This window comes from Salmo salar, chromosome ssa02, assembly GCF_905237065.1.
Source record: "Salmo salar chromosome ssa02, Ssal_v3.1, whole genome shotgun sequence".
Lineage (NCBI taxonomy): Eukaryota > Metazoa > Chordata > Actinopteri > Salmoniformes > Salmonidae > Salmo > Salmo salar.
In genome coordinates this window covers 46,818,293-47,297,088 of record NC_059443.1, presented here as the reverse complement: position 1 = coordinate 47,297,088, position 478,796 = coordinate 46,818,293, and the positions used below count along the sequence as shown (strand labels likewise).

The 478,796-nt window shown below is 42.4% G+C and overlaps 1 protein-coding gene across 8 annotated transcripts; it reads right to left on the bottom strand.

The window, feature by feature from the left end:
* Window positions 1-26,365: 26,365 nt before the first annotated feature.
* On the bottom strand, window positions 26,366-432,539 carry ptprub (protein tyrosine phosphatase receptor type Ub). Of its 8 annotated transcripts, none has more exons than XM_014169371.2 (32): window positions 432,261-432,539; window positions 321,359-321,490; window positions 226,607-226,878; window positions 208,714-208,795; window positions 203,626-203,741; window positions 190,911-191,085; window positions 181,460-181,753; window positions 174,246-174,563; window positions 171,659-171,768; window positions 169,603-169,804; window positions 160,323-160,425; window positions 159,872-160,145; window positions 142,928-143,035; window positions 131,171-131,207; window positions 121,372-121,510; window positions 114,342-114,371; window positions 114,021-114,178; window positions 101,413-101,600; window positions 97,401-97,524; window positions 75,748-75,824; window positions 74,242-74,259; window positions 69,998-70,034; window positions 69,352-69,449; window positions 68,544-68,660; window positions 58,289-58,443; window positions 57,764-57,899; window positions 57,328-57,477; window positions 41,468-41,782; window positions 40,428-40,553; window positions 38,972-39,129; window positions 29,278-29,413; window positions 26,366-26,612 (listed from the first exon to the last, which is right to left on the bottom strand). In XM_014169371.2, the coding sequence occupies exons 1-32, from the start codon at window positions 432,328-432,330 to the stop codon at window positions 26,544-26,546; spliced, it is 4,524 nt and encodes a 1,507-aa protein (XP_014024846.1). In that variant the 5' UTR covers window positions 432,331-432,539; the 3' UTR covers window positions 26,366-26,543. The 8 variants fall into 8 exon arrangements, with proteins under 8 accessions (XP_014024846.1, XP_014024856.1, XP_014024864.1 ...); XM_014169381.2 differs by having other exon boundaries at window positions 321,359-321,487; window positions 432,261-432,511; XM_014169389.2 differs by lacking the exon at window positions 74,242-74,259 and having other exon boundaries at window positions 432,261-432,538.
* Window positions 432,540-478,796: the final 46,257 nt, after the last annotated feature.

Below are 478,796 nucleotides of genomic sequence, written 5' to 3'. Positions count from 1 at the left end.
AGTTGAAGTCGGAAGTTTACATACACCTTAGCAAATTACATTTAAACCACGTTTTTCACAGTTCCTGACATTTAATCCTTGTAAACATTCCCTGTCTTCGGTCAGTTAGGATCACCACTTTATTTTAAGAATGTGAAATGTCAGAATAATAGCAGAGAGAATGATTTATTTCAGTTTTTATTTTTTTTCATCCCATTCCCAGTCAGTCAGAAGTGAACATACACTCATTTAGTATTTGGTAGCATTGCCTTTAAATTGATTAAAATGGGTCAAATGTTTCGGGTAGCCTTCCACAAGCTTCCCACAATAAGTTGGGTGAATTTTGGCCCATTCCTCCTGACAGAGATGGTGAAACTGAATCAGGTTGTAGGCCTCCTTGCTCGCACACGCTTTTTCAATTCTGCCGACAAATTTTCTATAGGATTGATGTTAGGGCTTTGTGATGGCCACTCCAATACCTTGACTTTGCTGTTCTTAAGCCATTTTTCCACAACTTCGGAAGTATGCTTGGGGTCATTGTCCATTTGGAAGAGCCATTTGCGACCAAGCTTTAACTTCCTGACTGATGTCTTGAGATGTTGCTTCAATATATCCACATCATTTTCCTGCCTCATTAGTCCATATATTTTGTGAAGTCCACCAGTCCCTCGTGCAGCAAAGCACACCCACAACATGATGCTGCCACCCCCGTGCTTCACGGTTGGGATGGTGTTCTTCGGCTTGCAAGCCTCCCCCCTTTTCCTCCAAACATAACGATTGTCATTATGGCCAAACAGTTCTATTTTTGTTTCATCAGACCAGAGGACATTTCTCCAAAAAGTATGATCTTTGTCCCCATGTGCAGTTACAAACCGTAGTCTGGCTTTTTTATGGCAGTTTTGGAGCAGTGGCTTCTACCTTGCTGAGTGGTCTTTCAGGTTATGTCAATATAGGACTCGTTTTACTGTGGATATAGATACTGTTGTACCTGTTTCCTCCAGCATCTTCACTTGGTCCTTTGCTGTTGTTCTGAGATTGATTTGCACCTTTCGCACCAAAGTACGTTCATCTCTAGGAGACAGAACGCATCTCCTTCCTGAGCGGTATGACGGCTGCGTGGTCCCATGGTGTTTATTCTTGCGTACTATTGTTTGTACAGATGAACGTGGTACCTTCAGGCATTTGAAAATTGCTCCCAAGGATCAACCAGACTTATGGAGGTCTACATTGTATTTCTGAGGTCTTGGCTGATTTCTTTTGATTTTCCCATGATGTCAAGCAAAGAGGCATGGAGTTTGAAGGTAGGCCTTGAAATACATCCCCAGGTACATCTCCAATTGACTCAAATGTTGTCATTTAGCCTATGGGAAGCTTCTGAAGCCATGACATAATTTTCAGGAATTTTCCAAGCTGTTTAAAGGCACAGTCAACTTAGTGTATGTAAACATCTGACCCACTGGAATTGTGATACAGTGAATTTAGTTAAATAATCTGTCTGTAAACAATTGTTGGAAAAATTACTTGTATCATGCACAAAGTAGATGTCCTAACCGACTTGGCAAAACTATAGTTTCTTAACAAGAAATTTGTGGAGTGGTTGAAAAAGGAGTTTTAATTACTCCAACCTATGTGTATGTAAGCTTCCAACTTCAACTGTATGTAGCAAAATTTGAAATTGTGTTTTTTTACATTATATAAAAGTAGAGACTCAGAGCTACAAAATGGTATATCATACATTGCATTTGAGGAACAATGAGAAAGTAATTCTGCTTTGAAAGTTGATCAACTTGAAAATCTCACTTTTGAATGTTTTACTATCTAGTGAAGAGTTCTTCTTTGTCTACACTTATTCAGCATCGTTCACACCCTCACCCTAAGCTTCAGCCCCACCCATCTCGTTTCGCTCTCGAAGTGCACACTTGACGCTCTGGCCAATGATATGTTTACCTCTGGATAACATGAAAACAGCCTAACCAGCTCATTACACTTGTCTGCAGACGTTTACTGAAACCGGCCATATTCAATAGGTGTTGTACACACGTAACGTTAGCTAACGAGCCAGCCAACCAACGTTGCTAGTTAAACAATAAACAGTGCCAACAATGTCACAGTGCTGGGAGCTAACCAACCATGTTCAATGTTAGCTAGCCAACATTAGGCTCTAACTAGAACAGCACACAGCTTTGGGAAATGAATAATAACATCAGTTAGGGAGCCAGCCAGCTAACGTTAGCTAGTTAAACAATAAACAGTGCCAACAATGCCACAGTACTGGGAGCTAACCAACCATGTTCAATGTTAGCTTGCTAACATCAGGCTATAACTAGAATAGCACAACGCTCTGGGAAATGAATATTAATGACAGCTAGGGTGCCAGCCAGCTAACGTTCACTAGCTAGCTAGCAGTACACTTTAGCTTAAGACATATAGCTTACTAGCTAGGTAAGTTCACACACGTCACATAACGTTAGCTAGTCAAACAACAATGAACAGTGCCAACAATGCCATAATACTGGGAGCTAACCAACCATGTTCAATGTTAGCTAGCTAACATTAGGCTATAACTAGAACAGCAAACGGCTCTGGGAAAACGAATAATAACATCAGCTAGGAAATCAGCCAGCTAACGTTAGCTTGAAATGAAACCACTTTCTGTCAAAATTGGAAAACGAGTAATATCTGAAAATGTTAGCTAGCTAACGCTAAACTATCTTACCTGTATACATAATTGTGCATGGATGCGTCTCCCTTTCAGGAATGCCATGCCATGGTTGCCCTTAGTTTAAAGATGAAATCCGGAGAAAGGTGTTTCATCCATCTCTTTAGCCATCATACTCAAAACTTGGTCCTCCAGAAAGTGGAGGGCCACACTTATACAGCTCCACTACACAATATATTTTTTTAAAAGCAGTGTTCGACAGGATTACCAACACAGACTGACCAGCTTCTATGGCAGGCCAATCTGAACTCCTCTCTCGGCATGTCCTTCCCACTCATTATCTCAGCCAATCATGGCTAGTGGGAAGTTTGCTCACTTTTTCTGTGGCTTAACCAACAAGGCTCGTAATTTAACAATTGTATTCCTATTTACAGATGGCATTCAAGTTTGTTATTAAGGCACATGAAAGTTCACATGTTCAAGAAGGCGTTTCTGCCCAAGGCGTTTCTGATAAAAAAAATGTTTTTAAGTTCAAACGGCTCTCCTGTTAAGTCATGAATTGCGATATATGCCACGTTTCCTGAATCAGATCACATATTTACATTGCTATTCTTTTCGAATGAGTGGTCGTTCATGTGCAAAGTATTCACATTTCCATGAGCATAGTTATCAGCTGTACATTCGATAGTGAAGTCCTTTGTCTCTTCTCCCGCTCTTTCTTCATTTTTGTAACAAGTCATCATATCGGGTTAGTCCACTAGGGTCTTTTCATTGCATTGTGTAATAATCAACATGTAAGCTATCCTGTTTGTGTGTTTATGTAATTATGTGTGATTATTTAGTTAGTTAGTAAATATTTAACTAAGCTAATTTGTATATGCTAGGGTTCGTGCAGATATCCAAGAGCTTTGCTACATTCAGAATGAGACTGGAAGTAAATAAGAATTAATGAATTGACCGTGACTGATGTAAAAGATATTTATATCTTTAGAGTTTAGTTGGGAGATAGTAACTCGTTACATAACTTTTCCCATGATGCCCCAGGTTACTACTTAATTGTTATATGATTAATTTAATTGCGTAATAATTAAACATAGTTAATTGATTTCATAAAAGAACAGTCAAACACCTTAATGATAGTCAAGACACGACACAAGGTTGTGACTACTCTTGCATTGCAGATACAGTCTGGCAGATTGGGTGGGGATAAGGGAAAGAGAGAATGAGAGAGCGAGGGAGCAGGTAAATCCAAGAAACATCAGAGGGGATTTAACGGTGAGGGAGCACGCTAATGCGCCTCCTCACTTCACTTCCATGGCCGGTCTGTGCTGTCGGTCCCCCATCACAGGACAGAAAGGGTTGTGGGGGGAAACACTGATTTGAGGGCACCAAGCAGTGGAACTGACAGACGGATTCTCAGTGGCACAAGCATGGAATTACTTGTTCCTTCCTCTGGAACTGAGCGGGAAGCATCTGAAGGGCTGCAAACAATCTCTCCGAGCCAGGATCCAAACAACACATGGCCTGAGTGCCAAGAAAAGCTAAGAGGCTGGAGGTGGGGAAAACACAGGACTATTTGGATAAAATGTTTACATTTTAGCTCACCCTAACCTTAACCTGCTGCGTAAATTCTACTAACCTGCTACGAAAAAAGTCAATTCTGACATTAGCTGTACAATGTAGTCAAAACCTGGAGCCAGGAGAAACAGGAGGCAACGAGGCAGCGACAGCCAAAAAGCTCTGCAGGTCCTCAAAACGTGTTTAATCAACAGCAGCTGCTGAGGAGGCAATTTGAGGCCGTTAGAGTCCTGCTTTGTTGAAAAGTAAATGTATTTGTTATTTTTGTCATTTCTTACATAGCTGCACTCTCTGACTCATCAATGCTGTGACAGAGTTGGTAATTGGTAATTAGGCAGGTGGTGTAGGCTCAAGCTCACAGAGGGAAACAGATGGGGAGTGTTTCACTCTCTCAGTAGGACAGAGACACAGAGGTGTACTTTCCAATATTAGCTAGAGAGGCTCTGTACTGAGCTAGCTGCTTTAACCCAGATTCACCTTCTGGGTTAAAGCAGGGGCTTTAAATTCAAATCGTAACCATGATCATCATCCTCAACATCACAATGATAGGAAACGTAAGGTTAGTGATGTTACAATTCAAAAAGCCAGTGACACTCTCTGCATGTGGCTGATTGAAGATGTGAAGATGAATTTCAGGGACAAAGCAGACAAAAAGGCTTTCCTAATACAGATGGAGTAATTATTTTTCTAAAGACATTTGTTGAATCCCACAGTAGTTTCACCATTAATGGTGCATGGCTGCAGTGTGATGATGCATCATCAGACAGTGAGAAGACTGTCTCTCACTGAATCTGTCTCAAAAGACTACTTTTTTTACCTCTCACTCACTCACTCACTCACTCACTCACTCACTCACTCACTCACTCACTCACTCACTCACTCACTCGCTCACTCGCTCACTCACTCACTCACTCACTCACTCTCCCTCCAAACTCTGTCTATTTATATTTTCCCACACTCTTCTATTGGAATTTCACTTCAGTCACACAACTCTTATGATGGTCTCCACTAATCCACCTCTCCTGACGCAGTTATTTTATGACAATCTGCCTGATACTGTAGAGTCATATCAGACAAAGCAACTAATCAGCATTTTGAGCATAGGCCTGTCTCATCCACTGATGCTCTCTGACACTTTTATCCCATCATTCACAGCATAGCCAGCCAGCCAGCCAGTGTGTATGCTTGCGTGTGATTGAGATTGTTAATGCTTGCATGGGTGTGTGCATGTGTGTATGTGTTTCTGTGAAAGAAAGCAAGTGGCCCTGACCCTAAAGGCGCCCACATACTAGGTTTGCCCCTAGCAGAACTCGGCTAGTTGAAGTGAACGTCTGTGCCTTGCATCCTCCCTTAAAAGACTTTAGCTTGAAAAACTTTTAAAAACTCCAATATTACTGTTTGTCCCTCTTGAGACGCAGTAGACAGTACACTTCCTAAAAAATAGTTTATAACTAAAGAAATCTGCAATTAGTTAAGATTTCGGTCTTAGTTGCACTATTTTACATCGACCTACATATTTCTCAAGTGAAAAAATCTGCATGAAAACGAGTGGTCTCTCGTTGAATGACAACAAAGACTTCATTGAAGAATCCCTACTGTTGACTAATCACTGACTAAGGGGCGTAGACTTCAGCTACTGAACTTCGGCTTGACTCAAGAAAAACATTTGTGTGCACGAGCAGCCGAAAAAACCCTTGCCGAAGACCAAAAGGAACAAAAACGTCACAATATGTTGTCATAATATACGCGCTAATTGTTTCTAACCGTTTCAGATGGGATGCATGCAGACGTCTTAACCCTCACTCCTACTGTCGACTGACATGATTGGCTGTGTTTGTCTAGTCTGAGCACAGCTCATTTGTCTGTGTGCATTTAATCTGCAGCGCTCTTATTGTATGCCTATTAAAGTGCAGAAATGGGAAAGAGATAACAATCAATGATGTCCGGTTATTCCATTTACTAGTTCAAGGTACTGGCTGTATTCCTCTCACTAAATTGTTGTCACACTGAATGTCATTCTATCTTGGCTATAAAACCATGACCTTATCATAGGCTTATTGATAAAGGTGTCATTACTCTTGTGTGTGTGTAATACTTGCACGCATTTGGCCATTACCGTCTGTATTTGCATCCATGAAGACATGTGTCAAGTGCACTGTAAAGTCGGATAGTGTTCATTGTCTCCATATCATGCTGTACTTGTACATACGTACAAACTCTGGGATGTTTTGTCACAGAAGGCTCAAACTATCACACCAGGCAACAGAAGAGCCATGTCCACAACAAGTCATCCTCACAACACATTAACAGTTTTGCATCCTTTACAATGAAAGTGCCAATTAATATTGTCCTTAGTGCATGCATTAGTTATTTAACGGACGCTGCATTTGGATAATAAATTACCATGCTATATTAATGCTATAGTGTGGCAGGTCTATGCTGAGACAGATGTAAATTATCTGCATACGCAGTGAGTAACAGTGAGTGACACAGTGAGTGACATAACATCAAAACACACCACCTCAAAGCGGGCTGCGACTCTGTCACCTGGAGCTGTGCGGCACCGCTGACAGACAACGAGAGGGCAGGGACCAGGGGGGAGTGTGGGGGAGAGACCCAGATCTGCAGCCAGCTCCCCAGACCTCCCACCAGCTGTCAGAACAGAAGCTCCCCATTCCTCCAAATGTGACCTTCACCCCGCCTGCTATGAGAGGGAGATGGATGGAGAGAGGGAGATGGAGGCAAGGGTAGGGGGATGGCAAGGAAGGAAAAACACATATATGAATTATTCTGCTCCAATCCTGTCTGACAAGAGTCTCTGAAGGCATTTTTACAAAAAGTTCCCCCTCTGCCGATAAGTGTAACCTGTACAGAAATCAAATATTAAACAGTTCATCTTTGGATATGTGTGGATTCGTGGGCATGGCCTGTACAGTAGCATGCCAGTGGAATCCCCAATGCAGATAGAGGATCCCCAATGCCTGGAGTTCCAGATACAGACAGGGAAGGAGATTAACAACAATAGCCTGGAAGAAAAATGTTTTCACTCATAATTAAGTTGGAGGGTGATGTGAGAGGTCAGTGCAGGACAGTCTACCAATGTGGTATGAACATCTCTAGCCCCGTTTTTACCTCGTTCATATTTGCGTCCTTTGTCCTGATCTTGTCCACATTTTGACTGCACCCACATTTTTAGACAAGCGTAGACAATCAAAATACACATTATGATCTGACATTGTGTCTGGATATCTTACAAGTGTAGACAGATCTGAAAAGAGAAAGCACTTAAATCATAATTATTCTGCCCTTTAAAATCAATGACAGGTGGCACCATTGACTGATTACATCAATGTGTCTTACAATAAATAAATAAATATTATTTTGAAAGAATAGCCATTAAATAATTTTCATAAAGGAAGGGTCCTGGAAATCTGGTTACAATGCAGACACAGGGCATGGATTCAGACCCTTTGCTATGAGACCCGAAATTGAGATTGGGTACAACCTGTTTCCATTGATCATTCTTGAGATGTTTCTACAACTTGATTGGAGTCCACCTGTGGTAAATTCAATTGATAAGACATGATTTCGAAAGGCACACACCTGTCTATATAAGGTCCCACAATTGACAGTGCATGTCAGAGCAAAAACTAAGCCATGAAGTCAAAGGAATTATCCGTAAAGCTCTGAGACAGGATTGTGTCGAGGCACAAATCTGGGGAAGGGTACCAAAAAATGTCTGCAGCATTGAAGGTCCCCAAGAACAAAGTGGCCTCCATCATTCTTAAATGGAAGAAGTTAGGATCCACCAAGACTCTTACTAGGGCTGGCCTCCAGGCAAACCTGAGCAATCGGGGGAGAAGAGCCTTGGTCAGGAAGGTGACCAAGAACCCAATGGTCACTCCGACAGAGCTCCAGAGTTCCTCTGTGGAGATGGGAGAACATTCCAGAAGGACAACCATCTCTGCAGCACTCCAACAATCAGGCCTTTATAGTAGAGTGGCCAGACTGAAGCCACTCCTCAGTTAAAAGCACAAACAGCCCACTTGGAGTTTTCCAAAAGGCACCTAAAGGACTCTCAGACCATGAGAAACAAGATTCTCTGGCCTGATGAAACCAGCATTGAATTCTTTGGCTTGAATGCCAGGCGTCACGTGTGGAGGAAACCAGGCACCACTCATCACCTGGCCAATACCATCCCTATGGTGAAGCATGGTGGTGGCAGCATCATGCTGTGGGGATATTTGTCAGGAGCAGGGACTGGGAGACAGGTCAGGATCGGGGGAAAGATGAATGGAGAAAAGTACAGAGAGATCCTTGATGACCCTAAGCACACATCCAAGACAACGCAGGAGTGGCTTTGGGACAAGTCTCTGAATGTCCAGATGTGCCAAGCTTGCTTCATACCCAAGAAGATTCGAGGATGTAATTGCCTGGGTAAAGGGTCTGAATACTTATGTAAATTTAATATTTCAGTTTATAAAAATATAAAAACCTGTTTTTGCTTTGGTTTTATGGGGTATTGTGTGTAGATTGATGAGAAACAAAAACAATTTATTAAATTGTAGACCAAGTCTGTAACTTCACAAAATGTGGAAAAAGTAAAGGGTCTGAATACTTTCCGGAGGCACTGTAAACTGTGTCCAGACAATAGTTTGTTGATAACATGTGATAACATGCTTTTTAACTCTCAAAGTATAATCAGCACAGCATCTATAGAACATTTATTAGCACAATAATACACTATGGATAAACTATTTACAATATAATGAAGTACTTTAAAGATAGAGAGCGTGGAATAGGGTAGAGAAAGAGTGTTTTGTAAAATGAGAAGATTGAGAATGAAAGTCATCTGACTGCATATAAAAGACAGTGTGAGTGAAGTGAGGCCCTTATTTTGAAGCAGAGAGAAACCCAAGAGGTGTAGCCAGCTAGCACAGGAAGGAGAAGGGAACAGGTGTGGCTGCCTGAATGGCCATGCCCTCATTGGGGATGCAGCGAGCAGTGTGTCCGGCCAGCTTGGCATTAATCATCTCTGGGGAAACCACACAGGTCGCAGTTCCGGGTCTGCAGAGATGAAGGGCGGAAGGAGTTCAGAGCTCACTGGCTGGCAGGCTCCATAGCCTGGCATACTGAACTGCCTGTTATGAAGGATACATTAAAAGGCAGAGGAGAAGAACCGCTGCTCCAATCATGCCATGTTGCCCCGGGTATTTTTCTTTTTAGATGTTTTAATGTCACATACACCAGATAGGTGGGAAATAGATTGTTTTACAGCATTATCAGATCTGTCCTCCGGTCCTCTCCACACTGCATCAGTCTTCCATAGCTACAGGAGGGATAAGGAGAGGAAAAGAAAAGAAGGGATGGGGAGAGAGGGCGAGAAAGAGAGAGAGACCCCACATCCATGGGCCATCTTTGACTTTGGAGTACTACTGTTAATTTCCAACTCTTTACAGAACAAATCAATTGAACATCAGTATAGTTGGGTCATTTGAAATAGGAGACAAAGGGCTGAGAGACAGAGGTGCAATCCTAGAGACATGAAAAGTGGGATATATACGGAGGGTGCGGGGCAACAGAAGACAAACAGCAGAGGGGCTAAGAATCTTAGAGATGGGGAAAGGAGCGATAAAACGGGCGAAGGTTTGAGGGACTCCACCAGGAGGGGCAGATCCCGAGTGGACAGCCATACCCTCTGCCCGAGACTATATCGGGGAGCCAGGGTCCGGTGGTGGTCCGCCTGTCGTCGATATCTGGAAGTGGTCTAGAGAAGAGCGTACCGGGTTCTCATTCAGTTACGGCGACAGCAATGGATGAACATCTGGGCCGAGGGTATGCTGACCTCTTCCTCAGAGAAGAGTGGGGGTTGATATCCCATCGAACACTCGAAAGGCGAGAGACCAGTGGCCGAGCAGGGAAGGGTGTTGCGGGCATATTCCACCCACACAAGTTGCTGGCTCCAGGTGGTGGGGTTTGCGGAGACAAGGCAACAAAGAGTCATCTCCAGGTCCCGATTGGCTCACTCCGACTGCCCGTTAGACTGGGGGTGAAACCCGGAGGACAGGCTGGCAGGGATATATGATACCAGGGTCGGTGAGGGACAGGAAGTAGTTGAAGGAGGCCAGCGGGAGCTTGCTGTGGAGTCTTATTCTGAGCACACACACCACATAGGTGGCGACGAACGTGGAGACACATCAGGAACCATGGTGGGCCACCAAAAACGTTGTCGCACAAAGACAAGTCTGGAGGAATGAGCCCATTCCAGGACAGGGGAACGAGCAGCGTCTGAGACAAACATCCGGTTAGCCGGGCCCCCTGCAAACAACCTCATGGAACTAGTTCTCGATACCCCAGATGAGTGCAGCCACAAGACACGAGGTAGGGACGATGGTCTCGGGGTTCGAGGGTGTAGCAGCGGGGCTATAGCAGCGCGAATGCGCATCCGGCTTAACATTCTTGGACCCCTGGCAGTAGGAGATGGTAAAGTTGAACCAAGTGAATAGCAGGGCCCATCGAGCTTGCCTGGAGTTGAGACGCTTGGCGGTGCGGAGATATTCCAGGTTCTTGTGATCAGCCCACACAATGAATGGGTGTCCCGCCCCCTTTAACCTGTTGGGGCTAGGGGGCAGTATTTTCACGGCCGGATGAAAAACGTACCCAATTTAAACAGGTTACTACTCTGGCCCAGAAAATGTAATATGCATATTATTAGTAGATTTGGATAGAAAACACTCTGAAGTTTTTAAAACTGTTTGAATGGTGTCTGTGAGTATAACAGAACTCATATGGCAGGCAAAAAAACTGAGAAAAATTGTATAAGGAAGTGGGAGAAATTAGAAATGTAGTTTTTCTTTTGAATCCCTTGAAAAACTACAGTGACATAGGATTTACGTTGCACCTCCTAACTCTTCCATTGGCTGTCAACAATCTTTAGGAACTGGTTTCCTCCGTCACCTGTTACCGGGCAGAAAATTGTGGCTCAGTCAATCACTGGCCAGTCTGAGTACAGGCGTCTTATGACGCGCGTGCTCGTGACTTCGTTTTATTTTTCTTCTGGGATGAATACCTATTGCCCGGTTGTAAAATTATCGCAATTTTACGTTAAAAATATCCTAAAGGATTGATTGTAAACATCGTTTGACGTGTTTCTACAAACGGTAATGGAACTTTGAACATTTTGTCTATGGATTTGCGTCCACGCCACATGGCATTGTAAAGTGTTCTGGATGGGTCAACAAAACGGACGTATTTGGACATAAATGATGGACTTTGCAGAACAAATGAACATTTCTTGTGGAAGTGGGTGCCCATCCGAGTGCATTCCGCCGAAGATCAGCAAAAGTAAGTCAATATTTCGAACATATTTTTAGAGATTTGTCGACGCCGTGGTTGTAGGCTTACTGTATAGCTTAGCATTGAAGGCTAAGTTCTGTACTCAGAATATTGAACAATGTGCTTTTTCCATAAAGTTATTTTGAAATCTGACAAAGTGGTTGCATAAAGGAGTAGATTATCTCTAATTCTTTAAATAATTGTTATACATTTTGTCAACGTTTATGAGTTCTTCTGTAAATTAAATGTGCCTATTCACCGGGAGTTATGGGGAGAAAAAATTTTCTGAACGTCACGCGCCAATGTAAATTTTTTGGGATATAAATATAAACTTGATCGAACAAAAAATGCATGTATTGTCTAACATGATGTCCTAGGAGTGTCATCTGATGAAGATTGTCAAAGGTTAGTGCTTAATTTTAGCTGTATATCTGGTTTTGTGATGGCTGTCCGTGCTTGGAAAATTGCTTTTTTTTCTTTTCTTTTTTGCTAAGGTGCTATGCTAAAATAATCTAATGTTTTGCTTTCACCGTAAAGCCTTTTTGAAATCGGACAATGTGATTGGATTAACAAGTAGAGTATCTTTAAAATGCCGTATAATACTTGAATTTGAATTTTTAGATTTTTTTAAAAAAAAAATCACGCCGTGCTATCTCACTGGTTGTTGTCCAACCAATCCCTTTAGCGGGATTGTATCTCGAAGGGGTCCTCAATAGGCTAACTATTGCCTCCACTCCTCCAACGCCATCTTTACTGTGAGTAGTTCTCGATTTCCCACATCTTAATTCCTCTCAGTGGCGTTAAGACGATGGGAAAAGAAGGCGCAGGGTTGCACCATTTGGTCTTGGGTAGAACACTAGTACAGGACTGCCCCCACTGCGACGTCTGAGTCGTCGACCTCCACCACGAACTGATGGGACGGATCCGGATGTATTAATATAGGAGCTGTAGTGAATCGATGCTTTAGATCCAGGAACGCCTGGTCAGCAGCTGGAGACCACGCGAACAGGACCTTGGGAGAGGTGAGTGCTGAAAGGGGGGAAGCCAGGGTGCTGTAACCCCGGATAAAATGGTGATAGAAATTGGCAAACCCCAGGAAGTGTTGCATCTGCACTCTGGAAGTGGGTTGAGGCCAATCCACCACCACTCTCACCTTTCCGGGATCCATCTGCACATTACCTGCAGCGATGATGTATCCTAGGAAGGAGATGGTGGAGCGATGGAATTAGATTTTTCTGCTTTAACAAAAAGCTGGTTCTCCAGGAGATGCTGGAGGACTTGTCGGACATGGAGAACATGTTCTTGAGCTGAGTGTGAAAAGACGGTGGTGTCGTCGAGGTAGACGAACACGAACCGGTTCAACATGTCGCGAGAACGTCGTTAAACAGGGCCTGGAATACAGCAGGAGCGTTGGTCAGTCCGAATGGCATCACCAGGTATTCGTAGTGCCCGCTAGCCATGTTTAAGGCCGTCTTCCACTCGTCTCCTTCCCACATCAGATGGTAGGAGTTCTGAAGGTCCAACTTTGAGAAAATAGTATCCTCCTGGAGCAGCTCGAAAGCCGAGGCGATGAGTGGTAGCAGGTAACTGTCATTCAGGCCCAGGTAGTCGATACACAAGGACAGGGTTTTGTCTTTCTTCTCCACAAAGAAGAACCCCACCCCGGCGGGGGAGGCAGAAGGACAGATACACCCAGCAGCCAAGGAGTCCTCGATGTATGTTTCCAGCGCATTGGTCTCCGGACCCGACAGGTCGATCACGCAGTCGTGGTCTCCAGCCCATGATAGCACCAGCAGTCCAGTTGATAAGGGGATTGTGTCGCTGGAGCCATGAAAACTCCAACACCACGGGAATCTCAGGAGACTTGATGAGCATAAACAGCATAGACTCACTGTGGTTCCCTGACACTCGCAGGTTGATATGAACCGTATTGTGGGTGACTCTGCCTATAGAGCACCCATCCAGCACTCTGACATCCATGGGAATGGAGATGTGGAATGGTTGAGTGGTGATACCCAGCTCTGACACCAGGGTAGTGTCCATAAAACCCTCATCGGCCCCAGAGTCAATGAGTACCCGGAGAGATTTCGACCAGTCACCACACAACAGGATGGCATGGAGAGGGGTACGAGTAAGGGGATATGGGAAATTCTCTGTGTGGACCACCAACGTACTCGTACCTACTGATGAGCCAGGTCTATTAATGGACATGTAGACACGTAACGACCTGTAGTCCCACAATACAGACAACTCTTGGTGTTAAGTCTGCGTAAACATTCTGCATGAGACAATCTAGCTCTGCTGAGTTCCATAGGCTCCGGAAGAGGCGTGTCGGCAGACAGAGATTCCCGGGGGAACTCGGGTAAACGTGGATTCTCTCGGCAACGTAGATGCCGGGGACTTCCGGGATTCCTCGGAGGCAGGGTGGGATCCTTGAGCGAGCAAGGGGGACCGGAATCAGACCTCTCTCCCACAGACCTCTCTACCACAGACCCGAACATTTACAAGCTCTCTCCCAGCAAACCCGAGGCTCAACATCTCTATAACTGTACTAATGACAGGACAGTATCCTCTGTGAAAAATACCATGGCTGAATATATGGGCATTATCTCCCTCATTATGTTACCCATTGAAGGTTTTCTGGTGAGAGACCTTGTAAATCAATATAAAAAGAGAAATAATAACCGAGGCCAAGAAATACAAAGGGGCTGCAGCACTTGTTGTTCTTTGCCCCCAATAAAAGAGGTAACACAAAGATATCCAGGAGCTCAGTCAGTCAGTCAGTCAGTTAGCCAAGTCTCCACAGGATTGGGAGGGAGATGGAGGAAGGTAAAGGATAAGTGTGATAAAAAGAGGTCTGAGAGGAAGTCAGCCATGCATCCACTGAATCATGTTATCAGGCCTGGGCTCCACTGATTGCCCCTGGGTGCTGGACTGGAACAGTCTGAACCTCTGCATTCAGTGTATGCACAGTGACAACCAATGAGCTGAGAACACACCAGGTGATATAAGGGATCCAGTCAAATGGACTGTAGCTGTAAACCAGTGAGGGAACAAGGCAGTCAGACAGTGGCCATCTGGCCCACACCTCAATCCCCACATTGCTCTAATGAGCTAAGACCTGCTGCAGCCAGCAGACCCTCCTGCTTTGTACACATCCAACAAGATGAATATCACAGAGGGTGGGACAAGATAACAGCTGGACTTGTGTGTGTGTGTTTGTGTGTGTACATGTGTGTGTGCAACAGCGTACATTGCTGAACCCAGGGGACAAGCATTATCCCCCATTGCGATTGCTGGTGTGGGACATTGTTTCCAGCAATCACACAACGTGTGGATGTGATGGCCTGTGTATAGCTGTGTAAATTCTCCTCCCTGGTGGCAACCCGTTAGTTCCTGGGTCCCAGTGCCATTTGAAAAGGAATGCTAAGACTCTTCTGTTTGTTTTCCCACTGAAGTTCGGGCAAGGTCAACCTCCAAAGCATTCACGGTATCTCCCTTGGAGACTTTTGGTGTTTTATTAGCATTTGTAAAGTTGAGCCTTTCGGGGATAACAAACATTTCGCTGTTAAACTGACACCGTTATGCACTTCGACACACAGCATGCTACAGTTGCTGAAATCACTGACTTTCACACCATCTTCCATCAACTAGCCGAACACCGGAGCTGTCTTTGGTAACAAGTGGAACGCAGTGCATCTAGAGCAGCAGCTCTCATTCTCCCTCCTCAACACAGCAGCTGCTGACTGTCAGAGCTTATCTGCATTTATTGATCCACAACATGAGTAGGAGAGGAAGGAATAGAAGGGGAAGAGAATAAGCAGCAGTAAGGAACAAATATCAGCATACTAGGCTCATCCTACTGAGAATGCTTTATCTAATGCACAATTACGTTGATTCCCACCATTTGTTCATGGTGGTACAGTGCGTCCCCTCAGCTGATTATCACGTCAAAACCATGTGGGTCTCGAAACACAATTCTCTTCCTCAATGGTGTGCAGCAAATTTTACTAGATGAAAAGCCGAAATTAGTATGACATCCTGGCATTCAAGGCATACAAAATTGTTGACATTTGACATACTACAAGACTTCACTTTTTCGCAAACCCAAAATGCCTACTATTTGGAACGCAAGTACGGTTATTCGGACATGGCCGAATACCCGTGTGGTTTAAAGTTAAGTGAACATAACATCACATTCGATGTCTACGTGGCCAGGAGTTGTCCCCCAACTCAACAGGGTCTTGTCCTCTAATTAATCTGGCTTGTCTCTCTGCTTAAACACTGGATCACTTTGCAGGCCCACTGAATTAGTCACCATAGCCCACACTGAGGGAGGAAGTTTGCGGTCCAGATACCTTACCAAACGTGAGGACAGCACCAACGGAGGAGAGAGGAGAGAGGGAAAAGAGAGAGAGAGCTGAGGACAGATGCAGAGATAAGGGGCAGGCAAGAGAGAGAGGGTGAGATTAGGACACACAGAGAGTGAGAAGAATGGTATGACGACAGAGAGACGGGGTGGGTAGGATACTTATTGGGAAAAATATGGGAAGAGTGAAAACATTTGAAAGGGAGAGAGATCGGATGTCACCTGATCCAGGGCCACTGATGCTAACAGACCACATCCGTATGGAGAAACCACAGTGGGTCAAGGCCCTACAGACAGACAGGAAGTCATTCTCCAGCTGTCAGCTCTCTCCACTCTAGCTGACGAGACCATAATAAAACCACAGAGTATTTGCAGTGCTGTACATTTCAGAGAGGAGGACATGAGATCATAAGCAGACAGATGCTTTGCCATTGGAGCTGAGTGGACAGTAGACTATACAGTGCAGTGAATGACATCATCATTTGTCTTTACACGACTGTAAAGTCATACCATATGAAGGGAAACACTTAACACAAAGATACAAGTAGCCCTTTGTCTCAATACATTTTTATTGTTGATGGTTGTTATTCTTCAGAACAAAAACCCACTCCCACCCAACAAATATATTTCCTTTCCTTTGCCTCCCTCTCTCTCTCTCTTTTTACATACACACCCTGTCCCACAAATACATGGTCAGAAACACAGTACTCTTGTTCCAATATCATACAAAAACACTCAAGAAGGAACGAATGGGGGCGGCCCACTCAAGCAATTACTGTCATTGCAAAAGCATGATGAGAGCTTTGAAAAAGTAAAAGTCAATTGTGTTCAGTTCACACTGTGACAGTTATGTGGAAATACACAGTAATGATGCAGATCAGAATTATAATCAAAGGCTCTATTCAATCTGCACTGTGAAACTCAGCTTTACAGCGTGATTTAAATTTAAAGGTAATGTTCGTGCTTTAGCAGAGGCTGCATTCATGGTAAACGTCGATAAATGTCGGCACAATCGGAAATTACCTTTACATTTCTATGGCAGAATCTGTATTGATTCAGCTTTACAGATTGAATAGAGCACCAAGTAACAAAAATGTGAATGTCATTGAGAATGTCTTTGACGTGGAAGAAAAAGGCAAACTGATTTGAAGAACATTTGGATTCACACATGCGTTGATGGTCAGAGGCATCTTTTTTTAGATGGGGGCTTTGCAATGGCACTCAGAGAAAAACGCCCACGATCGGTGGCAAAATGTGGCAAATAATCTGATGGCATTAAACTCAGAGACCCCGTTTATACCTGGTGTTAAAATAGGTCCTTTGTCCTGATCTTGTCTACATTCTGATTGTACCCACACTTCCAGAAATGATTCTACGCATGGTATTAAAAGTTTCAAGTACAGTGAAATGCATTTCTTGCAAGCTCTAACCCCAACAATGCAGAAATCAAATAAAATCTGTCTTATCTGTCCACTGTGTCTGCATTGTGACCAGATTTACGGGTCCCTTGCTTTATGCTAATTATTTCACATCTATTCTTTCAAAATAATATTTTTTATTTATTGTAAGACATATTTATGTAATCAGTCAATAGTGCCATCTGTCAAAGATTTGTAGACTTGTTTATGTTTTTTACTTTTTAATTACCGTTTTATATTTTTTATTTTTCCTCGCTCAACTTTTTTCACCCCTGACACGTTATCTGGACATGGTTCTGCACAACTTCCACCAGCCGAAGCTAAGTAGTAATATTAACATTATGCCTTTCTAATTGCAGTCGCTGTACTCATAATATACAGGAGAACGATCGCCTTATGGCAAGGATAGCCATGCTGCAAGCCCAGCTTCAGACGCAATTGTTAGGCAAGGGTAATTAAAGTGTAGGAAAGGATGAAACAGCTTCTGTGCCACCAATAAGTACAGATAGTAGCATAAATCCCCTCACAGTCCCCACAGCTGGACAATTTTCTTATGGCTTCTGGAAGGAAATGCTGTAGGAATGCTCAACCGGTGTCGCTCATTCAGCCGACAGAAACTTTCAACCGGTTCTCCCCATTAAGCAGCGAGTCTGAGTCAGAGGCCGAGCCATCTCTGGTCTCTACTCCTTCCGTTACGAGGTCTGAGACGCCCAAGCCTCCCACCATTAGTTCTAACAAATTGAACACCCTAGTCATTGGCGACTCCATTACCTGTAGTATTAGACTTAAAAAAGAATCATCCAGAAATCATACACTGTTTACCAGGGGGCAGGGCTACCGACGTTAAGGCTAATCTGAAGATGGTGCTGGCTAAGGCTAAAACTGGTGAGTGTAGAGAGTATAGGGATATTGCTATCCACGTCGGCACCAACGATGTTAGGATGAAACAGTCAGAGGTCACCAAGCACAACATAGCTTCAGCGTGTAAATCAGCTAGAAAGATGTATCGGCATCGAGTAATTGTCTCTGGCCCCCTCTCAGTTAGGGGGAGTGATGAGCTCTACAGCAGGGTCTCACAACTCAATCGCAGGTTGAAAACTGTTTGTCCCTCCCAAAAGATAGAATTTGTAGATAATTGGCCCTCTTTCTGGGACTCACCCACAAACAGGACCAAGCCTGGCCTGCTGAGGAGTGACTGGAGGGGTGCTCTCCTCTTATCTATGAACAGGGCTCTAATTCCTCTAGCTCCCCAATGAGATAGGGTGCAGGCCAGGCAGTAGGCTGTTAGCCACCCTGCCAGCTTACTGGAGTCAGCCACTAGCATAATCAGTGTAGTCAGCTCAGCTATCCCCATTGAGACCGTGTCTGTGCTTCAATCTAGGTTGGGTAAAACTAAACATGGTGGTGTTCGCCTTAGCAATCTCACTGGAATAAAGCCCTCCTCCATTCCTGTCATTATTGAAAGAGATTGTGATATCTCATCTCAAAATAGGGCTACTTAATGTTAGATCCCTCACTTCCAAGGTAGTTATAGCCAATGAACTAATCACTGATCATAATCTTGATGTGATTGGCCTGACTGAAACATGGCTTGTGCCTGATGAATTTACTGTGTTAATGAGGCCTCTCCTCCTGGTTACACTAGTGACAATGTCCCCTGCGCATCCAGCAAAGGCGGAGGTGTTGCTAAAATTTACGATAGCAAATTTCAATTTACAAAAAATAAATACTGCATTTTCATCCTTTGAGCTTCTAGTCATGAAATCTATGCAGCCTGCTCAATCACTTTTTATAGCTACTGTTTACAGGCCTCCTGGGCCGTATACAGCGTTCCTCACTGAGTTCCCTGAATTCCTATCGGTCCTAGTAGTCATGGCAGATAATATTCACATGGAAAAGTCCACCAACCCACTCCAAAAGGCTTTCCTGTGGATCGTAGTGTTTTTCCTCATAATCCTGGACTATCGGACCACCATTTTATTATGTTTGCAATTGCAACAAATAATCTGCTCAGACCCCAATCAACGATCATCAAAAGCCGTGCTATAAATTCTTGGACAACCCAAAGATTCCTAGATGCCCTTCCAGACTCCCTCCACCTACCCAAGGACGTCAGAGTACAAAAATTGGTTAACCACCTAACTGAGGAACTACATTTAATCTTGCGTAATACCCTAGATGCAGTCGCACCCCAAAAACAAAAAACATCTGTCATAAGAAACTAGCTCCCTGGTAATACCCGAGCTCTGACGCAAGCTTCCAGAAAATTGGAATGGAAATGGCTCTACACCAAACTGGAAGTCTTCCCGACTAGCTTGGAAAGACAGTACCGTGCAGTATCGAAGAGCACTGCTGCTCGATCATCCTATTTTTCCAACTTAATTGAGGAGAATAAGAACAATCCAAAATGTATTTTTGATACTGTCGGAAAGCTAGAGAGGGAGGATGGGATGGCTTTCACTTCAGCAGTGATAAATTCATGAACTTCTTTGACGAAAAGATCATGATCATTAGAAAGCAAATTACAGACTCCTCCAGACCTAGGATCAAGGGAGACATTCAAGTTTTTTATACTATATCTATTGACACATTAATGAAAATAGTCATGGCTCTAAACCTTCAAGCTGCATACTGGACCCTATTCCAACTAAACTACTGAAAGAGCTGATTCCTGTGTTTGGCCCTCCTATGTTGAACATAATAAACGGCTCCCTATCCACCGGATGTGTACCAAACTCAATAAAAGTGGCAGTAATAAAGCCTCTCTTGAAAAAACCAAACCTTGACCCAGAAAATCAACAACAAAAAAATATTGGCATATATCGAATCTCCCATTCCTCTCAAAAAAAAAGTAAAAAGCAGTTGCGCAGCAACTCACTGCCTTCCTGAAGACAAACAATGTATACGAAACGCTTCAGTCTGGTTTAGACCCCATCATAGCACTGAGACTGCACTCGTGAAGGTGGTAAATGACCTTTTAATGGTGTCAGACCAAGGCTCTGCGTCCGTCCTCGTGCTCCTAGACCTGCTTTTGATACCATCGATCGCCACATTCTTTTGACACCGTTGATCACCACATTCCATCCACAGAGAGATTGGAAATTGGTCTACACGGACAAGTTCTGGCCTGGTTTAGATCTTATCTATCAGAAACATATCAGTTACTCTCTGTGGATGGTTTGTCTTCTGACAAATCAACTGTAAATTTCGGTGTTCCTCAAGGTTCTGTTTTAGGACCGTTATTGTTAGTCACTATATATTTTACCTCTTGGTAATGTCATTTGGAAACAAAACTAGGCGGACAATACACAGCTGTACATTTTGATGAAACATGGTGAAGCCCCAAAATTGCCCTCCCTGGAAGCCTGTGTTTTAGACATAAGGAAGTGGATGGCGGCACATTTTTTACTTTTAAACTCAGACACAAAGAGATCTTCTGCTGGATCTGACAATTAATCTTGATGGTTGTACAGTCATCTCAAATAAAACTGTGAAGGACCTCAGCGTTACTCTGGACCCTGATCTCTCCTTTGACGAACACGTCAAGAATATTTCAAGGACAGCTTTCTTTCTTCTTCGTAACATTGCAAAAATCTAAAACTTTCTCTCCAAAAATTATGCAGAAAAATGTATCCATTCTTTTGTCACTTCTAGATTAGACTACTGCAATGCTCTACTTTCTGGATACTAGGATAAAGCACTAAATAATCCTCAGTTAGTGCTAAACACGGCTGCTAGAATCTTGACTAGAACCAAAACATTCGATCATATTACTCCGGTGCTAGATTCTCTACACTGGCTTCCTGTTAAGGCTAGGGCTGATTTCTAGGTTTTACTGCTAACCTACAAAGCATTACATGGTCTTGCTCCTATCTATCTTAATGAGTTGATCCTGCCGTACATACCTACATCTACGCTACACAAGACGCAGGCCTCCTTACTGTCCCTAGAATTTCTAAGCAAACAGCTGGAGGCAGGGCTTTCTCCTATAGAGCTCCATTTTTATGGAATGGTCTGCCGATCCTTGTAAGAGGAGCAGACTCGGTCTCGCCCTTTAAGTCTTTATTGAATACTCATCTCTTCAGTAGGTCCTATGATTGGGTGTAGTCTGGCCCAGGGGTGTGAAGGTGAACGGAAAGGCACTGGAGCGACGAACCACCCTTGCTGTCTCTGCCTGGCCGGTTCCCTTCTCTCCACTGGGGTTCTCTGCCTCAAACCCTATTACGGGGGCTGAGTTACTGGCATACTGGTGCTCTTCCATGCCGTGCCTAGGTGGGAGGCGTCACTTGAGCGGGTTGAGTCACTGACGTGATCTTCCTGACCGGGTTGGCAACCCCCTCGGGTTCATGAAGTGGGGGACATCTTCGTGGGCTATACTCGGCCTTGTCTCACGGTAGTAGGTCGGTGGTTGAAGATATCCCTCTAGTGGTGTGGGGGCTGTGCTTTGGCAAAGTGGGTGGGGTTATATCCTGCCTGTTTGGCCCTGTCTGGGGGTATCATCGGACAGGGCCACAGTGTCTCCCGACCCCTCCTGTCTCAGCCTCCAGTATTTATGCTGCATTAGTTTATGTGTCAGGGGGGCTAGGGTCAGTCTGTTATATCTGGAGTATTTATCCTGCCTTATCCAGTGTCCTGTGTGAATTTAATTCTCTCTCGTCTTCTCCTTCTCTCCATCTTCACTAGGAGGACATGAGCCCTAGGAATATGCCTCAGGACTACCTGGCCTGATGACTCCTTTTTGTCCCCAGTCCACCTGGTCATGCTGCTGCTCCAGTTTCAACTGTTCTGCTTGCGGCTAGGAAACCCTGACCTGTTCACTGGATGTGCTACCTTGTCCTGGTCCTTCTGTTTTGCACTCTCTCTCTACCGCACCTGCTGTCTCTAACTCTGAATGATCGGCTATGAAAAGCCAACTGACATTTATTCCTGAGGTGCTGACCTGCTGACCAACCACTGTGATTATTATTATCTGACCGTGCTGGTCATCTATGAACGTTTGAACATCTTGGCCATGTTCTGTTATAATCTCCACCCGGCACAGCCAGAAGAGGACTGGGCACCCCTCAGAGCCTGGTTCCTCTCTAGGTTTCTTCCTAGGTTCAGGCCTTTCTAGGGAGTTTTTCCTAGCCACCGTGCTTCTATATCTGCATTGCTTGCTGTTTGGGGTTTTAGGCTGGGTTTCTGTACATCGCTTTGAGACATCGGCTGATGTAAAAAGGGCTTCATAAATACATTTCATTGATGAATAATTATGATTTAAATGGTTGATCTGTTACAGATAGATTGTGTCTGACTAGCTCCTGAGGTGGGCAGGATGATCTTATTCACAATGTGTCTTTTGATCATCTACACCTGTCACAAAATGTGGGCACAATCAGAATGTAGACAAGATCAGGACAAAAGATGCAAGTTAGAACCAAGTATAGACAGGACTAGAATGATGGTCATGTACAGTACATTCAGCTTTGTGGTTACTTACTGTACATCTTTACTCTGGGAAAACAGATAGGAATTATTCACAGAACATACAGTAAATATACATCTATATGTACACGTATACTCTCAAACAAGTGTCCAGGCACTTTCTTTTGTAGTCCAGGGATTCCAAATACGAGCAATGTTGCCTTTTGTACATGAAGTGCCCAACAGAACCCAGGAAGCACTGCACTAGCAAACCTCACCATTTTACTAATCCAGTTTTGCATGAAAAAGCTGCACATCTGTCAGATTTTGAAGACCCTGTTGGGGTCTGGAATACTGTCTCTTTCTCTACTTCCTCCATCCTGGTGCTTTGACCAGGCCGTGGATTTAAGAACCAGCAGGGACTGGGTCTGTCTTAGCTACTGTGGTTGGGGTGAATGCCACTCATTGTAAGGTCCCAGTCCCCAGGAGAAGGGTTTTTAGAGGAGGAGGAACTCCTGGTCAATAGGAGTGACATTTGCACCACCATTACAGCACAGTAAGACCCTGAGATCATATGCAGAAAAAGCAATATATAGAGAACTGCTTATGTTCTCACTTAGTGGGCATTAGTAGAGACTGCAATACTGGTTTACTGACCCTTGATTTAGTTACCAAATTTTGCATTTAAAATCCCAAAGGGGATTTGCTTCATGTTAGTGTTTTATGGGTTATGGGCACTTTTCATTTAATTTGAGATCAGGGTCTCAGCACAGATCATATAATAGGCTACACATTCCAACATGCATATACGAGCTGTGCATTTTCATACAGACAGGGTCTAATGGGTTAGCTACACCAGTCTATATTGTGGAACAAGGTCCTGATTGGGGAAAACCAGGTTTTCCACTCCCCCTGTTTATTTAACTCTAACTACGGAGCATGGTGTGAACATCAATGGAGTCCCCAGCACAGTAAAACATATTGAACAAATTAGATGTGTGGCACACACTGTACAGTACTTATCTACTTGACTAACATGGTAGATAAATACACTATGGTACACAAAAGTAAGAGCACATTTATGAAGCTTGGTCCAATTTATATTGAAACGTATTTGAGTATATCTTCAATTGCATTCCCTTTAGGGATTCCTATCTGGGAGTCAAACCACATCAAATGATAGAGAACACAGATGTCCTTCAAGGACTGCCCATATAGACAAGTGGTCACCGATAAAGTGGCAGTTTTAACTCTTTACATGTCTTATACATCTTTCTCTAATGACTCGGCCTCTTAAATCTATCTGTACAACTGCACTGCTTTCAAGACCACTGCATAAGGGGATCATCATATTGCACATCTCCACATTTAAAACAGTGGCTTTACCAATACAGTGCCTTCGGAAAGTATTCAGACCCCCTGACTTTTTCCACATTTTGTTACAGCCTTATTCTAAAAAGGGATTCATTTGTTCCCACCCTCTTCAATCTAAACACAATACACCATACTGACAAAGCAAAAACAGGTTTTTTGAAATGTTTGTACATTTATTACAAATAAAACACTGAAATATTACATTTACATAAGTATTCAGACCCTTTACTCGGTACTTTGTTGAAGCACCTTTTGCAGCAATTACAGCCTTGAGTCTTATGTATGAAGCTACAAGCTGGGCACACCTGTATTTGGGGAGTTTCTCCCATTCATCTCTGCAGAGCCTCTCAAGCTCTGTCAGGTTAGATGGGGAGCGTGGCTGCAGAGCTATTTTCAGGTCTCTCCAGAGATGTTCAAATCGGGTTCAAGTCCGGGCTCTGGCTGGGCCACTCAAGGACATTCAGAGACTTGTCCCGAAGCCACTTGACTCCTGCACTGTCTTGGCTGTGTGGTTAGGGTCGTTGTCCTGATGGAAGGTAAACCTTCACCCCAGTCTGAGGTCGTGAACGCTCTGGAGCAGGATTTCATCAAGAATCTCTGTACTTTGCTTCGTTAATCTTTCCCTCGATCCTGACTAGTGTCCCAGTCCTTGCCACTGAAAAACATCCCCACAGCATTATGCTGCCACCACCATGCTTCACCGTAGGGATGGTGCCAGGTTACCCCCAGATGTTACGCTTGGCATTCAGGTCAAAGAGTTCAATCTTGGTTTCATTAGACCAGAGAATCTTGTTTCTCAGGGCCTGAGAGTCTTTAGGTGCCTTTTGACAAACTCCAAGCGGGCTTTCATGTGCCTTTTACTGAGGAGTGGCTTCCGTCTGGCCACTCTACCATAGATGCCTGATTGGTGGAAAGCTGCAGAGATGGTTGTCCTTCTGGAAGGTTCTCCCATCTCCACAGAGGAACTCTGGAGTGACCATTGGGTTCTTGGTCACCTCCCCGACTAAGGCCCTTCTCCCCCGTTTGCTCAGTTTGTCCTGGGCGGCCAGCCCTAGGAAGAGTCTTGATGGTTCCAAACTTCTTCCATTTAAGAATGATGGAGGCCACTGTGTTCTTGGGGACCTTCAATGCTGCATAAATGTTTTGGTACCCTTCCCCAGATCTATGCCTCGACACAATCCTGTCTCGGAGCTGTACGGACAAATCCTTCGATCTCATGTCTTGGTTTTTGCTCTGTAATGAACTGTCAACTTTGGGACCTTATATAGACAGGTGTGTGCCTTTCGAAATCATGTCTAATCAATTGAATTTACCACAGGTGGAGTCCAGTGAAGTTGTAGAAACATCCCAAGGATGCACAATGGAAACAGATTGCACCTAAGCTCCATTTTGAGTCTAGCAAAGGGTCTGTAAATAAGGTATTTCCGTTTTGCAAAAATAAAAAAATAAACAGTTTTTGCTTTGTCATTATGGGGTATTGTGTGTAGATTGATGAGGGGAAAAATGATGTAATCCATGTTAGAATGAGGCTGTAACAGAATAAAATGTGGAAAAAGTCAAGGGGTCTGAATACTTTCCAAATGCACTGTACATGTATCAACATGAAGGAGTAGAACAAAGTGAAGACAGTATTCAAGTCAGTCTGTGGGATTGGCACGATTAAATTAAGTGACAGGTTAGGCATCCCTTTTGATGGGAATTGGATCAGTCTTATGACATACTAGGTTGGCCCATCACAAAAAGAGACAAACACATCAAATTGTACTTCATCCTCCTTTGTCTCAATGACTCATCTATTTATCATAGCACTGCCAAATTTGTTACACAAAGCATTGTTGTTCATGTAGCCCATTGAAATCCTTCCATTGAGTTGTACTATATCTTCCCCAGTGTTAGGGAACGGTAAGGCAGTTTGTGGTAGAGATATCTTGTATTCACCACAGTACACTGCAGTTGCTGTAGCTCTTGGAGAAACCTAGAACACTTTCATGTAGAGAGTCAAATTCTGTTTTTAGCAAGACAAAAAAAAAATGTCCAGGCCATTCATGTTTGAAGAAAATTATGAAAGGCAGGGCGACCTCTTCACAGGTCTTTGTACTCTCTCATGTTTCTCCATCATTGACGACACAGAAACATTTAGCACAAAAGAGCTCCAGTAGAGGCAAAGACCAAAAACACACAAAAACGAAGCTGAAAGTATCAGAAATGAAAACAACAACGTCAACAATTAAATGAACGAAACCACAGCTATACATTTAAGGGTTAAAAGTGAGGAGCACTTCCCCCTTTTTTATTTTTATCTATTGTTGTCCTTCACAACAGTTTAGGCCCATTAATCCAAACAATAAAGTAAATGTTGAGGGGGTCACAGGGTATGTAACCTAGTCAGCAGTCACAGCCCACGAGATGCACCAGCTACGGAACATTGCTATCTCATGCTATCTTCTATGCAGTCCAAGTACTCCAGGATAAGGTCGTAGCAGAATCGGTACTGGTCCTGCAGAAAACACACATACATGCATTAGTTACATAGACCAACAATGGTAGTGATATGTAGGGTTAGGCTCAAATCCATTTAAACTCCAACTCAGGAACTGAAAAATTGAAAAAGATTCAATAAAGGTAACTTTTTAAGTCTTGAATTGAAATTCAATTTCATCTTGGGCCCGATCCCGATGCCTTTCCCAACCACTTCGCAGTATTTGGTATTCGGACTTACCTTTTTCGTTCACGTAACGCGCTCTGCAGGTGTGGCTACCTTGCGCACTCTGAATAAATGTAATTAAATTGCTGAAAACCATCCCACTGGCCAACAGATTTTCTCATTGAGTTTTCGTTCAATAGGTGTTTTCAGTACATTTACAGTATCTTAAGTCATCCCGTTAAATATGGTGCTCCTTTTATGCTGAACCAAAAAATCTTAAACGCAACAATTTCAACGATTTTACTGAGATACAGCTCATAAGGAAATCAGTCAATTTAAATAAATTACTGGGACCCTAATCTATGGATTTCACATGACTGGGCAGGGGTGCAGCCATGGATGGGCATCGGCCCAACCCACTTGGGAGCCAGGCCCACCCACTGGGGAGCCAAGCCCAGCCAATCAGAATATATTTTTCCCCACAAAAGGGCTTTATTACAGACAAGAATAATCCTCAGTTTCAGCAGCTATCTGGATGGCTGGTCTCAGACGATCTTGCACGTAACGAAGCCGGATGTGGAGTGGAGGCCATGGTTACACATGGTCTGCGGTTGTGAGGCCGGTTGGATGTACTGCCAAATTCTCTAAAACGACGTTGGAGGCGGCTAATGGTACATATATTAACATTAAATTCTCTGGCAACAGCTCTGGTGGACGTTCCTGCAGTCAGCATGACAATTGCACACTCCCTCAAAACTTGAGAGATCATCTGTGGCATTGTGTTGTGTGGCAAAACGGCACATCTTCGAGTGGCCTTTTATTGTCCCCAGCACAAGATGCACATGTGTAATGATCATGCTGTTTAATCAGATTCTTGATATTCCACACCTTTCAGGTGGATGGATTATCTTGGCAAAAGAGAAATGCTCACTAACAGTAATGTAAACAAATTTGTGCACAAAATTTTCGAGAAGTATGGAATTTATGCATATGGTACATACACTTCACATGTTGCATTTATATTTTTGTTCAGTAGAGTTAGAATTTTGTCGACAGACTAGAATATATCGAAAGAACGGGTTCAGAATATGAGGCATCAATGAAAGAATACCTTCTAAATATATGCATATTCGTCTCCATTTCAGAACCAATTGGTAGATTAAAAAAATACTCTGATCTTGTAGATCATTTAGGTTTAGGAAAGTATTTATGAATCATAAAACCAGGTTTGGAGAGCCTTTACGCACGAAAGAAAGAAAACAGTGGTTTGATTCCTTCTGAAAATTGACACATTCAGTTCTTCAACCCATGGTAATGTTGGAAGATTAGTGTACATAGAATTAAACTAGGGAGAATATGGTTAATGCAGGCAACAGACAACGATAGAACTGTGTGATAACAAGGCCAAGTATTGCGCCATGCGTCGGGTTCAAACTGTTACGGCTTGGTCTGCGTTCTGTTTCATACTGATTTAATTAGCCTACATGTCTTTTTTTTATATTATCAACTGTTAGTAATGACCCTCAGCAACAACCGAACGGCCGTGAAGCATTTACAGAGTAAATAAATGAAGGTAAACAAAACAATGTAATAATATAGGCTATATCAACTGAAGGGAACTAACAGTAAATCAAATGAAATATAATGTTATTGGTCGCTGAATGTGTGGTTTAAGGCCTACTGACAGTCGATACTGAAATTTAACATGAGACAGAGAAAGTCGGGGTAGCCTATAATTATGACATTCGAGAGTGCCCTGCAAAGTTAAAAGGCCATACGTTCAATTTAAATTCTGCATAATGGCACAGCCTTTCATAAACTTTACTCTGGGAAAGTTGATATGTTGACATGCTTCAGTTTGCTGCAATATGACTGGTTTCACATTTGTATCCGGCGATCATAAGATAAAATAGATCTAAAATAAGTGTAATTTATATTTACTATCACTTTATCCAAACGGATTACTCATTTACCTAGCTCTTATCAATAGGTCTTATCAAGTTGTGAATTACAGTGCATGGAGAATGGTGTTATTTCCATCAATAAAATAATTAAGTAGATAATTTTTTACACTTGGAACCGATAGGTTCACTAGACCTTAGTCATGGTTTCCTCGCATGTAAATGTGGTGGAATTATTAGGGAATTAAGTCAAGATCATAATACAGCGTATCTGTAGACACACCTCTGCCATTCGAGCTCCACCTCGAGCTTAGTCGAGCTCTACCTCAAACGAATAACGGGTGAATAGCATGCTATTCTCATGCTTAAGTTCAAGGTCAGAATACACACAAAAAAGTGCATAAAAAAGGGAATTATGTTCCATTTACGTCGCGCTTAACCCAGGACGGAATTCCTCGGCCCCCTCCCCCTAATTGATTGAATAGAAATATAATTGATAATAGTGGATATAGTAATAACACTAATACAAATCTGATTACTCAAAGGCAGACACATTCATAGTCATCGCTAAAATACTGCAAAACTAAATTGCAGCCGGTCAGCTCCACTGCACCTACCAGTGACTCCACCATGTTGGGTTTGGAGTTGCGGAGCGTCTTGACGGAGTAGAAGATGTCCACCATGTTCTGGTACTGGATCATCTCCAGCAGGATGGTGCTGGCACAGAATGTCCCACTGCGCCCACCGCCGCTCCTATAAGACAGGGAAGAGTTGTTAGAGAAGGAGGAGTTGAAACACAACCTTCAGTGTTAAGATGCTAGGTTTTAGTATTTATTAGGATCTCCAATTAGCTGCTGCCCTACTCTTCCTGGGGTCCAAACAGGAAACAATACAACAGATAAAAGACATAATATACATAAATATACATAGCAGCACAACATTTACATTACAATTTATCCATTCAGCAGACGCTCCCATCCAGAGTGGCCCACAGCTAGTGCATTCATCTTAAGATTGCCAGGCAAGACAATCACATATCACAGCCGTATCCCAACCACGTATCACATACATAATACAATACAAAATGCATAAAAATGTCTATGCTTCTTTTCAAAATCCCCGTCGTGCCGTAAGGTCATTTATCTGTTTGTTTTTTTGTTAAATCTGCTTTATTGCTAGCATGAGTTACCTGGGGTGGCAGAGAGTTCAATTAATGTAATGCCTCGATTTAATACTGTGTGTTTCCCAGCCTCTATCCTGGACTGTGAAGAGACCTCTGGTTGCATGTCTTGTGTGATACCAATAAGTGTCCGAACTGTGTGCCAACTGCTTGAACAGACAGGTTAGTACCTTCAACAGATCAACACCTCGCACAACGACCAATAGTGATGCAGTCCATCTCTCTTCAATTTTGAGCCAGGAGAGATTGACATGCATGTTATTGACATTCGCCCTCCGTGTACATCTAAGTGAAATGTTCCTATGTACTTCTTTGCCGCATCTGATCACACAATTGGACAGCAGTCCAGGTGCGACAAAAGTAGGGCCTGTAGGACCTGTCTGGTTGACTGAGATATCAAGAAAGCAGACCTCTTCCCATTTTAGAAACCATTGATTCTACATGTTTTGACCATGATAGCTTGCTATCAAGGGTGACACCTAGCAGTTTAGTCTATTCAACTTGCTCAATAGCCACATTATTCAATAATAGATCCAAATGAAGTTTAGGGTTGAGCGAGTGATTTGTTCCAAAAATGATGCTGCGAGTTTTTGAGATATTTAGCACCAGGCTATTGCTAGTTACCCATTCTAAAACTGACTGGAGCTAAAAGTGTCATTTATTTATTTTACTGTTGCAGACAAAATGTTTTCAGAAAGTATTCAAACCCCATGGCTTTCTCTACATTTTGCCAATATACACACAATAACCCATAATGACAAAGTGAAAACATGTTTTATTAAAAAAAACAGAAATACCTTATTTACATAAGTATTCAGAAATTGAGCTCAGGTGCATTCCGTGTCCATTGATCATCCTTGAGCTGTTTCTACAACTTGATTGGAGTCCACCTGTCATAAATTCAATTGATTGGACATGATTTGGAAAGGCACACACCTGTCTATATAAGGTCCCACAGTAAAAAAAACTAAACCAAGCCATTGTCCATAGAGCTCCGAGACATGATTGTGTCGAGGCACAGATCTGGGGAAGGGTACCAAAACATTTCTGCAGCATTGAAGATCCTCAAGAACACAGTGGCCTCTATTATTCTTAAATGGAAGAAGTTTGGAACCACCAAGACTCCCTGACCAAGAATGACAATATTATAGTAAATGAGATATGTTTAAATTAAGCTATAGTATAGAGTTAGGAAGCATGCCTGATGAACCAAACCACTAATCTTTCTGATGATACCAACAGATTTCATCACTTTGCTGCAGACAAATTGAATATGATCTTTCCAGGATAACTTTTCATCAATTAAAACTCTGGAACTGACTTGTTTCATTCGTTCCCACCAAATGGGATTCTGGCAAAAAATGTTGTACAATATTTCCTATTCTTACTAGTGAATACAATAAAGTAGGATTTTTTTTACATTTAAAGATAATTTGTTCAGAAAACTTGGCCATGCCTGAGTTGGCTTTATTAATTAGTGAATCAAAATGATTGTGTGATCAGATCAAATTGGTATTGTCAGCGAAGAAAATGGGAAGTACAGTAGAAGACACAGCAGCAAGGGCATTGATATAGATTAGGAATAACAAACCCTGTGGCACACCACAGGATATCTTCGCCTTGGTAGATGCAGAGCCGTTTGCATAAACAGACTGATCTCTATCATAAACATAACTATATAGCCAATTATATGTACACTATATATAAAAGTATGTGGACACCCCTTCAAATTAGTGGATTTGGCTATTTCATCCCCACCCGCTGCTGACAGGTGAATAAAATCCATAGACAAACATTGGCCGTAGAATGGGCTTACTGAAGAGCTCAGTGACTTTCAACAAAGCACCATCATAGGATGCCACCTTCCAAGAAGTCAGTTCATCACATTTCTGCCCTGCAAGAGCTGCCCCGGTCAACTGTAAGTGTTGTTATTGTGAAGTGAAAACTTCTAAGAGTAACAACAGCTCAGCAGCAAAGTGTTAGGCCACACAAGTTCACAGAAAGGGACCGCGTAAAAATCGTCTGTCCTCGGTTGCAACACTCACTACCAAGTTCCAAACCGACTCTGGAAGCAACGTCAGCACAATAACTGTTTGTCGGGAGCTTTATGAAATGTGTTTCACCGTACTGTTTCGCACACAGTACAGTGAAGGGAAATCGCTATAGCAAACAATGACATTATAAACGATTTTGTGCTTACAACTTTGTGGAAACAGTTTGGGGAAGGCCCTTTCCTGTTTCAGCATGACAATGCCCCCATACACAAAGCGAGGTCCATACAGAAATGGTTTGTCAAGATCAGTGTGGAAGAACTTGACTGGCCTGCACAGAGCCCTGACCTCAACCCCATCGAACACCTTTGGGATGAATTGGAATGCTGACTGCAAGCCAGGCTTAATAGCCCAACATAAGTGCCTGACCTCACTAATGCTGTGGCTCAATGGAAGCAAGTCCCCGCAGCAATGTTCCAACATCTAGTGGAAAACCTTCCCAGAAGAGTGGAGGCAGTTATAACATCAAAGGTGGGGACCAACTCCATATTAATGCCCATGATTTTGGAATGAGATGTTCAACAAGCAGGTGTCCACATACTTTTGGTCATGTAGTGTATAATCATGAAAACCATGATAATGCAATTTAGAAAGTAGTATTTCATGCTCAACCATGTTGTTCCGGCACCACACTGCCAGGTCACTGTCCTCCTCCTTGTAGGCTCTCTCATCGAATCAAATAAACTTCCGGGATGCCTAAAAGGCCCTCCCCCTCCCTCCTTTAGGCAAATCTGATCACGAATCTGATCTCCTTCCTTCCTATAGGCAGAAACCCAAAAAGTACCTGAGCTAAGGACATTTCAATGCTGGTCTGACCAATCGGAATCCACGCTTCAAGATTTTTTGGATCACACGGACTGGGATATGTTCCAGGTACCCCCCGAGAATAATATTGACGCATATACTGACACGGTGACTGAGTTTATCAGGAAGTGTATAGGAGACTGTGACTATTAAAACCTACCCAAACCAGAAACCGTGGATAGATGGAAGCATTCGCGCAAAACTCAAAGCGCGAACCATTGCATTTAACCATGGCAAGGTGACTGGGAATGTGGCCGAATACAAAGTGTAGTTATTCCCTCCGTAAGGCAATCAAACAGACAAAATGTCAGTATAGAGACAAAGTGGAGTCGCAATTCAACGGCTCGGACACGAGACGTATGTGGCAGGGTCTACAGACAATCACGGCCTACAAAGGGAAAACCAGCCACGTCACGGACACCGACGTCTGCTTCCGGACAAGCTAAACACCTTCTTTACCCGCTTTGAGGACAACAGTGTTACCGACGAGGCCCGCTACCAAGGACTGTGAGCTCTCCTTCTCCGTGGCTGCCGTGAGTAAGACATTTAAACGTGTTAACCCTCGTAAGGCTGCCGGCCCAGACTACATCCCTGGCCGCATCCTCAGAGCATGCGCAGACTAGGTGGCTGGAGTATTTACGGACATATTCAATCTCTCCCTATCCCAGTCTACCATCCACACATGCTTCAAGATGTCCACCATTGTTCCTGTACCCAAGAAAGCAAAGGTAACTGAACAAAATAACTATCACCCCGTAGCACTCACTTCTGTCATCATGAAGTGCTTTGAGAGACTAGTCAAGGATCAAATCACCTCTCTACCTTACCTGACACCCTAGACACACTTCAATTTGCTTACCGCCCAAATAGATCCACAGACGATGCAATCACCATCACACTGCACACTACCCTATCCCATCTAGGCTAGAGGAATACCTATGTAAGAATGCTGTTCATTGACTATAGCTCAGCATTCAACAACATAGTAACCCCCAAGCTCATTATTAAGCTTGAGGCCCTGGGTTTGAACCCCGCCCTGTGCAACTGGGTCCTGGACTTGCTGACGGGCCACCCCCAGGTGGTGAAGGTAGGAAAAAATAACTCCAATCCACTGATACTCTACACTGGGGCCCCACAAGGATGTGTGCTCAGCCCCCTCCTATACTCCCTGTTCACCCATAACTGCGTGGCCTCGTACGCCTCCAACTCAATCATCAAGTTTGCAGATGACACCACAGTAGTAGGCCTGACTACCAACAATGAGGAGACAGCCTACAGGGAGAAGGTGAGGGCCCTGGAAGTGTGGTGTCAGGAAATCCACATCGATGGGACCGTAGTGGAGAAGGCGGAAAGCTTCAAGTTCCTCGGCGTACATATCACTGGCAAACTGAAATGGTCCATCCACACAGACAGTGTGGTGCAGTAGATGCAACAGTGCCTCTGGCACCTAAAACCCTCACAAGCTTCTACAGATGCACAATTGAGCGCATCCTGTCAGGCTGTATCACTGCCTTGTACGGCAGCTGCACCGCCCGCAACCGCAAGGCTCTCCAGAGGGTGGTGCGGTCCGCCCTACAGCACCCGATGTCACAGGAAGGCCAAAAAGATCATCAAGAAAAACAACCACCCGAGCCACTGCCTGTTCACAATGCTATCATCCAGAAGGTGAGGTCAGTACAGGTGCATCAAAGCTGGAACAGAGAGACTGAAAAACAGCTTCTATCTCAAGGCCATCAGACTGTTAAAATCTGTTAAATAGCCATCACTATCATTAGAGGCTGCTGCCCTATATACATATATTTGGAATCACTGGCCATTTTAATAATAGAACACTAGTCACTTTAATAATGTTTAGATATTTTGCATTACTCATCTCATATGTATATACTTTATTATATCCTATTCTACTGTACATAAGTCTATGCGCTCTGATATTGCTCGACCAATATTTATATATTCTTAACTACATTCCTTTACTTTAGATTTGTGTGTATTGTTGTGAAATTGTTAGATATTACTGCACTGTTACGGCTAGAAACAAGCATTTCGCTACACCCGCAATAACATCTGCTAAACACGTGTATGTGACAAATAAAGATTGATTTGATTAGATTCAGTGTCGTTCACACCCTCTTAAGCTTTAGCCCCACCCATCTCTTTAAGGGTTGATCCGAGCGTTCTACCCTAACAGCAGCAGTCAAGCACCCAAGCTAACTGGCTAACGTTGGCTAGCTTGCTAGTTACAGTGGTTGCTCAACTAAAAGTTTTGCAACTATGCTGCGGGACATAGAGGTAATTTGTGGTTTAGTACGGTACCCTGCGTCACTACGTCATTACTCCAGACCAGCGCAAGGGGGAATTAGAGCACCGATTATGCTTTTGGGTCCCAAGGCGCTGCTGTCTCTCTGACAACAAATGGGCGACATAAACCAAACAGAAAATGATAATTGTGCACGACTTCAGTATTACTTACTAAACTGTTGTTACACCAAGGTTTTTATTCTAAGAGAAACTTAAGACTACAATTAGGGTGTGGAAATGTTAGGATTATTTTGCTCTTACTGTAGTACTGTAGCCTACTCCCGACCGGTCACATTGTACAGTGCCCGAGTGGTGCAGGGTCTAAGACAACTATGTTGCTACAGATGCTGGTTCAATAACCGTGCCGGCCGCGACCGTGAGACCCATGAGGCGAAGGTAGGGTTTTAGTTTCTCTCCCTCTAAAAAAAGAAATAAATAATTCTAAATAACAAACTGGCTTTATTTAGAAATTAGTAACAATGTCTCACCCCATGTTCAAGAATGGCCTTTTTCTCGCTCACTTTACGTTATTTGAAAACTAAACCTCCAAAATATGGTTATTTTTTAAACAAAGCGATTATTAATAATTCATTTTGAATTATTCTCACAGAACAGATTTGTCCCAACGAAAATAGCCCCTTAGATATTAATTTAGAATTCTCCAATCCTCTAAATCAAATCTTTAGCTGAGAGTCACATCATTGAAAAAAATAATCCGATATAGTGTAGGCCTACTGTAGTCGACATGAGTCTCACTAGTGTTGAGTAATGTGCTGTTAAAAGTGGTGTAGGTCGTATTTATTTAAAAAGTATATTGAAGTTAGAAGCAATAGGATTTGAAGCAATAGCCTGTGGTCAACTACTTCAGCACCGTTTCACACTGCTCTGAGACAAGCATGGGGACTGATCTTGATAAATCAATTACATTTTTATTTTCACTGAATCTCCGTTTGGGTATTGGTTAGACTACAATTAGGGTGTGGAAATGTTATGCTCAGTACTGTAGCCTACTCCCGACCATCATGTTGTACAGCGCTATATTTTTCGTTCCATCCTAACAGAAGCCCTGAGGGTTTCATTTTTCTTAGATTAGAAACACCATAATATTAATCAAACTTTTAAAGGAAGAAGGGGCGGCAGGTGTGGTTAGAGGTGGTGAGAGTGTTGGGCCAGAATCCCCGAGCTAACAAGGTCCTCAGACATGGTTTGAATGAGGTCTGGCTGATGACATTCGTGCCCTTTAGATTCTCCACCTCCGACTGCGTAAATTCCAAACTGTGTTTAAATTCCATTACATGCTTGAACAGAACATCAACCCTTTTGTTGGTAGAATCGACAAAAGAGTTGCAGGAAGGACTCAAAGTTATTTTCCAGCAGATCTATTAGATCTTTATAGAACTACTTTTGTTGATCAAGTAGTTCATGGAGTGTACTGCTTGAGACATATTCCTCTTCCACATTGAGATTTGCTGAGTTTTTCTGTCTAGAATTAGCCATGCTACAAGCTTGTTGTGAGCTAAAAGGAGTTTGCAAACACAACCCACATCCCGAAAACAAGCTCCGCCAGTCAAATGGCAAACACACACAAGCAACACACATGCAGCAGTACGATAAACAGAGAGAAAGAGGACAACTTGCTCACTGTATGGATCCTGGTTGCACTTTACTAAATGAGCGGGAGATTACCAACTCGCACGTTAGTGCTGTGGATACAAGCAGTATGCAGTGCATTAAGCCAAAACACAGGTCAAAAATGCTTGGAAGAGACAATGGTAGGAGCATTTGCTTACCCACGGAACGAGCAGCGTGAACGAGCAGCATGAATGATGTCAAAGTCCTTTCGGGTGCCAACCTGGTTGATACTATTATGAATGAGCCATTAACCTCAATGAAGCATGGAGCTGAGTTAGCTTAGTTTAAAAGCCTATAATTTCATTTAAGGTACTCCAGAGCTTTTGTCTATCATTCTTCATATAATTTATATTTGTTCCAGAGTTTAGTTTCTTCTTCTTTTCGTTAAGTTTAGTTACGTGAGTTCTCAATTTACTCTATGTTTGCCAATCTGCTGTGTTGCCAGACTTATTTGCCATTCCCTTAGCCTCATTCCTCTGAGCCATACAGTGTTTCAATGAATCATCTATCCATGGGGATTTGGAATTTTTAACAGTCACTTTCTTTATGGTTGCATGCTTGTCAGTAACTAGAAGAAGCAATTTTGTGCAGCGTCAAGATGTTCCTCATTACACACATCAGGCCAACAAATATTTTTCACATCTTCAACGTAGGAATCATTGCAAAACCTCTTGTATGATCACTTATACACTTTTTTTAGGTCCAGTCTTTAGAACTTTGTTTTTCCCTAGATATGGATATATTATGATCACTACATCGGATGGGTTTGAATACTGCTTAAGAGCAGATTTCTGCAGCATTAGTAAAGATGTGGTCAATACAAGTGAATGATTTAGTTCCTGTTCTGTTTGCAAATACCCTGGTAGGGGTATCAATTACTATCGTGAGAGCTGGCACATTCTGTATTAAGACATCATGAGATAACCTGAACCAGTTTGCAGACACTGGTTACAGTTTGAAGCTTTTTCTTGAGTTTGATGAAAGCCAGTAAATATTTAGGTCACCCAGAAAATATACCTCTCTGTTGATGTCACCTACATTATCAAGCATTTCACACATATTATCCAGATACTGACTGTTAGCACTTGGTGGTCTATAGCAACTTCCCACAAGAATAGGCTTTAGGCTTACTGCTGAGAATAGCTGTTGTTTTGACAGAGGCATTTAGAGGAACATAAATTAGGTTACTTACATTATGAATGTGAACACCTCTGGGAAAATGTACATTTGCAGCAGCACTACAACAGCTCAGCAACAAAATGGTAGGGATTATCTGAGCAGGGCTTGGGTCACTGATAAGTCATTGTCTCAACGCAGCCTTGAAATGCGAGGACAGGGTCCAGTAAGCTTGTTGTGTGTGGCATTTTGTGACGCTAGACAGTATGGGTTATCATCATAAGCAAAAGGAACATTAATAAACAAAGGAGGCGAGGCCACATTCTCATTCCTGACATATACCCTGGGAAGGCAGGCGCCCAGTCGCCGTGGCAGCCAATACGGGCAATATTAAGGTAATCAATCGGCGTCAGCGGTTTGGCAGCCTGGAATTTACTATCGTGAGAGCTGGCACATTCTGTATTAAGCCATAATTTATTTCATTGCCATAATCTCTTTCCCGGTTGCCGTGGGTAATGCTGTGTGACAGCACTGAGTGATGTGTTCTTGGACTGTGGTGGTGGAGGCACACGTGTCATGGTTCAGCAATGTGCATAAGGCTCCATATTCAGTCAGGTCCTGAGCTGAGTTCTTATGAGAGGAGGAGAGTACAGTGCAATGCAGCCAAGAAGCCATCTGGCGTCATGCTTACTGCTCAAACCACCTCTTACACTGATTGGTGTATGTCCTGAGGGTTGGTCTGTAGTTGTTGATTGGGCAGGGGCGTTCCTGAAGGCTGGTACCTGATTGCTACCATTATGAACCGGTGTTAATCAAGTGGTAACGCCTACTTCATTGTCTGTGATTGGCGGCTGGTGTTTGATTAGGTGAAGGCCAAGCTGACCTCCAGTCTGTGATGAACTATGCTTGGAGTACTGCTGTTGTGTGTGCATTTTTTTACCTTTATTTAACTAGGTAAGTCAGTTAAGAACAAATTCTTATTTACAACGGCGGCCTACCGGGGAACAGTGGGTTAACTGCCTTGCTCAGGGGCAGAACGACAGATATTTACCTTGTCAGCTCGGGGATTCGATCCAGCAACCTTTCGGGTTACTAGCCCAACGCTCTAACCACTAGGCTACCTGTCGCTAGGCTACCTGTGTATGTCTGTGTGTGTGCTTGTGTGTCAGTGATTGCATTCGTGCATGTGAGCACTTGTGTCTGTGTCAGATTGTCAGGAAAACTCACAGGCAGTGGACAACAGTGCGGCCATCTCCACACTCCCTCTGCCACTTGTGCACATGAGCCAGCAGGCTGAGGAAGGCCTTCTTGGAGTCGGGCACGTCGCGGTAGGCTGACCAGCGCAGGAACTGGAACTGACACACCACCAGCTGGCCCTCCTGGAGCTAAGGACAGAAAGAAAACATGAAGCTCATGAGACCTGAATGCGTGTGTTTGTGCATGAGTTCCTGCCTACGTGTTGCTAGTTCATGTGTGTCGATAAGTGTGTGTGAGATTTATAGTCTGCTGGTGAGACTGAGACCTGGGATGGGAAAGGGAGATGTCCCTGTGTGCTCAGAGCTATAGCCCATACTAGCACCTGCATTAATATCACTCTGCTGCTGCAGGGGCACACGTGACAGATATAACAGCCTCCAGCCCTAAACGTAAGGAGCTAGGGATGCACTGTAAGTCATGCAGATTGGACTAACACAAACAAATAGGATGCAAGAAGTTACAATCATGGAAGTGGGATTTTCAGATGCTCTATGGACCTATTTCTCTCTCTCTCACACACACAAACACATGCACACACCCTCGTTTCACACAAACACATCATTTCCCCACACTATGCTATCTGTGGGTTGCATTGTTCCGGGTTGTGTGAGGTGCTGTTTGACAGTGCAGTGTGGAGGAGAGAGGTAGTGTAGGTGAGGAGGGATGACAGGAGGGGTAGATTGGGGAAAGGAGGATGCCACTCTGAGGGTGGTTATGGGCACCTCCTGTCACACAGCCTGCCAGCAGGGACAGGCCTCGCATGGAAGTGCCAATCTGGTTGACAGTGATGCAACACACCTACTCATTTACACACCCACACACAGTATTGTACACACACTTTGTTCTTTCTACCGTTCTGACAGACAGAAAGAGATAATTAAGACACACACGAAGGCAAGTACGCATACGCACAAGCAAGGACATGCATGCACATGCACACCAAACAAAGTCTCTATTGTTCTTCACAGAGGTAGGGAGGGAAAATTGATGGGCATCTTCCTTTTCTTCCTGCCGGCATACTAAGGGGGACTTTGACAACACCAGTACTCCCTGTACTTTGACAACAGAGCTGTAATCTTCTTCAGTTGGGTTGACATGTAGCCTATTTCATGAGTTCTGCCTGATTCTCTACATCAGGTATTTGATTTAAATGTGTGACATGCTATATGAATAAATAAAAAGGGTGAGAAAATATGCATTTGAGCCTATTAGAATATCACACATTGTGCATGTGACATGCATTACGGTCAAAGTCCCCGTTAGTATCCCGGCAGGAAGAAAAGGAAGATGCCCATCAATGTAATGACAGGCAGGAAATTGAAAAAGGGAGACGGTTGTTTTATAATGTTGAAAGCATCTCCTCTGTGTATGTACGTGTGCGTGTGTGTGTCCATGCAGGTGTGTATAAATGCTCTTAGTGACTCACTCTTGTCACGTTTTTGACACGGAACAGACGAGTGATGACGTCGTCGTCAGCTGACGTGGACAGGAACTCAACCTCCATTGGCCCATACTGCTGTAGACCAGGCTCTGGCCAGTATTGGACACAGGGCTAGAGAGAGAGAGAGAGGGGAAAGAGACAGAGAGGGAGGGTAGAGTGAAAAAAGGAGGAAGAGAAAATACTTCATTTGGCATCTTTGGGACCTATAGATCACTGTCAAGATTCCAAAAGGGAAATATCAGTCCAATGAATTCACCCCCAAAACCACCCTGTTACGACTCCAAAAGCGTTCCAACAGCATGTGATTGGAACTGGTAACAAAAGCAGACCTTTCTGAGAGGAAGGGCTCTCACATGATGAAACAGAGTGAGTGCAGAGTGAGAGAGAGAGAGAGAGAGAGAGAGAGAGAGAGAGAGAGAGTGAGAATGTGTATGTGTGGGAGAGTGAGACAGAGCTGGGCCGGTATTAAGGAGATGAGACAGGAGCAGAGGGGGATGGGGTAATGCCCTGTGACGAGTGTCTTGTAATTCATTAAGAGACAATCAGGCAGACACTGTGAGATACCTACAAAGAGAAACCTTGAGTTATAGCTTAGGGGTAGGACTAAAAGTGATATAGCTGATTCTCTAGAGATCGAAATGAAGCGAGGAGTGTTACTGACTCCACAATATCAATGTGGTCAGACATCAGAGGCACAATGCGGTGTGAAAAAACAAATCCAAAAGCACACACACTCATACAACTACATGATGGCAGAGCAGCATGGCTCTGACTGGCTAAGTCTTCTGCTATCAGAACTATGGACACAGGAGCAAGAGTTGAGCTAAGACACAGCATCCCAGACACTGCCAGTAGAATCAGAACTAGATTCAGACTCGGATCTGCAGCACTTCTCACTGTGAAAAGTGAAATGCAGATTCACATATATAACACTGTCCCTTCCTAATAAACTGCATTCATTAACATATACATTACATGCAAACAGTATACCTTAATATACATAAATACTAAAATATATAGCTCACCCAGGCAGAGTTGGACTGGTTGAGCTGGTTGAGCATGACCACCGAGGTGCAGCCGTAGTCGAACACCAACCTCCAGAAGTCAGCGGTGGTGCCGGGGAGCGGGTGAGGGGTGACGATGAAGGCAGCGGGCTGGTGGAAGCTGTCAGTGAGTGCCGCGTTGATGTAGTTGTTGCTCTCGCCCTCAGTGGTGACCAGGAATGCCAGGGCGCGGTCGGGCGGCAGCACGTCCATGCTGCGGTTCTTCTCCCGGTTCCTGGGGAGCAGGGCGATGCTGCACTCCTCCACGTCCAGGTGAGGGGTGACCGAGTTCAACGTCTGGAGGAGGAAGGGGAGGTGGAAAGGGAGGGAAGATGGAGGGGAGGAAGAAAAGAGGGGTGGGAGGGAGGGATGGATATAAAGATTTAATGGAGGGAGAATTTATGAGATTGGTGAGGTGTGAGGAGAGGTGAGATGAAGTACCAGAAATAAAAATAGGTGATGAAGAAAAAAGAGGGAAAGGTGGGAATTGATGGAGGTGGACAGATAGAAGGGGAGGAAGTGGGGGTGGAGAAACAGCGTGCTAATGACAGATTGGCCACTCATTATTCTCTGTCAATACCAGTTAGAAGCATCTTTAAATAGTTTAACATCACTCTGAAATAGTCATAGAGTTCAATAACAAATTGGAAAAATTAGGCCAGCCTCAAGCATAATGAACACAAATGTTATGAACCTTGGGGAAAACAAACGAAAAACTGAATATTTTGCACCTATTCCCTTTGATGAACATTAACAAGCATTCCACCCTAATTACATAAAACAATATGAACAGAATAGTTGGATCATTAATGCACCACATCAATAACAGATCTGGGAAATGCTGATTTTAGTGATACTGGCTGGTATTGGCTCTATCTGGGCTTTGTGATAGATGAGCAAAATATAGCTAGAGGTTTTATTGAGGTTGCACTTGGCATACATTGCATGGATCCTTTCAGAAGGAATGTCAGTTGGGTGAATTACAGGATCAAAGGGATTCACTTGACCATCTAACTTAGGTAAGAACTAACAATCTGTAATCAAAGACCAAATGTTTCCCCCACCTAAGTAATAAATTGTCAAGTAATGAAAGTGGCATAATTGATATGGAGTGTATAAGGAAAAACACAGTAAACTGTTAAAGTGTGCCAGGTGTGAGGGCCATCACCGACGCAGAGGACTGGGTGATCTCGCATTCCCGAGGCCGACGTGAGTAAGGTCTTTAATCATGTCAACCCCTGCAAGGCCGCAGGGACCAATGGTATTCCAGGACGCGTACTCAGAGCTGGCAGGCATACTCACGGTAATTTTCAACTTCTCCTTGTTCTAGTCTGTAATCCACACATATTTTAATGACCATCGTCATTCCTGTTCCCAAGAACTCTAAGGCTTCATGCAACAATGACTACTGCCCTGTGTCATGTAAACATTTCTCCCAGCGTGAAAATGTTCCCAGCTCAATAATTGCATGTGCATCTCTAGGTGGATGGCTGAGCTCCTGCGGATGTTTCTCTCACACCCTCCCTCGAAAAACTGTTCTATGGGCACACGCATTTGCTTTACACATCTGCCAATCAATGGTGGTCAGGAGTATTGACTCTCACCAATCAGAAGCTTGTTGAGGCATGAGGTCAGCATATAAATACCCGGACTCGCGCGTCGAAGTGTTGAGGGTTAATGTGAGGAGAGATTTTTTGCGAATGCAAAGACTTGGGCGCCATGTTTTCGATTGACAGTGCATATATTTGTTAGTTAGTTATATAAACAAGTTAAAACTGCACACATCTGAGAACAAGCCATCTCGACCAGTTTACAGCTAATTATGCTAGTTAGTTAGATAAACCCAGGGCGAGGGGATGTGAGAGAAACGAGCTCAGCCATCCACACAGACACTCATGCAATTATTGACTGGGAACATTTGAAAATGTTTACAACATGACATCACAATCAGAACGATTTGGAACTATTTCACGCTGGGAAGATATTTACATGACACCCTGTAGCACTCACATCTGTAATCATAAAGTGCTTTGAGAGTAGAGGTCGACCGATTATGATTTTTCAACGCAGATACCGATACTTGGAGGACCAAAAAAATCCGATACCGAATAATCGGCAAATTTTTTATATATTTGTAATAATGACAATTACAACAATACTGAATGAACAATGAACACTTTTATTTGACCTTAATATAATACATCATAATCAATTTAGTCTCAAATAATGAAACATGTTGAATTTGGTTTAAATAACGCAAAAACAAAGTGTTGGAGAAGAAAGTAAAAGTGCAATATGTGCCATGTAAAAAAAAAAAAGCTAACGTTTAAGTTCCTTGCTCAGAACATGAGAACATATGAAAGCTGGTGGTTCCTTTTAACATGAGTCGTCAATATTCCCAGGTAAGAAGTTTTAGGTTGTAGTTATTATAGGACTATTTCTCTCTATACCATTTGTATTTCATATACCTTTGACTATTGGATGTTCTAATAGGTACTTTAGTATTGCCAGCCTAATCTCGGGAGTTGATAGGCTTGAAGTCATAAATAGTGCAATGCTTGAAGCATTGCGAAGAGCTGCTGGCAAACGCAGTAAAGTGCTGTTTGAATGAATGCTTATGAGCGTGCTGCTGCCTACCATCGCTCAGTCAGACTGCTCTATCAAATTATAGACTTAATTATAATATAATAACACACAGAAATACGAGCCTTAGGTCATTAATATGGTCAAATCCGGAAAATATAATTTCATTTTGAAAACAAAACGTTTATTCTTTCAGTGAAATACGGAACCGTTCCATATTTTCTCTAACAGGTGGTATCCATAAGTCTAAATATTGCTGTTACATTGCAAAACCTTCAATGTTATGTCATAATTACGTACATTTCTGGCAAATTAGTTCGCAACAAGCCAGGCGGCCAAAACTGTTGCATATACCCTGACTCTGCGTGCAATGAATGCAAGAGAACTGACACAATTTCCCTAGTTGAATATTGCCTGCTAACATGAATTTCTTTTAACTAAATATGCAGGTTTAAAAATATATACTTCTGTGTATTGATTTTAAGAAAGGCATTGATGTTTGTGGTTAGGTACATTGGTGCAATGATTGTGCGTTTTTTGCAAATGCACTTTTGTTAAATCATCCCCCATTTGGCGAAGTTGGCTGTCTTTGTTAGGAAGAAATAGTCTTCACACAGTTCGCAATGACCCAGGTGGCCCAAACTGCTGCATATACCCTGATTCTGATGCACAGAACGCAAGAGAAGTGACACAATTTCCCTAGTTAAAATAAATTAATGTTAAAAAGGCAATATTAATTAAATATGCAGGTTTAAAAGCATATACTTGTGTATTGATTTTAAGAAAGGCGTTGATGTTTATGGTTAGGTACACATTGGTGCAACGACAGTGCTTTTTTCACGAATGCGCGATTCAATGATAAATTAACAGGCACCGCATCGATTATATGCAACGCAGGACAAGCTAGATAAACTAGTAATATCATCAACCATGTGTAGTTAACTATTGATTATGTTAAGATTGATTGTTTTTTATAAGATATGTTTAATGCTAGCTGGCACCTTACCTTGGCTCCTTGCTGCGCTTGCGTAACAGGTGGTCAGCCTGCCACGCAGTCTCCTCGTGGAGTGCAATGTAATCGGCCATGATCGGTGTCCAAAAATGACGATTACCGGTTGTTTTGAAAACTTGAAATCGGCCCTAATTAAATCGGCCATTCCGTTGAATCGGTCAACCTCTATTTGAGAGGCTAGTTGTGGGCACACATCAACTCCATCATCGCAGACACCCTAGACCCACTCCAATTTGGATATCACCCCAACAGCTCTGTAGACGACGCAATCTCAATTGCACTCCACACGGCCATCACCCACCCTAGATAAGAGGAATACCTACAGTATGTGAGTATGCTGTTCATTGACTACAGCTCGGCGTTAAACATCATTGATCCCTTGAAGGTCGTCACCAAGCTTAGGAACCTGGGACTGAACACCTCTGTCCGCAACTAAATCCTGATTTTCCTGACGGGCTGACCTGAGGTAGTGAAGGTAGGCAACATCACCTCTGCCCCAGACCCACAGGGTGTGTGCTTAGTCTCCTCCTGTACTCCCTGTTCACCCACAACTCAAACACCATCATCAAGTTTGCTGACGACATGAAGATGGTAGGCCTGATAAATGGCGACGATGAGAGAGCCTACAAGGAGGAGGACAGTGACCTGGCAGTGTGGTGCCGGAACATCAACCTCCCTCATCAGTAAGACCAAGGAGTTGATCGTTGACTACAGGGGGGGAAAGCTGCAGTGGAGCGGGTCGAGAGCTTCAAGTTCCTCGGTGTGACTTAAAATGGTCCACACACTCTCACAGTCACCTCAGGAGGTTGAAAATGTTTTACATGGGCTGTGAAATCCTTAAAAAGTTATACACCTGCACCATTGAGAGCATCTTGACTGGCTGATTACTGCATGGTATGGCAATAGCACCGCCCTCGATCGCATGGCGCTACAGAGGGTGGTGCGGACAGCCAAGTACATCACTGGGACCGAGCTCCCTGCCATCCAGGACCTCTATATCAGGCAGCGTGAAAGGAAGGCCCAGAGAATCGTTAAAGACTCCAGCCACCCAAGCCATAGAGATTGTTCTCTCTGCTTCTGCACGGCAAGTGGTACCGGTGTATCAAGTCTGATACCAACAGACTCTTGAACAGCTTCTATCCACAAGCCATTAGACTGCTAAATAGGTAACTAAATAGCTAACAAAATGGCATCATGGATTATCTGAATTGACCCTTTTATTTTATTTTTGCACTGCACTCATAGGGCCTTACACACTCATGCACACCGACACTCCAAAACACACACAAACACTCACTTCCTCATTTGCTCACACACACATAATATGCACATGCAACTCTGTTTATCATATATCCTGATGCCTAGTCATCTTACCCCTAAGGTGACATATCTACCTCTATCACTCCAGTATTCCTGCACATTGTTAATATGATACTGGAACTGACTGACCCTGTAGATAGTATGCTTACTTTCTCGTGTTCTTATTTTTCATGTGTTTTTGTTCTACCTTATGTTATTTTTAGGATTACATTGTTAATGATTACTGTATTGTTGGGTTTAGCGCTTGCAAGAAAATATTTGACTGTACTTGTGCACGTGAAATTAAAACTTGCGTGTGGGCCTATTCCAATATGAAATACAGTACTTTGAAATGCGAAACCTTGAATCAATGCTGCTGCTCTTATGGTAGAGTCAGTAGACAGTGCCGTTTGAAGGGCTAAGAGAGGAAATGAATGCATGTGGGAACACACCTGGTGCTCCTCTGTCCTAATGAGAATTAAATAAAGTACTCTGAGACCACCACATTCCCAGCTTCCCACAAATGATGGGAGATTTGAATGACAATCACACACCTATAAACGTGAGAGGAAACTGGAATCCATGTTTTGCCATTCACAAACACACATGCATATGCACACACATGCAAGAAGACAGGCATTCATGCACTGATGCACATACACCTGCACCAGACCTTAAAAAAAGTATCAATTTTCTGAGATCTTTATTCAAATATTTAAAAAAAAATATAGTAGAGTAACTATTTGTTCCCCCAGAACAATTTTGCTGTGGGAACGAACAGTTAATTTGGAGATGACTACAACTATTTGTGTCTGTGTAATAAACTGTAATTACTTTTGGAGCAACATTATATTTGTTATGGATCCCCATTACTCAACCCTGCACCTTAGAGGCTGCTGCCCTATATATATATATGAAACACTAGTCACTTTAATAATGCTTACATACTGTTTTATTCATTTCATATGTATATACTGTATTCTGTATTTTAATCAATGCCACGCCAACATTGCTGGTCCTAATATTTATACATTTCTTAATTCCATTCTTTTACTTTTAGATTTCTATGTATTGTTGTGTATTGTTAGATACTACTGCCCTGTTGGAGCTAGGAACAGAAGCATTTCGCTACACCCGCAATAACATCTGCTAAATATTTGATATTTCCTGGGGTCCAGCAAAATTAAGGAAGTTTATTCAACTTTAAAAACATTACAACACAATCACAACAGATTTCACAAGACATTAAGTGTGTGCCCTCAGGTCACTACTCTACTACCACATATCTACAACACAAAATCCATGTGTACATGTGTGTATGTTATCGTGTGTGTTTATACATGTGTCTGTGCCTGTGTCTCTTCGCAGTCCCTACTGTTCCATAAGGTGCATTTGCATCTGTTTTTTTAAATCTGATTCTACTGCTTGCATCAGTTACTTGATGTGAAATAGAGTTCCATGTAGTCATGGCTCTATGTAGTATTGTGCGCCTCCCATGGTCTGTTCTGGACTTGGGGGCCGTGAGGAGACCTCTGGTGACATCCCTTGTAGGGTATGCATGGGTGTTCGAGCTGTGTGCCAGTAGTTCAAACAGAGAGATCGGTGCATTCAACATGTCTATACCTCTTACAAATACAAGTAGTGATGAAGTCAATCTCTCCTCCACTTTGAGCCAGGAGAGATTGACATGCATATTATAAATGTTAGCTCTTGGTGTACATTTAAGGGCGAGCCGTGCTGCCCTGTTCTGAGCCAATTGCAATTTTCCTAAGTCCTTTGTGGCACCTGACCACACGACTGAACAGTAGTCCAGGTGGGACAAAACTAGGGCCTATAGGACCTGCCTTGTTGATAGTGTTGTTAAGGCGGCAGATCAGCGCTTTATTATGGACAAACTTCCCCGCAATTTTAGCTACTGTTGTATCAGTATGTTTTGACCATGACAGTTTACAATCCAGGGTTACTCCAAGCAGTTTAGTCACCTCAACTGTCTCAATTTCCACATGATTCATTATAAGATTTAGTTGACGTTTAGGGTTTAGTGAATGATTTGTCCCAAATACAATGCTTTTCGGTTTTTTTTATTTTATATTTAGGACTAACTTATTCCCTGCCACCCATTCTGACACCAACTGCAGCTCTTTGTTAAGTGTTGCGGTCATTTCAGTCGCTGTAGTAGCTGACGTGTATAGTGTTGAGTCATCTACACAAATAGACACACACACACTGGCATGTCGTTAGTAAAGACTTAAAATGTAAAGGGGCTAGACAGCTGCCCTGGGAAATTTCCGACTCAACCTGGATTATGTTGGAGAGGCTTCCATTAAAGAACACCCTCTCTGTTCTGTTAGACAGGTAATTCTTCATCCACAATATAGCAGGTGGTGTAAAGCCATAACACATACATTTTTCCAGCAGCAGGCTATGATCGATAATATCAAAAGCCGCACTGAAGTCTAACAAAACAACCCCCACAGCCAATCATCAGTCATTTGTGTAAGTGCTGTGCTTGTTGAATGTCCTTCCCTATAAGGAAGGACATTTCCGAGTGGCGCAGCGGTCTAAGGCACTGCATCTCAGTGCAAGAGGCGTCACTACAGTTCCTGGTTCGATTCCAGGATGTATCACATCCGGCCGTGTTGGGAGTCCCATAGGGCGGTGCACAATTGGCCCAGCGTCTGGCTTTGGCCGGGGTAGGCCGTCATTGTAAATAAGAATTTGTTCTTAAATGAGCCTAGTTAAATAGAGGTTAAATAAAAAATATAATAATAATAATAATAATAATAATAATATTAAGCTTGCTGAAAGTCTGTTGTCAATTTGTTTACTGTGAAATAGCATTGTATCTGGTCAAATCCATTTTTTCCCGAAACTTTACTACTAAGGGTTGGTAACAGGCTGATTGGTCAGCTATTTGAGCCAGTAAAGGGGGCTATACTAGTCTTAGGTAGCGGAAAGACTAGCTTCCCTCCAAGTGTGAGTGCACACACTTTCTAGTAGGCTGAAATTGAATATATGGCAAATAGGAGTGGCAATATCGTCCCCTATTATCCTCAGTAATTTTCCATCCAAGTTGTCAGACCCCGGTGGCTTGTCCTTGTTGATAGAGAATTGTTTCACCTCTTACACACTTACTTTACGAAATTCTAAATTACAATACTTTTCTTTCATAAATTGGTCAGATATACTTGGATGTGTAGTGTTAGCGTTTGTTGCTGGCATGTTATGCCTAAATTTGCTTATCTTGCCAATGAAAAAATTATTAAAGTAGTTGGCAATATCAGTAGGTTTTGTTATGAATGAGCCATCTGATTCACTGAATGATGGAGTCGAGTTTGCTTTTTTGCCCAAAATTTCATTTAAGTTGTTCCAAAGCTTTTTACTATCATACTTTATATGATCTGATTCTGATCGCCCATCTGCGGCCCGCTAATCGTTAGCTGTCTTTTCGGCTGCGATCTGAATAGGTCTATCGGACACTTTTCTTGGGCCACTATAACTAACTATTTTGCCAACTTGGACTGGTCCCCCCTTCCACACGGAACCCCACTAACCCACAGACGGAAACGCACGAAGTGGCTAAAAACAGACCTCCCTCCCATCTTCCACCAGCTTGCTACCTATGGCCCGGCTAGCTGTCTGAATCTCACTGGACCCTTTGATCACTCGGCTAAGCATGCCTCTCCTTAATGTCAATATGCCTTCTCCATTGCTGTTCTGGTTAGTGTTTATTGGCTTATTTCACTGTAGAGCCTCTAGCCCTGCTCATTATACCTTATCCAACCTCTCAGTTCCTCCACCCACACATGCTATGACATCTTCTGGTTTCAATGATGTTTCTAGAGACAATATCTCTCTCATAATCACTAAATGCCTAGGTTTACCTCCTCTGTACTCACATCCCACCATAACTTTGTCTGTACATTATACCTTGAAGCTATTTTATCGCCCCCAGAAACCTGCTCCTTTTTCTCTCTATTCTGGACGTCACAGACGACCAATTCTTATAGCCGTACCCTCATACTTATTCTTCTCTGCTCCTCTGGGGATGTAGAGGTGAATCCAGGCCCTGCAGTGCCTGGCTCCACTCCTACTCCCCAGGCGCTCTCTTTTGATGACTTCTGTAACCGTAATAACCTTGGTTTCATGCATGTTAACATTAGAAGCCTCCTCCCTAAGTTTGTTTTATTCACTGCTTTAGCACACTCTGCCAACCCGGATGTCCTAGCTGTGTCTGAATCTTGGCTTAGGAAGTCCACCAAAAACTCTGAAATCTTCATCCCTAACTACAACGTTTTCAGACAAGATAGAACGACCAAAGGGGGCGGTGTTGCAATCTACTGCAGAGATAGCCTGCAGAGTTCTGTCCTGCTATCCAGGTCTGTACCCAAACAATTTGAACTTCTACTTTTAAAAATCCACCTCTCCAAAAACAAGTCTCTCACCGTTGCCGCCTGCTAAAGACCCCCCTCGGCCCCTAGTTGTGCTCTGGACACCATATGTGAACTGATTGCCCCCCATCTATCTTCAGAGCTCGTGCTACTACGTGACCTAAACTGGGACATGCTTAACACCCCAGCCATCCTACAATCCAAGCTTGATGCCCTCAATCTCACACAAATTATTAATGAACCCACCAGGTACAACCCCAAAGCCGCAAACACTGGCACCCTCATAGATATCATCCTAACCAACGTGCCCTCTAAATACACCTCTGCTGTTTTCAACCAAGATCTCAGCGATCACTGCCTCATTGCCTGCACCCGTAATGGGTCAGCGGTCAAACGACCTCCACTCATCACTGTCAAACGCTCCCTGAAACATTTCAACGAGCAAGCCTTTCTAATCGACCTGGCCCTGGTATCCTGGAAGGATATTGACCTCATCCCGTCAGTAGAGGATGCCTGGTTATTTTTTTTAAATGCCTTCCTCTCCATCTTAAATAAGCATGCCCCTTTCAAGAAATTTAGAACCAGGAACAGATATAGCCCTTGGTTCTCCCCAGACCTGACTGCCCTTAACCAACACAAAAATATCCTGTGGCGTTCTGCATTAGCATCGAACTGCCCCTGCGATATGCAACTTTTTAGGGAAGTTAGAAACCAATACACACAGGCAGTTAGAAACGCCAAGGCTAGCTTTTTCAAACAGAAATTCGCTTCGTGCAACTCCAACTCTAAAAAGTTCTGGGACATTGTAAAGTCCATGGAGAATAAGAACACCTCCTCCCAACTGCCCACTGCACTGAGGATAGGAAACTCTGTCACCACCGATAAGCCCACTATAATTGAGAATTTCAACAAGCATTTTTCTACGGCTGGCCATGCTTTCCACCTAACTACCCCTACTGCATTCAACAGCACTGCACCCCCCACAGCTACTCGCCCAAGCCTCCCCCATTTCTCCTTCTCCCAAATCCATTCAGCTGATGTTCTGAAAGAGCTGCAAAATCTGGACCCCTACAAATCAGCTGGGCTTGACAATCTGGACCCTTTCTTTCTAAAATTATCTGCCGAAATTATTGCAACCCCTATTACTAGCCTGTTCAACCTCTCTTTCGTGTCGTCTGAGATTCCCATAGATTGGAAAGCAGCTGCTGTCATCCCCCCTCTTCAAAGGAGGTGACACTCTTGACCCAAATTGCTACAGACCTATATCCATCCTACACTGCCTTTCTAAGGTCTTCGAAAGCCAAGTTAACAAACAGATTACCGACCATTTCGAATCCCACCGCACCCTCTCCGCTATGCAATCTGGTTTCAGAGCTGGTCATGGGTGCACCTCAGCCACGCTCAAGGTCCTAAACGACATCGTAACCGCCATCGATAAGAAACAATACTGTGCTGCCGTATTCATTGACCTGGCCAAAGCTTTTGACTCTGTTAATCACCACATCCTCATCGGCAGACTCAGTAGCCTTGGTTTCTCAAACGATTGCGTCGCCTGGTTCACCAACTACTTCTCTGACAGAGTTCAGTGTGTCAAATCGGAGGGCCTACTGTCTGGACCTCTGGCAGTCTCTATGGGGGTACCACAGGGTTCAATTCTTGGGCCAACTCTTTTCTCTGTATACATAAATGATGTCGCTCTTGCTGCTGGTGAATCTCTGATCCACCTCTACGCAGACGACACCATTCTGTACACTTCTGGCCCTTCTTTGGACACTGTGTTAACAACCCTCCAGACGAGCTTCAATGCCATTCAACTCTCCTTCCGTGGTCTCCAACTGCTCCTAAATACAAGTAAAACAAAATGCATGCTCTTCAACCGATCGCTGCCTGCACCTGCCCGCCTGTCCAGCATCACTTCTCTGGACGGTTCTAACTTAGAATTTGTGGACAACTACAAATACCTAGGTGTCTGGTTAGACTGTAAACTCTCCTTCCAGACTCACATCAATCATCTCCAATCCAAAGTGAAATCTCGAATCGGCTTCCTATTTCGCAACAAAGCATCCTTCACTCATGCTGCCAAACATACCCTCGTAAAACTGACCATCCTACCAATCCTCGACTTCGGCGATGTCATTTACAAAATAGCTTCCAATACCCTACTCAACAAGCTGGATGCAGTCTATCACAGTGCCATCCGTTTTGTCACCAAAGCCCCATATACTACCCACCACTGCGACCTGTACGCTCTCGTTGGCTGGCCTTCGCTTCATAATCGTCGCCAAACACATTGGCTCCAGGTCATCTACAAGACCCTGCTAGGTAAAGTCCCCCCTTATCTCCGCTCACTGGTCACCATAGCAGCACCCACCTGTAGCACGCGCTCCAGCAGGTATATCTCTCTGGTCACCCCTAAAGCCAACTCCTCCTTTGGTCGTCTCTCCTTCCAGTTCTCTGCTGCCAATGACTGGAACGAACTACAAAAATCTCTGAAACTGGAAACACTTATCTCCCTCACTAGCTTTAAGCACCAGCTGTCAGAGCAGCTCACAGATCACTGCATCTGTACATAGCCCATCTATAATTTAGCCCAAACTACTACCTCTTCCCCTACTGTATTTATTTATTTTATTTATTTTGCTCCTTTGCACCATATTATTTATATTTTATCTCTGAACTTTCTTCAAACTACAAATCTACCATTCCAGTGTTTCTCTTGCTATACTTTATTTACTTTGCCACCATGGCATTTTTTTTCCTTTACCTCCCTTATCTCACATAATTTGCTCACATTGTATATAATCTTATATTTTTTTTATTATTATTTTTTTTTATTATTATTATTATTATTATAATTATTATAATTTATTTTTTTTATTTATTTTTTTTCTACTGCATCATTGATTGTATGTTGTTTTACTCCATGTGTAACTCTGTGTTTTTGTATGTTGTCGAACTGCTTTGCTTTATCTTGGCCAGGTCGCAATTGTAAATGAGAACTTGTTCTCAACTTGCCTACCTGGTTAAATAAAGGTGAAATAAAAAATAAATAAAAATATCATTTATCTTTGTTCCATAGTATAGTTTCTTATTTTTATTCAGTTCAGTCACGTGATATTTCAGAATTTTCAGTACGTTTGCCAATCAGTTGTGCAACAAGACTTATTTGCCATACCTTTTTCCCTATCCCTCTCAAACATACCATTTTTCAATTCCTCATCAATTCAAGGGGATTTTACAGTTTTTACAGTCATTTGAATAATGGATGCATGCTTATTAGTAACTGGAATAAGCAATTTCATAAATGTGTCAAGTGCAGCATCTGGCTGCTCCTCATTACACACCACAGACCAGCAAATATTCTTTACATCATAAATATAAGAATCCCTACAAAACTTGCATGACCTCTTATACACTATATTAGGCTCAGCCTTTGGAACTTTGGGTTTCCTAGATATTAGCATGTTGTTACATAATACTGTATTGTAATTTCAGAGCAATTAGCTGAGAGTTTTTGTCTCTACCGTACACAAGAGAAATAGTGACTGTTCCTTATTCCTCTTATGTAATAATTCCATTATTAAGCAAAGTCCTATGTAACAACAATGTTGCTATTGTAATAATCACAAAGTTACTATATTACTTTATGTCTCACTCATTATGAAAATATGTCTTGTTCATTTTGAAGCTGCAAAAGTGGTCTACTCTTTATGTCCCTCGTGCATTTTATTCTAGCTGTAGGCTATATTAAGATTCACATCTAAGACCCATTCAAACCATGTACTTATGATCATATATTTATACTAATTCAACTACCGTAAAACTTCAATCAATATCCCGGGTGTTTATTTTATTAAATCACTGAACACAAAAGTTTGCTTATCAGAGAAAGCCTTCTACTTGAGCCAGGTGTCTATTTGAGCCAGGTGTCTAATGCACACCGCTTTTGCTGATTTGTATGGTTAATCATTTAATTTCAGCATTCATTTCCAGCATTCTATTATATACATTTTTTTCCCCTGCACTAATGTGTTTTCATTTACCTACTGTCACGTTTCTTTTGTCTTAGTATTCCTCTACAAACAAAACAACAGAGGGCGATCAGACGATTTCTGGGGGTCTGTACAACCAAAGTTGTTGACAATTTTTGTGCTTGCCAGTTAACTAGCCAGTTAGCTAGCAGTTCTCAGCTGTTAGCAGCCAATGGCTAGTAGTTTCTTACTGGAGATAAAACTTGAGGATTGTGATATTTATTATGTAACAGAACAAATCAAACATTTAACCTCAAACAATTCCTGGTAATTCATGGTAACCTTGTAAATAATTAATTTAGTCACGTTTATTTGTTTATTTGCCGAAATGTGTGTCGTTGCCAGGCTATTAAAAGGACAGGCAGCTATTTGAGATGCTGCCTTTAATTGAAGTTTTACAGTTGTAAGTGTTTCAGTCTTCATCAAATGTTCGACATCAAATAAATATGTTTAGTTTTTAAATAACTTGCATATATTCATATATCTTCAAATATTATTTGGTTTTCTGAAACATATCAAAATACTTTAAATGATTTGTTTTTCTGAGACCTGTATTTGAATATCAAGGAAAATAGTTGCCTTTTAGTTTAAACTATATAAAATATATTTGATAACCTTGAATATTTGAAAAGTTGGTATTTTCAAATAAACTACAAAATACAACTATTTTCACCTTGGTTCTGATGTGCACACACATACCTCTTTGTCAGCTCTTCCGCATTGTAACTCCTTTCTCTCTACACCATCTGTTGACTTTGAAGAGCTTGTGCCACTTAGTGATTGACTGTATTTTTCCACAAGAGTGCTGTTTTAATCAGTCTAAATTGTCTTGTTTTCTGCTACAATGTGTTGGACTTCTGAGCCATCCAGCATCGTTACATCAACTGACTTCAGGTCAGACACAACTTCCGTCTGATCCCCACTAGTGCACCAGCAACAAAGTCATAATATCCAACAGTGCTTCAATTTAGTATTCTAGGTTGGGGTTGTGTTGTTTTGTCTTAACCTTTAATGGGAAGTCACTGAAAACAAATAGTATTTCACAACGAAACAGAAGGTGTATTATTTAACCTCTTGGGGCTAGGTGGGACGCTAGCGTGCCACCCGTGGTGCACTCCATCAACAGCAGGTGCATTTCAAGAGCGGCAAATTTGAATCCAAATAAATGTCAAAATTCAAATTTTTCAAAAATACAACTATGTTACACCATTTGAAAGATAAACATCTCCTTAATCTAACCACGTTTTACGATTTCAAAAAGGTTTTACGGCGAAAGCATAAATTTAGAGTATGTTAGGACAGTACATTTACAAGAGTTGTGTGTAATGTTTTGTCAAGTCAAAGACAGGGTCACCAAAACCATAAAACCAGCTAAAATGATACACTAACCTTTTACAATCTCCATCAGATGACACTCCTAGGACATTATGTTAGACAATGCATGCATTTTTAGTTCTATCAAGTTGATATTTATATCCAAAAACAGCGTTTTACTATGGCATTGATGTTGAGGAAATCGTTTCCCTCCAATAACCGGCAGTCAAGTCAGCGTCACAAATTAAATAATAAAAATTAGAAAACATTGGTAAAATATTATATTGTCATTTAAAGAATTATAGATTTACATCTTTTGAACGCAATCAACTTGCCAGATTTAAAAATAACCTTACTGGGAAATCACACTTTGCAATAATCTGAGCACTGTGCCCAGAAAAATACGCGTTGCGATACAGACTAGACGTCATGTTGGGGAGATCTAAAATCGAAAATACTATGTAAATAATCCATTACCTTTGATTCTCTTCATCAGATGTCACTTCCAGGTATCACAGGTCCATAACGAATGTAGTTTTGTTCAAAAAAGCTCATCATTTATGTCCAAAAATCTCCGTCTCGTTAGCACATGATGTAAGCCAGCCGGACTTCTCGTCATGAACGAGGGGAAAAAATATATTTCCGTTCGTTCAAACATGTCAAACGTTGTATAGCATAAATCATTAGGGCCTTTTTTAACCAGAACATGAATAATATTCAAGGTGGACGAATGCATACTCTTTTATAACGTATTGGAACGAGGGTACCCAACATCAACTCGCGCGCAAGGTGTCTAATGGGCCATCATCGTTCCATGGCTCTTGTTCGGTCAGATCTCCCTCCAGAAGACTCAAAACACTTTGTAAAGGCTGGTGACATCTAGTGGAAGCAATAGGAAGTGCCAAAATATTCCTAAACCCCTGTGTTTTTCAATGGGATAGGTTTAAAGTCAATACAACACATCAGGTATCCACTTCCTGTCAGAAAATGTCTCAGGGTTTTGCCTGCCAAATGAGTTCTGTTATACTCACAGACACCATTCAAACAGTTTTGGAAACTTTAGAGTGTTTTCTATCCATATATAATAAGTATATGCATATTGTAGTTACTGGGTAGGATTAGTAACCAGATTAAATCGGGTACATTTTTTTTATCCAGACGTGCAAATGCTGCCCCCTAGACCCAACAGGTTAATTCCGGTGTGTGACTGACCTGGAACTCTTCTCGTAGCTGGGAGGAGTTGCTCTGAGAGTCCACCCGCAGCATGTCTTTGTAGGTGAGGGCAAACTCATTCACCAAGATGGCTGTCTCTCCACACAGACAAGCCTCCAGGATGGCATCATGGATGAATATGTACTGCTCCTGCAGATAGAGAGAAAGCGGGGGAGAGAGGGGGTATGGATAGAGAAAGAGAAAGAGAAGAGAGAGAGAGAGGGGGGGACGAAAGGGGGGGGAAGAGAGACAGAACAGAGAGAGTAAAAAACATGAAGAACATAGGATGATATCACAAAGAAAGTGGGCGAGGTATGGTACAGAGGACGGGGGGGGGGAGAGTTATAACATAGGACCATATCACAAAGAAAGAGTACGAGGTGTGGAAGGGTGCGAGAGAGAAATATCATTATGTACTGTAGGCCAGCCCAGTCACCTCTGTCTGGATCATGTTAATGCGTCGTGAGCAGAGGGTTTTGACACAGTTGTAGATGTCCACCACGCCCTCACACTCGGCCATGTCCAGCATGACGTCCAGCACGATGTAGCAGCCTGTGCGGCCCGCCCCCACACTGACACAGAGACACAGGGAGAACACCATGTCACTCTCACTGAACTCTGACCCATTAGGACAAGCCTTCACATACAATACTGTAATAACAGTGTACAGATAAGGGTCGAAAAGCAACTCTTGGCTCTCTCTTTCTTTGGATGACATGAAAATAATAGAATCAGGGCTGGGGATGGACGCAATTCCCCTATACAAGGCTTCAACCACAGCAGGTAAAACTGGCTGAAATAGCGTCCTACTCATAATGAATGTAAAACTGATTAAAATGTCATTTCAACCAGTTTTGCCCACTGGGACTAAGCTTTAAAAACAAAGTATTAATGGTTGCATGAGTATTGACAGCTAGCAGGGAGTGGTGTACTGCAGTGTGTGTTGATTGGAGGCTGGTACCTGCAGTGGACGACCACGGGTCCGGCATCAGGGGGAGTGGATGCTTTGACGCGCCGTATGAAGGCCAGCAGGCCTGTGGCGTGGTAGGGAACCCCATGCTCCGGCCAGGACGTGAAGTGGAACTGACGCACCTCGTGTTTAGCTGAGTAGCCCCTCTGTGGAAATACAACATCAGAAGAAGAATAAAAAGAAGATTAGATGAGTTACAGTGCATTCAGAAAGTATTCATAACCCTTGACATTTTGTTGTATTACAGCCTGAATTCAAAATGGATTAAAAAAAAAAATTCCCCTCAACCATCTACACACAATACCCCATAATGACAAAGTGAAAACCTGTTTTTAGAAATGATAGAAAATGTATTGAAAATCAAAAACAGATATCTAATTTACATAAGTATTCACACCCATGGGGCAATACTTTGTAGAAGCACCTTTGGCAGATATTACAGCTGTGAGTCTTTCTGGGTAAGTTTCTAAGAGCTTTGCACACTTGGATTGTGCAAAATTTTGCCCATTATTCTTTTCAAAATTCTTCAAGCTCTGTCAAATTTCTTGTATATCATTGCTAGACAACCATTTCAGGTCTTGCCATATACACTGCTCAAAAAAATAAAGGGAACACTTAAACAACACAATGTAACTCCAAGTCAATCACACTTCTGTGAAATCAAAATGTCCACTTAGGAAGCAACACTGATTGACAATAAATTTCACATAATGTTGTGCAAATGGAATAGACAACAGGTGGAAATTATAGGCAATTAGCAAGACACCCACAATAAAGGAGTGGTTCGGCAGGTGGTGACCACAGACCACTTCTCAGTTCTTATGCTTCCTGGCTGATGTTTTGGTCACTTTTGAATGCTGGCGGTGCTTTCACTCTAGTGGTAGCATGAGACGGAGTCTACAACCCACACAAGTGGCTCAGGTAGTGCAGCTCATTCAGGATGGCACATCAATGCGAGCTGTGGCAAGAAGGTTGCTGTGTCTGTCAGCGTAGTGTCCAGAGCATGGAGGCGCTACCAGGAGACAGGCCAGTACATCAGGAGACGTGGAGGAGGCCGTAGGAGGGCAACAACCCAGCAGCAGGACTGCTACCTCCGCCTTTGTGCAAGGAGGAGCAGGAGAAGCACTGCCAGAGCCCTGCAAAATGACCTCAGGCAGGCCACAAATGTGCATGTGTCTGCACAAACGGTCAGAAACAGACTCCATGAGAGTGGTATGAGGGCCCGACGTCCACAGATGGGGGTTGTGCTTACAGCCCAACACTGTGCAGGACGTTTGGCATTTGCCAGAGAACACCAAGATTGGCAAATTCTGCTGCCTGCAACATCCTCCAGCATGACCGGTTTGGTGGTGGGTCAGTCATGGTGTGGGGTGGCATTTCTTTGGGGGGCCGCACAGCCCTCCATGTGCTCGCCAGAGGTAGCCTGACTGCCATTAGGTACCGAGATGAGATCCTCAGACCCCTTGTGAGACCATATGCTGGTGTGGTTGGCCCTGGGTTCCTCCTAATGCAAGACAATGCTAGACCTCATGTGGCTGGAGTGTGTCAGCAGTTCCTGCAAGAGGAAGGCATTGATGCTATGGACTGGCCCGCCCGTTCCCCAGACCTGAATCCAATTGAGCACATCTGGGACATCATGTCTCGCTCCATCCACCAACGCCACGTTGCACCACAGACTGTCCAGGAGTTGGCGGATGCTTTAGTCCAGGTCTGGGAGGAGATCCCTCAGGAGACCATCTGCCACCTCATCAGGAGCATGCCCAGACGTTGTAGGGAGGTCATACAGGCACGTGGAGGCAACACACACTACTGAGCCTCATTTTGACTTGTTTTAAGGACATTACATCAAAGTTGGATCAGCCTGTAGTGTGTTTTTCCACTTTAATTTTGAGTGTGACTCCAAATCCAGACCTCCATGGGTTGATAAATTGGTTTTCCATTGATTATTTTTGTGTGATTTTGTTGTCAGCACATTCAACTATGTAAAGAAAAAAGTATTTAATAAGATTATTTCATTCATTCAGATCTAGGATGTGTTATTTTAGTGTTCCCTTTATTTTTTTGAGCAGTATATTTTCAAGTAGATTTAAGTCAAAACTCTAACTTTGCCACTCAGGAACATTCACTGTCTTCTTATTTAGCAACTCAGGTATAGATTTGGCCTTGTGTTTTAGGTTTGAATGCCAAGGCATAGAAGGTATTGTAGTGGCCATCACAAAGCCCTGACCTCAATCCTATAGAAAATGTGTGGGCAGAACTGAAAATGCGTGCGTGAGCAAGGAGGCCTACAAACCTGACTCAGTTACACCAGCTCTGTCAGGAGGAGGGCCAAAATTCACCCAACCTATTGTGGGAAGCTTGTGGAAGGCTACCTGAAATGTTTGACCCAAGTTAAACAATGTAAAGGCAATGCTAGTAAATACTAACTGAGTTTATGTAAACTTCTGACCCACTGGGAATGTGCTGAAAGAAATACAAGCTGAAATAAATCATTCTCTCTACTATTATTCTGACATTTCACATTCTTAAAATAAAGTGGTGATCCTAACTGACCTTAGACAGGGAATTTGTACTAGGATTAAATGTCAGGAATTGTGAAATATTGAGTTAATGTACAGTATTTGGCTAAGGTGTATGTATGTAAACTTCCTGTACAGTACAAAAATAAAGGTAAACGCGTGTGTATAGTGCGTATGTTATCGTGTGTGTGTGTGTATGCATTTGTCTGTGCCTATGTTTGTGTTGCTTCACAGTCCCCGCTGTTCCATAAGGTGGTTTTTTTATTTGTTTTACGATAGTCACTTGATGTGGAATAGAGTTCCATGTAGTCATGGCTCTATGTAGTAATGTGCGCCTCCCATTGTCTGTTCTGGACTTGGGGACTGTGAAGAGACCTCTTATGGAATGGCTTGTAGGGTATGCATGGATGTTCCAGCTGTACGCCAGTAGTTCAAACAGACGGCTTGGTGTATTCAACATGCAAGTAGTAATGAAGTCAAAGTCCCTTTTTGTGGCACCTGACCAGTAGTGCTGTTAAGAAGGTAGAGCAGCACTTCATTATGGACAGACTTCTACCCATTTTAGCTACTCTTGTGTCAATATGTTTTGAATACGACAGTTTACAATCCAAGGTTACTCCAAGCAATTTAGTCACCTCCACTTGCTCAGTTTCCAAATTATTTATTACAAGGTTTAGTTGAGGTTTAGGGTTTACTAAATGATTTGTCCCAAATAGAATTCTTTTAGTTATTGAAATATTTAGGACTAACTTATTCCTTGCCACCCACTCTGAAAATAACTGCAGCTCTTTGTTAAATGCTGCAGGCATTTCAGTCGCTGTCGTAGCTGACATGTACAGTGTTGAGTCATCTACATACATAGACACACTGGCTTTACTCAAAGCCAGTGGCATGTTGTTAGTTAAGATTGAAAAAAGTAGGGGGCCTAGACAGCTACCCTGGGGAATTCCTGATTCTACCTGGATTATGTTGGAGAAGCTTCCATTAAAGAACACCTTCTGTGTTCTGTTAGATTGGTAACTCATTATCCACAATATAGCAGGGGTTGTAAAGCCATAACACATACGTTTTTTCCAGCAGCAGACTATGATCGATCATGTAAAAAAGCGCAACGAAGTCTAACAAAACAGCACCCACAATCTTTTTATCATCAGTTTCTCTCAGCCAATCAGTCATTTGTGTAAGTGCTGTGCTTGTTGAATGTCCTTCCCTATAAGCGTGCTGAAAGTCTAGTAGTCTGGTAGTCTAGTGATTAGAGCATTGGGCCAGTAACTGAAAGGTTGCTGGATCGAATCCCCGAGCTGACAAGGTAAAAATCTGTTGTTCTGCCCCTGAGCAAGGCAGTTAACCCACTGTTCCCCAGGCGCCGAAGACGTGAATGTCGATTACGGCAGCCCGCCACACATTTCTGATTCAGAGGGGTTGGGTTAAATGCGGAGGACACATTTCAGTTGAATGCATCCAGTTCCCCTTGTCAATTTGTTTACTGTAAAATAGCACTGTACCTGGTCAAACAATTTTTTCCAAAGGTTTACTCAGGGTTGGTAACAGGCTGATTGGTCAGCCATTTGAGGCAGTAAAGGGGGCTTTACTAGTCTTTGGTAGCGGAATTACTTTTGCTTCCCTGCAGGCTTGGATGCACACACTTTCTATTAGGCTTAAATTTAAAATTTGGCAAATATGAGTGCCAATATCGTCCGCTATAATCCTCATAAATGTTCCTTTCGAGTTGTCAGACCCCGGTGGCTTGTCATTGTTGATAGAAAACAATAATTATTTCACCTCTTCCACACTCACTTTACGGAATTCAAAATTACAATGCTTGTCTTTCATAGTTTGGTCAGATATTCTTTACATCAATAACATAGGAATCACTTCAAAACTTATTGTATGACCTCTTATACACTATATATTAGACCGAGCATTTGGAACTTTGGTTTTCGTAGATATGGCTACTATATTGTGATCACTACATCCAATGGATTTGGATACCGCTTTAAACCAAATTTCTGCAGAATTAGTAAAGATGTGATCAATGTTGATGATATAATTCCTGTGCTGTTTGTAACTACCCTGGTATGTTGACTGATAACCTGAACCAGGTTACAGGCACTGGTTACAGTTTGAAGCTTTTTCTTGAGTGGGCAGCTTGATTTAAGCCAGTCAATATTTAAATCACCCAGAAAATATACCTCTCTGTATCACATATATTATCAAACATTTCACAGATGTTATACAAATACTGACTGTTAGCACTTGGTGGTCTATAGCAGCATCCCACAAGAATGGGCTTTAAGTGAGGCAGATTAGCCTGTAGCAATATTACTTAATCAGTATTTAACATGAGATCCTCTCTAAACTTTACAGGAATGTGGTTCTGAATATAAACAGCAACACCTCCACTGGCATTTCTGTCTTTTCTGTAAATGATATAACCCTGTATTGCTTCCACTGTATCAAAGGTATTATCTAAGTGAGTTTCAGAGATAGAATATGAATGTCATCCGTTACCAGCAAATTATTGATATCATGAACCTGGTTTCTTAATCTACATATGTTAACGTGGGCTAATTGCTTACTTGTTTTCAATGCTTTACTGGGAAGCTTAGCAGCATTAGATGTGCTCACGTTCTTTATGTTAGTGCAGGGTGAGCGGCACACAGTGGACTTCCTACTAGGGCACACCATCTCAGTGCTAACAATATAAATCTGGTTCATAGGGACATGATTACTTCATAAAATAGCTGTAGGATCAGCAGAGGCATTCAGAGCAGTAAGAGGGACATAAATTAGGTTACATACATTGTGTCTTCCAACGCCCCTGGTATAATGTACATTTTCTGAAACCTTATGACAACTCAGCATCACAATGGTAGGGATTAACTGAGCTGGGCTTGGGTCATTGATAAGTCAGTCTCAACGCAGTCTTATAATGTTGTGAAAGGATTCAGGAACCCAAACAATTTGGGTGGATCTCATCCTCTTTCTAAAACGTGTTTTGTTTCCAAAACGTATCAAAATTGTCAACAAATGTTACACCCATTGAACTGCAATAATCACATAGCCAGTTGTGAAGAGATATTGTCCAACTGAAATTGTCCTGTTGAAAGGTGAATTCATCTCCCAATGTCTGGTGGAAAGCAGACAAACAGGTTTTCCTTTAGGATTTTGCCTGTGCTTAGCGGCATTCCGCTTATTTTTTATCCTGAGAAACTCCCCAGACCTTAACGATTACAGGCATACCCATAACATGCTGCAGCCAGCAATATGCTTGAACATATGAAGAGTGATACTCAGTAATGTGTTGTATTGCATTTGACCCAAACAGAACATTATGTATTCCGAACAAAATGTTAATTGCTTTGTCACATGTTTAGCAGTATTACTTTAGTCACTAGAGATTCATGGATAGGGGAGGCTAATCCTCTTTTAGGGGGGTCTGGGCATACTCCCCGAGGATTGTTTTTAAAGCCCCCAAAAATGTATTTTCATCAATTATTTTAGAGTAACAACGGGTGTAAAATAAGGTTATTTTTGGTCAAGGTTGGCTAAAAGTATACCCGTCTTAGTTCATGTTAGACACTGATCTAATATGACTTACTTAAATTCTATCCAAATAAAGAAATGAAAGTCGACAGACAGACAGACCCGACAGACCCGACAGACCCGACAGACCCGACAGACCCGACAGACCAGACAGACCGACAGACAGGTCATATTATACCATTAGAAAAAAACAGTATCATCCACAATGGGGTAAAACTAAATTCAACTAATGAGCTAAATAAAATAAAATAAAAATAAATAATTAGGAATAAAATCTGATAAAAAAAGGAAGTTCCCAAACAAATAATACTATATTACACAACTGCTCTTTTCTGCTTCTCTCTTTTCATGCGTATTTTGTGGGTGGACGCATCAAAGTGTACCTCCTATTTTTAAAGGTGGCAAAGCGGTCAATGACACTATTGTGGCTTAGTGGCCCAAGCGCTTTACCCTCAATGGACATGGCTGCAAGACTTGCAAGCCTTTTCTGACCCATTGTCTTACGCAACCAGGAGTGCATACGGCGCAGTGCACTAAAGGACCTTTCACAGGAGCAGCTGCTCACAGGAATTGTGAGGGAACTTTTCCTTCGGAGAAGGAAACATATCGTCATCCAGGAGGTTATGCACAGCAAGCATATCTTTGGGAGGACATCTAGCCTCTCTTTTCCGGGCAAGAAAGTTTCTGGCCACCAACATCTCTTCTGTTTTAACATCAATACAGGTAGCGCTTGGTAAACTCCGTTAAGCATGATGTATCTAGGAAGTTTGAGTTGGGGCTGCATGCCTGTATGCCTTTGAGCAGACCTGCATCTACAGTTGAGAATCGCTGGTCAAGCTCACAAACCATCCTGTCCAAGCAGGGAAGCAACAACTCTGTTTTCATTGTTTGGGAACATGACAATTCTGTGCCTAAACCCAAGGAAGTCTCCACCACAAAATCTCCCATGTTCCTTTGTTTGTGCTTTCTTGCTGCATCTGCCTCTGGAATATTGTGAATTTCACAGTGCTTTGGTTCTGTCCAAGTTCTGTGGCAAATGCATCTGTGCATTTGCACATCAGTGTGTCACATACAGCTTGTTTGCTAAAGCCCCCCTAAAATAGACTTAGCAACATCCCTGCTGTACAGACTTCCTTATTTTCACTCTGTCAATTAGGTTAGTATTGTGGAGTAACTACAATGTCGTTGAAACATCCTCAGTTTTCTCCTATCACAGCCATTAAACTCTTATAAAATTCCCATTGGCATCATGGTGAAACCCCTGCGCGGTTTCCTTCCTCTCTGGCAACTGAGTTAGGGAGGACACCTGCATCTTTGTAGTGACTGGATGTATTGATACGCCATCCAAAGTGTAATTAATAACTTCACCCATGCGCAAAGGGATATTTAATGTCTGTTTTGTTTATACCCATCTACCAATAGGTGCCTTTCTTTGCGAGGCATTGGAAAACCTCCCTGGTCTTTGCGGAAGAATCTGTGTTTGAAATTCACTGCTCGGCTGAGGGACATTACAGATAGTTGTATGTGTGGGGTACAGAGACGAGGTAGTCATTCAAAATCATGTTAAACACTATTATTGCACACAGAGTGAATCCATGCAATGTAAACTCAGCAAAAAAAGAAACGTCCCTTTTTCAGGACCCTGTCTTCCAAAGATAATTCGTAAAAATCTAAATAAGTTCACATATCTTCATTGTAAAGGATTTAAACACTGTTTCTCATGCTTGTTCAATGAACCATAAACAATTAATGAACACGCACCTGTGGAACAGTCGTTGAGACACTAACAGCTTACAGACAGACGGTAGGCAATGCCACAGTTATGAAAACATAGGACACTAAAAAGGCCTTTCCACTGACTGTGAAAAACACCAAAAGAAAGATGCCCAGGGTCCCTGCTCATCTGCGTGAAAGTGCCTTAGGCATGCTGCAAGGAGGCATGAGGACTGCAGATGTGGCCAGGGCAATAAATTGCAATGTCCGTACTGTGAGACGCCCAAGACAGCGCTACAGGGAGACAGGACGGACAGCTGATCGTCCTCACAGTGGCAGACCACGTGTAACAACACCTGCACAGGATCGGTACATCCGAACATCACACCTGCGGGACAGGTACAGGATGGCAACAACAACTGTCTGAGTTACACCAGGAACGCACAAACCCTCCATCAGTGCTCAGACTGTCTGCAATAGGCTGAGAGAGGCTGGACTGAGGGCTTGTAGGCCTGTTGTAAGGCAGGTCCTCACCAGACATCAACGGCAACAACATCGCCTATGGGCACAAACTCACCAAACCCAGACAGGACTGACAAAAAGTGCTCTTCACTGATGGTCTAATTCGTGTTTATCGTCGAAGGAATGAGCGTTACACCGATGCCTGTACTCTGGAGCGGGATCGATTTGGAGGGTCCGTTATGGGCGGTGTGTCGCAGCATCATCGGACTGAGCTTGTTGTCATTGCAGGCAATCTCAACGCTGTGCGTTACAGGGAAGACATCCTCCTCCCTCATGTGGTACCCATCCTGCAGGCTCATCCTGACATGACAATGCCATCAGCCATACTGCTCGATCTGTTGGATCGGAGGATGAGGGCTAAGGCCATTCCCCCCAGAAATGCCCGGGATCTTGCAGGTGCCTTGGTGGAAGAGTGGGGTAACATCTCACAGCAAGAACTGGCAAATCTGGGGCAGTCCATGAGGAGGAGATGCACTGCATTATTTAATGCAGCTGGTGGCTACACCAGATACTCACTGTTACTTTTGATTTTGACCCCCCCCCCTTTGTTCAGGGACACATTATTCAATTTCTGTTAGTCACATATCTGTGGAACTTGTTCAGTTTATGTCTCAGTTGTTGAATCTTGTTATGTTCATACAAATATTTACACATGTTAAGTTTGCTGAAAATAAACGCAGTTGACAGTGAGAGGACTTTTTTTGTTGCTGAGTTTATTATGTGACTTGTTAAAATAAATGTTATATTCTGAACTTATTTAGGCTTGCCATAACAAAGGGGTTGAATACGTATTGACTCAAGACATTTCAGCTTTTCATTTTTTCTAAATGACAAGATATCCAGCAACAAATTGACACTATTGTTGAGTACACCTACAGTACGGTACAGCTACAGTGAAGCATGGACTACATGAGCCGAGTTGACAAAGTAAAGACAATATTGAGAGAGAGAGAGAGAGAGAGAGAGAGAGAGAGAGAGAGAGAGAGAGAGAGAGAGAGAGACCCCCCAAAAATGTACTCAGAAGACTTGGCTCATTGAAAACAAACTGTCAACTTCTCCTAAAATCTCTGCTTGATAAGTGGCGTACAGTAGTGCTCCCACGGAGAGTGGCGGCAACAGTGAAACAATAATGCTGTGTTTGTGCCACTGTCACTCCGCAGTGTTGCTCTGAGCCGCTCCATGGAGAGACCCTGGCGTTGATTGACAGGATGGTCCACTGAGAGCAACGAAGACTTCAAGCGCAGTCATTGTAGAAGCAGCAGTGCCTCAGCGGTGTGGGAGAGGGGGGGGAGTTTAAGTAGCTTGAGTTATTAAATCCTCTCACTGCAGGCATATTTAATCAGAGGGCCCTCGATGATCATCGTCTCTGAGTCACATCGGTCTGTACATCAGGAGCTGTTGTTTATTCTAATCTCTCTACATCGTATTTATGCATCATCAGGCAGTAAGACACTGTCTACTCAAATCAGTGTATGCCAACTGCTGCTGTCTCTGCAATGTTTATGAGTATTGGGAAGGAGACTGGTACAGGGGCCAACTCAGTAACAAAGGAGAGGAAAGAACCATAGAGCCAGAGTATTATTTCTTACTATCACCTCTCTCTAGTCAGAGACAGGCTGCTATTTGTCAGCCAAGTGCCTTTATCACACAGAGTCAAAAAGGCCTCTGTGGAGCCATGTTCTCTGGGTAGGATGCATTCACAACAGAATCACCTAATTGAGACAGATTGAATGCTGGTTCAGTTCAGTTGGACTGATAAACATCACAGACTCTTTAATAGAAAACTGCCTGGAAACGCTGGCTGAAGAAACAATGCCATCATGGTATGTCTAAGCAGTGAAGCCATAAGAAACCAAAATAAGGAAAGAATGAGAGAAAGATGCTTAGTAATAGCTGGGATTTGACTCAATGTAAAAAATGTGCAGGTACAGAATGGTTGGACTTACCCTCTCCATGGCAAAAGTACGAACTGTGTACTCTGAAAGTGTTTCCGTCTTCAGCAGTGTAATCTTGATGTCTCCATACATCTCACTGTCATCAGGCCAGTATTTACAGCATTTCACCTGGTCAACAGAGACAAATAACATTTGATCAAACGTGCATACAATGATAGTCACAGAAATGTGTTTGACATGTGTTTGACCAACCAGTGTTCCTTGTTGGTGAATTATGCTAGCTACTGCTCTGCATTAAATACATTTAAGGAAAGAAGACACAGAACAATTATACTTAAATTCAGCTCCAACAAAATCAACCAATTCTTCCATAGATAGAGGAGGTAACTATAATAGTCTTTAATGATGGGGAACATAATATCTAGAACTGGGCCACCACTAATGTTTTCCATTAAAGCACAAAGGATTTAGTATTTTTTAAATTTAGGTTAGATGTTATTTTGATTCAGCTGACAAACAATCCAGCGCTAGGAGGGAACAGCAAAGTTCATGTAGTGATATTGATAGAAACATTTTGTCATCCTAACCACTATGTCTATGTTTATGACTTCAGAAGAAAATAATGGGACTCTTACTATAGCATTTACATTCTGCTGGTGTTTCAATTACTCTAACAATGATGTCTGTCTGAGCAAATAGCAAGGGACCTGAATACAGTAGAGAAAATTGAATTGTGTCCCCTTTTGTGCTTATATATATATATATATGGATGGATGGCCGGATAGATGGCCGGATAGATGGAAGCAATGGTGCTGGGGATAGGTGTGTATGATGAGAGAGGTGTGAGTGTGAGACTCACCCTGCCTACCTCTACCAGTTTAGTGATCATGACAATGCTGAAGCAGTTCTCCTGCCACACCATCCTCCAGAAGTCATACACTGTCTCCTGCTTGGGCCCTATGGGACAGAAAGGTAAAACCATCACAACCATCTCAGTCAAAAACAGTTTGCTATAAATACAAATTATCAATATGACTAGGGCCAGGATTGTTTCCTGACCACGTGAACCGATACTACTGTACTAAGTCACTTTTCTTGGACACAGGTTCAAGGTACATGCAGCTAGGTTATAAGTAGGGCCAAAGAGTTTTTCCTGGTCAGGTCACATGCCCTACTGTAATTAAATTTGTGCTGTACAGTGCTTCATAGCAGTGTTCATTGGTCTGTGCCAGCGAACAGTGGCTCAGTATGAGAAGTGACAGGTGAAACAGAGTCTCTCTCTCTCTCTACTAGGAGAGGGTCTAACTGATGCTAGGGTGTGTATCTACACATCCAAATATGCACGCACCCAAAAAGGAAACTGATGTATACATGAGCATGATGTGTCACTGTTGCTAGATCCTACGTGGAAGTTCATTGGGTAGGTTGGTGAACCTCAATTTATCACACAAAAACACACAATCCCACACACAAGCACCCAACTCCAGACATGGCGGAATACTCACCCTGAGTGGCTATGAAGTGGTTGGATCGATGGTAGCCCTGAAAAAGAGAACAGGGATGACATGCTGAGTATGCCATCTGTGCCTCAGACAGCGCTTTCTCTCCTTCTCCTCCCTCCTTCTCCTCTCCCTCCCTCTCTTCTAGCAAGGATCACCCTTCCTTCTCACTACTGTCCAATTCCCTCAGTAACATGTTTCCTGTCATTCCAACACCACTCACAAAAATTCCAGAGAAAATATGTGCCATCAGACACCCAGTATGCCTACAGTTTGGTGTGCATGCTAAATAGACCCCTCCCAAAAGCACAGCTAATTATGACACCTGAGAAAAAGAGTTCCATTGCATGTCAGGCTTTACCTAAAAGCTGCCATCAACTTCTAAAAGCATGTGCAAATCCCCCCACACAGACGTCACAACAAACATGGTTACGATATAACAGAATGAGACAACATTCTGGCATTGAGAGAGATGAGAGAGAGACTGTAGTCCCAGCAGTTGTTTGAGTGATTCAGAACATCCACTTTACCCATCAAAATTATGCTTTTCAGAATACTACGCTACGTTTAAGTCCCATAGAAATAGCAATCGGATTTCATTATTCAACACAATGCACAAAATAATACGTTCTCCTTGTATTATCAGAGTTGGTTTACTGCTCCAATATACTGAATATTTTTCATGTTTTTAGCAGATTTAGAGAAATTCTAAACATTTTTGCAATGGGATGTAGAGGAAATTTGACAGTTTTAAAGCAAATTTACTGTAATTCGACACATTTGGCCATTGGGGGGAGAGAAAAAAAATGAGCTGTTCGACAGATAATTTCCTGCAATTCTACACATTTTGCAATAGGATGGTGAGAAACGTTAGCAGTTTTTAATATGATATCTGAGTGAGACTGACTAACAAAATCAATGGAGGCTGGTAATTCGATCACGATAACAAATTTAGATAGCTGGCTGCTAAACTAACTTAGCGATCTACAACATTTTAGCTGACATGGGCTAATTGACTTACTATCAGTGACTGAGATAACGAGAAACACTGCTGATGCAGAGCCAAATTTTGAAATTGCACTTTGTGTATTCTACTTTTCTAACTCGCAACAGTAAGTTGAGATTAACTTTTTTTGTGTGTGTGTGTGTGTGTGTGTGTGTGTGTGGTGGTGGTGGGCGGGGGGGGGGTAATATCTAGATACAGTGGAGATACGGTGCTCAACCAAAAGAGGAAAAAGCAACCTTGAAAAAAAGGGATTCACTAAATATATGTGACTCGTTTCAAGGAAACTACTTCACAGGAGAAACTTTTTTTTTTAAATTTTCCAAATGTGTTTTTTGGCAGAAATCCCTTCTGGAACTTTCATGTGCCTTAATAACAAATTTGTATGTCATCTGTAAATATGAATACAATTGTTAAATTACGAGCCTAGTTGGTTAAGCATGGAAAAAGTCAGGAACCTTCCCGCTAGCCCTGATTGGCTGAGATAATGGATGGGCTGGACATGCCGAGAGATGAGTTCGGATTGGTCTGCCATGTAGCACGCTTCTCTGTCTATAACATGAGCTGGTCAGTATTTGTAGGTAATCCTTTCTAACACTGCTTTTTTGAACGATATCAAAGTGTTGCTCTCCACTTTCTGGAGGACCGAGTTTTGAAATCAGTGGAATGCCCAGGGGAATTACAGTATGATAGCTAAGGAGATGGAGAAAATTCTGGCCTTTGACTGCAAATAAGCAAAGGGAGTCGAAAAGAGAACACACAGAAGGCTGTATAAAACACATGTCTCTGGATTGCATCTTCAAACTAAGGGCAACCATGGCTTCCGTGACAGAGGAAGAAGCGTCCATCCATGTATATGGGTAAGATAGTCTAGCTAGCTACATTTTCAGATATTACACGTCTCTAATTTTGTTAGAAAGTCATTTTCATTTCAAGTTAAAGCGTACTGTTAGCTAGCTAGCTAACATAAGCTGGCTGGCTTGCTAGCAAACGTTACGTTTATGATCTGCGTAGTAATATTATTCGTATCTCAGAGCCATTTAATTTGATAGTTATAGCCTGATGTTAGCAAGCTAACATTGAACCTGGTTGGTTAGCTACCTGCAGATTCATACAGGGTAATGTTATGAGTTGGGATTATGGTTCATTGTTTAGCTAGCTAGCTACATGTCTAAACAAAATACTCTACTATGCAAGTAACCATTTCAATAGAACGTTCATGATGTCACTGCGACAACTGTCGATACACATAGCTGGTAAATTCGCTCCAGCTATCTAATCCGATTTCAGAGCACTCTCATCGGAGTGTGCCAGAGTGCAGAATAATTGACAAATTTATGAACGATTTCAGAGCACTCTCATCGGAGTGTGCCAGAGTGCAAAATAACTGACAAATTTATGAACGCTCAACACCAGTTGAATATGACCGTTGTCGGCAAAAAAAAGCGTCATTAAATTGTTGCCAGCAGCGCAGTTAAAGTCACCAACGCTCTGGATAACATAAAAACAGCCTAACCAGCTCTGCTAGGGCGAGTACAATGGTCTGAGTGAGCTGTTGTCTGTGTCTGGAAGTAGCTAGCAAGCTAGCCAATGTTAGCCAGTTAGCTTGTGAGCTTGACTGCTGTTAGGTCAGAACACTCGGATCAACCCTACTCCTCGGCCAGAGCGTCCAGTGAGCTCTCTGAAAACTCAGAGATCGAAACGCTCTGAATTTACGAACGGACAATCTGACAACGCTCTGAGTTTACGAACGCCCAGGGTGCACTCTGGCACACCAGATTGAATTTACGAATACACCCATAGTATAAACCAGCCTTTAGTCTTGAAATCTTTGGATGTTTAGTACATGGCCTCACATGTGAATCCTTAAAGAGAAGGGTGGTGCTAAGTTTTAAGAGGGTGAGAACAATGTTGAATGGGTGTAGACAAAGAAGAGCTCTCCAGTAGGTTTACCAAAATATTCAAGTGCCATATTCTCAAACGTGAGGTTACAAGTTTATCAACTTTCAAAGCAGAATTACTTTCCCATTGTTCCTCAACTGTACTGTATGATATACCATTTTCTAGCTCTGAGTCTCTACTTTTATCCAATGTAAAAAACACGATTTCAAATTTTGCTACATAACCCCGAATCGAGACGGTCGGTCACATATATATTCATAGCCACAATGATTGCTCAGATGAAGTTGTACAACTTGCATGCAGAGTGAATCAACAGGAGACCATTTATATCAAAGAATGTTTGACAATCTGCCAAAATATCTCCTTATGGTGGAAGTGTTTATGGGTGACGATGCCGTGAAGAGGCGGGGACCACATCACTGTACAGTAGGCTATAAGAAGTAGTTTGTCGACAGATCATAACTCATTATTACTTCCCCCTAGAAAGAGAACCTGGCATCTGTTCTGTGTCACCCTCAAAAAAAGTGCAGAAATGCAGGTATACGCAGTGAAACGCAAAAGGGACAAGTGTGTAATGGAGTTGAATGACTGTCACAGTGAATGGGTGCAGTGAGCCCAACTACCCACGATTCGCTGGGACCCTGGGCAGCACAATCAGCATGTCCATGGCATTCACACACCTCCACCTCAACCAGTCATAGTGGCAACCATAAGAGCTTTGACCTCATGTAAGCACAAGTAATATAACAACACAGGGACACTTGTCACATGCTGGAGATGACATGGCATGCCAGTGGGTATGGTGATGATGACACAGCTCTATTTGCTTACAGGTCACACATACAATGGGCCATTAGGCAGTCTCATCTTCAGCAGATATGGGAGCTCCTTCAAACGTGCATTCCTCTTTACTTAATGGTTATCTTTGATTTATCTTTGATTCAGGTATGGTCGAGAAAAGGGTCGCTATTCACATTACCTCTTTCAACGCTTCCAATTTGTTCAATGTTGAACATGGTATTGCCAGAGTGCAATGGTGCTCTGGTTATTCTTCTGCATGATGAGCTACTGGCTTGAAGTTTGAACATGGCTCAGGTAGAAAGAGACAAACATCTAAGATTTAATGGCAGATAAAAGGAAAAGATATGGCAACCCTCAGAGTTTCTTCACTCTGCTGCAATCTGAACATTGTGATACCTTGGAGCAGCTTGCATTGTGCCAACTCTGAATCAGGGCTCCCAAACACTAGACTGAAGAGTTTGAATTTTGAAGGAGGGATGTACTGATTGGAAAAGAGGGAAAAGAAAGGGATGGCAGACAGAAGAAAGAGCAGTGAAGTACTTACTTCCCTGTTAATCCGAATCTACAGGGTCCAAAGTCGAGTAGGTGGGGAAGGTAGTAGAAAAAGAAGAGAGAAGAGATAGAAGCTAGTTAATGAAATAAGATTGAGAAATCTAAGGAGTTAAAGGTTGCAGTCAGGAGGATAACCTGTATAGAGAATGGTGCTTGTTTACATACAGTATGTGGGTGTGTGACTGAGTGTGTGTTTTGTGTGTGTGTGAGCATGCGTACGTGCATTTGTTCATGCTGCCGTGTGTGTATTGCTTTGGACGGTCTCCCTATTGAACAAATTAGAGGCATATACTGTAGCATTCAGCCGGGTTTACTTGCTGAGTGTGGTGATGGAAAATACTGCACTGTATGTACCACAACACATGACAAACACAGGCAGCTGCCAAGCATGCTTATACATACAGCACAATAGTGTATACCCCCCCCCCACACACACACACACAGCCAGGCGATGAGTGACAAAGAGATCAAATCAAATGCTAAAGAGAAAAACAATCTGAGAGCTCGCACTTCTTCAACCTCTGCTTTAACAAACAGAAAACAGATTTCAGAGAGAGGCTAAACTTTTCCATGTAACCTCTGGTGAAATAGTAATGGGCTCTCCACAAGTACTCCCCTGTGGCAACGTATTCATCATTCAGGGCCAGGGCTAGCCTTGTCAGGGGCCAACTTGGCACTACAGCAGGCAGCACCCAAGCATTGAGTCGCATGTCTCTAATGATGCTTGGTCTCCCTGTGCCCTGACACTAATTGGCACCCTCACAAAGGCAGGAGTCAAAATAGGACGGCCTTCTCAAGTGCCCACTCTATGCTAATGAAGTCCCCTAAAAGCATTTCTCCTGCACAAGTCCACTCTCTATCTCTCCTGGCTAAACGATGTAAAAGGAGTGCTTTCACCTTTCCGACGAGGCGTTTTAGACAAGTTTGTCTCTTATGATGGAATAATGTACATTCATGAGTGTACAGTCCAACAAATGGATGATGCATGTTGCTCTACGGGTGACACATTCTAGTTGATGCAGATGGAAACAAGAAGTACAGTGAAGTGAAGGTGAGCAGCCAAAGAGATCATGTCACAGACCTGCTCCCCATCCATCCAGGGATTGAACAACATCAACCCAGTCTATTCAATTCAGAGGTATTGGGGGATTTTACAAAGGGCTTTACCTCCAGGACTTGGTATTATAAAATTAATTTATTGTCTATTAATAGCGTTGGATAAGGGCTGTAGAGGTAGTCACCAAACAGACATGGCATCTGGCTAGAATGCCAAGAGGAAGGTTTGTAGTTGGATGGGGGTTGGGTGGAACCTGGTGTTTCCAGGAACAGGAATATCCTCTCACAGGTAAATCTGGGGCACCGGATTGCTTAGGGCGACACAAAATACTGTGAAATGGACGGTGGTTTTTCAGAAAGGGATTAGTAATGACTTGATGAGTTTCCCAGTATAACACTGATTGGAAAGGATTCTGAGCAGAAAAGAAGGTGTGAGACTTACGTCTATGTAGTTGGCATTGATGTAGTCAGAGTTGGGGTCTCCCAGGAGTGGGTGGAGCTTGACTCTGTGGCGGTCGTCTGGAACGGACACAATGGGAGAATCACATCTCTGCCATGTTTCCAATTACATTACAGTACATCCACACCATATACAACTCAATTAAATAACACATCCATATATTTTTTTTTACATTTTATAAAAAGACCTATTCATAATATAACACATTTATTGTAGTAACTTGACAAGGAATGCCTACACTCATTTCAATATTACTTTCAACCTAAGAAATAAAAGGAGTACAGCCATGTACACCCGGCTCCCGAGTGGCGCAGCGGTCTAACACACTGCATCTTAGTTGCAAGAGGCGTCATTACAGTCCCTGATTCGAATCCAGGCTGTATCACATCCGGCTGTGAATGGGATTCCCATAGGGCAGCGCACAATTGGCCCAGTGTCATCCGGGTTTGGCCAGGGTAGGCCGTCATTGTAAAAAATACAGCCCATTCAACATGTGGTAGAGTCCCATTGTACAGATCCAACTCGGGGTGATGACATCATCCAAGGGGAAAGGTCACGGTCAATGTCAATAATAGGCCAATTCGAAAAGTTCTTTATTATAAAACAAAACTATTAATTCTAAACAAAGAAAAAGGAATGAGGTGTGGAAATGTCATAATGTAGGGTGTATGTAGGGTGCATGGAGGCGTGAATATGTGTGTAAACATGACTGAGTGGAAACTAAATAAACCAACAAAGGAACAAACAAAACAGGATCATACCTGGAGGATCAGGGCGAGAGAGAGCAAGCCAAGCGAGAGAGAGGTAAGTGGAGCAGTTTGTTAACCTGTTAGGGCTAGGGGGCAGTATTGACACGGCCGGATAAAAAACGTACCCGATTTAATCTGGTTACTACTCCTGCCCAGTAACAAGAATATGCATATAATTATTGGCTTTGGATAGAAAACACCCTAAAGTTTCTAAAACTGTTTGAATGGTGTCTGTGAGTATAACATAACTCATATGGCAGGCAAAAACCTGAGAAGATTCTGTACAGGAAGTGGCCTGTCTGACAAGTTGTTGTTCATCTTGGCTCTTTTTATTGAAGACTGAGGATCTTTGCTGTAACGTGACACTTCCTACGGCTCCCATAGGCTCTCAGAGCCCGGGAAAAAGCTGAATGATATCGAGGCAGCCTCTGGCTGAAACACATTATCGCGTTTGGCAAGTGGCCGATCAGAGTACTCTGAGACTCAGGCGCGTGCACGAGTCGACCCCGTGCTTTATTTTCTTTCCTCTTTTTACCTAAACGCAGATTCCCGGTCGGAATATTATCGCTTTTTTACGAGAAAAATGGCATAAAAATTGATTTTAAACAGCGGTTGACATGCTTCGAAGTACGGTAATGGAATATTTCGAATTTTTTTGTCACGAAATGCGCCATGCTCGTCACCCTTATTTACCCTTTCGGATAGTGTCTTGAACGCACGAACAAAACGCCGCTATTTGGATATAACAATGGATTATTTGGGACCAAACCAACATTTCTTATTGAAGTAGAAGTCCTGGGAGTGCATTCTGACGAAGAACAGCAAAGGTAATAAAAAATTTCTTATAGTATATCTGACTTTGGTGAGTGCTAAACTTGCTGGGTGTCTAAATAGCTAGCCCTGTGATGCCGGGCTATCTACTGAGAATATTGCAAAATGTGCTTTCACCGAAAAGCCATTTTAAAATCGGACACAGCGAGTGCATAGAGGAGTTCTGTATCTATAATTCTTAAAATAATTGTTATGTTTTTTGTGAATGTTTATCGTGAGTAATTTAACCTCTCTGGGCTAGGCGGGACGAATTCGTCCCACCTACGCAACAGCCAGTCTAATCCAGTGGATCGATTTTCAAATACCTTAGAAATGCTATTACTTCAATTTCTCAAACATATGACTATTTTACAGCTATTTAAAGACAAGACTCTCGTTAATCTAACCACACTGTCTGATTTCAAAAAGGCTTTACAACGAAAGCAAAACATTAGATTATGTCAGCAGAGTACCAAGCCAGAATTAATCAGACACCCATTTTTCAAGCTAGCATATAATGTCACAAAAACCCAGAAGACAGCTAAATGCAGCACTAACCTTTGATGATCTTCATCAGATGACAACCCTAGGACATTATGTTATCCTGTTATGGCTAGGGGGCAGTATTTTCACGGCTGGATAAAAAACGTACCCGATTTAATCTGGTTACCACTCCTACCCAGTAACTAGAATATGCATATACTTATTACATATGGATAGAAAACACCCTAAAGTTTCTAAAACTGTTTGAATGGTGTCTGTGAGTATAACAGAACTCATTTGGCAGGCAAAAACCTGACAAGGTTTCAGGCAGGAAGTGGCCTGTCTGACAAGGTGTCGTTCTTCTTGTCTCTGTTTATTGAAGAGTGAGGATCTTAGCTGTCCCGTGACACTTCCTACGGCTGCCATAGGGTCTCAGAAGGCGGTAAAAAGCTGAATCGTGGCTTTGCAGGCTCTGGCTGAAAAAAAAGTAGCGCGTTTGGGTAGTGGCTGGTTACAGTACTGTGAGACTCAGGCTCGTGCCCGCGTCGACCGAAAGCTTTGTTTACTTTCCTCTGTTTAGCTAAAAGGAGATTCCCGGTCGGAATATTATCGCTTTTTACGAGAAAAATGGCATAAAAATGGATTTTAAACAGCGGTTGACATGCTTCGAAGTACGGTAATGGAATATTTAGATTTTTTTTGTCACGAATTGCGCCATGCGCACGACCCTGATTTACCATTTCAGATAGTGTCAGGGACGCACGAACAAAACGCCGCTATTCGGATATAACGATGGATTATTTTGGACCAAACCAACATTTGTTATTGAAGTAGCAGTCCTGGGAGTGCATTCTGACGAAGACAACAAAAGGTAATCAAACTTTTATAATAGTAAACCTGATATTGGTGAGTGCTAAACTTGCCGGATGTCTAAATAGCTAGCCCGTGATGCCTGGGCTATGTACACCAAAAAGCTATTTTAAAATCGGACATATCGAGTGCATAGAGGAGTTCTGTATCTATAATTCTTAAAATAATTGTTATGCTTTTTGTGAACGTTTATCGTGAGTAATTTAGTAAATTGTTAGTGAATTCGCCGGAAGTTTGCGGGGGGTATGCTAGTTCTGAACGTCACATGCTAATGTAAAGAGCTGGTTTTTGATATAAATATGAACTTGATTGAACAAAACATGCATGTATTGTATCACGGGCTAGCTATTTAGACACCCGGCAAGTTTAGCACTCACCAATATCAGATTTACTATTAGAAAAGTTTGATTACCTTTTGTTGTCTTCGTCAGAATGCACTCCCAGGACTGCTACTTCAATAACAAATGTTGGTTTGGTCCAAAATAATCCATCGTTATATCCGAATAGCGGCGTTTTGTTCGTGCGTTCCAGAAACTATCCGAAATGGTAAATCAGGGTCGCGCGCATGGCGCAATTCGTGACAAAAAAAATCTAAATATTCCATTACCGTACTTCGAAGCATGTCAACCGCTGTTTAAAATCCATTTTTATGCCATTTTTCTCGTAAAAAAGCGATAATATTCCGACCGGGAATGTCCATTTAGCTAAACAGAGGAAAAAAAACAAAGCTTTCGGTCGACGCGGGCACGAGCCTGAGTCTCACAGTACTGTAACCAGCCACTACCCAAACGCGCTACTTTGTTTCAGCCAGAGCCTGCAAAGCCACGATTCAGCATTTTGCCGCCTTCTGAGAGCCTATGGCAGCCGTAGGAAGTGTCACGGTACAGCTAAGATCCACACTCTTCAATAAACAGAGACAAGAAGAACGACACCTTGTCAGACAGGCCACTTCCTGCATGAAATCTTCTCAGGTTTTTGCCTGCCAAATGAGTTCTGTTATACTCACAGACACCATTCAAACAGTTTTAGAAACTTTAGGGTGTTTTCTATCCAAAGCCTATAATTATATGCATATTCTAGTTACTGGGCAGGAGTAGTAACCAGATTAAATCGGGTACGTTTTTTATCCGGCCGTGCAAATACTGCCCCCTATCCCCAACAGGTTAATAATTTCACCGGCAGTGTTCGGTGGGAATGCTAGTCACATGCTAGTCACATGCTAATGTAAAAAGCTGGTTTTTGATATAAATATGAACTTGATGGAACAAAACATGCATGTATTGTATAACATAATGTCCTAGGGTTGTCATCTGATGAAGATCATCAAAGGTTAGTGCTGCATTTAGCTGTGGTTTGGGTTTATGTGACATTATATGCTAGCTTGAAAAATGGGTGTCTGATTATTTCTGGCTGGGTACTCTGCTGACATAATCTAATGTTTTGCTTTCGTTGTAAAGCCTTTTTGAAATCGGACAGTGTGGTTAGATTAACGAGTCTTGTCTTTAAAATGGTGTAAAATAGTCATATGTTTGAAAAATTGAAGTTTTTGCATTTTTGAGGTATTTGAATATCCCGCCACGGGATTACACTGGCTGTTGAGTAGGCGTCCCACCTAGCCCATAGAAGTTAAATACCCTGAGCCCAGGTGGCTCCAATCACACACGACTCTCCTCTGCCTGCAGGAGGAACCGCCCCTGCACTGCAGAGGAGGAGCCGTGACACCCCCCCCCTCCTTAAAATGAGGGTCCCACCCTAAATTCAAATTACGACCCAACATATTTAACACATAATTTAAATCCCCCCCCAAAAAAAAAAAAACAGATACCAGTCCCGGCTCCTAGTAGTAGTCCCCTCTGTACATCTCCCTCTGCTGGAACCACTGAATGCCCCTGTTCCTCAGACACAGTTTCCTGTGGGGTTTTAACTTGTATACTACCACCCGCAGCTGTTCCGTCGGAATTTATTTTATTTTCTTTGTCATAGCGCAGGCGGATGTGGTCCTGGTGTCTGCGCATGACTCGACCATCAGTCAATTTGACTACAAAGGTGACTGGACCACTCTGAATGATACCTGGCAACCAGTGCTTGCTGCTTGTGAAGTTGCAGCTGTAGACCCTGTCATTGGGTTTTAACGGTATTCCCTCGCGTTGTCGTCATGTCTCTCTTTTTGTTTCTCCTGCTTCCGTTCCACTCGTGCTTTGATGTTCGGACGCAGTAGATCCAGGTGAGCTATAGGCTTTCTGCCCATCAACATCTCAGCTGGAGCATGTCCTGTTGTTGTTTGTGGCGTGATGCAGTACTGGAACAAGAACCGAGAAGGCTTAGTTGTGATGGTTCCCCCAGTCATCCTTTTGAGCCCCTCTTTCAGTGTCAGCACAGCACGTTCCGCTAAGCCGTTTCAGGCTGGTTGAAACGGAGTGCTGCGGACATGGCGAATCCCGTTTCTCTGCATAAATTCTTGGAACAAGTCACAGGTAAAGGTTGTTGTGTCTGACTCATCAGACATAAGAGAGTGAGGCATGAGTTGCAAACACCTGCCGAAGCTTTTCGATGGTTGTGGTCGCTGTGATGTTGCTCATGATGTGAGCCTCCAGCCACTTGGAGTGCACGTCCACCATGACAAGAAACATGTGGCCCATGAAAGGGCCTGCAAAGTCTATGTGCAGCCTGGACCATGGGTGGTCAGGCCACTCACACAAATGTACTGGCGCGGGTGGCGCCATCTTCTGGTTGATCTGGCACTCAGAACAGGATTTCACTTTGTTTTCTACGTCCTGATCCATGTTAGGCCACCAGATGTAAGATCTGGCTAAATTTTTAATCCGGGAGATGATCTGTGAACGGCCAGGGGGTGAAATAACCACTCTGGAACCCCAGAGTATGCAGCCATCATGCACACTCAGCTCAGTTTTGTGCTTTGCATAAGGTAGCCTCTCCTGTAGCCTGTCAACTATGTGTCTGTCTATCCCTGTTCTCTCCTCTCTGCACAGGCCACACAAACGCTTCACACCGCATGGCCGCTGCCACTCTAACCTGGTGGTCCCAGCGTGCACGACCCACGTGGAGTTCCAGGTCTCCGGCAGCCTCTGGAACTGCCGGTCTGCGGCCAACAAGGCAGAGTTCATCTCAGCCTATGCTACCCTCCAGTCCCTCGACTTCTTGGTGCTGACGAAAACATGGATTACCACAGAAAACACTGCTACTCCTACTGCTCTCTCCTCGTCTGACCGCTTGTTCTCGCATACCCCGAGAGCATCTGGTCAGCGGGGTGGTGTCACTGGAATCCTCATCTCTCCCAAGTGGACATTTTCTCTTTCTGCCCTGACCCATCTGTCTATCTCCTCCTTTGAATTCCATGCTGTCACAGTCACTAGCCCATTCAAGCTTAACATCCTTATCATTTATCGCCCTCCAGGTTCCCTTGGCGAGTTCATCAATGAGCTTGACGCCTTGATAAGTTCCTTTCCTGAGGATGGCTCACCCCTCACAATTCTGGGTGACTTTAACCTCCCTACGTCTACCTTTGACTCATTTCTCTCTTCCTCCTTCTTTCCACTCCTGTCCTCTTTTGACCTCACCCTCTCACCATCCCCCCTACTCACAAGACAGGCAATACGCTTGACCTCATCTTTACTAGATGCTGTTCTTCTACTAATCTCACTGCAACTCCCCTCACAGTCTCCGACCACTACCTTTTATCCTTTTCCCTCTCGCTCTCCTCCAACACTTCTCACTCTGCCCCTACTCAGATGGTATTGCGCCGTCGCAACCTTCGCTCTCTCTCTTCTGCTACTCTCTCCTCTTCCATCCTATCATCTCTTCCCTCCGCTCAATCCTTCTCCAACCAATCTCCTGATTCTGCCTCCTCAACCCTCCTCTCCTCCCTTTCTGCATCCTTTGACTCTCTATGTCCCCTATCCTCCTGGCCGGCTCGGTCCTCCCCTCCTGCTCCGTGGCTTGACGACTCATTGCGAGCTCACAGAACAGGGCTCCAGGCAGCCGAGCGGAAATGGAGGAAAACTAGCCTCCCTTCGGACCAGGCATCTTTTTACTCCCTCCTCTCCACATTTTCTTCCTCTGTTTCTGCTGCTAAAGCCACTTTCTACCACTCTCAATTCCAAGCATCTGCCTCTAACCCTAGGAAGCTCTTTGCCACCTTCTCCTCCCTCCTGAATCCTCCTCCCCCCTCGCCCCCTCCTCCCTCTCTGCGGATGACTTTGTCAACCATTTTGAAAAAAAGGTTGACGACATCTGATCCTCGTTTGTTAAGTCAAACGACACCACTGGTCCTGCTCACATTGCCCTACCCTATGTTTTGACCTCTTTCTCCCCTCTCTCTCCAGATGAAATCTTGCGACTTGTGATGGCCGGCCGCTCAACAACCTGCCCGCTTGACCCTATCCCCTCCTCTCTTCTCCAGACCATTTCCGGAGAACTTCTCCCTTACCTCACCTCGCTCATCAACTCATTCTTGACCGCTGGCTACGTCCCTTCCATCTTCAAGAGAGCGAGAGTTGCACCCTTCTCAAAAACCCTCCGATGTCAACAACTACAGACCAGTATCCCTTATTTCTTTTCTCTCAAACTCTTGAGCGTGCCGTCCTTGGCCAGCTCTCTTGCTATCTCTCTCAGAATGACCTTCTTGATCCAAATCAGTCAGGTTTCAAGACTGGTCATTCAACTGAGACTGCTCTTCTCTGTGTCACGGAGGCTCTCCGCACTGCTAAAGCTAACTCTCTTTCCTCTGCTCTCATCCTTCTAGACCTATCTGCTGCCTTTGATACTGTGAACCATCAGATCCTCCTCTCCACCATCTCCGAGTTGGGCATCTCCGGTGCGGCTCACTCTTGGATTGCGTCCTACCTGACAGGTCGCTCCTACTAGGTGGCATGGCGAGAATCCGTCTCCGCACCACGTGCTCTCACCACTGGTGTCCCCCAAGGCTCAGTTCTAGGCCCTCTCCTATTCTCGCTATAAACCAAGTCATTTGGCGCTGTCATATCCTCACATGGTCTCTCCTATCATTGCTACGCAGACGACACACAATTAAACTTCTCCTTTCCCCCTTCTGATAACCAGGTGGCGAATCACATCTCTGCATGTCTGGCAGACATATCAGTGTGGATGACGGATCACCACCTCAAGCTGAACCTCGGCAAGACGGAGCTGCTCTTCCTCACGGGGAAGGACTGCGCGTTCCATGATCTCGCTATCACGGTTGACAACCCCATTGTGTCCTCCTCCCAGAGTGCTAAGAGCCTTGGCGTGACCCTGGACAACACCCTGTCGTTCTCCGCTAACATCAAGGCGGTGACCCGATCCTGTAGGTTCATGCTCTACAACATTCGCAGAGTACGACCCTGCCTCACACAGTAAGCGGCGCAGGTCCTAATCCAGGCACTTGTCATCTCCCGTCCGGATTACTGCAACTCGCTGTTGGCGGGGCTCCCTGCCTGTGCCATTAAACCCCGACAACTCATCCAGAACGCCGCAGCCCGTCTGGTGTTCAACATTCCCAAGTTCTCTCACGTCACCCCGCTCCTCCGCACACTCCACTGGCTTCCAGTTGAAGCTTGCATCTGCTACAAGACCATGGTGCTTGCCTACGGAGCTGTGAGGGGAACGGCACCTCCGTACCTTCAGGCTCTGATCAGTCCCTACACCCAAAGAAGGGCACTGCGTTCATCCACCTCTGGCCTGCTCGCCTCCCTACCTCTGCGGAACCACAGTTCCCGCTCAGCCCAGTCAAAACTGTTCGCTGTTCTGGCACCCTCAATGGTGGAACAAGCTCCTTCATGACGCCAGGACAGCGGAGTCAATCACCACCTTCCGGAGACACCTGAAACCCCACCTCTTTAAGGAATACCTGGGATAGGATTAAGTAATCCTTCTAACCCCCCCAAAAGATATAGATGTACTATTGTAAAGTGGTTGTTCCACTGGATATCATAAGGTGAATGCACCAATTTGTAAGTCGCTCTGGATAAGAGCGTCTGCTAAATGACGTAAATGTAAATGTCTCAGTCCATCATCCTCTATGACAGGAGGCCAACCCTGCATAAGGCATCTTTTTACTTGGGCCCAGATAGGATCCCAGTCTGCCCACTGTCTGATCTGTTTGTCATTCACAGGTCAGTTTGACAATCTCTACATTAGGAAAATTGTCTCGGGAGGCACTACAGTTGTGGCGGGCATCTCTGATAGCGGGAGACAGCTGAGCACGTCTGCGTTTCAATTGTCCTTCCCCGCTCTGTACACTATAGTGTACTCGTAAGCTGACAGTGTTAGGGCCCAGCGCTGTATCCTTGCTGAAGCCATGGGAGGAATGCATCTTGATTCACTAAAAGGCTCATCAGTGGTTTGTGGTGAGTGCATATGGTGAAATGATGACCATAGGAGGTACTGATGAAAGCGTTTCACAGCAAAAACTATGGCCAGACCTTCCTTGTCTAACTGTGATTAACCCTTCTCAGCACTCGTCAGCGTGCTTGATGCAAATCCAATGGGTTTCTCTGACCTGTCCTCTATCTAAATGAGAGATTACTGCCCCAACGCTATAGGGCGAGGAGTCACATGACAGGATGATCACTTTGTCTTGGTCAAAATGAACCAGCAGTTGTGCTGGATTGTAGTAGCGCTTTCACTTCCTTGAAAGCTTTCTCTTGTGCTGGCCCCCACTTCCATTTCGTCTTTGTGGAGCAGCTGATAAAGTGGAGCCAACACTGTTGACAGCTTAGGGAGGAACTTACCATAGTAGTTCACAATGCCCAGGAACGACCTGAGCTCAGACACGTTCTTGGGGTTTGGAGCATCTTTGATTGCCCTGACTTTGTCCTCCATAGGACACAGACCCTCTGTGCTCTCTCTTGTGACCTAGGTATGTCACACTCTGTGCTTGGAATGTGCACTTGCTACGCTTTAGGCACAGCCCTGCCTCGGAGAATCTCTTTAACACCTGGTCCAGATGGTGGAGGTGCCACTGTAACCAGGATGTCGTCCAGGTACACTGCTACATGAGGGATCCCCTGCAGCAGACTGTCCATTGTCCTCTGGAAAATGGCTGGAATGGCCGCCACTCCGAAAACCAAGCGGTTGTACCTGAACAAGCCTTTGTGCGTGTTGACTGTGACATACTCTTTTGAGACCTTGTCCAGGAGGAGCTGTTGGTAGGCGTGACTCATGTCAAGCTTTGAGAAAGTCTTACCTCATGCAAGCGTCGCGAACAGGTCCTCCACCCGCAGCAGCAAGTAAGCATCCAGCCTAGAGGCCCAGTTGATGGTGAGCTTGTAGTCCCCACATATACGCACCATGCCATCACTTTTCATAATGAGAACGATTGGAGCTGCCCAATGGGAGAACTGAATGAGAGTAATGATGTCTGTTTCCTGCAGCCGCTCCAACTCATCCTCAACTTTCTTTTTCATGGCGTAAGGCATTGTCCTGGGCTTGAAAAAGTGAGGCTTGGCCTGAGGATCCACAAACAGCTTAACTGCAATGTTCCCAGTTCATCTTCGAAAATCTCAGGGTACTTATGAATGACATCCTCAGTCCATCGTGTGTTTTCTCTCACCCCAGTTCAGTTGTATTTTGGTGAGCCAGTCATGCCCTAGTAAACTAGGCCCATTCCCTTTCACCACCAGGAGCCGTGCTCTCGCTTCCTGATTGGTGTATGCAATGTCCACCTCTAGAGTGCCCAGCATGGTCTCCCCGGTGTACGTACGCAGTCTGATCCCTGCCAGTGTGAGGGCTGAAGCCGGTGTGAGGGCTGAAGCCTGTTTTGAGCCCCACATTTCTTTATACGTCTCCTCACTGATAACAGAGGCAGAGGCCCCTGTGTCAACCTCCTCATCTGCTTTCCATCTACCTCCACTATAGCATAGATAGCTCTGCGCACACACTCACATTAAACATGTTGTAAGACCAACGCTCGTCCTCCTCCTCTGTGGTCTCTAAGTGGTGTGCTGCTGACTGCAGCTTCTTAGCTGTGAACTTGCCCTGCCCAGTCTGCCCACCCTCTGGCTTGCTTCTAGGACCCCTGCATTTTTTGTTGTTGCTAAATGTCCCTTTTTGTTGCAATTGTGACAAAGTATCCTTGAACTTGCAGATGGTTTGCATAATGTGTTCCCCCATATCTGAAACATTCCACTGCTTTTCCCGTTTTTCCTGCCACCTCTTTTGTCACCTGTGCACTGCACAACTTCCACTTTCGGCCTTTTGAATATTTTTAGCATTACTAGCGGCCATCTCCATCCCTTGAAATAGTTAAGTAATCTCTTGGAAGTCAGTGTGGCTTCCCCCAGCAAACGGTACTGTATGCTGTCCTCGTTAACTTCTCTAGGGCCAGTGGGACGAAATCGTCCCACCTACGTAACAGCCAGTGGAATCCTGTGGCGCGTTATTCAAATACCTTAGAAATGCTATTACTTCAATTTCTCAAACATATGACTATTTTACACCATTTTAAAGACAAGACTCTCGTTAATCTAACCACACTGTCCGATTTCAAAAAGGCTTTACAACGAAAGCAAAACATTAGATTATGTCAGCAGAGTACCCAGCCAGAAATAATCAGACACCCATTTTTCAAGCTAGCATATAATGTCACATAAACCCAAACCACAGCTAAATGCAGCACTAACCTTTGATGATCTTCATCAGATGACACACCTAGGAAGTTATGTTATACAATACATGCATGTTTTGTTCAATCAAGTTCATATTTATATCAAAAACCAGCTTTTTACATTAGCATGTGACGTTCAGAACTAGCATACCCCCCGCAAACTTCCGGTGAATTTACTAAATTACTCACGATAAACGTTCACAAAAATCATAACAATTATTTTAAGAATTATAGATACAGAACTCCTCTATGCACTCGCTATGTCCGATTTTAAAATAGCTCTTCGGTGAAAGCACATTTTGCAATATTCTAAGTAGATAGCCCGGCATCACAGGGCTAGCTATTTAGACACCCACCAAGTTTAGCCCTGACCAAAGTCAGATTTACTATAAGAAAAATGTTTTTACCTTTGCTGTTCTTCGTCAGAATGCACTCCAAGGACTTCTACTTCAATAACAAATGTTGGTTTGGTTCAAAATAATCCATAGTTATATCCAAATAGCGGCGTTTTGTTTGTGCATTCAAGACACTATCCGAAGTGTAAATAAGGGTCACGCGCACGACGCATTTCGTGACAAAAAAATTCTAAATATTCCATTACTGTACTTCGAAGCATGTCAACCGCTGTTTAAAATCAATTTTTATGCCATTTTTCTCGTAAAAAAGCGATAATATTCCGACCGGGAAAGCGTGTTTACGTTCAAAGAGAGAGAAAATAAAAGCATGGGATCCCCTCGTGCACCAGCCTGAGTCTCATAGTACTCTGACCGGCCACTATCCAAACGCGCTAATGTTTTTCAGCCAGGGGTTGCCTCGATATCATTCAGCTTTTTCCCGGGTTCTGAGAGCCTATGGGAGCCGTAGGAAGTGTCACGTTACAGCAAAGATCCTCAGTTTTCAATAAACAGAGCCAAGAAGAACAAGAACTTGTCAGAGAGGGCACTTTCTGTAAGGAATCTTCTCAGGTTTTTGCCTGCCATATGAGTTCTGTTATACTCACAGACACCATTCAAACAGTTTTAGAAACTTTAGGGTGTTTTCTATCCAAAGCCAATCATTATATGCATATTCTAGTTACTGGGCAGGAGTAGTAACCAGATTAAATCGGGTACGTTTTTTATCCGGCCGTGTCAATACTGTCCCCTAGCCCTAACAGGTTAATGCCACAGACTAATCTGTCACAGAGCACGTCCTCTAACATAGCCCCAAACTCAATGTTCAGAGAGTTAACATAATTCAGTTAACAAACTGACCTGTTTTCTGAAAATGGCAGTTAAACTTGAACCTATGGACAATCAATGAAGGCTTTGGATTGGGGTGAGTTTGAACGAAAGCCACAAAATGAATTTCTCCCGGTCTCCGTGGTGTACCCAAATTCCTCACTAGCTTGTAGGTTTTAGCCCTACACACACACTCAAGAGAATAAAGCACTGTTAAGCCTCATCTGTAATTCCATTTACCAAGAAAAAATGTCTCAACCTTTCCACATATTTTGCACAGTCCTCGTTCTCTTCCACAAACTCAGTGAGAGTCCCAAACATTGCCATTATAACGCCAACTTGTCCTTGATCGTCACCATCGGCGTTTCCCTCCAGCGATGGCTGCTCTCCGTCGCTAATTAAGCTAGCTAGATAGCTAGCTAACTGACTCCCTCCACTGTTTCTTAGCTAGCTAGCACATTGCCCTGTACATGCTGATCAAGTTTTATCCTTGTCGCCAAAAAGATGTAGTAACTTGAGAAGGAATGCCTACACGCATTTCAATATTACTTTCAACCTAAGAAATAAAATGTGTACAGACATGTACAAACGGCACAAATACAGCCAAACGATACAGCCCACTCAACATGTGGTAGAGTCGCATTGTACAGATCCAACTCGGGGTGATGACATCATCCAAGGGAAAAGGTCACAGTCAATGCCAATAATATCCATGCACACTTGAATAGCAATCATACTATACTGCAGGTAAGTACAATATATATTCAAAGTATTATTTCCACACTATAACATATAAACACAACATGAAACAATTTTAAAGCCTTTACTGAGTTCCAGTTCATATATGGAAATCAGTCAATTGAAATAAATTCATTGGGCCCTAATCTATGGATTTCACATGACTGGGAATACAGATATGCATCTGTTGGTCAGAGATACCTTAAAAAAATGTAGGGCCGTGGATCAGAAAACCAGTCAGTATCTGGTGTGACCACCATTTGCCTCTTGCAATGCAACACATCTCCTTCGCATAGAGTTGATCAGGCTGTTGATTGTGGCATGTGGAATGTTGTCCCACTCCTCTTCAATGGCTGTGCGAAGTTACTGGTTATTGGCGGGAACTGGAACACGCTGTCGTACACGTCAACCCAGAGCATCCCAAACATGCTCAATGGGAAGACATGTCTAGTGAGTATGCAGGCCATGGAAGAACTGGTACATTTTCAGCTTCCAGGAATTCTGTACAGATCCTTGCAAAATGGAGCCATACAATATCATGCTGAAACATGAAGTGATGGGGGCGGATGAATGGCACAACAAATGGGCCTCAGGATCTTGTCACAGTATCTCTGTGCATTCAAATTGCGATCGTTAAAATGCAAGTGTGTTCATTTTCCATAATTTATGCATGCCCATACCATAACCCAACCACCTCCATCGGGCACACGCTGTATGCCATCTTCCCGGGACAGTTGAAACCAGGCTTCATCTGTGAAGATGACACTTCTCCAGCATGCCAGTGGCCATCGAAGGTGAGCATTTGCCCACTGAAGTCGGTTACGACGCCGAACTGCAGTCAGGTCAAGACCCTGGTGAGGACAACGAACACGCAGATGACCTTCCCCGAGACAGTTTGACAGTTTGTGCAGAAATTCTTTGGTTGTGCAAACACATTTTTATCAGCTGTCTGGGTGGCTGGTCTCAGACAATCCTGCAAGTGAAGAAGCCGTGGAGGTGGAGGTCCTTGGCTGGCCTGGTTACACGTGCTCTCTGGTTGGACATACCGCCCAAATTCTCTAAAACGACGTTGGAGGCAGCCAATAGTAGAGAAATTAAGATTCAATTCTCTAGCAACAGCTCGGTGGATATTCCTGCAGTCAGCATGCCAATTGCACGCTCCCTCAAAACTTGAGACATCTGTGGCATTGTGGTGTGTGACAAAACTGCACATTTTAGAGTGGGCTTTCATTGTCCCCAGCACATGGTACACCTGTGTAATGATCATGCTGTTTAATCAGATTCTTGATATGCCACACCTGTCAGGTGGATGGATTATCTTGGCAAAGGAGAAATGCTCACTAATAGGAATGTACACAAATTTGTGCACAACATCTGAGAAAAATAAGATTTTCTGCATATGGAAAATGATTTGCTATATTTTATTTCAGCTCATGTCAACATGGGACCAACACTCAGGAAATCAGTCAATTGAAATACATAAATTAGGCCCTAATCTATGGATTTTTGTCACACCAAGATCTGTTTCACCTGCCTTGTCTCTACCCCCCTCCAGGTGTCGCCCATCTTCCCCATTATCCCCAGTGTATTTATACCTGTGTTCTGTTTGTCTGTTGCCAGTTCTATTTTTTTTCGTTAAGCCTAACAGCGGTTTTCCCCGTGCTCCTGCCTTTCTCTAGTTCTCCCGGTTTTGACCATTCTGCCTGCCCTGACCCTGACTGCCGTTCCGTACCTTGTCACACCACCCTGGATTACTGACCTCTGCCCGCCCTTGACCTGTCGTTTGCCTGCCCCCTTTATTTTTGTAATAAACTTTTGTTACTTTGGAACTATCTGCATCTGGGTCTTCTGAGCCTTGAAAGGTTTTGCATGATTGGGAATACAGATATGCTTCTGTTGGTCACAGATAGGGCTGTTGCGATAATGAAGGCAGTCATGACCGCAGTAAAACTCCATGTGACCGTTGAGTCACGGTAATCTCCTTTTATGCACTCTGGATATGCTTTGGAAGTACCCAACTTGCTAACTACCATCAGGTCCAAATGGCCTGGTACTCAGGGCACTATTGTTTTTATTTTATTTATTTTACCTTTATTTAACCAGGTAGGCAAGTTGAGAACAAGTTCTCATTTACAATTGCGACCTGGCCAAGATAAAGCAAAGCAGTTTGACACATACAACAACAGAGTTACACATGGAGTAAAACAAACATACAGTCAATAATACAGTAGAAAAATAAGTCTATATACAATGTGAGCAAATGAGGTGAGATAAGGGAGGTAAAGGCAAAAAAAGGCCATGGTGGCAAAGTAAATACAATATAGCAAGTAAAACACTGGAATGGTAGATTTGTAGTGGAAGAAAGTGCAAAGTAGAAATATAAATAATGGGGTGCAAAGGAGCAAAATAAATAAATAAATAAAGTAGGGGAAGGTGTGGTTGTTTGGGCTAAATTATAGATGGGCTATGTACAGGTGCAGTGATCTGTGAGCTGCTCTGACAGCTGGTGCTTAAAGCTAGTGAGGGAGATAAGTGTTTCCAGTTTCAGAGATTTTTGTAGTTCGCTCCAGTCATTGGTAGCAGAGAACTGGAAGGAGAGACGGCCAAAAGAGGAATTGGCTTTGGGGGTGACCAAAGAGATATACCTGCTGGAACGCGTGCTACAGGTGGGTGCTGCTATGGTGACCAGTGAGCTGAGATAAGGGGGAACTTTACCTAGCAGGGTCTTGTAGATGACCTGGAGCCAGTGGGTTTGGCGACGAGTATGAAGCGAGGGCCAGTCAACAAGAGCGTACAGGTCGCAGTGGTGGGTAGTATATGGGGCTTTGGTGACAAAACGGATGGCACTGTGATAGACTACATCCAGTTTATTGAGTAGGGTATTGGAGGCTATTTTGTAAATGACATCGCCAAAGTCGAGGATTGGTAGGATGGTCAGTTTTACGAGGGTATGTTTGGCAGCATGAGTGAAGGATGCTTTGTTGCAAAATAGGAAGCCAATTCTAGATTTAACTTTGGATTGGAGATGTTTGATGTGAGTCTGGAAGGAGAGCTTACAGTCTAACCAGACACCTAGGTATTTGTAGTTGTCCACATATTCTAAGTAAGAACTGTCCAGAGTAGTGATGCTGGACGGGCGGGCAGGTACGGGCAGCGATTGGTTGAAGAGCATGCATTTAGTTTTACTAGTATTTAAGAGCAGTTGGAGGCCACGGAAGGAGAGTTGTATGGCATTGAAGCTCGTCTGGAGGGTTGTTAACACAATGTCCAAAGAAGGGCCAGAAGTATACCGAATGGTGTCGTCCGCGTAGAGGTGGATCAGAGACTCACCAGCAGCAAGAGCGACATCATTGATGTATACAGAGAAAAGAGTTGGCCCAAAAAGTGAACACTGTGGCACCCCCATAGAGACTACCAGAGGCCCGGACAACAGGCCATACGATTTGACACATTGAACTCTATCAGAGAAGTAGTTGGTGAACCAGGCGAGGCAATAATTTGAGAAACCAAGGCTGGATTGGTTGGAAACCATTGACTGGATTTGCGAGAAGGAGAAATGGGGAAGGCTTGGGCGAGTAGCTTTGGGGGGTGCAGTGCTGTTGACCGCGGTAGCGGTAGCCAGGTGGAAAGCTTGGCCAGCCGTAGAAAAATGCTTTTTGAAATTCTCAATTATAGTGGATTCTTAATTATAGTTGGCAGAGTGTGCTAAAGCAGTGAATAAAACAAACTTAGGGAGAAGGCTTCTAATGTTAACATGCATGAAACCAAGGCTATTACGGTTACAGAAGTCATCAAAAGAGAGCGCCAGGGGAGTAGGAGTGGATCTAGGCACTGCAGGGCCTGGATTCACCTCTACATCACCAGAGGAACAGAGGAGGAGTAGGATAAGGGTACGGCTAAAAGCTATGAGAATTGGTCGTCTATGACGCCCAGAATAGCGAGTAAAAGGAGCAGGTTTCTGGGGGCGATAAAATAGCTTCAAGGTATAATGTACAGACAAAGGTATGGTAGGATGTGAATACAGTGGAGGTAAACCTAGGCATTGAGTGATGAGCGAGATATTGTCTCTAGAAACATAATTGAAACCAGAAGATGTCATAGCATGTGTGGGTGGTGGAACTGAAAGGTTGGATGAGGTATAATGAGCAGGGCTAGAGGCTCTACAGTGAAATAAGCCAATAAACACTAACCAGAACAGCAATGGACAAGGCAAATTGACATTAAGGAGAGGCATGCTTAGCCGAGTGGTCATAATTGTCCCTCTAACTACTCTGAAATCAATGCAAATGCAATCGAAAATCACATCAAACACTTTTTTGTTTGTTGCGAAAACATGTTACTATCGATGTTCCCAAACAAATTTCACTTGGTTTCTCAAATGAAGCACTGGGTAGCTGCAAGAACAAGGTTGGAGAGCCCATGGCATACAGAGTTTGGGCAGAATATCACCAGTCGGGCAGCGAGAGTATGCTCCTCAAACAGTGGTTGATGCGTGGAATAAAATAAGTGTTCTTAAAATGTATTTCTCAAAGCACATGCTCCGCTATAAAACTGAAGTATCCGTTTGGGAAAGGGTGGCCTCAATTCGCTATTCGAGTGCATAGAGTACATGTCTTTTTTCACCTCACCCTATTCCTGTCCATTTGATAATGGGCAATTCTAAATCAAAACTAGTTTTGCATATTAATAAAGACAAGATTAAATTGTGAATATAGTCTGATGGATGAAAATATGATCAATTGATAAGAGAACAACTGTGCAGAATGAGACAAGCAACAGAGCGCAAGCTTTTTTTGCTACTTTCTCAAATAGTGAATAGCCTATAGTTGCACCATGCAGCCCATATATGTTTTGATTTCTAAAACATTCTAAGGTGTGTATCATTCACAACTAAGGTTGACAAATAACTAGTATATAGGAAATTATCACTTTTACGCTCACATGCACAGTCACACCGTATTGGGAAAAACATCCTTTCCAATTTAATCAGCTAAGTTCACTCATATTATTCTTACAATAAAATAATGTAAAATAAAATAATGGCACGGGACATAAGCATATCTTCTCAGCTAAATGAACAAGCCTACAGCCTATGGCATGGAGGATAGCCAAACAACATAGGCCTACAGTAGGCCAACTCATATTCTGAAATACATTTTCTTCATATAATAATGTTTCTTTAGACCTGACTAAAATCAAAACTATGAAATAACACATATGGAATCATATAGTAACCCAAAAAAGTGTTAAATAAATCATTTGAGATTCTTCAAAGTAGCCACCCTTTGCCTTGACAGCTTTGCACACCTGGAATGCATTTAAATTAACAGGTGTACCTTGGTAAAAGTTAATTTGTGGAATTTCTTTCCTTCTTAATGTGTTTGAGCCAATCAGTTGTGTTGTGAAAAGGTAGGGCTGGTATACAGAAGACAGCCCTATTTGGTAAAAGACCAAGTCCATATTATGGCAAGAACAGCTCAAATAAGCAAAGAGAAATGACAGTCCATCATTGCTTTAAGACATGAAGATCAGAAATTTGAACGTTTCTTCAAGTGCAGTCGGAAAAAAACTTAACTCTATGATGAAACTGGCTCTCATGAGGACCGCCACAGGAAAGGAAGACCCAGAGTTACCTCTGCTGCAGAGGATACATTCATTAGAGTTACCAGCCTCAGAAATTGCAGCCCAAATAAATGCATCACAGAGTTCAAGTAACAGACACATCTCAACATCAACTGTTCAGAGGAGACTGCGTGAATCAGGCCTTCATGGTCAAATTGCTGCAAAGAAACCACTTCTAAAGAACACCAATAAGAGGAAGAGGCTTGCTTGGGCCAAGAAACACGAGCAATTGATATTAGACTGGTGGAAATCTGTCCAAATTTGAGATTTTTGGTTCCAACCGCTGTGTCTTTGTCAGACGCAGAGAAGGTGAACGGATGATCTCCGCATGTGTGGTTCCCACCGTGAAGCATGGAGAAGCAGGTGTGATGTGTGCGGGGGCTTTGCTGGTGACACTGTCTGTGATTTATTTCAAATTCAAGGCATGTCTACCACCGCACTCTGCAGCGACACGCAATCCTATCTGGTTTGTGCTTAGTGGGACTATCATTTGTTTTTCAACAAGTCAATGACCCAACACACCTCCAGGCTGTGGAAGAGCTATTTGACCAAGAAGGAGAGTGATGGTGTGCTGCATCAGATGACCTGGCCTCCACAATCACCCGACCTCAACCAAATTGAGATGTTTGGGATGAGTTGGACGGCAGAGTGAAGGAAAAGCAGCCAACAAGTGCTCAGCATATGTGTGAACTCCTTTAAGACTCTTGGAAATGCATCCTAGGTGAAGCTGGTTGAGAAACTGCCAAGAGTGTGTAAAGCTGTCATCAAGGCAAAGTTATTTTGAAGAATCTCAAATATATATATTTTTTTGATTTGTTTAACACTTTTTTTGTTACTACATGATTCCATATGTGTTATTTCATAGTTGTGATGTCTTCACTATTATTCTACAATGTAGAAAATAGTAAAAATAAGGAAAAACCCTTGAATGAGTAGGTGTGTCCAAACTTTTGACTGGTCCTGTATAAAAACTCAGCATAAAATGAAACTTCCCTTTTTCAGGACCCTGTCTTTCAAAGATAGATTTTTTAAATTAAATAACTTCACAGATCTTCATTGTAAAGGGTATAAACACTCTTTCCCATGCTTGTTCAATGAACCATAAACAATTAATGAACATCGTTAAGACACTAACAGATTACAGACAGTAGGCAATTAAGCTCACAGTTATGAAAACTTAGGACACAAGAGAGGCCTTTCTACTGACTCTGAAAAACACCAAAGAAAGATGCCCAGGGTCCCTGCTCATCTGCGTGAACGTGCCTTAGGCATGCTGCAAGGAGGCATGAGGACTGCAGATGTGGCCAGGGCAATAAATTGCAATGTCCGTACTGTGAGACGCCCAAGACAGCGCTACAGGGAGACATGACGGACAGCTGATCATCCTCACAGTGGCAGACCACGTGTAACAACACCTGCACAGGATCGGTACATCCGAACATCACACCTGCGGGACCGGTACAGGATGGCAACAACAACTGCCCGAGTTACACCAGGAACGCACAATCCCTCCATCAGTGCTCAGACTGTCCACAATAAGCTGAGAGAGGCTGGACTGAGGGCTTGTAGGCCTGTTGTAAGGCAAGTCCTCACCAGACATCACCAGCAACAACATCACCTATGGGCACAAACCTATCGTCCCTGGACAAGACAGGACTGGCAAAAAGTGCTCTTCATTGACGAGTCGCGGTTTTGTCTCAGCAGGGGTAATGGTCAGATTCGTGTTTATCGTGGAAGGAATGAGCGTTACACCGAGGCCTGTACTCTGGAGCGGGATCGATTTGGAGGTGTCCGTCATGGTCTTGGGCGGTGTGTCACAGCATCATCGGACTGAGCTGGTTGTCATTGCAGGCAATCTCAACGCTGTGTGTTACAAGGAAGACATCCTTCTCCCTCATGTGGTACCCATCCTGCAGGCTCATTCTGATATGACCCTCCAGCATGACAATGCCACCAGCCATACTGCTTGTTCTGTGTGTGATTTCCTGCAAGACAGGAATGTCAGTGTTCTGCCATGGCCAGTGAAGAGCCCAGATCTCAATCCCATTGAGCATGTCTGGGACCTGTTGGATCCGAGGGTGAGGGCTAGGGCCATTCCCCCAGAAATGTCTGGGAACTTGCAGGTGGAAGAGTGGCCAGCAAGAACTGGTAAATCGGGTGCAGTCTGAGGTGGAGATGCACTGCAGTACTTAATGCAGCTGGTGGCCACCCCTTTGTTCAGGGACACATTATTCTATTTCTGTTAGTCACATATCTGTGGAACTTATTCAGTTTATGTCTCAGTTGTTGAATCTTATGTTCATACAAATATTTACACATGTTAAGTTTGCTGAAAATAAACACAGTTGACAGTGAGAGGACGTTTCTTTTTTTGCTGAGAATATGCATTTTTAGCTCAGGTTCTTCCACTAAGGTAAATATATATATTTTACATGGAAGACCTGGCCAAAATATACCACATATCAATAATTACATGGCAAAAGAATAGACCACATATTAGTGATTGACAATATTGCTTACGGTGATCAGTGCTTTCGTCACAAGAAGGCTGGCATGTCCATGATGACTTACATCCCATCAACGTGTCATGCCTCCCTTTAGTTTTGTCCTTCTTTTTGGTGCAGTCCCAGCCATCAAAGAAGCTCTGTCGAAGTGTAGGGAAGTACATGTTAATGATACTAATACTACTCTTCCCCTATCGTGTCAAACATATTTACAATGTGTCTCTTCTAAACCATTATACCTGCAGTTGTCTGTTGTGTTTGAGTGACGTAAGGGAGAAATAGAAAATGAATGGGTATAATTGCAGCAATATCTGTCAAGTAGCGAGCCAATGCATACATCATGACGCTGTAGTGCTATTCAAAGACCATTCGGACTGAAAGGGCGTTCAAAAGCATCATAGATGACAAGCTACCTGTTCACATTAACTGATCATGCAGAACGTGTGGAAGAGCCTTTTCTACAGGGAGGAGGTGAGGGCCCTCGGAGTTTGGTATCAGGAAAACAACCTCACACTCAACGTCAACTAAACAAAAGGAGATGATCGTGGACTTAAGGAAACAGCAGAGGGAGCACCCCCCTATCCACATCGATGGGACAGTAGTGGAGAAGGTGGAAGGTCTTAAGTTCCTTGGCGTACACATCACAGACAACCTGAAATGGTCTACTCACACAGACAGCGTGGTGAAGAAGGCACAACAGCGCCTCTTCAACCTCAGGAAGCTGAAGAAATTTGGCTTGTCACCAAAAACACTCAGAAACCTTTACAGATGCACAATCGAGAGCATCCTGTCGAGCTGTATCACCGCCTAGTAGGGCAAATGCTCCACCCACAACTGCAAGGCTCTCCAGAGGGTAGTGTGGTCTGCACAACACATCACTGGGGGCAAACTACCTGCCATCCAAGACACCTACACCACCCGATGTCACAGGAAGGCCAAAAATATCATCAAGAACAACAACCACTCAAGCCACTGCCTATTCACCCCGCTATCATACAGAAGGTGAGGTCAGTACAGGTGCATCAAAGCCGGGACCGAGAGACTGAAAAACAGCTTCCATCTCAAGGCCATCAGACCGTTAAACAGCCATCCCTAACATTGAGTGGCTGCTGCCAACATACTGACTCAAATCTCTAGCCACTTTAATAATTCAAAATTAGATGTAATAAATGTATCACTAGTCACTTTAAACAATGCCACTTGATATAATGTTTACATACCCTACATTACTCCCTCTCATATGTATATACTGTACTCTATACCATCTACTGCATCCTGCCTATGCCGTTCGGCCATCGCTCATCCATATATTTATGTACATATTCTTATTCATTCCTTTACACTTGTGTGTATATAAGGTAGTTGTTGTGAAATTGTTAGATTACGTGTTAGATATTACTGCATGGTCGGAACTAGAAGCACAAGCATTTCGCTACACTCGCATTAACATCTGCTAACCATATGTATGTGACCAATACAATTTGATTTGATTTTCTCTCTCTGTGTGTCAACATGAAGCTCTCTAGTGAATCCCATATATCCTGGCTAGTCACGGCTCCATGCACAACTGTTCCAACACGCTCCTCTCATCAACATGCTTCACTATCGCCATCCCAGTCCTGACTCAAGGGCAACCCCAGCAGTGGGATCCAGCTCTTTTATGCTTTCATCAGCCAAACTACTCCTCTCCCCTAGTGTGTGGGGCCAAGTCCCCCCACCCCACACACACACACACACACCTGTGGTTGTTCAGCCACCAGAGGGGACTGTGGGTAAATTCAAGCCTGCATGCTGAACAGGGCATTACAACCCCACTGTTCCCCACAGAGAGAGAGTAACCACCCAAACCCTGCCCAGGATTACACCAACCCCCCCCCACTATTCCCCAATATAGACTTGAAGAGTGAGGCCCATGGATCGGGGGGGAGGGTGCTGGGAGGGGTTAATTGGTTTCTGAGGATCACACAAAAAATGAAGAGTAAAACTCGGATGAAAGACAGACAAGACACAGTGAAGAACAGTCTGAGCCGTTACATAACTGTGTCATGAATAATTTTGCTGCAGTGTTTTCAAATTATCGCTGTCTTTTTTTCTCCCCCAGTGCAATATTACTATGTCAACCATCCCACCGGTTTTGACTACTTTCCTTTTTCCTAATCATAATGACAGTATAAGTCAACATCCTGAAGACATAATTGAAAAACTGGCTCAATTCTTGGCTGTGATCTGTGAAAACAGCTCTTGTTGTGTTTACTTCATTCCACACACACAAACCTTCTCTACTGTATCTAGACATAAAATCAATAGATCGATTATGCCTTTCAAGCTTTGCCTCAAGGTGATTCCCTGTACAGCATAGTGAATGCCTGAGTTCCCTATATCTTAGTGTTTACCTGCAAGTGACTGCAGTGGGAATACAGGTCCACCCACAGCTCAGACATACCAGTCCCTTACAACGCACTGCAGAGAGCTGATCAATATCTCTGAATGTCCTACATTGGCATTCCACTGGGAAATAAAGCCTAGGCGGTCAGGAGAGCATGGTAGTCCTCATTGTTTTCAATTGTAATAGAGAGACATGGATAGAAAAAAATACAGGCAGCTGAATATAGATTTTTGTAGTGGAGAGTGTTTTGCCTGTGGGGGACAGTTTAATGAGTCTACAAGCAGAGTTCCAGAAGGGCAAGCATGTAGCCAGGGAGAAATTCGGGAGTGAGATATTTTCTCTTTTCCTTGACATGTGACAGGGAAACCACAGGCAACAGACAGGGATGGAGCTCACCCCAGAGTCTGCTCTTGACTGGAGAAGTATCCCACCGGGGACAAATGTTTCAGGGCTGTGTGCCCTCCAAAATGTGGCCCGACGCATCCAGACAGCCATGGAAATCAGCCGTTACAGAGGTACTGGAATAATAAGTGGGTTCAGTTCTGCTTCTCTGCCAAAACAAAAACATTGCCCTCTCTACCTACGGTAAAGTTCAGACTCAGTTCCACAGTCTGAATGTCGAGAGATTTTTTTTAATTGTATTTAACTAGGCAAGTCAGTTAAGAACAAATTCTTATTTACAATGACAGCCTACCCAGGCCAAACCCTCCCCTAACCAGGACGATGCTGGGCCAATTGTGCACCGCCCTATGGGACTCCCGATCACGGCTGGTTGTGATACAGCCCAGGATCGAAACAGGGTCTGTAGTGACGCCTCTAGCACTGTGATGCAGTGCCTTAGACCGCTGCGCCACCTGGGAGTCCTCAGGAGATAAGTGAACCAAGTGAGACTCTCCTTAACACACGCTCCCTTATGCATAAAGAAGTTTGGAACAGAGCCTATAAGTCCCCCAAGGCTTCTCTCCTTAATTGTAGGCGATGATTTCTCAAAATGTCTCCCTCATTGTGCCGTGCACCACTTAAGAACACTTTCAACTTGGTGGCATCCTATACATCACACCACAGCCACTTGGCAGTGGTGAAGCCCAAAAACCTCTATTTAGAATTCTCCTCCAACCAGAGTACAGAGGATCTTCTTTTATCAGTGTGGTACTGGAGGACAGCCAGGGGTTGGGAGCCACCGAGCCCCCAACGCTGAGGCAATTGGCGGTCACTGAGCTGGGGAACAAAGGGCCTCCTGGTCTGGAGAACACCTGGGGATTAGGGGGCTTCATCAGCTATACTGCAAACAGCAACTCTGACAGAGGGGCTATTTGAGCTCTAGACAATGATGATTTAATAGTCTCACAGTCAACTTGGTCCAAGAAGTGTCTTTTAACCCTGATCATACATTTCTGCAGTCTGTAAGAACTGGGATGTGAGTGATAACTTCACACAATCTGATTACTAAACGCATAATCACCTGTCTACAATTTTGACTTGTAAATCATGACTTATTCTACATTTTAAACCCCTAAACAGTGTATGATGACATGACTACAAACTTGTATTTTCTCACACCTTCCCCAGCAATACACCCTTATACCATCCAAACACACATCAGCCACAACCATGCACATCAGCCACAACCCATACTGCCTACCTCATACTCCTGTTTGAAGCCGTAGCCCTCTGCAGTTTTCATCTGGTTGATGTGCTGGAGAAGGTCGGCCACGCGCACAGCAGGGTGGAGCTGACCAGTGTGGTAGGGTGAACCCTTATGCCCACACTGGCGTCGCGGCGAACCCCCCAGAAGACTACTGGACTCGTTCACTGAGCTACGCTGCTCACCTGTGAGAGGAGGACAAAGGAAGGGGGCACCATTAGGCATAGAGCTTCACACAAAGGTGGTATAGCCTGTTTCAGAGAAATGTAATGATCGAATATTGTAAGAGCTTTCATTGTCTGCTTATGTGCCCCCTTAATTTATCCTAGGTTCTGACTTGATGTACAGGGAGAATACTGTAAGAACGGCCCATGTTCTGAATAATGTCGCTCTGTCAATTTCAAAAGTGCTGAACAAATAGGCAACATATTAGGCTACATCCGTTTCAGCTTGCTCATGTCTTCATCAAAATTACAGCTTGCCTCGTAACTGCTTATCGTCATATATGTCATTGCATAATTTGTACATCTGCATTGTTATATTGCTTATATAGGTCTCTCATATTAGCATCTTATTAATCATTTTAGGCAATGTTAATTGCATTTAATTGCTTGAAATTTATTGTCAATCAGTGTTGCTTCCTAAGTGGACAGTTTGATTTCACAGAAGTGTGATTGACTTGGAGTTACATTGTGTTGTTTAAGTGTTCCCTTTATTTTTTTGAGCAGTGTATAATGTTGTTGGGTCAGTAACTTACCACCACTCTCTTGGAGAAAATCACCCTAGGTAATTATAACACACAATCTTACATTGTGTGTTATAATTAGCTAGGGTGATTTTCTCCAAGAGAGTGGTGGTAAGTTACTGACCCAACAACATTATACACTGCTCAAAAAAATAAAGGGAACACTTAAACAACACAATGTAACTCCAAGTCAATCACACTTCTGTGAAATCAAACTGTCCACTGAGGAACCAACACAGATTGACAATAAATTCCACATGCTGTTGTGCAAATTGAATAGACAACAGGTGGAAATTATAGGCAATTAGCAAGACACCCCCAATAAAGGAGTGGTTCTGCAGGTGGTGACCACAGACCACTTCTCAGTTCCTATGCTTCCTGGCTGATGTTTTGGTAACTTTTGAATGCTGGCGGTGCTTTCACTCTAGTGGTAGCATGAGACGGAGTCTACAACCCACACAAGTGGCTCAGGTAGTGCAGCTCATCCAGGATGGCACATCAATGTGAGCTGTGGCAAGAAGGTTTGCTGTGTCTGTCAGCGTAGTGTCCAGAGCATGGAGGCGCTACCAGGAGACAGGCCAGTACATCAGGAGACGTGGAGGAGGCCGTAGGAGGGCAACAACCCAGCAGCAGGACGGCTACCTCCGCCTTTGTGCAAGGAGGAGCAGGAAGAGCACTGCCAGAGCCCTGCAAAATGACCTCCAGAAGGCCACAAATGTGCATGTGTCTGCTCAAACGGTCAGAAACAGACTCCATGAGGGTGGTATGAGGGCCCGACGTCCACAGGTGGGGGTTGTGCTTACAGCCCAACACCGTGCTGGACGTTTGGCATTTGCCAGAGAACACCAAGATTGGCAAATCCGCCACTGGCGCCCTTTGCTCTTCACAGATGAAAGCAGGTTCACACTGAGCACGTGACAGACGTGACAGAGTCTGGAGACGCCGTGGAGAACGTTCTGCTGCCTGCAACATCCTCCAGCATGACCGGTTTGGCGGTGGGTCAGTCATGGTGTGGGGTGGCATTTCTTTGGGGGGCCGCACAGCCCTCCATGTGCTCACCAGAGGTAGCCTGACTGCCATTAGGTACCGAGATGAGATCCTCAGACCCCTTGTGAGACCCCTTGCTGGCCTTCCCTGTAGCTCAGTTGGTAGAGCATGGTGTTTGCAACACCAGGGTTGTGGGTTTGATTCCCACGGGGGGCCAGCACAGGGAAAAAAAATGTATGAAATTAAATGTATGCATTCACTACTGTAAGTCGCTCTGGATAAGAGCGTCTGCTAAATGACTAAAAATGTAAAAAATGTAAATCATATGCTGGTGCGGTTGGCCCTGGGTTCCTCCTAATGCAAGACAATGCTAGACCTCATGTGGCTGGAGTGTGTCAGCAGTTCCTGCAAGAGGAAGGCATTGATGCTATGGACTGGCCCGCCCGTTACCCAGACCTGAATCCAATTGAGCACATCTGGGTCATGTCTCGCTCCATCCACCAACGCCACGTTGCACCACAGACTGTCCAGGAGTTGGCGGATGCTTTAGCCTAGGTCTGGGAGGAGATCCCTCAGGAGACCATCTGCCACCTCATCAGGAGCATGCCCAGGCGTTGTAGGGAGGTCATACAGGCACGTGGAGGCCACACACACTACTGAGCCTCATTTTGACTTGTTTTAAGGACATTACATCAAAGTTGGATCAGCCTGTAGTGTGGTTTTCCACTTTAATTTTTAGTGTGACTCCAAATCCAGACCTCCATGGGTTGATAAATTTGATTTCGATTGATTATTTTTGTGTGATTTTGTTGTCAGCACATTCAACTATGTAAAGAAAAAAGTATTTAATAAGATTATTTCATTCATTCAGATCTAGGATGTGTTATTTTAGTGTTCCCTTTATTTTTTTGAGCAGCATATTATAGTATCCCCTCTTTGCCAGTGAGTCTCTTTTGTTCAACAAAAAGTTCAGTAATAGACCCATGTAATTCCAGTTCATATTGCGAGGGTTGTTTTGTTTGCACAATGCGCTGTCAGTGCGTCTGCATATTGTCTATAAAAGTGGATCCTCATGATTGCATTGTCCTTCCTTTTTAGACCACATAGGCCTAATAAAATACTTCAAATGGTAGACCAACAGCTGAGTCTGGGACTCTCTCTCTCTCTCTCTCTCTGTGGTGACTTGAAGAGTAAAGTTAAGGCCTCAACATCTTGCTTAATTTATCTGAACTAACATCTGAATTTCTGTCGCTGTCCATTTCAAAATTGCTGAATGACTTGGCCTACCTCATCGCAGCTCGTTTTTCTTGCACTTGCTTATACATAGAGCTAAGCGGTAATTATATAAGAACAAACATTGTGAATTTACTGAACATAAATGTAATAATGTTTGAGTATTATTCCAAAGGGAAAACTCATGTCGACATTCATTATTATTGAAGGAGAATGTGGTTCTTATCCAGTTACATAAATCAACACGGAGTCAATAGAAACCATATTTATTTAATCAAGTCAGCCATAAGCTCTGCTCTCGGGACAGCTTTATGTGGACCTAAACTTTTGTGGGCACCGTTTGTCAGTTATAGTGCATTAACTGCATTTAATGTGTTGTTTAGAGAGAAAAAAAATGGGTTGTTTGACATGCTAAAATCGCCACTGCATAGGCTATAGGTATATAGAAAAATGGTGTCAGATTGAACCCAGCTATTGTATGTATTATTTAAGTTGCTGACAGTAAAGTGAGATTGGTTTGTTATATAGGTTTGTTTGGTTAGTAATATTTGATTGAGATGACACCATCCAATCTCTCTTTGATTAACTATTAAGTACATTAGGGCCGGTTGTATAAAACATCTTAAGTGTTTACCTTAAGGAATAATTTCCCCTTACCTAATGGAATTGTTTAAGGGTGTTGCATAGGGCCCCTCAAATATTTCCTTAGTTTGAAGGGATGTATGGCAGAAAGCGTTTCTGGTTACCATGGAGACAGCCGGATTCACTGACTAAACTCAAAGAGATTGCTTTCATTTTGTGAGATAGCAAAATAAAACTTCTACAAAACTTCTACAATCAAGACAGGATAACCAAATTGCTTCAGAAGGAAATAAACCACATTTCTTGTAGTTACTTTTTTCTCAACTTGTTTATATTACTTTCTAGTACATCAAGCTAGCTTACAGAGTAGCTGGGTGATTCTGCAACTACGATCACTTCTATGTCCTCAGGGTCAATTATGGGGATTTAAAAAAAAAAAGTTTATTCTTTACATGTTAACCTGTCTGGGCTAGGGGGCAGTATTTTCACGGCCGGATGAAAAACGTACCCAATTTAAACAGGTTACTACTCTGGCCCAGAAACTAGAATATGCATAGTATTAGTATATTTGGATAGAAAACACTCTGAAGTTTATAAAACTGTTTGAATGGTGTCTGTGAGTATAACAGAACTCATATGGCAGGCAAAAACCTGAGAAAAATCCAAGCAGGAAGTGAAAAGTCTGAGAATTGTAGTTCTTCTTTTGATTCTCTATCGAAGCTACAGTGTCTGTGGGGTGAGGTTGCACTTCCTAAGGCTTCCATTGGCTGTCTAAAGCCTTCAGAAAGTGGTTTGAGCATTTTCCTGTCACTAGGAAGATAATAGGAGCTCAGTTTCTGAGTGGTCTGCCTGGCAACAAAGGGATTGAATATGCGCGGTCACGCGAGCACGCCGTTCATTCTTTTTCTTCTTGAATGAATATGCTATTGTCCGGTTGGAATATTATCGCAGTTTTACGTAAAAAATACCATAAAGATTGATTTTAAACAGCGTTTGACATGCTTCTAAGTACGGTAATGGAACATTTTGATTTTTCGTCTCTCGTTCCGCGCTCGCGTGTTATGCCTTTGGATAAGTGATCTGTACGCACGAACAAAACAGAGGTATTTGCACATAAATATGGATTATTTCGAACAAAAAAAACATTTCTTGTGGAAGTAGCAGTCCTGGGAGTGAATTCTAACGAAGATCAGCAAAGGTAAGAGAATATTTCTAATACTAATTCTGAGTTTAGGTTGCCTCGAACTTGGCGGGTGTCTGAATAGCTCACCGTGATGGCTGAGCTATGTACTCATCTCTATGAAAGTATTTTAGCTACTTTTCAGATGCATTTTAAACCTCAATTTCACTGTTTTACCTTTGTCCTTGACCCAAACTTTTGAGTTTCTACTATGTTTTTCAATGAGAAAACAATAATTGCACATTATAATGTTATCTACTAGAGAAAGTCAATTAAATAAAATCTATATCAATATTTATTGTGAGTATGCCCTTTATATTGTTGACACAACATATACCTGTCCTTTGGTAGTGGTGTCATTTCCACCAGAGGGCAAATTCCTCATTAATAAAGTTTTGTCAAGAGAATGTTAACTTAGTTACCATGGAAAGGTATTGCAACACTGAAGCACATCACTGCAGTGGATAGTTGTTCCAGATGTGATGTCCAGAAGTTGAAGCAAAATCATGGAAAATATTGCTTGTGTAGAGAATATTTTTATTGTCAGTCATTTCCAAACAGGTTATAATTTCTTTAATTTGTGGTAGACTTTTGAGAAAAAAAGTGTATGTTATGTATTTAGTGTAAACTATATGCTAGCCATAATACTAGCCAAAGCAGTCTGTCATTTTTTGCCCAAAACTGTAGAAGTGTCATTTCCATGACAGTCATTTCCATCACAAACTTAACAGTGGTGGAAATGACAAAAATCTATTATGTTATTACTTTGTACTTTTTTTTTTACTTTAGGTTTATTTCATCATGCTTTAAATTAATTGAATCTAGAAAATGCTCCAAGGTGTGCACAAGTTGAAAAAACTTAAGTAGTATTGTTCTCTGCTTTTAAAAGATGCCACATAAAACAGCATCGAAACAAAATAAAAAATAAATATCCTATTCGATACCAGGAACATCTGCAAATAGACAGGGAGAGATACAGGAAGAAAAAGAAAAGGGAGAAGTGAAATCTATCTCTGAGTTTACAAAGCGAAAACAAAGAAGCAAGGGAAGGAAATGGAAATGCAACCAACGGAATAGAAGACAGATTTCAAAGAGAACAGTTGCAATGGAGACCTACCTATCAGGCAACACACCACCTTAGTCACCAGATGACTTGCAGCCAGAGCATGAGGTCAACATACCTGCCCCTAACTTACCTGCCCCTAACTTACCTACCTCTAACTTACCTACCCCTGATGCATGCCCTGATACCCCTTCCTCATCATCTGCAACAGGATTGAGAAGTTGAATACTTGCTGGAAGGAAAAGGTTTGGAAGAGGTCACTCAAAAACAGATCTTTGCATGACAAATGTCAAACTTTATAAACTTTATGGAAAGCTGAGAAATACAAAATAATGTATGATCAACTGATGAAGTAAATGGAGAGACAAGATTCCCCAAAGACAAAACAGGAATTGAAGGGAACTCCGAAGGATTTTATTGTTTCAAAATGCCTGGTCAAAGGGCAAATGAAAACAGGCCAACAAATCTTCAATACTCCAGGGAAAAAAGTGTAACATAATTACAAAGCCACAGAAGAGAAAATCACTAGATTCTATGAACGTGATGACAACAGTAGAGCAACAGAGAAAAAGGACACACTAATGAGGAACAAGAAGAAAATCCGTAGTGCTTCTTGAATGGCACAATTTAGAACCTATATCAGAATTTTAAGAGGGAATATTCAGAGATGAAAATGTCCAATTAATTCTGCAGAAGGCATCCTTTTTGGGTTGTCAAGCCAACAGTCCAGGATAGGGACACATGCCTCTGCAAAACCCATGCAAACCTCCAGCTCATGGCAGTAAATCTACAGCGTCACAAAGGGTTCAGCTGCAGCAACATTGAGAACCTTACTGAGTCTTTGTGCTGTGAGAACCTGACGAAAAAGTGCATGTACAGAGTGCTCCCTTTGCCAAGCAAAATAGCTTACATCTGCTGGTGAGCAGACATGGTGGTTTGAGTTGAAAAACAAAGCTGAAGAGAGAGAAGGAAAAACCAAGAGGGAAACATGGAGAAGTTCACTGTACATTTGACAGTAAAAGAAAAGGTGTGTGGAACACTACAGATTCTACTGGAGGACTTCTCCAAAGGATTGAAAGAGAAGTTGGGGGAAATACGTGTACAACATTTAACATCAATACTCCAAACTGAGAGAATTAAAAGAGAACCTCCAGAAAGAGGAGATCATCGTGCATATTGACATTGCAAAGAACTGCCTGTATAATTACACGAGTGAAATACAGGCGTTCACTTTGGTGATTCTCACAAGCAGGTGAAACTCCACACCCGTGTTGGACATATCCCAAATTATACAGTTTCTCTTTGCTCATTGAGCTCTTCTATGCGAATGACCCCCATGCAATCTGGGCCCATATCGCAAAAACACTGGCCTACTTCCTTGAGCTCTGCCCATCGGCTACTTTTGGAAACTTACTTTGTCTTAAATTAATTAAAAGTTTAACAATGGTTGTTGTTCAAACTGTTTGTAATAAGATATTGTTTTCATACGTTTTTTTTTTTTTTTTTTTTACATTGATGTAATTTCCACCACACCCATATTTTTGGGGTAAATTAGTATATTATGTATAATTTACATTGATTGAATTGTTTTAGATAGGGAAATCATATGGTTGTTATCATAATCTCTCAAAAAGATTGGGTGGAAATATCTCATTTTTCATGATAAATACATTTTTTTCAGTTTATACATTGTGTTTAATTATTAATATTAGAAAAAGTTTAATAATGACTTAAAATATTATTCAATACAAATGAATGTACAAATGTGTAAATTAATTTTATTATATTTAATTCAACTAAAATTGCCATGATGGAAATGACATTTGTCTATGGCTGTCTGAGAAAAATGACAAAAATATATACATTCCTGAATACTACGATCGCAGCCATTATCAGATATTATTTCTAAACAAATCAAAGACAAGTATAATAGTGGTAAAATTGTGTTTCTGTAAGTTTCACTTCTGAAAGCTTGCATGGACAAAGTGCCCTAAGTTGCAGAATCACCCAGCTAAAGATAACTAGCCAGTTAGCTTTGTAGCCATGGATTGTGTACCTTCCAATATTTAGCTAACTACAGTAGCTGGTTGACGTTTCCCTTTTGTAACCAGAGCAGATGAAGGCAACATTCACCTCCACAAATGCTATTTACATTGATACTGAATGAAGCAGTTAAGGGACCTCATGGGCACCCTTAACTTTTTCACTTATTTAAAGTTTAAAGTTAAGGAAACTTTAAGGGAGAAGATAGGGGGGGAAATTAACTTAAGGTGTTTTACAGTGGTTGCTCCACAAAAAATGTTGCGATTTTACTGCGGTACTTAGAGGTCATTTGTGGTTTAGTACGGTACCCTGTGTCACCACTTCATTGCTCCAGACCAGCGCAAGGGGGAGTTAGAGCACTGATTATGCTTTTGGGTCCTAATGTGTCCAATTGACAATGAATGGGCGACATAAACCTAAATAGAAACTGATAATTGTTCACAACTTCAGTATTACTTACTAAAACTGTTACACTAAGGTTTTTATTATTTTATTAGGATTATTTTGCTCTTACTGTAGTACTGTAGGTCACTCCCGACTGGTCACGTTGTACAGCGCCTGAGTGGTGCAATGGTCTAAGACTGTGTTGCAAGCTGTGTTGCTACAGATGCTGGTTCAATACCTGTGCTGCCCTCGACTGGGAGACCCATGAGATGACTGTAGGTTTTTCTCACTCTAATTAGACCTCTCTGGGAAAGGCGTCCCGTCAGCGAGACACCTGTCGACAGCTTCCGGTGAAATTGGAGGGCGCACAATTCAAATAAATAATCATAAAAATTATGGATAATAAACATCTAGGTACATACAAGTGTCCTATATCGGTTAAATGCTTAAATTATTGTTAATCTAACTGCATTGTCCGATGCGATTGTTTGAGGACGGCGCGCCACATCAAAATATTTTTTACCAGCACAGGCTTCGTAAATTTCACAAATAGCGATTAAATATTCACTTTTTGAAAATGTTCTTCTGATTTGCAATCCCAAGGGTCCCAGCTACAACATGCATGGTCGTTTTGTTAGATAAAACCCTTCTTTATATCACAAAAAGTCAGTTAGTTGGCACCATTGATTTGAGTAATCCACTCGTTCAACGTGCAGAGAAAGGAATCCAAAAAGCTACCGCTAAACTTTGTTAAAACAAGTCAAAATATGTTTCTATTTAATCCTCAGGTACCCTAAAATGTAATTAAACTATAATATTTAATACGCAAAGAAGTATGTTCAATAGAAAAGCAAAATTATCAAGTGCGCGTCCTCTTTGTCAGGCAACTCAAAATTCTTCCTCGTTTGGGAAGAAACAAGCCTGAAACCTTGAACAAAGACTGTTGACATCTAGGGGAAGCCATTGGAATTGCATAGGACCCATAGCTTTCTATTGAAAGAGCATGGGCTCTCAAAAAAAAACATCTGGTTGGTTTTTCTTTGGATTTTCTCCTACCATATCAATTGTGTTATAGTCTCATACACTATTTTAAATTTGCACAAACTTCAAAAGTGTTTTCTATCCAATGTTACCAATTATATGCATATTCTGGCTTCTGGGCCTGAGTAACAGGCAGTTTACTTTGGGCACGTCAGTCAGACAGGAACTGGAGAAAAATAGACCCTAGCCTGAAGAAGAAATATAAATAAATAATTAAATGGCTTTATTTACAAATTAGTAACGTCTCACCCCATGTTCATGAACGACCCTTTTCCTCTCTCATTTTAAATCTCCAAAATATAGTTTTTTGAACAAAGCGATTATTATTATTATTATTATTATTATTATTATATAAAAGCCCTTTGGATATTCTCACATATATATTATTAATCCTGCTTTTAGCATATATATTGGTCATAGCCCCTGAGTGGCGCACAATGGGATTGCCTTGCAGTTCTCCAGCTGTATCCACTGAAAGTGCACGAGGTTCAAGGCATGAGGGCAAGGGGCACGGCATAGGTCGCAGAGCCGCACACAGAAGACAGACTTAGCCCATGGAGGAGGAGGGAGTGGGGGTGGACTCCCACCCCACCACACTTGGTAGTACAAAGCAACACTTTAAGGGGCATTGCACTAATAATGGCGCTGACTAGGGAAACGTTCCCGCTGTTCTAGCAGGTAGCTGGACAATAGACTTGCCTAGATGGAGGGTAGGGGGAGAATTCTATCGTCAAATGTATTTCTAAGTTAGGTTCTTAGTTAATAATACTTATGTATTAAAAAACAGAAATAAATGTTTTGGCCTTTACAAATATTATTTTGGCCTTTTCAGATAAAAAAAAAGGGAAAAAAAGGAGCGATTGTAAACTAAATAACCTCCAAATTAACGTTATATATTATCAAGTTGATGGCACAGTCATGTATGCGGCACCTACATAAAGCTGAGTGACTCACTCATTCATGGCCTTGGATCAAAATAAATAAGTACCAACGTTCTTTCTGATAGTCTAATAAATAAATGTTTTGGTTATCCTGACCTGGACACCATGTACAGTATTATAATGGCCCATTATGGGCTATTAGCAGGACAATATACCTTTACCAACACCTCTCTGTATTTTGATACTTTGTGGATGGGGCCTCCCCAGTGGCGCAGCTGTCTAAGTCACCGCATCGCAATGCAAAATCCGTTGCTACAGATACCCGTGCCGACCGCCACCGGGATACCCATGAGGTGGCTTTTGGTTTTAATTTAGAATCCTCCAATCCTCTATATGTAATTATTGGCGGAGAGTCACGTCATATTTTTAGATATACTGTAGGCCTACCGTAGGTGACATGAGTCTCACTAGTGTTGAGTAATGTTCTGTTAAAAGTGGTGTAGGTCTTATTTATTTAAAGTGCATATTGACGTTAGAAACAATAGGTTTTGAAGCATTAGCCTACAACTATTTTATCTCCGTTTTGCGCTGCTCTGAGACAAGCATGGGGACTGGTCTTGATAAATCAATGACATTTTTATTTTGACTGAATCTCCGTTTGGGTATTGTTTAGACTAAAATTATGGTGTAGAAATGTTATGCTCTTAGTGTAACCTTTATTTAACTAGGCAAGTCAGTTAAGAACAAATTCTTATTTACAAGGACAGCCTACTCCTTCCTCCCCATTGGGGAATTGAACGCCGGTCTCAAGCGTTCCCGTGCACAAGATGGGGATTCTTTAGCTAAATAGCCCAGTACTGTGTAGCCTACAGTACCTACAGCGCCATATTTTCTGTTCCATCCTAACGGAAACCCAGAGGGTTTTTCGTTTTTCTTGGAATATAAACACCATAATATTAATCAAATGAATCCCAAACTCTAAAAGTAATTGGAAAGGTAGATACAAATTATTTGTGACATTGTGGTTACAATAAAGAATGTAAACAAGATGCTGTGTTTTTATTTACAGTAGTGATGGACAGCTGGTGGCATTTTGAAAACAGGTTTTCAAACACTTGTAGCCCGATTATCAGGACAATAGACTCTTTATTGCCCGGCTACTTTAGGTGTGAACATCTCCCTACCTGCAATGTATTCGATGCTTAAGTACTCTGAAGTGCTACATTTGTAACTCAAAACAGCAGTACAGTATTTCTTCATCAACATCTTTATGCTTTCGTTAATAAAATAACTAGAAAGACATTCAAAATGCAGATGGTTATTTAAACTACATTTTAGTTGCACTTCCACCCTGCTCTACGACTACGGGTAAAACCTTGCCGAGATGATCAATGTATTTGTTGCATTGTAGTATCATCAATTTCTCCAGCCAAAATGTCTTGATGGCCTCAAAAGTTTGTACACACCTACTCATTCCAGGATTTTTTCTTAATTTTTACTATATTGTAGAACAATATGAAGACATCACAACTAAAAATTAACACATATGGAATCAGTTAAGAACAAATTCTTACAAGGACAGCCGACTCCTTCCTCCCTGTCGAGGAATTGAACCCCGGTCTCCCGCGTTCCCGCGCACGACACAGTGACTCTTTAGCTAAATAGCCCAGCACTGTTGGACAGTGCCATATTTTCCATTCCGTCCTAACGGAAACTCAGAGGGTTTTTCATTTTTCTTGGAATAGAAACACCATAAAATTAATTAAGCAACATTTCTTAAAATCAGTCTCATATACTATGTTCTTACAAAAAAGGTTTTAAATTCTCTAGTACAGCCACTATTGAAGGCTATCAAATGCCTCTCAAAGATACCCTTTGGTGGTCAAACTAGCATTAATGGTACCAGTGGTTGGCACTTAAATAACTTGCCATAGAATTTTGCAGCATCGCGCAAGCTGTGCTCTAGTATGCTGCAACTTTTAAAGGACAAACCACTGTATGCAACTGAGCCCAGGACATGAAAACCAAGATGATTTCTTTCCTTTTCTGTTATGCACCTTCATATTTCAAGATATCGAGAAGGAAGACGACTAGAATTACAAATCATTTTCTTGCCTGAAGGTGTTCCACTTTACTTCTGTTTGCAATTTTCTTTTTCTCGTTATATTATTTTAGACTATGGATCTGCTGCAGGGAGTATAGCCGCTTCTGAGGTATATGAAGCTTTTCTAAGACTAAATGGATGTTGTGGGAGGTATGAAGTTCACACACAATATTGTGGGAGCATTTGATTAACATTTTGGGAAAAACTTGTCCTAAGTGATTATGTTGAGTGAATATTTTAGACCTCAGGTTTTCCACGGATTAATCATAGTTTGATTACAGGTGTCTTGTTTTTATTTGAAAGCACATACTGCAGGTGTGTGTGTGTGTGTGTGTTTATGCCTGTGTATGTGTGCGTCTTACTGCGCGTGCTGCAGGTGTGTGCCATGCGTGCTGCAGAGAGGGCCATGCGCTCATCCTCCTGCAGGGTACTCTGGTCAGTGAAACTGCGCTCCATCGAACCCATGTGACTCTTCTCCTGACGGTACGTTATGGGTGTCTTATTTATGTTCACTGGCTTCCTACAAACACATAGAGGGAGATAGAGAGAGTGGGAGGGGAGAGGGGGATAGAGAGAGCAACAGTTTTATTTGCCCACAAACCATTCATTGGCAGCCAGAGAGCACAAGTGGTGAATGACCGATTGGCAAAACAATGGAAAGGTAGGAGGGTGGCGTCACTTACGGATAGTAAGAGTAAGAGTAGTAGTCCCTTCTGGCGAGTGAGCGGGAGGGAGGGCAGAGGGAAAAAAAATCAAGAGAACGAAGATATAAAATGCAAGAAACGCCGGCCGAGGGATGGATTCATTAAAGTGAAAATGGCAACGGTCTCTGCAACGTCTGCTTGGACTGTGTGACTCACACATTTACCACATGGTGACAGGACCAAACCACAGCCAAAGCAGCTAGACCAGCCTCTAATTGAATGTCACTGCTTTCCCCTTTAACGAGTAAACCATGTCGCTTCCTGCCAGAGCAAATGTAGCAATCATACAGCTAAGAGCTAACTTCATGGTGGCTTAGTGGAGTAATCTGGAATAATGTGTTGGGGCAAGCAGCACTAGCTGCTTTCTTCTCCAGGGTTGTGTATGCCATAGGTGTGGACTCGAGTCATATGACTTGAGACTTGACTTCATTGAAAATAAAATACCTTGAGACATATTTTTCATAGGCCTTGATACACTACATGACCAAAAGTATGTGGACACCTGCTTGTCGAACAGCTTTCACTCTTCAGGGAAGGCTTTCCACTTGCTTCCATTCAGCCACAAGAGCATTATTGAGGTCGGGCGCTGATGTTGGGCAATTAGGCCTGGCTTGCAGTCTGTGTTTCAATTCAGCCCAAATGTGTTAGATGAGCTTGAGGTCAGGGTTCTGTGCAGGCCAGTCAAGTTCTTCCACACCGATCTCGACAAACCATTTCTGTATGGATCTCGCTTTGTGCATGGGAGCATTGTCATGATGAAACAAGAAGGGCCTTCCACAAACTGTTGCCACAATGTTGGAAGCATAGAATCGTCTAGAATGTCATTGTATGCTGCATTACATTAAGATTCCCCTTCACTGGAACGTCACTAGAGATTCATGGATAAGCCTAAGCCTAAGCCTAAGCCTCCCAGGATCCCCCAGGATTTTTTTTAAAGCCCACAAAACATATTTTCATCATGTATTTTTAAAGTAACAATGGGTGTAAAATCTATCAAAATAAGGTTATTTTTGGTCAAGGTTGGCTAAAAGTATACCAGTCTCATAGTTTGTGTGTAATGAACACGATGGGAGACAGAGAGCTGGTTTCAAGCGCAGGGCGCAGCAGGTGTTTATTGGTAAAGGACCACAGGAGGAGGCAGGTAGCTGGGTCCAGGGGCAGGCAGAAGGTCATACACAGGGGGTCCAAAAAGGCAACAGTACAGGCAGGGAAAAGGCTAGTAACGTCATCTAGGAGATCAGGTTGATAACAGGAAATCCAATAGTCTAAAGTACAGGTAGGGAATAGGCAAAAGGCGTCGTTAGTGAGGCAGGCCAAAACTATCATACACGGGAGGATTAAATTACGGGAGAGAGAGATGCAGGTCATGTTATACCATTAGAAAAACAGTATCATCCACAAAGGGGCAAAACTAAATTCAACTAATGAGCTAACTAAAATACAAAATAATTAGGAATAAAATCTGATAAAAAAGGAAGATCCCAAACAAATATTACAACCTATATTAAGGAACTGCTCCTCCTGCTTCCCTCATTTGATGCTTATTTTTTGGGTGGATGCATCAAAGTGTACCTCCTATTTTTAAAAGATGGCAAAGCGGTCAATGACACTATTGTGGCTTAGCGGCCCAAACACTTCACCCTCAATGGACATGGCTGCAAGACTTGCAAGCCTTTTCTGACCCATTGTCTTACGCAACCAGGAGTGCATACGGCGCAGTGCACTAAAGGACCTTTCACAGGAGCAGGAGAATTGTGAGGGCAACCTGAATGATTTCCTTCAGAGAAGGAACCATATCATCATCCATGAGGTTATGCACAGCAAGCATATCTTTGGGAGGACATCTAGCCTCTCTTTTCCAGGCAAGAAAGTTTCTGGCCACCAACAGCTCTTCTGTTTTAACATCAATACAGGTAGTGCTTGGTAAACTCAGTTCAGCATGATGTATCGAGGATTTTTTTTTATTTTTATTGGGGCTACATGCATGTATGCCTTTGAGCAGACCTGCATCTACAGTCGAGAATCGCTGGTCAAGCTCACAAACCATCCTGTCCAAGCAGGGAAGCAACAACTCTGTTTTCATTGTTTGGGAACATGACAATTATGTGCGTAAACCCAAGGAAGTCTTGCTGCATCTGCCTCTGGAATATTGGCAATTTCACAGAGTGCTTTGGTTCTGTCAAAGTTCTGTGGCAAATGCATCTGTGCGTTTGCCTATCAGTGTGTCACATACAGCTTGTTTGCCAAAACAAGCTTCTGCCAGGTCTACAGTCTCTTTCTGGAGGAACTTATGTAGTCCCTCAGTTATAGAAAGAAGGAACTGAAACATCAGTAGCAAATACACGGTGGAGAACTTATGAAGCTTTGCTCTCAGACCAACAGCCATGGGGGACCCAATGGCAGATAGACAATCAAAAATAGCAGTTAAAGTGTCCAGGATTGCATTTATGGACCGCAGCTGGCACGCCCAGTGAGTGTTTGAGAGCTGTACAAGTTCTGCTGATGCTATTCTAAGTTTGAACTTGTGGTTAACTAGGGATTTACTGAAAAACGAATACACATTCACCAAGAAACTGAAATGGTGTCCGTAATCTCTTGAGCACAGCATTCGATCATGTCATTCTGAGATTCTGGAGAGAGATACGTCGCATTTGATGGAGTATGGTACCTTTGCAGGAAAGGGTCAAACTCCTTCAAAAGCTCCATACATTCAAGAAAGTTCCCTCTATTTATGCTTTCACTAGATTCATCATTGGCACGGAAAGAGAGTCTTCCTAACATTGAGGTGACCGCAACAATTCTCCTCAGATACTCCCTTCTCTCTGCAATATCACTAGCAGATGTTAAAGAAAGCATTTTTCAAAATTTTGCAGCCATTACTGACAAGAGTGAAATGTAATGTTTTTGCCCCCCAAAAAATCTAAAAGAAAGCTTTTGTTGACAGAGTACTCTACCCAATTGTATTTCTCAAACCAGCAGTGCTGAAATGCCCTTTTCTGTGTACCAAAACTTTTGTGGGGTTAGCTATTCAGCTTCACTTGTCTGGGCCCAGTGTCTTTGTCACCTAAATCACTCTCATTTCTGGAAGGAGTTGCTGCAGCAGCTTGATTACTTTCTTTCTCTGGATGGGTTTGTTGTCCCTCCCTGTCTGGATGGGTTTGTTGTCCCTCCCTGTCTGGATGGGTTTGTTGTCCCTCCCTGTCTGGATGGGTTTGTTGTCCCTCCCTCTCTGGATCTGTTTGCTGTCCCTCCCTCTCTGGATCTGTTTGCTGTCCCTCCCTCTCTGGATCTGTTTGCTGTCCCTCCCTCTCTGGATCTGTTTGTTGTCCCTCCCTGCCTGGATCTGATCAGTGTTCCTCTTGCTCTGGATCGGTTTCTTGTCCCTCTTTCTCTTGGCATGCTTGCTCTCGCTCACTTACACAGCTCGCATGTTGATCTCTGCCTTGCACAGAAGCCTCTCTTTCTACATGATCCTTTAAGATATCATGAACATCATTTATTTATGCCTAACAAAAGTAAGACATATGCTGTCATATGCAGTACAAATTTAACTGAAAGCTTAAACATCTACTCTTTTTTATCACTAACCTTCATCAGACATGCTCCCTCAGCCCTGTCAGCCTCCAGCTTCTTTCCCTCATTCTTGTCTACTGCGTTTTGAAATGTATTGTTACTAAACTCATATTTACAATAACTCAAGGCTTAATAGGTGATTAATCAGTTTAAGTTTTAATTTGTTTGAACTGGTAAAATCTTCATTTCTCACCGGATTGGCCTTTGGCAGAGCTGCTGGCACTGCCTCTCGAAGAATTTCCGTATATCCATCTGACGTTAGTCGTTAGCTAGCCTACAGTTGAGAAATTGAGGATAATACAATGACATTGTGATCAACACTATTTCCTACTGATAATTGTTTTGCAATGGCCTACTGAATGAAAGCAATTGAGTATGAAAAGACATGTGCACGAGGTTACGTCATCTGTCTCATTTATAGCCTGGCACAGATGGCAAAACTGCATTAAATACAATGTTAATTAGATATCATCGCCACATAACTTATGTCGAATTTAAAAGACAATGTTAACCGTTAGCTAGCTCGCAACATCTGTTACACTGTAACTTACAGGAAGCCTCAAATAAAAATGTATTGGTCAACAAAGCTTTGATTATGACAAGTCTATAGTAGTGAATTCTCTGTTCTAACTTACCACAAATTCACATCGTAGCCTGTCTGCATGAATCCGTCCTCTCAGAGCCTTTTCCTGTTCGTTTACTGTTAGCTAGCAGTCTCAAGCCACAGAAGTAGCTTACGTTAACCAAAATGTTAGCTACAAGTAGGCCTAACAGTCACTAGCGCGTGCAGCAGCAGCCTCCCCCAGGTCCTAGTGCACGCCCAGTAAGAAGTTTAAGATGCGATGGAACGGCTGACGATAAAAGAAATCACAGAGAAAATATATTGACTGATATATTTATTTATTTAGGGGGGGGTCTAATGAATATTTTAATATTTTAAAATAGGCCTAGTGACGTCCCTGACTAGAACTAAGGGGCCTAGCCCGAACCATGAAAAACAGCCCCAAACCATTATTCCTCCTCCACCAAAGTTTACAGTTGGCACTATGCATTCAGGCAGGTTGCGTTCTCCTGGCATCCGCCAAACCCAGATTCATCCGTTGTACTGCCAGATGGTGAAGCGTGATTCATCACTCCAGAGAACGTGTTTCCAATGCTCCAGAGTCCAATGAAAGTCACTGAGCTAATGTTTGTTTATGGAGATTGTATGGCTATGTGCTCAATATTATAGACCTGTCAGCAACAGGTGTGGCTGAAATAGCCAAATCCACTAATTTGAAGGCGTGTCCACATACTTTTGTATATATAGTGTATTTTAATAGGCTACATATAGGGAAAGGGGGTTACCTAGTCAGTTGCACAACAATGCATGTAAACGAAATATGTATTTCGCATTTAACCCAACCCCTCTGAATCAGAGAGGTGCAGGGTCTGCCTTAATCGACATCATCAGCACCTGGGGAGCAGTTGTTGGGGGTTAACTACCTTGCTAAAGGTCAGAACGACAGATTTTTCCACATTGCCGGCTCGGGGATTTGAACCAGCAACCTTTCGGTTACTGGCACAACGCTTTTAGCTGCTAACCTGCCGCCCACAGTATGTTTGTTACACTGGTAAGGCATTTTTAACCGGAACCAACAGGAACCTTTAATTATATCCTCTCCATAGCCATGCAAATGTGACAGAGAGTGATGCAGTACTGATGCTTTAATAGACTGGAAACGATATGAACTGAGTTCTCCCTACAACATCCCTGCTATATGTGTAAATGTACACCTACCGGTAAAAAGTTTTAGAACACCTACTCATTCAAGGGTTTTTCTTTATGGAATCATGTAGTAACCAAAAAAAAGTGTTAAACAAATCCAAAAATATTTTATATTTCGGATTCTTCAAATAGCCACCCTTTGCCTTGTTGACAGCTTTGCACACTCTTGGCATTCTCTCAACCAGCTTCATGACGTAGTCACCTGAACAAGCATAGACCAGACTGAGTTATGATGGGGTTGGAACTAAGCTCATGAGGCATTTATATATCCCTCAAGAATTAGGGGTATATACAGTGCTCTGCGAAATTATTGGGACAGTAAATCATTTGTCTTTTGGCTCTACTCCAAAAGTTTGGATTTGAAATCAAACAATGACTATGAGATTACAGTGCAGAAAGTTACAGAAGCACAAATTGTATACCCACCAAAAAATGCTAACTTCCCCTGTTATTGTAATGGTGAGAGGTTAGCATGTTTTGTGTGTATGATATTTGTGCATCTGTAACTTTCTCACTCATCATGATTCACATTCATTTAGGATTATTTGTAATCATGGTAGCATCCACATTTATGTAGAAGTGATTAGAAACAGTCTACTCTTATTTACAATAAAAGTGACAAAATGTTTACCATTCATTTCTATTGGGCACAAAACCATCTGAAACACAACCAAAAAACAGCAAATGCACCCAACAAATGTGTAGTCACAAGCTTGATGTAGTCATTGCATGCTATGAATTTGGGAACACAAATACTTATTTTTTACTACTTTAATACACATTTACTTTAATACAAATGAATTTGTCCAAATACTTTTGCTCCCCTAAAATGTTGGGACTATGTACAAAAAGTTCTGTAATTTCTAAACGGTTCACCCAATATGGATGAAAATACCATTGTTTGATTTCAAATCCAAACTTGTCAAGTATACAGCCAAAAGAAGAACAAAAACTTCACTGTCCCAATAATTATGGAGGGCACTGTATCATTCATTTGAATGATACAAAAAAAAAATGTATTTAAATATCATAGAGGACCATTAAAAAGCAGGCAAAACCCAGAGACTCCCCTCAGGGCAGTGTTAAGTCACTCCTGTGAAAGGGAGTATATGAGTAGGGTGTAACATCTGGGTCATATACCACCATAAAAGGTGTGTGGGGCGACCCTCTCGTTTTCACCACCTGCGGGAAGGTGAGACCTTTGTGAGCTAGTGGCTAGGCTAATTATCTACCTTAAGCACACCTTTTCCCTCCCAATTAACCTCTCATTTATGGGTCACGCCACTGCCCGGCGTGTGTAATTAAATTGTATTTGCATTGAATTACATAATTCACACTAAGATAAGCTCTGCAGATGAGAACAGTGTGGTCCCTTTGATACACCATAAGGGAACGGTAGTGCATCTCTCTCTCTCCCTCTCCAAAACAACCTGGCCCTTTGGAAAGGCAAATACGAGTTCTAGGGAAGACTCGAGGGTAGAATCTAAAAAATAGCACCAACATTCTACAGATACACAAGCATGGTTTGTGTGGTCCAGAGAATTGTCAGTTAGGAAACAACTTATTTACCACCCTGTGTGGTAATCATGTGCCTCTGAGGAAAGTTACCTATTTGGCTAACTGAGTGAGGACCGAGGAGTGGGATAAAAATGTGGGCCAGTGACTCACCCCTTCCTGATTATGATGATGATGGCCCCCAGGAGAAGGATGAGCACCACCAGGCCCCCAGCACACACCCCCAGGATCAGCCCCATCTCCTCTGAGTGTTGGGACACCTCCAGAGCCCGTCGGTGGTCCTTACAGGCCGCTGAGAGAGAGTGATGAAGGGAGTAGGGGGGAAGCAGAGATGGGGAGGAATGAAGGGAGAGAGAAAGGAGGTGGGACAGAGAGGGGGGTAGAAAGAAAGAGAGCAAGAGAAAGAAGGAAGGAGAGATACAGACAGAGATGGTTGAGGGGGGGAAAATAAAAAAGGATACAGAGAAAGGAAGAAATATACAGGCTTAAAATGCAGGTCAATAATAACCAATGCGTATCATACACAACAGCCATCACTCTGTCAAATCCTGACTCGTAACATCACAATGGCTGCATTCACACTAACACCCTGACTGCTGAGAAAAGACAATGTTTCAAAACAGACTGACTCTTCACCGCCACATCTGTGCATTCATATGCACTGTTGAAATTATTTCTATGGCAGTATGTTTCAAGGGACGATTGTTACATATTGAAACAGTCTGGCTACCAGAATGTACAATAAAAACATTTACAAAAGGGTGTGTGGTGCCCACATTTTTAGCAGCCAATAGAGAATCACCATGACCTCACCGGCGCATCAGCTCCTGCTAATATAGACACCTTGTGTTCATTAGACAAAATAATTGGATGGGAGACACAAACAGACCACTGTCATGTGAGAGCTTTTCAATATGCAAATCATATTGGCTATTTCTCTGCTCTTTTAATAGCCATGGGGAAAGATTTGCGTCTCCTACGACAACAAAAGCCCTTTGTGTCTTCGAGTGATACACAGGATAGGAGGGATGAGATATACTGTATGAGGCCAGGGATAAAAGTTGTCTAGGACTGGGGGAATGTTTTGTGGAGGGTCTTCACAAACTTGCCACACTGAGTACCTGTTTCGGGTTCAACAGGCACCAAACAGAAGAACACAGACTGAAATAGAGTGCCTACCTGGACCTTTTCGTTTTCAACTGTGTGCCCTAATGAATGTGACTTTGCTTGAAGAAGAAGACATTCTGTACAACCTCAGTATGTTTAATGCCACATCAAAAAAGTGTTTTTTTTTGTGGAAGAAATCCAAGACAATACTAATCTAAATTCAAGATGATAGTGTGGTTAATTTAAATCCACACGAGTACAGTAGAGTATGGGTGGCAGGTAGCCTAGCCGTTAAGAGCATTGGGCCCGTAACCGAAAGGTTGCTAGTTCGAATCCCCTAACTGGCAAGGTGGAAAAATGTGCTGTTCTGTCCTTGAGCAAGGCAGTTAACAACTGCTCCTTGGGTGCCAATGATGTCGATTAAGGCAGCCCCCTGCACTTCTCTGATTGAGAGGGGTTAAATTCAGAAGACATTTCAGTTGAATGCATTCAGTTGTGCAACTGACTAGGTATTCCCCTTTCCCCAGTATAATTTCAAGGTGTCCCAGTGTCTGTAAGATACGGTAAAGGCCATTATTATAATAGCAAGTTACTCAACTCATTGGCACAAAGCTCTACACTTATGGAAATGGTAGGAGAAGCAAGAAGCTTTTTATGTCTTGTAGCAGGAACCCACTTATCTACTTTCTCTGTGTAGTGTCAGCCTCTCCTTAAGGCCCAAGCAGCTCTGCAACCAGCCCTACTGTGCCTTTAGGAACAGTTACACAGCCATTCCCTAGTGGAGGAGAAAGTCAAAGCTGGCCTAAGGAAAGAGGTCTAGATAGCTAGCTAGCTGTTGGAATAAAGGCTCACAAGGGCAGAATGAGATCTGGGGCAGAGGAAATGGAAAATAAGCCATGTTTTAGCCCTCTCCTTGTACAACCAGGCCCAGGGGCATTTTACCAACCTCATCCCTATGGGGGAGAACTCTTACAGTACATTTTGGAGAGGTTTGTGGTTGGTGCGGAGAGTTTTTTTAAAATGAAAAATCTCCAAATACTGTATATGATAGGGGATAGTCCCAAAGTTTTAGCAGCATTGTATGTACTCTGACACTAATGTTTTTACAGTCTATCACAAATATTCAGATAATTACCATAGATGTCATTGGTGTACAGATCACGTAGACTAATGGGCTCTGAGCCTTATGTCTCCCCTGACAAAGTGGATACATCCTTGGAGTTCAATACATGAGTATCACAGGTAATCTTTTTGTGTATCACAAGTTTGCTTGACATACAAGGGTGACAGGTATAACTAATTCAGCTAGCCTCCCTTCAGAAAGCATTCATACTCTGACTTATTCCACATTTTGTTAAGTTACAGGCTGAATTCAAAATGGATTAAATATATTTGTTTCTCTCACCCATCTTTTTTATTTATTTTATTTCACCTTTATTTAAGGTAGGCAAGTTGAGAACAAGTTCTCATTTACAATTGCGACCTGGCTACAGATCTACACAAAATACCCCATAATGACAAAGTGAAAACATGTTTTTAGAAATGTGTGCACATTTATTGAAAATGAAATACAGAAATATCAAATTTACATAAGTATTCACACCCTTAAGTCAATATTTTGTAGAAGCACCTTTGGCAGCAATTCCAGCTGTTGAGTCTTTCTGGGTCAGTTTCTAAGAGCTTTCCACACCTGGATTGTCAAATCCAATCAAACTTTATTTGTCACATGCGCCGAATACAAACCGTGAAATGCTAACTTACAAGCCCTTATACAACAGTGCAGTTCAAGAAGAGTTAAGAAAACATTTCCCAACTAAAATAAAAATTAAAAAAAACACAATAACGAGGCTATATACAGGGGGTACCGGTACCGAGTCATTGTGCGGGGGTACAGGTTAGTTGAGGGGGGGGGGTCAATGTAATAGTCCGGTGGCCATTTGATTAATTGTTCAGCAGTCTTATGGCTTGGGGGCAGAAGCTGTTAAGGATCCTTCCAGCCCTTTCTCTCCCTCTTCCTGGTTTGTCTTGACCCTTTATCTGTGGGTCGGCCCCACCTTCTGACGGTTCCCCTTGCTTCTGGGAATTGTAGTTTTGGCAGTCGGACATTTTGTGATCTGTAGTTCTGACCGGGGTGGCCATTTTAGTGATAGGGCAGAGCCCGTTTATTAGTTTTGCTTTCACATATTTGCCATTTATCACTCGACCCCCTTCTTTGCCACACATCTCCCCCCTAGATCCGACCCCCTAGGTCGGGCTACCGCAGCAAAATATGCGTGCATGTGGGATAACCATCCACATTTCCCATTTCCTTCCCTGCTCTGTCATTTAAGTCAAAGGGAAACGGTTGGAGACTCAAAAACCACCGCATCACCCAAGCATTCTTCTCTTTAGCCCTATGCATCCAGGTGAGTGGGCCATGGTCACTGATGAGGGTGAAGTGGCGCCCAAGCAGGTAGTATTTCAGGCTTTCTAGAGCCCACTTTACTGCCAGCGCCTCTTTCTCAACGACTGAGTAGTCGTTCTCCCGTGGTTCCAGCTTCCTGCTTAAAAACAGGATGGGGTGTTTCACCCCTTCTACCTCTTGGGATAGCACTGCTCCCAAGCCGACCTCTGAGGCATCCATCTGAACCACGAACTCTCAAAGTCTGGTACCACCAGCACTGGATTACGGCAGAGAGCCTCCTGTAATGTCCTAAATGCTTTGGTGGCCCTTTCATCCCATTTGACCATGTGTGGCCTTCTGGCTCTAGTCATGTCGGTGAGTGGGGCGGCCACTGTGGAATAACTTGGGATGTTCTTCCGGTAGTAACCGGTCAGCCCTAGGAAGGCTCGAACATGCTTCTTATTTACTGGTTTCAGCCATTCTCTAATTGCCTCCACCTTCTTAAGTTGGGGTTTGATTAACCCTCTTCCCACGGTGTATCCCAGATACTCTGTTTCCTCTAACCCCACGTAACACTTGGCAGGGTTCCCTGTGAGCCCTGCCTTTCTAAGGGCGTCTAACACTGCCTGTATCCGGGGTAAGTGGGAATCTGGGCTGTAGATCCCCTTGTCATCCAAATAAGCTGCGGCGTACGCTCGGTGCGGTTTTAGGACCTTGTCCATTAGCCATTGAAAGGTGGCTGGGGCCCCGTGTAAGCCGAATGGCATGACGGTGTATTGAAACAAACCATCAGGGGTTGCAAAGGCTGTCTTTTCTTTGGCACTGGGGGTCAGAGGAATTTGCCAGTACCCTTTGGTTAGGTCCAGGGTCGTAATGTACCGAGCTTTACCAATTTTCTACAGTAGTTCATCTACTCGGGGCATGGGGTAGACATCAAACTTGGAGATTTCATTCCCTCCTGAAAATCGTTACAGAACCGCAAAGACCCATCGGGCTTGGAGACCATCACAATTGGGCTAGACCACTCACTATGTGACTCTTTGATCAGTCCAGCTGCCAACATTTTCTCCGTCTCTGCTCTAATCGCGGCCTGTCGAGTCTCAGGTACCCGATATGGCCTCATGCTCACTTTTCTCCCTGGTAGGGAAACGATATCATTCGGCTGGGTACCTCTGAAAACACATCTGTTTTTCTGGATCAGGGTCTTTACTTCCTGTACCTGTGCTGGGGACAGAGTAGGTGGAATATTTACTTTGGCTGTCTCCTGAGTGTGTGTGGGGTACGTGACCATTAGTGTTTCTCTCTCTCTCCATGCTTTTAACAGGTTAATGTGAAAGATGTGTTCCTGGGGCCATCGACCTGGCTGTCGGATCTGATAATTAACTTCTCCTATTCTCTCCAGTACTTCATATGGTCCTTTCCATGTGGCTAGTAGTTTGCACTCTGCCGTGGGGATCAGCACTAACACCTTATCTCCCGGTTGAAATTCCCTCAGGGTAGCCTGCCGGTTATAAGTGTGCCGCTGGTGCTCTTGTGCTTGTCTCATGTGCTCTCTGATGATGGGCATGACTGTGGCTATCCTGTCTTGCATAGCCGTGACGTGCTCTATGACACTAGTATATGGGGTGGATTGGTGCTCCCAGGTTTCCCGGGCGATGTCTAAGATTCCCCGGGGGTGCATCCCATATACCAGCTCATAGCGGGAAAACCCCAGCAAGGCTTGAGGAACCTCTTTAATGGCAAACATCAGATACGGCAACATGCAATCCCAGTTTTTCCCATCCTTATTGATTACCTTTCTGAGCATTGACTTCAGGGTACAGTTGAATCTCTCATCCTCAGTCTGAGGATGGTAAAACTATGTCCTCAACTGTTTCACCTGCCACAATTTACAAAGCTCCGCCATAAGGCGGGACATAAAGGGGGGACCCCTGGTCAGTAAGGATCTCCTTTGGAACCCCTACCCTGGTGAACAGGAGCACTAATTCCTTGGCGATATTTTTGGAAGCCATCATCCGAACGGGAATGGCTTCTGGGTAGCAAGTGGCATAATCTAGAATGACCAGAATGTATTGGTGTCCTCTTGTGGATTTGGGTAGTGGGCCCACTATATCCATCGCCATCCTCTCAAATGACGTTTCGATTATGGGGAGTGGCACTAACGGGCTTCTAACAGCTGGTCGGGGAGCTGTTAACTGGCACTCCGGGCACTCTCCACAATGCCGAGCCACTTCAGCCTGAATTCCTGGCCAGCAAAACCTCCTTACAATCCAGTCTCGGGTTTTATCGATACCAAGGTGTCCACCCAGAATGGCCCATGAGCTAGATCCAGTACTGTCCTCCGGTACTGGGTGGGGACCAACAACTGTTCCACCACATCAACCCCTATTTTTGAGACTCTGTACACCAAACCCTTTTTCATGATGAAGTGGGGAAAACTATTAGGCATCATCCCATCATTTATGGGGGTACCATCGACGACCCGCACATCTGTTCTGGCTTGCTGCAGGGTTGGATCCTGGCTTTGGGCCGTCCCGAAATTAGTCAGGGACCCTGCCAGGTCTGCTGGTTTTAGATAGTTGTCCTTTGGATTCAGTTTGATCACCAGCCCCACTAGTACCGGGCTGCTCGTTATCAACGAGGTCTGCCACTTCTTCCTCATCCTCCCCTACTAGCACCTGTGAGGTTGGCCCCTGGGATACCCCTTTTCTTGGCTTGAAGGCTACATGCTACTTCCTGCTTGGTCAGGGTTGTTGGCTTCTCAAATATGCTGTTCTTTTGGCCTAACTTTGCAAAGTTAGGAAAGTATCTACCCAGTATTACATCATATGGTGTCTTTGGGACCACGCCGACCTCATAATCCAGCAGACCGTCCTCAGTTTGTATGCTCACTAAGGCTGTGGGGTACAGACGGGTATCCCCATGAATGCACGTAACACTGATATCCTGACTTGTATCCAGTTTATGAGTCAACACTAGGTTTGCAACGACCAGGTTTAGCATACTGCTGGAATCCCTTCAACCTTCACATATGTTTGTTTTTTGATCTTTCAAGTACAGTGGTTACCAAAGGACATGCACACCATATATGAGCTTCTTCTTTTTCACTGAGGTTACATTACCTTGGCTCTTCTTTAATAGGGCAGTAGGCTGCAATATGTCCCGGTCGATTACAATTGTAACAGATAATAGGGTTTCGGGGGGGGAGACCCCCTCAACCCCCGGTGACGGTTTATGGCTTTTTCCGTAGTGTCTCGGTCCCATTGTGATTCTTTCCTCATGGCCCCACACTGCTCTCTTCCCCCTCCAACAGTCTTACCCTGTTCGCTGGTTCGTCCAGGCCTGGGGAATGGGGATCTTTCCTCCTGTGCCTGCTGTACAATACCCTTCAACCAGGCCCACGAGATGGTCAGTGGAAAGTACCTCATTCTGGCCAACCCATCGTCGAACTTCTTGGGGTAGACCTCGCTGAAACTGGTTGAGTACGATGGTCTCGATGATCTCGGCGGATGAATGGGTCTCCGGTAGCAACCATTTCCGTGCCAAGTCGAACATCTGTGTTCGGGGGGGTTGTCAAGGTCGGTAGGACCACTGGCGGAAGCGGTGTGCCCTCACGGTATCGGTCACTGCCAATCTAGTCAGAATCCCTCCCTTTAGTTTATCGTAATCCTGTGCATCTTTCAACTCGAGGTTGAAATACGCTTTTTGAGCGTCCCTTGCCAGGTATGTTGCCAGAAGCCCTGCCCATTCTTCTTTCGGTCACCTCTCCCTCTCTGCCGTCCTTTTGAAGGTGGTGAGATATGCTTCCACATCATCCTGCTTTGTCATTTTTTTAAGAAAATGATTGGCCCGCCTCTGGGTATTTGCAGCTGGTAACTGGGCCCCAATTTGGTCCACTAGCTCTTTTAGGCCTTCTCTTAACTCCCGGGTATTTCTCTCTTGCTCCTCTCTGAGCAGCTGGTTGGTGCGGTGCTGGACCTGTAATGTGTCCTGATACATTCACATTGCATCCTGATGAGCTATTTGTTGAGCTCTAGTTGCCTCTTGTTGGGCGGCCGCCGCTTGTAACAGGGCCTGTATGGCTCCCCCATACTAATTTTCCCGAGAAAACTGTCATAACCAAACAAAGCCACAAAAAAAACTGACTCCCCTTTGGAGTGCTAACTGAACATTTTTTTTTCTCTACCTAACCAGCGGTATGGTTAGTCCATTTGCCCGCATTCTCCACCAGGTGTGGCAAATCTCTTCAAGATTAGGAGCATTTGTCACAAATTAAGTGGGAAACTGTCACCAAAATCACCCCAGAATGAGAGTTATTTCGAACAGGTCCACCCAGGCCGCAGGCAAGGTCAAGGATAGCAGGGTTCAGTACACGACTCGGGTTCCCGGTAGGTCCAGGTCCAAATGCCAACAGGCACATCCAAACAGTCCAGCTCATACACAGTAAATCCAGCCGATATATGTTGTCTCTTTCTCTATGGTTCACAGATCCTTCCAGCCCTTTCTCTCCCTCTTCCTGGTTTGTCTTGACCCTTTATTTGTGGGTCGGCCCCACCTTCTGAGGGTTCCCCTTGCTTCTGGGAATTGTAGTTTTGGCAGTCAGCCATTTTGTGATCTGTAGTTCTGACCGGGGTGGCCATTTTAGTGATAGGGCAGAGCCCATTTATTAGTTCTGCTTTCACATATCTGCCATTTATCACTCGACCCCCTTCTTTGCCATATTACCAACACAGAGAGATGGAGAAGCCATATATAACTTCAATTCATCATGTGAAATACAGGAGTAGGCCTATATTTTTCATCCTAATAACAAGGCTGCGGGGGAAAAAATATATTTATTTAACTGACACCCTGGACAGATAGGATCGTCTTGCCACACTTAGTCTGGGAATTTCTATTAAGCCAAACATTACATTTTTTCCACATTCATCCATACACCTACCGGCTGGCTGAGAGTGGGGAAATTGGCACTTAGATGAGAAATGGAAGTCTATTGTTGTATTGGGAGCAGCCAAGAGATTGTTCATTAAATTGTCACCTGGAAGTTGATATGCAATCTCCAGCTTTGTTATCTAAACCCAAATAATTTGCCTGCACTTTGCTGATCATAGGCTGTTTAAAAGTAACGCTTCAAAACCAGTAAAATGTGGTGATGCAGCAGCAACCATTTTTAACGTTAGAGGGATCACATAGATAAAAAATGACTAACCACTGGCACTGATGTGTTGTACCTTGACATTTAAAATGATCTGGTGTATCCTATTTGTCAGTTTAGTTCCATCAGTTTCTAAAGCTGGTCTTTTTACTTAACCCTGTCGGACACCATATTATTTCCTGTTTTTCAAGCAGGATGTTAAAAGGCTGATTAAAAAGTAGCTAAAGTTGATTATAACCAATTTCAAAGCTATTTGGGGGGTTAAAACACAATGTGGCTGAATGTTCAAATACATTTTCATAGGGTTCTCATCAAGGCCCTTTATGTTTTCTTTCCCTCTCTCTCTCAATGCCTACAGTATATGCTAGAGAAAAGAGACATGTACTGTGTAATGTTCATCAATGTGTCGAGGCGTAATTAATCAGAGCCCAACTGGGTGTCTGTGAGGAGCAGATGGAGTGAGACGCAGAGCTAAAATGGCTTGCCTTGCCTTTTGGATTCATGCTTCAAGAGAGCCTGGTCTCTTTCATTACTCAGTCACAAAAAGAGGCCTTCACCGAAAAGTACACCTTGCCAAGTCAATTTACTAGCAAGACTAGCTTACTGTTGCAGCGCTATGATAACTATAAATACATTACTTTTAGTAAGCACGATCCGACAGCGAACAACGGCAGAGGGGGAGAGCCTGTCGTGCCATCAGAAGTCAATTTATATACCCTTTTCATGTCCCTTTGAGTCCCTGTGGCAGGGTGATAGAGAGTGGGAGGGAGGAAGGGGGGAGAAACATTGCTGATATTGATGGGCTCAGGTAGCTCCATCTGTGTTTTTGATGTGAAGGGCCCTTCTTGAGCAGACAGGGGTCAAAAGCCCTCAGATGTTTCTCTCACCCTCTGAGTAGTGTACCTGTCTGACGGGAACAGTGGAACTGCCTTTAGTACAACTATGGTTGTCCCCCCCAAACAAACATGATCAAAGCCTGATCTCTAATCTCTCCCTGCTTGCTGTCCTTTTCTCTGAAGGCAAGGAGAGGAAAGCTCACAGGAGTCTGCCTCATCACTAAACAACATGGATCTTCAGAGAAATCCCCCTGCTTCTTCCACATGCTAGACTCCATCTACAGTACATGTCTGGAATACCAGCACAAAGACTAGTGTTTGGACCTGAACCCAACACATATTTTCATCTTTGGAGTTGCATTTAGAGTGTAAGGTCAACATGCTACAGTAAAGCCTACAGGACTTCAGAGACTCGGGGAGATCCATAAAAGGTCACCGTTTTGGTCAATGAAAATATTCATGTTGAATTACCTTTCCGGGCTATTCGGATGCAGTTCATTCTGGTTTCCTGAAAAAAAGAGAGAATACAGAGATCAGAGTTGGGAACATTGCCAATGCTTTGCATCCTGTAGAATGCAGGCAGTAACGATGCACCTAGCATGATATATTATTTTGGCTGAACCATAATGAAAATTGTATTTTGAAAATAAAATCACAAATAAAATTATTTTCAACAGATGAAAATAAGACAAACATTCATTGTAGGATTTTCTTAGATCTTTAGGGACCAGCATATTGGATTGAAAGACACTCAAAATAGAGCCCCATGAGTGGAATACTGAGGAGGCATTCAATCAGCTAAAATGATAGTCACTTATAAAGATATGACACCAGTGAATGTCAAACAATATGAAAGCCAAGAATTGAGGTGAAGTGTTTAAAGAGAGAAAGGAAGATTTGATGAAAGGGAAATTAACCGAATTGTGAAGATGGCCCTGGACCAATATGCCGCTATAAAAATGAATTAATTTCCTTCAAATTTCAGCTGATGACATCTTGGTGTTATGAAAAGGATCTTTGTCAAACAACACTAATGAGAATTAAGACCCTAATCCAATTCCGTCTTGCCACCTCGACGAAGAGATGCATTATCAAATTAAGATTTACAGATGCTAATTCAGGCCTTATGGGGCAATTATGCTAATCTGCCCATCCGGAAAGGAGCAAGAGCTCTCCTCTCAAACTGTGGCTAAATTGCCTTTTTTAATTGAAAATCCATTTCAAGCTGACTTCTTCCTAAACCCACTCAAACCTATGGTGATGTTTCTTTCCTAAAAAACAGACACGCAGGGAGGCATATTGAAGACACACACACACAAACGATCCACAAACAAACTGACTAAAGCATTCACACACATTCAGCTCTCTTTTTTTAGCATCAGTAAGCGCTATGGAAATGTAATTGCAGGATGCTTTGGACATTTAAATACAATGGGCTCTTAGAAGACTATCAAGACCGACAAAAACCAGACCATAAAAATTCAGGGGTAATTCCTCACTGCATCGAGGCAATCATTTGCAGAAATCTATGCAGGAATCCCATGCTGATTTAACACTTGTGCTTAATACGGGCAAAACTACATAAATGTTTTTAAACTCTTGTAAGAACATTTCAGATGAACTACATGTTCTATCATTAGATGGTTCTCCAATCGAACGTGTCCCACATATAAATACTTTGGCTTGTGTGATAGTGACTGATCCCTGATTGTTGAGTCACTGTCGCAGGACTTAAACCCGCATCCTTCCACTCAATCAAAGTTACGAAAGCGACCATGCCCAACCTGGCTTTCCAAAAGCAAATCTGTCATTCCGGGTGATGGGGAATAAGACTGAGCAGACTTGGTTTACTACATTTGACAGGAACATTTCTAACGCAGAAAGTAGAGGAGATATATTGCAGCTTAAACCATCCATACTGGCACGTCGTTGGTCTGTATGTGGAAGGCAGGAGAGTGGAGTTAATTGGTGATCTGGAGAGCAGAAACAGATAGCCCACATAAGGGATACTGATGCCTTGCCGCCCACACAAACTGTGCCAGTCATGCCAGAGGGGTTGGCAGACATCGCTACTACAGTACACGCAGGTTAGCCTGTGTGAGTGTGCCATTAGGAGACGCAGTGGGTGTTGTGATTGAAATGCTGCCCATGCTGTGGTTTTCAAAGAGCCAGTCAGAATGCACCATCTTTCAAGTGCCTCTTTACATGCATCAATCAAAGCAATTGCACAGAGGCTTGACAGCAAACCTCCATTTCATTAGCATGAGTAAATGCCAAATATTGTTAGTCTCCTTCACTTTTGAAACGTCTCTGCCAATGTTAATGAGGGCCACTTATAGCAGTAATCTTGGTCCTTAACAAAGCTTATTCAGACCAAAATAAAACATTTGTGATGCTGAGATGTAATTAACCAAACACAGAAAATTAAGGAACAAATTAGGAATAAATTAGGGATAAGCACAGTATACCGTATAAGACCTAAACAAGAATACTGAACTCTACTCAAAAAAATACCAGATCATCAGAAATGCAGTGAAGCAGGGTGCTCAATGGAAGATTTAAATTCAAAAATATACTTATGCCTGGTGAGAAACACCATCAGTAGAGAGCTTTACCATGGTTCAACTGTCAAACCCATTTCTTGTCAGGCAGTGGAGCGGAGAACATGCTAACCCTAACCTTGAAGGTTAGGGCTCCCGAGTGGCGCAGCGGTGTAAGAGGTGCTAGAGGCGTCATTACAGACCCTGGTTCGATTCCAGGCTGAATCACAACCGGCCATGATTGGGAGTCCCATAGGGCGGCGCACAATTGGCCCAGCGTTGTCCGGGTTTGGCCGGGTTAGGCCGTCATTGTAAATAAGAATTTGTTCTTAACTGAATTGCCTAGTTAAATAAAAAATACAAATAAAAGGTTAGTCATATTGTAGACCTGGGCCAAGGAGTGAGGCAGGCCAAAAACCACCCAGGTAATAACCACCCAGGGGTGGCACGTAACCTAGTGGTTAGAACGTTGGGCCAGTAACTGAAAGGTTGCTGGATTGAATCCCCGAGCTGACAAGGTAAAAATCTGTTGTTCTGCCCTGGAAAAAGGCAGTTAACCCATTGTTCCCCGTAGGCCGTCATTGTAAATAAGAATCTGTTTAAACTGACTTTCCAGGTAAAAACAACCTCGGCCTAAAATACAAGTCCAGAACATTTTAACAGCTCTCCCTGCTAATTTGAAACTATCTCAGATCACCAGAGTACTGCTGTAGTCAAGTGATAACCTTTAAATAAATGTCAACCAAATCACTATGAGGTTCCTGTTCCTTATAGAAAGACCATACATTCTCAAACAAATCAGGTACACCATGACATTGCTGGTAGCATAGCAAGCTAGGGGAAAAGTCATAAAATGAACCCAGCTATCCAGCCGACAGTCCCTTCGAAAAGTATTCAGAACCCTTGACTATTTCCAAATTTTATTAGGTTACAGCCTTATTCTAAAATTGATTCAATAGTTGTTTTTTCTCATCAAAATACACACAATACCCCATAATAACATAGCAAAATCAAGTAAAAAAAAAAAAATTTGCTAATGTATCAAAAAATGTAACAGAAATATCCCATTTACATAAAGCACTTTGTTGAAGCACCTTCGGCAGAAATTACAGCCTCGAGTCTTCTTGGGTATGAAGCTAGAAGCTTGGCACACCTTTATTTGGGGAGTTTCTCCCATTCTTCTCTGTAGATCCTCTCACGCTCTGTCAGATTGGATGGGGAGCACTGCTGCAAGGCTATTTTTTATGCCTTTCCAAATCATGTCCAATCAACTGAATTTACCATAGGTGGACTCCAATCAAGTTGTAGAAACATCTCAAGGATGATATTTGGAAACAGGATGCACCTGAGTTCAATTTAGAGTCTCAGAGCAAAAGTCTGAATACATATGTAAATAAGGTATCCGTGATTTTATTTTAATATACACTGCTCAAAAAAATAAAGGGAACACTTAAACAACACAATGTAACTCCAAGTCAATCACACTTCTGTGAAATCAAACTGTCCACTTAGGAAGCAACACTGATTGACAATAAATTGCACATGCTGTTGTGCAAATGGAATAGACAACAGATGGAAATTATAGGCAATTAGCAAGACAGCCACAATAAAGGAGTGGTTCTGCAGGTGGGGACCACAGACCACTTCTCAGTTCCTATGCTTCCTGGCTGATGTCTTGGTCACTTTTGAATGCTGGCGGTGCTTTCACTCTAGTGGTAGCATGAGATGGAGTCTACAACCCACACAAGTGGCTCAGGTAGTGCAGCTCATCCAGGATGGCACATCAATGTGAGCTGTGGCAAGAAGGTTTGCTGTGTCTGTCAGCGTAGTGTCCAGAGCATGGAGGCGCTACCAGGAGACAGGCCAGTACATCAGGAGACGTGGAGGAGGCCGTAGGAGGGAAACAACCCAGCAGCAGGACCGCTACCTCCGCCTTTGTGCAAGGAGGAGCAGGAGGAGCACTGCCAGAGCCCTGCAAAATGACCTCCAGCAGGCCACAAATGTGCACGTGTCTGCTCAAACGGTCAGAAACAGACTCCATGAGGGGGGTATGAGGGCCCACCCTCCACAGGTGGGGGTTGTGCTTACAGCCCAACACCGTGCAGGACGTTTGGCATTTGCCAGAGAACACCAAGATTGGCAAATTCGCCACTGGCGCCCTGTGCTCTTCACAGATGAAAGCAGGTTCACACTGAGCACATGTGACAGACGTGACAGCGTCTGGAGACGCCGTGGAGAACGTTCTGCTTCCTGCAACATCCTCCAGCATGACCGGTTTGGCGGTGGGTCAGTCATGGTGTGGGATGGCATTTCTTTGGGGGGGCCGCACAGCCCTCCATGTGCTCGCCAGAGGTAGCCTGACTGCCATTAGGTACCGAGATGAGATCCTCAGACCCCTTGTGAGACCATATGCTGGTGCGGTTGGCCCTGGGTTCCTCCTAATGCAAGACAATGCTAGACCTCATGTGGCTGGAGTGTGTCAGCAGTTCCTGCAAGAGGAAGGCATTGATGCTATGGACTGGCCCGCCCGTTCCCCAGACCTGAATCCAATTGAGCACATCTGGGACATCATGTCTCGCTCCATCCACCAACGCCACGTTGCACCACAGACTGTCCAGGAGTTGGCGGATGCTTTAGTCCAGGTCTGGGAGGAGATCCCTCAGGAGACCATCCGCCACTTCATCAGGAGCATGCCCAGGCGTTGTAGGGAGGTCATACAGGCACGTGGAGGCCACACACACTACTGAGCCTCATTTTGACTTGTTTTAAGAACATTACATCAAAGTTGGATCAGCCTGTAGTGTGGTTTTCCACTTAAATTTTGAGTGTGACTCCAAATCCAGACCTCCATGGGTTGATAAATTGGATTTCCATTGATTATTTTTGTGTGATTTTGTTGTCAGCACATTCAACTATGTAAAGAAAAAAGTATTTAATTAGATCATTTCATGACTTCAGATCTAGGATGTGTTATTTTAGTGTTCCCTTAATTTTTTTGAGCAGTGTATATGCAAACATTTCTAAAAACCTGTTTACGCTTTGTCATTATGGTGTATTGTGTCTAGATTGCTAATCCATTTTAGAAGAAGGCTGTAACGTAACCAAATGTGAAAAAAGTCAAGGGGTCTGAATACTTTCCGAAGGCAATGTATATCCCATGAGTGGCCCTGCCATAGACTTCTTCTGGCTTTACATTATACAGTGTAGCGGTATTGTTAGAGGGGTAAAGATAAAGATTTTGCTCGGGCGCCAGGCAGGTATTAACCCTGCCGAAAGGAAAAGAGTAGTATAGATAGAGTACCACTACCAGACACACACACATCAGCAGAATAGACTGCCTAGAGTGTAGCTGGTTTGCCAGATAGCCAGCGGAGAGAAAATACAAGACACCCCATATAAAACACATCACAGCACAGGGGTAACCCAACCAATAGTACCTCATACAATAATGTCAGAGCAATTTAACGGCAAATTCATAGAAACATTTGACGAGAAAGAACCCAGTCATCAACATTAGAGGATTTGCAATAATCAATAGTACCACACCACATCAATACAGTTCAAATAACAATACACAATAAACTCGCAAGCAACCTCCCTTTAATAAAATGTCAACCCAAATATGTCTGGCAGGGCAATAATAGTCCAGCGACATTGAGCGTCAAAGGGAAGCGCATTGAAAAATAAGAAAGTCTGCTGCAGTGTAAAGCACTGGAGCGATACAGAGAGAGACAGAGAGAGAGACAGAGAGAGAGAGAGAGACAGAGAGACAGAGAGAGAGAGAGAGAGAGAGAGAGAGAGAGAGAGAGAGAGAGAGAGAGTCTTAGCTGTTGACTTCAGGCTTGCAGTTGCACTGTCTGTCCGTCTGATGGTTTGTATGTCAAAGCTTTGCAACAGTCTTGCTACTAATCCATGCGACCAATAACCGGTGCGATCCCAAAAGATAACAACCACGACCTAGAGCGGAAACACCAATGATCGAGTTAAACACTTGAAAATTAACAAGTCTTCTGCCGTTTCGGGTAGCCTTCCACAAGCTTCCCACAATAAGTTGGGTGAATTTTGGCCCATTCCTCCTGACAGAGCTGGTGTAACTGAGTCAGGTTTGTAAGGCCTCCTTGCTCGCACACGCTTTTTCAGTTCTGCCCACAAATTTTCTATAGGATTGAGGTCAGGGCTTTGTGATGGCCACTCCAATACCTTGACTTTGTTTTCCTTAAACCATTTTGCCACAACTTTGGAAGTATACTTGGGGTCTTTGTCCATTTGGAAGACCCATTTGCGACCAAGCTTTAACTTCCTGACTGATGTCTTGAGATGTTGCTTCAATATACCCAAATAATTCTCCTTCCTCATGATGCCATACACCTCCAATTGATTCAAATGTTGTCAATTAGCCTATCAGAAGCTTCTAAAGCCATGACATCATTTTCTGGAATTTTCCAAGCTGTTTCAAGGCACAGTCAACTTAGAGTATGTAAACTTCTGACCCACTGGAATTGTGATACAGTGAATTATAAGTGAAATAATCTGTCTGTAAACAATTGTTGGAAAAATGACTTGTGTCATGCTCAAAGTAGATGTCCTAACCGACTTGCCAAAACTATAGTTTGTTATCAATAAATTTGTGTGTGGTTGAAAAACAAGTTTTAGGGTGTGTGCTAGAGAACGTGCTATGGAGTAGACGTGCTTTGTTAGAGCTCCTCTCAATTTTGAAATAAATTGATATTTATCTTAATCTCTCAACCTATAACTTCAAACATAGTCTGGCACCAAAAAAGGGGGCACTAAACAAGATAATTTTAAGGAGATTTCAACATCGCCGACCCACGAGGAGTTAGCTGAAGATGCTAGCTCCCAAGAGTTCCCCACAGAACCTACTCAAAGTGACCTACTGTCTGCTATAAACTCACTAAGCAAGAAGGTGGACACAAGGTTGACTGACATCTCAAAGAGTATTGGGACTTTGACTGAAACTGTGAAGGTAACTAAGGACAGGGTGAAACAGAGAAACAGTGTACAACGTAAAAAAATGAAGAAAAAAAAAACCTGTAAGTCCCATTGGAAATGCTCGAGTCGCATTCAAGATGCCAGAACATCCGAATATTTGGGATCCAGGAGGATACTGAGAAAGGGAAACACACTGAATTGGTCTCGGGGATGATAGTGGCATTGCTGTGGATTGAACACTTCAAAACGGCCATCCTGATCGACCGCGCACACAGATCACAGGCAACGAAGCCGGCCAAGGGCGCGCCACCAAGGTCACTCATCGCACGGCTGCACTAACCCCAGACCAGGGATCTCATCCTCAAGCTGGCTAGTCAAAAGTTCCCCCTTAACTACAACGGAGCCAGGGTGTCTTTCTACCCAGATCTTACTTTGGAGGTGAGGAACCAACGGAAAGAGTATGAAAAGTTGCTCAAGAAATGCAGGGCGGCCAACAGGTGACAATCGATGGATCAACACATACGTTTGACAACCCAAAAGGGGCCGATCTGTTCTTGTCAAGCAAGCTCCCTGGATGAGGATACGAATGGCTGTGTCGACCGGCTAAATGGCCAAATACAGGCCAGGAATGCGTTTGAATTTCCTGCCTATGTCTTTTCGATCAGAACATCAGAAATTGGGACTTATATGATGGGTGAAATGTTATGGCTTATATAGCATAGATTAGCCTATCATGTTTTAGCACCACTCACCCCCTAACGTGAGAGTTAAGTGTTATTTAATATTTGTTTATTTGCGGAGAATCTATAGATGACGAGTTAGTTCAAGCTGTATGTCTAGACACCCTCAGGTTTGTGTGTTAGTCAAGGAGTGCTTCGTTTGGGGAAGTCACTCAGTAATGGGTCGGGAGGGGGTACGGGGTCTGTGTTTTATGTTCAAATTTAATACAGGAGGCATGACGAGCTCCCGCATGGCGGGATGTTTTTCTTTTGGGTTTTGTATGACAGCAACAATTTGCTCTAAAATAAGAAATGCCACATAGTGACCGAGCACAGAGTAGACCTGGTGGAATAAAGATAGTCAGCTGGAAGTGTAATGGCTTAGGTCATGTCGTGAAACGAGCTAAAGTTCTTTCTCATCTTAAATCACTGGGGGCTGACATAGTGCTTCTTCAAGAAACTCATATTAAACGCTCTGCTCAGGCCAAGCTACGAGTCGGCTGGATCGGTCAGATATACCAGTCTAATTTTGATGCAAAAGCGAGAGGGATAGCAATCCTGATAAGGAAAAACATTCCTTTTGTTTACTCATCTTCGATTTCAGATCCTAATGGTCGGTATATTATTGTTGCTGGTACACTGAATTCGAAATCAATAACCTTGGTCAATTTATATGGATCCAACTTCAATGATCCATTCTTTTTTCAAAGGGTATTTAAGGCCATACCAAATATCTCAGATACAAGTGTTATTGTTGGAGGTGACTTTAACTATATGTTATATCCTCTTTTAGATAAACAGCTATCAAGGTCACTTCAACAATCAAATGCCAGTGTCTGTCTAAATACATTGATGACAACCCTTAATATTGTCGATATTTGGAGACTGACGCACCCAACAGATAGGGATTATTCGTTATTTTCGTCAGTTCATAAATCATATTCCAGAATTGACCATTTTTTGTTGGACTCAAAACTAATTTCAGCAGCTGCGTCGGTTACCTATCACCCTATTCTAATTACGGACAACTCTCCTCTGTCCATGGTGCTGAAACTCGACAATATGTCTACAGGTCGGCGGCCGTGGCGCTTAGACGCATACTTGTTGAAAGATGAGAGTTGTTGTCAGTATTTGAAGGAGCAGATTGCCTTTTTCCTCAGAGCTAATGACACGGGTGATGTTGACGAATCCACCCTTTGGGAATCGCTAAAGGCTGTGATTAGAGGTTACATTATTTCTTATACATCAGAGAGGATGAAACGCGCCAATACAAGGCTGAGAGAAATTGAAAGAGAGTTAGGGGAACAGGAGAACATTTTTAGGACAAATTCCTCGAATGCAGTCCTTGAGAAGATCACAAAGATCACGAAACGGGTGGGCTCTTTACTAGCTAGAAGGCAACAAAGTAATTTTGAACTGGGTGACACACCACATAAATTATTAGCAAGACGGCTGAGGCATGTACAGGCATCTAGACCTACTCACAAAACAAAAGACAAGAAGGGTAAAATAGTAACAGATCCGCAGGATATTAATAAATGCTTTGCGCAGTTTTACTCAGAGCTACAGTTGAAGTTGGAAATTTACATACACTTAGGTTGGAGGCATTAAACCAATATTTCAACCACTCCACAAATGTCTTCTGAACAAACTATGGTTTTGGAAAGTCGATTAGTGCATGACACAAGTAATTTTTCTAACAATTGTTTACAGACAGATTATTTCACTTATAATTACCTGTATCACAATTCCAGTGGGTCAGAAGTTTACATACACTAAGTTGACTGTGCCTTTCAACAGCTTGGAAAATTCGAGAAAATGATGTCATGGTTTTAGAATCTTACGATTCATCATGGGAAAATCAAAAGAAATCAGCCAAAACCTCAGAAAAAGAATTGTAGACCTCCACAAGTCTGGTTCATCCTTGGGAGCAATTTCCAAACGTCTGAAGGTACCACGTTCATCTGTACCAACAATAGCACGCAAGCATAAACACCATGGGACCACACAGCCGTCATACTGCTCAAGAAAGAGACACGTTCTGTCTCCTAGAGATGAACGTACTTTAGTGCGAAAAGTGCAAATCAATCCCAGAACAACAGCTAAGGATCTTGTGAAGATGCTGGAGGAAACAGGTACAAAAGTATCTATATCCACAGTAAAACGAGTCCTATATTGACATAACCTGAAAGGCCGCTCAGTAAGGAAGAAGCCACTGCTCCAAAACCGCCATAAAAAAGCCAGACTACGGTCTGCAACTGCATATGGGGACAAAGATCGTAATTTTTGGAGAAATGTCCTCTGGTCTGATGAAACAAAATAGAACTGTTTGGCCATAATGACCATCGTTATGTTTGGAGGAAAAAGGGGGAGGCTTGCAAGCCAAAGAACAACTTCCCAACCATGAAGCACGGGGGAGGCAGCATCATGTTGTGGGGGTGCTTTGCTTCAGGAGGGACTGGTGCACTTCACAAAATAGATGACATCATGAGGCTGGGAAATTAAGTAGATATATTGAAGCAACATCTCAAGACATCAGTCATGAAGTTAAAGCTTGGTTGCAAATGGGTCTTCCAAATGGACAATGACCCCAAGCATACTTCCAAAGTTGTGGAAAAATGGCTTAAGGACAACAAAGTCAAGGTATTGGAGTGGCCATCACAAAGCCCTGACCTCAATCCTATTGAAAATGTGTGAAAAAGTGTGTGTGAGCGAGGAGGCCTACAAACCTGACTCAGTTACACCAGCTCTGTCAGGAGGAATGGGCCAAAATTCATCCAACGTATTGTGGGAAGCTTGTGGAAGGCTACCCGAAATGTTTGACCCAGGTTAAACAATTTAAAGGCAATGCTACCAAATACTAATTGAGTGTATGCAAACTTCTGACCCACTGGGAATGTGATGAAAGAAATAAAAGGTAAAATAAATCATTCTCTCTACTATTATTCTAACATTTCACATTCTTAAAGCAAATTGGTGATCCTAACTGACCTAAGACATGGAATTTTTACTAGGATTATATGTCAGGAATTGTGAAAAACTGAGTTAAAATGTATTTGGCTAAGGTGTATGTAAATTTACGACTTCAACTGTATACTACAATTTGAGATGCCTTTTCAACGTAATATATCATGATCATAAAGTTGAGGTAGTGGTAATTGCTCTTGAAGCAGAAAAGGCGTTTGATCAGATTGAGTGGAAGTATATGATGACGGTTCTGGATCATTTCGGGTTTGGAAAGGAATTTATTAATTGGATAAGAATCATTTATGCACACCCAATGGCGTCCGTGGTAACCAATCAGGAAATTTCGCTGTCATTCCGCCTGTTCAAGGGCTGCCGACAGGGGTGCCCTATTTCGCCTGATGTCTTTGCTATAGCCATGGAACCCCTTGCTACTCTCTTTCGTACATGTGTCCATATAGCTCTGGTTAAAATAAAAGACACGCAGCACAAAATGTCCCTATATGGAGACGATGCTCTTTTGATTTTATCCAAGCCTAAAACTTCTATTCCCCCCTTAACTTGATAAATACATTCGGCTTCTTCTCTGGCTACAAGATAAACTGGCAAAAAAGTTAATTGATGCCGATATCACGGCCTGTCGATATGAAATTTCTGTGATCTACCCCATTTAGAACAGTGATGGACAAGTTCACAAGCCTTGGCATTGTAGTGACAAGAACTTGATCAGCTATTGGGACATGACAATTTATCAGCTTAAACAAAATATAGATTTTTTGGAAAACTCTCCTTGGTTGGTTGTATAAACACTATTAAAATGGTTGTCCTACCCAGGTTTCTTTACCTCTTCCAATGTCTACCCAATTTCATACCACAAAGCTATTTTAAGAAACTGGATTCAATAGTAATTCCATTTTTATGGGATAACAAGGCAGTCAGAATTTCATAGAAGCATTTATGCAAGTACAAGATAGAGGGGGGCTTTGGCATTCCTCACTTTAAACTGTATTATTGGGCTGCTAATCTGATTGTTTCTTTCTGGAGGGAAAGTTTACCTGGGATGCGACAGAATGATATGCCTTCATGGCTTTTGATTGAGCAGGCCATCTGTCAACGTTCCTCACTCCCTGCACGGAGCCTTCACCGTGCGCTGCCACTTTAACCTGTTGGGGCTACAGGTTAGCAATGAACCCCGAGCCGGGATTGCTAACAAGGCTGGAAATTCAAAACATCAAAAATCTAATAATTTCAATTTCTCAAACAATCAACTATTTTACACAATTGAAATGATAAAAATCTCCTTAATCTAACCACATTGTTCGATTTTCAAAGAGGCTTTACGGCAAAAGCATAAAGTTAGATTATGTTAGGACAGTACATAGCCACAAAAGTACAAACATCCATTTTCAATTCAAGGTCAGGCGTCACCAAAAGCAGAAACCAGCTTGAATTATGCACTAACTTTTGTCAATCTCCATCAGATGACACTCCTAGGACATTATGTTATACAATACATGCATTATTTGTTTCATCAAGTTCATATTTATATCCAAAAACAGCATTTTACAGTAGCGTGAAATTCAGATTTTTTTCTTCTCTGAAATGCTTCCGGTGAACATAACAAAATTACTATTCGAAAACATTGGTAAATTATAATATTGTCATTCAAAGAATAATATATTATCATCTCGTAATTGCTACCGAATGGCCAGATCTCAAAATAACTTTACAGGGAAATCACATTTTGCAATAAACGGGGTGCTATGCTAAGAACAACAGGCTATGCTATACAGTTAGCATCATCTAAAATCGATAATAACATTGTAAATATCCCCTTACCTTTGATTATCTCCATCAGAAGGCAGGCATCCCAGGTCCGGAAGGCATCCCAGGTCCGGAACAAATGTGGTTTCTTTTGACAAAGTTCATAATTTATGTCCAAATAACACCAAGTACTTAGCGTTCATTATGCTCCCACAAAACGTGGTGGGGGGACTGTAAAATCACGCCCGAAAAGCTAAAAAAACCTAGTAAATAATCTATTTATGTTCGTTCAAACATGTCAAATGTTGTTTAGCATTAATCTTTTGGTCCATTTTTAACGTTAAACATCAGTAATATTTTCACACAACCTATCCTATGTCTAGATAAACAATGAAGACAAAACTCACGTTTCTCAGATTTATGCGCAGGCGCAAAAAATGAAGTGATGACATGTCAACTTCCTTGGATTCTAATTTGCTCTCTGTTTATCATAGACGCTTCAAACAACTTTATAAAGATCGTTGACATCTAGTGGAAGCCGTAGGTGTTGCGAAATGAATCCTTTCTCACTATGGTATCTATAAAACAATGACACTAAATAGTACAGTCACAAAATTCACATTTTTTTTGGATCTATTTTTCACAGGTTTTTGCCTGCAATATGAGTTTTGTTATACTTACAGACACCATTCAAACTGTTTTAGAAAATTCAGAGTGTTTTCTATCCGAATGTGTTAATAATATGCATATCCTAGCTTCTGAGTTGGTGTAGGAGGCAGTTAAAAATGGGCACATATTTTTTTCAAAATGTCTCAATACTGCCCCCGAGCCCCCTATTCCTGAGAGCTTCTACCCAGTCCTCATCTGAGATTTCTGAACCAAGATCTTGTTCCCAAGCCCTTTTAATAGTGTCTGTGGATACCCATATGTGGGCCTGTAGGACATCATACAGTCTAGAGACCGACCCTTTTGAATGGGGTTTGACAAGGATTAGGCTATCCAATGTAGGATTATTTGGCTTAATGCCATACTGTGGGATATGTGTCCTTAAGAAATTACTGATTTGGAGGGATCTGAACAAATGTGTTGTTGGCATGTTAAACTTACCCTTAATTGTTGAAATGAAGCTAACTGACCATCAATGTATAAGTTACCAATTGTTGTGAGCCCCTTCTCCCTCCACTGTGAAAACACCATATCATCCAATGCAGGGTGGAAAGCATGATTCAGGCAAATTGGGCTGTCAATGTATACAGTGGGTTAAGAAAATACCTAATCTGTTTCCAGATCCTAAGAATATGACACATGACTGGATTAGAGTCATAAGTGGCTTATTTCACATATGCTGGAGTATACAACAGTGTGTCACAAGCTTTGTTTCCATTAGCCTTTTGAGCCGAGATGGAATCAAGCTGAGACTGGCTGGGGTTGGAGGGTCCAGCTCAATTTGTATTACCATGGAGGCAAGATGTATTTTGCTAATTTCTTTCCCAAGATGGCGTAGCAGTCGGATGTCTGTTTTGTTTGTCTTGTCCCGTGTATATATCTATTTTCTTCGTATATATTTTTAAAAAATTTGAATCTCAATTTCCATCTATGGACTGAACATACTCTCCTGCAACCCGCCTCACCCAATGTGGTATGGATATGCTATTTTTTATACTTTAGAACGGGCACCCCCTTCAGAAGCTAGCCAGCAACTAGCTACTACCTAGTAGTCAGTTAGCCACAGCTAACGGTCATCACCGTTAACTAGGACATCTGCCAGCCTCAGCCCGGTCAATTCTTAACAGTCTGCACACGATATCAACCCAGAGCATATCGGACTGCTTTTTTGCTACCACATCTCCGGATTCATTCCTAATGCATATCTGAACCTTTACTCCGAATCATCACAGCTAGCTAGCTGCTATCCGAGTGGCTACTCCTGGCAAACGTCTCTGTCCCGAAGAAAGCATCACTTAGCCTGGAGCTAGCCTCGAGCTAGGCCCGTCTCCAAGCTAGCCGAAGAGATCCATCAGACAATTCCTGGGCTTCAACACCTCTTTTGGCAATTGGCCTGGACCCTATGCTGCCGACACGGAGCCCCGCCAATCCATCACGACTGGTCTGCCGACTTAACCGTCCGAGGGGGTTTCAACAGGCTCTTCTGCTGTGACGTTCCCCTGAGGCCCATCTGCTAGCCTGCTAGCCCTGGCCTGATAGCTGTCTGAATCGCCGTGCCTCCACTGGACCCTATGATCACTCGGCTACACATGCCTCTCCCTAATGTCAATATGCCTTGTCTACTGCTGGTTAGTTATTTTTGTCTTATTTCACTGTAGAGCCTCCAGCCCTGCTCAATATGCCTTAGCTAGCCCTTTTGTTCCACCCCCCACAAATACGGTGACCCCACCTGGCTTAAATGGTGCCTCTAGAGACAAAACCTCTCATCGTCACTCAATGCCTAGGCTTACCTCTACTGTACTCACATCCTACCATACCCTTGTCTGTACATTATGCCTTGAATCTATTCTTCCGTGCCCAGAACTCTGCTCCTTTCACTCTCTGTTCAGAACGCACTAGACAACCAGTTCTTTCAGCGTTTAGCCATACTCTCATCCTACTCCTCCTCTGTTCCTCTGGTGATGTAGAGGTTAACCCAGGCCCTGCAGCCCCCAGCATCACTCCCATTCCCCAGGCGCTCTCATTTGTTGACTTTTGTAACCATAAAAGCCTTGGTTTCATGCATGTTAACATTAGAAGCCTCCTCCCTAAGTTTGTTTTATTCACCGCTTTAGCACACTCTGCCAACCCGAATGTCCTTGCCGTGTCTGAATCCTGGCTTAGGAAGGCCACCAAAATCCTGAAATTACCATCCCTAACTATAACATTTTCCGACAAGATAGAACTGCAAAAGCTGGAACTCCCTAAACTGGAACATACTTAACACCCCGGCCGTCCTAAAATCTAAGCTAGATGCCCTCAATCTCGCACAAATTATCAAGGAACCTACCACATCCAACCCTAAATCCGTAACTATGGGCACCCTCTTAGATATCATCCTGACCAACTTGCCCTATAAATACACCTCTGATGTCTTCAACCAGGATCTCAGCGATCTCTGCATGCGTAATGGGTCAAAAGTGCTTTCCTCTCCATCTTAAATAAGCATGCCCCATTCAGATAATTTAGAACTAAGAACAGAAATAGCCCTTGGTTCACCCCAGACTTGACTGCCCTCGAACAGCACAAAAAAAATCCTGTGGCATTCTGCATTAGCATCGAATAGCCCCCACGATATGCAATTTTTCAGGGAAGTCAGGAACCAAAATACTCAGTCAGTTAGGAAAGCTAAGGCTAGTTTTTTGAAACAGAAATGTGCTTACTGTAGCACTAATTCCAAAACGTTTTGGGACACTAAAGTCCATGGACAAGAAGAGCACCTCCTCCCAACTGCCCACTGCACTGAGGCTAGGAAACACTGTCACCACTGATAAATCTACGATAATCGATCATTTCAATAAGCATTTTTCTACGGCTGGCCATGCTTTCCACCTGGCTACCCCTACCCCGGCCAACATCTCAGCACCCCCTGCAGCAACTTGCCCAAGCCCCCATCACCTGTCCTTCACCCAATTCCTGACAGCTGATGTTCTGAAAGAGCTGCAAAATCTGGATCCCTACAAATCAGCCAGGCTAGACAATCTGGACCCTCTCTTTCTAAAATGATCCGCCAAAATTGTTGCAACCCCTATTACTAGCCTATTCAACCTCTCTTTCGTATCGTCTGACATTCCCAAAGATTGGAAAGTTGCCGCGGTCATCCCCCTCTTCCAAAGGGGAGACACTCTAGACCCAAACTGTTATAGACCTATATCCATCCTGCCCTGCCTTTCTAAAATCTTCGAAAGCCAAGTTAACAAACAGATCACCGACCATTTCAAATCCCACCGTACCTTCTTCACTATGCAATCTGGTTTCCGAGCTGGTCATGGATGCAACTCAGCCACGCTCAAGGTCCTAAATGATATCGATAAAAGAAAGTACTGTGCAGCTGTATTCATCGACCTGGCCAAGGCTTTCGACTCTGTCAATCACCACATTCTTATCGGCAGACTCTATAGCCTTGGCTTCTCAAATTAGTGCCTCGCCTGGTTCACCAACTACTTCTCAGATAGAGTTCAGTGTATCAAATCGGAGGGCCTGTTGTCCGGACCTCTGGCAGTCTCTATTGGGGTGCCACAGGGTTAAATTCTCAGGCCGACTCTTTTCTCTGTATATATCAGTGATGTCGCTCTTGCTACTGGTGATTCTCTGATCCACCTCTACGCAGACGACACTATTCTGTATACATCTGGCCCTTCTTTGGACACTGTGCTAACAAACCTCCAAACGAGCTTCAACACCAAACAACACTCCTACCGTGGCCTCCAACTGTTTTTAAATGCTAGTAAAACTAAGTGTATGCTCTTCAACCGATTGCTGCCCACACCCTCCCGCCCAACTAGCATCACTACTCTGGACGGTTCTGACCTTGAATATGGGGACAACTACAAATACCTAGTTGTCTGGTTAGACTGTAAACTCTCCTTCCAGACTCACATTAAGCATCTCCAATCCAAAATTAAATCTAGAATCGGCTTCCTATTTCGCAACAAAGCCACCTTCACTCACGCCGCCAAACATACCCTCGTAAAACTGACTATCCTACTGATCCTCGAGTTCGGCGATGTCATTTACAAAATAGCTTCCAACACTCTACTCAGCAAACTGGATGCAGTTTATCACAGTGCCATCCGTTTTGTCACCAAAGCCCCTTATACCACCCACCACTACGACCTGTATGCTCTCGTCGGCAGGTAAAGCTCCGCCTTATCTAAGCTCACTAGTCACGATAACAACACCCACCCATAGCACGCGCTCCAGCAGGTATATCTCACTCGTCGTCCCCAAAGCCAACACCTACTTTGGCCGCCTTTCCTTCCAGTTCTCTGCTGCCAATGACTGGAACAAATTTCAAAAATCACTGAAGCTGGAGACTTACATTTCCCTCACTAACTTTAAACATCAGCTATCTGAGCAGCTCACCGATCCCTGCAGCTGTACATAGCCCATCTGTAAATAGCCCACCCAATCTACCTACCACATCCCCATATTGTTTTTATTCACTTTTCTGCTCTTTTGCACACCAGTATTTCTACTTGCACATCATCATCTGCTCATCTATCACTCCAGTGTTAATTTGCTAAATTGTAATTACTTCGCTACTATGGCCTATTTATTGCCTTACCTCCTCACGTCATTTGCACACACTGTATATAGACTTTCTTTTTTTATATTGTGTTATTGACTGTACGCTTGTTTATTCCATGTTTAACTCTGTCTTGTTGTTTGTGTCATACTGCTTTGCTTTATCTTGGCCAGGTCGCAGTTGTAAATGAGAACTTGTTCTCAACTAGCTTACCTGGTTAAATAAAGGTGAAATAAAACATTTTTAAAACGTTGCCCTTTTCACCTTCCGAGAGAGTTCTCAGGGATTATTGCCACACCTGTGTAAATCCCGCCCCAAGCCGACACCAAAAATGCTCTCAAATATCTTCATTGGACCATGAAAAAACTGTAGACCGCGTACCCAGAGGCAAAGTTCAGGGGGACTTTAACAATTTATTTAAGGTCCATGCTGCCCAATTACTATCAAAATATTGGCTGTCCAACTCAAGGGTATAGTTTCCTCTCTTGTCCTCATTTCAGAAAATCTGACCATGACTCCATTTTGCTCTTCTCCCCCATATAAGCAAAGACTCAAGAGGGAAGTTCTGGTGGTCAGGTCTCTACAATGCTGGTCTGACCAATCAGAATCCATGCTCCAAGACTGTTTTGATCCCGTGGACTGGAATATATTCTGTGGTGCCTCTGGGGATAACACCAATGAATGACTCAGACTCCGGATTCATAAACAAAAATGCATTGATGATGTGATACCAATGGTGTCTTTCAAAACGTACCTGAATCAAAAACCATGGATTGATGGCAGCCTTGTCGGGAAACTGAAGGAGAGAGATGGTGCTTAAAAACACGGCAAGGAGACCAGGGACACTTGTAGGGTTAAACAGTACAAATAAGTGGTGGTGTCTGCTTGAGGACAATATGCTTACGTTCTCCACGGAGGACGTATGTCAGTCATTCAAGCATCTTAACCCTCGCAAGACTGCCGGCCCAGACGGCATCCCTAGCTGTGCACCCAGAGCATGTGCAAACCAGCTGGGTGTTGTGTTTTCTGACATTTTCAATCTCTCTCTAGCTCAGGCTGTTAACCCCACCTGCTTCAATATGTTCACTGTCATTCCTGTTCCCAAGAAAGGGAAAGTGGTTGAACTGAATGACTACTCACTTTGGTCACAATTTATTTACATTTTATTTAACCTTTATTTAACTAGGCAAGTCAGTTAAGAACAAACTATTATGTACAATAACGGCCTACACTGGCCAAACACGGACGACGCTGGGCCAATTGTGCGCCGCCCTATAGAACTCCCAATCACAGCCGGTTGTGATACAGCCTTGATAACAACAACAAGAAGCTACATGTGCCACGCTCACTCTCGTTAAAAGCAAGAGCAGAAGCATAAATTATAAACTTTCTCTCTCTACTCCAGCAGTCGCGTTCAGATCTCTGCAGGCACTTCTGGAGAAGTCAGTTAAAATTACACATACCCGAGAACCGTGACAATCATATAAGATCTGACCTAGACCCGTGACATTATTTACAATTATGGATCCAGACCCACTTGAGTCCTGGATTGGGTCTCCAGTATTCGGGTACAGGTGGATCCATGAACACCTCTGGTACAGAGCACTTTCAATTTATTTTGCTGATGGATTTGTTGCGCTGCTAGACTCTAAAGAAGATGAAAATGTGGCTTTTGGCTTTATGGGATTTCTATGAACTTGTAAACAATGACCCATTCCTACATGAGTACTATTTTACAGTTTTTTCTGATTGCTGAGGCACTATCTTTGAAACTATAGGCTATTATTGCAAAACTCTACACACTAACCACAAAACCTTACACCAAACCAGCAAACATTATACATCTCTTGCAAAAGCAAACAATTCTTGCAAAACTCTTCAAACTCTTAAAAAAATTTGCTTTTGCGTCAATACAGTACACACAAACCATCATTTGAATAAGCACATGAAACACCAACTACGCACTGATAGTATAAATGAAAAACACTTGTGACTTTTTCTTTTTCTGTGTGCAGGGCACAGCAGTTTGCAATTAAGTTCTCTCATACATGTAGTAAACACACAGCTATCCAAATGTGTAAAGTATGGATGTGTATTCTGAACATAATCCACTATCAATACAAATACGGGGGAAATGTGATTTAATTTTTTCTCTCAAAATGTTCTAACACTCCTCAAACAACAAAAGGCGAAATAGTGTAGCAATGTAGAGACAAATGTTTACAGTTTTGCTAGAAGTGTGTTATTAAATTGCAAACTGAGTGTAAAGCAGTGAGTTGTGTTTACAGTTTTGCAGTTGCGGTGGTTGATAGCTAGCTAACATGTTAGATTGCATTATAATACCAATGCATTATTTTCATATCTGATTTAGCAACTAAAATAGACTATTCATCACGGAACTAGTTAACACTTCAAGGATATCCATACAAGATGTGTCTTCGACTACCTCAGATCACAATTCAGCTTTTGATTGTTTACTCCTGTCGATAAATGTGGACACAATCAGAATGTGGACATAATCAAGACAACGGGGCTACTCTCAATGATCGGCTACGAAAAGCCAACTGACATTTACTCTTGAGGTGCTGACTTGTTGCACCCTCGACAACTGTGATTATTATTATTTGACCATGCTGGTCATTTATGAACATTTGAACATCTTGGCCATGTTCTGTTATAATCTCCACCCGGCACAGCCAGAAGAGGACTGGCCACCCCTCATAGTCTGGTTCCTCTCTAGGTTTCTTCCTAGGTTTTGGTCTTTCTAGGGAGTTTTTCCTAGCCACCGTGCTTCTACACCTGCATTGCTTGTTGTTTGGGGTTTTAGGCTGGGTTTCTGTACAGCACTTTGAGATATCAGCTGATGTAAGAAGGGCTATATAAATACATTTGATTTGATACTGACAGCTGTCAGATTTACTCAGAATCAAAATATGCATTCATTTTGACATGACAAGTTAAAACATCAAGCCAGCTAAAACCCTAGTTCAAAGCTATTGATACAGTTGTATAAGCTAGCTACTGTGACCATAATTTGCTTTGAAATCCAGGGGATGAATTTTGTTATAAACATGTCTAGCCATAGCTACCAATAATGTATTTGTTTATGAATTAAAATCAGTCCATGATATAGCCTTACATAACTGAAACTCAGTTTACAGGCCACATCAGGACTGCAAGTAGGGTTGCAAAATTCAACAAACTTTCCCCCCAAAAAATCCAGTAATCTTCCAACCACAATTTCTGAAAAACCTCGGAAATGTACCAGAATTGTGCAATCCTAACTGTAAATCACATTATGCTGGCTTGCAAAGTGATGTGTAATTCCTATTGGAATCTAGACGACGTTAGGCTAGCTAAAAGTTACAATTTGTGTTCACCTGCAACTTGCATTCATAATGACTGCCAGGGTTAAGAACAGTGGGAAGAAACGACAGTACCTAAGCCATTTAAACTGGAACAACCATTTCAGTAACGGGTGTAAAAATTCAATGATTGGATTAGTTTAGAAAATAATGATTTATCTTTGTGTAGCATAACATTTAATCAAACAATCACTCAATGTACATGCAAAAGCACAGACATTAAAAACAATTCCAAAAAATCTACCTGTAGTAGAGCATGCTGGGAAAAAAGTTAACTCGTCATCATAACTGTTCAGAGGAGACTGCGTGAGCCTCAGGCCTGGAGGCAAACAAAAGTCATTCCACTACCAAAAATTGTAAAGCCCCCTTTACTGGCTCAAATAGCTGACCAATCAGCCGGATACCAACACTTGGTAAAATTATATTTTACAGTAAACAGACTTTCAGCACACTTATAGGGAAGGACATTCAATAAGCACAGCACTTACACAAATGACTGATGATTGCCCGAGAGAACTTGATAATAAAAAGATTGTGGGGCTGTTTTGTTAGACTTTAGTGCGGCTTTTGACATTATTGATCATCGTCTGCTGCTGGAAAAATGTATCTGTTATGACTTTAAACCCCCTGCTATACTGTGGATAAAGAGTTACTTGTCTAACAGAACAGAGAGGGTGTTCTTTAATGTAAGCCTCTCCAACATAATCCAGGTAGAATCAGGAATTCCCCAGTGTAGCTGTTTAGACCTACTTTTTCAATCTTTAATAACGACATGCCACTGGCTTTCAGTAAAGCCATTGCGTCTATGTATGCACATGACTCAACACTATACACGTCAGCTACTACAACAACTGAAATTACTACAACACTTAACAAAGAGCTGCAGTTAGTTTCAGAATGGGTGGCAAGGAATAAGTTAGTCCTAAATATTTCCAAAACTAAAAGCATTGTATTTGCGACAAATCATTCACTAAACCCTAAACCTCAACTACGTCTTGTAATGAATAATGTGGAAATTGAGAAAGTTGAGGTGACTAAACTGCTTGGAGTAACCCTGGATTGTAAACTCTCATGGTCAAAACATATTGATACAACAGTAGCTAAGATGGGGAGAAGTCTGTCCATAATAAAGCACTGCTCTGCCTTCCTAACAATACTGTCAACAAGGCAAGTCCTACAGGCCCTAGTTTTGTTGCACCTGGACTACTGTTCAGTAGTGTGGTCAGGTGCCACAAAGAGGGATTTAGGAAAATTGCAGTTGGCTCAGAACAGGGAAGCACGGCTGGCCCTTAAAAGTACACGGAGAGCTAACATTAATGATATTGTAGCGGTTTCAGGGGTTGTGTGGTGGATGGACGGTATGTACCTGCGAGGTTTCTGTGTTTTCTGGCTGCCAGGACCATGGACAGCAATGGAAAGTATTCCCCAGAGGCAGGACCATGGACACCTCAGGGTTAACTGCCAGACGGCAGCAGAACAGCCACACCTGTCTCTAGTTGTAATTAGAGACTAAACGGCAGACAGGTGAAACCAATCAGCCTCTACTTAACCGCGCCCTGGGTTTGCTTTCTTTGTCTTTCCTTTGGTGAATGAGGAGGCTATTGGAGAGACTGAGCATACAGTGGAGAATGAGGTTTACCGGAATAAAGAAACTGAAGATTTCAACAAGGAGCGAACTCCAAAGACCAAGAGTGGAGGACCTTCCACTCGTGACGATGTATTTACCTTGTTTGTTTGACTTTTGTATATCAGGAACCCTGACGATACCTGATTAAAAAAATAAACTGTGTTGTTTTTATAAGAAGTGTTGACAAGCTGAATGTACCGAGCTGTCGTTTTAAAATACTAGCACACAGCTTAGACCCCCATGCATACCCCACAAGACATGCCAACAGAGGTCTCCTCACAATCCCCAATTCCAGAACAGACTATGGGAGGTGCACAGTACTACATAGAGCCATTACTACATGGAACTCTATTCCACATCAGGTAACTGATGCAAGCGGTAGAATCAGATTTAAAAAACAGGTAAAAAAACACCTTATGGAACAGGGGGGACTGTGAAGAGATACAGAAAGGTACAGACATACGCATACATTGTAATACAACTGACTAGGTATCCTATCCCCTTTTCACTTTCCCTTTAATACTGTTGTATATATGTAGTGGTGTAATAATGTTATATGATGTACTTTGTTTTATATGTAATGTAAGTGCTTTAATGTGTTTGGACCCCATGAAGAGTAGCTGCTGCCTTGGCACCAGTTAATGGTGATCCATAATAAATAAATAATTAGGTGTTGGCTTAAATCTTCAACCTTGCCTACACTATTAAAAATGCTTGGTTGTTTGGATGCCCCAGTTGCTGGGTTGCAGATATTGGGTCACTTAGTTGGGTTGTTTTCTTTAAAAAGAGCCAGGTTGGGTTGTTGACACTGAGTTATTGATGCTGGGTTATTAAGATATGACCCAGCAGGTCAAATGAGAATACTGGGGGCGTGGCTTTCAGATAGTTATGGTTGGCCACCCGTGAGAGTAAATGTTAAGGTTGAACACTGACAGTTTTGTAGCTTCAATGAGGATTACAGACGTGTATGAGTTCCTTAAGACCCTATGCAAATCCCAATGTTGGAATAGTTACCACTTTATTACTATATAAAGATGTAATTGCATTCGGATGACTGTCATGGCTCTATGTGTAATCAGCAATGTTAATATTATATTAGAATAGGTTACCATGTGAAAGGTTCCCCCTGTGTGACAATTTTTAGAACCCCAAATGCTTCTTCCAGGCTCCTTGACTTCTAAGAGTGTACATGAACTCTCTACCCCCTTTCCTCTGTATGAAGGGTATATAAGCCCAAGAAGGTGATCTGGCATGAAGGGAGTGTGGATTCTCTGTGCCCATGGGGAGAGCCCTGGAACTGGTACAGGGATCGCCTGGCTGTGTAACTACTGTATACCCTTGTTGCCAGAATGGCCTTGGCTGGCAGAGCCCCCTGGGGACTTACGGCTGGGCCTTGTGATCGGGCACTTTGCCTCTATTGTCCAGCTGCTCCCAGTGCTGGAGTCTGGCTCGCTGCCAGCCAAAACAAAGCCCTAATCCCATCCGCCGGTAAAGTCAGACGCTTCACTGTCTAATCCTGCCGCTTATTAACCCAGTTGTGTGAACTGCTCACGCTGCACTGCCCCTAGCATTTCTCCACTGGGCCGGAAAAAGCCACCACCGCCACCGCTGGAGGAAAAGGGGGGTGAGCTGCTCTGCTGATGGGCCCTAGACTAGAATGCACCCATTTATCAGACTTTCACCTAAAATACTCTACAATAACAAAGGTAACCTACCATACCATGCTAACCAGAGATTTGCAAAAAAAAGCCTTGCCGTGCTCTATGAATATTTAAACAGAACATTTCTATCTCTGATCATCTGCACCTGTGTTCAATTATCCCTAAGTAATTGTCTCTGCCAGGTAGCGGGTGATCCTGTAATGGCAGTTTGGACTGATAATGGGGCTTCCTTGGTGTATGATTGGGACTGCTGCAGCTTTATTTGGGCAGGAGAGGAGCAGTGGAGTGAGAGAACAGGAACAGAGGATAGTGGTATTGAATAAAGCCCTGTTGGATCAGGATATTCCTCTACTGAGGATCCTATTAGTCACAGGGTTTAATGAGTCTCCACTGATTTGGAATAAAAGAGAGAAATGGAGTAGATAGAGGAGAAGAATGGAGGGAATGGAGGATAAGGCTAGGGATGAGGAGGGTAAGGCCAGTAGCAGAGGGATGAAAAGAGAAAGATTGAGAGGGAAAGGACGGAGAATGGAAGGAGGGATAATGTGGGGGGGGGGGAGAGAAGGAGAGCCCACTTGTCTCTGAGTAATACCAGCTAATCACAGATTTACTAGCTGGAAGTAATGCGCACAAGAAATTCCCTGTCCTTGACACCCTTTGAATGCTGTGCATCGAATCAAAGCACTGGACACGTTCAGTTACATGGATTCCAGCTAGGGACCATGCCAATCCAGGCATTCCCTTCCAACAAGCACATTTCACACCACAAATATTTTCACATGGGGTACAAGCCTAAAGGAGGTCATTTCCCCTGCTCTTTCAAGCCTGGCATACATTATGGGAGATATACAGTGCCTTCGGAAAGTATTCAGACCCCTTGTCTTTTTCCACGTACAGTAAGTGTACAGTAAGTATTTAGACCCTTTACTCAGTACTTTGTTAAAGGAACTTTGGCAGCGATTACAGCCTCGAGTCTTGTTGGGTATGATGCTACAAGCTTAAGATTTGATTTGACACCTGTATTTGGGGAGTTTCTCTCATTCTTCTCTGCAGATCCTCTTAAGCGCTGTCAGGTTGGATGGTGAGCATTGCTGCACAGCTATTTTCAGGTCTCTCCAGAGATTTTCGATCGGGTTCAAGTCCTGAAGCCACTCCTGCGTTGTCTTGACTGTGTGCTTAGGGTCGTTGTCCTGTTGGAAGGTGAGGTCCTGAGCGCTCTGGAGCAGGATTTTATCAAGCATCTCTCCTTCCTTTGCTCCATCCATCTTTGCCTCGATCCTGACTAGCCTCCCAGTCCCAGACTCTGAAAAACATCCCCACAGCATGATGCTGCCACCACCATGCTTCACCGTAGGGATGGTGCCAGGTTTCCTCCAGACGTGACGCTTGGCATTCAGGCCAAAGAGTTCAATCTTGGTTTCGTCAGACCAGAGAATCTTGTGTCTCATGGTCTGAGAGTCTTTAGGTGCCTTTTGGCAAACTCCAAGCGGGCTGTTTATGTGCCTTTTACTGAGGAGTGCCTTCAGTCTGGTCACTCTACCCATAAAGGCCTGATTGGTGGAGTGCTGCAGAGGAACTCTAGATTGACCATCGGGTTCTTGGTCACCTCCCTGACCAAGGCCCTTCTCCCCGATTGCGCAGTTTGGCCGGACGGCCAGCTCTAGGAAGAGTCTTGGTGGTTCCAAACTTCTTCCATTTAAGAATGATGGAGGCCACTGTGGTCTTGGGGGCCTTCAAGGCTGCAGAAATGTTTTGGTACCTTTTCCCAGATCTGTGCCTCGACACAATCCTGTCTCGGAGCTCTATGGACAATTCCTTCGACCTCATGGCTTGGTTTTTGCTCTGACATGCACTGTCAACTGTGGGACCTTATATAGACGTGTATGCCTTTCCAAATCATGTCCAATGAATTGAATTTACCACAGGTGGACTCCAATCAAGTTGTAGAATCATCTCAAGGATGATCAATGGAAACAGGATGTACCTGAGCTCAATTTTGTGTCTCATAGCAAAGGGTCTGAATACCTATGTAAATAAGGTATGTGTTTTTAATAAATGTCCAGAAATGTCTAAAAACCTGTTTACGCTTTGTCATTATGGGGGTATTGTGTGTAGATTGCTGAGGATTTTGCTTTATTTAATCAATTTTAGAATAAAGCTGTAACATAACAAAATGTGGAAAAAGTCAAGGGGTCTGAATTCTTTCCCAAGGCACTGTACTGTACTGGAGGACAATGGAAGTTAGAAAAATACTACATTTTCATAAACCAACACCAATTCGGCGTTACATATTGAATTACAAATTGCACCCTACTCCCTGGGCACTCCTGTGGATCTGAAAGGATTGATAAGCAATTGGGCAGAATTTCCTCCCAGACAATTAACAACTGAAGCAATTATCATATAGGTTGTCTCAATGAAATGTCTCAATAATGTGCAGAGTATTCAATTTGCCTGCTGGGGGGCAAGGAGACCCCAGCTCCTCTAAAACCATTGACAACTGCATGCCATTTTCAAGGGAATTTTAAATAAATGTTAACTATTTAGTTGTAACATCATCACCTCTTGACGAGCATAGTCATAACTCCACATTTCAGATTATTCCCAGCAAAACAATCAGTAAACATCAATTGTTCATGTTTTTTCAGATATGTGATGGTAGCCTCATAATATCTCTCAATAATGGCCACCATTAATTGGATATTTGAGTGATTTATGAAATCAATGTGAGCTTTACCTGACAAGTATGAGTGGTTTAGGTTAATTTCCCATATTTTGTGGGCTCTGCCTGTCAAGCAGCAGAGGGGTGCATTTGCTGATGTACTGTTAGCTGATATTATAATGTTTAGTTTGCAAGCTACCGGTAGAAACTTTACACAGTTGGCTAAACATAGTGTTAAGTAGACATAGTGTACTTTTTTCTCCAACCAACGTAGGCCTACCTAGTGAAGTTAGCTAACATTATCCCCTTTTCAACATTGTTTTTAAGAGTGTTTAATCATGATTGCTGCTGACAGCCATGATAAGCTACATTGATTGATGGACCATGTTAAATTGGTTTGCTAGCTAATAACAAATCACTTCAATATGGCTAGTTAAACTAACTTTCAGGGGATAAACTAGATGGCTATATCAAAATATTGTTTGATTTGCTTGCCATCTATAGTGGTGATGACAGCAGTCCGACAAAATACTATACATTTTTTAAAACAACATCAGCTTTAAAACCATATTTATCTGCTTCTTTTCTCGTTCATGACATACAATCAGTTGTTTGCATAATTTCCTGTTTTGTAACTTTTTTTTTGCTTTTAAATACAATTATTAGGCTTTATTATTATTATCTTTATTATTTTTAAACTGGATTATTAGCATACATTGTAAGTTACATCACATTTACATTATATACAAAAATAAATCAAAGTCAATAACTTACCATTGTTCACCCCCTCCTCGTTTCGTTGGTTCTTCTCCTTTTCAGTTCCGTTCTAATTTGTTTAAAAACTGTTTAGCTGGGAATCAAGAAATTTTCAATTGCCATTTAGCACCGGGTTTTCCATTTGTGCATTCTCTATACATATGAGGCGAAAAACATTTTTATAGATCTCTTTAAGTATTCCATTGATTTTCCCATATAGTATGGCATTTGGTTCGATTTGAATAGTGTTTCCAAAATCTTGCATTTGTTCCCAGATTTCCTTTGTTCTGCTACATTCTAATAATACGTGTTGAAGTGTTTTATAATCAGTGCATGATGGCATTGGGCATTTTTTTGTTTTAACATAACAGCTCCATTGGACAACTGCTCTCACCGGGAGCCTTCGCACTGAGATTAGCCACGCCGTGTCTCTTACAATTTCTGACAAGTGATTTTCCCATGCCAAACTCTTCCCAAAAGCCTAATCTTTGACGAAGCAAGCTAAATGACATGTTTTTTTGCGTAGCTAGCTAGCTATATGCCAAATGGATAGGTTACCCTCACGTATCTGAATATAGTACATGATGTTAACTGATCATGAAAAGCATGAGTTAGTTGTCGTATAATTCTGATCATAGAGCTAAATGTAAAATAATCGGAAATGTACAGCTCTGACTATGCTCTTCAAGAGGTGATGATATTAAAACCAAAGTTATAACATTTATTTAAAAATCCCTTGAAAACGGCAGGTAGTTGTCAATGCTTTTAAACAAGCAGGGGGTCTCCCAGCAGCCAAATTGAACGCTCTAAACTGTATTGTGACATTTAATTGATAACGACCTATTGCTTACCTACCCATACTCTCAGATCGCCTAAGGGCTAGTGGTTGATCTAGAAATCAGCCACAGCCTTCTTCAAGCCCTGTACTCACCCCTCTGAAGTTGCTCATTGCCTGGAAGTAGACAAGGTAGCTCTTGCGGGGATCCAGCGGGGTGTTCCAGTAGCCATTGTAGGTGTGGTTGTCTCCCACTGTGAAGGGGCTGGCTTCAGGCAGGCTGCTGGGAGGCAGCTCGGCCGTGTAGTAGTGGGGGGTCCCTCTGGCTTGGGCCTCCCCATGGGACATGGGCAGAGGGTAACAGTCCTGAACCCCCAGTTCCCTCTTCACCTTCCTGCCACTCTCCTCCTCTACCACAACCTGGTACGTACTGATGGACACAGAGCACAATACAAGAGGTTGGTATAAATTATTGTAAGATGTTTCTCATTAAGTTTGATCATATAGGGGCATTGGCAAATAATATGTATGTGCTGTAAATGTGACATCGAATGTCTATAAATCTTATATATCAAATCAAATCTGTGAGTGTCTGTTGTATTCTCACCTGACGGGTGCTCCCCTGCCCAGGGCGGGGCGAAGCAACACAGTGATCGTGCTCTCTGTTTCACTCAGAGGGGACGGCATGTCTCCATAGTCAAACATAGGAGCTGAGGAGACAGAGCACAGGAGTACAGACAAAGTTATATTATATTGCAATTAGACTGACCTTGTAATAAACAAGATGTCATGACGTTGGCCTCTTTGAGTACAGGGAGGACAGTTGACCCCCTCCCCCCTTGCACCATCTCCCAACCTACCTTCCCCCACCCAGTCCCTGTGGGAAGGAGTGGTAAAATTCCAGGAGAATCTCTTGCCACATGGCCCATAGAGAGACACAGGAAATTCTTCCAACTCACAGAATTGGGGAGCCAAGCGACATTTAGGTTCTGGAGAAGGTATGAAAGATTGGTGAAGAATCCAGCTACGAACTGGTCCGCTTGGTACAATTTTGTGATACTCAGAAGAGACAATATAGCCATATTACCATAAAACGGTTTATATAATAGCCTCAGCCTTGAGACTTGCATCCACATGGTTGTATAGAATGTATTAATAAGGATAAAACTTTTGTAATACATTGAGATGCTATGTACTGATGTTAATGTGATAGAATTGTATTTCTGTACCAAGCTTAACTCAGTCATCGGCACGACCCCAGGGACACAGACAGGACCAGGCGTCATGTGACATGTTCACTATAAAACTATACCCTGATCTACTTTCTTCAGACCCGGCTTCCACTCCATTGCGAGTTGGCCAATAGGTTTGACCATCCAAGTACTCTACTGAAAGTGAATTATACCACGTGGTTAACTTTTAGACTATCGATACCGACAGAATAAGAACAAGTCTTTGATATTAATTATTAGTCTGCAGCTAAGTAAATTATATCATTGAACGCGAAGACCAACGAAAGTTCCATTCTATGACGACATTAATGAATGTCGCTTTGAAAGATCCATTCTAACAGAGAGAGAGAGAGAGAGAGAGAGAGAGAGAGAGAGAGAGAGAGAGAGAGAGAGAGAGAGAGAGAGAGAGAGAGAAAAACTCTCCAACAGAACGACGCTCCAACAAGGATCCCGACGACACACTGAGCGTACATATATATTGATTGCAATTGTTCTCAAATGAGTGAGCGTTCATGTGCAAAGGATTAGCATGTCAATTGTTAACATTAATGAACTTTGTGTGTCCTCAGCTGACCGTTTATGACCCATTGTTAACAAGACACCAGCCATGCCTGTTTTAGCCCACTAGGGCACATTACTCTACCAATTCTTTGTGATGATAATTACTGTTTGTATACTTTCTGTGAATTACTTAGTTTAGTAAATAAATGATTTTAAGACAATTGATGTATGGATGATTTTAGTAAAGACTGGGTTCGTGCAGATACAACAATTTACGACGTTTGGAATGAGACTGGACGCGAGGTAAAATACACCATTTAAACCAGAAGATAATCGGCCTATACTATAACAGAATATAATATATAATGTTATAATATAGGAAAGTTATATTAGGAAAATTATAGCTTTGTAATCTGAATATTTTCCTTGGTGCCCCGATCTCCTAGTTAATTACAATTAAACGATTAATCAGTTTAATCGGGTGATAATAATTACAGGGAGTTAATTGATAAACATGTCTTCAGTTTAATGGTACCCCAAAGACACGACAAAGATAATATACATAAGCACACACACGCACTTATACACATGCTCTTACACACACTTTAACACACACATACTCTCAAACCACACACAGACACACACGCAGACATACACGCACGCACACAGACAGACACATCCTTCATCAGTCCCCTTTAAAAGCAGCTGAGGTGTGTCTATCCACACATCCTATCTAATAAACATACAGCCTCTTTCCCTATTCTCTCATAAAAGGTATGCAGCCCCATTGACTCTTGTGAGTCCCGTTCCCACAGAAATGTCCCTCCCGAATTTCTCTATGTTCTGGTTGTCTTGGATACCGAGTGCAATTAAAAGTAATGGAAATGCAGGACAAATAGTAGGAGCTTCTCATTTAAAGGGATTTGGCCGAAGCTGCGTTTCTCCCAGGAGATGCGTCCTTCTGCACGGCGTGTCTTTAATAGTCAATTAGTGAAGGGGAGGAAAGGCAAACTATTACGGAGGAATCAACAATTATGGTATAAAAAAATAGGGTTTGGAAAATAGCAGCTAGCTGAATAAACTGCCTTCAATTAAAGTGAGGCGTTTAATAAGTGTGTGCTTATTTTATTCACACGTAATATAAAAGCTCTAGCGTGCTACGAAGAGTGTGAGGTGTTTGATGTCAGTAAGGTGTTGGTCGGTTGGGAGTAGGTTTTGAGGGGGTTTATTGGGGTAAGCTTTGTGGAGATAAAGTAAGAATTAGCTTGAGGGTTGTGTACAGTTCATTGTGTTCTCTGTGGTAGTTCAATCTGGAAGATTGTAGACTAGACGGCAGGCTCTGTAGCTGTCTTAGTAGGGGTGCACGTACATTATGTGGAGTTCGTTATAGGCACTATAAGCTAGTTGTCAGTGTAGCAATGAGAGACGCTCAGTACATGTGAATGTTCTGCTGTTCTGAGGGGGAGGATGATACATAAGGGCTTTTGGACTCTCTCTCTGGCCATGTACCAGCAGGTCCCTGACTGACGTACAGACACCAAGGAGTGATTAAGCAGTACATCTATAATTAAAGAACTCTCAGTACTCTCCTTTGCATGAAGACACACTCATACACCCACTGAGAGAAAGAGAGAGAAAGAGAGAGAGAGAGGGGAGAGAGAGCGAGAGAGCTGCATTGAGGTTTCCTCTGAGGTGTTTTTATTCCTGCCTTTTTACACAGGGAAACATGCATCATTAAAAGTGAATAGAACACCAGGGATGGATTTCCTTCTTCAGTAATAAGCTCAGAGTCTGTCTCTCTCTCGGCTGGGAGATGCTGCATGGTCCCATGAAGATATCTATCCTTACACATAACAACCGCTGTTTCCCCTCTGCTCTTTGTGCTTTGTTGTGTTCGATGAAATGGTGTCACTCCTTTTGAGAGGATGGGAGTGGTAGTACAGCATCCACTCTTCTGGGAAAACTTTTGGAACATTTCTGCGGGGACTTCCATTCAGCCATGAGCATCAGTGAGGTCGGATACTGATGTTGGGTGATTAGGCCTGGCTGGCAGTCGGCGTTCCAATTCTTCCCAAAGGTGTTTGATGGGGTTGAGGTCAGGGCTCTATGCAGGCCAGTAAAGTTCTTCCACACCAATCTTGACAAACCATTTCTGTATGGACCTCACATTGTGCCCGGGCGCATTGTCATGCTGAAACAGGAAAGGGCCTTCCCCAAACTGTTGCCACAAAGTTGGAAGCACAGAATCGTCTAGAATGTCATTGTACAGTATGCTGTATAGTTAAAATTTCCCTTCACTGGAACTAAGGGGCCTAGACAGAACCATGAAAAACAGCCCCAGACCATTATTCCTCCTCCACCAAACTTTACAGTTGGTAATATGCATTCGGGCAGGTAGCAGTCTCCTGGCATCTGCCAAACCCTGATTCGTCCGTCGGAATGCCAGATGGTGTTTTTTGAAATGTGTTATGAATGTATTCTAATGTTTTTAATATTGTATAACTGCCTTAATTTCGCCAGACCCCAGGAAGAGTAGCTGCTATGGGGATCCATAATAAATACAAATACAAATGGTGAAGTGTGATTCATCACTCCAGAGTACATGTTCCCACTGCTCCAGAGCCCAATAGCAGCATGCTTTACACCACTCCAGCCAATGCTTGGCATTGCGTATGGTGATCTTTGGCTTGTGTGCGGCTGCTCGGCCATGGAAACCCATTTCATGAAGCTCCTGACGAACAGTTCTTGTGCTGATGTTGCTTCCAGAGGTAGTTTTGAACTCAGTAGTTCAAAACTACCTCTGAGTGTTGCAACCAAGGACAGATGATTTTTACACGCTACACGCTTCTGCTCTTGGCGGTGCCGTTCTGTGAGCTTCTGTGGCCTACCACTTCGCGGTTGAGCCATTGTTGCTCCCAGACATTTCCACTTCACAATAACAGCACTTACAGTTGACAGGGGCAGTTCTAGCAGGGCAGAAACTTGACGAACTGATTTGTTGGAAAGTTGGCATCCTATGACGGTGCCACGTTGAAAGTCACTGAGCTCTTCAGTAAGGCCATTCCACTGCCAATGTTTGTCTATGGCTGTGTGCTCAATATTATATACCTGTCAGCAACAGATGTGGCTGAAATAGCCAAACCCACAAATTTGAAAGGGTATCCACATACTTTTGCATATCGTGTATTTACAGACTCCTGTTAACTCCTTCAGACAGTTGATGTTCAACTTTGATTCATGCTAGGTGCAAAGGTTGACATGGCACACGTGGAATCGCACTCTACACACACGTACACATGGATTTTGTATTGTAGATACAGTGCATTCGGAAAGTATTCAGACCCCGTGACCTTTTCCACATTTTGTTACGTTACAGCCTTATTCTAAAATGGATTCAATTGTGTTTTTCCCCTCATTAATCTGCACACAACACTCCATAATGAAAAAGCAAAAACAGGGTTTTAGCAATGTTTGCAAATGTATTACATTTACATAAATATTTAGACCCTTTACTCAGTACTTTGTCGAAGATCCTTTGGCAGTGATTACAGCCTCGAGTCTTCTTGAGTAGGATGCTACTCTAAGCTTGGCACACCTGTATTTGGGGAGTTTCTCCCATTCTTCTCTGCAGATCCTCTCAAGCTCTGTCAGGTTGGATGGGGAGAGTCGCTGCACAGCTACTTTCAGGTCTCTCCAGAAATGTTCGATCAGGTTCAAGTCCGGGCTCTGGCTGGGCCACTCAGACATTCAGAGACTTGTCCGGAAGCCACTCCTGCGTTGTCTTGGTTGTGTGCTGAGGGTCGTTGTTCTGTTGGAAGGTGAACCTTTGCCCCAGTCTGAGGTCCTGAGCACTCTGGAGCAGGTTTTCATCAAGGGTCTCCCTGTACATTGCTCCGTTCATCTTTCTCTCGATCCTGACTAGTCTCCCAGTCCATGCCGGTGAAAAACATCCCCACAGCATAAGCCTGCCACGACCATGCTTAATCTTAGGGATGGTGCCAGGTTTCCTCCAGACATGACATTTGGCATTCAGGCCAAAGAGTTTCATCTTGGTTTCATCAGACCATATACGGGTGTTTCCTGTTTTAGTTTCTATAGCCTGGGAGCAGCAAAATGGAGTCATGATCCAATTTGCCGAAGGCAGGGTGGGGGAGGGCTTTGTATGCATCACAGAAGTTAGAATAGCAATGATCCAGAATGCTAGCAGCCCGTGTCGCGCATTCGATATGCTGATAGAATTTAGGAAGTATCTTTCTCAGGTTAGCTTTGTTAAAATCTCCAGCTACAATAAATGCAGCCTCAGGATGTATGGTTTCCAGTTTACATAGAGTCCAGTGAAGTTCTTTCAGGGCCAACGAGGTACTTGGGGGGGGGGTATACACGGCTGTGACTATAATCAAAAATAATTATCTTGAAAAATAATGCGGTCGGCATTTGATTGTAATGCATTCTAGGTCAGGTGAACAAAAGGACTTGAGTTCCTGTATGTTGTTATGATTAAATACTCATGGTGTAATCATAAGGTATACACCCCCGCCCTTCTTCTTACCGTGATGCGTGAAGAAACTGGGTGGCTGTACTGACTGACAGCATATCCCGAGTGAGCCATGTTTCCGTGAAACAGAGAATGTTAAAATCTCTGACGTCTCTCTGGAAGGCAACTCGTGCCCTAATTTCATCCACCTTGCTATCTAGAGATTGGACGTTGGCGAGTAATTTGCTCGGGAGAGGTTGATGGTGTGCTCGCCTTCTGAGTCTGACCAGTAGGCCGCTCCATTTGCCTCTCCTGCGGCGACCGCGTGGTTTTGGGTCGGCCTCTGGGATAAGATCCCATGTCCAGGGTGGAGGTCCAAACAAAGTATCCGCTTCAGGAAAGACGTATTCCTGGTCGTAATGTTGGTAAGTTGTCATCGCTTTTATATCCAATAGTTCTTCCCAGCTGTATGTAATAACACTTGAGGTTTCCTGGGCTAACAATGGAAGAAATAATACATAAAATATTACATAGAAAAACAAATAACTGCATAGTTTCCTAAGGCCCTGAAGCGAGGCGACCATCTCTGTCGGCGCCATCTCTGTCGGCGCCATCTCTGTCGGCGCCATCTCTGTCGGCGCCATCTCTGTCGGCGCCACGTGGACTGGGATATGTTCCAGATAGCTTCAGAGAACAACAGTGATGTATACGCTGACTCGGTTAGCGAGTTTATTAGCGAGTGCATCGGAGATGTCGTACCCACTGTGACTATTAAAACATTTCGTAACCAGAAACCGTGGATTGATGGCAGTATTCGCACAAAACTGAAAGTGCAAACCACCACTTTTAATCATGGCAAGGCGACTGGAAACGTGACCGAATACAAACAGTGCAGATATTCCCTCCGCAAGGCAATCAAACAAGCAAAGCGTCAGTATAGAGACAAAGTAGAGTCACAATTCAACGGCTCAAACACGAGACGTATGTGGCAGGGTCTACAGTCAATCACAGATTACAAACAAAAAAAACAGCCCCGTCATGGACATTGACGTCTTTCAGGACAATACAGTGCCACTGACACGGCCCGCTACCAAAACCTGTGGGCTCTCCTTCTCCGTGGCCAACGTGAGTAAAACATTTAAACGTATTAACCCATGCAAGGCTGCCGGCCCAGACGGCATCCCTAGCCGCGTCCTCAGAGCATGCGCAGACCAGCTGGCTGGTGTGTTTACAGACATATTCAATCAATCCCTATCCCAGTCTGTTTTCCCCACATTCTTCAAGATGTCCACCATTGTTACTGTTCCCAAGAAAGCTAAGGTAACTGAACTAAATGACTATCGCCCCGTTGCACTCACTTCTGTCATCATGAAGTGCTTTGAGAGACTAGTCAATGAGCATATCCCCTCCACCCTACCTGATACCCTAGACCCACTCCAATTTGCTTACCTCCCCAATAGGTCCACTGACGATGCAATCGTCATCACACTGCACACTGCCCTATCCCATCTGTACAAGAGGAATACTTATGTAAGAATGCTGTTCATTGACTACTGCTTAGAATGTAATACCATAGTACCCTCTAAACTCGTCATTAAGCTTAAGACCCTGGATCTCGACCCCACCCTGTGCAACTGGGTCCTGGACTTTCTGATGGGCCACCCCCAGCTGGTGAAGGTAGGAAACAACATCTCCACCCCGCTGAACACTGGGGCCCCACAAGAGCGCATTCTCAGCACTCTCCTCTACTCCCTGTTCACCCATGACTGTGTGGCCATGTACACTTCCAACTCAATCATCAAGTTTGCATATGACACTTCAGTGGTAGGCTTGATTACCAACAACGACGAGACGGCTTACTGGGAGGAGGTGAGGGCCCTCTGCGTGTGGTGTCAGGAAAATAACCTCTCACTCAACGTCAACAAAACGAAGGAGACGATCGTGGACCTCAGGAAACAATAGAGGGAGCACCCCCCCCCCCATCCACATTGATGGGACAGTAGTGGAGAAGGTGGAAAGTTTTAAGTTCCTCACAAACTCACAAACTTTTACAGATGCTCAATCGAGAGCATCCTGTCAGGCTGTATCACCGCCTGGTACGGCAACTGCACTGCCCTCAACCACAAGGCTCTCCAGTTGGTAGTGCGGTCTGCACAACGCATCACCGGGGGCAAACTACCTGCCCTCCAGGACACCTACAGCACCCGATGTCACAGGAAGGCCAACAAGATCATCAAGGACAACAACCACCCGAGCCACTGCCTGTTCACCCCGCTATGATCCAGAAGGCGAGCTCAGTAAAGGTGCATCAAAGCTGGGACCGAGAGACTGAAAAACAGCTTCTATCTCAAGGCAATCAGACTGTTAAACAGACATCACTAACATAGAGAGGCTGCTGTCAACATACAGACTCAAATCTCTGGCCACTTCAATGAATGGACTTAATAAAGGTATCACTAGTCACCTTAAATAACGCCACTTTAATAATGTTTACATATCCTGCATTACTCATCTCATATGTATATACTGTACTCTATACCATCTACTGTATCTTGCCTATGGCGCATGGCCATCGCTCATCTATATATTTATATGTACATATTCTTATTCATCCCTTACATTTGTGTGTATAAGGTAGTTGTTGTGAATTCGTTAGATTACTTGTTATATATTACTGCATTGTCGGAACTAGAAGCACAAGCATTTCGCTACATTCACATTAACATCTGCTAACCATGTGTATGTGAGCAATACAATTTGATTTGATTTGACCAGAGAATCTTGTTTCTCATGGTCTGAGAGTCCTTTAGGTGCCTTTTGGCAAACTCCAAGCCTTTTACTGAGGAGTGCCTTCAGTCTGGCCACTCTACCATAAAGGCCTGATTGGTGGAGTGCTGAAGAGATGGATGCCCTTCTGGAAGGTTCTCCAATCTCCACAGAGGAACTCTGGGGCTCTGTCAGAGTGACCATCGGGTTCTTGGTCACCTCCCTGACCAAGGCCCTTCTCCCCCGTTTGCTCAGTTTGGCTAGGTGGCCAGCTCTAGGAAGAGTCTGGGTGGTTCCAAACTTCTTCCATTTTAGAATGATGGAGGCCACTGTCTTCTTGGGGACCTTCAATGCTGCAGAAATGTTTTGGTACCCTTCCCCAGATCTGTGCCTCGACACAATCCTGTCTCTGAGCTCTATGGACAATTCCTTCGACCTCATGGCTTGGTTTTTGATCTGACATGCACTGTCAACTGTGGGACCATATAAAGACAGGTGTGTGCCTTTCCAAATCATGTCCAATCAATTGAATTTACCACAGGTGGAGTCCAATGAAGTTGTAGAAACATCTCAAGGATGATCAGTGGAAGCAGGATGCATCTGAGCTCAATTTCATGTCTCATAGCATAAGATCTGCATACTGATGCAAGTAAGGTAATGCGTTTGCAAACATTTCTAAAAACCTGTTTTCGCTTTGTCATCATGGGGTATTGTGTGTAAATTGATAAGGAAAAATGCATGTAATCCATTTTAGAATGAGGCTGTAACGTAACAAAATGTGGAAAATAGAAAGGGTCTGAATACTTTCCGAATGCACTGTAACTGCCTTAATGTTGCTTGACCCCAGGGAGAGTAGCTGCTGCCTAGCGTGAACACACACACCTGCAGGTGTGCACACACATACCAACACTCACCTGAAATGTTGGTGGTGATCTCAGTTAGGGCGGTCTGGCCGAAGCCCTTGGTTGTGCGGGCGCGGACAGAAATCAGATATGTGGTGCCAGGGTGAAGGTTGGAGAACATGTGATAGGTCTCGTTCCTCAGTTTCGACACTGTTCTCCTAGGTCCTGGCACGTTGATGCCCGGGTCAGACGACTCAATGCTCTGATAGCTGATCTATGGACAGATTAAAAAAAGACACCAGAATGATTCATACAGCAATTATTTCTGAGAGCATGAGTTATTTACATGTGGAGCAACTATCCTTTAACTTTTGTTCAATTGACTTTCTCTGAGGATTCACATCTGACTTTGAAAATTGTACTGCTGCTCTAAGTCAATGTACTGATTGGTAATTTTTTTTTGCAAATCAAAATCTAATCAAATTGTATTAATCACTTGCTTCGTAAACAATAGGTGTGTACAATGCAGAGAGTAAGAAAATACAGAAATAATAGAAAAGTAAAACATTTAATAATAAAAGTAATAATAGATACACAATGAGTAACAATAACTTGGCTATATACAAGGGGTACCAGTACCAAGTCGATGTGCAGGGGTACAAGGTAATTGAGGTAGACATGTACATATAACTAGAAATAAAGTGACAGAAATAGTAGCAGCAGCATATGTGATGCAGTCCAGTGTAATGCTGTTATTTTGTCATGAAATTGGAATCATTATCAAAACGCTATTTCTTTGTGTGTTTACAGAGATCACAACCTGCAGGTTGCACAATAACAAGATGCTAATGATTTTGTTTGGCTTGCTAATCCATTCGTAATGGCCAAGCCTGAAGGATATTCATGCTAATGTAGAAATGTGTTCTGTGTGAAATATTGATGCTGTTGGAAGCAACTTTTTTTCCCACCCAGTCAAACTGTCTTATGGGATTCCACCCATGTGGCGTCAGAGAGTAATGTAAAAACTGGGAATGTTAAATAACACAGACACACCTTGCTTCCCACTGACTTGAACCAAACCATTGACTATGAAGATTATTTTAAAAGCACCATAATAACCCATGCAGGCGTGGTAGCTGTGAAGACAGCCAATGACTGTACCAGGTACACACAGAGACCTATGTGTTCCTCATAAAAAAAGCCAATACAAAAGCCGATAATAGCCTTCAAAAAGAGCAAAGAGGTCCAAGAAGGGGCTTGTGAGGCTGGAGTCGTGGCGGTCGATGGGCTCAGGGAGACAGGTCAAAGCTTTAATGGGAGAGAAATTAAGAGGATTTCTTCTGTGGCTCCGTCTAAAGCTCTCTTTGTCAGCTCAGAGAGATCAGGACGCTACGGGGAGAAAATCCATCCCTGCCTCCACTTTATATGTCAAACCACAAATCCCATTTAATAATATCCTCCTTGAGATGACATTGAAAGAGAGAGGGCTGGGTGAAGGCTTGAGGCTGGTATAGGTAATACTGTACTGACCACCTACCATAGGTGAAGACAAAAGGGTGAAAGTGAGACTAACGTTACAAATTGTCTGTTTTCATCGGAGACCTACTCCAAAATGAGCATGAATAAATTAGTGCTAATAAATGAGGGTGAAAAATGTGATGATGCATGGCAGTGCTATATGCTGATAAATATTTTTCTTAACTACTCTTGGTGACAAGGTGCCAGACTATTTGCTAGCTCTAGATGTACTATTAAATGTGTGGAGAGAAACAGAGAGCGCTCTGGGGATGGAATATGAGCTTGTAAAAAAATGTACTGTACAGTACTATAGCTTCTGCCTGTATTCTTAGTCAAACCATTACCTCAAATAACAACCCCCTGTAAAATATAGCTTTTGTTCTGTCCTTGTTTCAAACTCTCTGTTTGAAAGGTTCTGTGACATTTCTCTCCTAGAACTTAACTATACTAATCAATGCCTGTGACACTCCTCTTGCTAACCTAAACTACACCAAAAAATGCCTACAAACTCTAATAGGATACGAGAGCCAGGAGGGTGAACCTGAGAACTTTGGGAGGAGATGTTTAGAGGTGATTGGAGGGCATCAAGCAGAGTGAGAAGCATCCTTACCTCGTATTGGGTGATGAGACCATTGGGTTCCACTGGCTCCTCCCACTTGAGGAAAATCATGTCCTCCAGGGGGGTGAAGGTCAGCGATTCAGGGGCGATGCCACCGGGAACTATGGGAAATAAGCAACAGGTCAGGAAATTGAAGTGGTAATATCATGGCAAGCATCTCATAATGTCAATATCATATTCAGTGGTCAATGTCACTGAGTCTCTCTTACAATGTTAGCTTTAGAACTGAGAATTCTGCACCATGTAGGACATAAAGGACTATATGTTGTGTTAACCATAGTGTATATAGTCAGGGCCAGTCAGAGAGTGTACAAGCAAAGAGAATAGGACGGATATAAAACCACTGAAGTAGAGTAATCACTATAGTAAATAACAAGTACTTAGAGTCAATTCAGACTGATCAGGTTCATACTATCATCATGATGGTGAGGTTAATATTACGTGATACAGAGACCCCTAAAGACATTACTTTGAGCACTGAGTCTGACAGTGACATGATATAATTACTTAACAATAGTGGACAAGATATTTCTATTGTACCATGAGTCTTATGCCTTCAAAATACCTCAGGGAAATAGTGGTGATTAAATGCATCCTCAGCTGATGGCCAGTGATCCTTCGTATAAATGCTGAATGCTGTTAAAACTTTGCCTGGCCTGGACACCAGGGGGAAGCCTGGCCTTGACACATCCCTATAAAAACAATGCTAACTGTTTTTATAGTATCCTCTGTGCTCTGTGGTTTTGTATTCCAGACCACAATCCCCATTAGTCTGGGTGTGTAGAGTGCAGGGTGGAGGGGTAGTTGGGGGAGAGGGATCAACCCTGGGGCAAAAGCAACAACCATTCAGCGCTGTGAGGAAACAGCTGAGTCTGGTGTTATTTCGGTAGTGACAGAGTTTGGAAAGAGAGTTCATGATTAAAAGCTTTTGAAGAGCGTGTTTATAATTGACAGGTATCTCTATTTTTCTCTTTCTCTCTCCCTTGCTTTTTGTCTCATTCTCGTTCGCTCTCTCACACACTTTTGTTTTTCTCCCTTTGGTGTGAGAACAGTGCGTTTGTTTAGTTTCTTTTTAATGGAAAAATGTATTTGTCCTTTAGCCAGGCATCTGCAATGCACCGAGGCGGCTGTTGGCTGCCTTGGCACAAAAGGAATATATTGGGAGATATGGGGGAAAATCCGTCCTCTGGCTTACTGGTGGGCCTCAGATATGATTATTAATATTTAATTTTCATTTGAGAAAGGAGACGGATCCTTCGGTATGCTGATGCAGCCTCTTTGAGATGGTCACAATGCTTTTATTCAAGTCTACTGAGACACAACCGTATGGGAAAGGAGACGGACCATGATAGTTATGAATCCCTTCAACCAAACTGTAGCTACTTGTAACGTCTGCTTCCAACTCACACCCTCAAACACGTAGATCCCCTGAACACAGCTCACTTTCCAGCCCACATTTGCGCTCACACTCTCAAACACCTAGATCCCCTGAACGCAGCTCACTCTCCAGATCCCAAATCACCTGGATTCTAATCACCTGTTCACACACCTGTATGTCATTATCATACACTATTTAGTTCAGTTCTTTGCACCCCATCACTGTGAGGTATTGTTTGTTTTGTGACACACGTCTTTCAGAGCTCTGGCTTTCCTGTGATCTACTCCTCCAGTGTATGATAGTTTTGGCCTGCCTCACTAACGACGCCTATTCCCTGCCTGTACTGTTGCCCTTTTGGACTCCCTGTGTATGATATTCTGCCTGCCCCTGGACCCAGCTACCTGCCTTCTCCTGTGGTCCTTTGCAATAACCACCTGCTGCGTCCTGCGCTTGAAACCAGCTCTCTGTCTCCCCTCGTGTTCTTTACACTACTGATGTTGACTGACCCAGTGTTATCAATCCCAACTGTATAGATAGCTAGATTTTCATTCCATTTGAACAGCACTATTTTTGTTCATTTGTTTATACCCTCTGGAGAAAAGTTTTGGATGACTCCCTAGGTACTTTGAGTTATTTTGGTCTCACAGAAGTTTCACCACTACCTAAACAGACAGACACCAAAGTGATCCATGAACAGTCTGTCACTAAAACAGTGTTTCTTACAGATCTCTGGGAAGCAGGGATTGAGAAGGTAGACAGCCATGTGAGGAGGTTGGATGGCAGCCAACAGACCTTGCCAGGCTATCAGGTACATCTAAAAGCACTGATATAATGTACCAGCAGTGTTCAGCAGACTCCACACATTTTTGTGAATAGTAACCAACAACCTGAAATGTGGCCTGACAAGACTGGAGTATTGCACCACTGAAAAATACTATTTTCACATTAAGGCACTCTAACACAAGATGGTTCCTCTCATTCTACTTTCTATGAATATGTGCCCTGTATGTATCAGTTCCTTTTTATGTCTCAAACATTATCCCATGTTATTACGGTTTCTATGAATATGTACCCTGTATTAGCTCCTAAGCACAGTATATGTCTCCAACATTCTCCCATGTTATTCTGGTTTCTATGAATATGTACCCTGTATGAGCTCCTCCGTACAGTATACGTCTCCAACATTCTCTCATCACTTACTGTCCTCTTCAGTCTGGAAGGTAACCTCCCGACCCTCCTTTTTGCCCTCAGGGTTGGCGAGCGCCAGACGGACCCGGATGGAGTGGTAGGCCGGCAGGTCGCGCAGGGTGAAGCGTGAGGCATTGTGCTCCACCGCCAGGCACTCGCGCACAGTAGTGTTGTGCCCGCCGCCGCCCCCTACGGTGGCATAGCGGTAGCACAGGGACACAGAGTAGGTGTGGCAGCGGGTTAAGTTGTAGGCCAGCGTCTCCCACTGCAGGGTCAGCTGCCTGGACTGGATCTCTGAGGCTGTGAGACCTCGCAAGGCCCGTGTTGGTTCTAACAGAGAGGGAAGGTGGGAGGGAGGGAAAGGAAGAGAGAGAGAAGGCAATGTTATCAACTAGGTCCAGGTCTTCTTTTGAAAATCAAATTTTTATCTCAAGAGACTAGCCTGGTTAAATAAAGCTGAAATAAAAACTGTTTAAACACAGTGTAAATTACGAAATCTTAAAGTTTTAACCTGTTGAGGGTAGGGGGCAGTATTGACACGGCTGGATAAAAAACATACCCGATTTAATCTGGTTACTACTCCTGCCGAGTAACTAGAATATGCATATAATTATTGGCTTTGGATAGAAAACACTCCAAAGTTTCTAAAACTGTTTGAATGGTGTCTGTGAGTATAACAGAACTCAAATGGCAGGTCAAAACCTGAGAGATTCCTTTACAGGAAGTGGCCTGTCTGACCATTTATTGTCTTTCTTTGACATCTCTTTCAAAAACTTAGGATCTCTGCGGTAACGTGACACTTCCCACGGCTCCAATAGGCTCTCAGAGCCCGGGAAAAACCTGAGTGTCGTCATTCCAGCCCCAGGCTGAAACACATTATCGCCTTTCTCAAGTGGCCGATCAAGGGACTGTGGGCTTAGGCGCGTGCACTGGCCGCCCCGTCTTTGTGTTTTTTCCTCTGTTTGCCGAAAAGGAGATTCCCGGTCGGAATATTATCGCTTTTTTACGAGATAAATTGCATAAAAATTGATTTTAAACAGCGGTTGACATGCTTCGAAGTACGGTAATGTAATATTTAGAATTTTTTGTCACGAATTGCGCCATGCGCACGACCCTGATTTACCATTTCGGATAGTTTCTGGAACGCATACGAACAAAACGCCGCTATTTGGATATAACAATGGATTATTTGGGACCAAACCAACATTTGTTATTGAAGTAGAAGTCCTGGGAGTGCATTCTGACGAAGACAACAAAGGTAATAACATTTTTGTTATAGTAAATCTGATTTTGGTGAAGGCTAAACTTGCCGGGTGTCTAAATAGCTAGCCCGTGATGGCTGGGCTATGTACTTAGAATATTGCAAAATGTGCTTTCACCAAAAAGCTATTTTAAAATCGGACATATCGAGTGCATAGAGGAGTTCTGTATCTATAATTCTTAAAATAATTGTTATGCTTTTTGTGAACGTTTATCGTGAGTAATTTAGTAAATTGTTAGTAAATTCCCCGGAAGTTTGCTAGTTCTGAACGTCACATGCTAATGTAAAAAGCTGTTTTTTCATATAAATATGAACTTGATTGAACAAAACATGCATGTATTGTATAACATAATGTCCTAGGGTTGTCATCTGATGAAGATCATCAAAGGTTAGTGCTGCATTTAGCTGTCTTCTGGGTTTTTGTGACATTATATGCTAGCTTGAAAAATGGGTGTCTGATTATTTCTGGCTGGGTACTCTGCTGACATAATCTAATGTTTTGCTTTCGTTGTAAAGCCTTTTTGAAATCGGACAGTGTGGTTAGATTAACGAGAGTCTTGTCTTTAAATAGCTGTAAAATAGTCATATGTTTGAGAAATTGAAGTAATAGGATTTTTAAGGTATTTGAAAATCGCGCCACTGGATTACACTGGCTGTTGCGTAGGTGGGACGAATTCGTCCCGCCTAGCCCAGAGAGGTTAAGAAATCCTTTAGTAGCCCCGATGTTTCCATGTGTGACAAGTTCTGACAACGTTCTCTCGGTCACGCCGATGTGTTGGAAGCTGTTCATCCAAGCTAGGTGGCGCTACCATGTCCCATCATAGAGGTCAACAGTTTTCCTGCCAGAGGGAAACTGTGGGCGCGGCACACCCACGTCCCCCACCAGCCATGCACGGACTAGTGCCAATTACGCTAATTAATGGGACAGGCTGCGGGTCTCTGTCACACCACCGCCAGTCCCCGCCTACGTGTCAACTAGCAAATTGAGTGTCCACTATAGTTCCATTCCCAGAGGCCAAATTCAGAACCATAAATAAGAGCGCTGTCCAAGGACATTCAATTCCGCCAGTATATTTTTATTGCTGGGTCATTTTGACAGGCTGCTTGTTTTCAGCAGTCACCCAGTTACTTCTGGTCACTGCTGGGTTTGGGGTCAACCCTGTTTCCTTTGACTCAAGCAGAGAGAACTACAGCCTTGTCTTTCTATTCCTCCCTCGGCATAGAGAGATACAGAGATACTGAGAAGCCTCTGTGCCTTCAGGCACAAGCCAGTCAGTGTTGCAGTAAGAGATACAGGCTACAGGGGTAAGCCAAGGACAATCTCAGGCAACACATTACCAATGGAGGCATTTGTCACAGCCCATTATTAACACAATCGATGCCTTTTTGTCAAACAATATTCCACATAATGTATTGTATTGCTTTGTTCTTTTAATAGGGATTCGTGACTAATGGCAGAGGAGAGTGAGAGTGACAGAGGAGATATGGAGCGGAGGGCTCAGCAGTGAGAAGAGTAAGGTTATATCAGCCAACGTCTTCATTCCTGCACTGACTATAACACTCAAAGGGATTCTTCTCTCACTGCAGCTATTTGTGCTGAGGACTAAAACAATGGAGCTAATGCATCGATGAGCGAGGGAAAGCTTAAAGGAACAAAGGGAGTAATCAAAGGGGGTGGATTTGAAAGGTGCTCTCTGAATATGCAAGGAAACATACGAGCACAAACAGGCACATGCACACACACACACACACACACACCCTAACGCACCACTCAAAAGGCTATCTCTTCCTAGTGGATATTTATCTCTTCATCCCTTTCTATTCATTATATCTCTCCCTGAAGTTTATCCATTTATCCCTTTTTATTCATTATCTTTCTCACTGAAGCAGAATTTCATGACACTGGCAATCTATATTTAAGCCCCTTCACAGTCACTGTTTACTTTCCTAATTTGTTTTCTGGCATCTCGGTCTAGAAGGAAACATGACCACTGCTTTGTTCTGAACATCATTTTGTGACAGCAGATAAATATGTGGGCTGGGTAATAAAGTAGTGGTACATTAGACGCGGCAGGAAATGTTAGAATAATTGTTCAATTTGATTGAGGATTGTCTTTATGGTGTAATTGATAGTCTGCACAATCTCAAAGCTAAATAAAGAGAGGCTTTAAACTGATGAGCTGATGACAAAACCACCGAAGAGGCCACAGTGTGCCCATTGTGGATTTTCATCAAATTTGACTTTTGTGCCAACACCTTTCCCCTTGCCCAGTCTATTTGTCTGCATGCCACGTTCGAATGTGTGCGGCACACACTCCCTGTCAGCCTTCGGAGAGGGGTTGCAGCATCCCCAACATGGCCCAGAGCCCAGAGTGGCATGCTTGTTCCTCACGGTATAGAAGTGAGAGGAAAGGAAGGGGAGAGCTTCTGGTTTATTACCCCCACTAATACTGATTCATGGGATTACCTGTGGACAGGGTTGTCCTTGGCCTGGGTTGGTGCTGAGCTGTGGAGGGAGTCTGTGGAGACTTAACCACAGGGGAGATGGAGGAATGAAGCAGGAATGCAGTCACTGACAGAGAGGCCTGCCATGATGGACGAGGAAGATGAGCCATGAAAGGGATGAGCACACTGTAATGTTCCTAATTTTAGTCGTGCACCGGTATGAAGCCCCTCGCTCGGCAGAGAGGTTTGGTGGCAGGGGGCTCTGTGACCCAGAAGCAGGTGGAAGCCTATTAAAGAGGTTTGGAAATAACTTGTCTCCTCTGTGATTTACTTGAGGGGCTTTGAGCTACGATAATGCAGCCCTGCTGATAATCACAGTGATGGCTCATCAAGCACACCTGGCTGGCCATCAGAGGCGGGCGGAGACCATGTTCACATTCACGGCCATTAGTTTTACAGCACTCAGAGGAGGACGCCCGGGCTCCACTATATAGGTCAGAGCAAGCCAGGAAGAGAGACGTTGTTCCCACGGAACAGCAGAACATACCCAGTCCATGGCAATACTGTTTTTTGGAGAATAAATTAACTTTAGTCAGAAGAACACCAAGAGGGTCCAAGCCTCCTGTCTGTTCACTCTGGTAATTAGCACACTCCCAGAGATCCCCACTGTGACAAGACCATATATTTCCTCATGCTTAGACCTAAGCAGCCCAACAAAGGTGAGAGGATCATAATGCAATGATGAAGTATGGGGTCAGTGTGGGTTCTGGACCAGATGGTCTGGGGGATGGGTCAGTGGAACTCAAGGGTGTCCAGGTGGTGATTAGAGACTCCTGGAGGGTGAACGGGGTGATGGAGAGGAGTGTGTGAAGGTGTGTGAATCAGGATCAGGCCACCAACAGAACAAACAAGTAGACACAACAACCTAACCCTTATGTTGTGAAAACAACAGCTGGGGAAATTACAGGGCAAAAAGTCAGGCTTTGATATCTGAGACAGTTATTTGGAGTCACCATTGGTATGAAAATTATCTGGAGGAAAAAAGCATGACAGACAGGATAAAATGGTGCCACTAAAATAAATGTACATTAGAACAGTGTGTGCATCCTCTCTCACTTCACAACTATAAAATTCCCTCTCCTCTTTCCATGTCTATCTCTTTAAAAATATTATAATATTTTCCTTGTGTATCCTTTCTCTCATTTTATTTTTTTTCTGTGTTTTTGAGTGAGAGCTGGCTCTGGGCTCTCTCTATTTTACTGATGAATGGGTGGTGTCTGCGGCTATTGGGAAAAGGGAGTGTGCTTCATGTGTCATCAGACAGGACATGGAGGCTGTGGTTGATGGAACAGGGAGGGGGGGTGAGAGATGGTTTGTGGTGGGAAGAGATCGCTGGGCATATTAAAGACTGATGACTGTAGAAGACATGGGACAAACGCCCACAGGAAATAGGCATGCATTTTGTGTTTGAGTGTGTGTGTGTGTGCATGTGTGTATGTGCGTGTGTGTGTATGTGTGTGTTAGTTGTTTTCTTCCAGCAAAAAAAATATATAAAAAATAAAAACATTTCACAGAAGGGTTTCAGTCTGGAATACAATTTGGCCACATTATCACCACAGTCGATGGTCTGCTATTCCACTTTTGTAATTCAATAATATAATCAAGCAATTACTCTGAGATTAAATAAAGTCTGAGCATCTAGCTGTTGGGCATCTGTACTTTGAATAGTCTGAGGAAATATCCTCTCTAAAATGACCAAAAATATGAGCATTTTTGAGGTTTCGTACATATGTGTGTGTTAGGTTTCGTACATATGTGTGTGTTAGTTGTTTTCTTCCAGCAAAAAAAATATATAAAAAATAAAAACATTTCACAGAAGGGTTTCAGTCTGGAATACAATTTGGCCACATTATCACCACAGTCGATGGTCTGCTATTCCACTTTTCTAATTCAATAATATAATCAAGCAATTACTCTGAGATTAAATAAAGTCTGAGCATCTAGCTGTTGGGCATCTGTACTTTGAATAGTCTGAGGAAATATCCTCTCTAAAATGACCAAAAATATGAGCATTTTTGAGGTTTCGTAGATAAAATCCACAGACGAAGCAAACTGCTTCTAGAATGATACACTTCCTTCTATTTATCAAGACTAGAAACATATCAGTCAGACCAAGAAAACTAGAATGATCTTACAATAAAAATTCCAAATCATAAAAAAAATTATGGTAGGACTTTACCAAGGATTTGCAGGTGGTTAATAACATGTATTTGTAGTAGAGTTAAAATGGTTATTCCAGCAAACTTCAAATTATTAGAATAGTACACAACGCAGAACAGAACAATCAGGTTGAGGGTCAGTGGCCAAAGCCCGCGAACAGGAATATTCCAAGTTCAGACAGAAGGGGGGAGTCAGATCGCTATGATCGCCAGGAACTTTACTTTTGGTTTCTAATTTTAATTGTTGCGCTACTGATGATGCCTGTTGATGTTAGGTAGGCAGCTACAGTAGCTGAATGATGTTAACATCTTCAGGTTTTGTTTCATTAAATGTATTTTATTTTATCTGGGTGCTTACGTCACCTACTAACACTCTGGTACTACCCATATCTCCCGCTCTCCTCAGTCTGAGAAAACACTGAGAGAGAAAGGTACGGGTTGCAGATTACTCCTTTGTAGAAGTCCGTAACGTGAAATAAATAAAACGTCCCAAGGTTAATGCTGTAGATATTGTTATAAGGGGATGTGAGACTATCGAAACACGTAACTTTCAGAGTTTTATTGTTGTTATTAATATAGTTACAGAGTGCTAAAAGTGTTGCTAGCTAGCATGCCTTTCTTTCTGTGATGCAGACGGCTAGCTGAGCTGCCAACTAGTGATGGTGTTGCATTATGGGGGATGTAGTTTTTTCCCTCTAAGGCGATTTTACGTTGTAACTTGTTTGTGTTGCAGTGGTTTTGTACATGAGTTGTTGTATTTTGCTAGTATCAACACTGAAAGCACCTAGCAATGTATTGGGGATGTGAGACAGGATATGTGTTTTACCTTTCTTCATGCTCCTGTGTAGAACAACTTGTCAGGTGGTGCATTGGAGACTGATGTGTTCCTGTCCTGTCTTTTCACAATACTATTGCAGGTATGGTTCTATTGTCTAAGAATTAAGATTATACATTCTTTGTATTAAGGACTGGTTATTATTTTATACTATACATTATGGCTTTATGTATGAGTGTGATTGTGAGAGTCTGAGAAAACACTGAGAGAGAAAGAACAACTTGTCAGGTGGTGCATTGGAGACTGATGTGTTCCTGTCCTGTCTTTTCACAATACTATTGCAGATCAACATAAAAGCCTAAAAGACAGCCGTGGTGTCGCTCTTCATTTCTTGGTTCTCCTGTGGTGCATAAGAGACTCGCTACATATTACCAAAATACTCTGTGTTACCAAACACTGACAACTATGAGAATGTCACATACTGTACAAGAATATCTAGACCTTGTCACACTGCCCAGACCCTCACCTGCACACTTAGTCCTGCTGATAAGGGGTGGTCCGGGTGGTCCGGTGCCGCCCTCTCCGGGCCGGGTCAGCAACACACTTATGTGATACTCCGTGTCTGGGTCCAGGTGCCACAGCTTGTAGGTGACCATGTTGACCCCATGGACCTCGGACCAAGGTGATTGGCTGGCCCGATACTCAATCTCCTTCCTGATGATAGGGCCATCTCCCAGGATGGAGTTGGTGTTGAGCTGGATGATCAGATATGTGGAGCCCGCTCGCAGCAACTGTGGGGGCGCAATAGGGGAGGGGGGAACTGTGGGAAGAAGACAGGGTAGGAGGCTGTGAGGTTATTTAAATGTTATTTTCGCTTCTATACACTGTAGCTGTATTTATGTGACATTTGAGGACTATCTTGGTCAGAAGCGGTTGAACTGCACTCCACTGTCCTTAAAAGTACTATGTACTATTGCAAATCAATCTTATTACAACATGCTTATCAGCTTTTTCATACTTTTACTCCATCTACAACCTTCAGGTTTGTTTGAGCCCCCCACTTTTTTTGCAGATCAAGGGTTAAAATAGCAGATTGGACACACCTATTAATAGCGCATTAACGAGCCATACATGAACATAGCAGGTTACCGCGAGTGAAAAATACAGCTGTACATATGGTCTAAGGAATGTGTATGATCTCAGAATACAAGCTCTCTTAATTGAGTGATGTGTGCCTCCCCTGGCACCATAATTAATGCAAGAGCTTCACAGAGGAAGTCACCATGATGAAAGAAGAGACCCAACATAATTTCGAGGGCAAGTTGCCAAAGCAGGATTAATTTCAGAGGCCACCGTCCGAATGTCACTTACAGCAGACTCTTGGAGCCACTGAGCAATTACACACAAAGGTGACTGTGTGAGGGGAAGAAGGGAATGCAGAAAAATGAGGACTAAGAGCGACAGAAAGATCAGAGTTAGATCTGTGGCTGTGACTAATCCCTGATTCCTGCAGAGGTGCCGGTGTCTATTATGACTGTCCTCTCAGAGGGCTCTCGTCTCTATTCCTGCCTCATCCCATGGACACTTCCACGGAGCACGTACACACTGCAGGCAATTATGCAAGCCTCACAAGCCTCTGGAAGCACAGTGAGACAGGCACAGGGAGACACTCTATATTGATGTAAATTCACCTCATCTCACATCAACAATACTCCCTTACTGTACTTTCCCAAGGATTCTATAACTGGCATTATTCATTACTGTTGCATTTCTGTTTTTAGCACCATTTTGTGTTTAGGAACACAAACCCAGCTGACTGTATCAGCTGGAGGTTTGTTAATGTAGCTTTTTATTTACTTATGTATTTGCTCAATTTGCTCAAAAATCTTAGCCAAAAACACCTCAGGGTTGACACACCACAAAATGTGTTCTACATTGCAGGGACTGAACACTGTCCTCCATGGGCCTCTTTGCATTTGACATGATTACTTTGTGCATGCAATCTATGGGCCAAATGGGGAGCACTTGTGGGATCTGAAATTAGTTGATCAAGCTAATTAAAAGGCTGATTACCCTCTCATTAGCGGGGGCAGTGGGGGAGGGGTGTTTATAAAAGCCTTGTTAAGGGGCACGCACTGCAGTCCCTGTGAAATACAACACAGAGTATGAGTTATGGCCCTGTTGCAGAACGGCTATGCATCAGTTCTCAGGAGTCAGGACAGAACACACCATGCCAAAAATAACCCACATATTCTGAATTTAAACAAGCTTCGGCAACAACCATGTCACTACTATAATGCTACTAACAATTCTAGAGCTGAGAATTCTTTGTACAGTTTTCTATAGAGTTGAGCACATAACTTGGAGATTGTATGGCCCTCTGTCTGTGAATTGATTGAGGCCGTTGCTTACTGGCCGACACCGTGTGAGCTCAGTGCTGGTCTGGCTAGGGGCTGCGTTGTCATCCACCAAACGGTCCGTATCACTAAACTCAACGTAATCCGTGTTGCCACATCTATCAATTGATTACTTTCAAGGCCTGTTTCAAGAAGTGATGATGCAAAAGATATAAAGCACTAGAGGAGACGAGGAGAATAGGACTTCTCCATGTCCTTATTTCCCTCTCCATCTCATTCCTCTGGCTTAGGGATTGGGGCCAGGCGTGGCATCAAACCCTCCTATTGAGCCGTGTCATCAAAGAGCTGTCAGAGCAGTGTCAGGCTCTAGGGTTAGAGTGAGTAATGGGACTGAGGTTGGGCCATCTGCAGAGCATGACATGAGGGGGCAGAGATATTGGATCAACATTGGAGTCCAATAGATCAGCTCTCCAAAACTGCTCTACTGATCAGCCTGGAACAGTATTATTATTATTTACCTTCATTTCAATAGGGATGTCATATTGAGACTAAAGTCACTTTTACAAATGAGCCCTGCACAATACAAAAACAAGCACATACAGTACATCAGGCAAACATAAATATAGACAATATACACATGGCGGCAGGTAGCCTAGTGGTTAGAGTGTTGGGCCATTAACCGAAAGGTTGTTGGATCGAATCCACGAGCTGACAAGGAAATTATGTCGTTCTGCCTCTGAGCAAGGCAGCTAAAGACGGCGGCTAGAATCTTGACTAGAACCAAAAAATGTGATCATATGACTCCAGTGCAAGCCTCTCTACACTGGCTTCCTGTTAAGGCAAGGGCTGATTTCAAGGTTTTACTGCTAACCTACAAAGCATTACATGGGCTTGCTCCTACCTATCTTTCCGATTTGGTCCTGCCGTACATACCTACACGTACGCTACGGTGACAAGTCTTTAAGTCTTTATTGAAGACTCATCTCTTCAGTAGGTTCTATGGTTGAGTGTAGTCTGGCCCAGGAGTGTGAAGGTGAACAGAAAGGCACTGGAGCAACGAACCGTCCTTGCTGTCTCTGCCTGGCCGGTTCCCCTCTCTCCCTCTAACCCTATTACAGGGGCTGAGTCACTGGCTTACTGTTGCTCTTCCATGCCGTCCCTAGTAGGGGTGCCGTGGCGGAGATCTTTGTGGGCTATAGTCGGCCTTGTCTCAGGATGGTAAGTTGGTGATTGAAGATATCCCTCCAGTGGTGTGGGGGCTGTGCTTTGGCAAAGTGGGTGGGGTTATGTCCTGCCTGTTTGGCCCTGTCCGGGGGTATCATCGGATGGGGCCAGCATCTCCCGACCCCTCCTGTCTCAGCCTCCAGTATTTATGCTGCAGTAGTTTATGTGTCGGGGGGCTAGAGTCAGTTTGTTATATCTGGAGTATTTCTCGTGTCTTATCCGGTGTCCTGTGTGAATTTAAGTATGCTCTCTCTAATTCTCTTTCTCTTTTTCTCTCTTTCTTTCTTTCTTTCTCTCTCGGAGGACCTGAGCCCTAGGACCATGCCTCAGGACTACCTAGCCTGATGACTACTTGATGTCCCCAGTCCACCTGGCTGTGCTGCTGCTCCAGTTGCAACTGTTCGTCGGAGCAGGTGTAGTACGACTCAATCTTAGTCCTGTATTGACACTTTGCCTGTTTGATGGTTCGTCGGAGGGCATAGCGGGATTTCGTATAAGCTTCCGGGTTAGAGTTCCGCTCTACCCTTTAGCTCAGTGTGAATGTTGCCTGTAATCCATGGCTTCTGCTTGGAGTATGTACGTACAGTCACTATGGGGACAACATCCTTGATGCACTTATTGATAAAGCCAGTGACTGATGTGGTGTACTCCTCATTGCCATCGGAAGAATCCCGGAACATATTCCAGTCTGTGCTAGCAAAACAGTTTTGTAGCTTAGCATCTGCTTCATCTGACCACTTTTTTAACCTCTTGGCGTTCCCCTAGGATAGGGGAACGCCAAGAAGCGATTTTTGAAAAGAATTCGTGCCCATTTTAAACGGCCTCCTACTCAAACTCAGAAGCTAGGATATGCATATAATTAATACTTGTGGATAGAAAACACCCTAAAGTTTCTAAAACTGTTTGAATGGTGTCTGTGAGTATAACAGAACTCATATGGCAGTCAAAACCCCGAGACCGATCGTAACAGGATGTGTAATTCTGAATTGTGGACTCAACTTCACATCTTTGCCTATTAATCACACCGTGAGCTATGGTTCATTGAGCACTTCCTATTGCTTCCACTAGATGTCCCCAGTCTTTACAAAGTGATTTGAGCCTTCTACTGTGGAAACTGAATGAATGAGACGCTGTTGAAATTGGTCACATGAGGAGGGCCATCACCATTATGACGCCGGCGGCCCTGTCTACCCTCCCCTTTCGAAACGTTTTGAAACACAATACAATCGTCCCCCTCGAATCTTATTGGCTCTCTTGTTGAAACAGGCCCTGAAGATTTATGTTATACAACGTTTGACATGTTTGAACGAACCTAAATGGGAAAAAAATGCTTTTTGTCGAAATAGCTGTCCCGCGCCCGACGGAGGATTTGGATCAGCCTTCAGACGCGCTAACAAGAACAAGCTAATGGAACATAAAGGATTCACTTTTTCGAACGAAAATACATTTGTTGTGGACCTGGGATTCCTGGAAGTGCTTTCTGATGAAGACAACCAAAGGTAAGGGATTATTGACAATAGTATACAAGACTAGATGTGATATGCGATTGTTCCAAGATGGCGCAGACCTGTATTTACTAGGTAATTTTCAGAGTCCCCTTTTATCGCAAAGTGTGATTACCCAGTAAAGTTATTTTTAAATCTGGCATTACAGGTGCTTTCAAGAGATATTCATCTATAAATCTTAGAATGACAATATTACATTTAAAAAATGTTTTCGAATAGTAATTTAGTAAATTGTAGCACTGTTTCACCGGATGCATTTGAGGGAAAATAGTTAGTCAACGTTACGCACCGATGTAAAATGCTGTTTTTATATATAAATATGAACTTTATCGAACAAACGAATGCATGTATTGTGTAACATGATGTCCTAGGTGTGTCATCTGATGAAGATTGTCAAAGGTTAGTGCTGCATTTAGCTGTTTTTTGGTTATTTGTGATGCATGTGGTTGGTCGGAAAATGGCTATGTGGCTACTTTTACGATATACTCCTCTAACATAATCTAATGTTTTGCTTTTGCTGTAAAGCCTTTTTGAAATCGAACAACGTGGTTCGATTCAGGAGAGGTGTATCTATAAAACAATATAATTATAACTTTTTTTATTTTTTTATTATTACATTTTGTTATGCTAATGGCGATATGATTTTTCGCTGGATGGCCACACAGGGGTTAAAGACCGAGTCACTGATGCTTCCTGCTTTAATTTTTGATTGTAAGCAGGAATCAGGAGTATAGAGTTATGGTCAGATTTGCCAAATGGAGGGCGAGGGAGAGCTTTGTACGCATCTCTGTGTGGAGTAAAGGTGGTGTCGAATTTTTCCCCCTCTGGTTGCACATTTAACATGCTGATAGAAATGAGGTAAAACGGATTTAAGTTTCCATGCATTAACCTGTTAGGGCTAGGGGGCAGTATTTACACGGCCGGATAAAGAAATGTACCCGATTTAATCTGGTTATTACTACTGCCCAGAAACTAGAATATGCATATAAATATTGGCTTTGGATAGAAAACACCCTAAAGTTTCTAAAACTGTTTGAATGGTGTCTGTGAGTATAACAGAACTCATATGGCAGGCAAAAACCTGAGAAGATTCTGTACAGGAAGTGCCCTCTCTGACCATTCCTTGGGCTTCTTGGCTCTGTTTATTGAAAACTTAGGATCTTTGCTGTAACGTGACACTTCCTACGGCTCCCATAGGCTCTCAGAACCCAGGAAAAAGCTTAATGATGTTGTTCCAGCCGCTGGCTGAAAAACTTTAGCGCATGGGGCGACACCATGTTTTTAATTTCTCTCTCTTTGTACTAAAACACGATTTCCCTGTCGGAATATTATCGCTTTTTTACGAGAAAAATGGCATAAAAATAGATTTTATACAGCGGTTGACATGCTTCGAAGTATGGTAATGGAATATTTAGACATTTTTTGTCATGAAACGCGTCGGGCGCGTCACCCTTCTTTACCCTTTTGGGTAGTGTCTTGAACGCACGAACAAAACGCCGCTATTTGGATATAACTATGGATTATTTTGAACCAAACCAACATTTGTTATTGAAGTAGAAGTCCTGGGAGTGCATTCTGACGAAGAACAGCAAAGGTAATAACATTTTTCTTATAGTAAATCTGACTTTGGTGAGGGCTAAACTTGCTGGGTGTCTAAATAGCTAGCCCTGTGATGCCGGGCTATCTACTTAGAATATTGCAAAATGTGCTTTCACCGAAAAGCTATTTTAAAATCGGACATAGCGAGTGCATAGAGGAGTTCTGTATCTATAATTCTTAAAATAATTGTTATGTTTTTTGTGAACGTTTATCGTGAGTAATTTAGTCAATTCACCGGAAGTTTGCGGGGGGTATGCTAGTTCTGAACGTCACATGCTAATGTAAAAAGCTGGTTTTTGATATAAATATGAACTTGATTGAACAAAACATGCATGTATTGTATAACATAATGTCCTGAGATTGTCATCTGATGAAGATCATCAAAGGTTAGTGCTGCATTTAGCTGTGATTTCGGTTTATGTGACATTCTATGCTAGCTTGAAAAATGGGTATCTGATTATTTCTGGCTGGGTACTCTGCTGACATAATCTAATGTTTTGCTTTCGTTGTAAAGCCTTTTTGAAATCGGACAGTGTGGTTAGATTAACGAGAGTTTTGTCTTTAAAATGGTGTAAAATAATCATATGTTTGAGAAATTGAAGTAATAGCATTTCTAAGGTATTTGAATAACGCGCCACGGGATTCCACTGGCTGTTACGTAGGTGGGACGAAATCGTCCCACTGGCCCTAGAGAAGTTAATGTCCCCGGCCACTAGGAGCGCCGCCTGTGGATGAGCGTTTTCCTGTTTGCTTATGGCGGAATACAGCTCATTGAGTGCCAGCATCGGTCTGTGGTGGTATGTAGACAGCTACGAAAAAGCTATGAAAAACACAGATGAAAACTCTCTAGGTAGATAGTGCGGTCAACAGCTTATCATGAAATACTCTACCTCAGGTGAGCAAAACCCTGAGACTTCCTTAGATATCGTGCACCAGCTATTGTTTACAAATATGCATAGGCCCCTGCCTGGTGTCTTACCAGAGGCTGCTGTTCTGTCCTGCTGATAGAGTGTATAACCTGCCAGCTGTATGTTATTAATGTCGTCGTTCAGCCATGACTCGGTGAAATATAAGATATTACAATTTTTAATGTCCCGTTGGTAGGATATACGTGCTTTCCGTTCGTCCGATTTATTTTCCAGCGATTGAACGTGACCTAGCAGAATGGAAGGCAAGGGCAGATTAGTCACTTGTCGCCTGATCCCCACAAGGCATCCTGATCTCTTTCCCCGAAACCAATGTTACCCTTTCCGGGAAATCAGAGGGATCTGGGCCTGGTCGGGTGTCCGTAGTATATCCCTCCCATCTGACTCATTGAAGAAGAACTCCTCATCCAATTTGAGGTGAGTAATCCGAGTTCAGATGTCCAGCAGCTCTTTTCGGTCATAAGAGACGGTAGCAGCAACAACATTATGTACAAAACAAGTTATGAACAACACAAAAAAAAAAAAAAAAAATTGCATGGGTGGTTAAGATCCGATAAGACAGCAGCCCTACCCTCCGGTGCCATCTTCACCTTGCTTTAACAAAGTTAATTAACCATTTTCACTATAGTGTCCAAAACGTCTTTCAAGCTGTCAGGCATTCCCTTGTTAGCAAGAGCCTCTCGGTGGATACTGCAGTGTACCCAAGTGGCATCGGGAGCAACTGCTTGCACGCACGTTACCACTCCACTACGTCTCCCTGTCATGGCTTTTGTGCCATCAGTACAGGTACCAACACCTCTTGACCACCAAAGTCCATTTGATGTCTCAAAGCTGTCCAGTACTTTAAAAATATCCTCTCCTGTTGTCCTGGTTTCCAGTGGTTTGCAGAAGAGGATATCTTCCTTAATTGAACCCCCATAAACGCAACGGACATTTGCCAGGAGCTGTGCCAGGCCCGCCACGTCTGTTGACTCATCCAGCTGTAATGCATAAAATTCACTGGCTTGTATGCGAAGCAGTAATTGTTTCAAAACATCTCCTACCATGTCACTGATGAGTGTCGTGAAACAGTGTTGTTTGATGAAGGCATTGTCTGTATAGTTTTCTTGGACTTTTCCCCCAGCGTTGTCCCAACCATATCCGCGGCAGCAAGAAGAATTAAGTCCTCCACAATAGCATGGGGCTTGCCTGTCCTAGCCACTTGGTAGCTCACCACATAAGACACTTCTAGCCCCTTCTTATTAATAGTATCTGTTGCTTTTATACATGTCTTACTACTCAAAAGTCGTCTTAATTCTCACTCAAAAAAACTCCTGTGGCTTATTTTTCTAATTGGCATGTTTTGTTTCTAAATGTCTGCGCAAGAGTTTCATCGAGTTGTGAGATAGTACTTTTGCACATATAACACACTGTGGCTGAGGAAAGGCACTACTCCCAATATAAGTGAACACCAAATCAATGTAGTTCTCATCATATTTGCACCTCTTTGATGGTCCAACGTCCCGGTCTGTTGTTTGATGCTTTCCCGGGTAAGGGGGCAGTAGCTCTTCGGCTGCATCAGATTCACAACTGTCAGTGTCCATGCTAGCTGGGCAAACAATAAATATAGAATTACTGATGCTAGCACTGGATGTGCTCATGGAAGCAGAACAACTTGTGTCGTCGACAGGTGCAGGTGTAGCACTGCTGGTATGTGTCTCTATGGACGCGGTCCTTACTTTTTTTAACCATTTATCCATTTTCGAGCAAACGGAATGATCAACAGCTACATTTGGCTACATACGGATCGTTAATGGAATTCCTGCGAGAGAGTAACGGTTAATGTGATTGGATGTTACTTATTTGACTAGGCTACCTGTATTTGACATTGTGTTGTTATTTCGCCAACATTTTTATTTTTGGCAGTGAAACAAGGCTACTCAGTGGAGAAAAAAACCTCACCCAAATGTATAGCCCGTTGGAAAATATAAATGGTCTGTTTTAAAATGTGAAGATATATATATTTTTTTAAACCAAAAAAAAAAACATTTAAAAAAATGATTTTTCTATGTGAATCACATTTTTATTTGGCGTACCCCCGACTACATTGCACATACTTCAGTTTGGGAATACCTGGTCTATATGATAATATCAATCAAGCACTTCAATGTGTTGATTTAATTATGCCACAGCTGACAAGTGTGTGGGATGTGTAAATTGATGACAGATTATGTAAACGTTCATTTACAACATTTACTGCTTTTGCTAACACAAAGTAACATAACTAAATCAGTTTTATTCAGTTCACCCTTGGTTCATAGACCTACAGTACAGGATATTGAGAGATCCTAGCCTCGCCCCCACTGACTGATTGCGAGCGTATTTACCTTTGACAATGAGCTCAGCGAAGTTGGAGACCCCAGAGCCCCTGGAGGACTGGGTGACACATCGGTACAGGTCCTGGTCGTTGCGCTGCACACTGTCCACCTGGAATGATGCCACAAAGCGCCGGTGACTCAGGTGCTTGACCAAGGCTGTAGATGTCACGTCCCCACTGTGCCTCTGGAGAGAGGGGACAGAAAAAACAGGATGGGTCAGATATAAACAAGCACACTCACAAACACATTCTTGCACACAGACACACAGCTGCAAATGTAACAGTATTACTTCCGTTTCCCGCCTTGCCCCAACCTGGACTTGAATCACATCAACAACTGCCTCCTATGAAGCAGAGCAAAGGAAACAGCTACTTCAAGGTCTCAGAGCGAGTGATGTCACCAATTGAAACACTACTAGCACGCACCGCTAACTAACTAGCCAGTTACACTCAACCCCCTTTGACAACCTTCTCCACAGCAACCCCAGCAGCTGGGCAGAGCCCAAATGAGTGATCCAATGTAAGAGTATTGCTTCCGTCCCTCTCCTTGCCCCAACCTGGGCTTTTACCAGGGACCCTCTGAACACATTAACAACTGCCTCACACGAACCATCGTTTCCTATTGCTCCACAAAAGTCGCAGCCTTTGCAGTGCAAGGGTAGCGCTGTAGCAGTCATGACATTTTGTCAGCCGGTTATTTTCATGTAAATAACTGCGTCTCAAGGCATCTACGCATACAAGCAGCATACAAGCGACTGATGTGCGCCTTTGGAACGTCTACATTTTAAAAAGTCTAATAAATCCATTAAATATACACTATTACAATAAACCCATTATTTATTTTAGGCAGCTCTAAAGAAACCTTATGATATGAAGAAAATACACTGCTCAAAAAAATAAAGGGAACACTTAAACAACACAATGTAACTCCAAGTCAATCACACTTCTGTGAAATCAAACTGTCCACTTAGGGAGCAACACTGATTGACAATAAATTTCACATGCTGTTGTGCAAATGGAATAGACAACAGGTGGAAATTATAGGCAATTAGCAAGACACCCCCAATAAAGGAGTGGTTCTGCAGGTGGTGACCACAGACCACTTCTCAGTTCCTATGCATCCTGGCTGATGTTTTGGTCACTTTTGAATGCTGGCGGTGCTTTCACTCTAGTGGTAGCATGAGACGGAGTCTACAACCCACACAAGTGGCTCAGGTAGTGCAGCTCATCCAGGATGGCACATCAATGCGAGCTGTGGAAAGAAGGTTTGCTGTGTCTGTCAGCGTAGTGTTCAGAGCATGGAGGCGCTACCAGGAGCCAGTACATCAGGAGACGTGGAGGAGGTCGTAGGAGGGCAACAACCCAGCAGCAGGACCGCTACCTCCGCCTTTGTGCAAGGAGGAGCAGGAGGAGCACTGCCAGAGCCCTGCAAAATGACCTCCAGCAGGCCACAAATGTGCATGTGTCTGCTCAAATGGTCAGAAACAGACTCCATGAGGGTGGTATGAGGGCCCGACGTCCACAGGTGGGGGTTGTGCTTATAGCCCAACACCGTGCAGGACGTTTGGCATTTGCCAGAGAACACCAAGATTGGCAAATTCGCCACTGGCGACTCTTCACAGATGAAAGCAGGTTCACACTGAGCACATGTGACAGACGTGACAGAGTCTGGAGACGCCGTGGAGAACGTTCTGCTGCCTGCAACATCCTCCAGCATGACCGGTTTGGCGGTGGGTCAGTCATGGTGTGGGGTGGCATTTCTTTGGGGGGCCGCACAGCCCTCCATGTGCTCACCAGAGGTAGCCTGACTGCCATTAGGTACCGAGATGAGATCCTCAGACCCCTTGTGAGACCATATGCTGGTGCGGTTGGCCCTGGGTTCCTCCTAATGCAAGACAATGCTAGACCTCATGTGGCTGGAGTGTGTCAGCAGTTCCTGCAAGAGGAAGGCATTGATGCTATGGACTGGCCCGCCCGTTCCCCAGACCTGAATCCAATTGAGCACATCTGGGACATCATGTCTCGCTCCATCCACCAACGCCACATTGCACCACAGACTGTCCAGGAGTTGGCGGATGCTTTCGCCACCTCATCAGGAGCATGCCCAGGCGTTGTAGGGAGGTCATACAGGCACGTGGAGGCCACACACACTACTGAGCCTCATTTTGACTTGTTTTAAGGACATTACATCAAAGTTGGATCAGCCTGTAGTGTGGTTCCACTTTAATTTTGAGTGTGACTCCAAATCCAGACCTCCATGGGTTGATAAATTGGATTTCCATTGATTATTTATGTGTGATTTTGTTGTCAGCACATTCAAATATGTAAAGAAAAAAGTACGTAATAAGATTATTTCATTCATTCAGATCTAGGATGTGTTATTTTAGTGTTCCCTTTATTGTTTTGAGCAGTGTATATTTTTTGCACCATGCCATAGGCAGTAGGCTAGTTCATTTAGGAGACAAGATAGTCCTGTTTCATAATTTTATATGATATGATTTTCTAGTAAGAAGGATATAATTCCCATTCCGGAGCGAGTGTGCATATGAAGTGGCTATGTTGAGCGTAAAAGTGATCATTTGAACCAGGCTCTATATGCTAGACTTATTTGAAAACTTTAGTTGCGAATGATACAAACCTTAGATCATTAGCTTTGAGAACTCGGTCAGGTGCACAGCTCACTCTATTTCCGGTCACAACCCGGTCACAACTTGCAGACTTGTTTACGCTACTGTGCGTTTTTGTTGCCGATCTTACTTTGATACCTGACGGTTTTTTACTTTTTCATTACCGTATATTTTTACTTTTTCCCTCACTCAACTTTTTTCATTCAACTTTTTCACCCCGGAGGTTTTATCTGGACATGGTTCGTCAGGACTTCAAACAGCCGAAGCTAAGTAACATTAACATGATGCCTTCTAATTGCAGTCGTTGTACTTATAATATACAGGAGAACGATCGCCTTACGGCAAGGATAGCTGTGCTGCAAGCCCAGCTTCAGACGCGATCGTTAGGCAAGGGTAATTTCAGTGTAGGAAAGGATGAAACAGCGTCTGTGCCACCAGTAAGTACAGATAGTAACGTTAGTATAAACCCCCTCGCACGGTCCCCGCAGCCGGACATCTTTCTCATGGCTTCTGGAGGGAAACGCTGTAGGAATGCTCAACTGGTGTCGCTTATTCAGCCGACAGAAACTTTCAACCGGTTCTCCCCATTAAGCGAGTCGGAGTCGGAGGCCGAGACTTCTCTGGTCTCTACTCCTCCCGTTGTGGGGTCTGAGACGCCGACGGCTCCCACCATTAGCTCTGACAAATTGAAAACCCTAGTCATTGGCGACTCCATTACCCGCAGTATTAGACTTAAAACTAATCATCCAGCGATCATACACTGCTTACCAGGGGGCAGGGCTACCGACGTTAAGGCTAATCTAAAGACGGTGCTGGCTAAAGCTAAAACTGGCGAGTGTAGAGAGTATAGAGATATTGTTATCCACGTCGGCACCAACGATGTTAGGATGAAACAGTCAGAGTTCACCAAGCGCAACATAGCTTCAGCGTGTAAATCAGCTAGAAAGATGTGTCGGCATCGATTAATTGTCTCTGGCCCCCTCCCAGTTAGGGGGAGTGATGAGCTCTACAGCAGAGTCTCACAACTCAATCGCTGGTTGAAAACTGTTTTCTGCCCCTCCCAAAAGATAGAATTTGTAGATAATTGGCCCTCTTTCTGGGACTCACCCACAAACAGGACCAAGCCTGGCCTGTTGAGGAGTGACGGACTCCATCCTAGCTGGAGGGGTGCTCTCATCTTATCTACGAACATAGACAGGGCTCTAACTCCTCTAGCTCCACAATGAAATAGGGTGCAGGCCAGGCAGCAGGCTGTTAGCCAGCCTGCCAGCTTAGTGGAGTCTGCCACTAGCACAGTCAGCGTAGTCAGCTCAGCTTTCCCCATTGAGATCGTGTCTGTGCCTCGATCTAGGTTGGGCAAAATTAAAAATGGCGGTGTTCGCTTTAGCAATCTCACTAGTATAAAGACCTCCTCCATTCCTGCCATTATTGAAAGAGATTGTGATACCTCACATCTCAAAATTGGGTTACTTAATGTTAGATCCCTCACTTCCAAGGCAGTTATAGTGAATGAACTAATCACTGATAATAATCTTGATGTGATTGGCCTGACTGAAACATGGCTTAAGCCTGATGAATTTACTGTGTTAAATGAGGCCTCACCCCCTGGTTACATTAGTGACCATACCCCCCGTGCATCCGGCAAAGGCGGAGGTGTTGCTAACATTTACGATAGCAAATTTCAATTTACAAAAAAAACAACAACAATGACGTTTTCGTCTTTTGAGCTTCTAGTCATGAAATCTATGCAGCCTACTCACTCACTTTTTATAGCTACTGTTTATAGGCCTCCTGGGCCATATGCAGTGTTCCTCACTGAGTTCCCTGAATTCCTATCGGATCTTGTAGTCATAGCAGATAATATTCTAATTTTTGGTGACTTTAACATTCACATGGAAAAGTCCACAGACCCACTCCAAAAGGCTTTCGGAGCCATCATCGACTCAGTGGGTTTTGTCCAACATGTCTCTGGACCTACTCACTGCCACAGTCATACTCTGGACCTAGTTTTGTCCCATGGAATAAATGTTGTGGATCTAAATGTTTTTCCTCATAATCCTGGACTATCGGACCACCATTTTATTACGTTTGCAATTGCAACAAATAATCTGCTCAGACCCCAACCAAGGAGCATTAAAAGTCGTGCTATAAATTCTCAGACAACCCAAAGATTCCTTGATGCCCTTCCAGACTGCCTCTGCCTACCCAAGGACGTCAGAGGACAAATATCAGTTAACCACCTAACCGAGGAACTCAATTTAACCTTGCGCAATACCCTAGATGCAGTTGCACCCCTAAAAACTAAAAACATCTGTCATAAGAAACTAGCTCCCTGGTATACAGAAAATACACGAGCTCTGAAGCAAGCTTCCAGAAAATTGGAACGGAAATGGCGCAACACCAAACTGGAAGTCTTCCGACTAGCTTGGAAAGACAGTACCGAAGAGCCCTTACTGCTGCTCGATCATCCTATTTTTCCAACTTAATTGAGGAAAATAAGAACAATCCGAAATTTCATTTTGATACTGTCGCAAAGCTAACTAAAAAGCAGCCTCCGCAAATGGAGGATGGCTTTCACTTCAGCAGTAATAAATTTATGAACTTCTTTGAGGAAAAGATCATGATCATTAGAAAGCAAATTACAGACTCCTCTTTAAATCTGGTTATTCCTCCAAAGCTCCATTGTCCTGAGTCTGCACAACTCTGCCAGGACCTAGGATCAAGGGAGATACTAAAGTGTTTTAGTACTATATCTCTTGACGCAATGATGAAAATAATCATGGCCTCCAAACCCTCAAGCTGCATACTGGACCCTATTCCAACTAAACTACTGAAAGAGCTGCTTCCTGTGCTTGGCCCTCCTATGTTGAACATAATAAACGGCTCTCTATCCACCGGATGTGTACCAAGCTCACTAAAAGTGGCAGTAATAAAGCCTCTCTTGAAAAAGCCGAATCTTGATCCAGAAATTATAAAAAACTATCGGCCTATATCGAATCTTCCATTCCTCTCAAAAATTTTTGAAAAAGCTGTTGCACAGCAACTCACTGCCTTCCTGAAGACAAACAATGTATACGAAACGCTTCAGTCTGGTTTTAGACCCCATCATAGCACTGAGACTGCACTTGTGAAGGTGGTAAATGACCTTTTAATGACGTCAGACCGAGGCTCTGCATCTGTCCTCGTGCTCCTAGATCTTAGTGCCGCTTTTGATACCATCGATCACCACATTCTTTTGGAGAGATTGGAAACCCAAATTGGTCTACATGGACAAGTTCTGGCCTGGTTTAGATCTTATCTGTCGGAAAGATATCAGTTTGTCTCTGTGAATGGTTTGTCCTCTGACAAATCAATTGTACATTTCGGTGTTCCTCAAGGTTCCGTTTTAGGACCACTATTGTTTTCACTATATATTTTACCTCTTGGGGATGTCATTCGAAAACATAATGTTAAATTTCACTGCTATGCGGACGACACACAGCTGTACATTTCAATGAAACATGGTGAAGCCCCAAAATTTCCCTCGCTAGAAGCCTGTGTTTCAGACATAAAGAAGTGGATGGCTGCAAACTTTCTACTTTTAAACTCGGACAAAACAGAGATGCTTGTTCTAGGTCCCAAGAAACAAAGAGATCTTCTGTTGAATCTGACAATTAATCTGGATGGTTGTACAGTCGTCTCAAATAAAACTGTGAAGGACCTCGGCGTTACTCTGGACCCTGATCTCTCTTTTGAAGAACATATCAAGACTGTTTCAAGGACAGCTTTTTTCCATCTACGTAACATTGAAACAATCAGAAATGTTCTGTCCAAAAATGACGCAGAAAAATTAATCCATGCTTTTGTTACTTCTAGGCTGGACTACTGCAATGCTCTACTTTCCGGCTACCCGGATAAAGCACTAAATAAACTTCAGTTAGTGCTAAATACGGCTGCTAGAATCCTGACTAGAACCAAAAAATTTGATCATATTACCCCAGTGCTAGCCTCCCTACACTGGCTTCCTGTTAAGGCAAGGGCTGATTTCAAGGTTTTACTGCTAACCTACAAAGCATTACATGGGCTTGCTGCTACCTATCTTTCCGATTTGGTCCTGCCGTACATACCTACACGTACGCTACGGTCACAAGACGCAGGCCTCCTAATTGTCCCTAGAATTTCTAAGCAAACGGCTGGAGGTAGGGCTTTCTCCTATAGAGCTCCATTTTTATGGAATGGTCTGCCTACCAATGTGAGAGACGCAGACTCAGTCTCAACCTTTAAGTCTTTACTGAAGACTTATCTCTTCAGTAGGTCCTATGATTAAGTATAGTCTGGCCCAGGAGTGTGAAGGTGAACGGAAAGGCTGGAGCAACGAACCGCCCTTGCTGTCTCTGCCTTGCCGGTTCCCCTCTTTCCACTGGGATTCTCTGCCTCTAACCCTTTTACAGGGGCTGAGTCACTGGCCTACTGGTGTTCTTCCATGCCGTCCATGGGAGGGGTGCGTCACTTGAGTGGGTTGAGTCACTGACGTGGTCTTCCTGTCTGGGTTGGCGCCCCCCCTTGGGTTGTGCCATGGCGGAGATCGTTGTGGGCTATACTCGGCCTTGTCTTAGGACGGTAAGTTGGTGGTTGGAGACATCCCTCTAGTGGTGTGGGGGCTGTGCTTTGGCAAAGTGGGTGGGGTTATATCCTGCCTGTTTGGCCCTGTCCGGGGTATCATCGGATGGGGCCACAGTGTCTTCTGATCCCTCCTGTCTCAGCGTCCAGTATTTATGCTGCAGTAGTTTATGTGTCGGGGGCTAGGGTCAGTCTGTTACATCTGGAGTATTTCTCTTGTCTTATCCGGTGTCCTGTGTGTATTTAAATATGCTCTCTCTAATTCTCTCTTTCTCTCTTTCTGTCTTTCTCTCGGAGGACCTGAGCCCTAGGACCATGCCTCAGGACTACCTGGTATGATGACTCCTTGCTGTCCCCAGTCCACCTGGCCGTGCTGCTGCTCCAGTTTCAACTGTTCTGCCTGCGGCTATGGAACCCTGACCTGTTCACCGGACGTGCTTGTTGCACCCTCGACAACTACTATGATTATTATTATTTGACCATGCTGGTCATTTATGAACATTTTAACATTTTGACCATGTTCTGTTATAATATCCACCCTGCACAGCCAGAAGAGGACTGGCCACCCCTCATAGCCTGGTTCCTCTCTAGGTTTCTTCCTAGGTTTTTGGCCTTTCTAGGGAGTTTTTCCTAGGGAGTTTTTCCTAGCCACCGTGCTTCTTTCACATGCTTTGCTTGCTGTTTGGGGTTTTAGGCTGGGTTTCTGTACAGCACTTTGAGAATATCAGCTGATGTACGAAGGGCTATATAAAAATAAATTTGATTTGAAAAAATAAATTTGATTATAATGTCTTAGAAATCAAAACATACAGTATATGGGCTGCATGATGCGACTATAGGCTATTGTGATCTGTTCCTTGCCTCAGGCTGCTCATACGTGTGCACGCTGTTCTCTCATCAAATGATCATATTTTCACCCATCAGACTATTCTCAATTTAATCTTGTCTTTACTAACACTTTGCCAGTTGGTCAGCGCATGCTTGGAGTACACATCCGCTAATCCGTCTGGCCCAGCGGCCTTGTGAATGTTGACCTGTTTAATGGTCTAACTCACATCGGCTGTGGAGAGTGTGAACACACTAAAATTAGTTTCAATTTAAAATGGCTCATTGTCAAATGGGCAGGAACAGGGCCAGGAGTAAAAATATATGTCATCTGTATGCACTCAAATAGAGAATGGAGGCCGCGTTGCCACTGTTCATTTTTCAATCATGCCGGGTAAGCTACCACTCCGGTTTTATAGTAGAGCACGTGCTTAATATGAGCAACTGAGGAATAAATACAGTAGCATCTGGATCCTCCTCTTTCTAAGGGCAACCATCAAAACTCTGCTTTCAAACGGGATTGAATATAGAAATGTCCGGGTTTATACACTGAACAAAACTATAAACGCAACATATAAAGTGTTGGTCCCATGTTTCATGAGCTGAAATAAAAGATCCCTGAAATGTTCCAAAAACACAAAAAGCTTATTTTCTCAAATGTTTTGCACAAATGTGTTCACATCCCTGTTAGTGTGCATTTCTCCTTTGCCAAGATAATCCATCCACCTGACAGGTATGGCATATCAAGAAGCTGATTATGATCATTACACAGGTGAACCTTGGGTTGGGGACAATAAAAGGTACTCTAAAATGTGCAGTTTTGTCACACAACACAATGCCAGAGATGTCTCAAGTTTTGAGGGAACGTGCAATTGGCATGCTGACTGCAGGAATGTCCACCAGAGCGGTTGCCAGAGAATCGAACGTTCATTTCTCTACCCTAAGCCGCCTCCATTGTCGTTTTAGAATTTGGCAGTACGTCCAACTAGCCTCACATTATGTTTTTCTGCCGTGCGTAATATGCAGTTGGCTATTAGGCTATGTATTGTATAATGGCACAATCATTATTTTAATTCAGGCTTTTTGGGGGGGGATTGGGCTCATACACTAAGTGTATAAAACATTGATCGTTCCATGACATACTGACCAGGTGAATCCAGGTGAAAGCTATGATCCCTTATAGATGTCACCTGTTAAATCCAATTCAATCAGTATAGGTGAAGGGGAGGAGACAGGTTAAAGAAAGATTTTTAAGCCTTGAGACAATTGAGACATGGATTGTGTATGTGTGCTATTCAGAGGGTGAATGAACGGGCAAGACAAAATATTTAAGTGCCTTTGAACAGGGTATGGTAGTAGGTGCCAGGCACACCGGTTTGTGTCAAGAACGGTAATGCTGCTGGGCTTTCAAGCTCAACAGTTTCCTGTGTGTATCAAGAATAGTCTACCACCCAAAGGACATCCAGGCAACTTGACACAACTGCGGGAAACATTGGCGTCAACATGATTGGCATCAACATTCCTGTGGAATGCTGCACAATAAGGTTTAATATTCGTATGGGTGTTCTGAATTAATCATCACCTTAAAAGCACTGTCCATTTCGTAGTGTTAGGCTTTCAAACAACATCCACAATATTTGTGTATGCTCCATCTTTTTAAACCAGCTAAATGGAGTGCCATATTTGAGGCAGTCTGCATAGTAAGATTATTGTTCCCTTGGTGGAGCCATGACACTCAGCTAACAACATAATAACTAAATATGTTTCAATTATTGCTATCCAGGCCATTTGAGTTGAGTGATTAAAAAGGATGATTGTCCAGCAGCATAACATTTAAATTTGAATGGCAGGGGACATCCCTCTGATTTAAACATGTACAATTACAATCAGGTATCCTTTAATACAAACAAATGAAATCTTGTCAAGATAATTCTCACGTCACCCCGCTCCTCCGCTCTCTCCACTGGCTTCCAGTTGAAGCTCGCTTCCGCTACGAGACCATGGTGATTGCCTACGGAGCTGTGAAGGGAACGGCACCTCCATACCTTCAGGCTCTGATCAGGCCCTACACCCAAACAAGGGCACTGCGTTCATCCACCACTGGCCTGCTGGCCCCCCTACCTCTGAGGAAGCACAGTTCCCGCTCAGCCCAGTCAAAACTGTTCGCTGCTCTGGCACCCCAATGGTGGAACAAGCTCCCTCACGACGCCAGGACAGCGGAGTCAATCACCACCTTCCGGAGACACCTGAAACCCCACCTCTTTAAGGAATACCTAGGATAGGATAAAGTAATCCTTCTAACCCCCCCCTTAAAATATTTAGATGCACTATTGTAAAGTGGTTGTTCCACTGGATATCATAAGGTGAATGCACCATTTTGTAAGTCGCTCTGGATAAGAGCGTCTGCTAAATGACTTAAATGTAATGTAAATGTAATAATAATGATTATGAGAGCAATGTTGGTTATGAGGGCCATTAGTTAATTCAGCGCAGGTGCCGGTAGTCAGTCTTCTTTTGTGTCCATACTATAGCAATATAGGGTGTTATCACCACCCAGCACTCACAGTCCTGCAAAACACTATGGAGCCAATACATTTAAATCCACATGAGTAGCTAAAAGTGCATGGCTGGTGGGCTTAATGTTTCACCATGTAGTCACTCTAATGTGTAGTCTTGCAGATGAATAGCAGGGGGTAAGCTTTCATGTTTTGGTACAGAGCAAAAGAAAACGAAAGAGAGAAAATGACTCTGACACCAGTGCTCTTCAAAGCCAGAATATACCACGGAGAAGGAGTGGGCACGACAAAGGTAGAGAGAGAGCACAGGAGGAAAAATAACAAAAACAAAAAGAGAGTACTGGTGCTGGGAAAGAAATCTGCAGTTGAGATGTTGTTGAATGAAAGGAGGTATCCCACTGAACCCTTCAAGGCATTTCTCACATTGTTCTATTCCATTATCACCACAAGTATCCTTCAAGCCTATAGTCTCAACAACAGGCCACCTTGAGCCTAACATTAGTCTAACGTTTAGGCCAAGGCCTTTTTCAGTGTGTGAAATAGCAGGCTTGCCAATCAACACATTCTTCTCTCTCTTTCTTTTTCAGTGAAAAACAACTGGTGAGTAAACAGAATCAGTCTCAGAGAAGACGTAGGCCCGGGGTCCTCCGGGAAGCAAGTGGGATGAGCTAGGCCCCTTCTCTGTTTGCTTAGATGACTGGATGTGTGTAAGTCTTTGTGCTGTCCAAAGCCACAGTGGACGTGTCTGTATGTTTGTAAACTCTCGAAAGCCACAGACCACACAAGCCCCAACTGTCACAAGTAAACACCCAAACTCTGATTAGGGTCAAGCAGTGGCAACCAGTCTGGTCTGGTGGTCATACCAAAAACAAACCAAACCCTCAATCATAGACTTCAGTGTCTACTGCCCTTGGCTTACTTCTTTTATCTATTTAGCTTTTTCTCCCTCCACAAAAGGATATTAGGGAAATCAGGTTAATCAAATAAGCCTGAGACGGAATATGTAAACTATCAGGCTGGAGCGAATTACTGAGAAAACTACCAAATGATCTGTTTAGTCTGGCAGGAGTTGGCATGGTGAGACTGGGTCGCAGCTGGTACACACAGCAGATGCAACAATCAAATGAAAACAACAAAACAACAGAGAGGGTAAGCAACCTCATCTAAAATGGCAGCCGTGACACCCAGTCATGTATCTCCTCATGCAGTTTGGGGAAGGCAGGCATCGAAGAGCCTTGAGGACTTTTGTTATTGCGAATGTTAGTGGCGTTATGACAGCTCCCTACTGGAGGCATCTGTCCTTGTGATGTGACAAAATGGTTTGTTTGATATCATTCTCACTTGGATGTTAGAGGTTTTGTAATGTTGAAGGAAGAAGAGGTATCAAAGTTGAAGACGATGTTGTGCATTGCGCCTCAAGGCTTGCATGGTGTAATTAACACATACTGTGGTGGTGGTAAGAGTCGTGGATGTGTGGCTGCCTGGTAATTGCTGAGAGAGACAGAGCCTGGAAAACAAAACTATCACAATGCTCTTTCAAACCTTTAAAAACGTAATGTTTTTAAAACCACTGAATGTTATTCACTCAGACATACACTGCAGTGGCCTACCTGACCTTCAGAGGGATGGAATTTGCATGAATAAAGCATACAAGTGGGAAAAGGGATATTAAAAACAGAGCCCTGCATTTGGATAAAGGAAGAAGGCTGTAAAGAAAGCAGAGCACTGTGATTTCATGAGCAAACTGGATTTTCAAAGGTGCTGGGCTGGAGAGTCTTCAAGGCTGGAGCGTAGCATTAAAATTCTCCTCAATGCTCTGCTGAATTTGAATAACTAACACAAGCACGTTTATAATTCAAAGACACTGACCTATCATTTCAAGTTTCCCTCTTTAATGGCATGACTACAAATACACTTACAGTAGAACTCAAAAGTGCTAGTATTCCCAAAGAGACCTGCATTCAAATAGTATTTGGTTTCTTTGAAATACTTCAGCTGCGCTTGATTGAGCTTGCCTGGCTCAATGGAACCAATTGAATAGCTGAAAATGAACCCAAAAGTGCAAACCCACCTGGCACTCCAGACAGACTCAATCAAACTCTCAAAAGTATTTGAAATAAAATAAATACTACAGGTGTGCCCCTAAATCCCCACTGACCTCCAGTAGGAACTTCTCAGCTTCCGATGCCCGGCCCGATGCCACACACTGGAAGGTGGCATTCTGCCCAGCGTTGACCTCCTCATCTCCCAGCCGGGAGAAGTGGGGTGCCTTATCTGTTGGAACAGAGCGAGAGAGCAGAGATCATATGACTGCTGTGCCGTGACAGACAGCCAATCACAATGTCAGCCAACCAGACCAACAAAATAAATGCTTTTATTAAAAATACATTTTACGAAGTTATGTGTGGCAAAACGCCCATGTCCTTCCATTTGAGGGTTATGCAGCTATACTAGGGCTCCCGAGTGGCGCAGCGGTCTAAGGCACTGCACCTCAGTGTTAGAGGCATCACTACAGACCCTGGTTCTATCCCAGACTGTATCACAACTGGCCGTGATCAGGAATCCCATTGGGTGGCACAAAATTGGCCCAGCGTCATCCGGGTTAGGGGAGCGTTTGGCCGGGGTTGGCTGTCATTGTAAAATAAGAATTTGTTCTTAACTGACTTGCATAGTTAAATAAAAAATGAAATACTACATTTCGTGATTTCTAAAGAGATGCAGTATATGATCATCAATCGGACTTTGTTCCAGCTTCATTGCCAGTGTGAGATGTGTGTGAAAGTATGAAATGTCACCATTGGCAGCTTTTGACATTCTACAACAACGTAATTCAAACGTTCATGTTTAATTAGATACGAATCAGAGACTAATTGTCTCCCATTAAGGACCTCAAAGCTGGTTGGAGAAGGACTCATTGACATACTGACATATTGCTTGTTCTCTCCCTTTATTGTCCTACAATAAACCCACAAAGAGAAGTCATCCAATACACAACTTAGAAATGAATTGCAGAGCCTAACCACTGGGTTAGAGCCTCCAGCACAGGCTCTCATCACCACAAAACGGAGGACAACCCAACCTAGTCAGGATACGTTACTTTAGTGGTGGAGTGGTAGTGAAATGAAAAAGAGGGAGGCGAACGTTTCAATTCCTGCTCTTCCATGTTCAGTGTTTCATTACACTGTTACTTTCTGGGAGAGAGAGAGAATTTGTTTATCTACTTTGTGTAAATAGGTAGTGGGGAGAGGCGGGGATGCCTCTTGCGTTTGTAGTCCACAGGTGGTCATGTTTCCCATGGACGAGTCCCCCGTCTAAGGTTAATTCATAATTCATCGTAGCTATGAGCCAGCATAAACAAACACAAAAACGAATGCGATAAAAAAAAAAACAGGTCCTTCTGTTGACTAAAAAACTTGGTAGTATAAATGTGTCAGATCACATCCCGGGGACTCTTTACCATGATAAATATTTAATTTGACTGCAACACTGGTTTCAGAGTAAAAGACTAGGACTATGGAGACTACAACAGAAATGTCAAGCGTACTTAGCAGTTTCAACCAGAATTTGCAAGAAGGAAGGAGCTTGGTGGCTTTTCTCCTTTTTTTTTCTCTTCGCTTTTGTCTCATTTCCTTGTGACAAATGGTGCAGGCTGGCCGTGTGCCACCATAGACAGTACTGTGCGCAGGTCCTGATGACAGTCTAAATGATTTAATGGTAGCACTGGGGGGGGTAGAAGATACCATCTGTTCTCCATGGGAAATGCGGGGAACCAATGTGTGGCTAGGCAGGGACACAGTCAGCATCTCTGATTGAAATCACTTCCGGTCTCCATGGCATGTGGTGTCTATAAAACCATACAGTAGAAACTATACTGAACAAAAATATAAAAGCAACATGTAAAGTGTTGGTAACATTTTTCATGAGCTGAAATAAAAGTTCCCAGAAATGTTCCATATGCACAAAAAGCTTGTTCTCAAAAAAATGTCTTTGTTTACATCCCTGTTAGTGAGCATTTCTCCCTTGCCAAGATAATCCATCCACCTGACAGGTGTGACATATCAAGAAGCTGATTAAACAGCATGATCATTACACAGGTGAACCTTGTGCTGGGGACAATAAAAGGCACTCTAAAATGTGCAGTTTTGTCACACAACACAATGCCAGAGATGTCTCAAGTTTTGAGGGAGTGTGCAGTTGGCATGCTGACTGCAGGAATGTCCAACAGAGCTGGTGCTAGAGAATTTAATGTTAATTTCTCTACCATTAACTGGCCTCACAACGGCAGACCAAATGTAACCTCGCCAGCCCAGGACCTCCACATCCGGCTTCTTCACCTGCAGGATCGTCTGAGGAGTGGGAGGAGGGGGTGCTGAGGAGGATTTCTGTCAGTAATAAAGCCCTTTTGTGGGGAAAAACAAATTCAGATTGGTTGGGCCTGTCTCCCCAGAGGGTGGACCTGGCTCCCAAGTGGGTGGGCATATAACCTCCCAGGCCCACCCATGGCTGTGCCCCTGCCCAGTCATATGAAATTCATAGATTAGGGCCTAAAGAACTGATTTCCTTCTATGAAGAGTAACTCTGTTGCATGTTGTGTTAAAATTTTTGTTCAGTATACGAAAAAGCATGCTAAAAAAATTATCCTCCAATTACACTGTACCGAAACCCTCATGACAAGGAAAACAAAGCCCAGAGTATATCCTCACCTCACGCACAAGTCACTTATATCTACAGTTGAAGTCGGAAGTTTACATACACTTAGGTTGGAGTCATTAAAACTCATTTTTCAACCACTCAACAAATTTCTTGTTAACAAACTATAGTTTTGGCAAGTCGGTTAAGACATCTACTTTGTGCATGAAACAAGTAATTTTCCAACAATTGTTTACAGACAGATTATTTCACTTATAATTCACTGTATCACAATTCCAGTGGGTCAGAAGTTTACATACACTAAGTTGACTGTGTTTTTATACAACTTGGAAAATTCCCGAAAATGATGTCATGGCTTTAGAAGCTTCTGATAGGCTAATTGACAACATTTGATTCAATTGGAGGTGTACCTGTGGATGTATTTCAAGGCTTACCTTCAAACTCAGTGCCTCTTTGCTTGACATCATGGGAAAATCAAAAGAATTCAGCCAAGACCTCAGAAAAACTATTGTAGAACTCCACAAGTCTGGTTCATCCTTGGAAGCAATTTCCAAACGCCTGAAGGTACCACGTTCATCTGTGCAAACAATAGTACGCAACTATAAACACCATTGGACAAAACAGCCATCATACCGCTCAAGAAGGAGATGCGTTCTTTCTCCTAGAGATGAACGTACTTTGGTGCGAAAAGTGAAAATCAATCCCAGAAAAACAGCAAAGAACCTTGTGAAGATGCTGGAGGAAACAGATACAAAGTATCCATATCCACAGTAAAATTTGTTCTATATCTACATAACCTGAAAGGCCGCTCGGCAAGGAAGAAGCCACTGCTCCAAAACCGCCATAAAAAAGCCAGACTACGGTTTGCAACTGCACATGGGAACAAAGATTGTACTTTTTGGAGAAATGTCTTCTGGTCTGATGAAACAAAAATAGAACTGTTTGGCCATAATGACCATCGTTATGTTTGGAGGTAAAAGGGGGAGGCTTGCAAGCCGAAGAACAACATCCCAACTGTGAAGCACAGGGGTGGCAGCATCATCTTGTGTGGGTGCTTTGCTGCAGGAGGGACTGGTGCACTTCACAAAATAGATGGCATCATGAGGAAGTAAAATTATGTGGATATATTGAAGCAACATCTAAAGACATCAGTCAGGAAGTTAAAGCTTGGTTGCAAATGGGTCTTCCAAATGGACAATGATCCCAAGCATACTTCCAAAGTTGTGGCAAAATGGCTTAATTATTGGAGTGGCCATCACAAAGCCCTGACCTCAATCCCATTGACAATTTGTGGGCAGAACTGAAAAAGCATGTGAGAGCGAGGAGGCCTACAAACCTGACTCAGTTACACCAGCTCTGTCAGGAGGAATGGGCCAAAATTCACCCAACTTATTGTGGGAAGCTTGTGGAAGGCTACCCGAAACGTTTGACCCAAGTTAAACAATTTAAAGGCAATGCTAACAAATACTCATTGAGTGTATGTAAACTTCTGACCCACTGGGAATGTGATGAAAGAAATAAAAGCTGAACTAAATCATTCTCTCTACTATTATTCTGATATTTCACATTCTTAAAGTAAAGTGGTGATCCTAACTGACATAAAACAGTTTTTACTAGGATTAAATGTCAGGAATTGTGAAAAACTAAGTTAAAATGTTTGTGTATGTGAACTTCCAACTTCAACTGTAACTGGAATAAAGGTGTTAACCGAATTCCAAATTACTGAGCTGGCAGATCACTTTTGATCAGCAGTATGTCGGGGGGCAAACATGTCACAGGGAGGGAGAAGCTTTGTCCAGGGTTTAAGCTCAGGTAGTGTTAGCAACTGTCGTTACCAGTTTTCCCATGACTTTTCTACTCCTCTAGGTTTGATAGCACACTAAGCCTGTGTTATCCCAGGTACACTGTGCACACACGGACAGCCTTAACCACTGTATAACAGCAATGGGAAACCACCGAGTGACAAAACCACCACAGGTCTTCTCCTATAGGAACAGCATTTGGAAAATACACTTTTTTTTGGTGCCATTTCATTCTAGAAAATGTATCTAAAAAATAGCAACTTCATGGCAACTAATGGATAATATTTTATTTAACATTTATTTTGACAGGTAGATATGCTGAGAGCAAGGTCTCTTTCACAGATGAGCGCTACATAAAAAAAAATACAAACACAACAATACAATAGTCACTATATATAATACAGTATATAATAGAGAGGAGAGAAGAGGTAATGTTCTGCATACTTAGAGGGTTCATTTACTTTGTGGGATAAATCAGAAAGAGGTTTCTATTTTCACATCTCTAACCTTGAGTCAGTTGGGCACATTATGAGTGCTCTTGAGACTAAATCACAAGGGAGTGGCTGGAGCTGAAGTGTTTTGGGAAAATGTAATTCACATCAAACCTGGACCCCAATTGAAATCAACCAATGAAAAGGTCAAGCTTCCATTAGCGTTCTCCTCCTCTTTATCATATGGAATTAACTCTCTACATTTCACTCTCTATATAGTATCGGTCTCTAAATGTTCTATTTTATACTGCTCCTTAATCCCCAACCACCTCCCTCCTCTTCTACATCGGTGATGGTACTCACAACAGGGATAGGTCAGGAGCAGGATGTCATCCATGGCGATGTAGCCTCGCCGCTCCCTGGAAACAGTTGCTTCGATCAGGACCTGGGAAGTAGAATTAAAACAAAAAAGTGAGATAGCTTGGAGTGATAAATCTTGAAACAAATTTGATTGCTGTTATCCTTTATACAATTGAGGCATTTGCATCAAATCAAACTGTCCTCCTTCTGAGGCAGAGATCTTAATTATTATCACAAAGCTCTACACAATTCATTGCACCCATAAGATAGGTTAGGGAAAAAGAGAGGACCTAAATCTTTAAGAATGGATACAAATTTGACCCTAACAATTACAGAGGCATTTGTATAAACAATAACCTGGTTTTCTGTAGTACTATACACTGAGTATTCAAAACATTAGAAACACCTTCCTAAAATTGAAGTTGCACACCCCACCCATCCCCCTCTCCTTCAGAACAGCCTCAATTAGGTCAGGGCATGGACTCTAAATGGTGTCGAAAGCATTCCACAGGGATGCTGGCCCATGTTGACTCCAATGCTTCCCACAGTTGTGTCAAGTTGCCTGGATGTCCTTTGAGTGGTGGACCATTCTTGATACACACGGGAAACTGTTGAGTGTGAAAAACCCAGCAGCGTTGCAGTTCTTGACACAAACCGGTGCGCCTGGAACCTTCTACCATACCCCGTTCAAAGGCACTTAAATATTTAGTCTTGCTTATTCACACTCTGAATGGCACACATACACAATCCATGTCTCAATTGTCTCAAGACTTAAAAATCCTTCTTTAACCTGTCTTTCATAACAAGTGACATCAACAAGGGATCACAGCTTTCACCTAGATTCACCTGATCAATCTATGTCATGGAAAGAGCAGGTGTCCTTAACATGTAAGACTTGTAAACATCCTTAATAAGCACAATGTCTTGAGTAAAATCCAATTTGGAATTATAACAAAACATTGCACGATTGATCATATTTACACCTTGCTCACCCTGATAGATAAACATGTCCACGAAAATAAGACCAACATTTAGGTTTCCAAAAAGCATTTCATTTTATTTGGCATAAAGGACTGTTCTACAAAGTGGTATAGGGGGTAAAACATATGACATAATTATATCAATACTGGCAATACCTGCGGCATGAAAATTGGCAAGAAAAGGACAGAATTCTTTAACCAGGGGCAGGGCCTTTGCCATGGTTGCAAATCTCAGCCTGGCACTTTTTAATATTTACATCAATGAATTGACCACTATTCTAGAAAAATCCCCAGCACCTGGACTCTAAAAGGTGATTCTTCGCAGATGACCTGTGCCTGTTGTCACCCACAGCACATGGCCTACAGCAGAGCCTGGACCTGCTGGAGCAGTACTGCCAGATCTGAACCCTAGCAGTAAACCCCAAAATAATGATTTTCTAGAGAAGATCCAGATCACAGGGAATTAGACCAAAGTTCTCAATTGGTACAAAATATATAGAGTACTGTACACACTACAATAACTTAGGTTTAAAAATAAGCTCAACTGGACACATACCGTGAATGAGGCAGTAAATGAACTGAGAAAGCACGCAGAGCGTTCTATGACATTAAAAAACAAATTCAAATTGAAACCTTTGAAAATGTGTCTCAAATTAATTAAATATGTCATTGAACCAACAGCACTTCATTGCAGCGAGGTGTGGGGTCCCACTTGCAAAACAAGATTTAACTCAATGGGAAAAACACCCCATTGAAACCCTGCATGCAGAGGTCTGTAAGATTGCTCAAATGTCCAGAGGAAACTGCAAACAATGCACGCAGGGGAGAATTAGGCCAATATCCACTAATAATAAAATGTAGGTTTACCAAGGCCTGCTGAGCAAAAAAAAGAGTCACCTCATCCGGCTGATCCTGAGTTCACAGATCTGTTCTACTAACACCACAGGACCAGAATATCCAATCAATCAGAATACAAATAATGATAACACAGTCAAAACAAAATTACATTACCTATTGGGAAACACAAACAAAGCAAAATGCCAAGCTATCTGACCCTAAATTGACATTATACCATGGCAAACTATTTGACCATGGTTACTGATCAAAACCTTAGAAAAGCCTTGACAAAGTACAGGCTTAGTGAGCACAGCCTTGCGATTGAAAAAGGGTAGACACAGCGAAACCTGGCATTTCACGACAAAAAGTAAAAAATATAAAACAATGAAAGTGTCATTTCCCAAAATGTGAAAACAATATTCAAGGTTCCAAAGACATCTCTGATGAGAATAGGCTACCCATCCTGTTGGTGGAGGAAGCAGAGAACTGTGGGTTGGCAGTGCACAAAATTGCTGCCTGTCATAAGATTTTATTTTTTATTTATTTAACCTTTATTTAACTAGGCAAGTCAGTTAATGACGGCCTACCGGGGTTGACTTGTTCAGGGGCAGAACAACAGATTTTTACCTTCAGCTCTGGGATTCGATCCAGCAACCTTTCCGTTTCTGGCCCAACGCTCTAACCACTAGGCTACCTGCCGCCCCAATAAAGATGATCAGCGTCTGAGAGCCCAGCCAATCTGCACATGTCCTCTATGCCATTGTTATTGTCAAATGTATGGTTATTTTTACACTTAATTATTGTTGTTTCTGATTGTCCTGTTGATAATCCTGATTATTATTATTATTGTAATGATATTAATATTGTAAATTAATCACTTAATTTTGAATATGTACATTGTGTCATATCAATAAAGCAATTTTAATTGAAGAGAGAGAGAGAGGAAAAGAGGAATAGATGGATACTTTCTATAGTTCTCTACAAGCCCCTGAGGTCTTGGGGAAATAATGGCTTTATCGGGAGGCACAATGTGCTGCCTGGCACAGGGCCCCATTCAGCATTCTAGCCACAGGCAGCTCTAAAGATATAACAGCAGATAATACAGCAAAGAAAGGGTCATGTGGCTCTGGGGACAGGTGGCTTCCGTACCCATCCTGTGGTAGAATAAGGTGGAGGTCTGTGGGCGCCAGTGAAATCCAATCAATATCAAATCACCGCCCCCAGTAATAGTGAGACAGTTATTAGACACGGCAGCAAGGTTTGTTTTCCCAGCATCGACGGCAGCCTGCCCACACATATGATCAAAGTGCAGCCCTGACTTATTGTTTGTCAAAATGCCCGGGCCACTCTATTGTAATGTGCAAGTACTTAAACAGGGAGTCAAATTGAGATAAAACAAATTCACAAGAGAACCCTGTATAAGTTTACAAATAAAGATAGCTGGGAAATCGAAACATATCCCAGATCAGACAAGAAACAAATCAAATCAAATGGTATTTGTCACACATGTGTAGACCGACCCGTGAAATGCTTACTCACAAGCCCTTAACCAACAATGCAGTTTTAAGAAATTAGACTTTATAAAAATATTTACTAAATAAAGTAAAAAAAATGATATATATATATATATATATATATATATATATACACATACACACACACACACACACACACACACACACACACACACACACACACACACACACACACACACATACATCATACATACATATATATACATACATATACATACATATACACATATATACACAGTTGAAGTCGGACGTTTACATACACCTTAGCCAAATACATTTAAACTCAGTTTTTCACAATTCCTGACATTTCCTAGTAAAGTATTCCTGTTTTAGTTCAGTTAGGATCACCACTTTATTTTAAGAATGTGAAATGTCAGAAGAATAGTAGAGAGAATTATTTATTTCAGCTTTTATTTCTTTCATCACATTCCCAGTGGGTCAGAAGTTTACATACACTCAATGAGTATTTGGTAGCATTGCCTTTAAATTGTTTAACTTGGGTCAAACGTTTCGGGTAGCCTTCCACAAGCTTCCCACAATAAGTTAGGTGAATTTTGTCCCAATTTTGTCCCGAGTCAGGTTTGTAGGCCTCCTTGCTCTCACATGCTTTTTCAGTTCTGCCCACAAATTGTCAATGGGATTGAGGTCAGGGCTTTGTGATGGCCACTCCAATAATTAAGACATTTTGCCACAACTTTGGAAGTATGCTTGGGGTCATTGTCCATTTGGAAGACCAATTTGCAACCAAGCTTTAACGTCCTGACTGATGTCTTGAGATGTTGCTTCAATATATCCACATAATTTTCCATCCTCATGATGCCATCTATTGTGTGAAGTGCACCTGTCCCTCCTGCAGCAAAGCACCCCCACAACATGATGCTGCCACCCCCGTGCTTCACGGTTGGGATGTTGTTCTTCGGCTTGCAAGCCTCCCCCTTTTACCTCCAAACATAACGATGGTCATTATGGCCAAACAGTTCTATTTTAGTTTCATCAGACCAGAGGATATCTGCTCCAAAAGTATGATCTTTGTCCCCATGTGCAGTTGCAAACCGTAGTCTGGCTTTTTTATGGCGGTTTTGGAGCAATGGCTTCTTCCTTGCTGAGCGGCCTTTCAGGTTATGTCGATATAGGACTCGTTTTACTGTGGATATAGATACAGGGTCCTTTGCTGTTGTTCTGGGATTGATTTTCACTTTTCGCACCAAAGTACGTTCATCTCTAGGAGACAGAATGCATCTCCTTCCTGAGGGGTATGACGGCTGCGTGGTCCCATGATGTTTATTCTTGCGTACTATTGTTTGTACAGATGAACGTGGTACCTTCAGGCTTTTGGAAATTGCTCCCAAGGATGAACCAGACTTGTGGAGGTCTACAATTGTTTTTCTGAGGTCTTGGCTGATTTCTTTTGATTTTCCCATGATGTCAAGCAAAGAGGCACTGAGTGTGAAGGTAGGCCTTGAAATACAACCACGGGTACAGCTCCAATTGACTCAAATGATGTCAATTAGCCTATCAGAAGCTTCTAAAGCCATGACATCATCTGGAATGTTCCAAGCTGTTTAAAGGCACAGTGTATGTAAAGTTCTGACCCACTGGAATTGTATACAGTGAATGATAAGTGAAATAATCTGTCTGTAAAAATGTCCTAACCGACTTGCCAAAACTATAGTTGGTTAACAAGAAATTTGTGGAGTGACTCCAACCTAAGTGTATGTAAACTTCAGACTTCAACTGTATATATTTATAATGAGGCTATATACAGGGGGTACCGGTACAATAATTGACAGATATAAACCTTTATTCAGTTTGGCATACAGAAGGTAACTTGAACTACCTTTGCCGGTTGGAATGTGCATGTAGAAAGCAACCTAGTAATGTCCTGTACCCAAGCCCCAGGATAGCACAAAGATTTTGCCCCAGGAACTGAGATGCTTTTTACCATAGAGCTGCCGGTGATAATGACTGGTGAGATGGCAGAGGAGGTCTGGCAGTTGATAAGACTATGCAATTAGTCTATTAAACTGAATATCTGACTCCAGAAAGATTATTTAGCAATATTCATTACACTATAGTTAAGTAACAGTATTAGAAAGGTCTATGAATTGTCTATATCAAAAGCAGATATTTAACCTTTTACTGCAGTGGGCTAAATCAGGGTCACACAGAGTGTTTCTTGGTAGTCTTAAACAAGTCTACTTTGAAACAAAAGTATACATCTCACACACATGGTTATGGGCTTTAAAAAATAAAATACCTGTAACATGTCAGATATAGATTCAGTTATGAGTTTGCATCCCAATATTACACTTTATAAAAAATCACAGAAGACTGAAATATAACATAACCGTTTGACATATAAACCACAGATTTTTGAGTTGTAAAAAAATAAAAAGTGTATTAATTATGAAATTATGAAAAATATTAACATTCCATCCTTGAGGCCACTAGAGTGTGATTTGGTCATTTGACTGCAGGAAAGGGGTATCATTGTAAAATGAATGGATTCACATAGAAGGCATAAAGATTACAAGGCAATACTAGCATTACAAGACCTTATTATAGGCATGATCAGAGATGGAGAAGTCATAGCCTGAAATGTCATGCCCCAAGAGTCCATGGGAAGGAGAGAGAGAGAGCAGGTCAGAAACAAATAAAGAGAAAGAGACAATTGAGTGAAGATCCTTTTATTACCAATTGACCATGTTTGGATTCAAAACTTGAGTTGTTGACCCAATAGTAATACTGTAGAGTTAACCTCCAATCAGATATCAGACCTACAGAATGTAAAGACAACAGAACTTCTGCTGAGGTGAGACAGAACGGGGTTTGGAGAGCAACAGAGAGAATGCTGAATTCCGGAGAAGACAATAAACCATCTTGCATACAGGTGATAAGTCACTTCGGGGTCTGGGCCGCCCGACATACGTATGATATTTCTGTCCTGTGAATGCGTGTGAGCGTATACAATGCCTTGCAAAAGTATTCATCCCCCTTGGCGTTTTTCCTATTTTGTTGCATTACAACCTGTAGTTTAAATGGATTTTTTATTTGGATTTCATGTAATGGACATACACAAAATAGTCCAAATTGGTGAAGTGAAATGAAAAAAAAATAAGCGGAAAAGTGGTGCGTGCATATGTATTCACCCCCTTTGCTATGAAGCCCCTAAATAAGATCTGGTGCAACCAATTACCCCCAGAAGACATATAATTAGTTAAATAAAGTCCACCTGTGTGCAATCTAAATGTCACATGATCTCAGTATATATACACACCTGTTCTGAAAGGCCCCAGAGTCTGCAACACCACTAAGCAAGAGGCAGTTGTGGAGAAGTACAGATCAGGGTTGGGGTAGAAAAAAATATCAGGATGGCAGCCATCGCCGCCCGCCAGCCAGGGTCGCCCGCCAGCCGGGCGCAACCAGGGTCGCCCACCAGTCCTCCGGCGCGGCCAGGGGCGCTACCTAAGTGGGCGACGCCGAGGGTGGAGCGGAGGCCACGTCCCGCACCTGAGCCGCCGCCGTAGAAGGCCCAGCCGGACCCTCCCCTTCAGAGTCAGGTTTTGCGGCCGGAGTCCGCACCTTTGGGGGGGTACTGTAACGGCCTGGCCATAGAGAGGGGTTTTTGTTCGTTATTTTGGTTAGACCAGGGTGTTACATTGGGTGGGCATTCTATGTGCATTTTTCTATGTTGGTTTGTTTCGTTGATTTTGGCCGTGTGGCTTCCAATCAGGCACAGCTGTAGAGTGTTGTTGCTGATTGGGAGTCACACATAAGTGCCTGTTTGTCCGTTGGGGTTTTGTGGGTAATTGTTTCTGTTTAGATTATTTCCGAACAGGACTGTTTTGCTGTTGGTTATCTTGTTTTTGTATAGTGTTCTTACGTTAATTAAATACAATCATGATGAACACTAACTCCGCTGCGCCTTGGTCTACTCTCTCTCCCGACAGCCGTTACAAGACCTCAATCCAATTGAGAATCTGTAGTATGATTTAAAGATTGCTGTACACCAGCGGAACCCATCAAACTTGAAGGAGCTGGAGCAGTTTTGCCTTGAATAATGGGGGAAAATCCCAGTGGCTAGATGTGCCAAGCTTATAGAGGCATACCCCAAGAGACTTGCAGCTGTAATTGCTGCAAAAGGTGACCCTACAAAGTATTGACTTTGCTGGGGGTGAATAGTTCAAGTTTTCAGTTTTTTTGTGTTATTTATTGTTTGTTTCACAATAAAAAATATTTTGCATCTTCAAAGTGGTAGGCATGTTGTGTAAATCAAGTGATACAAACCCCCCCAAAATACATTTTTATTCCAGGTTGTAAGGCAACAAAATAGGAAAAATGCCAAGGGGGGTGAATACTTTCGCAAGCCACTGTATGCCTGTGTGTGTTTGTGTGACACTGAACAAATTGGTATGGTAGTGTGCTAAGTCACCATGGCTCTCATGCTATTTCTCAGAGAATGACAATTAGCCTGCGTTCACGCAAGCAGCCCAATTTGACCCACTAATTGGTATTTTGACCAATCACATCAGATTTTTATTTTTTACATCAGATCTGATTGTAAAAAGACCAATGAGTGAAAAAAAGATCCAAATTGGGCTGCCTGTGTAAACGCAGACAAGAGTAGCCTTTTGGGAGGAAAGGTTGAAATAAATCAGAGGCAGAGGGATCAGACTTTATGGTAGACAACTTAGAAATACCTTCACAGTTTAACTGAAGGTGCAATTATTCTCCGCTGAGCTAAAGCACTCAATGAGAGATTGATTGCAGGCTAATCTTTAATTGTCTCGGCCATTAGGGCTGCATGTTATTTAAAGAGGGAGACATTCAAAACATTTGTTTCAATAAACAACAGTCTATAGATTTTACTGAGGACCACTTTACCAATTTACCAACTTTCCATATGTGCATAGTTTATTCTAATCAGAGGTTACTTTACTTTGAGAAAAAAAATGCAGAGCAAAATAAATGTCTGGGCATGCAGTGATTTAAGACTGAAATAAAATATACATTACGAGAATGTATTAAATAACACTGGAATGCGAGACCTTTAGAAGTGGTTGTCATATATACAAATGTATAGAGAATTTATTTGGAACTATAAAAATACTAGCCTCCACCCCTTCCTTTTTGGTTGGGAACTGGCATTTAGATGCCAAGGCCTTGCACTCACCATTAGACCAAGTCATGGAAAGATAATTACTCCTTAAATACTCACAGATTACATCAAATCAAATTTTATTGGTCACATACGCATGGTTAGCAGATGTAATGCGAGTGTAGCAAAATGCTTGTGCTTCTAGTTCCGACAGTGCGGTATTATCTAAAAAGTAATCTAACAATTCCACAACAACTACCTAATACACACAAATCTAAAGGGATGGAATAGGAATATGTTCATATGAATATATGGATGAGCGATGACCGAGCGGCATAGGCAAGATGCAATTCATGCTATAAAATACAGTATATACATATGAGATGAGTAACGTAAAATATGTAAACATTATTAAAGTGGCATTATTTAAAGTGACTAGTGATCAATTTATTAAAGTGGCCAATGATTCGAGTCTGTATGTAGGCAGCCGCCTCTCTGTGTTAGTGATGGCAACATGGTAAGGCACATCTGACCAGGTTGTCTAAGGAAATATATGTGTCTTTCCATGAGAGGGGCAGACATAGAGGGGGAGAGGGCAAGAGATCAACAGTCCCTGGTTAAACTTAAAATTGGCTGTCTGTCTGTCTCGTAGATCGATTAATCACACACTTTTTGTCTATAATGCCCCATTGCAGAACATTCCACTGTATCTATCTTCATTGTTAACCTACAGAAGTACAGACTACAGGACTCGGTATCGAGTGGTTAACTCTGGAGATCCCTACGATTACTGAGGAGGGCCAATTGGCCTTTTGTTTTTTGCACCTTATGTGTGGAATGATATCCAAAATACTTTAAAGTTGGAAGAATTGGTGCCCCTAGGGCAGGGCACTCCAACCATGTTCCTGGAGAACTACCGTCATGTAGGTTTTCACTCCAACCCTAATCTAGCACACCTGATTATATTAATTAGCTGATTGATAAACTGAATCAGGTTAGCTACAAAACTGGGGTGAATTGAAAACCTACAGGAGAGTAGCTCTCCAGGAAATCATTATTTTGTGTATATACAGTGGGGAGAACAAGTATTTGCTACACTGCCGATTTTGCAGGTTTTCCTACTTACAAAGCATGTAGAGGTCTGTAATTTTTATCATAGGTACACTTCAACTGTGAGAGACGGAATCTGAAATAAAAATCCAGAAAAACACATTGTATGATTTTTAAGTAAATCATTTGCATTTTATTGCACGACATAAGTGTTTGATCACCTACCAACCAGTAAGAATTCCAGCTCTCACAGACCTGTTAGTTTTTCTTTAAGAAGCCCTCCTGTTCTCCACTCATTACCTGTATTAACTGCACCTGTTTGAACTCGTTACCTGTATAAAAGACACCTGTCCACACACTCAAACAGATTCCAACCTCTCCACAATGGCCAAGACCAGAGAGCTGTGTAGACATCAGGGATAAAATTGTAGACCTGCACAAGGCTGGGATGGGCTACAGGACAATAGGCAAGCAGCTTGGTAAGAAGGCAACAACTGTTGGCGCAATTATTAGAAAATGGAATAAGTTCAAGATGACGGTCAATCACTCTCGGTCTGGGGCTCCATGCAAGATCTCACCTCGTGGGGCATCAATGATCATGAGGAAGGTGAGGGATCAGAACTACACGGCAGGACCTGGTCAATGACATGAAGAGAGCTGGGACCACAGTCTCAAAGAAAACCATTAGTAACACACTACGCCGTCATGGATTAAAATCCTGCAGCGCACACAAGGTCCCCCTGCTCAAGCCAGCGCATGTCCAGGCCCGTCTGAAGTTTGCCAATGACCATCTGGATGATCCAGAGGAGGAATGGGAGAAGGTCATGTGGTCTGATGAGACAAAAATAGAGCTTTTTGGTCTAAACTCCACTCGCCGTGTTTGGAGGAAGAAGAAGGATGAGTACAACCCCAAGAACACCATCCCAACCGTGAAGCATGGAGGTGGAAACATCATTCTTTGGGGATGCTTTTCTGCAAAGGGGACATGACGACTGCACCGTATTGAGGGGAGGATGGATGGGGCCATGTATCACGAGATCTTGGCCAACAACGTCCTTCCCTCAGTAAGAGCATTGAAGATGGGTCGTGGCTGGGTCTTCCAGCATGACAACGACCCGAAACACACAGCCAGGGCAACTAAGGAGTGGCTCCGTAAGAAGCATCTCAAGGTCCTGGAGTGGCCTAGCCAGTCTCCAGATCTGAACCCAATAGAAAATCCTTGGAGGGAGCTGAAAGTCCGTATTGCCCAGCGACAGCCCCGAAACCTGAAGGATCTGGAGAAGGTCTGTATGGAGGAGTGGGCCAAAATCCCTGCTGCAGTGTGTGCAAACCTGGTCAAGAACTACAGGAAACGTATGATCTCTGTAATTGCAAACAAAGGTTTCTGTACCAAATATTAAGTTCTGCTTTTCTGATGTATGAAATACTTATGTCATGCAATAAAATGCAAATTAATTACTTAAAAATCATACAATGTGATTTTCTGGATTTTTGTATTCGATTCCGTCTCACAGTTGAAGTGTACCTAGGATAAAAATTACAGACCTCTACATGCTTTGTAAGTAGGAAAACCTGCAAAATCGGCAGTGTATCAAATACTTGATCTCCCCACTGTATGTGGATGTGTAGTTTTACATTTCGATGTGTATTGTGTACACAGGGCTCACCTAGAAATGAGACCCTCTGTTAAAATAAAGGTTTTAATAAAAGCCAGGGAGTCAACGTGGCTATGTGTTTCCCTAGGGTGTGGTGAAAGAACAAAGGGAATTGGACAGACATAGCCAAATCATAAATTTATTTTTGGTCTGGTAAGGTCATTATTTTCCTATTCTTTGATCTGTCTTTCTCACCCCCACTACATCCTTTCATACAAACCAATCCATTCCTTGTACAAACAGAATCTATCAATAAAAGACAACAGAGCATGAAAACAGCATGTAGACATGAGTCCTCATTCCTGCCCAATGATCCATACAAGTGTGTTTTTAATAGAAATCCCTCCCACTCTGTACCTTTCCTCTCTGGTTATGAAAGCAATGTGTAACTGTGGTGGCAATGGGGAACTTTGGAAACAACCTGGACTCAAGGGTAGGCGTAAGATAGTAAAAGAAAAAAAACCGTAACACTCCAATTAGTTTGACATGTTAAGTTTCATATGGTATGTATTCATGTGGATGTCCATCATCCATTTCATATGATATGTTATGAATTTCAATTGATTGATATGTTATGAAATGCGAGTCGTAAAATACTTTGATTCGTACAATATGTTAATATTTTTCAAAACGAATGATATGTTACGTATTCCAATTTGTTGTGGCTAACATTAGCTAGGCTAGGGGTTAAGGTTAAGGTTAGGTTAAAGGGTTTAGATTATGGTTAGGGGAAGGCTTAGCTAACATGCTAAGTAGTTGCAAAGTAGCTAAAACTAGTAAGTAGCAGGGTTGGGATCAATTCCATTTTAATTCCAGGTAACTCCGAAAGTAAAGCAAATTTCAGTGTACTTCCTGAATTGAAATGGAACTGACCACAAACCTGGTAAGTAGTTGAGCTAAAATGCTAAAGTTGTCCGTGATGAGATTCGAACATGCAACCTTGTTGTGTTATATGTCTCCCCATCCACCCCTTTCTAAAGATCTAATTTAACTGCCCTGTACATAAGAATATGCACAATGGCTTCAGAAAGTATTTACACTGCTTTACTTTTTCCACATTTTGTTGTGTGACAACCTGAAATTAAAACGGATAAAAAAAATACAAAATGTCAGTTGCCTACACACAATACCCCATAATGTCAAAGCGGAATTATATTTTTTGAAGTTTTTACAAATTCATTAAAAATGAAAAGCTGAAACGTCTTGGGTCAATCAGTATTCAACCCATTTGTTATGGCAAGCCTAAACAAGTTTAGGAGTAAACATTTGGTTAACAAGTCATATAATACAGTGCATTTGGAAAGAATTCAGACACCTGGACCTTTTCCACATTTTGTTATATTACAGCCTTATTCTAAAATGTATGAAATAGTTTTTTACCCTCATCAATCTACACACAACACCACATAATGACAAAGCAAAAACTATTTTTTTGAAATGTTTGTAAATGTATTAAGATAAAAAACGGAAATATTACATTTACATAAGTATTCAGACCCTTCAATCAATACTTTGTTGAAGCATCTTGGCAGCGATTACACCCTCATGTTTTTTTTTTCTTGGGTATGGCACTAGAAGCTTGGCACATCTGTATTTGGGGAGTTCCCCCCATTCTTCTCTGCAGATCCTCTCAAGCTCTGATAGCCTGTTGGGGATAGGGGGCAGTATTTACACGGCCGGATAAAAAACGTACCCGATTTAATCTGGTTACTACTCCTGCCCAGTAACTATAATATGCATATAATTGGCTTTGGATAGAAAACACCCTAAAGTTTCTAAAACTGTTTGAATGGTGTCTGTGAGTATAACAGAACTCATATGGCAGGCAAAAACCTGAGAAGATTCTGAACAGGAAGTGGCCTGTCTGACAAGTTCTTGTTCATCTTGGCTCTTTTTATTGAAGACTGAGGATCTTTGCTGTAACATGACACTTCCTACGGCTCCCATAGGCTCTCAGAACCCGGGAAAAAGCTGAATGATATCGAGGCAGCCCCAGGCTGAAACACATTAGCGCGTTTGGATAGTGGCCTGTCAGAGGACCATTAGACTGGGGCTCGTGCACGAGGGCACGAGATGTTTTTATTTTCCCTCTCTTTGAACGAAAACCACCACTCCCGGTCGGAATATTATCGTTTTTTTACGAGAAAAATTGCATAAAAATGTATTTTAAACAGCGGTTGACATGCTTCGAAGTACGGTAATGGAATATTTAGACATTTTTTGTCACGAAATGCGTCGTGCTCGCCACCCTTCTTTACCATTCGGATAGTGTCTTGAACGCACAAACAAAACGCCGCTATTTGGATATAACTATGGATTATTTGGGACCAAACCAACATTTGTTATTGAAGTAGAAGTCCTGGGAGTGCATTCTGATGAAGAACAGCAAAGGTAATAACATTTTTCTTATAGTAAATCTGACTTTGGTGAGTGCTAAACTTGCTGGGTGTCTAAATAGCTAGCCCTGTGATGCCGGGCTATCTACTGAGAATATTGCAAAATGTGCTTTCACAGAAAAGCTATTTTAAAATCGGACATAGCGAGTGCATAGAGGAGTTCTGTATCTATAATTCTTAAAATAATTGTTATGTTTTTTGTGAACGTTTATCGTGAGTAATTTAGTAAATTCACCGGCAGTGTTCGGTGGGAATGCTAGTCACATGCTAGTCACATGCTAATGTAAAAAGCTGTTTTTTTTTATATAAATATGAACTTGATTGAACAAAACATGCATGTATTGTATAACATAATGTCCTAGGGGTGTCATCTGATGAATATCATCAAAGGTTAGTGCTGCATTTAGCTGTGGTTTGGGTTTATGTGACATTATATGCTAGCTTGAAAAATGGGTGTCTGATTATTTCTGGCTGGGTACTCTGCTGACATAATCTAATGTTTTGCTTTCGTTGTAAAGCCTTTTTGAAATCGGACAGTGTGGTTAGATTAACGAGAGTCTTGTCTTTAAAATGGTGTAAAATAGTCATATGTTTGAGAAATTAAAGTAATAGCATTTCTAAGGTATTTGAATATCGCGCCACGGGATTAGACTGGCTGTTGCGTAGGTGGGACGATTTGGTGCCACCTACCCTAGAGAGGTTAAGAGCCCATAAAATGGCGTCCATACCCTCTGGCGCCATTCCGAGTGTCGCCGGAGGGGATGGCTGGCTAGAAGGAAGGTTCCTGACTTTTTCCATGGCTAAACCAACTAGGCTAGTAATTTAACAATTTTATTCGTATTTACAGATGGCATAAAAGTTTGTTTTTAAGGCACATAAAAGTTCACATGTTCCAGAAGGCATTTCTGCCAAAAAAAAAAGCATTTCGATAAAAAAAAAAAAAATGTACGCTCAAATGGCTCTCCTGTGAAGTAGAGATGCGTGACATACATTTACATTTTACATTTAAGTCATTTAGCAGACGCTCTTATCCAGAGCGACTTACAAATTGGTGCATTCACCTTATGATATCCAGTGGAACAACCACTTTACAATAGTGCATCTAAATCATTTTTTTTGGGGGGGGGGGGTAGAAGGATTAATTTATCCTATCCTAGGTATTCCTTAAAGAGGTGGGGTTTCAGGTGTCTCCGGAAGGTGGTGATTTCCTGAAACGAGGCACATATTATACTAATTTGAGTGTTCCGGATTTACATTTACTATGTTACTTCTAGTCTATGAGACCAGGCTGTCAGAAAAGGTCTACAACTTGAGACAGTATTTGTCACACTGAAAAAGAAGATGAGGAGGAGCACAGAGAGAGAAAACACACCAGGGGAGAGAAGGAAAAATAGTGAAGAGAGGGAAGGAGATGGGGGAGAGCACAGCTCCAGATCTAGTTGGCAGACTTGGTGGGCCTGATAACATCTTTAATATTTGATAACAAGGTTCCAGCTATCGCAGACACCTCCACCAATAAGAGGGAGAAATATATGGCTGAGCACGGCAGATGGGAAAGATCTCAAATCAAATATATTCTAAAGTGATCTCACACTCTCTCTCTTCCATTTTCCACTTGCCCCACCCAACCCTCTCTTGATGTTAGGGGACACAACAGCAACAGCAGAAAGTGAAGTAGCATAGCACCTATCACCAGAGTGATATAAATATCGAAGCTTAATCTTACCACAACCAACACTGTGTTGTTGTCTCAGGTTAGGCAACAATAAAAATGGCGAGACATACACTAGATAGAAACATGAAGCCTTCAAAGTCGTGAACAAGGAAAAGGAAAGCGGGGAGGGAATTGTATTGCAGATCGATTACTAGGCTGACAAATGATAAGAGAGAATTTATGTGGCTTTTGAGTATGTTAATCTACTATAGTTGGCTCTGTTGATTTACAGAGAATGGAACAGATTTTTTTTTTATTACATTCCACGCTTTAGACAATGTTTTATTTTACAGAAAAACATTGACAATGTGTGCTATAAAACAGCTCTCTATCCTCCTATGTTCAAGGATCATGATTAAATCAACAGCCCCTGAGAATATGTAATTGTAATGAAGTTAGAGATTTTTTTGTTTGTCTTTAATCCATTCATTACAAATATCTATTTTTAATCAACTAGTGTTGTGATAGCAGCATCGAAGGGAAAGTAAATCTAGGAATACCTTGAAAGATTTAAGGCAGTGATATTTTAAGACTTCATAGGTTTATAATACGGTCAATTTACTGTGCATTGGGTTTACTGGCATGATAGGCATGACACAGGAACATTATTCTTTCAATCCATTCTTCAAGAGTAGACCCTGACTCTCTGGCGACAGAGCAAATCTGATGACCTTTCACTTCAAATCCAAAGAGATTCCATCAAGCTTGCTGCAGGGCTCCTGTAACCAAAGTCCTTTAATATTTAAAGTGACACGGGTTGCAGCTAACATGCTTTAAAGAGCTCCTTGGTGAATACAGAGAGAGAGAGGCATGCTGGGTCAGATCGAGTCATGTTCAACTCCACTCCGCTTGACTTTCTCCAGCATTGTTTGTAGTTTATTTATCCGTTTTCATCGGCATGATTGTTGATGTTACTGCAGAAAGGGGCCATCATTATTTTTTGCAGAGAAGGGACTCAAAAGCGGAAACAATGTTTTAGACAGATCATTTGAGATGTATTTCTTCACTACTGCTACACTATACTTGCCATGGTCAGACATACAGTTCATGTACCGATCAGTTCATTAATTTCCCTATAGGCCAAAAGGTTTAAAAAATTTGCCAAAAACTAGAAGATTGATTATTCTGGATAAATACCATCACATTATCGTCATTTTGAGATGGATGATCGCAGCCTACAGTTTAAACAGTTTCTTAACAGGTTGTTGCTGCAACCAGTCTTCAGACTCATCCTCCTCATCTGCCCATTATTCCTTCCTTCTCCTAAGTGATGCCTCTCTTCTGTAGACCTGGTGTAATGCTAACTCACACATGAGCCATCACTGGGCTGCTTAAGAAGCTGTGAAGCAGCATGTACCAAGACAGAGGGTAGAGAGAAGGAGATCACAGAGTTAGAATTAGAAGGAAGAGGAGTGTTGCAAAGCAAGCCAATTAAGACACATCAAAAATAAGCCAGATGAATGCCGTTTATCTCTATTTTTTCTGCTATAGGAAACTGCCATGGCCACATTAATGGTCGTTAATGATGAATTGTTCTGCTAAAGAGAGCATTGACGTGAGAGCTGGTCTGAGGGTGGTGTGATTGGCAATGCCATTGATTGGGCAGAACTTGTAATTCTCTCATTTAGTGATATATTTACTGAGATGACTCCCGAGCAAATATAAAGTTGAGAGAAAGAGCGAGCTCATCAAAACTTTGCATTTGTCAGATATTATCGAGGTCATTTTTCACCTGGCCCCCTACCCACCCACACGTGTTGACACCTTTGTGTGTTGTGTTGTGTGTGTCAAGCTTAAATACCCCTCATTGTCAGGCCATATAGTGATAGTTCCACAGTGTCATCCTACCTTTGGCTCATGTTTGAACAAAGCTGGACTATTATTTACACTTGAAGGTCAGATCCTGCAGAACCGCATGGAAGTTAATTAAGTCGAAGGGAATGACAGTTCTCAAAAAAACACACACTACTCACCTTAATTGCTTTTTGACAGCTCCGCAGAGTTTGCAGAAAATATAAATGTAATTTATGGCCCGGTTACGCAATCCGAAGACCAATAGAAAGTGCCCAGGTACCCACAGTGGCTGCCAATCAATTTGGGTCTGAGTGGGTAATGACCTGCTACTGAGGGAGTGAAGTTGTGTTGTGTATTCCAACGGCTGATGTAATGTTAGCAGAGACAGTCTCAGTAGGTTAAACTGTAACAAGCCTGGCCACAGAGAAACCAGTTAGGCCCTTTTAGCGCTAACCTAGCCTACATTTACCAATGGAGCAATGATAATTAAACTGAGCTAGCTTTGCATGTGATTAAGAACAAGGTCTCCCTGTGGCGTACAGTATCTCACTGTTGGAGAACAGTGAAGTTAACACACACACAGTCCTGGATGATCAGGCTTAGCTATTGGCTGGTTACCCTTATGCTGTATATGTGTTTTAATAACTAACACTTTCACTAGGCCTTAAATAAAGCCTTATACGGATTGCATTAACGTCATACATGAAGTCAATGGGATCAGAATGAGCCTGTTCGATTCTAGCCACTACTATGTATAACTGACACAGTGGGAAAATTGAAGCATGCTGCATAACGACTGAAAGTAGCAGTGAAGTGATGCCACTGCGAGGGATTTACCTGGTACTCATTGGGCCAGAAGGTGCTGACAGCCAGCTCCACTTGGTGCCACTGTCGTCCGTGGGACCCCGACGTGTTCCATACTGGGCTACCCAGCGGGCCGCCGTTGACCCGAACGTACGCCCGCAGTGCCCCTGGACTGTGGCCATCGCGGCTGTACAGGAAGTAGCTGAACTGGACGCAGTGTGTGTCATTTTCACTCAGCGTCTGCAGTAAGAGCTGGGCGCGATGCCCTGCAGCATGCTGGGAAGAGTTCACCAGCATATAGGAACCTGGAGGGATGAGACAGAAACAAGGGTAATGTCACACGAGGGTCAGAGATGATGCATGCTGTAATGCCATGACCCCGACCTCAGCGACAAGAAAAATGTATGTTTTTGCATTTGTGTTTGCCATTGGTGGGTACATGAACTGATTAACCTGACTCATCCTTCAAGTTCCCTTTGGGTTATCATACAGTGTTCTGAAATGTAATTGTAAACCATGTAAATCATCCTGAATGTGTTTATAAGTACTGTATCATTAATTTCGGCCAAATAATGTAACTAGAGTAGAAGTGCCTTTTTCAACCCATTTTTGGAAAGGAATCATTCAAAATTATGCTGATGATAGAATAGATCTATCATCAGAGATCTAAAGATCTCAATGACATATCCCTCCTAATCTGAGAAACCTCTCTTCAAATGCTAGCCTCATTGACAACGTTTACATGCCCACCAATATACCATTATTATTTGGGATACTCAAGTATTTGGTTTTTGAGTTGACACATACAAACATCATATCCTGTTTACAATAACCTGAAAAGGCATATATCATGGTTATGAGAAACCTGGATAAGATGCCTGGGATATGCTGATTTTAGACAGGATACTGTTGCTTTTAAACATCTTATCCCATTTACTGTTGTTTTTTGCAGGCTAAGTTTTGCATATAATGAGTATTGTATCATCTAATTGTCAAACAAATTGAAACATTTTATGGTTGAGAAGGATGAGGCAAAAGGAAGGGCAAATAAGTCTGGCTGCACAAACGATTGGCAAACTTATTGCAAATTGAGAAATCATGTGACTAAACTGAATAAAAAGAAGAAGAAACTACTCTATGAAACCAAGATAAATGAAATAAGAATTATTGTAAAAAGCTTTGGAGCACCTTAAATGAAATTCTGGGGAAAAAGGCAAACTCAGCTCGATCATTCATTGAAACAGATGGCTCATTCATCACAAAACCAACTGATACTGCATGGTCAGAACAAGAAGCACAAGCATTTTGCTACACTTGCATTAACATCTGCTAACCATGTGTATGTGACAAAAAAAAATTGAATTTGAAACTACTTTAATGATTTTTTTCATAGGCAAGATTAGCAAACTTAGGCATAACATGCCAGCAACAAATGCTGACAATACACATCCAAGTATTTCTGACCAAATTATAAAAGACAAGCATTGTAATTTTAAAATCTGTAAAGTTAGTGTGGAAGAGGTGAAAAAACTATTGTTGTCTATCAACAATGACAAGCCACTGTGGTCTGACAACATGGATGGAAAATGACTGAGGATAATAGCAGACGATATTGCCACATCTTCAATTTAAGCCTACTAGAAAGCGTGTGCCCTTAGGCTTGGAGGGAAGCAAAAGTCATTCCGCTACCTAAGAATAGTAAAGCCCCCTTTACTGGCTCAAACAGCCGACCAATCAGCCTGTTACCAACTGGAAAAAAATGTGCTTGACCAGATACAATGCAATTTTAAAGTAAACAAATTGACAACAAACTTTCAGCATGCTTATAGAGAAGGACATTCAACAAGCACAGCACTTACACAAATGACTGATGATTAGCTGAGAGAAAATGATGATATAAAGATTACGGGGGCTGTTTTGTTAGACTTCCATGCGGCTTTTGACATTATCGATCATAGTTTCTTGCTGGAAAAACGTGTGTTATGGCTATACACCCTCTGCTATATTGTGGATAAAGAGTTACCTGTCTAACAGAACACAGAAAGTGTTCTTTAATGGAAGCCTCTCTAACATAATAGAATCAGGAATTCTAACATAATAGAATCAGGAATTCTCCAAGGCAGCTGTCTAGGCCCATTACTTTTTTCAATCTTTACTGATGAATTGCCACTGGCTTTGAGGAAAGCTAGAGTGTCTATGTATGCGAATGACTCGACACTATACATGTCAGCTACTACAGCGACTAAAATGACTGCAACACTTAATAAAGAGTTGCAGTTAGTTTCAGAGTGGGTGGCAAGGAATATCTTAGTCCTAAATATTTCTAAAACGAAAAGTATTGTATTTGCGACAAATCATTCACTAAACCCTAAACCTTGACAAAATATTGTAATAAATAATGTAGAAATTGAGCAAGTTGAGGTGACTAAACTGCTTGGAGTTACCCTAGATTGTAAACTGTCATGGTCAAAACATATTGATACAACAGTAGCTAAGATGGGAGAAGTATGTATATGACAAGGCGCTGCTCTACCTTCTTGACATCACTGTCAACAATGCAGGTCCTACAGGCCGTAGTTTTGTCGCAACCTGGACTACTGTTCAGTTGTGTGGTCAGGTGCCACAAAAAAGGACTTATGAAAATTGCAATTGGTTCAGAACAGGGCAGCACGGCTGGCCCTTGGATGTACACAGAGAGCTAATATTATATGCATGATATGCATGTCAATCTCTCCTGGCTCAAAGTGGAGGAGAGATTGACTTCATCACTTCTTGTATTTATGAGAGGTATTGACATGGTGAATGCACTGAGCTGTCTGTTTGAACAACTGGCGCACAGCTCGGACACACATGCATACCCCACAAGACATGCCACAAGAGGTCTCTTCACAGTCCCCATGTCCAGAACCGACTATGGAAGGCGCACAGTAATAAATAGAGCCATGACTACATGGAACTCTATTCCACATCAAGTAACTCACGCAAGCAGTAAAATTAGATTTAAAAAACAGATAAAACATCTTATGGAACAACGGGGACTGTGAAGCAACACAAACATAGGCGCAACACACACACACACAATAGCATACGCACTATACACACACATGGATTTTGTACTGTATATATGTGGTAGTGGTGAAGTAGTGGCCAGAGTGCACACAGTCTGAATGTATTGTAATGTTTTTAAAATTGTATAAAACTGCTGGACCCCAGCAAAAATGCCTTGGCAGCAGCTAATGGGAATCCATAATAAATACAAATACAAATCACTTCACAAAGTAGGCTACCTGCACAGTTCTATCCACCATAATTACATAATAATGTAATGAACACGAGGGGAGACAGAGAGCTGGTTTCAAGCGCAGGACGCAGCAGGTGTTTATTGCAAAGGACCACAGGAGGAGGCAGGTAGCTGGGTCCAGGGGCAGGCAGAAGGTCATACACAGGGGGTCCAAAAAGGCAACAGTACCGGCAGGGAAACACCTCGAAATTATTTACATTTTTTTAGGGACCTTGGAGAAAATGCAATAACTACAAAACAGTGGAAAGTTGTCCTGTGCAAAATGTCCAAATATCATCAGTTTGACCAGTTTTAAGGAAATGAAAAGCTGAGAAAACAATGAAACAGGAATATGATAAGACTTCAGTTTGTCTTGGGTGCATATTTTATGTGGTTGAAATACTGTCTACTTGCATGAACGTGTCAATGATAAGACATTACATACAAATTCACATTTTCTCAAGAGATGCTGAAAGTAAGAAATCATATTTCTGTTTCCAACACAAAATTAACATTTGTTGTATCATTTTACGGCAATAAATGCATAATTCTGCAGGAGTTAATATTATATTACGCTACATGTGAGAGGATATGGGCCTACAGTCAGTGTCCATATTTAAGTTCCTATTTCATTTAACCCATATGAACTTAAATTAGGAATATTCTGTTTATTCATGCTGGTTACAGGGATACTCGTGAGCGGGATACGAAAGGTGCATGTAGACAGCTTTATCCCGAATAAGACCTTAAGCTACTATCCGGCATGTAAACATAGTCATTGTTGGCTTGAGTAAACAGTTTGAGTGGGCTTTAAAGCCATTTTTTTCACAGGAGCGTAAATATATGCACTAAGATACAAGTTCACAGGGGGAGATGCCTGTGGCAAGCCTTTTTCAAATGTGAAGAGATACAGAGGGGGGAGAAGAAAAACATTTCTACAGGTCATTTAAACTACAGGTTGTAATGCAACACAATAGGAAAAATGCCAAAGGGGATGAATACTTTTGCAAGGCATTTGGGGACATACAGTTGAAGTAAGAAGTTTACATACACCTTAGCCGAATACATTTAAACTTAGTTTTCACAATTCCTGACATTTCCAAGTAAAAATTCCCTGTCTTAGGTCAGTTAGGATCACCACTTTATTTTAAGAATGTGAAATGTCAGAATAATAGTAGAGAGAATGATTTATTTCAGCTTTTATTTCTTTCATCACATTCTCAGTGGCTCAGAAGTTTACATACACTCAATTAGTATTTGGTAGCATTGCTTTTAAATTGTTTAACTTGGGTCAAACGTTTCAGGTAGCCTTCCACAATCTTCCCACAGTAAGTTGGGTGAATTTTGGCCCATTCCTCCTGACAGAGCTGCTGTAACTGAGTCAGGTTTGTAGGCCTCTTTCCACGCACATGCTTTTTCAGTTCTGCCCACACATTTTCTATGGGATTGAGGTCAGGGCTTTGTGATGGCCACTCCAATAATTAAGCCATTTTGCCACAACTTTGGAAGTATGCTTGGGGTCATTGTCCATTTGGAAGACCCATTTGCGACCAAGCTTTAACTTCTTGCGGATTAGTGGGATGCTACCATCCCATTTCAACAATTTCCGGTGAAATTTCAGAGCGCCAAATTCAAATTAAATTACTGTAAATATGAAACTTTTATGAAATCACAAGTGCAATACATCAAAATAAAGCTTAACTTGCTGTTAATCCAGCCGCCGTGTCAGATTTCAAAAAGGCTTTACGGCGAAAGCAAACCATGCGATTACGTGAGGACATCGCCCAGCACATGAATGCATAACAAATCATTTTCAACCAGGGAGTTGCGACACGAAAGTCAGAAATAGCGATATAATATATGTCTTACCTTTGAAGATCTTCATCTGTTGGCACTCCAAAAGGTCCCAGTTACATTACAAATGGTCCTTTTGTTCGATAATGTCCTACTTTATATCCATAAAAACTCAGTTTAACTGGCGCGCTTCAGTCAATAATCCACTCGGTTTCCCTCCTTCAAAATGCATACAAAATGAATCCCAAACGTTACCAATAAACTTATCCAAACAAGTCAATTAACGTTTATAATCAAACAATAGTTACCCTAATACGCAAATAAACGATCAAATTTAAGACGGAGAATCATTATTGTCTTTACCGGAGAAAAATACCAAAGAATGCGCTCTCATTCACGTGCTTGGAAACACTACAGCCAAAATGGGAGCCACCTAGAAAAACTACAATTTCTGGCTAATTTTTCCAAAAACCAGCCGGAAACTCTTTCTAAAGAGTGTTGACATCTAGTGGAAGCCCTAGGAACTGCAATCGGGCACGATGTTGCCCTATTATAAAAGTGCCAGCCATTGAAATCAGTGGTAGGATGAATTTTTTGGGGGGGGATGGTTTGTCCTCGGGGTTTCGCCTGCCATTTCAGTTCTGTTATACACACAGACATTATTTTTAACAGTTTTAGATACTTTAGAGTGTTTTCTATCCAAATCTACCAATTATATGCATATCCTAGCTTCTGGGCCTGAGTAGCAGGCAGTTTACTTTGGGCACGCTTTTCATCCGGACGTCAAAATACCGCCCCCTATCCCAAAGAAGTTAACTTCCTGACTGATGTCTTGAGATGTTGCTTCAATATATCCACAAAATGTTCCTCCCTCATGATGCCATCTATTTTGTGAAGTACACCAGTCCCTCCTGCAGCAAAGCACCCCCACAACATGACGCTGCCACCCCCGTGCTTCACAGTTGGGATGTTGTTCTTTGGCTTGCAAGCCTCCCCCTTTTTCCTCCAAACATAAGGATGGTCATTATGGCCAAACAGTTCTATTTTTGTTTCATCAGACCAGAGGACATCTGCTCCAAAAGTATGTTCTTTGTCCCCATGTGCAGTTGCAAAAATATAGATACTTTTGGAACTGTTTCCTCCAGCATCTTCACAAGGTCCTTTGATGTTGTTCTGGGATTGATTTGCACTTTTTGCACCAAAGTACGTTAATCTCTAGGAGACAGAACGCGTCTCCTTCCTGAGCAGTATGACGGCTGCGTGGTCCCATGGTGTTTATACTTGTGTACTATTGTTTGTACAGATGAACGTGGTACCTTCAGGTGTTTGGAAATTGCTCCCAAGGATGAACCAGACTTGTGGAGGTCTACAATTGTCTTGGCTGATTTCTTTTGATTTTCCCATGATGTCAAGCAAAGAGGCACTAAGTTTGAAGGTAGGCCTTGAAATACACCCACAGGTACACCTCCAATTGACTCAAATTATGTCAATTAGCCTATCAGAAGCTTCTAAAGCCATGACATAATTTTCTGGAATTTTCCAAGCTGTTTAAAGGCACAGTCAACTTAGTGTATGTAAACTTCTGACCCACTGGAATTGTGATACAGTGAATTATAAGTGAAATTATCTGTCTGTAAACAATTGTTGGAAAATGTCCTTAGATGTCCTAAGGGACTTGCCAAAACTATAGTTTGTTAACAAGACATTTGTGGAGTGGTTGAAAAATGAGTTTTAATGACCCCAACCTAAGTGTTCACCCATGACTGCGTGGCCATGCAAGCCTCCAACTCAATCATCAAGTTTGCAGACGACACTACAGTGGTAGGGTTGATTACCAACAACGATGAGACGGCCTACAGGGAGGAGGTGAGGGCCCTCAGAGTGTGGTGTCAGAAAGATAATCTCACTCAACATCAACAAAACAAAGGAGATGATCGTGGACTTCAGGAAACAGCAGAGGGAGCACCCCCCATCCACATCGATGGAACAGTAGTGGAAAGTTAAGTTCCTCAGCGTACACATCACGGACAAACTGAGATGGTCCACCCACACAGACAGCACATTGAAGAAGGCACAACAGCGCCTCTTCAACCTCAGGAGGCTATAGAAATTTGGCTTGTCACCTAAAGCACTCACAAACTTTTACAGATGCACAATCGAGAGCATCCTGTCGGGCTGTGTCACCGCCTGGTACGGTAACTGCTCCGCCCACAATCGCAAGGCTCTCCAGAGGGTAGTGCAGTCTGCACAACGCATCACCGGGGGCAAACTACCTGCCCTCCAGGACACCTACAGCACCCGATGTCACAGGAAGGCCAAAAAGATAATATAGTACAACAACCACCCGAGCCACTGCCTGTTCACCCCACTATCATCCAGAAGGCGAGGTCAGTAAAGGTGCATCAAAGCTGGGACCGAGAGACTGAAAAACAGCTTCTATCTCAAGGCCATCAGACTGTTAAACAGCCATCACTAACATAGAGTGGCTGGTGCCAACATACAGACTCAAACCTCTGGCCACTTTTAAAAAATGGAATAAATTGATTTAATAAAGGTATCACTAGTCACTTTAAATAACGCCACTTTAATAATGTCTACATATCCTACATTACTCATCTCATATGTATATACTGTATTCTATACCATCTACTGCATCTTGCCTATGCCATACGGCCATCGCTCATCCATATATTTATTTATATGTACATATTCTTATTCATCCCTTTACATTTGTGTGTATAAGGTAGTTGTTGTGAATTTGTTAGATATTACTAGAAGCACAAGCATTTCACTACACTCGCATTACATCTGCTAACCATGTGTGTGTGCCCAATAAAATTAGATGTCATTTTCCACCAACTCATTTTCCCAGCAAAGAGCTGGGGTCAACACAACCTCTACTGGTTCGCCTTTAAACGCAGCACATGATGATTAAGGTGAAACCGCTGCCTCTAATGAAACAACATTCATCTGGCTTTTCTGAAAAGCTGAACCTGTCATCCCTTATCATTATCAACTGGATGATTATACACTTTCTCTGTCACCTTTAATATGAGCTTGACACCTGATACTAGCCTATTCATTAATTCACAAGAGAGGATTATAGGTTTTTAGGTTTCTATAATAGCTTGCCTGCTTTAATGCTTTAATTAATATCTTTGTTGCCAACTTTGAGTCTCAAGATGGAAACTTAAAAGGACGAAGGACTTGACAGTCTGCCTCAATACCGTATGACAACAGCAATGCCATAGCAACATTTAGTTAGTTTATAACTGGACTATACAGTATGCGCGACAGGTCTTATTATGACAGGTGTGTTATACATGTTATGTGGGATTTTACTTAGAGTGACATTATTTATTGCCATATTTTGTAAATTGCTGTGGGAGTAAAAAATAATTTGAGCTAACCAACCAACGCTAGTATTTACACTCATTAACATTCATGCTGAGAGTCATTTTCTCCTTGGAAAATAAATATGTAAATATTTACTCGCTAGACATACACATTGACTAACAAACACTTTTTAGAATGTATGTTAGCGTCAACAAAGTGTCCTTCTGTTTATCTCTATGCCAAATTAACAATATCAGTTTCAAGTAAATAGAAGGGAACACTTTGGCATTCACTGATTTTGAATGTCATTCTGTATATTTTTTAGATAGGCATTAGAGACTTACAAAAATCCTCAAATAAAGAGTTGGCACTGGTTCAATCCATCTCCATGACAATCTCGCTGATAAATATGGACTTGAAAGAGTGGGATAGATTATGCATATTCTGTCTATTACAGGTTATACATATTCAACAGCACCCAGAATAATATTCCCAGTTCCATTCAACATAATTCCAGGATATTACTTTTTGAGGTTAGAAAAGCTGCACTTGTGAGAAAAAGTGCCTTGTCCTACTTTTATTTAAGCAGTGAACTGTTGACCTATAATGTTCATACTTTAAAACAATCTTCACTGAATAACATTAACAGCGATCAGTTATATAAAAGAGAGAAAAATGAAATAGAGAGAATGGTAAGTACTTAGAATATATATATTTACTGCTTGAATAACTGGTGTTAGCTCCACACCTGGCAATGTGTTACAAAAAACAGAACTCCCATCCCCCAAAACATACTGTCTCATCAACTGATGGAAGAAATAAGCGTACTGGACCAACAAGCAAAATCTGAATGCATGCTTGTTTATGTGTATGTATGATCTTCTGAACTGAATTATGTTCATCAGGAGTAAATTAGTGTTGTTATCATGTTGTCCTTGTTGAAGAAAGAACTCTCCTGAGATCTACTGATCTACTGTTCATGCATTCTGTTATCATCTTCATGTGACTCACAGCCTCATCCAGACATATACAACAACTCCTCCACCGTCTGAATATACAGTACACACACACACCCATGCATGCACACACCCACATGCATGCACGCACACAAGCACGCACACACACATACATGCACCCACAGTAACACACTCAGACACAGAGATATATCATCCATTATGACCTTTTATGAATTATGATTCAAAAGCCCGTGAAATCTGATAAAGTCACATTCATCCCCTGCTGATCCTCCCAAGGGCGTAAGAACATAGATAACAAGATTAGGACTGATCCAGCACATCATAACTCATATGGAGCACTGCAGGACCCAGACCCTGGTCACAGGCTGTACTGGATGATGATATCTGAGGCATGCCACAATGACAAGAAGGGAGGGAGAGAGGGATCCCTGGTGGGTAGAAGTATAAAAAAATACCACACTAAGATAAGAAGTAGTATGAGAAACTATGAATAGAGCGAATGAGAGAGGTTTATAAGGTTAAGAGGGCAAAGAAAGACTGTGGATGGATGTAAAAGCAAACAGTGGTGAAAATAAAATTCAGAGAGATGCTCCCATTGAAAAAATATATATAAATACAGGGGCAATCTCAGAGCAAGGGACATAGAAGGGCAGAGATACTTTTCCTTTTCATTTCTCCTTCAATCTAAATTCTCTGAAGCCTCTCTCTATTTGACCCCAACAACAAGGCTTTGTTCCTCTCCGACATCAAGGGTGGAAGAGAGGCACTCGTAAACATATCAAGAAACGGGAACAATAGAGAGTTCTGAAAACATTTGGATCAATAGTTGCTTTTGCCTCAGACTCTTAATAACCTTTTGCTGCAGTGAGCTAAATCAGAGTCAAACAGAGTGACTCTTGGTAGTCTTAAACAAATTTACTTTGAAACAGAAGTATACACCTCACACATGGTTATGGGCACCTGTACCATGTTAGATATAGATGTGACATTTATTACATTTTGAGTTTGCATCCCAATATTACACTTTATACACATCACAGAAGACTGAAATATAACAAAAAAGTGCTAAACATAGAAACACTGGATTTTCATGGTAAAAAAACCTAAACTGTATTAATTATGAAATTATGAACAATATTAATAACATTCCACCCGAGGCCAAAGAGGGCCCTTTTGGTCATTGACAGCCGGAATGGGCTACAGGGATCATCGGGTGCTTGCTGTACTGGCTGTGCTGTTTCTATTAGTCCGTGGCTGTGTGACCAGCTCACATGTCATGCTGACCGGCCTTAATGCTCTTCTTAATTTTCATCCTGCACACTGCACTTTTCCTCAGAGGTCACCTGGGATTTCAGATCTCAGAGGAGTTTCTTTTTCTGAGCGTCCATCTGCAGTAACCTTCAGCTCTCTACTACGTGAGGGAGTGAGCTGTGGTCATTGGCTAGAAAAGCACAGCCATTTTCGTGTTTGGACATTTTCTTCTTCATGTTTGCTCTGCTTTCACTGGAACAAACCCATTCACACATTCGCTTTAACGGTGACATTGTCTGTCCCGCCGTCATTTTTCTTTCAACATTATTTTAATCACAAAACATAAATGCTGCCTTTACATCATATTCCATGAACATATTGCTGTTTAAAAGCAAACTTTGTCTTTTAGAGTAACGTGGGTGAATAACATTTTTATTTTATTTCCCTTGGTATTCACCAGCCTCATCTCTTCTATTAATGGACATCTCAGCACTAAAGAGCTCAGAACCTGATTTACTACCATAGATGGCAAGAGTATTAATCCTAGCCAACCTCCACCTTTCCCCATTCTCTCCTTCGCCACCTCCCTCCCTCCTCACCCACCCTAGCATGAAAGACAGGATGCACTCTTCTGTTTGTTTGTAGTTCTCGGCCGATGTTTGGTTATCTCTACCTTCTACACCGCATAGGTGTTTGATCCTTATTTTCATATTGTTCACCATCAAGAGTACTTTGTTTTTACAGTAAACAAGCTCACATGCTTCGTTGTCACAAAATCTCTGCTTCGAGGAGCTTCACAAAGCACCTGGAAGGAGAACAACAAAGCACTGAAGACTGAAGTCCTTCACGTGTTCAAATCATCTGCTGGCAACGCCTTCAAACATCCCGTCACATACAGAAACACACACAAAAACATGTTACAGTACATACATAACCTGGATCAAATACATACAGTGCATTCTTATGCTGCCAAACATACCCTCGTAAAACTGACCATCCTACCAATCCTCGACTTCGGCGATGTCATTTACAAAATAGCTTCCAATACCCTACTCAACAAGCTGGATGCAGTCTATCACAGTGCCATCCGTTTTGTCACCAAAGCCCCATATACTACCCACCACTGCGACCTGTACGCTCTCGTTGGCTGGCCTTCGCTTCATAATCGTCGCCAAACACATTGGCTCCAGGTCATCTACAAGACCCTGCTAGGTAAAGTCCCCCCTTATCTCCGCTCACTGGTCACCATAGCAGCACCCACCTGTAGCACGCGCTCCAGCAGGTATATCTCTCTGGTCACCCCTAAAGCCAACTCCTCCTTTGGTCGTCTCTCCTTCCAGTTCTCTGCTGCCAATGACTGGAACGAACTACAAAAATCTCTGAAACTGGAAACACTTATCTCCCTCACTAGCTTTAAGCACCAGCTGTCAGAGCAGCTCACAGATCACTGCACCTGTACATAGCCCATCTATAATTTAGCCCAAACTACTACCTCTTCCCCTACTGTATTTATTTATTTTATTTATTTTGCTCCTTTGCACCATATTATTTATATTTTATCTCTGAACTTTCTTCAAACTACAAATCTACCATTCCAGTGTTTTTCTTGCTATACTTTATTTACTTTTCCACCATGGCATTTTTTTGCCTTTACCTCCCTTATCTCACATCATTTGCTCACATTGTATATAGTCTTATTTTTTTTTTTTTTTTTTTTCTACTGCATCATTGATTGTATGTTGTTTTACTCCATGTGTAACTCTGTGTTTTTGTATGTTGTCGAACTGCTTTGCTTTATCTTGGCCAGGTCGCAATTGTAAATGAGAACTTGTTCTCAACTTGCCTACCTGGTTAAATAAAGGTGAAATAAATAAAATAAATAAAAAAAGTATTCATACCCCTTGATTATTCCACATTTTGATGTTACAGCCTATATCAACAAGATGGTGCCGAAGAACATGGCTAATGTTTTACATTCTCCCAACCAATTGTGCTATTTTGTTAGTTTTTTAGCGTTTTGTGTAACTTATTTTTTTTACTTATTGTGTACATAATGTTGCTGCTACCGTCTCTTATGACTGAAAATAACTTCTGGACATGAGAACAGTGATTACTCACCGCGGACTGCAAGAAACAATTTCCTTTAACCAGTCTGACGAGAAGGATATCCTGCTTTCACTGGAACAGCCCCAGATCCATGCCTTTTGCGTGAAGAGAAGACGCAGGAAAAGGGTCTGCAGATCGGACAGCCTTCTGAGAATCCGTATGCTAGCGAGTAAACTCCCACTGCCATCCGTTCCTCTTGCTAACATACAATCATTGGAAAATAAAATTGAGGACCAACAATTAAGATTATCCTACCAACGGGACATAAAAAACTAGCATCTAATGTTTCACCGAGATGTGGCTGAATGACGATACGGACAATATAGAGCGAGCGGGATTTTCCATGCACCGGCAGGTGTGTCTATTTGTCAATAATATCTGGTGCGCGATGTCTAATATTAAAGAAGTCTCAAGGTATTGCTCGCCTGAGGTAGAGTACCTTATGATAAGATGTTGACCACACTATCTACCAAGAGAGTTCTCGTCAATATTATTCGTAGCCGTCTATTTACCACCACAAAACGAAGATGGCACTAAGACCACTCTCAACCAACTCTATAAGGCCATAAGCAAAAAAGAAAATGCTCACCCAGAAGCGGCGCTCCTAGTGGCCGGGGACTTTAATGCAAGCAAACTTAAATCAGTTTAACCAAATTTTTACCAGCATGTCATATGTGCAACCAGAGGAAAAAAAAATCCTACACCACCTTTACTCCACACAAAGAGATGCATACAAAGCTATCCCCCCCCTCCATTTGGCAAATCTGACCATAATTCCATCCTCCTGATTCCTGCTTACAAACAAAAACTAAAGCAGGAAGTACCAGTGACTTGCTCAATACGGAAGTGGTCAGATGACACAGATGCTACACTACAGGAGTGTTTTGCTAGCACAGACTGGAATATGTTCTGGGATTCATCCAATGGCATTGAGGAGTACACCACCTCAGTCATCGGCTTCATCAATAAGTGCATTGACGACGTTGTCCCCACAGTGACTGTCCATACATGTCCCAACCAGAAGACATGGATTACAGGCAACATCCGCATCGAGCTAAAGGCTAGAGCTGCCACTTTCAAGGAGCAGGAGACTAATCCGGACGTTTATAATAAATCCCGCTATGCCCTCCGACGAACCATCAAACAAGCAAAACGCCAATACAGGATTAAGACTGAATCCTACTACACCGGCTCTGACACTCATCAGATGTGGCAGGGCTTGAAAACTATTTTCGGATTACTAACTGAAACCCAGACGTGAGCTGCCCAGTGACGCGAGCCTACCAGACGAGCTAAATGCCTTTTATGCTCGCTTCGAGGCAAGCAACACTGAAGCATGCACAAGAGCACCAGCTGTTCTGGATGATTGTGTGATAACACTCTCTGTAGCCAATGTGAACAAAACCTTTAAACAGGTCAACATTCACAAAGCCGCTGGGATAGACAGATTACCAGGACGTGTACTCAAAGCATGCGCGGACCAACTGTCAAGTGTCTTCACTGACATTTTTAACCTCTCCCTGACCGAGTCTGTAATACCTACGTTTCAAGCAGACCACCATAGTTCCTGTGCCCAAGTAAGCGAAGGTAACCTGCCTAAATGATTACCCCCCCCAATGGCACTCACGTCAGTAGCCATGAAGTGCTTTGAAAGGCTGGTCATGGCTCACATCAACAGCATTGTCCCGGACACCCTTGACCCACTCCAATTCACATACCGCCCCAACAGATCCACAGATGACGCAATCTCAATTGTTATTGTTATTCTTATTGTGTTACTTTTTATTATTACTTTTTATTTTTGTCAACTTGGTAAATATTTTCTTAACTCTTCTTGAACTGCACTGTTGGTTAAGGGCTTGTAAGGAAGCATTTCACGGTAAAGTCTACACATGTATTCAGCGCATGTGACAAATAAAATTTGATTTGATTTGAATTCTAAATGTATAAAAATGTTATATATCACTCACCTACACACAATACCTCAGAATGACAGTGAAAACATGTTTTAGAACTCGTTACACATTTATTTAAATTGAAATGCAGAAATGTCAAATTTACATAAGTGTTCACACCCCTGAGTCAATACATCTTAGAATCCCCTTTAGCAGCGATTACAGCTGTGAGTCTTTCTGGATAAGTCTTTAAGAGCTTTGCACACCTAGATTGTACAATGTTTGCACATTATTATTTAAACAAATGTTCAAGCTCTGTCAAGTTGGTTGTTGATCATTGCTGGACAGCCATTTTCAAATCTTGCCATAGATTTTCAAGCCGATTTAGGTCAAAAATGTAACTAGGTCACTCAAGAACATTCAGTGTTGTCTTGGTAAGCAACTCTAGTGTATAGTTGACCTTTAAGTTATTGTCCTGCTGAAAGGTGTATTTGTCTAATAGTGTCTGTTGGAAAGCAGACTGAACCAGGTTTTCCTCTAGGATTTTACTAGTGCTTAGCTATATTATGTTTATTTTTATCCTTAACAACTCTCTAGTCCTTGCCGATGACAAGAATACCCATAACATGTTGCAGCCACCACCATGCTTGATATGAAAAGTGGTACTACATTTTTGCAGTATTAATTTAGTACCTTGTTGCAAACAGGATGCATGCTTTAGAATATTTCTATTCTGTACAGGCTTCCTTCTTTCACTCTGTCGTTTAGGTTAGTTTTGAAGAGTAACTGCAATGTTGTTGATCTACCCTGAGTTTTCTCCTATTACAGCCATTAAACTCATTGGCCTCATGGTGAAATCCCTAAGCGATTTCATTCCTCTCCGGTAACTGATTTAGGAAGGGCGCCTGTATCTTTGTAGTGACTGGGCGTTTTGATACACCATCCAAGTGTAATTAATAACTTCACCACGCTCAACGGGATATTCAATGTCAATAAGTGACCTTCTTTGAGAGGCATAGGAAAACCTCCCTGGTGTTTGTGGTTGAATCTGTGTTTGAAATTCACTGCTCGACTGAGGGACCTTACAGATAATTGTATGTGTGGGGTACAGAGCTGAGGTAGTCATTAAAATATTATGTTAAACGCTATTATTGCACACAGATTGAGTCCATTCAACTTATTATGTGACTTGTTAAGCACATTTTTACTCCTGAATCTAGGCTTGCCATAACAAAAAATTTCAAAAACGTCCGCTGTTACAACGAAACCAATGTAATAGTCCCAAATGTGCAAAATCCAATCATGCCTCATTACTTGTGTATGTGCAACTCTTAGAGCACTAGGTTGTAGCTAATCATAAGTATGCCCTTATGCTAAATGAGTCAGGAAACAATTGTTACCAGAGAAATGTATTAAGCTATTATTGTGTTAACTAAACAATTATTGTTTCTTGGCATCACTTCTTGTCTTTGCCTTAGATACATAATAACATAATCTGAATATACTTTCTAAACACACAAGGGAAACACTGTAACAACCACAATCAAATAAAATCCTTTATGATTTCAAATTATTTACAGTACGCACAATTTCAACACTCCAAGGATTAGCACACACTTTCTTCCTCCTTTCAAATCTGGTCTGTCCTCCCTTAGTGAACTTTACACAACATAGATTAATGCTACAGTAGCTCTCTGTAAGAAAACATGGTCATAGTCTGAAAGAAAGGCTTATAATCCATCTCATTACAAAACCACTTCCAAAGCAAAAACATAATTTCAGAAGTTGAGCAAAGGGCAAAAGTACTGAAGAGATGTATTCTGTTCATTCTCTAACCCTCATCTTCAGCAAATGATTGGGAAGACAATTGATGTGCCAGATGAAAGAGTGAAATAGAGAGGTTAATAGACCTATTCAGTGCTGTCATGAATATTTGTGAACATACAGTAGGTCTCACAAAGCAAAGCTTCTTCCGTTACTCTCCTTTTTTCTCTCTGTTCCAAGCCTAACCAAATAGTATGGTAGCTAATTAAGCCTTCATGCTAGCCTAACAGGAATCTTATTTATCATCTTTTTTATTTGTGGAAATCTCAGGTAAAATATATGTTTTACTACCATACCACACTTACAGTGGTCCTATTTTAACTTGTTATGGATAGGGGGCAGTATTTTCACGGCCCGATAAAAAACGTACCCGATTTAATCTGGTTATTACTCCTGCCCAGAAACTAGAATATGCATAAAATTAGTAGCTTTGGATAGAAAACACTCCAAAGTTTCTAAAACTGTTTGAATGGTGTCTGTGAGTATAACAGAACCCAAATGGCAGGCCAAAACCTGAGAAGATTCTGTACAGGAAGTACCCTGTCTGACCATTTCTTGGCCTTCTTTGTCATCTCTATCCAAAACAAAGGATCTCTGCTGTAACGTGACATTTTCTAAGGCTCCCATAGGCTCTCAGAAGGCGCCAGAACATTGAATGATGACTCTGCTGTCCATGGCTGAAAAACAGTAGCGCATTTGGTACGTGGTCGATCTGAGAACAATGAGACGGGGCACGCATGCACGTGAAGAGTCCATTTTAGATTTTGAGTCTTTGAACAGAAAGGACGTCTCCCGGTCGGAATATTATCGCTTTTTTACGAGAAATATCGCATAAAAAATTATTTTAAAGAGCGGTTGAAATGCTTCGAAGTACGGTAATGGAATATTTTGATTTTTTTTGTCACGATACGCGTCCGCGGGTCACCCTTCGTCACCCTTCGGATAGTGTCTTGAACGCACGAACAAAACGCCGCTATTTGGATTTAACTATGGATTATTTGGAACCAAACCAACATTTGTTGTTGAAGTAGAAGTCCTGGGAGTGCATTCAGACGAAGAACAGCAAAGGTAATCCAATTTTTCTTATAGTAAATCTGAGTTTGGTGAGTACCAAACTTGGTGGGTGTCAAATTAGCATTGGATATTGGAGTGGTGTTCCGCTAGCGGAACGTCTAGATGTAAGAGGTTAAAAGTTGCGTCATACTGCAACACACCTTGCGGGCTGCTGCAGCATTCTGTGGCACGTTATCTATTTGTCAGCCATTTTCTCCGGGAATGCAAGTATTTGCTAGTTTGACCACCAGAGGGCATCTTTGAGAAGCATTTGATAGTCTTCCATATTGCAGGCATGTGGGAGACCGGGGTTCAATCCCCCAACGGGGAGGAAGGAGTAGGCTGTTGTCATGACGTTGGCCTGTGGGTAAGGTTTATGACCCCCCCCCATAAATACCTTTCTCCCTTCCCCTCTCTGACCCTACTGAAGGACTGCTGTCCTGAAGGACTGCTGTCCTGTTAAATATAGAGAGTCTGGGAACATCAAACAAATGGGGAAAGGAACCATATTTTGGTAATAAAACCAGTTGGAAATATGCTTTGGAACGTAATGAGTATGGATGTCAGTTCGTTGTTATCTGAGACATTATGACTGATGACAGGACGACATAAACTGTACCTGAGAAAGTATACACCCTCTAGTTATCAGAGTAACATGGAATTGTTATGCAATTGAAATGTTTGATATTGAAATTGTTTGTTAGGAGATTAAATGTAATTTTAGCTTCCAAATGAGAGAATTGGGTTTTCATAAGGAAAGTGCCCTGCTTGATCAGTGGCCCACCCCTGTGAAGATACAGGGGTTATAAACGATGAAACACATCCACCCCCTCTCCACTATATAAGCCTTTGACGAAAAGATAACCACGTTGTTCCAGTACGTGAGGTCTGCAGCATCTACGTTAGAAGGACACACGTCAACTAAGCCAACCTCGGCGTGAGCTATGGTATGAACTGGTATGAACTTTCAGCTTATTCACTACAGAAGTGATACTTCCTAGCCGTTGAGTTAGCAGCGGCCGCTGTAGACGTGGGCTAGGAAAGGACGGACGACGGATCCAGTCTAACAGACGGACGAAGATACCACCACGTATCCAATTTACCACCAGAGACATTCTTCCGAGTACAGGAAGATCTGTTGGCCAACCCGGCCAGCATCTACGACCAATCTACCGAAGTGCAGCTCAGAGTAAATATTTATTGCATTTTCCTTTTCCAAATGGGCGGTAATTTAGAATGCATAAGATAATGTATTTACGATAGCATAGCTGCTGTTTCTTTGTTCCTAAATCTTCCCGCTCTTTCATTCAAGCCCAACCCCCTTTCCTTTGTGTAACCAGCCATGATACAGGTTCCGTCCACCAGGACGTTTTTGTATGACATCATATGTATTCGGTGTATTTGTAATTCTGTGTGATAAGTTTAGGTATTTAGTAAATAAATAATTAAACCCAATTTTGTATTGCTGATTCAACTTGTTAGCCAGGGTTCGTGAAGATAGCCAAGAATTTACAACTTTCATTATGAGACTGAAAATAAGATAAGGGTTAATATTGACTGCTATCGATGTAAAATATTACTAAGTATTTTAAGAGTTTATTCGGAAGATAACGGCTCTATAAACGTTCTTCCGTGGTGCCCCGACTTTCTAGTTAATTACAATTACATGATTAGCTTAATCAGGTAATATTAATTAGAGAAATCATTTTATAGGTTAGCATGTCATATCACTTAATCCGGCATAGCCAAAGACACGACACTGTCCTTGTAAATAAGAATTTGTTCGTAACTGGTTCCATATGTGTTATTTCATAGTTGTGATGTCTTAACTATTATTCTACAATGTAGAACATTCAAAAAATCCTGGAATTAGTAGGTGCGTCCAAACTTTTGACTGGTACTTGCTTAATTAATTTGATTAATATTATGGTGTTTCTATTCCATGAAAAACCCTCTGGGTTTCCGTTAGGATGGAACAGAAATATGGCGCTGTACAACGTGACGCTCATAAATTCAGAGCGTTGTCAGATTGTCAGTTTGTAAATTCAGACCGTTTCGCTCTCGGAGCGCACACTGGCCATTCGGGCAGAGGAGTACGGTTGATTTGAGCATTCTGGCCTGACAACGGCAGTCAAGCACCCAAGCTAACGTTGGCTAGCTTGCTAGCTACTTCCAGACACAAATGAGACCACTCTGACCATTTTACTCGCCCTAGCAGAGCTGGTTAGGCAGTTTTCGTGTTAACCAGAGTGTTGGTGACTGTAACTGTGCTGCTGGAAACAATTTCATTATTATTTTTTGCCGACGTTTACTGACACCGGCCATATTCAACAGGTGTTGAGCGCTCGTAAATGCATTACTCTGCGCTCTGGTACACTCAGACAAGAGTGCTCTGAAATCGGGGTTATTAGACTAGAACGAATTTTCAAAAGCACCCGAATGTCCATTGAGAACGCACAACGACTATAACATTTAGCTAAGCTAAAAATGACGGGAATAATCAAGTCAATAAATGTTGGGTACTTATGTAGCCTCTAGTTAATATACTGTCAAGTTTGATGTATCACTACTAACGTTAGGTAGCTAGCTAACATACCGGTACATACTGCTGTAATGATATGCTATGTGGTTCGTAAGGACAGCGTAGCTAACAAATTGTCAACCAACATAATGTGTAAGGTAACTTATTTGAAAAGTCATTACTTTATTACATTGAGTAGCAAGCTACCCCTTGGTCGTTAAGGCAAATCTGGTCTGTGATAGGAGGGGGGGGGGGGGGGTTCACACCTAGCTCAGCTATTAGACTATTCTTTAGTAAAGGTTGAATAGTCTATTGTTCAGCTATTAGCCCCCCTCCCCACCTTGCAACAAATTGTTGTTACTCCCATCTCGTTCCCTCGCCCTCTTCCACGCGTCATCATTCTGCGCATGAGTGGCTTGCTTGTGGGCGTGCTGGCAGGATATGGCAGCACCATCGGTTGTACGTCAAGAATGATCAAATATCAAGTTTGTATGGGGGGGGGTTATTCACAGGCAAATTGTTATATGCTATGGAGGTACATTTGTGTCTTTTAATCGAGAGCAAAACTTTTTTATTTTCAATTAAAAATAATTGTTCTGAAAGCAACTTTTTTCCGAAACAAAGGAAGTCATCGCGGACACCTACGAAGAAGGACTGTGTGATAATGGCATCTCAGGTAAGCAGCACTGGGCGTTCTTCCGTCCAACTTTTACATAGCTAGTAGTTAGCTCCTACGACTCAGTGTCGATTCAAAACATTCTATTATATTACATACCGTAGAATGATAAATCATGCATTTATTATTCTCAAACTAACCAAAAGCATTTAGCTACGAACGCCTGTTCTCGACATTTTCAGTTTAATTAATCTAACTTTCTTTCATGGCAACTTATAAGCAGGCCATGTCATATTTGTTTTATTTACCAAGGAAGAGTACATGATCAGTGAATATATTCAATGTACAGGCTACAATGTGGGGATCTCATGCATGGTAATAACGTGGTAAATAGGACTTGCATCCTTGGCACAATAAAGTTATTATATTCTACTCTATCCATAGGCTTCATTAATGCTATTCAGACTTGAAGTTGATACAACAACTATGATAGGTTCATAGATTGGTATGAATATTAGTTCAGAACCTAAAGTTTTGGGGTCCATACACAGATCGACTACATACTGTAACTAGCTACACATCCATAGGCATACAGTTATGTTTATCCTCCACTACACAATAAGCAAGTAAATAGTTAGCTAGCTATGTTACTTCAGCTGCATTGCAAGGAAAGCTTACACAATTGTACATTCAATTTGCAGTAAATGCTTTAGCTAGCTAGATTATTTACATCCACTGTTTCCCAAGACGACAGCCTGGTTTGCTGGTTTTCTCAGGTGTCCCTAAGACAGTAAACAACACAAATTACAATGTCATACTCATGTCATTACACCAGCTAGCCAGCTGGCTAATGTTAACTAGTCAGCTAAGTTGATAAATAGCGATTTTTATAAATTAACTTTGACAAAAAATATGCAGAAATGTTTGTCTCTACATTAACATACTCCTCTCAATTGTACATTTTGAGCATGACTCGTTAAGACGTTATAACTACTTACATTTGCTTCCCCCGTGATGTTTTGTCAGCCATCTTTGCTGAAGAAAGTCACAAGGAACAGGTGGCTCACGTCAAATTTGTCACTGGAACCACTCGATATGATTGGTCATTTAAAAAAACTTGGAACCCAAATGCATAATGAGTGCTTTAACTCCCCCTTGTGGTGGTCTGGAGCAATGAAGCCGTGACGCTGCATACCTCTAAGTCCCACTGTGTAAGCTCGCAACTTTACAGTATGGTATGTGGATTGTTTGCCTTTAGTTCAACTACTGAAGTGTGTTCTGGTACGCTTTCATTCTATAACAACAATTTATTTTACATACAAATTTTACATTTTGGGGATTGTGAAAAGCGCTTAATGAATGAAATACAGTTATTAATTTATGCCTCATTAATCCATGTCATTTAGACTAGGGTTCATACAGATTTGAAGTCAACGGCATTCAGAATGAGACTGATATGTGGTAATAATAATTAATGAATGACTAATATGATAACGATATATTCTGATATTCTGAGTTAATTCGGGAAACGGAAACTCATTTAACAAACTTGTTCCATAGTGCCCCAAGATTGCTAATGAGTTAATTGTTACATGATACATTTAATCACGTAATAATTAAACAGAGTTAATTGATTTGATAAAATAACCGTCATCACATTAATGATAGTCACGTCACGACATATTGGAGCTCCGTGCGAGGAATCTAAGACAGAATGAGGCCTTCATGTGCATTCAGCCTATATGAAATTGTAAAGCAGATTACGTTATACACCCAGATTAGGTTATACACCATTAGAGTTGTAGGCAGGAATTGTTGAGTGTGTGTTGCCATTTGAAAAAGATACATAGAGGTTGCCTCTGTGTTCTTTCTCTGACATAGCCAGAGTGTAACGTCAATTACTGAATACTACGGCCCAGCTCATACTGTAGGGGCTGGCCGGTTTAGGTATTCTGATGAATAAAAGCGTCTGGCCAAACCTGCTATTTCTGTCTCTCGGGTTTCAGGAGCGAGTAGACTCGGTCGGTCATTATTCAATTCTTGAGCCAGACATATGAGCTGGCCAAGAGAAATGTGAGTACATATATTAGCTTAACCGAAGCGAGTAATTATCTCTCCATCTCTAGCGTTTCGGTAGCGAGAGTAGAAAAACAGTGTATTTATTTGTTACCGAGCATTCCAGTAAACATTGCAAAAAATATTGCTGAAAGGGTTTGAACGTAAGACGTTATTAGTAAAACCGTTTCCTTGCTGAAAGGGATCCTATGTTACTCGGAAGTGAGAATTCCGGTAAAAGGTAGGATTAGCTTTGCACAAAATGCTAGGCTAACAAGGAGAACAGCCCTTTTTCCTTTGTTCGCACGGCAACACCTGTGTCGGGAAAAACGGAAGTTCCGTCTCCTTTGGACTCCAGTTTGATTTCAGCTTTCTGCGATCAATGACCCCTGGTGGTAAAGGGTCGAAAGACATTTGATGGGGAAAAAATGAAAAAAAATCAGTGGAGACCCAAAGTTCTCTCACATGTGTAACAAGTGGTTACTCTTCTGATATCGAGCCAATCTCAACTGATTGGATATCATTGTCTCATTCAATTTAATAAAGAAGTTAAATTGCCGAACAAATCTTTTCAGGTGGATCTTTTGAATAATATCCAAATTGATTGGTTTCTACAAATGAGACAATTTAAACTTTTCAAACCTTGATACAGCAACACTTTCAGGTTAATTAAAGTTTAATTTGGAGCCTCCTCGCCAACAAAGCCAAAGCTTGGCTTCTCCTCTTGGCCTTTCGGCCCCAATTTGCCCACGGGATGAAGCCAACCCTCTCCGCCCTCTGGGCACGGAATGCCTTGACAAACTCTTCAAAAACCTCCGCACCTTTGACCCTGTTCCAGGTCAGTCAAACGACACAGATGTTCCTAGCAGACATGGCTACCCAAACGCTACAGGTTCTGACAAGCTTTACCTGTTGAAGTGAACGTCGGATGGACACGTTACAAGGTTCATTCATCTACAATAGCAACACGTGCAAAACGACTACACTAAACTTGCCACAGCTTTGAAATTATAATTCAGTGGTTCTGCCACTCGCAAACATGACAGCTCACTGGCTAACACTGTCAAACAAGCTCGGAATGAACATGTATCCCACCTTCATTACCTACTTGGGCCCTACAGCCCACGTTGGCTTGCCTATCTTACAACTCAGAGAGCTTGCAAGCACAGTTTTTGAGGAATCAAAAGCACACAACACTAAGAGCCCTGATATCTCGGTTTTGAAGTTTGACCAGGAGCACTCCTACTAAATAGTGCATTATCAGGTATTGGAGTGTTGAGAGATGATGCACAACAACGATTTCTACCACGATACCAATACCCACCGCGGTCGAAATAACTTTAAAGTACGTCGCCATCGAAACGACTACCGTTACAATCGACCTGATCGCTATGTTACTGCACCCAACCCACACAAAGTGTCAAAGCACAAGGGTAAAAAGGGTTCAAGAACGATCAAAACGTAGATGAATGTTCTCTAGAAGTTCTACTACGTGGAGAACTAAAGCGAGAACATTTTTGAAAAAAGGGTGGAAGATAAGTCCCTAGGACTAGACGTGGAATCGCCAGACAACAGGTCCGCAGGAATTAACACCCTTAGCAAGGACGTTAAAAATCTAATTTCTCCCGCTCTCACTCGAGACCCTATCCAGGGACTTCCCTATCCAGGATAAAGTTGTAGCTCCGGGCAGCCGAGCAAAAATGGAGGAAAACTAGCCTCCCTGCGGACCTGGCATCTTTTCACTCCTTCCTCTCCACATTTTCTTCCTCTGTTTCTGCTGCTAAAGCCACTTTCTACCACTCTAAATTCCAAGCATCTGCCTCTAACTCTAGGAAGCTCTTTGCCACCTTCTCCTCCCTCCTGAATCCTCCTCCCCCTCCCCCCCCCCTCCCCCTCTGCAGACGACTTTGTCAACCATTTTGAAAAGAAGGTTGACGACATCCGATCCTCGTTTGTTAAGTCAAACGACACCGCTGGTCCTGCTCACATTGCCCTACCCTATGCTTTAACCTCTTTCTCCCCTCTCTCCAGATGAAATCTTGCGACTTGTGACGGCCGGCCGCTCAACAACCTGCCCGCTTGACCCTATCCCCTCCTCTCTTCTCCAGACCAATTCCGGAGAACTTCTCCCTTACCTCACCTCGCTCATAAACTCATTCTTGACCGCTGGCTACGTCCCTTCCGTCTTCAAGAGAGCGAGAGTTGCACCCCTTCTCAAAAAACCTACACTCGATCCCTCCGATGTCAACAACTACAGACCAGTATCCCTTTTTTCTTTTCTCTCCAAAACTCTTGAGCGTGCCGTCCTTGGCCAGCTCTCTTGCTATCTCTCTCAGAATGACCTTCTTGATCCAAATCAGTCAGGTTTCAAGACAGGTCATTCAACTGAGACTGCTCTTCTCTGTGTCACGGAGGCTCTCCGCACTGCTAAAGCTAACTCTCTCTCCTCTGCTCTCATCCTTCTAGACCTATCTGCTGCCTTTGATACTGTGAACCATCAGATCCTCCTCCTCTCCAGGACCTTTATTCCTATGGGTACAATCCCCCCTCTATTATGGAACGGTAGGTACGAGGACATATCAAATAAAAAATGTAATCAAATTATATTGGTTGCAAACACATATTTTGCAGATGTTATTGCAGTTGTAGTGAAATGCTTGTGTTCCTAGCTTCAACAGAGCAGTAACATCTAACAATTCACAACAATACACAGATCTAAAAGTACAAGAATGGAATTAAGAAATAAATAAATATTAGGACGAGTCCGGAGAATGAATATATATATATATATATATATATATATATATATATATATATATATATACACACACACACACAGTTGAAGTCGGAAGTTTACATACACTTAGGTTGAAAGTCGGTTAGGACATCTACTTTGTGCACGACACAAGTAATTTTTCCAACAATTGTTTACAGACAGATTATTTCACTTATAATTCACTGTATCATAATTCCTGTGGGTCAGAAGTTTACATACACTAAGTTGACTGTGCCTTTAAACAGCTTGGAAAATTCCAGAAAATGATGTCATGGCTTCAGAAGCTTCTGATAGGCTAATTGACATAATTTGAGTCAATTGGAGGTGTACCTGTGGATTTATTTCAAGGCCTACCTTCAAACTCAGTGCCTCTTTGCTTGACATCATGGGAAAATCAAAAGAAATCAGCCAAGACCTCAGAAGAAAATTGTAGACCTCCACAAGTCTGGTTCATTCTTGGGAGCAATTTCCAAACACCTGAAGGCACCACGTTCATCTGTACAAACAATAGTACGCAAGTATAAACACCATGGGACCACGCAACCATCATACCGCTCAGGAAGGAGACGCGTTCTGTCTCCTAGAGATGAACGTACTTCGGTGCGAAAAGTGCAAATCAATCCCAGAACAACAGCAAAGGACCTTGTGAAGATGCTGGAGGAAACAGGTACAAAAGTATCTATATCCACAGTAAAACGAGTCCTATATCGACATAACCTGAAAGGCCGCTCAGCAAGGAAGAAGCCACCGCTCCAAAACTGCTATAAAAAAGCCAGACTACCGTTTGCAACTGCATATGGGGACAAAGATCGTACTTTTTGGAGAAATGTCCTCTGATCTGATGACACAAAAATACAACTGTTTGGCCATAATGACCATTTTGGAAAAAAAAGGGGGAGGCTTGCAAGCTGAAGAACACCATCGCAACCGTGAAACACGGGGGTGGCAGCATCATGTTGTGGGGGTGCTTTGCTGCATGAGGGACTAGTGGACTTCACAAAATAGATGGCATCATGAGGATGGAAAATGATGTGGATGTATTGAAGCAACATCTCAAGACATCAGTCAGGAAGTTAAAACTTGGTCGCAAATGGGTCATCCAAATGGACAATGACCCCAAGCATACTTCCAAAGTTGTGGCAAAATGTCTTAATTATTGGAGTGGCCATCACAAAGCCCTGACCTCAATCCTATTGAAAATTTGTGGGCAGAACTGAAAAAGTATGTGTGAGCAAGGAGGTCTACAAACCTCACTCAGTTACACCAGCTCTGTCAGGAGGAATGGGCCAAAATGAATGGGAATGGGTCAAAAAGTCTCAATGTCAACAGTGAAGAGGTGACTCCGGGATGCTGGCCTTCTAGGCAGAGTTCCTCTGTCCAGTGTCTGTGTTATTTTGCCTATCTTAATCTTTTATTTTTATTGGCCAGTCTGAGATATGGCTTAATCTTTGCAACTCTGCCTAGAAGCCTAGCATCCCGGAGTCGCCTCTTCACTGTTGACGTTGAGACTGGTATTTTGCGGGTACTATTTAATGAAGCTGCCAGTTGAGGACTTGTGAGTCTTCTGTTTCTCAAACTAGACACTCTAATGTACTTGGCACAGGAAGAGCAGGTAAGCTAGCATCAGCGAGTGCTGCTGTTAGTCTTGCCAGGTGGGAGGAGGAGAGGAGAAAAGGTGCTCTGTTTGCCTTGACCTTTGGAATTGTCCTCCGGACTGCAGCAGCATGGACACAGCTGACAGGTTTAGTCCGGAAAGGGGAGGAGGAAGGGACCCAAGATTGAGGACAGAATAAACATGTACTGTCTATCTCTGCATATTTGGCAGTTATCACCAGTGCAGTCCTGTTATCTTTTTTTTTGCCTTTCTCGATCTCCAAAACCCTGACCCCACATAGGCTGTAGTCTTCTGGTAGAGAGAGTAAAACGATAAGTTATCTCAAGACAGATGAAATACTGTACTGTGCTGTGCTTTCACACTATGCAATGTATTGGCACTAAGACAACTCACAAAGCAATAGCAAATCAGTATCACTCAATGCAATGTACAGTACACATGGAGCTGCAGTTGAGCAGCCTCAGCCCCACTAGGCTAGTACATAATGGCTACAATATATTGGGTATCTACACACTCTCTATGTCCCATGAGTGTTAGTGCAGTGGCCAGGCCTGAGGACTCTATCCCAGATAGCTGTTCTCTCATGCCGCCAGAGCGTTTGGTTTGGTCTGTGTGGATCTGGCCCTGGCTCCTCTGTCTCTGCCACTCTATGCCACTGCCATCACTAACAACCCTAACAAACACTCCAACACCCTGGGGGACTCAATGAGGGGTGCATTTTGGATTGATTTAGAAGTCTCCTTTCCTATCCATCTGCTGTTCTAAGCAAAGAATTTAACAACATCCTCAAAAAGTCGGAGACACAGTCACTGACAATACACTGTTGTTGCACCTGCAGTTGATGTATTGCGAGAGGCGTGCTATGGTATCCATCTCACCGACAGGTAACGGCAACAAGCACAGCAGTGTCATGTTGTGAAATGCAAAGCATGGGAGAGAGACGCCACCACCGTGTCGTGATTAGCTTTTCATTAGTTCCTTGTTATCAATGGCCGATACCATTAAAATGTCAGCATGCTGACATGCTGGTTTGGTAAACAGAGAGGGTATTATGGGAGAAGTTCCTGCCCGGCGGCATGGAACACTGATAAGTCATTTTTCACAACCAGGCAGCCAATGAGGTGGCCGATCGAGAAGATTTTTGGAATGAACTGACATCCCTTGCCAGTGCATTTGCTATCCTGAGCACACACTAAAAGTTATTTATTTTTAAAAACATAATTGCCACACTGCCTATGCTTTAAAGATATTTGTAGTCTCTAGGGGTCCATTGAAAATCAATGTTTCAGTGATTTAATTGCGTGGCTTTAGGCATATATCCTTGGATATTAAAATCAATATTGAGAAATCAGCATAATAAGATATTCAACTGGGAACAACCTTACACGCAAGCTGCCTCCCTCTCCCCTCTCTCTTAGGCCTGAAAAAGTCTGTCATTGAGGTGTGTATGCAATTATAATAGCTCTCAAACTTCTATTCCGCTTATAGACAAACTTAACACATTCTTTAGTAATATAAAACCTTAGCTTGCTCCACAAGCATCCTCATCTACATTGTTAATCCACATTCTCATCTCCTTCAATTAATCACAAGCCTTTATCTAAGGAAGTATTCACTCTCTTTCTTAACTTGACAATCATGATGACTAAATCTAACGAAGGTTAAAGATTACGTGCTGTCTGAGTACTGCCTGAGCTCTCCCATTCCCCAGCTCTCAAGTACTATAGACTGGTGCAGGCTGCTGTCCACCCCATCACAGGAGGGTTGGATGGACGAGTGCCAAGCCAGGCCTGAGACAAGGCCACTGCCTGTGTGACATAAATCTCAGGTGGACATTGATAGGCTCCAGAACTGCGTGACTGGCAGGAGGAGGCTGACCTGTTTCCTCAGCTCAGTTGTGTAATGTGTCTGTGATTAACTGTCAATCCACCAGTCTGGTGAGTGGTGCTCTGTCTCTATTAGGCTCACTCATCACTGTGACAGGAACTGCATTGTACCCCTGACCTTGGCGACCACAGCCTGGGACTAAGTCAGAGCCAGTAAGAGGTCCAGCCTGGGCATAGAGACAAGAGGCTGGGCACTGGGCAAGGAGAAGGGCACACTGGCAGAGAGGGACACAGTCTAAAGCCCCATTTATACCTGCCTCTAACATACATCCTTCATCCTGATCTTGTCCTGATCTTGTCTGTTTACACTTATAAGATCTGATCACAATCACATTACAATGTTTTAATTGTCTACACCAGTCTTAAAATGTGAGCACACTCAGAATGTGGCCAAAGAATACATGTTACAACCAAGTATAAACAGGGCTTATGACACATACATTCACATAGTAGACACACATTCACAGGCACATGAGATGCGTTTCGACAGTCAGCTCAATTCTGATCTTTTTTTTCACTAATTAGTAGTGCACATTGTAACCCTGCCGGTACCTGATAAAAAATAAACCGTGTTAACCCTTCCCGTGGAGTGTGTTTGCATGTGAAAAGCCTGCCTTACCAAGATCATGGCGCCAAAACCGCCACAATAAGGACAAGGCAGTGAGGATACACATACAGCCACACCAATTGTTTTTTTGTTTTTTTTGGGGGGGTTTTACGGACAGACAACCATGGAAAATCTGTTGAAGCAATTAGTCACTTCCAATAACCTGCAACAATAAGCCAATCGGCAGCAAGTGGAAACCAATCACTTGTTATTGGAGGAAGTGTCAACTGCAGATGACTATGGACATGCAAAAGTTAACTACTGACATCACGGCGGTGAAAATTTCTCAACAGACCATGGGTCTACCCATCGTGGCCACTCGGTATCTGCAGAAAATCATGTCGGATGACGACGTTGAGGCTTCCTAAAGACATTTGAGCGCACGGCAGAATGAGAGGCAGGTAAAATGGGCAGGTATACTGGCTCTATTTCTTTGTGAGGATGCACAACAGGCGTGGTCTGATCTGGAAGCAACAGAAGCCAATGACTATGACAATGACAATGACTATGCCAATGACAATGACGAAGAAGGAAATATAAGCACGATTGAGAGTCACGGTCTAGTTAAGGGCACAGCGGTTCCACACGTGGACGTATCAACCCGAGAAGGCACCCAGGTCCCAGATGTTTGAACCTGGTCCACCTGCAAGAAAATGGCTAGAGCCCACAACCCTCAGTACTAGGGACATTGTGGAAAGAATAGTGATTGACCACTACATCCGGGCCTTACCTTACGAGTTAAAGAAGGTTGTCAGCCTGGGCAGTGCCACCACAGTGGACGGAGTGGTGGACCTTGTTGAGAGATGTCAAGCAATGGAAGGCTGCTCAAACCCAGTCGGCTGGACAGAATCCCCCCAGAAAAGGGATGCCTCAAAGAAGGAGGAATGAAGACATCTGAACTGCAGACTCCCCAGGTTTGGAAAGGGAAAATCCAAAGAGCGGATGGGGAACCTAGGAGCCAGGACCAGGTTTTCAATGTGAAGCAAAGACGAGGAAAAGAAGGCTGGATACCGACATCCAAGAGTGCTACCGCTGTGGCGAAATAGGACACATCGCATGGGACTGTCCCAAGAAGAAGGAACCCATTGCTGGTCGACATTTCCAGGAAGTTGACGCTCTTCTAGACTCCAAGAGCATGGTCTCAATCATGCCTTCACTATTAACCCAGCCACAGAGGTCTAACACCCCAATCATGGACTTCACCTGTGTACACGGGGACACCAAAACTTACCCAACCGCAGATGTAGAGATTAAGAACCACCAGAGGGCGGTTCCAAGGTAACCTAGGGTTGGTTGAGAACCTACCAAACCCTGTGCTACTGGGATGCGACTGTCCATATTTTCAAGAATTGTGGAACAGACTACAAGACAAAGGAGCTGGCAGTCCCAGTAATAGCGCATGCCAGGCACCAGTTACATGTTCCAGTGAAAATAAAATGAAACCGCTACAACATACAATCCTTCCACAGGTAATTAGATACATGTGCCTGCACAGATAAACCAGCAACATTCTTAAAGAAACACACAGCCATACACAGACAAATGGTGCCGGAGGAGATGGCTGCCGTTTTATGGGCTCCTAACCAATTGTGCTATTTTCTGTGTTTTTTCGCGTTGTCTGTAACTTATTTTGTTCATAATCTTTCTGCCACCGTCTCTTATGACCGAAAAGAGCTTCTGGATATCAGAACAGTGAATACTCACCTTGAACAGGACAAATATTTTTTTCTTTAACAAGTCGGACGCGTAGGATTTACTCCAGATACCGGACCAGGCCCAAATCCCTATCATTCACATGAAGAAAAGACGCCGATACAGGGGATGCAGGTCCGGGTGCCTTGTTAGAATTTGTCGGCGAGTGGGTAACCCGCCTCTACCATCTGTCCTATTGGCCAACGTGCAATCATTGGAGAATAAACAAGATGAGCTCTGTTCAAGACTATTGTACCAACGGGTAATTAAAAACTGTAATATCTTATGTTTCACCGAGTTGTGGCTTTACGATGACATGGATAATATACAGTTGGCTGGTTTTTCCGTGCATTGGCAAGACAGAACAGCTGCCTCTGGTAAGAAAGGGTTGTGGTCTGTGTCTATTTGTCAATAACAGCTGGTGCGCAAAATCAAATATTAAGGAAGTCTTGAGGTTTTGCTCGCCTGAGAGTATCTCATTATAAGCTGTAGACCACATTATTTACCAAGAGAGTTTTCATCTATATTTTTCATAGCTGTCTATTTACCACCACAAACCGATGCTGGCACTAAGACCACACTCAATGAGCTGTATAAAGCCATAAGAAAACAAGAAAATGTTCAACCAGAGGCAGCACTCCTAGTGAACGGGGACTTTAATGCAGGCAAACTTAAATCCGTTTTACTTCATTTCTACCAGCATGTTACATATGCAACCAGAGAAAAAAGAAAAAACGAATTGAGGAGTATGCCACATCAGTCAAAGGCTTCATCAATAAGTGCATCGATGAAGTTGTCCCCACAGTGACCGTACATACATACCCCAACCAGAAGCCATGGATTACAGGCTATATCCGCACTGAGCTAAAGGGTAGAGCTGCCGCTTTCAAGGAGTGGGACTCTAACCCAGATATGCCCTCAGAATAAAGCATCAAACAGGCAAAGCGTATATACAGGACTAAGATTGAATCCTACTACATTGGCTCCGAGGATCGTTGGATGTGGCAGGGCTTGCAAAATATTATGGACTAAATAGGGCAGCCCAGCCGCGAGCTGCTCAGTGACCGAAGCCTACCAGACAAGCTAAACGACTTCTATGCGCGCTATGAAGCAAGCAACACTGAAGTATGCATGAGAGCACCAGCTGTTCCGGGACGACTGTGTAATCATGCTGGCTGGAGGCAAAGTGAGTAAGACCTTTATCCTTTAAACAGGTCAACATTCACAAGTCCGCAGTGTCTGATGGAGTATCTGGACGTGTACTCTGAGCATGCTCTGACCAACTGGAAAGTGTCTTCACTGACATTTTCAACCTGTCCCTGGGCGAGTCTGTAATACCTATATGGTTCAAGCAGACCACCATAGTCCCTGTGCCCAAGAACACCAAGGTAAGCTTCCTAAATGACTACCAACCCGTAGCACTCACATCTGTAACCATGAAGTGCTTTGAAAGGCTGGTCATGGCTCACATCAACACCATCATCCCAGAAACCCTAGACCCACTACAATTTGCTTACCACCCCAACAGACCCACAGATGATGCAATCTCTATTGCACTCAACACTGCCCTTTCCCACCTGGACAAAATAAACACCTCTGTGAGAACGCTGTTCATTGACTACAGCTCAGCATTCAACATTATAGTGCCCTCAAAGTTCATCACTAAGCTAAGGACCCTGAGACTAAAAACCTCCATCTGCAACTGGACCTCGGATTTCCTGAGGGGCCTCCCCCAGGTGGTAAGGGTAGGCAACAACACATGTACCACGCTGATCCTCAATTGACCATCATTGTGACTCCATTGCATTACATTGGGTCATTGGAAGTCCTTTAGCCTTGTGAGGGAAATGCCCTGATGCTCCGACACTGCCCATAGCTACTACACATCATCAGAGTTCGCAGCTGAACATTGTATGCTGGAAACACTCGGTTTGTTATTTTTGAATAAGACATATCCAATATTCATTCAATATAAATACCGAACTTGTTTTTACATGGATTCTGTGACGCAGTTATCTTTTAATAGCTAGTACCGCTATTTCTTGTCCCAGAATCCCACTTAACAGACAGGTTGAAGCCTGCTTGACAGAGCCCCTAAGCTGCTAGCCATCAAGCTAACGAAGTTAGTCCCAGATGAGGCTTGCAATGGAGCCCTCTTTGTCTGGAGAAATAAATGAATGGTTCCAGCGCTGTAGGAGCTGCATCTACTATGCTTTGTTTCAGGATAAACCGGATCACTCAGAGTTCCGATGTGGCAATTGTTTGCTTGCCGAGGATTATAGGCTTGAGGTGGCTTCCTTGATCACACAGGTTGCCAGCCTACGTAAGAAACTGGGGTAAACGCAGAGTGGAATATTTACCTTTTCTACACTGGTGGCTGGACAGCATTCGCTCTTGTTGGATGCATTTGTTTCCCGGAGCTCCCCCATCTGGTAGCGGAGTCGAAGGAGTATGGCAAGAGGAGCTTGGCAAACAATGATGGTCGGATGTCACGAGCCATGGAAGCCGAAGACAACGCCCTCCCACAAAGCAGTCTACACTCCCAATGAGAGGCCCGGAGCGGATACAAACAACGAATAGTATAGCTGTCCTGGAGCCTGCTCTTCCTGCACCGTTGTCGTTGGGGGTACCTGTGTCTGCAGCCGGAGTGCCTACTTCTACGATTTTGAAGTCGACAAACTTCCGTCCATGCTCTGGACCTGCTTCTCCATCTGTCGGAGGCCTGCGCCAGGAGCAACGGGCTCAAGTTATCCTGCCTCTCGCCAGTCCATAAAGGGTTCTCCGAATCCGGTAAAATGTTGGAGTGGGCGGATTTCCTCGTCCTTCTCGTCAGCGGTGATTTTGGGCAGCTCCATGGTAAGAAATGTGACCGTTCCTGGTGCAAAAACAATGTCCTGTCCCGGAGCTCAAGTAAATGACATTACTAAGCTGCTTATCGGTCATAGTCTGCTGCAGGAAAAACGTATGTGCTATGGTTTTACACCCCCTGCTATATTGTGAAAACATAGTTTTGTCTAACAGAACACCAAGGGTGTTCTTTAACCTGTTGGGGCTAGGGGGCAGTATTTTCACGGCTGGATAAAAAAAACGTACCCGATTTAATCTGGTTACTAATCCTACCCAGTAACTAGAATATGCATATACTTATTCTATATGCATAGAAAACACCCTAAAGTTTCTAAAACTGTTTGAATGGTGTCTGTGAGTATAACAGAACTCATTTGGCAGGCAAAACCCTGAGACATTTTCTGACAGGAAGTGGATACCTGATGTGTTGAATTACCTTTAAGCCTATGCCATTGAAACACACAGGGGTTGATTAATGTTTTGGCACTTCCTATTGCTTCCACTAGATGTCACCAGCCTTTACAAAGTGTTTTGAGTCTTTTACTGTGAGATCTGACCGAACAAGAGCCTTGGAACGGTGATGGCCGATTAGACTCTGGCGCTCGAGTTCATGTTGGGTACCCTCGTTCCAATACGTTATAAAAGAGAATGCATTCGTCCACCTTGAATATTATTCATGTTCTGGTTAAAAAAGGCACTAATGATTTATGCTATACAACGTTTGACATGTTTGAACGAACGTAAATATATTTTTTCCCCTCGTTCATGACGAGAAGTCCGGCTGGCTTAGATCATGTGCTAACAACACGGAGCTTTTTGGACATAAATGATGAGCTTTTTTGAACAAAACTACATTCGTTATGGACCTGGGATTCCTGGAAGTGACATCTGATGAAGAGAATCAAAGGTAATGGATTATTTACATAGTATTTTCGATTTTAGATCTCTCCAACATGGCCGTTTGTCTGTATAGCAAAGCGTATTTTTCTGGGCGCAGTGCTCAGATTATTGCAAAGTGTGATTTCCCAGTAAGGTTATTTTTAAATCTGGCAAGTTGATTGCGTTCAAGAGATGTAAATCTATAATTCTTTAAATGACAATATAATATTTTACCAATGTTTTCTAATTTTAATTATTTAATTTGTGGTGCTGACTTGACTGCCGGTTATTGGAGGGAAACGATTTCCTGAACATCAACGCCATAGTAAACCGCTGTTTTTGGATATAAATATGAACTTGATAGAACTAAAAATGCATGTATTGTCTAACATAATGTCCTAGGAGTGTCATCTGATGGAGATTGTTAAAGGTTAGTGCATCATTTTAGCTGGTTTTATGGTTTTGGTGACGCCTGTCTTTGAATTGACAAAACATTACACACAGCTATTGTCAATGTACTCTCCTAACATAATCTAACTTTATGCTTTCGCCGTAAAACCTTTTTGAAATCGGACAACGTGGTTAGATTAAGGAGATGTTTATCTTTCAAAGGGTGTAAGATAGTTGTATGTTTGAAAAATTTGAATTTTGACATTTATTTGGTTTCAAATTTGCCGCTCTTGAAATGCACCTGCTGTTGATAGGGTGCACCACGGGTGGCACGCTAGCGTCCCACATAGCCCCAAGAAGTTAGTGGAAGCCTCTCCAACATAATCCTGGTAGAATCAGGCTTTGAGTAAAGTCAGTGTGTCTATGTATGCAGATGATTCAACACTATACACGTCAGCTAATACAAAGAGCTGCAGTCAGTTTCAGAGTGGGTGGCAAGGAATAAGTTAGTCCTAAATATTTCTAAAACTAAAAGCATTAGATTTGGGACAAATAATTTACTAAACCATAAACCTCAACTAAATATTGTAATAAATAATGTAGAAATTAAGCATGTTCAGGTGACTAAACTGCTTGGAGTGACCATGAGTTTACAATCCAGGATTAAACATATTGATACAACAGAAGCTAAGATGGGAAGATGTCTGTCCATAATAAAGTGCTGCTCTACCTTCTTAAAAACACTGTCAACAAGGCAGGTCCTACAGGTCCTAGTTTTGTCACACCTGGACTAATGTTCAGTCTTGAGGTCAGGTGCCACAAAAAGGGACTTTTTTGCAATTGCAATTGAATTGCAATTGGCTCAGAACAGGGCAGCACAACTTCATCACTACTTGTATTTATGAGAGGTATTGACATGTTGAATGCACCGAGCTGTCTGTCTGAACTACGGACACCCATGCCTTCCTCACAAGACATGTCACAAGAGGTCCCTTCACAGTCTCCAAGTCCAGAACAGACTATGGGAGGCGCACACTACTACATAGAGCCATGACTACATGGAACTCTATTCCACATCAAGTAACTGATGCAAGCAGTGAAATTCGACTTCAAAAACATGAAAATACACCTTATGGAACAGCTGGTACTGTGAAGCAACACAAACATAGGCACAGACACATGCATTCACACACACACACAATAACATACGCACTATACACACACGTACAAATGGATTTTGTATTGTAGATGTGTGGTAGTGGTGGAGTAGGGGCCTGAGGGCACACAGTGTGTTGTGACATCTGTGAATGAGGCAGCAGCAAATGGAGATCCATAATAAATACAAATACGGGGCCCCTCGGGGGTGCTTGCTTAGTTCCCTCCTGTACTCCCTGTTCACCCATGACTGCATGGCCAAGCACGACTCCATCACAATGGCGGTAGGCCTGATCAGCGACAACAATGAGACAGCCTATAGCGAGGTCAGAGACCTTGCAGTTTGGTGCCAGGACAACAACCACTCCCAACCACAACAACCACACCAGATCAAGACAAAGGAGATGATTGTGGACTACAGGAAAAGGAGGGCCCGAGGCTGTTGTGGAGCAGGTTGAGATCTTCAAGTTCCTTGGTGTCCACATTAAAATAGACACATGAAATAGACACATGTACACAAATGTGTCACAAAATAATGCAACGGTAATTGCCGCTTTTAGTATAATGACCATTTCCCTCCAATCTCTATATTGACTGCAGTCTTAAATGGCTTTAGTCTGTTTTTGGCTATACATTTTTCTCTTCTGCAAATAAAAAAATAAAAAATCCAATGCTAGGATAGGAAAGTGCTCTACAGCTGGAAGAAGATGAACATTTTGAAGTGATTTTCACCATAAAGGCAGAAGGGTTTCTATTTTTTCCAGCGGTTCCGCCGAAAGAAACAGTGCTTTTCTGCTTTTGTTTTTCTTGAACCTCTTATCGATTGCTGTCTCTCCCAGCTGTTAGGGGAGTAAAGTATTTCTCACCCTCTCCATGGTGCCTCTCCTCCATGGTGTGACATCCCGGCCCTGACATGAGGTTAAAATGGGAAGAGAGGAACAAACATTTTAGCAGCCGCCGAGCAAGGGGCGGAGCGGGAACCAAAAGCTTTTGTAGCTAAATACATTGGAAAGTAATTACAAGGAGCAGAGACCTTCTTTCTTGTCTGTTTTTTGTCCTTCTCCGTCTCGCACTCTCTTATCCCCTACTTTCTCTCCCACCCCCTCTTTCACCCCCCCCTCTCTCTGTTTGCTTCAGCCTCCCAAGTTGGCCATGCCTTGTGAGATTTAATTAGAGGTAGTCACCGATGGGGCTGGGTTCTGGTTCTGTGTAGAACTGGCTGCCCTGTGACGAGTGGTGAACACAGAGACAGGTTAATACAACGGGTGATATGGAACATGACAAAAGAAGCTTTACTAAACCCTCTATGCATGGATAAAGAGACTGCATACTGTTTAGGGTAGTCATTCTGCATTTCAATGTTATCACACCTGAATCATGATACATATACCTATGTTTAGTATGCTATGGACATCTAAACAACACAACAATAGTAACTGCTGAACATTGAAGTATTATGAATAGTTCTAGCTGGGTTCAGTTCTATAAATAATGACGTGTTGTCAGCGAACCACAGGGGAAAGTTCCACACACTAATCTTTACGAAGGATCATCTGTGCCTCTTTCTTAAAAAAGGATCAGAAACTGTCAACTTGCCAAACTCTGAAGAGCAGCAAGGCCATTAGGCACCCATGGCGAGTGTAGTGCTGTGCTGAGCTTCAGAGGGTTTGTGAGCGAGCGGAGTTGGAAAGCCCTGCCAAGCTCCAGCCTGAGAGAGCTGACGAGCTCCCGGCCTCACTACCCGCCTCCGAAACCAGGCTGATGTCATGAGCTAAGCATGCCTACTATCAACAATGAAGCCAGATGGAGAGAGACCGGAGCCTTCAACGACTGGCTCCACACTAGATAAGAAGCCAAAAGGTATACTCTAGCTAGCGTTCTGAAATAACCTTTCTATTTTTATTTTGTTACACTCTGGATTCATCCTGTAGAAAGTCTATATTTTTAAGGGCATGTTTTTTAATCTAGCCTAAGAATATGAAATCCACTTAAAGTAGCACTAATGAGCAGTGTTTGTGGGAGCTTATACTCAGCCTACATGACCTTGTTTGAAAAAGATCTTATGTTGAAAAATAAATGATCCACACGTCACTTCCTGAAGCTTTGAAATCAATGTTGAACAGAACTAATACTTTGTTCGATGCTCTTTATGAGAGTGTAGAATGTAAAGAGAAATGTGTATCACACCGACTCATTCCTCTGTATTTACGATGTTCCGAATCAGTTGTGCAACTAGTTCTACAGAGATATTTTGTATATGCCTGATAAAATCCTCATCCTAATTCCTAAACATATGGTTCTTCTGTCCCAAATTAGCTTTCCTTTTAGACTGGACCATAGCAATGCTGAAACACTAACAGACCATTCTAGAAAAACAAGACCACAAGAGATCCAATAACCCTTGCAGGGAGAAAATCAAGCATGACAGGTCCTTGCACCAAACGGATGGAAAGGAGCTGGGAATGAGTCCAGGGAGATCCAAAGTTCACCTCCCCCTCCCTATCCTTCAACATGTCTGCCTCCCCCTCTCTATCTCCCCATAGCCACTGTACGCAGTAATGTAAAATCTGCTCTCTCCTCTCTGCGAGGCGCGCTGGGCATCAATCAATCTAGTCTGGCCACATTAATGGACGTGTCTTTGAGAATTACTCAGACAGACAGAGAATTTGCTCAGGTTTCACTCTGCATTACTGTCAGTGGCCTTCTACGTGAGGAGAATCCATTAGGAAAACCTGTGATTACACATTGCCCATGCTGGCATGCACACACACGCACCTCTAGAACAGGTGCTGATTGCATATACTCCACAGTGTTTCCCCTATACTCGACTACGCCACCCCAAAAAATATAAAATTGTATATATATATATAAAATTGTATATATATATATATATATATATATATATATATATATATATATATATATATATATATATATATATATATTACACACAGTACCAGTCAAAAGTTTGGACACACCTACTCATTCCAGGATTTTTATTTATTTTAATATTTTCTACATTGTAGAATAATAGTGAGAACATCAAAACTATGAAACAACACATATGGAATCATGCAGTAACCAAAAAAGTGTTCAACAAATCAAAATATATTTTATATTTGAGATTCTTCAAATTAGCTAAATTGTTCCCACGTTCGCAGAGACTGCAGTTCACGTGAACGCTGCATATATCGGCTCAATTGGAAATTACCTTTAAATTTCAATCACGCTACACGCTACAGCACGGACCTTCAGCACTATGGATTGAATTGAGCCCTTGTGAACCTTGGGCTTCCGTGCACATAAACTATATAAGTGGGAGATGACCAACTCACAAGTTGGTGCTGTAGAAGCAAGCAGTAAATTGCGGGGCAGTGAGCCAAAACAATGGTCAGCAAGTTAAGGAGAGACAGGTAGCAGGAGCATTTGTATAACAACTTATCAGCGTGGCGTGAACGAGGGTGAATCAGCAGCATGATCGAGCGTGAAGCTTTGACTGGGTTAATTAGTAAAGCTTGCTAATTAGTGTGTGATTCTGATTCTACTAACACCATAAGAGATTATAAAACTGCTGAACAATTAACACTTAACCAGTATGGCTACCACAGCATTCTGCAGTGATACACCATCCTATCTGGTTTGCGCTTAGTGGGACTATCATGTGTTTTTCAACAAGACAATGACCCAACACCCCTCCAGGCTGTGTAAGGGTTATTTTACCAAGAAGGAGAGTGATGGAGTGCTGCATCAGATGATCTGGCCTCCACAATTACCCGACCTCAACCAAATTGAGAAGGTTTGGGATGAGTCGGACCGCAGAGTGAAGGAAAAGCAGCCAACACGTGCTCAGCATATGTGGGAACTCCTTCAAGACTGTTGGAAAAGCATTCCGGGTGAAGCTGGTTGAGAGAATGCCAAGAGTGTGCAAAGCTGTCATCAAGACAAAGGGTGGCTACTTTGAAGAATCTAAAATCTAAAATATGTTTTGATTTGTTTAATACTTTTTGGGTTACTACATGATTCCATGTGTTATTTAATAGTTTTGATGTCTTCACTATTATTCTACAATGTAGAAAATAGTAAAAACAAAGAAAAACCCTTGAATGAGTAGGTGTGTCCAAACTTTTGACTGGTATTGTACATCACAGAAGACTGAAATATAACAAAACTGTTTGACATAGAAAAAACAGATTTATCGTGTTTTTTAAATAATCGTTATTAAATTATGAAATTAAGAAAAATATGAATGACATTACACCCATGAGGCCAAAGAGGGCATTTTTGGTCATTGACTGCAGGAAAGGGCTATGTACGCAGCGCCCCTCATTGCTGGCTCAGTAACACACATTTTTTATTTAACTTTAATATCAGGAAATATTCCAAAAGTGTGGAAAGCAGCTTTTGTGCTTCCACTCCATAAGGGTGGGGATAGTAGTGATCTTGATTATGATTGACCCAGTTCCAGGTTCCCTTGTCTTGTGAAAATACTAGAAGCATTGGTCAACAAACAGCTACGTTATTTTCTATCGGTAAATGGTATTCTTAATGTTAATCAATCCGGATTCAGATCTAAACATAGCACCACTACGGCTACCATGCTTGTTATAAATGATATTGAAAATACCTTAGATGATAGAAAGAATTGTGCCGCCAAGTTTGTAGACTTGTCAAACGCTTTTGATACTGTAAACCATGTTATTCTGTTGAATAAGATGTCCTAAAAGGGTTGGGTGCTGATGCTTGCCGATGGTTTCATAATTATCTCAATGACATAACTCAGGCCATCAAGGTAGATGGGGTCATATTGGAGTTCCTTGAGTTATATAAAAGGGTGACCCAAGGTTTGATACTCGGCCCACTACTGTTTACAATCTATATACATAACATTGGTAATGCTGCAAAATAAATGTGTGATGTTCATTTGGATGCAAATTACAGTGTTGAATTCCATTGTTCCTTCGGTTGGCTAAGCCTTTTCACATTTGAAGTTTGATTTTCAAGCACTGCAGAGGTCACTATTGTATCTAAAATGTATGTTAAATGCAAACAAAACAAAAATGCATGCTTTTTTCTAGGTCCCATAACCCATTTTTAAATGAATTTGTCATGACTAGTTTGAACGGTAGACAAATTGAGCAAGTTCCTTCCTACGAATATCTTGGTATATGGCTTGATGACAAACTGTCCTTTAAAAAACATGTCACTTAGCCGGTGAAGAGCTTGAAGTTAAAGGTTGGTTTCTATAAAAGAAACAAAGCGTGTCTAGGGCTGTGGCCGGTGATTATCAAGCAAATAACTATTAGTCGCATGGTAATTGACCATTAATGTCTCTTCATTCAAAGACTCAATCATGGACACTCTTACTGACACTTGTGGCTGCTTGGCGTGATGTATTGTTGTCTCTACCTTCTTGCCCTTTGTGCTGTTGTCTGTGATGAATAGTATTCTGTGCTGCTGCCATGTTGTGTTGCTACCATGCTGTTGTCATGTTGTGTTGCTATCATGCTGTGTTGTCATGTGTTGCTGCCATGCTATGTTGTTGTCTTAGGTCTCTCTTTATGTAGTGTTGTCTCTCTTGTCATGACGTTTGTTTTGTCCTATATTTTTATTTCATTTATATTTAATTTTTAATTCCAGCCCACGTCCCCGCAGGAGGCCTTTAGCCTTTTGGTAGGCCGTCATTGTAAATAACATTTTGTTCTTAACTGACTTGCCTAATTAAATAAAGGTTCAAGATTTTTTTTTTTTTAAATGAACATAAACACATTTAGCATTTCCTGGCTTCCACACGCCTACAAGCAATTTTAAAATGTCTAATAAATCCATGTAATATAGCCAACAACTTCAAAATAATTCCATTATTTATTTTATCCACCAATTTGTAAGTCGCTCTGGATAAGAGCGTCTGCTAAATGACTTAAATGTAAATGTAATTTTAGACAAGTCTAAAGAAGCATGATATGAAGAAAATGTAGTCTATTTCAGAAGAAAATAATAGCATACTCTGAGTTGTCCTTATGTTAGGTCCTGATGTGGCTATGCCAAATGGCTGTGGGTTACACTAGTTCATTTAGCAGAAGATATTTGCTTACATTATTTTCTGTTATTTTATAGTATGAAGAATACAACTGAACAAAGCTGAATAAAATATAAATATTTTCTCCAAACGATTTGAGGGAGTGTGCATGGCGGCTATTCTGTGTTGAGCGGTTAACAAAGAAATAGGTCCTCCTATATGCTTAATCTAGAGTTATTAATGTAACTTTAGTTGTTTTACCAACGTTCGGCTATATGTTTTTTTATGTTTAAGACATTATGAGACTCGAATGATGATTTGAAAAAAGTCACTTGAAAAGGCATGAGCTATGCTTTGTTTTTTTTGCGCAGGCTGTGCACAGTCAAATAGTCTCTCATTCATAATTTGACAAGCAATTTCGAATTTCACGACGGCATCCCCTTTTTTGCCGTAATGCATCCTAAGAAAATCCAGGCCTTTTGTGGCCCGGAGTGCTGCAATGTGACCTTGTCCCTGAGTGTGCTGCGCAATCTGAAGCGCCTCTCACTCACATGACTCTCCGTCATGGGATCGGGTCTTTCTCAAAGGCTACAAGTGAAGACAGATGCATCGGGGACGCAACTGCGCGCATTCCTTATCCAATTCCGAGGTGCATATTGAAGATATTGGAAGAACTGTCCACATTCACTTTTCATCAGCCAACAAGATGAGTAGGCCTAACTAACAGCAAAAGCACTAGCCTATGTCAATCTGCTATCCCCCATAGTACAAAAGTGGACCTATTATATTCTGTGCGAGAAATAAATATTACAAACATAGTCTGGGACTGTTGTGGGATCCGAGAGATCACAAATTAATTCAACCACTAGCATCAAAAAAACTTTTTTACGCAATGTGGCTGACGCAACAGATCAGAACAATTATCTTAAAATGTTGATTAGGGTATTTCTTCACATTATAAGCACAGCAATGTGCACATGGTAATAGGCTATAAGTGTGAATGTTCCATTAGCGGAAAACACCATTATCTAAAGTGACTGCAAATGCAATTATGAATGTAATGCTTTTATTATAAAGATGGATTTTTATGGTGAATATTATCTTCCCCAAACTTGAAACTCACGCGCTGCACCCCTTGTAATGCCGATTAATGTGCTTAATTTTAAGAAGTTATTTGGCCACTTTAGTTGTGATACAAACCTTATTAAAACATACAGGCCTATAGGCTAGGCTACATGAGGTGTGTGACTATGATTCACAAAAGTCGCAAAAAAAAGCATTGTTTCTTATGCTGGGCATCATTCACAAGCGATAATATGTAAGTCACAAGTGATAGGTTAATATTTTCACCTATCAGACTGTTCTTTATTTAATTTTGTCTTTACATATACTAAATAATATATGTGTGACATGTGTTTTGATTTAGAATGGACCATTATCATGCACCTATTTCGAAACAGGGGCAGCGGGAAAAAATACATGTCATCTACCATAATTTCCAGACTACAAGCCACAACTTTTTTCCCACGCTTTGAACCTCGCGGCTTAAACAATGACGCGGCTAATATGGATTTTTCCCGCTTTCAATTTTTTTTTCAAAAAAAAAACACATTCTGTGACGTGCTCAGTTTTTTGCCGGCATGAAGCTTTCATTAGACCAATGAAGGTCAAACAACTTTTTTGTTTACTGTTTAGATTAAATCGAACGCTCTCAAACTTCTCATCATTCTGATTACGGTAGTCATTTTGTCACCCTCATCATGGCAAAGACACGGAGAAATGCATATGATGCAGCTTTCAAGTTGAAGGCGATTGATCTGGCTGTTGGAAAAGGAAATAGAGCTGCTGCACGGGAGCTTGGTCTTAATGAGTCGATGATAAGACGTTGGAAACAGCAGCGTTAGGAATTGACTCAGTGCAAAAAGACAACTAAAGCTTACTGCTAATTATTATTTTTTTGTTACAAGCCGTGTTTCATTAAAGCCTATTTATTTTTGTTACAAGCCGTGTTTCGTTAAAGCCTGTGTAAAGTTCATTTGTTTCAATGTACCGGTAGGCACCTGCGGCTTATAGACATGTGCGGCTTATTTATGTTCAAAATAAATAAAAACATTTAATTCAGTGGGTGCGGCTTATATTCAGGTGCGCTCAATAGTCCGGAAATTACGGTATGCACTTAAATAGCGAATGTGCTTAATATTAGGAAAGTGCTTAATGTGCTTAATACTAGGAAAGTTGAGAAATAAATATAGTAGGTCTAGCCTATAGAAAGCTGATGGGATCCTCCTCTTTTTATTAGCCATCACTCTGTTTTCTCCCGCAATTGCATAGCCTATAGAAATGTTGCGCAACATGAGCTCTCATGAAGTGTTTGATAACATTTTCGAATACATTTACATTGATGTCAGAGTGATTAAAGGGACAATAGAGCGCTGAGTACCAGGCAGTTAGTTAACTAACAAGTTTGGTAGGCTACTAATGACCAGCAGGAGCATCAGAGCTTGGAGAAGCCTAATTACCGCGACTAAACGGTAATGTGGAATTTGACTGCCTTCATGACTCGTGACCGCCGGTGTGGCGGTAATACAGTCACCACAACAGCCCTAAGCATGTCTGACTTTTGTTAATAGGAAGGAAATTGTCCAGGCCACTTACGTATTTTTTAGATTATGGGGATATTATCTATATGCATGCTTCGGCATCTACACTTAAACCACTAGATTCTGTTTTCCATTGTGTCCTTAGGTTTATTACTGGTGATGGTTATAGAGCTCACCATTGTGTTTTGTATTAAAAAGTGGGTTGGGCCTCTTTGTATGTAAGGAGAGAGCAGCATGTTATTGTGTTTATCTACAAAGCACTCATGCAGAAACTTCCTATGTATTTATCAACATTAATTCAAATTTAGACTTACAAATTACCAAACCCAGTCTCAGGCTTGGATACCACTGGAGGCCCCTTCGGTCTCAGTTTTGTTGAGGCCTTTATGTGGAACAACTTACAGAGCTGTCTGAAATGAGATGTTCTGGCCCCCTTGGTCAGTTCAGAGCAGAGTATGTGAGTCGAGTGGAGCTGGAGCGGAGCGAGAAGCGGAGTGACCCCAATTTGACTGGAGCGAGGAGCAAGATTCCCAATGGCTGGAGAGTAGGCCTTCTCGCCTGCTCCAATTTCACTCCAGAAGCGCTCACTTCACGAGCTCAGGGATAACTAACCGTGTCATTGTATCAAAGTATTTATACACTAAAAATCTGATGTCCCAAAAGTTTTGCTCATTTTTGTTCTATTATCTATACAATATGCCATAAATGATTTTGGACTGGCATATTCCCACGTTCAAGAAGCTTTTCGTTTTGATTGGGTTATTTTTACCTAAAACCTTTAGGCCTACCTATATAAAAATGTAAAACTCTGCATCTCTGCCCAGCCTGTCAAGAGTGGCAAAAAGGGTGTTTAGCATCCACCGCGGCTCTGCAAGTGGAGAGAAGATATTCTCTGCTACTGGCCTGCTCTCCAGGAACCATCGCATGAGCCTGAAGCCAAAGGCACAAATAAGTCATTTTTAGTTTAATTTGTATTTAAATCTAAGTAAGTCATCGAATATATGCAAACTTTTAAGACTGTGATGATTTAATACAACAAAATGTTGTTTAAATGCTGAACGCTTTATGTCCCTACCAGCCTATTGTGTTGCACTCGCAAATCCTTCACAATGTATTCCTTTGTAGGCTATAGCTTTGAAATAATTTTAATAATATAGCCGCAGGACCAGATGGAGAGCCAGACAGATTACCAGGACGTGTACTCCGAGCATAGCTGACCAACTGGCAAGTGTCTTCACTGACATTTTCAACCTCTCCCTGTCTGAGTCTGTAATACCAACATGTTTCAAGCAGACTACCATAGTCCCTGTGCCCAAGAACACTAAGGTAACCTGCCTAAATGACTACCGACACATAGCACTCACGTCTGTAGCCATGAAGTGCTTTGAAAGCCTGGTCATGGCACACATCAAAATCATTATCCCAGAAACCCTAGACCCACTCCAATTTGCATACCGCCCTAACAGATCCACAGATGATGCGTGCTCAGTCCCCTCCAGTACTCCCTGTTCACTCATGACTACACGGCCAGGCACGACTCCACTATCATTAAGTCTGCCGATGAAACAACAGTGGTAGGACTGATCACCGAACAAGAGCGTCAAGTTCCTTGGTGTACACATCAACAAACTAACATGGTCCAAACACACCAAGACAATCGTGAAGAGGGCACAACAAAACCTATTCCCCCTCAGGAGACTGAAAAGAGTTGGTATGGGTCCTCAGATACTCAAAAGGTTCTACAGCTGCACCACCGAGAGCATCCTGACTGGTTGCATCACTGCCTGGTATGGCAACTGCTCAGCCTCCGACCGCAAGGCACTACAGAGGGTAGTGCGTACAGCCCAGTACATCACTGGGGCCAAGCTTCCTGCCATCCAGGACCTCTATACCAGGCGGTGTCAGAGGAAGGCCCTAAAAATTGTCAAAGACTCCAGCCACCCTAGTCATAGACTGTTCTCTCTGCTACCACACGGCAAGCGGTACAGGAGCGCCAAGTCTAGGTCCAAGAGGCTTCTAAACAGCTTCTACCCCCAAGCCATAAGACTCCTGAACATCTAATCAAATGGCTACCCAGACTATTTGCATTGCCCCCCCTCTTTTACACTGCTGCTACTCTCTTATTATCTATGCATAGTAACTCTACCTACATGTACATATTACCTTAATTAACGCGACTAACCGGTGCCCCGCACATTGATTCGTACCGGTACCCCCTGTATATAGCCTCGGTATTGTTATTTTACTGCTGATCTTTAATTATTTGTTACCTTTATTTCTTATTGTTATTTTTTTGTAGGTATTTTTTATATGCTGTTTAATGTGACATGTAGCCTATTTGAAATGATGTGCGCTTCTTCCATTCACCTTTTCATGTTATTCAAATACTTTTCATTCAAATCATATGGTTTGGTTTCAATACTGTAGGTCCAGGTAGTCAGAAAAATAGATTGGTTTTGGTTAAATAGTAATTTTAATGAATGGAGCGAATTTGGAGTGTCAGTTTTTTCCCCTGTGAGCGTAGAGACGTTTTTAGCGGAGCGGTTGCTCACATACTCTGGTTCAGAGTATTGAGCGGAGACCTCTATGTGGATAAATGTGTCAGTTTTTCTTAATATATTTTGTAATTATGTATATTGCATGTGTTTAATGTATTTATGTAGGGCTCATCTTTAAAACAGACCCTAGTCTCAGTATGACTTCCCTGTCAAAATAAAGGTGAATAAAAATAAAAACATCTTGTAGCTCTGTGTGGACCGTGCCTTGGAAAGTTATGGTCCGATGTGAAGGAGACCCAAGTGTGACTGCCGTAGGGTTGCAGCAGAGCAGCGAGGAACAGCAGAGACAGGAGGAGCCCACAGCCGGCAGCATTAGACACAAGCCTTTGAACTGGTGAACCTGTTAAGCTCTCACGCTTAAGACGTTGGGGAGATAGATCTGCAGCTGCGCCCGAGCACTGTAAACAACAGCGCCTCGTCTCATCTCGTCCATATCCACACGCACACATAAACACACCCTCACGCATGCACATACACACAGTTCCTGTCCACACACACAAGCCTAAATGTGGGAACGGCTTTAAGCCTCGCCTTACTGCACTACTTCTCATGGTGTGAGGGGGATTATTAGACCCGATTAAGGGTCCAAGGAAACAGGATTAGCCCAACTCTGCTTTCTAATTAATTGTCTTGGTGTTTGGCCAATAAATCCTTGTAATCTCCTTCTGTTAAACTTGGTAATGAAGCCCTGAGATATGTGGAAGGGGGAAAATCTATATTGTTGGTCCTTGGTTAATTTAATTAAAGAGATAGAAAAGTGCATTTCATTACGGAAATTGTTGAGCATTGCTAGATTAGAGCATTGCTATATGTATTCTCTTAAAGGGGAGTGCTCCTAATCTCAGTTTGTTACCTGTATAAAAGACACCTGTCCACAGAAGCAATCAATCAATCAATCCGATTCCAAACTCTCCACCATGGCCAAGACCAAAGAGCTCTCCAACGATGTCAGGAACAAGATTGTAGACCTACACAAGGCTGGAATGGGCTACAAGACCATCGCCAAGCAGCTTGGTGAGAAGGTGACAACAGTTGGTGCGATTATTCGCAAATGGAAGAAACACAAAAGAACTGTCAATCTCCCTCGGCCTGGGGCTCCATGCAAGATCTCACCTCGTGGAGTTGCAATGATCATGAGAACGGTGAGGAATCAGCCCAGAACTACACGGGAGGATCTTGTCAATGATCTCAATGCAGCTGGGACCATAGTCACCAAGAAAACAAATTGGTAACACACTACGCCGTGAAGGACTGAAATCCTGCAGCGCCCGCAAGGTCCCCCTGCTCAAGAAAGCACATATACATGCCTGTCTGAAGTTTGCCAATGAACATCTGAATGATTCAGAGGACAACTGGGTGAAAGTGTTGTGGTCAGATGAGAGCAAAATGGAGCTCTTTGGCATCAACTCAACTCGCCGTGTTTGGAGGAGGAGGAATGCTGCCTATGACCCCAAGAACACTATCCCCACCGTCAAACATGGAGGTGGAAACATTATGCTTTGGGGGTGTTTTTCTGCTAAGGGGACAGGACAACTTCACTGCATCAAAGGGACGATGGACGGGGCCATGTACCGTCAAATATTGGGTGAGAACCTCCTTCCCTCAGCCAGGGCATTGAAAATGGGTCGTGGATGGGTATTCCAGCATGACAATGACCCAAAACACACGGCCAAGGCAACAAAGGAGTGGCTCAAGAAGAAGCACATTAAGGTCCTGGAGTGGCCTAGCCAGTCTCCAGACCTTAATCCCATAGAAAATCTGTGGAGGGAGCTGAAGGTTCGAGTTGCCAAACGTCAGCCTCGAAACCTTAATGACTTGGAGAAGATCTGCAAAGAGGAGTGGGACAAAATCCCTCCTGAGATGTGTGCAAACCTGGTGGCCAACTACAAGAAACGTCTGACCTCTGATTGCCAACAAGGGTTTTGCCACCAAGTACTAAGTCATGTTTTGCAGAGGGGTCAAATACTTAAATCATTTTATAACATTTTTGACATGTGTTTTTCTGGATTTTTTTGTTGTTATTCTGTCTCTCACTGTTCAAATAAACTTACCATTAAAATTATAGACTGATCCTTTCTTTGTCAGTGGGCAAATGTACAAAATCAGCAGGGGATCAAATACTTTTTCCCTCACTGTAGCAAGGGCTGGCAGCAGGCTGGTACAGAGGTATTTAGAGCCATGGTGCCTGGCAAACTTCTGGGAAAGGGGAAGTCTGCCCTAAAGCAGAGATGCCCTGAAGCTATAGCAATATATGCCAGGAGGAGACATGTAGCAGTTGGCATAGTGCATCTCAGAGCCCCTTCCTAGGCAGAGCCTGTCTCTCTGTGGAAAGGCTGGCTGCAGGCCACTGACACACCCTGCAGTCTAGATGGCTGCAGCTGGAGCCAGTATGTACAATGCCCCAGCCACAAGCTTAGCTATATTACCTAATTTTCTTCTCGGAGAGAGCGAGAGAGAGAGCGAGAGAGCGAGCAAAAGAGAGAGAGGAGATGTCGCTAGGGTCCACTGAGATGGAAAAGCGAGTGTGTTTATGCTCCTAGTTCCCAGTGGGCGCCCGCAAATTAGGAGTTAAGCGACGTGCAAATCCAGCAGCTGTTTCTGAGACTGTTCTGCGACCATGTGAGGGACAGCCAGCTGCAGACCACAGACAGTCCCTGCCACCTCAAAGAGTCGTTGAGTGAGGAGAGGAGGAGAAAAACATGCTTCCGATGCCATTGGGCAGCTCCATGTCACCGCTCTGATGTGAAACTCTTGCCACTCTACCCAATGTTACCCAGAGGATTGATACCAAAAGTCCTCATTTTCTTTGCAATGAAAAACCTTACAAGCACAAGGTATAAAATAATCTGAGTTTCCCCCAGAAGTTATGTTTATAGCATTTGTTATTGCTCGCTTTAGAATGTATGACCCCCAGCAAGGTGACATGGAGGCTGCCTAGTGCCTAAGCGCACAGCAGCGTAAACTGAACGTCATTATTGTACTGTCATACTAAAACTGATGCAGGCTTTAGTGCAGTCTCTCTTTGGCACTGCTCAAACTTCCAAAAAATGACAGTGAGGAACAACACCTTTACTCAGTCACAGCACTCTCCTCTGGCATCTAGTTTAGAGTCAAATGATTTTTAAATGCCAAAATACTGTATGTGTGCATCCCGGGGTGTGTGACTGAATGTGTATATAGTGGTTATTTACACTAGTGTTGCGTTTGAGTGACACAAATGTACAGTGCACGCCATTATTTTAATGCATCAGCCCAGAATTCCCATCGTACCATATTAATAGCATTTATGCCTGAGCAAATGGCTTCAGACAGCTCCTCGTGGAGAATCCCCAGCAGTCATTTGGTGTAACAGCCTGGGAGTGCTCCTCAGAGAGACAAGCTAGCTCCTCACTGATGTTAAGCTACATAACAACAACAGTATTGCAAGGCTTTTCTAGTTTTTGTTGGATTCAATTTTCTCCAAGAACAACTGGAAGACTTCAATCTCTGGCCAGTGCACAAATATTGTGCCAAGTTGCAAGCCTGAGAGAAGATGTAAATCACAAGGAATTACATTAATTAGATAATCAGGATAAATATAACCAGAATTATGACATGATAAAGTTACCATGATTCACAATAACATAATCCCATATCCTCCCAAACTTTTGAAGCACCAACCGGCACAGCCAAACATGATCGCTATCCAAATGAGCACTCTCATTAACAGTGCCCAACTCTGTCCTCTCCTCCTCATTACACACTTCTCTCTCTTTGCTTGACATTTACAGACGCATAGTGTATTTCGCTCCCAGGCACGGATCTCAGGCTTATACAATTCCTCCCAAATGTAATCTCCTCAACTCCATTACCATCCTCCGCTTTGCTCTAGTTCGACAGTTTCTCGGGATGTCTCCCGCGCAAGGTTTTTTGTCTTGCACACATGCAGCCAGCTCGAGATTTGTTGCTGGAGGAGAATGAGAGGAACGTCTGAGTCCACTTCTGAGGGATAGACTGTCAAAACATGGCGGAGAGGAGGCCAATTATCCAAGCCGTGAGGAAGACTGCTGCTCATGCGCTTGTTCTTAAGGGAAGTGAGCTCTATCCGTCTCTTACTGAATCCCAATCAGAGCCCTTTCTTCCACAACCCCATGGCTTCTTTTATATATATATATATATATATATATATATATATATATATATATATATATATATATATATATAAAAATACATATACACATACACACACAACCAGTCAAAAGTTTGGACACACCTACTCATTCAAGGATTTTTCTTTATTTTTACTATTTTCTACATTGTAGAACAATAGTGAAGACATCAACACTATGACATAACACATATGTAATCATGTAGTAACCAAAAAAGTGTTAAACAAATCAAAATATATTTTAGATTTTAGATTCTTCAAATAACCCACCCTTTTCCTTGATGACAGCTTTGCATACTCTTGGCATTCTCTTAATCAGCTTCATGAGGAAGTCACCTGGAATGCTTTTCCAACAGTCTTGAAGGAGTTCCCACATATGTTGAGGACTTGGTTGATTTTCCTTCACTCTGCAGTCCCACTCATCCCAAACCATCTCAATTGGTTTGAGGTCGGTTGATTGTGGAGGCCAGGTCATCTGAAGCAGCCCTGAAGCAGGAACGAAAAATGATTATTCAAAGGGTTCTCCTAAACAGCACCTTTTTTCCAAGAGTGTAAGGTGCAAGGTAGAGTACCAGGTGGTAGCCGGCTAGTGACACTGTCTAAAGTTCAGTGCAGGATTTCGGACGGAGTCTGGCTAGTGATGATTGTTTAACAGTCTGATGGCCTGGAGATAGGAGCTGTTTTTCAGTCTCTTGAGTCCCAGCTGTGTACGGAGACACAGTGTTCTTGATGGTAGCGGGGTGAACAGGCCGTGGATCGGATGGCTGAGGTCCTTGATACTCTTCTTGGACTTCCTGTGACACTGGGTGCTGTAGATGTCCCGGAGGACAGGCAGTGTGCTCCTGTTGATGAGTTGGGCTGACCGCACCACCCTATAGAGTGCCCTGGGTTGCAGGAATATAAGGTAGAATGGGTATGTGTGCCTCGTGATATAGACAGCCTTAAGTTGGTCATGCACTGATCAAGTTAAAAACATCATGTCCTCTACTACTGAGCCACTCCCCCCCCCAATACTGATTTCACTAACTCTCATTTTGTCTGCCAACTCAATACTCAATTAATAGCTTGATTCGGACTGGAGGATTTGAGAGAGCTACTCCATAAAGGGATGCTTCTAAAAGGGTTTCACACCGCTATTCAGCGCTTCTCTCCCCTCACACCAAAATTTTAAGCGAAGTTCAAGCACAAAGATATTTTGAACAAAGAGTTACTGAGACAGGTAGATAGTCAATGTCTAATTTGAGAGGCTTTTTTCACATGCGATATAGCCTTTATAAAATCTAATTTAAAAGTGAATAGGCTTAACATACGTATTAATGAGAATAATAAAGTTTGGTGGAGCCTGAGAAGTGAATTATCAGCAGTCTGGTTAAAAGCAACGACAAAGGCAGCATACTAAGTGGATTGAAACCGAGGAGATACACAGCAGCCATTTTGTCACAATGCCTCGACTGCAACAAATGGCCAAAGCTTTTTACCTCATTATCACCTCTTGATGGTAGCATCATAGTTGACAGATAACCTGCTAATAAACAGAAACTACACGAAGCAAAATGTCATAAAAACAACTCTGGCGAAAGGCAGCCAAGCCATTACATGAGTGGAAGCAGGTGATAAATGCAGTACGGTGTAGTTTATAGATCAGGTATAGGACAGGCAGTCATGTGAAGTGCCGGTGATCACTGCGACCTGATATGATGTATTGCTTATTGTGTATAATTCAAATAGCCATCCATCTCCTGAGAGGCATTCCGCTTGCATCAGGCCTTCCACAGCCATTATCATATCAGTTAACATGATTATATGCAAATGACTCCACCCATCTACATATCAATTACGCTGACAGTGAGTTGTGTGCCACACAAGTGATTATGGTAATACTCCAGAAATAGATTGCATTTAAGAGGCAGCGAGAGAAAGAAAAAGTAAGTGAGAGAGAAGGGGGAACGAGAGGAGATGGAGCGGGTCGGGCCTCAGATCCCCTTCCCTCAAGGACTCGTGGCAATTCAACCAGATGCCGACTTACATCCAAAACCTCTGAAGTATGTACAGTAGCACCCAAGTTACACAGGGCGCTGACTTTACAAACACATAGTGGTGGCTTAAACCCTCAAAGTGAAGAGCTGTAACAGTATATTTCCCCCCCAAGCAAGGCACTGAACCTTACAATGAAAACCCAGCATACGATAGAGAGCAACGTCAATTTGATGATGTCCAGTCATCAAGTTTATGATGTATGCCATTGTTTAACCTTCAGCAAAACAAGCTCAAAATGTTTAAAGGGTTCTATTGTACAAGCTTTTTACTTTTCTTTGAGTTTTTCCATAGAGGGGATGCGGTATTGAATATGGGCAATGATATGATGAAACTGTTCTTGGTTCTCTTCTTGGAGAGCAAGACAAAGAATGTGAATCCTTTTGACAAAACACATACTGCACAGTGACATGTCATGGATACCAAAGCAACTTTGAAAAACAAGATAAATCAACAAAGTATATTCTTAGAGACATCCAAGGTTCATGAAATAAAAAAATTGCTAGTAACAGATGGCATGCATATTCTGACAATCTCTGAAACTCACTTAGATAATACCTTCGATGATACAGTGGTAGCAATACATGGTTATAACATCTACAGAAAATACAAAAACGCCAAGGGTGGAGGTATATTCAGAACCACATTCCTGTAAAGCTTAGAGATCTCATGTTAAATACTGTTGAAGCAATATGGCTACAGGTTCATATACTTCACCTAAAGCCCATTCTGGTGGGAAGCTGCTCTAGACCACCAAGTGCTAACAGTCAGTATGTGGACAAATAAAATAAAATGTTATTGGTAACATACACATATCTTTCAGATGTTATTGCGGGTGTAGCGAAATGCTTGTACATTTTTCTTACCGGCTGTATGTAATAACACAAAACTAATTCTGGGCTAATAATGTAAGTTAATGTGAGAAATGCTTGATAATGTATGTGATATCAACAGAGAGGTATATTTCTGGGTGATTTAAATATTGACTGGCTTTCAACAGGCTACCACTGAAGAGAAATCTTCAAACTGTAACCAGTGCCTGCAATCTGGTTCAGGTTATCAGTCAACCGACCAGGGTAGTTACAAACAGCACAGGAAGGAAATCATCAACATATATTGATCACATCTTTACTAATGCTGCAGAAATTTGCTTGAAAGCAGTATCCAAATCCATCGGATGTATTGATCACAATATAGTAGCCATATCTAGGAAAACCAAAGTTCCAAAGGCTGGGCCTAATATAGTGTATAAGAAGTCATACAATACATTTTTTGATTCATATGTTGTTGATGTAAAGAATATTTGTTGGTCCGTGGTGTGCAATGACAAGGAACCAGATGATGCACTTGACACACTTCTGAAATTGCTTATCCCAGTTACTAATAAGCATGCACCCATTAAGAAAATGACTAAAAATTATGAAGAATTAAAAATTGTATGTATGAGAGGGATGAGGCAAAAGTAATGGCAAATAAGTCTAGCTGCACAACCGTTTGGTAAACGAACTGCAAATTGAGAAATCATGTGACTAAACTGAATAAAATGAAAAATAAACTACAATATGAAACAAAGATAAATGGCATAAAAAATGATAGTAAAAAGCTTTGGAGTACTTCAAAATAAATTTTGGGCAAAAAGGTAAACTCATCATTCATAGAATCAGATGGCTCATTCATCTCAAAACCCACTGATATTACCAACTACTTTAATACTTTTCTTATTGGTGAGATTATCAAACTTAAGCATGACATTCCAGCAATCAACACTGACACTACACATCTAAGTATATCTGACCAAATTATGAAAGACAAGAACTGTCATTTTGAATTCTGTAAAGTGAGTGTGGAAGAGGTGATGATAATTGCGGACGATATTGCCAATCCTATTTGCCATATTTTCAATTTAAGCCTACACCTCGTTAAGTTCACTGATGACACTGCCTTGATTAGTCTGTTGCATGATGATGAGGAACATCATGGCCCGGTCCTAAATTACTTTGTGGAGCGGTGTGAGGAATCACACTTGGTCCTCAATACCAACAAGACCAAAGAGAAGTGCATAGACTTCAGGAGCATACAACACCTACCTCTGCAACATCTATCAGAGGTCAGAATATAGAAGTTGAAGAGGAATACAAATATCTGGGTGTCCTTTTGGACAATAAGCTTCAGTGGAGTAAATGTACAGACCTGATCTACAATAAGAGCCAACAGAGACTGTACTTTCTCAAAAAGCTGGGATCTTTAATGTAGACTGTACTATATTGACTCTGTTTTACAAATCTTTTATTGAGAGTATTTTAACTTTTTGTATTGTTTGTTGGTTTGGCAATGCCACTGTCAGCCAGAGAAATATATGTTCTCTATGTTCCGGAACTCCAATTTGAGCAGCAGCAGCTGAAAAATGAGCTCCTACAAATATTTACATTTATGTGGTTTTTAGAGTGAAGTACATCGGAAAAAAGCAAAAGAAAACTGCAAGACTGAAGAGGAGAAAAAACAAGCAACAGACAAAGAAGATAGGCTTTTGAAAAATAACAATTTTTCATAAAATTGTAGTTATCTTAGCTAGCTGAATTGTTTACCAGTTGCTAAGCATTTGCTAGGGACTCTTTTGGAAGAAACTAGCTAGCTAACGAAGAACAATAAAGAATATCTAGTTAACAGAAGAAAAGAAAGAGAAAATCAGGACAGAAGAAAAAGGATATCAAAGTGAAACAGTTCTCTAAAGACACAAGAGACAATAATACAAGAAACAACACTTCTGTAGCTTGTCAACTATGTGTCTGTCTATCCCTGTTCTCTCCCCTCTGCACAGGCCATACAAACGCTTCACACCGCGTGGCCGCTGCCACTCTAACCTGGTGGTCCCAGCGTGCACGACCCACGTGGAGTTCCAGGTCTCCGGCAGCCTCTGGAACTGCCGGTCTGCAGCCAACAAGGCTGAGTTCATCTCAGCCTATGCTACCCTCCAGTCCCTAGACTTCCTGGCGCTGACGGAAACATGGATTACCACAGATAACACTGCTACTCCTACTGCTCTCTCTTCGTCTGCCCACGTGTTCTCGCATACCCCTAGAGCATCGAGCCAGCGGGGTGGTGGCACTGGAATCCTCATCTCTCCCAAGTGGACATTCTCTCTTTCTCCCCTGACCCATCTGTCTATCTCCTCATTTGAATTCCATGCTGTCACAGTTACCAGCCCTTTCAAGCTTAACATCCTTATCATTTATCGCCCTCCAGGTTCCCTTGGAGAGTTCATCAATGAGCTTGACGCCTTGATAAGTTCCTTTCCTGAAGATGGCTCACCTCTCACAGTTCTGGGTGACTTTAACCTCCCCACGTCTACCTTTGACTCATTCCTCTCCTTTTTTGACCTCACCCTCTCACCTTCCCCCCCTACTCACAAGGCAGGCAATACGCTTGACCTCATCTTTACTAGATGCTGTTCTTCCACTAATCTCATTGCAACTCCCCTCCAAATCTCCGACCACTACCTTGTATCCTTTTCCCTCTTGCTCTCATCCAAAACTTCTCACTCTGCCCCTACTCGGATGGTATTGCGCCGTCCCAACCTTCGCTCTCTCTCTCCCGCTACTCTCTCCTCTTCCATCCTATCATCTCTTCCCTCTGCTCAAACCTATCTCCTGATTCTTCCTCCTCAACCCTCCTCTCCTCCCTTTCTGCATCCTTTGATTTTCTCTGTCCCCTATCCTCCAGGCCGGCTCGGTCCTCCCCTCCTGCTCCGTGGCTCGACGACTCACTACGAGCTCACAGAACAGGGCTCCGGGCAGCCGAGCGGAAATGGAGGAAAACTCGCCTCCCTGCGGACCTGGCATCCTTTCACTCCCTCCTCTCTACATTCTCCTCTTCTGTCTCTGCTGCTAAAGCCACTTTCTACCACTCTAAATTCCAAGCATCTGCCTCTAACCCTAGGAAGCTCTTTCCTACCTTCTCCTCCCTCCTGAATCCTCCTCCCCCTCCCCCCCATACTCTCTGCGGATGACTTCGTCAACCATTTTGAAAAGAAGGTTGACGATATCCGATCCTCGTTTGCTAAGTCAAACGACACCGCTGGTCCTGCTCACACTGCCCTACCCTGTGCTTTGACCTCTTTCTCCCATCTCTCTCCAGATGAAATCTCGCGTCTTGTGACGGCCGGCCGCCCAACAACCTGCCCACTTGACCCTATCCCCTCCTCTCTTCTCCAGACCATTTCCGGAGACCTTCTCCCTTACCTCACCTCGCTCATCAACTCATCCTTGACCGCTGGCTACGTCCCTTCCGTCTTCAAGAGAGCGAGAGTTGCACCCCTTCTGAAAAAACCTACACTCGATCCCTCCGATGTCAACAACTACAGACCAGTATCCCTTCTTTCTTTTCTCTCCAAAACTCTTGAACGAGCCGTCCTTGGCCAGCTCTCCTGCTATCTCTCTCAGAATGACCTTCTTGATCCTAATCAGTCAGGTTTCAAGACTGGGCATTCAACTGAGACTGCTCTTCTCTGTGTCACGGAGGCTCTCCGCACTGCTAAAGCTAACTCTCTCTCCTCTGCTCTCATCCTTCTAGACCTATCTGCTGCCTTTGATACTGTGAACCATCAGATCCTCCTCTCCACCCTCTCCGAGTTGGGCATCTCCGGCGCGGCCCACGCTTGGATTGCGTCCTACCTGACAGGTCGCTCCTACCAGGTGGCGTGGCGAGAATCTGTCTCCGCACCATGCGCTCTCACCACTGGTGTCCCCCAGGGCTCTGTTCTAGGCCCTCTCCTATTCTCGCTATACACCAGGTCACTTGGCTCTGTCATATCCTCACATGGTCTCTCCTATCATTGCTATGCAGACGACACACAATTAATCTTCTCCTTTCCCCCTTCTGATAACCAGGCGGCGAATCGCATCTCTGCATGTCTGTCAGACATATCAGTGTGGATGACGGATCACCACCTCAAGCTGAACCTCGGCAAGACGGAGCTGCTCTTCCTCCCGGGGAAGGACTGCCCGTTCCATGATCTCGCCATCACGGTTGACAACTCCCTTGTGTCCTCCTCCCAGAGTGCTAAGAACCTTGGCGTGATCCTGGACAACACCCTGTCGTTCTCCACTAACATCAAGGCGGTGACCCGATCCTGTAGGTTCATGCTCTACAACATTCGCAGAGTACGACCCTGCCTCATACAGGAAGCGGCGCAGGTCCTAATCCAGGCACTTGTCATCTCCCGTCTGGATTACTGCAACTCGCTGTTGGCTGGGCTCCCTGCCTGTGCCATTAAACCCCTACAACTCATCCAGAACGCCGCAGCCCGTCTGGTGTTCAACCTTCCCAAGTTCTCTCACGTCATCCCGCTCCTCCGCTCTCTCCACTGGCTTCCAGTTGAAGCTCGCATCCGCTACAAGACCATGGTGATTGCCTATGGAGCTGTGAAGGGAACGGCACTTCCATACCTTCAGGCTCTGATCAGGCCCTACACCCAAACAAGGGCACTGCGTTCATCCACCTCTGGCCTGCTGGCCCCCCTACCTCTGAGGAAGCACAGTTCTCGCTCAGCCCAGTCAAAACTATTCGCTGCTCTGGCACCCCAATGGTGGAACAAGCTCCCTCACGACGCCAGGACAGCGGAGTCAATCACCACCTTCCGGAGACACCTGAAACCCCACCTCTTTAAGGAATACCTAGGATAGGATAAAGTAATCCTTCTAACCCCCCCCCCTTAAAAGATTTAGATGCACTATTGTAAAGTGGTTGTTCCACTGGATATCATAAGGTGAATGCACCAATTTGTAACTCGCTCTGGATAAGAGCGTCTGCTAAATGACTTAAATGTCAGGCCTGGATGAGATCTTTAAGGTCAGGGCCCTCTGTAAGTCTCACAAAATCATTTTAGACCCAAGCCAACCCCTGTACCTGGACTTTAAACTACTCCCCTCTGGGCGCAGGTATAGGGCACCCCTCAGCAGGAAAAACAGAACCAGACAATCATTTGTGCGGGTGTGATATCCCTCCTAAATAGCACAGGCTAATGTTCCTATCGACTCTGTAAGGCCAGCAGGCTAGTCTTTTTTTTAAAAATGTTTTATTTCTTTATTTCTTTTAATTATTATTATTTTATTTTTTATTGGTATGTAACTGTTATGAAAGTTGTGTTGTCAATTTTGTTTTGTATTAAAACACCACTTTAACCTGTTAGGGCTAGGGGGCAGTATTGACACGGCTGGATAAAAAACGTACCCAATTGAATCTGGTTACTACTCCTGCCCAGTAACTAGAATATGCATATAACTATTGGCTTTGGATAGAAAACACCCTAACGTTTCTAAAACTGTTTGAATGGTGTCTGTGAGTATAACAGAACTCCTATGGCAGGCTAAAAACTGAGAAGATTTCAAGCAGGAAGTGGCCTGTCTGAGAAGTAGTGTTTCATCTTGGCTCTTTTTATTGAAGACTCAGGATCTGTGCAATAACGTGACACTTCCTACGTCTTCCATAGGGTCTCAGAGCCCGGGAAAACGTTGAACGATATCGAGGCAGGCTCTGGCTGAAACACTTTATCGCTTTTGGCAAGTGACCACTCAGAGTACTATGGGCTTAGGCGCGTGCCCGCTTCGACCGAATGCTTTCTTTTCCTTTGTCTGTTTATCTAAACGCAGATTCCCGGTCGGAATATTATCGCTTTTTTATGAGAAAAATGGCATAAAAATTGATTTTAAACAGCGGTTGACATGCTTCGAAGTACGGTAATGGAATATTTAGAATTCTTTTGTCACGAATTGCGCCATGCTCGTCACCCTTAGTTACCCTTTAGGATAGTGTCTAGAACGCACGAACAAAATGCCGCTGTTTGGATATAAGGATGGATTATTTTGGACCAAACCAACATTTGTTATTGAAGTAGAAGTCCTGGGAGTGCATTCTGATGAAGACAACAAAGGTAATAACATTTTTCTTATAGTAAATCTGACTTTGATGAGTGCTAAACCTGCTGGGTGTCTAAATAGCTAGCCCTGTGATGCCGGGCTATCTACTGAGAATATTGCAAAATGTGCTTTCACCGAAAAGCTATTTTAAAATCGGACATATCGAGTGCATAGAGGAGTTCTGTATCAATAATTCTAAAAATAATTGTTATGCTTTTTGTGAACGTTTATCGTGAGTCATTTAGTAAATTCACCGGCAGTGTTCGGTGGGAATGCTAGTCACATGCTAGTCACATGCTAATGTAAAAAGCTGGTTTTTGATATAAATATGAACTTGATTGAACAAAACATGCATGTATTGTATAACATAATGTCCTAGGGTTGTCATCTGATGAAGATCATCAAAGGTTAGTGCTACATTTACCTGTGGTTTGGGTTTATGTGACATTATATGCTAGCTTGAAAAATGGGTGTCTGATTATTTCTGGCTGGGGACTCTGCTGACATAATCTAATGTTTTGCTTTCGTTGTAAAGCCTTTTTGAAATCGGACAGTGTGGTTAGATTAACGAGAGTCTTATCTTTAAAATGGTGTAAAATAGTCATATTTTAGAAAAATTGAAGTAATATCATATCTAAGGTATTTGAATAACGCGCCACAGGATTCAACTGGCTGTTGAGTTGGTGGGACGCAAGCGTCCCACCTAGCCCATAGAGGTTAAATGTGTACATGACACTGCAACAAAATTTCCCCATGGGGACAATAAAGTAAGTAAGTAAGTAAGTACTGTGAAGTGTGTGTCCTCGGGCCTGGAGGGAAGCAAAAGTCATTCCCCTACGTAAGAACAGTAAAGCCCCCTTTACTGGCTCAAATAGCCGACCAATCAACCTGTTACCAACCCTTAGTAAACTTTTGGAAAAAATTGTGTTTGACCAGACACAACGCGATTTTAAAGTAAATAAATTGACAACAGACTTTCAGCATGCTTATAGGGAAAGATTCTACAAGCACAGCACTTACACAAATGACTGATGATTGGCTGAGAGAAACCGATGAAAAAAAGACTGTGGGGTCAGTTTTGCTGGACTTCAGTGAGGCTTTTGACATAATCGATCAGTCTCCTGCTGGAAAAACAAATGTGTTATGGCTTTACACCCCTTGCTATAATGTGGATAAAGAGTTACCTGTCTAACAGAACACCAAGGGTGTTTTTAATGGAAGCCTCTCCAACATAATCCAGGTAGAATCAAGATTTCCCCAATGCAGCTGTCTTGGCCCCTTACTTTTTTAAATCTTTACTAACATCATGCCAAGGCTTTGAGTAAAACCACTGTGTCTATGTGTGCGGATGATTCACCACTATACACATCAGCTACTACAGCGACTGAAATGACTGCAACACTTAACCTGTTATGGCTAGGGGGCAGTATTTTCACGGCTGGATAAAAAAACGTACCCGATTTAATCTGGTTACTACTCCTGCCCAGTAACTAGAATATGCATATAATTATTGGCTTTGGATAGAAAACACTCCAAAGTTTCTAAAACTGTTTGAATGGTGTCTGTGAGTATAACAGAACTCAAATGGCAGGTCAAAACCTGAGAGATTCCTTTACAGGAAGTGGCCTGTAAAGGAATGATTATTTCTGGCTTGGTACTCTGCTGACATAATCTAATGTTTTGCTTTCGCTGTAAAGCCTTTTTGAAATCGGACAGTGTGGTTAGATAAAGGAGAGTCTTGTCTTTAAAATGCTGTGAAATAGTCATATGTTTGAAAAATTGAAGTTTTGTATTTTTGAGGAATTTGTAATTCGCGCCACGCCTATCATTGGATATTGGAGCAGGTGTTCCGCTAGCGGAACGTCTAGATGTAAGAGGTTAAACCTGTTGGGGCTAGGGGGCAGTATTTTCACGGCCGGATGAAAAACACACCCAATTTAAACAGGTTACTACTCTGGCCCAGAAAATAGAATATGCACATTATTAATAGATGTGGATAGAAAACACTCTCACGTTTCTAAAACTGTTTGAATGGTGTCTGTGAGTATAACAAAACTCATATGGCAGGCAAAAAACCTGAGAAAAATTGAATCAGGAAGTGGGGGAAATTAGAAATGTAGTTTTTCTTTTGAATCCCTTGAAAAACTACAGTGACATGGGATTTACGTTGCACCTCCTAACTCTTCCATTGGCTGTCAACAATCTTTAGGAACTGGTTTCATCCGTCACCGGGCAGAAAATTATGGCTCAGTCAATCACTGGCCAGTCTGAGGACAGGTGTCTTATGACGCGCTTGCAAGTGACTTCGTTGTTTTTATTTTTCTTCTGGGATGAATACCTATTGCTCAGTTGTAAAATTATCGCAATTTTACGTAAAAAATACCCTAAAGGATTGATTGTAAACATCGTTTGACGTGTTTCTACAAACGGTAATGGAACTTTGAACATTTCGTCTATGGATTTGCGTCCACGCCACATGGCATTGTAAAGTGTTCTGGATGGGTCAACAAAACGGACGTATTTGGACATAAATTATGGACTTTGCAGAACAAATGAACATTTCTTGTGGAAGTGGGTGCCCATCCGAGTGCATTCCGCCGAAGATCAGCAAAGGTAAGTAAATATTTCGAACATATTTTTAGAGATTTGTCGACGTCGTGGTTGTAGGCTAACTGTATAGCTTAGCATTGAAGGCTAAGTTCTGTACTCAGAATATTGAACAATGTGCTTTTTCCGTAAAGTTATTTGGAAATCTGACAAAGTGGTTGCATAAAGGAGTATATTATCTCTAATTCTTTAAATAATTGTTAGAAATTTTGTCAACGTTTATGAGTTCTTCTGTAAATGTATGTGCCTATTCACCGGTAGTTATGGGGAGAAAACATTTTCTGAACGTCACGCGCCAATGTAAAAATTGGGTTTTTGGATATAAATATAAACTTGATCGAACAAAAAATGCATGTATTGTCTAACATGATGTCCTAGGAGTGTCATCTGATGAAGATTGTCAAAGGTTAGTGCTTAATTTTAGCTGTATATCTGGTTTTGTGACGGCTATCCGTGCTTGGAAAATTGCTATTTTTATATTTTTTTGCTAATGTGCTATGCTAAAATAATCTAATGTTTTGCTTTCACCGTAAAGCCTTTTTGAAATCGGACAATGTGATTGGATTAACGAGTAGAGTATCTTTAAAATGCCGTATAATACTTGAATTTTAATTTTGAGATTATTATTTTTTTGAATTTCGCGCCGTGCCATCTCACTGATTGTTGTCCAACCAATCCCTTTAGCGGGATTGTATCCTCTAGAGGTTAAAGAGTTGCAGTTTGTGTCAGAGTGGGCGGCAAAGATTAAGTTAGTCCTAAATATTTCTAAAACTAAAAGCATTGTATTTGGAACAAATCATTTGCTAAACCACAACTACATTTTGTAATGAAGTTGAGATGACTAAACTGCTTAGAGTAACCCTGGATTGTAAACTGTTATGGTCAAAATATAAGTCAGCTGGGCTACACAATTCTGGACCCTCTCTTTCTGAAATGATCCGCCGCCATTGTTGCAACCCCTATTACCAGTCTGTTCAACCTCTCTTTCGTATCGCCCGAGATCGCTAAAGATTGGAAAGCTGCCGCGGTCATCCCCCTCTTCAAAGGGGGTGACACTCTTAACCCAAACTGTTACAGACCTACAGTTCTAAAGTCGGAAGTTTACATACACCTTACCCAAATACATTTAAACTCAGTTTTCACAATTCCTGACATTCAATACAAGTAACAAATCCCTGTCTTAGGTCAGTTAGGATCACCACTTTATTTTAAGGATGTGAAATGTCAGAATAATAGTAGAGAGAATGATCTATTTCAGCTTTTATTTCTTTCATCACATTCCCAGTGGGTCAGAAGTTTACATACACTCAATTAGTATTTGGTAGCATTGCCTTTAAAATGTTGAACTTGTGTCAAACGTTTTGGGTAGCCTTCCACAAGCTTCCCACAATAAGTTGGGTGAATTTTGGACCATTCCTCCTGACAGAGCTGGTGTAACTGAGTCAGGTTTGTAGGCCTCCTTGCTCGCACACACCATTTCAGTTCTGCCCACAGATTTTCTATAGGATTGAGGTCAGGGCTTTGTGTTGGCCACTCCAATACCTTGACTTTGTTGTCCTTGAGCCATTTTGCCACAACATTGGAAGTATGCTTGAGGTCATTGTCCATTTGGAAGACCCAAGCTTTAACTTCCTGACTGATGTCTTGAGATGTTGCTTCAATATATCCACACAATGTTCCTTCCTCATGATGACATCTATTTTATGAAGTGCACCAGTCCCTCCTGCAGCAAAGCACCCCCACAACATGATGCTGCCACCCCCGTGCTTCACGGTTGGGATGGTGTTCATCGGCTTGCAAGCCTCCCCCTTTTACCTCCAAACATAACGATGGTCATTATGGCCAAACAGTTCTATTTTTGTTTCATCAGACCAGAGGACATTTCTCCAAAAAGCATGATCTTTGTCCCCATGTGTAGTTGCAAACCGTAATCAGTTTTTTTATGGCGGTTTTGGAGCAGTGGCTTCTTCCTTGCTGAGCGGCCTTTCAGGTTATGTCGATATAGGACTCATTTTACTGTGGATATAGATACTTTTGTACCCGTTTCCTCCAGCATCTTCACAAGGTCCTTTGCTGTTGTTCTGGGATTGTGTCACGCCCTGGCCATAGAGAGGGTTTTATTCTCTATTTTGGTTAGGCCAGGGTGTGACTAGGGTGGGCATTCTATGTCCTTTTTTTTGTTTTTTTTGTTTCAGTGTTCAGATCAAATAAATACATGATGAGCACTAACCACGCTGCGCCTTGGTCTACTCCTTCAGACGGCCGTTACAGATCGATTTGCAGTTTTCGCACCAAAGTACGTTCATCTCTAGGAGACAGAACGCATCTCCTTCCTGAGCGGTATGACGGCCGCGTGGTCCCATGGTGTTTATACTTGCGTACTATTGTTTGTACAGATGAACGTGGTACCTTCAGGTGTTTGGAAATTGCTCCCAAGAATGAACCAGACTTGTGGAGGTCTACAATGTTTTTTTCTGAGGTCTTGGCTGATTTCTTTAGAGGCACTAAGTTTGAAGGTAGGCCTTGAAATACATCCACAGGTACACCTCCAATTGACTCAAATTATGTCAATTAGCCTATCAGAAGCTTCTAAAGCCATGACATCATTTTCTGGAATTTTCCAAGCTGTTTAAAGGCACAGTGAACTTAGTGTATGTAAACTTCTGAGCCACTGGAATTGTGATACAGTGAATTATAATTGTAAACAATTGTTGGAAAAATTACTTGTGTCATGCACAAATAAGATGTCCTAACCGACTTGCCAAAACTATAGTTTGTTAACAAGAAATTTGTGGAGTGGTTGAAAAATTAGTTTTAATGACTCTAACCTAAGTGTATGTAAACTTCCGACTTCAACTGTATGTACCCCACTTTGGGTGTAGTCTCCTCCTTCTCGCTAAACATTGCATCTTTATTGCTAGGCATTAATCTAAGTGATACGGGCAATAAACGTTTCCTTTTCCCTTAACGTGACCTGACCTGACATTGGCACGATGTGGGCCCAACGGGGGCTAAAATATTGGCCCCATGTTGGCTGCCAATATTGGGCCAATGCACCTTTGCCAAGGCATTTTCCAAGTGTGGCCCAATGTGGGCAGCCCATATTACTGCACTGTCGGAGCTAGAAGCACAAGCATTTCGCTACACCTGCAATAACATCTGCTAAACACGTGTATGTGACCAATAAAATTTGATATCTGGTGAAGGCAGTCCTCACTTTGCCTGAAATAAGCCAATCTTCTTTCAGCAAACATGCCCACATTGGCATGATGTGGGCCCAATGCGGCCTAAAATATTGACCCATGTAGGCTAATGCACCTATGATTTAATAGGAATGTATTTATTTATTACATTTTAAGCCATAAAAGTATTTCTGGAAAGTGATACAAGTTGTGACAGTCATACATATACACAACATTGTGTACAAAACATTAAGAACACCTTCCTATGCAGGGAAAATGTATTTATTTTTATCAGGCCTCGGTGAATACTAAATATCATCTCATTTGGCATGAGCTAATGAGGCTACAGTCCCCTCAGCTAGATAAACAGTCCTCTCAAGCAAGAAGACATAAAACAAATGAATTGAATTACCTTTAGAGAAAAGAAAATGCATTGGTGTCAACCCAGGACTTCTTTATCTTTCTGCTAATATACTTTATCAACGTCACGTCTAGGAGTTGTAGATTACAGCATAATTTCCCATAGACTTGGAGAGTTTATGTGCTGCTTTCCCATTAGGTTTAGTCAGCCATATCCGATTTACACCCCCATCTATTTGCTTATTCCCTCTGGCATTTCAGCAGCACCCAAAAATGTACACACACGTCGTACCTCTCTTCTTCTCTACACAACCCTCCAAAGACAAACAGGGAGGCATTATTATTTCAAAAGGAACCTGGTGCATTCCTTACAGGCAGGTAGCTCACAGGTCTTCAGATGGAATGGTGAATTAAATCGCCACTCTTCAGGCAACCACTGAAAGCCTCTAGTATGTGTGTTCAGTATTCCAAAGCTTTATTCTCCAATGTGATTGCAAGATTTTAGTTTTTAGGGCAAACAAAACCGACAAAGTATTACTTCTGTTTGTATGTGGCATATTTTTACAGTGCTTCTGTGATGACATATCATTTCTTATTTTGACAGACATTGCAGACAAGGCATCGGTCAGCACGGCAACATTATGCAAAGCAGCAAAGCAATTCAAGCAATTTCCTGCAAAAGTCACCACTGTTTTCTTATGTGATGCAAATATATTTCCCAATACTGAAATTGTCTGTCTGTAAATGTTGACTTAATATGAAAAATACACTGCATTGCAGGGAGGTATTTGTTGCTTTGATTATTTTCATCAAAGGCCTTTCCATTTGGTGTATTCTTGTTTCTAGAGTGTGTTTCACTGTAGCTCCTATACTGTGGTGTAACTTAAGTAAACATACTTTAAAGTACTACTTTTTGGGTATCTGTACTTTACTATTTATATTTTTGACAACTTTTACTTCACTACATTCATAAAGAAAATAATGTACTTTTTACTCCATACATTTTACCTGACACCCAGAAGTACTCGTTACATTTTGAATGCTGAGCAGGACAGGAAATGGTCTAATTCAAGACAACACATGGTCATCCCTTCTGCCTCTGATCTGGAGGACTCACTAAACACAAATGCATCTTTTGTAAAGTATGTCTGATTGTTGGAGTGTGCCCCTGGCTTTCCATAAATGTAAAAAACAAGAAAATGGTGCTGTCTGCTTTGCTTAATATAAGGAATTTGTAATTATTTATACTTTCACTTTTGATAATTAAGTATATTTTAGCAATTATGTTTACTTTTGATACTTAAGTATATTTAGAACAAAATACTTAGACTTTTACTCAAGTAGTATACTGGGTGAATTTTACTTGAGTAACTTTCTATTAAGGTAACTATACTTTTACTCAAGTTTGACAAATTGGGCACTTTTTCCACCACTGCTCCTATAGCCAGTTTACTATTGTGGACATTCCTGGTACCTCTCAAAATTATTTAATAATTGTATCTGGACGTGGATGGGAGAACTTAACCTTAAAGGTCAGGTTAAGGTTAAAAGATCAGGTGATGCAATCATATTGTACAATCTTTTTCTGTTTTACAAAACCAGCAACTCACAAAAGCACCAATCTCTCAATTACTCAGCAGAAACATCTGTTCCCTATCCTCTACTCTAAAACAATCCCCCACAAATATATTGGTAAACAAATTACAGCACCATTTATAGAATGATGTATGTGTTTATTAAGGATCCCCATTACTCTTCCTTGGATCCAGCAACATTAAGACCGATACATACATTTTAAATTGTTACATTACATTTCATAACACTTTACCCAATATATTTAGTGTGTTCCCTCAGGCCGCTACACCACTATCACATATTTACAATACAACATCCAAGTGTACGTGTGTGTAGAGTGCTTATCTTATCATGTGTACAGTATGTGTGTCTGTGCCTGTGTGCGTCTCTTCACAGTCCCCGCTGTTCTACAAGGTGTATTTTTATCTGTTTTTTAAATCTGATTCTACTGCTTGCATCAGTTACCTGATGTGGAATAGAGTTCCATGTAGCCATGGCTCTATGTAGTGCTGTGCACCTCCCATAGTCTGTTCTTGACTTGGGGATTGTGAAGAGACCTTTGGTGGCATGTTGTGTGGGGTATGCATGGGTGCTAGTAGTTTAAACAGACGCCTCGGTGCATTCAGCATGTCAACACTTCTTACAAAAACAAGTAATGATGAAGTCAATCTCTCCTCCACTTTGAGCCATGAGAGACTTACATGCATATTATTAATGTTAGCTCTCTATGTACATTTAAGGGCCAGCCGTGCTGCCCTGTTCTGAGCCAATTGTAATTTTCCAAGGTCCCACTTTGTAGCACCAGACCACATGACTGAACAGTAATCCAGGTGCAACAAAACTAGAACCTGTAGGGCCTGCCTTGTTGATAGTGTAGTTAAAAAGGCAGAGAAACGCTTTATTATGGACAGCATTCTTCCCATCTTCGTCAGAGTGCGCAGCTGAACATTGTATGCTGTAAAACACTTGGTTTGTTATTTTTGATTGAAACAAAACTGATATTCATTAAATACGAATACAGAACTTGTTTTTGCATGGATTCCGCGACATGGTTAGCTTTTAACAGCTAGGAATGCAATTTCTTGTCCCGGAATACTACTTGACAGACAGGTTGAAGCATGCTTGACAGAGACGTTAAGCTGCTAGCCATCAAGCTGCTAGCCATCAATAATTTGCTAGTAACATGACATTAATATTCTGACTCTGAAACTCAGATAATAACTTTGATGATACAGTGGTAGCAATACAAGGTTAGCAGCAGAATATGATCAATAATGTCAAGAGCGGCACTGAAGTCTAACAATCATTGTATCATCATTTTCTCTCAGCCAATCATCACTCATCAGTGCTGTGCTTGTTGATTGTCCTTCCCTATAAGTGTGATGAAAGTCTGGTTAGAGCCAGTTTGTTTACTGTGAAATAGCATTGTATCTGGTCAAACCATTTTTTTACAGAAGTTTACTAAGGGTTGGTAACAGGCTGATTGGTTGGCTATTTGAGCCAGTAAAGGGGGCTTTACTGTTCTTGGGTAGTGGAATGACTTTAGCTTCCCTCCAAGCCTGAGGGCACACAATTTCCAGTAGGCTTAAATTGAAGATGTGGCAAATAGGGGTGGCAATATCGTCCTCTATTATCCTCAATTGTTTTCCATCCCGATTGTCAGACACCGGTGGTTTGTCATTGTTGACAGACAACAATATTTTTTCACCACTTCCACACCGACTTTACGGAAATCAAAAGTACAATTCTTGTATTCCCACACAAGAAACATTGGTAACGTTCAAAGAATGTTCTAAGAATCTTATTTAAAAACATATACACCACCGTTAAAAAGTTTGGGGTCACTGAGAAATGTCCTTGTTTTTGAAAGAAAAGCAAATTTTTTGTCCATTAACATCAAATTGATCAGAAATACAGTGTAGACATTGTTAATGTTGTAAATTACTATTGTAGCTGGTAACAGCAGATTTTTTTATGGAATATGTACGAAGGCCCATTATCAGCAACCATCACCCCTGTGTTGCAATGGCACGTTGTGTTAGCTAATCCAAGTTGATCAATTTAACCTCTTGACGGTTGCCTAGGATAGGGGGCGCTACAGCGATTTTTGAAAAAAATTTGGGCCCATTTTAAACGGCCACCTACTCAAACTCAGAAGCTAGGATATGCATATAATTAATACTTGTGGATAGAAAACACCCTAAAGTTTCTAAAACTGTTTGAATGGTGTCTGTGAGTATAACAGAACTCATATGCCAGTCAAAACCCCGAGACAGATCGTAACAGGATGTGGAATTCATCACTTTGCCTATAAATCACACCGTGAGCTATGGTTCATTGAGCACTTCCCATTGCTTCCACTAGATGTCCCCAGTCTTTACAAAGTGGTTTGAGCCTTCTACTGTGAAAACTGACAGAATGAGAGTCTGTGGAAAGTGGTCACATGGAGAGGGCCATCACCATTATGACGCCGGCGCCCCTGGCTACCCTCCCCTTTCGAAACGTTTAGAAAGACAATGCAACCGTCCCCCTTGAATCTTATTGGAGCTCTGGTTGAAAAAGGCCCTAAAGATTTATGTTATACAACGTTTGACATGTTTGAAAGAACCTAATTTTTTTTAAAAATGCATTTTGTTGAGAGAGAAGTCCCGCGAACGACGGTACTTTTGGAGCAGGCCTTCAGAACGCGCTAACAACAACAAGCTATTGGGACATAAAGGATTAACTTTTTCTAACGAAAATACATTTGTTGTGGACCTGGGATTCCTGGAAGTGCCTTCTGATGAAGATAATCAAAGGTAAGGGATTATTGACAATAGTATACAAGACTAGATTTGATATGCGATTGTTCCAAGATGGCGCTGACCTGTAACGGTAGCCTATTTTTCTGAGTACCGCATCCCCTTTTATCGCAAAGTGTGATTACCCAGTAAAGTTATTTTTAAATCTGGCATTGCAGGTGCTTTCAAGAGATGCTAATCTATAAATCTTAGAATGACAATATTACATTTTAAAAATGTTTTCGAATAGTAATTTAGTAAATTGTAGCGCTGTTTCACCGGACGCATTTGAGGGAAAATAGTTAGTCAACGTCACGCGCCGATGTAAAATGCTGTTTTTATATATAAATATGAACTTTATCGAACAAAAGAATGCATGTATTGTGTAACATGATGTCCTAGGAGTGTCATCTGATGAAGATTGTCAAAGGTTAGTGCTGCATTTAGCTGTTTTTTGGTTATTTGTGATGCATGTGGTTGGTCGGAAAATAGCTATGTGGCTACTTTTACGATATACTCCTCTAACATAATCTAATGTTTTGCTTTTGCTGTAAAGCCTTTTTGAAATCGGACAACGTGGTTCGATTCAGGAGAGGTGTATCTATAAAACAATATAAAATAGTCCTATACTTGAAAAAATATATATTAAATTTTGTTATGCAAATAACGATAGGATTTTTCGCTGGATGTCCGAGCCCGTCCAGAGGTTAAAAAGGCAAATTGATCATTAGAAAACCCTTTTGCAATTATGTTAGCACATCTGAAAACTGTTGTGCTAATTAAAGAAGCAATAAAACTGTCCTTCTTAACCTGTTAGGGCTAGGGGGCAGTATTTGCACAGCTGGATAAAAAAATGTACCCGATTTAATCTGGTTACTAATCCTACCCAGTAACTAGAATATGCATATACTTATTATATATGGATAGAAAACACCCTAAAGTTTATAAAACTGTTTGAATGGTGTCTGTGAGTATAACAGAACTCATTTGGCAGGCAAAACCCTGAGACATTTTCTGACAGGAAGTGGATACCTGATGTGTTGTATTACCTTTAAACCTATGCCATTGAAAAACACAGGGGCTGAGGAATATTTTGGCACTTCCTATTGCTTCCACTAGATGTCACCAGCCTTTATAAAGTGTTTTGAGTCTTCTGGAGGGAGATCTGACCGAACAAGAGCCATGGAACGATGATGGCCCATTAGACACCTGGCGCGCGAGTTCCTGTTGGGTACCCTCATTCCAATACGTTATAAAAGAGAATGCATTCGTCCACCTTGAATATTATTCATGTTCTGGTTAAAAAAGGCCCTAATGATTTATGCTATACAACGTTTGACATGTTTGAATGAACGTAAATATATTTTTTCCCCTCGTTCATGAAGTGAAGTCCGGCGGGCTTAGATCATGTGCTAACAAGACGGAGATTTTTGGACATAAATGATGAGCTTTTTTGAACAAAACTACATTCGTTATGGACCTGTGATACCTGGAAGTGACATCTGATGAAGAGAATCAAAGGTAATGGATTATTTACATAGTATTTTCGATTTTAGATCTCCCCAACATGACGGCTAGTCTGTATCGCAACGCGTATTTTTCTGGGCGCAGTGCTCAGATTATTGCAAAGTGTGATTTCCCAGTAAGGTTCTTTTTAAATCTGGCAAGTTGATTGCGTTCAAGAGATGTAAATCTATAATTCTTTAAATGACAATATAATATTTTACCAATGTTTTCTAATTTTAATTATTTAATTTGTGGTGCTGACTTGACTGCCGGTTATTGGAGGGAAACGATTTCCTCAACATCAATGCCATAGTAAACGCTGTTTTTGGATATAAATATGAACTTGATAGAACTAAAAATGCATGCATTGTCTAACATAATGTCCTAGGAGTGTCATCTGATGGAGATTGTAAAAGGTTAGTGCATCATTTTAGCTGGTTTTATGGTTTTGGTGACCCTGTCTTTGAATTGACAAAACATTACACACAACTCTTGTAAATGTACTGTCCTAACATACTCTAAATTTATGCTTTCGCCGTAAAACCTTTTTGAAATCGTAAAACGTGGTTAGATTAAGGAGATGTTTATCTTTCAAAGGGTGTAAAATAGTTGTATGTTTGAAAAATTTGAATTTTGACATTTATTTGGATTCAAATTTGCCGCTCTTGAAATGCACCTGCTGTTGATGGAGTGCACCACGGGTGGGACGCTTGCGTCCCACCCAGCCCATAGAGGTTAAGACTAGTTGAGTATCTGGAGCATCAGCATTTGTGGGTTCAATTACAGGCTCAAAATGGCCAGAAACAAAGACCTTCTTCTGAAACTCGTCAGTCTATTCTTATTCTGAAGAAATTGAGGCTATTCCATGCGAGAAATTGACAAGAAACTGAAGATCTCATACAACGCTGTGTACTACTCCCTTCACAGAACAGTGTAAACTGGCTCTAACCAGAATAGAAAGAGGAGTGGGAGGCCCCGGTGCACTACTGAGCAAGAGGACAAGTACGTTAGAGTGTCTAGTTTGAGAAACAGACACCTCACAAGTCCTCAACTGGCAGCTTCATTAAATAGTACCCGCAAAACACCAGTCTCAATGTCAACAGTGAAGAGGCGACTCCGGGATGCTGGCCTTCTAGGCAGAGTTGCAAAGAAAAAGCCATATCTCAGACTGGCCAAAAAAATAAAAGATTAAAATGGGAAAAATAACACAGACACTGGACAGAGGAAGATTGGGAAAAAGTGTTATGGACAGACAAATCTAAGTTTGATGTGTTCGGATCACAAAGAAGAACATTCGTAGGACGCAGAGGAGTGCTTGATGCCATCTGTCAAGCATGGTGGAGGCAATGTGATGGTCTGGGGGTGCTTTGGTGGTGGTAAAGTGGGAGATTTGTACAGGGTAAAAGCGATCTTGAAGAAGGAAGCTATCACTCCATTTTGCAACGCCATGCCATACTCTGTGAACGCCACTTAATTGGAGCCAATTTCCTCCTACAACAGGACAATAACTCAAAACACAGCTCCAAACTATGCAATAACTACTTAGCAGCAGTCATCTGGTATTCTGTCTATAATGGAGTGGCCAGCATAGTCACTGGATCTCAACCCTATTGAGCTGTTGTGGGAGCAGCTTGACCGTATGGTACTTAAGAAGTGACCATCAAGCCAATCCAACTTGTGGGAGGTGCTTCAGGAAGCATGGGGTGAAATCTCTTCAGATTACCTCAAATTGACAACTAGAATGCCAAAGGTCTGCAAGGATGTAATTGCAGCAAATTGAGGATTCTTTGACAAAAGCGAAGTTTGAAGGACAATTATTATTTCAATTAAAATGCATTATTTATAACCTTGTCAACATCTTGACTATATTTCCTATTAATTTTGCAACTCATTTCATGTATGTTGTCATGGAAAACAAGGACATTTCTAAGTAACCCCAAACTTTTGAACGGTAGTTTACATTCTGCTCTCAGCCTCAACAAAACTCTCTCCATCCTCTATCTTGATAAGTGTGTTTGGGTGTGTTGGCCACGCCCACTAATTGGCCACACCTGATCTTGCCATCCAACCCACTTGAGTGGGTTGAGTCACTGACGTGGTCTTCCTGTCTGGGTTGGCGCCCCCCCTTGGGTTGTGCCATGGCGGAGATCGTTGTGGGCTATACTCGGCCTTGTCTTAGGACGGTAAGTTGGTGGTTGGACACATCCCTCTAGTGGTGTGGGGGCTGTGCTTTGGCAAAGTGGGTGGGGTTATATCCTGCCTGTTTGGCCCTGTCCGGGGGTATCATCGGATGGGGCCACAGTGTCTTCTGATCCCTCCTGTCTCAGCCTCCAGTATTTATGCTGCAGTAGTTTATGTGTCGGGGGGCTAGGGTCAGTCTGTTACATCTGGAGTATTTCTCTCGTCTTATCCGGTGTCCTGTGTGAATTTAAATATGCTCTCTCTAATTCTCTTTCTGTCTTTCTCTCGGAGGACCTGAGCCCTAGGACCATGCCTCAGGACTACCTGGTATGATGACTCCTTGCTGTCCCCAGTCCACCTGGCCGTGCTGCTGCTCCAGTTTCAACTGTTCTGCCTGCGGCTATGGAACCCTGACCTGTTCACCGGACGTGCTTGTTGCACCCTCAACAACTACTATGATTATTATTATTTGACCATGCTGGTCATTTATGAACAATTTAACATCTTGACCATGTTCTGTTATAATATCCACCCTGCACAGCCAGAAGAGGACTGGCCACCCCTCATAGCCTGGTTCCTCTCTAGGTTTCTTCCTAGGTTTTTGGCCTTTCTAGGGAGTTTTTCCTAGGGAGTTTTTCCTAGCCACCGTGCTTCTTTCACATGCATTGCTTGCTGTTTGGGGTTTTAGGCTGGGTTTCTGTACAGCACTTTGAGATATCAGCTGATGTACGAAGGGCTATATAAATAAATTTGATTTGATCTTAATGAGTGCTTGTTTCCTTTGAAAAATACTAAAATGAACAGCTTTGTATGACTGAGAAAAAAACATGGCATGCTCCATCCTGGTGGTGCAGTGGACTAATTCCATGGACAGAGAGCAGATCATAAGTTCGAATCTCACTGATGCCGTGTCAGCTGATTAATGCCTAAGTAAATTAATTTCCATATATCCTATCTGTGCTTGGAGTTCAAAACAGTTAACCCAAACTAAAGTAGCAGTGTTATGAAAAGTCTTATAGAAACATGTTCTCAGAATGTTATTTAATACCCTTCAAATAACCTATAATTTACATTAATAAAACCAAAAAAATCTACTTTCAGGGAACCATAGAAAAACTCTCAGAACCTCCCTGCAACCAAAAAAATTGTGCTTTCCCAAAACATATGGCTTCGTTCCCAGAACCAATGGGTACATCAAGGACAACAACCACCCGAGCCACTGCCTGTTCACACCGCTATCATCCAAAAGACGAGGTGGCTCAGTTGGTAGAGCATGGTCAAGCATGGTGTGTGGCTCAGTTGGTAGAGCATGGTGTTTGCAACACCAGGGTTGTGGGTTCGATTCCCAGGGGGGACAAGTACGGGGAAAAATGTATGAAATGTATGCATTCACTACTGTAAGTCACTCTGGATAAGAGCGTCTGCTAAATGACGTAAATGTACATTTACAGTTGCGTCAAAGCTGGGACTGAGAAACAGCTTCTATCTCAAGGCCATCAGACTGCTAAACAGCAATCACTAACTCAGAGAGGCTGCTGCCTACATGGAGACCCAATCACTGGACACTTTAATAAATGGATCACTAGTCACTTTAATAATGTATAACATATCTTACATTACTCATATCACATGTATATACTGTATTGAGACCCAATCACAAGTCACTTTAAATAATGCCACTTTAATAATGTATAACATATCTTACATTACTCATACCACATGTATATACTGTATTTTATACCATCTCCTGCACCTTGACTATGCCGCTCGGCCATCGCTCATCTATATACTTATATGTACATATTCTCATTCACCCCTTTAGATTTTAGATGTGTGTGTATTAGGTAGTTGTTCGGGAAATGTTAGATTACTTGTTAGATATTACTGCACGGTCGGAACTAGAAGCACAAGCATTTCGCTACACTCGCATTAACATCTGCTAACCAATAACATTTGATTTGAAAGCAAAAACATACATTCCCACAACTTCCAAGGAACCAAATCTGCTAGCGGGGTCTCTCCCCCTCTCTTTTCTCAAGAAAAGCAAAGCAATCACTTTTACCATGCTCAACATTAAATTCTATTCAATTCTATTCTCATCTTAAACATGACAGACAGTCCTGTCATACATTCATCTAATAAAGTCTGATTCATCTCTTCTGGAAGGTCATAACAAAAGAAACCCAAGGATCTGTGTGTTTCTGGTATGACTCTTTATATAAGTGCTGTCATATAAGTGGTGTTATTAAATTCGTCCTCCCTCATTCCTTCCACAAGCTTTCCCTCTACATTGAAAATCCTGATTTCTCCTGTGAGACACCACAGGCAATGTTTGCAAATCTTCCCTGGGCACCAAAGTCTCAGCCCAGAAAGTGAATACCGGCCCACTGTAAATAGCCTTACCTCATAAACACAAGTTATCCTCCACCTTCTCTGCCCTGATGGTGGATTGTTACAGTAAACTCCTGATGTGATATACAAGGATATGAGACAACTTACAAAGACTGCAAACCTCAGTAAACTGCCTTCCTGATAACTGATAATAAGTAATGGTGCCGGAGAGGATGGCTGCGGTTTTATTGGCTCTTAACCAACTGTGCTATTTTGTTGGTCTTTTCTCATTGTTTGTAACTTATTTTGTACATAATGTTGCTGCTACCGTCTCTTATGACCGAAAAGAGCTTCTGGACATCAGAACAGCGATTACTCACCTTGAATTGATGAAGAACTTTTCTTTAATGAGTCGGACGAGAGGGATTTACTCCAGACACCCCGTCATTCGCAGGAAAAAGAGACTGAGATTTCGCAGAAGGCGATCGCAAGACAAAGGGTGGCGGTCTATGTATATTTGAAAACAACAGCTGGTGCACGATATCTCAGGAAGTCTCAAGGTTTTGCTCGCCTGAGGCAGAGTATCTCATGATACCACCACAGACCGATGCTGGCACTAAGACCACACTCAATGAGCTGTAAACCACCATAAGCAAACAGGAAATAGCTCATCCAGAGGCGGTGCTACTAGTGGCCGGGGACTTTAATGCAGGGAAACTTAAATCCGTTTTACTTAAATTTCTAATCAGCATGTTAAATGTGCAACCAGAGGGAAAGAAAATTCTACACCACCTTTACTCCACACACAGAGACGCACACAAAGCTCTCCATCGCCCTCCATTTGGCAAATCTGACATAATTCTATCCTCTTGATTCCTGCTATAAGCAAAATTTCAAGCAGGAAGCACCAATGACTCAGACAATAAAAAGTGGTCAGATGAAACAGATGCTTAACTACAGGACTATTTTGCTAGCACAGACTGGAATATGTTCCGGGAATCTTCCGATGGCAAACTAACAGGGTCCAAGCACATCAAGACAGTTGTGAAGAGGGCACAACAAAACCTATTCCCCCTCAGGAGACTGAAAACATTTCACATGGGTCCTCAGATCATAAAAAGTTTCTACAGCTGCACCATCAAGAACATCCTGACGGGTTGCATCACTGCTTGGTATGGCAACTGCTTGGCCTGTGACCACAAGGCACTACAGAGGGTAGTGCGTACAGCCCAGTACATCACTGGGGCCAAGCTTCCTGCCATTCAGGACCTCTATACCAGGCGGTGTCAGAGGAAGGCCCTAAAAATTGTCAAAGACTCCAGCCACCCTAGTCATAGACTGTTCTCTCTGCTACCACACGGCAAGCGGTACCGGAGCGCCAAGTCTAGGTCCAAGAGGCTTCTAAACAGCTTCTACCCCCAAGCCATAAGACTCCTGAACATCTAATCAAATGGCTACCCAGACTATTTGCATTGCCCCCCTCCCACGCTGCTGCTACTCTCTATTATTATCTATGCATAGTCACTTTATTAACTCTACCTACATGTATATATTACCTCAATTACCTCGACTAACCGGTGCCCCCGCACATTGACTCTGTAACGGTACCCCCTGTATATAGCCTCACTATTGTAATTTTACTGCTGCTCTTTAATTATTTTATACTTTTATTTCTTACTTTTTTAGGTATTTTCTTAAAACTGCATTGTTGGTTAAGGGCTTGTAAGTAAGTATTTCACTGTAAGGTTGTACCTGTTGTATTACGCGCATGTTACAAATAAAATGTGATTGGATTTCCTTGCATTGCTCTGTTCTAGGATCCTATGTATACCATGGTATTTTCACGGTGCTATTTCAGATGAATAATATGAGCTAATATACTACCTTACATCTTGCCATGGGTGTGGGCCAGATAAAAGGAGCCTGGGTGAATAAACTCATGTATCTGTCTTGTTCTTGGTCGATAATGTGTTCCCAAAGCTGTCTCTTTCCTCTTTGTTACCTGCCTGCCTGACTTCACCCCCGCTATAGTTTCACTGAACGCCCCAGATTGGTGTAAATGTCATCCGGTTTTAATTCAAATGGGAGGGGAAAGTATTAATTATCACAACGCCTGCACTGAATTGGATGGTGTCTGATGGCAGCAAATGAATGCGAATGAAAAGTTTAGTATTTGTATTTATTATGGATCCCCATTGCCAAGGCAGCAGCTACTCTTCCAGGAGTCCAGCAAAATTAACCTCTTGTCGTTCGCCTAGGATAGGGGGCGCTACAGCGATTTTTGAAAAAAAATCGTGCCCATTTTAAACGGCCTCCTACTCAAACTCAGAAGCTAGGATATGCATATAATTAATACTTGTGGATAGAAAACACTCTAAAGTTTCTAAAACTGTTTGAATGGTGTCTGTGAGTATAACAGAACTCATATGGCAGTCAAAACCCCGAGACCGATCGTAACAGGAAGTGGAATTCTGAATTGCGGACTCAACTTCATCAGTTTGCCTGTAAATCACACAGTGAGCAATGGTTCATTGAGCACTTCCTATTGCTTCCACTAGATGTCCCCAGTCTTTACAAAGTGATTTGAGCCTTCTACTGTGAAAACTGAATGAATGAGACGCAGTGGAACGTGGTCACACGGAGAGGGCCATCACCATTATGACGCCGGCGCCCCTGGCTACCCTCCCCTTTTGAAACGGTTTCAAACACAATGCAATCGTCCCCCTTGAATGTTATTGGAGCTCGGGTTGAAAAAGGCCCTAAAGATTTATGTTATACAACGTTTGACATGTTTGAACGAACCAAAATTAAAAACATTTTTTTTTTTTTCGAAAGTGGAGTCCCGTGCACGACGGAACTTTTGGTGCAGCCTTCAGAACGCGCTAACAAGAACAAGCTATTGGAACATAAAGGATTAACTTTTTCGAACGAAAATACATTTGTTGTGGACCTGGGATTCCTAGAAGTGCTTTCTGATGAAGATAATCAAAGGTAAGGGATTATTGACAATAGTATACAAGACTAGATTTGATATGCGATTGTTCCAAGATGGCGCTGACCTGTAACGGTAGCCTATTTTTCTGAGTATCGCATCCCCTTTTATCGCAAAGTGTGATTACCCAGTAAAGTTATTTTTAAATCTGGCATTACAGGTGCTTTCAAGAGATATTCATCTATAAATCTTAGAATGACAATATTACATTTAAAAAATGTTTTCGAATAGTAATTTTGTAAATTGTAGCGCTGTTTCACCGGATGCATTTGAGGGAAAATAGTTAGTCAACGTTACGCACCGATGTAAAATGCTGTTTTTATATATAAATATGAACTTTATCGAACAAAATAATGCATGTATTGTGTAACATGATGTCCTAGGAGTGTCATCTGATGAAGATTGTCAAAGGTTAGTGCTGCATTTAGCTGTTTTTTGGTTATTTGTGATGCATGTGGTTGGTCGGAAAATGGCTATGTGGCTACTTTTACGATATACTCCTCTAACATAATCTAATGTTTTGCTTTTGCTGTAAAGCCTTTTTGAAATCGGACAACATGGGGGTCGATTCAGGAGAGGTGTATCTATAAAACGATATAACATAGTCCTATATTTGAAAAAAATATATATTCAATTTCGTTATGCTAATGGCGATAGGATTTTTCGCTGGATGTCCGTCCCACATACGGGACGGAGCCCGACCAGGGGTTAAGGCAGTTTATACAATTTTAAAAACATTACAATACATTCACAGACTGTGTGACCTCAGGCCCCTACTCCACCACTACCACATATATACAGAACAAAATCCATGTGTACTTGTGTGTATAGTGAGTATGTTATCGGGTGTGTCTGTGCCCATGTTTGTGTTGCTTCACAGTCCCTGCTGTTCCATAATGTGTTTTTTAAATCTATTTTTTTAATCTAATTTTACTGCTTGCATGAGCTACTTGATGTGGAATAGAGTTCCATGTAGTCATGGCTCTATGTAGTACTGTGCGCCTTCCATGGTCTGTTCTGCACTTGGGGACTGTGATGAGACCTCGTGGCATGTCTTGTGGGCTATGCATGGGTGTCCGAGCTGTGCGCCAGTAGTTCAAACAGACAGATCAGTGCATTCAACATGTCAATACCTCTCATAAATACAAGCAGTGATGAAGTCAATCTCTCCTCCACTTTGAGCCAGGAGAGATTGACATGCATATTATTAATATTAGCTCTCTGTGTATATCCAAGGGCCAGCCATGCTGCCCTGTTCTGAACCAATTGCAATTTTCCTAAGTCCTTTTTTGTGGCACCTGACCACGAGACTGAACAGTAGTCCAGGTTGCGACAAAACTAGGACCTGTAGGACCTGCCTTGTTGACAGTGCTGTCAAGAAGGTAGAGCAGCGCCTTATCATGGACATACTTCTCCCCATCTTAGCTACTATTGTGACAATATGTTTTGACCATGAAAGTTTACAATCCAGGGTGACTCCAAGCAGTTTAGTCAACTTGCTCAATTTCCACATTTTTTATTCCAAGATGAGTTGAGGTTTAGGGTTTAGTGAATGATTTGTCCCAAATACAATGCTTTTAGTTTTAGAAATATTTAGGACTAAGTTATTCCTTGCCACCCACTCTGAAACTAACTGCAACTCTTTGTTAAGTCATTTCAGTCGCTGTAGTAGCTGACATGTATAGTGTTGAGTCATCCGCATACATAGACACTGCTTCCTCAAAGCCAGTGGCAATTCATTAATAAAGATTGAAAAAAGTAATGGGCCTAGACAGCTGCCCTGCTCAGCCTGACATTTATCACACATAGGGGATGTACCAGGAAATATCCTATATAGTTTGGTTTTGGAGTAGTGTAATCTGTGTAATACCTTGAATTGTATGAGACGATGTCTGGAGTTGATGGAGCATGTGTGGATATACTCCAAGCTGTCCTCCCAGTCTGCCACCGAAATATCAGTCCCTAGTTCTTCCTCCCTATTTTGCCTTAATGGCATCAGTAGAGGGTGTGCTAACAGATTGAAAAGCGTCATATATACGAGATATCAGTTTGTCTGAGGTGGGGCATATTTTTATGCATCCGTCAAACATGGAAGGTTTAGCATTCCCAAATGTTGGGAGGTGTTTTCTAACATAGTCTCTAATCTGTAGGTATCTGAAAAAGTTACTTCTGGGAAGATTATAGGTTTCCCACAGCGCTTCAAAGGAAGCAAAGGTTCCCCCTATGTATAAATCCCCTATGGTACTTATCCCCAACTCTCCCCACCGCTCAAATGTGTTATAAAGGTTAGAGGGGGCAAAGGAGAGATTCCTGGCAACAGGAAGCATGAATGATATTGGTCTAAGCTCGAAGTGGACTTTAATTTGCTTCCAGATTCGGACTGTGCTATGTATAATAGGATTGTTACGGTAAAGTGACATCTCCAGATTGACAGGTGACAAAATCACAGCACCAATAGAGAAGGGGTGACACTCCTCACACTCCATAGTAAGCCAGCTGGGTGGCGGGTGTGCATCATCCAGCAAAAACGTAACAGCGCGGAGGTTGGCGGCCCAGTAGTAAAATATAAAGTTTGGGAGAGACAACCCTCCTTCCATCTTGGATTTACAGAGGTGTTTTTTACCTATCCTGTGTGTTTTATAATCCCAGATGAAAGGATTGATAAAAGAGTCCAGTTGTTTATGAAAGGATTTAGGTATGAATATTGGGATGTTCTGGTATAGGTAGAGCCAGTTGTGGGAGGAAGACCATTTTAATGGCATTAATTCTTCCGAGCAGAGAAATTGGGAGAGTTCTCCAAAATTGTATGTTTGCCTTAAGTTTTTGCATCAGAGAGGGGAAATACTCTTTAAATAGTAAGGAGTATTGTTTGGTAACTACAATTACAAGGTAGGTAAATTTATCTGAAGATAGCTTAACTGGAAGATGTTCTAGCCAGGAGGTGATTTGCAACCGTATGGGCATTAACCTGTTATGGCTAGGGGGCAGTATTTTCACGGCTGGATAAAAAACGTAACCGATTTAATCTGGTTACCACTCCTACCCAGTAACTAGAATATGCATATACTTATTACATATGGATAGAAAACACCCTAAAGTTTCTAAAACTGTTTGAATGGTGTCTGTGAGTATAACAGAACTCATTTGGCAGGCAAAAACCTGACAAGGTTTCAGGCAGGAAGTGGCCTGTCTGACAAGGTGTCGTTCTTCTTGTCTCTGTTTATTGAAGAGTGAGGATCTTAGCTGTCCCGTGACACTTCCTACGGCTGCCATAGGGTCTCAGAAGGCGGTAAAAAGCTGAATCGTGGCTTTGCAGGCTCTGGCTGAAAAAAGTAGCGCGTTTGGGTAGTGGCTGGTTACAGTACTGTGAGACTCAGGCTCGTGCCCGCGTCGACCGAAAGCTTTGTTTTCTTTCCTCTGTTTAGCTAAATGGACATTCCCGGTCGGAATATTATCGCTTTTTTACGAGAAAAAATGGCATAAAAATGGATTTTAAACAGCGGTTGACATGCTTCGAAGTACGGTAATGGAATATTTAGATTTTTTTTGTCACAAATTGCGCCATGCGCACGACCCTGATTTACCATTTCAGATAGTGTCTGGGACGCACGAACAAAATGCCGCTATTCGGATATAACGATGGATTATTTTGGACCAAACCAACATTTGTTATTGAAGTAGCAGTCCTGGGAGTGCATTCTGACGAAGACAACAAAAGGTAATCAAACTTTTATAATAGTAAACCTGATATTGGTGAGTGCTAAACTTGCCGGGTGGCTAAATAGCTAGCCCGTGATGCCTGGGCTATGTACTTAGAATATTGCAAAATGTGCTTTCACCAAAAAGCTATTTTAAAATCGGACATATCGAGTGCATAGAGGAGTTCTGTATCTATAATTCTTAAAATAATTGTTATGCTTTTTGTGAACGTTTATCGTGAGTAATTTAGTAAATTCTTAGTGAATTCGCCGGAAGTTTGCGGGGGGTATGCTAGTTCTGAACGTCACATGCTAATGTAAAAAGCTGGTTTTTGATATAAATATGAACTTGATTGAACAAAACATGCATGTATTGTATAACATAATGTCCTAGGGTTGTCATCTGATGAAGATCATCAAAGGTTAGTGCTGCATTTAGCTGTCTTCTGGGTTTTTGTGACATTATATGCTAGCTTGAAAAATGGGTGTCTGATTATTTCTGGCTTGGTACTCTGCTGACATAATCTAATGTTTTGCTTTCGTTGTAAAGCCTTTTTGAAAATCGGACAGTGTGGTTAGATAAAGGAGAGTCTTGTCTTTAAAATGCTGTGAAATAGTCGTATTTTTGAGGAATTTGTCATTCGCGCCACGCCTATCATTGGATATTGGAGCAGGTATTCCGCTAGCGGAACGTCTAGATGTAAGAGGTTAATTCACTCTTGTTCCAATTTATTCTGTATCCCGAGAAGGTACCAAACAAATTAATCACCTCCAAAATAGCTGGAATACTATCTTGGGGTTCTGTTACATAGAGGAGAATGTCATCTGCGTATAGGGAAATCTTATTTAGAGTATCTTTCATATTATAGCCGTGTATTGCTGCATGAGATCTGATCGCTTGAGCGAGAGGTTCAATAATTAGGGCGAAGAGCATAGGCGACAGCGCACAACCCTGCCTTGTCCCTCTGTAAAGGTTAAATCGGGGCGACAATGATTGGTTAGTGAGTATTCTCGCACAGGGGTTCCTATATAAAAGCTGGATCCACTTTATGAACCCATCTCCAATATTACATTTCTGTAGGACCTTGAATAGATAGGGCCACTCAACTTGGTCAAAGGCCTTTTCAGCGTCAAGAGATATGTATAACTGTAATAAACGCCTCATCCAAAGTGGATGGGAGCACTCCATCCTCGTTGGCCTGAACCAGCATTTTGTGTAGGTAGGGAGAGAGCATGTTGCTGAATGTTTTGTAGAATTCACCCGGGTATCCATCTGGGCCCGGGGTCTTGCCACTCTTTAGAGATTTTATTGTTTCTCTAATTTCTTCAAGAGATATTTCCTTATTAAGGAAGTTAGAGTCTTCCTGGTTCAGGGCGGGAAGATTACAGTCCTCCAAAACGTTTTGCATAATTAAGGGGTTAGGATCCACTTTAGATGTATATAAAGTCTCATAAAACTGACGGAATCTGTCATTTATGTCTTTGGGGGAAGAGAGTAATTCCCCAGATGCAGATTTAACTTTGTGAATCATTCGGTCACTCACATTCTTACGAAGTTGTCTGGCGAGTAGTTTGTGTGGTTTGTCACCAAACTCAAAATATTTTTGCTTGGCATAGAGAAAAGATTTAGCAATTTTAGCAGAGAGGATCTGATTGTATTTAAATTTTAAAGACATAATTTTTTTATGTTTCTCCCTAGATGATTGTCTAGCATTCTCCCTATCCAGTAAGTGAATTTGTCCCTCCAGTTCTACCAATTCTCTTCTGTTTTGCCTACTCCTGGCAGTCTGAAAGGAGATGATACAGCCTCTCAAATAAGCCTTCAGCGTTTACCACAGTAATGCTGGGGAAGTCTCTGTGTTGTCATTGGTATCAAAGAAAAATGTAATTTGGTCTTTAAGATGTTCACAGAATGTTGGTTCTGTGAGGAGCTGAGGATTCAACCTCCAGACCCTCTCGTTTGGTACGATGTCACCCAATCTCAGGGAGAAGGTGAGTGGACTGTGGTCAGAGATTATAATATCATGATATCTCACATTACAGGTATAGGGGAGTAGTTTAGCATCAACTAAAAAGTAGTCAATTCGAGTATAAACATTGTGAACATGAGAGTAAAAGGAGTATTCCCTACCCGTAGGGTTAGAGATCCTCCATATATCAAATAAGTTCAAATTTTTTATGTAGGTATTCAAGAATTCGCTTGAATAGGAGGTAGGGGTTCGCCGGGTAGAGGATCTATCCAAATATTGGTCTAGTACACAGTTGAGGTCCCCTCCAATGACCAGGTTAGTATGGGAGATATCTGGAATCAGGGCAAGGACTCTTTTGAAAAAAGAGGGGTTATCAATGTTTGGCCCATAGATATTTAGTAGAGTTACAGAAGTAGAGTGGATCTCTCCTATTATGATCACATAACGACCCTCTTTGTCCACAATAGTGGTTTTATGTTGAAAGGGAATTATTTTCCGTACCAGAATCGCTGTGCCTCTCGTTTTGGCAGAGAAGTTAGAGTGATACACTTGCCCCACCCACTTACATTTAAGTCTGATATGAGAATTGTTTTTCAGATGGGTTTCTTGCAAAAATATAATATCAGACGAGAGTGCTTTCAAGTGGGCTAGGACCTTGCCTCTCTTAATTGGTTCATTTAAACCCTTGACATTCCAGGAAGTGAATGTAAGCCCCGCCCTCCTCTCATTTGTAGTTCCTATGGTGGCCTGCATACTAAAAAGGTAAGAAAGCGCACCAAACCATCACGATCAGCATATGTAGCACCTACACCCGAGCAGTATCCAACCCACCCCTCCCCCCCTGCAAGCACCTTTACTCTCCACCCTGTTCCCCTACTTTCCCCAACATTTACCCCTCCCATCAACCCACATTTAACAGGCATACACAAAAAGGAGAGAAAAAAACATGAAAATAAAAAAAATAAACGCATTGTCTGGCCGTTGCCAAAAAAGCACGGCGCGACCTCGAACAAGAAGTAAAACAAAAATAAAATCCCAACTATACGTTCACCTCTCACTATCCTAGAACTTCTACTAACATCTGAACTGAGGAGGCTCCCGCGATTAAAGTGTTCAGATAGCATCTATTAAACCTAAACAGAATAAGTTGCAACTTAAACATATTGTGCACTTAACCTCTATGGGCTAGGTGGGACGCTAGCGTCCCCCCCGTGGTGCACTCCATCAACAGCAGGTGCATTTCAAGAGCGGCAAATTTGAAACCAAATAAATGTCAAAATTCAAATTTTTCAAACATACAACTATCTTACACCCTTTGAAAGATAAACATCTCCTTAATCTAACCACGTTGTCCGATTTCAAAAAGGTTTTACGGCGAAAGCATAAAGTTAGATTATGTTAGGAGAGTACATTGACAATAGCTGTGTGTAATGTTTTGTCAATTCAAAGACAGGGTCACCAAAACCATAAAACCAGCTAAAATGATGCACTAACCTTTTACAATCTCCATCAGATGACACTCCTAGGACATTATGTTAGACAATGCATGCATTTTTAGTTCTATCAAGTTCATATTTATATCCAAAAACAGCGTTTTACTATGGCATTGATGTTGAGGAAATCGTTTCCCTCCAATAACCGGCAGTCAAGTCAGCACCACAAATTAAATAATTAAAATTAGAAAACATTGGTAAAATATTATATTGTCATTTAAAGAATTATAGATTTACATCTCTTGAACGCAATCAACTTGCCAGATTTAAAAAGAACCTTACTGGGAAATCACACTTTGCAATAATCTGAGCACTGCGCCCAGAAAAATACGCGTTGCGATACAGACTAGCCGCCATGTTGGGGAGATCTAAAATCGAAAATACTATGTAAATAATCCATTACCTTTGATTCTCTTCATCAGATGTCACTTCCAGGTATCACAGGTCCATAACGAATGTAGTTTTGTTCAAAAAAGCTCATCATTTATATCCAAAAAGATCTGTGTTGTTAGCACATGATCTAAGCCAGCCGGACTTCTCGTCATGAACGAGGGGAAAAAATATATTTTCGTTCGTTCAAACATGTCAAACGTTGTATAGCATAAATCATTAGGGCCTTTTTTAACCAGAACATGAATAATATTCAAGGTGGACGAATGCATTCTCTTTTAAAACGTTTTGGAACGAGGGTACCCAACATGACCTCGCGCGCCAGAGTCTAATCGGCCATCACCGTTCCAAGGCTCTTGTTCAGTCAGATCTCATAGTAGAAGATTCAAAACACTTTGTAAAGGCTGGTGACATCTAGTGGAAGCAATAGGAAGTGCCAAAACATTAATCAGCCCCTGTGTGTTTCAATGGCATAGGCTTAAAGGTAATTCCACACATCAGGTATCCACTTCCTGTCAGTAAATGTCTCAGGGTTTTGCCTGCCAAATGAGTTCTGTTATACTCACAGACACCATTCAAACAGTTTTAGAAACTTTAGGGTGTTTTCTATCCATATATAATAAGTATATGCATATTCTAGTTACTGGGTAGGATTAGTAACCAGATTAAATCGGGTACGTTTTTTTATCCAGCCGTGAAAATACTGCCCCCTAGCCCCAACAGTTTAAGCTTAATCTTGGGTCAATCCCTGAGATAAGCAAGATATAGCATCACAAGATTACATTGCTAAGCAATGCCGGTCTAAACATAAACCATCAGCAACCGACCTAGACAGCAGTACAATTACATATTGTGGGTTAGGAGATGGGAACAAGGATTTTGATAAATTGAACGTACCCCCCCCCAAAAAAAAATAAAAAAAATAGTACAATTAAAAATTAAAAAAGAAAACAAAGAAAAATTATTAAAAAAGAAAAAAAATATAAAATACATTTTTTCTTCTAAATAAATAAATAATAAAAAAGAAAAATGAACAAATTATCTTTTTAATAACTAAAAAAACAATAGTGATATATAGATATAGGAAGGTATGCACGTATGTGTATATATGTGGATGTGTGTGCACGTGTGTGTATGTATATGTACGTGTATGGATTATGGATGGATGGATGTGTGTGTGTGTGTGTGTGTGTGTGTGTGTGTGTGTGTGTGTGTGTGTGTGTGTCTATATATATATATATATATATATATATATATATATATATATATATATATATATATATATACATACATATACCCCAGAAAAGTAATCTACACTAATTTCAAATATACACATACCTAATACTAAAATGCTAAGAGAAAATAATAATAAAGTACACATAGCAATTATATGTACGCACACCTACACAAGCACCACGGAGGTCTGGTGGGAATCTAATCGTGAGAGCGGGCCAGGCTATGACAAAGGCAGAACAGCACAAAACATGAACTTGCTATCCAGGTGTCTGCGTCTGCCCCTTCCCAGCCATCACCCCCAGACCCCCGCAAGCAATAAATAACTGGTATGGTAATAGGAATAATGTAAGAGTTGAAAAATAAATAACGAAACAAAACAAAAATGGGGGAATATAAGTATATCCATCCGAAAGTGTCAATGATCAGACCTGGAAGGCCTCCCAAACAGGCACCACCCCGAACCCAGTCAGAATTAAAGTGAAATTGACATTAAATGAGAGCTCTAACCGCCCTCCATTGGTCAGCTCAGCGTGTTACATGTTCGGCAGGCCTTGTTGAGACCGTTTAGTACGGTTTCACCCGTTATGGAATAGTATGGGTTCGAGTCCATGAGCAGACCCTAACACACAATGACAAGGCACTCTAACCTGTACGGGGGATTGGCGTATATTCCCGGATAAACTTCTCTGCGTCCAAAACCGAGGAGAGCCAAATCTTCTCTCCGGAAGGAGGGGTAATTCTTAGTCTTGCAGGGAAGAGCAAGGCTGGGCGAAGATGGAGTTTGTAGAGTTTGGTCATGACATCTCTGTAGCCGGCGCGGTGTTTTGCCACATCGGGCGCATAATCCTCATAGACACGGAAGGGGTGCCCTTTATGTAACAGGTTGCCCCTCAATCGAGCCTCGCGCAGGATAAGATCCCTGGTCTTGAAACTGTGACAACAGATGATTACTGGGCGAGGATGTTGGCCCGGTCGAGGCACTGGGACAAGGGCGCGATGTGCACGGTCCAGTTGGGGATCTGAAGCCAAAACATCCGATCCCATTGCATCCTTCAATAGCTTGGCGAAGAAGTCGGTGGGTCGAGAGCCAGCCTCTACCCCCTCTGCCAGACCAACAACGCGAAGGTTATGACGTCTGGATCGGCCCTCCAGGTCGACCACTTTCACAGAAAGCCTCTGTACACTATCCTGCAATGACGTGCATAGCTTCTCTAACTCGTCGATCCTACCAGCGTTGAATTCAGAAGCTTTCTCAAGGTCCACAATACTCTGGCCCTGCGAGGCGACCGTTAGAATGGTGCTCTCAATTTTAGTGTCCAGTTCAGCAATAGTAGCCTTAAGATCCTCAGCTATAGCAACACGTAGTTCTCCCAAAGCCCGGGTAAGTTCTGTAAGTGTCACGTTGTTACCTGTGCCATCCGCCATGTCTGTCTTGTTGATTGGCGGGGAGTAGGCCTCCGAAGTGGATTTATTGTCCTTTGGTCGCTTATTACTCGGCATTTTCACATAGAAAGTTACAATATTGTATTAGAAAGAAACGTTTGTTGTAAAAAGTGCTATAAAATAGGTTAGATTATTTCGCAAAAAAGTTGCAGGAGCCTCTCACACACAGCCGTTCACTCCAACATGCTAGCTCCGCCCCCCGGCTTGTCATTGTTGATAGACAACAATCCATTTTTCACCTCTTCCACACTCACTTTACGGAATTTAAAATTACAATGCTTGTCTTTCAGAATTTGGTCAGATATACTTGGATGTATAGTGTCAGCATTTATAGCTGGTATGTCATGCCTACATTTGCTAATCTTGCCAATGAAAACAATCATTAAAGTAATTGGCAATATCAGTTGGTTTTGTGAGGAATGAGCCATCTGATTCAATGAATGATGGAGTTGAGTTTGCCTATTTTCCAAGAATTTAATTTAAGTTGCTCCAAAGCTTTTTACAAGAATTCTTTATTTCATTTATCTTTGTTTCTGTCACACCCTGATCTGTTTCACTTGTCTTTGTGCTTGTCTCCACCCCCTCTAGGTGTCGCACATCTTCCCCATTATCCCCAGTGTATTTATACCTGTGTTCTCTGTTTGTCTATTGCCAGTTTGTTTTGTTTTGTGAAACCTACCAGTGTTTGTCCCCTTGCTCCTGTTTGTTCTTGTTCCTGTTTTATAGTCTTTCCCGGTTTTGACCTTTCTGCCTGCCCTGACCCTGAGCCTGCCTGCAGTTCTATACCTTGCCACACCTCTCTGGATTATTGACCCCTGCCTGCCCTGACCCTGAGACTACCTGCTGTTCTGGACGTGTTGAACCCTTTCAGGATTACTGACCTCTGCCTGCCCTTGATCTCTCGTTTGCCTGCCCCTGTACTAGAAATACACTTTTGTTACTTCGACACTGTCTGCATCTGGGTCATACCTGAAACCTGATAGTTTCATAGTGTAGTTTCTTCTTTTTTTTTCAGTTTAGTCACGATTTCTCAATTTGCAATACGTTTTCCAATCGGTTGTGCAGCCAGACTTATTTTCCATTTCTTTTGCCTCATCCCTCTCAAGTGTACAATTTTTCAATTCCTCATCAATCCATGGGGATTTAACAGTTTTTAGTCATTTTCTTATTGGCTACATGCTTATTAGCAACTGGAATAAGCAATTTCATAAATGTCAAGTGCAGTGTCTGTTTGCTCCTCATTACACACCACGGACCAACAGATATTATTTTCATTAATAACATAGGAATCACAAAAGTTATTGTATGACCTCTTATGACCTCTCATTCCTGTGCTGTTTGTAACTACCCTGGTAGGTTGACTTATAACCTGAACCAGGTTGCAGGCACTGGTTACAGTTTGAAGCTTTTTCTTGAGTGGGCAGCTTGATGAGAGCCAGTCAATATTTAAATCACCCAGAAAATATACTTCTCTGTTGATATCACATACATTATCAAGCATTTCACACAGATATTGACTGTTAGCACTTGGTGGTCTGTAGCAGCTTCCCACAAGAATGGGCTTTAGGTGAGGCAGATGAACCTGTACCCATATTACTTCAACAGTATTTAACATTAGATCCTCTCTAATCTGCACAGAAAAGTGTTTGTGAATATAAACAGCAACACCTCCACCATTGGCATTTCTATCTTTTCTGTAAATCTTATAACCTTGTATTGCTACCACTGTATCATCAAAAATATTATCTAAGTGAGTTTCAGATAGTCAGAATATGAATGTTATCTGTTACTAGCAAATTATTGATTTCATGAGCTTTACTGGGAAGCTTAGCAGCAGTAGATGTGCTCATGTTCTTTATGTTAGTGCAGGGTGAGCTGCTCACAGTGGACTTCCTCCTAGGGCACAGAGATACGCAGTTTAACAGTTTGGGATTGTTGGATTTATAAATTATGAATGTAATGTGTGTGTTGCTTGGTGGTATGAAGTGATTTCATGTAAATCCTGCATTGTGATTAAAAAAGTGCCTTCACTTCATCTCCCTTTAGGAATTGTTGGACCTTCATCAGTGTGACTGTAGTCTCCTCCATGAAATGTAGTGAGTGTGAGGTGTGTGAGGTGTTTAAGGCCCTGAATGATTCCCTGTTAACCTGTTGGGTCTAGGGGGCAGCATTTGCACGTCTGGATAAAAAAAATGTACCCGATTTAATCTGGTTACTAATCCTACCCAGTAACTAGAATATGCATATACTTATTATATATGGATAGAAAACACTCAAAACTGTTTGAATGGTGTCTGTGAGTATAACAGAACTCATTTGGCAGGCAAAACCCTGAGACATTTTCTGACAGGAAGTGGATACCTGATGTGTTGTATTGACTTTAAACCTATCCCATTGAAAAACACAGGGGTTTAGGAATATTTTGGCACTTCCTATTGCTTCCACTAGATGTCACCAGCCTTTACAAAGTGTTTTGAGTCTTCTGGAGGGAGATCTGACCGAACAAGAGCCATGGAACGGTGATGTCCCATTAGACACCTGGCGCGCTAGTTCATGTTGGGTACCCTCGTTCCAATACGTTATAAAAGAGTATGCATTCGTCCACCTTGAATATTATTCATGTTCTGGTTAAAAAAGGCCCTAATGATTTATGCTATACAACGTTTGACATGTTTGAACGAACGGAAATATATTTTTTCCCCTCATTCATGACGAGAAGTCCGGCTGGCTTACATCATGTGCTAACGAGACGGAGATTTTTGGACATAAATGATGAGCTTTTTTGAACAAAACTACATTCGTTATGGACCTGTGATACCTGGAAGTGACATCTGATGAAGAGAATCAAAGGTAATGGATTATTTACATAGTATTTTCGATTTTAGATCTCCCCAACATGACATCTAGTCTGTATCGCAACGCGTATTTTTCTGGGCGCAGTGCTCAGATTATTGCAAAGTGTGATTTCCCAGTAAGGTTATTTTTAAATCTGGCAAGTTGATTGCGTTCAAGAGATGTAAATCTATAATTCTTTAAATGACAATATAATATTTTACCAATGTTTTCTAATTTTAATTATTTAATTTCTGACGCTGACTTGACTGCCGGTTATTGGAGGGAAACGATTTCCTCAACATCAATGCCATAGTAAAACGCTGTTTTTGTATATAAATATGAACTTGATAGAACTAAAAATGCATGCATTGTCTAACATAATGTCCTAGGAGTGTCATCTGATGGAGATTGTAAAAGGTTAGTGCATCATTTTAGCTGGTTTTATGGTTTTGGTGACCCTGTCTTTGACTTGACAAAACATTACACACAACTCTTGTAAATGTACTGTCCTAACATACTCTAAATTTATGCTTTCGCCGTAAAACCTTTTTGAAATCGTAAAACGTGGTTAGATTAAGGAGATGTTTATCTTTCAAATGGTGTAACATAGTTGTATTTTTGAAAAATTTGAATTTTGACATTTATTTGGATTCAAATTTGCCGCTCTTGAAATGCACCTGCTGTTGATGGAGTGCACCACGGGTGGCACGCTAGCGTCCCACCTAGCCCCAAGAGGTTAAAGTATATATCTCAAATTAGTCAAAAATGTCATATTATTCCATTCGCTTGATTGTAGTGAGTCTTATCATTGTGTCGTCTGTCTCTCAGCACAGCTCATGTTGTCTTTTGTAATATCAATTTTTTCTATCAGCCAACCGTTTGTTCTGCCACTTTATTTCCTATTCTATTATGTAGTTATGGTGTCTTAGGGGGTTCTTCCAAGTTAATTTTGCTTCTCTAACTTCCCACTGAATCCCATTAATAGAATAGGAAGGCATCCACACTTTGGAGTGTTTCCTAAACACTCCCAGCTTCTGGACAGCTTCAGCATCTCATTTGAACAAACATGCCCGTGCGAACACGCACAAAGACTGTAAATCACACCTAAGAAGAGCAGGCACTGGCTGCTTAGAAAGGCAATGTGTATGTCCTTGGCTCGCACATTGACATTCTATCTAAGGATTTTAATCCAGGGAGGATAACATCACACATTAAGACTTGAGAAGTCTCATACTACCCCAGTCCTTGTTTCTTATACTTTCTGATACAGATACCCCATCCACAAAGTGAAAGTGATACTTGCGTTAGATACCATAGAGGATACCAGGATAACACCAAATAAAACTTCAATAGTCTGAAGCGTAATAAGAGCAGGAACTCACCACAGAGGAGGTCAGAAGAGGCGTAGGGCGAGTTGTGTGTCCGGAAGAGCTGCCAGTCAAAGTCATCCTCCTCGCCTTGGGTGAAGTCACACAGACTGGGCTCAGAATCCTCGTCAAAGGTGCAGCCTGCTGCTGAGGAAAGAGAGAGAAGGAGATGACATTAAGTGGGAGGTAACACATGATGATGAAGTAAATGTCATTCAATATCAAGGGATGAATGGATGATATTTTTTAATGGCTTGAACATAATCACATTTCATTTGAATTCCTGGGATTAAAAGGAATCATAGATTTTGCCCAAGATGGACACACGTTTCAGCCATGGCCACCATGAATCAGAATTTACATCTTATTTGTATTTCACTTGTGATAACATGAAGCTCCATAGAGAATAAAGGGGTTGTTGCAGTACTGTAGGTGAGAACCCACCATCAACCCCCAACCACACCTGCCTTCACTTCAGAAACTTTCCACTATAGTTATTATTCCAGTGTTCTTGTGTAGTGGCTTGTTTGGGCTATATTTCACTACGATATCCCTTCTGATCCTCTTTCTATTACTGAGATGGGACAGATGCCAGACAACCAACTGAGAAATCCATTTCCCACTTCACCCAGACACTAATAGCCAGGCGCAATGCAATCTGTACTCCACTCCAGCCCCCCTGACACTCTCACTCACCAACACACTAAGGTTGTTAAAGTAAACTAAAACTGAAAACTGATCTTGAAAAAACAATTTGTAAACTGAAATAAAATAATGAACAAACCCGTTTGAAAAACAAACTATACTGAAACCATTATCTTTGACTCAAAACATTTTTTCTATAAAAACCATTGTGAATTAGATTAGCTTTTTTTGTAATGGGGTTATCAAGCTTCTGAATCTGGCAGGTCTCATTGAGACTGACTTTATAATTTCAAGGTAGACTTGGCGAGATGATGTTGCCATGAACAGCACTGTAGATATTGGTTGGGAGCGTTTGAGTGGTAAGGCTAAAGCAACTGACTGTAGACGACAGTAAAGTCAGGGGAAGTGCATCTGCCGAAAGTCAGACACTAATGTGGTTTTCCAACAGCAAGGCTCAGCTCAACACGGCAGTGTTGCCATTGTTTATAATGTTGGAAATAAACATGCATCTAACCCTCATATTACACACACTCACAAACTGAAATGATAACATAATATTCTGTGTGTAGAGTCGTGGCCAAAAGCTTTGAGAATGACACAAATATTAATTTTCACAAAGTCTGCTGCCTCAGTTTGTATGATGGCAATTTGCATATACTCCAGAATGTTATGAAGAGTGATCAGATGAATTGCAATTAATTGCAAAGTCCCTCTTTGCCATGCAAATGAACTGAATCCCCAAAAAAACATTTCCGCTGCATTTCAGCCCTGCCACAAAAGGACCAGCTGACATCATGTCAGTAATTCTCTCATTAACACAGGTGTGAGTGTTGACGAGGACAAGGCTGGAGATCACTCTGTCATGCTGATTGAGTTCGAATAACAGACTGGAAGCTTCAAAAGGAGGGTGGTGCTTGGAATCATTGTTCTTCCTCTGTCAATCATGGTTACCTGCAAGGAAAGACGTGCCGTGATCATTGCTTTGCACAAAAAGGGCTTCACAGGCAAGGATATTGCTGCCAGTAAGATTTCACCTAAATCAACCATTTATCGGATCATCAAGAACTTCATCATTACTCCTCAACTGTCGTCTACAGTCAGTTGCTTTAGCCTTACCGCTCAAGAAAATCCAGCAAGCCCCAGGACCGTCTCCTAAAGTTGATTCAGCTGCGGGATCGGGGCACCACCAGTACAGAGCTTGCTCAGGAATGGCAGCAGGCAGGTGTGAGTGCTTCTGCACGCACAGTGAGGCGAAGACTTATGGAGGATGGCCTGGTGTCAAGAATGGCAGCAAAGAAGCCACTTCTCTCCAGGAAAAACATCAGGGACAGACTGATATTCTGCAAAAGGTACAGGGATTGGACTGCTGAGGACTGGAGTAAAGTCATTTTCTCTGATGAATCCCCTTTCCGATTGTTTGGGGCATCCGGAAAAAAGCTTGTCCGGAGAAGACAAGGTGAGCGCTACCATCAGCCCTGTGTCATGCCAACAATAAAGCATCCTGAGACCATTCATGTGTGGGGTTGCTTCTTAGCCAAGGGAGTGGGCTCACTCACAATTTTGCCAAAGAACACAGCGATGAATAAAGAATGGTACCAACACATCCTCCGAGAGCAACTTCTCCCAACCATCTAGGAACAGTTTGGTGACAAACAATGCCTTTTCCAGCATTATGGAGCACCTTGCCATGAGGCAAAAGTGATAACTAAGTGGCTCGGGGAACAAAACATCGATATTTTGGGTCCATGGCCAGGAAACTCCCCAGACCTTAATCCCATTGAGAACTTGTGGTCAATCCTCAAGAGGCGGATGGACAAACAAAAACCCACAAATTCTGACAAACTCCAAGCATTGATTATGCAAGAATGGGCTGCCATCCGTCAGGATGTGGCCCAGAAGCTAATTGACAGCATGCCAGTGCGGATTGCAGAGGTCTTGAAAAAGAAGGGTCAACACTGCAAATATTGACTCTTTGCATCAACTTCATGTAATTGTCAATAAAAGCCTTTGACACTTATGAAATGCTTGTAATTATACTTCAGTATTCCATAGTAACATTTGAGAAAAATATCTAAAGACACTGAAGCAGTAAACTTTGTGGAAATTAATATTTGTGTCATTCTCAAAACTTTTGGCCATGACTGTACATTGTACAATCAATTAGTGAGACAGAGCTTCAAATGTGAAATGTATTTGTATGTATCCACTGTACACATACAGTGCTTTCGGAAAGTATTCCATTTTGTTAATTTACAGCCTTATTCTAAAATGGATAAAAAAATTTAAAAAATCCATAGCAAATCTACAAACAATATCCCATAAATGTTACTACATTTACAACATAAACCTTTTTTACATAAGTATTCAGACCCTTTACCCTGAGACTATAAATTGAGCTTAGGTGCTTCCTGTTGCTTCCATTGATCATACTTGAGATGTTTCTACAATTTAATTGGAGTTCACCGGTGGTAAATTCAATTGATTGGACATGATTTGGAAAGGCACCTGTCTATATAAGGTCCCACTATTGACAGTGCATGTCAGAGCAAAAACCAAGCTACGAGGTTGAAGGAATTGTCCGTAGTGGTTCGAGACAGGATTGTGTCGAGGCACAGATCTGGGGAAGGGTACCAAAAAATGTCTGCAGCATTGAAGGTCCCCAAGAACACAGTGGCCTCCATCATTCTTAAATGGAAGAAGTTTGGAACCACCAAGACTCTTCCTAGAGCTGGCCGCTGAGCAATCTGGGGAGAAGGGCCTTGGTCAGGGAGGTGACCAGATAGAGTTCCTCTGTGGAGATGGGAGAACCTTCCAAAAGGACAACCATCTCTGCAGCACTCCACCAATAAGGCCTTTATGGTAGAGTGGCCAGACTGAAGCTGGTCTGATAAAACCAAGATTGAACTCTTTGGCCTGAATGCCAAGCATCACATCTGGAGGAAACCTGGCACCATCCCTACAGTGAAGCATTGGGGTGGCAGCATCATACTGTGGGGATGTATTTCAGGGGCAGGGACTAACAGACTAGTCAGGATCGAGGGAAAGATGAACGGAGAAAAGTATAGAGAGAGATCCTTGATGAAAACCTTCTCCAGAGCGTGCAGGATCTCAGACTAGGGCGAAGGTTCCCTTGCAACAGGACAATGACCCTAAGCACACAGCCAAAACAATCCAGGAGTGGCTTCGGGACAAGTCTCTGAATGTCCTGGAGTGGCCCAGCCAGAGCCCCGACATTACCCCGATCGAACATCTCTGGAAAGACCTGAAAATAGCCTTGCAGCAACACTCCCCATCCAACCTGACAGAGCTTGAGAGGATCTGTAGAGAAGAATGGGAGAAACTCCCCAAATACAGGTGTGCCAAGCTTGTAGCGTCATAACCATGAAGACTCGATGCTGTAATCGCTGCTAAAGGTTCTTCAACAAAGTACTGAGTAAAGGGTCTGAATACTTAGGTAAATTAGATTTTTCCATTTTCTATTTTTATAAAATAGCTAATCTTTCTAAAAACCTGTTTTTGCTTTGTCATTATGGGGTATTGCGTGTAGATTGATGGGGGGAAAAAAACTATTGAATCAAATTTTGAATAAAGCTGTAACGTAACAAAATGTGAAAAAGACAAGGGGTCTGAATACTTTCCGAAGGCACTGTAAATCGCAGCTAATTGGTTCCTGTTTCAGTCATGTCTTTGATCACGTTCTCATGGGTCAAACAAAAACACCCTCATGATTGGTTGACAATAGAGCCTCCCATAATGCAGGTGATGGCTGCAGGATGAAGGTTGGGGAAGAGCAACTGCACAAACTTGCAAGTGGCTGCAGTCAAAACTTCATGACCTTTGATCACAGGATTTTTCATGCAGTTGGCATGTAGGTGCAAATCAGACTATTTTCATCCCCATAATGCAACACACTTTGAAAGGCAAAAGTGATCCGCTCAAAATTGCCCATTGAGATCAGCATGATGCAAGACTTTGCTCTCACATGGTCATACAGAGTATCTGCGCATGTGCACGGGTGCACTTCACGCTGCTACAACGTGCACACTACGGAACCACAACAATTGAGAAGTTTATCCTTGTGCTCCAACGCTCCTGGTTGTTGCGGTAATTGACCCACTACTACTGCTTACTATGTGCATCTACATCATCTTCCTGAGTCTACCCTTAAACCTTACCTAACCCATCACCTTATACACTACTACCCCACAGGGGCAAGGACTGACATCCCCCAAAACACAAAAACTATTAAAAAAAATACATAAATGGCCCCTAGCCTCCCATGCATAAGCTACTTTCTGGCCCACACACCAAAACTTAAACTAAATAATATGAAAACTAAATAAATGTTTTTATAAAACTTTAGCTAAATATATATTTTTTTAAATGGATCGGAAAACTAACTGAAACTAAACTCAGTTTCAGATTAAAAGAAATCTAAACTAAAATAAATCCAAAATATAAAAAACAAACCTTGCAACACACACACACACACACACACACACACACACCCTGGCAAAGGCAATGATGGCCCCCTGCTTTTGTAAAGAATTCCCCTTCCCATAAAACACAAACAAACTACAGCACACATCCCCTATGCACAGCCACAAACACACATACTACAGTTGGGGAGGGATGGCAACCAGGGGACTGTGATTATTATTGTAATACATCACAACCTGCTACATTCCACATACCAATTTTTCTTCTCAAATTATATTTAAATAGCCAGGGCTTTTAAGGCCCTTGGGCATAATTTGCTTCCGTCTCCTCTCGCAGCATCTGTTGCCATCTCACACATTAACCCAGTGGTGTGAAAATTACAGGCTAGAAGTGGGCAGCCACCGATTCCCTAGTCACGAGACCAGAGTATGTGCCAGCCAGAGTTGAAGCGCGACAGTGAGAGCCTAGAGACGCATCGGGGCTAATGATGAAGATGACCAGAACCAGACCCTCAAGGTCACCCCGCTGGTCCACTGCTTTATTAATGCTAATTCTGGACTCTAACTATAAGCACAAGCATTTCGCTACACTCTGCTAACCATGTGTATATGACAAATAAATAAATACAATTAAATTAAATTTGATAATCCACCATTAAGAAAATGGTCCAAATGTAACCATTTTGCCATCAAGCAGCAGGGACTAAAGTCAGATTCGATGCAATTTTACTGCTGATGAACAAGAGGACACCAAAATCATTACAGATCATTGGCAAATTTATTTTGTTGGAAGTTCAAATGTTACAGGCAATCATAAAAAAACGGGTTGGTCTACTGACTAGATGGTTCATTCCAAGCCCATAAGAACAGATAGAAGACGTACTGTGGACTAAAGGAATTCCATATTAAGCTTACATGCTGAAAGTCTGCCAGACGATATATATTCAGTGGAGCACAAACGCAGTGGTCAGCCTTGCTCACCTCCTCCAACCATTACGTTTCCCTTACATCTCGGTGATAATATGCTAAAACTGGAAGCTCTATAGCATTGTGATGAGATTGGCTGGGCCTGATGGGTAGCAGAGAGCAGTATCAGCCCAGCCAGAGAGCCAACAGAATGTTGAGTTGGGCTAGGTTTCTCCTCTTCTTCACCCCGGGGAGCTGATTTTTGGCCCATGCTAAGCCGTTACTGCAGGGATCCACATGGCGAGGGCCAGAGGTTAATTGTCCTGCACAGGGATCTATTTCTAATAGAACAGCCAAAGATATGGGACCTGACACATCCAAACGCTGCCAGTATATTATTCTTTACTGGAGCTATAAATGGAGCATGCTGATTTCTCCCCACAGGAACCCATCATGCGAGAGCTGGGGCATCAGGCCTGGAGTGTATTCTCTTCTGCTCTGACTGGTGTATATACTGTATGGCCCAGCCCGGCCTTCACGTTTCATTTATGCCCTCTCTCTCTCCCTCCCTCCCTCTCTCTCTCTCTCCAAGACAGGGGTGTCTCTATCCTGCTAAGTAATTACATTATAATTTGGCACTGGGCACAGCGCAAATCTAAATATCAAGTTTGAGACAGTGCCAAGGTTAAAAGCCTCCTGGCTGGAGAGAGGGGATGTGTTTTGTGTCTGCTCACTCATCGATTTCTTCATTAACGTAGAACAACCTCCTTTTTAATGAGCTGCTTTGTTTTCAGTATTAAATATTTGTTAACAGCGTGTGTGATTAAAATGGGTGTAATATGATTCAGATGTGTGAAATATTTGACCAAAGAATGAAGCCACAAAACAAAACGTCGCTCTACAGCAGCAGTTCCCAAACCTTTTCACTCAGGCCCCCCTTCCAGCATCCCGCGCCACGTCTATTTCTATGGGCACAAGAACTGTTGATGACACAAACTGTTCATACCCCTCTTGCTGGCGGAGAGAACATTTTGCAGGTTTAAAGCTTATTTCCTGCAATTCTACATATTTTCCCATGGGGTGCAGAGATTTTTGTTTTTGTTTTAAAGTGCATTTTCTTCCAATTCTATATAGTTTGCCATGTCCAAACCTAGCTAAAAAATGTTAGCTGATATGGGCTAGTTGATCTGTCCATTTCCGACAAGTTATTAATAGCTCTCTAAGGTATGCAATGACTGACATGACAAGAGGAATACTGATGATGCACTACCCAATTTTGAAATGTTACCTTGTCTATTTTACTATTACAACTTTCAAGAGTAAGTTGAAAGCCGAACTGTTCTTAAAAAATAAATCAACTGCGCGCCCCACAGTTTGGGAACCACTGCCCTAGAAAAACAAAATGACCCTTCTAAACTTCAAATGAAATGGAACACATTAATACTGTACACGTTCTGTTTTTGTTTCTGTATCTTAAAATTCTTGCCTGCTCAAAAATGCTCAGAACTAGTCTTCTGTGTAAATTATAATACTTCACCATCTATTCATAAGAGAATATATTAACCTTCATCCCCTTTATGAAAAGAAATGACCTCTTCAGCTTCCCAGTAATCAAAATAACTTCACAAATCCACTCGTACTGTTGCCATGACTCTCGAGGTATTATCAACAGAAAGAACAAGGTGCAAACAAAATAGAAAGTTGTCAGAAGCTCACAAGGATACGTCACTGAATAAAGATGTCGTAGGGGGGCAATTTGTTCAACAACACCTCCAGGTTGCCACTATCTTGCCAGGAGATATGGAAAACGACTCTGATATGTGCATTCAATCAGGGATTGGGCTGTCTGTCTCCCTGCATTGGTCAATTCTCAATGTCATACGTAGCTTCACAAATTAGATGTCATATGTCTTTGCTCATCTGTTTTGTGACACCCCTGCCTTGCTATATAATGAGGTGTCTGCTATGCACAGTGGGCATTGTTAGTGAATCTCTGATTATCCTCTCTATTTCCATATGCTGTACTCAGGGTGTAGTGTGTCTTCGCTCATTTAAGGGGACAGACACTTTCCACTTGGATAGAGTCTTGCAGAAAATGCTGCTTATGTTACATAAAACAAACCAAGTGCCAAAGCAGATCCTAACATCAACACCACCACCACCCAATTACACACACATATACACACACACACGCAAGCACACACAAATCCGCGCACAAAGCCCAAACAAAATTAATTTGCAACTTTAACCAATTCACAAACTTTTGCTCAGCCTTCATGCCCCTCTCATCTCTCAGCATCCACCCTTAGTTCTAATTACTTTACAGGCGCATAAGGTAATGAATCCCCACCGTTTAAAATAAATGTTGGTATCACCAAGCCACCTGGGAAATAAATTAAATGAGGATATGCTACCTAGCTGTCCACACGACTAAAACCTGAGAGACCAGTGGAGAGACATGCTATTTTTCCAGGACTTCCTGGTCAGATCAGATGGTCAGGAAAAACCACTGTCTGTCTATACTCAATTTATTTTTATTTAACCTTTAGGTCTCATTGAGTTCAAAATACCTATTTTACCTCTCATACATTCTTCACTGTTACGTGCATAGGGACGCTTACCCATGCACACATCATCACACTATATGGGGTCCATATAGCTGGATCCAGATGGTGTCTAGTGTGTAACACCAGCGGCAGTTACAGGAAGAGTGTGGTTGGCAAGGTTGTGGGTCTAATTTCCATTGCAGAGAGTGCGGCTCCTCGTGCATCTCCCATAGACAGGTGTATTTATTCTCAGTATAGGAGCTCTCCCAGCACTCCCCTGGTTTCTCCATCCATCCCCACTGCATACAAAATTAAATAATGTATCTGGCTCCCCGGGCATTAATAATTCAGTCTAACCTCATAAGGAGGATGGGGAATTCTCTCGACAGGCTGCTCCCCTGCACTCATCCTTTGTCTTTGAGTTGAATAGTTAGGAACTCTTTCCATGACATAGACTGACCAGGTGAATCCAGATGAAAGATCCCTTATTTTCTGTCACTTGTTAAATCCACTTCAAATCAGTGTAGATGAAGGGGGGAGACAGGTTAAAGAAGGATTTTTAAGCCTTGAGACAATTGAGACATTGATTGTGTGTGTGGGCAATGTGAATGGGCAAAACAAAATATTTAAGTACATTTGAACAGGGTATGGTAGTATGTTCAGCAGTTTGAGTATGTCAAGAACTGCACCACTGCTGGGTTTTTCACACACAACAGTTTCCTGTGTGTATCAAAAATGGTTCAAAAGGATATCCACCCAACCGTGGGACGCATTGGAGTCAACATGGGCAAGCATCAAAGTGGAAAGCTTTTGACCTGCCCCGACCAATTTAGGATGGGGGGTGACCTCAGATGCTGCTGTGATGTCTCGGAGGCCATTTGCTTTTACATTAAATAAAAACATTTAATAGTTTAAAAAGACAGCTCCAATCCTCCTCAATCCCTGAAGGTTTGTCATACACTCATATGTATGACAACCCTTAAATTGAACCTGACAATTAAGTGTTTTACCATTTCATTTTCAGGACAACCAGGGCTTCAAGTAGAACGCATAACAATTTGACATAAACAGTTGCAAATGTCAACAACAAAAAAAAAGGTTCCACCAAAGCAAAAACCTGATAAAAATGAATTTATATGAATGCTGTAAGTACAGAAAGGGTTTGCTCACTGAAAAATGAATATCCCACTAGTCAGTGACAACTGCGTGGAGTTCGGAGTCTGTGACAGCAACTATATGAGCTTAAAACAGTATTTTAGACACTATGTCCTGGGACTTGGTTAGAAGGTAAGGGTTTATTCTACATAAAATATCATAATATTCTATGTAGAAGAACCCCTTCTTCATCCGCTTTGAGGATAACACAACGTGGTCCGCTACCAAGGACTGTGGGCTCTCCTTCTCCTTGGCCGACGTAAGACATTTAACCCTTTCACGCGTGAGTTCCAAATATCTCTAACGGTCGCCCCAGCGTGAGTTTTTTTTATGCACGTGATGTTCGAACGTTCTCTCCATTCCAGGATGTGTTTGTTACATAAACAACAACACTGAATGGCTCAGAGTGGGAGTGAGAGGTTACCGTGATTGACTGCCTAAACGCGCAATTTGTATCAATAAATCACTATCAGAAAATGTTTTGTGTGGTATTATTGATATATTTACTATTTTATTTATGTTTTTCAATTACCCGTGATAAATCATGCGTTCCGATTTTTGCATAAATTGTAAAGGGCGCATAGTATGTGTGTAAAATAATGTTTTGAAGGTTGTACTGATTATGATGAGCTAAGCTAATTCCAGCTTTGTGTATGGAGCCATATTTGTTGACATACAATGCATTCTGGGTTTCACTTGATCGTCTGTCGGACCAAAGATGCTATAACAAAATGAGGTGAGTAAGGGTTCACTCATTTTTTGAGAACTTTAGGAAGTGAATGTGGGATGTGAATGATGGTAGACCACACCCCTTCAACAACTCATCTTGTCTTCTTATTATCTTCGGTTTCTGTGAGGTAAAAAAGCATGGCTGCGCGCTGAAACTAATCGGATTACTTTCGATTTCTAGAAAGTGTTTTACTCAATTATTTTGATCAACGGTGAGCTCACCCGTGATGTGATTAATTGTACATAGTAATTGCTATTAGCTAATTCATAGTGTAGTTTATGTCAGCCGATAGTTAGAAAATATGACCGCTTGTGTTGCGTCAATCTTTCCTCAGCGCTAGGACAAATGTAGCCTACATTTTTCCGGTTAGGATGATTGTGTTATGCTATAGATACTTCTGTGAATATCTGAACATTGCATCCAAAAATAAACTGCTCACATTCTGGACATAACTTTGTAAGGACTGTGTTTGTGTAAATAGTTTCTGAAAAAAGTGAGGCCAGCTCAAATGTTGATTGTTGCGTCATTCGAAACTGGCCGTTCTAAATGAGTGTTCTAAATGAGTGTTTTAATCACACGGGGTGTGATCGTACGCTTCAGGGACCACTGTAGAACGATCACACCCCGTGTGATTGTACGTGTGAAAGGGTTAAGCGTGTTAACCCTCTCAAGGCTGCCGGCCCAGACGGTATCCTTAGCCGCGTCCTCAGAGCATGCGCAGACCAGCTAGCTGGTGTGTTTACGGACTTACATTTGAAGTCGGAAGTTTACATACACCTTAGCCAAATACATTTAAACTCAGTTTTCACAATTCATGAAATTTTATCCTAGAAAAATTCCCTGTCTTAGGTCAGTTCGGATCAACACTTTATTTTAAGAATGTGAAATGTCAGAATAATAGTAGAGTGAATGATTAATTTCAGCTTGTATTTCCTTCACATTCCCAGTGGGTCAGAAGTTAACATACTAATTGAGTGTATTTTGTAGCATTGCTTTTAAATTGTTTAACTTGGGTCAAACGTTTCGGGTAGCCTTCCACAAGCTTCCCACAATAAGTTGGGTGAATTTTGGCCCATTCCTCCTGACAGAGCTGGTGTAACTGAGTCAGGTTTTTAGGCTTCCTTGCTCGCACACATTTTTTTTTAGTTCTGCCCACAAATTTTCTATAGGATTGAGGTCAGGGCTTTGTGATGGCCACTCCAATACCATGACTTTGCTGTCCTTAAGCCATTTTGCCACAACTTTGGAAGTATGCTTGGTCATTGTCCATTTGGAAGACCTTATTTGCGATCAAACTTTAACTTCCTGACTGATGTCTTGAGATGTTGCTTCAATATATCCACATCATTTTCCCTCCTATTGATGCAATCTATTTTGTGAAGTGCACCAGTACCTCCTGCAGCAAAGCACCCCCACAACATGATACTGCCACCCCCATGCTTCACGGTTGGGATGGTGTTCTTCAGCTTGGAAGGGTCCCCCTGTTTCCTCCAAACATAATGATGGTCATTATGGCCAAACAGTTCTATTTTTGTTTCATCAGTCCAGAGGACATTTCTCCAAAAAGTACGATCTTTGTCCCCATGTGCAGTTGCAAACCGTAGTCAGGCTTTTTTATGGTGGTTTTGGAACAAAAATGTAACTGTTTGGCCATAATGACCATCGTTATGTTTGGAGGAAAAAGGGGGAGGCTTGCAAGCTGAAGACCACCATCCCAACTGTGAAGCACGGGGGTGGCAGCATCATCTTGTGGGGGTGTTTTGCTGCAGGAGGGACTGTTGCACTTCACAAAATAGATGGCATCATGAGGAGGAAAAATTATGTGGATATATTGAAGCAACATCCAAGACATCAGTCAGGAAGTTAAAGCTTGTTCGCAAATGGGTCTTCCGAATGGACAATGACACCAAGCATACTTCCAAAGTTGTGGCAAAATGGCTTAAGGACAACAAAGTCAAGGTATTGGAGTGGCCATCCCAAAGCCCTGACCTCAATCCTATAGAAAATGTGTGGGCAGAACTGAAAAAGTGTGTGCGAGCAAGGAAGCCTAAAAACCTGACTCAGTTACACCAGCTCTGTCAGGAGGAATGGGCCAAAATTCACCCAACTTATTGTGGGAAGCTTGTGGAAGGCTACCCAAAACGTTTGACCCAAGTTTAACAATTTAAAAGCAATGCTACCAAATACTAATTGAGTGTATGTAAACTTCTGAACCACTGGGAATGTGATGAAAGAAAAAAAAGCTGAAATAAATCATTATTATTACTACTATTATTCTGACATTCCACATTCTTAAAATAAAGTGGTGATCCGAACTGACCTAAAACAGGGAATTTTTACTGGGATTAAATGTCAGGAATTGGGAAAAACTGAGTTTAAATGTATTTGGCTAAGGTGTATGTAAACTTCCGACTTCATCTGTATGTTGTGAAATTGTTAGACATTACTTGTTAGATACTACTGCACTGTCGGAGCTAGAAACACAAGCCTTTCGCTACACCTGCAAATACATCTGCTAAACACATGTATGTGACCAATTCTATTTGACTTCAAATGACTCATGTGGATAGTGAGCGTCCTAGAACAAAACTTAGTTTTTAATAGTTTGTAGCTCAAACCCTTCGGAATCTACAGACGTTATTATCCGCCATTTTCTTACAAACATTGCTCTAGCTCAGCCCCCATTAATCACACAGACTAATGGTTGGTATATGGTACAACCCTGTAGCTCTAATACACTGTGTTTAAAAGGGGATAGAAGTCCAAAACTCATTGGATTAATACAAGTTGTTTCTGCTATTAACATGATAGATAAAACGGAAATGGTATGGAAAACAAAAATTACAGCAAGCTTGGTTCCTCCTCTCAAAATGTGGACTCGAAATGAGGAGCGCATAAAATATTCCACATCATTCTTCTTGTAAGGGGAGAATGGATGGAGCGAAGAAGGGAGGGAAGTGGAGGAGGGAAGAGGAAATCTCAGTTAACACCACTGATGAGTTACTTTTAATTATCCCATTTCCTCCCCCATCCTTTTCAAGTAGGTCTATTTTCAGTTGATGTGGAGGGTTGTTTTTTTCTCCAAAGAGGGTCAGATTGATATGCTGCCTCTCCTCATCATCCCTGCATGCCGTCCATTTCCAGTTTGAGAAGGAGACACTTTGCATCTCTCTAGATCCAGAGGATATAAGAACAGAGTTATAAGTGGATCCTGGAAGCAAAGTACACTACCGTTCAAAAGTTTGGGGTCACTTAGAAATGTCTTGTTTTCCATGAAAACATACATGAAATTAGTTGCAAAATTAATAGGAAATATAGTCAAGACGTTGACAAGGTTATAAATAATGATTTTTTATTGAAATAATAATTGTGTCCTTCAAACTTTGCTTTCGTCAAAGAATCCTCCATTTGTAGCAATTACAGCCTTCCAGACCTTTGGCATTCTAGTTGTCAATTTGTTGAGATAATCTGAAGCGATTTCACCCCATGCTTTTTAAAGCACCTCCCACAAGTTGGATTGGCTTGATGGGCACTACTTACATACCATATGGTCAAGCTGCTCTCACAACAGCTCAATAGGTTGAGATCTGGTGACTGTGCTGGCCACTCCATTATAGACGGAATACAAGCTGACTGCTTCTTCCCTGAATAGTTACTGCATAGTTTGGAGCTGTGCTTTGGGTCATTGTCCTGTTGTAGGAGGAAATTGGCTCCAATTAACCGCCGTCCACAGGGTATGGCATGGCGTTGCAGAATGGAGTGATAGCCTTCCTTCTTCGAGATCCCTTTTACCCTGTACAAATCACCTGCTTTACCACCACCAAAGCACCCCCAAACCATCACATTGCCTCCACCATACTTAACAGATGGCATCAAGCACTCCTCCATAACACTTTTTCCCAATCTTCCTCTGTCCAGTGTCTGTTGTTTTGGCCATCTTAATCTTTTCTTTTTATTGGCCAGTCTGAGATATGGCTTTTTCTTTGCAATTCTGCATGCTGGCCAGCATCTTGGAGTCACCTCTTCACTGTTGACATTGAGACTGGTGTTTTGCGGGGTACTAGTTAATGAAGCTGCCAGTTGAGGACTTGTGAGGTGTCTGTTTCTCAAACTAGACACTAATGTACTTGTCCTCTTGTTCAGTAGTGCACCGTGGCCTCCCACTCCTCTTTCTATTCTGGTTAGACATTTACATTTAAGTCATTTAGCAGACACTCTTATCCAGTTTGCACTGTTCTGTGAAGGGAGTAGTACACAGCGTTGTACGAGATCTTCAGCTTCTTGGCAAGTTCTCGCATGGAATAGCCTTAATTTCTCAGAACAATAATAGACTGACGAGTTTCAGAAGAAAGGTCTTTGTTTCTGGCCACTTTGAGCCTGTAATTGAACCCACAAATGCTGATGCTCCTGATACTCAACTAGTCTAAAGAAGGCCAGTTTTATTGCTTCTTTAATCAGTACAACAGTTTTCAGCTGTGCTATCATAATTGCAGAAGGGTATTCTAATAATCAATTAGCCTTTTAAAATTATAAACTTGGATTAGCTAACACAACGTGGCATTGGAACACAGGAGTGATGGTTGCTTATAATGGGCCTCTGTACGCCTATGTAGATATTCCATTAAAGATCTGCCGTTTCCAGCTACAATAGTCATTTACAACATTAACAATGTCTACACTGTATTTCTGATCAATTTGATGTTATTTTAATGGACAAAAAATGTGCTTTTCTTTCAAAAACAAGGACATTTCTAAGTGACCCCAAACTTTTGAACGGTAGTGTAAATCTTAAGGAGCATAAAACAAATCCGTGTAATTATCAAGATGAGATGGGTTTCACCTGGCATGGGCATCAACACCTGCTTCCTTTTTTGTTACATACTGTATCTTGTGCTGAAGTTTTCTTTGGAGTGAACGATACCAGACACCTACAAAGGCTATTTGAAAAGCTAATTTGCTAATTTATATGCAGAGGAAGGCATTTTGTGCCCACAGTGACTGCATATTAGGACCTGAGGCTGAGGCTCAGGCTGAGAAGGGACCCCATGAGGAAGACCTCTCAATGCCTGGCTAAAATGTATTTCTGGCAGCTGTTCCTGGGAGGCAGAGAGAAATACAACTGGAGCGGAGCAACTCTTGGAATACTAAGAGCAAGGATACAAGGTCGAGAACATTGTGGCATGTGCGACACCCATTGTAGCCCTAGCTCTATCCTCTTTTGATTCTGCCCATCTGCAGGTGGTCAGTGGTCAACTAATGTTATTTGCAAGAGATCACATCTACAGTGAGGGAAAGACAAGAAGAAGTTGAATAGAGCATCATAAAACTTACTGGACACGCCACCAAGTCTGCCTGTGTCATAGCTGTGGCACTCGAATCACTCAAGCAACATGACAGAAGACAAGTAATAGGGGTATATAACAGAATATCTACCCCTAGCATTTATTCTCGCTAGACTACAAACTGGTGGGGTCAGTATAGAGTATGTCTGTTTTTCTCTCACTCTGCACTCCTTTCTCACACTCCCTCCATCTGTAGGGACTGTCTCTTTCTTTCTCTTTCTCTCCTCTGCCCATGTTATCCAAGGGGAGAACAGTGACAGAGTAAATCCACTTTGTTCAAGGACAAGTCCCCTTCCAGCTGAGATGAGTCAGTGGTCTTTGATACAGCTCTGAACACTTCCTCGTTGACATAGAAAAGAGGGTTTGAAAAGTAAAATACCAAAAGTGCCTTTGTCACTTTTGGTATTTAATTAAATTTTCAAACCCCCTTTCCCTCTGATCATGTGTTTCTTTGTAAGTGCCTAGGGTACAAGGCAAATGTCAACAAAACTAAAGAGTCATTTAAGGTTTTACAGCACATCTCCAGGAGATTAACCTCAAGAAATATTTGAGGAGTACATATCTGGAAAGCCAGACAGAACTGACACCTAGAAAATCCAATGTATCGTACTGGTCACTACATCACAATGGGGAATCTACTGTAGCATTACTTCTATCTGGCTAACAATAATAATAATAGATTACATTTGTAAGGCACTTTTCATTATACAGAATCATCTTAACCTGTTAGGGCTAGGGGGCAGTATTGACACGGCCGGATAAAAAACGTACCCGATTTAATCTGGTTACTACTCCTGCCCAGTAACGAGAATATGCATATAATTATTGGCTTTGGATAGAAAACACCCTAAAGTTTCTAAAACTGTTTGAATGGTGTCTGTGAGTATAACAGAACTCATATGGCAGGCCAAAACCTGAGAAGATTCCATGCAGGAAGTGGCCTGTCTGACAAGTTGTGTTTCATCTTGGCTCTTTTTATTGAAGACTGAGGATCTTTGCTATAACGTGACACTTGCTACGGCTCCCATAGGCTCTCAGAGCCCGGGAAAAAGCTGAACGATATTGAGGCAGCCTCTGGCTGAAACACTTTATCGCGTTTGGCAAGTGGCCGATCAGAGTACTATGGGCTTAGGCGCGTGCCCGAGTCGACCCCATGCTTTATTTTCTTTCATCTGTTTACCTAAACGCAGATTCCCGGTCGGAATATTATCGCTTTTTTACGAGAAAAATGTCATAAAAATTAATTTTAAACAGAGGTTGACATGCTTCGAAGTACGGTAATGGAATATTTAGATTTTTTTTGTCACGAATTGCGCCTTGCTCGTCACCCTTATTTACCCTTTCGGATAGTGTCTTGAACGCACGAACAAAACGCCGCTGTTTGGATATAGCTATGGATTATTTGGGACCAAACCAACATTTTGTTATTGAAGTACAAGTCCTGGGAGTGCATTCTGATGAAGAACACCAAAGGTAATAACATTTTTCTTATAGTAAATCTGACTTTGGTGAGTGCTAAACTTGCTGGGTGTCTAAATAGCTAGCCCTGTGATGCCGGGCTATCTACTGAGAATATTGCAGAATGTGCTTTCACCGAAAAGCTATTTTAAAATCGGACATATCGAGTGCATAGAGGAGTTCTGTATCTATAATTCTTAAAATAATTGTTATGCTTTTTGTGAACGTTTATCGTGAGTAATTTAGTAAATTCACCGGCAGTGTTCGGTGGGAATGCTAGTCACATGCTAATGTAAAAAGCTGGTTTTTGATATAAATATGAACTTGATTGAACAAAACATGCATGTATTGTATAACATAATGTCCTAGGGTTGTCATCTGATGAAGATCATCAAAGGTTAGTGCTGCATTTAGCTGTGGTTTGGGTTTATGTGACATTATATGCTAGTTTGAAAAATGGGTGTCTGATTATTTCTGGCTGGGTACTCTGCTGACATAATCTAATGTTTTGCTTTCGTTGTAAAGCCTTTTTGAAATCGGACAGTGTGGTTAGATTAACGAGAGTCTTGTCTTTAAAATGGTGTAAAATAGTCATATGTTTGAAAAATTGAAGTTTTTTGCATTTTTGAGGAATTTCAATAACGCGCCACGGGATTACACTGGCTGTTGAGTAGGTGGGAAGCAAGCGTCCCACCTAGCCCATAGAGGTTAAAGTGCATAAAATTAAATGTTTTAACCTGTTGGGGCTAGGGGGCAGTATTTTCACGGCTGGATAAAAAAACGTACCCGATTTAATCTGGTTACTAATCCTACCCAGTAACTAGAATATGCATATACTTATTATATATGGATAGAAAACACCCTAAAGTTTCTAAAACTGTTTGAATGGTGTCTGTGAGTTTAACAGAACTCATTTGAAAGGCAAAACCCTGAGACATTTTCTGACAGGAAGTGGATACCTGATGTGTTGAATTACCTTTAAGCCTATGCCATTGAAACACACAGGGGTTGATTAATGTTTTGGCACTTCCTATTGCTTCCACTAGATGTCACCAGCCTTTACAAAGTGTTTTGAGTCTTTTACTGTGAGATCTGACCGAACAAGAGCCATGGAACGGTGATGGCCGATTAGACTCTGGCGCGCGAGTTCATGTTGGGTACCCTCGTTCCAATACGTTATAAAAGAGAATGCATTCGTCCACCTTGAATATTATTCATGTTCTGGTTAAAAAAGGCACTAATGATTTATGCTATACAACGTTTGACATGTTTGAACGAACGTAAATATATTTTTTCCCCTCGTTCATGACGAGAAGTCCGGCTGGCTTAGATCATGTGCTAACAACACGGAGATTTTTGGACATAAATGATGAGCTTTTTTGAACAAAACTACATTCGTTATGGACCTGTGATACCTGGAAGTGACATCTGATGAAGAGAATCAAAGGTAATGGATTATTTACATAGTATTTTCGATTTTAGATCTCTCCAACATGGCCGTTTGTCTGTATAGCAAAGCATATTTTTCTGGGCGCAGTGCTCAGATTATTGCAAAGTGTGATTTCCCAGTAAGGTTATTTTTAAATCTGGCAAGTTGATTGCGTTCAAGAGATGTAAATCTATAATTCTTTAAATGACAATATAATATTTTACCAATGTTTTCTAATTTTAATTATTTAATTTGTGGTGCTGACTTGACTGCCGGTTATTGGAGGGAAACGATTTCCTCATCATCAATGCCATAGTAAAACGCTGTTTTTGGATATAAATATGAACTTGATAGAACTAAAAATGCATGCATTGTCTAACATAATGTCCTAGGAGTGTCATCTGATGGAGATTGTAAAAGGTTAGTGCATCATTTTAGCTGGTTTTATGGTTTTGGTGACCCTGTCTTTGAATTGACAAAACATTACACACAGCTATTGTCAATGTACTCTCCTAACATAATCTAACTTTATGCTTTCGCCGTAAAACCTTTTTGAAATCGGACAACGTGGTTAGATTAAGGAGATGTTTATCTTTCAAAGGGTGTAAGATAGTTGTATGTTTGAAAAATTTGAATTTTGACATTTATTTGGTTTCAAATTTGCCGCTCTTGAAATGCACCTGCTGTTGATAGGGTGCACCACGGGTGGCACGCTAGCGTCCCACATAGCCCCAAGAAGTTAACTTATCTAGGGCCGGCGGGACGAAATCGTCCCACCTACGTAATAGCCAGTGGAATCCTGTGGCGCGTTATTCAAATACCTTAGAAATGATATTACTTCAATTTCTCAATTTGCGGGGGGAAAACGTCCGGTGAATTTACAAAAAATTTACTAAATTACTCACGATAAACGTTCACAAAAAGCATAACAATTATTTTAAGAATTATAGATACAGAACTCCTCTATGCACTCGATATGTCCGATTTTAAAATAGCTTTTCGGTGAAAGCACATTTTGCAATATTCTCAGTAGATAGCCCGGCATCACAGGGCTAGCTATTTAGACACCCAGCAAGTTTAGCACTCACCAAAGTCAGATTTACTATAAGAAAAATGTTATTACCTTTGGTGTTCTTCATCAGAATGCACTCCCAGGACTTGTACTTCAATAACAAAATGTTGGTTTGGTCCCAAATAATCCATTGTTATATCCAAATAGCGGCGTTTTGTTCATGCGTTCAAGACACTATCCGAATGGTAAAGAAGGGTGACGAGCACGGCGCATTTTGTGACAAAACATTTCTAAATATTCCATTACCGTACTTCGAAGCATGTCAACCGCTGTTTAAAATCAATTTTTCTGCCATTTTTCTCGTAAAAAAAGCGATAATATTCCGACCGGGAATCTGCGTTTAGGTAAAAAGACGAAAGAAAATAAAGCACGGGGTCGACTCGTGCACGCACCTAAGCCCATTGTCCTCTGATCGGCCACTTGCCAAACGCGCAAATGTGTTTCAGCCTGGGGCTGCCTCGATATCATTCAGCTTTTTCCCGGGCTCTGAGAGCCTATGGGAGCCGTAGGAAGTGTCACGTTACAGCAAAGATCCTCAGTCTTCAATAAAAAGAGCCAAGATGAACAACAACTTGTCAGACAGGCCACTTCCTGTTCAGAATCTTCTCAGGTTTTTGCCTGCCATATGAGTTCTGTTATACTCACAGACACCATTCAAACAGTTTTAGAAACTTTAGGGTGTTTTCTATCCAAAGACAATAATTATATGCATATTCTAGTTACTGGGCAGGAGTAGTAACCAGATTAAATCGGGTACGTTTTTTATCTGGCCGTGTCAATACTGCCCCCTAGCCCTAACAGGTTAAATAAATGGACACAACTAGAAAAGGCAACTGACACAAAGACCACAGCTGACGCTACAAGGGACAAGCGCACCAAGCAGCACAGCTATCAACAGAAAGCCTTCCTAAAGAGAGAGGTCTTTAGGCCCATTTTAAAGGAAGCCAGAGTCTGTGGTGCCTTCAGGGGGTCCGGGAGGGCATTCCAGAGGATGCGGGCCGTCGAGCTGAAAGCCCGATCCCCCAAGGAGCTTGGTCCTGGAGACGTGGAGGAGCAGGCTATCGCTTGACCTGAGGGTTTGGGTGGGGTTATGAAGGGAGGGCAGTTCTTTGAGATAAGAAGGGGCATTGCCATGAATACACTAGAAAGTCAGCAGGAGGGTTTTGAATTCAATCTGGAATGAGACGGGGAGCCAGTGCAGAGATGACATAATGGGAGTGATGTGATTGTGTTTCCGCACTCTTATCAGGATCCTGGCAGCGCTGTTCTGGATGTATTGGAGTTTCTGGAGACTCCTGCCAGGGATCCCGATGAAGAGTGCATTGCAGTAGTGCAGCCTTCAGGAGATAAAGGGATTGGACAAGCTTCTCTGCATCAGACTGAGTGACGGTGGGACAGAGTTTGGCAAATTTCTAGCTGTGATAGAATGACGCTTTACACATTTGTTTGATGTCAAAAGGTCAGGGAGGAATCAAGCTGTCAAAAGGTCAGGGAGGAATAAAGCTTTACACCCAGATTGGAACACTGAGGTGGAGGGATGTTCTGTCTTGCAATGGTGAGCTGTGTTATTGGTGAGTGCTGGACCTGGTGGGGGGTGCCAACAAGTAGGGCCTCTCTTTTGCTGCTGTTCAGTTGAAGGAAGTTTTGCTTCATCCATGCCCTTATCTCCTCAAGGCACATGCGTCAGAAGGACTTTGGGCAGTTTTTACATACAGCTGGGTGTCATCAGCATAGCAGTGGAATGCGATTCCATGCACTCTAAAAACTGCTTGGTTAAAAACAGCTCAATTTGGGTTATTTGGTAACACAGCGCTGGGTAAATATTGGACAGAACTCATGCTGGGTTATTTTGCCAATTGGGTTGTGTGAATAACCCAACATTTTAGGTTGTTTGTATTATCCAAACATGGGTTAATTTGACCGTCAGTAGATTTTTTAACCATCAGTTGAGTTGACCCAGCAATCCTTAGGTTATTTTCAGGAGGTGTGGCCTATTAGGGGCATGGCGTTCAGATAAGGTATATTTTGGACCACCAGTAAGAGTAAACTGGTATTTCTTACACTGCAAATAAAAAAAAATGGACTTTAATATTTTTGCACATATAATATTATAACTTTCTACCGACCACCTCTTTTCAGTCTTGTTACAAAATTAGATTTTTTACTTAAAACATTTTTTTTTTTTTACATTGGATGAAAGTACAGACTCTAGAAAATGGTATACAGTTGAGGAACAATGAGAAAGTAATTCTTCTTTGAAAGTTGATAAACTTGCAACCCCACTTTTGAGAAAATGGCCCTTACATCTTTTGGTACATCTGCTGGAGAGCTCTTCTTTGTCTAGACCCATTCAGCATCATTCACACCCTCTTAACCTGTTATGGCTAGGGGGCAGTATTTTCACGGATGGATAAAAAACGTACCCGATTTAATCTGGTTACTACTTCTGCCCAGTAACTAGAATATGCATATACGTATTGGCTTTGGATAGAAAACACTCCAAAGTTTCTAAAACTGTTTGAATGGTGTCTGAGTATAACAGAACTCAAATGGCAGGTCAAAACCTGAGAGATTCCTTTACAGGAAGTGGCCTGTCTGACCATTTCTTGAACTTCTTTGCCATCTCTATCTTTTACAAAGGATCTCTGCTCTAACGTGACACTTCCTACGTCTTCCATGGGCGCTCAGAGCCCGGGAAAAACCTGAATGTCGTCATCCCAGCCCCAGGCTGAAACACATTATCACCTTTCTCAAGTGGCCGATCAAGGGACTGTGGGCTTAGGCGCGTGCCCTGGCCGCCCCCGTCTTTGTGATTTTTCCTCTGTTTGCCGAAAAGGAGATTCCCGGTCGGAATATTATCGCTTTTTTACGAGATAAATTGCATAAAAATAGATTTTAAACAGCGGTTGACATGCTTTGAAGTACGGTAATGGAATATTTAGAATTTTTTTGTCACGAATTGCGCCATGCGCACGACCCTGATTTACCATTTCGGATAGTGTCTGGGACGCACGAACAAAACGCCGCTATTCGGATATAACGATGGATTATTTTGGACCAAACCAACATTTGTTATTGAAGTAGCAGTCCTGGGAGTGCATTCTGACGAAGACAACAAAAGGTAATCAAACTTTTATAATAGTAAATCTGATTTTGGTGAAGGCTAAACTTGCCGGGTGTCTAAATAGCTAGCCCGTGATGGCTGGGCTATGTACTTAGAATATTGCAAAATGTGCTTTCACCGAAAAGCTATTTTAAAATCGGACATATCGAGTGCATAGAGGAGTTCTGTATCTATAATTCTTAAAATAATTGTTATGCTTTTTGTGAACGTTTATCTTGAGTAATTTAGTAAATTGTTAGCAAATTCCCCGGAAGTTTGCGGGGGGTATGCTAGTTCTGAACGTCACATGCTAATGTAAAAAGCAGTTTTTTGATATAAATATGAACTTGATTGAACAAAACATGCATGTATTGTATAACATAATGTCCTAGGTGTGTCATCTGATGAAGATCATCAAAGGTTAGTGCTGCATTTAGCTGTCTTCTGGGTTTTTGTGACATTATATGCTAGCTTGAAAAATGGGTGTCTGATTATTTCTGGCTTGGTACTCTGCTGACATAATCTAATGTTTTGCCTTCGCTGTAAAGCCTTTTTGAAATCAGACAGTGTGGTTAGATAAAGGAGAGTCTTGTCTTTAAAATGCTGTGAAATAGTCATATGTTTGAAAAATTGAAGTTTTTGTATTTTTGAGGAATTTGTCATTTGCGCCACTAACCCTAACCCACTATCATTGGATATTGGAGCAGGTGTTCCGCTAGCGGAACGTCTAGATGTAAGAGGTTTTAAGCCTTAGCCCAACCCATCTCTTTAAGGATTTACGTGAGGCATGTGCTATACAGAGTGAGTAAGGTAGTGTATTTAACCTCTTGGGGCTAGGTGGGACGCTAGCGTGCCACCCGTGGTGCACTCCATCAACAGCAGGTGCATTTCAAGAGCGGCAAATTTGAATCCAAATAAATGTCAAAATTCAAATTTTTCAAAAATACAACTATGTTACACCATTTGAAAGATAAACATCTCCTTAATCTAACCACGTTTTACGATTTCAAAAAGGTTTTACGGCGAAAGCATAAATTTAGAGTATGTTAGGACAGTACATTTACAAGAGTTGTGTGTAATGTTTTGTCAAGTCAAAGACAGGGTCACCAAAACCATAAAACCAGCTAAAATGATGCACTAACCTTTTACAATCTCCATCAGATGACACTCCTAGGACATTATGTTAGACAATGCATGCATTTTTAGTTCTATCAAGTTCATATTTATATACAAAAACAGCGTTTTACTATGGCATTGATGTTGAGGAAATCGTTTCCCTCCAATAACCGGCAGTCAAGTCAGCGTCAGAAATTAAATAATTAAAATTAGAAAACATTGGTAAAATATTATATTGTCATTTAAAGAATTATAGATTTACATCTCTTGAACGCAATCAACTTGCCAGATTTAAAAATAACCTTACTGGGAAATCACACTTTGCAATAATCTGAGCACTGCGCCCAGAAAAATACGCGTTGCGATACAGACTAGACGTCATGTTGGGGAGATCTAAAATCGAAAATACTATGTAAATAATCCATTACCTTTGATTCTCTTCATCAGATGTCACTTCCAGGTATCACAGGTCCATAACGAATGTAGTTTTGTTCAAAAAAGCTCATAATTTATGTCCAAAAATCTCCGTCTCGTTAGCACATGATGTAAGCCAGCCGGACTTCTCGTCATGAACGAGGGGAAAAAATATATTTCCGTTCGTTCAAACATGTCAAACGTTGTATAGCATAAATCATTAGGGCCTTTTTTAACCAGAACATGAATAATATTCAAGGTGGACGAATGCATACTCTTTTATAACGTATTGGAACGAGGGTACCCAACATGAAGTAGCGCGCCAGGTGTCTAATGGGACATCACCGTTCCATGGCTCTTGTTCGGTCAGATCTCCCTCCAGAAGACTCAAAACACTTTGTAAAGGCTGGTGACATCTAGTGGAAGCAATAGGAAGTGCCAAAATATTCCTAAACCCCTGTGTTTTTCAATGGGATAGGTTTAAAGTCAATACAACACATCAGGTATCCACTTCCTGTCAGAAAATGTCTCAGGGTTTTGCCTGCCAAATGAGTTCTGTTATACTCACAGACACCATTCAAACAGTTTTGGAAACTTTAGAGTGTTTTCTATCCATATATAATAAGTATATGCATATTCTAGTTACTGGGTAGGATTAGTAACCAGATTAAATCGGGTACATTTTTTTTATCCAGACGTGCAAATGCTGCCCCCTAGACCCAACAGGTTAACATTTTCAATACAATAGATGGCCGTAATCACCCCCAGACACACCTGGCTAACTTTTATTTAACTTTTAACTTTTTACCCCAATTTTGTGATATCCAATTGGTGGTTACTGTCTTGTCCCCTTGCTGCAACTCCCACACGGACTCGGGAGAGGCGCAGGTCGAGAGCCATGCGTCCTCCGACACGACCATGCCAAGCCGCACTGCTTCTTGACACAGTGCTCGCTTAACCCGGAAGCCAGCCACACCAATGTGTTGGAAGAAACACAGTACAACTGGCGAACATGTCAGCGTGCATATGCCCGGCCCGCCACAGGATTCGCTAGAGCGCGATGGGACAAGGACATCCCGGCCGGCCAAACTCTCCACTAACCCAGACGACGCTGGGCCAATTGTGCACCACCTCAAGTGACACAGCCCGGGAACGAACCCGGATCTGTAGTGACGGCTCAAGCACTGCGATGCAGTGGATTAGACCACTGCGCCACTCGGGAGGCCCACACTTGGCTAACTTTATGGGTCATGTAATCATCTGGTGAAGTGGAGTCTTTTGTTTAAACATGTAGTTAGCTAGCTAGCTAAACAATGAACCATAATCCCAACCCATACATAACTAGAAAAAGAAACTGATTGTCATAGCTAGCCACCATGCATGAAATGCTGTAGTATGAATCTAGTGGTAGCTAAAGCTAACAGGCTATAACTAGCAATGCAGATGGATTTGTGAGATATGAATAATATTACTACACTAATCATACATGTAACGTTAGTTAGCGAGCTAGCCAGCTAACATTCCCTAGCTAGCTAACCGTACACTTTAACTTGCAACTTTGACGAAATTTGAAATGTATAATATTGGAAAATGTAGCTAGACTCTTATCTGTATACATGGATGAACGCTTCACGGCAGACTGGAACCCCTTTAATGAAGTAAGACGTCCTGTGTTGTTTGTACAGCTTGCTTGGCCCGTTGTGTCAAGTCACTTCGGTTTACACTGACCGTGTGCAATGCGATAAGAATCATCCTATCTTTCTCCCTCTCTGTCATGGATGCAATCAAACGCCAGAATTTTTACCATCTCCTTCTCATACTCTGCTTCTACCGGGCATTCCACTGATTTCAAAACTCGGTCAGATTCTTCCGTGACAACAACACTGTTGATCGCCGTTTCTTCCCCATCACTTTCATTATTAGACTCTACAATGTCTGGTTCAAGGAAAATGTTTTTACCAAAGTCAGGGATTTCCTCATCGTCTGAGTCATTTCATAGTCAGAGAGAGTGAGCAGGCATGATTGTCCTGCAGAAAGTAGTCCAACACAACTTTTCCCCACTAATCTTTGTCGATATCGTATGCTAAATTCAGCAATGTTGTTTAGAGCAGTAGCAACACTTTTGCAGTTCTCCATGGCTACGATATCTTTCAAAAAAGCCACGGTAGCAAGGATTATCTACACAAACTGAGCAGCTCATGTTATAGACAGAAGCATGCTACATGGCAGAACAATCCAAACTCATCTCTCGGCATGTCCAGCCCATCCAATATCTCAGACAATCATGGCTAGCAGGAAGGTTCCTTACTTTTTGCGTGGCTAAACCAACTAGGCTCGTAATTTAACAGTTTTATTCATATTTACAGATCGCATATGAGTTTTTTATTAAGGCACATAAAAGTTCACGTTCCAGAATGTATTTCTTCCCAAAAATGTATTTTGATAAAAAAAAATAATAAAAATCCTCTCCTGTGAAGTAGTGACGTGCGACATACACCTAGCTTCCTTAAATGAGATGCATATATACTCCATCCTGTCTGAGGGGTAGGAGTGGAAGCGGCTCAGGGCTGGTTCAAACAGTCCAATGGTGTCCCGGAGGCATTCCAGGAGGATGGGGTGGTCGACAGTGTCAAATGTTGTGCTCAAGTCCAGGATCAGGAGACAGCATCATCTGCCATCAGAAGGTCGTTGGTGACCCTGAGTAGGTCCGTTTCAGTGCTGTTGGCTGGCCGGGAAACCTGACTGGAACTTGTTCTGATTGAGATAGAGCTGTAGAGCAAACACTTTTTCCAACACCTTGGAAAGGAAGATGAGATTGAATATTGGCCTGTATTTGTCCAGCAGTTCTAGGTCCAGGGTGGGCTTCTTCAGAAGGGGGCTGATGACAGCGGTCTTAAATGCAGGTGGGACACTGCCAGATTGGAAGGAATGGTTAAAAATCTGGGTTATCAGAGGGCTGAGTGCAGGGGTGCATGATTTGTGCAGGGCTGTTGGAATAGCATCCAAGGTACAGGAGGAGGTTTTCATTATGGAGATAGTCTTCTCAATAATTTGTTTATTTTATTCATTTAACCTTTATTTAACTAGGCAAGTCAGTTAAGAATACATTTACAATGGCGGCCTATTCCGGCCAAAACCTAAAGACGCTGGGCCTATTGTGAGTCTCCCTATGGTACTCCCAATCATGGCCGGTTGTGATACAGCCTGGAATCGAACCAGGGTCTGTAGTCTGTAGTGACACCTCTAACACCGAGATGCAGTGCCTTAGACCACTGCACCACTTGAGAGCTCTCTGGGTGACTTCAAGGAAGTAGGAGAGAGGCTGAGGTGGCTTTGGTGGAGGGTCAAAGGGGGATAGGAGACAGTAGTAGAGCTGGAGATGAGAGATCTTATGTTGCTGACCTTGTGAAAAGTCAATGAAGCTGTTACACTGTTCTTTCGTTGTCTCGATGGGGGACTGGAACTGGGGTTTCAAAAAATATGGTTTATGGTGGAAAACAGGTGCTTTGAGATTCCAGGATTTTTATTGATGAGGTTGGAGTAGAACGTTGACAGTGCCTCTTTCAGGGCCTTCGAATAGGCCCTTTGATGCTCTTGAAAGGCCAGTTTGTGGATGGTGAGGCTCGAGTTGCTGAGACGCCGCTCCAGGATGTGTCCAGTGGATTTCATGTTTCTCAGTTCTGAAGTAAACCAGGGAGCTGGGCGAGCATATGCGACGTCCCGTGTTTTTACGGGGGAATGAATGGAGGTCAAGGACACTGCTCAGGGATTGGTTGTAAACTCCACAGTTTCATCCACTGATTAAAAAGGAGGAGGCAGGTTCAAGATGTCTTCTGACAGGCTGGCTGGGTCAATGTTTTTCCAGTTCCGGAAACACACGCGATGCTTGGACTTGGTTAGAGGGGGAAGGAATGTCAAGTCCAGTGTGAGAACCTGTTGTTGATGGGGGCGGAATAGACAGTTTATAAGGACAGCCTTAGAGTCACAAGAAGTTGGTGTCACCTATACAAATTCTTTCATAGATAAAGCTGATTTGACAGTTGGAGTATTATTTTCCTAAAAGCTGAGGTGAAATACAGTTACACACACTACACACAGATGGAGGTTACGTACTTAAACACATCAGTGTTTGCCTTGTAAAAGGGAAACATTTTGAATTGCTTGTGTACGGACTGGATTTATTAAAAGACATAAAAAAACAGTGAGGAGCAGAGTAACCCCAGAGTAACGGCCAGCTAACCTCTGGTGCACCAGACAAGTCTCCCATTTAACAAATGAGCCATAAAGAGCACACCTGCAGCTGAGTCAGATGAAGAGAGAGGCCCTCAGCATTGAACTGGGGTCAGGGTTTGTTCTCTAGCTCTTAGTTTGGAAAATTCATCCTGAGTCAGCGGTTTGAGGACACAATTTCCTATTGGTGAGTAAAATAACTCAGCAGTGTGCAGTGATACCAACTGACCTAAAGCAGGCACTCCACCTGAGGCACACAGACAACTATAGCAAGTATTGGTACAGGTACTGGTACTGATACAGTTGAAGTGTTTTTCAAACACTCCACAAATTTCAAACACTCCACAAATTTCTTGTTAACAAACTATAGTTTTGGCAAGTAGGTTAGGACATCTACTTTGTGCATGACACAGGTAATTTTTCCAACAATTGTTTACAGACAGATTATTTATGTGCCTGACTATGCCTTTAACTTCTTTCGGATCATTGGGATGCTAGCGTCCCACCTCGACAACATCCGGTGAAATTGCAGAGCGCGAAATTCAAAAAACAAAAGTAGTAATATTAAACATTCATAAAAATACAAATGTTATACACCATTCTTTAGCTTAGAATCTTAGTAATCGAACCGCTTTGTCCGATTTACAATAGGCTTTACGGTGAAAGCACAGCATTTGATCGTCTGAGGACAGCGCCTCACCCACTTCCTGCATTAACATGAATTCATAACCTGCACAGGTGTCACAAAACTCAAACATAGCGATAAAATAAATCACTTACCTTTGAAGATCTTCATCTTTTTGCAATCCAAAGGGTCCCAGTTACACAATGAACGGTCGTTTTGTTCGATAAAGTCCTTCTTTATATCCCAAAAATGTATTTGGCGTGTTTGATTCAGAAATCCACCTGTTCCAACTCGCCCAACATGCCTACAAAGGAATCCAAAAAGTTACCTGTAAACTTCGTCCAAACAATTCAAACAACGTTTCTAATCCAACCTCAGGTACCCTAATATGTAAATAATCGATCAAATGTAAGATGGAACATACTGTGTTCAATACCGGAGAAAAAGAATGAGGAGCGTAACCAAAAGACTAGAGTCCTTCTGAGGGATACTTCGAAAGAATTAGAATACTTCTTCATTTTTCAGAAAAACAAGCATGAAACAATTTCTAAAAGACTGTTGACATCTAGTGGAAGCCATGGGAACTGCAATCTGGGTCCTAATTATTATACTTTCCCATAGAAAACCATTGAAGTCCAATGACCTCAAAAAACTATTTTCCTGGATGGTTTGTCCTCGGGGTTTCGCCTGCCCAATCAGTTCGGTTATACTCACAGACATTATTTTAACAGTTTTAGAAACTTCAGAGTGTTTTCTATCCAGTACTACCATGCATATGCATATCCTCTGGGCCTGAGTAACAGGCAGTTTTCTTTGGGTACCTCAGTCATCCAAACTTCCGAATACTGCCCCCTAGTCTTAAAAGGTTAAACAGCTTGGAAAATTCCAGAAAATGATTTCATGACTTTAGAAGCTTCTGATAGGCTAATTGACATCATTTGAGTCAATTGGAGGTGTACCTGGGGATGTATTTCAAGGCCTACCTTCAAACTCAGCGCCTCTTTGCTTGACATCATGGGAAAATCGAAAGAAATCAGCCCTCCACAAGTCTGGTTCATCCTTGGGAGCAATTTTCAAATGTCTGAAGGTACCACGTTCATCTGTACAAACAATAGTACGCAAGCATAAACACCATGGGACCACGCAGCCGTCACACCGCTCAGGAAGGAGACGAATTCTGCCTCCTAGAGAGGAACGTAATTTGATGCGAAAAGTGCAAATCAATCCCAGAACAACAGCTAAGGACCTTGTGAAGATGCTGGAGGAAACAGGTCCAAAAGTATGTATATCCACAGTAAAATGAGTCCTATATCGACATAACCTGAAAGGCCTGCTCACCAAGGAAGAAGCCACTGCTCCAAAACCGCCATAAAAAAGCCAGACAACGGTTTGCAACTGCCCATGAGGACGAAGATCGTACTTTTTGGAAAAATGTCCTCTGGTCTGATGAAACAAAAATATAACTGTTTGGCCATAATGACCATGTTGTGGGGGTGCATTGCTGCAGGAGGGACTGGTGCACTTCACAAAATAGATGGCATCATGAGGGAGGAAAATTATGTGGATATATTGAAGCAACATCTCAAGACAGTCAGGAAGTTAAAGCTTAAACCATCGCAAATGGGTCCTCCAAATGGACATTGACCCCAAGCATACTTCCAAAGTTGTGGCAAAATGGCTTAAGGACAACAAAGTCAAGGTATTAGAGTGGCCATCACAAAGCCCTGACTTCAAATCCTATAGAAATTCTGTGGGCAGAACTGAAAAAGCGTGTGCGAGCAAGGAGGCCTACAAACCTGCCTCCGTTACACCAGCTCTATCAGGAGGAATGGGACAAAATTCACCCAACTTATTGTGGGAAGCTTGTGGAAGGCTACCCGAAACGTTTGACCCAAGTTAAACAATTTAAAGGCAATGCTACCAAATACTAATTGAGTGTATGTAAACTTGAGCCACTGGCATTATGATGAAAGAAATAAAAGCTGAAATAAATCACTCTACTATTATTCTGACATTTCACATTCTTAAAATAAAGTGGTGATCCTAACTGACCTAAGGCAGAGAATTTTTACGAGGATTAAATGTCAAGAATTGTGAAAAACTGAGTTTAAATGTATTTGGCTAAGGTGTATGTAAACCTCCGACTTCAACTGTATGTCCCCAAATGCACTTCTAGGTAAAAAGCTCAAGCAGCCCCCATGAGCTCTTCTGACCTGTTTCTACATTCAGTAATAACCTCAAAACACTTCACAAATCAAGCATACAAGGATATAGGCCTATAATTTAAAGTGTGACTATTCAAACTGCTCCCACAAACATAAGTGAAATGTAAGAACTATCAAATGCAAATAAATAACCTTGTAAACCTTGTAAAATAACCCCCATTCTTTTGTATTTATTTATTTTTTATTTATTAACCTTTTTTTTTTTAACAGGGAAAACATATTGAGACCTAGGTCTCTTTTACAAATGTGGCCAGTATATACACACACAACATTATGCCCAAACATATATAATGAGTGATCACAAACAAATGAGTGATCACAACAAATCAGGTAGATTAGTCAAGTAATGTGTTCAGTGCAGTCACTGTCCCTCAGAGTGAGAGATACAGAGAGAGAAAGAGGGAGAGAAATTCCCACATAAAAAGGCCATTCTCTAGCACCCATCCCGTCAGCCCAACCTGGGCTAAGTTTTCAAGATACGCAATTGTGAAAATACAAAAATCATCCCTATATGATGCAAAACACAGCAAGTTTTTGAAAGTTACATATCTTGAACACTTGATTGCTGACAAGCAAAACATTTTGGGACTGTCAACAATGGACTAATAAAACAAACCCCAAAAAATAGTTTTTGGGTGGAGTTTTCCTTAACACTTCTCAAATCGCTGTTGAGATCTGATATTCTGTGCAGTGCAAGATTAGACGTAGGCCAATGTCATAAGCCTATCGTCAAGCAATCACATTTCTCAAATCCTTTCGGGCTAAATTCCAGCTAAACTTCGAAAAGCGTGCTTCTGATGAAGCTCTACAAAAGTAAGTAAAAAATGTTAAAGGTAAATAGCCGTATTAGACTGAAAGATAAGGTAATTTCAAACTGCTGAGGCTACAGTATTTACTGTGCTCATTAGTTGGTCATTCAACATTTTAATTGCTGCTATTTTCACTTAGCAATTTGGCCAAGGTTAATGTTACAAGAATGTAGTTTTGTGCCTTTCTTTGTTTGCTGAAATATACTTTTTCAATAAACGTCAATCAAATACAACCACGACTGTTTCCTTGTTGAGATTCAATTAGCACAAGCGCATTTACGCAGTGTTGCCATTTCAGAGCAACAGCAATGAACAAACAGCCAGTGGTTGTATTTGATTAACATTTATTTAAAAAAAATATGGATTTCAGCAAACAAAGAAAGGCACGCAACTACAGAGGACAAATATAAGTACAACGTAGGCGTTTCATATAAAATTAAAAATTAAAAATACAAGTATTGACCATGGGCGAATACATGTAGTCTGAGCTAGATTCCACAAAGCCTGGTCTCTGCTCCACTCTGTTGGTGGAGTCATCAGAAACGTCCTTCAACATGGAGAGGAGTTTAGTCCGCTACTACTTCACTCTATCCCATTTTAAAAGTCTTCTTTCATAACTGTTTTACATTCCCTGAGACCAACCAGAAATGTTTCCTTGGCTAAATATTTCCATATTTTCATAGGACAGCCACAGTGGTCTCTCGTTTCTCCATATGCAATTTTTTTGCGCAAAGCAAACGAGTAGGCTACGTGCATGAGTAAGAGCAGGTTCTACATAACAGAACCAAATCTAATAGCATTGTATAAAATTACTATTATACCAAAAATAGCACCTTAACCTCTCTAGGGTAGGTGGCACCAAATCGTCCCACCTACGTAACAGCCAGTGTAATCCCGTGGCGCGTTATTCAAAAACCTCAAAAATGCAAAAAAATTCAATTTTTCAAACATATGACTATTTTACACCATTTTAAAGACAAGACTCTCGTTAATCCAACCACACTGTCCGATTTCAAAAAGGCTTTACAACGAAAGCAAAACATTAGATTATGTCAGCAGAGTACCGAGCCAGAAATAATCAGACACCCATTTTTAAAACTAGCATATAATGTCACATAAACCCAAACCACAGCTAAATGCAGCACTAACCTTTGATGATCTTCATCAGATGACAACCCTAGGACATTATGTTATACAATACATGCATGTTTTGTTCAATCAAGTTCATATTTATATCAAAAACCAGCTTTTGACATTAGCATGTGACTAGCATGTGACTAGCATTCCCACCGAACACTGCCGGTGAATTTACTAAATTACTCACGATAAACGTTCACAAAAAGCATAATTATTTTAAGAATTATAGATACAGAACTCCTCTATGCACTCGATATGTCCGATTTTAAAATAGCTTTTCGGTGAAAGCACATTTTGCAATATTCTCAGTAGATAGCCCGGCATCACAGGGCTAGCTATTTAGACACCCAGCAAATGTAGCACTCACCAAAGTCAGATTTACTATAAGAAAAATGTTATTACCTTTGCTGTCTTCGTCAGAATGCACTCCCAGGACTTCTACTTCAATAACAAATGTTGGTTTGGTTCAAAATAATCCATCGTTATATCCAAACAGCGGCGTTTTGTTCGTGCGTTCAAGACACTATCCGAAAGGGTAAATAAGGGTGACGAGCATGGCGCAATTCGTGACAGAAAAATTCTAAATATTCCATTACCGTACTTCAAAGCATGTCAACCGCTGTTTAAAATCAATTTTTATGCAATTTTTCTCATAAAAAAGCGATAATATTCCGACCGGGAATCTGCGTTTAGGTAAACAGACGAAAGAAAATAAAGCATTCGGTCGACTGCGTACGCGCCTAAGCCCATAGTACTCTGATCGGCCACTTGCCAAAAGCGATAATGTGTTTCAGCCAGAGGCTGCCTCGATATCGTTCAGCTTTTTCCCGGGCTCTGAGAGCCTATGGGAGCCGTAGGAAGTGTCACGTTAGAGCAAAGATCCTCAGTCTTCAATAAAAAGAGCCAAGATGAAACACAACTTCTCAGACAGGCCACTTCCTGCATGGAATCTTCTCAGGTTTTGGCCTGCCATATGAGTTCTGTTATACTCACAGACACCATTCAAACAGTTTTAGAAACTTTAGGGTGTTTTCTATCCAAAGCCAATAATTATATGCATATTCTAGTTACTGGGCAGGAGTAGTAACCAGATTAAATCGGGTACGTTTTTTATCCGGCCGTGTCAATACTGCCCCCTAGCCCTAACAGGTTAATCATTTCTTATGAGGTTTTAGGATGGTTATCTGAAAACTCAACAGCGCGCCACTAGATAGAATTTGCTTGGATTGGACAGGGATCTTGAGGCTATCCATGCACATTGTTGCTCATTCAACATTATATTTGCTGCCAATTCACTGAGCGGACTAAACTCCCCATGACCTACAAATACAAAGGCTGTACAGTTTATCACCATGTGCTGTAATTTGCTCACGAAAAAGTAACTGAAGAAGATATAAATGCATATTCCCATGAAACAGATTGAGATTAAATGATTGGCATGCGATGCTGCCAACATTTTGTATTTGTGTAGGCTACACTGTCCTGCAAAATGTCCATGTTGTCCCACATTTGGGTATTTTAAATGTGGTCACCCAATCCCCCCCCGGACCCCTTTACTGCTGCAGCTGCCACCTACCCAGTCCCTCTGTGTTAGCATTATTCTGACTGCGGCTGGAACCAAGCAGTCAGCCCAGAAACAACAACAATCTCTCTGGACCGCTCTTCTGAAAGCAAACAGAGAGGGGAGGGCTGAGGTCCCCTGCCGATTCTGAGCATTCAGTGTTCCTGTGTGTGTGGTGTGTGTGTGTGTTTCATGCATCTGTCCAGCCTTTCTCAAAGCCATAATGAAGCCTCCAAGGGATTTCTGTCTTCTCCGACTTCTGAAGTATATCTAAATGTGGATAAAAGTTTTTGGGCCACTTTTTGGTGACTGCCAAAAGAAAAGTAACCGATTGAATGCGTTTTAACCTGTTAGGGCTAGGGGGCAGTATTTGCACGGCTGGATAAAAAAAATGTACCCGATTTAATCTGGTTACTAATCCTACCCAGTAACTAGAATATGCATATACTTATTATATATGGATAGAAAACACTCTAAAGTTTCTAAAACTGTTTGAATGGTGTCTGTGAGTATAACAGAACTCATTTGGCAGGCAAAACCCTGAGACATTTTCTGACAGGAAGTGGATACCTGATGTGTTGTATTACCTTTAAACCTATGCCATTGAAAAACACAGGGGCTGAGGAATATTTTGGCACTTCCTATTGCTTCCACTAGATGTCACCAGCCTTTACAAAGTGTTTTGAGTCTTCTGGAGGGAGATCTGACCGAACAAGAGCCATGGAACGATGATGGCCCATTAGACACCTGGCGCGCGAGTTCATGTTGGGTACCCTCGTTCCAATACGTTATAAAAGAGTATGCATTCGTCCACCTTGAATATTATTCATGTTCTGGTTAAAAAGGCCCTAATGATTTATGCTATACAACGTTTGACATGTTTGAACGAACGTAAATATATTTTTTCCCCTCGTTCATGAAGTGAAGTCCGGCGGGCTTAGATCATGTGCTAACAAGACGGAGATTTTTGGACATAAATGATGAGCTTTTTTGAACAAAACTACATTCGTTATGGACCTGTGATACCTGGAAGTGACATCTGATGAAGAGAATCAAAGGTAATGGATTATTTACATAGTATTTTCGATTTTAGATCTCCCCAACATGACGGCTAGTCTGTATCGCAACGCGTATATTTCTGGGTGCAGTGCTCAGATTATTGCAAAGTGTGATTTCCCAGTAAGGTTATTTTTAAATCTGGCAAGTTGATTGCATTCAAGAGATGTAAATCTATAATTCTTTAAATGACAATATAATATTTTACCAATGTTTTCTAATTTTAATTATTTAATTTGTGATGCTGACTTGACTGCCGGTTATTGGAGGGAAACGATTTCCTCAACATCAATGCCATAGTAAAACGCTGTTTTTGGATATAAATATGAACTTGATGGAACTAAAAATGCATGCATTGTCTAACATAATGTCCTAGGAGTGTCATCTGATGGAGATTGTTAAAGGTTAGTGCATCATTTTAGCTGGTTTTATGGTTTTGGTGACCCTGTCTTTGAATTGACAAAACATTACACACAACTCTTGTAAATGTACTGTCCTAACATACTCTAAATTTATGCTTTCGCCGTAAAACCTTTTTGAAATCGTAAAACGTGGTTAGATTAAGGAGATGTTTATCTTTCAAAGGGTGTAAAATAGTTGTATGTTTGAAAAATTTGAATTTTGACATTTATTTGGATTCAAATTTGCCGCTCTTGAAATGCACCTGCTGTTGATGGAGTGCACCACGGGGGGGACGCCTGCGTCCCACCTAGCCCATAGAGGTTAACACAGTTGGATAGTGTGTGTGTGTGTGTGTGTGTGTGTGTGTGTGTGTGTGTGTGTGTGTGTACATGTGCATTGAGAGGCACCGAGGCTTGACACAGTCCTAGATATAATGAGAATTCTTCCTGTATTTATGCTGCAATAGTTTGTGTCAGGAAGCTAGGGTCAGTCTGTCATATCTGGAGTATTTCTCCTGTATTATCCGGTGTCCTGTGTGAATTTAAGTATGCTCCCTCTAATTCTCCCTCTCTGTCTTTCTCTTCTCTCGGAGGACATGAGCCCAAGGACCATGCCTCAGGACTACCATGCCTGATGACTACTTGCTGTCCCCAGTCCACCTGGTCATGCTGCTGCTCCAGTTTCAACTGTTCTGCCTGCGGCTATGGAACCCTGACCTGTTCACTGGACGTGCTACCTTGTTCCGGACCTGATGTTTTGGACTCTCTCTCTACCGCACCTGCTGTCTCTAACTCTGAATGATCGGCTATGAAAAGCCAACTGACATTTACTCCTGAGGTGCTGACCTGTTGCACCCACTTCAACCACTGTGATTATTATTATAATAATCTGACCCTGCTGGTCATCTACAAACGTTTGAACATCTTGGCCATGTTCTGTTCTCCACCCGGCACAGCCAGAAGAGGACTGGCCACCCCTCAGTGCCTGGTTCCTCTCTAGGTTTCTTCCTAGGTTCCGGCCATTCTAGGGAGTTTTTCCTAGCCACCGTGCTTCTACATCTGCATTGCTTACTGCTTGGGGTTTTAGGCTGGGTTTCTGTACAGCACTCTGTGACATCGGCTGATGTATAAAGGGCTTTATAAATACATGTTATTGATTGATGGTAGACGTAGGGCACACACAGCAGGCAGAGATGGACAGATGGGAACGGACACCCAAGAATCATACAAGAATATCTATGTACATATGCTGGCTCGCTAGAGACGCAACCACACAGACACCAAACAAGCAGCCAGGAGTCACAATGCGTCTTGTCATATACTCTCCCCTGTCAATTCTCTCCATCTCTCTGCACTCCTTTTCTCTCCCGCACCACTTCGCTTCTGCTGATATAGTGAAATAGGTTATTTAGGCACAGGGGAAGTGTGGAAACCACAGAGAGAAGAGGAAGCCTGCGAAAAGCAGAGGAGAAAGTATGAGACGTGTGAGAATGAAGTAGTGAGACAGCTGTAAGGAGAAAAAAGGAGGGTGGGAAATAAAGAGTGAGATAAAGAGAGAGAAATAAAGAGTAAGGTAAAGAGAGAGTGAGAGAGAGAGAGAGAGAGATGTGACCTTTGTTTACAATGGAGATGGAAAGAGCAAGATGTGGAGCCAGCTCTCTGAGTGATCCCCCTTCCTGTTTTGTTATTAAGGCTTCAGAACTTTGCAGACAGTTGACATTCCACATCAGTCGGAGGGAGGGTTACTTTTCAACCACGATGAGCTCCAGACAGAAAAGTGAGGGGAAACAGACACAAACATAATCTGGGGAGTTGCGGTGGCTGATTTGGGGGAGGGTATGTTCAAATGTAATAATAAAAAGTCAGCTAGTCGGAGTTAGCGCTGGTCTCCAGGGGCCTAATCAGTGAGATTCCGAGTCTGACAGAGCATCTGCTGTTGACTCCATTTGAAGTGGGAGGAGAAATTGGGTTGCCACAGTGACATGGGTAGACAGCCAGGAATAGAGAAGGGGATGGGATGGGACCATGTTCCATTCATGTAAGGTTGAGTGGAGGCAGCAGGAACAAAAAGGCATGTTTAAAGTGATTAGCCATGCACCAGTCAAAACACTGAGCTCCCTGGGTGGAAAATGCCCCTGAACTGTGGTCCCCTTGTCTCCCATTCCAGCCATACAGCAGTCTGGTGGATTGGATGAGCAGTACTTATTTAGTTTAGTTTTTAGAGGATATTGGGCATAGCGGCAGCTGTCTCAGAACAAATGACAGTTGTGTCAGAGATCCTAAAAATGCACCAATGAAGGGCAAACTCTTAAAACCAAAGTAAGCCAAGGGAGAAAGAGCAAGGAAGGAGATGATAAAAAGCAGATGGAGAGAAAGTGAAAAACAGAGAAAGAGAGAGAGAAAGAGAGAGAGAGAGCGTATGGCAGGAGGGAATCTCTGTGTAAGACCGGGAGGCCAGCAGGGGTCAGTGTGATGTCCTGATGGGGGAGAGGGATAGTTGAGGCCTCTGAGACCTGCTGTTATATAGCTAATTAAACTACAGGCCCTGTGTGAGAGGTGAAAGCTGAAGCACAGGCCAGCACTCACCCCAGGAAGCCCCTCTTCACTTCAAAGAGCCCAACGCTCACCAGTCAGCTTTCTGACTCTAACAGGCCTAAAAAGCATTTCCCTACCTCTACCCCTCCTACTCTGTTGCTTTCTGCCCCTCTCTTTCCCTTTTTGACACATTCACACTCTGTCTGAAACACTAACTCAAAACCTGGGTTTAAAGAGCAAGCCTTTTTATCATGTAGCCAGCTTCAATCAATTCAATTGGTCCATAAATGCCCTCTTGAGGCAGGGTGACCTCCACAGATGTGCACCCATAACAGAGATTAGAAATAATATGAACACAAATGCCCAGCAGAGAATGAATTTCAACAGCATAACCGGCGACCATCAATAAATATGGAGCACAAGGAACATGTTGCAACGAGCTTGGCAGACATCTGTATTTTTTTATTTCAGGGGTTAATTGGCTAATTAAAGCCTGAGGGGAATAAGAGCTGAATGACAGACAGGTGACACAACAATCCTGAGATACCCCATAACATGATAGTTGTGAAGATTATAAACAAATAATAAATCATTGATCCCATGTAGACTACTATTGTTATTGTTTGTAGTTTTAATGCCAATAGTGTAACTGTGAGTCCTTCGACTGTGTTATGTAAACAATGTGTATTGCCTTTTGGACTTCAAAAAGTTTCAAAACCCAAAAGAACACCTTTGGGTTTTTTTTTAGGCACACAAAATATGAAATATAACGTTTAGTAATAAGAAAGCGTGTCGTGCAGAAATGAAAGGAGTTCATCACAAAGGCTTGTCAGACCTTTGTGTACACTGTAAAATAATTTCTATACACTAAAGCAAACAGTAAGACTGAGGGAGATGGTATTCCTGCTGAGCAGCGTGCATTGAGGTACCGCGCTATGCTGCAACCACTTTTCATGTTCTACGTTTCATGTTCACGTTTCTGTCTTCACTCCTCCAGCATAATATTTGGACCTTATCAAAGCAAACCGCATGAAGTGTGCACTGGGCAGGTTCTATTCCACTCCCTTCTATTTTTCTTTTGAAAACTTTTTCTGGTTTTCTCTGCTGAGCAGACTATTTTGGGGATTTCGAAGAAACTCCAGATAAGAGAAAATAAACTAGGTCTAGAAGATGCTTTGGCATTGGACAATGTATCGCCATTGGCCAGCGAGCTAAGGGTCTTACTTCATATGAGGAATCCATACTCCCATTCACACTGAGACTTTCATGCTGGACTAATCCCCTACAACTATTAACTCTGCCCTCCCCTCCACATAACTTTTTTTATTTTATTTTAGCTCGTATTAATCTGGATTTAGGCCCAGCAGGATATTGTCTGGCTCCTTGTAATGTATATGAAACAAAAGGAATTACTACAGCAGTTAAAATCTGGACAGTGTTTCTATGGTGCCTTTTAGTGTGAAAGTCATCCTGTGATATATAAGAAGGGCAATAAGAGTTATAAGTATATTTTTCTTTTCACTTCTCTCTTTGAAGATTACCATTGAAACATGACATGGAAACTCAATCTCTGTCCTCTGTTTCAGAGTAAATCAGTTTGTTTTAAATCAAGCATGTACAAAATGAATGAGCTACGACAATGGAAATGTGACAGAGAAAACCCTGCTGTCTTTTTTTTTAATCAGAAGAGATCTGATAAATCAAATTATGATTCGTAATTGAAGATAGATTAGTTACATTCTGCAATTCAAGATAAACCAAACAGGATTATCGACTAATTAATTCTATGAAAAAATCTCTGATGATGAATATTTAATTGTTTTGGGGAGTTTTTCAGTCAACAGTATAAATGCATGCTACAATCCTGTTGATTGAGGCGTACACATCAGCATGCATAGCCTTCCAATATGTCTGCCCACGCCAGTACTTTAGTTCTGATCATGCCCCAGTGGGTCGCCCTTGCTGGGGGAAGACAGTGCAGGCATGTTTCAACTCCGCCATAAATATTCCACTGAAACTATAGGGCACTTGAGGAGAGAACTAGAAGTTATAAAGACGCCCTCTGTAACAGCTGTCTTCAAGAATGGACCAAGGCGCAGCAGGAATGTGGATACTCAGTTTAATTCAAAAGAGTAAAGCATCCACAGTGAAAAAACAATAAACAAGACAGCAACAGTTTTGCAGGCTAACTAAACGCAGTGCAAAAACAACTACCCACAACCCCAAAGAAAAACACACACTCCTATATAGGACTCCCCAATCAAAGGCAACTCAACACACCTGCCTTCAATTGGGAGTCCCAATCACCAACACAACCATTCACACACACACAAAACCCCTGCCACATCCTGACCAAAACTAACACCATTACGCCCTCTGCTGGTCAGGACGTGACACCCTCGAACTAAGAGACTTGACTAGACAACCGAAAAAGAGAGTTGTGGGCAAGTACGCCTATCTACAATGATTTCACTTTGCTATTCATAGACTGGTGTCTGGTGCTTTTCCCTGCTACATCTGCCTGTAACCGAAAAGTTTAGGACGATTTAGCTCAACTGCATGTTTTGTCATTAATGGTTTTACGTTAATGTTGCATATCTGCGGCACAGGCATAATCAACAGCATACAGTGTCCTGTGAAGTGGCAGATCTACAAATTGCCACAGTAAAGATGAAACATTTGGCTATGGGCTATATTCAGACTGATCTATGCTAAAGTTACCGAGGTAGATGACGGCATTGTGTATCAAGGGAGGACAAACCCAACAACAAAAAGAAGGCAGAGATAGCGGTTGAGCAATTTGCCTTACTTGTCACATACTTCGTAAACAACAGGTGTAGACTAACTGTGAAATGCTTACTTCTGAGTCCTTTTCCAACAATGAAGAGTTACAATGCATAGTCTGCTGTCAATAGAAGAGTGAAAAGATAACGCAGTTGCAGGGACACCATTACACACAGTTCATGAAATGTTTGTAGTTGTGCTCCTAGTACCTGAACATGCTGGTTGAATCTTTTCAAACCAATGAGTAACATTACCCCTTCCACTCAGAAGAGAAAGTATTGCCATCTAGTTACTAAAACTACAAAAACGGTATACTAATCATACTACAGACTATTTCGAATGTAGTGTTTTTAAAAAAGTATGCAAAAAATAAACATACTAGGCTCACCCACACTGAGAATGCATCCTCTAATGCGTAATTGCGTTGTTTTACGCCATTTGTTCATTTTGCTACAGCCCATCCTCTTATCAGCTGTTGTCACACATGGGTGTGAAAAGACTATTCTCTTCCTCAACAGTGAGCAGCAAATTCTAACTTAAACCCATTCTTGTGGGAAGCTGCTATAGACCATCAAGTGCTAACAGTCAGTATCTGGATAATATGTGTGAAATGCTTGATAATGTATGTGATATAAACAGAGAAATATATTTTCTGTTTGATTTAAATATTGACTGGCTCTCATCAAGCTGCCCACTCAAGAAAAACTTCAAACTGTAACCAGTGCCTGAAACCTGGTTCAGGTTGTCAGTCAGCCAGCCTACAAGGGTATTTACAAACAGCACAGGAATGAAATCATCAACATGTATTGATCACATCTTTACTAATGCTGCAGAAATGCGCTTTAAAGCAGTATCCAAATCCATAGGATGTAGTGATCACAATATAGTAGCGATATCTAGGAAAACCAAAGTTCCAAATGCTGGGCCTAATGTAGTGTATAAGAGGTTATACAATAAGTTTCGTAGTGATTCATATGATGATGACGTAAAGAATATTTGCTGGTCTATGGTGTGTAATGGGGAGCAACCAGACGCTGCACTTGACACATTTATTAAATTCCTTATTCCAGATACTAATAAGCATGCACCCATATATAAAATTACTGTAAAAACTGTTAAATCCCCTTGGATTGATGAGGAATTAAACTGTATGGTTGAGAGGGATGAGGCAAATGGTCTGGCAGCCCAACTGATTGGCAAACGTACTGCAAATTAACAAATCATGTTACATGGCTACATCTCAGAAAGTTTTAAACTGTCAAGAGGAGTAAAACAAGGTTGCCCACTATCGGCATATCTATTTATTATTGCCATTGAAATGTTAGCTGTTAAAATAAGATCCAACAATAATATTAAGGGATTAGAAATCCAGGGCTTAAAATCATTGTATGCTGATGATTCATGTTCTTTTAAATCCACAATTAGAATCCCTTCCTAGATACTTTCTGTAACCTCTATGGATTAAAACCAAATTATGATAAGTGTATTACGATAACTATGATTATGATAACCAATATTACATATTGGTTCACAAAAAAAATACAACTTTTACATTACCGTATAGTTTACCAATAAAATTCTGACGGGATGTGGACATATTCAGTATACATATCCCGAAACAAAGAAATGATCTCACTCCATTACATTTTTATAGAATGTTAGCAAAAATAGATAAGATCTTACTACCATGGAAAGGAATTTGTGGGAAAATCACCCTGATTAACTCTTTAGTCACATCTCAGTTTACCTATTTGCTTATGGTTTTGCCTACACCTAGCAACCTGTTTTTTAAATTATATGAGCAAATAATATCAAATGTTATTTTGAATGGCAAGCCTGACAAAATTTAAAGGACCTATTTATGTAATGAATATGAATTCGGAGGGCAGTAATTATTAAATATTAAAGAATTAGACCTCTCCTTAAAGGCGTCAGTCATACAAAAGTTATACTTAAATCCAAACTGGTTCTCTAGCAAATTTGTAAGAATGTCTCACCCCATGTTCAAGAATGGCCTTTTTCCCTTTATTCAGATTACAACCGCTCATTTTCGGTTATTTGAAAACGAAATCATATCCAAAATGTCATAATTTTTTTAAACAAGCCATAGAAAGTTAGTTGCAATTTCAGTTTAATCCACCTGAAAAGACAGAACAAATAATACAACAAATATTGTGGTTAAACTCAAACATACTAATTCGATTTTCGATAAAATCGATGCTAGCGTCCCACCTGCAGGACACACTATTCAACAGCCAGTGAAATAGCAGGGCGGCAAATTCAAAACAACAAAAATCTCATAATTCAAATTTCTCAAACATACAACTATTATATCCCATTTTAAAGATACACTTCTCATTAATCCAACCACATTGTCCGATTTCAAAAAGGCTTTACGGCGAAAGCATAACATTAGATTATGTTAGGCCAGCGCCTAGACAAGAAAAACCACACAGCCATTTTCCAAGCAAGGAGAGGCGTCACAAAAACCAGAAATACAGCTAAAATTAATCACTAACCTTTGATGATCTTCATCAGATGGCACTCATAGGACTTCATGTTATACAATAAATGTATGTTTTGCTCGATAAAGTTCATTTTTATATAAAAAAAAACATTTTACATTGGCGTGTAATGTTCAGAAATGTTTTGCCTCCCAAAACTTCTGGTGAATGAGCACATCAATGTACAGAAATACTCATCATAAACGTTGATAAAATATTCAACAGTTATTCAAAGAATTATAGATACACTTCTCCTTAATGCAACCGCTGTGTCAGATTTCAAAAAAGCTTTACGGCGAAAGCAAATTTTGCAATAATCTGAGTACAGCGCTCAGATATCAAAACAAGCCATACAGATACCCGCCATTTTGGAGTCAACAGAAATGACAAAAATGACATTATAAATATTCACTTACCTTTGATGATCTTAATCGGAATGCACTCCCAGGAATCCCAGTTCCAGAATAAATGTTTGTTTTGTTCGATGAAGTCCATCATTTATGTCCAAATACCTCCTTTATGTTCGCATGTTTAGTCCACTACTCCAAATGCAGGAAGCGCACGCAAAATGTCACGACGAAAAGTCAAAAAAAGTTATATTTACGTTCGTAGAAACATGTCAAACGATGTATATCATCAATCTTTAGGATGTTTTTATCATAAATCTTCAGTAATATTCCAACCGGACAATTCCAATGTCTTCAAAAAAAGAAAAGGAACACAGCTAACTCTCACATGAGCGCGCGCCACTGAGCTCATGTCATTTTCTCAGTCGTCTACTTCCAAGAGCACTTATTCTCACCCTATTCACAGTAGAAGCATGAAACAATGTTCTAAAGACTGTTGACATCTAGTGGAAGCCCTAGGGAGCGCAAAATGAACCCTAAGTCACTGTATACTGTATAGGCAATCACTTGAAAAACTACAAACCTCAAATTTCCACACTTCCTGGTTGGATTTTTCTCAGGTTTTTGCCTGCCATATGAGTTCTGTCATACTCACAAACATCATTCAAACAGTTTTAGGAACGTCAGAGTGTTTTCTATCCAAATCTACTAATAATATGCATATCCTACTTTCTGAGCCTGAGTAGCAGGCAGTTTACTACAGGCACACCTTTCATCCGGACGTCAAAATACTGCCCCCTACCCTAGAGAAGTTAAAAACAGTATAATCTTTGTAAATTGACAGCTCTGCCATATAAATTGCAAAATTGTTGGCAAGTGTCACGTATACTCCCTCTCCGGCCTCTAGGTCATCAGGCTGCTGATTATCCAGCACACCTGTTCCTTAGTCAAGCGCACCAGCGCCTCATGACACTCACCTGGACGCCATCACCTCCTTGATTATCTTCCCTATATCTGTCACTCCCCTTGGTTCTTTCCTCAGGTGTTATTGACTCTGTTTCATGTCGGTGCGTTGTTTGTGTTTTGTGTTTATTGTTTTGTTTACTTATTAAATCACTCATTCCCTGTACTTGCTTCCCGACTCTTAGCGCACTCGGTACAGGAAGAGATTTTTCATGTACCGATTCCATGGCACATGGTTTATGAATTGACATGCAAAAAAAACGCCAGATTAAAAAAATAATTCAATTTAAATTACACAAAATTCTTGCAACCAATAGAATAGAATAGAATATATATATATTCTAGGTAGGTATATATATATATATTCTATTCTATTGGTTGCAAGAATTTTGTGTAATTTAAATTGATTTTTTTTTTTAATCTAGCGTTTTTTTTGCATGTCAATTCATAAACCATGTGCCATGGAATAGGTATATATATATATATATATATATATATATATATATATATATATATATATATATATATATATATATATATATATATATATATATATATATATATATATATATTCTAGGTATTCTAGGTATATATATATATAGAGGATACAACCTTCCCAGCTCTGCAGATTTTGCTGCGAGGAGGCAAAATCATTAGATCATTCATTTGGTACTGTCCATATGTAGCTTGTCTTTGGTCACAGGTCCAGGAATGACTGAAGAATTGCAACATTTACCTAAAGCTAACGCTGTAGATAACAATACTGGGTGATTTGAAGTCATAGTCAATTGATCAATAATATAATTATTTTAGCAAAAAAATTTATCTTTAATTTACAATCTGTAGAAACTATGAGAATAGAAAGGTTCAGCACTTTTGTGAAGCGTCACAGCACAGTTGAAGAATATATTGCAAATAGAAATACAATGTGGATGGTGTTAAGAGATAGATGGGAGGGGTTGAATGGAGCTGAAGGGTGGGACTAATAACAACAAGGAAAGGAAAAGTGGATACCTAGTCAGTTGTACAACAATGCATTCAACTGAAATGTGTCTTCCACATTTAACCCAACCCCTCTGAATCAGAAAGGTGTGGGGGGGCTGCCATAATCGACATCGACTTCATCACTACTTGTTTTTGTAAGAGGTGTTGACAAGCTGAATGTACCGAGCTGTCTGTTTAAAATACGGACACCCATGCATACCCCACAAGACATGCCACCAGAGGTCTCTTCACAGTCCCCAAGTACAGAACAGACTATGGGAGGTGCACAGTAGTACATAGAGCCATGACTACATGGAACTCTATCCACATCAGGTAACTGATGCAAGCAGTGGAATCAGATTTAAAAAACAGGTAAAAATACACCTTATGGAACAACAGGGACTGTGAAGGGACACACACATGCATACGCATACGTTGTTATATTGTTGTATCTGGTGTTATTAAAAAAAATGTAACGTAGATATGTAGTGCTGTAATAATGTTAAATGATGTACTGTTTTATCCTTTGTTTAATATGTAATGTAAGTGATTTAATATGTCTGGACCTCAGGAAGAGTAGCTGTTGCCTTGGCAGCAGCTAATGGGGATCCCTAATAAATACAAATAAAATGTTTATTTGTCACATGTGCCGAATACAACAAGTGTAGACCTTACAGTGAAATGCTTACTTACAGGCTCTAACCAATAGTGCAAAAAAGGTATTAGGTGAACAATAGGTAAGTAAAGAAATAAAAACAACAGTAAAAAGACAGTGAAAAACAGTAGCGAGGCTATATACAGTAGCGAGGCTACATACAGACACCGGTTAGTCAGGCTGATTGAGGTAGTATGTACATGTAGATATGGTTAAAGTGACTATGCATATATAATGAACAGAGAGTAGCAGTAGCGTAAAGAGGGGTTGGCAGGTGGTGGGCGGCGGTACACAATGCAGATAGCCCGGTTAGCCAATGTGCGGGAGCACTGGTTGGTCGGGCCAATTGAGGGAGTATGTACATATGTACATGAATGTATAGTTAAAGTGACTGTGCATATATGATAAACAGAGAGTAGCAGCGTAAAGAGGGGTGGGGGGGGGGGGGCACACAATGCAAATAGTCCGGGTAGCCATTTGATTACCTGTTCAGAAGTCTTATGGCTTGGGGGTAAAAAGCAGAAATGAGTATGACATCCTGGCATTTTAAGCATACTACATTTTCAAAATTTCACATAATACTGTATATAACTTCCTATTTTCACATACCCAATCAGCCCACTATTTAGAAAACAGAGCCTCTCTCCTGCTGCAGTAATACAAGGCATGGACTCACTCCTATTTTAGGCAGATGAACTGGCAGTCATTCTCATGAGTGTGTAAAGAGAGTCTGACCCATGTGCCATCACCAAATTAAACTAGAATTGTTTTATTTATAAGTCCGTCGATCTAGCAACCTTTTGGTTACTGGCCCAAAGCTCTAACCACTAGGCTATCTGCCGCCCCTTGGTACTGTGAAAGTACATCATTGAAGAAAACAACTTAATTTAGAATTTGTAAAAGTATATAGTATCTTCCGTGTGATTCCCAAACATTACACTTCACTAAGTATCCAACATGTACATATACGACACAATTGTATTAGGCGTTCTCCACTCAATAAAAAGCGAATAAAAGCATTTCGAAAGAATATGGAAAAAGGGACATTTTAGCTCAATGGTGGTGCTAGAAGCTCTTCAATGTCAACAAACGGGTAATGTCAGCACCCAGAACCAATTCAATGTTTCGTCTGACACAAGAGACAGACAAAATAAAATTGAAATGTACATGCCTATTTGCTTTTATTCCTCCAACATGTGCCATTATGTTCAGTGGTTTGACTATGCCACCTCTTGTTATGCAGTTTCTAAAACACACTGACCAGAAAGGCTGTGACGACCAACCAGAACATGAAAACATAATGAGACGGTCACCAACGAGGTATATTCCTCTTAACCTTAACAACCTCATCATACAGGCAGGGGCGAAAATCTGATATCAACTTTGGAAGGGACAATTACATTACATTTTCTCAAGAGCAATTCCTGAGGGGGACACCACAAGTAGTGCTGTAACACATAGCCTACGTTGCAATATGGTAAATTTAGGAACCAAAGAAATAAGGTGTTTGCCGTACTCCTAACTACCGGTACCCAAAACTACACAACTAATCACAACAGCAATACCATTGCCTTTAACAAATCTTAGTTCAGTCACCAGTTTAAGTTGAGAGTGGGGGTATCCATGGCATTTTCCAATTATGTTCCTATTTTACAAGTAAAAAAAAATGTAGAACCTTTCATAATGTTGCCAAACAAAGACTCAACAAACTTACCTGAGACTCCCTGTCTCTGCCAGTCTGTCCCTGCATATCTGTCCCCAACTCTGCTGTCTGTGTGCCATCTGTTGCCTGCTCTGCCTAATGACATCATTGTGAAACATTCCATTAGCATTTCACTTCTTTCTTATGAACATTTTATCAACTAGTCTGAGATATTAGGCTACTAGGGTTCTTACTTTGCGTTTTGGTGTACTTAAAAATACTCTGATGTCCGTCTTTTTTCTGCCATTTTTCTGCCATTTTTCTACCTGGCTGGCTACACACACACAGTATGTAGGTTATTTACAGTAGGAGATGGGCTTCTATCATCTTATCTTCTATCATTCTATATGGGCTTTGATCTAAAAGGTAGCTAGCAAATGTGAAACGGATTGCAGTGACAAGAGTTGACAGCTGTATGAGTTCACCATTTACACAACATATGCTGCAACCTTTTGTAATTTTAATCGTTTGTTTCATATTGGCTGGCTTCTAACAATAGATGAATTTGCAAAGCTAGCGTGCACCAATTCAGTGGTGTTTGCTATAATCTTTGCTACCCGGGTTAAATAAAGGTGAAATAAAATATATAAAAGTTCCCTTGCGACAATTTAGCTTTTGCAACGAGACCATTAAATATATTTAAAACAATGGTAGAAGAGTGTAGTTCTGTTCAGTTTATCGCTAACCTTATCACAGGGACTTTGAAGCACTAACTTACATGCATGCTGATCTTGGAATAAATTGACGATAGCAAAGATTCCATCTTTGACGACGCCACATAAATGGAATAGGTACTAGCTAGCTTAATAGTTAATATTTGCGTGCTAGCTCTGCATATTCAGCTAGTGTGTGTGCGCGATTGACTGGATTAACCTCACGTCAGTTACGTGCATTGAGTGCCTTTCAGACAGTAGATACGACCTCTACGTTACCTAGCAAGCTAAGGAACTGGCAGTGGATCAAACCATTGTGAGGCAAAGGGTGGGGGGGTCGCAATCGTTTGAAACTTAAAAACGCGCTATTAAGTGTCTATAATCAGCACAATTGCTTTCATTGCGTATTATTAATATTAATTAAATTACATAGTTATGTTTCAGTGATATATTGGGGGGGACAAATCATATTTTTCCCAGGATGGGGGGGGTCGTGTCCCCCCCGTCCCCCCCGGGATTTCCGCCCCTGCATACAGGTACTGTCAGCACAAATATCTGTATAAAACAAAACCTAAGTTAGGCCATGGAAGGTTAGAGCTAAGGGTAGAGTAGCCGTGAACATCTGGTTTTAGGGCCTTAAGGTTTTTTTATGCGCCTCGCCTGTGTACCCGCTACATGGGTCCACTTACCCCTACACAGTGGAGACCTCTCCCAGATATAAATCAAATCAAACTTTATTTGCCACGTGCGCCGAATATAACAAGTGTAGACTTTACCGTGAAATGCTTACTTACTAGCCCTTAACCAACGGTGCAGTTCAAGAAGAAGAAAAATATTTACCAAGTAGGCTAAAATAAAAAGTACTAATATAAAAAGTAACACAAAAAGAATAACAATTACGAGGCTACATACAGGGGACACCGGTACCGAGCCAGTGTGCAAGGGTACAGGCTAGTTGAGGTAATCTGTACATGTAGGTGGGGGCGAAGTCACTATAGATAGGTAACAAACAAACAGCCAGTAGCAGCAGTGTACAAGAGGGGGGGGTTCTATGTAAATTGTCTGGTGGCGATTTTTAGGAATTGTTCGGCAGTCTAATGGCTTGGTTGTAGGAGCTGTTGAGGAGTCTTTTGGTCCTAGACTTGGCGTTCTGGTATCGCTTGCCATGTGGTAGCAGAGAAAACAGTCTATAACTTGGGTGACTGGAGTCTGTGACAATTTTATGGGCTTTCCTCTGACACCGCCTATTATATAGGTCCCGGATGGCAGGAAGCTTGGCCCCAGTGATGTACTGGGCCGTTCGCACTACCCTCTGTAGCGCCTTACGGTCAGATGCCGAGCAGTTGCCATACCAGGTGGTGATGCAACTGGTCAGGATGCTCTCGATGGTGCAGCTTTAGAACCTTTTGAGGATCAAGGGACCCAAGCCAAATCTTTTCAGTCTCCTGATGGGGAAAATGTTTTGTTGTGCCCTCTTCATGACTGTCTTGGTATGTTTGGACCATGATAGTTCGTTGGTGATGTGGACACCAAGGAACTTAAAACTCTCGACCTGCTCCACTACAGCCCTGTCGATGTTAATGGGGGCCTCTTTCGGCCCACCTTTTCCTATAGTCCACAATCAGCTCCTTTGTCTTGCTCACATTGAGGGAGAGGTTGTTGTGATGGCACCACACTGCCAGTTCTCTGACATCCTCCCTATTGGCCGTCTGGCCCAGCGGCTTTGTGAATGTTGACCTGTTTAAAGGTTTTGTTCACATCGGCTACCGAGAGCGTTATCACAGTTATCCAGAACAGCTGGTTCTCTCGTGCATGCTTCAGTGTTGCTTGCCTAAAAGCGATCATAAAAAGGCATTTAGCTCGTCTGGTAGGCTCGTGTTACTGGGCAGCTCGCATCTGGGTTTCCCTTTGTAGTCTGTAATAGTTTTCAAGCCCTGCCACATCCGACAAGCGTCAGAGCCGGTGTACTAGGATTCATTCTTGATCCGGTATTGACGCTTTGCTTGTTTGATGGTTCGTCTGAGGGCATAGCGGGATTTCTTATAAGCATTCGGATTAGTCTCCCGCTCCTTGAAAGCGGCAGCTCTAGCCTTTAGCTCGATGCGGATGTTGCCTGTAATCCATGGCTTCTGGTTGGGATATGTACGTACAGTCACTGTGGGGACAACGTCATCGATGCACTTATCGATGAAGCCGATAACTGAGGTGGTGTACTCCTCAATGCCATTGGATGAATCCCAGAACATATTCCAGTCTGTGCTAGCACAAAAGTCCTGTAGTGTAGCATCCGCATCATCTGACCACTTCCGTATTGAGTGAGTCCCTGCTACTTCCTGCTTTAGTTTTTGCTTGTAAGCAGGAATCAGGAGGATAGAATTGTGGTCAGATTTGCCAAATGGAGGGCGGGGGATAGCTTTGTATGCATCTCTGTGTGTGGAGTAAAGGTGGTGTAGGATTATTTTTTTCCCTGGTTGCACATGTGACATGCTGGTAAAAATTTGGTTAAACTGATTTAAGTTTGCCTGCATTACAGTCCCTGGCCACTAGGAGCGCCACTTCTGGGTGAACATTTTCTTCTTTGCTTATGGCCTTATAGAGATGGTTAAGAGCCGTCTTAGTGCCAGCTTCCCTTTGTGGTGGTAAATAGACGGCTACGAATAATAAAGATGAGAACTATCTTGGTAGATAGTGAGGTCGACAGCTTATCATAAGATACTCTACCTCAGGCGTGCAATACCTCGAGACTTCTTTAATATTAGACATCGTGCACCTGCTGTTATTGACAAAAAGACACACACTCCAACCCCTCGTCTTACCAGAGGTAGCGTCTCTGTTCTGCCGGTGCATGGAAAATCCCGCCAGCTCTATATTATCTGTTTCTTCATTCAGCCACGTCTCGGTGAAACATAAGATGTTACAGTTTTTAAATGTCCCGTTGGTAGGATAATCTTAATAGTAGGTCATACATTTTATTTTCTAACGATTGCACGTTAGCAAGAAGAATATAAGGCATTGGGAGTTTACTTGCTCGCCGACGGATTCTCAGAAGGATCCCCGATCTGCGTCCCCTTTTCCGGCGTCTTTTCTCTATGCAAAAGGCGTGGATCTGGGCCTGTTCCAGTGAAAGCAGGATATCCTTCTCGTCGGATTCGTTAAAGGAAAAAGTTTCTTCCAGTCCGCGGTGAGTAATCCAGAAGTTATTTTCGGTCATAAGACACGGTAGCAGCAACATTATGTACACAATAAGTTAAAAAAATAAGTTACACAAAAGGCAAAAAAATAACTAAATTGCACAATTGGTTGGGAGAATGTAAAACGGCACCAATTCATATGCCGAGGCACAAATATAGTGCCCACATTGGCTCAGCATGGGTCTGTCTAGTTCATAATGAGATAACACTTTCAGTAGAATTCAGGCAAATCAATGGAGTCTCCCCTCCCCTCCCCAGTTATGCTGTTCTTAGACTCTCAGATGTCTGGAGGCTGAGAGGTTCAAGATTTAAAACCAATGCCACTACAGCTTTACACGAATGTTCAAAAGATGTTTATGACCAATACTTTTTTCATATTTAAGTAACTTAATGTATTTACTGACAGGCGATACCAGTATAGCCTAGTAATTGCAAGTTTACACCACTGAAAATAAATTATTGATTCAATCTATCAATGTAAGAATCATAATTTGTGGTGTTTGTGCTTTGTGCATGATCTCTGTCATCTCAAAGCCCACTGCTAATTAGCTTTGTCTGCAGTCTCCACATATAAAGCCGATTAGTCCTCATTAATGCCACAAAAAGGCCTTGCCCGACAACACCATGTCAACTTAGCCATCAGCTTCCGAGCCGGAAGTTGTGGCTGTCTTACGGTTGGAGCACTCAGGCCTAGTGAGTCATCTTCACCAGAAATAGCGAAGTGTGTCCATGGCCTAATTGCGAAAGCACACATCAAGAGTGCCGACATTGAGGGGAGGAGATAATCCCTGAGAAGTTACCAGACTTTATCTTTGAAGGTTAATTGCTTATAGCGCCGTAGGGTCTTGGTGGAACATGAGAATTTCTTAACTAAATTCATAAATGTTCTTCTGCCTCGCCTCGCCATAGCGGTTATTACATTAGAGGAGTCACAAGGTGCCATGATGTCACATGAGACTAGCACACAAGACAACAGAGTCAGTCCTCCTCATCCATATCTTAAACAAGGACTTGGATGGAAACTAGGACATTACTCTAAGACAGTTGAAAATGCTTTACAATAAATCTGAAGAATAGAGTGCATCACAGACCAGATATTTGAGCCTAAAATGCAATAATGACCTATGCGAATGCAATAACTTTTATAGAATATTGTGTGTGAGAGACTCAACTCTCAACTTCTCTGACAAGTATTTCTGAGGAGAAACAGCTTAGACTGAACAAAACCAACAACAACTTGCCCATCATCAGCTGAAGTCAGGACAGAATGTGACAGGGCAAGCCTTGATTTCACTAATGGTGCACCCAGGGGGATGCAGAGTGGCACGTTCCTGGCACTTGTCTCGAACGGATGTAGTCGGACACCATAATTATATCTTTCATCCCTAACACTCGCATGCATGATCACATCAGCACTGTCTCTGGGTCTATGGCCCCAGTAGCAGCGGAGGAGGCCGTAGCTGAGGCGGGATACCAGGCTTCTGTGGGGGGTGGCGAGTGCCCCTTCGCCTCACATTAGCATCAACGGAAGGGCACTGGCAAAGAGCTGAGCAGAGTTAAGGCACCAAGGGGCAAGGGTGGCAAGAGAGGGGAAGAGCGGAGAGGCATAAAAAAATGTTTTCAAAAAGCCAGTCCTGCCACTAAACATCAGTTGAGGGATTCTTCGGCTGTCCCCATAGAAGAACCCTTTTTGGTTCCAGGTATAACTCTTTTGGGTCCCATGTATAACCCTCTGTGGAAAGGGTTTTACATGGAATCCAAAAAGAGTTCTACATGGAACCAAATGGGTTACTCAAACGTTCTCCTATGGAGACAGCTGAAGAACTGTTTTAGGTTCTAGATGGCAACTTTTGTTCTAAGAGTGTACACAATAACAAAAAAGTAATGGGGGTAGAAATAACCTTTACATTGAAACCCCCCCTATTATAAATTACCTCGACTCACCTGTAACCCTTGTATATTATTTTTTACTTAAGTTTATTTGGTAAATCTTTCTTAACTCTTTCTTGAAGTGCACTGTTGGTTAAGGGCTTGTAAGTAAGCATTATGTATTTGGCGCACGTGACAAATAAAGTTTGATATGATTTGAATTTGGGCAATAGAATGATTCATATTGAGAGAAACCTGCCTTCACCCAATGGCATTTGGTCTCCCGAGTGGGGCAGCGGTCTAAGGCACTGCATTTCAGTGGTAGAGGCGTCACTACAGACCCTGATTCGATCCCGGGCTGTATCGCATAGGGCGGTGCACAATTGGCCCAGCGTCACCCGGGTGGGGGGTGGGGGGGGGGTTGGCAGAGGTAAGCCGTCGTTGTAAAATAAGAATATGTAATTAACTGACTTGCCTAATTAAATAAAGGTTAAATAAAAAATAAATAAAACAGAAGGAATCACAAATCCTGGCCAATGAGATCATTAAAATGTACTATAGCAAAGCACAGATAAAGTCCCTAGGCCTTTCCAGCAATCTCCTCTTTAGCAAAACTCTTTCCGTGAAGATAGGAAAACGGAAGTTAACTGAAGCGAACAAGACGCATGTGAGGCTGAGAAGGAGGAGCAACAGTGACAGTTAAGCCTGCAGTCCTGGAAGTCGGAGTGTAAAGCCTGTCTGGCCTCTGGGCTTAACTATCACAGTGTAGGAGATGCAGGCACAGCTTATGTAAACCAAACGCCTGTTTGTTTGATTATGTAAAAAGGGATGGGAGTTGTCATGCGGGGGCTGTCAGAGGGCCAACACTTAGGGGTGGTCACATAGCTTCGTCACAGAGATAATACACACTGACAAAGCACCTGACCACAGCATAATGTGTGCCGGAATTGGTGCCAAAGGCAGGACTGAAAGAACATGTCAATAAATTTGTCATCATAAGCTATATTTGCACATTTAAAATAGTATAATGTTTCAGTTTCCGTTGTGATTATACTGTATATATGTGTTTTGAGTGTCCTTGAAGGGCATCTTCTTCAATTCTGAGTACTGTTAATCTTATAGAAATGTGATATCATGAATAAATCCCCCTGCCAAAGCAATTGGATATCATGAAGATATTCACAAAGCAAACCAACTACAACGCAACATCAATTTCTAAAACCAAACCAACATACAGTAGCCAAAGTCAACTTTTCCTCCACACAGCAGTAAACGTATGTGACGGTAGTGAGACTAAGTTCAGGTGCTCCATCTTTCAGGGAAGAGAGAAAATTGCTAATTATCTGGAAGTGATCCATCTGGCCACCTTTCTGAGATCACCGTCCTGGAAGTGGAGGTGCCCCCTCTGTCCGGCGGCACAGGAAGGCAGAGATGCTGGGTAAAGGGGAGGGGGCTCCAGTGAGCGTGGCTCCTCAAATCTCCGACACCATTAATCACACTTTGGAGTGGCCAAGCGAACTGTGTAACAGCGCTGAGAATGATTAATTCTTAATGCAGCATTTAAGAGAATGATTTATGCCATCTGTTAGTGGAGGACACAGCGCAGAAGTCCACCTCTCCGCTTCACACCGAGACTCCTTGTCAGCCAAGGGGATGATTCATAATTTAATCTGGGGAGCAGTGAGTCACCTCCAAAATTAGAGTGGCTTTAGACCATGAACAAAGGGTATGGGGTGGATGTTGTGGCATAACCCCATGCATTCTCTGTGAGGAGCTGGATGTGTGACAGGCAGCCACCCAGACCTCTGTATGGACAACGAGAAACTCAACACCTACTGTATATGGCTGCTGGGACTATTGTGGTGACCATACTAGATGCTGTTTGTGACAGACTATCTTCTGATCCAAAGTCCTGATTGTAACAACCAATATTGTTCCACCCCACACATTTCCATATTCAAACACAGTGTCAAAGCCCCAAACCAAACAAATTGTTACCTGCCAGAGTTTGCATGGTTAAAAATGCACTGCATGAAATCCTCCCAGCTTGTCAGTATGTGACGTTATTACTGGCTGCTCCTGCTCTGCCTCTGCAGGAAGCTGCAGTCACAATCTAAGGTGAACACAAAGACATTCTGTTTGTCCACTGCATTGAATCTTTCCATTCCAGCAGGTTGTGTGGTTTGCCATTTCCCTTTGTTCATAAAAAAATAGCCTTTGTACCACAGAGGGCCTTCAAAAAGCAGTCTATTTATGTTCATAGTTGTAGCTACAGAGGAAGTCAGTCACTCATATTCCTTCAATAAATGTTCCTACAGAATTGTGTCACCAGTGTTAGTCACTAAATGTCAGTCAATGCATATCAACCAATATGGGACCCATATCAACCAAAAAAATCTATGTTACAGATTTCTGCCCTGAAAAATGCCTGTAGTCAAATTTAGCTATGCTAAAACTGTAGTTACCACAGTCAGAACACCAGGGGGAACTCAATCATATTTAGGAGAAAAGAGAAAATGGCCTTAGGACATGCCTGGGTAAAGGCCGGCCTGGGTGCCGTATGCGGGGCGCGACCTGATTCAATACGGCTCGCGGAATAATGCTCAAATCACATAAAAGATTTTGCAATAGTAAAGTTTTGAAAAACATATTTGTTATCCAAATTAAAAGCCCAATGAATACTCACCTTTGTGTAATGTTTAAACTCCCACCGCTTGTGGGACAATTATTTTGAAGGCACTTATAAATAGCAACTGCACGAGGACAGACAGTGACTGACAGGCTGACACACACGTCACAGTTACAAATAATAGCTAGCTATAAATTGCACAAAAATGTGTTTTACAAAGATTTCAAAGAAAAGGAAGGTAGACAATGAATGTAGGGTGTTCCAGCAAGAGTGGACATCAAAATATTTATTTATTGAGGTATCAGGGAAAGCTGTGTGCTTAGTGTGCAAAAAGAGCATCACTGTCTTGAAAGACTAGAACTTGTCCCGACACTTCCAGACAAAGCATGCATAGAAATATAGGAATATGTCTTCTGAGCAGAGGGCAAGTGCATCAAGAGTTGCTTTCTCAGTTGTAAAAGCAGAAAGGACTTTTCACAAAACTGCATTCAGCAAACGACGGAATTGCAAGAGCTAGCTATGTACTGTCCTACAAAATTGCTAAACATAGCAAGCCATTCGCTGAGGGCAAATTCATTAAAGAATGTTTAATTGACTCTGCAGCAATACTTTGACCTGACAAGAAAGAGCAGTTTGAAAATGTTTCCCTGTCAAGACGAACAGTGACACAGCGTGTTGAGGACATCACAGAGAATATGGAACAACAGTTGACAGACAAGGTAAATTATTTCACCTATTTCTCCTTGGCCCTGGATGATAGCAGTGACGCATGTGATATGGCACAGTTGTTGATATTCTTACGAGGAGCTTGCCTCAGAAGAGGAGCTTGCTTCAGTGCAGTCAATGGAGGAGGTTAATAAGTGTGTGGCAAATCTGGGACTGAGTTTTGAAAAGTTATCCAGTGTGACCACTGATGGGTGCCCAAACCTGACAGGAAAAAATGTTGGCCTTTTGAAAAGGATACAAGATCAAGTAGCTGAGCTGAACCCAGAACAGAAATTGATTTTCCTGCATTGCATTATTCATCAGGAGGTGCTCTGTAATTGTGTTCTGAAAATGAACCATGTTGTGGATACAGTCACTAAAGTGGTAAACTTCATAAGAGCAAAATCTTTAAACCACAGGCAGTTTGTCTCACTGTTGGAAGAGACAGAGTTGGGTCATTCAGATCTCCCCTACCACACAAACGTGAGATGGCTGAGTTTGGGGAAGGTGCTTAAAAGGGTGTGGGACGTGAAGTCGGAGATTTCAGAGTTTTTGCAAATGAAAGGAACATATGTGGATTTCCCTCAACTGCAAGAAAGAATGGTTGGCTGATTTTGCCTTCACTGTTGACATCATGGCCCTCATGAATTAACTGAATTCCAAACTACAAGGGAAGGGCCTTTTTGCACATCAGATGTACAGGCTTGTCAAAGCCTTCAAGGGAAAATTACTCCTCATGACCCACCAAGTAGAAGCCAACAATCTCACCCACTTTCTGACACCACTAGTCTGTTCCCTAACAGATGACCAGTGGGAGAATTATACATCGCTGCTGCGTGCTTTGAACGGTGAGTTCTCTCATTGTTGGTGAGGATTTCAAAGTGTTGGAAAATGACATGCTGTTGGTTTCCTCTCCTTTCACCTTCAATGTGGATAACGCTCCCACTGACCTGCAACTTGAGCTTATAGATCTTCAGTCTGATGCAGTGATTGGAGAACTATTCAAAACAATGTCACTGATGATGTTCTATGAATCTCCTCGGTGAACAAAACTTTCCAAAGATTAGGAGTCATGCTCAGAAGGATGTTTGTATTGTTTGGGTCAACCTATGTATGTGAACAGACATTTTCAGTGATGAAATATAACAAGTCAAGCCACAGATCATCTCTTACTAACTCTCACCTCTCAGCAATCCTGCGCATAGCGACGTCAGAAACTATACCGAACTTCACTGCTCTAGTCAATGTAATGTTGAGCTCTCTCTCTTTCTTGTGTTTTTGTGCATACCCGTTAACAAGAGTTCTGTCCGTGGTGCTGAATGCACAGTGTAATTTACCCTTCGTGTAGTTCATTGCATGTTTAATAATGAAAATACCTAGCAAAAGCAGAACATGGATGTGGTTTATTTCTGTGCATGTTAAAAAAGTAAAATAAGTAGCATATCTGGACGTGATTTGCTGTAGATATATCTGTCAACACAGTCAGTCATACACATGATGTATAATCCTGTAATATGATTCTGGCCTGCAATAGCAAAAATATATTCTAATGTGGCCCTCCATGGAATATAATTGCCCAGGCCTGCCTTAGGAGGTACTATTCTCAGACTAACCCCTGGCCTCTAGTCTTCAGGGAGGGGATGGGGGAATGTTTGTCAGTTTTGGAATGATCATTAGCTTGCCCAAGAGCAAACACTAATCGAGAAGTGGTGGTGGTGAGAGGCAAGTGAGAAGGAAGGGGAAGGTCCTTTTCTTTGAGATTGCAAGTCTAGACTTCGGAGCACTTGCTTCCTTGTCAGCATCCCTGTACAAAGGAAGCATCCTACAAACTCTCACTTCCACTGCTGCTGAGAAACTACTATGACTACAGGTTCTTTACAGTTTGAAATGGCTTTGTGAAATGTCGGCATTGATATAATGTTTTTATCAAACTTCGACTCAGCGATATGACGTTGCCACAAGCAGCACTGCAGATGTTGCAGGTGAGCACGATGAAATACGATGCCCTCACATATTATCACAAAGGGTGATTCAGGTGTTATTTTTTCAAGATATTCAATTACTATTGGAATGAATCCCAAAGCTGAAAATGCAACAACAAAAATCTGACTTTTTCTCTTTTACTGATACTTTATCATTCAAAAAGATCACTCATCAGTCTACCATGAAATTCATTGATATTATTCCAAAGACGCTGATACCAAGCACTGCTTGTTACACTAAAGGTTAAATTAAAAGTGTGAATTTGAAGATTCGGACTATAAAATGGCAATGCTAAACCTGTGGTTAGGTTGTAAAGACATTTGTTGAGAATTCAATAAAAATGTACCTCTACTTCATATTACACTCATTTTACATAAAACCAATTCCTGGTACACCAAATTGTAAAAATGGAGAAGGTATTTTTCAATGGAGAAGAACTTATTTGGGCCAATTACTCTTCAACAACTTTTAATTGCTGTGCTATGAGACACAGTCTGATTAAAATTACACACTATTAATCCACTTTGTAACACTGTTTGTTAGGCTGCAGCCAGCATAATGAACAAGAAACAGACACATTACAGTTTCTAAAGATGAGAAATATGTTATCTGTGATTACATATCCTTTCAAGCTGTTTCACAAATTGTAGTATGTGTAGAAAAGAACAATAATGCAAGAAATTAGAGCTTGGTGATAGACAAGGTGACGTGGGAAGAGAGTTGAGTAGTAAGGTGGCCCTGTAAAATGTGGCATGTTGCAATAGGTACTCTCCTGTTCAGAAAAACCTCTCAGCTCTATGGGTGGTGGTGGTGGAGCAAAAACAACCGTAGTGAGAGGATCACACAAACCAACACTAAACTTACATACCCATGGCAATTCCAGCATGCTATAAATACCAGCCTTCGGCAATCTCTGGATCCACACGACGAGGCAGAGAGACAGCGAAATGAAAACGGAGACAACAGGATCCTGGAAATTGTATTCTCATAAATGTAAATTTATGTACACCCATTTGACACGCTCTACTTTAGGTTGGTTTGTGTTCCTCTTTCTCTTCCTACCCATTATGGTTGGTAATTAGCGCTGCGTCTGGGACCAGCCGTGCAGAGAAGCACCGAACAGGGGGCCTAACAGGGGAAACAGGCACCTGCAATTACATCAACCCTGCCTGTGACAGAGGGGTAATCAAACCCGCCCCCCAGCTCCGAGTCACCACTCCCCACTAAGTAGAGTCAACGTCAGTCATCTGAGACAGCCAATCAGGAGCCTGGAAAGGTAATAATAGTCTAATACTAGTCTCCTATTTGGGTAAATAAGAGATGAGTCATCTCTAAAGGCTAATTAGCTAGCAAGATACAGGTAGACCATGTGGGGGAGAACGTACTTCAGTTATCCAGGTTATTCTGGGGATGGCACTGCCTATAAACATGAATAAAATCCCAAGGGAAAATGATTCCAATGAGAATGGGACCATGAGGTGAGGTCATTTTTTCACAAACCAATAATACAGGTGACGTTGTTCGTTTCGAGAGCAATATACACTACAGTTCAAAAGTTTGGGGTCACTTAGAAATGTCCTTGCTTTTGAAAGAAAAGCACTTTTTTTGTCCATTAAAATAACATCAAATTTATCAGAAATAATTAACCAGGCAAGTCAGTTAAGAACAAATTCTTATTTACAATGACAGCCTAGGAACAGTGGGTTAATTGCCTTGTTCAGGAGCAGAACGATAGATTTTTACAATGTCAGCTAAGGGATTCGATCTAGCAACTTTTCGGTTACTGGCCCAACGCTCTAACGACTAGGCGACTTGCCACCCCAGGCGACTACGGGATGCTGGCCTTCTAGGCAGAGTTGCAAAGAAAAAGCCATATCTCAGACTGGCCAATAAAAATGTAAGATTAAGATGGGCAAAAGAACACAGACACTGGACAGAGGAACTCTGCCTAGAAGGCCAGCATCCCGGAGTCACCTCTTCACTGTTAACGTTCAGACTGGTGTTTTGCGGGTACTATTTAATGAAGCTGCCAGGTGGGGACTTGTGAGGCGTCTGTGTCTCAAACTAGACACTAATGTACTTGTCCTCTTGCTCAGTTGTGCACCGGGGCCTCCCACTCCTCTTTTTATTCTGGTTAGAGACAGTTTGCGCTGTTCTGTGAAGGGAGTAGTACACACTGTTGTAAGAGATCTTCAGTTTCTTGGCAATTTCTCGCATGGAATAGCCTTCATTTCTCAGAACAAGAATAGACTGATGAGTTTCAGAAGAAAGGTCTTTATTTCTGGCCATTTTGAGCCTGCAATGCTCCAGATACTCAACTAGTCTAGAGAAGGTCAGTTGTATTGCTTCTTTAATCAGGACAACAGTTTTCAGCTGTGCTAACATAATTGCAAAAAGGGTTTTCTAATGATCAATTAGCCTTTTTAAAATCTTCAGCAGTAAAGAAGACTTAAAGCAAAACACCACCGAGGTTGATAGATCCATAAATAAAGCATGGTGATCACATATACCCCTCTGGTGTGGCACTGTCTTTTAATGCCTTTTTACAGCGCTCACCCTGTCGCCAAGCGTTTACAGCCTGTCAATCAAATGTCAGGTTCGGGGCCACAGCGTGTCCTCACAGTGACGGGTCCCCCTGTCAGAGCCAGTCACGTCCCCCAGTCCCAGACAGGTTTGACTGGGCACCAGACAGGCCTGTTGTGACAGGCGGACAGGTGTGTGTGAGTAGGACTGGTGGTATGGCTCACATAGTCCTCTGTGGTAGTACTGACATCATACCACACAGACTTGGACCGACGCAGAAGTGTGGTTCGGTAGCATTAGTCTGAAATTCCTACCTAAACGACCGTGTGTACACAATCATTGATGAATACAGTAGTATAAACTTGAGAGAGTCCAATACCCCAATTCCAATTGGAATGTCTTTAAACCTACAAGCTCATACCAGCTCCGATTCCATTCTTCACTTGTGTCTTATCAACCCCATTCACATCCTCAAATTACATCACAACTACATGTACTTCACACCTTCAGCCTGTGGCATCCCATCACTGTGCAAAACCCAACAGACTTGGTGCTCCACACATGTAGAAACAGCAGGCTGCTGGCAGAACAGAACAGAGAGATGGAGAGAGATACAGTAGAAAGTGAGGGAGAGGGAGAAGAGGAGGAGGGCAGAACGGTGCAACAGCAGGCCCTATAGGTCGATAGGAAAAAACGCACGTCTAATAAGCCAATGATGGAGGCCGCGAATAAAGCCCAGTCCCCTGCGTGGAGCTGACGCCTCCTTGTTCCAAATGTGTTATTTACTCCACTCTGATTCATCCAGCCGGCCCCAGAAATACACTGTCCTGAACTGCTGTCAGTTCAGAGAGAGAGAACGCAGGAAAACATAGCCCACAGATTAAACCATTGATCAACACATTGTCTTTGCCTCGAAGCTAGCGGTGGAAATAATTGACCTGTAAGAGCACGACAGTTTGAGAGGAATGTGTCAGGGAGAAGTGGCATTGGGTTAACTCATCCAATACATGAGAAGGACAGCAGAGATCCGAGATAGGCCTACCAATATACCAAATTACTATTTCCCCTAGCCCTGCTTGCATAATGACTCAGTTATTCACAATGAAAAGATAGAAGGACCATAGGTAAGGCTTGAGCATGGTAAGATGAGTGAAAAGAGTGTTATTAGGCTGTGACATATCTTTAAATGTCTGAAAGTGAGCCACCGTGATATAGGTAAGAACCAGAGTAGTGAGAGAGTGTTACCAGCTGGATATATTAGTGGTGTAGTATATTAACTAGTGACATAGGTGAATTAGGGATATGAGTTATTGGGCTTGGAGGCTGAATTACAGTTATATGACAGAGCCTGGCGGAAGTCAGAGTGCAGTGTGCACCATTGGCTGTCATTGGCCCCTGAGTGTGTGTGTGTGTGTGTGTGTGTGTGTGTGTGTGTGTGTGTGTGTGTGTGTGTGTGTGTGTGTGTGTGTGTGTGGTTAAACATGGACCTTATGCCTGCTACTCCTCCTAACAGGGAATTCCACACACGCTTCTGACAGGACAGAAATGTCGCCACCATCAATATTTATACACACACACATAAAATAGCGAGAGAGAGCAAGAGAGTCACATGTTCTCCCAGAGGTTACAGTAATTATGGCCATGTTTATTAGTTTACCAACTACAGCTGCTTACAGAGACACTCGTCTTCACAAGCTACTGCTTACACAGACACTCGTCTTCACAAGCTATGGGAAGCATCTACCTGTCAAAGGAGATAGCTACAACTATGTTTTTACCCCAAAACCCTTCTGTGATTTTATTTGACCCCATGGGAAGAAGAGCAACACCGTAGAAAGGAGGTTGGCATTTATTGTCATGAATCTTGCCCAGGAGGCAGCTCTGCAGAGTGGTCACCAGCTGACACAGCCACACAGTTATAAAATCTGATTTTAAACCTAACCCAACCTTAACCCCTAACCCTAATGCCTAACCCGAACCTTAAATAAAGACCAAAAAGCTAATTTTGACTTTGCAGCTGGCCCATCTAGCAGAAATCGCTCAGTTCTTCCTCCAGGGAAAGATGTATGACAATAAACTTCAAACTGCCTATAGAAATGGCAATGCATGTCACAACAAATGGGGAGAGCACTGTCTCAATGGCCACTAAAACTCAGCACATACACATCCGTCAGACACACACATCTGTGCTGGATAAACAAACTTGTCATAATGTTGAGAGTAGTGGATCTCTACAGAGAGAAATCTGTTCAGAATCGTAAAAGACATTTCTGAAATTGTTTATGAGCCACATACAGGAGTGTGTGTTCGCATGCTAGTCCTGGGAGCGAGGGCCTGGGCTATAGAGCCCGTCTCTGGGGAGGTGAAAGCCCACTCTGCCCTTAATGACAAACTATGCCCATAGCTCCATACAGGGCCAATACACACACTGCATACAGACAGACCGCTGTGTGCGCCCTTCAAACACACATATCTGATAGGCCTATATAAGTCCAGGCCCTATCAATCAAATTGTCGGTTAGGTGTTAAGTCTTCCCAAGAGTAAATGGTAAGCTGCATACATTTTTGTTAGCGTCTGTAAGGGAAAGTCATTTGTGCTTTAAATATGTTTAGTTTAAAAACACATCTACAAGAAAAATGAATGTGTCTGAGAGCCTCATTTAGGCAATGATGAATACAATTAGGTAAATTTCAACACGTATTCCCTGGACATTATTATTTGTTTGTGAAAAGCACTGTTACTGTGTGTGGACACAGTACTGTTAAACAAATCATGAATTATGCAAACTCAACAAAAACAAATCTGGTTATTGTGCACAGATCACTCACTCACCTACTCACCTCACTCACCTCACTCACTGAAAAGATTTGGCATGGGTCCTGTACCATCGAGAGCATCCTGACCAGTTGCATTACTGCCTGGTATGGCAACTGCTCGGTAGGGGGTTAGTGCGAACGGCCCAGTACATCACTGGGGCCAAGCTTCCTGCCATCCGGGACCTATATAATAGGCGGTGTCAGAGGAAAGCCCATAAAATTGTCACAGACTCCAGTCACCCAAGTTATAGACTGTTTTCTCTGCTACCGCATGGCAAGCAGTACCAGAGCGCCAAGTCTAGGACCAAAAGACTCCTCAACAGCTTCTTCCCCCAAGCAATAAGACTGCTCAACAATTAATCAAATGGCCACATCCCCGTCACTTTTCAAATTACCTCGATTAACCTGTACCCCCGCACAGACTTGGTACCTCCTGTATATAGCCTCGTTATTGTACTAGACTTTTCCTGTGTTCTTTTTTATATTTTTACTTCAGTTTATTTAGTAAATATTTTCTTAACCAACAATGCAGCTCAAGAAATAGAGTTAAGGGCTTGTAAGTAAGCATTTCACGGTAAGGTCTACACCTGTTGAATTCGGCGCGTGACAAATAAAATTTGATATGCTATTTTTTACTCTCTCTCTGCCCGGTGTAGCGCTAGCCTCCCTCCCGGCTTCCATCCCTTCCAAGGTGCCTCTCTCCTGGCTATCACACTGGTAACACGGCCTTCGTGCCTATAACTGTGGTGGTCCTACAAACTGTGTGGAGTGATTGACTTTTAGCTGATTCCTCACCAACCTACTTTGTGGATTTGAAGACTTTTTCCAAAATGGCATCTACCACTTTCCACCATACAGGGAAAGTGACTTTTTCCAGTTTGGTGGCTACCACCTTCAGAGACTACGGTGATCATTTCTTGGAAATGCACCTACTTTGCACAGTTCCGGGATACTATTGACCGGCCAAAAGTCCAATTTGGAAACTGAAAATTGAGGAATATATGTCTGGATATCCTGGATAGGTCACACTCTAAGACCTTTTCTACTCCTCAGCCTGGTTGTCGTACCACTGCCTCGTCACCATGTAGCCACTCTCCATCTGACTGGCCAGGGCTGCCCTACAGAGACCCCCCCTAGTGAAGTCACCTCTGCCCTCCCATCTCACCCACCCTGAATAGCCTTCATTTCTCAGAACAAGAATATACTGACGAGTTTCAGAAGAAAGGTCTTTGTTTCTGGCCATTACGAGCCTGTAATCGAACCCATAAATGCTGATGCTCCAGATACTCAACTAGTCTAAAGAAGGCCAGTTTTATTGCTTCTTTAATCAGTACAACAGTTTTCAGCTGTGCTAACATAATTGCAAAAGGGTTTTCTAATGATCAATTAGCCTTTTAAAATGATAAACTTGGGTTAGCTAACACAATGTGCCATTGGAACACAGGAGTGATGGTTGCTGATAATGGGCCTCTGTAAGCCTATGTCGATATTCCCTTAAACCTGTTGGGGCTAGGGGGCAGTATTTGCACGGCCGGATAAAAAACGTACCCGATTTAAACTGGTTACTACTCTTGCCCAGAAATGAGAAAGTGCATATAATAGAAAACACTCTAAAGTTTCTAAAACTGTTTGAATGGTGTCTGTGAGTATAACAGAACTCATATGGCAGGCCAAACCCTGAGAAGATTCCATACAGGAAGTGCCCTGTCTGACAATTTGTTCTCCTTCTGTGGCATCTCTATAAAAAATACAGCATCTCTGCTGTAACATGACATTTTCTAAGGCTTCCATTGGCTCTCAGAAGGCGCCAGGAAGTGTAATGGGGTGTCTGCAGTCTCTGGTCAAAGTACAGCAGCTCTGTTTGTGAGTGGTCAGGCTGGGAACAGTGACACTGGAGATGCGCGTTCATGAGAATTCTCAATTTTTTTCTTTCAACCTTTGAATGAATACAACGTCGCCCGGTTGGAATATTATCGCTATTTTACGAGAAAAATAGCATAAAAATTGATTTTAAACAGCGTTTGACATGCTTCGAAGTACGGTAATGGAATATTTTGACATTTTTTGTTACGAAATGCGCTCGCGCGTCACCCTTCGGATACTGACCTGAACGCACAAACAAAACGTATTTGGTATTTGAATATAACTATGATTATTTGGAACCAAAACAACATTTGTTGTTGAAGTAGAAGTCCTGGGAGTGCATTCTGACGAAGAACAGCAAAGGTAATTCAATTTGTCTTATAGTAAATCTGTGTTTGGTGAGGGCCAAACTTGGTGGGTGTCATATTAGCTAGCCGTGATGGCCGGGCTAAGTACTCAGAATATTGCAAAATGTGCTTTTGCCGAAAAGCTATTTTAAAATCTGACACCGCGATTGCATAAAGGAGTTCTGTATCTATAATTCTTAAAATAATTGTTATGTATATTGTGAACGTTAATCGTGAGTAATTTAGTAAATTCACTGGAAGTTTGCGGTGGGTATGCTAGTTCTGAACATCACATGCTAATGTAAAAAGCTGGTTTTTGATATAAATATGAACTTGATTGAACAAAACATGCATGTATTGTATAACATCATGTCCTAGGAATGTCATCTGATGAAGATCATCAAAGGTTAGTGCTGTATTTAGCTGTGGTTTTGGTTTTTGTGACATATATGCTTGCTTTGAAAATGGCTGTGTGATTATTTTTGGCAGGGTAATCTCCTGACATAATCTAATGTTTATGCTGTTAATGCTGTATAGCCTTTTTGAAATCAGACAATGTGGTTAGATTAACGAGAGCCTTGTCTTTAAAATGGTGTAAAACAGTCATATGTTTGAGAAATTGAAGTTATAGCATTTTTGAGGTATTTGTATTTCGCGCCACGCGATTCCACTGGCTGTTGACTAGGTGGGACGCAAACGTCCCACCTTGCCCAGGGAGGTTAAAATCAGCCATTTCCAGCTACAATAAACATTTACAACATTAACAATGTCTACACTGTATTTCTGATCAATTTGATGTCATTTTAATGGACAAAAACAAGGACATTTCTAAGTGACCCCAAACTTTTGAACGAGATAGTTAGTTTTATATATATATAGTTTTTATATATATATATATATAAAAAACTAACTAACTAAAAAACTAACTAACTAACTAACTAACTATCACTATGTGGACACCTGCTCGTCGAACATCCCATTCCAAAATCACGGGCGTTAATATGGAGTTAGTCCGCCCCTTTGCTGCTTTAGCAGCCTACACTCTTCTGGGAAGGCTTTCCACTAGATGTTGGAACATTGCTGCTGGGACTTGCTTCCATTCAGCCACAAGAGCATTACTGAGGTCGAGCTCTGATGTTGGGCGATTCGGCCTGGCTCGCAGTCGCCGTTTCTAATTCATCCCAAAGGTGTTCGATGGATTTGAGGTCAGGGGTCTGTGCAGTCCAGTGAAGTTCTTCCACACCGATCTTGACAAACCATTTCTGTATGGACCTCGCTTTGTGCATGGGGGCATTGTCATGCTGAAACAGGAAAGGGCCTTACCCAAACTGTTGCCACAAACTTGGAGGCACAGAATCGTCAAGAATGTCATTGTATGGTGTAGTGTTAAGATTTCCCTTCACTGGAACTAAGGGGCTTAGCCTGATCCATGAAAAACAACCCAGACCATTATTCCGTTTCCATCAAACTTTACAGTTAGCACTATGCATTCGGGCAGGTAGCCTTCTCCTGGTATCCGCCAAATGCATATTCGTCAGTCGGACTGCCAGATGGTGAAGCGTGATTCATCACGCCAGAGAACGCGTTTCCACTGTTCCAGAGTCCATTTGCGGTGAGCTTTACACCACTCCAGCCAACACTTGGCATTGCGCATGGTGATCTTAGGCTCGTGTGTGGCTGCTTGGCCATGGAAACCCATTTCATGAAGCTCCCGACGACCAGTTCTTGTGCTGACGTTTCTTCCAATCAGTTTGGAACTCGGTATTGAGTGTTGCAACCGAGGACAGAAGATTATTACGCTCCTCGCGCTTCAGCACCCGGTAGCCGCGTTCTATGAGCTTGTGTGGTCTACCACTTCGCAGCTGAGCCGTTGTTGCTCCTAGACGTTTCCATTTCACAATAACAGCACTTACAGTTGACCGGGGCAGCTCTAGCAGGGAAGAATTTTCACAAACTGACTTGTTGGAAAGGTGGCGTCATATGACGGTGCCAGGTTGAAAGTCACCGAGCTCTTCAGTAACGCCATTCTACTACCAGTGTTTGTCTACGGAGATTGCATGGCTGTGTGCGCAATATTATACTCAAATCCACTAATTTGAAGGGGTGTCCACATATCTTTCTATATATAGTGTATATTTATTTGTACTATAACAAGGCACATTTTGAAAATAGACCTAGGTCTCAATATATCTTCCCTGTTAAAATAAAGGCTAAATAAAACATTTAAAAAATATATATGAAAAAGTTGGGTTTGAGGTTCTCCAAAGGTTCTCCAAAGTGTGATAAAGGCGTTATAATGAGGAGGGCAAATTGGGCATCTGCTCCTCAATCTCCGGGTCATATTTCATCTCTGAGAACTTCCAAGGCTATCAACAATGGAAGGAGGCTTCAGCAAGAAGTTGCTTCTCAAAGTGGATGCTGTCCCTTCCATTAACATGGCTTCTAACACATTTCAAATAGCCAACAGCCCCAGCAGAGACCAAGCATTATCACATGCATGGAAGTGAAGAGGGTAAATTAAAGAGCTAGCTTGCTAGCTTGCTACCACTATGCTAACGTTTGCTAAATAACACTGATAAAACGAACCAAATGTAAATGTGTGCCCGCTGTTGGTATCTAATGGCTGATGCTGTCATTGATAGTAACAAGCCTATGGGAAAGAGTCATTTTCAAGGTGTTTGTTGTGCCTGCACGTTGCGGTAATTCGTTGTTTTGTTGCTCTGGGGAGTTTTCCATGCGGCATAGCGAACTGAAATGCGAAGCTTCTGCATTTGGGAGAAGCTCCAGAGCAAGGCTTTCTTTGGAGGGGTGGATTTTGGTCAATGGGAAAGTATACTGCTGGAGCCGTGAATTGTGTTTTGGGAGCTGCTGGCTGTCTGTCTGTGTGCGTGTGTCTGTGTGTGTGTGGATGGTTCGTCGGATGGATCCACGCGGGTTGATGGACACCAGCAGAATTTTATTCTGACATCTGCTATGGGCTAGGGCAGATTTTAGGAACGGAATACTGCCTGCCGAGCGCAGGCTAAACTGAAACGTGACGCTCCGGACATTGATCCGATCGCAGATCGGGTGGCATTTAGGAGACGCCCCGGAGCCATGCTTTCTTTGGAGTGGGGATTGGGGATTTTGCTCCATAGGAATGTCTTTTTTTTTTTTCTTAGCGTCAATGTGGTCACATTTGCTTCTTGTTGAAGAGGCAGCACATAATGTTAGCTAGCTATACTCTTCCTCCATTTCTGAATTAATTTGTGGCCATTTCTTTTTAGCTGGCAAAATAAGTGAACTAGATTTTGTTTGTGTACTGCCATATGTCAATAACATAGCTAGGTTTTTCACTGGTATGAGTTAGAAAATATCCTAAACCTAGCTAGATAGACAGTGATAGCCGCAAGCTATAACCGGGGAGAGAGGGAGGAGAGAATTCACTTTCGGTTCCATCTGCTGCTGGCTTGCAAATTTTCACTCAAATATGTTTTTCCACATGTAATAGATTAAATTAGATTATTATTCTACAATCGTGTCAATATGTTGTCAACATTTCCTCGCAGCCGTTTTTCTATACTATCCAGGCTGTATTACAACCGGCCGTGATTGGGAGTCCCATGGGGTGGCGTACAATTGGCTCAGCGTCACCCGGGTTTGGCCGGTGTAGGCCGTCATTGTAAATAAGAATTTGTTCTTAACTGACTTGCCTTGTTAAATAAAAAAAAATATTTAAAAGTACCAGTTTACCATGTACAGGAGGCTACAGGCAATATGTTCCTTCACCGTGTGAGTCACAGAAATTGCCAGAAAGCCCCGAACGCAAGATTGTAGTGGTTTTTATATGCAAGGAGCATATATTGTGCAATTGTAAACTGCAAATAAGTTTTATCCTATGTATATTAGCTAATATACATCACCAACTACATGTACATAAATATCTGATAAAGGTCCATCATCTGCTACCTGGACTATAAGGGGATAAAGTGTTTAATATGATGCATGCGGCATCAGATGGCAGATTTAGACGATTCTAATCTAATAGCCTTGAGAAAACACGTGCCTCTTAATTTTGATCAATGTTGGTAAGTAAGAACGTAGAGAATGTATGGTGAACTGCTTTCTTTGAGTGTTATGAGCCATATTCCTAATGATTCACTGCCTCTTTGAACAACAGGTGAGATCAAGAGGTATAGAGAGCACTCGAACAGCAACTCCCCCATTCCGGTCCCATTACCTTACATGGCAGAGACCTACAAGAGGCCACCCAGGTCAGAACAGGTTTGACTTGAGAGATATAAAAGGGCATGGTGTGTGGGCAGATTTCTAGTTGTGTGTATGTGTAAATAGGTGATGTAATATGTTAGAAATACATAGACTGAGTGTACAAAACATTACAACACCTTCCCAATAATGAACTGCACCCCTCCCCCTCATTGTATATCCAAATCTTGTGTTTGTAGACAGAATTCAAGCTATATTAGATCAAATCCAGACAGGAACTATTATTTTAGCAGGTGACCTACACTGAATATAACAAACATTAAGAACACCTCCCTAATATTGGGGGGAACACCAATAGGAGTGTCATCTGATGAAGATCGTCAAAGGTTAGTGCTTCATTTAGCTGTGTTTTGGATTTTTGTGACATATATCCTTGCTTGGAAAATGGCTGTGTGGTTATTGTTGTCTATGTACTCTCTTTACATAATCTAATGTTTTGCTTTCGCTGTAAAGCCTTTTTGAAATCGGACAATGTGGTTAGATTAACGAGAGTCTTGTCTTTAAAATGGTGTAAAATAGTTGAATGTTTGAAAAATTGAAATTATAGCATTTTTGAGGTTTTTGTATTTCGCGCCACACTCTACCATTGGATATTGGCGAGGCGTTCCGCTAGCGGAACGTCTGTCCTCAACAGGTCTACCCTTTTGTTGGGCTCCGAAGCCTGGACACAGTACAGAAGACACATTAACCTCTCTTGGGTAAGGGGGCAGTATTTTCACATCCGGATGAAAAGCGTGCCCAAAGTAAACTGCCCAAAGTAAACTGCCTGTTACTCAGGCCCAGAAGCTAGGATATGCATATAATTGGCAGATTTGGATAGAAAACACTCTAACGTTTCTAAAACTGTTAAAATAATGTCTGTGAGTATAACAGAACTGATATGGCAGGCGAAACCCAGAGGAAAAACCATCCCCCCCAACAAAAAAATTCAGCCTACCACTATTTTCAATGGTTGTCACTTTTATTATAAGGTGAAGTCCTTCCAGATTGCAGTTCCTAGGGCTTCCACTAGATGTCAACTGTCTTTAGAAAGAGTTTCAGGCATGTTTTTAGAAAAATTTGCCAGAAATGGTCGTTTAACTAGGTGGCTCCCATTTTGGCTATAGTGTTTCCAAGCGCGTGAATGAGAGCGCGTTCTTTGGCATTTTTCTCCGGTAAAGACAATAACAATTCTCCGTCTTAAATTGTATTGTTTATTTACGTATCAGGGTACCTAAGGTTTGATTATAAACGTTGTTTGACTTGTTTGGAAAAGTTTATTAGTAACGTTTGGGATTCATTTTGTATGCATTTTGATGGAGGGAAACCGGGTGGATTATTGACTGAAGCGTGCCAGCTAAACTGAGTTTTTATGGATATAAAGAAGGACATTATCGAACAAAAATGACCATTTGTGATATAACTGGGACCTTTTCGAGTGCCAACAGAAGAAGATAATCCAAGGTAAGGCAGTTACTATATCGCTATTTTTTGTATGCGGGGAGCTGTCCTCATATAATCGCATGATGTGCTTTCGCCGTAAAGCCTTTTTGAAATCTGACACAGTGGCTGGGTTAACAAGAAGTTAAGCTTTATTTTGATGTTTTACACTTGTGATTTTATGAAAGTTAAATATTTATAATTCTGTAGTTTGAATTTCGCTCTCTGTAATTTCACCGGATGTTGGCCAGGTGGGACGCTGCCCATAAGATGTTAACATCCTTGAGGCCTTTAACACCCAGTGCCTTTAACGGATCCTGGGCCTAACATAGGAGGACAGGGTACCCTACATCAACAGACAAACCCGAAACATGAGCATTGAAGCGTTTCTTGCTCAGAGACACCTGCATTTGCTGGGGCATATGATCCGCATTCACCAGCAGATCCTCTATGGCCACCTGGAAAATGGTCAGAGGTCTGCCGGGGGACAAAAGAAAAACGCATAAAGGACCACAGCAAGACCCTCCTGAAGCGTTGTGAGATCCAGCCTGTAAACATGGAGTGCCTGGCAACAACAACCGCCATACCTGGCATTCCACCTGCGTGTCACACACCTCCAGGACACAATCTCAAAGAGGAGAATTGAACGGTGAGCACAACGGCATCAGTGTGCAGCAGGGGCACCCCTCTCTGTTGTTGAATTCACCTGTCCCTCATGTGGCAAACCTGTGGCTCTCGAATTGGCCTGCACAGACCCATACAATGGCACAAAGAAAGCCCCCCCACAACAATCAGGAGCAACGTCAACATCAACATTGATGGAAAACCATAAGTAAGTAAGTGTGTGTGTGTGTGTGTGTGTGTGTGTGTGTGTGTGTGTGTGTGTGTGTGTGTGTGTGTGTGTGTGTGTGTCAGGAGTATTACCCCCATCAGTCTCAGTGTAATTATAGAGGGTTCCCAGACTGACACCTGCTCATTATGTTGTAGATCATAAAACCTCACTGATTACAGAGACGCCAACGTCCCAGGTGTCAGACCTCCCTCAAGCACTGCCACGCGAACACACACATACACAGTATAAACACAATAAAACAATAGCTCCAGGTGTAAGCTGTGTCCTCAGTACCAATGTCACCATCTAAACTCAGTTAGTGTAATCAAGTTAATGTGATGCTAGAGCTGGCTAATGAAGTCACCCTCTCCCATAGTCTAAGGGAGTGGAGTTATGACTTTGTAGTGGGGCTTTCAAACTCAACGTGTGTGTGTTTTTTACCTTGTAGCCTTAGGGAAAACACACCTTCCATTTGATGGCAACCCCTTCTCCGAAACACTGGGGCATATTACCCACAGACAGACAGGAGGAGGGAGGAGAGAGAGAGATGGATATGGAGGGGGGAGAGGGAGAGAGAGAAAAAGCGCAAGTGCGAGAAGCAGAGAAAGAAAGATGGAGGGGGATAGACAAAATGTGGGGATAAAGGACAAAGAGAAATAATGTATGCTGGACTCCTATATTTCATCAGTTCAACAGCACTGTAGAAACTAAGACAGGCTTCCTGCTGCGCAACCTCATGACAAATCCCCAGACAGCACGAGACTATTAGCGTGTGTGAGAATCTTCCTCACACACTTCTTCACACTAACTCATTCATTACCAACACATACTCAGACATCCATGCACGGAGACAGAGTCAGACCCAGACATTTATCACATACTAACTGAAAAGAATGGCTTCAGAATATCCCTCCAGTTTGTGTGTCAGGTCCAAAGCCCCCAGACAGAACCCATCTTAAATACTTCAGCAGCAGAACCTCTGGCGCCATTGGGGCTCACTGGACTGGGCTAAATCCCGAGGACTGTTGTCTCACTACTGAATGGGCCTGCTCCCCAGCCAGGAACCTAGCTAGCTAGCCCCACAGGAAATCACCATTCTAAATACCACAATGATACGGTGGCCAATGGAGTGAGGCCCAGGGAGCGCCCGTCAATTGAGGTAAAACTTGCCCAAGTTAATCCTGCCCCTGCAGTGTAATGACAGCCTAAGCCGATCATTCATGCTCCCCCTCCCCTTCCTTCCCCCACCCATTACCACCACCCTCCAAACCCACCTTCTCACCGACATATCAACTCAGAGTCAGACTCAGCCTCCCTATTCCGTTTCGGCTCAGGGGTAAGGAATTAAATTGTCTGGAAGGACATTTTCCATTTTCCTGTACAGCACATACAGACAGTGAATAAAGCCAAGTTAGCCAGGCAGCCACAAAAACACATTCCTGTCTGAATGGTGTTGTGTTCTGTTCTGGCCCAATTACTTCAGAGGTGACTCTGTCAGGGCACCACACTCTACAGGTCCTCTGAAGGGATAAGGCTAGTTAGGGGATTTAACAGATCAGTCATGGAAAACAAGTGCCACCTCTCTCTCTGAAAGTTTTTTCATTCTTTCATTCTCTCTATCCTTCCTTCTCTAAGGTTAATGTTACACAATGCCGTGATTCAGTATTTTTTTTATTTAACTAGGCAAATCATTTAAGAACAAATTCTTATTTACAATGACGGCCTACCCCGGCCAAACCCAGATGACGCTGGGCCAATTGTGAGCCACCCTATGGGATTCCCAATCAAGGCTGAATGTGATACAGCCTGGATTTGAACCAGGGACTGTAGTGACACCTCTTGCACTGACATGCAGTGCCTTAGACCGCTGCGCCCCTCGGCAGCCTGGGAGTCATGCGTTAATGAGTCAAACAATTATCAGGCTCCTAAATTGTTTGCATCCCTCTCATGTAAAATGTAAATAAAGAGATGGGAATCCCTGTACAGTACATTAGATGAGGATAGCATGATGTGGGGACACAAACTCTGTGTTTGAATAAACCTTCTACATGGGCCATTATTATTCAGACTGGCTTAATGCCATATCCTGTCTAAAGGTCCGTTTTTATGGCTTGACTTATAGAGGTGATTCAGAGGCTGTATGGATCATATTACTATGACATGTGGATCAGACTAATATGCCACAATAAATACTGGGAAAAACTGTACAGAGATACTAGAAATATGGTCATGTGTCTGTTTTGGGAAATGACCACTAGTCCTCTTTTTGTCTGGATCTCAAGCCAAACCAATAGCACCACCTTAATCCTCTCAAAACAGGAGAGACAGAGATCGAGATTCTCCCTTCCCCAGCCCCATGGGTATCATGCTTTAAATTCTGCCTTCAGCTCATTCACATTAACAAACGAGAACATTAATTACATTCCCCCAAAATATCTCAAAAGGTGCGCGTGTGTGTGTTACTTGTGGTGCGTGCGTATGTCTGTGCGTACGTGCGTGGGTGGGTGCATACGTATGTGCGCATGTCTGTGTGTGCTCACGTGCGCGTCTGTGCCAAACACTTTAGAGCACTGCTAAAATACCTCAGGGTGTAGTACAGGGAAGAACAAAAAAAAAAAATCTATGAAATGTATGCATTCACTACTGTAAGTCGCTCTGGATAAGAGCGTCTGCTAAATGACTAAAATGTAGTCAAAAAATGTACCGCAAAATATTACCATGTTCCAATTAGGTAAAAACGAATTATGACAATTTGAGAAACGAGAGACTAAGAGAGAGAGGGGTACTCTCGGACTGCATGTGAACAGTTATCTGAGGTAAAGCCTATTATAAGAAAGCCTCAATGCAGAACTCAGCAGCATCAACAGGCTTCCATTGTCAGCTGTGTCAGTGTCACATGATACCATACCTAAGCACACTAAGACCCATATTAACCACCATTCCCCCTCTAATGCCTTCTCTCCTTTCCCCTGTGATCCGCCTACCTCCATGCATAATCCGGGCCTAAGCTGATTGTTCATTGGGCCATCTGACCAAGCAGACAATGGGAAAGACAGAGGGCTTTTCTCTGCTTTCTCCTTAAAGGGAAAAGGCAGGCCATTGTCACACACTGTGATCTGTTACCACCCTTTCAGATGGACTACAGAGACGGCTTACCACAGGAGGTTGGTGTCACCTTAATTGGGGAGGACGGGCTCGTGGTAATGGAATATGGAGCAGAATGGTATCAAATACATGGTTACATGCCATTCCATTTGCTCCGTTCCAGCCAATATCCCCTCAGCAGACTCCTGTGCTGGTTACTTTGGGCCTAGTGTTTCTGTAGGCAAATGTGGTTGACCATGTGGTATGTACATTTTGTTAGTGTGCAAATTACTCACATATTCTTCAAATAAAGCCAACCAAAGGCTAACCCAAACATTTACTAAGATTACATTTCTCAATGATTCACATGCTCACATTGTCCCACGGAGTTCCCCAAATATTTCCATACACTCAGGTGGGAATAATTCTGCCTACAAATGACATGACTAATATCAAAACACACACACTCTCATAATCTTCCGTTTGTCTTTGTGGACCCATCCCTTTGTCAACAGCACCCTGTGGGCCGCAGGACAGGGGTGTTCCTGCATTCTTAGGGGCTTTGTGCTAATGCTAATGTGAGACACTAACAATATACTGCCACAGTTCCACCAGCCTACATCAAGGACCTGGCAGCTGTCCAGATAGAGACATGAGAGAAATAGAGAGAGAGTGGGCCATTGGGGCATGCCATGTGGGCACCTTCTCCTATTGATCATGAGCTTGCTGGAGGCATGAATGGCATAGTGTCTTATGAAAGGGCACGATTGAGTGTTTGCTTTATCGCTGCCTACATCTGTACATTACCGCTGATGGATAGATACAGGACACCAGATGCTCCCAGTTAGACCCTTTCCTTCTAGATTTGTGTCACTAACAAGCGCATCACAAAGTTAAAGTTCGGACAGAGATATGGTCTGAAATCCTCCTGTGCTTCAGGCAAGACTACGACATTGTGAAAAGAAATCGACACTTCGTAATGTGTCATATGAACATTTATGAACACACTAAGAACCAATGTTTTCACACTACCTATACCCAATTCGAAACCAAACTAAAAAGCAGGTTGTTACATGCGTCAGCCAAGGGTAGAAAGAATACCTGGTCAGTTGCACAACTGAATTAATTAAACCAAAATGTGTCTTCGGCATTTAACCCTCTGAATCAGAGAGGTTTAGGGGGCTGCCTTAATCAAGGTCATCAGCGCCCGGGGAACAGTTGTTGTTGGGGGTTAACTGCCTTGCTTAAGGGCAGAAAGGCAGATTTTTTTTATACCTTGTCGGCTCAGGGTTTCAAACCAGCGACCTTTCAGTTACTGGCCCAGCGCTCTTAACCACTAGGCTACCTGCCGCTAGGCTACTCTGATTGATAGCGGAATGATGCCAAAGTCAGGAGGATTTTGTCAGGAGGACATAGGATAGAAAGAGAGAGGCTCAAGGGAAGCCTATAAGCTGCATCTGACAGCCTGCATGTGAAATCGATAGACCTCCCTTCGTTCGGTCTCCCTTCCACACCTGGCTGTGAACAAAGCTTCTCGTGCTCGCTCTGTTCTCACACTCCCTTTACATATTTAATGCCCTTTTCCACTCTTTATTTATGTTAAGCATCTCAATTCAACCCATACATGGTCCATTTGTACTTACCTGATTGTGGCTGGTTATATACACTATACTAGATGTGCTGAAGTTGGGGGTTGCAACCTAATCTCATGAGACATTCCATTTCAAAATTGAAACAGATCCATATCTAAAGTTTCTAGCATGTTTTCTCAGTCATACGTGGGCAAATCTAGCACACTACAAGTGACACATTGCCTTGAATTCGCCACTTTCCCATTCCTCAACCAGTTGGAGGTCGAGAGAGGTTACTCCCAGCTGGCACTTGGAGCCACCGAACCAGCCATGACTTGCCCATCACCTGCCACAGCCGGCTGTCACACTGGGTGGCACCCCTCCGTCCCTTGCACACTCCCAGCCCCCACCACCTCTTACTCAGGAGAGGGAGTGAGAGGGATAGTGAGAGAGAGAAGCATTAACAGATCTTGGGCCAAGTTCACTTCACACATCTCAAATCTTGCCATTGCACAATGCCTGTGGAGATGGAATCTCATAGAGAATACTGTATGTGTTTAGCACTGCCCACAGAAATACTGGCCCAACCAGAAATACCACCTGCCCCCAGAGAGGACAGGGTTCCATGTCAAGGCATGTCAAGCCTGCATCCATCACACAGAAAGGCCTCAAGTAGCTGTTTGGTCTCAAGAGAGTGTGTCGATTTCATATTTCACTGTGGCGGTATCTCAATACAGAATGTTAAAAGGGCAGCTCTATAGCCCAGAAAATATCATAACATGATCTTGCAACACTGGTCTTTGACCTTTCTGTGACCTTACTGACCCGTACATACATGAGGGCGAGCCACTACGCTGATCACAGTCAAGAATCAGAATATATTAGATTATTTATAAAAGGGAAAAAACTGCAGTATAAGGTTTTTACAAAATCAGCCAATATGCTAAAAATAAACACAGGCGAGAGAGTCTCCTCCCTCTAGGTAGGGGTGAGAAGTAGTAGCACGAGAAGCATCTGTCTTGCAGACCCTCTTTTGCTGCTTCAGGGAGAGAAACACAGATCTTGTGTATTTGAGATGAGGGATGTTTCCTCTGTTGGAGGATGGAGAATCGGTATTATTCAGTGGTATAAAGTTCTTAATTCGTTTATTTGAGTATCTGTACTTTACTATTTATATTTTTGACAACTTTTACTTCACCACATTGCTAAAGAAAATAATGTACTTTTTACTCCATACATTTTCCCTGACAACTACTACCCAAAAGTAGTAGTTACATTTTGAATACTGAGCAAAATGGTCACAAACTATCACAAATCGTCACAATTCACACACTTATCAAGATAACATCCCTTGTCATCCCTACTGCCTCTGATCTGGCGGACTCAAACACAAATGCTTTATTTGTAAATTATGTCTGGGTGTTGGAGTGTGCCCCTGGCTATCCATAAATTTAAAAAAACAAGAAGATTGAGGCGTCTAGTTCGCTTAATATAGGGATTTTGAAATTATTTATATTTATTATATATTTATTATTTATTTAGCAATTACATTTACTCTTAATACTTAAGTATATTTAAAACCAAATACCTTTAATCTTTTACTGGAGAAGTATTTTACTGGTTGACTTTCACTTTTACTTGATTCATTTTCTATTATGGTATCTTTATTTTTACTCAAGTAAGACAATTGAGTTTTTCCACCACCAGTATTATTTTGGCTGTGAAGCAGATGGTGGAATGTATCAAATAACTATGTTGATTACCTTGTCAATAATTGTAGCATAATAAGCAGCACACTTTTAGTATGTATGCATATATTACCATAATTTTATTGAGTTCTCCACCATCTACAACTAAAACTATTTTAATGAGTTGTCCAAAGTAGTACTTTTCAAAGACATTAGAGTGCCTTGTCTGTGATTATTTCAGAATATTCTATTAATCTCTAAACATGCTTTTCTAAGGGATCATACTACACAGAAAGACATCTACCTTTGTCATACCCAACTGCATTCATGTTAGCAAGGAGCTAACCTGGTCCCTACCAGGTTAAGCTTTTGCTAACATGAATGCAGTTTGGTATGACAAAGGTAGATGTCTTTCTGTGTAGTATGATGCCATAGAAAAGCATTTCAAAGGTAGATGTCTTTCTGTAGCAATGTCTATCGCAGTGCATGCATGTGTGTGCATATACTTTACGTACTGTATGTGTGCTATGACAGGGGTTCCTTGGTCATGAATGACTCAGGCAAGCCTGTCCTCTCCTTCCTGACACTGATGCTTATTATAGGGTGCTGGAGTTCTTGGGCGACTGGCTCGCCAAGGCCCCAAACAGTCACTCACGGCCCCTCCGGTGTCTAATTCATACTCCTACATCAAGCTGCCGGCTCACATTGTGGATGAAATCTAAGTGAAATGGACTTGCCGGGGCCCTGGGATCAATACCACATGAATATCACCTAGATGGCTGTGCTGGAAGGCTGGCTTTCTTGCAATGACTGTGTAGAGGGGGGTGAAGAGGGGCCCAGTAAATCTACCCCCAGGCTGGCAGCTCTGACAGGGGGCTGTGAGTGGCTGTGTGGGGCCTTGTAGAGCCAGTTGCCCATGAGCTCCAGCACCCTATAATAAGCATCAGTGTCAGGGAGGAGAGGACAGGAAATCCCTGTGAGAGCACACATACATACAGTATATGCACACGCCACACACACATGCATGCACTGTGATAAACATTGCGACACTGTTCAAATACCAAATAAGCATATGCAGTGCAAGCAAAAACAGAAAAGGCATAAATCACCTTAAAAAACAGCAACAAAAAGGGCAGCTGAAAATCCACAACTATTGGAGTAGGAAAGATAGAGGAAAGATTATTGCCAAATCTATTGTAATTGAAGGGCAGTCAGTCAAAATGCATAATGAGTAGAGAAACCATATCTATAGGCTTATGACAGCATGTATGTTTTATGCATGCCATTGAAGACTGATGAAACAATAGTTTAATAACAATTTTCCTCTGCCTCTCTCTTATTCACCTTGAGGCAAAGCTGACAACCTAATGGCAACAGCAGCACATCAGGATTCAGTGCAAAGTATTGCTAACTTGCTATCCTAACATCTGGTGTCTCCTAATACTTCACACTCTAAACTCTTTTGTGAAGAGAAACCGGTCTTGTTTCTTGACCCCTCCATAATACATTCACATTTGAAGTGACCTTGGCAGGATAAAGAGCGCCACGTCTAATTATCTCCTCCGTTTCTTCCCTAGAGTAGTTCCTTTCAGAGCCTCTTTTGTTGGCCTGTCGAATTACCCCCTGGGCTTTGATATGACTGAACACTAGTGGCGGTCCGTGACGTTTAAGATGTAGGAGGACAAATGTATTTTTTTATGAGAATGGCCTTTTTCTATTACAGCATATCAGATGACTGTCATTCATATTCCATTCACCCAGCTCAATGTAACCTCGATAGGTTTAGGCTACTACATGATACTCAACTTTTCCCTATGCCCAGCATGAGGTTGCTACAACCTAGCCTATGAATTAAAGTTGACAACAGGTCGAGAAAAATTTTAGTAATAAAGGTGACACACATTGACACATTCAATACCGTGTTGCACACTCTTGCCTGCATCTAGCTGAATCTGGGGTGTAATCATTTGTCCAACAGCTGCAAACGAGAGTTTCTATTGGACAAACAGAATCAGCGGAATGAATACAGCCCTGATCACATGTAAACACACTTCACTTTCATAGCAGCCACATACAAAAAGCATGATTTTTTAAATTTTATTTAACCTTTATTTAACTAGGCATCCCTTTGATCGATGTAGAATTCCTTTCCGCATCTACGTGATCTCCTGTCCTAACCTTTTCCCTTCGCTTGTGGACCTCAGTGCACAACACATCAGCTGTCTGTGACCAGGCAAAAAAAAACATATATGATGACAGAAAAGCATATTTTAATTGTAAGTTTATTATGTTACTCGTGTTTGCTTTGTAGCCAGAGCAATGCTGCCGTGCGAGTGGTCATGTGCTGAATGCATGGACAGGACATATATTCTTGGAAATAGTGAAATTTGGAAATAGACCTGCACCTGAATTTTGAGAGTTATTTGACAAGGTGTCAAAGAAACAGCAGAATATGCTCTTCCAGATACTATAGGGAAATCCAAAAGTTTTATCTGCATGTGACTCTGAAGGAGGATTTGATAAAGGGATGTTCCTTTCCCTGAATCTGTCAATTACAAGATGTGCCCATCTCTTCATGTACAATTGATAGGCCTAATATGTTAGATCAGATTACTATTATTGTCAATTTAATCTTGTCTATAGGGTAACTCTTATTTTGTGTGAAATTAGTTTCGGTATAGTTTCGATGGGCCGGCTGTACAGGCTGACAAGCATCGTTTGTTTCCCTCTCATCAACTTGGATAGAGTCAAGGATATGTTTTGCATTATTCTAAAGGCCTACTGCAACACATAGCATGTTTTCATTAAAATAAATGTGACCAACGGGATCGATTCGGTCTAATGTAGCAAAATTTGAAATGGTGTTTTATACATTGGATAAAAATAGACACTCCGAGCTAGAAAATGGTATATCATACACTACAGTTGAGGAACAATGGGAAAGTAATCCTGCTTTGAAAATTGATAAACTTGTAACCTCACTTTTGAGAAAATGTTTTGGTACATACTGGGAAGCTCTTCTTTGTCTACACCCTTTCAGAATTGTTCAAACCCAGCATTAGCCCCACCCATCTCTTTAAGGATTCACATGTGAGGCTATGTACTAAACAACCAACGATTTCAAGACTAAAGGCTGGTTTATACTATGGGTGTGTTCGTAAATTTAATCTGGAATGCCAGAGTGTGAAATCTCAGAGCGTTGTCAGATTGGCCGTTTGTAAATTCAGAGCATTTCACTCTCGGAGCGTTCAGAGTACACACTGGACGTCTCTGGGGGGAAAAGTAGGGTTGATCCGAGCATTCTGACCCTAACAACAGCAGTCAAGTACCAAAGCTAACTGGCTAACGTTGGCTAGCTTGCTAGCTACTTCCAGACACAAATGAGAGAACAATCTGACCATTTTACTCGCCCTAGCAGAGCTGGTTAGGCTGTTTTCATGTTATTCAGAGCGTTGGTGACTGCAACTGTGCTGCTGGCAACAATTTGATTACGCTTTTTTGCCAACATTTACTGACACTGGCCATATTCAATAGGTATCATTTATTCTCCGCTCTGGCACACTCAGACGAGAGTGCTCTGAAATTGGAGTAGATAGCCAGAGTGAATTGTCTATCGACAGTTGTCGCAATGACATCATAAACATTCTATTTAAATATTTACTTGCATTGTGGGGTCTTTTGTTTAGACAAGAAGCTAGCTAGCTAGCAAAACAATGAACTATAATCCCAACTCATAACGTTACTACCCTGAATCTGCAGGTAGCTAACATTAGGCTATAACTAGCAAAGCAAATGGTTCTGAGATACGAATAATATTACTACACAGATCATACACGTAATGTTAGCTAGCTAGCCAGCTAATGTTAGCTAGCTAGCTAACAGTACGCTTTAACTTGAAATTAAATCACTTTCTGACAAAATTAGAAATGTATAATATCTGAAAATGTAGACTCTAGACTCTCTTACCCGTATACATGGATGGACGCTTCTCCCTCTCTGTCACGGATGCCATGGTTTCCCTTAGTTTGAAGATGTAATCCGGAGACAGGTATTTTATACAACATCTTTCTGTGTGTTCTCTTTTAGACTTCATCTGCATATTTACAATCAAATGACAGAATTTTCTCCATCTCCTTAGCTACCCCTACCGCGGTCAATAGCACTGCACCCCCCACAGCTACTCGCCCAAGCCTTCCCCATTTCTCCTTCTCCCAAATCCAGTCAGCTGATGTTCTGAAAGAGCTGCAAAATCTGGACCCCTACAAATCAACCGGGCTAGACAATCTGGACCCTTGCTTTCTAAAATTATCTGCCGAGGTCAAGGTCAAGGTCCTAAACGATATCGTAACCGCCATCGATAAGAAACAATACTGTGCTGCCGTATTCATTGACCTGGCCAAGGCTTGACTCTGTCAATCACCACATCTTCATCGGCAGACTCAACAGCCTTGGTTTCTCAAATGATTGCCTCGCCTGGTTCACCAACTACTTCTCTGATAGAGTTCAATGTGTCAAATCAGAGGGCCTGTTGTCCGGGCCTCTGGCAGTCTCTATGGGGGTGCCACAGGGTTCAATTCTTGGGCCAACTCTTTTCTCTGTATACATCAATGGTGTCGCTCTTGCTGCTGGTACGCAGACGACACCATTCTGTATACTTCTGTCCCTTCTTTGGACACTGTGTTAACAACCCTCCAGACGAGCTTCAATGCCATACAACTCTCCTTCCGTAGCCTCCAACTGCTCTTAAATACAAGTAAAACTAAATGCATGCTCTTCAACCGATCGCTGCACGCACCTGCCCGCCCGTCCAGCATCACTACTCTGGACGGTTCTTACTTAGAATATGTGGACAACTACAAATAACTAGGTGTCTGGTTAGACTGTAAGCTCTCCTTCCAGACTCACATCAAACATCTCCAATCTAAAGTTCAATCTAGAATTGGCTTCCTATTTCACAACAAAGCATCCTTCACTCATGCTGCCAAACATACCCTCGTAAAACTGACCATCCTACCGATCCTCGACTTCGGCGATGTCATTTACAAAATAGCCTCCAATACCCTACTCAATAAACTGGATGCAGTCTATCACAGTGCCATCCGTTGTCACCAAAGCCCCATATACTACCCACCACTGCGACCTGTACGCTCTCGTTGGCTGGCCCTCGCTTCATACTCGTCGCCAAACCCACTGGCTCCAGGTCATCTACAAGACCCTGCTAGGTAAAGTCCCCCCTTATCTCAGCTCCCTGGTCACCATAGCAGTACCCACCTGTAGCACGCGCTCCAGCAGGTATATCTCTCTGGTCACCCCCAAAGCCAATTCCTCCTTTGACCGTCTCTCCTTCCAGTTCTCCGCTGCCAATGACTGGAACGAACTACAAAAATCTCTGAAACTGGAAACACTTATCTCCCTCACTAGCTTTAAGCACCAGCTGTCAGAGCAGCTCACAGATCACTGCACCTGTACATAGCCCATCTATAATTTAGCCCAAACTACTACCCTTCCCCTACCGTATTTATTTATTTTGTTCCTTTGCACCCTATTATTTCTATTTCTACTTTGCACTTTCTTCCACTACAAATCTACCATTCCAGTGTTTTACTTGCTATATTGTATTTACTTTGCCACCATGGCCTTTTTTGCCTTTATCTCCCTTATCTCACCTCATTTGCTCACATTGTATATAGACTTATTTTTCTACTCTATTATTGACTGTATGTTTGTTTTACTCCATGTGTAACCCTGTGTTGTTGTATGTGTCTAACTGCTTTGCTTTATCTTGGCCAGGTCGCAATTGTAAATGAGAACTTGTTCTCAACTTGCCTACCTGGTTAAATAAAGGTGAAATAAATAAATAAATAAATAAATACTCTAATTCCACTGATTTCAAAACTTGGTCACTTCTACTACGTGATATTTTTTTTTCTCTCTAAAAAAAAGCGTTAGAAAGGATTACCTACACATACTGACCAGCTCATATTATAGACAGAAGCGCCTACATGGCAGACCAATCCAAACTCATCTCTCGGCATGTCCAGCCCACTCATTATCTCATCCATTACATTACATTACATTACATTTAAGTCATTTAGCAGACGCTCTTATCCAGAGCGACTTACAAATTGGTGCATTCACCTTATGATATCCAGTCATCCAATCATGGATCGCGTCAAGGTTGTTGCCTTTTTCAAACGCTAAACCAACTAGGCTTGTGATTGTAATTTTTTTTTGGTATTTACAGATGGCATACAAGTTTGTTATTAAAGGCACATGAAACTTCACATGTTCCAGAAGGCATTTCTGACAAAAAACGCATTTTGATAAAAATAAAAAAATACGTTCAAATGGCACTCTTGTGAAGTAGTGACGTGCGACATACGCCTAGTTTCCTGAAACGAATCACAAATGTAATTCATAATAGAGTTACAGTAAATGAAAGTCCTGTAACAGCTTATTTTTACAAACTAAAACGTTAGAGAATGGTACTAACCTGCAAGGCGCAGGTAGCCAAGTGGTTAGAGCATTGGACATGTAACAGAAAGGTTGCATGATCGAATCCCCGAGCTGACAAGGTAAAAATCTGTTGTTCTACCCCTGAACAAGGCAGTTAACCCACTGTTCCTAGGCCGTCATTGAAAATAAGAGTCAAGGAAATGTTTTGCATTTTAATCAAATCAAATTTTAATTTGCCACATGCACCGAATACAACAGGTAAAATGCTTACTTTCAAGCCCTTAACCAACAATGCAGTTTTAAGAATAACAAACAATTAAAGAGCAACAGTAAATAACAATAGCGGGGCTATATACAGGGGATACTGGTACAGAGTCAATGTGCGGGGGCACTGGTGTCGAGGTAATATGTACATGTAGGTAGCGTTATTAAAGTGACTATGCATAGATAATAACAGAGAGTCGCAGCAGTGTGTGTGGGGGGGTGGGGGCAATGCAAATAGTTTGGGTAGCCATTTGATTAGCTGTTCAGGAGACTTATGGCTTGGGGGTAGAAGTTGTTTAGAAGCCTCTTGGACCTAGACTTGGCACTGCAGTACCGCTTGCCGTGCAGTAGCAGAGAGAACAGTCTATGACTAGGGTGGCAGGAGTCTTTGACAATTTTTAGGTCGTTCCTCTGACACCTTCTGGTATAGAGGTATTGGATGGCAGGAAGCTTGGCCCCGGTGATGCACTGGGCCGTACACACTACCCTCTGTGGTGCCTTGCGGTCGGAGGCCGAGCAGTTGCCATACAAAGCAGTGATGCAACCCATCAGGACACTCTCAATGGTGCAGCTGAAAAACCTTTTCAGGATCAAAGGACCCATGCCAAATCTTTTCAGTCTCCTGAGGGGAACTAGGTTTTGTCGTGCCGTCTTCACGGCTGTCTTGGTCTTCTCAGACAGGGAGAGGTTGAAAATGTCAGTGAAGACACTTGCCAGTTTGTCAGCGCATGTTCGGAGTTCACGTCCTGGTAATCCGTCTGGCCTTGCGGCCTTGTGAATGTTGACCTGTTTAACCTCTCTGGGCTAGTGGGACCGTCCCACTCTATTCAACGGCCAGTGGAACAGCGTGGCGCGAAATACTAAAACCTCAAAATTGCAATAATTTCAATTTTTCAAACATACGACTATTTTACACCATTTTAAAGATAAGACTCTCGTTAATCTAACCACATTGTCCAATTTCAAAAAGGCTTTACAGCGAAAGCAAAACATTAGATTATGTTAGGAGAGTACATAGCCCAAAATAACCACACAGCCATTTTCCAAGCAAGCATATATGTCACAAAAACCCAAAACACAGCTAAATGAAGCACTAACCTTCGATGATCTTCATCAGATGACACTCCTAGGACATTATGTTATACAATACATGCATGTTTTGTTCAAGTTCATATTTATATCAAAAAACAGCTTTTTACATTGGCGTGTGATGTTCAGAAAATGTATCCCCACCGAAAACGTCCGGTGAATTTACTAAATTACTCATCATAAACGTTGACAAAATACATAACAATATTTTAAGAATTATAGATACAGAACTGCTTTATAGAATTGCTATTTCAGATTTTAAAATAGCTTTTCGGCGAAAGCACATTTCGCAATATTCTGAGTACATAGCTCAGCCATCACGGCTAGCTATTTTGACACCCGCCAAGTTCGGGGCAACCTAAACTCAGAATTACTATTAGAAAAATTGTATTACCTTTGCTGATCTTCGTCAGAATGCACTCCCAGGACTGCTACTTCCACAACAAATGTTGTTTTTGTTCCAAATAATTCATAGTTATGTCCAAATACCAAATTTCGAGACAAAAAAATTCTAAATGTTCCATTAATGTACTTAGAAGCATGTCAAACGCTGTTTAAAATAAATGTTTATGGTATTTTTCTCGTAAAATAGCGATAATATTCCAACCGGACAATAGTGTATTCATTCAAAGAGAAAAAGAAAAAACAGCGTGGTCTCATGAACGCGCATATCCAATCTCTTAGTCACCAGGCAGACCACTGAGAAACTGAGCTACCATACTCTGCCCAGTGACAGGAGACACCTCAATCCGCTTTCTGAAGGCTTTAGAGAGCCAATGGAAGCCTTAGAAAGTGCTACGTAACCCCAGAGATACTGTAGTTTCGAAAGGGACTAGAAAGAAGAACTACAAATTCTCAAACAGGCCACTTCCTGCTTGGAATTTTCGCCTGCAATATGAGTTCTATTATACTCACAGACACCATTCAAACAGTTTTATAAACTTCAGAGTGTTTTCTATCCAAATCTACTAATAATATGCATATTCTCATTTCTGGGCAAGAGTAGTAAACAGTTTAAATCGGGTACGTTTTTTATCCGGCCGTGAAAATACTACCCCCTAGCCCAGATTAGAGGTCGACCGATTAAATCGTAATGGCCGATTAACCTCTTGGGGCTAGGTGGGACGCTAGCGTGCCACCCGTGGTGCACTCCATCAACAGCAGGTGCATTTCAAGAGCGGCAAATTTGAATCCAAATAAATGTCAAAATTCAAATTTTTCAAAAATACAACTATTTTACACCATTTGAAAGATAAACATCTCCTTAATCTAACCACGTTTTACGATTTCAAAAAGGTTTTACGGCGAAAGCATAAATTTAGAGTATGTTAGGACAGTACATTTACAAGAGTTGTGTGTAATGCTTTGTCAAGTCAAAGACAGGGTCACCAAAACCATAAAACCAGCTAAAATGATGCACTAACCTTTTACAATCTCCATCAGATGACACTCCTAGGACATTATGTTAGACAATGCATGCATTTTTAGTTCTATCAAGTTCATATTTATATCCAAAAACAGCGTTTTACTATGGCATTGATGTTGAGGAAATCGTTTCCCTCCAATAACCGGCAGTCAAGTCAGCGTCACAAATTAAATAATTAAAATTAGAAAACATTGGTAAAATATTATATTGTCATTTAAAGAATTATAGATTTACATCTCTTGAACGCAATCAACTTGCCAGATTTAAAAATAACCTTACTGGGAAATCACACTTTGCAATAATCTGAGCACTGCGCCCAGAAAAATACGCGTTGCGATACAGACTAGACGTCATGTTGGGGAGATCTAAAATCGAAAATACTATGTAAATAATCCATTACCTTTGATTCTCTTCATCAGATGTCACTTCCAGGTATCACAGGTCCATAACGAATATAGTTTTGTTCAAAAAAGCTCATCATTTATGTCCAAAAATCTCCGTCTCGTTAGCACATGATGTAAGCCAGCCGGACTTCTCGTCATGAACGAGGGGAAAAAATATATTTCCGTTCGTTCAAACATGTCAAACGTTGTATAGCATAAATCATTAGGGCCTTTTTAACCAGAACATGAATAATATTCAAGGTGGACGAATGCATACTCTTTTATAACGTATTGGAACGAGGGTACCCAACATGAACTCGCGCGCCAGGTGTCTAATGGGACATCATCGTTCCATGGCTCTTGTTCGGTCAGATCTCCCTCCAGAAGACTCAAAACACTTTGTAAAGGCTGGTGACATCTAGTGGAAGCAATAGGAAGTGCCAAAATATTCCTAAGCCCCTGTGTTTTTCAATGGGATAGGTTTAAAGTCAATACAACACATCAGGTATCCACTTCCTGTCAGAAAATGTCTCAGGGTTTTGCCTGCCAAATGAGTTCTGTTATACTCACAGACACCATTCAAACAGTTTTAGAAACTTTAGAGTGTTTTCTATCCATATATAATAAGTATATGCATATTCTAGTTACTGGGTAGGATTAGTAACCAGATTAAAATCGGGTACATTTTTTTTATCCAGACGTGCAAATGCTGCCCCCTAGACCCAACAGGTTAATTAGGGCAGATGTCAAGTTTTCATAATAATCGGTAATCGGTATTTTTGGCCACCGATTTTTTTTTAAAAATAACTTTATTTTTTACACCTTTATTTAACTATGCAAGTCATATTAAGAAAACATTCTTATTTTCAATGACGGCCTAGGAATGGGGGTTAACTGCCTTGTTCAGGGGGGATTCGGGGATTCGTTTTTGCAACCTTCCGGTTACTAATCCAATCCAACGCACGAGGAGCCTGCATGGCAGGCTGACTACCTGTTAAGCGAGGGCAGCAAGAAGCAAAGGTAAGTTGCTAGCTAGCATTAAATTTATCTTGTTAAAAACTATCAATCTTAACATGATCACTAGTTAACTACACATGGTTGATGATATTACTAGTTTATCTAACGTGTCCTGCGTTGCATATAATCGATGCGGTGCCTGTTAATTTCTCATCGAATCACAGCCTATTTTGCCAAACGGGTGTTGATTTAACAAACGCATTTGCGAAAAAAGCATTGTCGTTGCACCAATGTACCAAACCATAAACATCAATGCCTTTCTTTAAAAGGCAATAAACAAGTATATATTTTTAAACCTGCATATTTAGTTAATATTGCCTGCTAACATGAAATTGTGTCACATCTCTAGCATTCATTGCACGCAGAGTCAGGGTATATGCAACAGTTTGGGCCGCCTGGCTCGTTGCGAACTAATTTGCCACAATTTTCGGTAATTATGACATAACATTGACATAACATAACTCGTAAGCATTCATTCAGACATCACCTTTGTGCGTTTTGCCAGCAGCTCTTCGCTGTGTTTCAAGCTGCATATGACTTCAAACCGGGTGGGTATAATTTGTGGAACGTTCCAACAGGAATCTATTCCAAAAACTTCATAAATAAGAAGGTTGCCAAAAAACAACACATGCAAAGTTGTATAGCGGCAGAATAAGATACCGGGTAGTGAGTGGTCTATTTCATTGCGTTTTTCACTCATCACGTTTATTCCGAAAAATGTCTGTCCTCACTCTGGTTGCCTATAGACAAACATTAAGAATAAGCTACGTGGTGAGTTGATGCCTATTCGGCAGCTAGTTAGCTAGGTTTGTATGCGTTGCTACTTTGTATGCGTCGTTGGTTGGCAACCTTTTACTTTATGTTTTTTGGAACAGATTCCTGTTGGAACGTTCCACAAATTATACCCACCCCTTCAAGCCTGTCAACTCCCAAGATTAGGCTGGTGTAACCGATGTGAAATGGCTAGCTAGTTAGCGGGGTGCGCGCTAATAGCGTTTCAAATGCCACTCACTGAGACTTGGAGTGGTTGTTTCCCTTCCTCTACATGGGTAACGGTGCTTCGAGGGTGGCTGTTGGCGATGTGTTCCTGGTTCAAGCCCAGATAGGAGCGAGGAGAGGGACGGAAGCTATACTGTTACACTGGCAATACTAAAGTGCCTATAAGAACATCCAATAGTCAAAGGTATATGAAATACAAATCGTATAGAGAGAAATAGTCCTATAATTCCTATAGTAACTACAACCTAAAATTTACCTGGGAATATTGAAGACTCATGTTAAAAGGAACCACCAGCTTTCATATGTTCCCATGTTCTGAGCAAGGAACTTAAACCTTAGCTTTTTTACATGGCACATATTGCACTTTTACTTTCTTCTCCAACACTTTGTTTTTGCATTATTTAAACCAAATTGAACATGTTTCATTATTTATTTGAGGCTAAATTGATTTTATTGATGCATTATATTAAGTTAAAATAAGTGTTCATTCAGTATTGTTGTAATTATCATTATTATAAATAAATAAATGGCAAATAAATAAATAAATAAATAAATAAATAAATAAATAATTCGGCCGATTAATCGGTAGCGGCCCTTTTTGGGCCCCAATAATCGGTATCGGCGTTGAAAAATCATAATCGGTCATACTCTAGCCCAGACAGGTTAAAGGTCTTACATCGGCTGTGGAGAGCGTGATCACACAGTCGTCTGGAACAGCTGATGCTCTCATGCATGTTTCAGTGTTTCTTGTCTCGAAGCGAGCATAGAAGTTATTTAGGTCGTCTGGTAGGGTCGTGTCACTGGGCAGCTCTAGCAAAACAGTCCTGTAGTTTAGCATCTGCTTCATATGACCACTTTTTTATAGACCGAGTCACTGGTGCTTCCTGCTTAAATTTTTGATTGTAAGCAGGAATCAGGAGGATAGAACTATGGTCAGATTTGCCAAATGGAGGGCGAGGGAGAGCTTTGTACGCGTCTCTGTGTGTGAAGTAAAGGTGGTCTACAATTTTTTCCCTCAGGTTGCACATTTAACATGCTGATAGAGATTAGGTAAAACTGATTTAAGTTTCCCTGCATTAAAGTCCCCGGCCACTAGGAGCCCTGCCTCTGGATGAGTGTTTTCCTGTTTGCTTACGGAGGTATACATCTCAATGAGTGTGGTTTTAGTGCCAGCATCGGTCTATGGTGGTATGCATAGTAGCATGTTTTCATTTCCCTTACAATAAATTTGATTAGAAAATAGAGTTATAGTAAATAAAACAGTCCCATAACAGCTTCTTTTTACAAAGTAAAACATAAAAGAGAATGTATCAACCCACAATTCACATGGTCACATTTGCTGCTGATAAATAGGCATAACACAAATTCACCATTACACGAGTGTCTTTCGAAATTATATCAACCTCTTCACCCTCCTTATCATTCAGTTAGGCCCAATTTAAATTAAATTGTGAAGTAAGGTGCACAATAATTGCCCATTCATCTATATCATTCATTCACTGAGGAGAGAGAGACGCATTAGCGCCTGACTGGGTACCAATGTCCTACAGCACATTGTCTTGGCAGATTAAGTTGGGAATAGGTGTGAAAAAAAAAAACTGGTAAAAAAGCTCTAAATACTTTTCTGTTTGTGATTTCAAAATTCTGACAAATTAGCAGTGTAAAATACAAACATTTAGGAAAAGTCAAGGAAGGAGCAGGACATGGCTATTTTGGGGGGGGGCTGATGTTTTTTTCACTTACAAACTCAAACATCAGTGGCCTAGTGGTTAGAGCGTTGGACCAGTAACCGAAAGGTTGCTAGATCGAATCCCCAAGCTGACAAGGTAAAAATCTGTCGTTCTGCCCCTGAGCAAGGCAGTTAAGGATACTATAGTTATCACATTTTACATTCGATTTATTAACTACAAAAAGGTGAGATGTGTTTTTAATTCTAGTGCTGCTCTGCACACGCACAAGCTTATTAGCTAACATTTGCTCTGGTCCAACATTAAACCAACTGGGAATTTCAAAGACATTCAAAGTTCCTCCATAGAAGCCATAGAATTCTAATTCAAGCTTCCTCCATCCTTTCCCACAAAATTTCAGTTGCATCTCACGCCCTACACTGTGACTGGCAAGCACAGTGTGTGATTGTCTTTCATTATGATTAAACCATGGCTGTTACGGAAAAATACAATTTACTCTTAATGACTTTCCTATACAGATTCAGTGTGTGTTTGGTGAGTCCAGATCAGAGGCAGTAGGGATGATCAGGCATGTTCTTTTGATAAGCATTCAAAATGTAACGAGTACTTTTGGGTGTCAAGGAAAATGTATGGACTAAAAAATAAATTATTTTCTTTAGGAATGTAGTGTAGTAAAAGTAAAAGTTGTCAAAAATATAAGTAGTAAAGTATAGATACCCTTCCAAAACGATTTAAGTACTTTAAAGTATTTTTTACTTCAAATACTGTGACGATTATGGAATTTACGATTAATTGTCATGGCAACGGCGATTGTCATAATGGTTATTTTTGTTAAATTTTTTTTAGCTTATAATGCATCTCAGGAAATTAGCTACAACAAACCTAATGAATACAACTCCACTTCGGTGACACCCCTGTCTCAAAAACGAATGTTTAACCTGTTAGGGCTAGGGGGCAGTATTGACACGGCCGGATTAAAAACGTACCCGATTTAATCTGGTTACTACTCCTGCCCAGTAACTAGAATATGCATATAATTATTGGCTTTGGATAGAAAACACCCTAAAGTTTCTAAAACTGTTTGAATGGTGTCTGTGAGTATAACAGAACTCATATGGCAGGCCAAAACCTGAGAAGATTCCATGCAGGAAGTGGCCTGTCTGACAATTTCTTGCCCTTCTTGATTATCTCTATGCATTACAGAGGATCTCTGCTGTTACGTGACACTTCCTACGGCTCCCATGGGCTCTCAGAAGGCGGGCAAAAAGCTGAATCGTGGCTTTGCAGGCTCTGGCTGAAAAAAAGTAGCGCGTTTGGGTAGTGGCTGGTTATTGTACTGTGAGACTCAGGCGCGAGACTCAGGCGTGTGCCTTGTTTTCTTTCGTCTGTTTACCTAAACGCAGATTCCCGGTCGGAATATTATCGCTTTTTTACGAGAAAAATGGCATAAAAATGGATTTTAAACAGCGGTTGACATGCTTCGAAGTACGGTAATGGAATATTTAGAATTCTTTTGTCACGAATTGCACCATGCTCGTGACCCTTATTTACACTTCGGATAGTGTCTTGAACGCACGAACAAAACGCCGCTATTTGGATATAACGATGGATTATTTTGGACCAAACCAACATTTGTTATTGAAGTAGCAGTCCTGGGAGTGCATTCTGACGAAGAACACCAAAGGTAATCAAACTTTTGTAATAGTAAATCTGAGTTTGGTCAGGGCTAAACTTGGTGGGTGTCTAAATAGCTAGCCGTGATGGCTGAGCTGTGTACTCAGAATATTGCAAAATGTGCTTTCACCGAAAAGCTATTTAAAATCGGATACCTCGACTGCACAAAGGAGTTCTGTATCTATAATTCTTAAAATAATTATGTTTTTTGTGAACGTTTATCGTGAGTAATTGTTAGTAAATTCCCCAGAAGTTTGCAGGGGGTATGCTAGTTCTGAACGTCACATGCTAATGTAAAAAGCTGGTTTTTGATATAAATATGAACTTGATTGAACAAAACATGCATGTATTGTATAACATAATGTCCTAGGTGTGTCATCTGATGAAGATCATCAAAGGTTAGTGCTGCATTTAGCTGTCTTCTGGGTTTTTGTGACATTATATGCTAGCTTGAAAAATGGGTGTCTGATTATTTCTGGCAGGGTACTCTGCTGACATAATCTAATGTTTTGCTTTCGTTGTAAAGCCTTTTTGAAATCGGACAGTGTGGTTAGATTAACGAGAGTCTTGTCTTTAAAATGGTGTAAAATAGTCATATGTTGAGAAATTGAAGTAATAGCATTTCTAAGGTATTTGAAAATCGCGCCACGGGATTACACTGGCTGTTGCGTAGGTGGGACGAATTCGTCCCGCCTAGCCCAGAGAGGTTAATACATTTTAGGAGAAGGGGGTTTCAACTTCAAGTAGATATAGTTTACCCAATAGCAGTTTTTAATTTTTACATTAAGTGGGTAAAGTTGGTAGTGATTTTACAAGTAGAAATACACCATTGGGAGGAGAAGCTTCATATTTAATTTTTTTTTTTTTTTTTAAACCTCTGGGCTAGGCGGGAAGAAATCGTCCCACCTACGCAACAGCCAGTGTAATCCCGTGGCGCGATTTTCAAATACCTTAGAAATGCTATTACTTCAATTTCTCAAACATATGACTATTTTACACCATTTTAAAGACAAGACTCTCGTTAATCTAACCACACTGTCCGATTTCAAAAAGGCTTTACAACGAAAGCAAAACAGATTATGTCAGCAGAGTACCCTGCCAGAAATAATCAGACACCCATTTTTCAAGCTAGCATATAATGTCACAAAAACCCAGAAGACAGCTAAATGCAGCACTAACCCTCACCCTCCGATCCAACAGGTCCCAGATGTGCTCAATGGGATTGACATCCAGGCTCTTCGCTGGCCATGGCAGAACACTGACATTCCTGTCTTGCAGGAAATCGCACACAGAACAAGCAGCATGGCTGGTGGCATTGTCATGCTGGAGGGTCATGTCAGGATGAGCCTGCAGGAAGGGTACCACACGAGGGAGGAGGATGTCTTCCCTGTAACGCACAGCGTTGAGATTGCCTGCAATGACAACAAGCTCAGTCCGATGGTGCTGTGACACACCACCCTAGACACTGACGGATCCTGCACCTCCAAATCAATCCCGCTCCAGAGTACAGGTCTCGGTGTAATGCTCATTCCTTCGACTATAAACGCGAATCCGACCATCACCCCTGGTGAGAAAACTGCAACTCGTCAGTGAAGAGCACTTTTTGCCAGTCCTGTCAGGTCCAGCGAGGTTGGGTTTGTGCCCATAGACGACGTTGCAGCTGGTGATGTCTGGTGAGGACCTGCCTTACAACAGGCCTACAAGCCCTCTGTCCAGCCTCTCTCAGCCTATTGCGGACAGTCTGAGCACTGATGGAGGGATTGTGCGTTCTTGGTGTAACTCGGGCAGTTATTGTTGCCATCCTGTACCTGTCCCGCGGGTGTGATATTTTGATGTACCGATCCTGTGCAGGTGTTGTTACACATGGTCTGCCACTGTGAGGACGATCAGCTGTCCATCCTGTCTCCCTGTAGCGCTGTCGTAGGAGTCTCACAGTACGGACATTGCAACTTATTGCCCTGGCCACATCTGCAATCCTCATGCCTCCTTGCAGCATGCCTAAGGCACATTCACACAGATGAGCAGGGACCCTGGGAATCTTTCTTTTTGTGTTTTTCAGAGTCAGTAGAAAGGCCTCTTTAGTGTCCTAGGTTTTCATAACTGTGACCTTGATTGCCTACCGTCTGTAAGCTGTTAGTGTCAACGACCGTTCCACAGGTGCATGTTCATGAATTGCTTATGGTTCATTGAACAAGCATGGGAAACAGTGTTGAAACCCTTTACAATGAAGATCTGTGAAGTTATTTGGATTTTTACAAACTATCTTTTAAAGACAGGGTCCTGAAAAAGGGACGTTTCTTTTTTTGCTGAGTTTAGATGAGAGCAACCCCTTGACGCCAGTTAAACGCATGCTATGTATCCACTCATGTTTCTCTTGGGAGGAGCTTGATTGAGTGGGTTATGAAATATGCACTGAATATCATACTCTACACGTTTAGCTTAGATACCGGCCTCAGAGTCAGCTGGGTCTGTAGCCATATTGGGTTAATTTTGAAAGACGTTAATTTAGTTCAAGACTATTACAAAGAGACCAGTGAGTGTGAATTAATAATAGAGGTAAAAGTATAAGAGAGGTGGTTACAAATGATTACAAAATAAAAAGCTATCAATGTTGTTTTTGGACCCACAGAGGGGAAACATTTCCACCACGAGCTAGACCAACCAACATCTGGAGGGAGAGATAGGGAGAGAGAAAAGCAAGAGAAGAGAGAGAAATCAATTTGTCCTGGACAGATCAGATAACTTCCCTCTTAATCTAAGCAGCACTATTTGTGTGGTCCTGGGTGGAATTGTGGATAGCCAATGAAAAGACAGAGGGAGTGATTTTGTCATATAGAGTGACATGCAGTTTTGTCTCAGAGCGGGTCCTCAGTGTGGTGCTGTAACCCCCTAGGTGTCCCCCAGACCATTCTCCTCCCGTCCTCCCCAGCCTTGTGTGATTAAGCAATGTACTTATGCGAGGAGTGCTGTGCTCTGCAGTCCTGTCTCTGCTCCCCTTCCCACTGATATATTAATGTGGCAGGGCTACGTGAATGTGCCAGACCCCGACTGGGTTACTCATCTTACAGGCAGCGGAAAATCTAACTTATCCATGTGTGTTTTTTATGAATTTCAGCTTGACACCAAGTGCTGTGATTTGTATACCCCGTCAAGGCAGGCACGCTCTTCGCCAGGGGCCCCATTCATCTTCCTCTCTGTCTCTGACTCTCAGCTTATTTTATATAGCCTGAGTAGCCAGGCTACCCAGAGAATGCAAAGTGTTGTTGGTTTTCCAATTGTTTCATTTTGAACAGAACCATTCTTTTTTTGGTTTCGTTCCACTGTTCCGACCAGCAAAATAAAGTTCTGAACCGGTTTGAACCCCAAAAAAGTACTGGTTTATATCATTCCTTTCTGTTTCTTTTAAAAACCTCTGAAATCGACATTTAGCTCGACATTAAATTACTTCACCAATCAGTGCGGCTAGAACAGCTTGCTATGGAGTAGGTAAGCAATTTAATCTGTAAAGGAAAGTCGTTAAGAGCAAATTGTATTTTGCCGTAACAGCATGGTTTAATCATAATGAAAGACTGTACACTGTGCTGCCAGTCATGGTGTAGGGTGTGAGATGCAACTGAAATTTTGTGGCTGAGAAGAGAGCAAGAGAGGATGGAGGAAGCTTGCCTTGAAGCGCTGGGCATTTTGTTATGACATGCATTATTCTGAATTAGTCCCACAGAATTATACCTACGTTGGAATGGCTTCTATGGAGGAACTTTGAATGTCTGAACTTCCCAGCTAGTTTAAAGTTGGACCAGAGCAAACATTAGCTTGATAGCTAACAAGCCTGTGTGTGCAGAGCAGGACTAGTATTAAAAACACAACTTACCTTTTTGTTGTTAATAAATCCAATGTGAAACGTGAGAACTACAGTATAGTATCCTTAACTAGCATTGAAAAAGTAAAATCAATTTTTTTAATAAACATATTTCCCTAATTTCTGAATCATGCTTGTAACATTGTCAGTAGGCTACAGTAACCTATGCTTCAGAAGGGAGGGGCAGGTAGCCCACACACACACACACACACACACACACACACACACACACACACACACACACACACACACAGGCAAAGATTTCCAGCTGCCTGGCAGACGTTGGAATAAGTTTCTGCGTGGCAGAGTGAGGGCTTTGCATAGGCGCTTTGTTGTAATTTTTGTGGGACTGAAAAAAATGTTAATAAGAACATTATTAACTGGCTCCCAAGCTTTTAAACAAGAGTAGGCCGTCATTGTAAATAAGAATGTGTTCCTAACTGACTTGCCTAGTTAAATAAAGGTTAAATAAATGTAATAAATAAAATAACGGTTCTGTTGCGGAACTGTATACTTTAGTTTCCGGTTCGGGTTCTGTTTGTCAAATAATTTAGTTATTTTCCGTTTTTCTGTTCTGTTCCCAGAACCAGTTCCAACCCTTGCTTTAAAGTCAAGGCTGAATCAACATAACATCGCCTCATCTGTGCAACCAGCAGACACACATGGAGAAGTGTGGGGGAGTCCAATCACTTGTATGATGATCCACAGACAACACACCACTGTAATTGGCTAATTGGAAGAAAATCATGCTGATGTTGGGCGCTGCAACATCCCAGTTCACCAACTAAATAATAAATAGCATGTAAATCTCTGTTGACACAATCAGATGTTCCTAGTGAAGCGTCACAGTTCCCTTTGAGCTCTTTTAATTATCTGCATGTGATTTAATCATTTTCTAATTTCAAGCCATTCCTCTTAATGATTTGCCTCATAACAATTCATATTTGCAAACATGGTTTTGTTGCATATGTGTGTTGTGTATGACACACTATTGTGTTGTATCTATCTTAATAACATTGAAAAGTCATTTTCATGGCATATACAGTGATTAATATTATGGTGTTTCCATTCAGGAAAAAAAAATACAAAAAACGAAACCTTAAGGGTTTCCATTAGGATGGAATGGAAAATATGGCGCTGTACAACGTGACGGTCGGGAGTAGGCTACAGGATTAGAGGATTCTAAATTCTTTGCCTTCATTAGACAACTTTGTTCTAATATTTCTGTAAATCAGTGACATTTATTCCCATAGTAATTCGTTACGGATCCATAACTAAATCAAAATCTGCATTTTGAAAGAGTATTTTTTTATCTTTATTTTATTAATGAAATGTGGTTATTCGTTTATTAGGCTACTGTGCAGTCTACAATACATACTGTAGTAAACATGGGAAAGTGCCTAATTCCTTAAATAAGGGAGAGCAGGCCATGTCTGTACTACAGAATGTAGGGCACGCAGGAGACCAGTGTTATTTCATAGTTGTGATGTCTTCACTATTATTCTACAATGTAGAAATGAGTAAAAATAAAGAAAAATCCTGGAATGAATAGGTGTGTCCAAACCTTTGACTGGTACTTGCTTAATTAATTTCATTAATATTATGGTGTTTCTACTCCATGAAAAATGAAAAACCGTCTGGGTTTCCGTTAGGATGAAACAGAAAATATGGTGCTGTACAATGTGACGCTCATAAATTCAGAGCATTGTCAGATTGTCAGTTTGTAAATTCAGACCATTTCGCTCACACTGGACGTTCGGGCCTAGGAGTAGATTGATTTGAGCATTCTGGCCTTACAACGGCAGTCTTCCCATTGTTTCCTATGGGGGAAATGTAAGCCTGGGCAGCTAGCTCGGTTGTCATCAAATGCTAGCCCCAAAATACGTTTTGCCCTTGGAACGCTGAGCTTTCCCCATTGTTTTCCTATGGAGAGGCACGCTGGTCTATTTCGCCAAATATCTCACTGTGTATATTTAGTTTTTTTCAAGTCGGGCACCATTTTAGGTCAGGACAATCTCCTCTTCGTAATTATGTAAGTCTGGGCAGTGTGCTCGTTTGTCATTGATCGCTAGACCAGAAATAGTCTGAAGTTTTTTTCCCCCTTACTTTTTCATTACGCAGACATAAGCACAGTTGACACCATCGAGGTGCAGATGTTTACTTTCTACACAAGTTGTTTCCAATTTTCAGATTTACACCACATAAACACAGCCATTTTCACCGGACTATCTGTTGTCATCTGTTGCTGCCAAATCATGATTTCCCTGGGAGTTAGCTTTGCAATAACCAAGCGGTGAGACACATAGCACTCTATATTTAAATGTTTCAGGTACACTCTGATAGGTGTCTGCGTCACATACAGTATCTTCTATTGACATTATCTTTTATTGTTTGTCCTCATGCGTCTGTTTTTCAGCATAAAGTACTCTGTAGCCACAGTGTGGAGACCAGGTGAGACCACACATACACAATAACAGTCTCTCTTCTTCACTTCATCCCTCTCCCCCTTCTCCCTAAATCCTCTAGGTTAAAATCAGCTGTTTTGGTTAACCCCTCCCGCATCTGAACTGGCTGACAGAGGGCACAGCATGATCATAGTTGAGATGTCACTTGGTCGGGTCTACAGGAAGTATTATTAAAGAGAAATGCATATAATTAGTAGATTTGGATAGAAAACACTCTAAAGTTTCTAAAACTGTTAAAAATAATGTCTGTGAGTATAACAGAACTCATATGGCAGGCAAAAACCTGAGAAGATTCCATGCAGGAAGTGGAAATCTGATTTGAAGAATCACCTTCAACACTTTGCCTGTGAAACACACCGTGAGTTAGGATTCCACTAGATGTCAACAGCCTTTACAAAGTGGTTTGAGTCTTATCCGGTAAAAACTGACCGAATGAGAGGCCTGGAAAGTTGGTCATAAGGGAAGGGCCATTACTACTATGATGCAGGGGCCCGTGGGTACCCTTTCGTTCTGAAACCTTTAGTAAGACAATGCAATCGTCCGCCTTGAATATTATTGAAGCTCTGATTGAAAAAGGCCCTAAAGATTTATGTTATCCTCTTCAGCATCTGATCCCGTTAGCGGGATCAAAATCCAGCGAAAAATCATATCGCCAATTAGCATTAAAAAAAAAATCATAATTTAAAAAAAAAAAAAATAATATATATTTTTTTTTTTATAGATACACCTCTCCTGAATCGACCCACGTCGTCCGATTTCAAAAAGGTTTTACAGGAAAAGCAAATCATTAGATTATATTAGATGAGTCCATCGTAAAAAGCAGCTTCATAGCCATTTTCCGACCAACCACTTGCATCACATATAATCAAAAAACAGCTACATGCAGCACTAACCTTTTACAAACTTCATCAGATGGCACCCCTAGGACATCATGTTATACAATGCATGCATTCTTTTGTTCAATAAAGGTCATATTTATATATAAAAACAGCATTTTACATCTCTGTCTGACGTTGACTTCATTATTTCCCCTCAAAAGCGTCCCGGTAAACAATGCTGCATTTCAATAAATTACTACACTATAACGATTTTTGAAATGTATATTGTCAATCTAACATTTATAGATGAATATCTCTTGAGAACACCCGTCATACCAGATTTTAAATTAACTTTACTGGGTAATCACACTTTGCGATAAAAGGAGATGCGATACTCAGAAAATGAGCTAATATACAGAGCTCGGCGCCATCTTGGACGCAATAGCATGAACCATCTCATCTTGTATAATATTGTCAATAATCGCCTACCTTTAGTTGTCTTCATCAGAAAGCATCCCAGGTCCACAACAGATGTATTTTCGGTCAAAAAGTCCATACTTCACGTTCCATTAGCCTGATGTTGGTAGCGCGTCCTATGGCTCTCTCCAAGCGCAGCTCTGAAGTTCAGAATAAATGCAATCCTCGCGCATGTAGGTTCGTTCAAACATGTCAAACGTTGTATAAAATAAATCTTCAGGGCCTCTAACACCAAGAGAGCCAATAAGATTCGAGGGGGATGATGTCATGGCCTTTAAAACCGTATCCAAAGGTGGGGGCAGACATGGCCGCCGGCGTCATAATGGTGATGGCCCATCCCCTGTGACCAATTTCAAACTCGTGTCATTCACTGAGTTTTGACTCTATAAGGCTCAAACCACTGTGAAAGGACTGGCGACATCTAGTGGAAGCAATAGGAAGTGCTCAGTGAACCATTGCTCACGGTGTGATTAATAGGCAAAGTGATGAAGTCGAGTCCACAATTCAGAATTACACTTCCTGTTTCAATCGGTCTCGGGGTTTTGACTGCCATATGAGTTCTGTTATACTCACAGACACCATTCAAACAGTTTTAGAAACTTTAGAGTGTTTTCTATCCATATATAATAAGTATATGCATGCCCTATCTTCTGAGTTTGATTAGTAGGCCGTTGAAAATGGGAACGATTTTTTTTCAAAATGCGCTGTGGCGCCCCCTATCCTACGGTATCCTCAAGAGGATAACAACGTTTGATATGTTTGAACGAACGTAAATATATTTTTTTGCACATTCGTGACGACAAGTCCCGCGCGCCTCATACATTATGAGTAGCCTTCGGAACGCACTAACAAGAAGGAGCTATTGGGACATAAATTATTAACTTTTTCGAACAAAACTACATTTGTTGTGGACCTGGGATTCCTGGAAGTGCCTTCTGATGAAGATAATCAAAGGTAAGGGAATATTTACAATAGTATATTTGATTTTAGATGGTTCCAAAATGGCGCTAACCTGTATCGCCTAGCCTATTTTTCTGAGCATTGCACCTCGTTTATTGCAAAGTGTGATTTCCCAGTAAAGTTCTTTTTAAATCTGGCAATGCGGTTGCATTCACGAGATGTTAATCTATAATTCTTTGAATGACAATATTACATTTTAACAATGTTTTCGAATAGTAATTTTGTAAATTGTAGCGCTGATCACCGGAAGCATTTGAGGGAAAATATTTTCTGAACGTCACGTGCCAATGTAAAATGCTGTTTTTATATATAAATATGAACTTTATCGAACAAAAAATGCATGTATTGTGTAACATGATGTCCTAGGAGTGTCATCTGATGAAGATTGTCAAAGGTTAGTGCTGCATTTAGCTGTGTTTTGGGTATTTGTGATGCATGCTAGTTGCTTTGAAAATGGCAGTGTGATTATTTTTGGCAGGGTACTCTCCTAACATAATCTAATGTTTTGCTTTGGCTGTAAAGCCTTTTTGAAAATCGGACAACGTGGTTCGATTCAGGAGAGGTGTATCTATAAAATGGTGTAAAATAGTCATATGTTTGAGAAATTGAAGTTATAGCATTTATGATGTATTTGTATTTCGCGCGACGCGATTCCACTGGCTGTTGACTAGGGTGGGACGCAAACGTCCCAGGTTCCCAGACAGGTTAATGACCTAAGGCTCATATTTCTGTGTGTTATTATATTATAATTAAGTCTATGATTTCATAGAGCAGTCTGGCTGAGCGGTGGTAGGCAGCAGCAGGCTCATAAGCATTCATTCAAACAGCACTTTACTGCGTTTGCCAGCAGCTCTTCGCAATGCTTCAAGCGTTGCACTGTTCATGACTTCAAGCCTATCAACTCCCGAGATTAGGCTGGCAATACTACAGTATAGAGGTTGACCGATTATGATTTTTCAACGCCGGTACCGATTATTGGAGGACCAAAAAAGCCAGTACCGATTCATCGGCCGATTTTTGGGGGGGGTTTATTTGTAATAATGACAATTACAACAATACTGAATGAACACTTATTTTAACTTAATATAATACATCAATAAAATCTATTTAGTCTCAAATAAATAATGAAACGTTCAATTTGGGTTAAATAATGCAAAAACAAAGTGTTGGAGAAAAAAGTAAAAGTGCAATATGTGCCATGTAGAAAAGCTAACGTTTAAGTTCCTTGCTCAGAACATGAGAACATATGAAAGGTGGTGGTTCCTTTTAACATGAGTCTTCAATATTCCCAGGTAAGATGTTTTGGGTTGTAGTTATTATAGGAATTATAGGACTATTTCTCTCTATTTGATTTGTATTTCATATACCTTTGACTATTGGATGTTCTTATAGGCACTTTAGTATTGCCAGTGTAACAGTATAGCTTCCGTCCCTCTCCTCGCTCCTACCTGGGCTCAAACCAGGAACACGTCGACAACAGCCACCCTCAAAGCAGCGTTACCCATGTAGAGCAAGGGAAACAACTACTCCAAGTCTCAGAGAGAGTGACGTTTGAAACGCTATAAGCGCACACCCGGCAAACTAGCTAGCCATTTGACATCGGTTACACCAGCCTAATCTCGGGAGTTGATAGGCTTGAATTCATAAACAGCGCAATGCATTGCGAAGGGCTGTTTGAATGAATGCTTACGAGCCTGCTACTGCCTACCATTGCTCAGTCAGACTGCTCTATCAAATCATAGACTTAATTATAACATAATAACACACAGAAATACGAGCCTTAGGTCATTAATATGGTCGAATCCGGAAACTATCATCTCGAAAACATTTTTTTTTTCCTGTCAGTAATTTATCTAACGGGTGGCATCCCAAAGTCTAAATATTCCTGTTACATTGCACAACCTTCAATGTTATGTCACAATTACGTACAATTCTGGCAAATTAGTTCGCAACGAGCCAGGCGGCCCAAACTGTTGCATATACCCTGACTGCGTGCAATGAACGCAAAATGACACAATTTCACCTGGTTAATATTGCCTGCTAACCTGGATTTCTTGAAGCTAAATATGCAGGTTTAAAAATATACACTTCTGTGTATTGATTTTAAGAAAGGCATTGATGTTGATGGTTAGGTACAGTCGTGCAACGATTGTGCTTTTTTCGCAAATGCGCTTTTGTTAAATCATCCCCTGTTTGGCGAAGTCGGCTGTCTTTGTTAGGAAGAAATAGTCTTCACAGTTCGCAACGAGCCAGGCGGCCCAAACTGCTGCATATACCCTGAATCTGTTTGCAAGAGAAGTGACACATTTTCCCTAGTTAAAAGAAATTCATGTTAGCAGGCAATATTAACTAAATATGCAGGTTTAAAAATATATACTTGTGTATTGATTTTAAGAAAGGCATTGATGTTTATGGTTGGAGCAACGTGTACCTAAGCGATTATATGCAATGCAGGACAGGCTAGATAAACTAGTAATATCATCAACCATGTGTAGTTAACTAGTGATTATGATTGATTGATTGTTTTTTATAAGACATGTTTAATGATAGCTAGCAACTTACCTTGGCTTCTTACTGCATTCGCGTAACAGGCAGGCTCCGCGTGGAGTGCAATGTAAAGCAGGTGGTTAGAGCGTTGGACTAGTTAACCGTAAGGTTGCAAGATTGAATCACCGAGCTGACAAGGTAAAAATCTGTTGTTCTGCCCCTGAACAAGGCAGTTAACCCACCGTTCCTAGGCCGTCATTGAAAATAAGAATGTGTTCTTAACTGACTTGCCTAGTTAAATAAAGGTCTAAAAAAATATATATACTTTTTATTATTATTATTATTATTATTATTATTATTATTATTATATATATATTTTTTTAAATAGGCCAAATTGGCATCCAAAAATACCGATTTTCGATTATGAAAACTTGAAATCGGCCCTGATTAATCGGCTATTCCGATTAATCGGTCGACCTCTACTACAGTACCTATTAGAACATCCAATAGTCAAAGGTATATGAAATACAAATGGTATAGAGAGAAATAGTCCTATAATAACTACAATTTAAAACTTCTTACCTAGGAATATTGAAGACTCATGTTAAAAGGAACCACCAGCTATCATTTGTTCTCATGTTCTGAGCAAGGAACTTAACGTTAGCTTTTTTACATGGCAAATATTTAACTTTTACTTTCTTCTCCAACACTTTGTTTTTGCATTATTTAAACCAAATTGAACATGTTTCATTATTTATTTGAGACCAAATAGATTTTACTGATGTATTATATTAAGTTAAAATAAGGGTTCATTGTTCATTCAGTATTATTGTTATTAACATTACTACAAAAATATATATATATAAATAAAAATTGGCCGATTAATCGGTACTGGCTTTTTTGGTCCTCCAGTAATCGGTATCGGTGTTGAAAAATCATAATCGGTCGACCTCTAGTTTCTAGTCTATTGCATAGTCACAATGTGTAATCGTTGATGTCCCAGGAGCAGGAGTGGTAAACACTGTTGAAGTGTATAATTGTAATATATACTGTTGAAGTCAGGAAGTTTACATACACTTAGGTTGGAGTCATTAAAACTTGTTTTTCAACCACTCCACAAATTTCTTGTTAACAAAATATAGTTTTGGCAAGTCGGTTAGGACATCTACTTTGGCCATGACACAAGTCATTTTTCTAACAATTGTTTACAGACAGATTATTTTACTTATAATTCACAGTATCACAATTCCAGTGGTTCAGAAGTTTACATACACTAAGTTGACTGTGCCTTTAAACAGCTTGGAAAATTCCAGAAAATGATGTCATGGCTTTAGAAGCTTCTGATAGGCCAAATTACATCATTTGTGTCAATTGGAGGTGTACCTGGGCATGTATTTCAAGGCCTAAATTCAAACTCATTGCCTCTTTGCCTGACATCAATGGAAAATCAAAAGAAATCAGGCAAGACCTCAGAAAAACAATTGTAGACCTCCACAAGTCTGGTTCATCCCTGGGGCAATTTCCAAACACCTGAAGGTACCACGTTCATCTGTACAAACAATAAAACACAAGTATAAACACCATGGGACCATGCAGCCGTCATACCGCTCACGAAGGAGACGCGTTCTGTCTCCTAGAAATGAACGTATTTTGGTGCGAAAAGTGCAAATCAATCCCAGAACAGCAGCAAAGGACCTTGTGAAGATGCTGGAGGAAACAGGTACAAACGTATTTATATCCACAGCAAAACCAGTCCTATAACGACATAACCTGAAAGGCCACTTAGCATGGAAGAAGCCACTGCTCTAAAACCGCCATAAAAAAGCCAGACTACAGTTTGCAACTGCACATGGGGACAAAGATCGTACTTTTTGGAGAAATGTCCTCTGGTCTGATGAAACTGTTTGACCACAATGACCATCGTTATGTTTGGAGGAAAAACGGGGAGCTTGCAAGCCGAAGAACACCATCCCAAATGTGAAGCACGGGGGTGGCAGCATCACGTTGTGGGGGTGCTTTGCTGCAGGAGGAACTGGTGCTCTTCACAAAATAGATGGCATCATGAGGAGGGAACATTATGTGGATATATTGAAGCAACATCTCAAGACATCAGTCAGGAAGTTAAAGTTTGATCGCAAATAGGTCTTCCAAATGGACAATGACCCCAAGCATACTTCCAAAGTTGTGGCAAAATGGCTTAAGGAAAACAAAGTCAAGGTATTGGAGTGGCCATCACAAAGCCCTGACCTCAATCCCATAGAAAATCTGTGGGTAGAACTGAAAAAGCGTGTGCGAGCAAGGAGGTCTGCAAACCTGACTCAGTTACACCAGCTCTGTCAGGAGGAATGGGCCAAAATTCACCCAACTTATTGTGGGAAGGTTGTGGAAGGCTACCCGAAACATTTGACCCAAGTTAAACAATTTAAAAAGGTAATGCTACCAAATAGTAATTGAGTGTATGTAAACTTCTGACCCACTGGGAATGTGATGAAAGAAATAAAAGCTGAAATAAATAATTTGCTCTACTATTATTCTGACATTTTACATTCTTAAAATAAAGTGGTGATCCTAACTGACCTAAGACAGGGAATTTTTACTTGTATTAAATGTCAGGAATTGTGAAAAACTGAGTTTAAATGTAGTTGGCTAAGGTATATGTAAACTTCCGACTTCAACTCTATTATTTAGTATAAAATAACAGTCAAAAGTTAGGACACACCTACTCATTCAAGGGTTTTACTTTGTTTTTACTATTTTCTACATTGTAGAATAGTGAAGACATCAAAACTATGAAATAACACATATGGAATAATGTAGTAACCCAAAAAGGGTTAAACAAATCAAAATATATTATATTTTAGATTCTTCAAAGTAGCCACCATTTGCCTTGATGACAGCTTTGCACACTCTTGGCCTTCTCTCAACCAGCTTCACATGGAATGCTTTTCCAACAGTCTTTAAGGAGTTCCCACATTGTTGGCTGCTTTCCTTCTCTCAGCCAGCTTCATGAATGCATTTCAATTAACAGGTGTCCCTTCTTAAAAGTTATTTTGTGGAATTTCTTTCCTTCTTAATGCGTTTGAGCCAATCAGTGTTGTGACAAGGTAGTGGTGGTATACAGAAGATAGCCCTATTTGGTAAAAGACCAAGTCCATATTATGGCAAGAACAGCTCAAATAAGCAAAGAGAAACGACAGTCCATTACTTTAAGACATGAAGGTCGTTCAATGTGGAAAATTTCAAGAACTTTGAACGTTTCTTCAAGTGCAATTGCAAAAACCATAAAGCGCTATGATGAAACTGGCTCTCATGAAGACTGCCACAAGAAAGAAAGACCTCTGCTGCAGAGGATAAATTAATTAGAGTTAACTGCACCTCAGATCGTAGCCCAATCTGGGGGTGGCAGGTAGCCTAGTGGTTCAACATTTTAAGAACTGACTTGTTGGAAAGGTGGCATCCTATGACGGTGCCACATTGAAAGTCACTGAGCTCGTCAGTAAGGCTATTCTACTGCCAATGTTTGACTACAGAGATTGCATGGCTGTGTGCTCAATTGTATACACGTCAGCAACGGTTGTGGCTGAAATAGCCAAATCCACTCATTTGAATGGGTGTCCACATACTTTTGTATATATAGTGTCGGTGTTCCTCCAGGTGGGAGAGGGCAGTGTGGAGGCAGTATGCGAATTGGAATGGGTCCAGGGTGTTTGGGTTGATGTGAGCCATTACTAGCCTTTCATGGCTACAGATGTGAGTGCTATGGGGCAATATTCATTTAGACAGTTACCATGGCGTTCTTGGGCATAGGGCCTATGGTGGTCTGCTTGAAACATATAAGTATTACAGACTGGGTCAGGTTGAACATGTCAGTATAGACACTTGCCAGCACATGTTCTCAATCAAAGCATGACTTTCCCACAGTCTGCATATTTCCACCAGATAAGAGGCTTTAAAACTCAACACAAAACATCGGTAAAGCTGTATCCACATTTACACGTTGGAATGCAATTTCGGGATTTCAGGTCCAGAAATGTTAATCTAGAATTAAAGTAGCAAACAATACCATTGCGTTATCATGACAGGGTAGCCGACGCACTGTTTGAATAGCCTACTTCCAAGGGGGAAATACGGGCTAAACGATTAGGCGAATATACGAATAACATACCCTAGACTATCCGTCCCTTTACATACCATAAAGGTATAACAAAAAGCGGGAATACGTAGTGGATTCTGATCTGGAATGCAGAGGGGAAAGTCTTTCTCACAAAACAAGCACTATCCTCAGATTCGAAGCAATCTAATAAAAACACGTTTCCATAACAAAGTTGTCTATTCTTATGAAGAGCCCATTATCTCAGTAAGCCCTCTTCATTATGCAATAAATCGAGCCTTCAGTCGCCTATGAATAAAGTTAACTGGAAAACATACTGCGACACCTTTCACACCCCTTTTCAGGCTCAACACATCGATTTAGAGCTTGCCAAACTGGATGCATCGCTTCCCAAGTGCGCAGTGACTTGAAAACAGGAAGAAAGGGCTCTTTACCTGTTGGTCCCTCTATGCCTTCGGCGTAGATTTGAACGGCCAGGAGCAGCAGAAAAGCACAGGTGTTCATTGTGTTGTTTTAGTCCAGTTTGGAATATCTGCAGAAATCATTTCAGTGACTCCTCGAGGAACGATTTGCAAGTTGTGGACTCCAGCCTATCGATTCCCGAATTCTTGCTCAAACGTAGTTGCGAGACAACCGCAGTAGTGCAAGCCGTACTAACTGACGTCAGGATAAACAGTACAAAACATTTTCTCTCTTCCCCCCAAGCACACTTTCTGTCTCGATATGTGTGTGATTAAAAATACGCGACGGACGCCTCCAAGTGGCGCCTTCTTGCAACTATTCTGGCGCTTGAAGATTTTTCTGAGGTGAGATTGAACTCGCTACATGTCTCTCTGTGCGTGCGTGTGTGTCTGTGTCTCGCCAAGCATTCACATACATCCACCTAGTCTCCATCAAAATATAGTAGCTGATTGGTTCTGGGTGCTGAGGTTATCCACCTGATGATCTCCCAAAAGATGTCACACCAGATCCACTCAAAGTAGCCTCAACAATGGATTCACTGGTGGCTTTATGATCACAGGTGAGATGAGCAGATCTGCAACAATGGACATAGTCTGTCAGTCTATCTGCAGAATGGGAAACAGATTAATTATCCTAACAGCTTCACAGGCTGAGTGGATAAGGCATTTTTTTTTTAGCACACAAGAAAAGACCATGTACCTTTTGACCCATGAATAGGAGTAGCTTGTGAGGAGCCAACCACTGTGGCTGGCTGTTATGTCATGACTTGGGGAAGGGAAGGGACATAGATATCCAAATATTAATCCATCTATCAATGTAAATGTACTCTGTATAGCTCAGTCTCTATGACATTCTACTGTGTAGGCTATGGGTATGTGTGACTTGTTCAGAGGTGCATATCTTTACTCCATAAAGGATGCACCCAGATAAAAATATACCTTATTGAACAGCGGGGACTGTGAAGAGACACATGCACAGACAGACGCACATGGATTTTTGTTGTTGTAGATATATGGTAGTAGAGGGCACACAATGTGTTGTGAAATCTGTTGTGAAATGTAATGTAACATTTTTTATTGTATATAACTGCCTTCATTTGTGTTGTGAAATCTGTTGTGAAATGTAATGTAACGTTTTTAATTGTATATAACTGCCTTAATATTGCTGGATCCCAGGAAGAGACAAGAGAAAATACTTCAATTTGAGACATTAAAAGATCAGGTAATGGGGATCCATAATAAATACAAAAATACAAATACATTTGTTTATGGGAGAATCTCAATTGCATGCTCCTCACGTCCTCTCTCCTCACCTCCTTCTCAAAATCCATTGGAGGAGAAGGTCAGAGGGGAGGAGCTTTCTTTTCCAATAGGTTTTGAGAAGGAGGCGAGGAGAGAGGTCGTGAGAAGTAGGCCGTTGAGATTCTCCCAATGTATTATTCTGAAGAAGAAGATTCCTGCATGTTACTGATCTGTTAAAGTCTCAAATTGAAGTATTTTCTCTTGTCTGGTCTGTTTAGTGATTCAAAATCATTGTTACATGTTCCATCAGACACTTTAGCCCTTAGCTAATCCTTCAATACAGGTTAAGGACACTTAAATGAGAATGCTTGGTCTGTCACTCTTACCAGTCATTCACCTGACATCTATTTTCAAACATGTCATTGATTCAACACAAAGCCATGGACACGGATAATCTTGTGAGTTTAATGGACCATTAAGTCAGGCATGATGGCACGTTTAGATTAGTTCATTTGCCAGCCAACCTGTTTGCTGCCATGTGATTACATACAGCAACATGTATTAAGACATTGCAATGTGATTTATTTCATGAATTGCCACATATTGTCACATATAAATGGTGTCCTCACATATTTATATTGGAATTACATGGGCCTTGTGACTCATAATTCAAGTTAAATCTTTTAGGAAGCTGAAAAGTGCTGACAAGGCAACAGCATCCCACTGGGCACAGCACGTCATTTCAACTTGGTAATATTTGGTAGAGACATTGATCAATGAGATTTCAACCTATATTCACCACTCAGAAAGATAGTAAACAGTTATTTAATTTCGGTACTATCGAGTTTGAAAACTATACTTGACTAATAATCAACTACATTTAAATATTGGATTGAGGTTGAGAACACATTGTGATCTGATTTGACCAGAACACATAATGAATTCAACAGGGATTATCACCAATCCATGATGTGTATTGATTATATGTTTAGAAGTAGTTGCCATTTTGTGATGTAAGCTTTTTTACATTAAATAAGGATAAAAGTACCCTGATACAGTATGTACACTGAACAAAAATATAAACACAAAGTGCAACAATTTCAAAGATTTTACTGAGTTACAGTTCATATAAGGAAATCAGTCAATTTAAATGAATTCATTAGGCCCTAATATATGGATATCACATAACTGTGAATACAGATATGCAACTATTGGTCAAAGATACCTTAAAAAATAAGTAGGAGACGGGGATCAGAAAACCAGTCAGTGTCTGGTGTGACCACCATTTGCTTCATGCAGCGTGATACATCTCCTTCACATAGAGTTGATCAGGGTGTTGATTGTGGCCTGTGGAATGTTGTCCCACTCCTCTTTAATGCTGTGCGATGTAGCTGGATATTAGCGGGAACTGGAACTCGCTGTCATGCACGTCGATCCAGAGCATCCCCAATATGCTCAATGGGTGAGTATGCAGGCCATGGAAGAACTGGGACATTTTCAGCTTGCAGGAATTGTGTACAGATCCTTGTGACGGGGCCTTGCATTATCATGCTGAAACGTGATGGCGGTAGATGAATGGCACGACAATGGGCTTCAGGATCTCGTGCATTCAAATTGCCATCGATAAAATGCAATTGCGTTCGTTGTCCGTAGCTTATGCATGCCCATACCATAACCCCACCGCCACCATGGGGCACTTTGTTCACAACGTTGACATCAGCAAACCGCTCGCTACTAACACGCCATACACGGCGTCTGCCATCTGCCCAGTACAGTTGAAACCGGGATTCATTTGTGAAGAGCACACTTTTCCACCGTGCCAGTGGCCATCAAAGATGAGCATTTACCCACTGAGGTTGGTTATGACGCCAAACTGCAGTCAGGTCAAGACCCTGGTGAGGACAACGAGCACTCAGATGAGCTTCCCTGAGACGGTTTCTGACAGATTATGCAGAAATTTTTCGGTTGTGCAAATCCACAGTTTCATCAGCTGTCCGGGTAGCTGGTCTCAGACGATCCCACAGGTGATGAAGCCGGATGTGGAGGTCCTTGGCTGGGGTGGTTGGTTACACATTGTCTGCGGTTGTTAGGCCGGTTGGGCATACTGCCAAATTCTATAAAACAACGTTGGAGGCGGCTTATGGTAGAGAAATGAACATTTAATTCTCTGGCAACAGCTCTGGTGGACATTCCTGCAGTCAGCATTCCAATTGCACACTCCCTCAAAACTTGAGAGCTCTGTGGCATTGTGTTGTGTGGCAAAACTGCACATTTTGGAGTGGCCTTTTATTGTCCCCAGCACAAGGTGCACCTGTGTAATGATCATGCTGTTTAATCAGCTTCTTGATATGCCACACCTGCCAGGTGGTTGGACTACCTTGGCAAAGGAGAAATGCTCATTAACAGGGATATGAACAAATTTGTGCACAACATTTTATAGAAATACACTTTTTGTGCACATGTAAACATTTTCTGATAATTGATTTCAACTCATAATACATGGGACCAACACTTAACATGTTGTTTTTATATTTTTGTTCAGTATATAATGCAACAACAACTATTAAGAACAGTACAGTACCAGTCAAAAGTCTGGAAATACCTACTCATTCAAGGGTTTTTCTTTATTTTTACTATTTTCTACATTATAGAATAATGGTGAAGACATTGAAACTATGAAATAACACATATGGAATCATTTTTATATTAGCGATTTTTCAAAGTAGCCACCATTTGCCTTGATGACAGCTTTGCACACTCTTGGCATGCTCTCAACCAGCTTCATCTGGAATGCTTTTCCAACAGTCTTGAAGGAGTTCCCACATATGCTAAGCACTTTTTGGCTGCTTTTCCTTCACTCTGCTGTCCAACTTATCCCAAACCATCTCAATTGGGTTGAGGTCGGGTGATTGTGGAGGCCAGGTCATGTGATGCAGTACTCCATCACTCTCCTTACACAGCCTGGAAGTGTGTTGGGTCATTGTCCTGTTGAAAAACAAATGATAGTCCCATTAAGCGCATGGATGGCATATCACTGCAGAATGCTGTGGTAGCCATGCTGGTGCCTTAAATTCCTTGAATTCTATATAAATCACCAGCAAAGCACCCCCACACATCACACCTCCTCCTCCATGCTTCATGTTAGGAACAAAAAATCGTAAATTTGGATTCATCAGACCAAAGGACAGATTACCACCGTTCTAATGTCCATTGCTCATGTTTTTTGGCCCAAGCAAGTCTCTTCTTATTATTAGTGTCCTTTAGTAGTGGTTTCTTTGTAGCAATTTGACCATGAAAGGCCTGATTCACGCCGTCTCCTCTGAACAGTTTGTAACGGTTTTGACTTGAGGTTATCATTTATAGGGGTGCCAGGTAGGTTGTGCCTACCAGAGAAAATATTGGTTTCTCCTTTTAGTTTGGGAGGGAATGAGTCCCATCTGGTCCGTCAAGTCTACACCAATACAAAGGACTCATGTAAAAGTCAGGATGGAAATACACTTTTCATAAACCCTTAAAACATTGGAAAGAACTTACAAAACAACTGTATTCTTTTGCGTGGTTGTATTAACAACATAAATGATCACACACAACAATATAACGATAATGAGCTTTAAACAGCTCTGGTTCCTCCAGAAATGTCCTGTACCTCGGGCCTAAAAAGAGTCCAGCCTGGTAAACAAGTTCAGGGAACTCAAGTGACCTTAGTCACGCAATGTTTGTCCGTTCATCCCAGTGTAGCGTAAACTCAGTGTCAATCATACAATCAAAATAACAAATATTTTACCACACAACTGTAAAGCGTATCACATCTTAATAAGTCCTCAACTACAACTAACTACATAAATCATCACGGTATACATCACACCAAAACAAATGAAATACCGTATACAAAAAAGGTTGTAGTCAGTCGGTCTGTCAGACAAGCCAATCCGCCGACAGATCTCCAGCGGAGAAAGGCCACGAAGAACAACGGAGAGGTGTAGTCCACGTATGCAAAGAGTGGATCCGATCCTGGGTAAAACTTGCTATTAGGCTACACAAAGCACACTTTTAAAGCAACACAACAAACGGAAGAGAGAAGCTTCAGAACTGAGGGTTGAACACATCCCCATTCACGTTTCCATCACAACCCCACTTTTGCGCAGCTGATGCTGGCTATTTAATTGGGAATTAAAGGGAAATTGCCCTATTGGAAGGAGAAGCACTGAGACGGTTCAGAAACATTCAGGGCCGTCACAAGTTGATGTTGAGATGTGTCTGTTACTGAACTTTGTGAAGCATTTATTTGGGCAGCAATTTCTGAGGCTGGTAACGCTAATGAACTTATCCTCTGCAGTAGAGGTAACTCTGGGTCTTCCTTTCCTGTGGCGGTCATTTTTTATCATAGCGCTTGATGGTTTTTGCGACTGCAGTTGAAGAAACTTTAAAAGTTCTTGTAATTTTCCACATTGACTGACCTTAATGTCTTAAAATAATGATGGACTGTCGTTTCTCTTTGCTTATTTGAGCTCTTCTTACCATAATATGGACTTGGTCTTTTACCAAAGAGGGCTATCCTCTGTATACCACCACTACCTTGTCACAACACAACTGATAGGCTCAAACGCATTAAGAAGGAAAGAAATTCCACAAATTAACTTTTAACAAGGCACACCTGTTAATTGAAATGACTACCTCATGACGCATTTCGCTACACCCGTTATAACATCTGCTAAACATGTGTATGTGACCAATAACCTTTTGAGAGAATGCCAAGAGTGTGCAAAGCTGTCATCAAGGCAAAGGGTGGCTACTTTGAAGAATCTGTTTAACACTTTTTTGGTTACTACATGATTCCATATGTGTTATTTCATAGTTTTGATGTCTTCACTATTATTCTACCATGTAGAAAATAGTACAAATAAAGAAAAACCTTGAATGAGTAGGTGTGTCAAAACATTTGACTGGTACTGTAAAGACTAGATTAAATCAATGTCACACAGCTCACTTTGGGCACACACCACCATCCCACAAGTCCAGAGATTGGCAGACAAGCGATGGTGCTCTCTGCCACTGTTTGAAGGAGACTGAAAGTTTTGTGACCGGTATAGTCAACGTCTCGCCGGGTAGCTTTGGCTGGTGATGACTTGGTGGCAATGCTGCTGGATCCGCATAGGCCACCCGAGCCGAGGAGAAGGTTCCCCCAGACTCCACAGCAGTGGAGGGAAGATGGGAAAGGACATCTAGTGTGGGCTCAGTCTCCGTAGCAGGCAACTCCTGAGGACTAGCGGGGGCCGAGGACATGATATGTCCCTCCCCGGTCTCAGTTGCAGCCATGCCTGACAACAGGCTGGAGGCAACTTCTAGCTGCTGTCCTCCATATGACTGTCCCATGTTCTCCACTGCAACCTGTTGAAGAGGGCTCCCCTGACAAGAGGAAGCCCGGATCTGGTCTTCTGTTGCATAATGTGAAGATTGTATATTCTGCTCAATAGTGTAAAAACAGGCATCCTATTCTCCATATGGCGTATGCAGCGATGTACATGGCGCTGCAACTCCCTTGTACTCCAACGTAGACGAATAATCCACACACTGGGTTATTGAGGATGAGGCCCCACCTGATGCTGAGTAGTATCCCACAGGTGGAGGAGAAGGGCCATAGGGTGCTCATTAAAAGCTTACTTGCAAGCCCTTAACCAACAATGCAGTTCAAGAAATAGATTAAAGAAAATATTTTCTAAATAAACTAAGGGAAATAAAAGTGAAACAATAAAATAACAATAACGAGGCTATATACAGGGGGTACCGGTACCGAGTCATTGTACGGGGTACAGGTTAGTCGAGGTAATCTTTACATGTAGTTAGGGTTAAAGTGATTATGCATAGATAATAAACAGCGAGTAGCAGCAGTGTAAAAACAAAAGGGGGGGGGGGGGGGTCAATGTAAATAGTGTAAACAGCTGTGTAAACAGCTGTGGTTGCCCTTCAGGGACTCTTTATTGTGGTCAAGGAGGACACCAGCTCCAGCGGTGTCCGGTACTTCCCAACCTGGGATCCACAAGAGCAGAGGGACGGTCACGTGATCTTCCACCTCCTGGGGAAAGAGTGAGTATTCCCTTTTCATCACTTTCTGCTAAACTCTTTTTGGTGTCCATCACACTAGTTGACTGTCCCTCATGCACTGGGTCTACAGCGTTAGCGGATTCCGGTGCCGCGGGGAACTTTATTGACCAGACCCTTGCCTCCTCTCTGAACATCATCTCATACCCACTCTCCGGTACCTTCACACACATCATCCAACCACTCACCCTCACCGTGGAGTCCATTCATCAGGAGAACATCCCCTTCATCACCAGTTCCCAAGATCATCTTCGGCCTACCTTGGCTTCAACGCCATAACCCCACCATCTCATGGTCGAGGATGAGAATCACAGACTGGTCACCCAAATGCCAGAGGGCCTGCTTCCCCATCCCCTGTGGTTCCACATCAGTTGAGAGTCCTGTGGTTGCCCTTCAGCCCAACAACCCGTAGGTATTTTCCAAGACCGTGCCACCTGTCTTCCTCCTCATCGCAGGGACTGGGACTGTGCCATCAACCTGCTTGCAGGTTCTGAGCCCCCATGCAGACGCATCTACCCTCTGTCAGTGGCTGAGACCAAAGCCATGGAGGAGTACATCCAAGAGGCCTCCAACAAGGTTTAAGTCGCACGTCCACTAGTCCTGCATCAGCTGGTTGAGTAGACGAGGCCTTCTGTCTACTCAAGTGACATTTCACCTCCGCCCTATTGCTCAAACACCCAGATCCCAGGATATCCTTTGTGGTGGAGGTGGGCGTGGGGGCAGTTCTGTCTCAACGACAAGGTAATCCACAGAAATTGTATCCGTGTGAATATTACTCTAAGAAACTGTCCCCTGCAGAGAGGAATTACGGTGATCGAGAGCTCCTGGCGGTGAAGTTGACATTAGAGAAGTGGTGATACTGGCTGGAGGGCACCAAGGACCCATTCGTCATCCTCACCGACCATCGGAACCTGGAGTACATACAGACAGCAAGGAGGCTGAATCCGCCCCAAGCAAGGTGGGCCCTTTTCTTCACAAGATTTGACTTCACGCTGACCCATCGCCCAGGTTAAAAAAACACCAAGGCCGATGCCCTGTCCCGTCTCTACAATTCGGAAGAGGGTCCTGTCCAGAATGCACCAATAATCCCATCCTCCCGAGTCATAGCCCCTGTGGTCTGGGCTGTAGATGTGGACATCTGCCAGGCTCTGGAGAGGGAGCCCACACCCATTAACTGTCCTCGCAGTGATGCAACCAGTCAGGATGATGCAGCTGTAGAACTTTTTGAGGATCTGAGGACCCATGCCAAATCTTTTCAGTATCCTGAGGGTTTTGTCGTGCCCTCTTCACAACTGTCTTGATATGCTTGGACCATGATAGTTTGTTGGTGATGTGGACACGAAGGAACTTGAAGCTCTCAGCCTACTCCACTACAGCCCCGTCGATGAGAATCGGGGCATTTTCGGTCCTCCTTTTCCTGTAGTCCGCAATCATCTTCTTTGTCTTGATCACGTTGAGGGAGAGGTTGTTGTCACGTTGAAGGCCAGGTCTCTGACCTCCTCCCTATAGGCTGTCTCATCGTAGTCGGTGATGAGGCCTATCACTGTTGTGTCATCAGCTAACTTAATTATGGTGTTGGAGTCGTGCCTGGCCAAGCAGTCATGAGTGAACAGGGAGTACAGGAGGGGACTGAGAACCCACCCCGGAGGGGCCACCCTGTTGAGGATCAGCGTGGCAGATGTGTTGTTACCTACCCTTACCACCTGGGGTCGGCCCGTCTGGAAGTCCAGGATCCAGTTGCAGAGGGAGATGTCTAGTCCCAGGGTCCTTAGCTTAGTGATGAGCTTTGAGTTCACTATGGTGTTGAACGCTGAGCTGTTTGTAGTCAATGAATAGTATCCTCACATAGGTGTTCCTTTTGTCCAGGTGTGAAAGGGCAGTGTGGAGTGCAGTAGAGACTGCATCATCTGTGGATCTGCTGAGGCGGTATGCAAATTGGAGTGGGTCTAGGGTTTCTGGAAACGTGTGATTAGTGTTGATGTGGGCCATGACCAGCCTTTCAACGCAATTGATGGCTACAGACGTGAGTGCTACAGCTCAGTAGTCATTTAGGCAGGATATCTTTGTGTTCTTGGGCACAGGGACTATGGTGGTCTGCTTGAAACATGTTGGTATTACAGACTCAGACAGGGAGTAGTTAAAAATGTCAGTGAAGACATTTGCCAGTTGGTCAGTGGAGTACATGTTCTGGTAATCCGTTTGGCCCTGCGGCCTTGTGAATGTTGACCTGGTTAAAGGTCTTACTCACATTGGCTACAGAGAGTGTGATCACACAGTCGTCCAGAACAGCTGATGCTCTCATGCATGTTTCAGTGTTACATGCCTCAACACGAGCATAGAAGTAATTTAGCCCGTCTGGTAGGCTCGTGTCACTGGGCAGCTCGCAGCTGTGCTTCCCTTTGTAGTCTGTAATAGTTTGCAAGCCCTGCCACATCTGACGAGCGTCGGAGACGGTGTAGTACGATTCAATCTTAGTCCTGTATTGATGCTTTGCCTGTTTGATGGTTCGTCGAAGGGCATAGAGGGATTTCTTATAAGCTTCCTTGAAGGTGGCAGCTCTACCCTTTAGCTCAGTGCAGATGTTGCCTGTAATCTATGGCTTCTGGTTGGGGTATGTACGTACAGTCACTGATGAAGCCAGTGACTGATGTGGTGTACTCCTCAATGCCAGAAGAATCCCAGAACATATTCCAGTCTGTGCTAGCAAAACAGTCCTGTAGCTTAGCATCTGCTTCATCTGACCACTTTTTTAAAGACCAAGTCACTTGTGCTTCCTGCTTAAGTTTTTGTTTGTAAGCAGGAATCAGGAGGATAGAATTATGGTCAGATTTGCCAAATGGAGAGCGAGAGAGCTTTGTATGCGTCTCTGTATGCGGAGTAAAGTTGGTCTAGAGTTCTTTTCCCCCTGGTTTCACATTCAAAAATGAGATAAAACGGATTGAAGTTTCCCTGCATTAAAGTCCGCGGCCACTAGGAGCGCCGCCTCTCGACGAGCGTTTTCCGTTTGCTTATGGCCATATACAGCTCATTGTGTGCGGTCTTAGTGCCAGCATTGGTTTGTGGTGGCGAGCAAAACATTGTGACTTCCTTAGATATCGTGCACCAGCTGTTTACAAATATACATAGACCGTCGCCCCTTGTCTTACCAGAGGCTACTGTTCTATCCTGCCAATACAGTGTATAACCCACCAGCTGTATGTTATTCATGTCATCGTTCAGCCACGACTCGGTGAAACATAAGATATTACAGTTTTTAATGTCCTGTCACTTTACTTCCCCTATATCTGGCACTCCCATAGGTTCTTTCCCCAGTCAGTATTGTTTCTTCGTCTATGTGAAGACGCCACTGCTATGTCGTCTACGTATGTTTGTTGGTTTATTAAATGTACTACCTGCTTCTCGACTCTCAGTCTGTGTTGCAAGTACTGTGCGCCTCCCATTGTCGGTTCTGGACTTGGGGATTGTGAAGAAACGCCTGGTGGCATGTCTTGACGGGTATACACGGGTGTCCAAGCTGTGTACTAATAGTTTAAACAGACAGCTCGGTACATTCAGCTTGTCAACACTTCTTACAAAAACAAGTAGTGATGAAGTCAATCTCTCCTCCACTTTGAGAATTGAGAGTTTGACATGAATATCATTGTATGCATATCACATATCATGTACTTTTAAGGTGCTGTGCTGTGCTATTCTGAGCCAACTGAAATTTTCCTAAGTCCCTCTTTGTGGTACCTGACCACACGACTGAACAGTAGTTCAGGTGTGACAAAACTAGGGCCCGTAGGACCTGCCTTGTTGTTAAGAAGGCAGAGCAGCGAGTTTTTTATCGACAGACTTCTCCGCATCTTAGCTACTGATGTAGCAACGTGTTTTGACCATGACAGTTTAAAATCCAGGGTTACTCCAAGCAGTTTAGTCACCTCAACTTGCTCAATTTCCACATTATTTATTACAAGATTTAGTTGAGGTTTAGGGTTTAGTGAATGATTTGTCCCAAATGCAATGCTTTTAGTTTTAGAAATATTTAGGACTAACTTATTCCTTTCCAACTCATTCTGAAACTAACTGCAGCTCTTTGTTTAGCGTTGCAGTCATTTCAGTTGCTGTAGTAGCTGACGTGTACTGTGTTAAGTCATCCCCATACATAGACACACTAGCCTTACTCAAAGCCATTGACATGTCGTTAGTAAAGATTGAAAAAAGTAAGGGGCCTAGACAGCTGACCTGGGAAATTCCTGATTCTATCTGGATTATGTTGGAGAGGCTTCCATTAAAGATCACCCTCTGTGTTCTGTGAGACAGGTAAATCTTTATCCACAATATAGCAGAGGGTGTAAAACCATAACACATATGTTTTTTCCAGCAGCAGACTATGATCGATAATGTCAAAACCTCTACTGAAGTCTAACAAAACAGCCCCCACAATATTTATATCATCAATTTCTCTCAGCCAATCAAAAGTCATTAATGTCCTTCTCTATAAGTGCGCTGAAAGTAAACAATTTGTTTACTGTAAAATAGCATTGTATCTGGTCAAACCTATTTTTTTCTGTAACTTTACTAAATGTTGGTAACAGGCTGATTGGTCAGCTATTTGAGCCAGTAAAGGGTTTTTTACTATTCTTAGGTAGTGGAATGACTTTTGCTTCCCTCCAGGCCTGAGGGCACACACTTTTAAGTAAGCTTAAATTTAAGATATGGCAAATAGGAGTGGCAATATCGTCCGCTATTAACTTCAGTCATTTTCTATCCAAGTTGTCAGACCCCGGTGGCTTGTTATTGTTGTTGTCACGTCCTGACCATAGTAAGTTGTTATTTTCTATGGTAGAGTAGGTCAGGGCGTGACAGGGGGTGTTTGTCCATTTTTGTATTTCTATGTTTAGTTTCTAGTTTTGTAATTCTACGTTGGTTTTTGTTTGGCATGACCTCCAATTAGGCAGCCGGTTGTCGTTGTCTCTAATTGGAGGCCATATTTTAAGTTGATGTTTGTCCCACTTGTGTTTTGTGGGTGATTATATTTTGTGAGTGTGTTTGTTCCTCCTGCGTCACGGTTTGTTGTTTTGTTCCTTCAGTTTATTTTTTGTATCGCATTAAGTTTCACTGTCCAATAAATATGTGGAACGAAACCGACGCTGCATTTTGGTCCGATCATTCGAACAGCCGTGTGTCACGTCCTGGCCAGTATAAGGGTTAATTGTTATTGTAGTTTGGTCAGGACGTGGCAGAGGGTATTTGGTTTATGTGGTTCGGGGTGGTGGTTTTTCTAAAAAGGGCATTTGATTTATGTATTCCGGGGTTTTTGGGCACTGTTCCTTGTTTATGTAATTCTATGTTTAGTCTAGGTAATCTGTTTCTATGTTGAGTTAATTGGGGTGGACTTCCAATTGAAGGCAGCTGTGTGGTGTTGCCTTTGATTGGAAGTCCTATATTAGTTGGGTGTGTTTGTCTGTGTATTTGTGGGAGATTGTTTCTTGTTTTGCTGAGTGTGCCTTTCAAGACTGTTTCGTTGTTCGTAAGTTCGTTTCGTTTGTTGTTTTGGTGTGTTCATTCTGAGTTAATAAATGTCAAGATGAGCGTACACATACCTGCTGCGTTTTGATCCTCCATTACCAACGACAACCGTGACAGAATCTCCCACCATCAAAGGACCAAGCAGCAGAGGAAGGAGCAAAGGGATTTTGAGTTGGACTATGGTGAGAGATGGACTTGGGAGGAGATCTTGAGGGGAGAAGGCTCCTACACTTGGGAGGAGATCCAAGCAGGAAAGGATCGCCTTCCATGGAGACAGGTGGTAAGAGAGAGGGAGGAAAGGCGAAAGGCTGGTATGGACCGGGAACGTTTCCGAGGAACACGACTGGCATTGAAGCACGAGAGGCACCCCCAAGATTTTTTTTTTGGGGGGCACACAGGTAGTTTGGCTAGGCATAGGAAGAGCCAGAAGCCAGCTACCCGTGGTTATATGGAGGAGCGTATGAGGTGGAGAGCGCCATGTTTCGCTGAGGAGCGCACTATCTCACCCATACGCACGCACAGTCCGGTGCGCGTTATTCCAGCCCCTCGCAGGTGCCGTGCTAGAGCGGGCATCCAGCCTGGTAGGAGGATGCCTGCGCAGCGCATCTGTTCGCCGGTACGCCTCCGAGGACCAGGCTACCCAACTCCCGCTCTACGCACGGCTACCATCAGGCCCCTGCACAGCCCAGTCTGCCCTGTACAAGCACCCTGCTCGTACAGGGCTACTAGTTCCATCCAGCCAGGACGGGTTGTGCAGGAGGTAAGATCAAGACCGCCTGTGCGCCTCCATAGCCCTGAGTTTCCAGCTCATGTCTCTCGTGCGGACCCGGAAGTGCATCACCCGAGTCCGACTCGTCCTGTTCCCGCACTAGCCTGGAGGTGCGTGTTCCCAGTCTGGTACGTCCAGTACCAGCACCACGCACCAGGCTTCAAGTGCGTCATCCCAGTCTGACGTCGCTAGAACTGCCCGTCAGTCAAGAGTCGCCAGAACTGCCCGTCAGTCAAGAGTCGCCAGAACTGCCCGTCAGTCAAGAGTCGCCAGAACTGCCCGTCAGTCAAGAGTCGCCAGAACTGCCCGTCAGTCAAGAGTCGCCCGAACTGCCCGTCAGTCAAGAGTCGCCCGAACTGCCCGTCAGTCAAGAGTCGCCCAAACTGCCCGTCAGTCAAGAGTCGCCCGAGCTGCCCGTCAGTCAAGAGTCGCCCGATTCCGCGCGTCAGTGAGGAATCGCCAGAGCCGCCCGTCAGTGAAGAGTCGCCAGAGCCACCCACTAGTCAGGAGCTGCCAGAGTGGCCAGACTGCCCGGAGATGCCAGAGTGCCCGGAGATGCAAGAGTGGCCAGACTGCCCGGAGATGCCAGAGTGGCCAGACTGCCCGGCGATGCCAGAGTGGCCAGACTGCCCGGCGATGCCAGAGTGGCCAGACTGCCCGACGATGCCAGAGTGGCCAGACTGCCCGGAGATGCCAGAGTGGCCAGACTGCCCGGAGATGCCAGAGTGGCCAGACTGCCCGGAGATGCCAGAGTGGCCAGACTGCCCGGAGATGCCAGAGTGGCCAGACTGCCCGGAGATGCCAGACTGCCCGGAGATGCCAGACTGCCCGGCGATGCCAGACTGCCCGGCGATGCCAGAGTGGCCCGACTGTCTTCCGGGACTGCCAGAGTGGCCCGACTGTCTTCCGGGTCTGCCAGAGTGGCCCGTCTACCCGGAGCTGCCGGGGTGGGTCGTCTGCCCGGAACTGCCTGAACCAGAGCCACCTCCAGATATAGGTGGGTTGGGGAGGGGGGGTGTAGCACAGTGCCGTCGTTGACGGCAGCCACCCTCCCTTCCCTCCCTTTAGTTAGGGGGATTTTTTTGTTGTTGTTTGGGGTTTTTGTTATTTTTGAGGTGCTTCCGGGGTTAGCACCTTTAGGGGGGGGGTACTGTCACGTCCTGGCCAGTATAAGGGTTAATTGTTATTGTAGTTTGGTCAGGACGTGGCAGAGGGTATTTGGTTTATGTGGTTCGGGGTGGTGGTTTTTCTAAAAAAGGGCATTTGATTTATGTATTCCGGGGTTTTTGGGCACTGTTCCTTGTTTATGTAATTCTATGTTTAGTCTAGGTAATCTGTTTCTATGTTGAGTTAATTGGGGTGGACTTCCAATTGAAGGCAGCTGTGTGGTGTTGCCTTTGATTGGAAGTCCTATATTAGTTGGGTGTGTTTGTCTGTGTATTTGTGGGAGATTGTTTCTTGTTTTGCTGAGTGTGCCTTTCAAGACTGTTTCGTTGTTCGTAAGTTCGTTTCGTTTTGTTGTTTTGGTGTGTTCATTCTGAGTTAATAAATGTCAAGATGAGCGTACACATACCTGCTGCGTTTTGGTCCTCCATTACCAACGACAACCGTGACACCGTGACAGTTGTCGACAACAATAATGTTTTCATCTCTTCCACACTCACTTTACGGAATAAGAAATTACAATGCTTGTCTTTCAGAATTTGATCAGATATAGTTGGATGTGTAGTGTCAGAGTCTGTTGCTGGCAAGTCATGGGTAAGTTTGCTAATCTTGCCAATAAAAAAAATCATGAAAGTAGTTTTTTGTACGTTTTTTTGCATTGTTTGTAATGTCTTTTTTATGTTTTTTAATGAATTACGGAATAGTAAGTAACTAGCATGTTGGGGCACCACAGGAAAATGTTGCTTATTGAGTTGCAATTTCTCAAATATAACTCTTCAGACATTTTATTATCGATTATGGTCTTCTATTAATGTATTATGACCTCATCAGTCTCCTTCCTGAATGTCGCAAACTCTTGGATATCTGCCAAGTTAATAAAGAGATCACTGACCATTTCGAATCCCACCGTACCTTCTCCGCTGTGCAATCCGGTTTCCGAGCTGGTCATGGGTGCAACTCAGCCACGCTCAAGGTACTAAACGATATCATAACTGTCACCGATAAAAGACAGTACTGTGCAGCCATCTTCATCGACCTGGCCAAGGCTTTCGACTCTGTCAATCACCACATTCTTATCGGCAGACTCAATAGCCTTGGTTTCTCAAATGAGTGTCTCTCCTGGTTCACCAAAACCTTCGCAGACAGAGTTCAGTGTGTCAAATCGGAGGGCCTATTGTCCGGACCTCTGGCAGTCTCTGTGGGGGTACCGCAGGGTTCAATTCTCGGGCTGACTCTTTTCTCTGTATATATCAACGATGTCGCTCTTGCTGCTGGGTGATTCCCTGATCCACCTCTACGCAGATGACACCATTCTGTATACATCTGGCCCTTCCTTGGACACTGTTAACTAACCTCCAAACGAGCTTCAATGCCAAACAACACTCCTTCATTGGCATCCAACTGCTCTTAAACACTAGTAAAACCAAATGCATGTTTTTCAACCGTTCGCTGCCTGCACCCGCCCGACTAGCATCACTACTCTGGACGGTTCTGACCTAGAATATGTGGGCAACTACAAATTCCTAGGTGTCTGGCTAGACTGTAAACTCTCCTTCCAGACTCATATCAAACATCTCCAATCCAAAATCAAATCTAGAATCGGCTTTCTATTTCGCAACAAAGCCTCCTTCACTCACGCCGCTAAACTTACCCTAGTAAAACTGACTATCCTACCGATCCTCGACTTCGGCGATGTCATCTACAAAATAGCTTCCAATACTCTACTCAGCAAACTGGATGCAGTCTATCACAGTGCCATCCGTTTTGTTACCAAAGCCCCTTATACCACCCACCACTGCGACCTGTATGCTCTAGTCGGCTGGCCCTCGCTACATATTCATCGCCAGACCCACTGGCTCCAGGTCATCTATAAGTCTATGCTAGGTAAAACTCCGCCTTATCTCAGCTCACTGGTCAGGATAACAACACCCACCCGTAGCACGCGCTCCAGCAGGTATATCTCACTGGTCGTCCCCAAAGCCAACACCTCCTTTGGCCACCTTTCCTTCCAGTTCTCTGCTGCCAGTGACTGGAAAGGAATTGCAAAAATTGCTGAAGCTGGAGACTTACATTTCCCTCACTAACTCTGAGCTGCTAACCGATTGCTGGAGCTGTTCATAGTCCATCTGTAAATTGCCCACCCAATCTACCTACCTCATCCCCATATTGTTTTTATTTACTTTTCTGCTCTTTTGCACACCAGTATCACTACTTGCACATCATCATCTGCTCATTTATCACTCCAGTTTTAATCTGCTTAATTGTAATTACTTTGCTACTATGTCCTATTTATTGCCTTACATCCTCACTCCATTTGCACACAATGTATATAGACTTTCTTTTTTTTCTATTGTGTTATTGACTGTACGCTTGTTTATTCCATGTGTAACTCTGTGTTGTTGTTGTTTGTGTAGCACTGCTTTGCTTTATCTTGGCCAGGTCACAGTTGTAAATGAGACCTTGTTCTCAACTAGCTTACCTGGTTAAATAAAGGTGAAATTATTATTTAAAAAAAACAACCCTAGCATCATAAATCATGAATCAGCGATATACAAATTGGCTTCATTATTTATTTACTAACTAACTAATCAATCACAGAATTACATAAACACACACACAATAGTTATACATTGGTTACTATCCTGACACAAAGAAAAGTCCCTAGTGGACGAAACCGATATAACGTCTTGGTAGAAAAAGGAAAGGGGTGGGGACAGCTCAAGAGTGGGAAACTCAGAGCGGACCCACTGTAATACAGTTGCTAACTACACTCATGGAAATGCTAATACTTTGAATATGAACAGCCGCTCATTCGAAAATAAATTGCAATTTACATATTTACAAGTGTATGCCTTTGTTGTCCTTCCCTGTGACCGCCAGTCCGTCTGCTGGATAGTCAGTTGACAGAAAGTCTATGGTTTGTCCACCAGAGATCAAAGTCTTTCGTAGTTGTAGCTTGTTATAATGGATACGTCAGAGTACCATTCGGTCGTTCGACAGGTTGTGTTTACTAGACTAAAGTACTTAAACAGCTGCAGCCTGAATAATTGGTCTTTAGTTTGTAGATTTCTTAGCCATTTCAACGTGGGAACTCCCGTCCCTGCATTTGTGACTAAATGTACATTTTGTCAAGAGTCCTTTTATTAACTCTGTGGAAAAGGGCGTTCCATGACGTTTGGGTATAGTGTCTGTGCTCAAGGAGACATGGCCACTGACTGAGCACAAGATACTATGAAAAACAATTCTCATTTAGAAGACTAAGATCACATTGTTATCTTTCCAAAAGTATTCTTATGCTTCATCATTTATTTTATACAACATTCAGATGCAAACCCCATAATTGAGAAGTGTATACAAACAAAGAAACAGTGACGTGTGTTTCCTGTCCTTCATGAGGTCACCAAATGAAACAAACTCGACATGACTGTTCATTAAGTGTCCAAGGACCTCTCCAACTGCTTGGAATATAGAAATACTTTTCAATTACTCAACCTTTTGATGTCCAAGTGTATCTCTGTGTTCCACAGTCACATTCCAATCTCAAATACTACAGAGGCCAGAAGCAGAGTATTTTACGACCGCCATAAAGCGGCCCCCTCCACCTCTCCCCCTCTGTGGGAGAGAGAGGGCGCTGTAGAGCGGACCCACTGTAACCTGATCCAGGGTCCATCGGCAAGATAGAACAGCTGCCACCGGTAAGACAAGGGGTGGAGGTCTGTGTCTATTTGTAAATAACAGCTGGTGCATGAAATGTAATATTAAGGAAGTCTCACGGTTTTGCTCGCCTGAGTTAGAGTATCTCATGATAAGCTGTAGACCACACTATTTACCAAGAGAGTTTTCATCTATCTTTTTCGTAGCTGTCTATTTACCACCACAAACCGATGCTGGCACTAAGACCACACTCAACGAGCTGTATAGGGCCATAAGCAAACAGCAAAATGCTCAACCAGAGGCGGCGCTCCTAGTGGCCGGGGACTTTAATGCAGGGAAACTTAAATCCGTTTTACTTAATTTCTACCAGCATGGTAAATGTTGTAATGGGAAACCCTAGACCCACTCCAATTTGCATACTGCCCCAACAGATCCACAGATGATGCAATCTCTATTCAAATCAAATCAAATCAAATGTATTTATATAGCCCTTTGTACATCAGCTGATATCTCAAAGTGCTGTACAGAAACCCAGCCTAAAACCCCAAACAGCAAGCAATGCATGTGAAAGAAGCACGGTGGCTAGGAAAAACTCCCTAGGAAAAACTCCCTAGAAAGGCCAAAAACCTAGGAAGAAACCTAGAGAGGAACCAGGCTATGAGGGGTGGCCAGTCCTCTTCTGGCTGTGCAGGGTGGATATTATAACAGAACATGGTCAAGATGTTAAAATGTTCATAAATGACCAGCATGGTCAAATAATAATAATCATAGTAGTTGTCGAGGGTGCAACAAGCACGTCCGGTGAACAGGTCAGGGTTCCATAACCGCAGGCAGAACAGTTGAAACTGGAGCAGCAGCACGGCCAGGTGGACTGGGGACAGCAAGGAGTCATCATGCCAGGTAGTCCTGAGGCATGGTCCTAGGGCTCAGGTCCTCCGAGAGAAAGACAGAAAGAGAGAAAGAGAGAATTAGAGAGAGCATATTTAAATTCACACAGGACACCGGATAAGACAAGAGAAATTCTCCAGATGTAACAGACTGACCCTAGCCCCCCGACACATAAACTACTGCAGCATAAATACTGGAGGCTGAGACAGGAGGGATCAGAAGACACTGTGGCCCCATCCGATGATACCCCGGACAGGGCCAAACAGGCAGGATATAACCCCACCCACTTTGCCAAAGCACAGCCCCCACACCACTAGAGGGATGTCTCCAACCACCAACTTACCGTCCTAAGACAAGGCCGAGTATAGCCCACAACGATCTCCGCCATGGCACAACCCAAGGGGGGGCACCAACCCAGACAGGAAGACCACGTCAGTGACTCAACCCACTCAAGTGACGCACCCCTCCCATGGACGGCATGGAAGAACACCAGTAAGCCAGTGACTCAGCCCCTGTAATAGGGTTAGAGGCAGAGAATCCCAGTGGAAAGAGGGGAACCGGCAAGGCAGAGACAGCAAGGGCGGTTCGTTGCTCCAGCCTTTCCATTCACCTTCACACTCCTGGGCCAGACTATACTTAATCATAGGACCTACTGAAGAGATAAGTCTTCAGTAAAGACTTAAAGGTTGAGACTGAGTCTGCGTCTCTCACATTGGTAGGCAGACCATTCCATAAAAATTGAGCTCTATAGGAGAAAGCCCTACCTCCAGCCGTTTGCTTAGAAATTCTAGGGACAATTAGGAGGCCTGCGTCTTGTGACCGTAGCCTACGTGTAGGTATGTACGGCAGGACCAAATCGGAAAGATAGGTAGGAGCAAGCCCATGTAATGCTTTGTAGGTTCGCAGTAAAACCTTGAAATCAGCCCTTGCCTTAACAGGAAGCCAGTGTAGGGAGGCTAGCACTGGAGTAATATGATCAAATTTTTTGGTTCTAGTCAGGATTCTAGCAGCCGTATTTAGCACTAACTGAAGTTTGTTTAGTGCTTTATCCGGGTAGCCGGAAAGAAGAGCATTGCAGAAGTCCAGCTTAGAAGTAACAAAAACATGGATTCATTTTTCTGCGTCATTTTTGGACAGAAAGTTTCTGATTTTTGCAATGTTACGTAGATGGAAAAAAGCTGTCCTTGAAACAGTCTTGATATGTTCTTCAAAAGAGAGATCAGGGTCCAGAGTAACGCCGAGGTCCTTCACAGTTTTATTTGAGATGACTGTACAACCATCCAGATTAATTGTCAGATTCAACAGAAGATCTCTTTGTTTCTTGGGACCTAGAACAAGCATCTCTGTTTTGTCCGAGTTTTGTCCGAGCTTCTTTATGTCTGAAACACAGGCTTCTAGCGAGGGCAATTTTGGGGCTTCACCATGTTTCATTGAAATGTACAGCTGTGTGTCGTCCGCATAGCAGTGAAATTTAACATTATGTTTTCGAATGACATCCCCAAGAGGTAAAATATATAGTGAAAACAATGGTGGTCCTAAAACGGAACCTTGAGGAACACCGAAATGTACAATTGATTTGTCAGAGGACAAACCATTCACAGAGACAAACTGATATCTTTCCAACAGATAAGATCTAAACCAGGCCAGAACTTGTCCATGTAGACCAATTTGGGTTTCCAATCTCTCCAAAAGAATGTGGTGATCGATGGTATCAAAAGCGGCACTAAGATCTAGGAGCACGAGGACAGATGCAGAGCCTCGGTCTGACGTCATTAAAAGGTCATTTACCACCTTCACAAGTGCAGTCTCAGTGCTATGATGGGGTCTAAAACCAGACTGAAGCGTTTCGTATACATTGTTTGTCTTCAGGAAGGCAGTGAGTTGCTGTGCAACAGCTTTTTCTAAAATGTTTGAGAGGAATGGAAGATTCGATATAGGCCGATAGTTTTTTATAATTTCTGGGTCAAGATTCGGCTTTTTCAAGAGAGGCTTTATTACTGCCACTTTTAGTGAGCTTGGTACACATCCGGTGGATAGAGAGCCGTTTATTATGTTCAACATAGGAGGGCCAAGCACAGGAAGCAGCTCTTTCAGTAGTTTAGTTGGAATAGGGTCCAGTATGCAGCTTGAGGGTTTTGAGGCCATGATTATTTTCATCATTGTGTCAAGAGATATAGTACTAAAACGCTTTAGTATCTCCCTTGATCCTAGGTCCTGGCAGAGTTGTGTAGACTCAGGACAATGGAGCTTTGAAGGAATACCCAGATTTAAAGAGGAGTCCGTAATTTGCTTTCTAATGATCATGATCTTTTCCTCAAAGAAGTTCATAAATGTATTACTGCTGAAGTGAAAGCCATCCTCCATTTGCGAATGCTGCTTTTTAGTTAGCTTTGCGACAGTATCAAAAATAAATTTCGGATTGTTCTTATTTTCCTCAATTAAGTTGGAAAAATAGGATGATCGAGCAGCAGTGAGGGCTCTTCGATACTGCACGGTATTGTCTTTCCAAGCTAGTCGGAAGACTTCCAGTTTGGTGTGGCGCCATTTCCGTTCCAATTTTCTGGAAGCTTGCTTCAGAGCTCGTGTATTTTCTGTATACCAGGGAGCTAGTTTCTTATGACAGATGTTTTTAATTTTTAGGGGTGCAACTGCATCTAGGGTATTGCGCAAGGTTAAATTGAGTTCCTCGGTTATGTGGTTAACTGATTTTTGTCCTTTGACGTCCTTGGGTAGGCAGAGGGAGTCTGGAAGGGCATCAAGGAATCTTTGGGTTGTCTGAGAATTTATAGCACGACTTTTAATGCTCCTTGGTTGGGGTCTGAGCAGATTATTTGTTGCAATTGCAAACGCAATAAAATGGTGGTCCGATAATCCAGGATTATGAGGAAAAACATTAAGATCCACAACATTTATTCCATGGGACAAAACTAGGTCCAGAGTATGACTGTGGCAGTGAGTAGGTCCAGAGACATGTTGGACAAAACCCACTGAGTCGATGATGGCTCCGAAAGCCTGTTGGAGTGGGTCGGTGGACTTTTCCATGTGAATGTTAAAGTCACCAAAAATGTGAATATTATCTGCTATGACTACAAGATCCGATAGGAATTCAGGGAACTCAGTGAGGAACACTGCATATGGCCCAGGAGGCCTGTAAACAGTAGCTATAAAAAGTGAGTGAGTAGGCTGCATAGATTTCATGACTAGAAGCTCAAAAGACGAAAACGTCATTGTTTTTTTTTTTGTAAATTGAAATTTGCTATCGTAAATGTGAGCAACACCTCCGCCTTTGCCGGATGCACGGGGGGTATGGTCACTAGTGTAACCAGGGGGTGAGGCCTCATTTAACACAGTAAATTCATCAGGCTTAAGCCATGTTTCAGTCAGGCCAATCACATCAAGATTATGATCAGTTCATTGACTATAACTGCCTTGGAAGTGAGGGATCTAACATTAAGTAACCCAATTTTGAGATGTGAGGTATCACAATCTCTTTCAATAATGGCAGGAATGGAGGAGGTCTTTATACTAGTGAGATTGCATTCCACACTGCCCCTTCCCACCTGGACAAAAGGAACACCTATGTGAGAATGCTATTCATTGACTACAGCTCAGCGTTCAACACCATAGTGCCCAGCTCAGCGTTCAACACCATAAACTCATCACTAAGCTAAAGACCCTGGGACTAAACACCTCCCTCTGCAACTGGATCCTGGATTTCCTGATGGGCCGCCCCCAGGTGGTAAGGGTAGGTAACAACACATCTGCCACGCTGGTCCTCAACACAGGGGCCCCTCAGGGGTGCGTTCTCAATACCCTCCTGTAATCCCTGTTCACTCATGACTGCATGGCAAAGCATGACTCCAACACCATCATTAAGTTTGCAGACAACATAACAGTAGTAGGCCTGATCACTGAGAACGATGACACAGCCTAGAGGGAGGAGGTCAGAGGCCTGGTAGTTGAGGTGCCAGGATAACACCTCTCCCTCAACGTGATCAAGACAAAAGAGATGATTGTGGACTACAGAAAAAGGAGCCCCGAAAACGCCCTCATTCTCATCAACTGAGCTGTAGTGGAGCAGGTTGAGAGCTTCAAGATCCTTGGTGTCCACATCATCAACAAACTATAATGGTCAAAACACACCAAGACAGTCGTGAAGAGGGCACGACAACACCTATTCCCGCTGAGGAGACTGAAAAGATTTGGCATGGGTCCTCAGATCCTCAAAAAGTTATACAGCTACACCATCAAGAGCATCCTGACTGGTTGCATCACTGCCTGGTATGGCAACTGCTCGGCCTCTGATCGCAAGGCACTACAGAGGGTAGTGTGTACGGCCCAGTACATCACTGGGGCCAAGCTTCCTGCCATCCAGGACCTCATACCAGGCGGTGTCAGAGGAAGGCCCAAAATATTGACAAGGAATCCAGCCACCCTAGTCATAGGCTGTTCTCTCTGCTACCACACGGAAAGCAGTACCGGAGCACCAAGTCTGTCAAAAAGGCTTCTTAACAGCTTCTACCCCCAAGCCATAAGACTCTGAACAGTTAATCAAATGTCTACTCAGACTATCTGCATTAAAAAAATAATAATCATATTTTTAACCTATATTTTTAGTTGTCTCCCCCCATTTTTATGCTGCTGCTGCTCTCTGTTTATTATCCATGCAGTCACTTTACATACATGTACATATTTCCTCAATTACCTCGACTAACCGGTGCTCCCGCATATTGACTCTGTCCCGGAACCCCCTGTATATAGCCTCTCCCCTTTTATTTTATTGCTGCTCCTTAATTATTAGTTATAAATATATATATTGTTTTTCTTAAAACTGCATTGTTGTTTAAGGGCTTATAAGTAAGCATTTCACTGTTAGGTGACTCTACCTGTTGTATTCAGTGCATGTGACAAATACAATTTGATTTGGTCTGATTCAATGAATGATGGAGCTGAGTTTTCCTTTTTGTCCAAAATATCATTTAACCCTCCTGTTGTGTTCGTTTCATGTTAATTCATTCTGGTTTCCCAGTCCAAAATGGCCACCCCATTATAGCTGATTATAAATCCATAATAATACATATAGTATCACCTAATGTTGTTTTAGATATTTTTATCAACTCAAGTTCTTGTGACCATTACAAGTTTTGAACTTCTATTTGCTATTTATGGCCTGTAGGCCTCATTGACCTGAGCTCATACAACTCTTTTTTGAGTAAAAAAAGCATAATGTGTTGATTATTTTGACTATAACAAATACTCAGATTAAACATACTGTGCTATTTATCACAGACTACTTTGTGTCAAAGTTTAACAAGGACATATTGTTTTGAAACCATTTCAAATGTTTAAATAGTGGCAGGATTTTATGCCATCAACCCGGGATATGGCGTATCTCGTTGGCCCCGGGGTCATCCTGATAACATTTTCAGCCAACAGCCGACCTCTCCTCTCAGGTGGGGATGAAGACCAGTACAAATTCCCATTCTGTGACCAGAATGTAACAACAAGCAGGGCCCTCTTCCTCATCACTGGATTGTTCCACATCGGTTGTCTCTTGGTCTGGATCATATTGTGTATTGTCTTCAACTTCTGACCCTTCCTCCTCTAATGCATCTTCACTGTCAGTTCCCTGGTCTCTCTCCTCCTCACCAGTGTCATGATCAAAGATATGATCAAGAGCATCACATTCATTATATTCTTTGGTCATTGTGCTGCCACATAATGAATTGTGAGCAAGGCCTCAAAAAAGCTTTATATACCAGAGCTGTGAGAAAAGTTATATATATATTATTGAAACAATATTGCAATGGTTTGTGAGAATGCCAACAGGTGTGGTTCCCATGGGGGAAAGATTCTATTGGTTAACGGTTCCTGTAGGGGTTGCCATGGAAGCCAAGAAGGGGAGTGAGGTGTGTGTGTGTGTGTGTGTGTGTGTGTGTGTGTGTGTGTGTGTGTGTGTGTGTGTGTGTGTGTGTGTGTGTGTGTGTGTGTGTGTGTGTGTGTGTGTGTGTGTGTGTGTGTGTGTGTGTGTGTGTGTGTGTTAAGGGTTAAGGTGCTCCAAAGGTTTTTACTATCATTAATTTATCTTTGATTCATAGTATAGTTTCTTCTTTTTATTCAGTTTAGTCACATGATTTCTCAATTTGCAGTACATTTGCCAATCGGTTGTGATGCCAGACTTACTTGCCATATCTTTTGCCTCATCCTTCTCAACCATATCAATTTTCAATTCCTCATAAATCCACAAGGATTCAAATGATTTACAGTCATTTTCTTAATGGGTGCATGCTTATTAGTATCTGGAATAAGCAATTTCATAAATGTGTCAAGTGCAGCCTCTGATTGCTCCTCATTTCACACCACAGACCAGCAAATTTTCTTTATATCATCAACATATCAAAGATGGCGTAGCAGTCGGACATGTGTTTGTCTTGTCCCGTCTTGTCCCATGTAAATAGTCGGTCTCATCGTTTTTTTCCCGAATATATTTTAATCTCACTTTCCACCTACAATCTAAATATACTTTCCTGCGAACCCGCCCCACCCAATGTGGTAAGAATCTGCTATTTAAATACGTTATAACTGGAACCTTCACCAGAATCTAGTCAACTAGTAGCTAGTAGTCACTGTTAGCCACGGCTAGTGGTCTTCACCTTTAGCTCGGTCACCAGCCAGCTTTAGCTCGGTCAATACCTGCCAGTCTGCACAGCTCGATATCGGACAGCTTTTCTCCACCACATCACCGGATTCCAGTCCAGCTAGCTAGCTGCAATCAAGTGGCTACCGCTGGCTAACGCCTCTGTCCCAAAGCAAGCACCAGTTAGCCTTGAGCCAGCATCAATCTATGCCCATCTCCCAGCTAGCCGAAGAGGTGTACTCGGTAATTCGTGGGCTACAATACCTCTTTTGCCAATTGGCCTGGACCCATTATTGCCGACATGGAGCCCCACCGATCCATCACGACTGGCCTGCCGATTTAATCGTCCAATGTGGTTTCAACAGGCTTTTCCGTTGTGTTATCACCGAAGACCCATTTGCTAGCCCCGGCCCGCTAGCTTTTTGAATGCCGTGCCTCCCGCTCGCCAAGCATAGTAGGGACTACCAAACGGCTCGCGGGCTCACCTATTGCTGCTCATTGGACCCTGTGATCACTCGGCTACACATGCCTCTCTCTAATGTCAATATGCCTTGTCTTCTGCTGTTTCGGTTAGTTATTGTTTTATTTCACTGTAGAGCCCCTAGTCCAGCTCAACATGCCTTAGATAGCTCTTTTGTCACACACCCCACACATGGGGAGACCTCACCTGGCTTAGCTGGTGTCTCCAGAGATGCAAGCTCTCTCATCGTCACTCAATGCCTAGGTTTACCCCCACTGTACTCACATCTTACCATACCCTTGTCTGTACATTATGCCCTGAATCTATTCTACCATGCCCAGAAATTTGCCCCTTTTATTCTCTGCTCCCAACGCAATAGACAACCAGTTCTTATAGCCTTTAATCGTACCCTTATCCTACTCCTCCTATGTTCCTCTGGTGATGTAGAGGTTAACCCAGACCCTGTAGCCCCCAGCATCACACCTATTCCCAAGGTGCTCTCATTTGTTGACTTCTGTAACCGTAAAAGCCTTGGTTTCATACATGTTAACATCAGAAGCCTCCTCCCTAAATTTGTTTTATTCACTGCTTTAGCACACTCCGCCAACCCTGATGTCCTAGCCGTGTCTGGTTCCTGGCTTAGGAAGGCCACCAAAGATTCTGTCACGGTTGTCGTAAGGAGAAGCGGACCTAAGTGCAGCGTGTGTGTCGTTCCACTTTTTATTTACACTGTGAAACTTTGCAATACATACACAAATAAACTGACCGAACAAAAACAACAAACCGTGACGCAGAGGTGAAACATACACTGACTCAAAAATACAATCTCCCACAAACCCAGGTGGAAAAAAACCCTACTTAAGTATGATCTCCAATTAGAGACAATGAGGACCAGCTGCCTCTAATTGGAGATCATCCCAAACAAAACCCCAACATAGAAATACAAAACTAGAACCTGACAACATAGAAGAAGAAAAAACCTGTCACGCCCTGACCTACTCTACCATAGAAAATAACATCTTTCTATGGTCAGGACGTGACAAATTCTGAAATTTCCATCCCCAACTACAACATTTTCCATCAAGATAGAACTACCAAAGGGGGCCGGGTTGCAATCTACTGCAGAGATAGCCTGCAGAGTTCTGTCATACTATCCATGTCTGTGCCCAAACAGTTTGAGCTTCTACTTTAAAAGATTCACCTTTCCAGAAATAAGTCTCTCAATGTTGCCACTTGTTATAGACCCCCCTCAGCCCCCAGCTGTGCCCTGGACACCATATGTGAATTGATTGCCCCCATCTATCTTCAGAGTTCGTACTGTTAGGTGACCTAAACTGGGATATGTTTAGCATCCTGGCCATCCTACAATCTAAGCTAGATGCCCTCAATCGCACACATATTATCAAGGAAGCTACCAGGTACAACCCTAAATCTGTAAACATGGGCATCCTCATAGATATCATCCTGACCAACTTGCCCTCTAAATACACCTCTGCTGTCTTCAACCAGGATCTCAGCGATCACTGCCTCATTGCCTGCGTCCGTAAGGGGCCCGCGGTCAAATGACCACCCCTCATCACTGTCAAACACTCCCAAAAACACTTCAGCGAGCAGGTCTTTCTAATCAACCTGGCCCGGGTATCCTGGAAGGATATTAACCTAATCCCATCAGTAGAGGATGCCTGGTTGTTCTTTAAAAGTGCTTTCCTCCGGGCTTCTGGTGACGCAACTTAGGAAATGGATGCTGAGTTTTTCGTACTGCACATCGGTTGGGTATTTCCCCCCCTAAATTCAAGTATTTACTCTGAGCATTATAATAACTTACGCAAAATGGGAAAGGGGAAAATAGGAAAAGGTTGTGGAGCTACAACAACAGCCCGTAACAAGACAGCAGAAGATATAATCGTTGATGAACCCGAGATGGCTAATGCTAGCGCAAATAAGATAGCAGCAGCAAAAGAACCCTCATTTCATGAGGTGATTAAGGAGGAATTGCGTGAGGCGCTCACATGCTTACGAGAGGAACTTCGAGAAGATGTAAGAAAATAACTAGATGAGTTCAAGAAGGACATTAACCAGAAACCTGAAGAAAACAAAAGAAGAACTTCAAAGCATATCTACTAGAATGGGGGATGCAGAACAGTGCATTGGGGAAACGGACACATAGACACAACGGTCAAGGAAATGCTTGAACAGTCACTGAAAAGCCAACACCCACTACAGGCAAAAGTGACAGAACTCAAAGGTTTCTCACGGCGAAACAACATTATACTTTATAACGTAGTAGTAGTAGAGTGCGCAGAAAAAGACTATGCCCAAATTTGTGGAGAGAGCACACCAAGCTCTGGCCTCAAAACCCCCCAATGGCGCCCCACCAAGATCCATAGTAGTACGCTTCCTAAAATTCTCAGTCAAAGAGAAAGTCTTACATGCAACCTGGAAAAAGCCTGTTAACTTCCAAGGCCAACGAGTGTTCTTTGGTCATGACTACGCGGGAGAGATACTGAAAAGAAGGAAAGAATACACCCCCATTAAGAAGGCACATAAAGAGAAGGATATTCGCTTCCAAACACCATTCCTGGCAAAAATGCGGGTATTTCTGGAAAATGGCCCGGTTACATACGAGCATGCAGACGAGGCGGTTGAGGACCTGAAGTCGAGGGGCATCCCAGTGGAGTATACCGCCAGGAGAAAGGCGACATCACCAGCGGAAAGACTCGAGCAGGCTATCCCATGGATCGTTGTCGACAAGCAGAGTCATGGAAAAAGAGGGAAACCACCTCGGCGAGAGGACGTTCACATCCGAGAGAGACTCAGGCATTTCCAATTGGGAAGATGGAAGACACTGAATCGGATTTAACAGAATTAATAGTTACCGTGAGCTGTTAAGACGTTGGGTTGTTACGGTTGACATTGCAATAGGTAAAATATCTCCCCTATTTTCCCCCAATGGTGAGTAGCCAAAAGTATGTGTTCTTTAGGAACACACTAAGTAGCGTCACGTTAAGAACATATATATTAGCTAAGGATTAATGACACATTGACAATGGGGTGACAGAAGGGCATATCAAGGGGAAGATTCATGATATGCACGCATGACCGATATAGTTTTCACTTTGTCACATCGTCTACAGAAGGTGGCACCTCTCCCCGGTCGGGCGGTGCTCGGAGGTCGTCGTCGCCGGCCTACTAGCTGCCACCGATCTATGTTTCTGTGTCCTTTTGGTTATGTCTGTTTAGGTCTGCACCTGTTCTGTGTTAGTTAATTAGTGGGGTATTTAGTTTGCCTGTTTCGTTTGGGGATTTGTGCGGGATTATTTTTGTCATTCCTTTTGAGCGAAGGGGTATTGTTTAGCCTCTCTACGCTGTGCTTTCTTAGGCATTAGGGTTGCCGGGCTGCATCCCGTTCCGCTGTATTAGGAGCTGTTCTCCTACTTGTGTGTGCGTGTGCGCCCTGCCTTGTTGCGGCATTTCTGTATATATATTAAAACGTGTGGTTCACGGACCTCAGTCTCCTGCGCCTGACTTCACCCCTCCTGCTATCCAAGTGTAACGTGACACACTTATAATTAACCGATGTGTATAAGCGACGAAATAGGCGCCCTTATTATTTTCGGTTCCAACAGGTCTTGTTTGTGACTACATCACGCATTTTCATATCTGAGCGAGGAGCCACTGCAGACAGGCTCATCCCATCAAACCCCAGAGGCAAGAGACAGTCCTCGGACATGGGAGTCCAAATACCAAAGTATTTTCCCACTTTGGTTTACTTTATTATCGTTCTTGATTTTTCGTTCATTTTTAGGCTCATTATAAGCAGGCAGATATGGTGCACAGGTTTTTTTATTCATATCGATGCATCATCGGGAATTTAAGGTCATAAGTCTCAATGTAAACGGACTGGGGAGTGCCATCAAGAGAAGTAAGGTAATAGCAAAGATGAAACGGGAGAAAGGTGACATACTATTCTGTCAGGAAACTCACTTATCCACACCTGAACACGAGAAACTCAAGAAAATGGGATATAGGAATACTTTTTTTTCTTCTTACCAAATGGGTAGAAGGGGAGTTGCAGTCTTGATCCCAAATTCAGTTCATTTTGAGTTTATGTCAGAAATAAAAGACAAGAGGGTAGATTTATACTTGTTAAATGTAAACTGGATAACAAGAAAGTTACATTATTTAATGTATACGCACCCCCAGGGAGTGACATGGTCTTCTATTGGAAGGTGTTTGATTTAATTGCCACAGAAACCTCTGGCACTCTTATCTACGGAGGGGATTTTAACAGCACAAATCAAAATAGGAAAATGAGTCTAGTTGCTAAAAAGATAAATAGGATATTGCAGGATCTAGGACTGCTCAATGTATGGCGTGACACCCACAAGACCGATAAGGAATATACTTTTTACTCAGCCCGCCATACTGAACACTCCAGGTTAGACTACTTTTTCATGTACAATGCAGATAGACACAGGCTTAAGGATTGTAGGATCGGGCAGAGCGACTTATCAGATCATAATGGAGTTTACCTTACTCTACACCTTGATAGTAAACCAATAAATACTATATGGAGACTTAATACAAGCATGCTGAATGATCCAGCATTCAAGGAATCAATAAAGACAGAATTGAACGTCTATCTGGAGAATAATGATAACGGGGAAGTATCTCCTGCTACATTGTGGGATGCAGCTAAGGCGGTTATTAGAGGAAATATCATAGCCACATCATCTCTCAAGAAAAAGATTAAAGCACAGAAACTGCTGAAATTACAGGAAACACTAAGAAACTTAGAACGATCTCATAGTCAATACAAAGATCCTCTTATATTATGAGAGATTCAAAAGGTAAAACAGGAAATTTACCAGATTTATAGAGAAGAATTAGAGAAAAAGCTCAGGTTCCTGAAACAATGATATTATGAAGCAGGTTCAAAGGCAACCAAATTACTAGCATGGAGACTCAGGAAACCGCAAGCACAGAATACCATTTTCAAAATAAAAGACCCCAAAACAAAGAAGATCCCATGCAAATTAGATGAAATACAGAATGCATTTGAATCATATTACACAAATCTGTACAAGCAACCAGAGAAGGCATATGCACAGACAATAGAGCATTTTTTGAACTCACTTGATCTCCCCTCAATTGGGACAGAGCAAAATGATAGACTGAATTTAGAAATATCCACCGGAGAAATGAATAAAGCAATATCTCAACTAAAAGTAAACAAGTCTCCAGGAACTGATGAATTCCCTTCAGAATGGTTCAAGACCTTCAGAGAACAAGTAACATCTCTACTTAAGGCCTGTTTTAACTGGACTCTGCGGGAGGGGGGTCTCGCACCATCATGGAGAGAGGCCATCATATCTGTAATCCCAAAAGAGGGTAAAGATAAGAAGGAATGCAGTTCATATAGACCTATCGCAATTCTTAACACGGATTATAAACTATATGCATCAATAATAGCCAAAAGAATGGAGAACATAATCCCAGAATTGATTGACGGAGATCAAACTGGTTTCATACAAAATAGGCAAACACAGGACAATATAAGGAGAACACTACATGTCATGGACCACATTACTCAGAATAAGACAAGTGCAGTATTTATCAGTCTAGATGCAGAAAAAGCATTTGATTCAGTGGGATGGGATTACCTATTCCAAGTTATGGAAAGATTTGGTTTCAACAAAGAAGTGATACAGTGCATCAAAACACTGTATTCATGTCCGACCGCTAGAATAAAGATAAATGTACATTTGTCACGAATGATAAAATTAGAGCGAGGGGCAAGACAAGGCTGTAATCTTTCACCCCAGCTCTTCTCCTTGTACCTCGAACCATTAGCACAGGCAATGAGACAGGACCCAACTTTAGAGGGAATAACAATAAGAGGCAGTGAACATAAGATATGCATGTATGCTGATGACATTCTGTTATTCCTTAAAGACCCAGGCTCAAGTGTACCTAGATTGATGGATGTTTTACAAACATTTGGAACATATTCAGGGTATGTGCTTAACTTTCACAAGACCCAAGTCCTAGTATATAATTATACCCCACAGGAAGAGCTGAAGAGTAGGTGTAACTTCCACTGGACCTCTTCATCCATTAGATACCATCTACCAAAAGATACACCCAAACTTTATTGCATGAATTACAATCACATCAACAAGAAAATATATGATGACCTAGACAGGTGGAATTCACTTCCCTTAGATCTTAGTATTAGAATTAAAACAATCAAAATGAAAATCCTGCCGAGGTTACTTTATTTGTTCCAATCACTGCCCATAGAAATCCCACCTAAACAGTTTAGGGAATGGGATAAACGGATAACAAGGTTTATCTGGAACAGTAAGAGACCAAGAATTAGATATACAACATTACAATTACCAAAAAACTGTGGGGGTATGGCCTAACCAAACCTAAAAGATTATTTTGTGTCAGCCCAATTGAGACCTCTGGTGTGTTGGTGCAATTCAGAATACGAATCCAAATGGAAAGACATTGAGACTACTTGAGACAGAGATACCCATACAGTCAGTTTTGGGAAATAAGGGCATGGTAATAGAAATATCAATAGACAAAATCAGTGGATTAATTTCTCTCTGAAGACATGGCTAAACCATGTCTTCAGAGAGAAATTAATCCACTGATTTTGTCTATTGATATTTAGGGTAGTTAAACGAAATAATTTAGACAGAGAGATCAAACTGCTGAGTTGGCCTGCATACAACCCGAGCTTCATCCCTACAACTCAGGACAGCAGATTTAAACAATGGACACAGAAAGGCATCACATCATTCTGTACAATTATAAGGAATGGGGACCTAGATAACTTCCAGGACCTAAGTAAAAAATATGGCTTGGATAAACAAGATTTTTACAGATACAGAAGTTCGACACTATTTCTTAAGGGAGATAAGAGTGACTGATCCTCGAGCACCTCAAAAATGTATCAAAGTATTCACTAATGCATACAACTTGGGGAGTAACAAAAAAAAAGATTTAAAATCTCTACTTGGGTATTCAATTCTCAAAGAAACATTCTACAAACTATATTAAAAAGAAATGGGAGAAGGAACTTAACATTGAAAGAACTGATGAAACATGGTTGAACATATTAGAGACTCAACAAAGCTCCACCAACTCAAGGTCATGGAGAGAATTCTGTTGGAAGAATGTTATACGTTTCTTCATAACACCTAAACTGAAATCAAAACAGACTGGCTCCCTACATGCTTGTTGGATAGAATGCGGTCTATCGAGGGTGGATCACTCTCATATCTTTTGGACCTGCCCAGCAATTGAAACTTACTGGGGATAAATAAGATCTAACATTGGAAAAATAATGGGATTTGACATAGAACAAACATTCATTTCTTTGTACTTGGTTAAATACCTGGTAACTTACACAATAGAGAAAAGTACCTCTTGAAGGTCCTATTGGCAGCCAATAAAAAGGCTATCACTGGGAAATGGCTACAAAAAGACCCTCCCACAGTGACACAATGGATAGACATTGTAAAAGAAATACACCACATGGAGCGTAGTGACCTTTGCTTTAAGAACACAAGAGGAGAGAGGTCAGGAATACTGGGAAAAATGGGTTTCGTACTTCAAAAAGGTCTAATTCAAAGATGTCAATGTAACTAATATGATGGTGTGACGTGCACTGTAACTGCCAGATCTTTTTTGTTGTTCTTTTATTTTACTTTATTTGTACTTTCTTTGTGTTCCTACAATAAAAACAAAGTATAAACATTTTTTTAAGTGCTTTCCTCACCATCTTAAATAAGCACGCCCCATTCAAAAAATGTAGAACTAAGAACAGATATAGCCCTTGGTTCACTCCAGACTTGACTGCCCTTGACCAGCACAAAAATATCCTGTGGCGTACTGCATTAGCATTGAATAGCCCCCACGATATGCAACTTTTCAGGGAAGTCAGGAACCAATATACACAGTCAGTTAGGAAAGCTAAGGCTAGCTTTTTCAAACAGAAATTTCCATCCTTTAGCATTAATTCCCAAAAGTTTTGGGACACCGTAAAGTCCATGGACAATAAGAGCAGCTCCTCCCAGCTGCCCACTGCAATGAGGCTAGGAAATACTGTCACCACCGATAAATCTACAATAATTGAGAATTTCAATAAGCATTTTTCTACAGCTGGCCATGCCTTCCACCTGGCTACCCCTACTGTCACGGGTGTCGTAGGGATTGGACCAAAATACCAAAATGCAACGGGAGTGTGTATACTGAACTTCTTTTTTATTAGGCAGAAAGAAGGAAAAACAAAACAAAACACACGTATACAAAAACAACGACGATAAACAGTCCTGTAACGCGTACAGCTATACAAGGAACAACTACCCACAAAATCCCATAGAAAAAACACCCCTCTTAAATAGGACCTTCAATTAGAAGCAACTAGGAGCAGCTGCTTCCAATTGAAGGTCAACCCAACAAACACCACATAGAAATAGACATACTAGAACTAACATAGAAATAGACTAACAAGAACATAACCCAACAAACGCCAAAACACTCTAAACAAACACCCCTCTTAAATAAGAACACAGCCCAACAAACCCCTAAACACTCTAAACAAACACACCCCTGCCACGTCCTGACCAAACTACAATAACAAATAACCCCTTATACTGGTCAGGACGTGACACCTACCCCGGCCAACAGCTCTGCAGCCCCCGCAGCAACTTGCCCGAGCCCCCCCCCCCACTTCTCCTTCACCCAAATCCAGACAGATGATGTTCTGAAAGAGCTGCAAAATCTGGATCTCTACAAATCAGCTGGGCTAGACAATCTGGACCCTCTCTTTCTAAAATTATCTGCCAAAATTGTTGCAACCCCTATTACTAGCCTGTTCAACCTCTCGACTGGAAAGCTGCTGTGGTCATCCCCTCTTCAAAGGGGAGACACTCTAGACCCAAACTGTTACAAACCTTCGAAAGCCAAGTTAACAAACAGATCACTGACCATTTCGAATCCCACCGTATCTTCTCTACTATGCAATCTGGTTTCCGAGCTGGTCATGGGTGCACCTCAGCCACACTCAAGGTCCTAAATGATATCATAACCGCCATCGATGAAAGACAGTACTGTGCAGCTGTTTTCATCGACCTGGCCAAGGCTTTCGACTCTGTCAATCATCGTATTCTTATCGGCAGACTCAATTGCCTTGGTTTCTCAAAACCTCTGGCAGTCTCTATGGGGGTGCCACAGGGTTCAATTCTCGGGCCTACTCTTTTCTCTATATATATCAATGATGTCACTCTTGCTGCTGGTGATTCTCTGATCCACCTCTACGCAGACGGCACCATTCTGTATACATCTGGCCCTTCGTTGGACACTGTGTTAACCTGTTAGGGCTAGGGGGCAGTATTGACACGGCCGGATTAAAAACGTACCCGATTTAATCTGGTTACTACTCCTGCCCAGTAACTAGAATATGCATATAATTATTGGCTTTGGATAGAAAACACCCTAAAGTTTCTAAAACTGTTTGAATGGTGTCTGTGAGTATAACAGAACTCATATGGCAGGCCAAAACCTGAGAAGATTCCATGCAGGAAGTGGCCTGTCTGACAAGTTGTGTTTCATCTTGGCTCTTTTTATTGAAGACTAAGGATCTTTGCTATAACGTGACACTTCCTACGGCTCCCATAGGCTCTCAGAGCCCGGGAAAAAGCTGAACGATATCGAGGCAGCCTCTGGCTGAAACACTTTATCGCGTTTGGCAAGTGGCCGATCAGAGTACTATGGGCTTAGGCGCGTGCCCGAGTCGACCCCATGCTTTATTTTCTTTCGTCTGTTTACCTAAACGCAGATTCCCGGTCGGAATATTATCGCTTTTTTATGAGAAAAATGGCATAAAAATTGATTTTAACCTGTTATGGCTAGGGGGCAGTATTTTCACGGCTGGATAAAAAACGTACCCGATTTAATCTGGTTACTACTCCTGCCCAGTAACTAGAATATGCATATAATTATTGGCTTTGGATAGAAAACACCCTAAAGTTTCTAAAACTGTTTGAATGGTGTCTGTGAGTATAACAGAACTCATATGGCAGGCAAAAACCTGAGAAGATTTCATGCAGGAAGTGGCCTGTCTGACAAGGTGTCGTTCTTCTTGTCTCTGTTTATTGAAGAGTGAGGACCTTAGCTGTCCCGTGACACTTCCTACGACTGCCATAGGCTCTCAGAAGGCGGCAAAACGCTGAATCGTGGCTTTGCAGGCTCTGGCTGAAACAAAGTAGCGCATTTGGGTAGTGGCTGGTTACAGTACTGTGAGACTCAGGCTCGTGCCCGCGTCGACCGAAAGCTTTGTTTTCTTTCCTCTGTTTAGCTAAATGGACATTCCCGGTCGGAATATTATCGCTTTTTTACGAGAAAAATGGCATAAAAATGGATTTTAAACAGCGGTTGACATGCTTCGAAGTACGGTAATGGAATATTTAGATTTCTTTTGTCACGAATTGCGCCATGCTCGTCACCCTTATTTACCCTTTCGGATAGTGTCTTGAACGCACGAACAAAACGCCGCTATTTGGATATAACAATGGATTATTTTGAACCAAACCAACATTTGTTATTGAAGTAGAAGTCCTGGGAGTGCATTCTGACGAAGACAGCAAAGGTAATAACATTTTTGTTATAGTAAATCTGACTTTGGTGAGTGCTAAACTTGCTGGGTCTCTAAATAGCTAGCCCTGTGATGCCGGGCTATCTACTGAGAATATTGCAAAATGTGCTTTCACCGAAAAGCTATTTTAAAATCGGACATATCGAGCGCATAGAGGAGTTCTGTATCTATAATTCTTAAAATAATTGTTATGCTTTTTGTGAACGTTTATCGTGAGTAATTTAGTAAATTCACCGGCAGTGTTCGGTGGGAATGCTAGTCACATGCTAGTCACATGCTAATGTAAAAAGCTGTTTTTTGATATAAATATGAACTTGATTGAACAAAACATGCATGTATTGTATAACATAATGTCCTAGGGTTGTCATCTGATGAAGATCATCAAAGGTTAGTGCTACATTTAGCTGTGGTTTGGGTTTATGTGACATTATATGCTAGCTTGAAAAATGTGTGTCTGATTATTTCTGGCTGGGTACTCTGCTGACATAATCTAATGTTTTGCTTTCGTTGTAAAGCCTTTTTGAAATCGGACAGTGTGGTTAGATTAACGAGAGTCTTGTCTTTAAAATGGTGTAAAATAGTCATATGTTTGAAAAATTGAAGTTTTTGCATTTTTGATGAATTTGAATAACGCGCCACGGGATTACACTGGCTGTTGAGTAGGTGGGACGCAAGCGTCCCACCTAGCCCATAGAGGTTAACAAACCTCCAAACGAGCTTCAATGCCATACAACACTCCTTCCTTGGCCTCCAGCTGCTCTTAAATGCTAGTAAAATTAAATGCATGTCACGGTTGTCGTCTGGAATGGAGGACCAAAACGCAGCAGGAATGTGGATGCTCATCTTGTATATTTATTTAAATAACAAGAACACCAAAAAACAACAAAACAAAACGAAACGAACTCACGATCAACAAAACAGTCTTGTAAGGCTCACACACGCAAAACAAGAGACAATCTCCCACGAACACTAACCCAAACAATTACCCATATTTGGACTCTCAATCAGAGGCAACGAGAAAGCACCTGCCTCCAATTGAGAGTCCAACCCCCCATTAACCTAAACATAGAAATACAACATAACCCGAAAGAACATAGAAATACCAAAACATAGAACATAGACCAAAACCCCGGAAATAATAAATCAAACGCCCTACTACATAAAACACCACCCCGAACCACATAAAACAAATACCCTCTGCCACGTCCTGACCAAACTACAATAACAAATAACCTTTATACTGGTCAGGACGTAACAGTACCCCCCCTAAAGGTGCAGACCCCGGACGCACCTCATAAATAAACAAAAAAAAAACAACAACAACAACAACAACAAAAAAATCCCCCTAAACTAAAGGGAGGGAAAGGAGGGTGGCTGTGCTACACCCCCCCTCCCCAACCCACCTATACAGGTGGTGGTTCAGGCTCCGGCCTACTGTCCTCCAGAATGCAGACAGACTTAATCCGTTTCGGGCCGTAGGCAGACTCCCCTTGTTCCGGATCGTAGGCAGACTTCTTCCATTCCACACTGTCGGCAGACTCATTTGAAACACTGTTACTTATATTTAGTTCTGGATCATTAATAGACTTACTCAGTTCCGGGTTGCTGCTAGACTCCTTTGGTTCCGGGTCATAGGCAGACTCACCCGGTTCCAGGTCACAGGCAGACCCCTTCGGTTCCAGGTCACAGGCAGACCCCTTCGGTTCCGGGTCACAGGCAGACCCCCTCGGTTCCAGGTCACAGGCAGACCCCCTCGGTTCCGGGTCACAGGCAGACCCCCTCGGTTCCGGGTCACAGGCAGACCCCCTCGGTTCAGGATCACAGGCAGACCCCCTCGGTTCCGGGTCACAAGCAGACCCCCTCGGTTCCGGGTAGACGGGCCACTCTGGCAGCTCCGGGCAGGCGGGCCACTCTGGCAGATCCGGCGCGGCGGGCCACTCTGGCAGATCCTGCGCGGCGGGCCACGCTGGCAGATCCGGCGCGGCGGGCCACTCTGGCAGATCCGGCGCGGCGGGCCACTCTGGCAGATCCGGCGCGGCAGGCGACACTGGCTAATCCGGGCAGACGGGCCACTCTGGCTGATCCGGGCAGACGGGCCACTCTGGCTGATCCGGGCAGATGGGCCACTCTGGCTGATCCGGGCAGACGGGCCACTCTGGCTGATCCGGGCAGACGGGCCACTCTGGCTGATCCGGGCAGACGGGCCACTCTGGCAGATCCGGGCAGACGGGCCACTCTGGCAGACCCGGGAAGACGGGCCACTCTGGCAGACCTGGGCAGACGGGCCACTCTGGCTGATCCCGGCAGACGGGCCATTCTGGCTGATCCGGGCAGACGGGCCACTCTGGCTGATCCGGGCAGACGGGCCACTCTGGCAGATCCGGGCAGACGGGCCACTCTGGCAGACCTGGGCAGACGGGCCACTCTGGCTGATCCCGGCAGACGGGCCATTCTGGCTGATCCCGGCAGACGGGCCACTCTGTCTGATCCCGGCAGACGGGCCACTCTGGCTGATCCCGGCAGACGGGCCACTCTGGCTGATCCCGGCAGACGGGCCACTCTGGCATCTCCGGGCAGACGGGCCACTCTGGCATCTCCGGGCAGACGGGCCACTCTGGCATCTCCAGGCAGACGGGCCACTCTGGCAGCTCCGGGCAGACGGGCCACTCTGGCAGCTCCTGACTAGCGGGCGGCTCTGGCGGCTACTGACTGACGGGCGGCTCTGGCGACTCCTGACTGGCGGGCGGCTCTGGCGACTCCTGACTGGCGGGCGGCTCTGGCGACTCCTGACTGGCGGGCGGCTCTGGCGACTCCTGACTGGCGGGCGGCTCTGGCGACTCCTGACTGGCGGGCGGCTCTGGCGACTCCTGACTGGCGGGCGGCTCTGGCGACTCCTGACTGGCGGGCAGCTCTGGCGACTCCCGACTGGCGGGCAGCTCTGGTGACTCCTGACTGGACTCTGTTGCCGGATACTCTGGACTGCACATTAGTGCCAAACTCTCGAGGCTGGGCTAATGCACTGGAAGCCTGATGCGTGGTGCTGGTACTGGAGGTATCAGCCTGGGGACACGCACCTCAGGGCTAGTGCGGGGAGCGGTAACAGGCCGAGTCGGACTGGGTTGGCGCACTGGAAGCCTGGTGCTTGGTGCTGGTACTGGACGTGCCAGACTGGGGACACGCACCTCAGGGCTAGTGCGGGGAGCGGGAACAGGCCGAGTCGGACTGGGTTGACGCACTGGAAGCCTGGTGCGTGGTGCTGGTACTGGACGTGCCAGACTGGGGACACGCACCTCAGGGCTAGTGCGGGGAGCGGGAACAGGCCGAGTCGGACTGGGTTGACGCACTGGAAGCCTGGTGCGTGGTGCTGGTACTGGACGTGCCAGACTGGGGACACGCACCTCAGGGCTAGTGCGGGGAGCGGGAACAGGACGAGTCGGACTGGGCTGACGCACTGGAAGCCTGGTGCGTGGTGCTGGTACTGGACGTGCCAGACTGGGGTTTCGCACTTCCGGGTCCGCACGAAAGACAGGAACTGGAAACACCGGGCCATGGAGGCGCACAGGCGGTCTTGATCTCACCTCCTGCACAACCCGTCCTGGCTGGATGGAACTAGTAGCCCTGTACGAGCGGGGTGCTAGTACAGGGCGAACTGGGCTGTGCATGCGTATGGGCGAGATTGTGCGCACTTCAGCAAAACACGGCGCCCTCCACTCCATACGGTCCTTTATATAAACACGGGTAGCTGGCTTATGGCTCGTCCTTGGCCCAGCCAAACTACCCGTGTGCCCCCCCAAAAAAATTATTGGGGGTGTCTCTCGTGCTTCTCCCTCTGCGCTTACAAGGCCTCGTACATCTGCCTCTCCGCCTTGGCTGCCTCGATTTCCTCCCTTGGGTGACAGTATTCCCCAGCCTGGTGCCCAGGTCCAGCCCCGTCCAGAATTTCCTCCCAGGTCCATTTCTCCCGCCAGTCCATCTCGAAATCCCTTTGCTCCTTAAAGTCCACCTGTTGCTCCTTCCTCCGCTGCTTGGTCCGTTTGTGGTGGGAGATTCTGTCACGGTTGTCGTCTGGAATGGAGGACCAAAACGCAGCAGGAATGTGGATGCTCATCTTGTATATTTATTTAAATAACAAGAACACCAAAAAAAAAAAAAAAAACGAAACGAACTCACGAACAACAAAACAGTCTTGTAAGGCTCACACACGCAAAACAAGAGACAATCTCCCACGAACACTAACCCAAACAATTACCCATATATAGGACTCTCAATCAGAGGCAACGAGAAAGCACCTGCCTCCAATTGAGAGTCCAACCCCCCATTAACCTAAACATAGAAATACAACATAACCCGAAAGAACATAGAAATACCAAAACATAGAACATAGACCAAAACCCCGGAAATAATAAATCAAACGCCCTACTACATAAAACACCACCCCGAACCACATAAAACAAATACCCTCTGCCACGTCCTGACCAAACTGCAATAACAACTAACCTTTATACTGGTCAGGACGTGACAATGCATGCTCTTCAAACGATTGCTGCCCGCACCTGCCCGCCCGCCTAGCATCACTACTCTGGACAGTTCTGACTTAGAATATGTGGACAACTACAAATACCTAGGTGTCTGGTTAGACTGAAAAACTCTCCTTCCAGACTCACATTGAGCATCTTCAATCCAAAATTAAATCTAGAATCGGCTCCCTCTCTAACTTTAAGCATCAGCTGTCAGAGCAGCTTACCGATCACTGTACCTGTACTCAGCCCATCTGTAAATAGCACACCCAACTACCTCATCCCCATATTGCTATTCATTTTTTTGCTCTTTTGCACCCCAGTATCTCTACTTGCACATCATCATCTGCACATCCATCACTCCAGTGTTAATGCTAAATTGTAATTATTTCGCCACTATGGCCTATTTATTGCCTTACCTCCCTAACCTTACTACATTTGCACACACTGTACATAGATTTTTCTATTGTGTTTTTGACTGTACGTTTGTTTATCCCATGTGTAACTCTGTGTTGATGTTTTTGTCGCACTGCTTTGTTTTATCTTGGCCAGGTCGCAGTTGTGAATGAGAACTTGTTCTCAACTGGCCAACCTGGTTAAATAAAGGTGAAATAAAAAAATATGAATCACTACAAAACATATTGTTTGACCACTTATACACTATATTAGGCCCAGCCTTTGGAACTTTGGTTTTTCTAGATATGGCTATGATATTGTGATCACTACAACCGATGGATTTGGATACTGCTTTAAAATAAAGTATTAACGATGTGATCAATACATGTTGATAATTTCATACCTGGCTAGTTTGTAACTACCCCTGGTAGGTTGGCTGATAACCTGAATCAGTTTGCAGCCTCTGGTTACAGTTTGAAGTTTTTTCTTCAGTGCGCAGCTTGATGAGAACCAGTCAATATTTAAATCACCCAGAAAATATACTTTTCTGTTGATATCACATACATTATTAAGCATTCACACATATTATCCAGATACTGACTGTTAGAACTTGGTGGTATATAGCAGCTTCCCACCAGAATGGGCTTTAGGTGAGGCAGATGAACCTGTAGCCATATTACTTCATCAGTATTTAACATTAGATCCTCTCTAAGCTTTACAGGAATGTGGTTCTGAATATAGACCGCAACACTGCCCCCATTGGCATTTCTGTATTTTCTGTAGATGTTATAACCATGTATTGCTACCACTGTATCATCAAAGGTATTATCTAAGTGAGTTTCAGAGATAGGATATGAATCTCATCTGTTACTAGCAAGTTATTAACTTCATGAACCTTGTTTCTTAGGCTGCATATGTTAATGTGGGCTTTTTTTTAGCACTTTTCTGGGATGCTTGATTGTTTTTATTGCTTTACTTGGAAACTTATCATAAGTAGACATGCTCATATTATTTATATTTGAGCTGATAGTTCTTAGTGATGAGCTTCGAGGGCACCATGGTGTTGAACGTTGAGCTGTAGTTAATGAACAGCATTCTCACGTAGGTGTTCCTTTTTGTCCAGGTGAGAAAGGGCAGTGTGGAGTGCTGTGGATCTGTTGGGGTGGTATGCAAATTGGAGTGGGTCCAGAGTGTCTAGGATGATGTTGTTGATGTGAGCCATGACCAGCCTTTCACAGCATGTCATGGTCACAGATGTGAGTGCTATGGGGCGATAGTCATTTAGACAGTTTACCTTAGCAATCTTGAGCACAGGGACTATGGTGGTCTGCTTGAAACATATTACATACGGAGTCAGGGAGAGGTTGAAAATGGCAGTGAAAATGTGACATGGATCTGATGTTGCATATTCAAAGTATTTACAACACCACATGACATGAATTGTGTTTCAGTTTTCTAACCATTCTATGTGAAATTAGCAATGCAATTTCAACGAATACATGACTGATCTAACAACTAGTTAGTCAGGTAGTTATTGTCTTTAAATTGAAGTTTTACCTTAATTTCAATGCTTGCAACGCTGGTGGGAATTATAAGAAACAGTAATGGTTGATTACTTTTGCAAATCCAAATGTGTTTCAAACATAGATTCAATGTCACAATACATTGACAGATTACATTGAAACAACGTTGATTCAACCATTTTGTGCCCAGTGGGATACTAGAATGATCCAAGGTAGCATTAGAACAGAGTTTGAATGTCATTCAACACTGTGGCCCCAGAACGCCCAATTGGATCAAACCTCCATTTGCAGGCTGTTTCATCATTCATTTTGTTGCCCCGCCTGAACATTAGAGACGCTGGATTGGATTAAATAGGGGAAACAGACGCACACCCCTGCCGAGAGCGACGTCTCTGAGCCTGCAAGGAGAGCTCACGTCCCAGTCTCTAATGTAGTTAGCCGGGGATGGCAGATGAGCGATGGATTACTCTGCAAATGATTCAATTTGACCAAAGAAGCAAAGTGAATGTCAAGCTAGCTTCTGGAATCACACCTGGGTGATGCAGGCAGCCATTTTGCACCTTAATAGTCCAACCACACCACAAATTGACTTAGCCACTTTGAAACCGGAGGGTAATTTGCCACACAGATGTGGGGGTTGGGATAATATGCTGCCTGAATCCAATACAAGGATAGGTGGACAGAGGCACACTGACAGTGTGGATGTGTTAAGTGGTCAACTAGACCAGCAGCTGCTACTATCAACCCTCTGTAAACAAACACATCTGGAGAACCAAACAGATTAGCTCTTGCCTCTAATCAAGAAAGGTTACGATTCCAATCCCCAAGGAAACAAAAGTAATACTCTACATCTATGACCCAACATAGACTCAAAAGTCCCCCACCTTCACAATCCCTAGACAGTGTGTTAAATTGTCAGTCTGACTCAGGTTCTCCTGAATGCTTTCCTCAACCTAATAAAGGGACATGCTTTCCTCAACCTAATAAAGGGACAGAGGGCCTGTTTGGCCCTGTCCGGGGGTATCATCGGATGGGGCCACAGTGTCTTCTGATCCCTCCTGTCTCAGCCTCCAGTATTTATGCTGCAGGCTGCAGTAGTTTATGTGTCGGGGGGCTAGGGTCAGTCTGTTACATCTGGAGTATTTCTCTTGTCTTATCCGGTGTCCTGTGTGAATTTAAATATGCTCTCTCTAATTCTCTCTTTCTCTCGTTCTGTCTTTTTCTCGGAGGACCTGAGCCCTAGGACCATGCCTCAGGAATACCTGGCATGATGACTCCTTGCTGTCCCCAGTCCACCTGGCCGTGCTGCTGCTCCAGTTTCAACTGTTCTGCCTGCGGCTATGGAACCCTGACCTGTTCACCGGACGTGCTTGTTGCACCCTCGACAACTACTATGATTATTATTATTTGACCATGCTGGTCATTTATGAACATTTTAACATCTTGACCATGTTCTGTTATAATATCCACCCTGCACAGCCAGAAGAGGACTGGCCACCCCTCATAGCCTGGTTCCTCTCTAGGAGTTTTTCCTAGCCACCATGCTTCTTTCACATGCATTGCTTGCTGTTTGGGGTTTTAGGCTGGGTTTCTGTACAGCACTTTGAGATATCAGCTGATGTACGAAGGGCTATATAAATAAATTTGATTTGATTTGATGATATAAATGTTGAACAGAGCCTCTGTCATTGCCATATATTTAGATCAGAGAGATTCCACAGCAGCGGCAGGCGGTCACTTCAGCTGAGCCCTGATGAATAGGGTAGTGATTGGGGGTTGGATTCAAACCTACAGCACCTCTCAGATGGAATCAGGGAATCCAGACAGCTTCGTTCTCTGTGTAATATACTGTATGCTACAGGTTCCATTGGGAAACACTGAATTATGTTACATCAATGTCACAGGCTAAGCCGTCTCGATAACATCATGACATCAGACCTGTGTAGGTAATGTAGTGCGGCTCAAATTATCCATACATCCACACAATATTCAAAAAAAATTTGCAGTCGGGAAAGGCTTGCCGACTAGTGGCCAATGTGTTCTTAGTCAACTTACCTGGTAAAATAAGGGTAAAATAATATAAATAAAATACTGCGACAACTAGGAAGTAGTCAAGAGCCAATAGAAAGAGAATCATCCAGGAGCCAATTGAAAGAGGGGGTTTGTTTTCCCTGAGAGGTTTGTAACTGATGGGCCTGAGAGATGAGAGCAACAGTGTGTGATTGTGGGGCGTTCCTGCTTTTGGGGCGTTCCTGCATGTGGGCGTTCCTGCAGCTGCAGGAACACCCCCCTTAAACATCCCATAGGTCCGTCTGAAAAAAGGTGTGACACACTCATATCTAAGGGTCCATAGTAATTGACAAGTGACCAGCTATTCTTAGAGCTATATGTGTACTTTTCAGGGTTGAAGGTAAGACCCAGGTGCAGACAGTGTCAAAGTAACAAAAGTTTATTAAATCGAACACGGGCAGGTAGGTACAGGACGGCAGACAAGCTCAGGATCAGGGCAGGCAGAGGTCGGTAATCCAGAGTAGTGGGGAAAAGGTACAGGACGGCAGACAAGCTCAGGGTCAGGGCAGGCAGAGGTCGGTAATCCAGAGTAGTGGGGAAAAGGTACAGGACGGCAGACAAGCTCAGGGTCAGGGCAGGCAGAGGTCGGTAATCCAGAGTAGTGGGGAAAAGGTACAGGACGGCAGACAAGCTCAGGGTCAGGGCAGGCAGAGGTCGGTAATCCAGAGTAGTGAGGCAAAGGTACAGGACGGCAGGCAGGCTCAGTGCAGGCAGAAAGGTCAAAACCGGGAAAACTAGAGAACAGGAACTATAGACAAGACAGGAGCAAGGGGAAAACCGCTGGTAGGTTAGATGAATAAAACGAACTGGCAAACAGACAAACAGAGAACACAGGAATAAATACACAGAGGATCATGGGGAAGATGGGCGACACCTGGAGGGGGGTGGAGACAATCACAAAGACAGG

Excerpts from the sequence above, each read along its gene's own strand:
- ptprub (XM_014169371.2), bottom strand. The coding sequence starts at position 432,330 with ATGAACACCTGTGCTTTTCTGCTGCTCCTGGCCGTTCAAATCTACGCC. Across the intron at positions 208,796-226,606 it reads TCTGGCCCAATGAGTACCAG|GTCCTGATCGAAGCAACTGT; the intron begins GTAAATCCCTCG and ends TCTACTTCCCAG. Across the intron at positions 29,414-38,971 it reads CGCACTGTTGTCCACTGCCT|GAGCGGCGGTGGGCGCAGTG; the intron begins GTGAGTTTTCCT and ends CCTGTCTTATAG.